General features: G+C 39.8%; 31 protein-coding genes, 1 long non-coding RNA gene and 1 pseudogene across 42 annotated transcripts in view; 16 read left to right on the top strand and 17 right to left on the bottom strand.

The window, feature by feature from the left end:
• The first annotated feature begins 175,043 nt into the window (after positions 1-175,043).
• Positions 175,044-275,433, top strand: spock1 (SPARC (osteonectin), cwcv and kazal like domains proteoglycan 1). 2 transcript variants are annotated; one of them, XM_087849711.1, is made up of 12 exons: positions 175,044-175,183; positions 175,691-175,822; positions 226,009-226,054; positions 236,420-236,500; positions 245,414-245,528; positions 249,736-249,868; positions 253,854-253,974; positions 268,726-268,845; positions 270,572-270,793; positions 271,231-271,293; positions 271,877-272,014; positions 273,879-275,433. In XM_087849711.1, exons 2-12 carry the CDS (start codon positions 175,691-175,693, stop codon positions 274,073-274,075), a joined length of 1,368 nt encoding a protein of 455 aa, XP_087705837.1. In that variant the 5' UTR covers positions 175,044-175,183; the 3' UTR covers positions 274,076-275,433. The 2 variants fall into 2 exon arrangements, with proteins under 2 accessions (XP_087705837.1, XP_087705841.1); XM_087849715.1 differs by having other exon boundaries at positions 175,688-175,822.
• A 3,457-nt stretch (positions 275,434-278,890) lies between these two features.
• Positions 278,891-288,318, bottom strand: bicc2 (bicaudal C homolog 2). Of its 2 annotated transcripts, XM_087853182.1 has the most exons (19): positions 287,967-288,318; positions 286,785-286,831; positions 286,367-286,436; positions 286,156-286,235; positions 285,842-286,003; positions 285,704-285,757; positions 285,238-285,453; positions 284,905-285,156; positions 284,646-284,777; positions 284,262-284,451; positions 284,026-284,153; positions 283,747-283,949; positions 283,272-283,377; positions 282,760-282,799; positions 281,274-281,437; positions 280,076-280,286; positions 279,812-279,981; positions 279,567-279,666; positions 278,891-279,452 (listed from the first exon to the last, which is right to left on the bottom strand). In XM_087853182.1, the coding sequence occupies exons 1-19, from the start codon at positions 288,241-288,243 to the stop codon at positions 279,322-279,324; spliced, it is 2,733 nt and encodes a 910-aa protein (XP_087709308.1). In that variant the 5' UTR covers positions 288,244-288,318; the 3' UTR covers positions 278,891-279,321. The 2 variants fall into 2 exon arrangements, with proteins under 2 accessions (XP_087709308.1, XP_087709300.1); XM_087853174.1 differs by having other exon boundaries at positions 278,891-279,666.
• Positions 288,319-291,957: 3,639 nt separating this feature from the next.
• Positions 291,958-297,839, top strand: dele1 (DAP3 binding cell death enhancer 1). The gene is made up of 12 exons (XM_006781433.3): positions 291,958-292,150; positions 292,720-292,837; positions 293,491-293,593; positions 294,216-294,360; positions 294,528-294,713; positions 294,833-294,915; positions 295,040-295,133; positions 295,293-295,435; positions 295,581-295,739; positions 296,310-296,402; positions 296,722-296,875; positions 296,992-297,839. Exons 1-12 carry the CDS (start codon positions 292,120-292,122, stop codon positions 297,225-297,227), a joined length of 1,545 nt encoding a protein of 514 aa, XP_006781496.2. The 5' UTR covers positions 291,958-292,119; the 3' UTR covers positions 297,228-297,839.
• Positions 297,840-298,175: 336 nt separating this feature from the next.
• Positions 298,176-335,609, top strand: apbb2a (amyloid beta precursor protein binding family B member 2a). Its single transcript, XM_087849699.1, has 14 exons — positions 298,176-298,420; positions 301,307-302,592; positions 303,137-303,336; positions 303,956-304,108; positions 304,224-304,309; positions 304,455-304,515; positions 305,980-306,126; positions 307,742-307,869; positions 325,915-326,029; positions 328,619-328,694; positions 333,133-333,213; positions 333,296-333,411; positions 333,488-333,670; positions 333,821-335,609. The coding sequence occupies exons 2-14, from the start codon at positions 301,338-301,340 to the stop codon at positions 333,995-333,997; spliced, it is 2,778 nt and encodes a 925-aa protein (XP_087705825.1). The 5' UTR covers positions 298,176-298,420; positions 301,307-301,337; the 3' UTR covers positions 333,998-335,609.
• Positions 335,610-335,713: 104 nt separating this feature from the next.
• On the bottom strand, positions 335,714-356,301 carry LOC102786103 (protein NSUN7). Of its 2 annotated transcripts, XM_006781434.3 has the most exons (14): positions 355,974-356,301; positions 354,512-354,892; positions 350,699-350,839; positions 349,408-349,466; positions 346,905-347,032; positions 346,152-346,304; positions 345,315-345,498; positions 344,335-344,569; positions 343,727-343,870; positions 343,171-343,272; positions 341,889-342,024; positions 341,102-341,225; positions 336,638-336,902; positions 335,714-336,260 (listed from the first exon to the last, which is right to left on the bottom strand). In XM_006781434.3, the coding sequence occupies exons 2-14, from the start codon at positions 354,861-354,863 to the stop codon at positions 335,902-335,904; spliced, it is 2,382 nt and encodes a 793-aa protein (XP_006781497.2). In that variant the 5' UTR covers positions 354,864-354,892; positions 355,974-356,301; the 3' UTR covers positions 335,714-335,901. The 2 variants fall into 2 exon arrangements, with proteins under 2 accessions (XP_006781497.2, XP_006781498.2); XM_006781435.3 differs by lacking the exon at positions 350,699-350,839 and having other exon boundaries at positions 335,717-336,260; positions 355,974-356,300.
• Positions 356,302-360,856: 4,555 nt separating this feature from the next.
• LOC102799264 (neuronal acetylcholine receptor subunit alpha-9-II) lies at positions 360,857-365,881 on the bottom strand. The gene is made up of 6 exons (XM_006782028.2): positions 365,842-365,881; positions 365,443-365,588; positions 363,527-363,681; positions 363,092-363,272; positions 362,393-362,744; positions 360,857-361,827 (listed from the first exon to the last, which is right to left on the bottom strand). Exons 1-6 carry the CDS (start codon positions 365,879-365,881, stop codon positions 361,055-361,057), a joined length of 1,647 nt encoding a protein of 548 aa, XP_006782091.1. The 3' UTR covers positions 360,857-361,054.
• A 1,968-nt stretch (positions 365,882-367,849) lies between these two features.
• On the bottom strand, positions 367,850-373,837 carry ube2ka (ubiquitin-conjugating enzyme E2Ka (UBC1 homolog, yeast)). Its single transcript, XM_006781437.3, has 7 exons — positions 373,489-373,837; positions 372,814-372,907; positions 372,597-372,655; positions 372,389-372,471; positions 371,975-372,074; positions 369,341-369,469; positions 367,850-369,241 (listed from the first exon to the last, which is right to left on the bottom strand). The coding sequence occupies exons 1-7, from the start codon at positions 373,549-373,551 to the stop codon at positions 369,167-369,169; spliced, it is 603 nt and encodes a 200-aa protein (XP_006781500.1). The 5' UTR covers positions 373,552-373,837; the 3' UTR covers positions 367,850-369,166.
• A 1,534-nt stretch (positions 373,838-375,371) lies between these two features.
• Positions 375,372-381,412, bottom strand: klb (klotho beta). Its single transcript, XM_006781438.3, has 6 exons — positions 380,449-381,412; positions 379,135-379,648; positions 378,758-379,026; positions 378,400-378,656; positions 377,303-378,234; positions 375,372-376,924 (listed from the first exon to the last, which is right to left on the bottom strand). Exons 1-6 carry the CDS (start codon positions 381,202-381,204, stop codon positions 376,503-376,505), a joined length of 3,150 nt encoding a protein of 1,049 aa, XP_006781501.2. The 5' UTR covers positions 381,205-381,412; the 3' UTR covers positions 375,372-376,502.
• Positions 381,413-382,765: 1,353 nt separating this feature from the next.
• Positions 382,766-403,232, top strand: LOC148106147 (toll-like receptor 1; annotated as a pseudogene).
• On the top strand, positions 390,477-393,413 carry tlr1 (toll-like receptor 1). The gene has a single exon (XM_035909344.2). The coding sequence runs from the start codon at positions 390,477-390,479 to the stop codon at positions 392,931-392,933; it is 2,457 nt and encodes an 818-aa protein (XP_035765237.2). The 3' UTR covers positions 392,934-393,413.
• A 164-nt stretch (positions 403,233-403,396) lies between the features above and the next one.
• Positions 403,397-411,073, bottom strand: ints10 (integrator complex subunit 10). Of its 2 annotated transcripts, XM_006781443.3 has the most exons (18): positions 410,437-411,073; positions 410,284-410,351; positions 410,102-410,205; positions 409,857-409,996; positions 409,693-409,774; positions 409,467-409,607; positions 409,126-409,300; positions 408,041-408,210; positions 407,795-407,934; positions 407,551-407,704; positions 407,374-407,456; positions 406,544-406,699; positions 405,721-405,829; positions 405,459-405,538; positions 405,141-405,303; positions 404,935-405,028; positions 404,570-404,638; positions 403,397-404,003 (listed from the first exon to the last, which is right to left on the bottom strand). In XM_006781443.3, the coding sequence occupies exons 1-18, from the start codon at positions 410,563-410,565 to the stop codon at positions 403,847-403,849; spliced, it is 2,214 nt and encodes a 737-aa protein (XP_006781506.1). In that variant the 5' UTR covers positions 410,566-411,073; the 3' UTR covers positions 403,397-403,846. The 2 variants fall into 2 exon arrangements, with proteins under 2 accessions (XP_006781506.1, XP_006781507.1); XM_006781444.3 differs by lacking the exon at positions 404,570-404,638 and having other exon boundaries at positions 410,437-411,071.
• A 13-nt stretch (positions 411,074-411,086) lies between these two features.
• slc25a51b (solute carrier family 25 member 51b) lies at positions 411,087-416,899 on the top strand. Of its 2 annotated transcripts, none has more exons than XM_006781439.3 (2): positions 411,087-411,237; positions 412,770-416,899. In XM_006781439.3, the coding sequence occupies exon 2, from the start codon at positions 412,822-412,824 to the stop codon at positions 413,752-413,754; it is 933 nt and encodes a 310-aa protein (XP_006781502.1). In that variant the 5' UTR covers positions 411,087-411,237; positions 412,770-412,821; the 3' UTR covers positions 413,755-416,899. The 2 variants fall into 2 exon arrangements, with proteins under 2 accessions (XP_006781502.1, XP_006781503.1); XM_006781440.3 differs by lacking the exon at positions 411,087-411,237 and adding an exon at positions 411,506-411,757.
• Positions 416,900-417,172: 273 nt separating this feature from the next.
• frmpd1b (FERM and PDZ domain containing 1b) lies at positions 417,173-441,758 on the bottom strand. Of its 2 annotated transcripts, none has more exons than XM_035910761.2 (17): positions 441,506-441,758; positions 434,879-435,019; positions 432,889-432,999; positions 430,918-431,090; positions 429,581-429,683; positions 428,550-428,595; positions 428,152-428,256; positions 427,829-427,924; positions 425,913-426,038; positions 425,701-425,820; positions 424,986-425,119; positions 424,280-424,406; positions 423,911-424,003; positions 423,617-423,799; positions 423,092-423,293; positions 421,888-422,847; positions 417,173-421,694 (listed from the first exon to the last, which is right to left on the bottom strand). In XM_035910761.2, the coding sequence occupies exons 3-17, from the start codon at positions 432,993-432,995 to the stop codon at positions 419,134-419,136; spliced, it is 5,136 nt and encodes a 1,711-aa protein (XP_035766654.2). In that variant the 5' UTR covers positions 432,996-432,999; positions 434,879-435,019; positions 441,506-441,758; the 3' UTR covers positions 417,173-419,133. The 2 variants fall into 2 exon arrangements, with proteins under 2 accessions (XP_035766654.2, XP_006781508.2); XM_006781445.3 differs by having other exon boundaries at positions 423,146-423,293.
• Positions 441,759-442,833: 1,075 nt separating this feature from the next.
• Positions 442,834-443,910, top strand: tomm5 (translocase of outer mitochondrial membrane 5 homolog (yeast)). Its single transcript, XM_006781447.3, has 2 exons — positions 442,834-443,048; positions 443,577-443,910. The coding sequence occupies exons 1-2, from the start codon at positions 442,928-442,930 to the stop codon at positions 443,609-443,611; spliced, it is 156 nt and encodes a 51-aa protein (XP_006781510.1). The 5' UTR covers positions 442,834-442,927; the 3' UTR covers positions 443,612-443,910.
• Positions 443,911-444,182: 272 nt separating this feature from the next.
• On the top strand, positions 444,183-446,677 carry LOC102800108 (zinc finger and BTB domain-containing protein 5-like). The gene has a single exon (XM_006782030.3). It carries the CDS (start codon positions 444,561-444,563, stop codon positions 446,568-446,570), a length of 2,010 nt encoding a protein of 669 aa, XP_006782093.2. The 5' UTR covers positions 444,183-444,560; the 3' UTR covers positions 446,571-446,677.
• Positions 446,678-446,758: 81 nt separating this feature from the next.
• grhpra (glyoxylate reductase/hydroxypyruvate reductase a) lies at positions 446,759-450,729 on the bottom strand. The gene is made up of 9 exons (XM_006781448.3): positions 450,533-450,729; positions 450,195-450,325; positions 449,452-449,524; positions 449,251-449,367; positions 449,040-449,128; positions 448,827-448,928; positions 447,715-447,850; positions 447,464-447,594; positions 446,759-447,360 (listed from the first exon to the last, which is right to left on the bottom strand). The coding sequence occupies exons 1-9, from the start codon at positions 450,616-450,618 to the stop codon at positions 447,239-447,241; spliced, it is 987 nt and encodes a 328-aa protein (XP_006781511.2). The 5' UTR covers positions 450,619-450,729; the 3' UTR covers positions 446,759-447,238.
• Positions 450,730-452,037: 1,308 nt separating this feature from the next.
• On the top strand, positions 452,038-464,650 carry si:ch211-203d1.3 (protein phosphatase Slingshot homolog 3). The gene is made up of 16 exons (XM_087849651.1): positions 452,038-452,186; positions 454,792-454,829; positions 454,940-455,126; positions 456,828-456,943; positions 457,081-457,149; positions 458,000-458,065; positions 458,216-458,398; positions 458,731-458,824; positions 458,942-459,070; positions 459,299-459,345; positions 459,489-459,635; positions 461,358-461,558; positions 461,645-461,861; positions 461,967-462,053; positions 462,146-462,241; positions 463,202-464,650. The coding sequence occupies exons 1-16, from the start codon at positions 452,070-452,072 to the stop codon at positions 463,346-463,348; spliced, it is 1,941 nt and encodes a 646-aa protein (XP_087705777.1). The 5' UTR covers positions 452,038-452,069; the 3' UTR covers positions 463,349-464,650.
• On the bottom strand, positions 464,630-466,514 carry mrpl18 (mitochondrial ribosomal protein L18). Its single transcript, XM_006781450.3, has 4 exons — positions 466,253-466,514; positions 466,006-466,174; positions 465,043-465,277; positions 464,630-464,937 (listed from the first exon to the last, which is right to left on the bottom strand). Exons 1-4 carry the CDS (start codon positions 466,338-466,340, stop codon positions 464,860-464,862), a joined length of 570 nt encoding a protein of 189 aa, XP_006781513.2. The 5' UTR covers positions 466,341-466,514; the 3' UTR covers positions 464,630-464,859.
• A 42-nt stretch (positions 466,515-466,556) lies between these two features.
• Positions 466,557-469,007, top strand: LOC118454899 (uncharacterized). Its single transcript, XR_004843938.2, has 2 exons — positions 466,557-466,589; positions 468,733-469,007. It is a non-coding gene; the product is annotated as an uncharacterized LOC118454899 (long non-coding RNA).
• Positions 467,365-475,566, bottom strand: tcirg1b (T cell immune regulator 1, ATPase H+ transporting V0 subunit a3b). The gene is made up of 21 exons (XM_087849650.1): positions 475,420-475,566; positions 474,300-474,418; positions 474,066-474,144; positions 473,834-473,976; positions 473,626-473,721; positions 473,475-473,536; positions 473,273-473,399; positions 473,089-473,171; positions 472,899-472,992; positions 472,528-472,740; positions 472,278-472,428; positions 472,033-472,172; positions 470,980-471,137; positions 470,697-470,787; positions 470,459-470,577; positions 470,104-470,317; positions 469,509-469,619; positions 469,336-469,428; positions 469,122-469,242; positions 468,730-468,901; positions 467,365-468,213 (listed from the first exon to the last, which is right to left on the bottom strand). Exons 2-21 carry the CDS (start codon positions 474,414-474,416, stop codon positions 468,120-468,122), a joined length of 2,478 nt encoding a protein of 825 aa, XP_087705776.1. The 5' UTR covers positions 474,417-474,418; positions 475,420-475,566; the 3' UTR covers positions 467,365-468,119.
• A 1,473-nt stretch (positions 475,567-477,039) lies between these two features.
• On the bottom strand, positions 477,040-482,495 carry prpf19 (pre-mRNA processing factor 19). Its single transcript, XM_006810145.3, has 16 exons — positions 482,329-482,495; positions 481,970-482,119; positions 481,409-481,485; positions 480,383-480,524; positions 480,161-480,234; positions 479,997-480,062; positions 479,865-479,906; positions 479,663-479,737; positions 479,499-479,574; positions 479,303-479,412; positions 479,026-479,181; positions 478,848-478,917; positions 478,587-478,760; positions 478,289-478,371; positions 477,873-477,978; positions 477,040-477,776 (listed from the first exon to the last, which is right to left on the bottom strand). The coding sequence occupies exons 1-16, from the start codon at positions 482,345-482,347 to the stop codon at positions 477,679-477,681; spliced, it is 1,518 nt and encodes a 505-aa protein (XP_006810208.1). The 5' UTR covers positions 482,348-482,495; the 3' UTR covers positions 477,040-477,678.
• Positions 482,496-483,567: 1,072 nt separating this feature from the next.
• Positions 483,568-488,835, bottom strand: LOC102792656 (uncharacterized). Of its 3 annotated transcripts, none has more exons than XM_035904118.2 (11): positions 488,749-488,835; positions 488,343-488,400; positions 487,698-487,712; positions 487,473-487,603; positions 487,241-487,376; positions 486,289-486,573; positions 485,779-486,117; positions 485,493-485,677; positions 484,697-484,798; positions 484,495-484,593; positions 483,568-484,409 (listed from the first exon to the last, which is right to left on the bottom strand). In XM_035904118.2, exons 2-11 carry the CDS (start codon positions 488,392-488,394, stop codon positions 484,188-484,190), a joined length of 1,566 nt encoding a protein of 521 aa, XP_035760011.2. In that variant the 5' UTR covers positions 488,395-488,400; positions 488,749-488,835; the 3' UTR covers positions 483,568-484,187. The 3 variants fall into 3 exon arrangements, with proteins under 3 accessions (XP_035760011.2, XP_006810207.2, XP_035760012.2); XM_006810144.2 differs by having other exon boundaries at positions 483,568-484,406; XM_035904119.2 differs by having other exon boundaries at positions 485,779-486,084.
• Positions 488,836-490,262: 1,427 nt separating this feature from the next.
• LOC148106146 (uncharacterized) lies at positions 490,263-496,329 on the top strand. 2 transcript variants are annotated; one of them, XM_087853116.1, is made up of 9 exons: positions 490,263-490,315; positions 490,453-490,588; positions 492,598-492,746; positions 492,879-493,011; positions 493,126-493,695; positions 493,796-493,944; positions 494,037-494,147; positions 494,430-494,474; positions 494,630-496,329. In XM_087853116.1, the coding sequence occupies exons 2-9, from the start codon at positions 490,549-490,551 to the stop codon at positions 494,807-494,809; spliced, it is 1,377 nt and encodes a 458-aa protein (XP_087709242.1). In that variant the 5' UTR covers positions 490,263-490,315; positions 490,453-490,548; the 3' UTR covers positions 494,810-496,329. The 2 variants fall into 2 exon arrangements, with proteins under 2 accessions (XP_087709242.1, XP_087709240.1); XM_087853114.1 differs by having other exon boundaries at positions 494,430-496,329.
• A 7,009-nt stretch (positions 496,330-503,338) lies between these two features.
• LOC118454531 (uncharacterized) lies at positions 503,339-506,493 on the top strand. The gene is made up of 6 exons (XM_087853110.1): positions 503,339-503,362; positions 503,445-503,729; positions 503,844-503,983; positions 504,058-504,177; positions 504,901-504,912; positions 505,069-506,493. Exons 2-6 carry the CDS (start codon positions 503,513-503,515, stop codon positions 505,204-505,206), a joined length of 627 nt encoding a protein of 208 aa, XP_087709236.1. The 5' UTR covers positions 503,339-503,362; positions 503,445-503,512; the 3' UTR covers positions 505,207-506,493.
• A 1,776-nt stretch (positions 506,494-508,269) lies between these two features.
• On the top strand, positions 508,270-511,786 carry LOC102775945 (uncharacterized). Its single transcript, XM_087853097.1, has 7 exons — positions 508,270-508,514; positions 508,741-509,016; positions 509,693-509,980; positions 510,052-510,218; positions 510,305-510,397; positions 510,479-510,523; positions 510,633-511,786. The coding sequence occupies exons 1-7, from the start codon at positions 508,475-508,477 to the stop codon at positions 510,804-510,806; spliced, it is 1,083 nt and encodes a 360-aa protein (XP_087709223.1). The 5' UTR covers positions 508,270-508,474; the 3' UTR covers positions 510,807-511,786.
• Positions 511,787-514,658: 2,872 nt separating this feature from the next.
• LOC118454762 (uncharacterized) lies at positions 514,659-518,170 on the bottom strand. Of its 2 annotated transcripts, XM_087849640.1 has the most exons (4): positions 517,082-518,170; positions 516,641-516,700; positions 515,586-515,688; positions 514,659-515,342 (listed from the first exon to the last, which is right to left on the bottom strand). In XM_087849640.1, the coding sequence occupies exons 1-4, from the start codon at positions 517,283-517,285 to the stop codon at positions 514,987-514,989; spliced, it is 723 nt and encodes a 240-aa protein (XP_087705766.1). In that variant the 5' UTR covers positions 517,286-518,170; the 3' UTR covers positions 514,659-514,986. The 2 variants fall into 2 exon arrangements, with proteins under 2 accessions (XP_087705766.1, XP_087705771.1); XM_087849645.1 differs by lacking the exon at positions 516,641-516,700.
• Positions 518,171-518,311: 141 nt separating this feature from the next.
• rnf20 (ring finger protein 20, E3 ubiquitin protein ligase) lies at positions 518,312-531,022 on the bottom strand. The gene is made up of 22 exons (XM_006781451.3): positions 530,869-531,022; positions 530,323-530,503; positions 530,138-530,206; positions 529,929-530,027; positions 529,691-529,838; positions 529,414-529,599; positions 529,183-529,298; positions 528,861-529,007; positions 528,706-528,780; positions 528,497-528,616; positions 528,005-528,184; positions 527,796-527,931; positions 527,578-527,699; positions 527,308-527,464; positions 526,859-527,198; positions 526,133-526,250; positions 525,805-525,954; positions 525,516-525,728; positions 525,130-525,255; positions 524,072-524,212; positions 520,180-520,284; positions 518,312-519,012 (listed from the first exon to the last, which is right to left on the bottom strand). Exons 2-22 carry the CDS (start codon positions 530,491-530,493, stop codon positions 518,836-518,838), a joined length of 3,096 nt encoding a protein of 1,031 aa, XP_006781514.1. The 5' UTR covers positions 530,494-530,503; positions 530,869-531,022; the 3' UTR covers positions 518,312-518,835.
• Positions 531,023-538,500: 7,478 nt separating this feature from the next.
• aldob (aldolase, fructose-bisphosphate B) lies at positions 538,501-541,414 on the top strand. Its single transcript, XM_006781452.3, has 9 exons — positions 538,501-538,654; positions 539,312-539,424; positions 539,518-539,729; positions 539,820-539,874; positions 539,980-540,140; positions 540,224-540,307; positions 540,395-540,569; positions 540,649-540,848; positions 541,125-541,414. The coding sequence occupies exons 2-9, from the start codon at positions 539,313-539,315 to the stop codon at positions 541,218-541,220; spliced, it is 1,095 nt and encodes a 364-aa protein (XP_006781515.1). The 5' UTR covers positions 538,501-538,654; position 539,312; the 3' UTR covers positions 541,221-541,414.
• A 401-nt stretch (positions 541,415-541,815) lies between these two features.
• On the bottom strand, positions 541,816-544,974 carry LOC102791915 (uncharacterized). Its single transcript, XM_006781453.3, has 7 exons — positions 544,906-544,974; positions 543,456-543,617; positions 543,245-543,355; positions 542,773-542,829; positions 542,533-542,664; positions 542,326-542,439; positions 541,816-542,148 (listed from the first exon to the last, which is right to left on the bottom strand). The coding sequence occupies exons 1-7, from the start codon at positions 544,921-544,923 to the stop codon at positions 542,098-542,100; spliced, it is 645 nt and encodes a 214-aa protein (XP_006781516.2). The 5' UTR covers positions 544,924-544,974; the 3' UTR covers positions 541,816-542,097.
• A 545-nt stretch (positions 544,975-545,519) lies between these two features.
• Positions 545,520-551,278, bottom strand: tmco6 (transmembrane and coiled-coil domains 6). Its single transcript, XM_006781455.3, has 13 exons — positions 550,985-551,278; positions 549,446-549,552; positions 548,713-548,825; positions 548,429-548,612; positions 548,224-548,328; positions 547,970-548,061; positions 547,722-547,838; positions 547,512-547,626; positions 547,021-547,201; positions 546,568-546,662; positions 546,240-546,407; positions 546,027-546,161; positions 545,520-545,937 (listed from the first exon to the last, which is right to left on the bottom strand). The coding sequence occupies exons 1-13, from the start codon at positions 551,073-551,075 to the stop codon at positions 545,914-545,916; spliced, it is 1,527 nt and encodes a 508-aa protein (XP_006781518.2). The 5' UTR covers positions 551,076-551,278; the 3' UTR covers positions 545,520-545,913.
• Positions 551,279-551,354: 76 nt separating this feature from the next.
• Positions 551,355-557,147, bottom strand: llcp (lisH-containing low complexity protein). The gene is made up of 8 exons (XM_006781456.3): positions 556,911-557,147; positions 555,771-555,823; positions 555,627-555,670; positions 555,213-555,259; positions 554,950-555,124; positions 552,541-553,734; positions 552,363-552,463; positions 551,355-552,260 (listed from the first exon to the last, which is right to left on the bottom strand). The coding sequence occupies exons 1-8, from the start codon at positions 557,016-557,018 to the stop codon at positions 552,222-552,224; spliced, it is 1,761 nt and encodes a 586-aa protein (XP_006781519.2). The 5' UTR covers positions 557,019-557,147; the 3' UTR covers positions 551,355-552,221.
• Positions 557,148-563,766: 6,619 nt separating this feature from the next.
• On the top strand, positions 563,767-566,539 carry arsia (arylsulfatase family, member Ia). The gene is made up of 2 exons (XM_006782033.3): positions 563,767-564,257; positions 564,922-566,539. The coding sequence occupies exons 1-2, from the start codon at positions 563,944-563,946 to the stop codon at positions 566,318-566,320; spliced, it is 1,713 nt and encodes a 570-aa protein (XP_006782096.2). The 5' UTR covers positions 563,767-563,943; the 3' UTR covers positions 566,321-566,539.
• Positions 566,540-567,357: 818 nt separating this feature from the next.
• The window catches only part of LOC118454614 (titin-like), a 25,960-nt gene continuing 16,601 nt past the window's right edge, over positions 567,358-576,716 (top strand). The window contains exons 1-2 of the mRNA XM_087851803.1: positions 567,358-568,384; positions 568,472-568,822. Coding sequence (XP_087707929.1) covers positions 568,330-568,384; positions 568,472-568,822 — 406 coding nt within the window. The 5' untranslated portion in view covers positions 567,358-568,329. The remainder of the gene's footprint in view (positions 568,385-568,471; positions 568,823-576,716) is intronic.

Raw genomic sequence — 576,716 nt, 5'->3', positions numbered from 1 at the left:
CTCCTGACTACGGTAGCCATTATGCTCCATCAAGCATTGCAGTTTTGTAGCTTACCAAAGTCGTACTAAAACATTTTTTGACATAAAATCGGTTCGAGGACAGTAAGCAAAACTATGGAAAATATGGTATAACAGTGGCCTGACCTGACTTATTCTTGTCCTAAACCCTAAATTGCAGTTACTATAACGACTGAGTCAGATCCACCCCCTGTCCAAGGATATAATGATCAAAATTCTTCAAACATTACATGGTTGGTACAAGTTGTTCCTCTTTACCTTTAAGTGTTGCTGGAGTTCCTGTGTTGTTAGTTTCTCATCCTCTCCATGCACCTTGGAAGAAAGTGAAGTTGTGCCAGAGATTTTTGTTGCTAACAATACATGGTTGACATCAATTCTGTTTCATATGGAAGCATTCATTGAGGAGCTGTGCCATGAAATCAAAAGACAAGCAGGTAACACCCGGCCATGACGCTACTCATCTGTTAATTGTTCATTTAAATTTGAGCCTATGAAAATCTCAAGGCTACATGTGTACAGTTGCTGTGATTAATAAATTGTGAGGACAGTATTTTTAATTAAAGTAAATCTGAAGCCATCTGGATGGCTTAATTTATACTGTAGTTATGAATAGAGGCAAAGTTATGGAAATGATATCACTAACCAAATACTTACAGAGCCAATTTTATAGACTGTTTATTGGACTGAGTAGCAAATATGTCTTTAGTCATTGTTTGTGTGGCAGCTAGGAGGAAGCTGTAGTAAATAGTCAAGCTGGAAGGCTGTGTGTTTCTCATCAAACATAAAGTATTGATTTTAGCCACAAGTTAAATATCAAACACTGGATCATAGTGTGGAATTACCCTCCTGCCTTTTCTTCTCTCTTCTCTCCACCTTCCTCACTCCCCTGTCTCTTCTCTTTCTTACAGTTTTGTTTACTTGAGTTTATAAAAAATCACATCAAACAAAGCAAAGAAAACATGTTACGCAGCTCAGTCACTGACATAACCTGACTCATGTTGGTTTTGATCACTTTTGAGAACTCTGTGTTGACTCACATGGAAGCTGAAAAAAGTTAATCCTCCACATACCTAATTTCTTTTCTTTCTTTTATTTATCATTAGCAATAAAAAACAGAGGACAAATTGAATTTTAGTTAAATAAAATGGCACAGACATAGTCAAGTCAAACCGATTTTGGTTGTAACTACCTATATACTAGCCCAATCTGTTCATTCAGATAGTAAAAGATGTATTCAACTGCTAATGACACTATGAATGATCTCCAGAAGCATTTAGACAGTCAAGCTAAAAAACTAATTAATGAATGAGTACTTGATTTAAATGGCTCAGTTTGTAGAAAAAAAAAAGAAAAACAAAAGAAGAATTGTAAAAAAAAAAAGTTACTGATCTTAAGTCAGCTGCACTGTAAAATAGCTCAAATGCTGAGCTTTCAGAATCACACTTAAGCTAGAGATCAGGTTGCGATGAGCTTAATGAACGCAGTGTTCATTTTAATGCAAACTACACATATGCAGAGTTCATGATTGCATGGGTGAGATTTCGTTGATAAAATATGCTAACAGACAAACAGGTTTATGTCAAAGTATTCAAAACCCATCTGCAGAGTTTCCACTACATTAGGTATGTTCAAAAACAGCTGCACACACATACACACATGCAAACATGTGTAAATACAGACATATCATGTCCGGTAATCGATAATAGCTGTATTTAAATAAGGATAGGGTTAGGTTAATAGTACAAATGTAAAAAAAACAAAAAAACATTCAAATGAAACAACATTTTTTTAACAAAAGTATATACGGGCTTGTATTGTATGAATGCAATCCTTCATGAGACAGTTTTTATAGAAAGCAAACTCTGTAGTCTAACTTTAAGTATAAAAATATGCAACACCATGGATCGAATCTTAATATGTACATTATAAAAACTGTATACAAAGGGAAGGCCTCATAGAATAAGGGTAAGAGAAAGATTGATAGGATTATTTTTGATAAACAGATGCGTTCATTATGCAGGCATATAGACACGTCATTTGACACGGAGATGCCCAGTGACATGCTATTATTCACTGTAGCTCATAAAAACCCTATTTACATTCAAGGAAGGAGGATGAGATTGATTATGTAGATTTTGGTAGTGAATTCATGCTCACAAGTTTTACCAGTAACTATTTTACACATTACAAAGGCCTGACTAAATACTAGAGAGGGATAGCAAAGATCAAATTGAGACACATAATAAGTATTTTTTTTGTTCATGTTCTCATAAACAAACACCTAAGGATTTACCCAGTTCATTCATACATGCATTTCCACATGGTGATCTTTGTTGTGTGTCATATTCTTCTCCCTCCAAATCCCCCAGAGACTCTTGATTACATGGTCCCATGTTAGCTGTGTTATACTTTTTAAAGAAATTTTTCATCTGGTTGATCCTTAACAAACTAACAACTTTTCCCCCAATTTTTTATTTTCATTATATAAAACTACAGGATTTTGTTTAAAGCACCTCCACATATGTTCCTCCACAGAAATCGCCACAGATTTCTCAATCTGGCACTGAGGCACAGCACATTTTGCTGTGCCTTCACTAGACTAACAACACAAACCCACTCTCAGGTAGCATACAGTAAACCAATGAAGGTGAGAAAACTTTTAGAAGAAAACTGCTGAAAAACGGCGACGAGATTGGGGATGAAACAGAAATGTAGTTGTTAACAGTGCACAAATCCAATGTATAATAGCTACAAGACCATAGAGTAAGATGTACTATCGGCTTACCAGAGAGGGAAGCCAAGGTACAGCCCTATATATTAGCACAGTGGTGTAAACTGTCACAAAACAATGTTCACTTTACTGACAAACCCTCAGAAAATGGCCATGTTTTTGACTGTAAGGTTCTTCTTGGTTGCTTAGATTAAGTTGCTGTGTTCAGATCATTAGCATGTGGCTGGTAACTTTGGAAAAAGAGAGCAGCCCTGTCTCCATTAGGTGCCTAATGGGTTGTTTTTGAACCACAGCTGGTGTCTGATGCAAACATCAACTAATCCCTGACCTGATCACACCTTGTGCAGTTGTGTACATGCTAAGTTACTCCTACAGAAGTGTACATATTTTCTTTCTGATCATGCAGAATAATCACATCATCCCTTGTTGCCCCTTTTCTTAATTTTTGAACTCTAACCCTGACGAAATGACACATGAAGTATAAATAGACGACAGCAGTCCAAGTCCGCATAAATCTGAAAAAAATGAAAATGTACATCATGGATAAATTAATTCCCTGGATCCATAAATGCATCTGGATCTGGTCTGCCTAGGATCCAGAAGGATTTTTTCTTATTTGAATTGTGACATGCATTTGTGAGAATTTGTTGCAAAATATTTTGTGGTGATAAAAAAATGCTTCCTGATTAATCAATTCCAGAAGTTTATTACTTCTAAGTTTGGTCAAACGCCATCATTGTTAAAGTTCACATGCAAATTCATTTTTTTGTATTTTCTTGAGTTATTTAGCTAAAAGAGAAAATAAACAAACAGACACCAAACCAATCACATAATTACCTCCACTGAGGAGGTTAACATGCATCGTTGAACAAAAGCCTGCACATGAATAATGTTTTTAAATTACAGCTTTTTACTCAGTAGTAGAGTGTTTGTATCTGGGCAGCATATACTGCTGAATAGATACAAAAAGTAAAAATTAGAGACACATATTTGTTGTCAAAGCCTTTTAAAAAACACCAATAATGCTGAAATGTTCTATCTTTTTGTGGCATACAGTGAAAACTCAAATCACATTTTTAAAAATCTTTTATGAATTTAGGTCTAGGCTCAGTGCTCAATGTAATCTGACCAACATCTCTTTCCCTGCAAGAAAATAAAAGAGGAATGACAGGATAAGTATCACATTTAAAGGCAATTTAAGATGGGCATGCATCAACTCACACCTGCTCAGAAACAAATACCAAAATAATCAAGAGATTCAGAAAATTCCGAATGCAAAACGTCATCTTACGCCTCAGACTGAATTATAGAGTTACTCTGAATAAAGGAAAAGTGAAGAAAGCTGAGAGGAGAAATGACTGCATGACTTAATCACAAAAGTGAGATGTGAAGAAAGATGCAGCAACTGACGAGGAAAGAAGATGACAGGAGAGGTCAGAAGAGGAGAAGAAAGAAGTAGTAAAGAAAGTGTAGTGAAAGGGCAAAGGAAATGGAAGTAGAGCCTTTGAAGAATGACAGAAGCAAAGAGTTTGATCAATTCTGAACTAAAGTGAGCAGCACTGACTTAGTAATTAACCAATCAATTGTAATGCAAGTATCACTCCAACTACCGTACACTTTCAGTAATTTCACACTTCACTCCTTTTCCATTCATCCTGGAACAGAAAATACTTGGGTTGTTAAAGGTTTTGTGATCTTCTAATCTCTGTGTGTCAGCATATTCAACGTAAAATAGAAAAATGGATATTACCTTAAATTAATAAGCTTCCAGCTTTAAGGTTTCCATTGCCACCACAATTTAACCAACTAAGGTAGACTTTTTATTTGTACTCATAGTGCTGATACCGCTAAGTATGTGGCTACTCTACAGTTAAAGTAGTATAGCAAGTACTTATCACAGCCTTCATATTAAATCCTTTACAGTCAGTGATTGCCTAAAGCTTTTGAGCAATAGCTAATGGAGGGCACATTGTATTTTCATTCAATGGTGATTCTCTTACAGGCTTTTACTGCAGGCACATTCAACTTTTATATGACGGGAGATCTCTCTGGTGCACAGGTGAACCAACACGCAGTCAGACTGAGATCAAATAATTGACTCATTTGAAGATTTCCCACCTCTTTATCTTAATAACCTTCTTTTGTTACTTTGGTTAAATGTTTAGCTCAATACTGATGTTGAATGTACTTTTGAATGAGGGCAAGTATGAATGAGTACGTGTGTTACAGACAGGCAGAAATAAGAATTGCAAAAAGAGCATACACAAGGAAACAAATACCAAGACAAAGACTGAGGGGAAGAACAGGACTATTTATACAAACGAGTTTAATCAGAATATTTATTACACATGAAATTAATCAGAGAAATAAGAGGATAATGACAGATGTTAAAAATCAAGACAACAAGACAGGAGGAGAAAAGTAAAACTTGACTCAGGCGACAACAAAATGAAGTGAGAAACAATAAATAGGAAGATACAGACACATGGGTAAACTTGACAAGGGGAAAGGCACAAAAGGATGAGACTGAGGAAACAAATAAAATTACTAACATAAGTTAGAACTAAAAAAACTATGAAAATGTGAACATTGGAATAACCACAATTTAAAAGCAAAAAACCTCAAACCTGGGTTTAAGACCTAGAACCATGGGAGTGCCATCCAGTGCTTTCTGATACATTTTCAATCTGTGCACACAGTATATTCTACTATACCCCCACATTCATCCTGCTGCTGCTGTTAGCTTTGAAATCATTAATACATGTCAGTATGCTGCTTCCATTGGCAGCCATACACACCCAAGCTATAGTAAAACCATGTTTGACAGAAGTGATATGCTTTACGTCAAAAACTGAGAAGCTCAGTGACTGTTTGTTATTCTGTCAGTCCGCTGAACTTTCAGAATTCCAAGGAAATCTCTTTTTTCTATTGCTGTTCTGAAATCCTTTTTTAGCATGACATTATAATGCAGTGTTATACAGATGAGATCAGTATCAAGTATTGGTTTACATGTTGGAAGCACTTGTTTGCATTAGAAAATAAAAGTTGTTAAACCAGCCCAAGAAACATTCTAATTATTAATTTCACTTTTATTTTTATTATACTTAATAACTTTGTGTTATTGAACTAGAATTTAGAAATCTCTAAATTCAAGGATGACAAAATGTAATGTGATGATTAAGTTGCATATAATTTTTAATCAAGCAAAATTTAAATAAAGTTACCACAAATTATATATTTTGATTAAGATGAAATTTAAATGTTTGTGTCAGTTGAACTAATTATTTTATATTGCAAACTGTAAACTATATTGTAAACTGTACTTATTTTTTGTAAGGCAACAAGTTTGCATTTTTTAAATTTTTTTCTTCAGTACCAGCAACTAATTAGATCCTGCATTATGGGAGCATTATAACTGTCTCTTTCGGTAATCTAGGAGATTTTACTTGGAGCGTAGCAGTTGCAGGCCTGTGCATTCACTTATTGTACTGGTCACATTTACAGAGTAACATGAAGGAATATAGAGAGAGATTTTAGCTAAAGTGTAGAGTGCTGACAACAGAACTACACACAGTGACAGCAGAAAAGAAAAACGGCATCAAGTATATTTGATAGGAATTTTGTTCAGCTTCACCAAACCGCAACGCAAACAAAAATACCAGCATGCAATAACTGCTATTTTTCAAATTATTATTTGTTGTTGTTCAGGGGCTTTCTGCTTGATTACTTATTTTTGCTGGCGTTAAGCAGCTCACAGCAGACCCCGTTCAACATATTATTGAATCTGCCAATCATGCAATTTTTCTATATGGCAAGGAATAAAAAAGTAATTACAATTAGATTTTTCACCTTAGGTATTACATAATATCATAATGCAATGCAATGTGGATGACACTCATTACTGGCAGTGATTTAGCTAGAAGTGAAATTGTTTATCTCTGAATCAAGGTGTAAAAAAACTGCTTACTGCGTTTAGTGACAACAACACTACGAATTATATATTTTTTTAATTTGATTTTTTTTTGCATACATGTACAGATTACACTTTTAGCCTTAAAATAAGAGTAAAAAAAACATTCAGAGTAAAGCCATTATCGTAATTCCAAGTAATTTTGGCAGTCGTTAGTTTGCTTCTATTTGTGTTTCTTCTTTCTTACTGTACCAAAACTCCTTACAGCAAATTCCTGAAACTAGTTGGTGGAACTGGGTTCAAATGAACATTTTACTGCATATTGCTTTCATACAGCATGCTTCTTTAAATAGCCTTAAAGCTTCATCATTATTATTATTATTATTCTTGTAACTGTGTTGATTAATTACTTGTTTAATCTACGGTTTTGTTGTTTTAGTGTACTAATTGGGTTTTTGTGATTCTCAGTCTGCTCTTGAAAAATAGACTTTAATGTTAATTAAAGTGTCTAATTAAATAAAGATTAAAAGAACAACTGAACAAACATAAATAAATAGGTGGTTTAACCACCATTACCAAAGGACGTATTTCTGTTTTGTCTTTTTTTAAAATGAAATTAGCATCACTTTCAGAGCTTCATAAACAAATTAAAACTGTCTTTTCTTTTCTTTTACCTTGGAGGCAGACAAAATGGAAAAAGAACTAAAAGAGAGAGAATGAAAAACCTCAAAGAATACCAGACCAGGAGGAGATAAAGTCTCCTTCACTGAGAAACGCTGGAGCCAGTGATGTCAGAGAGGAATGATAAAGGGATGAAATAACAGAGACTGCCTCCGGGAAGATAACGTGATAGCACCAATTTAATGTCCAGCAAATTAAGTATTGAACATTACCACTGTTTTCATTCCCGTGGCCACAGAAATTGTCCAATATCAGACTGGATGCAAATTATGCATCTTTTTCAAGCTGATAAAGGAATAAACATCTATTATGTGTGTTTTTCAGTTAAGCAGTGGTGGCATTTTAATCAGATGATTACTCTGAGTAAGAAATCCCCCGTTTCATCAGTAAACCTAAAGTGTTGACAGTTAGAGAGAAGATGACGAGAAAGCTTTGTACAGGATCAAATTATCACTAATGCATAAAAGGTGCATCTATCTACCCTCTTATACTTGCGATCAATCTTAATCCACTCCCCTTTCCAATACATAATAACATCAGAGGTACTAAAGCAGATATGAAGAGCATAAGCATCTTTTATTATTGATCTCAAGCAGCCCACAAATTGCTGTTCCAGCAATGTGTTTTCTAATCAATAAATTCTTATTTTACACATCCAGCAACGAAATCAGCTGAACTAAATCTAAGCCAATGTCTTAATCAATAATTGCCCTCAAATAGTTGAGATCAGCTGGCTGTTTAAACATGTTCCTTCAAGCGTGGTATTAAGCACACAATGGAAACCAAGAAAATACATCCAACCTTCAGTCTTAATACAGAATAATTCATAGTAATGTTGTGCATAAAACAACATTACTAAAAACAATTCACATTGGCCTATATTATTGTATTTACATTTTAGAAATTACATTTACTGGCCACTTTCCTAGGCACATCTATTCAACTAAATACAGAGGTGTAGAGTGACACTCCATAATTTGTGTTCCAAGGAAGGAAATAAAATATTTACAGCTGGCGTCAGTGGTTGAAATTCAGTTAACTTTAACCAATTTTCGTACAAGTAAGCCAAAGGGAAAAAAAAAATGAGTGGTCCAAGCTGTTGTCATGACATTTAGGGACAGATGTAGTAATGGTCCACAGTGTCAGTTTTGTGACAGAAAGCTGCGGGACAAACTAACATGATGAAAGTGAAAAGTTCTTTGTGTGATCTACTAACAACATGTTAATTTATATACAAATATGCATTCTGTTCATTTCAGCAATTACCTACAAAGAGCAATGCAGGTTCGTTGAATAAAAACTAAAACACCTGATAAAGGAGAGCAAGGGAGCGAGTGATATCCTAACAAAAAATAATACAGTGGAAACTCAGGTTCTGCATGCGTTTCATTCCGAAAACAGTGCAGCAATTAAGATAAATGAGAGGTGACTGAAGGAGAATCAATATGTTTTTCAAATCTCTTCTGATTGAAATTGCTGGGGAATGTGTGTATTCCTGAGGACTGAGACTCAGCTGGAGTGCAGGGCCTATCCAGAGGAGAGCTGCATTATCATGCCAACACCATAACCAAGAAATCTGTTTGTAACAGCTCACCTGTATGATGTGCAGTAGAACAACAAACATTATTTACCATCAGATCCTGAGCTCCATATGTTTATATAGTTACTTTGGGTTGTCTTTAGCTGAAGGTAAGCTGTGTGAGTCAGGAGGTACTTATTAAACTCAATATTACATAACCCATCAAACATTCCTACATGTGTATGGCTCTGAAAGAGCAAAGAAAAAGAGAAACTGCATGAAAATCCCTCTGTGTGCAGAGACGTTTTAATTATGTACCATTTTCCATGTAGGAATGTGACTAAAAACCTGAAACACAGTTCAGTTAAGTTTGGTTCTGCTTGGTTTCAATAAAATACTGGTGTTATTATTGAGAAGAAGAAAGGAACTCAGCTCTAAACATGCCGTAAATAAACACACTATCACAAATCCCATTAACTATCATGATCACAATAATATATGCTTTTTTCAGTATGAAATTCAGCATTACACCGCTTCCCTCAAACCTCAGTGAATCATATTTGTATGACTTATTTACAGAGGTGGGTAGTAACGAGTTACATTTACTCCGTTACAATTACTTAAGTTTTTGAAAAAGTTCACTTTTAAAGTACCTTTTTTGCATGATACTTTTTACTTTTACTTGAGTACATTTGTGAAGAAGAAACGGTACTTTTACTCCGCTACATTTGCAAAATTTGACTCATTACTTTTTAAAAAAATAATTAGTTTAACACATTAGATAACATGCCGCAAGTGGAGTTTCCGGTAACATTTTTACCAATCAGATGTGGCCATGCAGTCACATGACCAGTTTGAAACTGTGGCGGGCAGAGCGGCCCAAGCGTTTCAAAGTAGCGGACACATGGAAAGAAGAAACATGAAAACATGGCAGAGCCAGTCATCTACGCTAGAGCTGAAGAGGATGAACGCCCTTGGCCTCACATACAAAGAATGTTTCGCTTAAAAGCAGTACAAAAGAACAGCTATGTCTTCGGTGTTGGTGTCTTCAGTGAGAGCCAAAACAACAACTTTTCAGCGTGAAAAAACTCAGCTCGTGTATCCTGATGAAACGGTAAGTTTTCTCTAAATATCTTTTTAGCTATGGTTAGCTGGATGTCAGTCTTATGTTTCAGCAGCTGTGTCCAGCTCGAGCTGCGAGTCATATTTTCGGCGCTACGTTGTATTGAGATAAGTTTGTGGGTGTTCTGTGCAGCTTCGGCTGTCCTTTTAACTGCTCGTTGGTTAATGACGCTAGAGTTCCACGCACATGTAAACAGCTCGTCTCTACTGCTTTAACTGTTAAAACAGAAGGCAATACTGCAGCTGACAGGGTTTATTATGTCAAACAGCAGCTTGTTTAGTTTTAACAGTCTGCATTAAGCTGGGCAAACACTGTGCGATTTTTTTCAGTCGCGTTATTCAGCTCCTGCTCAAACTGTACAATTAAATCTCAGGGGTTAGAAGTTCATAGGCCACGATGCAGGGTCTCACACTGATGCTCTGATGCGACCTGAGTGCTCAAACTGTGCACTCATAACATGAAGCTTATCATACAAAATCTGTCCCTCGCTCTCCCTCTCTGTCTTTCACTCACTCACACAGACACACACACACCATCACCGTCAACTTTGCTAAATTACTAAGGAAAAACATTGACCAGGCAGCTGTGATTGATCAGCAATGTCCATCCAACTCTTTTCATTGTTGTTGTAGTCGTGATAATTTTGTGAGGCCACATTGAAAAGCCTCGGATACGGAAGCATAGAGCTGCTACCCAGGCAAAAGAAAAATAGAAAAGTGAAAAGTATATTGTTCTAACAATATACCTTTCACGTTTGAACAATATCATATCACGTTATTACAATATACAGAATTATCACGTTCGTACAATATAAATATTATATAAGCTACATCGCAGCTCCAGTCACGCTTCCATCACCGTCTTTCTCGTCTTTTTCCCAGAGTAACAGCCAAACAGGAGGATCTATTGGCTAGCACTGCTTAGCCCTGCATGCATTCTTATTTTAAATTTAATCTGGAATTCATTGCAAACTGTTTGTGCGGGATATGAATGACAAGATTTTGTTTTTCTATAAGAGTTAGTAAAAAAAACATCTCCAGTGTGATCAAATTTTCTTGCCAAAAATCTGCAGCTTGGCAGTGTTTACAGCACTATAGTGACCAAACCTAATTCTTTTGAAAACCATAAATCTTTTCACAGGTCTCAACTTCATCAGACATCACCTAGACAAAGAGCTGGATGATGCCAGCGCAAACAGCAGCCTAACCGACTAAGATGATGGATCCATGGGGTCAGGAAAGCCAGAAGCAGGGCTGGAGAGGTACCTTTCATGTCCATTCACTGGAGGTGTGGCTCTATTGCATAGCGTTCCTCACATCAAGAAGCTGTTGATCAAAGTCAATACAGCTCTTCCTGCATCTGGAGCTTGTGAAGGACTTCTTAGTCATGCAGGACTCCTGTTCACTGCTAAACACTCACAGCTTCACAGAAAGAACCTTGAGAGCAAACCGCTGCTGAAGCTTAACCATGAGTGAAGAAATGGCACATTTTTGCTAAATATGCAGAAATAAATGCACACCCATACAATTTATGGTAAACTGAGCTGGCTTGTATGTACATATGTTGAAGATGCCTCGTTCTGTTTTCTCTGCTGTGCCATTTGGAGCAAAAATGAATATAAAGTTTACAGCATATCTTGTCACTGGAAATTGTTTGCACTGTTTATATATTTATATTATTTACTGTAGGTATTGGTGAAGAAAGCTTGTTTGAAAAATGTTGTGAAAATCTGAAATCTTGAAATTAGAATTGTTGTGCCTTATTTTGTTGATCTTTTTACATATTCCTTTTGAAAATACTAAAATTTGTATATTTATTTATTTTTGTTTGTCTGATAGCATTTATTTTACAGTTACTCGCTACTTGAGTAGTCTTTTCACCAAGTACTTTTTTACTCTTACTTTAGTAACTTTTTTGAAGACTACTTTTCACCTTTACTTGAGTAATAATATTTTAAAGTAATGCTACTCTTACTTGAGTACAATTTTGGGATACTCGACCCACCTCTGCTTATTTAAATATTCTCCCAAAATTTTGTACTTTAAAAAAAGGACACTCCTACAAACACACATCCAATAAGGCTAGCCCATTGAATAACATCAATAATGATGTTTTATGGACAACACAAACACAGGGGTCAGTCTGTTAGTAGGACTCCAATAGTAATCAATAACTTGAGAAGGAATAAAGTCGCCAGCTCTCGCTGTTCTCTGTATAAAGTCAGCCTGACTTTTTAGTTGTTTAAGGAACTGTTCAGGACATTTTGGGGCAGATGTTTGGTCTTCTGTAAACTATGTGCAGTATGTGTCAACTAATTTTCCCCCAAAAGGTGTGCAACTTCTTCATAAACTTTGTATGTACTATTGTGGTGAAACATCTATAAAATCTCATTGCAGCCACTAAATGCATGTAGGTGTGTAGACATAGTCAGGACAACCAGCAGATGTTTAAACTTGGCAAAGAAAATTGTGGCTTTAAACATTGAATGGTTGTCTCTTACGTATTTGGAAGCTGGTAATCTACTGGGATTTTTACATACAACCATCTCTAGAGTTTACTAAAAAAGATCAAATATCTAGTGAGCGGCAATTCTCTGGAGGAAAATGCCTTGTTGATACCACATTTCAGAGCTGATAGGAAGGTAACAGTAACTCAAATAACCACTCATCAGCTAAGAGCAGCAAACTGAAGCTACAATTTGCAGGGGCACACCAAAATTGGAAAATAATAGTGGGAAAGCCCTTACCTGGTCTGATGGGTCTTGATTTCTGCTGCAACATTCAGATGATAGGGCCAAAATTTGACATGTGCAACATGAAAGCATGGATTCATCCTTTCTTGTAGCGACAGTATGCTGGATGTGAAGTAATGGTGCGTGGGAGATTTTCTTGGCACACTTTGGCACACAATACCTTAGTGTTGTTGCTGACCATGTCCAGATTTTGTATTTGTTTTGCTTTGCTTTGTATTTTTTTTATATTATAAGCCAGTTTTCTTCCTTAATTCTTTATTCATTTCACCAAAATGACATTCAGTAAATGCTCACAGAGAATTTTACATATGTACATAAAGAGTTATGTAGCATGTGTTTATTGTACAATCTGACTGCTGTCAGCACGGAGGACCTCCAGTTGTAATCTTTAGTACTCCGGTTAGAATTTTTGCCTAAATTGATAAGGTGGCCAACTTGAATGTACCAAATTAGTAGTTTTGACACTCATGAAAGATAATGAATGGCTGGTAATAAGTCCTCATCAACCCTCTATTCCTCTCTTTTTACCAGCCTTTTACAGCAGTCAAATGAAATGAAAGAAATTAGATGCTGATCATTTTATGCCAAAATTAATATAGCAGTTAAAAAATATTTTAAATGAAGGTATAGCACAATAATAAAGTTAATGTGGCTTAAAGGATGGTTAATAAAAAAAGAAATCAATCAACTGACATAATTCAGCCCACACACTGAAATTGAACACATACACCTTCCAGTACTGATTGAGAGCTCCCCTAAAAACAAAAACCCTAGTGTATTTCAACCAGTCAAGGTCAGAACGAAGGATTCAAATCTTCCTCATCATGAACCATCTGGGAAGTACTCTGTATTTTTGAAAAAAGAAAGAAAGAAAGAAAACTGTAAAGCTAAGAGGGGGCTCTTCTATAAAACCGGAGGCTTGTCAAGGTTGACCGTTTAAAAGATTTATAAAAAGACATAAGTTGAACTTGTGGGTCTGTGTAGTATGTGTGGTGAGCTTGACACTAATGCCTAAGGCAGAATATATTTTGGTGCATTTGAGAGAGTGTTTGTATGTGTGTGCTCATACATGGAAGCGATTTGAAGGTTTATATCATTTTATCAGTCAGCTTTGATATCAGCTATAGTCCAAAATCCCAGAGATACTACACTAACTTCAGAGGGAAGAAACTGACTCTGCTGACAGAAAAGATGGAAGTGTTACTATGACTTTTTGTTCAGTGACGATGAAAAATTCAATGACCAAATACATGAAAACAAACAAACAAAAAAAAAACAGTGAAAAAAAACTGATAGCATGGGAACAACTGCCATTTTCACAACTTCTGTTTATGAATGCAATACCATGACAATGAAATGCACCATGCAGTCATTGACAAAACAAACGTGAATGCCAAGAACACAGCTAATTAGATGAGATGATGTAAACTACTGCTGTATTTTCCATCTTATGTAATAACTTCCCAATAAGTGGCAGAACTTGATGATAAATTCATTGTAGTATAGATTATAGTGTGGATGTGGCAGACCCAAATACAGAAAACTCCAGGCAGAATATTTCACAAAAGGTGTGTGTTTATAAGAGGCTGATAAAGACCAGACTTCATATAAAACTCCAACAAAACTAAAATCCAGTGAACTAGGAAATGTGAAGGAGCATAAGAGGATACATCGAGGATTACACAAGAGAAACCATTACAAGGAAGAGAGGAAGGATTGGTGGGATAAGGCACACCTGGAGGAACGAGACACAAGTGCAGACAATCAGGAAGAGACAGACACGAAGCAAGACACTAGCCAAACCATCCAAGAAAAGTAAATTAGGGAACAACCCAAAGAACACATAATTAAACATGGATAAAAGAAGACTTACACTAACACCACAGAGACCAGGTAACAGCAGAGAACAAATAAACTCAAAGCAGAAAATGAAGTTACTGCTTTTGGCTGCTTCCTTATTCACCGCAAGCTCCACATATTTGATTTGGCAGATTTTCTCAACAGATGTCCTTCTGTAACACAAACCGTAAGGGAACTTGTGTCCTCCCAGGATTGAACAAGGCAGTGGCTCCCAAACTTTTTTTGCTGGGTCCCCCTTTGTTTTACATGAAAAATGTTCACCCCCCGCCTAACTCTAACTCTAAGACTAACTCTTTTATGCCAAGTCCACACCTACACGGATATTTTTGAAAACGCAGCTGTTTCGTCCACACATAAACGGCGTTTGGAATCACCGAAAATGGAGATTTTTCAAAACTCCTTTTTTGCTTTTACGAGAATACAGAGTTCGTCACGCAACATCAAAGGTGTGTGCCTTTTTTCACTTCACGCTGTGCACACGTTATTGTTTACATGAGATGAATTGCAGAATGGCAGATAGAGACAAAATACTGTTACTGTTAATCTGACTGTCTTCAGGTTTTACACGCAGTTACAGTCCCTCCATTTACAAAGGCAGAGGCGTCATGGTGTGATTATTTTAAGTGTAGTTGTTTTTTTTCCTGTGTAATACATTTTACATACATTTTTAATACACAATACATTTTTTAAAAAAAATGCCTCTCTGTGCAAAATGGGTTTAAAAACATAAACAGCTGTGGGATACTGTTTGTCCGAAGTTTGAACCGAGGGAACACATTTGGCAGGATCAGCCTGATATCATTTGTATCCCACTGTAACTTTACTGTATACAGAGCTAACATCTCCAAAATGTCAGGAGTAGTTAGTCATTACAACAAGTGTTTGTGAACTAAAAATCAAGAATGTGGGATACTGTTTGTTCGTGATTTGAAGAGCCCAACATATTCAGCTATGCTCCTGCTTTGCGTTTCTGTGGGCGCCCCGTGCTAGCAGTGTCCAAGCGTTTAGTTTTTTTCCTTTTCATACCGCGCCCCCCCTGCCATGGCTCTGCTCCCCCCCTAGGGGGCGGGCCCCACACTTTGCGAAGGTCTGGAACAAGGAGTCCTTAACTCATTAGGTGAATGTGTAAATCACTACACTAATGACTTATGACCAGAAATGCAAAACTTGCATTAGTGGTGTACAGTATTAAAATGAGCTTATGAAACTATCAGAAAACTACATAGTTATCAGAAATCAAATATTAAGATAAAACTAAAGCTCAACATACTAAAATAACAAACCAGACCTTATCAAAATTAAGCTCTTGTAGCAACTGATGTTGTGATTTGGCACTAAAAGAATAAAACTGAATTGAACTGAAATACAAAGTAAAGTAAAAAGACAAAGACTGGACAATAAAGCAATAAATTGAACTCGGTATTAGGACAATGAAGGCATTAAATCAGGATTCCAAAACTTCATAATTAATGACTAGAACTTGAATACTCAAGATTACTAGGATAATAATACAATCAAAACGGCAATCAGAACATCTGGCACAACCAGTGGGTGAGGGTGGACTCAAACATGGGACTTCTGACGTCCCATGCAACATAAGCGCTCAACTGCAGTGCACAACGAGGCAGGCATTCACTAATGTGGTTAGTTCAACACCAAGGGACCAGCTGAAGAAATTCCTCCAACTTAAATAGCTGGTGACGAGTGATTACAAGCAGGTGTTATTATTACGTCCAGGTGCGTAAAATCAGAGGGCATGAAACCCTGGAACAGACCCTGCCCCTGAAACAAAATGCTGGTGTTATCTGGTGGTTTGTCACACAGACTTTCAGGCTGAGAGGAAAGAGGATGACTGAGTTAGAGAGAGATATAAGCAAGAAGGAGAAAAAGAGAATATTATGAGCCAGGACAGGAGACCATGACAGTGTCAACCTAACAATAATGAAAAACTGTGAGGAAAAAATGAACAGAAAGCTCTTAACAAGAACCCAAATACTCCAAAGCAACTCAAAAAAACAGGGCTGGTCACGCAGGAACAATGAATATAATGATGCTGTAGTAAAATGTGTTTAAGTAATTTCCTTATGTAAAGCTTTAAACAAAGGAATCCACTGAGACACCCTTCAGTATCTTGAGTTCAATAACATTTACTTAAAAGCTATATAAAAACTTAGAAATCAGCTGGAACAATTAAAAGCTAGAACTGCCAAATCTGGAATTTATTCCAGAAAATTTAGAGAAAAAGCTACATAGTTTCATTGTTTATCAATGATTTGATGTGAATTTGTGTTAAGTAGTTGCATTGGCTTTGATCAACGTTAAATGGCATTTTTGGTCTGAGATCAACACTCCCCCTGTCTTTGTTGTCCAGCTGCAATAGTCTCCAGAGCAGGCTTGATTAACAAAATTCTAATCAGCGGAAAACACAGGGGCAGTGGGTTGAAAAATTGATTCTTTGGCACAGATGTTATTCCCCTTTTTGCTGTAGGAGGTTAGCACACCATGCTTTAACTCAGCCCTGTGCTAATTAAGGTACAACAGTGTGGCAGGGGAGCAATTCTGGCTGCAGGCTCTATATTTCCTCCAGAGAAAGAATGCAAGGCTTTGGGGCTGAACTCCAAAATCAGATACACACCCGACTGAAAATTTGTTTGTCACAACCTGGCTAATGTCCTTCGCACAATTATGAATGAGCTTTCTTTTGTTCTGTGTTGTTGTGTTATTTACGTCTATAAATGTCCATTTCGGCACTGTTTACACACCACAGTCAGACTCCCTTTGATTCATAGCTCATTGTTGTAGGCCCTGACTCTGCTATTTGTGCATATCAGGAAATTTCAACTGCATCAGCAGCTTGACTGTATCTTCTGTGGCACTTGCTCCAGCTTATCCATCCCATTGATTATCATCAGTACACGCACGCACACGGTAAGAGGAAGAGAGACATTACTACCTTGCCAGAATCAAATTTATGCTATTCCTTTGGTTTGGTGAGTATTTAATTGACTTTATCCCCCTTGAGAAGTCTGCTTGCTCACTCCTCAGTACAGCATTGCCTCTTTTACCCTGCTCTGCATTGACTCAGTGTGTCTCTCAGTAGACACTTTGATTATAGTATGTATGACTGGAAGATGTGATGTGTGTGAGAGCTTCTCCTTCAGGTTGTTTCTGTGAATAATCAGTTCACAAGGGTTAAGTTAAAAAATAATATCAGTTTAAAACTTTAGGTAAATAGAAAGGATGTATTTGTTTTTTATTTTTTTTTAATTTTATTTAGAAAGACGGGTAATACATATTAATGAACATTTTAACAAATGCAAATATGCCAGATTATAGCCTTGGGCTAATTTTCATCTGCAGACCCTCTGGCAGGTTGGTGTTAAACACAAGTTAGTAAAAACATACAGAGACACTATTTAAATTCTGTGAAAAGGTGGTCCGTCTAAATGTCAACAGTGGCTCGAGTCAGTTGAGACCCGGCAACACTGCTAGACTTTTGTTTAATAAAATCACTCATTGGTGGAGGCGCCAGACCATGTAGAACTTTGTATATTAGACAGGCAGATTTAAATAATGTGAAATTAGTAAAATTTAGAAACTTGTATTTAAAATGAAAAAGGTTTTTTATCTAATATTTTCAATGCTCTTTTTGTAGCATACTTCAATTGGTCCAATAGCAGAAAAGCTCGTATAGGACCAACTTGTAATACAGTATTCAATATTAGCTAGTATCATAGAGTGCAGGAATGTAATTGCTGCTGTGTCTGTTAATGGTGTGCGGATATGTCTAAAGTTCTGTATATTAACATTTACAGTTTTCACTACTTTTTTAACGTGTTTTTTAAAGGATAATTTTGAGACTGTATCCATTTAACGGTGTAATTACTAAAGTTAAATGTTGACAGTCTAGACAAGAGCTTAAGATGATTCACGGTGTCAAACGCACGCTTGAAATCAAGAAAAACAGCTGCAACATAACTGCTCTTGTCTAAGTAAGATTTCACTCTCTCAACAAAAACACAGACAGCCATTTCAGTTGAATGAAGAGTGTGAAATCTGAATTGCATAGGGTGCAAACCCGGATTGGAGTCATTAAGATGTTCGATGATAGAATTAGCAACCCACTTTTCTGCTATCTTTGAAAAGATAGGGAGTCTTGGTCTCCTTTGCTCTTGGGGCCTCTGGATGTCTGGAGCCTTGATCTCCTCCATGCCTGCTTCATGCCCAGGAGGACGGGGCTATGGCTCCCCACACCCTCTAGCAGATCATTACATGAAGGAACCTTTTAAATACAAGCGCGTTCATGCTCACAGGTGTACACACGGGTGCTCACACACACAAACTACACCCTTTTTGGCTGCTACCTCAAAGCACACTGTGCGCTGTCGATCTTACGTGCTGCACAATAATATTTAGTATTTACTGTTATATTCACATAGATCATCGCGATGATGTTGTTTATTATATTGCTCTTTTTTTCTTTGCTTGCTTTCTCTTTTTTCTTTCTCAACAGGTGATCCAGGTGATTGATATATGTATTTTTTGTCTGTTTGTTTTGTTGGTTTTTGCCCCTTATCACTGTCCCTCTTCCCCGCTCTTTTTCTTTCCCTCTTTCTTTCTCCCTTTCTTTTTCCCCAGTCAAGTCTGTCCCATGTTCAGCAAATGAAAATAAAATAAACAATAAAAGCAAAGGTGAATCAAATAGACCAATACGGCAAGGCTGGGATGGTCCATTTGGTAAAGTAAATCTGTTGGGCATCTTTCTTTGCCTTTAGACAACAATTCTGATGGCAAAAGAACCAAACGGGACAGGCAAAAAAATTCTATTTTAAAATAGACAGTAACTAATTACTGATTACTTCCCCAAAAAAGTAATCCTGTTAATTTACTGATTACTTATTTTCATAAGTAATTAGTTACTTAGTTACTTTAAAAAAATGATTTACAACCTGAATAGGTAATAAAGCAATAGATCTTTCAGCCCAATTCTATTTTTTTCTGTATAATCCATCATATAAAATGTAATCAAATGAAAAAGTCTTTTTTTGAAACTAGTTTCATTAGTTTTAATCTTTTAACTTTATGCATGAAGCAAACATTAAATTATATGCAACATTCTCTGACTGGAAGAAATTTGTTTAACATTTAAACCTATTTTCTGCATATTCCAACATATAAAATAAAATAGTTTTTTGTGTTTACACTCAGTCTTTCAAATAAATGCACGTAAAACACAGCAGAAAATAAATAAAATCAAAGACTCAGCAGTCCTGTTGCTCTATTTTCACCTGTATAGCAGGAGTGGGACAGGCGGAGGTTCGCCCTGGTGCGAAGTGGAAGGATCTGGGAGTTTCACATTCCCGTGGCAGCGTACTGTCGGTGCTTGCTTTGAAGTTTAGGGGGTTTTTTTCGCTGTAAAAAGAAGTTTTCTTCCCACGCAGTGAACAGCGGACGCTAATGTTTTTAGCGTCTAACCAGACAGGAACATCTTATTGCAAATGTAGCTTGTGTAGAGAATAAGATGACTCATAATGTATAAACTCCATGCTTACCAGTGGCTGCAGCCACATGTCTTTCTGTGTGTGAATTTCTGTATAGTGTGCATTCTAGTTGTGTCTCCTTGCCCAGTCTGACTCTCATGTGCTCCTCTGGATTTCCCATGATAATGGGACACTATCTTCTGCTTGCAATTGTCATGTTGGCTGCCTTCACCAGATAATGCATTACAATCACAAACTCATAAATCTGCTGGGCATGCTGAGTGAAATTTGCCTTGCTGACAGCTCCACTCATATCTGCTTCAAAGGAGTCTTCCTCCCCTCGTGTCTTTTCATCTGTTTGTTTAGGGTTAAAGACCTTTTCAGGACAACTATCCAACCATTACTGATGGGACAGAGCAGAAAATAATGCGGGTGATGAAAACATAATTTGACTTTGAAAGAAAGCAGTACAAGCTTGTAGAGGACATTATTGAGCGGGACACTGGAATCCACATGGCACTGAATAGAAAGCAAAAAGAATAAATGACTTTTTAAAATGTCCTTGCATATTTCTCTCACTTTTTTGCAGAAAGCGTATCAGACTTTTTTGAGAATGCTTTTCGCTTGCTGGTAAATAGGAAAGGAAGTAAATGTCAAGAAACAACTGACATTTTAATGACTACAACGTGGCTGCTCCAACCTGAATTGCAGCAACCAGTCAGTCATGCCCGTGGAGCTGAGAGCAAGGGTAGCCACTTTTGTATTTGGTGTAGGTTTACGTTAAGTGTGTGTTTGTGTATAAAGCTGTGTGCACCAATAAGCCTGCTTGTGTCTAACTTGTGTCTGTTTAGGATTGCTGCCCACATGTCCATGTTGGAACTTTTTGAGAACAAGGTTCTATTCGTTTAAAACATTTTAAAATGTAGAACGTATTTGGTCTCATCACTTGGGCCAACACATCCGCTGCTGTGTGACCTTTCTTATGAAGCTCAGTGCAATGGTCCTGCAACAGATATGATCAATCTTGTAATAACAGAGTTAAAGCTAGGAATTGAAGACCTTATCTGATAACAGTTTCTTACACAAACAGTGAAACTACAACTTCAGTTCAAGGCGTCATCTCTCTCACTTCGCTCTCTATGCACATGGTTGACGTATGCTTGCCGGAGCTACCCTGTCCCTAAGTGTGAAGTATTACATTCATTTAACAGACTGTCAAACCCACACATTCACACACAAAAGACCAGCTGTAGTTGCTACAGGCACGCTCAGCTGAATGTCAAATAAAATCTGCTAGCCAGCAGACCATCACCATGGCAACATAATGGTATTAAACATTGTTATCGTTATATTTAATATATCACAGAGACTGTACAAGAATTCAAATAGTTCAAGGTTTCAAAGGTCCTGTAAAAAAGTTTTGCAACTGTTTAAACATATTAACAAAAAATTAAAGTCGGCAAACACTTGGTTCTGAGGTTAGCATGCCTCTGTATTGTTGCTGATGGCAACGATGCCCACAAAGCACTATGTTACAGAAACATACTCAAAGTAAATAGTCATTTTGTCACCCACTGTAATGATAAAAAGTAAAATCAAGGTGGAGAGTGGTAGTGATATAATATTGTCCACAGTAACAAAGATGTGAAAGAAATACATGGACAGCATTTCTTACCACCACTGCAGGTTGGAATGACCCATGAGACCATTTTTTCATGTTTACATGCATAGATGCAGATGAATTAGATCATGCACAAACCTGGTGAATATTCTCAGACATTGGATCAGTTTTCTGAAGATGTATGTCCATTGCCTGTCCAACAGACCAACTGTTGTTTTTGTTTTGGTCTTAACTCTAACATGCCTCTACTAAGGATAAACAAGTTAATTTTTATCAAGACAGTGAGTATGTGCAGAAACTTGGTCGATTCTAAATATTAACAGTAAGGCCAATATAAATGTTGGAAGACTAAAACACTTAATCTGGGAGTTAAATTTACAGTTGATGGAAACATTTTAGATTTCATTTATTTACAATGTAAACAAGCTTATTAAGCAGTACAAGAGACCCACTGTAAACATAATGACATATCTCAACTATGTTTTCAGAATAGGGTTTGGAAAAAAAGCAACAGCTTCTCAGCTTATTCATAGATCTTCAGCCAAAAGCTCCATAAATATGCATACTCATTGTGTTAGGGCCTGAATTCAAATGAGGAAATGAGAAACCGGGCAGATGGTTACAGTGCTTGTTTGCTCTAATGAAGATTCAAAAAAGTGCATATGAAACAAAAGAGCGATGAGATAATAATGAGCAAACCATTTTGTTCAACTAGGTGTGAAATACATGCAAATAATTAACAGCTAAACCCAACAGGTCTTAACTATGTTGATTCACAATTGTCCTTCTACTGGTAAAGGGAAAAAAACTGGAAGTACCTCAAAGAAAAGAAGACAAATTGAAACACAGTGCAGAGTGGATGATAATAAGCCAGACAAGAGCGAGCGACCAAATTAAAGTGAATAACAATCGCAAGAGAAGGGATAATTAGATACAGGAAAAAAGTGACGAAAGAAATTATGTATGGGAACAGCAGTGGGTGTTGGATAAATCAATTTTGTTTCTTACAAACTACTTCTACTTTTCATCATTTCCAAAAAATATACTTGCCTGTTCTCAAATTTTGCATGAATAATTATCTAACCCTTTGCACTTGAGAATATCCAGTTTTAGTTAAAACATCGGCTTCTCTCAAACTGGTCATATTTTTATCTTTTTATCTTTATCGATAAGAGCCAGAGATCAAAACTGCAGTATTCAATGAAATAGCCTGTAGTTTCCCAGCCTGCAGGTAGAACACTTTAGGTCAGGATTATAAAAAGCAAAAAGCAAGCTCGGCTTTTTGTTTTTCTTCTGTTATTCACAGGGTTGTGTACTGTCAGTTTTTCCCCCAGTGTCAAAGTATCAACAGTGACTTCCGCTGTAACTGCCCGAGGGTTATGAGGGAAGTCATTTGGCACAAATGCCACAAACCATGATACATGAAACTGTGCCATCATGAGCCCACTCAGAGAATTTTCAGCTATGTTCTACAAAACATCAAAGATGTTTCATTATAAGCATCACTGTAAACATCTAACTGATGAGAGAGGCTTTTTTCATGATGTATATGAACTATAAATATGATTAAAGGGGTAAACCTGCCCATTGCGCTTGCTACTACCCTCAATTAAACTGTTAAAGTGAATCATAGTGTAGTCCTTCAGCTGCAAGAACCTTGCAAGGGTGCTCAAAATCCTTTAGCTCTTCTCAAATTACTTCTTTTGTTCTATTCTTTTGCTTTCTTTTCAAACCTCTTTTTTTCTTTTGTAGACGAATTAATTCTTGAAAGTTGTTATTTGTGAAATTTTACAAAAATAAGTCGTTGCTTGTGGTGGACTGTGATCATGTAAACTGGAACATTATCGATGTGACAAGTGGACATGAGTCAACATGCAGAGCCATCTGGGACAACTACCCTCTGTGTTAAAAATGTTGGCTTTTGTTCTCAATAATTTACATCGCCACAGATTCATTTTTGTTTTTTGTTCATAAGTTGCCCATAAGCGTACGTGAAATGAAAAACAAATCAGAAACATGCATTTTAGTTGATCTAGGATTTTGTCACTGGATCTTAGCCTTAAGAAAAACACAGTAGAATAATAGTAAGAAAAAAAAATTATATATATGTGTATATATATGTATGTATGTATGTATATTACTGCAGAGACATGCAGCCGAAATGCGTATGTACAGTTATATGTGTGCATGCCTGCTAAACTGATTATTTTCAGGTCATATTTATATTCGTCACCAGGCCATTGAGAATCAAAATAAAGCATTACTCCTTTGAAATTATCCAATTTCTCTTTTGGTCTCTTTCTGTGACTAAAATGCAAATATTTAAGGAGCCCTAAGGACTGTAATTTTTCAAGAAGCACAGTAGCTATTCACCTAAAATCCTTTTTGTAATTTTTTTATAATGCATCAATAAACCACACCACAAAATAAAATTGATGCCAGTTGGCAATCGTGTTATGACTTTAAAACACGACGGGGGTGTGCATAGACTTGCACACATGATCACTCAAACCAGCACGGAGTGTCTACCAACACAGCACAATGCTTTTCGCGGGACATAGTCATTTTTTTTGTCTGACTCAGATGGCTTTTGAGGAGGAAAAAAAGAAAATGAAAATCAGTGATGTAGCATGTAGTTATTTTGCGCCGCTCTCATTAGTAATCAGCTTGGCTTATCAGGCCCAGCAGTTCAACATGAATTTCGAGACAGACTACAGTGATTTGTTCACCTGATTATCTCCCCTCCCCAGACCACTGATCTGTCCCACTGAGATGAGAAAAATCACAGAGAATTAGCCTCCAATTACACTCGGCAAGCCAGCTAGCCTCTCTTCATCTGTCATCCTCAATTAGCCACACAAGCAAATGTTTGAAGTTAAATACTGATTAGAGGGCTGTACTCTGAAAATGATTTCCCCTCTCCACCCACCTACACAGCAATCTTCTATGTAATGTAGCTTTCAATGCATTTTTTCCCTTCTCCTAGGGCAGAGCGTTAACGTAATTATAGTCAAATTGGTGTATGATCAAAGTAGGCACATCAGTGCCAAAATATTTCTAATAAATCGCAGTTTCATGTTGCATGCACTACAGATGGGATTTTGGCAAACAGATGTGGGATACGTGGTGATGCGCTGCAGACGATTAAAACTGTTTTTCCATCATCGGCTTTTAGTTGCACTTAGCCACGCTGTGAAAAGCAGCAACCAATAAAGTCCAGTGATTTTCACTGGAGGGCAACTGTTTAAATGAAATGCTAATGCTAACGCTGTCGTATTTCCTGTGAATTCTTCTCAATAAAATCCTTACCTAACATAGTTCCAATCTTGCTGAAATGCATCCATTTTTTTTGTTCTACTTATCCAGTTCAGGGTCGTGGGAGGGCTGGAGCCTTTGACAGTAAAATAATCCTTATATCTGGAGCATGAACAAAGGAGTAAAGCAAGAGCATTTAGGCAGAGAATTTAAGTCATCTAAGAGACTGCAAAGAGGAGGACAATTATTATTATATTAAAAATATGTAACTGGTATAGCACAGCCTATTTCCATGTCTATGTCCTGCGTTGAGGCTGTAGCGGAAAATAAAGTCATGCCTTGGCTTGAAAAATACATTTATTTACGAGCAGAATGTTGTACCAGAAGGTTAACATGAAAGAAGACGACTGCAGTCAAAACATGCTCACAACAACATTAAATATAAATAAAGCTGATTGTGTATGTGCTGAATAACTTGCTGACGTCCAACTCAGAAAACACTTAGAGAGATACTTTTGTGTTAAAATCCAAAGCCAGTGTGTTGTTGGTACAGCTGCCAGGCACATGCTTTACTAGCAAAACTGCTTCATCACCCACACCCGATCCAAATCGTAGCCCACAGCTAAAGTCCTCCTACTTTATCAAAGTGGCTCAGCTGGTTGGAGCTTCATGAAAAAGCTCTCTTTCCCTCTGAGACACACACAGCAGCTCACTCAGCCCCCCCCCCCCCCCGATACACACACCTCCCTTCTGACTTTCCAAAGCTTCAGTCCGTCTTCAACTGATTCATTTGTCATCATCAGTGTGTCTTTGTCTCTTTGAGGCTCTATTTTGTTTTTGTTTTGCCTTAAACATTTCCTGTCAAGCGCCACGTACACATTTGCACTGACATTCACATACTAATAACTTCCTCCTTGAACAGAGGCCAAACAGGAAAACAATGCATCAGCTCACCTGGGAGCCCCCCCAAAATTCATCATTTCAATCAACTACATTTTTAACACATGTACACTCCCTCACAGCTCTACAGGCAATGTCTACACTTCAAGTAGCATCTTGACAGAGTCACATGACATTGGCTCAGTGTACACTGGCTCAATATTACACGCTTTAGTCTCATGATGATGGCAGGTATTGCCACTGTGAAAATGATAACTGTGCTGACCTGTGATATTATGGGTCTGCTTATGAACAGGGACAAACCATGACAGGTGCTTCGTGTAGAGGAATGTCTATGTGCACTGGATCAACATGGTTTATATTTTATTTTTTCTTATGCAATCGCTTCCCTTTATTTAAGCATGAGATAGCTATTTTCTGTTTCACTTTACCACAATAAAAGAACTGGGCCTGCTGTATTAAACAGCAGCTAATGCAACTGTTTAAATATCAGTCAACAAATAGGACTAGAAGTGAATGAAATTCAAGAGCAGCTAGAGATAAATGGTAATATACAGAAAGTGAGTTGTATACATTAGAAAAAAATAGCAGATAAAAAGTGCTTCTAACAGTTTTGTCACAATAGAACTAGACAATAAACTTTTGTTGCATTGTCCTGATAAATGTAAAACGAGTGCCATTGTACCAGATTCAGGCCAGTGTTACTCCTGGTAGCCACAACACCAATATCCAGACTATATACTGTAGATAATAATGAATATGCATATAAGGTGGAGTTTCTATTTACAGTGGAAATTATAAAACATCAAATGCAATCAGACCCAAAGAGAGAGAGAGAGAACCTGAAGAAATAAGGGAAAAGATGGATTAATGCATGTAATGAAGCACAAATAAAGCACCCTTTTTTAAAAAAGTCCTTCCTCTATTCATCTCTTGCCTTACACTCTCTTTTTTTCTCATTTAAGTAGGTTTTATTAGCAAAAAAATAAGAGCTATCAATTCATAGCACAAGTACTGATATTGAATATTATGTAGGTTTTTTTTTATGTCAGGATGTGGGTTTAAAAAGGATGTGGGTACTGTTTTAATACTTTTAAAAAAATGCAGGTTTCACACAATTTTGTATTTTTTAATCAAATCTATATTTCAAAGGCTTCTAATCAAGAAATATGGAGCTGTTGTCAACTAAGGAAAGAACAAAGCCTACAAGTGGATCTCAAAATTATGGAGTCAGTAAAAGACATACATAAAAAGAGACAAGCAACTGAGACTGGTCAAATCCATGTAGGTTTTTCAGGGACTGGATTTGTTTGAAAGACAAACTTCATACTAATTATTAGTAACTTTTTCTAAGCACATTTTAAAAACACACTAAGTGCTTCACAGTTTTAATAAAATCATACATAAGTGTAAGGTAACTGTACTGCATCAATGGGTGGAAATTAAGGAAAAGTTAACCTATAAAGAGCGTTTTTCAGCAGCTTTTTTAAACAAACTACTGAGTCAGCCAATGGAGTGAGGAAGGCTGTTTCAGTTTAGGAGTTACAGGAGCTACAACCTGAAAAACATGGTTGCCTGGTTTTAAAATAAAAACATGGAATCTGAAATCTAATTAGCAATGGCAGTGAAGCACTTACTGAGGTAGGAGAGCAAAGTACAGCTGTGTATCATCAGCATGGCAGTGCCTCTGTAACCTTTGATGGCCGTCATTTGCTCTGCATTTACCATTTACCTGCTGCATCCATTTTCCATGGATGCAGCAGGGGCAACTCAGAGTTCTGCATCTTGCCCAAGGACACTTCAATATGCAGACTAACAGGAGCTGGAGATTAAACCTCTGACCTTCCAATTGGTAGTGGACCTGTTCTACCTTCTACTATAAGTCATCTGCTGACAATAAGTAAATGCAACAATATTGCAGCTAAAAATGCACATTCTCTTATGTCAAGAGATGAGGTATCAGTTGAGGAGGAGGGTGAGGTGTAGATGAGGTTGGAGACAGCAGTGGTTGAGGATGCAGATGAAAAAGAGGAAGAGAAATAAATGAAAAGAAAGTCATGTTGAAAATATAAATATACAGAACTTAAATGGCCATATTTAGTTTGAAAGAGCTTTATTTGATCTTTGAATTAAAATCAACTTAGCTGATACTTTTTTCTTTTAGCTGAATTTATGTTTGCCCTTTTTTTGAGAATCTTTTAGGTCTTTTAGGGGCGATCGTGGCTCAAGAGTTGGGAGTTCGCCTTGTAATCGGAAGGTTGCCGGTTCGAGCCCCGGCTCGGACAGTCTCGGTCGTTGTGTCCTTGGGCAAGACACTTCACCTACCGCCTACTGGTGTTGGCCAGAAGGGCCGATGGCGCGATATGGCAGCCTCGCTTCTGTCAGTCTGCCCCAGGGCAGCTGTGGCTACAACTGTAGCTTGCCTCCACCAGTGTGTGAATGTGAGAGTGAATGGGTGGATGACTGGACGTGTAAAGCGCTTTGGGGTCCCTAGGCGGGACTAGTAAAAGCGCTATACAAATACAGGCCATTTACCATTTACCATTTTAATCTAAAACATGAATATGAAACTATTCATGGACTTACATTTATCAGTAATGTCCCTTTGCTTTTAGTGTTTGACTAAACTATGTGTTAGGTGTCGCTGCTGTTGTGAATCTGATAGTGGGGTTTACTGACCACCTCTCACAAATGCTCTCTCCTGCAGTCATTTTACTAAAACAGTTTCTGATGCTGAGACCTAACAGAAGACACCACTGGGAATAATGTAATCTCATCATAATAACAATATTACAAGTTGCTTTTGTGTGATTTACAGACCTCTTAAATTCTAAACAGCTAAGTCCCACAGTGGTGTCAAATATGGAAATAAACATTTTGCAGCAATATACACCACCTCACCCACTATGTGATACATATAAAATGTGTTTTTTTCCCCCCACAAATACTTATCAGGTATGCTGCCAAATGTAGGTCTATATATGAGAAATTAAAATGTCAATACAGCTCTCACTGGGAATGGAATGTATGTGTAACAGACAATATGCTTGTTCAGCACCATGAAATAAGTCAAAGTCAAATGTATAAAAATTATACTGACTTCACAAAAAAGTGCATTTTTCATAGATATATGTTGAATATTTCATATTTCTTAATAGTTCAACACATTACCGCAATATGTATGTAATAGGCACTTAATACATGGTAATGCTGCATTAATAGTCATGAAACTCCCTAAATATAATATCTCATTTCTTTTAATAGATGCTATAAGGAAGAAAGAAGAAAAAAATAATTATACAGTTTCTATTATAAACTATCTACTACTATTGATTCTGAACACTGAAGTCAAACTATGGAAAAGTGTAATGGGCATTTGGTGTTGGCTGTGAACTTCACTCTAGCCAGAATACATATGCTTACAAAAAGCCAAACAGTCACGTTCCCGTCACTTTAGAGGACAGGAAGACTGGTTATCCTCGCCAAACAGAGGAATAGCCCTATAATTTGAGTAGTAAAAGTATAAACAAATACACACACACACACGTACTAAAGCTGCACAAGCCTTATTTGATGTGACATGTGATTCCAAACACAGCAAGGGTGGAGAGAGTGATAAATAGTAAGACTGAAAGATAAATTCAAAAAGAGAAGAAGCAGCTTCCCATCCTGCCCTCACCTATTCCTTTGGCTAAAATATATCTTCAGTGCACAATAACGCAGAGCTATGATCATAGCCCATTATGCAAATTAAGGAGCTCTTTAAGGTAACTTACTATGAATAATTGATGGTATGTCTGTGCATGTTCTCAATAATGACTTAACTTTGTTAAACCAAACTCATTTTTGATGATGTTCTGTATCAGGGTATGGAAAAGCTGCTGGCAAGTTCTATTTAATTCAATAACGCTTACAAGGGCATTGCAGTGAACTGTCAGTGCATTTCTGGATTCTGTGGGACGGTTATGTGCTTGCAGCTGGTACATAACTGTCAGTGCACACGTGTCATGGTTACACAGTGCTTAATAAATTGATTAGATCACCTTTCAGAATTGATTTGTTTATATTATTCAAATTTGTCAAAAACTTTAAAACGAATATAGTTGTTTATCAGGCAAATAAGAAATTGAATTTATGCTTTTAAACCCAAATTTAAAAAAAAAGGAAAAAAAAAAGATTAACATTCAACCCATAAAACTACTGTGCTGTTCAGGAATGCAGGTAAATAACTGTAATTAGCATCTGAATAAAAAATAACAACGTTTTTTACTATTTTTTCAGCTGTTTTGTAAAACAGTGAATTTGAAAATTCATGGATAACAAAAATAGTTATATTTCAATATTAAAAATCTTGTCTGTGTTTGTGTATGTTGGAACGTAAAAAAAATATTATTGATAATTACCAATATTATTAAATCAGGGCAGCTGTGCTGTGAAACTTACATTGGGTGGTTGTCTAAAAATATTGTTTAGCACCATGTTAAACACTGTGTATTCCAGATCCTTTGCCATGGATAATAGAAATAAGTATGGTTAAACTGATGCAACATAAGCTGAGAAAACCTGAAATTTAATACCAAATGTAAAGATACAAACTTTCATTAGCGTGGTAAAAGATCATTAGAGTTTTTAATGAGCTCCCATCAGAACCAGAGACAGTAAGACAGTGTTTATGTTTAAAGTAAAAGTAAAAAATCAGTTAAGAGCAAAATTGTCATTTAACACAAAACTGCTGCAGTGGTTGTACAGTTTGACTTACTATTCCTAACTTAGCTGTCACAACACTACAGTGGTTATTATGATATTAAAAGGGTTTAAGTCTGAGGAAGAACCTCATTAATATTTACATATGCTCTTTTCAAAAGCATTAACTCTTGTCTACTAACTCATCATGTCACCCTGATGTCACTTAAACCCTTTAAGGTGATTTAAAGAACATAAAACTGTCTTTTGTGATCTCATCATCTTTTTATTGCTCCTCCCTGTTTCGTCTCTCACAACTAATTGGTAAAAGAGTTATGTGTGTATATTTCATCCCACTGTCTACAATGCCTGGGCAATTGTTAATTAGATTTAGAAGAGCATCAAAATGAATAATGCAATTGCTGCATCACATTGTTAAAAAAAATCCAAATATAAGACACAGAGACACATTTGCAGTTAGAAGCATTCAGGGTCTTTCTTGCTATCTTTGGTGTAAATTTTATGGAAATGAATGCACCGAGACTGTACCTGACAGAGGGAAGTGTGTAAAATTATATTAATTAAGTATTAGAGTAATTTCACAAACCTATTCCTGGCATAGTGAGGCCAGGCAGGAATAAATAACAGATGCCAGTCAGGATTCTTTTTTTTAATTTAATGTGTCACTTAGGCTTGAATAAAATAAATTAGAGTAAAAATGCTCTTTATCACTATATAATTAATAAAAACACTATTTAAAGCACTTTGTCAGCTTTCCAAAGCTAAGTGAAACTCATTTGACAACGAGAGCTGGTACTAAGACTGTCATGAATTTATGGAACACTAAGTCTACCCTGCGTTTGCACAGTCGCAAGACTTTAACCACTGAGCTGTGCCACTGATAAGCCAGATGGCCCAGGTGACATCCTTCCGGCATTTGTGCTGGTTACATGCATCCGCTGCATTCTGATAACAGCTGCTGCATCAGCTGGACAGAGTGTCCTGGGATACTGTGGAGAATATTGCAGTCCTCTGTATCCATTAGGTGATAGACTTGTGGAGGCCATTCGGGAGTAGCTCATTTGCTGTCTTCATGGTACAGTTAATAGGTAGATTTGATTTGCAGATGCGAAAGCATGGATTTTGTAAGACAGATGACTGGATTTCACAGTGTCTGGCTTGCACAGCTGCAGAGATACCGGATTAAAAGATGATCTCTTCAAAAGGAGATTTTGTTAACCTTAGAAATTCTATGGTTTTGCAGCATATCACAACACTGAAGATTTAGACCATACAAAATAATGGTAAATGGCCTGTATTTGTATAGCGCTTTACTTGGATAATAATAATATATAATTCATTATATGTGTATAATTTAAATAATACAGTTGCAATACAAAAAAGTCTAACTTTATAATCTCTGTTTTACTTGTTTGTGTCTCTTTCATTGCGGCAGAACAAGGGAGGCAAAAAACTGTGAAAATGTGTGGGTGTTGCTGTGTTGGAAATTTAATGATTGGTGGTTCGCATTGCCTTAGAGGTAGATGATTATGATACACACACACACACACACACACACACACACACACACACACACACACACACACACACACACACACACACACACACACACACACACACACAGACACTCCTTAGCTTAAGGAGGCCACTTGGGAGACATTACAGTGAGCTATAACTCCCACTAAGTAGGTTACGTACTCCACAACACAATACAAATTAGGTCTCTGACAAGTGATGTAATCATATGGTTTGTGTTCAAATATAAACACTGTAGTTAGACTATGTAGAGCAACTGATATATCACTGCTGGGCAAAAACATAGAACTTAATATCATCTGCGAGTTCAATTCAGTAGTAAAATAGTTTGGGCCCTTAAAATGGTTTAGATCGTTAAATTGTGGAAAGTTGTCTTCACATGGGAATGAAAAGTAGTAAGTACATTACTTAACTCCATACAACTGAACTCCTTTCTGCCACCAAATGAGTCACCACCTGCTTGCTGTTAGAAAGAATGTAGGCTCATGGCATTTCCGCATTGGCATTCTTTAGACCCAGAGGCTTTTGCTGATGCACATCTGTGGCAGCAGGAAGTGCAAAAGCATAAAATAATGGAGCGGGACATCGAGTAATAATTTAACACCAAACAAAAAAAAATGTGTTTCTTTTGGAGTGACATATGTGTTTCCTTGCAGCATTTATTCATTTTCTTCAGCTGTGTACCATGCTTACTGAAGCCAAAGTCTGCCCAAGCATTTCTTTTTTCTTTTTTGTGTAGCACAAGATCCCGATCTGTGACACTGAGCTGTCCCTATTGTCCCTTATAGTTCAATTGTATTGGTTAAAAATCACTAGTTGATATCTAGGAGCAATCACGCCAGCCACATTTGTGTGTGCATGTGGACATAACAAGGATTACCACCACAGAGTAACACAGGCTGGCTGTTTACTGGGAGGTGAACCTTTGATTCATTAAAGCAACTCCAGAACAGGGGCTGACTGCCTGTGTGAAATCATTAATTTATGTTAACAGTGTGGTGTTCTTACCAGTATGCACAAACACACACAAACTCAATATGGACAAAAGTACTGAGCCACATCTCTTAATCACACTGCCAGTTCCCTGAGCATTTTTTTTTTGGTGGAGTCTGTTACTCTCACGGTGGATGAGATTGTCTGCTCGAACACTACACAGACAAAAGCAGCCACAATGCTTAATCTCTGAATTTAGGTGTCTTCAGTCAACCCATTGCCAAGGGTGTATACAATCAAGCACCAAGCCACGCAATCTGCTTTTGCAAACATTTGTGAAAGAATGAGCTCACTGAATTTGAGTGTGGCTCTAGGATGCTAACACTGGAAGAATTCAGTTTGGTAAATGTCTTTTCTCCTAGATATTTCCCAATCAGCTGTAAATGGTATTACTGCAAAGTATAATATAGTGTTAATTTCACTGTATATAACACAAAGGAACTCTAAGTTAAGGGGAAACAGATAAATGACAGTCTGCAGTCCAAATACAAGACACACTGTATTTCAGAGTTGTGAAGGTGCATTGTTATTTCCTCTTTAGTCTATAAGAGAGCTTCAATTAAGATTTGGTTTAAGGTCAAATCTTATGGAAGGGGAGCACTGTTAAATAGAAAAACAGAGGACTTACAATGTCAGAATACTATACAAGTTTTCTCGCTGAAAATATGAAGACTGAGTAAGAAAATTAAATCCATTTTTGGGATGACTGGACAAAGTGTGGAGAAAGAATCTGAATGACAGAAAGATGAGCAAGGGTAAAAAAAACAGATAATGAGAACAAAACTCTTCCAAAAGTGGAAGAGTAGGTATATCTTAGCAACTGGCAGGCAGCTGCTTCAAAACAATGGAACAAAATAATGAGGGTAGACAGATAAATACTATAATATCTCGTCTCTCAAGTTAATTAAGCAAAAAGTTGTAACAAGATTACTTCACTGCCAATACACATGGGTGTGACTGAAACTTGTACAGTTCAGAAAATAATGAGAATGAAGTGAGAGAAGAGTTCTCCAAACTGCTAAACTGTTGACCTTGACCTTTCTCTTATGTATCAGCTATACCTCTTCTGATTGAATATTTCCATGTTTTATTCCTGTTTAAGTAATTACTATGGTTCTAACATAAGGCAAACACATTTTGGTACACAAAACATGTGTGTATATATGTTTTAAGACCATTGTGTTTACATATAATGAAGTGTGCTTACTTAAACACTTGCTATTGCCATATAATGTTTGGAATCAGTCACACAAACTTGATTTGGCTCAAGAGAAAAGCTCACATGAGGACTAATATTAAGATGTTAACTGTAGAGTATATGTGTGAGGTGAGCTCTAATAGCTATAAGACAGCTCTGTTGCTGAGGTGGTTTGACACAACTGTTAACAGTCTCAGCTTTCTGCTCCCGTTTTCACACACTGCTCTCACAGATAACCTCTCCATGGTGTGAAAACAAAGATGTAGCTGCCTTTTCCCCTTTTCACTCTGCTTCTGAAAGTGTTCCGCTTCCTCTGAGCATTTCAATTTTATTGTCACTCTCTTGTCTCTGTCGGTATACCATCACGTTAGATCAGGCTATAGACTAGAGTGACAATTAGAAGCTGTCAACTGCCCACCTGTTACCCCAGAGCGTGATATATGCTGATAAGAGAAAGAGCGTGAAGGAGAAAATGACCGTGGAGCACAAAGAAAGAAAGTTGATGTACGTTTGTTATGATGTATCTGTCTATAGAGCTTTTTCAAGCATATTAAAGAAAAGCAGATTGTGACACAGGACCCACATACAGACACTTCTGGGTTGTGCTTATAATTGTGCTTTATTCAAAACAATGTCTCTTCTCCTGCGGTTTCTGTCACCAGCCTCAGACACAGCCACTCCGTCACTCCTAGTGTGTGTGTCCGCTCCTTCTCACTGCCAAAGACATAAGACAGGTCTCCCTCATTAAACAGTCCTGTGCACCTGTTCCCTCCCCGCCTCCGCGCCGCCCTGTGAGCTCACTGCGTCAACCCTCCTCTGCAGCAGGCCAAAGACCACGCCCCCGCCACACAGATATAACACTATTCCAGGCCATGATTAATGTCAGTTTAAACTCCTTACAATGATTTTTCCATCTTTTTAAAAAAGGAGCAGAAAAGAAATAGGATTTTTTTTTTAATGCGTAGGCTTTTCTGGAAGTCAGAGAAATAAATCTGCAACAAATGCTGAGATCAGCCTAAATCCTACCACCCTATGTTTACTTTCCTTTGGGAACCCATTAACACATTTTTCATTGATGTAACCTACAATACATTTGATAAACAACCTCAGAAGTTGTAGAAATCAAATGCTGAATCAGCTCCACAAATCTTTATTTTTTCAAAATTTTATTGGTCCTTTGTTTTAACAGTAACAGAGAAAAGCTATGAATATTGGATATGTGCTGATTACTATAATTGTTGGATATAAAGTAATATAATGAAGAAAATAAAGTTTTGCTACATGTACAAACGCTGCTACAAAAAGTTGGGACCATGTCAAGTGTGAAGTTTCAAGTGGCTTTATTGTCATTCCAACTATGTGCAGTGGTACGATACACAGTGAAACGAGACAACGTTCCTCCAAGACCATGGTGCTACATATAACAACAACACAGGATTATATAAAGTGCAAAAACTGCAAAAAAACTAAACAAAGACAACACCAGACAGAACAGAACTATACAGACACAAGACAATGCAGACACAACAGTGAAACAGAAAAGTGCAACAATGACAGTGGGTTGTGCAAAAGACTGAGCATTGTGCAAAAGGTAACTTGGTGTATGAAATTGTACGTGGGTGTGTGTGTATGAGATTGTGTAAAAAGTGCTTGTGCATGTGCAGGTGGAAAATGTAACTCAAAACAGAATGCACTGATTTGCAAATCCCATAAAGCCATATTTTATTCACAATAGAGTATAGATAGCAATCACATTTTCAAACTGGGCTATGTAGGTTTGGATTTCCTCCTCCTTAAACACCTTCATTTAGAAACTTCATTTTGTGTTTATTGTGTTATCAGACTTTTGTCTAATATTTACATGAAACATTTAAGTGTGACAAACACAAAAAACAGTAATCTAGTAGGGGGCAAACATCTGTATATGTTTAAAATACATATGCAATATATTCCGTTTTAGATTTTTTTTATTAATTGTAGCTAGGCTCAAAGTGTTAATGCTAGCTTATTTTAATAAACAACATTGTCATAAGCAAAACTAAGGTGGCACTAGGAGTGGCAAGAGATTATTTTAGGGTGGCACATGCCACCTCATGCCACCACAGTAGATCTGCCCCTGCTAAGGACTTTTGATGATTATGTACTATATAATGTGCTATAGATATCTGAGATATTTAGATTAGATATTTAAAGACTTCACAATTTTAATTTGAGGAACATTATTTTGAAAACTTTTCAAATGCATCTAACAAATTCAAAACAACTGAATATTTTTTGGGGCTTTCACTTTTGGACTTTCACTAAAAGCAGAAAAATGAAGAGGATTCAGAGCACAACTTTGTCAGATTTTAGAAGACACGCCTACAAAATATCCTAAAAATAATACAAATGAGTGTTCAACACATACTGATCCTCTTTATCAGAATTCCCTACAAAGTTAAGATTTGCAGCTTCTTATTTCAACTTGTTGAAATGCAGTCATGGCTTGGGGCTACTGTCTTTGGCATCCTGCATGAACCCCTTGCTATGAAGGGCATCTCTAAGGAAATGCTATGGGCACGGTTTGTTTGCTTTTCAACTGATGGTACAGCAAATTTAATGGGCCCATACAGAGGATCCATCAACCCTAACCTGACTATCATTTACTGCATCAATCACAAGTTGTGGTTAGTGATGGCGCAGAACACAGAGCTTAGTCATTTTCACATATTCTTTGACTCTCACACTGCAAAGTCTGCTGTTGAGCTCTATCAGTGGAGCAGTGGTTTTCTCCTTCACTGTGCAGAAATTTGAACAGATGTGAGAAAAATAGGGTGAAATGCCTCAGATGACCCTTGACAGGAAAGGAGCAAAAAAATCAGTCATCAAAGCAGACTCTTTTCTGAGGAATTCACTGCAGTTTGACATTTATTTGAGTTTCTGTGGAGTTTTTAATAGAAGTCTAGATTACTTTACTGCTGCTAGTGTTAGTGTTGTGATTTGCATTAAGCCTGCATTCGCATTTTGATATCTGTTTCCTCGCTGTCCCGTTCTGTGTTCATGCCTTAGTCACTTGGTGTTTTCTTGTCCTTGTTGTCAAGTGTTTTGTATTCAGGTTGCCATTACTGTTTCTTGTTTTTGCTTTCTTTTATGTCCTGCTTTAGACTTGCCTCCTTTCTGTGTCTGTTTTTCCTTCTGTCTTCTTCATGAGTTCCTTTAGATTATTTACCTGCGGATTTTTTGTTTTTTTTCATTGACTTCCACCAACTTTGCAGTAGAGCTTGCCTTTTATATTACTATGCTTCCTCATCTGCATTTGAATTTGTATTCAATCAACACTATGACACAAAATTATCCTTTTAATTCTACAGCAACAGCACTACTAAATAAAAAGGAATATATGGGCTCATTGTGGTGCAAACTAACCAAAATATTACAGATGATCAGTAAATACTACAATTTTTTACTAATTTTGTTCAATATTTGAATAACTACTTAGAAAATCAACACAACTATCAGTTTTCACTCTGTTGCTATTTATTGCAAAAAGATGCAAACAGGGCATTCTTCATCAACAGACCAATTTGTTTGCCACAAGGATGAAAAGTAAATGAAAACTAGAAAAATAAAAAACTTTGGAAATAAAAACCCTAAACAAACATTGTACTTGATCACCCCCTCCCGTATATCTTATACCCATTTACTACAGTTTTTGTAACATACTTGATATAACTTCTAGACTCTTCGGCACAAGAGTATGATGCTTACAGCTACTCTCACTCTGAAAAAAAGTGAACAGTTTAGTAAGTTATTATCTCTGTGCCTCAGGACCTACTAACTAGCTGGAGGCTGCTGATGACCTTCTTCGAGCCTGCAGCTGTCCCGTGTTGCCTGCCTCACTCACAGCCACAAGCTAAATTTTCAATTGGAAGTTGCAATAAATTTGCCCTGTCCTGCTCTTGGGTCGTTTTCCACTGAGTTTTTAATAGTTTGAGGCTACAGATTTGAAAAAGCCCCCATTTTTAATGACAAAAAAGGCTATTGTTTCCATATTCAGATCTAGTAAAATATGACTTGTTTTATAAACATGTATCCAAAGCCAGAAAGCAGAGAGGTAAACTGAATCCAAATTCCTTAAAACAGGAATACCAGAAGATTCATCATCTATCTACCTTTTAACAGCTATCCATTTCCTACCGACCAGCTCGGCTGGTCTCACTGTCAATCAAAGGCAAAACATCTTGAGATGCTAATGAATCCTGCCGGGATGGAATTTTCCCAAAGGGGATTTACAGGGAAAAATTGCTCTACCAAGCAGCGCTTAAGAGACCTCCGGCAAGAAATGGAGGTGTCATGTGTGGTCGTTACTATAGGAACTGCTACTCAGCAAAATTATTTTTGTGATGTTGTGCAGAAGCTTCCTTCTTTCAGACATGAGCAGAAATTTCACACAAAAAAGTTTTTTTTATATCATCACATTCTTCCTTATTAGATTTTCATGCATGCATCTTTGCTACCCTACAGCACCCTGACATTAATTACAACAGATATGGAAAGCACAATAATATGCTATCTCCATATTCATTGCTTATATGGTGATAACATATTATTTAGTCCCCTGCTATGTTAGAAATGTGAGTTAACTGATGCTAAATAATTAGTTCAAATTTGTCTTATGAGTTTTTGAATTTTAAGAAGATCTGACTTAACTGAAGAAATAAGTTCAATATGTTAAATCAATAAAATTTAAAAAATGCATGAAGATTTTAGTCATGCAGACAACCGTCTGGGTTTGTTTCCTTTGGCGCTGAAACCCGAAGCGTCAACTTTTAACTCAGTCAGTAGAAAGACCACATGTGAGGTTTATTCCAAAGGCCAGGAAGGATTCAGTTCATGAACTATTATGAATTTAGTGACTTTATCATTGTGTGAAGGCACAGACATGCCAAACACTAATTTACCATAAAAGGCTTATAATATAAATGACTGTTTCACTCTACAAAAAAAAAAAGCTCAATAAAGTTTTTTTGTACTATACCAGCATACCAGTGCTCTGACTTCAGTACATCAGTGCACTGTGAAAAAAAAATTAAGCAGACATCAAGCAAAGATGAAGTGGTCCTGATGGTTTTATATAAGTAAATGAAAAAAAACAAAGATTCTGGGTTCCTCCAATTCTTAAGTGTAGACAGCAACAGGGAGAATTTCATGGTTTGATCCTGTATTGCGGCTGCTTTCATACATGTTTCAGGCCGTCAGTGGGGCAGTTTGAGCTCTTGTTGGCAGAGTTGGGACCACATCTGAGGAGGGAGAATAACAATTTCAGTAAACCGATTGTCCCAGACCAGCATCTAGTTGTCTGTCTTAAGTAAAATATTATTATTTTAATATTTGTATATTCGGTAACAGTGCATGTTTTGAGCTACGAGTCCACTTGTTGGCCTGATTGGACAGATCTGTTTAATAAGATAATATAAAAAAAAAAATCAAGCTTGATTCGGAAAAAAAATAAATGTTGCAAATTCATTCAGCGAAATTGCGCGGGTGTGGTAAACAGCTGCATTAATAATAAATAAGTCCCAAAAATATTTTTGATGTGCAAAATATTCACACAGATTTTACGAGTCCTGTGTTTAAAGACCTTTAGTCTGACGCAAGCTACATTAGACATGGCTGAGTCTGAAAACATGGATTGTTTAGCTTTGATTTATTCTTAAAAATATTACTTGTAAATCAGTTGTCTGTAAGGTAATCCAAAACATATGGATGAAAACTTTTCTCTTGCCAACAGAGCAGTAGCTGCAGAATTTGTCTGTTTCTGTATCTACACTGGAGCCATTCAGGCAGAAGACTAAACAGCTTGCATTGTGGAGGTGCTCAAAACACAATCAATGTAGTTACGCACTCAAAGTGCAGAAAAATATTCTTGAAGCATAAAAATGTGTTCCAGGTCACATTTATACAGTGTACACACAGCATTACTATTCAGTGCACACACACGCGCGCTTTCTGACAGTGCAACATAAGTCACTTTATAAAGCAACGTTTGAACAAAGAGGAAAGGACTGCATGAAGCCATTTTTCCTACCAATTTATTAGATAAACAGCAGTCCACCCTCTTGCATGGTTTTCTTTTCACATTTTTCAGGCTTCCTTTTCTTTCCTCATCATACGGCATACCTCAGCTCTTTGTTTCTTTGGCTCTGCCCATCCATTATCTTCTATGCAGTGGTAAAGCATATGACACTGAAATATATGCAGCCCTAAAATTAAACACTACTGTGTATGGTGCTTTGTGTGCAACAAATAATCAACATGGTGAGGTAAAAGGCATAAAACTAATCATGTGGAAGCAGGATAGTTTCTCTTTTCACAACAATATCTTATTACCATTTGTACCTCAGTCACACACACTGCACTGCAGATATTAATGACATCAGTACAATCTGAGGTTTCTCTGCAGTTAAATGAAAACAGAAGAACTGAAAAGATAGGTAAAATCAATCTCCCTCTCAGCTGTATCTATCCTATTCTGGCTCAGCAGGCACAAACAGCGGACCTGATATTTTAACTGCATTATAGATGTAAACTCAGTAGCCTCAACCTTTGGTCTTTGAAAGGAATGAAATATAGTGCACTGAATAACTGAGAGTGAAAGATGTAGTTGCTTGTGGTTAGGTTAACATGCATGCAAACAAAGTCTGACTAAAGAATAACTCATTAGATCACATAAATACCTGCAATTTCTTCACTAAACAAGTACACGGCAAATACCAGTATATGTCCATTATCTTCCATTTATCCAATTCAGAGCTATGGTAGCCTATCCCATTGTCACAGAGCGAAAGGCAGGGTACAACCCAGACAGGTCAACAGTCCTTCACCAGTCTATTGTGGAGATAATACAGAGTGACAGACACTAACCTAATGCCTGTTTAGAATAACCAGTTAACCTATGCATGTCTTTTGAATGTGGCAGGAAGTAGGATTACCCGGGCAGGAACCATGCAAGCACAGGGAGAACATGCAAACTCTAAAAAGAAATGTGAAAGTTGGCTGGTAGATTCAAGCCTTTGGCTGTCTTGTTGTGATGGCAGTCAAAGTGGTGTAAACTTGAATGATTTGCAATAGTAGTAGAAAATCAGGATGGAGTATCATTTGTCTATCATTATTATTATTTTATTTTATTTTATTTTTATCATTTTTTGATTGGTTGTTTTTTTGTTTTGTTTTGTTTTTTTAAATGGTTGTTTAAAAAAAGCATCCTGGTTCCATCCTAGGAGGAGACTCAAATCCCTTTGGGGTTGAACCAGGAAGGACATCCAGTGTAAGAAATCTGCCAAATCAAACATGTGGCGCTCCCCACTGTGGCAAACCATTGTGAATAAGGGAGCAGCCAAAAGTAGCTCATGCTGTTCAAAGTCAGAGCAGAAAACTGGAATACAAAAATTGCAATAGAATACAGATTTATAGCAAGCTCTAAGTCATTGTTTTGTTCCAGTTTTCTGTATTCAAAAACAGGATTTATTGGGTTTGTGTATCATAAATGTCCTAAAACAGTAAAAGAATTGAGAAAGTATTGGGGTTTTTCCTATATTAACAACACATTATGTTAGGAGTGTTTTTATATTTTTTACATTCTGAATTTTGTGGCAAACCCAATTAATTTCTTTGTTTTCTACATAAATATTTGGTAATAATAATAAAATAATAAAATAAAATAAAATAATTGATATATTGCTCAAATGTTTAAATATACAATGCAGGTAGGTACACTATATTGCCAAAATTATTCCCTCACCCATCCAAATCATTGAATTCAGGTGTTCCAATCACTTCAATGGCCAGAGGTGTATAAAAGCACATCTGCATGCAGACTGCTTGTACAAACATTTGGGAAAGGCTGGATTACTCTCAGGAGCTCAGGGAATTCCAGCGTGGTACTGTGATGCCACCTGTGTAACAAGTCTAGGCGTGAAATTTCCTAAATATTCTACAGTTAACTGAGAATGGTGTTTGGTAGAGGGGCGATTATGGTGTGGGTTTATTTTTCAGGAGTCCCTTCCAGTGAAATGAACTCTTAATGCTTCAGCATACTAAGACAGTTTGGATAATTTCATGTGGGACCGGTTTAAGACGGCCCCTTCCTGTTCCAACGTGACACCAGTGCAAAAAGCAAGGTCCATAAAGACATGGATGAGCGAGTTTGGTGTAGAAGAACTTGACTGGCCTGCACAGATTCCTGACCTCAACTCTATAGAACCCCTTTGCTCACTGCTCTGGGATTTTCTGATAAATGAAAAATAATAATTATAACATAATTTTTTAAAGAACTGCACAGAATCGTACAATTCTTTCGTATGGTGCATTTCATAATTGCTTTTCATTTTGTGCTTATACACATAAGGAAGATCATAATATACTACTTCTTTAATTAATCTGAGAAGTATTTAAAATTTTCTGTGCATTCCGCTTGTTCTCAGTATTCACTAGGCAAACGAGGTTGAGTGCAGTGCATCTATATTGGTCTATTCTTGTGCAAATACACATTTAATTAAGGGGTCACTTTGCATACTATCTTTAACCCACATATACATTAATCATTAGACCTGCTTCTTCCTAAACAAATGCTACAGGAATGCATAATGGAAACCATCCTTCTAGCCCTGAAACAATGACTGTGTTTCCAACCAGAGACTAAAAAATCACCGGTGACATTTAGGCTCCAGGCCAAACAGCTAATAGGCTTCACCCCCTTATCAGTACACTGCACTGTCTGCCGGCCCACACACACAGGAGGCCTCCCTTCTTTTTTTTTGCCTCCCAGTCCTGGATGAACCTCCCTCTCCTGTTTAGAGCTGAGAGCTTTACAATTTAAGCCAGTTAAGTGCCATATTGTTGTTGATAAGGAAGCAGATGAAGGGGCTGAGAGGAAAGGTCTGTGCCATATATTAGGCGACTCAGTGATAAATCTGTATGCATGTGCGATTATTCCCACTCAGAACCTGAATGCTTGGATAAGCTGCAAAAATCTGTTCAAAAATGCAATTACACAGCGATTCAGAACTCCACCTGTGAACCTGAGCCTGCATAAATACAAACAGCACCTGCATGCGCATGTCAGACGGTGTTTACTGTGTGAAGAGGGCAGAAAAAATAATTGTGCAAGCCTCTGTAAAAGTCTCTATCATTCTTTTTCTTTGTAATATTCGTGGGAATGCGGTAAAATGAAAAAAAGTTAGCAAAGTTCCTCTACATGCAATACACAGATGACAGTTTTGTCAGATTAAGTTCAGATACTTAATCTGTATGTACTCATCTTTAAATAGAGGTTTTTTTAAAAAAAAAATTAAGAATGTTTTCCTTAATTCTTCTTTGGTAAAACAAAAAATCTATCAAAGGGCACTGCCTTTAATTAATGTTGCTGTGGTGAAAGGTGGCATTTCGTTCATATTTGAAGGAGTTGGCCTTGCCTCACTTCTGTGAGCAGAGCTGTCAACTCTGTTTTCATCATGTTTCTTTCTTTACTCTTGTCATCTTAAACTAATCTGACAGAAATTTAACTACCTGCTCCCCCGCCCACCCCCGGCACTACAGTATACTGTTGTTTAGGCTGTCATCTGAGGTTTTCTATGTATTTGAACTGTCTCAACAATGAGACAACACTTCATGTCATGTTTGTGAATATCATTGATTTCTTTTTTTGTTTTGTGCTTTATATAAAGAAAATGTCACTCATTAAACAGATGTCATAATCTAATGAAAGGATATGCAGGCTGAAATAAGGCAGTGTCTATGCTGTCAACAACATTTTAAAAAAAGGTGTACATTAGACAGTTTTTGTTTTAAATTATTTTAAAAGACATTATCAAATGAGCTAAATGGGCACAATATTAGATTTTTTGTATTTCAGTAAAGCTTAATCATTGTGACTTGCTAGCATCACAATAATTATCCATTTCTTGGTGACAATGTCTGGCAGCCTCATTGCTTTCTGCTCCCCTTGTTTTCTGTTGGCACCAATTTGGGTGAGCTGTCCAAGAAGCGGCTGCACCTGAGAGGTGGGAGTGGGTGAAGATATAAAGCCTGCTGTCCGTCCTCCCTACATCTTTCTAGGTAGCTTCCATATGTGATCCATGTGTAGTATCCATGTAGTATTACATCTAATAACATTACTCTAATATGTGAAAGTATCATCCAAGATTACCTTATTTTCATAAGTTACCTAACGCTTTAAAGTCTGTCTATTTGAAAACACTAAAATAAACATATATTAAACTGTTTTATTTCAAACAGATTAGTAATATTTGGGAATAATATGATAAACAGTTGGTGGTGGACATTCATTTACTTCCACATTACAACCTCTACTGTAGTTTCTGGCCTCTTATTAGCTAGTTACATGCATTTCAGTGTTACATGAGTTGCTGGTATTATTTATGTTTAAGTTGATGTTGCTTTGCTAATTAACTGATAATAACAGCTACATTATACCTGCTCCGTTTTACCCTTATTACACCGATATGACCACATTATTACCAAACTGTAATACTGAGTGCTACAGCAATTTGGATATTTTTTTCAGGAAACCAGCAGCTATGACATAAGAAACAAAACCTCTTTACTTGTGTAGCTTGTGCAGGTATAGATATTAATACCAAATCAGGGTATTAATAGCCAAAGCAAAAAGCTATGACCACCAACTGGGAAGCACACAGACAAGTACATATACTTTTTACACACAGATGTGCACAGTCCCCATTTCACTTGAGTCCAACAATGATACAACCCTCCCCATTTTGCAAACAAATTTGTCTTGTGTTTGTCCTTGTAAAAATAAACCATTCATCAAACTGCCAGGTAGTAGAAGAATCTCTAGGCCACTGCTGTCCATCAATCAAACCACTGTCCAGCTGTCCTCTGGAAGGCAGAGTGACCCTGCCCACCTGGTTGACTAGATGACCTTTGATTTATCATGACAAGGTGATGGATATCCTGGAAATGAAACATTTCCTCTCCATAGTGGAGGTAAGCTGATGAAGGCTACACAAGTCTTAATATAAAGGTTTCTTTTGTTTGTTTTTTAAAAAACAACAACAACAACATCAACAACAACCACACCAAAAGTAAGAATATTCATCCACTGATATTTACCTAATATATCAACTTTATATTCTTCTATGGATAAAGTAAATATATTTTACGTGTAAGACGCATGGCTGTCATGTGTTGTGAATATAATCCCTAAATGCAGGACTTAAAGGCAGACAAAAATAAAAAAAAAATAAAAAAAAATCCATAGGGAGTGAGAGAAAAACAAGGAGCACACGGATATATAGCAACTACAAGAAATACTGAGGAGAAGGACAGGACTATTTATACACACAGGGTAATCAGGGAAGATAAGGAACTTGAGAAAAACTAGAAACACTGGCAGAAAAGAAACACAACCACAGAAGAGGAAGTCAAACTCATAGTCAGATATATGAAAAAAACAACTTTCAAAGTAAAATAAGGACAATGGCCAAAAATTAAAAAACCAAACCCCAAACCAAATACAAAGAGAAACTTAAAACAAACTAAAACTTATGAGGCTACAATAATAAGAAAAACAAAACAGTATCATCATAAAGCAATATCTGATGTGATGCAAAATAATTAGTTGAATTAATGATTGAAAGCTCCGTATTTCCTGTTCATGGTTTGTTCACTCAGCTTTTTAGGTTGCTATGTAAGCAAACTATTTTAACACATCGAAAGTCCAAAAGATGCATCTTGAACTTGTGCACCAAATATGAGAGTCGAGTAGATTCAGCCACAGCCAACCTTTCTGCCTTTATTTTAACCTGAATGAAAACGACACCTTACTTCTGTTCAGCAGGGCGAAACACCTTTACTGAATTAGGAAATAATGGTCTTCTAACAAAGGTAAGAAGATTTGTTTGGGAAAACTATTGTGCTTTAATGTTTTCTTTTCTAAAATGATAAAACACCACTGAAGTGTTCAAAGCTCTTATAAAATAAATAAATGGCACAGAAACTTGAGAAAACAAACTTTATAAAGAAAACATTGCTTTAACAATATATGACAAATAAGAGCAAAAGAAAGAAAAGCAATGAACAAGACTATACTAAGTTTTAGTTACAGCTGAACTGAAAGGCCACGAAATCAAGGAAATGATAATTCATTGTGTTATATCATTGGTTTGATGTTTAGAAAACACTATTTACTAAAGTTTAATTAGCTACTATGTTTGCTATAAAGAGATTAAGAGATTATCTGCAACATCTCTTCTTTATCCCTTTATCCTTACCTTAATTGAAAACATTATAGTTATAAGAAAGAAGAACCAAGGCGATCAAAGGAAGTAAAGAGTGTGTTTGGGAAACAGAGTGTTTAGTCTTTTATTTTGAAAATTGACCAGCCTCTATCTGAAATATGTTCCTGTGTCTGACTTTCTGACCTATTCATTTGCTTGACTGGATTGGAGCTAAAGTGTGATGCAGCTTTGTCTGCTGTATTTTCGGGGTAAATTATGTAACCCTTTCAGCTTCTCTCGAGCAAAGTTAATTTTATAATAATCCTAAAAGCTGAGAGTCAGTCGCAGTCAAAATAAGGACATAAACACAAGATATTCTTCACATTCATTAGTCAAATAATGGTTAATTATCTTTGCATGTACTGTGTAGTTCTTTATTAAACCCATTACTCAATTTGCTTCACACAAAGCAGCAACATCATAACTAGTGGATTAAAATGTTTAAATGGGTTTAAAATGTAAAAAATTAGTAGGTTATGTCATGACAGAAAAACTGTGGGCCAGCCGTTTCCTTTCCTTCATAAAGGATGGTCCAATGTTGCTAGAATAAGCTAAGTGATGGAATAGAAGGACCCTTCTAATAGAGAAAACTAGAGAAATTATATTATTATTATTGTTATTATTTATATTATATTATTATTTATATTAAATTATTCAAAGATTCAAAGTGTTTATTATCATGTGTCACAAGAGAAAAGGCATTTCTTTGTGCAATGAAATTCTTTCTTTGCTGTCCGCCCACAGGGGTCATCATCCACAACACATGACCCCTCATGAAGAGGGAGTAAATACAAGTACGGGTCCCAAGACAGAACCTTGTGGCAAACCATAGGCAAGAGAAGTGAGAGAGGACCTGAACTTGGAGGTAGCCACAGAGAAGGTTCGTTCACACAGAGAGGAACCACTCCAAAGCAGTTCCTGATATACCTACCCAGTGTTTTAGTCTATCTAACAGAATATGATGGTCGACAGTATTGAAGGCAGAGGTCAGGTCCAGCAACCAGTAGTACAGTGCACTCCCCAGCATCATAATTCATCAATATATCACTGGACAATCTAAGTGCAGTTTTGGTGGAATGAGGTCTACGACAACCAGATTGGAAATTATCAAGAATATTCATCAAGAACCGCTGTGAGTTGCTTGGCCACAACCTTCTCTAAAATCTTGGCAATAAATGGTAATTTTGAGATTGGTCTATAGTTGATAAGCAGAGAAACATCAAGTTTGGTTTTTTTTTTTTAAACAGTGGGTGAATAACAACACTTTTACAAAAACAGGGACCTGACCAGAAAGCATTGATAATTTAGTCTAACAATGAAAAACAAAATCTGTGTAAATATATGTAGCAGGCTACAGACTTTATTATTTGACTTTGACTTTAACTTTAATCTTGTTACTTCAAGGTGTTGAAAAAGAGAAAATTATAAAAGTGATTCAGTTACAGACAAGTTGCTTCATAAAATTAGACATATATTACATAATTATTACTTTTTGACAAACAGCTAATATTTTACTGTAATATAGACAAAGACTCTATATCCACTGTCACTTTAAATATTATTTAAGCTGCTCCCAACACTAGTGTGAACAACAGCCGTTTACCACTAACACACACACACACACACACACACACACACACAAATTGCAGTGTCAGGTATCTGCGGTCTCTACCCTGCTTGGCAAGAGACATGTTTTTCAGCCTCATCAATTATTTTCTACCCTGAAGTCTCTCTCTCTCTCTCTCTCTCTCTCTCTCTCACTCTCTCTCTCTCTCTAACAGAAAAACATCTCTTTTGTTTGCAAAGTTTTCTTTATTGACTTTAAAAAGTTTGTTTTAAGAAGTTCACGCATTTGAACAATAAATGGCACTGCAGGGTAACTATGCAAGTTAGTTTTAAAGCACACCTGTAAGGTGTGCATAAGAAGAGTTTCTGCAACAATTATATCTATTACTGTATAAATGATTTGTTACAAATTTTTTGCAACAATTTTTTTTTCCAGATTTTGCTTTTATGTGATAGTCATGTGGATATATGGAGTACTGCTGTACACACATAGCCGTGGTCTGACAAGAATTGTCAACGTCCCAAAAATTCATAGCTCTGTGCAAAGTTATTTTCCAAAATGTGCCCAATAACAAAATGAGGCCTAGCAGCAAGTGGGGAGTTAATCAAATCCAGTGGATAATTTCCAAAGTTACTCCCAGCTCATCAAGGAAAGACTGTCAGAGGAAACGCAAATGGGAATTTTATTCTTAGAATTCAGAAGATAATGGCTTGATTTGACAATTAAGACAGCCAAAGCCTGATGTCCCCTTCAGTAATACTGCAGAGTACATAGGCTATATTCACAGTGCTCACTATCTCTTCCACTCAGAGTGGATCCACTCAGATTGGCCACAAGTGAAATTTGTCATTGTTCACATGGGTACTTGACTGTTGTCTTCAGATAGACGTCAAAAACTGCAAACCAATTCATTGAGACAATTTCTAGCTAAATTTCAAGCCTCCTTCATTAAGCAAAAGTGAATGGGTAGATGATAAATATAATAAAGCACAGCTGTAGCTGTGGACATTTAACAACCTTTAAATGTTGGCTTCAACTCGACAGATTTCAATATGAGTGACATCAAAGAATTTATACAGCAACGATATCAAACACCATCTGTTTCCAGACTAGATCAGTCACCAGCAACGCACTCGCTCTCGCACACACATATATTCATGAAAACAAACAGGGCTGGAAGGTCAGCCAGAAACATGACGTCCAGCCAGCCTTTTAAGAGGAGGAGGGGCTGATTAAAAAGATTATGGTAAGCAGGGTAAAAACTGTGAATATTAATAGTGAAATCAACAAACTCACAGAGAGATGATGTGTTATGGTGAGCGGGAATAGTAAACAAGGAAGGCGTGCCATCTTTTTATCTGTTTGTCTACAGATTTTCACATTGTGTTTTTTTTATGCTAAAACACCACAAACAGCAGTCGTCAGTTAGGCGAGCTTTAAAAATAAGTTATAATGTCTGTAGAACAGAGCTGGTAAACAGAAGAGACATAGGTGATCGTCTGTTTGGTGGTGTCATACTCTATGGTCTCAAACTCAGTAAAGCACCTTAAGGTGATTATAGATGAAATTTAATTAAATTGGACTGAAGTGAACTGATGTGAATAGATAGCAATCTGATCGGATTTTATTCTAATCTTTTTGATGCCACTAACAGTGGTTCTTTGACACTGATTACTTCTACTGTTTATCTACCGTTTAAACAACAGTGCCAGTGCTTAGCATACCATCCACCTACAGTAAGTGTACAGTACAGTGCAACAGTCATGAGTTACCCCTCATTTCTTTACAATTTGTTAGGAAGATGGGAGGTGTTTGTGCCAAAACAGTCTGAAATTCTTTATGAAATTACAATTTCTTTAAGTAGTTTTTGGGAATACTTCACCATGTTTCTTGAAGGATATCCCAAAACTCTTCTTTTTTTGCCTGCCTTTTTTTTTTTTTTCATGACAGAGCCTCCACCAAAAATGTCATTGTGGCTTTAAACTCTTACTCTATAGGACCTGTTGCCACAGATTTCCAGTCCAGTTCTTGAGTATTTTGCAACTTGTCATTAAGAAAGGCTTATTGTCAGCCACCCACACAGACTTCAGTGGACAGTAGATGGATCAACCAAAGTATCAGATGCACAAGATTGTACTGTACTGTACTGTACTGTACACACACAGACACACACACACACAGATTAAATCAAGGCGCTAATCAAGGTCTGAGGCTAGGTAATTTTTCATTTTTCTAATTACTTATGCATGACTCTAACATTTTTCATCCCAGTAACCTCAGGGTGGTTTAAATAACTACATGTTCATATATTTGTGTGTATTGAGATAAGAGGCTCTTCCCCGAGCCTGCTCACAGCAGAGAAACACACACACACACACACACACACACACACACACACACACACACACACACACACACTCGTGTTTTCATATCTTTGTGGGGACATCTAATTAACATAATGCTCTCCCTAGCCACTTACCCTAAACGTAACCATCAGAAAATGAATGCCTAACCCTAACCCAATTGTATATTTGATACTAAAACCACATTTCGAGTCTCAAAAATGCTTTTAAACTCGTGGAGACGGGGATTTTGTCCCCCCATAAGGGCTGTTGGTCCCCAAAAGTATAGTAAACTTCCAATTTTTGGTCCCCACAAAGATTAAAGAGAGCTGAGTTAAGGAGGAGAGAGAAGGAAATTAATAGGTGGCAGGATGGAGTTAATAATGAGTAATCCACCACTTTGCTGGCCAGCAGCAACTGAAGACCCCAGTGAAAGTGGGGAAAGTCTCTCTATGTTCTGACTTAATGGTTGTTTCATCCAAAGCGAAAAATAGAAGATCTGGGAGTCAAATAAAGTTAAAGGTTAGTCAAATAGACCATGAAAGATAAGGCAAGCAAATGCAAACAGAAGTAAAAAATAATCTAGACATACTGTGCACAATCTTATTTCTATTCATAAGTGCTGCAGTGGAGCATTATGATTAAAAAAAAGGAAATCAGAGACATTTCTATCATCAGAAGGAGACACACAAAGAAAAGGAAAGGTAAAAGGGCAAGCTTTACAGGAGAACAGCTTGAGCAGTAAAAAAATACAAAATAGGCTGTCCACCTATTGTGGGTGAAATCACTTGTACTTGTTCGGGAAAAAACATGGCTTTTGTTCACTATTTCCACAGAGAAAAGCAGCATGAATTTCAATAATACCGTCAAATTCTAGGTCCAATGTCCTGCAGTCACCCAAGTCACTAAAATTGAAAAGACACCAGCTTCTACAACAGGATAATGATCCACAGGATAAATCAAAATGTGAAATTAACCACTTCAACAAAAGCAAACGGAAGCTTTGAAGTGGCACACACAGCTACCTGACTTTGACATTTTAAGAACTACAGAAAAATGAAGGAGAAATCTAAAAAATGCTTTTCAAAGTTCTTCCTAATTAAAAAAAAAGCTCAAATTGACAATATATATAAAGATAGCACCTTCCTTTCATGCAAGATTATTCTGGTATCGAGGTTTTTTCTAAAACAGCACATGATAACTTCTAAGAACATTTCTCATAAATAGCTGTAATTAAGAGTTTCTGGAGATTTTTCTATAATTTTATAATAATGTTATTACTGCATGAGCAACTCTTGCCCTTTTGAACATCTTCCAGTGGCATGTCTTACCTGTCATCAGAGACATGACAAAAAAGGGCAGAGCTTGTCAAAAGGGGCTGCAGTAAAAGAAAACAGTGAAGCAAAGATAAACTAAAAAATCATTTAAAAAAAACATAATTTTTCTTTGACATTAAAAAATGTTGCAGTTTTACTTGATGGCTACTCAAAAATGAAACTATGTAACTGAACTATGCACTTCTTCAGAACAAAACAACTCTTCAGCAGTGACTGTGATAAACATACCAAGCTTAGCCTGCTTTAATAGTACAGTAGGCTGCAATAACACTCTGGTGCATTCCCATGAGGATGTAACGAATTAACAAAGCCAAAATGAATGGTGTAACTTAGAGCTGGTCTGAATGTTACTCTGCTCGTGCCTCATCCGTCTGTGTTTATGGTGCAATAAAAAAGACAGGTGCAGGATAGAGACCCCAGTGAAGCTACAGAAAGAAAGGCAAGGAAATTAGATCAAACTTGTATGTTTTCATAGAGCTTTCTTGTTTGTTTGTTTGTTTAGTCTTTCTTATGTCATTAGTTTTCTATGTCCTACAGTGGTCCTTACACCATTGGCTCAGATTCCTTCCACCTTTTTCATTACTTTTTGCCAGGCCTCCAAACCCTTAATTTGCTAAAAAAAAAATTCTGTTTATAATAAAATGGTTCTTGTTGTGGTCACCGAGTTTTGTTGAGCCTCTTATTTCTTAGCTGCGGGTGTAACCATAGTGCTAACAATTTTTATGAGTTTTGGTTTATTTTTTATTTTTTCAGCACATAAATTAGCCAGCCATACTTGATGAAAACCAAAATGCAAATAAAATTACTCTTATTCACTTTTTTCATTAACTGGATTAAAAAGTATTTCAACCCATGGAGGTTTTTTTTTTCTTTTTTTAGATAAGGTTTTAAATTATTTCCTGTGGTGTTTGTTCTGAATCAAAATAAAGATGGCAGACTACGGGCTACAGCAATGGAAAACAGCTATCGTAACTTGGGAAATTGGTACCTGCTCACTTAGTTATTTTCCTCCAATATTTGACACAAGCACATGTCACACATAGTTTATCAGTTCTGTAAGTTTGTCCTTTGTGTGTCACACAGCCATTAACCATCAGGCCGCTATAGAAAATAACTATGACAACACTTTTCCAACAAGTTGTGGACAGAAAAAAAGAATTATAAACTTGGTGGTATTGTATTGCTTACTTGTTGGATTACACTGCATTATAATGTTGGCTGAAGGTGCTCATTAGTCCTGCAGCTACATGCAGATAATGCTGTTTCAGTACCATGGGCAGAGCTTGTCAGTCAGATGGCTCAAGACCTTGGTACATGCATAATTCATCTGTGCTGGTGTGGGTAAACCAAATGAGTTTTCTTCTTTCTTTCGTTTCTTTCCTCAAACATTTTTACCTTTTTTTTTTCGAACTGAAAAAGCTTGACAAAGTTCTGGGAAGTGGAAACAGATAGCTTTGTGATTGGAATACATAATAACTAAATAATGTGGCATTTAACACTAAATTGTGTCATTCAGGTTAACGATTACTTCTGCTTTAGATATTTTAGGTGTGTAATTAACAATGCCATATCACTGCATGGTTTAATAAATAGTTAGCATCTTGAACAAATGAGAAACTTTTGGATTTTTAGTCAGAGGTTTAAAGAGCCCCTCGGATAAAGTAAATGCAACACGTGTAGAATAAAAATGTAATGTAAAAATGTAAATAAAAACTCAGTGCAGTGCTTTGTAAATCTTGTTAACTCATATGTTATTGACAATGGAATATAGAAAACACAGGAAGTGTAAAGGGATTTTTTTTACTATTTCATTAAAACTCTTAGCTTGTTTTGAATTTGGTGGCAGTAACGCCTCTTTAAAAAGTTGGAATGGGGCCAACAAAAGGCTGGAAAAGCAAGTTGTACTAAAAAAAAGAGCTCTAGGAACATTTTGCAACTAATTAGATGAACTGGAAATGGGTCAGTAAGGTGACTGGCTATAAAAAGTGCATGTTAGAGAGGCAGGAGGATGGGCAGAGGTTCACTAATCTTCAAAATTGTGAAACAATTTGAGCAAAATGTTTCTCATAGTAAAATTTCAAAGACTTTGAAATAGATCACCATCTACATTACGTAATATCATCGAAAGATTCAGATTAACAATCTGGAGCAATCCCTGTACACAACAGGCAAAGCCAAAAATCTATACTGTATGCCTGTGATCTTTGGGCCCCTTAGTTGACACTGCACTAAAAGTAGGAATGATTTGGTCATGAAAATCATTGCATGGACTCTGGGACATGTCCAGAAATCATTGTTATCCACAATTGTAGGTTAGCACTCTTTAATGCAAAGAAGAAGTCATACATGGACATAGTCTGGAAATGCTGTTGTCTTCTCTGGGGCAAAGCTCATTGGAAATGGACCGAAGAGGAAGTGGAAAACTGTTACATTGTCACATGAATCAAAAACTTAAATTCTTTTGGACAACATGGACACCACATCCCCTGGACTAAAGGGGAGTGAGGTCATTGGGCTTGCTATCAGTGTTCAGCTCAAAAGTATGCAATCCTGATGGTTTGGAGGAATAGTGCTAATGAAATTGGCAACTTGCAAATCCAGAAAGGCACCGTCAGTGCTGAAGGGTATATAAAGGTTTTAAATCAATATATGGTTCCATTCAGATGATGTCTTTTTTCAGGTAAGACCTTGCAGAGTTCACGAAACCAACGTTAGACCACATACTGTATCTACTAACCAGCACGGCTTGATAGTAGACGTGTCCGAGTGCGGCTGCCTTCCGTCTTTTTCGTAATTGGGGTTGTGCTTCTTTTCTGTTATTTTCACCCTTGTTACACTCTTTGTACATTTTTATTTCTTGTAGGCTATACTAGCCGTGCTTCATGTTACAGACACTCTTATTAATACAGTTGACCTGGCAATGTTTTTATGACTGTAACTGAGCATATTTTAAATGTAATTGTATTTTTTTTTACCTTTGTTGCCAGTGTATCCAGCCTACAAATGAGAGACTGAGCCCACGCAGGTATAATAACGGGCTCATTTATAAAAGAAGGGTCAGATAAATCAGTGAATCATGGTGTTTGGATCACCATACCTGCGTGTTGTAGGAGTTTGGTACAGCACCATTGGAGCACAAGCAGTATTTACAAGAAAATGCTTCTATTAAAAAAAATGAAATTTGCAATAAGTTACTGTATCTACAAAGCAAGTTAGTTAATATTAATCTCCATATGCACAAAAAATGACAGGTTCAACTTTAAGAGGTCAGTAACTAAGGTTCATAGGTCTCAGACACCTAACTCTTCTACAAACAACCCTTATTAAGATTTAATATGCTCTCAGGCAGTCAGCCACTGCTGCTTTTATGTACCCATTTTTTTTTTCAAAGCCAAGAGATAAGAGCATTGCTGCTGTTACCCTTTATGTGTGTGTCTGTCTCCAGAAGGATGCTGCTTTGCCAAGATTTAAAGAAGGTCAGAGTAATTAAGATTCCTTTGTAGTTTTGACAGTCTTGACAGATAATAGCATTAGATGAGGATATTACACAACATGCTCACAATAAAGCCACAAATAGCCAGTTACAAGATATATATTAAATAAATTATAAAGGGCATGAAAAGATTCCAAAATCATGTCATTTTCTTTAGCAGATTCAGCACTGGTTTAACAATAACTGCACATTTGCTTGATGTCACTTATGAAGTCCAAGTCTTTGGTGTCTGAATTTCAACTCTAATAGTTATGACATCTTTTTTCTATGGTTTGATGTATTAAATCGGATGTCTGAGCTTAAAAAAGCTAAAGGTGTTAATGATGGTGGCCAGTGGACACAGCAGAGAGTGCAGAGCCACACATAAAATGAAAGTAGAAAAGTGACAAAATGCTGTTTTGTGATAGTGATGCATGTGAAAACCCAAGAAGATAATCATCACATATTCTATGTTCACCCAAAATATAATACTGTAGGGATTGTGTCAGTCAGACAGTACACTTGTTACTGTGATGTTCCACAGCTTTCAAAATTAAAGAAGTGTTCTTTAGGCCGTCTCCAGCAGCTCAGATTATATAGGCTGAGAAAAGACAATCACACAGCAGTCCAACTAGATCAAAGTGCTAACACTGAAAGACAGCCAGACAAATGGGAGCCTGTGTAGCCAAACATGCACACATACACTCACACACAACAACAACAAAGTCAAACCCTTCCAGACCAGATGGCACAGAAAAAAGGCTTGATTTGTGGTCAGTCTCCTTGCCATATTTGTCTGCACTCAAACAATAACCAGGAAGAGAAAGAAAATGCAAAGAAGCACGAGCCTGGAGGCTGGTGGGAGACAATCTGAGACATTAATCAAAACGAATAAATATCAGAGCTGAGAGAAAAGCACAGGAGAACAAAACTAAAAGCCTTTGTGCTTTTCTACTACTCCTTTACTACACCACTTCTTATGATGTGACACAGTCTAACAGCCATTTGAAAACTGTCATGAAATGGCTAATGACTTAAACACATAATTCGATATATTCATTTGTCTTGAAATGAATTGCAGCTCTTCCTCTTTTCTTTTTCTATGAGCCTACGGATCAAATCCCTCTCAGGGCGAATGTTTTTACACTTTGATTTTTATTATTTTTACCCTTCGTCGCTCTTCACTTTTATTTTCCCCCGTTCCTTTGTCAAGTTTAGTTAATAAACTTTGTTAGATTTGGAAAAAGATCACGGATTGGGTTCAAATTAAACTTTAACCACAAATTTCAAAGCTTTATTTTCTGCCTGGACCCTTAGATGTGTCTCAAAAATTGTCTGAATCATCCTTTTAGACATACTGCCTATTACAAAGGAGGATAACTTATGTCTATGTGCATGGGCAAACAGATCACATTTCATGACTACTAAACAATTATAGCCATGACACTGAGTCGGATTATTGTCCCAATATAAGGCTAGACCTGTTTTTTTTTTTTTGTTTGTTTTTTTGTTCCTTCTATATTTTTTTTGTGCATTTGTAATACAGTCTCTTTGGCTTAAATTATAAAAATACAACACCAGTATGGAACAGCAATTAAGCAACTCAGCCTGAGTTTTCCAGTGACCCTGAATGGGACTCATCTAATTCTGACAGCTACAGGATTTATTCTTTAGAGTCATTACAACATTCTGCTCAGTGTACAACCAAGTTCTCTCAATCTAGCTTTACAACCTCCCTTTCTCTCTCCTTACTTTCTTCATTCTCTTGTTTTTTTATATCTCTTCTTTCAGTCATTTCCCTGTTCTTTCTTTCTTAAATTCCTTCATCTCTACCTCTTTGAACATCAATATTCGAAAAACTGCTGTGCAACATGAATTCCATGAATTTGGCCTGCACTCATATCGTCTCTGTGGCCTTAATTTTTCATCTTACTAACCCTCCCTTGTCACTTGCTGGAGGCAACACATGTCTGGTTTTCACTTATCTCTCCCTTCTTTACTCCCCCCCCCCCCCCTCCCCCTTGATCTCACCTTTCCTTCCTTTCCCCCTGGGTTTTTGGTTCAGTACCACCACTTACTGAAGGCTTTGCTATTCTTCAGGCAGTGGACAACACAGCAGGCGGTTAAAGTTTAGCTTTAAGTTGTTGATTCTCCATCTTGGTGAGTTTTCAGAAACAGGAAGGATCTTTGAGATGGTCACTGGATGGATGAAAGACAAAGATATGTGGAGAAATGGATAAAAAAAACATGTGAAGAGCTCAAAGAACTAGAAAATGATCGTTAGAGATTCATGTGAGGCCAGGCAGTTTTGGTCAGTCTGATGAACAGTTTTCCAATCAAAATGCCCACACAGTGGGGAGGAAATGTTGCTAACACTGTCAATGAAATTGAGTGCAAAACTGCTGGAAAAACTGAAAGCTGCATATAGAAAAGATACAGTGTAGAGAAAGAACTAAAAGGCACAAGGGCACAAGTTTTATTAAATTTAGTTTTACTAAATTAAATGTAGTTTTACTAAATTTAATCAAAGTTAAATTTAACTGATAATACTGCTAAAAAAAACCTTAATGATCATTACAATAATTCAGACTTTCTGAAATGTAACTTTTTTTTCTTTGTGAGGAGATGCTGGACGTGACTTGCAGATTTTTCCAATGTGTACTGTTTTTGAAAAGGTCATAACAAGGTTACCAGCAAAACAGTCTTCCCGGACTCCCACTGAGACAAAACAAAAACTCAATATTCTTGGCAAATCATTCAGATAACCATATGTTAATATTCCACAAGGCTGTTTGTGTAGGAGGGGGTACGCTGCGGCACCCCCGCTCATTCAGATATTAGCCTGTTTTGCATGTGCTGCATGAAGATAAAAAAAGATTTTCAATTTGAAAAATGTTTAAATCTGTCCAACAGTCTAACTTTCCTAAATCAAACATACACTCAAGTCAAAATACAGAGAAGCACACCCACACGCAAGTCATAATTACATGTATTAAAGTTGGTGAAAGCCACTATATTTTGACTGCTGTAAAATAATGGAGTTGTGAAAAACACTAGACCTGAGAAGGAGAAATGAAAACAGAATTGTACGGTCTAGGAGTCGAGTTCATAATTGTTCTCAAATTAAAGGCAGTCTTGTGTGTCATCTGTGAATTTGTATGTGTGTGAATACCTTTCTATTCTTGTATAGACCAATTAAAATCTGTTTTGAAAGCACATGTCTGCATAGTCTGCGCTGTATCTGTAAAAAGATAGAAAGACAGGATTGCGCGTGTATTTGTGTGCCTGTCCGTGTGCGCGTGTGTGTGAGAAAATCCTTTGACCAGTGCAGACAGATAACATTTCTGAATCCTTCATTTCCGTAGGTGTGGTGCAGAGAGAACGAGAGCAGGATCCTAACATTATCTGCCTTCACCTTCTAAATATCATACTTCCTCAGGCTGAAGTGAATCTGTAACGTGGTGCCCTTTTCCAGATACAAACCTCTGGAAATTCCATCACCCTACCGCCCCCCCCCCCCCATTATCTCTTCTCTACTTCTTTCTCACATCCAGTGTTTCTTCCCTCTCTGTCATTTCACTCACTCTGAGCCTTTTTCATTCCACTGCTGCCTGTGAGGACATTCATTTCTCTATATTGCTTGTCCTCCCTCAATTTATCTCTGCGTGAACTGTCAATCTCCCGTCAGTCAATAGATGCCACTTATCCCAACGATACCTTTCCCTTAGATCATTACACCATCTCTCTTTCTCTTTTCTTATACGCCTTCTTTTGTTAGCTCACGGCTGATCTGAGTGGTTCCTTTCGTTTTTCCATTCCTCTCTATAACTTTAAAATGTTGATACTCACTGCCTCCACTATCCATTTTTTCCTTCTCCTCACTCCCACTCATCTGTTTGGAATTTATTCATTTGGCATACCAGGCAAATGCCAAAGTGTGTTAAACATAAATTGTTAACATAAAGTACAGTAGAGGAAAATAAGCAATGAATAATAATTATAGTTTATTACAGTTGCAGGAGAAATGTTTTATGTAATTTCCTATATTTCTGCATAAATACGGCCTAAAACATTTTTACACAAGTCCTGTGGGAATCTAATTAAACAAATGAAATGAAAATATTACTCTTGGTGATTTTATTGAGAAAAATAATCCAATATTACATATCTCTGAGGGAGAAAGTATGTGAACTGTTTTCACTGTCTTGTGTGATCCTCTTGCACAGCAATATCTGCAAGTAATTGTTTGCAGCCTTGACTCTGGGATGTTGAAGGGTTTCCTCATATGAACTGCTCGCTTGAGGTCATTCCACAACTTTTTTGCTGTATTACTGTGAGGACTTTGAATTGGCCATTCCAAAACAGCATCCGCCTTCCTCTTCTTCTTTCACCACTCTTTGGTAAATTGTCTTGTGTGCTGAGGGTTGTTTTGCTGCATGACCCACTTTCTCTTTAGATTGAGTCCACAGACAGATGTTCGTATATTTTTCTTTAGAGTTAGCTGGTATAATTCAGAATTCATTTTTGCATCAGTGATAACAATCTGTCCTGGCCTAGGTGCATCAAAGGAAGCCAAAACCAAGACCAAAAATATTGTTCCAGTAGCCTTCTGGTTTGTCTAAACAGTTTCTAATAAACTGCAGACAGGCGGAAGTGTTACTTTCTATTTTTGGAGAGCAGCAATTTCTCATTCCAGCACTGCAATGCATACTATTGTTCATTTAGTATTCTCAAGTGGATTCATGGACATTAACAATAGCTATTCAGAGAGTCATCTTTACTTTCTTGGAAGTTACCCAGGGTGCCTTTGAGAACACTAAGCCTCATATATTCCTTGCTTTTGGAGTAATTTGTGTTGGTTTCCCACTCCAGTGAAGTGTAACAATGATCTTCAATTTCCTGTATTTGTACACAGTCCATCTGACTATTGATTTTCAGAGATGGTTTTGTAATCTTTTCTAAGATTAGTAATTCTTTTTGTGAAGCCCTCAAATATCACAGTTGTTCATGCAGTTATTGGAGTCAATAAACATATGTTGTAAAGATCAAAACGTGATGGATCTTTGTTCTTCAAATTAAAAAAAAAAGGCTAACCGAAGGCCTGCACGGACTGGATGATTTTTGCCGAAATATCTGAACAAGGTTCAAAAGGTTTTGGTCCCTGCAATTGTATGTGTCAGAAAGTACTAAAAAAACAGCAACTGCGGGGCCATTTGAATGGAAAAAATAGGACTATAGCAGACCACAATTTCATGAGGGACCTAATCAGTTTAATTCAGTTCAATTATATAGGGCCAAATCATTACTACAGTCTCCTCAAAGTGCTTTATATGGTAAGTTAAAGACCCTGCAATAAATAGAGAGGAAATCCCAACAATTAGATGACCCACAATTAGCAAGCACTTGGTCACACTGGAAAGGAAAAACTCCCTTTTAACAGGAAGAAATCTCCAACAGAACCAGACTCATGGAGGGACAGCTATTTGCCACTACTGGCTGGGTGTGAGGGAAGGTAGACGAGACGAAAAGACATACTGTGAAAGACAGCCAGAAATTAATAATAACTAATGATCAAATGCATAGTGGTGCATAAACACACAGAAACTGAAAAGAGGTGAGCGATGATGGGCCTAAGGCTATTGTAATCCAGCCCTATCTACAGTATAAGCTTCATCAAAGTGAAAAGTTTTAAGCCTAATATTTAAGATAGAGAGAGAGAGTGTCTACTTCCTGAATCCAAACTGGGAGCGAGTTCCACAGAAGAGGGGCCTGAAAGCTGAAGGCTTTGTCTCCCATTCAGCTACTCAAGAATTTTGGGTATGAATTAAAAGAAGGCTGGAGATTGATCTATAATTAGCTAATCAGGGATACTGCCACTGGAGTACCAGCAAAAACAAACTTATTTGTGTAAAATATATTTACCTTTGGATCCAAAAGATCCGAGAAAGATGCTCAAATGTTTACAATGAGACTTAAAGAGAATGTGAGAGCAGGGGAAAACTAGATACCCCTCTGTCAAGATGTGTTATGAACTGTAAGTCTCCTGTGTCTTACTTAGATTTAGAGGCACTGATAAACTCTGCCTTGGGCTCTGAACAGGATTTTCTAGTCTCTTATCACACACTGAGAAATGAGTTTTCTGCAAACACATATACAAACACACACGCGCAGACCATCAGAAACAGGGATTACCAACAAACACCTCAGATTACACAGATACAAACAAACACATTGATGCTCGGACTGGACAAAGTTAGAAATCAATAGACCATCCTTTGTTATAGATAAGACAAAATGCCAGCACTATAATAAGTGTGACATTTTTGTTGTGAATCTTAAACACTGCTTGAATGTTATGACCATGTAGAATCTTCAGCTATAAAAGTAGCACTCTATTTACTCCGGTCCTTTCTGTCTCTGTTCGACAAAACCCATTACACAAAGAAGGAAAAGGAGTCAAAGTAAAAGATAACCAGACCTTGAGGTGCCAGGTTGACCCCTTATCTACTTCTAGGTAGTCTTTATGATAACGTGTACAGCCAGAAGAAGACAGAAGCTACAGGGTGTTCCTCATAGTGGAGCAAGTGCCAAAGTCACACTAAAATGTTAAGCTGGATTTATGTTTAATATAACAGGAGTGCTACTATGGATACCTCTGGTGTGGATTTTTTTATTTAGTGATTGCACCCCACAATCAGTCCAACTAGACCAGTGTCAGAATGGGCCATATTTTTGCTTTAATTAAATTTTCCCAAAGCATCTTTTATGCTTTTTTATTAATGCAGTGTAAGCTGTGAACTTAGCGTAATTATTATTTTATCATATCCCATTACTAAATATAAGATTATTCATCTGTAGCGGCCATACTGCCCTTACTTTATTCACTTATTTTTTTGTTAAGTCAGTGATCCCATTGCTTTCCTTAATCAGTGGAGGTTTTGTGAATGACATACTGACCACATTTTATGGTAACCTGTCTAGTCCATCTCTTCTCCACTGTCATGTAAGATAAATATATATATGTATATATGGTTAACTGCGTAGGTGGAACCTTGAATGTCCATCAGTTACAGACATGAACGATGAGCAGAGTGTTTTTTTTTCTTTCTTTTCTTTCTTTTTTAATGGAAAGGGCCTTTTCAATATCTGAGTTTTGTTACTACAACCTCCCTGGACCATAAATGTACTGGAATCATGAAATATCTTTTAAGACAGCTGACATTTCAGACTTGAAGTGGCAAAAGGGGAAAACTAATGAAAAATATAAATCAAACTTGAGGGTTCAACCTCAAGATGGCCTTTGTTTTCTGTTTTTCCCCTTCATTTTCTGGATATGTGAAAATTTGGTCTTATTATGGCCTCCAGGTATTTGTTAACTGATCTGAAATTGCTATGTCAAGTTAGTTCTGTCAGCTAAATCATAAGTTAAAACTCAACATTTGAATCAGGCTGACCATGAATTTTCGTAATGCAGCCAAAACTTCACGTCTCAGCTCTAAAAGATATGCAGCAAATAGTGATTTGTGCTATAGCTGTTGTGCAAATGTGTTTATGGTTTGACAGGCTCGATAGAGATTTTGTAAACTTGTATTCTTGTTTTACTGAACCATTTTGCAGATTTGTGTCCACATGCGATTAAAGTTGGGGAATGTTACTCCTACTACATACCTAGGGATGGCAGGCAGTGAGCCTCTCATAGGAAATTCTATCAATCAGCTGCAGGTCAGATATGAAAAACTGCTTTGTTGATATTGTTTTCTTTTTCTGCTTCCTGTCTCGCTCCTTGCACCTGTCTCCCGTACTCCCTCACTCCCTAACTCTTTCATGTCTGCTGCCTGAGATCGATACACACTCCTGGGAAACAGAGCTGATAAAACCCAGCAGTTCTGTCTTTCCCAACACACATTAGGTCAAATATACACTTGAATACACATGCATTGATTTACTGAATACCTCCTTCAAGTAAATTGGTGGATACACAGTATCAATAAAAGACAACTTATAGAGTCTGATGAATAAATTCAGAGAGAGAGGGAAATATTCTAAAATACAATATAGAAATAAATAAATACAATATATTAATTACAAAATATAATAAAATACATTACAAAATAAATTATTAAATAAAATGATTCATAGTATCATCCTGCCTATTTCACAGTAAAATATTATGGATCTATTAATTCACCAAAGCTATACTTATTTGACTAAACACTCAGCATCTCTAGCATATACAGGCTTCTGTAGATATATTTTACACATATACAGAAAAACACCAATAATTGGTTATAAAGCAGAATACTCAAATACCCACTGATAATTAACACCCAAAAGAGGGCACTCAAATTTTTAATCACCTTTTATCCAGCTCTCAAGACATCCTCCAGTCCCAAAGCCTTCCAAACTCACGAGCTGAGCCCAGAAAAGGGTCCCGTATGCCATTTGGTGCTGCTAACTGGCCCCTGTCAAATGCATCCCGATCAGTCTAAAAACAAAGCCAGGAAGAAGGGGAAGAAGAAACTAAAGGCCAAAGCAGATTAGGATGCTGTCTAAGATTACCTAACCTTACCTAATTGGCTGAGTGACCACAAACTGGTCAACAAGGAGTCACAAAAAGTCATTGGAGCTAAAAGAACACAGAAGATGTGATCACCATTTTACAGTTGAGGTTGAAACAGAGATGTATTTCTTTCTAAAATGTAAACCATTCTTCAAAGTAAGGAACACTTTAACAAATTTACTTTAATTCTAACTCTTATTGAGCTAATAACCTCAAAATTAAAAATACTCCCAGGAAGAGACAGGTCATCTCTGGCTTCACAATATAGGAACATGCCACATCCTGAATGACAATGAAGACCTAGACCCACTCATGGATGAAAAGAAACAAAATTATGACTTTATCAAAAATAAAAATGTTAAAAAGCTTAAGTAAAGTAAATTAATAGAGTCACAGGCCAAACGCCAGATACTGAGTTGGTGCCATGGATGAACAACCTCTGCTCCCCTAGTCTTTAATCTGTGTGTCTGCAGCTTGTTGATTTAGTGCTCTCTATGTAAGTATGATGATTTTAAAAACAAATGATAAAATGAACTGGGAGCCAATGTAAAGAGTATATAATAGGCATAATGTGAATTTGCTTACTAGAACATATAAGGAATACAGTAGGAGCATTTTCGATTAGTTGGAGGCATGAAAGAGATGAATTATGCAAGCTGGTAAATAAGGCATAGTTATCTAGGCACAGTGACATGAATGCATGAACTATTTTCCCCAGTTCAGTAGAGGACACTGTAGCTCACAATTTTTAAATGTTCCTTGAATGAAAGAAACAGAAACATAAGAAAGATTTTACATCAAGAAACAAATATTATGCTAAGATTATAAGCACTTTGCTGGCAGATGAGCAAAAGGGAGGAATAACTTCACTGATTACTAAATGTATTTCAGCAGGAGCTATAATCATGACCTCATTCATACTGTGTTATAACAGGGTAATAGTTGGAGAGCTAGTCACTTATGTGGGATAAACAGTCAGCTAAGGCAGGCACCCTATGCAGCTGCTGAGGCTTAAAAGACACATGCAGCTTAATGTCATCAGCATAGAAATGATAAGAAATGCTCAAAAAAAGACTGAATAATGCTGGCTAAATCAAGGATGCAAAAGGAGAATAATAAATGGCCTAGCACTGAACCTTGAGGAATCCCACAGGTTAGAGAAGCAGTTTTAGAGGAGAAATTGCTCAAGCTAACAGAAAAATCCTTAGAAACAAATTGGAGAAAAAACATTTTAGTTCTGAGCCAGCCATACCAGCCAAAACCTTAACCATAATGGGTAAAGTATTATTGAAAAGTATAAAGTATTAAAGTATTAAAGTATATGAATTATCCACACATAAAACAGGACACCAGAACTGAACAAATCACCTCAAGACAAAGTTTGCAGTTCTACCATATGCATAGTAGTGTGTTTCACAAGTGGTCCTGCAGATGTTCCCTACTACGTGCCAATTAAGATAGCACTAAGTCTATATTTCAAGGAAGTCTGCAAACTGCAGTCAAGATTTGACATTAGCCCGGTGTATTTCTGAGGTTGTGTTAGTGCACAAACCAAATAAGTGATAAAGCAGGCAGTCTTTCTAAACTGAGCGATTGTGAGCATAAGATAGTATGGGTAAACACAAGAAGAAGACACACACGCCAGAATGACATGAAGCTAAAAGTGCAAACAGGGGTCATGTGCCTGTAACAACGTGCTTGTATGATTCAGCAGGTCTGGATGTGCTGCTGTGTTGTTCTCAGACAGATTACCAGCATCGCCTGGGGTTTCTGACACCTAGATGTGAAGGATGAGGATGTGGCAGCTATCGTCAGGGGAACACAGAGGATCAAGATTGTCACATACATCTTTCAGAGTGGCAACATCCATCAGTTTCACAAGCTCTTCATTTAGTGGAATTCCCTTTTGTGCCTTCACTCCTCTTCTCCCTACACTCTTTCCTCCTCACTTATGCGTGTATTCTGTAAGTAAACAAAACATGAAAGTTTTTATTACACATTTACAAACCTGCAGCTGTAAAGAGGCACAGTTATATCCATGACTTCTTTGCAGATGCTGGGTAACCATATTCTACTCAAAACGAAAAGAGAAAAAGGACACCTGCACAACCCTTTCTCATTCTGAATTCTCTTTTTAAAAAATGAAACATGACACATTTAATATGATCATATGTCTCCAACTCACACAAGGTTACCAAATTTGACAAGTAACTAAGGTCATAATGCATCATGTGCATAAAGAATAAAATAGCTTACAAAATACTTTTTTTCTTTATTTTTGAACTCCTCTACTAGTTAATGATGACCTACATTGTCTCTGTGATGACACATACTTTTTAATTTTGCAAGCATGAGCAGTTTGTTGTTGTGCTTTGTTTTTTTCCTTTATTCCAGTTCATCTATTTGATTATCAGCTCATATGGCGATAGGAGCAGCAAACCATTAAAACCTTTTCAAACTACTGTTATGTAGCAATTATAAAATTTTAGAAATCAGCTTATACACTGCTGAAATTCAAACGTGCCTTCCTGAAGCTTGATACGCTGAAGTAACTCAAAAAGGTTGTTTTAAAGATTTTTTTAATGACGCTGTAACAGTCTTTTGCCGTCTCGTAATAGGATGTTCATAGCGATTGTGTGCGTGTTCACAATGATGGGCATGTCCCTACAGCGGTTGAGGCGAATGTTTAATAACACAGGTTCAAAGACACTCCATTATAGGAGAGCAGAGAGAATGGAGGGTAGGGAAAGGAGCGGAGAGTAGAAACATAATCCGTCCTCCTGTGAGCTCTGTTCGGCTGTCAGACAATGTTGCAAGGACAAATTTAATTTAGTCAGGGGATTTAGCCTATTCGGTCGCTGCTTTTGCTTTGGGAATGTCTAGTTTTATTTGGCTGCTCTGTGCTGATGAAGAACCAGAGTTAACTGATCCGAACCTATTTACCTTTGTGGCTTCAGTTCGAACATCCCATTAACTTTACAACGGCAAAAGACTTTCATGGTGCAATTAGTTCATATTAGCCACAGAGACAATTTGGAGAATTAAAACATTGCTGGATATTTTACTGTAGTAATTACACTTATTTTCAATATGCTGAAATACTGAATTATTACTAACATAACAGGCCTATATGCATTTCATGCTTATGACAGGTATAGAAGCCAGGCAGTGATTATATAGGATTTCCGCTTTGTGAATAAAACGGAGCATCTGGTTTCAGTTCACAATAACTACAAAATAAATCTCTGGAAAAATCTGTGAAGAATGAACAGCCGTAGCTCCTTTCTTGCAAAGCATAGATATCTCTCTTGTGTGTAGATATATTTGGGGGTGAGGAGGGCATACCTTCACAAACAATACCGCCTGTCTCCCTCCACCCACCATAATCACGGAGAAGGTCCCATTGCACCGAGGTAACAGGTGCAAAGGTTTAAGACAGTTTCACTACTAAAGTCTTATCCCAGCATGAGTCAGTCCATCCCCATATGGGTAGAGGAAGAGTGAAAGAATGAACATCTTCCTGCACTGAATATTGGCCTTATTTGCCTGGCTGTCAGTCATTCCAAATGGTGTTTTGTCAAAGCATGAAGTGTGGGCAGAGCGAGCAATAGAAGAGTCTCATCGTCTTTCTACCTCCACATTACGATGAAGAAAAATGACAAAGAGACAAAGACTGGCTGGTGAGAAGAGAAAGAGAGAGTTAGTGGTTAAATGTCACATTCGATTATTGCAAAACATGAGGAATAAAGGTCCGTGTCTGTAAAGTTTACTTCATCGAGCACTGAATGAGTGAGAAAAGAGAGAATGAACGCTCAGATTAATTAGCGGGAATGTTGTGACTAGGGTTTGGATATTAAAGACAGCTGCCAGGAAGAAAAAAGAAAAGACAGACTGGGGAATGATGTGAAAGAACGAGCAGAGCAGACTTTCGACTTAATGAGTTTAGTTCTGCTCATCGAGCTCATCTGCCTGGATATCAACACACGTCTTTTTACTTACGAAATTAATATCTGAAGTACTGACTGTTATTTTTCAAGAGAGAGACAGAATAGAAAGCACACAGATAAGAGTAGAAGCAGAGCGTCACGCAACATAATGCTATTTACACAATTCAAGACCTGGAAATAGATCTTCTTTCAGAAAAATCCACTTTCTTAAGCTCTAAACAAACTGAATAGTTTCCACTGATCAAATACGGAGACGAATTAATTAGCCAGCAGACTTCTGAAGATGACAAGATTACTAAGTTGTAGCTTCACTATGTTCTTTTTGTTTTTGTTTCTGTTTTCATATCAATGATAATATTTTTTAATAGTTTTGGAAGTCATACTTCACATTGTACTTCCAGACTCAAGCATCTGGATAGCAGATGATTGCCAAGCTTTAAACTCAGGTTTTAATCTACTCACTAAACCACTACACTTGAATTTTAAGTAAGAATGAATATATTGGAAATCTCAGTCTGTACTGTCACTTACTTTGTAAAGCTGTGTGCACAGAAGATGAGTACCTCAAATCAGCGAATGCGGCATCTGCTTCACAAATTAATTCTTTAAACTAACTCCAAGCAACTTTTCTAATATGTAATCTTCTCATTTTTTGTATTGTACTTTTTTATCTGAATGAATGGATGGATTGTTTCTAAAGCCAACGTGTGATTTCATGACTGAATTCTTACCTGTTCCTCCTTATCAGAAGAATTACAGAGTATAAATCAGCTCAAGACAAATGATCCTGTCCAGTTTGTGAATAATATGAGAATCACAAGAAACAGAGGAGAAAAAATACAGGAGTGACTTTAAGCTGATCACCGAGAAATAAATCTGATATTGTTCTCGCTTATTTATAAGCTAAGCAGGTTACTTACTGCTATCTCAGGAGGTGAGTGTTTCAGCCAAATGAAGATCAATGCGGTAAGAGAAATAAGAGCATTTTTAAGACCTTAAAATTTGGATAGGGCTGGGATGGAAGTAAGGTAAGGTAAGGTATGGATTAGTTCTCCCAAAAGCACAATATTTCAGGTACTGTAAAAACACAGCAGCTCAGCCATTCCTGCAAATTGAAGGGCACAGTGCAGTCACTGCTTTCCTGGGGAATAGCAGGCCATCTTTGAAGATTGAACCAAGCAGAAAACTAGAAGGGCAATTGGAATAGCCTATTTTCCAATTTTCAAGAAAGTTATGTGGATAATCTTTCTAACAAATAGGCAAGCAAACATACCTCCACAACAACTATCTTCTTTGAAGAGAAAGAAAACTAGTGGAACTTAGGTTACTATTAATATCAGATAATATTTCCTTACCAAGAGCACAAAGCTTTGGATAATTAACAGTCATTTCCCTTCTGTTGGAATGTGGAAAATGTGAGTTCAAGTGTCCAGTCAATAACAGCCCAATAATCAGACTCAATTGCTCCTTCTTTTCCACTCTCACTAAAGAAAACATGTAAGATGTGGAGATTTAGATGTCTGAAAAAAGGCTAGATCAATGAATATCAAATGTCACTGGAAGGTATGGAGCTAATGTCTGAACATAGTGATGACACTGGCTGTATGCTCTTAAAAAAGATTTGAAAAGTTTCCCAAAAAGCTTTATGTAGTCAAACTCTGTGTGGTTGTTTGATAATCCAGTGATGGCAAGAGTTAGCGGTTTTCATTTTGGATTAATTATATTAATTAAAATATTTGATTTGACGTCTTCTATTGGGATTCAAATTGACAGCCTGAAAAATTATATTTCAACAGCATCTAAGAACCCACCTGGTGTTGATTCCCCTCCCCAAAAAGAAAGGAAAAAGAAGAAAAAGAAGTAAAAGATACCTTCTGTGTATTCTTTTTGTATATTAAATGTGCAGATGCATACTTAGAGTCTGCTAAGAGCTGCAAAACCCTGAATTTGGAGGAAGGAAGTTTGCAGCAACAATCCATCCATTCTGTGCCGCTCCCTTTAGATTACATTCCTTCAGAATCTCTCCATCCATCTGCTGAAATCCTATTTTCATGACAAACAATAAGACAGACACACTCACTCCATCTCTTCTCCCTGTAGCTGCCAGGGAATGGGATGAACAAAGAATGCAGTAGAATTACAAATCACGAGGTTGGAGGAGACAAGCAATTATAGTTCTTATATAATGTTACTAATAAATGCTTTAAAAAGCTTCTCTGTGTCGGTCTGTCTCTTCACTTATCTCAACAGCTGTTCATGTGATCGACTTCAAACCTGGCAAATGTATTGCTGGAGACCAGAGCAAATACAGTGGTGAATGTGAACAAGCTGTTATGATGGGTGGTTCAGTGCATTCTCATCCCAGTGAGTCTAACATTGCCTTGTTGTCCTGGGGTGATGGGGTCACAGAGATATGCACAAGCCTTTCTTTGGTAACACTGCTTTGAAAAAACCAGCCGCAATACTGGATGCTAAGAGGTGACATCCGGTTTTTAAAATTAACAGCCTTTGCGTAAGAAGACGGGGGAGTGGCAATGGGGTAGAGCCTAAATTTCTAAGCCACCAGACCGTGTTTCAAGTTTCATTTGGGAGCTTTGTGTTTTCTAACCAGTTTTCACTGGCTGATTATTTTTGTGTTCAGTCTCTTTTTAACTTTCCTTTCAGTGTCTTTGGTTAGGTTAAGGTACCAGAAATATGTAAGAGTAAATTGGGAAACTTCTTAATTAGGGTAAAATATGCCTCTTCAATGCATAACCATGAAAGTTGAAAAATAATACCTAAAGGTACCCACTATAGACATTCACGTGTCACCCATCTGACTATGTCCATGAATGAGTGTCACATCACAGACACTAAACGACACCTTGCGCATATGACATCTACCTCTTTTAATGCAGTGTAGTACGCACATACAGTGGGGCAAAAAAGTATTTAGTCAGCCACCGATTGTGCAAGTTCCCCCACTTAAAATGATGACAGAGGTCAGTAATTTGCACCAGAGGTACACTTCAACTGTGAGAGACAGAATGTGAAAAAAAAAATCCATGAATTCACATGGTAGGATTTGTAAAGAATTTATTCGTAAATCAGGGTGGAAAATAAGTATTTGGTCAATAACAAAAATACAACTCAATACTTTGTAACATAACCTTTGTTGGCAATAACAGAGGTCAAACGTTTACTATAGGTCTTTACCAGGTTTGCACACACAGTAGCTGGTATTTTGGCCCATTCCTCCATGCAGATCTTCTCAAGAGCAGTGATGTTTTGGGGCTGTCGCCGAGCAACACGGACTTTCAACTCCCACCACAGATTTTCTATGGGGTTGAGGTCTGGAGACTGGCTAGGCCACTCCAGGACTTTCAAATGCTTCTTACGGAGCCACTCCTTTGTTGCCCGGCCGGTGTGTTTTGGATCATTGTCATGTTGGAAGACCCAGCCTCGTTTCATCTTCAAAGTTCTCACTGATGGAAGGAGGTTTTGGCTCAAAATCTCACGATACTTGGCCCCATTCATTCTGTCCTTAACACGGATCAGTCGTCCTGTCCCCTTGGCAGAAAAACAGCCCCATAGCATGATGTTTCCACCCCCATGCTTCACAGTAGGTATGGTGTTCTTGGGATGCAACTCAGTATTCTTCTTCCTCCAAACACGACGAGTTGAGTTTATACCAAAAAGTTCTACTTTGGTTTCATCTGACCACATGACATTCTCCCAATCCTCTGCTGTATCATCCATGTGCTCTCTGGCAAACTTCAGACGGGCCTGGACATGCACTGGCTTCAGCAGCGGAACACGTCTGGCACTGCGGGATTTGATTCCCTGCCGTTGTAGTGTGTTACTGATGGTGACCTTTGTTACTTTGGTCCCAGCTCTCTGCAGGTCATTCACCAGGTCCCCCCGTGTGGTTCTGGGATCTTTGCTCACCGTTCTCATGATCATTTTGACCCCACGGGATGAGATCTTGCGTGGAGCCCCAGATCGAGGGAGATTATCAGTGGTCTTGTATGTCTTCCATTTTCTGATGATTGCTCCCACAGTTGATTTTTTCACACCAAGCTGCTTGCCTATTGTAGATTCACTCTTCCCAGTCTGGTGCAGGTCTACAATTCTTTTCCTGGTGTCCTTCGAAAGCTCTTTGGTCTTGGCCATGGCGGAGTTTGGAGTCTGACTGGTTGAGGCTGTGGACAGGTGTCTTTTATACAGATGATGAGGTCAAACAGGTGCCATTCATACAGGTAACGAGTGGGGGACAGAAAAGCTTCTTACAGAAGACGTTACAGGTCTGTGAGAGCCAGGGATTTTCCTTGTTTGAGGTGACCAAATACTTATTTTCCACCCTGATTTACGAATAAATTCTTTACAAATCCTACCATGTGAATTCATGGATTTTTTTTTTCACATTCTGTCTCTCACAGTTGAAGTGTACCTCTGGTGCAAATTACTGACCTCTGTCATCATTTTAAGTGGGGGAACTTGCACAATCGGTGGCTGACTAAATACTTTTTTGCCCCACTGTATCTAAAATGTTATGTAAATCCCTGTCTCTAGGAGTACTGATTGTTTTTTATAATGTAATTTATTATATATATAATACTGTGTGTTACAAAGAATGAATTATGAATGAAACTAATTTTCATCACCAACAAATAATTAACCTCTATATTACTGGCATAATAACATTTGGTTTTTAATTTGGCTATTAACAAAAATAATTAGTCTTTGTTATGAAAACAAATTGCACTGGATTCCCAGTTCAATAAATGTTGCAATGTTAAATGTCTAGTGCTGTTGTTAATATAGCTGTATTTTCGATTGTACATTATACATGCATTTAGGATCTTGCTGTCCTTTGAGAATGTGTGTAACAATATTAGCACTCAGACTGTGCGCTTTACTGAAAAGGCCAGCTATATCTGAAAATGGTCACGGATTAAGAAAAAAGAAGAAAAAAAAAAAACTCTGACTAAACCGGCGACTTTGAAGATTTGAGATGCTGCTCTGGTAACAAGATAGACCCAAAGTTTGCTTCAGGGAACAGAAAATCCTGGGCGTTTTCCAAACTGTCAACAACCTCAGCTATAACTCAGTTATCCGCATACAGGGAATGGGACCCAGATGTGAAGTCAGCATGTGCTGTCACAACACCCCTGTCCTCAAACATCAAAGTGAGCTGGAGCGGATGCCGTGGGAGCAATCGTTCGACAATCAGTGCTATCGCTCACAGCAGCAACTCACCGAGGAATAAACCTTCTCATCACATCTCTGACTGACCTACTCTGCACAGTGTCAGACGTTCGTCTTCTCTGTAGCCTACAGACTGTGAAGCAGCAAATGGGCTATGCTGATTAGAAGACAAGAAATATATAAAGTCTAACTCATACTTGGTTCAACAAAAAAAACAAAAAACAAAACAGCTGCTGCTGTTAAAACCTTCAAGAGCTGTAAGAACTTGACTGATATCATTATAAAAGTAAGCACTATAGAAGATAGCATCATGAAAGCTGCACAGCTCTTAAATTCACTGATCTGTTACTTAAACTGGACTGGACCAGGACTGTGTGAAAACTGCATAGCTCTACCAGCAAAGCTCAGACAGGGATTGTCCTTTCAGTATCGCTGTGCAAGAATTTAATTCCTCAGTCTATTGGTTTCCACAGGTTCCACCACTGATCAAACCATATATCAGTAACTTTGCCTCTGGACTTTGCTGATTTTTGCATTCTGGCCATTCTGGTCAAAATTAAGACTTGGATATATTTGTTCCCTCTTTCAGTCAGAGTAGCCTTTTTTACATGACCTGAGACTTTTCGGTGCTGACTCTAATTTCAATTGCTTTATAACACCAGCACACAGACAAAAAGACCAGCAAATACACTCAGTGTGTACACACGTGAAATTCTGCAAAACTGGGGCATCCCAGTTCTGTCCAGGAGTGATTTTGCAGAGGTGGTAACTGAGTGCCGAGATGAGCCCAGCAATATCTAGGTAGCACGTCCACATCACAGGCAGTAGCTCTTTATCTTAGAGATAGGCATTTGGTAACTGAACAGCCATTTTTTTAATAACCACTGTAATCACACTAAAACACATTTAAGCACAGCTGGGACAAAATAAATCATCTGTTCAGAATGCAGTTTATCAGGATCACTTCCCTCTGAAACCAGGGACGGGTTCATACTCATGAAATCAGAAGATGATTTTATAAGTATGAAATCACAGAGTGACCTCAATAGAATTAATGGGAACTTGAGTATGTTATGTAAAATCTTGTCTCTAAGAGGCTGAAGCCAAGTGTTGTCAGTACCACAGCACACGTTACTCACACCCTCACCTTTCTCTCATGGATTTTATCACATTCTAATTCAAATCTCTTTCTTTCCTGTCACGTCCCTCGTCATGCAGCTAATGTTGTTTAATAAAATTATGCAAAAGAACACCACTTTGTCCTGGCCTGAACATATTGAATTATCCAGCTGAGCCGGCAGAGGAAAAATGAGAGAAAACCCAGGAGATAGATGACCTCTTGAAGTCGCTAGCACGTCTCTGTCTTTCCTTTTTTCCTCTGAGGGTTAATGTGATCTTGATGAAACCCTGCTCCTACAACAGTTTATGTAATGGGGGAAAAAACGAGCAAGAAGTGGCAGAGAGATCCAGTGTCCATTTTAAATACCAATAAAATATAACCACAAATGAGGAGAGTGTAGCTTGATATGTAATAACAGCATAGAGCACCAAGTGAGCCAGATTGTTGCATAAAACAGGGGATTCATCACTTTACCAGTAATTTAAATGCTTCCAAATGATAAGCAGTTTTCTCTAGTAGCTGTGGGTCTGTCTCTGTGCATTAAAATGGTTTTGATACACTGTTTTAATTCTGCATGAACAGAAAATTGATGGGAGACCAAGCGAACGATGACAGTTGCTAAGGGGTTCAATCTGGAGCTGCTCCACTTAACTGGAGGATGAAGAGAAGAGAGCTGAGGAGGGACGATGATTTAAGAGAGCCGAGGAGTGATGTACTATACTCAGTGGGCTGCAGTCTCTTCAGTGATGAGAGCAGCGTCATATTAATGGGATCTTGTATTCGTTTGTATGAGTAGATGTACAATTTATACAGGAAAAAAGTTCCATAAGAACAAGAGTGATGAGATGGATAAAGGACAAAATGAGGCAGGAAGGAAGAGGAGACAAAACAAGGCAGACATTATCAGGAGCTATGTGAGTTGTAAGAAGCTGGAATTAAATAAAAGAGATGGAATCAGGGTAAATTTAGTTTGAGCAAAAGGTCAAAAGAGAGTGACTGAAGATTTTATATCAAACACGTCAACTAACAACTTGCAAAAGAATAAGAAAGTAGGAACCATGAGACACAGATGTTTAATTTTTGAAGAACTGGCCCTTCAAAAATGGTTATAGGTGGGATTTTATATTCAGTAATAAATCAATTTCAAGAGTGCAGGTTTCACTCGAGGTCTTCTCGGTTGTGAATGCAATAAAATTCAAACTAAAAGAAATTTCCTGACCGAGTTCCCTCACAGAACACCCTGCTGCTTCCTGACTGTCCAGCAAGAGGATAAGAGTCATCCCATCCACTACTGAAGTGGAAAGGTGAGCATACCACAGTAGTACAACTGCTTTTACATCTGTAAAACTACATTCTGAGGAAAGAAGAACATCTGAGCTCGTAGATAGTGAGAAGATTTTCAAAGCATACTTGAGCGGTTCTCTTTTGGCATCTGTCCACTTGGTCTGTTTTTCTGCAGCTTATTTGCATTTCATCACTTTAGTATGGACTGCAGATGTTTAAGTTAAGCATATTAACCCTTTCCACATGTGAGTCCCTGTACCTGGAACAGGCTAATAGGCTATATGTATCTACCAGCATTTTTTCAAGGTTGGAAAATCCAGAGCATCGAGTGAACAGTCTGTAAAATAGTCAAAATTTCAATTTCTGTTTTGGTTTTTCCAAAGTCAGATATTGCGAGATTCTCCAGGATGTGTTTTCTAACCATAGAGACAAAGGTTGTTCATGGGTTAATAGTTTTGGTGTTTACACCAACAAAGTTTTTAAAAATGTATTTATTTTTATTTGGGGATTTGTAAATTTAGCTTTAGAAGTTGAGTTCCCGAAGACTGAGGAGAGGAAACCTGAGTAGAGACAGCATTTGTCAATTTCTTGTCTACCTGAATAAAATCATTAAAGACTAGTTTTCAGTCATCTAATTCTACAATAATGGTGTAGTGGTTAACACATTCTTTTTGGCAATTTCCATGGTTTTTTTCTATGAAGTGTTTCTGCTCAGTAAGGTATGAAGGTACATGAGCATATAATGGGCTCTTTTGAGGACATTTCTTATCATTGTTATGCTGATGATATTCAGTTGTACGTTTCTTTTATGCCCGAGGATTTATCTAAGCTTCAGCGTCTGAATGATTGCTTAGATTTGATCAAATGTTGGATGGCTGCAAATTTCCTCCAACTCAACGAGGGGAAAACCGAAGTCCTCGAATGCGCCCCTGATAGGTTTCTATCGCAGATAGTGAAAGCCCTTGGTCCTCTCTCACTTTATGTTAAATCCTCTATCAGGAATTTAGGTGTCACCTTTGACTCGAGTCTCACATTAGATGGGAATGTGAAATCTCTGGTTCGGTCTTGTTTTTATCATTTAAGAAATGTGGCTAAGCTAAGCCCGGTTTTATCTCGCTCTAAACTTGAGATTGCTATACATGCATTTATTTCGTCACACTTGGATTATTGTAATTCGCTGTTTATGTGTCTAAGCAAAGGTTCTCTGGATCGTCTGCAGGTTGTGCAAAACACTGCAGCTAGGCTTTTGACAAAATCCACCAAGTACTCACATGTGACACCGTTGTTATCTCAGTTACACTGGCTTCCTGTGAAATTTAGAGTCGATTTTAAGATTCAATTCAATTCAATTCAATTCAATTTTATTTATATAGCGCCAAATCACAACAAATGTCGCCTCAAGGCGCTTCATAGATACAGAGAAAAGCCCAACAATCATATGACCCCCTATGAGCAAGCACTTTGGCAACAGTGGGAAGGAAAAACTCCCTTTTAACAGGAAGAAACCTCCGGCAGAACCAGGCTCAGGGAGGGGCGGCCATCTGCTGCGACCGGTTGGGGTGAGAGAAGGAAGACAGGATAAAGACATGCTGTGGAAGAGAGACAGAGATTAATAACAGATACGATTCAATACAGAGAGGTCTGTTAATACATAGTGAGTGAGAAAGGTGACTGGAAAGGAAAAACTCAATGCATCATGGGAATCCCCCGGCAGCCTACATCTATTGCAGCATAACTAAGGGAGGATTCAGGGTCACCTGGTCCAGCCCTAACTATATGCTTTAGCAAAAAGGAAAGTTTTAAGCCTAATCTTAAAAGTAGAGATAGTGTCTGTCTCCCGAATCCAAACTGGAAGCTGGTTCCACAGAAGAGGGGCCTGAAAACTGAAGGCTCTCCCTCCCATTCTACTTTTAAATACTCTAGGAACAACAAGTAGGCCTGCAGAGTGAGAGCGAAGTGCTCTAATAGGGTGATATGGTACTACAAGGTCATTAAGATAAGATGGGGCCTGATTATTTAAGACCTTGTATGTGAGGAGCAGGATTTTGAATTCAATTCTGGATTTAACAGGAAGCCAATGAAGGGAAGCCAAAACAGGAGAAATATGCTCTCTCTTTCTAGTCCCTGTCAGTACTCTTGCTGCAGCATTTTGGATTAACTGAAGGCTTTTCAGTGAGTTTTTTGGACATCCTGATAATAATGAATTGCAGTAGTCCAGCCTGGAAGTAATAAATGCATGAACTAGTTTTTCAGCGTCACTCTGAGACAGGATATTTCTAATTTTAGAGATGTTGCGCAAATGGAAGAACGCAGTCTTACATATTTGTTTAATATGTGCGTTGAAGGACATATCCTGGTCAAAAATGACTCCAAGGTTCCTCACAGTGTTACTGGAGGCCAAGGTAATGCCATCCAGAGTAAGAATCTGGTTAGATACCAAATTTCTAAGCTTTTCAGCGCCGAGTACAATGACCTCAGTTTTATCTGAGTTGAGAAGCAGAAAGTTAGTGGCCATCCAAGTCTTTATGTCTTTAAGACATTCCTGCAGTTTAACTAATTGGTGTGTGTTATCTGGCTTCATGGACAGATAGAGCTGGGTGTCATCTGCATAGCAGTGAAAATGTATGCTATGTCTTCTAATGATGCTGCCTAGGGGAAGCATGTATAATGTAAACAGAATTGGTCCTAGCACTGAACCCTGTGGAACTCCATAATTAACCTCAGTGTGTGAAGAGGACTCTCCATTTACATGCACAAATTGGAGTCTATTAGATAGATATGATACAAACCACTGCAGTGCAATACCTGTAATACCTACAGCATGTTCTAATCGCTCTAATAGAATATTATGGTCAACAGTATCGAATGCTGCACTAAGGTCAAGAAGGACAAGCACAGAGATGAGTCCACTGTCAGAGGCCATAAGAAGATCATTTGTAACCTTCACTAAAGCTGTTTCTGTGCTGTGATGAGCTCTGAAACCTGACTGAAACTCTTCAAATAAACCATTCCTCTGCAGATGATCTGTTAGCTGTTTGACAACTACTCTTTCAAGGATTTTTGATATGAAAGGAAGGTTGGAGATTGGCCTATAATTAGCTAAGACTGCTGGGTCTAGAGATGGCTTTTTGAGTAAAGGTTTAACTGCAGCCACCTTGAAGGCCTGTGGTACATAGCCGATTATTAGAGATAGGTTGATCATATATAAGATCGAAGAATTAATCAATGGCAGAACTTCTTTGAGCAGTTTTGTAGGAATGGGGTCTAAAAGACACGTTGATGGTTTGGAGGAAGTAATTATTGACGTTAACTCAGAAAGATCGATTGGAAAAAAAGAGTCTAACTTAACATCAATGGAACTACAAGTAGCTGTAGATAATATTACATCTGTGGGATGATTATTGGTAATTTTTTCTCTAATGATAAAAATTTTATTTGTGAAGAAGTTCATGAAGTCATCACTAGTTAACGTTAAAGGGATGGTTGGCTCAAAAGAGCTCTGGCTTTTTGTCAGCCTGGCTACAGTGCTGAAGAGAAACCTGGGGTTGTTCTTATTTTCTTCAATCAGTGACGAATAGTAAGCTGTTCTGGCTTTGCGGAGGGCTTTCTTATAAAGCAACAAACTATTTCTCCAGGCTAAATGATGATCCTCTAAATTTGTGACACGCCATTTCCTCTCCAGATTACGAGTCGTCTGCTTGAGGGTACGTGTTTGAGAATTATACCACGGGGTCATGTACTTCTGATTAGAGACCTTAGTTTTCACTGGAGCTACAGTATCCAGAGTCGTACGTAGTGAGGAGGTGAAATTATTAACAAGATAATCGACCTCTGTTGGGGTAGCGTTCAGATAGCTGCTCTGCTCTGTGTTGGTACAGGGCATTGACGATGATAACAGTGGCTGGATTATATTCTTAAACTTAGTTACAGCGCTTTCAGAAAGACATCTACTTTGATAAAGTCCACTCTCCACTGCTGCGTAATCAATTATTGTAAATGTAAATTTTATCAAGAAATGATCAGACAGGAGAGGGTTTTCAGGAAACACTGTTAAATGTTCAGTTTCTATGCCATATGTTAAAACCAGATCTAGAGTGTGATTAAAGTGGTGGGTGGGTTCTTTTACATTTTGAGAGAAACCAATTGAGTCTAACAACAGATTAAATGCCATGTTGAGGCTGTCATTTTTAGCATCTACATGGATGTTAAAATCACCCACAATAATTATTTTATCTGAGCTCAGAACTAAATCAGATATAAAGTCTGAGAAATCAGACAGAAACTCTGTGTAAGGCCCAGGTGGACGATAGATGATAACAAGTAAGACTGGTTTCTGAGTTTCACAGCTGGGGTGGATAATGTTAAGCATCAGGCTTTCAAATGAATTAAAAGTCTGTCTTGGTCTTTCATTAATTAATAGACTGGTGTGAAAAATTGCTGCCACACCGCCCCCTCGACCTGTGCTTCGAGATTTCTGGTAGTTAGAATGACTCGGGGGTGTTGATTCATTTAAGCTAACATAATCATCCTGCTGCAACCAGGTTTCTGTAAGGCAGAGTAAATCAATTTGTTGATCATTTATTAAGTCATGTACTAACAGAGACTTGGAAGAGAGAGACCTAATATTTAATAATCCACATTTCACTGTTTTACTCTTTGGTTCAGATGTGGATACTGTATTGTTCTTTCTTTGTAAATGTTTAAGTTGTTTGTTGCTGGTTTTTAGTTTGTTTTTTGTCTTTTTGGAAGCAGACACAGTCTCTATGGAGATGGGTTTTTGGGGGGGTAGCAGGAGGAGAGAAGCTGCAGAGAGGCGTGTAAGACTGCAACTCTGCTTCCTGGTCCCAACTCTGGATAGTCATGTTTTGAGGGGTTTAATAAATTTGTCCATATTTCTAGAAATGAGAGCTGCTCCATCCAAAGTGGGATGGATGCCATCTCTCCTAACAAGACCAGGTTTCCTCCAGAAGGTTTGCCAATTATCTATGAAGCCCACATCGTTTCTGGGACACCACTCAGACAGCCAGCAATTTAAGGAGAACATGCGGCTAAACATGTCACTCCTGGTCTGATTGGGGAGGGGACCAGAGAAAACTACAGAGTCCGACATTGTTTTGGCAAAGTTGCACACCGATTCAATATTGATTTTAGTGACCTCCGATTGGCGTAACCGGGTGTCATTACTGCCGACGTGAATTATGATTTTATTGAATTTACGTTTACCCTTAGCCAGCAGTTTTAAATTTCCTTCAATGTCACCTGCTCTGGCCCCTGGAAGACAATTGACTATGGTTGCCGGTGTCTCTAGCTTCACATGTCTGAGAACAGAATCACCAATTACCAGAGTTTGACCCCCAGCGGGTGTGTCACCGAGTGGGGAAAAACGGTTAGACACATGAACGGGTTGGTGGTGTACCTGGGGCTTCTGTTTAGGACTACGCTTCCTCCTCACCGTTACCCAGCCTTTCCCCAGCTGCTTGGGGTCTGCCGGGGAACAGCTAGCGGGGCCTACGCTATCTTCGGCTGCACCAGCTACAGGGGCCTGGCTAGCTAAGGGTGAGTGCAAGGTGCGAAGCCGAGTCTCCAGATCAGTAATCCTGGCCTCCAGAGCTGCAAATATGCTACATTTGTTACAGATATCACTACCGCTAAAGGAGGCCGAGGAGTAACTAAACATCTGACACAATGAGCAAGAAAGTGCAGAAGGGACAGGTGAAGTAGCCATGGTGCTAACGGGTCGGCTACGAGCTAAGCTAGCGAAACAGTACAGAGACAGTGAGTGACAGTGAGTGAATACTTTGGCTATAAATTAGGTAGTGAGTACACAGAAAGTGTGCTTCGGATGAAGCACGTGAAGATTATACTGTGAAAAAAAGAATGTATTTAGAAGTTGTTAATTAAACTGCTAAGCAAATAAGCTACTCAGAAACACCACTGTGTTTGAGCAGGAACAGGAAGTGATACTATACCACAGAGCGAGCGAACACCAAGTGACAGCCTGATCCTGGTCTTGACCTACAGAGCTGTGCACAGACTGGCACCTGCCTACATCTTTGATCTGCTACAGCCCTATGTCCCTAGCAGGTCTTTGAGGTCATCTGATCAGGGCTTACTTGCTATAAAAAATACTAAGAGGAGGACTAAGGGTGATAGAGCTTTTGCCACTGTGGCCCCTAGACTGTGGAACTCTCTCCCCCAAACATTAAGAACTGTGGACTCAGTAGCTGTTTTTAAAAAACAACTCAAAACTCACCTTTTTAAAACTGCTTTTGGTTAATTTTTTGTCTGTTTTATTTTCTCTTTTTAAATCTTTTTATGACTTGTAATCTTATGTGCAGCACTTTGTGATTCTGTCTTGAAAGGTGCTATATAAATAAAAATGTATTTATTTATATATTATGTTCAGCAGCAACAGCATAAAAATGAGCACTTATTTCCTTTTAATTGCATAACTAATTTGATGTTGACGAGGAGAAAGCAGAGATGCCCAAATGGGGGTGGCGAAAGACTTGCTTTTATGTATTATTATTATTGTTATTATTTAGTCATCTGCTCTGTCAGGGTTGTTGAGGCCATATTCTACAAAGATGTGTGGAAGAGACTGGTTATTATTTGTGACTGCAGGTTTAGACGTAATAACTGGAACTGCAGTGTGTGGGAGGACAACAATTTCACCCCTAAATATCAGAACAATTTACTCTTGCTTTTAAAAAAGAAAAATGACTCATTAGGTTCTCTTTGCACACTTGGCCATGCTTTTGCTGACTATACTCATGCTCCTGATCCATGTGACTGCAACCAAGAAAAAACTAATAAAGTTCTTTTTTTTTATATTTAAAATAAAAATGTGTTTGCTTTTGCCATAATTTTACAAAACTACATATGCAAATTGATTATATTCTTGGCCAAAGTGCCTATTTGTTTTATTTGTGAATGAGTAGATGTTAATTAACTTGTTATTTACCAGTAAAGTGATTAAATATCTAATATGATCAGTACTATACTGAATGCATGTCAGAAGCTGAGTTTTTAGACACAAGTAAAAGGAAGATCTGAAACGTGGCATTATGTAAAAACAATTTTGATTAAATTCATCAGTTTTTGAAATTATAAGCCGATCCAGTAGCCACTGTCAGTTATCGGTCACATACATGTTGACAGTATGCGTTCTCCCCTGCATGCATACAATGTAATTCAATTGTGGTATTCCTTCTTGTACAAGAATATAATATTACAAGGCTCAGTTTGTTATGCTTTAGTCATACTAGAGAAAACAGTGGTTGGAGATCGCAGCTTGACCAAAATGATCACAACCATGTGAAATAAACTTGCCACCTTGTTGGCTTTGAAATTGTTGATGGAAGATGGGAATCAGATCTGTGAATTCTTGTGGTCATCAAGAGAGCAATAAAAGCTAAATAAGATGGAGTCAAGTTGCATTTGAATGGGGTCATGTCAGCAATTACATACAATCTGTTCGTGATAATAACGTTTTTCTTGTTTCACTCTACATATAGAGAAATTCAAATTACCTATTTACATTCATTTAAGTTGCTAATTTGAAACAGAAATTCAAATTAATAAATAATAATATAATAATAATATAGTGACAAAGTTACTATAGCAACTGCAAAATGAGATGAGAACATTTGTATAAGAGTGTAACCAGAATGCAACCAGTTTAATCCCCTATTACAAAGAAAAGCATCACAAACACGTTGTAGTCATTGGCACAGACTGACTGAGATTGATTGCAACTTGCTAACAATCCCTCTGCGTTTATAAATTAGAAGGCAGTTAATTGCAAACCTTCTTTATTGTATTGTTTTCAGTCAGTCTAAGTTGAACCGTGTTTGGAAACAAACTTTTTTGCCTTCCACCAGGATACCTGTACAATTGGCTCACGATCTAAAGTGGTAGCCTACAGGTTGAGGATATATGTGTAACCAGTTGGTCTCTGTAAAAACTTGAAATCAGTTACAGAATGTAAAAAATTAAATTCAATCACTAATTTAAGGCTGCCATCCTAACTTGACTCTAATATTGCAAAGTCATCAGTGAGAGATGCTACAAGTACTTGTGATAAAACGTTAGTACATGGTACTCTCCATTTACAGTGATTACACTAACTACAGTGGATAATAACAGATACTAATCTTGATAAAGGCTGTGAAGGGCATCTAAGGCAATATAAATAAGCAATATGACAAAGCTAAAAAGATGGAAAAAGTTGGCACTTATGGGAATTTGAAAAGAATAAGCAGTCTTCTATTCACAAACAAGATCCCATATATGGCCCTTAAACATTTGTAACCTAATTGAGCATTAAAGTTGACATTACTTCTTTTATGGCTAAGCAGCATGATTTTTTAAAAGTATAACAAACTGCTGCTCTTTGGTATTTTGGTATATTATCGTATTTAATAACTTTCCTAAAGTGACAAAGAGACAAAAAGAGAAAAAAGGGGGGAAAGGAATGATACGCTTAATGAGACACAGCTGACTCAAATAAAAGGTAACAAGGATCAGAGACTTGAGAACTATCTCACAAACCCAGAAACATGCCCATTTATTCACACTAAAGGTAATTCAGACTCTCGTTGATCTTTGATAATCATGATTATTATGTAGATCAAAGTACAGTGTCTACATGATTGCATTCATTTGGGGTTTGTGAGTCTGACAAGATCAGATAGTTTACAAAGATGATTACATAGCATTAATGTTTAGTCAGCCAGATATTCAGTCACAGCATCCTCTCAGAAGAAACATCCGTAAGGAGGGAGAACTAAATGGAAATTTTCCCATTCGCCACTGAATCCACTTCTCTTCTCAACTAGACATTATAGGAGAGACATGACACTCAAAAGATCGTGAATAAAAATCTTTCAGAGTATGACAATAATTGCAATTGCAACCAAAGAGCCAATCGACAGTTGTACTTGAAAATATGAATGAGTCATGCTATTGTACTGATGCACAGATACACACAGTAGAGGTTCAAAGTAGTTTCAAATGTGTAATGGCAAACGTATAAACTTGTCATGGTGGTAAAGCTGTATATAAATATACTTTTTTTCAGCTGTATCCATAACATGACAATGGGGTGAGCCAGAGATGCTGATCATGAAAATACTCTGGACTGAGCTGTTAATGAAGCCACAATGGTAATTAACTTTTCACATTCTTATTCTAGATCCAGAAGATTAAAATCTTCTGGTGGAGCTGTTACCATGTTTTTTGCCAAGAGGTGAGATTTGCTCCTCGAAGGACATTGCCTCAGTTAATCAGCCATCTCATTTAAACCGGTTCTTTCTTCCATTGCTAGTTATTTCTAAACTTTGGTGCTTGTGCACAAGGTTCGAGCTGTTGTTTGTTCATTTGAAGCACAATAAACACACAATAGACACTCTAGTGTCATCTGAAACATGAAGGATTCAAATGAGGAGATGATCCCGGTGCTATGCCAGTGACTGCTGTTTGTGTATGTCTGTTAAAAGGACAGCAGTAGCTTGCACCAAACGCCTGCGTTATCACATTAATTGTTTTCAAAGGAGGTTTTAGGAGAAGATTAAACAAAGGAGACTTTTGGGGTTTGTTTGGTACACAGTTAAAGGTATCCCACTCAAGCTCTTGAGGGAATAGAAGAAAGCAAAGTGCACAACAAAATGCAATTAGCGCTTCTTAAAATATTCTTCAAAATGTGATTCTAGCTTTTAGGTACTGAGGGATAACTGAAAGTAAGGAACAGAAGAGAGGGGAGATGAACCACTTAAAAAGAGTAAACATGACTGTATACCTAACTTTAATCTAAAGATTAAGATACAGAGTGTTCATTGATTCTTTGTGGCCTTCTGGACTGATTTGGGGGGTTGTCATTATTTATTGAACACATATTAAGCTAATATGCAGAAGCATTATGTGAAAAATGAATGTATTTGTTTTGACTGATTATTGCCAAGCGTGATCACCTCTATACTAACCAAGCCTTTGGGTGTGTGGAAAACATCAGCAGTGATCTTAGAGAACCAAATATTGTTGCCCACCAGTCTGGGAAGGGTTATATGGTCATTTCCAATCTTCCTGGGAGTGAACATCCCATCAAATTCACTACTACTGTAGGTCAGACTGTGCAATGCTCAGAGAACATGCAAAACAAAAACAAAAACAAAGAGATACATGTCTGACTTTGCAGGCTTCAGTTAGATTTTTAAAAATTTCGCGATCATCACAAGTGTGGCTTGTTTGGAATGGTTGCCAGGAAAAAGCTTCTTCTCTCTAAAGAGAACACGGCTCAGGTTTGTAAAACTGAATCTGGAAAAAAAAAAACAAAAAACCCCACAACACCACCACTGGAATAATAATGGATTGCATTTATATAGCGCTTTTTCGGGACCCCTCAAAGCGCTTTACAATACCACTATTCATTCACTTTCACATTCATACACTGGTGAAGGCAAGCTACAGATGTAGCCACAGCTGCCCTGCGGCAGACTGACAGAAGCGAGGCTGCCATATTGCGCCATCGGCCCCTCTAGCCATCACCAGAAGGCGGTAGGTGAAGTGTCTTGCCCAAGGACACAACGACCGAGCCACGATCGGAACACTCTCATCTGTCCAAAGAACAAAGTGGAGATAACACACATAACACAGTGTGCCATGTTTGTCAAAAAACACACATAGCATATTACAACAAAGATTTCATAACAGCTGTCAAGCATAGTGATGATTTGGGTTTGTTTTACTGCCACAGCACATGTACATCTTGCAGTCACTAAATTGACCATGAACTCCTCTGCATACAAAAATATTCTTGAGTCAAATCTGAGGCCATTTATATGATGTATAAGGTTGGGTCCATATTGGGTCAAGCAAATAGGCAATTCAACAACAGAGAGTATAAAAAGGGAAAGAATAAAGGGGCTGCAATGGCCAGTCATAGTGCAGACCTCAAGTTGAAAGAAACGGACCTTAAGAGTGTTGTACAGAAATGAATGCTCACCAACCTCAATGAACTGGAGCAATGTTGTAAAGAAGAGTGAGCCAAAATCCTTACACAAAGATTTAAGAGACTGATAAAGTCATACAGAAAACATTTACTTCAAGTTCCTTAAAACTTCCAAATCATGGAGTCTACTGCACAGAGTCTTGTGAAAACCTTTTCATTTTACTATATGTCCCTGATCTACCCACATTCATTGACTACAGTGGAAGTACAATGCCTCAGCTCCATCAGTGTACCTTGGTGGTCTACAAGTTACTGAATCGTGGGGTGTTTTTAATTGTTCACAGGACGCTTCTGCATTTTGCCTCATTTTTGGCAAAAAAAAAAACCAAACAAACAAAAAATAGTGACATTAACAATGAGACAGCACCATGTTGCACAAGAGCCACCGACTCTAACAACAATTAGGTTTTCTGCTACTGTTTCCTGAAAAAGGATACAGGTTCTGTTACACATGTTGTTGCACAGCAAAGAAGGACTCATCCAGGCTGGAAAAACTAATCAGGAAGGCTAGCTCTGTGGTCGGCATGAAGCTGGACACTCTGGTGACAGTGGCAGAGAAAAGGACACTAAAGAAACTGCTGGACATTATGGACGATGCTGGGCATCCTCTGCACACGGCCATAAACAACCAGAGGAGTCTGTTCAGTGACAGGTTGCTTCTCCCAAAGACAAGAACCAACAGACTTAAAAACTCCTTTGTCCCACACGCCATCAAACTGTTTAACTCCTCTCTGGAGGGGAGAGGGAGGGGAAACAGGAGGACAAAGGAGGGGGGAACAACTAAGCTGTAGTGCCTCTTCTCTTCACTGTGCAATACCTTTTGTGCAATACTTTTTGTTAATAATCAGCAGTGCAATAGACTTCATACTTGAAATGTGCAATTCACTTGTATTTTTTATTTTTATTTTTATTCCTATTTATTCTATTTATCCCTTTGTATATTTTATCTATATATGTCTTTGTATTTATATATGTGTGTATATATATATATATATATAATATTCTTAACTCTGTAACTTCTGTCGGTGCTGTGCTTTTTGGAAAAACAAATTTCCCAGAGGAACCTACCCGAGGGATTAATAAAGTTTTATCTAATCTAATCTAATCTAACATGTTAACTAGATCAATGGGAAACCTAATAAACATCCAGCAGGAAATAAAGGCATTGTTAAGATAGTTTGCTAACAAGCAAACTTTAAAACTTTAACAGTAATCCGCAAATTTAATTTTGGTCTACTTAGACGTTACTGTGGTCTTTACTCTTCACTATCAAACAGCTTGTCTGCCAACAACTTATGACCCACAGCACAAAATGAACTAGATAGACAAATTTAATTGGTAAGTTTTGTATTTATGACACCCAAAAAAAGAACTAAATGTTGTTTTCAATTGGACTTCACTGGACTTAAATTTATTTTAGCTTAACTCATCATGACACTCCACCCTTGTCCTGAGCCCCTCTGCAGTGCGTCCTCCTGAAGTACTGAAATGCTAATAAGCTGCAGACAAACATAATACCACAGGGCCAGTGGACTGATGCCAAAGGGGGCCAGCTGAGTATAGCCAATAAATGGTCTATTGGTGTCACAGTGGGGCTCTGTCTCCTATGCTCTGGTGTTAATGAAGGAACAGCAGAGTGAATGTGTGACCACTCTGCCTCAAGGCTACATAATGCCACTGCAGATTGTGAACAATTACATCCAGCAGAGACATAAAAAAAATAAAATTAAAATAAAAACTGGAGCTTGGTGACAGTGTTTAAATGACTGAAATCACTGATAGAAGCAATTATTGTGACTTTACACAAGCTATTTAAATTATTCATTTTATGTAGATCATGTGATCAACCATCACATAAACCAACACACTTGTGTAGGATTGTCTATTTAAATGTAAAACATCATTGAGGCATGCAATTATTTTGTCTTGGCTAGTGTTCAGATAGTGGCTGACATAAAATGTTTTGTTTTATAAAGTTAAGGCCTAGATTACAGGTTTTTTTTTTATTGCTTTGACCGACCTAAAAAAAAACAGGATCCTCTCAGTTTTCGTCATCATTATATCAGTATTATGGAAGACACCTCTTGGAAATATGTTAACCCTTTCTCATTGGATTGACACATTTTCCCCACCCTTTTGCAACACAGTTAACACAAAGGCCATTCAAGCAGTCCAAACCTCACTGTTGTATGGTAACCAAACAAACCAAACTTTTGGCTCTTGACGGAGGCGGTCGCACTTTCTCCTTCTCCCTCTCCCTTATCTTTCCTGCTTGGCTTCTCATGTCTTTTGTATAGTCTCACTTATTCTCTAACCCTAAGAGAGTCTCCCAGACTTGTTCTCTAAAAACCTAAGCAAGAATTATGGATTTGATCAACTGGTCCCTTAACGAAACTGACAACTCCTGGGCTTGGGTGAGCCTGATTGTCCTGCGGAGACGTTTGCTGCCGGATACTCGATGGTCGGTTGTGTTGTGTGTCTGACGACACTCTCGATGGAGGACATTGAACGACATCTACCAATTCGGAACCACGATAACAGAGTTCTGGCTGATTGGATCTGGCTTGGACTTGGCATTTCGAAGAATAAGAAGCGGCTACAGCTGTTCAAAATCCCACAAGGCTGGCCGACATGATAGATGATGGGCAGGGCTGTGTGTACTCAGACTGTTTTTTTGAACGCAATATGGATAAGATCTTGAAGAAGAACAACGGGAATTGAGAGACCTGGTGACCAGTGACGGACATTAGACCTACTGTAAAATTGGATGCAGTTTGTTCGCACTAACCAAAACAACTACCATCTTCATCTCATGTGGCCCCCCTGGCGCCAGCTGGATGCTCAAGGCAAAAGCTGATGGAAATAACAATTCTCCCTTAGATAACAAGACTGTGTTGTGACTTTCTCCCTCCTCATTCAAGGCCACCTGCCTCGACCGAAGATTGTTGTCTTTTGCGTGTGAAGGGACACTTTCTCCCGGCTGAACGTGGAACACACACACACAGTCACACGCACACATACGCATGTACACTGACACAGACCTATACTCCCCCCCCCCCAACGCCTTCGAAGCTAACTATTAGGAACGATCAGTATGAAATCAATGAAGCAGCTGATTGACACTCCTTCACACAAATCTTCAACCAGCAGTCAGTCTGCATGTCTTAAAAGGTGTCTATGTCGTTCTTTACCAGCATGGATGGAGGAGGTCTAAGGCAGATGAGAGTGAGAGTAAGAGGTAGAGGGGTACAAGGAAGAGGAATCTGTGTGAGAGGTGGAGGTGTAGTTGGAAGGGCTCAAGTTTCAGAAGAAATTCAGGCAACTATTATTGACGACGTTATCAGTGGTGGTCTTTCACTTAGAGAGACTGGGCAAGGAGTACAACTTGTTCTAAACAGAAACACTGATGCATCCGCTGTCAGAATTTTTCAGCAGGAGAACAGGTAATGTTACTGTACAGTATATTGTTTTCTCCTTTCCCATTAAATGTATTCTATATTTATATATTCTATAAATGTTTAAATGTTGCTCATTGTTTCGATCCGTTTATGACCACATTGTACTAATCTTCTGATGACTGCTTCCACCAGGCTAACATACCATGTTGCAAAGCTCAAATCATGTAAGACTGTTTCACTGTACTCAAATGGCCTCCACAATCATCAGGTCTCAATTCAATAGACCACCTTTGGGATGTGGTGGAATGAGAAATTTGTTTTATGGATGTGCAGCTGAGAAATCAGCAGCAGCTGTGTGATGCTACCATGTAAATTTGGACCAAAATCTAGGAGGAATGTTTCCAGCACCTTGCTGAATTTAAGCTATGAAGAACTAACAGTTCTGAAGGTGAAAGAGAATCCAGTCCAGCGAGCTGTATCTAAGTAAATGGCCGTGTGCTTTGTTTTTTGCAGCTCAGAAAACACCCCAGTGCCGCGGTTCTCTGATAATCACACATTCATCAAAGAGATACACACAAGCAACCGGCAGATAGTTAATTTCAGTGGTTTTCTCTGTCTCTCTCACACACACATAGACACACACACAAACTGCCAGCAGGTAATGCTATTGGTGGCTAGAATTAATCTCATTTGTATCTATGCTCATCTATGCTACTGAATCATAATAATGGTGAGAAACAGAGACAAGAGGAAAACAAACGGGAAAAGCCACTGATCCATTTGGTCAAATTAAATAAGGTGAACAAAATTCAGAAAAGAGCAGTTTTTTCTTTCCTAGCAATCTTTTTTGCTCCTGGCACAGCACCCAGAATGCTTATTTGTTGAACAAATGACTCATCAATGTACAATGTAAAAACGATTTTGAGATTTTATTTTGAAAAGTCTAAGCAAAACAAATTTGTTTGGAAATCCCTTGTTAATGGGATGTTACTTATTACTTACATAACTGCGGGCATTTCAGTGGGTATACTGAGGTATTTATTCTGTTGTATGGATCGTATATTACTGCAAGTTCAAACAAGAAATAGAAAGTGCACAAACATCCCCAAGACTCTATAGACTATAATCACATGACACACAAGAAGGAATAATAATAATTTGATGCAACTATAAATATTCTTATGCTTTTTTTTTGTTGTTGAAGAGACTGATCATTAATATGCTGCCTATACATTTACAGTGTTGCAAAGTCCCTTGCTAAAGCTTTCATGTTAGCATACACTAACAGACCATGATGTTAGATTTGAACCTAACTCTAGAAATAGCTCAATGTTACCATAGGGCTGAGCTTTGATCCTTCTGTGTGCATTAGCTATGGTATCTTTATCTGGTTTAAATGACAAGCTGTAGGCTTGGTTTTCTTTTTTTCTTCATCCTGGCAACTCTGAACATCTCTGACACATTTGAAGTGATACTTATATTTAATGCACACATTTTACCCTTTTTGATAATTCTGTTAGTGCTAGTTTGTTCATACTTCCTAATGACTTATACATTTTTACAGCCAAAGTTGTCACCAAAAACGTGTTTTCTGGGGTCACAGTAGCCTTTGAGCATCATCTCATATCCATGTGAATGTCTGGGTTATATTTGAAGATATGAAATTACCGTGTTTAAGCTTGCACAAGAAAACAGTTGGCAGATGTACATGGTAAGACAACTTCAGAGAATAGACATCTGTTATTGCTTTCTCTACTGCAGACATATAAAAAAGTGCTTACACAGAAGATGTCTTGATGCATGCTCAATCATCCAGGTAAATGAATCTCCAAAAGTTGATTCTGTTCATCTGGGCCACGTCCAGATGAACAGAATCAACTTTTGGAGACTAACACAGAAGAATATATTGGGCCTCCTAACGTTATGTCAACCAAGCACTCAAAATTTAAGCAAAATGTTTTAATCCCTCAAATCTATTTAATAGTGAATTTCCTATTTTAATTGTGAGTATCATGAAGAAGTTTTTTGATTTGATGAAGACTGCTGCCATGACAGTTGTCCAGATGAAAATCACTGACACACTCCACAAGAAGGGTGAGTCAGAGAAAGGTCATTGCTCTGTTCACCGAGTGTTTTATAAAAGCATGTCAATAAAAAGTTGACTGGAATGGACTGGTAGTGCTTTTCTACTGTACCTGAACGCTCAACGCACTTTATACAGTATGCCTCATTCACCCAATTTACGTCCTTGTTTCTTTTCTTAGCCTTAAGTGCTTTATAGCTAACACTGACACTCTGATGGATGCTTTGGAGAGCAACTTGGTATTTTGCAAATATCCAGGATATTTGTTATGCAGACCCGAGCAGCAACAGAACCGCCAACATTCACTTTAGTAGATGTTACATCCACCCCACCTTTTGCCTTCCACCACTGAGAGGAAAAAACAGGGTAAAGGTGCACAAGCAGCAGGGATCATCCCAGCCTTGAGAGGACTGTCAAGAAATCTGAGAGGGAGAGTTTCATGAGTGGACAGAGGCAGATGTCAGTGCATCAAGAGCCACCACAAGCAGTTGTCTTCAGGAAAGGGGCAACAGATGTTGAATTCCTGATATTAGGCCAGTCCTAAACCAGTCTCAGAAGAATTTTACATGAGCTAAGGAAAAGAAGTGGACTTCCTCTTTTCAGTTAAAGTCATTTTTGTATTTCATTTGCAAATCAAGATCATAGAGTCTGGAGGAAGAGTAGAGAGGCACAGAATTCAAACTGTCCAGCTTGACGTTATCGTGGTGGGTGGTGGTTGGTCCATGCAAGTTTATTTTTTCAGTTTAAAGTGAAATAATTTTGTGATATTTGTTTGAGATGACTACTGTGCACTACTATGTCTAAATGTGTTTGGACTAAAGTTAAGAAAATTCTCCAACTCCAAACCAGGCAGAATTTAAAAGAAAACTTAGACTATTGCTATGCTATAGTGTATGTTGTGATTGCCGGCATTTCCAGTTCAAAGCAGTGTTTGATTTTCTGCGTTCCCTTCTGAAGTGAGCACAGTTTTACCTAACTGAGAAAAACAAATGCATAAAATGCTTATTACTATGCATTTCCTTACAAATTTTTTGTTCAACAGACTTGAAAATAAATAAAAAGGAAAAAAAAAGCAGCACAGTACTTGATAGAGTATAAGTAAAATCAACAGGTTTGTTCCTGTTATATGGTCAATGGCTGCTCTAGAACAGATGCATTTCATCCCCGTGATATTATATTATCAATTACATGCGGTACAACTTCTAAAACATTAAAAAATAAATAAATAAATAAATAAATAAATAAATAAATAATCACCAAAAAAATGTGTAAGTTTTGTTAACAAAAAAGTTTTGTTATTTGAGCCATAACACAGAGCTACTCCAAAATATCAAGTGCAGTTATTATATTTCAGTATAAGAAATATATTTCTGTTTACTCCAAAATATAAGGTATGATGTTTCAGCACCATTTTTTCCACACACACATATGCTATGACGTCTCATCATATAATAAGGTGGTGGCAGAGCCTAAGGGAGGGAGCAAAGCGGCCAAACACTCAGAGTATTTCATGTTTGTCTGTAGGCAATGACATTAACAACCCAACATGATTTAACTTCCTAATTCATCCACCTTCTTTATTTATGAGGCAGCAAAGGCTTTTTAGCAAACACTGATGGATCTCTTTTACTCTTTGGTCTCCACCCCGAGGACTTGGTAGGGGCATAAAAAACTGATGTGGAAGAAAAAAGAGGGGCTGAGAAAAGAGAGTAACAAAATAGTGCTAGAGAAATGTGACGGGGTCATGTTTTTTGTTGGTAAGACATGTGGGATAATACATTTTATTTTTCAAAAGGCCACAGTTTTTTTCTTGTTCTGAGCATCTTTCTGTGTCCATTCTCCAAAATCCCTTTTCTCATCATGTGCAAGTGTTTCTTTCTTATATCAGAGAAATCCTCTGCTCGAGTAATCCGTCTCTAGATGAATTTTACAAGCCTGTTCATATCCCTAGGCATCTCTTTTTTCTTATCCATGGGTTGGTCAACTTCCCAGTATTTGGACTGAAGGCTGCTGTCATATTCCTTTCCAACTTTCTCCTTGCCACATTAAGTATCAGGGTCCACGAATCACATGTCCACACATGTTTAAGTGAATTAAAAATACAAAACACCTGTTGATCCCTTTTTTCTAGAGCCGAGTTTAGATATTCCATCCAAACAGTTTGTTAACATTTAGATCCTAGAGTTTTAACCCAGATGTCCTTCAGAAAACAGCCCAAAGAGGGTTGGTGTCTCTAGCAACCTTCAGCTTGCCAAGCAGATGTGTTACCCACTAGAAACAATACAAGAGTTGAGAAACCATGTAGAATTTTATCAAAAACTAAGAGTCTTGCTTTGCAATTCACTGTCTATATCTAAAGTTTGCATGTTTTTTTAAAGCAATTTCTTCTGCCCTTGCTAGCCAGTTGCTCTGTTTCTTGATCCATCATCCCCACATGTTCATCACTGAAATAATGTGACACCCTTTGAGTATGCATTGTACAATTTTATCTGCATCACCATACATGTGCATGAGACAAAACTTAATGGAAAAAAATAAAACAAAACGTAATCCGTGTCCCATTATGAAGAATCCTGCTTTTTTCTATCCTCCCAAGAAAAAAAAATTGTGCATGTTTCATAAGCATATAAAAACAAGTCTTTTAGTCTCCTTAGTCACTTTTTTTAATGTGCCCAACAAGTCATTGTAAACAATAAGTAGAGGACACCCACAGAGAAAGCTGCAAACCTGTGGATTATTACAATTACATATAGCAATTAAATTTGTTCTTTTTCTTCTCAATACAATACATTGTACTTGATTTTTTTATGTTAGGGTCACAAAACCTATGAAGTGTGGAGGCTGTGTGCTCTGCTTGTAATAATAATTATGCAAGTAATTTTCTGAAACATGCAGCTGTAAAGTGCATGTTGAAAGTAGTTCTAGGTATTGTCTAAAGAGTGGGATGTCAAAGAGAGATTTACAGTGTCATGTAATCTGCAGTTATACAATTCTAAACAGCAAATAACATAAAAATCTTTTTTTAAAAAAAGATAAAACAAAAAACAGCAAACAGCAAAATATTCTACTTATACAGTATTTGCATAAAAATCTGTCATGTGAAGGCTGTGTGCAGGCATGAGTGGTAGTAGGAGGACCCAAAGTGCAGACACTCGGAGGCAAAACGTGAACTCAAAACAGCTTTATTGCTAAACTCAAAAGGGTAACAAAACTAGGACTACAAAGAAAGCTTACACAGACAGACCACACATCAAGATGAGGGTAGATTGCAACACCGACAAACTGAAACACAGGGCTTAAATACATAGAGGAAGCAATCAGGGAATGGGCAACAGGAGGGAAACACAGCTGGGGCAAATCAGGCCTAACGAGACAAAGGAAGCACAACCAGACGCATTTACATGATACACGGACTTTCAAAGTAAAACAGGAAACATAACACAGACTCACAGGCAGGCACTACAACAGAGGGAACAGAGACATGGGACCAGGGCAGACACAGACACTGACTGGACATGGGGATATAGCAGACAGGGGAGACAGCAACTAAGGATTACACAGAGACATAAACCATAAGACAGAACTCTAACAAAGAAACCAAAGACTAGAAATGATAAATAATATAATAAACTCAAAACCCTGGGTCAACAACCCAGGCATCCTAACAAAACCATTAAACAGAGAGAAAGGTTCATAAACTAAAAATTATATAACAGGTATTATCATACTTTTTAGATCAAGAAAATTTATCAGTTTCAATACCTTTATTTCAAAATTCCTGTTAAAGCTTTCAGTTTGCTGGGTAGGGATGTCTGCCTACACTTAATCAAGTGTCTTTTCCACGGTTAGATGAATGATTCTCTTCCTTCGGGATTACTTCAACATTTTAGTAAGACTTGTCATAAGAGACATAAAACTAACCATTTTAATATTAATTTAATCAATTAGGAACCATTCTCGTGAGCAACAGTAAAATTACAAAAGCATTTCACTTACTGACATGCAGTAGTCGATGCTTGTGTCTCTAAAACTGTGCCTATTAACAGTACAGTGTATAACTCAGCTGTTTGTTATGTCTAGTGTCTGAAGGCACAATTTATTTCCTAGTTATACAGTTGCATCCAAATCACATTCAGTCTGCTGCCACTGCTTAAAGTGCGGCTGTATCCACCAGCTTACTTTGTGCCATATACTATAGGGCCCCTTTAGAGCTCTTTCAGAGTCCATTTCTCAGCGAGGTGGAGTAGTTTTGGCAACAACAGCACATCAGGCACTGGAGGTCATCATCAGTGTGTGGGAGTAGTTGAAGATAATACAGAACAGGGCTTAACAAGAAAACTTTACTGCTCATATACGGTACATATTACTAAAAATCAGACATTGCAAATGGAATGCTTATGGTTAAAATAGAGCTGGGTGATAAAAAAAAAAAAAGACAATTACTGTAATATATGTTTTCCTTGATAGAAATGTGAGATCTAAAGTGAGATATAAAGTTGCCAGAATTCATTCCATCCATGTTTTCAGAGACGACACAAAAGGCCAAAGACAATGAGAGGAGTGCCACCTAACAAATCGCATGGTTGAAATAGGGTTAACGCCACTTTAAGTTATTTTGATGCACACAGCATCAGAGGAACAGCCACCACAGCAGCAAGTGTGCTAATGTTAGGGTTACTGCATCGGTACACACCAGTACATCAGGAGTGTGGACAAGATAAAACACAAATTGACAATAGAAAATGTTAAGCAAAGCTTGAACAAAAGGTTAAGTGAACACGGCACTTCAACAGACACAGCCTGAGGGTAAAAACCCAAAAAGATATTGATGAAAAGAAGAGTCAGAGGACTTCAGTAGGGTGGGGGATATTTTCACTTTTTGAAAAAGTAGTACCGTAATTGTCGGGCTATAAGCCGCTACTTTTTGCACAAGCTTTGAACCCTGCGGCTTTTAGTCAGGTGCGGCTTTTCTAAGGATTGTCCATGATTTTTGTGATATCGTAAGAGGATTTGTTTTGTTTGTTCCGCTGTTCTCCGGCACTACGTTGCCTGGCGGAAGGATCGGGGTTCAAGAGTGGTATGTTGGTTACATGTCCGTCCGCCAGGCAACGTAGTGCCGTCCTAATAGATGAAAATATTGGTATAGATATCAATATCTTACTCTAGCTGTCTGCCACTAATTTTAGCCCATCAACTTTGCCATTTATTTTAATACTCTGGTCTTAAAATTTTGGCACTGTGAAAGGGACACTCCAAATTCAACAACTGGTGCATGTCCTGTGAGTAAGTGTTTAACCTACAGTATTTATTTATTGATTTATAAGTGGGAAAAGTCCATGTGATGACAGGTAGGAGAGAATTAACAGCTATTAATGTTCAGCCTGGTCTTAATGAGTTTTTTCTCAGAACTGAGAAAAAAAATGTCCCCACTTTTTCTTTTTCCATTGGTCCTGATCCTGTTACTAGTTTATGTAGGTCTACTCAGTCAGAGAAACCTTCAGTGCAGAGCTGCATTCAAGAAAACTCTAACATTAGAATATCAGTATTTTTTATCTTGGGATAACTGTAAGAGCATCTACTCTCCTCATTGAAACAAATTAAAAGGTTTTAACATAAACAACAAAAACTGAATATCAAGTAGGAAAACCTTACATTTAAGGAATTCACATGATAATATAGACTGCCTTTTTTTGGGGAAGTCTTCTAATATCCCGTTTTTGGAAAAGCACCATGAGTTTGGTTCTGTTTGTTCAATCCAAAACCATCATCCCAGGCCACATAAAACTCAGCCCAAACTGCTGATAGTTACACACCCACACACATTCATCAAGTTAATGCTGGTAGAATACACTTTAATTTGCATGGTTGGAAGGTTAAAACAGAGCATGAAAAACATTCTCTTCTAAGGTGTGAGGACAGGATGGAAAATGATTTAAAAAGCACCCACTGTCCAAATAACAACCTTGATTTACCTTCTTAAAACCTGGAGACCACTGAAAAAAGAAAAACTAGGTGAAAGTCTGGCCTGTCTTAAGCAAAATATGAAGAAATTATGGGTTGCTCAAGACTTAATTTTAACATTTTAAGAGTATAAAGAAATGTAAAGAATAAATCAAAATCTTAAGTTGTAGCCTAACAGAAAAATGAAGGACATGCTCATAATTCAAATAGAGGTCTGAAGAAGTACCAACCCAGCAAACATTAGGCTAAATTAAAAATTTGTTCTCAATCTATGAGGAAGCTTGTGTGCAAGAATATTATTTTTCTCCATTTAATTTTTTTTTAAATTGTATCTATTTATTAGATTCGATTAAAAAAAGGATTAATGAAAAACCTTTTACTGGAAATAGTTTTGGTGAGTTGCAGTCTGAATGGCCAAACTGAGTATAAAGTTTTATCCATTTATTTTACTTTTTTAAAACTTAACTTTACATTTTTATATTTTAATGGATGAAGAGGTTTACAACAAAAGCTATCAAGGTCAAAGTCAAAGTCAGCTTTATTGTCAAAGACCATATGTACAGTCATACACAAGAATTTGAAATAGCAATGCTCCCATGGCCCTCAGTGTACACTAAAATATAAAGATAAAAAAGGAAAAAATAAAATAAAATAAAAGCCTTATGTACAACACAATAAAGTACTATTTCAGTTATTTAAACAGCAGTGTCCAACACAATCATAGTGATTGTGGGCAAGTTCATGTGCAAATGTGGGGGGGCAGTCAGTGAAAGTGGTGGGTCAGAGTTTGTATGTTTGGGGGGGGGGGGGGGGGGGGGGGGGGGGGGGGGGGGGGTTCAGAGGGAAGAGGTTTTTGACCAGGAGAGATTTTCTGAGATGTGCACAACCAGGAACTTGGTGCTGCTTACCCTCTCCACAGCAGCATCGTTGATGGTTATTGGGGTGTGCAGGGTGTGAGTTCTCCTGAAGTCTATGATGATCTCCTTAGTCTTCTCCACATTCAGGGACAGGTTGTTGTTGCTGCACCACTCGGCCAGATGGCTAACTTCAATCCTGTAGTAGGTCTCATCATTGTCGCTGATGTGACCTACCACAGGTGTGTCATCTGCAAACTTGATGAAAAGGTTGGAGTTGTGTGATGGCGTGCAGTCGTGGGTCAGCAGAGTGAAGAGCAGGGGGGTCAACACACATCCTGAATACGGGGAGCCCCTGTATTCTGGAGGTGTTGCTGCCGACCCGTACTGTCTGCTGTCTTCCTGTCAGGAAATCCAGCAGCCAGTTACACAGCGAGGTGCTGATTCCAAGCAGATCCAGTTTGTGATTGACTTGCTGGGGAATGATCATGTTGAATGCTGAACTGAAGTCTATGATCAGCATTCTAACATATGAGTCTCTAGTGTCCAGATGTGAGGGCCGAGTGAAGGGCAAAAAAAAGACTAAAAAAGTCACAATGCCAGTAAGGATGCAAAAAATGTCATAATTAGTTGCGTCCAGATCACTGAGCCAATCACTGAGCAGTCTTAAAAGGTTAAACATATTTGTAGGTTTTTAAGTATTCCTTCATTACCAGCTTCCTACTCATAAACATTTTCCTCAGACAGCACTTTCCCAGTGTAGAGAAACACTTGAACAGTTGTGTCATACTTTTCTACCAGATTAGATTTTTGTTTAAGTCACACATCTGATCCATATATGAGGCTCACTGCCCATGTCTTTTTTATATTTTTATTTATAAAGAGCCCAGAACATTTGAATAACTGCAGGCTTCACTTGCCTCAGTAAGGTCGGTGTTCATGAATTAAAACAATTTTGCAAAGAAGCATACGCCAAAATCTCTCCACAGTGTTGTGAAAGACTTATTGCCAGTTATGACAAATGCTTGATTGTAGCTCTTACTGCCAATAATGGCACAACCAGTTATTAGGTTTAAGGTGCAATTTGTTTTCTACATTGAGCCAGGTAGATTTGGATGGCTTCGTCCATTAATAAATGAAATCATGATTTTAAAACTTCTATTTGCATTTACTCAGGGTTTTGTTGTCTCATGCGGATTGATAATCTGAAAGATCATATGATAAATATGCAAAACATGAGAAATAAGACACCAGAAAGGGGACAAATATTTTCTTCTTTCTGTAGTTTTTCAGTTTGTTTGTTCTTTTGTACCACTTAAAGCTTTTGACTTTTCAGGATTAAGATGTCAGTTTTTCATGGTTAAAAAAACACCATCTGCACAGATAGCCAGCTTGGAGGCATCATTAGTAAAGAGCTCAGGGTCATCGGGTGTTTTGGGTCTTTAGTCTTCAGACACCCTCACCTGGGTGATCAGGCCCAGGCTTATGCCTCTCAAGAGCGGTTCCCCTCTCTTTATTCACAGCCACTTGGAAGCTCTCTTTAAAGCTTCACTGATGTTTTTGGTGGCTTTCTCTCCAGTAATCCTCTAATGCCAAGAAGCCTACGTCTGTAGTGGAGACACTACTCCAGGAACCTCCTGCAGCACACCTTTTGAGGGCCTGCATCATCAAAGGGGAACTTGGGGTCCTTCTGCATAGAAACGGTGCTTGTCCTCCACCGTCCCTTTCTTTAGCAACAGGGATCTGGTCTTAGCCAACTTAAAGGATATGCTTGCTTAAGTCAGAGTCTCTCCAGTCCATGAAGGAGCCAACTATAGCCTGCCACTGATAGATTAAACAACACTACTAATAAGGTATAACCAGTGATAATTCCTTTCTCCAGATGATGTCATGATGTTAGATGTTACTTTCCAATTAATGAATCTTAAACAGAAGCTAGTGTAACAGGTATATATGTTTATTTAGAAGACAGTTGTATAATGTTCTACAGTACTTTTACCATGTTCAGTTTTTAAAGAAAATAAATAATATATAAAGAAGCAGAGTAACATGTACTTCAAATTGTGTCAAAAGCATGTTTCCCCAAAGACACCATAAATCATTTTTACTATCTGAAGTAGTCTCATCTTTAGACTGTGCACAATCCAAGACTAGTTTCTCTAGTGTTATGCACCATGAAAGAAAACGAAGAGACACAGTGATATTATGAATGCGACAGCTTATTATATTGTAAAAGATATGGCAGTAGTAACCACAGTCAGACATGTCAGAAGCAGCTGATGAAGTATGTAACCCTTGTTAACCTTATATCTTCTCTTAGGAGTACAGAGGAACCTTTAAGCTTGATGGAGATAGTGATTTGATCTATATTGTGATATATGTCGATATTGTGGTAAGATTATTTTTCCATTTTGCCCAGCCCTAAGTTAAAATTATAACTACATAGTCCCTTGGATCCAGGCAGAAATTTAATTTCACTTAACATTTCAATATCAACATGAGACATCCATGGAATATATAAGTGGAAAACCAGAGGCTACAACTCCCCTTTAATCCTCTCACTGACCCACAAAACTGTTTGGTATGCTGTAGCTTGTAAATTCCCTTAACTCTAATTTCCAATCATAGTTTAAAAGGAAATGCTCATGGTGAGGGAAACAATATAATCACCAAACCTTTAAGACCTGATCTGATATCAGCCTCTGGCACAAAAGCTACGTCTCTTATTCTGTCGTATGTCATGAAAATCTTGGCATACTGATCGAGGTCAGCTGAGGGGAGTGGTGGCAGACATGACGCCCTGCAGGATCTGATGTGAGTTCAGCAGATGTCTGGTTAAACCACCTACAGGGCAAGCAAGGCTGTCTGCAAGATATGGCCAGAATGACCTCTGCCTGTCACCTTATCTCTCTCCACAGGAACACACACACAGCTTATTTCCATTTGTGCTTTTACAACGAGTAACTCCATTTCGGCTTTATGTCTATGATCTTTGTATCCAGCTGTTGAAAGTATAGCACTGGTCTGACCTTCACCTACTAGATCAAAAACATCTCAAACAACCAGCAAAAGCACTAAATGAGGCTAAAAAAAAAATAACTCGACACATAAGACCAAAAGGAGGCAGAAATAAAAGAGAAAAGACATTAATCAAATAGGACATCTTGATTTCATAATATATTTGTTCTTTAAAAAAAATAACCTTTGTGAGGTAGTTCACCTTTGTGAGGTAGACTAACCTTGCATTATTTAAGCCTTCATAATTTGTATAGTTTTAGACTATTTTAGTTTAGAAGAATATACCAAAGGAAAGAATGGAAACAAAGAGAAAACAGAAAAGAAGACTGCATTGCAGGTGAGCTGTAGAAGTTATATCATAAGTCAACTAGGGGATGACTATGGCGATTTCAGTGACACTTGTGCAGTAGCCTGCAGGGTTGCTGGGCAAAAAAAAAATCTGAAACTTGCTTTACTCTTAATGTACCTGGGAGTAAACTGTCTTACTGATCAAAAGGACTGCAGCACACACTAGAACTGTGGCATTGGACCTACATTTATAATACATTTGTTCAAACAGATGATAAAATAATAGCTCCCTCAAAAATTAGTTCAAAACATTTTTTTGTTTGTTTGTTTGTTTTTTGTTATAGGTAAAACACAACTAATTATTTCATGGACTTGGTCTGTCCCTTACTCTACCTTAAATGTCCCGTACCTGCAGTGCCACTTTCCGCTAGCACTGCAAATACTAGCTAGAAATGCTAGTATTTGCTGCAGGGCTATAAATTATTGATGAATAGACTTAAACCGTAACAGACATATAAGAAGTTATGAAGTTCTTCATTAAGAATATGATGATATAACAACATGACAGCATTTGACACGGACAGTTAACGCAGCCTGTTACAGCATCTCTGTTGTATGATTATCACTCCCTGCAAAATTCTTTAAATAATACCTTTAAATTTTTTCAAAACTGCTAAATTTAAAGCTGTACAGATATATAAAAAAGAAAAAAAATTGGGTTGTGTAGGGCAGGGACAGCCACAAGTAGAAAGAAAGCAATTGTAAAAAAAAAGAAAAAGAAATGGAAGCTGGAAAAGTATGTGTGTGAAGGGCATGGTGTTATATGAGGGTACAAAAGAAGAGTGACTATGAGCGGAAAGAACAGATGAGTGTGGCCACAGGTCTAATGTAGTGTCCTCTTTAAACAGCAAAGCAAACTACACAAATAAGCTCTTGTAACCAAGGTAGCGCCCATTTAATAAATTGCCCACCATAAAAAGAACACAATGCAGTGCTTGCAAGGCAGTTCACATTTAAAAAAACACATTGGCTGTGAGTAAAGTAATTAAAAAAGCTACACAACAAGACAGAGACTGATTCTTTTATAAAATAAACAGGAGCCCGTGTAAAGACTTTTCCCATTTAAAATTCTGTTAAATTCTGAAACACTCCTTACAAACCAAAGTAAATATAAAGTCAAAGGAACTCAGCATAATGAAAAAAGGAGGAAAAAAAAAACATTTTTAGCAATATAATGGTATACAGAAAAATATGCGAGAGTTAATTTTGGAATAGTGTCAAATAGTTTGTCCAGCAAAGCAGCTCTGACTCTATTATATACAATGCTCCCAGCGCTGTCTAGCAAAGTTAAGTTCTGTCTTCCCAGTATGCTCTGTTTGTGTTTGTGTGAAATTTAAAGAAAATTATCCCATGATTTAACAGACAGTTTGTTTTAAAAATATCAGAAGACATATATTATTGGCACTTTTACTCACAATATGTGTCAAGCTCCACTAGGAATGGCAACTTTTGCTTTGTCTCAGTGTAAAATGGTTATTTTTTAAAAGCAACAGTATTAATGATGGTTATTGCACTCATGAAGAAATTGCATAGCAATCTAGCAATTATCCTTTTAAAGTCTGCAAATGCATAAAGGGAGGTTATGTATATGTAATTAACATAAAGAACCTTTCACTGTTGCCATAGCGAGCATCTGTTACAGAACAACTGAGCTCTCAGCAACCCAACCACCCACCCATGCACATCCATTTGATATTTACGTGCATGATACTGTAGCATGATAGCCGGAGTTCATATAAATGAAATAATCTTAACGCGCTCTAACTAAATAAAAGTAATACAGGTTTGCACATTCAAAGTCAATCTAGATGTGAAATGTAAAGTAGGATAAAGTCAATTAAAAGCATATTTAAAGCACATTTATTAGTACTAAAGTATGTATCCTGATCACAAATATATGTGATAACATGGACACAGAAAAAAAAAAGAACAGCCAATGCATGGATGGGAAAACTCATTTTCTTCCTTGTCTTGTAATAATGGTCATAACAATATGACAGCCCAAAAGTCATATCTACTTACTGGATGCTAAATTAGTTTCAGTTGTAACTGCTACCAGATTATGCTTATAATCCATCCATTTTTTAGGCAGTCAAGCACCACATTTGTCAGTTATTTTTCAAAAGACCTATGGTTTATGTTCAAATCACCAGTGACACACTAAAACACTTAATCCTATCTGTACTGTAGGTACTTAAGCAACAAAGTCATTTTGTTTGAAGAGAGGAGACCGATCGGCACCTTGACATCACCCACTTGGATATTCTGGTAGACTATAGACGAAATAGTTATGTGGATATGTTGCTGCTCTGCTACAGTTAATACAAACAGCTTTGCAGCTTGTTAATTATATTTCTCTTATATTAAAGGGTGTGTGTGTGTGTGTGGGGGGGGGGGGGGTAGCATTCATATGCAGACACAGAAATAGCCTAGCAAAGCAAACAATTGTGAAGAAGAACGAGAAATGAAAAATGTCATCAAAGAAAGCATGCCAAACTCATAGATAAACTTTGTGACATGTATACTGGGATGCATAAAGACAAAGAAAGAGGAAGGGCTATAAATACACAAAGAACTCATTAGGAAGAAGATATGAGGTGAAACTAAAAGAGGCTGAGCAGGCCATGTTGAAAGGAAAAAAAAAACAAAGGAAAACATATACCCCCCTCCTAACTATTAGGATTTTCTCATAGTGTTAATGGAAAATGTATTTTGATCAGCATTATCCATTCTTCAGAATGTATTTCATGCTGAAAATTAGCTGAATATAAGAAACATCTCTAGGAGAAAGTGTTGATCCTGACCACCTTCCTTCATTTGCAGTTGCATATTGTTCTGATCCCTTCCCCGAAAAGCAAGTAAATATAATGAGCTCAGCCACTACATTACTTATCAAAATGTAACTGGCAAAATAAATTAGCTGAATACAAACACAGTTTCTAGGAAAGTGTTGCAAATGGATGCCATCTAACTCTCTGTACCGTAAATAAATGCTATTATGCAGATCTGTTCTTTTTCATTAGTCTAGAGATGAGTTTAGTTTTGTGTACCGCTGAGTGGTGTGAGCAGTAGAAGGAAAGTATCCCTAATTAAATACAGTTGCGCAGTAATCCACAGTCTACTTATTAAGACTCTGAGCAGAGGATCACACAAGTTTAATGGTTTTGCCATCAGTTTTTGTTTTAAGTCTACACAAATCTCTGTATTTCTTTATATCAGCAAACCCTCCGTATTTAAAGGCATCTCCACATTTATTCAAAGAAATGCCACTGTGTGCTATAACCAACCCTGATAGCTTATTACAAAAATCCATTCTCACACATACAGCAAAACAGCAAAAAAAAAAAAACCCTTCATATTTAAAGAAGAAGAATACAAAAATGCTCTTCTAACTGCGACTCTGTTGTTTAATGTTTTATACTTTTCTCATTGTTACTGCACTCTCTCTTTATGTCTTGTGCTTGCAGTAATGTTTTTCCTAAATTTCATGAAATCAGAGCCTGTCTCTTCTTTATACCAAACAAAATAGACCACAAGGGAATCAGTAAAGTGTCCCCATTTCGTTTTCTATTTTTTACTATTTCAGTCTGTCTAATTATGAGAGATATAAAGTATAAAAGAAATGCTTTCAGTCTAATGCTGATGGAATGATGGTTAGATACATGTATTAAGCAGGGATACATGTAGCGCCGTTACGTATTTAAAATACAAAATATGAGTAAATGTATTCTGTTACAGTTACCGTTTAAAAAAGGTGGTATTCAGAATACAGTTACTGTCACAGACCCAGCTCTGGAGGACTCGGGGTCTGGGAGCAGTGTGGACTGTTGTTGTTGTTGTTGTTATTATTATTATTATTTGGTGTATGTGTGTGCACTGTTCCGCTGTTTGGGGGTTTTGTTCCATGTGTCTATGCATAAGGAGGTGTGTGTGTGCGTGGTTGTGGCGGTAGCCAGGAGGCCGGGCTACAGGCACCGTCAGGCCTGTGGATGACTGGCCACGCCCAAGGAGGATGCCACACACCTGCAGCGGATCAGCGTCAGCAGAGGGAGCTACTTAATGGTGTGGTGAAGCCTCCACCGACGTGGGATCGTTGCATGAGACTCCACATTAGTCTTCAGCTTAGTAAAGTTAGTGAGTGTATGCCCGCAGTTGTAAAGTGTCCTGACGGCTGCTTCTGTTGTTTCCCCAGGAGAAGTGTGGAGCGCCAGACAGCAGCCAGCACGAGGAGTGCTGAGACACGGGAGCGGAGAGCACAAAGACACAAGACACGACACGGGAGTGAAGGAAGAGCACTAATTTTGGTTTCCACGCTGTTGGAAATTCAAACAAAACACACATTAAGAGGTTCTAATGTCTGTGTCTCAATCTCGCGGCCCATGTCACCTCTACTTGCGGCCTGCATAATGATGTTAAGAAATTTTTTAAAAAATTATTCACAAAAATGATTTAATATGAAGGCAGAGTGTTACAGGCATAGCCCTAAAGACTGTAGCATCATGGGCAGTGTAGTCCATGCTGCAGGGAGAATGGACTGCCATACTGGTTATGTGTCTGTGAGCGCAAGGGAGGGAGAAAAAGAGTTGAAAAGTACGAGTTGTCACCGAGCAGAAATGGGAGCTGGAAGCATGTAAATATAATAATAACCACTACAGCCAAAAAGAGTGCCTGACGATCCCAGTTGTAAGCTATTAAGACTCGACTGTACACTGTGTTCGTGTTTTCCTCCGAAACAATAAGTTCCGTGGGAGCAGCCTTTCAATGCCTCTCTCTGTCTCTTGCAACCAAAGTTGACCCAGACAACAAAGTAAAGCTAGTTTTCGGCTATGAGCCGAATATCACGGAACCCGATGTATTAGCCAGAGGTCCCTTTACGGTTTTATGCCTTTACGGTTCGGAGCGCAGACCTGTTTTATATATGCGCGGAATCGTTTTCTATATGAGATCGCTGCAAAAAGTGCAGCCTTACCTAATGTCCACCCTACTGTTACTCATTTTATTTTAAGACTTAAAAACCTAGTTGGTATTGGTATGGTGAATAACCTTCAGTAATAGTAATAAATCACACAGCAATAGCACATTCATGTAGTTGTAAAAACCATCCAAAGTATTCAGAATACAGTAACGAAATGGAATACGCTACAAAATACATTTTGGGGCATGTATTCTGTAATCTGTAGTGGAATACATTTTAAAAGTAAGCTTCCCAACACTGGTAGTAAGGGGAAGGATATTGTACCCGAAGGTCAACTTTGACTAAGCAGCGCAACTTTTTACAAAACGAACCAAAAGAAACAGACTAAACTCTACCTTGTGCATATACGCACAAACTTCAGACTTTATGAAGATCTTACATTACTCTTTCTTTTTCTTCTTACTGGCTTTACATCTTTGACTTCAGCTATTATTTTCACTCTGATTTTCTCTGTCTCGTTTAACTCTCCTCTGACTGAGCTAGACTTAATTAACCTTTATGGAAATGTGAAGTACAATATTATCAAGACGTTATAGTCTGATTCAATTAGAGTTCTTGCTGAAGTTTCACTAAAAGAAAGCCAATTATTCCAGGAGCCTATTTGAACTTTTGAGCATTTTGGGAGTTGGTCTACTTTGCTAGTCTGGTGGGGAAAATATTTCTTGATTGAAAAATAATGCACATTTTCTTATGACCTGCATTATCTCAAAAGTGGCAGACAAAGTAAACTCACAGTTATTAATAAAGTGTCACTTTGTTGCTAGCAGCCTGTAGCAAAAGCAGAGGAACAGTATATGAGTCATGCCCTTAAGAAATAGGAGGAAAGCCCTGATACAGGAGCTGAAAGATGGATCCGGCCCTTTCAGTTGACACATCTGCTGTTCACTGAAGCCTCATCAGAAATGGTCTCAGTAGAAAGATGGCTGTCAAGAACCAATAATTAAGCAAGGGAAACATGGAGAAAAGGCTGAGCTATGCCAAATTCCATAAGAGCTAGACTGAAAGTCAGTGGCAACAGGTTATGGACTGATGAATCCAAATTCGACATTTCTGGTTCAAATTATCATCAGTGTGTACTGAGGAGGTCAGGTGAGAGGTGCAACAGTGAGTGTCCTTGCAGTAAAACATACCTGGTCAGTCAGGATTACTCTCAGTCATGGATTGGCCCCACCACAGCCCAGATCTCACCAACCAACATTTAAAGAATGTCCTTCAAGAGAGCTATTCTTCAAGAATACTTGAAGGTTTTACATAAAGGTTACCTAAGAGAGCTCAAGTTGTATTGAAGAATAAAGGTGCTCATACCAGAGATTGACCTTTAAGCTTGTAAGAAATGTAAAACCTCTGTTTGCCTTATATACTGTATTTTTATGTATGCTTTTAGAAGTTTTAATAAATATTGCACATAAAAACATCTAAAATTTCCAATTTTTGTAGTAAAAGACAAACAAATAATGGATGGATCCAGACTTTTCTATTGGGATATGAAGCAAAACCTGCTGTAAAACAATGACAATCAGTGGAGTAAATTTCAAATAACGGTATAACTTCTCCACTAACATGTCTTGAGGCAAATGAAAAGCTATTATCTCCCAAACTGGGGATTCATTATTTTAAGGGGCATAGAATAATTATAGACATTCAGTCAGTTACAAAATTGGCCATTTTGCAGCATGTTGGCAAGGGAGCATTTAATTATAAGCAATCGTTAAATGTTTTATGTTTTATCTGATACATTTTTTGATGTAAGTCAGAATTGTAATACTTCACAGCAATGATGTGAGTGCTGCTGAACACATGCATGATTATTGACAGGATTATTTTTTCTTTGGCCATTTGATATTTTGATAATGTGTAGCAAGCTGTTTAAAATGATAATATCTGGCTACCCACCAACACCTGCTGTGAATTCAAATCAGCCACAGGTCTGAAGCTCTGCACAAATCTCTTGTGACAACATCCCCACTGGAGAGAAGAATTAGGTTTGGCAGGATCCTGCAGTGAATTTTAACATACTTATCAAAGCATAACAACAGTGAATTAATAACTTAACTGCACATACTTTAAATAATTGTTAAGGACAGATGAGAGAGCTGGAGGGAATAAAGAGGAGGAAATAAGTAAAGGTCATTGGCAATGGTGTATGCTACATACATCAGATCTGATTAAGGTGCTGAACTTTTTCTTCTGAATCCAGAATTAAGGCAAGGAAGTCATTTAACAGCTGTTTCAGTGCTGTGTGACACACGCAAGCATAAAGTGATATTTTATCTCAAGATGTTGGGGAGCAAGGAAAGGACAAGTTTAACGGGAAAGATGATGTACGGGTTTTTGTTGTTCTATTTGTCTATGTACAAAAAGCAACAGATAAATGAATAGAGAAGAGGAATCTGAACCGTCCATATGAAGGACCCAAAACAAAGGTATCGTACACAGCACATACAGACAGGAGTGGATCATTTTAATACATTTCTCAGTATGACTGTAACAGGAAGTTTTATGAAAAATAAGAGGTTTGGGTTTGGTTACTTATTTAATGCCAATCAGCTAGAGAAAGAGTACAAATGTAGATAAAGTTTTAGATTTTGTATAATGTTTTTCTTTTCTTCATTTACATTAACAAGCCTTTCCAAATGCCAAACAGATCAAATATCACTATCAGCATTCTATAATTCTTTAAGTCATAAGGGGCTGTTTTGCATTTTTTTGGCATATAAAAGTATGGCGTGGGTGTGGTCTCTGGCCAGCTGCAGAGGAGGGGTGACGCAGTGAGCTCCCAGGGTGGCGCAGGGGCGGGGTGAACAGGTGTGCTGGGATCTGACAGTGATTGTGTCTCTTTATATGTTGGCAGTGACAGTCGGAAGAGGGGAGCGGACGTGACAGCAGAGAGAGAGAGAGCGGGAGTGTCTGTCTCCCAGTAAACAAACCACAGTGTCAAATAAAAGTTCTGCTGTCATCATATTCGCTCCAGCGTATGTTTCTTGGGTCCAACATTACAAAAATTAAATAAAAACTGTACTAAACTGTATTAGAGTTTTTATTTGTGTCATTTCCTGTGGATATAGCTCTCTTTTCTGTTAACGGTTAGATATTTAACAAGCCATATCTCTGTTTAGGTCTCAGTGAAAGTTGTTGATGAAATACCAGAGTAACTACAATAGTCCTTATTACGAGAAAAAGAAAATAAATGAGTAAATATTAAATATTAACCTGAGTAGGTGCCTCTGCAGTGCAGGATCGAAGGCTTAAAAATAATTCAAAAAGCAACCAAGTAAGCTGTTTGCATAGAATATCTGTTAGGTTAATATGACTCTCCTTAATCATTTGGATAAACAAAACCTTAATAGCCTTTATTACTAATGATATGTGTACATATCTGACAGGAACATGTCTACACATGTTCCTGTGCATACATGGTGACAATCAAACCACATAACAACTTCTGTTGGGATTACATCAGAATGGGGGAGACTCAGAATGGGGACTGATTAAAAATCCATATGTTCCTTTTGCTAACAGAATTCACCAAGTCTGCAACTGAACTGCTGGCACTCAAGCCGTAATCAGATAAATGCAGGTGTACTTCAGTGTTACAAAATTACATTATATTTTTCAGCAGTAAGCTAACAAATCAGTGTACTAAATTCAGTAATCGCATTACAGTTGCAATTGTGTTTTTAGTTACATTAAAAATGTTCTTCAATTATCTGGACTAAGGGAGGTTGAAAAGGAAAACAAAAACATTAAACATACCTTTCTTCTGACACACTAGCGCAACAATCTGCTAAATCCACTTCATGTACAGTGAGGAAGAAATTGGTAGTGTCTACAACTTTTGAGCAGTGCAGACATGACTTTTATTTTTATTGGAAAAGAACAACAAGAGTGTGATGGTAAAGTGCAAACTGTGTCCAGTACAGAAACAATTGGTTCTACTTATACTGGTTCTTTGTAAGCCTCTTCACAGGCAGCATGCTAACACAAAACTAGCAAAGAACTCTGGGCGATGATAAACCTCAGTATGACCAAAGCCCAAAGCCAGAGCCAAAAAGTATGAGAATTAAGGCTCGTTGCATTGTAGTGTGGTGGCCCTATGAGATCAAATGCACTGCAAATTAAAAAAAAACAAAAAACATCTGCAAATAGTAAAAGGATGCAAAAGCTCACAAAACACAATGGAAATGTTTTTGGACAATAACATGGCAGAAGAGCTGAGGAAGTGACAGAAACCAAAACATGCAAAGGATTGCACTAAGACAAGCTTCAAAGAAACAAAGGATTCATTGGTGCTGTGAGGGAGAAAACGACACAAGGTACTAGGTGTTTTAATCACGTGATTCATACAATACTGTAAATGCTTGCTAGTAGCAGTTTATTGTTAGCTTGTTACCTCTGTTGCTGGACAGTCATATTATTGCCTCCTACAAAACATCTCTTTTGTGGTACTTTTTCTGTTTCTGTTGTGTTTAATTGATTCAGCGTACATGTGTTTTGTGTTCTTTTGCACCATTTTTCTATTTGCTGTTGTTTTTGAAGTAGCAGTGTGTTTGACCTCTTAGGGCAATGCTTCCACAGTAGCATAGCAGTAGTGATTATTTAAAGTCTCTTTGGGCTGGTTTTCAGCTTTCTTTAAATAAAGACCTTATGTCCTCGTTATTATAGGGATTTGGCTCAGTATGTGGCGCTGTAGCCTTTATATTGTTAAATGATAATTATGTGTGCATTTCATGACATTACCTAATTACATAAATGAATTACATGATATTTACTAAACCGAAGATGTATTACATCACTAAAAAAGTTATGCACTTGTTGCTTGTTTGGTTTGACAAAAGTAAACAAGGTTATAAATATATATATATCACTTATATGTACGTTTTACAGTGTCTTTAACCACAGATTACGCAAGCATCATTTGCAACTAATCTTTAAGATGTATTGCACACAGCCTGAAAAATAACATAGTGAACTATGTCGTATTAATATTTAATATATGTATACTATATAAGCAGACAAACACTGGCTCTACTGGGATGTAACATTTTCTAAGTTTGAAATGAATAGCACACTAGAGCCACCTCTGGCTTAGAGAGCACTCTTAACATCTAAAAAAAATATATCACAGCTTCACTCCTCTAATATTGAATACAACATTTCTACACATTCTATGAAATGTTGTTGCCTGGCTTACCATTGCCATATACACATGAATCAACTCATATTTTGAGTACATGTAAAGCACTAAACAACGTATTTCTGCAGAAAGAGACAATGAATATTATTTATCACTGGATGTGCTAAGGCTCTCACTCTCTGAACTTGGCTGAACAAAGTTTGCCTCTAAAACTGCATTTCAATGCAACAAGTGAATTTTCACCCTCCAAGCTTGTCAGTGGGATTGCAGTTATCCAATAATAGGCCTAGAGGAGAGACGGAAAAACAGGCAGGTGAAAACAATGTTAATGGAAAGAGGGATGTGTGGATGACAGGATAGATGATGACTGGAATCAGAATGAATGGCAAGTACGTCAATTTCAAGGACTTCTGAGAAAGAGGAAAAAAGAGGACAAATACACTGCAGAGAAGAAATATGAACTGACAGAGGTGAGAAGATATTAAGGGAATACGTTGAGATGGGAGAGGAGGAAAGAAGAGAAAGTTAATATAAAATGGTGTTTGCTTTCCTGGAGTAGAGCTCATCTGGATTCAATCCCATATTCATGTCTACAGCTTTGACAGGCAGTGTCTCATTTATATGAACAGGCAGGTATAGTGCTAAATATTAGATGTGATGCCAAGAAGATGATGAAGCTTCACTCACAGCCACACGGCTTTGCATCTGGTTTTGAAGAGAGGCAAACTGCTGCAGTAATCAATACTTAATTAGTAGATAGTGTAATATACACACAAGTGCACAGTCATAATAAACACAGCCAAGTGCACTTGTTTTGAAAAGCAGATGCAAGTTCAAATCAATACCTATGGAAAATGGCAAATTGACTCCAATTGGATAACACTTTTTTTAACCTTAAAAGTGCAGTGTAACGGTACAACTGAGCCAGGGGACGTTCCTCTAGTACACAGGTGTCGAACTCCAGGCCTCGAGGGCTGGTGTCCTGCCGGTTTTAGATGTGTCCTTGATCTAACACAGCTGATTTAAATGGCTAAATGACCTCCTAAACATGTCTTGAAGTTCTCCAGAAGCCTGGTAATGAACTAATCATCTGATTCAGGTGTGTTGACCCAGGGTGAGATCTAAAACCTGCAGGACACCAGCCCTCGAGGCCTGGAGTTCGACACCCCTGCTCTAGTAGGTTCTCAAACTTTCCCTTGCATGCCCGGCTTCAGTAGCTGGGAAAAGTTTACAGCCACGCTCCTGTAAATTTTCTTTCATTAACAAACAAAAACAGGATTCAAGTTGAATTCTAAATACATTAATCATAGTCATAGTTCAACCACTTTCACTCTATATTTTTCTCTGTGGTCATCTCCCCACTAGCAGAGGATTTGTGCTGCATGTATAGGATGCTGACCAGTTTGTTCTAACATGCAGAGACAAAATCTGTTTTTTTTTTTTAAAAAAACATAATCACCATGATGTTCTTTAGTAGTTCCCAGAGGCCTCCACCTCAGGGAAGACATGGCAGTGCCAGTGTTTTTCTCTTTTTTGTCAGTGACCTTTTAGCTGAAGAATGTGGATTCTTTAGTGGAGAAAAGTTTAAAAAGTTTCCCTGCAGCTGAGCACACAGGCCTCGTATCTGTGTTTTACAATGCAGTGTCAGAGGTCATTCTCACGTCTCTTTATTATTACAAGGGAGTGGAAGTAGTTCTAAAGACAGGAACTGTGTGGTTACCAAAACGCAGAGGGACTATGATTTCATTCTTTTCTTACTCTATTATTTATTTAAATAATGAGCAGTTGTTTTGGAGCCATAAAATGTGCATATACAAAAAGTAATTTACAACTGAGCTGCCATACACATAGCTGCTATGCCCAGCAGGCAACATCCCACACAGCTTCCTGAACCACAACTCTCCAGATGAATAGACTCATGTTACATTGAAGTTGACCTTTGATTTTTTTTAATATAAAATACAATCATGTCATGATGTCACCTCAATAAACATATTAGTTTCCATGCCACATCCTGTGCATGTGTGTATGCATCAGTAGTGTGGTTTGTTGCCAAAGCCGGCACAAACAAATCAAGGATTCTACTCACTTTCTTGTCCTGAGTAAACCCAAGGGAAGAGGGAGAGTCACACTGCACAGGAATAAGCTGAATACAAGAAAACAACAACAACCACACTGCGTGAACCATATTAACCATGAATGATGCAGGCCCCCAGGTCAGCAGCTAAGAAGCTGCATCATCTCTCCTTTACAGTTTCATCAAGGCTGGCCCTAATGTTCAGTGCTTCACCAAAAAAAGTAGCAATCCATCCTCCTTCCCCCCAAAAAGAAGACAACACATTTAGCACATTTAATCCTATCATGAGAGTAAGAATTGAACAACTTTTGGGATTTAATTTATCAGTCTTATCATTATCTGTTTACTCTTTGTCACAAAAGTCCATATTTCAACTTTAAGCTTCAGTTTCTACAGCCAAAGAACACCAAAGACGTGGTTTTGTTGTCGACTGTATATTGTCGAAAACATGAGGAGGAGAACGTGTGCAGCACCCGCATTATCACTGATCAAAGAGTCAAGATTTCATAGACTAATTCCTGCTCAACACGTGCACGTGCTCGACTCTCAGGAACACAGCAGCTGTGATCACGTTTCACATCATCTTGGAGGAAGCTGAATGTCTTACTTCAGAAACAAAGAAGGAAATCACATAATTATTTCCTAGTTTTATTTACAATTTTCCCAATTTTATCATTGCATTTCAGTGAGTGGTGTTGCTTCTTATAATCAAATCTTCTTAATAGCAATCCCACAGTATTTCAAAATCTTTCCCAGTGTCTCTCAACCAGTGCTACAAGGAATCTAATGAGTCCTCTTGAGAATACAACTCCCTGTCTTCCTATTGCATTATCTTCAGTCTGATTGGCCTGGTCATGGAGAGCCAGTCGTCTATTTAGTGCATTTCTGCAGCTTCACAGCAAGAGCTCTGTAGAAGTAAATGTGACATCACACACATAAATGTACCGAATAGCTGTGATGTCGTTTTGCAAAAAACAAGTATTGATGACACTGGAAGTGAAAATAAATTTTCATTGTCAGCACCACTCAGTTCTGCCTTTCAGACAGGCTCCAGAGAGGCTATTTTAGTTTTTTATTACATTATCAAGTCGGCACTCCGTCAGATCCTCACTGGAAAGCAGAGTCGAGTGTCTTATTTAATACATTCAGCAGAAGTAATTTTTGTTGAAGTTTGCTTTTCAATACCCACATTACATTTGGATACATGTGATATAGATTTTGAAACAATCTATGAGTGAACCCAAAATAACCTAACTATTAAAAAGCTTTATTAATAGCTTTGTATATCAAGTGCTGAGGACCACTGGAATAACTAATTTTCTACTTTCCTGTTACCCAAGTTCACAGACAAACTTAGAAACGTGTCCAGAAAGCTTGCTGCAAATGCTGATTCATCTTGGATGAAGCTTTGTGAAGCACAGCTTGCTGCTGAAGGTACTCTAGAGTTTTAGAGCCCTGGTGTGAATAACAAAACAGACTAATAGTCGCTTAAACAGTCAGTGGGATCATTTAAAAAAGACACTTTGTGTTAAATGCTAGCAAGTAAATCCAGAGGCATCTTAACTAACTAAACCACCCCCACTGCGCCTGTGTACTGGCTGCCCATGAACAGTAAACAGGACTTTTATGTGAATTGTGCTCTACAGAAAAGCTGAGAAACATAAATGACCAAACTGAATAGAATAGCACTGCTTTCAGGGTTTTTTTTTATGTTGGATATAAACTGTGAACCTCTTTTGCAGATTATTGAACCCAGTTAACTGATCTAAAATCAGAAAATGCTAAAAATGTGCATGGCATGTCTCTCCTCCTACTTTTTTTTTTAAAATTCATAACTTCATAACAAAAAGTTTTTGAAAGGAAGTGGCACACTCATTTTGCACAGGTCTGTCACTCCCAATGTTTTACATGTGCACACGTGTAAATGATCCCCTGGTTTCACACTTAGATGCACTGCTTAAGTAATTTTTCAAAATGCAGGGTAAATGCTTGTTTAATTCGTTAATTTTTATCCCAAATGCACACAGAGACGCACATACAAATATGCAGTCATATGAAAAAAGCACTCAGTGCTACGAAAACTAATTACAACCCTACCGCCTCCACAAGAATAGAGGGTAAGTAGGTTCTGCTAATCAAATGCTCTTGATTAATTGATCATCAGCAAGTTTGAGAACCTGTATAAAAGCAGAAGTTTTGTTCATTTCTTGATCTGGAGCGTTAAACAAATGCTGTGGCCAGACCTCTGTGAATAAACAAAAACATGAAGTGAACTCTTTGAATTGAAGAAACATTCTGAACAAGAGGGGGCCTTAATTTCTCCACATCACGTGAGAAACTGCAATGAAGTCATCCATTAAACCATTACTTTTAGTCATTGTTGCTAAATGTGGTACTTCAAGCTAATGGATCTCCAAGGTACCTTTACACATCCTGCAACTTGGCTTGTCTCAGCTGTAGGACTCCTGCCCCTATTAATCTGGTGCTTCAGATCTTTTCTTGTGCCGCCATGCACAAGAAAGGGGCTCTGATCATGGCAACACAAGTCCTTTAGGTCAGACTTTTCTAGCCACAAATGCCAACCAATTCCTTTATCTGTCGATGGTGCATTCCATGGAGCGGCTTGGTCGTCTTCTTGATCTACAGTATTTTCTTCTGCTGGGCCTTATCAGCCCTCCACTGCCTGAGGCACTCGTGTAACAGCTCATCTGACAGGGCCATCTACCTGATGTATTCATAGACGATTCTCATTTCATCCTGTATTGTGTCTTTGACACTCACTAATCCTTGCCCTCCCCCTTCTGTTGCTCATACAGCCTCAGGGTGCTGGACTTTGGGTGGAAAGCTGTGTGCATTGTGAGGAGTACTCATATCTTGATATCAGTGGCATCTATCCCCACATGTAGGCAGCCTATTATTCCAGAAGGGTATCTGATGACAGGTGGGACATATTTGTAGGGTCGAGCATATATAAATCAGATCCTGTGAGAACCTGGAACATGTAAGAATTTGAAATGAATCAATTAAACCACTAATTGGTTTGGCACCCTTGTACCGACTGTGTCAGTGTAGTAGTAGTTGCTTAAATTAAATTCACCAAACAGCCTGTTTACATTTACTTCAGCACCAAGAAACACACAACATACACAGTATTTCTTTCTTCTTTTTTTTCCCAAAATTCTTCTCAACACTATCTGATATTTTACGTGCGCTTATGTATACAGATATAACTTTGTATAGACTGCTTAAACCATTTGAACATAAATACAATGAGGAGAGGGCAGAGGAAAATACAAAGAGCCACCACTTACAAATATTAATGTCACCAAAACAAATTGAGGTCTCATTGCACTTTAATGATTATAAGAAGCTTTCCAGGCAGAAGAAAAAAATCAATGCTCCCTTTAGCCATATCTATCGTGTTCCGACTTAACAGGCAGCAAGAGCACCTCTGGTGTTTTTCCCTGATCAATAATAAATAAACAAGACTAGTCACTTGTTTTCTTCAGATTACACAGAGATGTATGTAAAATCCTGAATATGTATTGCCTGGCAGAGCTTGGTGCTGTAAAAATAACCATACCTTTTTCATTTAGTACCTCATTATGAAAAAATTACTTTATTATCCTTTTAATTATGCTTGTTCTGTTATAGTGTGCTGAAAATAGAATAGAGCACACACCAAAGTTTAACTTACTATGAGTCGCTTCAAAATCAGTGTTTTTGGGTTCAGTTTTGTTTGAGAGTGAGGCTACATAGCATCAACCAAACCGATTTTCTCTCCTTGAATTAATCCAGTGACTTTTGTTAGAGCTGCTGCATGATGAACATTTTGTCTTTTAATCTTATGTCACATGAGGATTTCCTGAGTCTCACCTGCCTCATATTCTCAGTCGCCAGTCTTTGGTGACTGAACTTGTTAATTAGGAGGGAAAATAACACCTTTTTTTCTTTTTTGCTGGTTGCCTTTAAGTGACTTTCATGCTAAAATCATCCACTTTATATTATGTAAAGACATTTTTGGAATTGTAAAATAGTTCATTGGAATAGACAATATAAACAATATTGCTGGTTATTTTTTTATTAGATATTCCTAAGATAAGACATCCTCATTTTGAGAAATATACATATTATACATAATTCCATTCTTTTTCCATAACTAATAAGTAATTTCAAAATAACAAATTACTTACAAATTATGGCATTTATGGTTTTTATTCAGTAGGGGATATATATATATATATATATATATATATATATATATATATATATATATCAGGGGTGCAACATACACAAAATTCACGGTTCGGTTTGGTTCGGTTCGATACTTTGGTGTCACGATTCGATATTTTTTCGAGCCAAAAAAATGTTCATGCTTTTTTAATTTGTCATTTATTAAAATTATAAATATATATTTTAACTCAAAAGTACAGTTTTTAAATTTAATGTTGCTGAAACAACAAAGTAATAACAAAAATAAATCTATCTGATCTTGAAATCACTCATCTCTAGAAAAGAGTTTATTACAGAGAAATGGCTCTTTCCAAAATAAAAGCTATACTATACGCTTCTTCTGGGCTATATTCTCAGCAGCATATTAAACATATCAGGTCCCCATAAGGAGAATCATGTGCTAACGGCTGTCTAAATGACTCGGGTAAAGTTTGTAGCATGCGTGCTTGTTGTTTTTGTCTGCTTCCACTTGTCTTTGCACTAGGATGATGTCGGCGTAAATGTGCAGTCATATTCATTGTGTTCCCACTAGTGCTGTCAGCGTTAATCTGAAATGACGTTAACGACACAACAGGGCAAATCTCCATTAACGAGCTACCGCGGATCGCCCCGTGCATGGGGCTGGACGGCGTCAAGACGTTAACGAGCTAACTGCGCTAACCACTAGTTCCCACCAATGTAATTGAGCATTGCGTGGCACATTCAACATACTGTTTTACTTTTGTCCATGACACGCTTACCTTCAGGGTCATGCTTCACATGAAGACCAAAATAGTTCCAAAGGCCAGATCTGAATGAGGGTGGGGGAGGTTCAATTTGCCATGTTGCAATGAGCTTAGCTTCTGTCTTGCTAGCTTGCGCTGCGCTCAGTGGATCTGCGCTTGACAGTGCAGCCTAGGCGGAGTAGTCGAACGCAGATCCTCTGAGCTCTTAACACAGACGGCATCGTCAGAAGAAAAGTTGATAAAATAAATTTAAAATTTTGTATTGTTCGATACATATGCGTACCGAACCGAAAGCACTGTATCGAACGGTTCAACATCGATACGAGTATCGTTGGACCCCTAATATATAGATAGATAGATAGATATGTATGTATATATTGCTTATTTAGCACAATATTATTAAGCTCATCTCTCCCTCTGCACGATGCTGTTATTTGTTGAATGAGTCAAAAGCTGGCGGAGCTGTCTGACTGAATCACAAGCACGGCTTCAGCCAGTAAGCAAAGTTATCAAAACCACAACCATCATCATCACAGCATTTATGATCACCATAATTACACATTACACATTAAAATTGAATTTGACATGATTTTGTATTTTACTCTTTTCTTTACTCTATTGGGATTTTCTATAAAAATAAATAAATAGCTGTTTACTACAACGCTGGCTGCATTTTACAGATAACAAACAACAAACTTCAGTTAATAACATGTTTCTAAAATGGATACATCAGAGTCCCAAATTACTATTCAGCTAACACCAGCTGCTGGTTTGGATTGTCTTTGGCACAGGAACTGATAATGGCCACCTGCTAAACAAACAACAGGGACTCCATAAGATTATATTATTTTGAATGCCTCAGTTACAGGTAGTCCATCTGTTTCACTCTTCAGTCTGTTTCCACGATGATATATTCACCGCCAGAGCGAGTTAAACGAAGGCTGTAGATCTAGATGAAGAAGAATTCAGGGTGGAGTTATGCTGAGATCCAAACAAATCTCTTACATCTCAGCTAGTATTAAAAGCCTATGAAATAGTGGATAAAGACAGACTGCTGTGTGTTGAACAATAAAGGGGCTAGATGGAGCATAAACACATTACTGCTTAGCGTCCTCACCCGTTTATTATTGGATGAACTCAAATATGTTGCCAGTCCTAATACTTAAACTCTTAAACCAAAGACTCTTGTGACACATCTAAAAACAGAAAAAATATGGAAGATTATGTCAATAATTGTGACTGTTGCCATGGTGATTCGACACAAAATGGCACAAAATGGGATTTTGAATTACTGTGCCTTTAATACAACGGAACCAGACACATTGACAACAGAGCAAGAAATCTGAGCTGCTGCTGTGGCAAGACAAGGAGGCTACAAAAAGCTTAAATATTGGGACTTCTCTTTTTCAAATGCAGCTAAAATAAAGAATGTTTAATTTCCTCTCCAAATGACAAATTTTGTCCCGGAGGAAGCCTGCAAGAGGCACACAGCAAACACACGAGCGAGAAATGACTGAATGAAAAGAAACAATGACAACAAACCAGACTTGTGGCTGTGAAGATTGGAGTTAATGAATAAAGAAATTGCAGACATCACGTGATGTAAACCGCCCTGTGCCCCACTGGCTCTGTGATAACTGTGAATGTGGTTTATGACCAGAAACAGAAAATCACCAGTGGCATTCAGGCTGCGGGCCAAACAAGATAATAGGCTCTACTCTGCTTATCAATATGCTGCACTGTCTGCCAGCCCAGAAGACACCCACCAGAATGAACACTGAGACACTCAAGAAAAAAAAAAACACACAGAAGTGAATTTATAATGCCATGGTCATGGTTATGAATGCAGTTTTATCATCTCTGGGCAGAATAGCTGTAAAAAAAAATTACAAATAATATATAAATAGTAAAGTTCTTTCCATTATTCTTCTTTTCTGTTTTGACCTTAAATAAATTTAAATTTCACAAACTACACTTCACAAACTACACCTGGGTGATACTTTTCTTGACTTGATAAATATTACTCTAACGCTGCTTTAAAGTTATGCAAAGTAATCCCTTCATGCTACTGTATCTGTCACAGTTTCAGAAGAAAAGAGAGGAATGATGACAATAGGTCAAAGAGTCGATACTGTGAGGGTATGGGAGAAAGCAGAGAATAATAAAAACATGCCTTCAGGAAAATATTCATGAAACAAAAAGAGGTAGCAGAAAAGGCAGGGAAATGGGAGGGTGGTAAACAGAGAACAGAAAAACCAGCAGGATGAACTACAAACATTCCTGTGTGTCTTTTTCCCTTCCATATTCTATCACCCTTGTTTGCTCTGTCAAACAAATGACTCCATGTCCTGTTTTTCCAGGGTTGGCTGTGGTGGTGTGTTATTAAGTATTCTAGTATACAGTGAGCTTACCAACCCAGAGAGTGAAGGGCAGGTAAGCTGACTATGGACAATCTACAAGCATACCATTTATAAAGAAAAAAAGGGAGGGATGACATTAATCAGAGGGGGTATCCTTTGGTAAAAGAACACAGGGTACCAGGATCAAAGACAACAGTAACAAAAGAAAAAGGTGTCTGGTCAGGTTATAGGATTTATGACAATCTTCCAGAACTCCCTGCCACACTTTCCCACATTTTAGCAGCTGCTTGTCCTCACTGTGCCTTTTGCCTTCCATCCTCCTCATTGTAAATAAGATTAGATTTTTTGATTAGGAACACCTAGCTGCTTTCAATCTCACAGTTAACCATGAATCATAGCTTACATGACTCCAATCTGTCAGCAATGATTCATAGTTAATTATTTCTGTTACAATTCACAAATCTGGCCAAAAGCGCACGTAAATATTGTACTGTAATAGAAAGAGTGCTTTAGACTCATTGTGAAGAAAAACAGAAGATTTACTAGGACAAATGTATTTGCATAAAAATGTAAAGAAATGGCAACAGAAGTCAATGTTTAATCTCAGTGCTTAATGATAACACAGTTAGTAAAGTGTCTCAATGCACAATGGTAAAGTTTATAGTTTTATTTTTATTCAGCACATCCCATTCAGCGAAAATGGGCCGCAATGCAGGACTCCAAAAACAGGCAAAAAGTTACTGAAAACAAACCTATTATTTAGGTTGCTGCAGAAAATCCAGGGTAATAAGGAAAAGAGAAAAGCAGGAAACTGTCAGAAATCATTCAAATATTCAAGACATTAACCAGGGACCTCACAAGGTAGGTAAGTAGAGTCTAACAAGGACTAAAATGAACACAGGAGTAGAAATACACTTGAGGTTAATTGGGCAGGTGGAAACAACAAACAGCTAAACAGAATTAAGGCAGTCAAGAACAAAGTGTAAAACTCACACAAGACGAAAGAGATGCAAACAAAATAAAAATTAAGGAATTAAGGAGGCAACAAGACACAATTTGAGACAAAATTTGAGACAACGAGTCAAACAAGGGATACTGGAGGGGCTAGAATAGCTAAACCAAAAAATCAGCGTAACCGTTCAAAATAAAAATCTGGGGTTACGTCCACGTGTATATAGGTATTTTTTTCAAGCAGGTATTTTTTCCATTTTTGCTTTGAAGATCTCCCATCTATGTGAAAATGCCAAACTGATATCAAGCACTGTCAAGAGCATGCTGCAATATAACCATAACTGCACAGAAATATTAGCCAGTCAGAAGCCTACAAACAACAGCATTGCACACAGTCTGACATAAAACAAGGAGAAAAGGGTGCAGTCGAGAAAACTTCTTGGAGTTTCTGAAAATCTTCACCCTGGAGGGAGTTTTTCAAAAGCTCAGGGCTTAAGAACAATAAGAAACCCAAAGAAAAACATACAAGAAAAACACCCCAAAGATTCAACACTCAGACGAACTCAGTAACAATGGATGGATGGATAGACATATAGACAGATAGCTAGATAAGTAAATAACGAGTGTAGCTAACAAGCTATTACACTTCTTCTCTGTTTCTTTTCTCTCTTTTGACTTGCCAGATGACTTGGCAAACCCATGTTGAGTTTTATCATATTTTTGAAAAATGTAATTTCAGGAGCTAAAAAAGTTTTGTTTGTTTGTTTTGTTTTTTAACACCAGAAAAAATGATTATAGCCTGCAGTGCCAACTACGCACTCTCTTGTGACACAAAGCAATGTACCTGATAGAACAAGCAGAGTGAAAGTGGCAGTTAACAAGTTACAGTGAAAGAATAGAAAATGAATATTCTCTGTGCTGCACTGCAGCTTTTTTTGCTGTTGTATGTTAAAGCTTAGAGACGCGTGCATGTAAATCCAGTGACATCAAAAGGCCACAGGTCTATAGCAATTTTACATGGTTTATAAATCACATGTTTAGGATGCTACAATATCCGCCATCTGGAGGCAAAATTGCAAAAAGTAATATAAAACAGAAACCTAAAAGTCACCGAATGATCTGTCTCACAGAGTACATCCCCGAGTGTTTGATGTTAGATGTTTTCTCAGTGATTTGGATCTGCGTGCTGCAAATATCCCAAACACTTTCTGATTACTACTGTGTGTATTGACAACATCTGTGCAAATGTTGTATGGCAAATACAAACATGAATCAGAGTTTCATGAAAAAAAAACTAGACACTGAATGCATAGGGTATTAAAATCACTTGGAGTTAATTAAAAAAAAAGTTCCTATAGCTTAATCATTGGATATATTGGTCATTTACCTCACATCAACACAGAGCTGACAAATTTTATGCTGAACCAGTTTGATTTATCACAGAGTAGGGTGACAGCTTGGCATGCTGACAGCTCCACTTGGCGCTTCCTAACAAGGTTATTTAACCCTCCATATACTGCATGAGTGGTGTCATTATCTCTATTATTAGGTAAATGAAAGTGTCGGTCATGCAGCAATGTAAGCTGATGACAAAACAATTCACTGTGTGCTTCAGTACATACAGAAAACAAAGAAACACCATAAAGTTGTTTAAACAAACATATATTTAAACAAACATGAAAAAAATGTCTTTTCATGTCATTTTTTTTCTATTGATCTAACTGTGGTCCTCCTTTCCTCAAGTACTACCATCAGGTTGACATTAAACTATCTCCAAAACAATTTGATGAGCTAACTGTACTAATTTTGACCAGCAGGTAATTTTATTTTTAATTTTAAGTTTAAGGTCAGTGAAGGAAAAAAAGCATTGATTGGGCTTCAAATTATTCAGCCGTCAAATCAACCCATTAAACAATAACGGTGATTTGGATAGCATAAAGTGAAATATATCCTAGTAAGGCAGGCTGAGTGCTGCAGTGGACAGAGATATGGTGGCAAACCCATTAAAACCACATGTCAAACAACAATGTGATATGTGAAATTTCTGACCTCAAACAATCCCTAAAATTTTGATGGTATGTTGAGCAGAAGAGAAGAGAGGAGAGGCTTATGGGAATTTGTGATTTAGAGCTTTAATTAGATGCTCAAGTGAGTCATGTTGGGGGTCGTGATGATAGATTCAACACTCCAATCAGAGCCCTTGATTTCTCTATTGGACTTCCACTAATGAAGAGATTTACAAGTCAGGCACAACCAGGAGACAACTGGCCACTGTGCTCGTGTGTGTGCACACATTGATGCTTCGAGACTAAAATCAGAGGCTTTACTACAGTGTTGCTCCAAGCAGCCGCTCAGCAACAAATGCAGTAACACACAATGCACACAGGCACATACACACACAGGACAGCGTCTTTGAATATTTTATCTTCTTTTTGCTGCTTTCCACACCAAAGGGGCTACGGCAATTTACCTCTGACACAAACACACTTTGCAGAGTCAGCAACACTCACATGAGCACACAGCACATTATTTAAAGTCCAAGTTCTCCAGCACCGTTAGAAAGGTAGAATGAGACACGGTAAAGTGACAGAAGCATTTAATTGAAGCACACCAAACATTTCTATAAATTATACAGTTAATACCTCGATTGCTTAAATAACAACATTAAATGGAATTAAATGGTTTTTAACAATAAGTTTACAATTTATCACACAATATCTGTTTAAATTCAAATCAGTCAGTTTTTTGTTTGTGTTTTTTTTATTTAACCACATCACCTCAGGGGGAAAGGTGGTCTTGTGCAAGGGAAACATCATTAGCTTTCTTCAGTCGGAGCAGCCAAAAAACAACATTCCAACACCAAGCAGCTGTCCATGGTGTTGGAATATTTCAGCTTTTAAACTTTAATAAGCCTCAGAATTACAATTATAAATCGCATACAACACACTGAAGGCAACATTTTCAACAAAACAAATTCAATTAGCCAAGATGATTGTGACTACAACATAATGCAACATTAACTGTTGTATTTTTGCAATTTTGATAACATCCTGAAAATTACATGATCAAATAAGCATTTAATTTTCAAATTGTATAAGGCATTCTCATTTAAGTGCCAGCAATGACCTCCAGATTGCACTGGCATAGTTTGCAGCCAAGTGTGAAGTGGGGGGAATGAGAATTAGTATCTCAAGGCCGAGGCCATGGTTCTCGGTGTCTGCTCTGGGTGGGATGCCCCAACTGAACGAACAGTTTAAGCATTTTGGGGTTTTGTTTTGTGAGAGAAGATGGGAGTGAGAGACTGACAGATGGTTTGATGCTGCATCCTCACTAATACAGAAAGAAATAAGAAAGAAATACTGGAGGTGGTATAAGACAGCAGAAGTACAGATAAAAGTTGTGGAAAAGAGCTTCCTGCAACGGATGCCTGGCCTCCTTCTTAGAAGCAAGGTGAAGGGTTTGGTCAGTCAAGACAGACTCAGAAAAGAGCTGCTACTGTTCCACATTGAAAGGGGCCAGTTCAGGTAGTTTGGGCAGCTGTCCATGGTGCTGAAATATAACTGTTTGTAAACCAGTCAAGTGGGCAGATTATGTCTCTCAGGCTATGTCCACACATACCCGGGTATTTTTGAAAACGCAGATTTTTCTATGCATTTGCACCTTTCGTCCACACGTAAATGGCGTTTTAGGTCACTGAAAACTGAGATTTTTAAAAACTCCTGCCAGGGTGGATATTTTTGAAAACTCAGTTTTTGCGTTTACGTGTAGACGAGAAAAACGGAGAAAACGCAGCGTCAAAGGTGTGCACAGTTTTTGATGTCACACTGTGCGCCAGGTTGTTTCGGTCAAATGAATTTCTACAATGGCTGACTTACAGAAAATACTATTACTGTTAATTTTACTCTCTGCAGTGTTTAAATGCTTGCATATACACACACAGTTACTGCCCCTCCACACATAGGACTCAGTTCTGCTTCTATGTGCCATCTTTGTTTACTCTTTCCCACCCAGGCTGACTTCTGATTGGCCAACATTTCTACACGGATAGGAATATAGCGCCACCTGCTGCTTTGGCATGTTCCTAGCAACGTTTTCCTTCGTTTTTGACTTTTACGTGTGGACAGGATTTTTAAAAAAAACGAAAACAGAAAATCTCAGTTTTCAAAAATACCCGTGTACGTGTGGACGTAGCCTCAGATGGCTTGGGAATGCCTCAGTGTGTTCCCCATGAAGAGCTGACAGAGGTGAGGGATAGAGCAGCATGGGCATCTCTGCTGAGACTGCTACACCAGCAACTCTCAACCTGGACAAGCAGCAGAAGATCAAAGGATGGATTGAACTGAATTTCAAATGTTTTTAATATTTCACAAATACTTTAAAGAAAAGCAACAACATTACAAAGCAATGATCGATGAAAATGCATTTGGCTAGCTGAGAAGCCACTGATAATACATTTTCGTAAAGGTCCAATAAAACCATGCTGTATTCCACACACACATATTAACCCTCTCAGGCCCAAATTAAGTTTTTTGTTGCTAATGCACAACCAAGTCCTGCAGTGGTACTTCTGAGTAAAAAAAACAAACCTCATAAAATATGCATGTGGGGTAATCAGGTTGTTAGTTCTTAACTGTTGCAAATCTGCAACGTCTGCTTGGAGAGGGTTAAAGTTACACATTCACAAATTGCAGCAAAAATACATGTACTGTATAGGGAATCTTCTGAAGCATGTTGTAAAATATTTTGGGAAAAATAGTAGCAATAAATTGCTGTATAATCTTTGTTTGACACCTTTTTCAGTTAAGTCAGACTCTTAACTCATCTGAAATCATGTACTATTTATCTATCACTGTCTCAATTATCCCACAGTGAAAGAATTTAAAAGTGAAAATCATAGCAATCCAAGGAGGCAGACATTTCAAGCACAGAAAATATCCAGGTGTGCCCCGAGATGAGAATTGTTGTGGATATATGGTGTAGTTTCCAGGCTTTTTGTGTAGCTAAGAATAGTTTAAAGTTTAATTAGTTACTATAGCCAAGACTCCTGGATATAGTCATGTAAAAAATGGCATCATTTCCATTACCACTGTGTGTAAGGAGTCAGAGAACTGTGAAAGGTTTACAGTGTGTAATTTTTCAAGAAACACTGGAAATTACTTCAGGGTACATGGACAAGGACATGCAGGAACTGGCTTGAGGATGGTATTTTAGATATACTGATCAACAATACTTCGAAGGTACTTTCAGCAGCTCCCTTATTTCCCAAGGAGTCACCACAGAGAATGGATCAACATGTTTGATTTGGCACAGATATTACATCATATGCCCATCCTGATGCAAACGTCCTTCTTATCCAGGCTTGGTACCAGCACTGGGAGTACACCAACACTGGTGTGTGGTGACTTTTACAGAAAGGGAAGCAAAGATAATTAAAATGCAGAGGGAATGTTATAAGACTAAACAAATAGCATACAATGATAAGGAAGTTAAAACAAACTGAAAGGACAAGAAATCATATATAAATAATTTCACATTTAAAACAGCCTATGGGCAATACAGTCCATAGGCCCATATGCTCTATTGCCCATAGCCAATAACTAGAAGTAATTAATATCAACAATAATCATTAATAAAATCTAAATTATAATTACAATGACATTAAAATAATACATGACGCAAATTAGAAAAAAATGAATAGATATACTTGGATAGAATGAAAAAAGTAAATAAAAATAAAGTGTGCAATGTCTTTGGCACACTCCATCAAAAACCAGGTTGACAAGGTACTTCACTTCCAGCAGTTCTTTAGTCCTTCACCACACTGTTCCAGTGGCCGAAGGCATTATAAAAGCTAAAAATGATCTCGCCAAAGGCTTTTCTCCAGACGACCTCAGGGGCTGTGTTGATTGCTACACTGTAAGCATGGGAGGCATAGTGGAGCAACACTACGAAGTGCTTTTAAAACAAGTCAAATTATTATAAATTCTATTTGTAAGCTGACAGGAATTCAGCGTGGGGGCTTTAAAACAATTGTAATGAATTTTCTTCTTCTGGCTCTAGTCACATTCTGTAGCATTTTGAATCAATTGAAGTGGTAGACCACATAGTGGAGCACTGCAGTAGTTGAGCCTACTAGATATAAAAGCACTAGATATAAAAGCACTAGATATAAAAGTATCTAAGTATCTAAAAGTACCAGTTTTTTGTATTTTTAAAGTGATAAAAGGTGGATTTAGTTACAGACCCCACATGAGCCCTGAAGTTAAAATCTGAGCCAAAGATCCCTCCTAGGTTTCTCGCTTGATGGCTTGGAATATTCCCACCTACATATGTGCACCTACAAAAATCTTACTAAAAATGGCATTATATATATTCTTCTGTTATATCATTGTATTGATAGAATCATTGGATTCATTTTCTTTAACAGGGGCTTTAAAGCCAGCACAGTCTTCAAAGCTGTGGAAATAAGAGTTTTTGCATCAAGTGCTATAACTGTACAGCACTGTACTTAAAAGAAGTAAAGGATTATTTTTTTTCATCACTATGCTTTAGAGTTAAGATAATTTATATAAAATCATTTGTTAGTTAAAGACAAGCATATAAAAGACATCCTTCCAACTTTGCACAGTGGGAAGTGTTTGATTGATTGATAATTGAGTACAAGTGTGCTCATCATCCCTTTTGTAAAACTGCCTATGCTTCTAGAAATATTTAAAAATGTCACAATAGCTGGAAAACAGCACAGCAGATAAGTGTGGTGCTGTGAATGAAAAAGTGGGACCTACTGCTCAGTCATGGAATGGTGTTGCTGAAGATGGAAACAACCACAGTGAAGAGCAGGACACAGTGGAGAAGCTAAGACCATGAGATTTCTTTTCTGAGTTGGAGTAACTGGAGATGAGTGCAGCTGAAATCCTTGTGTTGGTCTAAAAATCAAAGATTCTCCTTGTTGGCTGGCTAGATATCCATTGAGTATAAGATGAAACTGAGAGTCTTTTTGCTGTTGTTTGTGTCTATGTGCTGTAGTCTCAGTTTGCTGGGGATTGGAGCAGCAAACCTTTTGGCACCCAGTTTGTTACATTTGTCTCTAGCTACAGTATGATTAGTGCAGCCCAACAGACATTGCTACATTCAATTGTGACACACATTCATAACTCTGTGCTCTGTGGTCAAAATCTTTGTGCCTGGTTAACGCAATTTAGGAGAGATTACAAGAATAAAAATTTGACAGGCTGTAACAGTAAAACATGCACAAAATTGTCATCATCACACTTTTACCCCACTATTAACACTCAATTAGGTAGTAACAAACCTTGGGGTAATTTAGAACTAAAGATTACAGCGATCATATTTGGCATGTCTTTCTGTCAACCTCATCTTTTTGTGCTGCTCTTTTTTGCCCCTCCCAACCTCTCTCTTGCTCTCATTCCCCCTTGTCCTTCTCCTTCTCTCTTCCCATAGACACTCACAACACAGAACAACAATCCCTTGAATTATTGAAGCAGACATGTCTCCCTCTCTCGCGCTCATTCTCTCTATCACAACACACACACTCACACACACACACACAACCACACACACTGACATAACTACAGGAAACCTGAATACCTGCCCTTGAGGGATAAAAGTAGATAATGACCAATTCAAGCTGACATGGTTCTCAAGAACATACACGTCAGATGGAGAAAGAGACAGACAGGAGGCAAAGGTGAAAAGACAGACAAAAAGAAAAAAACTCAGTAGGAGGTGACCGAGAATGAAACGTTTGTAATAAAAGCAGAGAAAAGAAAGAAAAAAAGGAACTGAGACTGAAAGAGTAAAACTGAGAATTAACTAGATCAGGCTATTTTTAGATTATGCATAAGAAGGATTATTAATAAATTTCTCTGTATTCTCAGTAACCTTATCAACAACAAAAAAAAACTTGGAAAAAATTACATAGTTAAAATTGAAAAATAACCAGCCTCTGGTATTGATATTTTTAATATAGAAAAAAAAAGAAAATCCTAAAAGTAAAGTCAATAATTGCAGCATTTGTGCATAGTATTTTTTATTTTCCTACTTTAAATGTACTGCTGAAAAAATAAAACAACAAATCAAATAGAAATCATTTATTGAAATGCACTATTAAAATGTTTAGAGTCATTCATAATTACAGCAATATTCAAAAATTGTTCTACATGCAGAAATATAACATACCCCCAATCATTGAGTGTAAATATGTGAAAACTGTCAGATGTCACATAATTCTCAGTTAATGCGCTCATATTTAACTTTAAACAATATGGTCATAATGTTATTCAAGCTTAGCTGCTTTTTTCTCAAAATTTTGCTGATGAGAAATTCAGCTTGCTGTCCTATTCTTTTGAAGGCTAGTTTTTTAAAACAATAGACACTGTACACACACGACTGCAGACACTGCCAAGTATGTATATCGACACATGGACAAAAATGTGGAAACATGAAAAACAATGTGGATGTACATGTTGCGGGGTAACTTCAGGCTAGCAGAGCAGCAGATATCTTCAAGGAATTAAATTTCATGTACTGACTTTAATAACTTTATAATAATAATAATAGTAAGTTGTGCACATACATGTATTTTGTCACTGTCTTTGGTTTTAACATATAGCAAAAACTTTTTGAGCAGTTGTGATTCCACTATACATACTGGATCTGAGATTGTTTTTAGAATGCACACAAAATGACCACGCACACAAAACATGCTTTAAGCTTTCATCCAGGAATGTAAAACTGCACAAATAAATTTGCAAAAAAAGAAATACACACACACACACCGAAATAAGAAGAGTATGATTTAGAATGCTTTTTGGGATCAAATATGGCAGCAATACATAAATATAAACATATCTTGTCTGGCCAGGCAATGCCTCGGGATACCCTAAGGGAGAAAATAAAAAGCATTTCCAGGGATGGAAAGTCTAGATTACCATGCTTAGCCTGCTGCACAGAGCTGACTTTGAATACGTAGAAGAAAATGGATGGATGGATGGATGGATGTTTGATTACAATGCTGAGCCGATCTAAAGATAATGCAAAGTCACATTGTCAGTAATAAATTGGACCCTTCTTGAACTTTTAGCTATCCTCATAAAATACAATGCATTAGAAGAGAAATACAGTAGGGTCAGCTATAAAGTGCACATTATAGGTACTGTTGGTACTATTTTAACAGTTATGATGATATATGGTTCAGGGAACCATGCTTTATTAGCTTTTTTCTTATAGTGCTAGTTCATAAAAGAGCAGACGATGTTGGAAAATTGCATTACAGAAAAGCTACAGCAGCTATGAGTTTTTGGGGGGCATAATTTATCATCTATTTATTAGCTATAGTCGTCTATTGCAAAGGAAGAGAGTTTATCCCAGGTGACAGTTGGCAGAGGCAGGTTAGACCTCGGATAGGTTGCCAATCAGTCACAGGGCTTACATGAAGAAAAAGACATGCATTCACAATAACATTACCACCTACGTTCATGTGGTCGACACAATAAGAAAGACATCCATTCACAATAACAATCCCACCTACTGGTAGCCACAAATTAATCCAGCCTGCAAAACGTCTGAGTCATTAATCTGTGGAAAGGAGCGAAAGCACCTAGAGAAAATCCACATAAACACGAGGATAATATGCAAAGTCAATTTCTAAGAAGGCCCCAGGTTGCTGGTACTGCTTCTTCAATCCATTTGAATATGTCATTGTGTCTTTATGTGAAAATGTCTCATGCTGTTGTCTCAATTTGTCACACACAAACAAAATGTGGATGTACTTTAAATTGCACTGTATATTTATATTCTGTTGTTCGAGACTGTCACTCTGATACTTTTGGCTTAGTGATGCGCTATCAAATGTTTTCTTTCCCCCATCCCATGCCTGACTGTTCGCCCTCCCAGTGAAGCCTCTGGGAATTAGATTACCTCTGCTGCAGACCTCGTTTCCCCCGTTGCTCGGCATCATCTCATCTAATTTGTTTCTTTATGTTACAGCTCAACAACTAAAATGCAAATTCCCTGCAAAAGTGTGTTGGCACAATAATCAACGTCTATATGCTTCTAATGGAACAAGACATTTATACACAAGGTGACTTAGTGTACAGTAAAATGATTATCCCTCAAGTGCATCTTTTTGACATGGTTAATTAATATGCATCTCTTATATCTGTCATAGTTTGTTTTTCTCAGTGCAATCCTGGGTTCCCCTGACGAATGAGACAGATCAATTTACTACTACTTACGGAAAGGTTATCTACAAGCTGATCAAAATCTGCTTTGCATTTAATACCTGAAAATTCAAGATCGGAGATAAAACTATGCAGAATCCATTTGTGTGCGTGTTCTCTCTAAATACACACTCAAGAGAAAAGGAGTTGCAAAATGGCAACCCCTTAGAGACTGTCAGAGCTTGGCAAAGAAATCACTGCTGATAAAAGATGACAATATCTAATCCTCGTCAAGTGACTCAGTTGAGACATGCTCGCTGTCTCTTTTATACATACAGAGAACAGACACGGCTTTAGAGCTTGTGACTGCCACAGCAGGTGATCAGACATATGGTTGTTAGAAAGAGAATCTCACACACACAGTTAGAGACGTAGATCCAGAAATATTACTAATAAAGGCACCTACTTTACTTGGCAGCATTTAATCAGTACCAGTCAGCACTTCATGAACAAGGAAGAATCATCAAGACTGGAGAGGGAAGGAGCAGAGAAGGTGAGGAGAAAAATGACTTGGAGGACAAACAAACACTGAGCTGAGAGACAGACAGAGACTTTTTAAAATTTCTTTAGGATTGAAGTAGGTGTGTTGAGCAATAGCAGGCTTTCTGTCTTTGGTTTCATAAACAAAATTCTACCAAGAGACAATGAAGAGTTGGAGAAGCAATAGGTGGTGAAGAGAAAAGGATCAGATGCGATCACAATCTTTTTTTTTTATTACTATCTCTTTTATTGGGACAGCTGTTGAACATAACAGTAGTTTGCCTTTTTACACTTTCTTTGCTGTCACATTTTAACTTATAATTGAAAAATAAAGAAGACAGAAAAAGAAGAGAAAAGAAAAGAAGAAGAAAAAAACAAACAAACAAACAAACAAAAAAAACTAGGGTTAGGAGGCAGCAGGGCAGGTAGGTTTACGTAGTACTCAGGGTTGTAACATCATATACAAAATCACACCTCATATGCTTAACATATTCTGTCCATTTAGACCATATTCCGTAGAAGGTATCCCTCTGAAGTTTAAGAGAAAATGACACTTTTTCCATCGTATAGATCTCTTGTACAGAATGTATCCAGTATCGTTGGTGGTTCAGGCTTAAGCCATCTTCTCGTAAGAGGCTTTTTACTTGCGGCCAGAAGGATATACAGGAGTCTTCTGTCGTTGGAATTCAGTTTATCCACTGGTACATTGCACAAAAATATGGTCTCAAAAGTTGATCACAATCTTAACTAGACAAATATTAACTTGACTGCAAATCAGGCTTGCACGTGTTGGAGGTTATTGTCTCATTAAACCAGCAAAACTACACCGTCATCAAAAAGAAGCTGCTTAGGTCACCTGAGTAGAAACCCTGCAATCAATGACTGTGTCTGTCAGTGAAGGTCACAGACTAGAAAGTGACAGATCACACCCTGAAACAACACGCCCCAACACCCACAAAATAATGGGTTTTGATAGACTGTACACACAGATCTCACTTTAAATCTTCAAGGACCAGATGTTCTCATATTATACAGATGTTAGATGTTTTGCTTTTATTGACTGTTCTCACTGGGTGAGAAGAGTTAATAAAAGCCTCCTCCCTTCCTCGAGGTCAACCACTGTGTTGTTCTTAGGCAAGGTCCTTAATCCCCTACTGCTCCAGTGGAGCTACTCAGATGACAGATCACACTGGGGTTGTACTAAGCTGCCTCCAGGTGTGAATGTCTATAGCTGTGTGTGTAACTGTGACCAAAAGAACAAAACAAAACAAAGAAAACCCCTCAGTGAAACAAGTCTGCTTACAACATTAAACAGGAAGTGCTCTAAGAAAGAGGAAAGCAAGTCTTACCAACACACAGATCGCACATGAGAGAATGGGATTTGTGTGACAGTAACAGACTTACATACTACACTAAAAAGTGACGTTTATTTGGAAAATGTTAACAAAAGATCTGATCATTTGTATTAATTTAATTTTGATTAAATTATTGGTGGACGATGCAAAGTGATGGTATAGTTTGTCTGTTACCACATTTGATCTGACAGCAGGAACCAGGTGTCATTCTTTCACTATATACAGTGGCTTGCAAAAGTATTCGCCCCCCTTGAACTTTCCCACATTTTGTCACATTACAGCCACAAACATGAATCAATTTTATTGGAACTCCACGTGAAAGACCAATACAAAGTGGTGCACACGTGAGAAGTGGAATGAAAATCATACATGATTCCAAACATTTTTTACAAATAAATAACTGAAAAGTGGGGTGTGCGTAATTATTCAGCCCCCTGAGTCAATACTTTGTAGAACCACCTTTTGCTGCAATTACAGCTGCCAGTCTTTTAGGGTATGTCTCTACCAGCTTTGCACATCTAACGACTAAAATTCTTGCCCATTCTTCTTTGCCAAACCGCTCCAGCTCAGTCAGATTAGATGGACAGCGTTTGTGAACAGCAGTTTTCAGATCTTGCCACAGATTCTCGATTGGATTTAGACACCAGACAGGTCAGGGATAAAGTTATTGAGAAATTTAAAGCAGGCTTAGGCTACAAAAAGATTTCCCAAGCCTTGAATATCCCAAGGAGCACTGTTCAAGCTATCATTCAGAAATGGAAGGAGTATGGCACAACTGTACTGTACACAGGCCGAACAGGCCGAACAAGGAGAGCGCTGATCAGAAATGCAGCCAAGAGGCCCATGGTGACTCTGGACGAGCTGCAGAGATCTACAGCTCAGGTGGGGGAATCTGTCCATAGGACAACTATTAGTCGTGCACTGCACAAAGTTGGCCTTTATGGAAGAGTGGCAAGAAGAAAGCCATTGTTAACAGAAAACCATAAGAAGCCCCATTTGCAGTTTGCCACAAGCCATGTGGGGGACACAGCAAACATGTGGAAGAAGGTGTTCTGGTCAGATGAGACCAAAATGGAACTTTTTGACCAAAATGCAAAACGCTATGTGTGGCAGAAAACTAACACTGCACATCACCCTGAACACACCATCCCCACTGTCAAATATGGTGGTGGTAGCATCATGCTCTGGGGGTGCTTCTCTTCAGCAGGGACAGGGAAGCTGGTCAGAGTTGATGGGAAGATGGATGGAGCCAAATACAGGGCAGTCTTGGAAGAAAACCTCTTGGAGTCTGCAAAAGACTTGAGACTGGGGCGGAGGTTCACCTTCCGGCAGGACAACGACCCTAAACATAAAGCCAGGGCAACAATGGGATGGTTTAAAACAAAACATATCCATGTGTTAGAATGGCCCAGTCAAAGTCCAGATCTAAATCCAATCGAGAATCTGTGGTAAGATCTGAAAACTGCTGTTCACAAACGCTGTCCATCTAATCTGACTGAGCTGGAGCTGTTGCAAAGAAGAATGGGCAAGGATTTTAGTCGTTAGATGTGCAAAGCTGGTAGAGACATACCCTAAAAGACTGGCAGCTGTAATTGCAGCAAAAGGTGGTTCTACAAAGTATTGACTCAGGGGGCTGAATAATTACGCACACCCCACTTTTCAGTTATTTATTTGTAAAAAATGTTTGGAATCATGTATGATTTTCGTTCCACTTCTCACGTGTACACCACTTTGTATTGGTCTTTCACGTGAAATTCCAATAAAATTAAATCATGTTTGTGGCTGTAATGTGACAAAATGTAGAAAAGTTTAAGGGGGCCGAATACTTTTGCAAGCCACTGTATCTACAGTAAAGTCAGAGCTGCCACTGCTTCCATGCTACATTTTTCTGACACATCATTTCTCGGGGCATTTTATCTCCTGTGGGTGTCAGAGACAGCTGAACCATTTTGTGTGTAATCGTTGGACACACATGTGACCCTAGCACCACGCTGCTCTGCTCTTTCCACTTCAGCTGGATCAATACTCCATGAGTTAATGAACGTTCATTGCATGGCCCTGCATAATAAGGCATAATAAATACCTCTCAAACATGCAGGGTTACCCATTTGCGCCATTTGATGATGTTTTTCCATTCCAAACATAATTGTAGCAGCACCGGTTACTTCTGTTGTGTGTTTCACTCCAGTAGAGTTGAGATGTGCAAACATGGCATCGTTTTAGGGCCACTGTAATGCATACTGCACATAGTTACTTATAACAACTATTTGTAATACATAAAAGCCAACAAGGGGTTGTTGTTGTTGTTGGGGAAAATGTAGAGGCTTTCAATTGAAATGCAGAGGGAGATTCAGCATCACTATTTTAAAAAGCAGACAAGCAGAAGTGAAAACCAGAGCAGAGCATTGTTAAAAGAGATTGTGTTTCTTCTCAGATCAACAACACCTTTCACCAATCAACATCTTGTCTTCTTTAAGCACGCCTTCTCAACTATTCAACACAAGGGAACTGTAGCTGGTGGTCAGATGAGTAAATGGGAAAAAAACATAGTGAACACTAGTTGTAACATTATCTAAATGCAACAAATGGCTTTGTGCTGTTATTCCAGTGAAAATCCAGAGTTTTCCAGTATGAATGTAGTGAATCTGGGTGTTTATGGCTGTCCTGTGCACTGGATTCGATCACTCCTCTACAGAGACACAGACTGTGACTTTCCTAAAGACCACGAGCATTAAGGTGAACAGGGTTATCGCTGATCAATACTTGGAGCACAATGAAACTCAAACTGATGTGGATCTTTGATTTTTTTTCTTGACGTGCCCATCAATTTGGCAGTGGGCCATCTTGGACTATTGCTTGTAGACATGGATTTCTTTGAAAGATACGGCCTTTATTGCCTGCCAGAGGTTCGTTCAGCCTGGTGCTGTTTAATGAATTCAGTTGTGAGGCATATTTGCATGGAGATGAATGGATGTGCACGTACCCGACCATGCGAGCACTAGGGCTGTAACAGTATCAGATTGTTGCAGCCAAAAGCAGCACTGTTGCAATATCTTTAGAAGATATTTTAAAAATGCAGTCAGCTTCATCATTGTTTATTGTGTGTTGCATGCATCATGGAAATATAACAGTGTGTAAATTATAAACTATAAATAAATAAAATGACCGCTATTCGTTTGGATACACATCTTTATAAGACCGACAAAGCTGGTATACAAAGCTAAGAACAAAGCTACAAAGCTAAATTTCAAGATGATTTCCCACTTTTAGTTACATGTTAGTATATGTGATTTTGAATATGACAGACACATAAACTGAGATTTATGGGATCAAAAACATCATGAAGGTCTTAGGACACAAATCTGTGTTCAGAGTGAGCTCAAGTAATGGAGTCTGCAGCATTTTTTTGAGCTTCTTTTTTAACCAAAGAACAACTTTGTAACTCTAAACTATGCCACTTACATTTTTAGAAGTTTTACTGTGAAATAAACTTCTCTAATGTACCCATCAGAATTCATAAAAATATGTCTTCTTGTCTTTATTTTCAGGTGATAATTCAGTCTGTGACAAAGAGTTGTACGGGTAGAAAAATCAGTTAAATAACATTTAAATGACAATTGTATGTCTGTCGTGTTAGAATATGATTGTAAGATTGATTAACCGAAGCTAACCCCCCAGTACTTGACCACCTGCAATTGAGAACTTATTGAATTTTAGAATTTCAGTGAATTTGCCATCACTTTTGCAGGTTATATAAATGTAGTGACTTTTATGTTGAGTATGTATCCAGGCAACAGGAAAATTAATATTATTTTAATGTATTTGGAAATAAATGTGTTTTTCTCCACTTTTCAAGAAGTAACACAAAAAAAGAGAATATACATATCACACTGTGTGGGGGTGCCTATAGGAGTAGTGCAACTGTAGATCAGAATGTGAGCTGAGATTTTGTTTTCTGCGTGGTTGTGCCTGACTTTCATTTTATTACTGGTTTATATCTGCTTGGCCACAAACCAAGAAACATAACATCTGATATAACCTTTTAAAACTAGTGTCAACTCTAAAAACCACAGTGGTGCCTATAAATGTGCTTAACAGACTAGGTTTGCTACTTTATAAATAAATCTGAAGAATCTAACAAATAGTTTTGTTATAAACAATTGTTTCTTGTCACCTCACGTGAGGAAATTGTTGCAGGGCAATCCCTGTGCACACTGTATGAATTTACCCAAACGCTCCTTGACCAGCAAGGGATAGAGAAATCATTTCCACTGTGCATTCCTCTCTCCTCCTCAGCACTGCATCTGATTAGCCATCCTGGGATTTATCCCTGGGAGATGTAGCAGCTGTGTAACAGACACACAAATCCCCGCACAAAGAGAAACACGGGCAGACATGAGAAGCTGACTGTGATTGATATTGTTTGAGTTCCAAACATTTGTGCCAAACATTTCTGCTCTCCCGTCACGTCTCATTACATTGTTGCCTGTGACGCTTGTCAAAACGACAGCATGGCTGTCACCCTGATACAATGACTTCTGTTATGACAAGAGAAAAGAGGAAAAACTGTTCCTCCTGAAGCTTTCCAGATGGTTGAGAAAAAGTCATTAACCTGAAGCTGGTAGAGATCTGGTGTCCCGCATGGGCATCACATGAAACCACAAACTCTGGGCACAATAATATACCACCAGGCGCACAATCATAGGTTGGGATGGTAGATAAAATACTTACAAAAACATCAAGGAGTGCTCATCTTATATATATGACTTTGTCTAAGTGTGCTGTAGATATTATTGATTTTTTACTGAGCTGCAAGCAAAACAAAGAGCCTTTGCAAAAAGCTAGTGAAGAATGCGCTTCTGTGACCCAAACTGGATCCTTGTGGAAAAGTTTTCAACACCTAAATCCAAAGAGTGTCAAAAGGGCTGCAAGCATTGATTTACCATGCTTCATTCCTTGTGGCTGTGAAGGTTCTCAGTCATCCAGGTCATCGTAGTCTTCAAGTAACTTAAAGAAGTCCAGACGCTTTTCTTTGCAAGCTCCTTTGACTTCATTCCTTGTGGCCTTTTGGAGAATCATTGCTTGGGAATCCTATCACACTGTTCAGAAATTTAAATTGGATGCACATTTAGAACTTTCAATTTCTGAATCCACACGAGACATGGAAGCCAAAAAATAAATAAATAAATAAATGAAATACCATGTTCACCAACTTTGTCTAGCATTTGCCTCAGGGCATTGTGTCAGAGTTTGTTTGATGAAATTTCTGCCGGCTGCTAGTAACACTTTGGGCTTTGTGGGCCTCAGCTGTAGCCCTTCGTTCCCTCACGCTCTTGGCTAAAGCAGGGCACCTGCAGTCAATTGCCATCTACTCATAATAGATAAACGCTGAAGAGCTGCACTTCTGGATCCTTTGGCTAGTCTTGCTACCTATTTACACTCAGAATAATCCTTTTCGTATGCTATTTAGTTTAAATCCCTATTGTATTCTTGGCAGTGTAAAGCCACATTTTAGTCATTAGTCCTAAACACATGCACATAGGTTTGAAGTCATAACAAAGAAGACTGACCTGCTTGACCCCTGATATTCTCCCTACCCTCCCTTGATCAAATTGGGGTTGTAACCCACAACAAATAAGAATTTGCAAGTGTGAAATTATCTCTAGATAATGTGGTGGACAGAAATTGGTGTGAGGGGATGGCTTTTTTCTTGCCAATGCTTATTTTTAGAGTAAAAAGAAAATAAATTGCATGTCAATAGAAATTAATGCAAAAAGTCATATGTGTGATAACACAGGTTTAATATTATTATTCTTAATATTATAATATTATTAATAATATTATTATTAATATGTATGTCAGAGGTACAGCTGATTGGAAACAGTCAGATAACAATGGACATTTTTTTTACCTTTAGACAATAATTTGAAAACTAAAACCATGTTGGGGTTTTTTTTACCTTAACTTTTCTTTTTCTTCTTTTATCATAGGGCACTACAACATGTTCTTCAGTTAAACTGCTATGACCTGACATTACTGTCTGTATTTTACTCTGAGTGTTCTATTTACTGTATCTAGGACAGTGCCTCTGGATCACCTGTGAAGTCTGGTTTTGTGGATAATTCGATCAGCCTGGAGTGAGTTAGTCAGCTCTTCTATAGCAGCCTATCTAAAGCTGGTTCGTCTTCTTGCTAAATTGCCCTTATCTATGACACACTATCTGCAGACCACCGTATTATACAAAGGTATGCAATTAGAGAGGATAAGCTGAAGGTAACAGTAAAGTAAAGAAAGAAAGAAGTGAACAGGGAAAGCTTAGCATATGTCATCCTCTCATGTATTTTACTTTCCTTTTAAAGTAGAGTCACTGCTGCTTCTCTTTAAAGCTTGGGGCTGTGGTGATCTATAAAACCCTTTGTGGTGCACTGTTTTCAGAAGGGATTAGCTGAAAAGACCTGAAATACTATGAGGTCAAACACACACTCTCTGTTCAAACGTTACTACTAACCTAATGGCTCTCAATTTTACAGGCTAAGGTAAGTACTTACATGCGAACATATCTCTGCCAAAATACAATCAATAAATATCCTAGTAAAGTACTGTTGTACAACATCATGCTTAGAAAACTACTTTGTCCTAAGCTAACGACTGCCAAACATTTGCAAGTGTTATAATTTTAAAAGATAAAACCTGGAGTGGTTACGTGATATATTAGCCTTTATCTGTCCTCCAGTGTGCACAAGTATGTGTGCATCCCATATTTCTCAGGCTCTTATTGATTACATTAAGGTTCCAATCAAGGCTGTCAGTCAGAGATGAATTAATTGATCACTCATGGATTTTTGGTTATGTAGATAAGTGTGTGTGTGTGTGTGTGTGTGTGTGTGTGTGTGTGTGTGTGTGTGTGTGTGTGTGTGTGTGTGTGTGTGTGTGTGTGTGTGTGTGTGTGTTGTCCAGATTTCCAGATCAAACAGAATCAAGTCACTCTTAGTATTAATGATCATGTTTTTTTTTCTCAGCAGGGATGATAATTAGACATGCCTGTTTGTGTATTTCATTAGGCAAGCAAATTAAAAAGAAAGTATCCGCACCTGAGTGGTACCCATATCTGTTCAAAAAGCTTACCTTTGCATTACCCTATTACCTTATTAGCTCACTACATGCTGGTGAGCTTCTTTAAAGAAAGAAGCTGTTGAAAATTTGTTTTTGTTTTTTGTTTTCCTTTTTTTCTGAGAGTGGAAATGTGCAGCAACAGCTACAATTCTATCATTGATTTTTTTAGCAGATGACATGCAAGCTAGCACTTAGACCACTATCATTTGTAATAACTACCATACTTGTGGCTAGTGGGTAGGGCTTGGGGATCTAGCTAAACAGCATTGATTGTCTTGATATGCTCAAGAGAAATGCTGATAAAAAAGTACAACATCCTTAACACAAGTATGTGAGTGAGTGAGTGTTGTTACTAATTTTAAACCACAACCAATGTGAAAGAGAGAATCAGGTTACCAAAATGAGTCAAAGTGTTTAGATAGTTTCACATTTCACTGTGGCAATGATTCAAATCTGCTCGATGCCCTAGAAGGAAAGAAAAAATCCAGGTTAGCATTGGATCAGTTTGTATATTAAATGATAGACATTAGATATGAGTCAAGCTGGTGTGATTTTGGGGCCATATCTGTGGAAAAATAAAGCATGCATGCACGAATGAACAAGATGCATTTTTCTATTAAAATGCAGTCTGTTAAAATAATATAGCAGATAATGAAAAAAATAAATAAAAATTGAATAAATGTGTCATAATTTCCATGTCTCCCTGGAGCTATTAATTAAAAAAAGTCCCTCTAGCTGCTTGAATTCTTTTTAAAAATTCAGAATTTTGCATTTTGGACATAAATTCCACCTCAAGAAACATCTGTTTTGCTACAGGTTTTCAACCACTGGTTAAATAGAGGTTTTAATATAAACTTTTATGCCTTTGGATTTAAGTCAGATTTATACCTTAAATTTTTATTCAAAGCTTCTTTATTCCAAGGTTAGAAATAAAGAAAATGCAATGACATATATATTACATCTTGCTCCAATGATCCAACAACAATTCTAGTTCAAGTGTTTGCCCTCTTACCTCATACGCGCAGCTTGGTTTTTTGAAGCTTTTAGCTGTCTTATGCGATACACCCTGTCATATATTTTTTTAACCTCAAGCTTTTTTAAACAGGCTAACAGGCAGAGACAGATAATCTTTTACCATCACACCAACAACCACTATAGAACAGCCACCAATTTCCCAACCCCAAGGTGCAGGGAACAAACCCTCTTATCCACTGGTAAAACCCCAACGTACAGGCAGCAAGCCAAGGGGATAATAAGAAGGGCAACTCCAGACTGAGACAGAGTCCAGCCCCTTGCCAGGAGACTGGTTCCAGAGCCCAAGCCGTGCAGTGAGGTGAGTCAGACTATATCTAGCCAGTACCACACACACCAAGGCTCCTTCCCCACCAGACAGGTGACATTCCATGTCCCAATCACTAGTCTCAGTCGCCTAAGATCCCAGCACACATTGCACACAACCCCCATGGCACCTGAGTGTGGTGGGCCTACAAGAGGGGTGGGCCCATGTCCCTTTTTCGGGCTGTACCTGCCCGTGGACTCAGGTCCGGCCACCAGATGCCTACCTTTGGGCACCCTGCTCAGGCCTGGCTCCAGGACATGTCCCCAGTAACCCCATCTCAGGCAGGGTGAACTATTCCCTGGATCTTCTGCTCATGGGGATTTTTGAATTGCTCATTGTCTGGTCACTCAACCAGGACAAATTTACCATGGGAAACCCTACCAGGAGACAAAAAGTTCCCAACAACATAGCCTCTGTGGTCCCTGGGACACACAAACCCCGGCACCTGACCAATTATTGACTTTGCCTAAACTTAACTAAATAGCAAGTGAAAATAAACAGTGAGTGAAACATGCACTTAAATATGAGTAATGTAATTTCTTGGTAAAAAAGTGATCTTATCACACCAGCTTACTTATGCAGACTTTAATTCCTTATGTATGTATTTTAAGCAGCATGGCAAATCCTCTACATAATGAGGTGCTAACAGAAAATCAAGCTTATTAGATGACACTGAAGTATGCCTACTTGCACTGTCTATAAGAGTGGGAGATCATAACATGAGATTTTAAGTCGTGAGCTATGGCTGTCTGTGTTTTGGGATCTTATGTGCTCATAGAAATATGCCAGGAGCTGAAGGAGAACTGAATAGTTGTGAATTTCAAAGACAATGAATTCGGTTCTTGAATGTCATTTATAAGGTGTCAAATTAAGTTAAATACAGCAAACAAAACAAAAACCATCCCAATTATTATTTAAAAAAATATAACTGCACTTCTTTTGGTAGAAAGATGCAACACCTCTTTATCAACAATCCTCTATCTTAGTGCCACCAAGACAGTGAATTAACATCAATTTCTAACTATGTAAATACATGTTTTTTTCTTCAATGTAGCGACATCTTGGCTGGGAAAAATGTTCTTTATTTATTACATTTTTACTTGATAAAGTGAGAGGCTGACAGATTGACATAAAATACATCTGAGGCATGTCCACATGCACACACACATAGAAACACACACACACAAACACACTCATCCCTACTGACAGCTTTGAATGTTCTATGTCTGACATTTGCTCTCTGTGGCTAAAAAGTCGGAAAGAAAAAAAGAGTGGTGGATTGAACAGAAGCTTTAATGAGCAGATCGGCCAGAAATTGAAAGATTTAGAAAAAATGTAAGGGCAACGTGTCAAGGGAAAGAAGATCTATCTATCTATCTATCTATTTATCTATCTATTTATCTGGTTTTACTAACTTTGGCAGCCAATGGTGCAAAATCAGCAGCTCATTTACATTTTAGTCCCAGCATGGGTGCAGACTAGTTCAACTATTTAATTCTTTTTAAAACTCTGCTTGTAAATTGGTTTAAAAACAAACTCAAACAAGGATGATCGTTGTGATACATCACTGCAGTCCACCAATCAATTAAATCAACTAAATGTGGCTTCATAAAGGGAACTCAGTTAAAATCAATTCAATTTTATATATAGTGCCAAATCACAACAACAGTCACATCAAGGTGCTTTATATTGTAAGGTAGATCCTACAATACCCCAACAATTATATGACCCCCTATGATCAAGCACTTTCTTGACAATGGGAAGGAAAAACTCCCTTATAACAGGAAGATGTCATGGTCCCTGTGCCTCCCCGGCCAGCCCAGTGTGGCCACAAGTGTTTGTTGTTTTTCTCTCCCTCTCTCTCTCCTACCTGTCTGCCTGGGCGGAGCTCTGATTGGGCTCCCGCCCTTGGCCCACGAACCTGCAGCTGATCTCGAGTGAATTGCAGTTGATCTCTGGCTCTTCTTAAGGCTGGGGCTCTGAGCTATTCGTCGCTGGAATATTGAGTAACCCTCGTCAGTATTGCCTGGCTTCATTGTGAATCAGTTGTTCCCGTGCTTGCCGCCGACTTACCCTCGTCTATGTTTATAGGTTTATCTGGACCCGCCCGTTTTGACTCCTGGACCCTGTGAGTGTGAGTGGGTTGCTCGTGTGAGGAGTGTTTGGACAAGGAGCGGAGCAAGTGTGAAGAAGTGTGTTTCCCCGGCCTATTGATCCCCGGGACCCTGGTGTTTCCCCCCCCTTTCACGTGTACATAGCGCACCGGAGTGATTATTAAAGTGTTGTTGAACCATGCTACCTCAGTCTGTGCCTGAGTCCGTCCACCACCGTGACAGAAGAATCCTTGGACAGAACCAGGCTCAGGAGGGGCGGCCATCTGCCACCACCAGTTGGGTTGAAGGGGAAAAGACAGAACAAAAGACATGCTGTGGAAGAGAGGCAGAGATGAATAATAAGTAAAGATTCAATCCAGAGAGGTCTATTAACACATAGTGAGTGAAAAAGGTGAGTGAAGAAGAAATACTCAATGCATCATGGGAATCCCCCAGCAGCCTACACCTATTGCAGCATAATTAAGGGAGAATTCAGGGTCACCTGATCCTGCCCTAACTATATTCTTAAGCAAAATAGAAAGTTTTAAACCTAATTTTAAAAGTGGAGACAACATCTGTCTGCTGATAGGCCTTAAAACGGAATGCTCTGCCTCCCATTCCTCTTTCAAATACTCTAGGAACAACAAGTAACCAACCACAGGAATCACTCTTCCACAAACTGGATGGCAACACATTCATTTATCTCTATATTCTGAAATTTTATATTAGTGCTACCAGGCTAATCAATGCAAATGTATGCATTCAATTACCAGTTTATTTATTATTGGACAGCCCCATCTCACTATTAACATCACAAACCGAATAAATAATTGCTGTTGAATGACAGCAGAGGTAAAGCCCACCCCAATGACTGTCATGTCCATGCTTGCTTTCAGGTGATCAAGAAAAGCAGAGAGTGTAAAAAGCAGATATATATATATATATAATTCAATATATATAATTCAAGGGCAGCACGGTGGCACGGTGGTTAGCACTGTTGCCGCACAGCAAGAAGGTCCTGAGTTCAATTCCACCATCAGGCCGGGGTCTTTCTGTGTGGAGTTTGCATGTTCTCCCCGTGTTTGCGTGGGTTCCCTCCGGGTACTCTGGCTTCCTCCCACCGTCCAAAGACATGCATCTTGTGGGGATAGGTTAATTGGATAATCCAAATTGCCATTATGTGTGAGTGAATGTGAGTGCGAATGGTTGTTTGGCCCTGCGACAGACTGGCGACCTGTCCAGGGCGTACCCCGCCTCTCGCCCTATGACAGCTGGGATAGGCTCCAGCGCCCCCCGCGACCCTGAAAAGGATAAGCGAATGGATGGATATATAATTCTATATTTATCCAAGAGTGTGTGGTTTTTTTTTGTTTTTGTTTTTGTTTTTGTTTTGTTTTTGTTTGTTTTTTTTTTTTGGGGGGGGGGGGGTGAATGGAAGATCAAATGTTTAATCTGTTTTTATTCAAAACTGTATTTCTGCCCTTAAATAGAGTGGTGCTTTTGGTGATTTCCTGTGTTGTAGCGTATAGTTTATGATGAGTACTGATGCTCCTTGGACAAGAGTGGGCTAAACACATCCAGTTGTTCTGGTATTACAAACAGAAACAAATGAGCTACAATGTATCACATGCTGACTGGAAAGAATGACTTCACAAGGCCTCTCCAGCATTTGGAGCTCAGCTTTGCAAGGTGATTAACTACTAAAGACGGTCTACACGATTACTGATGAAGAAGAACTTTCACTCAAGAAACTTGGTCAGTTGTGCAACTCCAAACTTTTACTGCTTCTGTTTTCACTCGGTCTTATTTTTTTGTTAATCCCTTTTACTGTTCCCCTTGTTTTTGCTGCTCCCTCAAATTTTATAGTCTGCTATTCTGACTGAAGTGAACTTTTTGAGCAGACAAGTACAGATGCTGATTTTCAGATTTTAGTGAAGCATTTTTGACAAAAAAAACAGGGCAGAAGCTGAGAAGAGAGGAAGTCATTTAAAAAGAGACAGATATAGTAAAGAAGGAGTATAAAAAGGGTGTAAAGGCAGAGCTGTATTGAAAAATGTGAAAACACATCTTAATTTGACTGGCACTATGCAGTTCATAGCCGACTCAAGATTTTAAAGCCTAATGACTTTGAACGAGGAGAGAGATTGAAGTCAGAAAAGTGAAACAAGACAGAATACGTCAAAGAGAGGGGAAGAAGACAGGACACGTGATGAATTTCGGGTTGTTTGGCTAAGAACCACATTGTTTGGTATCCAGATTAACTGTGAGTTATTCTTCTGTTTAGCTTGATTTGTACCTGCCCAGAAATGTGATTACTTACACACCTCGACACCCATAATATGTCCACTTGATAGCAATATGCCCTGTTTGCACATAGATAATGGTTCTGTGAAACAAAATGTAATGTGTAAAAGCCTGTAATTGCATCTGGCTTAATGCAAACACAGTAGTAAATATTCTTTCAATGCAATCCTGTGCCATGTACTCATTTTTATGGCTCCAGATGTGTATTGGCGCCATTGGTTCCGGCATTCCTCACGTCTATGTTGCAGTCATTTCAATAAAGGTACCTACTGTTAAATATTTATTAGCTCCAACTGTAATGTGCTCAGTTTTGGTCCCCACTGTTTAAAGTACACGAAGATGCACATGTACTCTCCCAGCACAGTGGAGTGAAACCCACTATTTGTGTAATTACCAGTATAAATATAGTATAAATGTAGTAGCACTGCATGCAGTTGTGAGGTTTTGTTAGGAAAAAACTGGCCAGGTGTCCTTTACAGTTGGTGTTACAGATGGGACTGGTGTTACTTTCACATCCAGGGTCTCTTTGTGTTACATGTAAACACATTGTGTTCATCAACTGTCATTTGTGCAAGGTAAAATGATATACTTCTAAAGTAACACAAATAGTTTTTGTGTCTAAAACCTGAAGGGAAACTTAAGGAAACCATGAGTAAACGCAACATTAAGAGCATGTTAATGTCATTTATGCAAAAGCTACCCCTCTTGACTCCTAATGCAGTGTTGTTCTTTCTTCCAGGACCTTTACCTCGCAGCACACAATATTGCTTCTCTCGGTTGTATAATCTTTAGCAGAATCAGAAGTGAAAGGCCAAAAATAGGCAAGGACTCAGATATTAAAAGATTTAGACTTTAATGATTTATTTACTTTAAATCTTTGTAGGTGGCAATTTTCTTAATTTATTTAAATTTAGCAGTCAGCACAGAACAGTCACATAAATATTGGGTTATGCTGTGACACATATCGGCTTTGGTAATTCTGTTAGAGCATTTGTACTGGTTTGCAAAGGCAGTAGGTGAGGTTTATCACTTCCTTTTAATGTAACATCCAAAGTCTAACCCTTGGACATTTTTAGAGTTCTGTTTTGAAATTGCATCCTTTCCAGATTCCTTATTTTGTCCTTTTTTTCCTTCATTTTTACTTGCACTTCTACATTTAAAACACAATACACAGTAGAATCATACTTTCTGTGTTGACTTTTACTAATGACTTTTACTAATCCTTTTAATTTTTATCCTGATTCTCTATCACTCCATTACCTTTAATTATTTTGCTTTTAATGCTCTGATCTTTTATCAACCACTCAGTTATCATGTATTTCATTTCCTCCACTGAAACTTTTAATATTTTAACAAAGATTGGAGGAAACGTGTTAAAAATAAGAAAAGTCACATGATGCAGTGGCTAAGATTATCTTATTGTACATATATTATCCTGTATCATTTAAATAGCTTGAGAGGGCTTACAATAAAATTATACAGTGCTGAATTCACTTCAATTCAATGCAGTGATATTTATATAGAACCAAATTGCAAGAACAGTCGCCTCAAGGTGCTTTACATTGTAAGGTTGGCTCTATAATAATACAACAGAGAAAACTCCAACAATCACATGACTCCCTTTGAGCAAGTGCTTTGGTAACAGTGTCAAGGAAAAACTCCCTTTTAATGGAAAAAACCTCGGGAAGAACCAGGCTCTGGAGAGGGCGGCTGCTATGACAGGTTGATGTGCTTAACAAAGGTATTAGACCAACATGTCATTAAAAAAGAAAAAAAGATATTTTAAAAATCTACCAAGAGCTTGTTTAAAACTGACACACTGGACTTCTCTGACAAATTAAACATTAATCAAAATTCATTAGCCACTGAAATGATTTTTTCTGTTCAGTAATGCAAGTAAATAACTGTAATCTGGCATCTTAATCAAAAGGTAATAATGTGCTTCACTATTTTTTCTGCTTTTTTGTAAAAGAGCAAATTTAAAAATTCATTTAAAACTCTAATTATATTTTAACATTAAAAATCTCACTTTGACTAAAGAGCATACGAAAACATTAGAGAAGCATTACAGAAGTTTTAAAAGGTTGGAAGGCATCAGAGTTGGTACTGAGAATCAGTGGTAATAGAAGGAACAACAACTTTCTGGTATTTAGGCGCAACCTGCTCTAGCCAGCCCCTCCAAGTAACTGCTTTTCATTTCTCTCTTTTTAAAAAAAGAAATTAAAAAAACAAGTTGTATGTTGTCACCAGTTTGTGCCATTACTGTCTGCTACTGCCATTGTGTTAAGGTGAGAAATGAATGTCAGTTTGGCTATTAAAAATAAATCCTTTATACACAGATCCATACACATGACCTCATTCATTCTGTAAAGTGAAGGGAAAGGCAAACCATGGAAGTATTAAGGACCATTGTGGTTTAAAAAAAAAGCAAGGCACAGGACTGAATCATGGTGATATTAAACTTCCTCCATAGAGGGATTAGGAAAGAAAAAGGAGAATAAATAGCAAGGCAAGGTCAGAAAGTCTTCCAGTGGAATCAGTGATGACAATCCACATCAATGACTGGCCAAACGAGTCCCCCTGGTCCTAAATAAAATCACTAGTGGGCTCACTAGCGAGCTGTTCTTCAGGAAGAAGACACAGACAGATCTAGATTTATTTTGTCAGTTTGATTATGTAGACCTGCAAGCTTGACCCTTCATACCCAGATCCTGTTAATAAGAAAATGCTTTAATCTCAAGAGTGTTCACACACCCAGTCCAATGAATTCCTTCTCCTCGTTACCCATCATTCTTCTCCTCTTCTCATGCCTTTTCCCCCCCAATAGTTCTTTTTTATTTCAAGTCATGGCTCTTTTTCCAAACCATTTACCCCCAAGTCTTTCCCTGGCACTTTCCCCTAAACTTCATGCCTCGCTCTCCCCTTTTTGTGGTTGCTATCACTCACATCCTCCCCTCATATTTCATTCTGATTCTGCCACTCATTAGCTCCTATATCTCTCTTATCCCTCCAAGTGTCTTTGTTTGCCTTTAGCCCACCTTGCTTACTCTTCCCTGCTCCTCATCCTCTGCTTTTTTCCACTCTTCATCTACCGCTTATCCACAGTGCAATTCTTTTCCTTAATCTTCCCCCACATTCTTTCTCTTCCTTCTCTTTTTTTCCACTCCAATTTTTATGCTACATTAAGTCAGTGAGGAGTGTATTGAAGCCATTTAACCTGATGGTGGGGGAGGCAGGGGATTCTCCTGCATTCTCTGTGTGCTAACAGTGACTGGGGGGTTCATCTATCTCCTGGGTTTTTTCTCTCAGCTCCTCCGACTCAAGACAGCGACGCTGAATGCAGGACAGAGCGTAGTTCCTTTGTCAACATATTTCATTAAGCAACATTAGCAGCACTATCAAAGAACTGACACGGAGGAAATGATGGATTCAAATGAAAATATGGAAAGTGTTGGAAAAGCAAAATGGCTAATGTATGTGTGGGTGAGTGCACAATCTCTTGCTTGCCACACTTGTCCCCTGCTACTTAACAGTCAAAATTTACATAACCCATTTGAATTTTCATTATTTCTCTAGGAACATTCTGTAATTGGATTTTTTTCCCGCAAAATTTCTTAGACCACATTTATCAGAAAATAAAAGGGATCTTTCTGTCTTTTGAAGTAAAGCTGGGTGTGGTTTGCAAATTTTCTGTCCTGATAATGTTATTACTAAAAAGGGAGACATTTTGGCATTACTTTCCATTCTCACATATTTGTGTGTGTAATTTGCTGTAATATTTGCCAAATTATCACTTGGTGAGATTACAGAGCAATGCTAAAATGTAGTTCTTATTCCATTAAATAGACTGTGGCTGAAGGAAAACAGTGGGACAGATAGCATGTTGAACAGTGCTGAAGACCATTACTATAAACTAACCTATATTTTATTTTATAAAATGCACCCTAAAGTGCATCCACCTCAAGTCACTTTGTAGGCGATTGCAGCTTTTAACCAGGAGAAGATGTCATCAGGTGGTGTCCAACTATCATTGGGCATTTTCAGCCCTGAATCACAACTCCCTCATGTTGGCGGGTTGGCAATGATGGCCAGTCACTGCCCATCTTCTCCTCATCCCCAGCTACTCTGCTCCCTCCTACTCCAAAGCTGGATGCATAGCATTGATCTTCCTCAAACTTGATGTCTTCTCTGTCTCTACTGCTCCAAAATGTCGGTCAGTACTCTAAGGACCTTATCTTGGCACCTGTAATTTCCCTGGCTGAGAGTAGTCTTGCATCCTGCTAGAATGTGCACCATTGTCCCTGTCTCCCCACATAACCTGTATGTCCTCATTCATTCCCCACCTATACAAATTTGTTTGTGATGGAAGTGTGTCATAATCTGGGCAGAACAAGAATGAGATGCAGAAAGGCTCCGATCTCCAAAGTAAGGCAAAGTAATCGTTTGCTCCCGCAGGTCCCACTTTGTCCAGGTTCTTTGTGAACCCAGTTCCGTGGCTCTGAACACTCTACCTTCCTCCTCAAACTCCTGGACTTCAGCTTGGACCATTTCTCTCTTCTGTTTTGGATAAGCTTTTTCCAATTGTCAAAAGTGGGTGGATCCATATCCCTGACGCTCCATGCAAGGATTGCCAATAATGTCTCCCAACTTGAGCATGCTTTCTGCTTGCGTCACTAATGCATCTGCAGCCCATTTGCCTCCAGCTCTTGTGGTGACTCCTGCATCTCTCATCTTTTTGTCAATGGAGCCTCTAAATAGCATCACAATCCTGCATGTTGAATTTGCCTAGTAGGCCTGAGCCATCAATCTTGGTAAACCTGTATGGGTCGTTGATCAACTGAGTTCGCTGAGCCTCCTTTTTTAGCCTTTGAGACCTCTGAGCCCTCAGTCTGCACAGTTGTCCCCATAGTTCAGTCGTCAGGTCTTTTATCCCCTCCTTCTTGTTGGAGCCACCCTGTTTGCACTTCTTGTCGAGGGTCCTGATTTCCATTCTTAGCTGCAAGATCTGTTTTGCTCTCCTGTTGGGCACTTGACAGTTTCTGCCATGCTGTCTATTTTCTGCTCAACTGGTCCTGCCAACATGGCCTCTAACACTAACACTAATTCTAATTCGGTATGGTTCCAGTATGATTGTGTGTGTGTGTGTCTCTGTCCCTCTCTTTCTTGTAGGTTGGGTGTCTGGGGTAGTGTTGTGGGTACCGCATAGCTGAGGGGTGGAGCAATTGCTAGGGGTCTCCGATACTGAGGGGTGCTTCCTGACAAGAATCCTCGAGCATTTTACTGCATGTTTCCACCATGCGCGCCAACTGTTTCTCGCTTCTTTCACAGGTGATCTTGGATTGATGTATCTTATCTTTCCGCAGTGGTGCTTCACATCCAGCAGTCCCCTGGTTAGTATGGTTTGGGTCAGTGTACTTGCTGTAGCTGTTACTGTTATAATGTTACCATTGTAGTCTTCCCATTGAGTCTCTCACCTCCCCCCAGTCAGGAGACTCGGGGGGCATTGCTCATTGTTCTGTTATGCAACAATGGTCGGTACTGTGAGTGAAGTTGCTAGCCTTACCCACCTTTATTTAACAGTGGTTTGGGTTTCAGTCATGGTTCAGTTGTGGGATTTGCATTTTATTTATGTTGTTGTTATTTTCCTTTTGGTTTTTTGGTTTTTTAGTCAACTGGCAAATATAATCAGAAGAGGGAGGGGGAAAGATAGCTTTAGAAAACTGAGCTTTTTGCACACTCTCTTCAACACTGATATCATGCTGCAAATTTTTCTGAAAGTGAAAAGAGATAAATAATAAACATTGCTATGTCTGAAAGAGAAAGAGCCCAGACATTAACTAAAGTCCCTTTCCATTCCAAAATGTGATTTGGTAACAGTTTACTTATTCACACCCTTGGTGCTTTTATATTTTGCTAGGACAATAGACATAGAAGAAGTAGGTGCAGCAATTTATTGAAACATGCAAACTTCAATGGAAACACTGTGTAATACAAAAAGTGTCAAGGACAGCTGTCTAGCAGGCAGGGTTGGACTCAAATACAGGACTTAGAAAACCAAACATAAAACTCAAAAGTGGCGTTATTGCTGACAGAATTTAAAATATTTTAAAGATGTTCAGATATGCCAAGTTTTAGGCTAATAGCTCTTTGAGAATCATCTTGTTGGTGCAAACATATTGTTTTATGGCTGTCCTAGATTTAACTAAAGAGATGGAAACAAATTATGTGTTTGCGACAACCTGCCAGTAATAAAATGCCTAAAGACAGAATTATATATTGATTCTTTGCTGAGTAGACATAACACTATTCACCCTTTGAGTGAGCGGCCTTTTTATGCTTGAATGAGTCTTAGATTGGTGCCAAGCAGATTATTAAAAAGAAAAAAAAAAACGACTTCCTCTGAAAATGGTTAGATAAGATAAGATAAGATAACCTTTATTAGTCCCACACGTGGTAAATTCGTTTTGTCACAGCAGGAAGTGGACAGTGCAAAAGTTATGAAGCAAAAATTAGAATACAATAAGAATAAATACAGTACACAACTGTACAGAATAGAATAAATAAAATACTATATACAGTAGAATAAAATAGAATAAAATATACAATAAGAAAAAAAATAGAATACAAATGCTATATACAACTGAGTAAAAATACAACGATGCCAGAAAAGATTATTGCACATTAGTGTTATTGCACATTTGTGGATGTGTGTGTTTGATCAGTTAAAGTCTTTATTGTGGAGTCTGACAGCAGTGGAGAGGAAAGACCTGCGAAATCTCTCCGTCCATCTGAAAATGGTTAGGTACAAGGCTTGGACTGAAAATAGGGACAAAAGCAGCCAATGTCCAAAGATCAGCTTTGAAAAACCTCCAAAAAGCCTTAAGAACTAGTTTCCAAGGCCAAACATGGCTCCTTGCAAGCAAAATATGAAGAAATTAGGAGTGACTCAAGACTTTTGCACAGCACTGTACATATAACACCAAATAACACACAAAGCCAAACTTGTCGCTGGATAATAATTGGACTGAATGCATTATCTTGTCTTGTATTGTGTAATAATCACTACAACAAAGTGGGAGTTTACAAAATAGGCTGTATAAACACATTACACTACACGTTCACGCAACATCTGATACAATAATAATGATTGGAAGCCCCCAGCTGTTTTTAACACTTCACATCTGTCCACTTGAAGCGCAATGTGTCGTTTACAGATACAGACATAAAAAGACAGAGAGAGTTGATATTGCATGCGAGGACATTCTGATAACTGTGCCTCATGATTCCTATTATTCTATCTGTGGATAAGCAAAAATAGTGACAACAGTTCCTTTCACATTATTATCAATATTCACCTTTAATATTTTCATTTGGCCATTTGTTTGTAACTAGCTATTTTCCTTCCCAAGTACAAGCTGCCATCTTCATTATGCAGTGGATGATCTGTGATCAGGTTTTATTTCTGACTGTTGCAGTTTAGATTCTCTTCATGCAGATGTAATGGGAGTTGGCTGCATAATAGTTAAATGTATCACCAGGCTTGTTTTTAAAAATAAAACATCTGAATAGGCCTGGATGAAGCAATTATTAGCACCTTACCTTCTGCACTCTTTTTTAATTGCACCATCAATATCACCCTTTTTCATGACTGTCATTCACTGAACACTGAGTGGCATGTTTAACACCTATATATTTCATGCCTAAAGACTGGAAAGCAGGATACACAATACCAAACATAATTGCAGATTCTGGTAACCGTTCAAATTCTAATGGTTTCCATCCTTTTTGTCACATCCCCCACCCCGTGCCTTTCTCTTCCTCCCCTCTCCTCCTCCATCTGGCTCTCTGGCACTAGTGATGGAGGGAGTCTGCGTGTCTTATTGTTTGTCATGAAAATCAGGTTTCGGCAGATTAATGGAGAGATTCTGGAAAAGAAATACAATCTCAAAGAAAGTATACACAGAAAGAAAGAATGATTATGGTTATGGTTTCTCAAACATGGTGGGGGGTTAACAGACTTGAATGTTCTTTTGTCAGTCTTTGTCTGCGTGTGTGTATACATGAGTGTATGACCCCGCACTTGTGTGGTATCTGTGATATGTGCTGGCATGTATCCTAATATCATTTGAATTCTTGTGTGTGCTTGACGTTTGGCTCATGTGGGAGGAAAATGGCGAAAGCAGATATTTTGTATAAAGGAAAGGAACACCCTGTAGATATAGATAGAAAAGGAAATGAATCTCAACATAATATTTGCAATCACAAGTAAATATTGCTACCTACACGCTGACAGGGATAGATTATCTTATTTGGTGGATGCATAACTGATTACTTTTGATAAAATGGAAAGCAGAGGATGAAAGGATACATATTTCCCAGCGATGCTCTCCTTTGCCTCCCTCTGAGATGCTGGGTGAGGCAGAGATGATGAGCAAATTTTACCAAAGGGGTTTATAAACTACTCATGTTGTTTGATCCATATTAATATCATTTCATCTTTTTAGATTTTCATCGTATTAGTTCATGAACATGGATTCTCTTTAGATAGGATGTTCTCTACATTTTAAGAACGACAAAAATGATTTTCCACAAATGTATCAATGTTCACTGGTCCATCTATGTATTGTTTTGTGGTGGTTTTGGTGAGATTTCACTAATTCAAGGAATGGACGTATTTTATTCTATGTATTAAATGATTTGTCATTTGGTCATTTCATTTCAAAAAGTCAATTACAATCTGCTAATGCATCTATCATCCTTTTTTGTACGGAATAGTCTAGATTTAGTTTTAATTTGATTAATTTTACAATGCGGATATAAAAACAACTCATAGCTTTAATTAGTTATGTCTGCTGTTTTGCTCTCTCAGACCTTCGCTGTTGCTTTTAATCTGGTATAATGCAGGTTAACTGGGACTGGACTAAGATCAGGTCATTGACTCAAGCCACTAAAGGTTATATTACATTTTGTTGCAGTAAAGCTCGTTGGTAGCTGTTATCTTGCTAAATGATGAAATCTTGCCCAGTGAGTTGTGATGCATTTTGTGAAATCTGAACACACTGTCTCCTCCTGTGCATTCTCCTGTTTCTGCTTTCAGCACTGCAGCGCTCACTGAATGCCAGGGTGACTATTCTACTGAGAGTCCAGGTCATAACAGCAGCTGCACCATTGTTGGCAGATGAGAAGGTTTCCTTTGGGTCATGAGCTGTTCTGTATTTCTCCACACTGTCCACTTGTCATCATTTTTGATGGATTTTGAGTGGTTTTTCATTACTCTGTTCTTCTTCCCCAACTCAGTTTCTTTTTGGATATGTCTCATGAACCGCATACTCAAGAGAGTTCTTGACTTCCTGTGCAGTTACAAAGGGACTTCTCTTGACCATGCAGTCATCCATGAGTCCTGTGCTTCTCAAACACGTGGGGCCAGATGTGTTCATGGTATATATGACTTTTGCCAGACATTAACTAGTATTGGGATCATTTGTTCTGACTATATTTTCACACTTTTTAAACCAAGCCTGTGAGAGAATTTAGCATAAAGCAGCCAGTTTCAAGGTTCTTTATCATTCAAACCTATATTAATAGTTTACAAACTACATTTTATATGACGATTTACTAAATTTTCTTGAGTCTCTGAAAATTAACTTGATTGATTCATTGATTCTTTGTTGTCAGTGTGCATTTTTTATACAATAAAAACAGCAAAACTCTTTAACAGCAGCCTTTTTCACAAAAGCAAGTATAATAAATAAAAAAGAGAGCATAAAAGCTACTAAATTGGCTATTGCTGAATTACTGAAAACTATTACTTTTATAGAAAACTAGAACTTGCTGACTACATGAGCAAACTGGGCACCCATGCTTGCAAAATGGGTACAGCAATGACAAGACAAAGAATCAGGGAAAGAGACACAGCTGGGGAACATAAGGCACAGGTGAACAGAATCAATTAACAAGCAAGAGGGAAGCAAAACTGAACACAACACACACATGACGAGAGACTGTCAAAATAAAACTGGAAACTAACACTGAGACTGCTGCTAAAACACATTACCTTGAAAAACCAAAGTAAACAAAAACAAAAATGACTAAACACAGAAGATATAACAGAAACACAGACTAGGTATGGAGAATATAGAACAAAGAAAACGATGAATACAAAATCAGAATGAAAACCTAACCTAAGCAACGGGAATATTTAAACTGAAAACTAAAACAAAGTCAAACAGAAAAGTCTCAAACACAAAACGCTGGGTACAAAACCCAGGATAATGATATACTGAGCCTTAACATTTTTTTCTAGTCATTCTCTAATAAGAAAGAATTAATACACACACTTATTACAAAAAAATAATCTGCCAATTAATGATGGCTTTCTCTTTATGTAATCTTCTCGTTCATTAGTTTAGGGCTAAATGATGCACAGAAATATTTTGGAAACTTGACTGCTGCCTAATTAATTCCTCCCCTTATTTGTGCTGTAGAAAGTTATTGTTTATGTGTTAAGAGTTTGTGTTTGTTTTGCTGAAACCTTGGCTATGGGAGTTGAATGGAATGGAAAAGTCTGAATGTAGAGTAACAAGATCTGTTGTCATATATTGGACTGCATTTGCGGCATTACACTGATTTACAATGTTAGCCTTTGTTTCTCTCTTTATTTTTCAGATTCTATTGTATTTAAATAGATTTTTCTTAGCTGAATTGAGTCTGATGAATAAGTCATTGTTTTCCATTCATCCTCCCACTTTTAAAAACTTTTTTTTGCATACATTATTGGTGCTGCTGATTAGAAGAAGATAAAAATGTTTGTAACAATCTGTGCTACTTTTCAGAGTTGAAGCAGTGCCTACAAAACAGCCTTATCTCTCTTCCTTATTCAGAGAACTATCTTCTTTTCATCTCTCATCTCATTCACTGCTGGGGAATAATGATTTGTTGATAATGAAAAGATGGACAGTGTACAGATGATGATTTGTGCTACGGAAAAAAAATATTTGGGATCATGACTTTTTCAGAATTTGACTTTTGAAATGAAACACTGATAGAAAGATGGCAAGTATACAGAAGATGAGGGACAGATTAGGGCGACTGAAAAAAAAAAAGAATCTCAAAAGACAAAAGATTTTTAAAAAAAATAGAAGCACTGTTTGGTATCCAAAAAATGTACTTTTGTTTTGTATATTTGTTTGGTTGGATGTTTTTATTTGGGGTTGTTTTTGGGGTTTTTTGGTTTTTTTGGTTGGTTGATTTGTTTGTCACTTGCTTGCTTTTGAATTCTGAGAAAATGTTCAGAATCAGAAAATTTAGAACTCAGTAAAAAAGTTTTTAAAAAGTTAGAACTCTGAGGTTTTTTTCCTCATAATTCTGAATTTAATCTTAGAATTTAACCTTTTTCCCCTTAGAGGTCTGGAATCTGACTTCTTTATTTTTTGTATCAAGACTGAAGAAAAATAAACAATCAGTGGGGGGAAAGCCAAAATTCCAGAATTTTGAATTCTGTCACTTTTTTTTTTTTTTTTTTTTTTTGCAGAACCATAAAAAAGATTCTCAGATTAAAATCATAATCCTGAGTTATTTGTCTTAGAATTCGGAATTTATTCTCAAAATTTCGACTTTGTCCCAAAATTAAGAATTTTGACCTTTTTCCTCAGAATTATGGAAAACTTCAGAATTCTGCGATTACTGTCAAAATTCTTCCAGTTTTCTCAGAATTCTAACTAATTACATAGTTCAGACATGTTTTTTCCCTCTGACTTTTGACTTCTTTTTTTTAAAGCATATAATTTCTGGCAGACGTCTGGGGACAAATATCACATTTGTGGGGAAAACTCAGCTGCAATCCTCTTTCATCGAGTCCAGATTGAAAATGTTATATTTAGGTGACCACAGGATGAAGGATACATAAAAGCCAATATGTCTTGCTGGAATGTTATAACCTTGTTTTAATTTCACTTAGAAAATGTATTTTTTTAATGCTCTTGATGTTGTGGCTATTTATACTTTTATTGAAGTATATATATATATTAAACTTCAGGTAAAAAATAAAAATATTTCGACCAGGCTAATGTCTACAGAACAAGCTTTGCATGCTGCATGAGGTTCTCTCAGGGGAGAGTTGACGCTGTCAAATTGCATGCATATTCTTGCCTCATGCTTGCTGGAAATACCCACTGTGTGTGGACGTGTTAGTCAGTCAAATTTCCCAGACTTGTGTTTCAGACTCCTCTCTCTATCTCATCCTTTCATTTGCTGTCAGCAGCTTCTGCCATTTTTTCTGCTACCTTCTAATGACCAATCAGGGGAATGTACCAAAGAAAATACACCAAATGTATGATTTTACATACTTGTAGCACAGTTCTGGTTACATTTCAGCTAGCTTTGTAGTGCAGCAAAGTTCGTTTGTTAACTTGATCCCTAAGAACCCATCCCTAGCCCCAACTCTAACCCTAAGATTTTTTTTTTCCAGTTATGAGGACTGAGGAAGTAAATCCAAAATTGTGAATTTCTTACTGTAATTTTTAGTTAAGACACATGATACCATGCTAACATTAGACTGTCATAAGAGTGCTTTATTTTGAATGAATTACATGCTGTGATGTTTAAGAAATAAAAACAGAAAGGCAAGCACTGCTACTATAGTTTTTAATACTTTAGTCTTTAGGCAAAACATTAAAGAAATCAAGACAGTAAAATATCTCTGCTCCCTTTATAACAGCAAAAGCCCCTGGGAAAAAAAAGGTTACCAGGGCAACAACTGAGTGCTCATAATGCCCTGCTGCTACTTTTTTCCAAAAAGCCTCTCTACAAACAAGACATTTTGGCTAAATTTCAGCGAAACACTTGTTTAAAATTTTAAATGTAGTATTAAGTAACACGTAAAACTATAAACATAGATGATTGGATTTGGAACAAATTAAATTCATGTAAGGCAGTATTGACTGTGCTGTCCAAAACATATAAATCCAAATACTGGGAGCCAGAGGCTACAGAAGGGGCTCGATAGCACATCCAGGGCACTCTAACAGGCTAATCTAGCATTGGCTGTTGGAACTCCCAGGCACACCAACTCCAGTCCAGAGTGTCTGAGAAAAAAATGGATTGCTTGTTTGTTTGTATTTCACATTTGATCTGAGTTTAATTTAATCCAGTATTTGAGATTTGACCTTTGGCTCAGATCAATAGATTCTCGTGACCCACTCCTTCTTGCTACACACTTGACAAAAGAGAGCAAATACATCAAGATTCAACATTGCCTTTTCCTGTGTAGACTACCAGGGGCCGCATTAAGGGAGAGAAAAGTGATGATGATTCTAGGGGAACATGACTGACAGTGGCCCCAGAAAGCAGTAGAACAGTCGTTTTTTGTTTTTTGTTTTTTTATGAAAATTATTAACCTATCACCTTAAAATAATGTTTGCTTTCACATGGTTCTCAGAAACGTGTTTGTTTGTTTTTGGCAACAAAGAATAAAATCCACCCAGCCTCTACTCTGCCCCCCTTCCTCCCCCTCCTTATATCACGATTTGGTTTGGCCCGGTGCGTGCGCTCCTAGCTGATGCTTAACGCTAGTGCGGTAAGACAGTTGGATAGCCCCATTAAAAGTCTATGTTTCAAAAGACAGATGAGTAACAGCTGTAAATTAAAGTCATAGCAAAGTCCACATGAAAAAAAGAAACTCCTTTCCTAGACTTACCTGTCAAATAACCATCTCCTCATACTGAAACACCTAACACTGGACCAGCCCCACTGATATCTGAAGAAGTAGGTGAGCTTTTTTGTGTCAAAAATTGGGTCTAAATGAAGGAGAAGGTTATAATGATAATACATTATCATTATAACCCACATAAACAGAGCATTTGTGAGGAAGTGTGTATTGCTCTGGATACATTTTTCACAATGCCTTTGACTGTTCAGGTGGTGAAAGCTAAAACAGATTAAAGCCTATCTGAGTTCCACTGGGTCTAAGGACAGAGACATATTTTAGTTAGCTATACTTTGTTTTAAAAATGTATATCCAAAGGATTATTTATGTTATATTTGCCAATGCCAATACTTAATATAAAAAAGTAAGCAGTAAAAAACACTTTTACACCATTTTATAGATGAGGATTTAATTATTATTATTATTATTATTATTTGATGTGTGTGTCTTCTGCACTGCTGCTGTTCCTGTGTTCCATGCTTGTGTATTGGCAGGTATGTGTGGGTGTGTGCGTGTGTGTGGATGCAGGTGTATCTGGAAGCACCTGTTTACAGGCATCTTCAGGCCTGGTGGGTGTGCCCTGCCAGGTGGCTGGCCACACCTAAGGAAATGATCACACTCCTGCAGCTGATCAAGCATCGTCGGGGAGCTACAAAGCAGTGTGGCTGAGAGCTCCTCAACTCTGGATTGTTGAGTGACTTTCCATCAGTTCTCAGTAAATGTGCGAAGTAAGTGCCAGTCTGCCGTTATGTAAAGGTACTCACGGCTGCCTTTGTATGTGTGTTTCCCCAGCAGGATTTGTGGAAACAAGGACGCAGCAGACAGACTGTACACAAGGAACGGAGACAGAGCACGGGAGTAGGGAGAAGACACGGAACGGGAGTCGGGATCGCACTGGGGATTTATTGTTGTTTGGATTGTTACATCACTGTAAATAAACGCACTGCCTTCATCAATGAGCCCTGCGTTTTGGGTCCTATATTCCTCCACATCCCCACAGTCTGCCACGCGGACCGTGACAGAAAGAAAATAAAATCTAATGATGTTATCATTAAAAACATCACTCAGTTTTTTGTTTTTTTTTGGGGGGGGGGGTCACGTGGCCCCAAATCCCTGGTGGCACTCCTGCAGACTACCACATGATGGAAGCATGAATTCAAGATTTAGTCAGGATTTAATCTCCAAATCTAATTATACAGACTTTTTATATACCAAACAACAGAGATAGTTTTTCAAGCTCTAATCCACATCAACGGCCCTGAGTTTCCCACCTGCTCTTATAAACAAACCTGTCAAAAAGTTTCGAGGTTTCTGCAGCACCTTCCCCTGATATTACGGTGGACAGATATAACTTGACCCTCCTCCCCTTACATCCTCATAAGAGTAGCAGCAACCTCCGAGTCTGAAGCTTGGGGAGGGGGGGGTTCTTTGCCCTTCATGCTACTTGCTGTTTATTACTTGCTGTTACAGCCAGTCCCTTTATAGGCAGAGTCATTATTTCATTTGAGTCACAGAAGCAATCTTTTCTTTCTTTTTTTTCAAAAGCAAGAGCGGGGCTGGTAACTGAAGCTGGATTACTGCTTTAGCCTTTATAATTTTTATAATTCTTTATTGTAGCTTCATTTGCTTCAGTTAAAGTGTAAATCTCTTAAGAGGTGAGCTGTGGTCTGATTTATACCATGTTGACCTTTATTAAAATCCATCACTTGAATAAAAGCACCAGTACAGCAATGTGAAAATACTTTGGTTCAACTTAATTCCCCACATTGAAATACCACTTTAGTAAAATAACTTTCAACACATTTAATTGCTATTTTAGTGTTTTAGCTGTTTGTGGAACTTGCTTTAGTTCATTTATACACTTAACGCTTTTGGTTAGTTTAGTATAGAAGTCATCAGCTTTAGGGTCAGCCTCCATCAAAGGTTCAGAAAATAATCTGCCAGATTATTAAATGTTGCAGAGAAGTAGTGTGAAAATAACACAAAAAGGATGTAAAGAACAGTGTGTATGGTATTTGAGTTTCACGTTCTACTGTGGCCTTATGTGAACTACTGCTACACTGTTAAAAAGTCAGTTGTTTATTGTTGTTTTAAGAGTTGCTTTACTGTCCTAGGTATTATCTTGTGTCTTTTTCAGGCCTCGTGCGTTGTTTTGAAGTTACTACATGCTGATAAGCTGCCAACCTGGCACCCCTGGCTGTGTTTCATTTGTTTTCCGTGTTTTTCTCCTTTTCTCTCTTCTACCCTCACCTGGGATTCATTTGTTTTTCTGTAGAAAGCAATGAGGGCAAGAGGAAGCTGTCACAGGTGGCTGCTGTGGTAACAGAAGGCTGGGATTAGATTTCACACCCCATGTGTATGTTTGTGCGTGTATAGAAAGTTATTTCTTAGTGTGATAAGAGAATAGAGAACATCTAAGTGAGTGCCTCGGGTAGAGTTTATTGCTTCCCCTAAATCTGAATAAAACAAAGGTTATTCATAGTGTATTGTGGAGTCCACTTCTCATCTGGTCATGTCTTTTTTCCTTCTCTCTCTCCGTGGAGCAATTGGCATTGTGTTGTTTAAGAGGAGATGTCATGTTTAACGTTCTCGTGAGACTAGTCTGTTGCAAATTTCCAAATAATCTTCTAAAGAGTTCAACTTTTTGTCAACAGTGATGCTGTCTCTGCTGAGCAGCTGTAATTTCTGCTGTGACTGTATAATCGCTCCTCTAGCTTGGAAAGGATTTGATGATGCTCACAAGGCCAACAATTGACTCACCCTGCTATGGAGCACAAAAAAGGCTGTGTTGTCTCTCTGACTATTTGTGTGTGTTTCAGTGCATGAATGTTTACAGCTTTCTGAATCATTGCCCAACAAAAGGACCTCTGGCACCAGTAGCCATGTTGTGCCTCTCCAAAACAATTTGGGTCACACCCAGAGAAACAGATACGAGGGGGTTGAGAATTATTGGGAGCCGTTATCCTCTATTTGATGTCTACAGAGAATTAGGTGGAATAGATTGAAATGTGGGGATGTAATGTAAAGTTAGAGGATGGAAAGTACATGAAATAAACTTGAGATATTGTTAAGTGTTTACACGGGTGAAAGGGGTGGAAGGCGGACAGGAAAAAGAAAAAAATTAAATACTCTGACAGAGACAAAGAATGGGCCAAAGAGGGTAAATAAAGCAAAAGATGAGTAAGAGGGAAGATGACATGGTTGTGTGATCGCCCACTTGAAAGAAGTGCAGGAATATAACTGAAGTGGGAGAAAAGCTCAAGTGAATCCAAGGCTATCGACAAAAAGTGAGAATATACTGTAAAGTAAAGTCACTGCAGTCAAAGGAGGAAGGAAACATAAAAAAGAGAGAGGAAAAAGAAAAAATACGTTTATTATAACATGATTCATAAAGTGAGAAAAGTAGCCGACTTATTTTAGATACAGCGTTGTCACGGGGCTGCAGCATCTAATCTAATTCCTCTTCCACAGTGATTACTGCAATTTTTAATGCAAGATCCACAGTTTTTTTCTGGATTTCCCATGTAGTTCAGCTGCAAAAAAGCAAAAGACAAACAAAAGATCCACTCCCCCGTGCAACAACCATCGTCACGCAACTAAGGTAGGAGTTACAAGTGCAGCTACTTTAGAAATACTGCAAATATAGCATTAGTATGAGATAAGAGACAGGGTTTCTCTACTTACTTTTTCTATTAAATAGTTTTATTTCAAAAATCGAATGATCTTTTTTCATACATATCTACAATTTTATCACTTGTCTCGCATAAGTGATCAGTGTGTCAGGCTGCACTTGAACTTTGCCGGTCGGTTCTCAGATGCCTCCTTTTGGAATATTAATACGTTTTCCATCAGGCGTGACAAAATGTTGTCTTTTAGATTGACTGCAAAATGCTAAGAGTGCTCTGCTGGGATTATTTTGACCTGAACAAAAGGAAAATGAAGGGAAAGACATGTAGAGATGGACTGAAAGACAGAGAAAGAGAAAAGTCTTTTTAATTGGTAGTCAATCATTGTCAATGTCAAACGTTTGAAGGAATGACTGATTTATTCAGTGGTGAAAGAGACAGCTTAGAGCAGGTTCACACATATTAGACAGATTTGAACATGTCAGGAGAACTGTTTCTGAAAATTAATTGGATGATAATTAACTAGTTCTCTGCAGGGATGGTGTGTGGACAAAAGACTAAAGATCATGTGGGTCTGAAAAGTAAATCCAGTGTGCAAGTACCTCTAAGCTGCATTGCTTCTACTGGCTGGAAGAGTCCCCCGGATCCCTACCCACCTCCTGATGGGGACAAAAAACAAAAAAAGATGGTTAAAATCTTCAACTTTCATTACTATTATACTGGAACTTTGGTAAACCATTTTCCAATAAGTTTATAATCTCAATTTCTAATTTCACATCATGTGTAGTAAAAAAAACTTACATTCATTTTCAAATTTATGGTCAATTGGGGTTAAATAGATGAAAAAGCGAGCTACACTGTAACTAACAGTTCGCTACCGCGTACGACTTCAGCATCCACATCATGAACTCAAGGTTTCAAAACATTAGTCAGCAGTGTATAGATGGCTGCATCCAGATTTTATATGCAGTCTCTGGTTCAGATAAACTTTTTGCTCATGTCTTCCTTGTGGACCATCCTTCTTCCCTGCAATCTCTATTTCCTTTCTTTTCTTCTTTGTTTTGTTTATCTCTTTTAAATATTGGCAGCAGCCCAGTAGATCCATAATAAGGACACCAAATCCTGTGCCTGCAGTGAAGATTTGCAGTGAAAGCGCACTGCACATGCTATCACACGTAAAGTAATATAACTACATATGAAATATGACCACGAGTAGCACTTTGTGCACATAATCCTGTCAGCAAAGCTTAGAGATAATAAAATGTAGGAAATCAGTAGATCCTGTAGTTGTTCCCTGTGGAGCCAGAGTGTAATTAGCTTTCATGGCTGCAACTTTCCTTTGAGAAAACTTTGATAAGGGTAATCTATTTCCTCCCACTCTGAGGCAGCTCTGAGCCCACCACTATAGCCAGCTGCAGAATTTCCTCTATCACTGTAGGTAGAGGAAGCAGTGGCCACTTTCATGAGTAAATCATATAAGCCTTATATGATTCACTATATGAAGTAGGCCACATCTTATGCAAGTCTTTTATAAGTTTTTACTATTTCTTTTCCATATGGGCTCCCCCATACCAGAAACTTACAAATTTCCCACATGTGGGACTAATAAAGATTATCTTAGCTTAGCTTAGCTTAGCTTAGTTTAGCTTATCTTAGCTTAGCTTATTTTACGCATCTCATGTTGTCTTGTTATAAAAGTTTTAATGCATTAAGCCTGAACACATTAATAACTGAAGTCTTGTAATGACCTGTCATCCTTCCTCAGAAGTAGCACCAATTTTTTTTTTAAAAAAGAGTATTTTTGTGAAATGTACTCAAGAACATTTACACATCTAACTTTTTTAAGCACAGTTGGAAGAAAGAAAATGAGACATTAAAAGTATCTTGTTAACAGTAAGGATGAATCTTTACCAACATTGCCCGGCAAGTCTGACACATAGTTTAGTTTATCTCTTAGGTCTATATCACACCATATTTTTGCTGTCCTGTGTGACTGCATGCTGACAACCAGCATTTGAACAAAAAAAAATGCATTCGTGAAGGACCATTTGTTAGGTTTAATTCAGCAAAAAAACAATAATCCAAGTCTAAAGACACAGTCCATCCAGGAGCATGACATAGCAATAAACTAAAAGTATAACTTTTCTATTACCTGAACTCAAACTCGTGATGAGAGGAAACCTCTCTAAAAGTTGTGTGAAGAGGGATAGAAAATGCACTGTTTTCATCCAGTGCAGTAAATGGTGTCAAAGATGCCTCTCTAGGGTGCTGCTGTTTCTCTGGTGAGTGACCCCTCCTGAGAAAGACTCTTCTAACTGCCCGAGTCAAGAAACCTTGGTCACCTTGTGTGTTGCCTCTTCACCGCTACCCTGGAGGGAGGCCCAGTAGTTTTCGATGCTGTGCTGCATTGCAGTGCACCTCTCTTTTTGTTGTGTCCGAACAGAGGGCTGCAGTGGGAAGATAACTTCCCTCTTTTCATGACTTATTGGTAACACTATACTGTTTTCTCCTTTGTTGTGTCCTCCTCGTGGAATATCAGCTCAACCATTTGGGGATCTTTGAACCCTGAATAGCAGACAGACTGCAGTGCTATTAAAGCTTGTTAAGTATTTTCTGTATTTTTACCTAATGCCTATAAGGTGGCTCTTTATCTATTCACTACTAGCCTTCTTGTCCTTGACCATAGCCATGCTGTCTGCGGCTTGTCTTGCTTGCTAGTGTTCTATATTATACCGTACTTAGGTTAAAATTGAGCAAAAGTGTATTTCTGTTTACTTATCCTTTTTGTTTTGCTTTTCTCTCATACCTGATTTGTTTTCTTATCATCTACATTCGTCAGACTTAGTATAATATGTCAAGCTAGAAATGTAAGACAGTAATGATGATGACATGCCTTTTTCAGGAATCCAAGTTTCTTTTTTAATAGTAAGCCATCAGTAATCTGGTGTCATGTCGTGAGCTCCTTTGCTGGGCTCCCACACAGGTCTACAATATATTTTCAGATAGTGTCGCTGGATAAATAGTACCGACAAATTTTGAAATGTAGTTCAATACTTCAGGTCATCATTGTTCTTCCACTGAATGTCAATCAATAATCCTCTGATTCACTGGCCTGCAGCACCATGGAAAGCAGTCCTCTGCCTGCAGTTCCCTGCTCACTGAGAAAGTTAAACATGCAGCTACCTCTAGCAGCAAATGAACTTAAATTAGCACAAAGTGTGGAAGATTAGAGAGCCAACTTAGCTCTGTACAAAGGTAAATAAAATCCACCTCCCAGCATCTCTAAAACTGAATGATCCATGTGTAATCCTTGTTTAATTGTTTAGTTTAAGTAGATGATTGGGGAGCTGCCTTACATGCAGCGTTTACCTGTCACACAGTTCTTCTGTGAGGTTGTGATTTAAATACTTTGAAAGTAACATAACAGGTGTCTTCATCTAGAAATGTAAAACCAGTTAAATCAGAACCAGTTGGTTAAAATCCAATAACTTTGCTTCTAAATTATAATCTTTTTTCCACAGTTGCCTTGACAATCCAATATCTGTATTGTTTGCTGGGGCCAAACAAAGTTCACAACTCTTTTCCCTTAATTTCTTAAATTTTCCCTTATTATTTCTGAGGCCAAAACGACTTTTCATCTCCACAAAGAAATGAGCTTTTCTGATGTTTGTTTGTCAAGGCGTTTTCAAGCCTTGACAAACCCAATTTTCCACTCAGATTCTGAAGGAAGTGACAACAAGAGACATCCATAATTTTGCTTTGAAAAAGATAACATGCAATTGCAATAGTGCCTGCATGACAGAGCAAAATATGAGAGCTGACTGGGGGTTGTTTCTAAAAGAGTCTATGGTAATTTCATGTACTTACATGCTGAACATTATCTCATTATTATTTGGATGCTAAATTACTTGTGTTCTCATTGGGCATGTCAACAGCATGCACATTGTACTGGCACTGAAGTCTTGATGAGGAACTGATTAGGATATGTATATAGCATATAAAAATATCTATTGGGATGCTGAGACATTTATACTCTCATCCAATTTGCTGGTATGTTTCATGCTCTATGAGTTTTCTCTTTTCATCCTATGTGGATCGTCAGAAGTGTAATTGGATTTATAAATGCCCCCAAGAGCCCCGAGCAGAGATGTGAATTGTTGTGTGATGGAAATGCCATATTTGCTAACATTTTTCACCTTGCACAGTGGGACAACCCAGGCAGGTAGGATCTCAGAAGCTGATAGGGTTTATGATTACGGTCTGTGCTCAGGCAGACTGACAGAGCCTTTCTCTGGAGTCATTCGAGTGAAACTGAGTTTCCCTGCCAATGTTACAGACACGAAGCTCATTAAGAAACACACCACACTGCCTACTTTTAAACATCTTCTGCACGCTTCCCCTTCTCATCTCTTTCCCACTTGCCTCTAACATACCTATGCGCGCACATGCACGTACACACAGAAGCTTAATTTTGTTTCATCATTCTTGTTTTCCTTTTCTACACCATCTTTCTTTTTCTTTCACCATCTGCAACTACTGTGTGGGAGCTGCGTGACTATAAACTTACTGCTGGGACACCCCGCTTCCCTTTGCTTTGTTTCATAGTTTTTGATCTTTATTATTCAAAATTGGCTCTGCTACTGCCACACTTGTACTTTATCTCCCAGCTGCTCCTGCCTCTCGCACAATGGGGTTTGGGTCAGAATATCTGACTCAAGTGAGCCTGGACTGTATCTTTTAAAAACAGAGAGGAGTGACATGACTAATCTGGTATAACAACTCAATAACAACGAACAACTGTCAAAACAGTGAATATGTCACCATGGCTTTTATTTCCAAGCATGTGTTTGAGCAAAGGGTTGGTAAAAGCCTTTTCACATCTCTTGCCCATTCATCCATTCAACCATGTTTCTTTTGCTTCTTTCAGATATTCTAGTATTTTTTTTTTTTAACATACCTACAATGTGCAATCATTGACATCAGTATTTTTAATGAAAAATGTTACAATGTATTGCAAAATCCAACTTTAATGTAAACAGTTAACTTTGGTGAAAATGTATCTTTATTGGTGTTTATTGTTGTGTACCTTGTAGAGTCTCTCTCAGTGTAAGTTACAAGGCTAAAGAATAGATGCAAATGAAAATAGGCATTTGGCAGCTGAAGGACAAATGCTTAATCTAATTTCCAAGTCTTGCTCCAACTTTACCCGGTATTACTGTAAATGTCAGAGTACCATTTAACACAAGCTACATAACTATTCATTTATACTGCATATAAATGTCTTGTATGAGCTCCTAAATGTCAAACTCAAGTGTCTCATAATCATTTAAGCTGCTTATTGGATTTTTCAATTCAGCTTTCACCTACTGCTTCACAGTACACAATACGAGAGTAAGAAATATGTTTTGAAAGAAGATCCTATTATTAATAAAGTTAACTAAAACTTGAGACTTCAAGTTACACCAGAAAAATGAGCCATCATTTTATCCATTTTCTAATCTGGGTCTGGGTTGTAAAGCCACTAATCTAAGCAGAGACACCAAGAACCAAGCCAGCTGAGAGACGAAATCTCTCCTGCGTGTCCTGGATCTGTTTCAGGTCCTCCTCGCAGTGGGACATCCCCAGAACATCTCACCTAGAAGATTAGAAGGCATCCTTGTCAGATACCTGAACCGCCTTAATTTGCTCCTTTCAGTGTGGAGGAATAGCAGCTCCACTACGAGCCAATTCAAAACTCTAAGCCAGCCACTCTATAGAGAAAGCTCATTTTCACCATTTGTATCCCTGATCACATTCTTTTGGTCACTACTCAGAGTTTGTGACCAAGGTGAAGGCAAGAGAGTAAATCAACCAGTAAACTGCCAGCTTCGCTTTAACCTCCTCTCTTCATCTGGGGTAGTAACTCATTCCCAATCTGAAGTGGACACTAAACCCTTTTGCAACTGACCATGGTGTCAATCTTTGAGGTGCTACTTTCCTCCCAGCCCTTTCACACTTGGCTGAAAGCTGCCCCAGTGGATTGGAGATTATTCTTTAATGAAGCCACAAAACCACATCATTCTTTAAAAGCAGAGACGAGATCTTAAGACCAATTAAAAAGATACCATCTGCCCATCACTGTCACGGTTCTGAGTCATTTTGACCCAGCATTTTCAGTTTCTTGTATTTTGGTATTTTTCTGTATTATGGTTTATTTTCTGATTCTTTAAATATTTCTGTTTTAAATATTTTAATCCTAAATTTCAGTGTTATTCTGGTTAAGAGTTTGTTCTTAGGTTAGTTCAGTGTCTAGTCTGTGCCTGTCATGTTTCCTGTTTTACTTTGAAGGTCCCTGTCTCATGTTAGTGTGTCCAGTGTTACTCTCCCCTGTGTTTCATTATGTTCATTCAACTGAGCTGTGTCCTCATGTGTCGCCAGTTCTCCTGATCACCTCATGTGTGTATTTAAGTCCTCAGTCTTCCTGTGTTCATAGTTCCTCGGTATCATCTCTGTTGGCTCAGTTATCTTAGTTTTCCCAGTGTAGGTTTTCAGTTAGCTCTCACCCATGTTTGTCTTCGTTTGAGTTGTATTGATGTTTTCAGCCACAATAAAGGCTCGCTTTTGGTTTGCAAGTCAAGTTCCGCCTCCTCACTTCTGTCTGCTCCTGGGTCCATCTCACTCATTCCACTTGGTCCACCCCATGCACTGTGACAATCACTGTGCCTAGAAATCCTGTCTATGAAAATTATGAACAGAATTAGTGACCAATAGCTGCACTGGCAGAGTCCAACACCCACCAAAGAATGAATCTCACTTGTGGAGTAATGCAGACCAAGCTCTTTATGTTATTGTACAGGGTTCAGATAGCCATATTGTACAACAGAACAGGACATGGATACAGACATGGCTGTGCCTTCTCCAAGTCAACAAAACACATGCAGACTGGGTGGGCAAGCTCCCAGACACCCTTGAGTATCCTTGAACAGATAAAGAATTGGTCCAGCTTTCCACAACTGCATTGTTCCTCCAGAATCTGAGGTTGGACCAACAGATATACTCTATTCTCCAGTAAAGAGCAAAGATATTTTCAACGAAGGCTGAGGAGCATGATTCACTTTTTCTGGAAACTACTTAAAGAAATTACAAGCATGCCTGTCAAGGAGAGTTCAGGATGTGTTGAAAAATAAAATTGCATAACAAATACTGCTTGTTAGAATTTACAAATTCAAGTTTTATTTTAAATATAGTATTTCCATGTTCGTATGTGTTTAAATAAATTGCGGCACCCTATTTCCCTTTTTTTTTTTTTTTTTTTTTAATGAAAAAAATAATAAAGAAATGCGGAGTGGCTTGGGACTTTTGAAAATGCACTATATATAAAAAATGTGAATCCACAAGAGAAGGTACTGATGACTATGTTTTTTTTTCACAAAGTTCTCGTATTGTTTGAACAAGTCTAAAGTTTTATATATTACATCTGAAAAAACTACAATAATATAATAAAGAACCAGTGTTACATATATCTTCACATATATATCTTCGTCCTGTCATACACAGAGACAATTTTGAATATTTATAACGTTCACAAACAAAAAAATCTTAGACACAAGTATTCAAAATTTATGTCTCTTGAACCTCCATAAGAGGTCATATGATGCAGAATGGCTTGCTTTTCATAATATAGAACAGAAAAACTCAAAAAACTTAAATGTCAGCAGCTTATCATATAAAAAGTAATATTTTTCGGATTCTAATATGATTCTTCTGCTCCTACTTTTTGTATTCTTTGTTTTGATTGTTTATGCTTTACAATGACTTCATTTTGGAAAATATTTGCAATGATCCCCAAAACATAGCTGGGTCTTCTAAGAAAATATATTTCTTTAGTTTAGTTTAATTATGACTGGATGATAGGGGTGAGCAGTTCAGTCCAAGTATCAGTAGTATCAGTATCAACGCTGGTATTGATATTGGATCGATACTAGCATAATAAGATTGATGCTTCGGTTTATTTGCCTCCTCTAAGTTTAGTCATTCATTACACAGGAGATATGTCTGTGCAAATAAAGCTCCTCTCACGCAAGCACACTTTGCTCCACCCCCTGCTCCCTTCACTACTGTTTAGATGTCCTGCAGTCATGTAACTCAGTAGCACTGGGCAGCAACATGTTGGTTACAGTGACTGAGAAAGTGGAGCATCGTGTAGAGGCACTTTACAACAGTAAATGAAAATCCTTTAAAAAAGTGGTGTGTGTTGGAAGAAAATTCTTTACTGTGGCAACAACCCTGACTTATATAAATAAATGAAAGACCAAAACGAGAGCTTTGTCCTCGAACAAGCAGCAAAAGAAATGAAGAGAGGAGGAAGGAACTCCTTCAGACAGACCCAGACACCCAGCACAGAGACAGAGGTCACTGTCACTGTCCTTTCAGAGAGGCAAAGAATATCCAGGTAGCTCAGACAGTGGTGAAAGTCATGTTTCACTCAGGAGTGTTAAAGTGTCACTGGTCTTCGTAATTGTTACTTTAGCAGACTGATTGCCTATAGACTATATTCAGGTATTCAAATAAAATTTTCAGTCTATAAAACTGTGTGAAATTAATTATTTTATTCATATTTTATTAATTAACACAAATGTGAAAAATGCCTGAATCCAATAAACATGTGTTTTTATCGAGTCTGTTTTATTCGCGTATCACACTTAAACAACAGAGCTTGCCCCAAAGTGCTTTAAAGACGGGCACATTTACATTTCAGGTCTAAAAAAAAAAGTTTCAAAATACATGAAAAGCTGAGAGATGTTTTTTTCTGTGTTACTTAATTATTGCACTGTGAAAAGTAAAGATCACAGTTATTAAATTGTCCTGAAAATGAATTCAGAATGTGACACAGAATATGATTCTTCCCTACATGATCTGCCTTTATGTGTAATGTGTATATATAGACACGTGTGTGTGTGTGTGTGTGTGTGTGTGTGTGTGTGTGTGTGTGTGTGTGTGATTTACATTGCTGTGCTTGAGAGCCACCATCTACCAGAACCAAATTCCTTGTATGTGTCTGCACATATACTTAGCCAATAAACACGATTCTGATTCTGATTTAGAGCTTAAAAGTTTCAGTGTTGGTATTGGTATCAGAACTACTGGTTCTGTATTTACTTTACTTATCAGATTGATACCGATATTTACAGTATTAAACACCACTAAGATGGTGAACTAATTTTGGGGTGGGGTGTGCTATAGTAAACCAATGATATCTCCCCTATATAAGCTGCCTTTATTAGTTAAAAGTATCGGTATTGGTATCGTCAATCCTGTCTCTGTATTTACTTGGTAACAGATCGTAACAAAATGTACAGTATGGCACATTGCTACTGGATAACTGCCTTTAAAAATATAGCATATGTAACATATGTAATCATATAACATTTCTTCTAAATTCCACATTTTTAACACTAGTAAGTGAAATACAGGAATCTCCGACTTTATTAGCTTTGAAAAAAAAGCACCTGAAACACCTAAACCCAAACAGACGGTAGCAATGCGCTTCGAGAAAGAACTGCAAAATAAAGGAAAAGTTTCTCTCCTGACTACTGCTTGACAACCTTATTAATCCTCGTGGCAGCCTATTTCGTGAAAACGACTGCAGCATCAGCAAGTGTACGCGAATCTGCGGAGATAAAAGATATGTTCTAAACCTTTCATTGGTTTTATCTGCGCCAAAACAGAACAGAACACACAGAGAGAAGAGTATTTCTGTTACTCACATCAGCATAGGTACAGAACCCGACAGTAACTTTTCACTGAACCAAACAATTCACACAGACACCAGAGGCCTACAAAGACAGGCACAACAGAGTAGTCGATTAATAATTTACAGATACACTGTCACATACCCGCGAAAATAAAGCCCTGGTTATGCGCCCTATTTATGAAGTGTACTTTCATTTAAAAAGAGGGCCCTGCCTCTGTCCGTCTGTGCGCATCCTCCATAGGAAGCCGTTGAACGCTCAGACACACATAGCACTGCTCAGTTGTGGCTTATGTAATTTAATTGTATTAACTACGGGGACACGAGTTCGAATTCCACAACAAATGCGCGCGACTGACAAGAAATTGTCTGTAATGTATACCCAAACAGCGCTTTAACGTGCCTCCCAAATCCTGCCTGCGCTCTACTGTGAACACAGAAAAAAATCCCCTGATGAAAATCAATGACACGGTTAGTGGGAGAGAGAGAGAGAGAGAGAGAGAGAGGAGGCGGTGTCTCCTGACAGAGGAGGAGGAGGAGAAAGCGCCCGGTCCTCTAGTCCTCGCTGCTCGCTTTTGCCGTCAATCCCACAAGCAGTCGGGTTCTACCGGAGTGTGCCCGGGGCTGTGGACTTATTTTACCCCGGGAATCAGAAGTGGACACCAACGAACTATTCCAGGTGGGCAGTTCACTGCGTCACGTCGCTGGTGTGAATTTGAAAAGAAATCTAAATTTGAAGTGATATTGGGAGAAAGCAGCTGAAAGCCAAGACAAAGGTCCGTGGGGGCAGCAATTGTGTTGACGCCGATAATTGCTTTTTTTTTTTTTTCTTTTCTGTTTTTTTAATTAGCGGATGGGAAGCTCGCGAGCTAATGTTACACTGTGCCCCATCTGCCGCGGTAACAACTCTTCAGTGTTTATAATCCGATTAGATGGAGACTCAGCAGTTTGATGAAATGATCACTCTGCACCCCGTGCAGTCTTTCAGTGGTCCGTTTGTTGCTTCATTGTGACATTCTGACCCACGATGCGTCACAGCGTGAGAGTTGTGTGTTCTCTAAAGTGCTCCATCTCACTTCATCTACACTTTGCAGCATCCTCCGCTCCCCATGTGTTTTCTCACTCTTTTCTTACCCCCTTCGCTCCTCTCTCCTCTCTCTCTCTCTTCTGTGTTTCCTTTCAGAAGATGTTCTTCTTTCTGCTACCTGTCGTGGCTCTCTTGCTGAGCAGAGAAACGGTGGTCTCCGCTAACAATAATGAGAAATGGCTGGGAACCGTGGCTCAGTATAAGGACAGATCCTGGAACAGATTCAGAGATGTGAGTTGCTCTGAGATACACAACATCTAGCCAAAAGCGGCGTTTTAATTAGCTTCAATGCGAATTTTTTCATGTGTTTGTGTTTATCTGTTTGGATTTGTGTGTGTGTGTGTGTGTGAGAGAGAGAGAGCACACTGCACCCTTGATACACCCTGTGAGTACTTGAGCACTTGCCAGCAGGCATAATCCACCTTGTAGAAACTCAGCAGGTTCAAACCCCGGCTGAAAGCCAATCAGACTTATCGACAGACATTGCACTTCTGTACATGATGGGGAAGAATTCTTGCCAGCTTTTGCTTTGATTGATTGAACGATGTTGCTACTGAACTGCCTTTTTTTTCTTCTGGTAATGCTGTCACAAAGTCATAGGGTGTCATTCTGTTATATAGGGCTTTCATTAACAATAATTAATCTCAGTTTCCATTGGGATCAGAAGACATGGGCGTGTGCTATGTGATTTTAACATACAGAACACCTTTGCAGTTAATGTTTATTTATTTATTTATTATCCATAAGCCTTTTCTGTTTGCCCTAAAACAATATTAATGTTTAATGCAAACTTTATGTAGCAGCTATTATATGCAGAGGTATGTGTCTTCTTAAGCTGTGCACATAAACGGTGAATCAAAGGGGCATGTTTCCTGAAGGGTAAGGTGAAAATCCTGGATAGTATTCTCATTTCATGGAAGACAAAGCCATAAAAATGTGCAGTCTTTGGTTCGAATCACATCTTCAACACAGACCTGAAAATAAATGTTTGCAGTGTTTTCTGACAGCATGAATTTACCAGCTTTAAAGCTGCTAAAACAGATATTAAAGTGTATCCAATGCACCTTAACTATAACCTGCCGTCTTCCTACTGTATTGGGACTCTGTCTTGATCTTCTATCAACTCTGCATGATCAAACAGTTCTAAAGCATCCTATTATTGGAAAATGCTCGGCCTCCATCTCTATGTGTGTAACACAGCTGTCTGCTGGGGGAGCCCTAAATGGGTTAAGATACCTCTCAAGCAATCTTTAATAATTTAAGTGAGAATAAATCTGAATACCCAGACGTCTTGATGCATGACACGTGTTCTTCAAATAATCAGGAAAAGCCTGTGCTCTTCTTTAAGTATTTTGAGATGCAAACTTTTCCACCAATGTTTTAGGTTTGGCCTCATGTGAACTAACACACATCACCAGACCAATAGTAACAGCAGTGTTGCCATACTCTTAACATCATGATGCGCTTTTCTGCAATCCCCAGAGATTTCAGCAGACAGAGGGGTAGTAACTTTGGCCTTATTAGAGCTGGCCTTCCCCACATAGTACTGTTACCGTGATGTGAGAGGTGGCCATTGCAGTATACATTCAGTTTGAGCTCTACTACCTGCAGTGTGTGTGTGTCTGTGTGTGTGTCCACTTTATTCCACTCTCTGGTCTCCTGTGCAAATGAAAGTCATTAACAGGAAACTTTCAGTGTAGAGCTGAGGACAGGAGACGAGAAGGAGGAAAAGGAGGGGAAATGAGGAGCAAATATATAGGGGGGAAAGGCTGCGGCATTTACTGTACGTTTAATATTTCAAGCAGTGCTACTAACCAAATGAGGGAGCTGCTGTAGTGTTTACATGTGTCTTTGTGTCCCTGTGTGTGAGTGTACTGTCACACCTATCATGTTGGGAAACATGCTGGTTGCGATTTGTCCAACTGTGTCTTCTTTCCTTCACAATTTATTCCTAGTGATTTCTCTCCTCCTGTGTCTGGCACCAAACTCTTTAATATCACAGACAGTAGAAGACTCTTCTGTATGAATCAGTTTCAAACTATAAAACAACTGTCTAAATTTGATGACTGCGGAAATTGTGATCTTCAGGGACAGTACTAGGGTTGGGCAATAAATCCGATTTTATTTTCAGCTATATGTTTGAACTTCAATAGGTCCTAGCAACTATGAAAACAAAATAACATAGATAAAATGACATTGTGCCACAATCCATTTTGCTATGATGCTCTAGTTTTGTCTTGTGTTATAAATGAGCACATCCCTCTTTTTACAGCAGTGGCTTTTACAGCTCCTTTACAGCATAACGTTCCCAGTCAGGCTCAAATGTTCTATCTAGCTTTCATTTTTCTAGTTATTTTATACTGTTACCAGCCACTTTATTAGGTACACGTGTTTAGCTAATATTTCAAATATCTAATCACCCAATCATATGGCAGCAACTCAGTTCATTTAGGGATGTAAGCATTGTTAAGATAACTTTTTGAAGCTCAAACCAAGCATCAAAATGGGGAAGAAACGTGATTTAAGTAGCTTTGAATGTGACATGGTTGTTGAAGCCAGATGGGTTGGTCTGAGTATTTCAAAAACTGCTAATCTGCTGGGATTTTCCCATGCAAACATTCTTAAGGTTCACAGAGAAAGGTCCAAAAAAGAGAAAATATTGACTGAGAGGTAGTTCTCTGAGCAAAAATGCCTTGTTGATGTTAGAGGCCAGAAGAGCACGGCCAGATGCTTTTAGGCTCATGGGAAGGCGAGAGTAACTCAAATAACCACTCATTACAACCAAGGCATAAGCAGAAGACTATGCAGAGTAGTCTGTAGCATTACTGAGCTACAGCAGCAGTCAGCTAAGAACTGGAAACCCAGGCTGCAATTCTTACGGCCGTACCACCTGGAGTATGCCTGATCTCATCTGATCTCGGAAGATTAATAGGGTCAGTCCTAGTTAGTGCTTGAATGAGAGACTGCCTGGGAATACCAGGTGTTCTAAGCTTGTGGTGGCTCAGGAGGCAGAGCAGTTCAAATACTAATCAGAAGATTGGTAGTTCAACTGAGTATTGCTGCTGACCATGGTCACCCCTTCATGACCACAGTGCACCACCATCTTCTGATGGCTGCTCAAAGCTCAAACCATCTCAAACTTTACCCAAAATGGCCCCGACAGTCACTAGAACTTTGGGATGTGGTGGAGTGGGAGATTCACATCATGGGTGGACATCTGACAAATCTGCAGCAACTGTGTAATGCCAGAAAGTCAATATGGACCAGAATCTCCGATGAATGCTTCCAGCATCTTGTTGAATCAATTCAAAGACATTTTTGTAAAGTTTGAAAAATTCGCATTTTTCCAAATCAATGAAGAATCACGTTGCACAATCTTAGTTTCATCAGAGTAATTGTGATTGTGATTAATTTCACCATAACTACTTGGTCCTAGACAACAATCAAGCGATCTAAGGAGACTTAAAACTGTGAAAAAATGTTTGGCATAATCATCAGTCTTAAATGATAGTCTTAAATTAAACTATGTGTCATGTATGTAATTATTTTATTTAAGTCTTTAGTAAGAAAAGGGACCCCAGCCATAGCACTGCAATCCCACAGTGTGACTGTTGCTATGAATGTTTACAACCCAGGTAATTAAAACACAGATTGACATGATTCCAGTTCACTTTTTCCCTTCTCTTCTTCCCAACCATGACTCCATGGTTTCTCCATTTTCCCCTCATGATTTTTTTAATTTGGGGTGGGGTGGACGCAGTATGTCAAAAACATGTTGAATGTTAAGCTGATGATCTAGCACTGTCTTAATCATCTGACATTCCTCAGAGCTGATATAGTGTGGAAGGAAGATAATGTGCAGATTGTAACATGAAAAAAAAAACTGCCTGTCCTTGTAGTGAGTAATATAACAAATATTTTACATTATTGAAAAACACAATTATTAAAAACAAAAGATGATTATTCTCTACAGGATGACACTCGGAAAATTATCATATCGCAGTGAAAGCAGATGGTAAGCGAAGTATAGAAAGAATAATTACTTTATTGTGAACAGTAGAACCCAACAGTACTGGATTTGGGGGAGTTGATGCTCATACTGAAAATATATTGCTATAACGACCAATATTCTTCTACTTGTTCGTCTGACATACACTCTGGTACATTTGCTGCAGTCATTAATGACAGTATTGGAGTCGCTCTGCAGGGAAAACTATGACGATGGTGATGGTGACACCGTTTATAATTTAACCCAAGCACCTTTTTCTGAGTTCTGTAAAACATCTCTACCAGACAGCATAGCTGCCAATACCAATATATCTCTAATAGGCTGATATCAGCTAACAGATGTATTAGCTGCACTCTGAAAATATATCTCAAGGTTTAATAGCCTTGCTGGAAAAAGTTTAGTGTTTAACAATGAGTATCAGCTATAAATTATCCCGATCCTTATATTTTCCAATTTAATTTTATCACCACTTATTAATCTTGTAAACAATTTCTTTTTATAGCAGTACGTCAGTCTCTCTATCAGTTCTTTGCTCTTTCATCAATTCTTATTGAGTGATGAAGTCAACATTTTTCTTCCAAGCTTCTCCATTTCTGTCATTTTCTCCCTCTGTCTGCAGAGCAGCGAATGACCCTGTGCTTCCTCAACCATAGCCCTTCCTATCTCCCCCTTTCTCTTCCCCTGGCCTTACCCATGACTCCTCCTCTCTTCTGTTCTCCTCTGCCTGCCATGTTTCACTCTGCATCCCTGTTGATGAGCCACTTGCTCCTTCTGCATAATGCATGAGTGTCCATTTCTTGGCAGAGCTGGTGCAATAGTTAAATAGTCAATGTCCAGGTGGCTTATCTTGAAAAAATAAGGAACACGGGATTTGATTTATTCAATTGCTTAGTCACATTACTAATAACTGAGGTCTAACGTGTAGGGAGATAAGTGCGCTGCAGATTAATCTAGTCCTTCTTTTGTCAAATGACATGCGGTAGAAAAATAATTGTGTTTCTTACCAGCACAGTTTGACATTTTAATAGCATTTTTCTCAATCAATAGTAGCTCCAGTGTCTTTGTTCCTTAGTTGTATTCATGATGCAAACGTTAATTGATGCTGTTTATGCAGACAACAGAAAATGTTTGTGGAATAAATGGCATGCAATGTTCAGAAGGAAGTCTGTAGAAAGACTTGCTGCCAGAGCTGGTTCAAATACTCACAATATTATGATTAGCTGTCTTGTGAAAAATTGCTTTAATTTGTTGAAGATGTGGTTCAGCTTGCTAGAGGATACCTAAATGTTCTCGACCAATTAAATTGTTTATTAATCCTTAAATTTGCTAAACCTCCTTTGTTGCACTTTTGCCAAATGACTTGTTGTCGTTGTTGTTGTTGTTTATGCCAACAGTAGCCTTTTTGAGTTGTCCTGAGGTTGCAATCACCATTTTAATTTTCATAAGCTCTTATGCAAATAAACTATAGCTGCAGAGAATATAAACACATTTGTATGCAGCACAGGGTTCAACTGTGTTTCTGTTTCAGACAGGGTCAACTTTGTTGTAAGCCTGCAGCTGCCTTCTGTTGTTGGCTACATCAAAGTATTCTGGTCAGGACAAAAGTGAATATGAGAGGTCCAGCTGGAGCAGTGGTAGAATTAGTAGCAGCGAAAACTGCAAACCTTACTAACCAATCCCAACCTAGTGACAGAGATGATGCCACAGAGCATCAAAGAGCAACCCCGCTGATTTCCTGGAGCGGAGGCACCAATATTCACACTTCCATCACACTGGTGGCACATATTCATCCACTCGATCTCTCCTCAGACGCTTATCTCAAGTGTTGTCAATAGACACATTTTTAGCAGATAATTATGGTCCTTCATTTTTTTCTAAATCATTTGGCTAATTACAGCAGCGTTCACCTTGTTGACCACAATCTTAGATGCCCTCTGCAGGGAACAGAGGTAATAATGTAGGATAATCTATTTATAACATTTCATAAAATAGTGCAATTGGAGATATACAATGCAACTGAAAAGATCCTTTTGTAATCAAATTTTATAGAATATTGAAAGCTATCAACAAACAGTGTGTACATTGTTGGGCTGGCTGGTTTGGGTCAGTTCTGCTATTCTGGATTAAGACAGTCTATCACAGGTGGATTTTATTGGTTATTGGTTAGTTTGTGTTGAAATAAATGTACTCTAAGCATTACAGCTGAAGAGCCTTTTTATATTGTGAGCATGAGTTTAGTTGATCTGAAATGAAACATCAGTGCATGAGCTTAGAGATCCCCAGATGGCAGAACGAGAGATTGTCGAAAGAACTGGAAAAGATAAGGCATTCTGCAGCAAAAACTCAACAGCTGCTTAGTTTACTCATATGACATCTTCTGCTGATGGGTGACTTGCAAGACCTTATGGCTTATTAGCAGAATGTATTAAGTTGAGTGCAACAAAAAAAATGGTTAGATGGCTGTGTTGACGTCACAGTTTACGTGAGCAAAGACTATCATGGCAAGCATACCTGTGGCATTAGTCATCTCTGGCAGCACACCACAGACTTTTCTGCACTGCCACTAGGAAACAAAGACACCAACTGCAATTGTGTCCTCCAAGCAGACTAGAAAATAACATCTGAAAGAACACATGTTCAGAGTGCCTATAGTTTCCTGCGTTCATGGCCACAAGTCACTATAGACACTTATAGTGGAAAGTAAAAAAGCCCCTTAGCTTTCTATACAACCCCTGCTAGCATGCTATAGCTAATGTACAACAACTTTTTGACTGACAAAAAGTTCTGGTTATAGATTTAAAAATGCCATCTTGTACAGGAAGTATGTTGACATAGACTTCTTAACTTTTAGACTTGTGGGACAAACCTACCTGAATGCATACTGGTCTGGAAATTTGGTTCATGGATGAATATACTTGGAGTTACATCTCAGCCGTGTCATCTACTCTCACCATTTCTTCTGGCTTTTTTTCCTGACAGAATAAAAGCTGTCATTTCTATTCTGGAATCTTTTATACCAAAGAGGTAAAAAAGAAAAAAAGAAAAAGTTTTCAATTTTCTGAGTCTGTTGTTTGTTTCTTTTCTAAAGGAGGCTTTTTTAGTAGCTGTCCACTTCCGCTATTTTCATTCCTTTCAGAGTGAGATCCTGTCTACCACCCTGCTAGTGTGCTGTCAGGTTTACAGAAATCCAATAAGTCGAATTTATGAGGGACATTGGATGTCTGCTGTGTATTACCTCATGTATTTGTGTAAATGCATTCCGTCTTCAGACTGTCTATTCATTAGTCGGTGTATGGAGAGACATGATGAACACCTGTGTATGTGCTTGTGTAGGTACCCTGTAATTTAAACATGAGAGCCACCTGTCTCAGCTCATTCTCACAATGAGAATTAAATGCCATCCGTATTCTGTTTTCCAAGATGCCAGCATTTTCAGGACTGTCAGTCAAAGATGCCGCCTGTGGCGTAGTTTTGTCTGCAACAGAAGCACCTGAAGAGTTACTATCATTTATTAAATTCACAAATGGTTTGTTTGGTAGCTTGTTTTACATGTTTTGTCCTTTGGCATTTATGGAGGAAAGGATTTTGCTGAGCATGCATTTTTTTTAGTTCCACACACTGCTTCACAGTCAACACATTTATACCTGGAATGGTATTGGTCGGTGTGTCTGGGTTTGTGCAGGCCTGTATATGCATGTGTTCTGATTGGTCGGTTGCACAGCCGAGGGGGAGGGCTGGGGAGGTTTAGAGAGGTAGCTTAGAAAAGACGAACCCCTGGAGTCACCTTCACCTTCCCCCTCTCTCTCTCTCTGACACACACACACACACACACACACACAACACACATATACATACATAAACCCTGAGTGTATTCTCCCCAGCAGACATACAGTATTTCTGTCAATTAAGCAAAGACTTGCCTGAACACCTGTCATTCTTTCTTATCTCCCCCTCTGCTCTGCCCTCCATTTCTCTTTCTTCTACTCAGCTGCTTCTATACCTTCTCTTCATGCATTTCATTATCCTCTCTCTCTCTCCTGGCTCATCCCATTTTCTTTTTTACATTCCACTAATTCCCGATGAAACAGTGCCCTTCAAAATAAACCCCCGCTGTCTCTCATGCTTTCTGCTCCTTTCAACCCATGATTTTTTTTTTACATGCTCTACTTCTGTGTGAATATTTTTCACTTTGAGCAATTGATGTCAAATGAGAACATTCTGGTTCTAATCTCTGTTCTGAAGGACTGTGGTTGTGTGCATTTCTCTGTGTCGTCTAGTACCTCTTCAAACTAAAATTTCCATGTGTCTGTCTTGCTGATGTTTCTGCCTGTGTGTACTGACACACAAACACATGATCCCATCCACCCCGAGGCTTTTGGTGAGATCAATTATTGAATTCACAGGGCAGGGTAACCTGGATTGGAGCCTTGATCTAATCAATAAGAGTGAAAAATACAGGAACACACAAACACACAAACACACACACCATGCATACATAGCCAGCTGAGGACAGTTTGGTCACAGGAAAGACAAAGGTCACTGTCCCTTATGACCAGGACGCACTGATTGTGAAGTGTGGGTGTGTGCACACATGTGTGTACACTCAATACTGGAGTGTACAACAGAGAGATAGACAAAGCAGGGGAGCTAAAGGACTGGCCGTAATTTTGGCTACAGACCAGAGAGGGGAAATAGAAAAGAGAGAGAGAGATGCTAGGAGAAGAGAGGAAGAGGAGGAGCTTTAATGTGAAGCCTATGAGCACCGGCAGAACAGATGGACAAACATGGAAGGATAGGAGAAATGTGGAATCGATCATCTCTGTGTGTGTGTGTTTCAGTCAGCTTTGTTACGGCAGCCCCTCCAAGCTCCATTCTTTCTCTGTGGGGATTGTCTTTCTGTTGGTCTATTTGGTGCAAATATGAAGGTCTCCTACTAAGCTGTTGATTCTTTTGAAGAGATGCTGTCTGGTTAGTCTGCTTCTCTCTAAAGATTTACCTAGACAGACTACCGCCAGACCATGGAAAAACCCAACAAAAAACTGTAATGCCACCAGATCTACATTTAGATCTATTCCTTTAAGCAATATTTTAGAAGACTTGCATTTAGAACACTTGTCCTTGGTACCATTGTAATAGATGAGGTAATAATGAGTTATTACATTGCCACAACCATTAAATGTGTCCAGTTATATACGCAAAGAGATTATAGAACTTTTCCACTAGCACTCACAGGCTAGAGACTGAAATGTGAATTTACCATTCTCTGAATGTTAGGTAAAAGCATTAGCAGTAATTATATCGCTGCATAAACAAACTAATTGAATGCCATCAAACCCTCCCTTAATGCAACAACGTGATGGAATTTGGGTGGATTCCCTCTTCAGTCCTTTCCTTTATTAAATTAAATCTGTTTTTTTTTTTCTGAACATTATTTTGAGTGTTACATCTGAAAAATAAAATTCGGGATCATTATCATTATGGGTCACAATAGTAATTTTAGCAACCACACAAGCATTATTGCCTATTAAAAGAGACTCTTGTATCAGCAGTGGAGCTTTCTCTGCTTTCATTTGCCGCTTCTTCACATATAGTTTTGATTGGCTATTTGATTCACAGTCTTACCAATTCAATAATGCTTTGGGCTATGGGTATTGAGCAGGATTCCATCTAATTAATAATTCAACTAATCATTTGAGCACTACAACAGATTCAATCTACATGTCTAGTGTTAACATGTGATTACAATGCATGCGGGACGTATGCATACACCTTTGAGCTGTTCTCCCTTCATTTTTTTTTTTTCACCATATTTCATTTTCATTGATTTATGCCATTGTTGTTGTTGTTTGTTTGTTTGTTGTTATATATTAATGGTCGAGTAAAGTATAAATGTCACAGTTGTTCTGCTTGTTTCTTGTTGAATCTGTTGCCACTGCCATTGATGAAGCGGTCATCCTCACTGTGCACCTGTTTTTAGAGTGTGATCAGATGTCTTTTCCTCTGGGGGTTTTTTTCTCTCTCTGCATCTCTCCATACGCCAGCGTTTGATTTCTCTTCCTGTTAATCTGCTTTATAAGTTGACTCAATGAGTACAGATGAGCTATAGCAACCTTATGTGCTTGCTTGTCACTCTGCCAACCCCAATACAACAATTGCATTGTAGTATTGTTGTGTGAGGCCTTGGGTTCATCTTTTAAATCATTGTTTTTCATCCTTGAAATCTTAATTAAAAAATATGATGCACACAACAACAGCAGCAAATATTACTGCCACAATTAGGCCGACCTGAGTCTTGTTTTGAAAGAAAACTCTTACAGACTTGAAGTATACATAGGTTTACAATACAATTTTTGGATTTATTGATATTGAACAATGAACAGATTGTCTCTCTGTGATTGGACTGGCAACTAGTCACAGCAGATGGCTCCCCTAAGCCTGGTTCTGCCGGAGGTTTCTTCCTGTTAAAAAGGAGTTTTTCCTTATCACTGTCACCAAAAGCTTGCTCAAAGGGGGTCATCTGATTTTTGGGCTTTTCTCTGTATTACTGTAGGGTCCTTACCATACAATTTAAAGCACATTGAGGTGACTGTTGTTGTGATTTGGTGCTATATAAATAAAATTGAATTGAATTTTGGTTATTTAATTGGTTATTTAATAGCCTTTGAATAACACACCTTTTCACCTATTAATTTGGTGTCTCTTACTTTGAGTCTAATGCAATAGTATTGTAAGAATGTACAGCTGTGCGAGGGGTGGTGCTAGACTGTATTGTTCTATTAAATACTTCGCATCTCAACATGTTGACAGTGACTGAGCTGAGCAGGTATAATGTTCATCCTCAGGGGTAGTTCAAATCTGCCCACCATAGTTTATACCCTCACTCAATAGCTATTGAGCTTTTTCATTCTTAAACTAAAAGTTGACAGTGTAGAACATTCAGGTAACACATAGTTTGAATGATTCATTCCTCTGGAATATTGAAAACTTAAGAACTTTTTCTGGCAGTCAAGTTGTCAAGATTTGTCTGCCTGGCTCTTGACAGACAGAAAAACTTTGAGCAGTTCTGTGGAAGGCGTCAAAAGAAAACATGATATTATAATAATTATGCAGCATGAAATCTATGTGACTGAAAAAAGCTGCTGGACATCTGAAGAAGTAAAGGTTAATTAGAAGAAATGTGAGCATGAGGCAGAGAAAGATAATTCTCACTGTTCAACTGTTTCTCAGTCATAATAATCACTTTTTGTATTGTGCAATTTGTTGCTGCCACACCACGGACCAACATTTTCCTCTCTCCACCGTCATGTAGTGAGGTATATCTTGTGATTTATAAACCAGCTTCTTGCCATGACTGATTATAGGTGTCTTCCTTTGCTTGTTCCCCGTAATCACAGGAGTTGTTACTGAGTTGATGAACGCATCGCTTTTCTCATCGTGATAACTGATGCAGATTATCATACAAACAGCACTCAAATTACACATCAGCCTCTGGAATGAATTGTTTGGCTACATATTGTGTTTTGGTAGCAGTATAATCACTTATTGTAATTCATTAGATTTTATATGCAAGTTGGCTTACCACATTTGAAAAACAAAAATAAGCCTTTCCAAACCTGAGAATCAAAACGTGGAATAAATTGTGAGAAGTCTGTTTCCGTTTTTTTTTCCTCACACCTTCGCAGTTTAGTTTTAGATCAGTGTCAGCATCTCTTCCCCACCTCTCTCACTCTTTCTCTTCTTCTCTCACTCTGATGTTTACAGTCTCTAAAACCATGTCAGATTGAATTGGTCATTATCTCGTTTTTCCCCTGAGGAAAGGGATACAGTTACTGTTTGTGTGTTAGAGCGCGTGTGTGAGTTTGAAAGATGTCTTGTCTCCTTCAATAATTCATCAGGTTTCTGCTATTGCGGCTCATGTGATGCTCGAGGGGGAGGGAGTAAAGGGGAGATACCAAGAGAGGCAGAGAGAGGAAGACGGGATCTGACACACCGAGATCTGACAGATTTTATTTTGTGTAGCTGTAATTGATTTTCCATATCCCTTACTGTATCACTTTCTACAGCATGTTTCAAAAACTCATCATTTCCACTCAAGGTTAAGAAAACAGTATGAATTTGGTTTTCCTCCAGAAAGCAAATGTTTATTAAATTAACAGACAATATACGAAACAGAGACTTGAGATAGACTGGTGACCTATCCAGATTGTCCATTTGACAGCTTAGATAGACTTATGTCATTTCATGCTGCTTTTCTATTGGTTGGCTTGTATTTGTATCAGAATTGTGGTCTCAGGGCGTGTTTGGTCACAAGAAAACAGATAAGTTTTTACTTTTGATTTATGACTGCTCATTTGGAGCCATGATTTAAGATATCATGTTTCTTACACAATGGTAATCCTTTGTCTAGGTTAGCCAAAAATTGCTCGATGTGTGGTTTAAAACCAAGACTGCTTATAAACTTATCAAGTAGAAAAAGTTGAGAAATAAAGAATTCCCCCAAAATGGGCCGTAACAGAAATCATAATAAATTTGCAGTAAAACTATTATGTTATCCCAATTTTCAGATTTGGTTTACTGTAAATAGGTTGCATTTTGTGCACGTTTTTACATGTATTTTTTCTCAAACGTGTTTCCTTGTTGAACATGTGGTTTTACTACTATCCTTGTTATCTAGCCTAAGCTTAGGCTAGACGTGCTTAATTATGTGACAATGTTGGATTCTATTTTATATTCATATACTGATGAAGTTTAAAAAAATAAAATAAGTCCCTGCAACACTCAGTTATGATATGCAAACTCTGGGTAAATCAAAGCAATAGCGACAATTCTCTGAATTTTGAGAGGGTTATTATAGCAGATTGTCTGAGAATGTTTTGATATTACAGTTTGTTTTATTCTTACAATGTTATGCATGCAGTGATGCAGCTGAGTTTGACCCTTTTGACTCGCAGTGGTCATCTTTGATAAAACTGACACTGGTATGCAAGGACCAGCATACAGAGTAGAGTGTTTTAATCCAATACAAGAAAATTGGGCACATTTTCAGCATGTCCCTATCTCTAAAGGTAGTCTATTAAACATCTACAAACTATTGCATAGTTTGTGGTCACAATTTGGAACCAGAAACTATGAACCTTTATGAGTTTATTAACCTTTAACCTCAGTAAGTTAAACTTTCTGTTTTGTTTTCTGTATTTGTACTTTAATTACACTCTTCCATGAATATGTTTCCTTAACTGTCACTCAAATAGCACAATACCATCAACAGCACACTTTCCCTCAAGATTAGTGATGGCTGTGGTTCAGGACGTAGAGTTGGAAAGCTAGTGGTTTAAACCCTTGCTTTTGTGAAACTTCCTTGGGCAAGAAATTGAAATGCCAGGTCTCCTTGATCATCTGGATGTTAAGCTATAAGCATTTAGGTATAGAAAAAGGCACCCTGTATGTATTTGTTAATGAGGCTTATGGTGAGAAAGAGCTTTGAGCACTTAAATTGAGTACAAAAGCACATACTAGTTCAGGCTTTTTCTTGAATCAGGCTTGTATTTTTTTGTATTTAGTGAAACCCAGAAGGCTCTGAAAATAAGATCAAGGTTTAGAAAGACTGCAATTTTGCTTTCTGGAGTCACCAAAGTTATTACAACAGACAAAAAAACATCCCATTTTGAAGCTGTGGGCATGCTGTTTTATCCAACAGCTGTAAAGATATTTCACACAAAACCACAAGAGTGGACCTCCTGGTGGCATATGGAGAAAAGTCAGCGGGATTTGCCCTCTGGGGACCGCAGGAGTCCAAAACAATTTCCCACAGCTTGTTGAGATATTGCCTGTCTTGACCAAAGCATAGGGCAAACCAATCTAGAGACGGACATGGCCATTGCCATTTCATACTATAAAGGCATATAGTAGAAAAACTGCTCCTGTACAGGATTCATTCAACTGGAATTCAGGTATTACATTTCAGCAACACAGTCTGCACCATACTCCTGCTGCGAAGTCCTAATAGAGAAGAATCCAGTTTATTGTAAGCCCTGCGTGTTGGTGGGAATCTGTGGTGGTGAGTATTTTCTGCTCTGTGTTGAGGGTCAGAAATGGCTGTTGAAATGGATAAAAACCATATTGAGCACAATAATCAAGATCTGTAACAACTCTTAAAGTTATTCCAGACATTGGAGATACTTCTAGTATGTCACTGCCAACTTTAGACCCATTTTCTGAGGCATTACACAACCACTCTCCAATCAGATGTCACAGTGTTGTCAGAGTAACAGCTGGGCGGATGTCCTGTTTCAGGCTGACTTTCAAACCCAGAGAGACATGAGTAACCAGATTTAAGCCAGATGGTGTTTTTATGCTGTATGTTATTTCAACTTTTAATGTTGAAGATGTAGACATGTGTTTGAAGGAGAAACCGCTCATTTAAAAGTCATTTGGTAAAGTTCAGTTTTTATTATTTTAAACAGTGGAGTCCTTTTCCTTTTTTAATCTAAACCGTTATTACATTGTACTTAGACACTATCAGTAAAGCTACTTATGCATCAAACAGTTAATACTAAGTCTATATTTTCACCCTCTTTTGGCTTTTGATGTGTTTATTACAAAATCTGCAAATCAAATTTATGCACGTTTTGTGATGTGGAATCTGATAAGGTTTGTTTTATTCATCGTTATAATCCATATAAATTACATTACACACTAGAGGATAGCATGTGCTCATACAGGGATTTGTATCACTGATTACATATTAAGCACCATTCGAAACAAAGTGTAAAATTGCTTTACAAGAACAAATGGAACACTACAGTTAATCTGACCAAAATAGATACTGCATTAGTGCAGTTTTTATTTTGATCAGCTCAGATTGTATACATTTATGCGCTCATTTCTGTATAACGCCATTGGATGAGTAGCATTTTGCCCATCTTTAACCATGCTTTTGGATGTTTTTTTCCCGGGGTCTGGATGTTCCCACTTAATAAACAGTAGTGTGATGGACTTACCTTTATCATTTTCTTCACTTTGTCAGCCCTAATTCTGTATGATAGACTGACTCTGTCGTGTTGCATGTGCTAACAACGGCAGTCCCAATGATCGAGCAGTTAGCTGGGGAAAGACATAGGAAGAATAGTGAAGCAAAATGGTCATATGCATTGGCTGAATAAAGGGAGATTGATTATGCGTATATCACACTTTTGATGAGAGAGAGACAGAGTGAGATGGATGTGGGAGTAAAAATGAATACGTTTATGCATATGCGTGTTGGAGGCTGACACAAGAATTGTTTGACAGCTTTAATTAAACTCAGCTGAGTCAGGCGGCTGAGCTGCGACTTCAGTCACATTTTAATGAGCCACACGCAGCAGCAGCCCACACGGAATAAGGTGCATTTCTTTAAACCTCCCTCTTTTCTTCTGCCCGTCTTGTGTGTGTTTGTTTACAAAGGGAGTCCCCATTACATGAAACATTAATTTGTAAGATGAAAACAGAGTTTAGGTTTTGGCAGGTAGTAGTTACGACTTAGGTAAGTCTTAAGAACATGATTGTAAGTCAATAAAGTTCTCTAAAGTCATGAAAAAATGAGAACAGAACTAAGCATGTATGTGAGCGCACTCCTGTGAAAGCACAAGCCTTTGGCTTATTCCCAGTGACTTCCTCATGGATTTTCAGTTGGATAGTACGGTGTGCTCAGATGATGCTGATCAATACGAGGAGCTTCCTTTTTTTCAAACTGACAGAAAAAAAAAGTTCCCTTCCAGCCAGTTTTGGCAGGCGTGGCTTCGCTTTGGACGGGACTTTTTTAATTGCTGCAATTAAGAGATTTGCTTTGCCAAAACCTTTTATTTGCACAGCATTAGAGCCTCACTGACATATTGGTGGTCCAATATTATCAGCTTATGTTGGCTTATCACAGATATGTTGTAACCAGCATGTATGTTAGACGATTAGAGATGGATTGATTCTTATATAGCACTTTTCTACTTTCCCAGTGCCCTCAAACTACTTTATACAACACTATTTCTATGCAGAAGTGCTTTCTATTTAACATTCAGAGAGAAACTTGGGGTTAGTATCTTTCCTAAGGACATTTGGCATGCAGACTGGAGCAACCAGGGATCGAACCGCCAAACTTCTAGCAGATGACCTGCTTTACCACCTGAGCTACAGCCACCCCTTATTGCTGGCATTGCTAAAAAAAAAAAAAAAAGCATCAGAGTTTGTCCCTTTTCACGCTGAGATCTGATATCACTAAATGATGCGGCGTTATATTTAAAATGCTGCTCATACTAGATACTACCAGAGCGTTCTAGGAAAATGGCACTGTATCAGTTGGTATACTAGGCATTGTTTAAGTTGTTAGCTTGATGTTGTTGTGCATAGCAGCTTCTTGCATGGGATCTTGTTCGCCTATTAATGTTTTCTTTTAATTGATATGTTAGAGCCAAGGCAACGTTGCATAGAGCTAATAAAGCCTGTTGCAGCTGCCTATAGAAAGGCATGTTAATCAAGTGTCACTTAGTGTTACTGGTTAATGCAGGTAGTTGGAAAGAAATTGTTGGACTGTACATAAGTAATTAAGTGCACATACAGACAAACAACCACACACAGAGATATTTGAAACCTAATAGAAGATCCAATCAGGCTGACATGTGGTTTAAGTGCTCTGTTTAATGATCTTAAGTAGATTGTTTTTGAAGTATTCAACAACAGTGTAAAATACTTTGATTTGCACTAGTATTAATCTACTCTTGTGTATACATGCAGATACATACAGTCAGATGAAAAAGTTTATGACCCTTGCTTTTATGTGTTCTCGCTTTTATTACAGCAACTTTTCATGGTGAGAGCTTTGACATTTAAATGGAAATGGCCAGTATCAACCCACTCTGACTTTCTCTAACTGGCTGCTCAGAAAGAGAGAGTGGGTGAGAATTTCTGTGGCTCACTTTCAGTGAAAGCACTATTTATCATAATGCTTTTACCTGTATTTGTGTGTACTTGTATGTGTGTGGTATGTGTGTGCCATGTGTGTGCCATGTGTAGCCAAAGGGCAAGAAGGACACTGCCTGCTTTAGTTGAAATTCTGTCAATCCAACCTCTGTTGTTTCACTTTCTGGATTTCAGAAACTGTACTGCTGTTAACTGTTGGATCTCTAGGGAAAACACTTTTAAGAGTTTTAATACTGATCAAAGCTGATACCCTGATTTAATTCAGCCAATTAACTGATTCTATTGCTGATTCACACTAGACTAGGTATAATTTCCTCGAAGCACAGGCAGACGCAAGTGGTTTCCTGTCACTGGTTTATTTGAAGACTTCTCTCCAAAGCCACCGTGAAAACTATACAGCATTAACAAAATAAAACTCAGCGTAAGACACAGCAGTAAAAACACTGTACAACAAACACGATAAATCAATAAATACCTCGTTAGCTGCATGCTACAAAAAGGGAATTAGCTGCCGTTCTTCTGAGGTTTCCTTTAACCGTTTAATCGTGTGTAGTTAAAGTCCACTTAACATGTCTTTCAATAAAACCATCCTTTCTGCGTGCTTACAGGTGTTTTTCTCTTTCTACCCCAAGAGGAAACTAGCGCAACTTGTAAGAGAGCTTGACTTTCAAAATAAAAGCACCAAACGTTGACTACAAAAAAAACAAACAAAGTAATGTACAGCTTAAACAATTTACAATCATGACATGGATCTTGACAAGATAAAGAAATAATCCAAATTATGTACAATGTCATCATGCCAACAGCTACACTAGGTGATAACTGATTGTCATAATAATAATATTAACGAGTCCAAGAATGTGTCATCTGTTCCAGCCTAAACTGTAACTGTTTGTTTGTAATTGGAAAATAATTACACTGTAATACATGTATGCAGTATTACTATAAATGACACAGGATTGTTAGGAAAATATTATTTCTACTGTAAATCCTTTTACATGAATAAATAACCAGTCAGATATTGGCTGATTCATTGTTGACTCAAATTCAAATGTAGATTCTGCCACAGTTAACCTCGATCAATATGTATTAAGCATTAGTTAATACTGTTTTATCATTAATGCACTGTTAACGTGTTTATGTGTAAAACTCTTTTTGAACATTATCTGCATTAGTATTTTATTTTATGATTTTTATGTAAAATGTGAATAAATACAGTGAGGCCCATTATGTGTATGGCTACAGTAAATTATATTTGTAGGCTGGTGGGGACGGCTGGGATGTAGGAATAAAGACCCTAGTTTGTTTCCTGTTTCACTCACTGTATTTTTTGTTTTTTGTTTTTTGTGTACATATTTACTTTTTTCAAACTTTTTGTTTAGGTTTAGGCAAAGACATGTATAATATAGTAAATAAATGGATAAAAAATATGTTACATCACTATAATACTATCCTTATTGTCTCTAACCAGCAGTGATACAGTGCATATAATTACATTGACATTTCATCAAAACTGCACCAGGAGGCAGAAGAAAAAAGATCCGGTTTTAAAGGGCAGAGCTTGTTTATACAAATAAAAACCAATCTGAAAAAAAGAGCTATGGTATATAACACTATCTGACACATCCCTGCATTGCTCTGTATTTAAACCTGTAAAATAACATGTAGAGGTGGGACTTCCCTGCCACTGTGCTGAACTTTACTTCAGACAATACTCACTGAGCTGTGCAGATCATAATGTACTTGGAGCTAAAAATGTGCTGATACTTTAACTGAAATTACCGCAGTGCAAAAAAAAAAGAAAGAAAGAAAAGAAAAGCAAGATTTCAGAACAACTGAGCCTACACATCTTGGTAGAGCAGCGCAAGTGAGAATACAGCAGATGTTACATGGTGAGATTACTAGCGATTGCCTTATGGGAGAGCATTATGGTGTTAGGAAATGATTTCATATTTAAGGTCCAATGTTTTCGAACCACCTGAACCTCGTCATATAGACAGATTTCATCAGAACATCTGGTGAAATCCATTTTTTTTTCTTTTTGTTAGAATTATTAACTACTGAACTCCTTATGTTGTTGTATCGTTATTCTAAGTCATAGACAGATTTACTTTTTTTCATTTAGTTTGTGGTAGAAGTGATGGTGGTAAGGTCTGCCTAGTTTTATTGCTATATATAAAACTATTTGTTGTGGTTGCCATGTTTGCCCTTCTCTCCTAACTTTATTCACTGTGACAGAGAACCGTGGTTGCAGGGAACAGAATTTTGAAGTGGAGGTAACTTAGATTTGTTTTCATTAAAGAGCTTTGTTTTTCAAAAAGTGTGAAAAATGTTCACAGTTATAGAAAAGTAGAAATAAAGTCAAAGTTATAGACAGCTTGACACAATATCGGGAATTTATTTTGCCCGTTTAAGGCAACATCTTTCAGGGGACACAAACACACCATGATCTCAGCTCACATTAAACTGGAGAGTTTGTGTAGATTTGGATATGAAATTAAAATGAATGTAGCATAATTTCTTTAATCACAGGACAATTGGTGTTTTTCTGTCATGCCTTACCTGACGGAACAACAGGTAAGTCTGTATTTCTCTTTCTTTATTGTAACACAGAGGCAAATGTTTGCTGAGCTCTAATCTTGGGATCATCAAAACAAATATACGATAGCTGTCAAAGAATAAACACAAGTGGTACAGCACAAAACTTAATGACTATTTATCAGCATGTGCTATTACGTTTATTTTCTGGTTGGCAAGTAATTGGGACTCGAGGGATTGTGGCATTTGTTTTCAGCTGGGTTATATAAACACGTACCTACAGAGATTTGCGCCGCTGGCAAGACGGTTTGTGGCTCTCAGCGTGTCAGTGTGTTTGTGGGTTATGTCTCTTAGTAGGTAGAGCTTTGGTGACTGCATTGTAGACCTTTAGGCTCGAGTGTGACAACTGAGATATGTAACCCTGCTCATCTCCACAGACACTGTACAGTTTGATTTCACCACAGTTTGATGGGGCTCCAATGCACTACACAAAAGCAGGGAGAACTCTAATGCCTTTAGTCTCTGACTGTGGTTCACTGATAACACCACTGATGTATGTGGAAATGTAGCCCTCTTGTACAATTTTATACCACTGTTGTGGGAATGATTATCCTGATAAAGTTTTCACAGCATTTTTTTTCTACTTCTGACTAGAGGGTAAAAACCTGCCGACTGGCAAACAGATGTCTGCACCATTATTTAAGGTACATCTAGACAGGACTCAGACTACAATTTAGCATGTTGCACAGTAATAATAAATCAAAGATTCAGTAGGATATTGTACTGATATGCTTAGAGTGATTTAAAAAAATCAGTTAAACTTACTGACTGCAGTGTAAAGTATGGTACTTAGAAATTTATAACAAAATCTAGTATAGTATTCAGTATAGTTATTTCAGAATACTTCATTTATGTTAGGTCAGTTCTTACACCGTTTTAAACAAGTTGGGGAGGTAGTGTTGTAAGTAAAGACATTAAAAAAGAAACATACTGTGTATCAGTTCTGTTATAACAATTCCTTATGGGTGCAGCATTTACCTCTAAAACACTGAGCCAGCAGGCTGTAAAGTTTATTTATCAAGTGGAACGAACCTCTTTAGTTTGCCTTAGTAAGAACGTCTTTCTATCCTAGTCGATGTATGCAATCCAAGTAATAGAAAGTCGCTATCAAATGCTGTGGTTGCTGATGGTGCATAAAATTACACTTTTCATGCAGTCTTACTGTATTATGGCAACACTAGCTGCTTCATTTGCAATAGAAATACGTTGCTCTGTAACAAGTTTCACAATGCCAGAATAAGTGATAATGGTTAGTCGGACCTCGTCAGAAGAAAACCCAGAAATTCTAATATTGAACCATGACTCCTTAGACAATTAACAGCCAGTATTATTGTTGGGGTTTAAGATATAAGGATATAAGGAATCAAACTAAATGGTAAATAGAACTATATATAGCAAAATGCATCAACATCGCCTTGAGGTAGATTATATTTTTTTTACCTTAACGTCAGGTCTCCATACTGAAGGTATTCACTTCACATGGCAATGGCTAATTGTAACTGTCACTTACTGACCTAAACGCACATGGTAATTATGTGTGTGTATACAAATTCAATACAAATACAAAGATGCTTTATTATAATGACAATATTGTTTATTAATTGTAATTTTTTTAACAAGTCAAAGCATCAAAATCCAATTTATCATAAAATAAAAGATACACACAGATCAATACATATTAATTATCCAGTTCATTTCAACTTAATTTATTCTGTAAACAACTATAAATCATGCACGCATGTGTGCGAGTCCAGGTCTTTCAGCATAGTAACCCTACTATTACTACACTACTTACTTCTTCCTTGCGGTGTTTTAGATAGATTTATTTGCATTTTGTTATCATTTTGTTTATTCTAATTTGTGTTTGGAAATCTGTGGCTAAGGTGTGTTTGAGGGAGGGCAGTTAGTGTCAGCACCATCTGATGCATATACACTTTTAGAATTGTAGCTTTTTCCTGTTGTTGAAATTACCTCGTATTATTATTCATTTACTACTTTTTAAAAGCTACTTGTTTAGCTTCAAAATAACTGAACCTCGAGGCGCAACCTTTGGTAATTGTTTTTCTTTATATAAGAAATGGAGTAGTTTTCATTTTCCTGTCAAGGAAAGTCGTCAGTAACACTGCAAGGTAAACAAATAAAACAGTTTTTAAAAGTTCACTTTCTTTTTATTTTGGATTTTATTTTTTTGAACCCCTGAAGTCAAGTTTGCAGAGGTTCAGCAGTCTCTTACTTTTTCCTGAGTGGAACAAGAAATGCTCATATACCCTGCTATTATTTGTAAATCAATTTCAGACCCGTCTCGCCCTGTTAATATTAAACCTAAACCTGTACAATGATTAAGGCTCAGAAGTGCTGTTGGGCAGGATGGCGAATATTGTGAAGGTAAACACACCCTTGGAGTTTACAGTGCATTGAGTTCACTTAAGTTCTGCTGCTTCTTTATCTGTGCGTTCTGCTCAGAAATAGTAGATGGAGGCTGTCACTCATCCCTTATACCAATTCTTGTATACTTAAAACTTTTCTAGTACAGTGTACACTCAATAATTACATAGCTCAGCTTGGGTACATTTGTCTTTAATGATGGCCTACTTTGTGCACTTTTCTGAAAAATAACTTATCTTCAAAGGATAAGACTACTGTTTATTTTTTTCTTCTAGACAAATGGTGACATTTTACATAAAGATTATTTTTTTAATTTAATACATATCAATGTATTTCTGTAAATATGCAGGAGAAGGTAAGAAGCTTTGAGTTTTAATATATTAACCAGTAGAAGTATAAGAATTGTTTGCAGCAGCTTTTTCTGCAGTGAAGCACAAGCATAGGAGCCTGTTTATTCTACTTCTGGCAGTATATAGGACGAAGGATATAAATATTTGGGGTGCTCTATATTTTTGCTCTTTTTGGGTTTTTGTTCTCTCTCACCTAAGCTCTTTCCTTCAGTTTTTTTTTTTGCTGTTGCTGCTGCTTTTAAATGGAGATAGAAGGACCTATTGTTTATTACTAAAGCTAACTTTGCCTTCAAATTCAGATTCAGTCTTAGTGTGCAGTCTTCTTCTTGGCAGTAAAATTGGTATAGTTTGTCACCATAACTTCTTTGGTGTACACTAAACATCGAACTGCCTTGAGCTTTTGTGGGTGGAAAACCATATAAAATAATTAACATTGAACACAAGTACCAGATATGTAAATGGTTTTTAAATGACAAAAAAATTGTTTGGTTTTAATGTTAAAGACTATACTGCCTTCTAGGCTAGAGGGATGACCCTCAAAGTGCCTTGCTTAGATTTTTAGATCACACAGATTCAGAACACAAAATTTGTTACGGTGACTCGAATGAGCAGGAGGAAATAAAGCATCATTTGCATTTAGCTGAAGTCAAAGAAGTGGAGTCAGCGAGCCATACTCCTAAAAAACAGCTTGCAGCTAGCCGCTAATGGGAACGGGTCAAATTAGAACTTGAACATGGTTTTAAATAGCTTAAAATTAATTAAATTGACCTCTGCCAATCACACTCAGCAAGTCATGATATCATTTTTAACCTACTTAGTGATTATATCTAGCTTTGTTGAAGACGCTCTGCCAATATGAGTGAAATCTATTCTACAAAACTAATTATAAGTTAAATAAACTTGACATTTTCACCCTATTTACATCTTGTATATTGTACTTTGACTACACCGTACACTTTTTAAATTAGGACAGCGAATCATTGAGAAGCAGAGAGAGAAAGAATGTGGATGTTTAGGTATTATGACTTTGGAGGGGGGCTGAAGCTATAAGAATGTGAGAAACGCTCAGACACTTCGAGATCAGGCGGACACCCTCCCACGCTCATCTCCCCTCCAGATGATGCTCAAAAGTGTTGTATGGAATAAAATGCGACAGACTGGCGACCTGTCCAGGGTGTACCCCGCCTCTCGCCCTATGACAGCTGGGATAGGCTCCAGCGCCCCCCGCGACCCTGAAAAGGAGAAGTGGAAGTGAATGGATGGATGGATGGATGGATGGATGGAATAAAATGATTGTTGATTGAGCATTTATACATCGAGTGTTGTCCTTCCTTCAGCCTAAAGATCAAAGAACTGAGATTTAACAACTATACCACATGCATATATATCGCTGGATTCACCATATTTTAGGTTTTTCTGCAATCCCTTTCTTGTGCTTCTTGTACAATCCCAGCAAAAACTGCCTAAAATTTATATTAATACATTAATCTAATTGAAATTTCCACCTTTGAAGCTTTTTGTAATTGAAACAAAAATGGATGATTGTAATAGTGAAGCAGTACATCTGGATCCATTCCTCTTTTAACTTCAAAAGGTCATGCTGAGTGTATTGTGTGCATATTCTGTTACAATAGCACATATCCCAGTATGTATACCTGGGAATGTACAACTCTCAAATGTAAATGAAGAATAGTGAAATATTTATGTTGCCATATGTACACTAAACAGTGGGAGAGATTGGAGTGTAGAAAATAGTAGAGCGTAGTAGCAGAGTAAGAAGGGAAAGCAACCAAACAGAGGAGTCTGAGTTTCGAAAGTGACAGGTCCATTATTTCTTTCATCCATTAATAACCAGCCTGGTCATTAGTTTGAGAAATGAATCCAGGCGCTCACAGAGACAAACAAACACATTGCTAATCTCTGTTCTCAAACAGAGTGTCAATAGCCCGACATAAATGAGAGGAATGGAAAGCAAGCAGAGAGGTCACAGTGGTGAGAAAGAGGAAAGTATACCGAAAAGAAAATATGGTAAGAGATAGTTAAAAAGCTTTGTAGATGTAATTCACATAAATTGATGCTAAAGATATCAAATGGAGCAATGCAAATGAGGCAAAAGAGAGTAAAGGAAGGGAAAATAAAATGAAATGAAGTGGCTGTGATTTCTGCTTGAGTTTGGGCAGTGATGGCTCTGTTATTTCCATCATCTGTGAGGAGCCAGCTAAGTCATTAGTGCTAGAAATGACTCTTTGTGGCACCGAGACAAACAAACATAGCACCGATGTCGACTCTCAAACAGAATGGCAATCAGCAGCTATATGTGTTTGTGATGAATGGTAATTAAACTATGAGAAGGACAGAAAGAGAAAGAAGCGGTCTGTGGTCTGTCCTGCATGCCTTCTTGCAGCACCGATTCCACAGTGAAATCAACAAATCACATTTCAGAAAGGAATGCCCGTTTGCTCTCTCACCACGTCTTCACACTTCCTAGCCCATCTTTCAGTTGTACCTTTTTTTTTCCGTTTTCATCTTGTTCTCAGACTCATACTAAACACACTTCCCACAGGTGTCTATTTGTCTTTTTCTTTGTCTTTGAAAAGGAGATCATACAGTAGTAGTTGATGGAGTACAATAACAGAAATCCTGCAGATGGACAAGGACAGAACCTTCAAATATACCTTTTGTGCCTGCAGGCAAGCTGCTTGGGTGTGTCTGTGTGAATGCCAATCGATGGCAGTAAATTCAACAACAGCTCCAAACTAAGGCTGCAGATGTCGCTTTCTTTATAAGATGATAAATGGAAAATATAAAACTTTATTGATCTTCATGTGGACACTGGGTTTTGCAGTATAAACAGTAATATGCTTAGACCCAGAAGTAAAATTTAAAGCAATAAATTCAACAATATAATGCAAAAGGAAAATGGAGGATAAAATTTTATGAAGGCATATAATCATAAAAGGAAATGCAACCAACAGTTTTAAGCCAACTAATCCTAGTTCCTGTTTGAAACCTTAGTTTGACTATAGGCCAAGTCTTCGATTCAGTTCAGTTCAATTTTATTTATAAAGCACCAAATCACAACAGCAGTAGCTTCAAGGCGTTTTATATTGTAAGGTAAAGACCCTACAGAGAAAAAACTATTACACAGCAATTAGACTCCCCTATGGGCAATCACTTGGTGACAGTGGGAAGGAAAAACTTCCTTTTAACAGGAATAAATGTCCGATAGAACCATGTGCAGGGAGGGGCAACCATCTGGTGCTGCTCACGGAAGGTCTTCAGCCTAAAATGTAATCACTGACCTTATTATGGGGATTGGCTTGAATCCACGCAATGTGAGGGTGTAAACAGATTAATATACCCCTTCCACTGACTTTTCACTCACTGATGATGTCCTGAGACCCAAACTGCTGACAAGTTAGGATGCTTCTAATTGAGTAAACATTCATATACAGCTCACACATGCTTAAACGCAACAAAAACACACACAAATGCACAGCTGCTGTCTTGGCTTCTTCGATTGCACTGCCAAGTCTGTATTGAATTTCTGTTTGGAGGCAGCCACCCGCCCTATTACGGTGTGTTCATCATATAAACTCACACTTAGACGCACATATAAAAAGTCTGATGTGACCAAATAGCTTTTAAAAAATGGGTAACCAGATACAGAAGCGCAGCCTTAGCACTGAGTGTGATGAGCACTTTATGAGTAGGAGGAATGCGGTGTCAGAAGGTGGAGTTGGAGGGAGCTATATAATGGACAATCACGTTGGTTCCTCTTAGCCGCTTTAATTGCAGCAGACAGTTTTCTAATGAGCCGGGAGGAGAGGCCAGGCCATGTTCTCATCAGAAAAAAAAATTCTGTGTGGTGGTGAAAGTACAATTATAGTAACTTGTGTCTTATTAAGCCAGTCTGTTTTTCTTGTTTAATGAAGTATTTCCAACATATAGTAGCAGTGCAGTTGTTTGTAACCGCTATATTTGTCATGTGCCCACTCCTGTAGAAACTCTGAGATTAGCAAGAGTTTTACCTTTTTGAAGACGTGTTTATAATAATTCAGTGTGCTTCACGGACAAAATATGAGTACTTTAGAGGATGTGTACCACTGTAAGAGGCTTTGTTAATAGTATAAATATTCTGTCTGATGAGGGGACGAGATGCATACCAATACAAATGATCTTTTTCTACAGCTAATTTCAGACTTCAATCTTAAATCTCCTCAAAGTGTTTTACAAAAACGTGGACAAGTCTTTTTAGATCTTGATCCTGTGTAACTAATTAAAGTACACAGAAGACAGAGAATCATGTTATTACTGTATAATTGCTAAAGTGATCAGTGAGCTGAGAGGAATGTCATGTAGAGGAGATATAAAGATTTCTTGATTGCTTAGTTGGTATGAATTTGCCAGTTGTCTCAGCTTAATCACATTGAAAAATGCTAATCGATACAGACTTGTTGGAAGATTTGAATATGTATATTTAAGCATTAAAGCAAATAAAAGTTAAAGCGACAAAGGCTTGTGTAACAACCATATTTTTTTTGGTCCATTTCTTTGTGTGTGCCCTTGCCAATTACAGCTGCGAAAATGCTTTGTGCTTGCATTTGCATTAAGAGGTGATCTGTGCGAGCTGTAACACAACTGCAATTTCATGGTAAACGGAGAACTGAAAATACACTTTTTCTGCTGGATTTGCATAAACTTTGTGTCTGTCTGCCTCAGTTTCGTTTAAGGCCACAGTTTAAGAAAACACGCTAAAGCACAAAAAAAAAAAAAAATTCCATCCAGTGAAAGCGATCTTTCAGCCATGTTTGTGTAACTGTAATTTTTGTTCCGGCAGGATCTAGACGTCAAAGTAACTAAGGTTTTTTTTCCTCCCCCCCCGCCCCCCCCCCCCAAAAACGTCCATGAATGCAGCACAGTGCTTTCTCTTTCTGCATTTATATTGTACAATATATTTTTTTGACAGGTATCCAAAATTATCTTCATGTAGGCCCTCTCTATCATCTATATGTCTGCCTGCTTGCTGCGATGATCCCACATCAGCCTCTGTGTCACTGGGGAGCCTGAGGCCTTGATAAAAAAAATGATTTAATCGTGGTCTTTCACCGGAGCTTGCGTGCACGTGTGTGTATGTGTGCACGTATATGTGTGTGTGTGTGTACACTCGTGTCCTTTGCTGCCCTTCATTTTCAAATGACTTGGGTATTGCTTGAATCATAAATTCTAAAATAAATGAAAATGGATGAATACAGAATGAAACAAAAAATCCCTACTGTGAATAAAGAAACCTTGAAATTACAGTGTTGCACAGCATATTCCTTATTCATTTATAGTTCACAGGCTATTTGGGGACACTTTTATCTAACTGTGCCTTGATCTCTGACCTCATGTGGAATTTGCCGGAAGCTTCACTTTGATTTGCTTATCGCTCATCTGTTGCTGTCTGCAATACATTGCCATAGATCTGAGAGTGGAAAAACATGCAGTTAGTGCAACTGCACAGAGTTCTTTTGAGGGGAGGGGAAATAGATTTCTTTGTTGGTAGGTATGGGGGGGGGGGGGGGGGGGGGGGGTTAACTACCATTGAGCTTTAAGTCATATCAGCTACTAACAGTCAACATTTAATAAGCTGTTGCTCTTTAGGCAGCTCAAATCAGCAACTGACAACCAATCAAGATGACAAATGATATCATGTGATTTTGACCTTGCAGTGAGTAGCATTGGTTCTCTCTGCGCCTATAGAAACGAGAATGTTTAGCCAAATATATTTTACATAACCAGTTACATTTTATTGGTGACCAGTTTCACCAATAAAGTCTAATACATAAGCCACATGACTCGATTACACTAAAAGACATTGTGTTAGGGTTATTTGTTGAAATAGCACAGCAAGCGCAGCTGTGTTTTTTTCCTGATAAAATCTCCTTGTAATTGCAGTCATTCTTAACCGTCAAGATATTTTTAGTTGGCTGATGTCTGGAACATTTTGTGGCATTGTGAGAGTGAATACAGGAAGTGTAAATAAGAGGAATTTATGAGAGCTTGTGATGCACTGCAACACAGAAGTGCAAAGTTCCTCTTAACATCACATCCCCACTTAATCCAACTGTATAAAGCCAGTGTTCGTATATTATTTCAGATATCTTAAGATGTACATTTCTGTCTGCTTCATCTTCTTTTGAAGTCCGGTTATTCCACTGTCTGTCATGGTACTTAGACACAATATGAGGGAAGTAAAGACATTTGCTTTAAAAGTTTATGTGCCTCACTGATGTCCTCCTGCAGTCCTAAAGGCATGAACTGAAAGATTAATTGGTGATTCTGATTTAGCTGTAAGTGTAGATGTGTGTGTTTTATGGACTGGCAAACTATCAGTGTATAACACGTTGTATCACTTGTTTGTTGGGTGAATATCTGGATTTGAATCTGTATTTAGAATATGCATCCATAATGCAAAACATGATGTTGTCAGCCTGTGGCCATATGGAGCTTAATGTGTTGTCTTCCAAAGAGATAAAAGTGAGCTCAATGACTTATCTACACTTTTAACAAGTGTACTCCAGAGAAATGGCAAACTCTTTCATCTCTTAACAAATCCCTATCTTGCGCAATACATGCTTGGATTTTGGCCAACATTTTCAAATGGTTCTTGACATTGTTTTGTCTGTGGTATTGAATTGTTCAGTATTTTCAATTTGTACAGCAAACCTAGAGTCACTGTGTGAACTTTAACCTCTGTTGTCAAGTCTTGTTTTCTAAATTGTTGAGGATCTGTTGAGTTATTGTTTTCATCTTAGAAGTGGATTGTGCTTTACACTGGCACACTGGGTTCCACATTTATTGAGACTAAAGCACAGGCATGCTGAACCTTTGACTTATGAATGTGGTTGAAGTGACAGTTTTGGCAGCCCAGCTAGTGGAGGGTTACAGTAGTCAAGATCCAAGATGATAAGAGCTTAGATATGTCAGCTGTGGGTTGGGTAACATCACACTTGGCAGTCTGGCCAGGACTCACTGTCATGTTGTCAGTGCTGATGGAAAGGTCTTCAAGGAGATAAGACTCACATGGGAAAATAGCAGCTCAGTTTTGGCAGCGCAGGCTGAGATTCAGGTGTTGGGAAGCATCCAGCTCAGCTCAAAATGTCACCCAGACGCGCTGAGATTCCACCTCATAGGACAGAGAGTTGTCAGCACAAATGGGAAAAAAAAAATTTTGGCCCACACTCAGCTGCTCATTGGAAAAATGTGGTGGTAATGTAATCGCATACACATGGTAATCGCCACATTAAAAAACTATGAAGCAGAAGTGTCAGACTCATTTTAGCTCCTGAATTGAAGCCCAATTTAATCTCAACAGGCCTGACCAGTAAAACCTGTGCATAATACGCTTAAACTTTATTTATTTTAAAAAAAAAATCAATAAACTAATAAAACTTTTTTTTCTCCTTTCATTTAAGGTCAAGGAGCACAAGAAAACCTTCTCATTTAATAAACTATCCTTTTGGCCAAATCGATGATCAAAGTACTGAGATGACTGTAAAAATGAGTGCAATTCCAACAATAGGTTTCCAGTTTTCTGTCCTCAATGTCTTGTCATTACAAAGGAAACTTAGAGCAAACTGAATCCAAGCAAAAAAAATGGTCACAGCAACAAAAGGAAATGGGAAAGTAATGGAAGGAAGTGCTCTGTTCTGGACTAGTTTATTTTACAGCTAATTGCTACAGTTTGTGTGCTTTGCACGGCTGTGGTATTATCTGTTTTTAGGGAAGCATTTATCCCAAACTCTAGCATACAGTATAGGCTGAGGAGTGGGCATCAATATCCTGAGATAAGTAGATATTGCAGGTGAAGCATCTGGAGATATTGACTCATATTGGCTCATTTTCTCCAGAGGCAGAATGATTAACTTGACAGCTGGTGAAATCTTTGAGAAACACTGTAAAGATGGCAGAAAGACTGAAGTTAGTTGTCACTGGAATAAACATTATTTAAACAGCGTTAAGTTGGGCCAAGTTACCATTGTAGCGGACACGGTAATCTGGTGAAGAACTGCGGCCACAGCCACTCTTTAAATACCCGATGACAAGACAGCAGTTCACATGACATGATACATTTGGAACAACTTGCAAGACTATGTTTAACGGTTTAACCCTTTAAAGCCGGTCAGAGCGGGCACGTTCTGTTTTGCGTAACTATTTTTAAATCCCTGTAGAACTGGAACCGGGTAAGCTAGCGCAATAATTTGTTTTGCATATGAAACCGGAGGAGTTGTACTTACATCTTATGCCATCAGCTTGTCCTACGTCAGGGTTTCCTTCCACATAAAGCTTTGCAAAAATTGCATAAAAAGCACTTCCAGGAACAAAAACATAATATTCCCGAAACAGCTCTACATCTAATTCTAACTACACGCAACCTTTTTTCCCATAATAAAAAATCGTGTATGAAAACACTAATACCCTCACCTTTAACCTCCAACTCTCTACCTGGCTTTCTCTTAGCAACAATTTATTCACCATTCTTTTCAGTATTATATTTCTCCTTTATTCTCTCCCCTCTGCAACCTTTTAATTTCCACAATTTTCTTTCACTGCTGCACAAGCACGCATATTTTTGTCCTTTTTATATTCACAGTATTCACACACGTGGAACACGGGCTCCAGTGATACCGTCACATTTCAAAGTCTTGAAAGTCAAGGGAAAAAAAAATCCATCCAGCTTTAAATTGGAGATAAATACCGTCACATTCATTCCAATTACTTTTCCACTCTACTATCAGCTTTTTGATTAGCATCCCTGTCAGCTTTATGATTATGATGCCGACTTTGTTGATCACTACTGTTGTGAAGATGATGATTGTGTTTGTGATTACACTCCTTATTGACAGTGGCTGTGTCTCTGGTACATTCATTTATCGCCCGTAGCTCGTTCTGATTGGAATTTGCTGTCTGCAGGAGAAAACCGGGAGTTTTAACTACTACGGGCATGTGGGAGATGTAAATCTGTGTAGGGTTTCAATTTAGTCAGTGATTAGGTGCGGAAAAAAATAACAATAATCATCCTCAACAGCTCACCTGCTTTATTATTAGGTAGAAGAAAAAACATTAACTTGAATTATTGTTGTTTTGCCTTTATTTTTTAATATATGTTTAAAGTGAGACCGCTGTAGCATCTGAAGCCACAAGAGAAAATTGCAGGTAAATCCTAACAGTAAAAACCGTCATCCGTGCTCAAGCAATGAAACAAGCAGAACTGTTAAATTAATTAAGGGTGCATTTCATTGCTTGCGAATTTAACGTTTGATTTATAGTCTGAAGAATGTCCTATTTCCTTATTCCAAAGTGGCATGTTCTTGCTTACTGTCCTGTGCAGAGGGAGAGATTCAGAAATAGAAAAAGCCAAAGACGGGGCACCTGGGGAGGGGTGTTGAGAGAAAAGAGAGCGAGAAATAATCAGAAAACAGCAGCTCCCTTACGGAAAATATTCCTCGTTTCACACATGATGCTTTGTGAATTTGGTGTGAATAACTGCAAGCGCACTCCTCTTAGATAGGATTTATATGCTCACGCCAACAAACACATAGGCAGAGGTTAAGGCATGTAATCAGAACAGTAATTTGTGGAGGAAATGAAAGCACAGTCAGGGAAAACAAAGGATAAATAACAGTAAATGCTGCCTCTGTATGCAGAAGCTCAAATCTCATTTAACAGCAATTAAGGAGGAATTTGAGGAAGAATAGATGAAATGATAAATAGACGCATTTTTTGGTGGGGGGTGGATTTCTCAGTTGGCTTTCCAGAAGGGAAGGGAAAGGAGAATAACTAAATGACAGCAGTGATGAGTAGCTGTGGAAATGTGCCTGTCAGTGTTTTCTTCTTTCTTTAGTGGCAAAAAAACATAGAATTGTCCCAATAAAAAAGACAAAACAAAGACTAGCTCATCACACATTCTTTGTGGATTTTATTTGACTGAGTATCTGCTGATAGCACACCTGACAGGTCTACACAGCACGTTTCAGTCCTCGTTTTGAATGGCAGAAGGGCCGCCTGTCTAGGTGAACGATGTAGATCTCGTTCGTTATTCACAGTAGCTCTCTAAACACATAGGACCTCACAGAACGGCTCCTGCCTCAGAGTGCTTCAACCAAAACAAATCTGCATTTACAGCAGGGCTTCTAGAAATGTTATTAAGCTCCTCCATCACCCTTACTAAATCTGTTTCAACAGCATGGCAGGAAGAGTGTGTGAGGTATGTCGGTGTTCTTTCCACCCTTCTCAGCCAGAGCAATTGCAAAGAGCATTAAGCATATGAATGTAAAGATCCGCTCAGGTTTCCTCTGAGGAGTCACTGCTTTAAGCGAGGGGATTTCTTCAAGCCTCGCTATCGCCTCAGTATCTTAAGCATGACTCTCATGTTTTCGCTCTAATTATACTGATCTTGTAATTACACAGTGAGAAAGAAGGATTTTAATAGAAGCATTAAGGCTGCCTTGGCCAATCTAAGTGGATATAAAATGGAGAATAAGCCACTGAACTTCTTTGCTGCCACATGTTGAAATATGAGGTTTTCCAGGGAGCAGCTGGTAAGATTCAAGTTGATAGCGCGTGTAAAAGCACCTCCTCTGGAGCCCGGCTCAAAGACGAGCGACTACACTCATATTGCGGTTCAGAACTGAGAAGAGAGAGAGAGTGAAATAAGATGTTTGAGTCATGCTAGTAAGTTCCCCATCACCGTTTTAAAGGGCATGTACAATTCGGTATAATTAACATCGCAAATGGCTGAAGAATTGCGACATGAATTTTCAGATTAGAGTACTGGGCAGTTATTAACCTGCCAGCTGGAGAGAGCTTTGCACAGTTATAAATTTCTGAAATACAACAGTGCAGTTGCAAACATTTAGAGCACGGCTGTGTTCGTTAAAGAGTAAACACAGACACCACATTTCTATTACTTAAAGCTTTCATATGCCATCCGGAAGGAACCAGTCACATGAGAAGGCGCCCTTCAAAGAACCAATCACCAAACTGGTCACTAAGCTTCGATTTGCATAACACAGATTTTAAAAAGAAAAGCCAACATTCAGGGATTTCTGTATCCTCAGTATTCTTGATTACTGAGGATTGATCTTGATTTAGCTGGTAGCAAAAGGCTGATTTCCTGTAGTGGTGTTAACAGCAGGTCCAGTGGATTCAGATTGATTGGATAGCTATGATGGCTCGAGGTAAAACTGGGTTTGTAGACTTCTAGTGACTTGTAGTGTTCTAACAACAGTGAGCATCTCTTAAGATTAGGGATGGGTATCGAAAACCGGTTCTTGTTGAGAACAGCAGATGCCCCCGACATTCGGTAAGTGAATGTTTAATTGTAGGCAGGGACATTACTGGATATTCTTGTGTAATTGCTACAGAATAATTTATGTTATACTTTGTTATTGCTACAGAAGAATATTTATTTTATTATTTTACATTTACATTTTTTTTTCTTGGGGACCCTGTGACACCCCATTGAAGAGCCGTAGGCTGTGGATCTCTTAAGATCTCACTGTTGGGTTTGTAAGGCCATGTTACTCCTAAATTTCTATCTTGTTCAAAGAGAAGATATAAAACAAAGTTCTAAGCTAATCGACCTTAGTGTTCTCCTTTCTTAAAAATAAGAATCGATAAGAGAATCGATAAAGAATCGAATCGTTAAACAGAATCAAAAATGGAATCAGAATCGTGAAAATCTTATCAATACCCATCCCTACTTAAGATCGTGATTAGTTTGCACTAATTAGGCTCCACATAGACTGCAAATGGAGCCTTTAACAATTGCTTCCTTCCGATAGTTGCAAATTGACAAATTCCAAATTCTCTCCCATGGTCATGCATGAGTCACATGTGATTTTTCTTTTAATGGCGTAAAAGTACCAAATTAACAGGAGAGAAAAAGATCTCTTTTTGCATGTTGCAACTTGCAGGAAACAGGTCCCAGTTGCCCCAAAAGGCAATTGTAAATTTAGCATGTGCCTCAGAGATGGAGTGACACAAACAGTCTGTGTTTTCCTTGTGTGTTAGACATCTCATATAGCATGGTGCACAGGAGAAAGGTGATTGATCTCCAAACCTTGGTGAGTGCTTGCAAGCTAGCACTGTTTTCTGCTGACATATGCATCAGCGTCAAGAACGAGATGTTTAATGGGACACATTTTGTGGTGAGTTTAGCAGTATGAGTACTTTTAAGTTATTTAAGTTAAGTATTTAGAGGGAAATAAAACGTGTTTTAGGATTTGGTATAAGCTGATCCATGAATTTACTGCTGAAAATCCTTGTCTTACCTATAAAGGGAAAATAAGTCGTCCATCAAGTGGTGAAACCTGAAAGAGAACACTTCTCCCAGGAGGGCTCATTAAATCTGATTTTACTTTTGTTAAGTCAGAATAAAGAAGAGAGACTTCCCTATATGTCGTCTCAGATGTGCCTCTGATTGGAGTTACAGTAATATGTCCCTACCCGATACAGTTGTGCATCATTTGGGGTCTGACAGAATATCCTAATTTTAGGAGGATTATTATATCACTCCTGCAGAGGTGTGAGAACGTCAGTCAGTGCACAGATCGTCCAGGTGGAAGGACCAATCCCCATGTGGTCTTGTTAGGGACGTGTTGTTTGCTCGCAGAGAGAATTCACATAATAGCGGTTGTTGTCCTCCTTTCTAAGAAGACAATGGTTAGTCCTGTACACACTGTTCCAATATGCAAAATAACTGTGTCACAGTAAATCTAGAGAAAGACCAGTCATCTCGTTTTTCTCCAACTAATGGTAGGAATCGGTATTTTTTTAAATAAATAAAAACAAGGGGTAGCATTGTGTTCTGTACAGTGGGTTGGTGCACTTGGCAAAATGTTTTCGCAAGCTTGCTGCTGTTTAAATATAAGAATGTCTGCAATAATTTTAAAAACATCAAAACTAAATACCGGAATATGGGCAGCACAGTGCCGTAATTGTTAGCACTGTTACAGCAAGTTTGTTTGAACCGCCTGCTCAAATGTGTGGAAGATCACAGTGGCTTCTTCCCAGTGTCCAAAGACATGGCTGTTAGCTGAATCACTCTGTGAAGGACTTGCAGACAGAAGAACTTCACTGATGTAGCTGTACTTCAGTTGGATTAATAATTGTTTATCTTTGATTTATTTTATTTTCTTTTTAGTCAAATTAGGAATTTTTGAACAAAAAAATTTTTAAATTGCTGAATGTCATTATGTGGTATAGTGTACCACCATAGTGTGCCCACAGCTGCTGTAGGTACTGCCATGATCCTGGGTTTTTGACATTGAGTTTTTTGGGATTTGTTCAGATTTCGCATGTTGGTTCCAAGTTTCGATTTCATTTTTATTTGTGTCTTTGCGCAGTTATAATATTTGTGGTTTAATTTTGAATTAATTGACCTGGTGATGTTGTGGTATTATTTGATTATACCAATCAACTAATCAATAATAAATGCATAAGTTTAATAACAGTTACATTCACTGGTATTTTGTTAGCTTTGGCAGTAAGCTGTAGATTGTGTGTCATTATTTTTGAGGTGCTCTTACTGTATACCAGATTTTAAGCAATGCCCAACACACCGGTATAATCTAAAGAACTAAACTCTGTTTTCACAAACTAAGCAGTACTCTAACAAAAAACATGATGGAAAGGAGCCTTCGAAAGTGTTGACAGAACAATAAGTGATGTATTTATCCTCAAATATGAAAGGATCGAGTGCATTGTTTGCGCAAGCTTTCGTTTTGAAGGAACGCGCTTATTGAGATAAAGACGTCTGTCAGCTCGAGCAAACCTCAAGTTGCCGTTATCTGCTACAACATCTTAAATCGGCTACTGTGTTTGCTTCATCTCTCCCCGCGCCGCTCTTCTCCGCTCAACCTTTTCCGTGGTTTTTATCCTGCATTCCCCTTTCCAATCCGTTCTCCTTCTCATTTTCCCACATCAGCACCTTTTCCTCTTCTCTCTTTGTTTCCCTCACTGATTCTGTTCCTGAGTAAGCCTTTTCAGTTCCCGTGAGACTGTGTGAAATTAGCTCCTGGCTGCTGGGAGTCGTAGAGCTGTGTTGTGTGAGATGGTGGGGGTTTCAGTGAGTAGTCCTGGTATTCTTTGCTGCTAACTTGGATCAGATATAAGGCGCACTGCTGTTTTTTTCTGTTGTTTTGATATAAAAGCAAAGGAGTGCAATAGTTTTCCAAAGTGCTGTCCTGCTTGAAGCCCATCTTCCTTACCTCAAGCAGCAGCAGAGCTGTTTTAAAAACATTCTGCACAGATAAGAAATCTATTGGTAAAGATGAGTGTCCCGTTTTTTGGCTCAGTGCAGTGTTGTTTCCTGTACAGGACGCACTCAGCGGTGATAAATATGATGAATGTGGTATTTAGTAAAAATGTCAGTGGGAACTTTAGTGGGAATGGTATTTACTTGAACAGAACAAACTGTCTCGCAATATTATAATATAATGCACAAATGAAGCCGGTTTTATGTTTTATTTTTATTGTTACCATAGTGATAAAGGGCTTAGTTTGAAATTTGCAGACCAAAGAGCTCAGTTATATACTGAGAAAAATACTATGTGCCCTTCCACTACTACTTTGTGTACAAAAATCTGCCTTTCATATTTATATTCAGCATTAACAACAAGATTTTTGTTCATGCTGCAAAAGTATCAGACTTTGTGTTCATGAAATCCACATAAGCCCTAAAAAAACCCACAACCCTTGTGCTTTGACTGTTAAAGTGGGGGATGTATAGCATTAATAATTCTTATTTAAAAGTGCCTATGCAGTGTTTACTGTAAAAATAATTTGGCTGACCCTCAGGAAAACCCAAAGGGTAAATATTGCAGATTTTATTATTTTAACAAAGTGCTGAACCAACAGATATTTTCTGTTCCCATGCAGCAAACTTCAAAACATTGTGGGAATTTGTCTGGGGCCGTGCGTGGAGGCTTTGTCTGCATGTAGGCTATTTGACTTGCGTTTAGTTTGGCAAAGCCTCAGAGACAGGTGAGTATCTGCACAAAGACGTACACATAAACAGCCGCACGCAGTGAGATGTAAGCGCTCCTTCCCATGGGCTTCCTTTGAACTTTCTCCTGGCGTTTACTCTGTGAACACACAGTATAAAACAGTAAAAAAGACAGCAAGTGTCAGAATGAAGGCAAATGAGAAAAAGATGGGGAACGAAGGAAAGTAGAAGATGAGCACAGCGATCCTCTGACTGGTTCGGTACTGCTCGAACATCTTAAGGGAGGAGGAAACTCTGCAAACTTACAGAGTAGAACTGAGGAAGAAGAGAAAGGGATTAAACAGAGCAGAGTAATGTACTTGGAGTAAAGAAAGAGCATTTATCTCTCCATCCTCCTGAACTCTTCCCTTGTTTCCTCAGTGGAGCAGACAGATAAGAGGGTTTGTGTATGATTGGCTTAACACTTGGCCCTATGCCACTGCTGCGCTATCACTGTGGGATACCATCGGGAGCTGAGGGATTCTGTCAGATGGGATGGTGTTTAAAAAAGATTGGATAGTTTTGTACATGAAGTTAGCTGACTGAATTTGAATCAGCGTATTTGAATGCTGCGTGTGAACTTGAGCTGGAACATGAAATGCCCAAAACACACAGATGTAAGCCTCCTATCATGGTCCCTTTCACTCTCTATTTTTTCTTTGCATAATTTCCTCGATTCTTTTTACACATTTTCGCTGCGAGACTGAATAGATCTCCCTTTATGGCACTAGCTCTCTTTGAGAGTGAAAAACAGAGTTGCCATATCACTTCATTACGACAGCTGTAACCTTTTGAATCTTTTACTTTGGAACCTTTTCGAAACCCATCAGTGCAAATGTATGGCGTCAGTTACTGCCACTATGGCTTTTTATTACAACACGCTCACGCTAATGTTACAAATTGAAGCTTTCTAGTAGAAACCAAATAAGAGCGAGCATTACTCTGCTGTCTTCCCTATCAGTCTGTAAAACACTGAAAAATTAAACCGAAACGATCACAGCAAAGTGTTAAGAGAATTTCATGCAGCAGCTGAAGAAAAATACAGCTACTGCTTTGTTTTTTCACACCAAGAAGAGGTTATGGAAGCATGGCAGACCGCGGCAGAGGAAGTAATTCATCATCATCATCTAGCTTATGGCTGTACGCTCACTAGTGGAGCTCACTTCATAGATAAGAAAAATCAAAGAACCACACAAGTTAGGGACCGATTGCAATTCAGTTTTTCAAAAGCCTGACTTGCCAATTGTGTTTTCCTTTCTTTGTAAGCACTAAAGTTAAGAGCTTACACAATCTGTGATGGAAAAATTAAAGATTTTGGTCACCAGCCTATCGATCTGTGCACCTCTGACCTTCACTGAAAACAATCTGTTCTGACATACTCGCTGGCTTGTTGAAACAACAAGTCCCTTAATGCCTCTGTGTTGCCTGCTTCCTCTGAAAATGAAGGACGGCAGATCTGTGGCAGTGTCAGGCTAATTTACTAACATGCTGTCTTATTCATTATTTATTGAACTGTGTCCACTAGCTTGTATCTCCCCTCCACTTAGACCAACCTAGACTTAGATCTATGTCGACCTCGATGCCTGTGGTTTACATGCTGGCTGCTGTGACATGGAAACAGTTCATGGCATGACACTTAGCTAGGCATGTGGAGAAAATCTCTGAATCACAGCAAAGTCATTTAGACTCCTCTGTCATTGTGTTTAACACAAAACTCAGGCTCAGCCTTTCTCCTTTTATCTTTGTCACTTAACGACTGCCAATTTTTCAATTTTTTGGGCAGTCACTTGTTTGTCCTCTTACAAACTTAGTGATGGGGACGCACGAATACCCGCTTTTTTCTTCACAAAGCTTTCAAAGTTGGTACATTCTGTACCAGACATAAGTAGACACGACTGAAAAAATATAATATCAAACAGCACCGAAATGAAATTAAACGATTATTGCTAAAAAGATTTAGTGGTGAAAAATGTCTTGCTCATTCCTCTTTGTCAAATCTCAGAACAGCTCCTTTATTCCATTTTATATTCTAAACATTGTATAGAAACAAATACAACACCACAAGGAAATTATGGCAGTTTTTAAAACTTTTAGATTTTGAAGAGAAACAATACAAAATTGTGGATTCCATCCGTCTAACCAATAATTTTTCTGCCACTTATCCAGTTCAGGGTTGTAAAGAGGCAGGAGCCTATCCTAGCTACGAGTATCACAAAATAATCAATAAGGAAAATGATTTGCTGAATTTAACTCATCTTCTCTACAAGATGGGACATCTTTTTGTGTGAAAGACACAAAAATGACAAGAAGCTTATGTTTAAATTAATAAGGATCTGTGGTGCCTGCTTTCTGGGTGCTCGCCTGTTAGCCCGTTCTTTCATCCCTTCCACTTTCCCACGCTGTAAAACTCAATACTGACATCCAATCATCTTCTTGCCTCCCTTCTTTGAGCCAATCAGCCTCTACCCCATGTGGTTTAAATCCATGCTCTCCACCATTCTCCCTTTCAGACTCTCATTCATGCAACCCACCTCCTCCCCACCTCTGCCTCACCCAAGTCATTTGAAGCTCCATCCAAGCCTCAGTATCCATCTTCACTAGCACCAGCGTCTAGACTCCAGGGGGTCCTGTCCTAAATTGTATTACTGATTCTGTTCTGCCATGACGGGTCATCAGAGTCTAATCGCCAAATATATTGATTAATTTCGCTATCTGTACAAATCATGTTCAATTCTTCAAAATGATCTCTCCTTATTGAATTGATCTAATTTTGCATGACAATGCTAAATAGCAAGAGATAAAGGCGCTCCAGCTCCAGCTGGACTTATGTTACATTCCTTCCATTATCTTTTTACAGTCATAGCAGGAAAATAGCTCAGTTCTACTATTTAACGCAAGCCTAAGTATTCAAAATACTGAGTCTACCAGAACTACAGTGTGAATATCACATAAATAGAATCTGATACTAGGCGTAAACAGCAGTAATAATCACTGCGAGGAAAGACTGTTAGAAAATGTGCAGCTCTATTCCCCATTTGTGAACAGCTACTCTCAGATTTTGTTTCTCCCTGCCTTCGAGTGAGGCCTCCGGGTGCAGCTAAAACTGTTTCTGCTCTCTGATTAGTTTCAACAGCATTTTGTACAAACTCGTTCTGACAGAGAATGCAGTTACAGCCTTTAGCATATCCTCAGATCAAATTTGTTTCAACTTTTTTTGGCATCAAATAGGATACATTTTGGATTTATGAATGTGCATGTTTTTAAAGTGAGTGCGAGCGTACATATAGAAGAACATTTTTCAAAGATTTTTTTGTTTTTATGTGTGGTCGTTTTTTTTTTTGTTTCCTAATAGACAGTTATTTTCCTACATCCAAAGCAACCCTTTTTCTCTCAACAATCATCCTTTCTGCCACTGTGTTCTGTGCTCGTCACTCTGTTCTGGTTGCTGTCAGCAGGTATGTGCAAAGAGTGCTCTTCCACAGGGCTCCATCATCCACCTTTTGCCTTTATTTCCGTTGTTACTTCAAACTAGTTGTCCTCTTGTTCCTCTCACTCTACTCAGTGCTCAATGCTTTTTTTGTTAAACTGACTCCTCTCTTTCCATTTTCCACTTCTTCTATCATAATTGAATCCTTTTCATGTTCAATATCCTGGAACTGAAAGAAAATATGGGGAGAAAATGGAATGAAGCTTTTCGGGGGCGGGGGGGGGACTGTTGGAGGAGGAGATAAATCTGCAGAGAAGATGGCAAGATATTTTGAATAACACACTGCTCAGTGAGGTTTTCCTCTCATTAACGTGAAAAGAAAGGACAGAATGAAGAGGAAGCAGATTTTTTGATGTCGGCTTCCAGCCATATTGTTCAGTTTCTGGATCTGAAGGGGATAGTGCTCAGCAGTATAAAAAAATAGCACAAGAGCGGAGAGGAAGAGAGTTGATGAATGAGGGAAGCTGTAAAAATAGAAAGCCAAAGGGAGAAGGGAAGGGAAGCATGCAGAGAGAAAAGAAGTTGTTTGTCTCAGTTTAGAGGAGCTGGACTTGCTGTGAATGCACATGTTATCACTGGTAGGTCAGGTCTTACATAATTGTACAGGCTGGACAGAAATCATTGTTCTAATGATGAAGCCATGTTTATTTTAGATGAGTTGTGTGTGCGCGCGTGGGTGCAAAACAGGGAGTGAGAGAGAAAGAGAGGCAATAAAGGCTGACTACCATACAATAATATAAAGGCAGGTGTGTGTGTGCGTCTATGTGTGTGCGTGTGTGTGCATGTGGGGTATCCTCCTCCATCATCTTCTGAGTAGCACATGTAATATTCAGTGTTATCCATGTGTTCATATGAATGAGATGCTGCCTGTCAATCTTAAGGCTAGAGACTCAAATACTGGATCGACTCTGGTGGACCTTTGCTACAGGAAAGCAAATCCTCCTCTCTGTTCTTCTTCTGTTCTCCTCTTTCTTTTTTTGCCTCTCACTGCGTTGCCTTCTCACTCTGTGCTCCAAACCTTTTCCCTCTTCCCTGTCTGTCCATTTCTCGTCTCGTCGTCTTTCTTCTTTAGTCCTCGTCGCCTATTCTGCTTCCTCTCCTGCTCTCCTCCTGCAAGGCATCTCATAATTGCCTTCATATTTTCTCTTCCTGCATGTGCTTTAAATCCTCAATTTGCCCAGTACATTTTTTTGTTCCTCTTCTCCTGATTATATCTTCATTTTCTCGCATCGTCCATTTCATAGCTCCATTTTGAAGAAATACGGGTTGAATGGATATGCAAACAAGGGTTCTCACTCGTGGAGGCTACTATTGCCTGTTAAGAAAAAAAACCTATTTAACAAGCTTTGTCAGAAATTTTGAGAAGGTATATAATATGCTTCATAACGTGCTAAAATCTATTTATCCTTTGATTTTCCTTTGCTCATCCAGTTGGTCATTGCTATAGGGGTCAGGTGGGGGATAGAGCCCAACCGAGCTGAAACAGACTGTCTATCTGTTGCAGACCTAACACATAGAGACAGACAACATTCACGGTTCATGCAAACACCACACAGAAGGGCCCCAGGCTGGATTTAACCCTGGAGAACCCATGGGGTCAGATCCGACCCCATTGGTTTACTAGGGAAACCGTGGGGTCGGTTCTCCAGGGTTAAAAACCCACGACCTTCTCACTTTGCTGCCCTGCTGAAAATATTGATATGGAGTCTAAAAAAGGTTAAACTGGAGTCAAACTTGTATGATCAAGACAGTCTCTTTTTGATTAATCTCTTTGAATTCTCAAATTTATATTTTGAACAGAGCGCTAACAGTGCTCCAGCCAGCACACAGTCTCTTGCTAGCTTGCCCAGCTACAAATAAGTTGCAAAACTGACCTAAATGTGTTCATAATGACCCATCCCGCGGCAGAAGTAGTGGTGCAGTCAGTTTAGAATTTGCTCATGTCACTAAAATGCTTGTATTGGTTGGGCTCCATTTTAAAACTTTTAATCCAAGTAGTTTGTTAAGTGTGTTACAGCTAATTAGTTTTCATATTAATTCATCACTGTTGTGATAATGACCCAGAAGGCTTCATAAGCCCCCAAAATCCACTTGAGGTGATATAAATTGTTAATGGAAGGTCATTTAACATTTTAAATGCAGAGATTAGTTTTTTTTTATTTGTTTATATCTTTTGTTGATACATTTGTATAGTTTGGAGAATTGAAAATGGTTTGATTGACTTGATTGAAATGTTAAATACTTTTGTTCTAATAACTGCAAGATTTCAGTGTGAACAGGCTTATCGGTTGCACAGCTCTTCACTCTAAATCAATGTGTTGCGTTTCCAAATGTGAGCATGTAGTATCTAAAATTTTTGTAAAGCAAATCTGCTGCCTCTATTGAGCATTCTTCATTCCTGCAGTACAGTAATCTGACGCAGTGTATCCCTGAAATCCACTCACTGCTCTGTGCTATCTGTTCACAAAGCTCATATATCAGCTTCACAAGGCACTGATCAGATCCCAGATCAGTCCTCGTCTCTAAGTAGAATGTTGCCTAAGGAAAAGAGCAGAGACTTGGTGGAGAGGGAAAGGAAGATGAGGAGGGGGAGAATTAGAGACTATGGGGAAAAAGATGAGGGTGGGAGGATGGGAATTCGGCAAGGTTCCAGAGCCATGAATAAAATGCATAAAGTACACAGTAAATTTTTAATGCTGTTTAGTTTCCACTGAGAGGCCAGATTTGCATCCTCATCCCCTGATTATGACATCTTCAGTCAGCACTCCAGGCTTGGCATTGCCCATTTTAATGTTAATGTGAGTGTTTGCACAAATTCACTATTACCCGCTTGTGAGAATAGGCATATACACACACATACACACTCACACAAAACACACACTTTTCAGAGAAGGTTACTTCTGCTGAGAGAAGCTAATCGGGCTGAAACCATTCCCACTTTGGTTCCTTCTGTCCCTTTTCTTGTCACAGACTTCCTAAGGGACCTCCTATCAGATAATATCAGGCACATCACATTAAACTGAGAAAAAGAAAATGAGCTGACCTGGTGAAGTCCTACTAGACTGACTGTGAGGTCATCATAACAGTGAAAGACTATTTCAGATCTTCCTTAGAAGCAGACCAAAAGCACTGTTTTTGTAGCTTTAATAGTTTCCCCTCACACCGATAGCCTACAGGGCGCTTTACAACTGGCTCACCAAAGGATTCAGTCTGGCTCACTGGATAATCTGTCAGAGCCTAACAAACGAAAAGACAGCTTTTATTTATTTAGTCAGTTTTTGCACTTTGTGTTTTAAGTTGCATCTTCATATGCAGTGCTGTGAAAAAGTATTTGCCTCCTACCAGATTTCGTCAGTTTTTTCCGTATTTGTGGCTCTTACATGTTTCAGGTGATCAAACGAATTTTATTATTACAAAAATATAACTCAAGTAAATACAAAATTGTGTTTTTAAACCGTGATTTTAATAATTAAGAGGAAAAAATTACCCAAACCTAGCAGGCCATCTGTGAAAAAGTAATTGCCCAACGTAATAAGGTGAAAAAATAATAAGGAAGGGGGGTATATACTTTTTCACAGCACTGTACATATATCGATTCTGTAGACGAAGAACAAGATTTTTGGTGCTGGAGGCATTCTGTTTTATGTCTACTGTCTGCTCGTAGTCCAAGTTCAGTTGATTGATAATGTCAGACTGTCTAAAAGTAGTTAAACAGTATATGTCGAGCGTAAAAGACGGATTGCTTTTGCAGCAATGTGGTTTTATTGAATATGAAGACTTTCATAAAGTATACTTAAATAAAAAAAGGTTTTCTAGGTTGCTATGCAATGGCTATACTTAGTCAGCTCGTATGGATCAAATTGGGGTGCATACAGCCCAATTTGATTGTAAATGAATGTGACATCCTCGTGTAGAATAAACATTGAGGTACCATGGCAATACAAAAGAAGTCAGCAGCCCACAATTACTTCATGATTGTACAATAACTAATAAAATAGAAATGACATCGACAAAGAATGAGAATAAAAATCTGGTGTCACACTGGTGAAACAATTCTCAGCCTTTAACTTTTATATGAGCATGTTCACAATCCCATTTTTTTATTGTTGTTATTGTTGTCTTTGCTTCACTGTGTTTCTCCTGTTGCACCATGTATCATGCTAAGCTTGAATATTTTATAGCAGAGTCAGCAGAGCTCAGTACATTTTAGCTGTGACCCCTTTATAATATTATGTTTTTCATTTGAATACCTAACAGCTATCCCATAAAAGTCTCCTCTAAGTCAAGGGTCAGATGGGGTGAACTGCCAGGGGAATTTCTTTTGCCTCCACAATCCTGTTGAGAGACTTGTTAAACTGCAGTTCTGCAGCAATTTACACTGTGACTAACTGACAAATATCCCACTTTTCATGCATTAAAGTGTTTATATGCCACCTTGATTTCTCAAAGTACTCCAGTTAGTACTGTACATTCAAAATGAGGTACTAGAAACTTTCAGTACGTAATATATGCAAAAAAAAAACCATATTCCTGACTGAAATCTGACTTAGAAATGAGACCCAGAATAAACAGCTCAGTCATGCATATAAATGTATTACCTACAATATCCTAATTTGTTGTTTTCACTATATCCATTGCATTGCCTCATTGGCATGGTGCCCCTTGTCTTTCCCTGGGAAGACAGTTAAAACACTGCTGCTACATTTTAATGTATCCTCTAGCTCCTAAGCTTAATGAAACTACTCACTGCAATTTGAACGTGTTTGCACAAAATCATGTAGTCAGTTAACCGTAATTAAAATAGAGGTGGTAAATAAACTGTAATATGAACAGGTGTATAATAAAAGAATCCAATTTTCAGTGACAGCTGTTATGCTACATTTTTAAATTGATTTTTAATTGAACACCTCAAAAAAGACTTAATTACACAGATATTTTGTGTGAGCGTGTGCGTATATGTGTGTGTCAGAGCTTCTGCAGTGTTCACAAGTTTGGACACAACATGGTTAACAGGTTTTTTCCTGACACTCGCTCCTGAAAGTTCCACCATCACCTCCAACAAAGACGATATGATAATAACGACACAGTTTTATGTCCTTGTAATCACTTTAAAGGGTTTGAATGACATTGGGGCAGTGTCGCAGCGAGCTAAACAGCCAGTTAATGCTTTTGAGATGAGCACAATAAAATATTAATGGGGGTCTTGGGCAAGGAAAGGTCATCACTGTGACTGAAGCTGAATAATAAGAGAGCTAGTAGCAACACAGTGAACCTTAAGTGACACCAGCTAGAAAACAGTGGAGGCTCTTCTCGGGCAACAGCAGCTCAGCTGCTGTCCTCTGTTGGATACAGTTAACGCTCTTATCTGGTGTGAACTTTTGTTTGTTTTTTGTTCTTTTTAGCCACAGGTAAAATTTGTCTCACTAGAAAATACAGAGGAGTTCCAAATTGTAGATGGTACAGAAAACAAATATAGTGATTCTACCAAAGCTGCAGAAAAACAAATAAAAACCATTAGTGTTACTGACTGTAAATAACCCAATGTAAAGAGGCGCTATAATACATCATGATGTTTGTGTGATTTTTTTTGTACACAGGTGTAAGAAAAGAGAAAATACTTTGACTTTGACGTTTAATCAGGTTTTAAATGTTATTTATTACAGATGACAAGTTAGCTTCTGGATTATTTGAAGAAAATTCAAAATAACTACATTTTTTATGTTTTCAGACCACTTTAAGTGATCTTAGGGCAGGGATGTCAAACTCATTTTACATCATGGTCGAGATACAGCCCACTTCGACCTTAAATGGGCCAGACCAGTGCAAAGATGTTTAACTTATGTTTAACTACACATTTAATCCCTGAGATATGTAAAATAGTGCATGATACATGATAAAGAAATGCTGCTATAGTAAATCAAAGAATTATAACTCTTAAATTGTAAGAAATAAATGTGTGAAATTACATGTTAAAATTAAGTTTATTAATTAAAAAAAGTTAAGATGTAAATGATGCAAAGTCCAAAATCTACTCCTCCTTCATGTTTTCCAAAGTGTTGGATATGACTCTTTTTGAGCTCGTTCTCGCTCCTGGTCCTTATTTTTGGACATCCCTGTCTTAGGAGAAAGAAGGGATTTAAAAATAAACTTTTTCAATCGCTTTCAAAATTTTTGTTCATCTGAACTAAATGTCTATAAGGATTTAATCTAGCTGACCATCTGTTTCAGTGCATTAAGATATGTCCAGCAAGAATGGGCTCTGCGTGTGAGAAAACTAGCCCCTCAACAGCATTGTTAACACAGGCAGCCAACAAAACATGAAAGCAATCTTCATTTGATCATAGTACATTATTTTGCTGCTCAATGACTGCTGTTAGTCAGAGAGCAGCTTGCGTACCGACCCTTAAGTCTACTGACTACCTCCTATGTTTTTCCCTGACCAGAAGTCTCACTCCACTCAAAAATGTTGTTAGAAGAATCAAAAGAAAAGCAAGCAGCTCGTCGTCTCCTGTGCGTTCGGTTCCCGCCACAGCAGGCCAAATTGAGTTTAGTGAAAGAAAGAAAATAGAGGACGACCCATCTAGCCTTTGGCTTAGTTTGTTCACCAGACCACTTACCCCACTTGTTTCTGTCTTAACGTCATCATATTCACCAAGAACTTGCCTTACAAGATCTTATGACTACTCTTAAATCCCAGAAGATTGCACCCATTTACTCAAAGGATAGCATCCATAGAGATTACATAAAGCCTATTAAAAGTCAGTGTCCCATGAATATAATTATGAAGCTATTATTGTTACACTGAGATGGTTACATATTATTTGTTGGACCACCCTGATTTTTACAGATTCCACTGCATTTCAAAGCTGCTGCTGCTGCTGCTGTTGTTTTTGCATGTTACTTTAGCTGTTTTTCCTCTCAGTTGGGACTGGATTTAGCTACAGCATCAATTAGTTAATGGACATTTTTCATCTACAGATTAGATCCAGATTAAAACAGTAAACCTTTTGTTTAGTCTCTGTCCCTGAAAATTTTACATGCCCTCCTTTTCTCTCTTTTTTTCATATGGCATTTTGGCATTTGTAAATAAAATAAATAATTTGCTGCTTTCTTCTGCGCAAATTCCGTGCCTCTCCCTCTGTCTTTCTTCTCTCCTTTCCCTTATGCTGCCCTGTTACTCTGCGTGTAAAATTTAGCCTCAATGTGTTTCAAATTACATGCCACATCAAATAAGGCTATCCCATAATGCTGCGAGCGCTGGTGCAAATGTGCGGGTCCTTGGGTATTCCACCACCTTCAGATTCGTATTAAATGAAACTCTAGAGTTCAACTCAGTATTCAGAATGAGTAATACAGGGTTGTAATACATCTGATAGACATAGCGTACTGTGCCATTATCACTGACCTTTCTTTTCTTCTCCCTCCCCTCTATTCCTTTCTGTCCTCTGCAATCATCTAAAGGAAGCAGAGGTAAGTAGAGTCATTGTTTTTGTAACTGTCATTATTTTGAAACACATTGTAATTCTTTAGTAAAGTTTTAGTGCACTTACAAACTCCTGGATAGGTGTTGCTGATTTAATTGCACAGCAGGTTAGGTGGCTAGTCAGGCATAGTATGTTATAGTCCAGCATATTAAAATTCTGCTGTTGTGCTTGTAGGTTTCACACTCTCAAGCAAGCTTACTATGTTTCAATGAAGTAAACTGAATTAACCTGACTTCTCTGGCAGTTTGCTTCAGAGAATTACTGAGGCTGGGTTATGTGGGCTGCCTGTGTTAATCCCAAAAATGTTGGCAAAGGTCATAGTTACGTTTTTCATAAATAAAGAAAAACTACTAGTTATTTTGGAAAAAAAAATCATAATAGTAGCATCCAAAAAGAAAGTTAAATTTAAGTATGCATGTGCATGGTTGTGTATCTATATTTATTTATTGTGTGCAGTGTTTTTTTATTTAGAACCTGGACATATCTGTGCATGTCTGACTGAATGACTGGTCTGGTTTAGAGAGGAAAGACAGCATCTGGCAGTGTGGTTGAGGTTGTATCACTGTCCAAGGAACGGGAAAGCTGCTCAACGGTGAAGACGCTAATAATGCTGAAACAGAGCAGGAGATGTGGACATAAAATAAATGAAAGAAAATGATGTGAGGACATGATTTAAGTAAGCGCCTAAGGGAGAGGCTAATTAGGTTTCATCTCCTGATTTCAAACTTCTGCGTTGGCTCAAATTTTGACAGTTGTCATTTATAGAACAAGGACTGTATGAGTGGGTCAACTGTCCATTTTCACTCGACTGTTCCATATTACTGATACTAATTTAGTCTCTCTCACTTTTATACTCACTCTCCCTCGCTCTCCCTATAACTCAATAACACAGGAGATAGAGATCCTGTTTTCACACCCAGCAGGTTCACAAATGTCACTGACACAGGCTCACTTCCTGCTGACACACATATGGTTCACCCAGGGAAATCATTTAGAAGACACCACCACTACACACCTCTGCGTGCATATATGTGTGTGTATTAGTACTTTATGTAATATTATTATCTTTATTATTAAATATAAACTGAATCTGACAGGAGGGGTCAACTACAGCTCTTCCTTTAGGTACCCACACATGGTGCCTTGGTAATAAAACTGTTATAATAAACTAAAATGTTGGTAAATCTAAATAATTGAAAAATACCTTCAATTATAAAAAAAAAAAAAAAAAAAAATCCTTAAAACCCTAATAACACAAACGTTTTAGTGTGTTGTAAGCCGTTATCGTGTATGTTAAAGCATAAAGTGTTTACGAAAGTTCAATCAAGTACAAATATCCGTTTATGCTTAACAGATCAGATGTTTTAAATGCAAATCTGCTGCTTTTTCTACAAGTGGCTACTCCAAAAGGACACCACTTATACCACTTTTTCCTTTCATCTATATGTCAGACCATTCTTTGTTTATTCTTTACTTACGTAAAACACATTACATGACACTAACAAAGTCATCACTCTACCCACAGTGGGCTTATTACTTTAATTGCTCTACACAGCAGAAGATGTCTCTAACAAGGCAGGAAATAAAATTTAAACTTGAACTTGAAATCTGCTCTTAATTGAACCAATGTATCAAATAGTATTAAAAATTCCAAATCCCTTATCAACTTAACTGAATGAAGCCAGTTATTTTTTTATTTGAATATGTTCAGTTCATGAAGCTTTCCCTTTAACTCTAAACAAAACTGTAGTGAACAAAGACTTGTTCAAATACAGTCATGAAAATCATATGACCAGTGTTAATTCATAATAGCTGTTAAATGTTATGCTGCTTTGTTTGCTCTTTGGAGCATATAGCCTTCTTTACGCTCGAGTGTTCCTGCTGCAAGTTTCTATTTACATTTGTGCCCTAGTTTTATTTCGAACAAGCTCATACCATACATATTTTCTATTGAAATCAACAAAGAGACGAACAAAAAAACAGAGAAGAATGGAAACAGAATTTCTCAGTAGTGACATTTAGTATTTGGTTTGTTCACTTTCTGTTCAATAAAATAATCTGTCCACTCTTCACATGTTTAGTTTTTTCATAACCCAATCCCTTCTGTTGTGTTTCCACTCAGGATGACTACTTCAAAAGCTGGGCACCTGCAAAGTCTCTCGATCAAGGTGAGTTTTGCTTTTTTTGTGTTACTATAAATGTTTGTATTACTGTAAGCTGTATGTGAAAGTACGGGTAAAAATGGAAAACTCCACTGCTGCTTTGAGTTCTAAGTTGAGTTCTTAGTCATTTTTTTTAAACTAGTAAATGATGCCTGATGCTGTACCTTTTACCGTATACCGTATTATGTGTCTAATAATCCAAGTAAGACAGTCAGAAAGTCTAAGAAACATTAAATACTGGGAGTACTGGGAGAGATTTGTCAGATTTTGTCAAATTCAACAGATATAAAAAGTGCATAGTCCTCAAATTGAAGCTATTGCAAGGAGTATATTTGTGCTAAAATGCAGTATAGTATATTTAACCTTCTTTTAGCACACATACAGTCATGTCCAAAAGGAGTTTTCATAGTTTTTAATTCTATGCAGTCCAACCCATGACTCAGCAGCTTGTAGCAGCATAACTACCTATGAATACCTACCTTTAACTACCCAATAATCATTTTTTGTATAACTTTATTATTCCCTCTCATCATTGTAGAGGAATTTTTCAGCCATTATCTTGTAGATTTATTGTTCTGCTTGGGATCACGGTCCTGCTGCATGACCCTATTTGGACCTGCGTAGGTTTAGCTCTCAGACAAACAGCATCACATCTGACTCTAGAATACTTTGGGATACAGAGTAGTTCATGGTCCACTTAGTGGCTGGAAGGTGTCCAGGTCCTTTAGCAGCAAAACAAGCCCTGCTTTGCAGCTGGTATGAGGTGTTTGTGCTGATTTTTTTGTGTTTGTTTTTTATTAAATGTGGCGCTGTGGTCAAATCTCCACTTTGCTGTCATCTGATGAGCTTTAAAACTAAATTAAACACTGTGTTTTGTCAACAGCGCCCCAATAAAAGGACCCAAAATCTGGATACTCAGAGGCTGCGCAAAAGACCTAAATCATAATCTTTAATTGAAAGTTAGACATGATTATGCACAGAAGATGAAACAGTGAAGAAAACCAGAGGCAACTATTAAAAATAAAACCATAACGCAGTATGTAGACAGTGTAATAAATATATAAATTGTTTGATAAATTAGAAATTAATACTGAAGGTCATCGACAAGTAGAACTAGTTCAAAACCAGTAAATGTCAAGTGTTATAAAGAGATAATTTACGTCACTGAAACTTTGTGTGACTTGTGTTTGATGTTCACATTGAATTACATGTTACCTTTGTATTTTAGCATTTTTCAGTAAAGATGCTAGAAGGTCTCTGAGTTGCACTGTTGAGTGATTTGCTGCCAACAACCCAATAATCTCCCTTATGTAATACTCATATTGTGCAGACAAAAATCCCTTTAGTTTATGTGTACTCATCTTTCTTTTGTCTTCTAAAAGCAAGTCTCCATAATGTGATTTGCAGCATTTTAGCATGAATGCATCGCAAGTGGTGTCTAATTCTTAAAGTTAGGGTTGTTCTGCTGTTTTTTGACTGTGTGCATGTGTCTGGCCAAATGTGCTTTCTTTTGCAGTGTACGTGCTGCTTATGGACTAGTATGGCAATAATGCCAAGTCCACTTTATCAGTCACAGTCAAGTGTGTAATGCTCTTAGACCCCCAGTAACTCTTGACTAACCTCAGTTATTACAAACACTAACTCGCTTTCATTCACACTCACAGTCTTGCTTTACTTGCGTATGCAGACGCACACACACACACTCTCACACCGAGGCAGTTTGTGGGGTTAATTGGACGGCAGCTTTTTGAACAGCGCACCAGAAATCTTGCTACCACTGAGCTTGTTCTGTTCTTTGCTGGCTTGGTTTTGCATATGTAGCACAGTAACTGCAACTCTTCAGGGAAAGACTTGCTGAGCAGGTTTATCTGGGCCAGCTCCTCGTGGATACTGAGCCTAATGAGAACAGCCTTGCCTCAGTGCATCAAATTTTGGTGATACTCTAGTTTCTCAGAGATAAGTAAAAACAAAAGGTAAACAGAGCTTCATTCTCTTAACTAGGGACTCGGTGCTTGCTGCATTATAGATATTATTCTTTGTGCCAAAATCCAGGAGGAGTAAGGCCAGATTTAGGTGCTAAAAGAATTATATACGTGGCCAAAAAAAAGGTACTGTAGTGCCACAACATCTGTGTCACATTTCTTTCTATACCTGGAGGCACTGGTTTGATTTAACCTCTCATAGGATTCAATATTGATGTTGTCAGCTGTATATTATTTGCAACATCACCAAATTAGGCCAGAGACCAAACACAATAAACACAAGAGTGCTTCATTTCTCATTTCATTGGTGCTGACAGAGTAAACCCGAAGAGAAAGAACTCTTACTGCACTGGCAAACTAAAGACATTCAGCATCTGTGTGGTTACGCATGTACACTCAAGCGAGGTGTTACTCTTTACTTGCTAGCATTTGGCTCCTGGTAATTATACCAGGGGTTTTAATTTTTATATGTCCAGCCATTCGTTTAAATTTAACCAACAGGGACATACTAGAACCAAAAGACAGATGGAAAAAAAACAAAACAAAAAAACCCCAAGGTGTAGTTTTCCTTTAATTGCAACAAGAGTCAGTAAAGTTCACTGATTACATCATTTGTCTTTTACCATTTGTTACATTTTGTTTCGAAAGTGCTCTTTGATGAGAACACTAACATCAAACTGTCCACTCCATGCATGTGAGTCATTCTGGTTCAACACAGCAATGTGACATCTGTGCATTTATCTGGAGACTCATTGGGTGCAGCTGAAGCGCAGGTCATATTCATGCCAATTAAATACTGCACATACTTTTTTTGTGCCATATCATTTCTCCTGCAGCGCTGCACATCAGCTGCAACATGACTGCTCCCCTGCTGCAGAGCTCGAAACAGCCTGCCCTCTCTGCACTCCTTCAAACTGCACTCTGCAGTTACTCCCACACAAACAGCTCAGCTGGGAGTAATGGATGGCTAAATGATTAGGCACCAAATAAGTATGAGGAATCAATCTAACAATCTGGTCCTCTTTTGGGAGTATATGCTGTTATCACGTGCTTCTTCAGTCGGTCCAATTTTCACCCAGCTGATACTGCAGGCATTTCATTCCTTACTGTAAACTTCACCTTTGAACCAAATCAGAGTATTGGATGTGAATGACTCATGATCTAAGCAAAACTGACTCATCAACGATCTACAATGTTTAGTATTCAGAGGATTTTAGTTTTACTTTAAGTTTTAAAATGAGGAATTAAAGTTGCCTAAACTGAAAGGTAGACAATAAAGATTCTAGGTAACGCAGAGTGAACGTGAGGAACCACTGCAAAAAAAAAAAAAAAATGTACAAAATGATGAAATCTTATATAATCTAATGTGTGTGGTCAGATCGCTAATGATACTGAAATGACATGTGCGACCACAGCACTTGATTGGAGGGCAGCACAGGAAAAACAATACCGTGCACCTGCAGGTTTCACTTTGACTAATGAATCCCAGGTCGTCCTTGGAGACTAATCAGCAGCAGAAAGGTTGATTGGGGGAAAATCCAGTCCCTGATGAATCACTCTGCAATTAATGTTCACCTTTGTAGCATGGGTAGCATGGATGAAATTAGTGCTATCACAAATGGCTTGTTTGTAATGCTGAGTGATCAAATCCACTGGTGCTAAATCTGTTTTCCAGACATGTCGTGCCTACTGAGTTCCCACAGATGAGTAGTTTTAAGGCTAAATGTTTTTTAGTTCAAAGATTTCAAAAACATTAAAATCAGTTACTAGAATTAGGATGGGACAGCATTGTTGATAGATTTTGCATGTAGTCGTGATTTCCTGTAGCTGTTTGCGTATTTGTTGACAGTAATATTTTCTTCCTTTTTTCCTATCCAGTGATAGTATGATTTTCATTATGTTTTGCTGTTAGTGTGCCTTTGCTAGTGCTGTAGTCACACGATACAAGACAATGCTCTCCTCCTATCAAAGATCAGTTGTACCAGCCTCACATTGACAGTTGTATTTATTTATTTTTAGGCAGTTAAAAAAAACTGCTGAAACTGAAACATAAAATCCCACAATGGGGTGGCTGTAGCTCAGGTGGCAGAGCAGGTCAGCCACTAATCAGAAGGTCGGGGTTCGATCCCAGGCTGCCTCCTGGCTGCATGCCAAATATCCTTGGGTACTTGGCATGCAAGATACTAACCCCATGTTTGCCTACTGGTGGTGGTCAGAGGGCCCGGTGGCGCCTGTATCCAGCCTCGCCTATGTCAGTGCGCCCCAGGGCAGCTGTGGCTACAATGTAGCTGCCATCACCAGTGTGTGAATGGGTGAATGCATGAATGACTGAATGTAGTGTAAAGCGCTTTGGGGTCCTTAAGGACTAGAAAAGCGTTAAACAAATGCAGGCCATTTACCATTTACAATGCTTCCTGGGTCCACCTTACATATGCTTAGATCAGCAGTACATTAACTTGTTTCCATGGTGACAGTTCATTGATCTGCCTGATTTCTAGTCATGGATGAACTGTTTTGGCTTCTTTACATATCCCCCCAAAAAACTGTGTCCAATTAAGGATACAGTGACACAAGCCTAGAGACCAGTGAGTGACTCCCTGACAAGGGACAAGGCAACAAGAGAAAAATGTGTATTCTCCAACTAACTGCAAAGTGGTTGCTGGCAGTTGATTTGCAGTGAAATTCACTGCAAAGAAATATACAGGGCTGCACTAAAAACCTTTTGAGATTGCTTTGGTCCCTAGCAGGTTGCCGTGGTCACCTATAATTTTCTATAAAAGATGTACGATTGGCTTAAAACACTTCCCCACACATAGAGCAGTACTGGAATAGTTTACAGTTGCACTTTTTCAAGTTTATCTATTATTTAAGCAGTTACAAGGAGATTTTATGTACTTCTTTGCACTTAATTTCAGCAAACAATTTCTTAAATCAAACTCGTTTCAAGCTCCAAATCTATTGTTTGCATGTGTTTAGTACCTCACTGGCGGTTCTAACGCTGCAAAATTGGAAATAGTTTTTGATTTTTTTTAACCTGTTATGTATTGTATAAACCCATTTTTAAATTGGCTAGATCATATAGATGTTGGTATCCTATAGCTAAAAGTAAACATTCAGCTCCTCAAATCTCACAAGTCATTTTTCTACAAGACTAAGTAGTCACAAACTTAACTATTTAACTTTAGGTTAAGTTTAAGGCAATTTACTAAAGCAGTTGAATTCTAATTCACTGCCTTTTCTTCAAACATTACCCTCATTTTGTTTTGTCCCTTCAATTTTATTTGTTCTCTTTCATATTTTCAAGATAATTTCCTTTTTCTTCCGTCCTTTTCACTTCACAGCCCTGTGTATCTGCTCATTGTTTCTACAGTGTTCTATTATTTCTGACGTATTGAGTTCATCACATGGAAATTACATAATATTGAACAATGGGTTACTGTTAATCAACACGCCACAGTGCCGTAAATACACGCGCACACATGCAGTTAAAGCCTGTGAGAGTTCATTCGTTGCTTTATTCATGCACCTTTAATTAATTTTTTAAGGAATTTGGTTGCTATTCTTATATTTTTGTGCATGTGCTCTTGTAGTCATGACTATTCGTGCTCGTGTTTTATCAGTTTATTTTATTCTTTAAATGAAATTGTTAAAAAAAAAAGAATAACTCACCAACAGAACACCCCTCCTGCTTGTTAGTAGTTCATTAATTTTTAAATTTTTTTTTATCAGATAACGTTGAGTTGCTAACAAGTAAAATAAATAATTATGATAAAAATTTTATTAAAATAGTGCTTAGAAAAGTAAATGAGAAATGCAAATTTGAATTTGCAAAACAAATAATGTTCTTGATCAAAATGCACGTAGCGTGATACACAAAGATAGGAATTAAGTTTGCAATTAAATGTGTCTTTGAAAAGCAAAATGTGGAAAAATCCCACACAGCAATTAAATGCTACAACCCTTCAGTCTCCCTCGTCCATGTGCCCAGATATTTTGTGCATGAACTTGTTTCCATGGTGACAGTTCGTTGACCTGCCTGTTTTCTAGTCATGGATGGTTAAAAACTGTTAAAAACTGCCTCTTTACGTGTTGCACTTAGTACAAAATTCTACAGCCCTCTGAGGAGGTAGGGTTGTGTGGGTTACACTGGCCTGAGTCCCAGACAGCTCAGCTCATCCTGTAGGTGGATTACATAGACATCTGCTGTACTCACATCAGGGCTTATGTTTCATAGCATGCCAGAACGGCCCCAAAATGGCCCAGGAACAATCAGGAAGAGGTTACTGAATATGAAACAAGATAAATGTTTTACCACAGAAGGCAAAGCTCATGTTATTAAAACTACAAAAATAACTAGCCAAAATATTCTCAACTCAAGTTTCTCTTTCCAGAGTTTTAACAAAGATTGTGTCTAAAAATAATATTTTTATTGTTATTATATTGGTTAATTTGCTTCTTTTGTTAAGAAAAATAGTTTGAATTGATGTTTTATTTTGACAGGTACGAACCCGAAGCATGCGTTTGTAATTACTAGCACAGTTAATCGGTTATCAGAAAGGTAAATAGACTCACGCTTCTATAATGCTTTCATACTGTGTTTGAGCCACTCAGTGTTTTGTCACTACAGGCCTCGTTCACTTATTTACACAAGTGCTTTTTTCTGTGCCTCAGTGCTTTTAACTGAATATTTGCACACACTCACACTGATAAATGCATCTGGGGCAACATGCATACTATAGGTTGAACCACCAGCCTTCAAAGTGATAGGCAACCTGCTCTATCTCCTCAGCCATAGCTGCAGAATATTTGTAGCATTGCTTTCAGAAACTTTAATTTACAGCTGAGAAAATTCCATCTCATAAAGAATGTGAGTTTGGTTTAAAAAAAAAAAAGTACTTTTTATTTTTTTTGCACCAAGGGTGACAGTACAGAGGCATATGAAGTCAGAGACAAGCTGGAAGACACGCATACACTTTAATTATTGTTTTTACTTTTCAAGCACGACTGCAGTGACCTGGAAAAAGAGTGACGGCCTACTACAGTGATTAAAATATTAGCCATGTCCTGACATTTACATTTAATTTTCTAGTTTAAATTAATTAATTTTGTAGAAAAAATACATTCTGTTAGAGAGTCTCAAATATGGATCACACGTTTTTGTATTTACATTAATTTAGGCATGCGTTTTATTTCTTTTACTGAAACATTGTACTAACCAGTGTCTTAACATTCTCTCGCCTTGTTGTAACACACTTAACCATGTACCACGTGTACCATGTTTCAACTTATTACATATTACTGCCCGGTCTTCAGAATCCATCCAGTTAAACCTGAATCCTATATGTCCTCCAGGGCAGCTTAGACTTCTTCCAAAGTCAGACTGAATTATTATTTATAACTTTCTACATGTGCATTAATTTCAGTCCCATCAGTAATGGTTGGAGAGTTGTGCTTAACAGGCTTTTCAGCCCAAGTAGACAGACAGAGAGATGAGAGGAGAGGAGGAAGAGTCCTTGGAAGAAGATAACGGATGTGCTGTCAGCGAGACCAATGGTAGAAACAGTATTCTGGTTATTTGAATCTGGCTTCCTCCGTATGGGCTTGCCCAACAGATTTGTGAGCTTGTTATTGCAATGCATTATCCAGAGAGGGGAGTCAAAGGGAAGATTACAAATGCCAGACAGGGCCTCATTATCACAGCCAGTCCAGAGGAGCACAGGAGAGTCAAACTGGCACCGAGATACAACTAGAGGATTCAATACAAGCGCAGAAAAAAAAACAATACAATTCAAGTTGTCAATTTTCAGGTGTTTGCTACTTGTCTATTCTTATTAGTTTACATAATGAATTAGTGGTTGCTATGGGGACCGTTTTGGCAGCAGAACCCAAAGTCGTTTGTGAAGCGCTCGGGTTTGGCAGTACCTGCGGCAAACAAAGCCTTGAAAATCTGGAGCTTCCAAATTGCCAATCGGCCTGATTAGACATGACACTGCGTTTTCCCAGCAGATTGTTCGTCGTTGTTATATATTTCATCGGCTCTTTCTCCAATTCACTAAGTCGCAGTCTCTCTGAAGATATTCTGTCTGTCAGTTCCCATTTCTCATTGGTCCATCTTTAATCTTCTGTAACTCTGTCACTGCCTCTTAATACGTTCTCATAAACCCGCCTTTGATCTGCGCCTGGAGGAGCTAAAAGAATTAGAAAGAGGGAAACTGATAAGAGACATATAGGACAACAAACAGTCGGCACCTCAGCTCTGTGTATGAAATGGAGTGTGTGCTGGAGCAAGAACAAATATCTCATTTCGGTGTAATGTGCTAAGGGTTTGTTGCTCGCTCACCAGGCGTTCTTTAAACATTGTTTACCGCTCTGATTTTAATGGCTTGTTGGCCACATCATAAAAAATGACTCAATATCCACGACCCTCAGCTCAGCCCTTATCTCGCTCTTTCAGAGGAGTGAGCTCTCGCCGCGTTGAGCCTCGGCACATAAAAGGGATTATCAACGAAAAAGCACACATACATGCTACACTGATTTGAGGCATACACAGCAAATTAACCAGTCAAATACGCACACAGTGGAGGTAATCAATGATACCTGGAGCCTGCTGAGATGCAGAGGAAGTAAATACACACAGTCACACCGAGGGTATTGTTAATTTAATGAAGAGACAAAGCCAATCATAACAACAAAGCAATTAAATATCTGTGCAGTTGAGATGGAAAGACGTAAAGGTATGGAAGGCGCTAAAGCAGTGATTAAGAAAGAACAAATGTCAGCAGACCACACCGAGTGGAGTGAATTATTACTGCCCCCTGCCACCAAAATCAACAACAAAATTAAGTGAACTGCAGTTATTTGAATGGTGCTGAACAAGCTGTTTTCAAGGAGAGATGCGCACAGTAGTAGATCACGCAGACAGAGAGTCGAGTGACTGGGTGTGTTGTTGTTTTGATTCTGCCCTTCTTGCCCCGTGGCCACTGAGACTCTGATGATAATTGTAAATTATAGGATAAATAAACTTGAGAGGATATGAGCAGGCAGTTGTTGCAAGCGATCATAGCAGGAGCCCTCGAGCTAAACGGCAGCACGCAAAAGTGACAGTGGCATCGGGGAGTATCGGGAGGGAAGAAGGCAGGGGAGGATACAAAAGATATATAGACACGAGGCCTACAGAGAACACTTGAGAGAGAGTGCCTGCAGAGAGGATAACTCAGAGATAAGAAAGTTTTCCCATAATGAGGAGGAGAGAAAGTCTGGCAAAAGGGAGAGAAGGGAGGAATAATGAACAGAGGGCATATTGACAAAAGTTGGACTAAGTTTTGCACACACACACAAACACCCACACCCTCTTTCCTGATCATTAAATACACTTCGTGGTCAGTCCCCACTCAAAAGTCTTGCTCGCTAATAAATACTGGAGATGGATGAGTTCGGAGAGTTAATCATTTCTGGGTGTTAATGTCACAGCCTACAGATAGACATGACAAACTCCCTGTACCTCAGTGTTTGGCTGCTCTGCTTCCTCCCTGAGGTAGTGCTGCCACTGGCTTCCTTCCATATGGGATGTTGTAGTGCTGTGAGTGTGTAAGAGCGAGAATAGTGTAGCAATTACTCTTTTATAATGAGAAGAATTCTGTCACTTTGCCTCTCTGCCAAATTTGCCAATGGATTCTATAATGTATTTCTGGTGATTAAGAGGCATTATGTGAGGAAATACTTCTGGTCAGGTTGTAAATTGATTAAGCTAAAACACAAAGTGGGAGTGTAAAATATTGGCACACAGTCGCATTTGCCTTCTTTCTGAGAGTTTGACATGTTTGTCTATTAAGTACAGAACTGGAGATGGAGGGAATTACATTATAGTGAGGAAAATAATTATTTGATCTCCTTCTGAATAATTACGTTTTCTCACTTAAAAAGAAACGAAGTGTCTCTGATTTTATGGTAGTTTAATTTAAATGAAGAGAGATAGAATATCAACCAGTTTGCCAGTAAACATGGGAGAAGGTGCTGTTGAAACCAAAACTGAGATATCTGGCATCAACTCCACAAGGCATCTTTGGGGGAAGAGATGATTTCTCTTCCTGTGTGTGACCTCGAGAACACCATTGTGGGGATGCGGTTCTTTAGGTCATATCACGGAGATGGAAACATTATGCTTTGAGGCTTTTTTGGTTCAAAGATGGGGCTGTGTACTGTAATATTATGGACGAGAACCTCTTTCCCTTAGCCAGAACACTGAAGATTGGTCATGGATGGCTTTTCCAGCACAACAGTGACCCAAAACATACCACCAAGGCAACAAAGAAGTGGCTAAAGAATATTGTAAACTATTACTTTAACCATGCCATGAATTTGTCTTATTTTTATGATTTTTTTCATTCAGAGCGAGTGGCTGAACCTGGCCGATATGGAGACCCAAGAACTAAAGCCCACTCTAGCTCGGCCAAAAAGACAGTACAGGATGGTGAGTTCTTATTTTAGTTTGTTTAGTTTGTTTTTAAATCTATGGTAATATATGTTTTTCTATTGCTCCAGGTACTCTGAGCTACTTTGAGCTCATACTTGGTTGATACCATAACGATCCTGTCCTTGTAGATAGAGTTCATTTGCCTATTCGGATTTAGCTGACTTGCTGTGTATGTATTATTAGGTTAGAATGATGTTGCTTCTCATATAGCTATACAGACTGATCACAGATTATAAGGTGCTTTGTGGACAGGCACTGATTTAGACAATAGACTGTGGCATTACTTTACATTGAGCTTAAACTGGTCTGATGTGTCTACTGAAGTTTATAAATGACATCGGAAATAATGCAAAAGTGTTTAATTAATTTAGTTCCCCAGCCCTGTTCAGGTTGATTACAGAGATGCCATGGTGGTAAATAAAAGATAAATAAAGCTAATTGCTTCATCTGAACTAGATGGATCACTGCATATTCACACAGAATGATCAAGCCTAGCCTCTTTCCTAACGTATAGTAATTTCAAGGTTTGTCTTCAGTACTAACATGCAGTTAGATCTTTAATACGTTGGATGCAATTTTTGCAGTTTTTCCTCTGTGCACCACCACAGTAGATTGTGAATAAAATAATTGTGCAAAACACAAGGTCAGTTTGTTTCATAATATAAGAAGTGCTCCTATGTCCGCTCGCCAGAAGGTATTGACAAGGCATAACCACGAAACTCACAGAATCATTTCAAGAGCATGCACCAGGGGAGCAAGTTGTAATGACCATCCCCTGAGAGTGCTTGTTACGCTGTGTGGAGGATTTGTTGTGCTACCAAAGATGCACAGTGCACCTTAAATGACAGAGTTGCAAGGCAGAAAGGTAAACATTGGAACAAATGTGTGAATCCAGATGCAAACTGAAATGCATCCTTTCACCGACTACGTGCTCTTTTCTGTTTGTTATCCAGTTACACATGTTTTTATCTGTAATTCAGTGCGAGATAAATAACACGGTAACACATAGTAATCCGCACTTTCTACGAAAAAGACCTGTGATGTCGCGAAACCCTGGATACATTTTCAGTACATTTTCTGTGAGTTCACACAGATGCATCTGGACGTCTGGTTATTTTTAGTTATTTACAGGTTCTCTTGTGTTTGATGTCATCTTGCTGATGAAAGCAGTGTCACTGTATAACAATGCAGTGCTGCGTATCCTAAAACATGCTTTTGATTGGCTACACATTAGCTTCAAAACAGAATGATCATGGCTGTGAGTTGTAGGGCCCAAAAAACAAAAAAAAGTAAAGTGATTCACTGGTGCTGACCCTGTATGGACTATTGGGAAATAAACTTCACGGATTTCCCATTTACATGGAGCACAATATTTATTTGATTTACGCACTTTATGCAAAGTTGATATAAAGGACACGATATTTGGCCATGTTAACTGCTGTTTGTGTAATTTGTTTCTAGGAACAATGATAAGATGGTGAGATTAGTTACTAATAACAGGAGAGGAGACGAGATAAAAGCAGGGGAAAAACTGGGCTATATCTGTGTGAGATTATCCATGCTCGCACACACACGTGCACACAAACACACACTTCAGCTTCAGATTAATGAATGCCACAGTCTAGGACAGTGCAGAAACATTTAATTATCTCTGACACTGAAGGGTGAGGCAAGAGGTCAGATCTGTCCTCTGTGCATGTGTGCATGTTTGTGTATTCACGTGTGGGTGTGTGTGTGTGTGTGTGTGTGTGTGTGTGTGTGTGTGTGTGTGTGTGTGTGTGTGTGTACAGAAAAAAAAAAAGGATGAGATCACAGTGTGTCAATGAGCCAAAAATCACACTGTAAGTCAAGCTTGTGGTCTTTCATTGTGACCTCTCCTGAAATTGACTAAAGGTCAAGCTGACACAAGCTACTTGTCTGGCAGCGACACATGGCCAGTTAAGTGCCTTGGGGATCTTTTTAAAGCAGAAGAAAGGAGACCACTTGACATTGTACAAGCATTAAAAAAAAGGTTTTTCCTTTTTTTAAAAAAAGAATTCTAGAGTGGATAAAATGAAAAACTTCCCCTCCTGAATAGCTCCTTGCCATTCAAGCATCTGGTGCCCACAGGTGTAATGTCTATAATCTTTCTTTCTTTCTTTCTTCCTTGCATTGCTTTGAAGAAAAGGAACAAGGAAATTACAGACTGCATTTTACAAAACTGCGTAATGATGCAGGGCTTCAAAATAAATGCAAATGCTTGTTCATCACAGGTGTCATACTAAAATATTTTAAAAAACAAAATACATTAAAATAAATTTTGAAGCTAGATTGGAAAAAGATTGTGACAAACATGATGGTCCCCAGAGGATGAATCCCTGACTACTGTGCCAGAGAAGTTTGTACTTCCTTGAGGTTCACATTTGTGATTTTGAGGGAAATGGCTTATCTTTGGAGTCAATGGACATAATTAGCAATTCACACGTCCCTCAGATTATATTAAGCTATAAATTATAATCCACCATCCTGTCAAAATTCTACTCTGTGTGTTACATTGTTTTTTTTTTATAAATACTTGATAAGGTGTACAATAGCCTGCTGTACCTAGATATTACAGGCCTGAACTGCTGAAGTTATCACTGCATAGCTATATTGCCCAATAACTTGGTTTAACAGCTGTTATCAGCAGCTTGCTTCAGCTGACGTCCTGTTTTTATTTTCTCAGCGAGGATGCAACATGACCCCCCAGCTTCTACATAGCATTGTTTGAACACTTTAAAAGTGTGTCTCCGTTCCAAACTAGACAATTTCATGCATATTCTATGTTATTTTTGCCCTCTTCTTCACACCAACAGTAAAAACTATAAACATGCTTCAAGCAAGACAGGCTAGGTAGCTTTGGCATTAACTTTGTTTCATCCGTGACTATTAACAACTTCCACCAGAAATTAATGTCCTCTAGTAGGCATGTTGTCCTTAAAAGCATCTTTGTGCCTTTTCTTTGAAGCTGTCTTCAAAGACTCTTTGATTATTTTCTTTCATAGTGTCCTTTTAGAATTGTTTTGCTGCCAGCAACAGCTTCACAAAGCATCCTCTTTTAGGGATTTTCACAATAAAGTGTGTATATGTGTGTGCGTGCATATAATGGTTGTTTGGCAGTGATGAATATTCAGCTTGTAAGTGATAGTCAATAGCCTCTCTCTCTGGATATTTTTCTTCTGTAAGCCAATGCGGTCTCTGACATTCAAACTGTAACAGCCTGTTTATCTTCTCCATTCCTCAGTTACATCCACAATAATATGATTTGCCCGTGTTTTCAATAATTAATTTTCTGGATGGTGATTCTGCTCTTTCCCTGTGCTGTCCCCGAGGCTCTCTGTGCTTGCTTTCATCTCTCTATCACTCCTCTCTGACATCCCTTGCTCTAGAACCTCTTTGAGGCCAAATAGTAAGATCCCGAGGAATGTTCACAAAGCATAGAGGAAAGATTTTAATCTCCTATTGATATGTTTGTCTATCTCCCTCTCTTTCTCCCTGTCTTGTTTTTATTTCTATCCCTCTAAGGCAAAAGAGAAGAAACACCTTTTTAATTAGTGTATCAAAGCCTAAAAGCAGTGCTCATATTTCTAATAAGAGTTGTGAATTTGTCCTTTGGGAATGTTTTTTGGAGCTCTTGTTTATTTAATTTCAAGCTTATGTGTTATTTAAAGAAAAAAAAAGTGGTTAACACGTTTACCTAGCAAGTCAAAGATCCCTGGTTCAACCGCAGGTGGAAACACATCACTCGGGGGTTGCGTGAGGAAGGGGCATCTCATGTAAATATCTGCCATGTCAAATATGCAGAGCTACCTGCTGTGACCTCTGGTGAATAAGGGAGCAGCCGAAAGTAGCTGTTTATCTAAGGAGCACAAACAATGGCGAGCAATTGAGAACAGAATGGATAAAGGAATATACACATCCATACACAAAGGTTACTAAAAATATCTAGCTGACCCATGTAAAGCTCAACAACAATTAAATTGAGGTCACGGTCTGTTCTCTGGCAGGGCTTGCTGGGATTGTGGCCTCTACTATTGGACTCTATCTTTATTACCCAATCACTGCACTTCACCCTGGCATTCATCCAGTATTAGAGGACACAAGAGGAGTGTTTTATCTTCCACCGCTTCTTTTGTAGGAAGTTTTACCTGCCTCTTAAGGAACATTAAAGTTTTAAAAAGGGGGACAAAAAGTCTTGCGAAGACAAAAACGTAAGCAAGTAGGGTCATTTACTGTCAGCTCTAATTGTGATAACATTTTACAGCCACAAGTACAATGTGCTTTTTCTGCCAGGAAGGGCTGCAGCAATTAAATAGCTACAATTTATGTATGGGATGGGATCTCCTGGAAAATGAGGAGACTGAGGACATTAAACCTCCATATCTGCAAGTTTCATTTTTAAATAATGACTACAACAATGTCATCACTTTACTACAGTTGCCAGTTTTTATCTCGTGAAAAAAAGCAGGGAGTTTAAAATCACTGAAATCCTCTTCCTGTATCCCCCTGGGCATATTCCTCTAAACCAGGGATTTCAAACTTTTGATCGGTGGACCACAAGAACGCTTTGCAAAGTGTGAAAATTGCAGAAAACGAGGGAATAATTTAGAGCAATTATGGCTGAAAAGGTAGAGCAGGTTGTCCACTAATCAGAGGATTGGTCAAAGTGTATTTGGGAAAGGAACAGGTTCCTAAAAGTATGTTCATCAAAAGGGTTTGTGCTGAGAAAAGCACTGTATGCATAGTAATAACTGCTGGGTGGATAAAAGTAAAAGAGAACTCTAAAAAAGCAGTCTGTTTACCTTTTTTTTAAACCTCTCCCTGTGTTTTAAAAATGCATTAAGTCATGAGTTTGGTTTTCCAAACTATTGCATCTGAGACAAAGAGGTCTGAATTATTAGCAGCATGCAGGTAGTATTACAATCTTCTTACCAAAAGAGACATCTCCCATGGCTTGCCATACAACACCAAAATAATGTGGTTGAGCCAAGAAACAGTGCCAAACATTTCTTTGAGTTACATCAGCAGAGAGTAGTATCGCAGTGGACTGAATGACTGTGGAAAAACTGAGACGTATTGTTATAATTGGACACATTTCTTAAGACATCAGGAAAAGTTAATTATCGTCTGTTTTTATAAGCAAATAAATCATTATGCATCTAATCTATAGTTATTTGAAATAATGCTTATAGCACTAGAACTTACTAAAATATGACAGATGAGTATGAGACCCACTGTTATCAGAATCAGAATCAGCATACTTTATTGGTCCCTAAGGATTTGGATATACATAGAACACACACATGTATGAAAAAAAAATATATATATATATATATATATATATATATATATATATATATACTGCATCTTTAAAAGCTTGCCATATAGGCACAAAGTGAATCACTACAGTCATAATTCAATTCTTTTGTCAGTTATATGAGAGCTGAAAGATGGTATTTGAGATATACTGTAACAATATGTAATATAGTGAACAGAGTGATGGAAGTTTTGGGTTTTATTATTATGGCTTCTAAAAAATTAATGCGTGAGGCATTTATTAAAACTAGAGTGCATAAAAGACGTGCCGCTTAGACAAAACATTAACACAATGATTTATGTGTATGCCGAGAGCTTATTAATCTCTCACAGATAGACATATATGGATATTATTTATACACGATCTTAAAGAGGGTGACTTTGATCCTAATGTTCGCTCAGTTGAGCTTATCTTTCCTGCTAAGATGCAGCACAACATTTGATTTCAGCAGGGAATGTGTTCTCTTTTATGTGTTTGCTGTGCTCTCTGAGCGTGAGCTACCAACCAGGGAGTATATTGATCCTCACTACACTATATAAAAGCAGATCTGACCAGATGGGAGTGGGGCTGATGTTGGGTTTGCAGTGTTCAAAGCACTACAACAGCCATGCATTGTTTATGTATGTGTAGGCCAAGAGATTCTCTCAGATTATTAAAAGTCGTAGAGTTTGTCCATTGAGGAAGCTCAACTTTGTCATTATTGTACACTTTAAAACGCTGAAGTCCATGGCACAAGCCCCACAAACTAGTGTTTATATACAAACAATGTTTGTTAATGACAGGAAAAAAATAAATATGCCAATCTTGAACTCAAACGGAGGGCATTTGTTATAGCTCCGCAGGCATCTTGTGCGTTCTTCACCCTCAGCTACAGCTCTGCCAGCTCTTCCATCTGTCTCATCCCAACAGACTGGTAACCCTTCACCCGAGGGTAATCAGTCATCCCTACATATGGCCAAGGACAATGGCTAAACAACTTAGTAGTGGTGTCTGTGAGTAAGACTGTTGCTCTTCTGCAGAAACGGTTAGCATCACACAAAGAACACACACATAATTTGCTCCATATTTTTCTCCTTTATGAGCTCTCAGTTGTAAAGCAAAGCATGGTTTATCCACCGCGCGTGTCATACAATAAATCATATTTACTTCATGCTCACAGAAGAGGACCAGATTTTTTTGCACTTTCTGTTTCTTTATGGAAAAAATCATATCCGCAGCAGAGAGTGGGTTTATTTATAGAAATGTGGTAAAAATTGAAAACTTAAAAAGTAAAATCACTTTTACTAAGTGCAATATGATTGTTACTTGTGCATTTCGACTTATACTTGAGAAATACTTGAGAAAAGCAGAGGAGAGACTACTGTTGTGGAAAGTGAAAGAGAGGTGGCAAATGTGCTGCAGTGCACCTGCATTACAATTGATTGGCCGGTTTAACCACCAGTGCTGCTCACTCAAGCTTTAAATAGATGGATAAAACTCTCTGTCACCCAGCACTCTTTTAGTCACTTCTTCTCTTCTCTGCCTTCTCTCCATCCTCTTTATCCTGTCATCTTCCCTTCTCTTTTGATATATTTTTTCTTTCCTTTCCTTAAACTTTCATCCTTATCTTGGCTCCTCTTTCCTCCACCTTCTCCTGCTTTATTCACCCTTTTTCTCTCTTCCCTTGTTTTTTCTTGTCCTGGTTTCACTTAATTTTTATCTACTGTAATTCTTCACCTATCCAAAATACTCTCAACACCAGCTGAACACAATATTTCATTTGGACTATCATTGTCTCTATAAAGTGACTTCTTACTGTTTACTACATAAAACTTACATATGATAGGATCCTCTGTGTTTGGGAGTATTTAGGTGAATAAACTCTCTCCCTCCCTTATTTGTATGTGTGTGTCTGTTTTCCAATTTATCTAAGAGTGGAGGTCGCGCAATGATCCCAAATTGTCCTCCAATCCTCTGTTAACCAGGTACCTATCCACCCCCTCTTTCCTCCATCCTTCCTCTGTCACTTTCTCCTCGTTTCCTTCATCTCTCATTTCCTTGCAGTGGTAATGCCATCTTTCAGCTAAGTGAAATAAGATGGGTTTCTTCCAGCGCTGATAGATGGAGGTGAGGACAGGCCCCCAAATCAGCAGGCAAAAGAAGCACATTGCACAACAGACAGCTATCAGGAGGGAGGTTGACCTTCCATCTCTCTCTGCATTCTGGAGATTACAAGAGGCCATGCAGGCTTATAAATGTATTTTTGCATCTGTGCATGCGTTTCACGCATTGTAAAGAGGAAAAAAAGTGCGCTGCTCATTTATGACAGATGTCTACAGGGGACTATGAATCTCTTTCCTTGAGACTATCTAAGCTTCACCATCTTTAGTGTTTGGTTTGTACATTTTCCTCAGAGATAAAGAAAGCTCTTCCATAATATCTGACAGCTCCAGATATTCACAGTAGCACATGTTTACAATTTATATACATAGCTGTTTTATATATTTTCCCCAAAGATTGTTGAGATTGCAGCACCGTGTTCGGACTTCTGGACAATTTAATGATGATAAAGTATAATGCAAACCGTAGCGCGGTGTGTGATCAGGTCAGAAACTACTTGATGTTGGCATCAGACACCAGCTGTGGCTCAAACACAACCCATTAGTTTCCTAATGGAGACAAGGCCACTCTTGTTTTATGATGTTAGCAGCCTCATGGTAATGACTTGTACATAATGCTGGGCTTTGATCTATACACTTTGTACTCACTCTTAATTAACTTAGGATTTGAAATCATTTTTTGTCCACTCACTGCGGGGACAGCATGCAGTCTCCGTATGTGGTTTAAAAACCCGCTCCGTCTTTGATCTCATTTTATTAGCTTTGTCTTGTCACTCGGGTTTGTCCATTTTAAGGGCTTTCATCTTTCTTTTATACATATCTGGTACAGACTGTGTAATTGACAGAATTACTATGACCACTAGTCCAGAGTGCACTGGCTGATGTTGGCTGGCCTCTCTCACTCCATTTGTGCTAAAAGCTCTTGTCTCTTTCTTTTACTCCCACTGTCGCTTTCACCTCACACGCCTCCTATGGGGTGTTTTTTTGTTTTTTTCCCCTTTTCCTCAGTCTGTCAAATGAAAGCGGGTTTGTGCTGTTAGCCTAGTGTGAAATGACACAATGCTCAGAGTCAATGAGCTGCTTTGATCTTTTGTCATCTTGGACACCAGCCAGCTGTGCCTGGCTGCCACGGCAATAATGTCACTCTGGAGATTGATTTGGAGGAAGATGGGGTTGACGCTCGGAGAGAATAGTACTCATTAAGCAGCTCACAACGCGGAAAACTCAACGTTTACTTCATACCTTTTACCATTCTTCTCCTCTGTCGTTTTCTCCAACTCATTATTTTTCTGCCTGCTTCAGTTAGTAGAACATAAGAGCCCGCCAACTGTAAAACCAAAAGAGGAGCCGGATGTTTTGCTGCATCAGTTTTCAACCCCAGCGCTTCATTGTGCTGACGCTCCTGTTCTACGTGTTTCTGATAACTTATTCTTTGCAGCTCAGAGATGAAGTTTGTTTCTGCTTTCTCATTTTTAGGACCAGATGCCACCAAGGATCCATGCCTGAAGGTTCGCTGTCCTCCTCACAAGATCTGTGTCAGTCATGACTACCAGACGGCGATCTGCACCAATCACAAGCAGCCAGGCCACAGGTAAGAGTCAGTTACAGTGCTTTGCAAAAGTCTTCAGCCACCCCCCATTTCTTCATGTTTTGCAAAGGAAATGACTTGAAAGTTGTATTTGGTACAGCCACCTTTATTCTTCAGCACAGCCTGAACTCTCTTGAGCAAGATTTCTTTCACTTTGAGTAATTGTTGGAAATAGTTCTTCAAGCTTCTTGAAGGACGTTCAAAGCTCTTCTTTGGATATTGCCCACCTTCTGTTCTATTGTCTGTCAAGATGATCCCACATCCCACACTGGCTCTGGGGAGGCCAATCCATGATTCCACTTTGTGTGGAACAGTATGAGGTATGCTTTTTGCTACATTACGAGTGTTTCAGGTCGCTGCAGAAAAATCATGCAGTTCCCAATTACTTGCATGGTGGATCAAAATTTCTTTTTACTTTTAAAAAATGTTTTTTTTGCTAAGTTGCCTGTTATGTATAGACACAACAGTGGTTTGTTCCTTGAGTTAGGTGCCTTTTTAATGTGTGAACACTTTGTTGTTAAATGTTTTAACAAACACAGAAACAGATACAAGGACTGGACTGAAAATGAGTGGAAAAAGCAGCCAATGTCTAAGAAACGTTTTGAAAGACCTTCAGAAAGGTGAAGACCACTTTAAAAATTATAAGAAAGTCTGGCTCCTGGGAAACAAAGCATGAAAAATTAGAGATTTGTTATAATTTTATAAGTTATAATTTAAGTTTGTCTTTAACAATGGCCAGCATCTAAATTGCAACTAAGAATAATGTAAAGCTAAAAGAAATCTTAAGATGGAGAAAAATACTGGAGTGAGCTTGTACTTTTTGATGAAAGGAACACACTATTATAATGTGAATCTCCAACATACTCTGTTGCAGTCTTTACAACACATCAGAAACAGGTTTGTGAATGTGATTATGATAATTCAACGTTAATTGTGTTTTTGAGCAGTTTCGAAACCGTTTCGATCAACCGTTTTAAATCAAATTTGTGCTATTAAGCGAGCTCGAAAAGCTAGAACTTATTATATCTTTTTAAGAGCTATGCCAAGTTTAACTTCAATATCCTAACTACCTGCAAGGAAGTTTCAACAAATGACATCAAGCAAAAGCAAACAAGTATCGTTTTGTGTTTTGTGTAATAACTCAGCGTGCTTCAATGACAGACATTGGCGTATGTATTCCCAACACCAATTAATTTTAATTACACTATCTGTTTGCTCTGTCACCACCCAATTTGTTTGTGTTTTCAACCATTGCCAAATTTAAGGGTTTTCAATTTTTCAGTTCAAGAAGCATTTCTTCAAGAAGACATCAGACTATTTCTCTGTCTCTGTCTTGGGTTTAATTGATTTCCTCAAGTCATTAGCTCCTAAGAATCTTGACTATAATCCTTTCTTTCCCTCCATTTGTATTAAATTAATTACAAGTGCTATTTTTGTTCTAATGTGACAAATTATTCACCTGGACTGTGAAATTTCCAAGTATTATCATTCACCCGAGCTTTTGACAATGATATGTATATTATTTTTGAATCAATTTAAGATAAACTAGTTGCACCAATTGGCATAAAACCGATTCAGTGTCCTCCTAGAGGCCAAATCCAAACTTTGTGGTTCTCCAGACATTGGCAAACACATGTTGTGTAATAATTTACACAGTGATGAAGTATGTCCTGTTTATCTAGATTTTACTCACTGCTTCCCTGTAAACAGCACACACAAAAATCCTTATGCAAATGAATTTCCTTTTCTAAACAGCTGTCGACACAAAAATCCCGAGCACTGTTTCGTCTTCCTCTTCAAACAGAAGGTTTGAGTATAGAACTGACTTTTCTTATTGGGGTGATAATATTTAGCTGCAGGCTTGAACGTCTACATTAGCAACCAAGCTGTAATTCTAAAACCATTATGGAGGCTCGTTTATAATTTTTCGCCCCCTCTGTCCCGCTGTGACAGGGTTGTACTTATGTCAAATCAGAAACTTTACAGACTACAGCATCTTGGAAACTCTCAGCGGGTAGCTGAAATATATTGTTAGATGTGGGAGATAATGATCACTTTCTTTTGTCTGTTTGAGATGGAAATATCGCTACTGTCTTGTCTTCTAATAAAATGATTGGGAGATAGATGAGGGGAAGCGTTGGCCTTTGTGATGAAGTTTTGTCTACATTTAGCTGATTGTATGGGTTATTTTTCAGTGATGTGTGCATGCCTGCTGTTAACTAACTAGTTTAGTTAGTTTGTTGCGCTCTTAACATGATTTTATAATGGAATAGACTTAAATGTACATTACTGGGACAAAGTCTTGAACGACCCCTCATTTTGTATATATTTTGCTTTGTAGGAGCCAGACTGTGATTTTTTTTCAAGTAATCAGGAGCAATAGTTCAGTTATTCAGGCTTTCTGTAGGTCTGTGTAAGTTTTTCTTTGGACATTGGCTACTTGTTCACTCATTTTCAATCCAGTCCTTCTACCTGACAATTTTTTAAAGATTTTCAGGATTTTTTTAAGCCCCTGAACACTGACCTATGAATCATTCAAACATCAAGAATGCACCTAACTCAAGAATGAACCCGTGTTGTGTTCACACAGATAGTAGAAAACCAGTTTTAAATGCTGCAGTTTGATAGGCATGAAATAGTACTTTTTTTTTAGTTTAGGAAACTGGATGCGTAGACAACAAAAGAAGAAGTTACAAGCCTGAAAAAAAACTATCTACAAAAGATGAACAGTACAGGTTAAGAAACAGTAAAGAATCCAGCAAAGACCTGACACAGGACCTGAGAGACAAATATGGCCTTCAGTCGATTCATCTACTGTTCGCTGAAGCCTCATCAGAAGTGATCTCAGTGGAAGGATAGCTGTTAAGAAGCTATTCTTAAGGAAGGAAATGGGGAGTTTAGGCTGAGGTATTCCAGATTACACAAGAAGTGGACTGAAAATCAGTGGTAACAGGTCTTACACGGTGATGAATCCAAATTTGACATTTTTTAGCTCAGATTCCTGTCAGTATGTACGGAGGAGGTGAGGAGAGATACCACAGTGAGTGTCTACAGCCATCTGAGAAACACAATGGAGGCTCTGTGGAGGTGAAGACTATTTAAAAAACTCTAAAAGCTTCTGTCAGAGAGGTCAGGATTTGTTCAAGAATAAATTTGGTCATAACAAATATTGATTTTCAGGCTTGTTAGAATTGTACAAACTCTGTTTTTTGTCTTATACACTGTATTTACATGTAGGTTTGCACATGTTTTAATAAATGTGGGGTGACTGAAGATTGTAATACCTTAATCCTTTGCTTTTATTATCTTGATCTTATTTGGTGATTTGTTGCATTTTTTTTATTTATTTTTTATTTGGTTCATAAATGGTTTCCATGTTTAATCCTTTGACCTTTGGCTTATTCACTTCATTTCAAAGCTGCGAGCTGTGTTTATTTAAATTTTAAAATATTGGATAAATAGTTGCATGTTTAAGGATATTTGCCAACCATTTTTTTTTATATTTAGTATCTTTTTTGTAATGCTTGTCTGTATATTTGATTAAGGTATTTAATTCACTTAATGAACGAGTCTCAGGACTGGATAATTTAGCCAACAATGATTTATTTGCTGTGTATGCTGTAAAACTTACCAGTTTACATAACTGTACATGAAACTGTTGACCAGAACAAAATATTTGTGAAAACCTTTCTAAGTTAATATTCCAATGGGAACGTTTTTTTGTTTTTGTTTTTTTGTTTGGTTTGGTTTTGGGAGGGGGGATTTTTTTACTATTTTTTGTTCTTGAATATTTTATACATATCAGACATTCACTTGGTCAGAGGTGTTCTCCAAATTGAGAAAAATTACAGAAATTTACAGAATTTTCAAGAGTCTCTTCAGCTTTATTATCTGCTTCATAGATCAGGAGGCAGCTGGGTGTTCAATGAGAGCACTTAGACAGAAAGTGCTGCAAGATTTGGATCAAACGTAATTATGCTGCTTATTGAAAGGGACTTCTCAGAAAATCTGCTCCTTCTGACTCTGACAAAAAAAAAGAATTATGATCATTACAACAATTTCCCTCTGCACACAAATGTTATTATGCCTATACTATATGCACTACTAAAAGTTTGGCTTCTGGCTCTGTGTAATCTTTTACTTTGTATGTCAAAAGTCAAACACATAACTGTCTAAAACATTGTTTGTAATGTTTTTTTCTCTCCACCAGTGTGAAACCCAGGAAAGGCAGTGTAGGCCACAAGCATAGGCTTGAAGCTGGGGCTCATGGGAAATGCAGGCTCTGCTCAGCCCTCCAGTCAACTCCTGTTTGTGGTTCTGATGGGCACACTTACTCCTCCGAGGTGAGACATAACTCTGTTAACATCATTGGAATATGAGCATCAATAGTTTTGATGCTCTTAGTCAATGTGCTCATTCTTCTTCAAATTCATCAGTCGTCACCTTTTCTTCCTACCCAGATGCCTCCACTGCATTGATTTATTTTGAGCTGCAGGATCCCTATAGTCTGCTGGGCAAATTTCTCAAAACATCACATTGCCTGTGATGTCACTGGGCATTTTGGAAAAACTGTACACCCATTGTCCCGTGCAATTCTTTCTAGCCGCTAACTCCTACCTGTAAGCGACTTCCTGAGCTACATAAAATCGCACATAGCCACAAACTCACCATGTAATTAGAAAAGACATTTCACGGTTTAACCTTTGTGATAAGTCAAGAAGAAAGTAAATAGAAGAAGTAAGGGCTGGGGGAGGCGAAGATCGATATCCAGGGGCAGAAAATGCCGTGAAGAAGTGAGGCTCCGTCCTTGGTATAACACACTGTAGATTCTTATTGACGTCCATGTTCATCTTAACTTCTTGTCCTTGTATTCAACCCTTTGGTTGTCAGCAGTGAAACACAGTCCAATACACCGAAACCGTAAAACATAATGGACAGCACTTTAGTGTCTTACACAGCTAATTCAAAGTCTTAATGACAATTATTGGCAAAATGCAGCAATCTGGGAGCTGAAGACTTTTTGTCACTTTCGCTGTAATGTATTCCAACATTTCAGTCAGGAACTTACCTTAACAGCGCAATTTTGTCTGATGAGACACAATCAATAAAAGTAGAGCAGTATATGTTTTTGTGTGTTGGAAATTTTTTTGGGACATCCCAACATTAAGCATGTTAATCTCCTCAGCTCCTTTGGAAGATAACTCACTTCAAGACATACTCTAATCCAATACAATATTTTGTTTGTGAATACTTCCTAAAATGGAGTGGCAGAAGTGTTTTTCTGATATCGCTTCTGAAAAACAGTTGTTGGGAACACATGTATACTACGATCATTATATAATTGTGTGATATATTGTAGTGTAAAACACCTAATCTGACATTTTGTTCTATTCTATAACATTCTACTGGCTGCTCAATTGAACTGTCAAATGTACAAATATATATGATTGTGAGATTTGGATGTAATTTTTGTATAGGCTATATAGATGTTGGCACTCACGGTGCCCTAGGCAATTTCAATGCAAAGTTTCATCAAGATTGGTCCACTCGTCTAGAAGGAGAAGGGAACATACATGCGTACATACACACATACACACATACATTGATCTTTATAGCACAGTGTCACTGTGGTTGAAGTGTGCTGTAGATTCAAATAGCCTCCATAAGCTTCCATTTATGTTATAGTTAGAGAACATCCATCCATCTATACATTTTCTTAACCACACTGTTCCAGTTCAGGACTGAGGGGAGAATTCAAATGAACTCAATTTTATTTATATAGCACAAAATCACAACAACAGTCACCTCAAGGTGCTTTATATTGTAAGGTAAAGACCCTATAATAATACAGAGAAAACCACAACAACCACTTGACCCCCTATGAGTAAGCACTTGGCAACCTTGGCAAGGAAAAACTTTTAAGAGGAGGAAATCTCTGGCAGCGGTCTGCCACGACCTGCTGGGGGTTAGGGTCATAGGGTAGGAGGTGGAGTACAAAAATAATAGTAAATAAATAATGCTAACTGGCTAATAAACATTTTCATGCGCATCCTTATGTTTTGTTGACCCATGCACCTACCCAGACCTCCATCCTTACTGCACCAACGAAATCCACAACTGCACCTCCAACCAATCTAGTATGACACAAACTGCGATTATCAAGGTCTGTGCCCTGACCCGCAGAAGTCGGGATGTAGGCCTCGCTAATGACCAACACTGCCTGTGAGCTGGGACTGAGCTGAGGAGGAGACGTGTTAAAGGCGAAACAAGAGGAAGAACAAAAAGCCGGGGGAGGGCTAGGAAATCCCTCTGCTCTCTGTGGTAAATTAGTTGGAGGGGTTCAGTTAGCTGCTGGAGTGATGGGTCCCTGTGGCCCAACTTAAACTCTGCTCACCAGTGAGCTGCTGGTCTCAAGCTTATTCATGTTTTATTATTACATTACATGCCTCCCTCATCATAACCACACACACACTCTCACACACACTCAATATCCTATTAAGAGGACAGTGCTCTTATCTCCTGAGAGGCTTCGGCCCACTAAGTTAAATCCATTACTTACTTCCTCTTAAATCATCCTTTCTCCTCTCCTCTCCCCTCGGCTTCTCTCCTCACCTCACCTCTATTTTTACTTGACCAAGTCAGGTGTTAAAATACTGTTTCATCAAAACCACATTAACCCCAGGAGAGAGACAAACATAAAGATTCATGGTGCCTCTCTCTCTCTGACAGTGACTGCGGGAGGACATCCATTTCCCCCACCCTCTATCCCCACCCGTCTATCTCTCTTTCTCTTTCTCCCCCTCCCATCCGCAGACAACTAATTCAATATGTTGAAAACAGGACAGAGCACTGTTCCTTTGTCAACAGATTTCATTAAGCAACATTAGCGGCGCTATCAAAGAGGTGACAGGGAGGAAATGATGGATTTGAATTAGAACGTGGGAAATGAAAGTGCTGGAAGGATAAGGCTAAGCCTGTGTAAGGCGTGATATGCGTATAGATGTTTATGCACCGTCATGGTCCCACTCTGACAAATCCTGTCGTCATCATCTTGCAAACAGAATTTACATATCTCATTTCAGTTTTCATTATTCCTCTTGGAAGGGTCTGGTAATTGGATTTTTTTCCCCCCAACTAGTCCAAACAATTTCTTATCCCTCACTTACCTGAAATGAGATTTATGCTGTTAAATTACATTCAGAAGTAGTCCGTCTTGCTTTTTGGGTTGCATTAGGTTTGTACTGCAGTGAATAATAGAATGTCAACGGGAATCTCGGTTTCTAATGGCGTGTCTACATGACTGCCTAACGGACATATCTGTTCATCCAAGATAAATGACCAATTCTGTATCAGCAAATGTTTTCCATAATCAGCTCAAATAAGAAATATTCACGTTTTTGTTTTGTTGTAATTTCATATATAGAATAATAAACCACCATGGTTTAAACATACCAGCTAAGGAGCGCCATTATTTGTTTTCAGCTCAGGTAACATCCAGTTCCCACATAACGCAGCTCAGTACAAATTCTATAGTAAACACTCACTTCCTGATGCTTGCCAAATCTTCCAAAGTTCACACTTGTTTGCATGGTTTGCAGAAAAATGTTTTTGCTCATAGTTACCATCTTTCAGTTCAGTCAGGTCAAAGGTGTAGATTCAGGGCAATATTTTGGACTGAAAGTGCTCGTGAGGTCAAAGCCTCCTTAGACTGCAGTATATAATAGGGATCTTTAATACACCGATGCACTCTGGTTTTTATTTTTATTTCTTTCCCGCAAACTTCGTCAATGATTTCGTCAATGACAGCTTGTTGTCTTACACTCTACATAGCGCTTCCAAGGCCACAGGTGACATTATACAACATGCAGATGAATTTATTTTTATTTATTTAGCTATGTAGTATCTCAAGTGTAAGGAAAAAAATGTTTGAAGGATTTTGTATTGCTCATGTTAGGAATAAAGTGGAAATTTCAGGAATAAGTTGAGAATAAAGTGGAAATGTTGAGCATAAGGTCTATTGCCAGCTATTTCACTTACAAAATTAACTATTTCATGTTTAGTTTTATTCTGCACCATCTCTTCAAAGCCCTTATACGTATCACCACACTGTATAACAAATTTATCCTCACAATCCCAATTGTTTTCTTTGAAATACTGTTTCAGCATTTTTTTTAATCAAAATAACGAGTTTATTTTCAAAGTTTCAACATCATTCTCAAAACGCAAAACAACAACAAAAAAACTTGTCAAATTAGTGTTTCCTTTTTGCACTTGTCATCAGTGATGGTGGGAATTCGACCCTGAAAAGGTCTTTGTGGTTTTTTACAGTGTAAATTGGAGTTCCAGAGCTGCCTGTCTGGGAAGAAAATCTCAGTGAAATGTGATGGGCTATGTCCCTGCTTGCCCAGTCAGGAGCTCAGCAAACCACTGCACAATGGCGAGAAGGCTGGTGAGTACTTAACCTGACAGTCATCTTTTTTCTTTAACTATCAGGTTTAAAGTTGCTTCCTTTTTATGTAGGCGGTTACGTAGTTAGTCGTGTTTGCCTTTATTTGAGCTGAAAAAGATTATCTGCATTTTAGCCATTTTCAGCTTCAGAAGCACTCTACTATGTCTCACCAGACACACACACACAAAAACATCCTTTCACTGGTAATCCCTCAAACTCTCTGGTGATTCAAAGTGTTTCCATCCTTTTCCTGTCACCCCTCTCCTTACTTATGTTATTTTCTTTCCTTACCGTCCCATCACCCCCACCCATTCTCTGACAGCTGCAGGGTTTAGTGATGGAGTGAGTGTGTGTGTGTCTTATTGTTTGTCATGGAAATAGGATTTCAGCAGATGGATGGAGAGATTCTGGTAGAGAAATGCAATCTAAAGGAAAGCAGCAAAGGAAAAGGATGGATTGTTATCGTTATAGACTTCCTCTCTCACAAATAGGGGATTGGTGGAATGGTTTTACTTTGTGTAGTGTTGATCTATCTATCTATCTATCTATCTATCTATCTATCTATCTATCTATCTATCTATCTATCTATCTAAACTTCATACAGAAATCAAACTGTACTCTCAGAGGTCTTATCTAATTACTATTTGATTGTGAAGCATTTATAAAGCTCCCGAGGTTCATCAGGCAAAAAAAGGAAAGTGTCTGCTAATTAATGACAACTCTTTCTTTATCTTACAGTCTCGTCCATTAACTTAAGTCTGAATGAGTGGCGGGAACAGAAAGTGATGCGGTTACAGAGAAGTGTTTTAACAACTTGACTGCTGTCTAATTAATTCCCTTCTGTCTTTGCTCAATAAAAACTATAATTATGTGTTTGGTTTGCTAAGAGTCTGGCTCTGAGAGGGAACAGAGTGGATGAGTTTGTGAGAAAAAAGGAAATCTATTTCCAGATCTTGGACACTGTCAGCATGCAGCATTGGGGTCTTTTTCTGTCTGGCTTTCTGCTTTGACTCTTTTCACTAAGGTCTGTTTTTTCTATTCCTATTTCTCATTTAAATAAGTTCATCTATGGTTTTGTCTTCCTCTTTTTATGACTCTCACTGTCCTTTTCAACACAAACTGTCCTAAAAACCATCCATCAGATAGCAGGTCCAACCAAATGTTTGTGCATTCAGAGGTGGTAGGGATGAGTGAAATGTTTGTCGTCTCCCAACCTGATAGAATCTCTCATTAGATCAGCAACATAAAATGGTAAACAGATGGGGGTGGCAGTAGGTGAGGAAAACACTCTGCGTATGTGTGAGATTGTGTTCCTGTGGTAACAGTCAATAGATTGCATCAGGTTGATATGTGCAGTCATTCGACTGTGTTTACGGAGTTTGAACATTTGTACCAGACTAGTAAATATCTCACTTCGCACTACACCTGCGTCTGTAACTGCAGGACCATAAGCATCACTTTATCAGTAAACAGTGCTGTTGTGTTACTGCCCCTCTGTGTTTGCTTGTTTCAGTTTCGTTTCTCTGCTTAGATTCAGACACAGGAAGAATGACAGATGGTGTGCACTCTAATGTGTACCTGTACTGTTTACTGAACTGTTCATGCAGGCTATTGTTTTAATATTCACTTTAATTAGATTTAATAAAAAGGAATAGATGATAGTGTTTTTTTCTTTTTTAAATTTTGTTTGTTTTGTCACATGCACAGTTGTAAATATGGGAAAATGCACATTTATTATTAGATATATGATGTTTCATAGATAATGGCGCGTGCACGCGCAGCGACCAGCAGTGAGAGTTTGGCGTCCTAGTATAAATGTTCTGTGTGTTTTAAGTGTTTTGCTTTTATGGGTACTTTTATGGATTTTTCAGGTTTTAGGCTTCTCTCGTTTTTATTTAAAGAATAAAATGCCTGAAAATAAACCTGAGTAAGACTGGTCCAGTATGAAAAAAGACCCAAATCATGCAGTCAGGTCACTCTGGATGGCTTCTGTTCAGACTTTAGGTTAGCTAATATACTTTATCATCTTTAAAATCATTTTCATACTTTTTTTTTTGCCATAATGATTCAGGAACTGCTTGTAAGCTTGGAAATAATCAGTATTTTAACATTGCCCTAAGGAGTGATGAAAAGGCTTTCTGCTCCATGAGACTAAATATATGTCATGGACCTGACAATTTCTATGGTTGTTTATTTAAATCTTGTGCTTAACAGCTGAGACCTGTATTTCACTGCATTTTTAAAAAAGTCTTCACAGGCACAGTGTTGCATGGAAAGAAGCTGTTTTAGTTCCTGTCCCTAAATCCATTTGTCAATTATCTTTACATCAGTTGATAGGAAAATAATTGAAAATCTCAACGAACTGAGTATATCCTTGATCCCATGCAGTTAGCTTATAAACCACACAAAGGAGTAGATGATGCCACAATAACCTTGATGAACATAACTGTTAAACACTTAGAAGGAAATACTTCTCATGGTCTCATGGTCAGCTACTGTTTGTTGAGTTTTCTTTGACCTTCAACACAATTCAGTCTCACATTTTAATCAGAAGGCGACTGGCATCCCACAGGATGTGTGCTCTTACCCTTATTTATTATCTGTTATCTATTATTTATTCTGTACGCAAATATGTGTGTACAGAGTTGGGTATGAAAGCAGGCTCATTTTAAAGTATCAAGACGACTCTGTTATTGTTAGTCAGCTCCAGGATAATGAGCCCAACCGTGGCACAGTCCTTGATGATTTTTGTTAAAAAGTAATATGTGATCACTGGCTTTAGAACATGTACTCATACACAAGAGATCACATCCATTAAGGGTCAGACGGTGGAATGTGTTCAGTCTTATGAATGTCTTGGAGCAATTATTGATTCAAACTTTGAAACAAACTGTGAAGCTGTGTGGGGACAAAAGGGCATCGGCGGCTGTCGTGTTCAAGGAAAATTTCTCATTTCCACTCTGATAAATCCATGCTGATGTTATCTGATTGTGCTTTTAGTGAGACGTTTGTCTTTTTTCTGAGTGTCATGGATTGGTTATTTATAACCAATAACCTGCTCTATAGAGAGCAGAAGTCATATCATAAGTCATAGTTTGCCCCTTGGGGATAAATAAAGTCTGATTCTGATATCGTTGGATGGTTTAATTGACCGTTTGGTGAGCTTCAGCTTGACACTGGCCTGAAGCTGGTTTGATTTTACTTTTTTACTTTTCTGATTGTTACAATCAGTCGCATTTAAAAAGTTTCAAGTGTCTATTTTTTTTTTGGGGGGGGGGGGGTTTAAAATTGCTTAAAAGTTTTGTTATTGACTCCATAGTATTCATATATTATAAGGCCGACTTCAGGATCTGCTTTTATCAGGAAGGGCATCTATACGGTGGCCCTGAGAGGCCAAACGGACTGCAACTTAAGAAAACACCAGCAATGAGAAAAAAGCTGTAAAAGCATACAAAACACATTGGAAATAGGAAAAAACACAATGGAAATGTTTCTGGGGAGACAATAACCCGACGGACCAGTTGCAGGAACCCAAAACATGCTAGGTGTCTTTTATAATACTGGTGATGGATTTTTAGGCCTTATAGGCTAACACACTTACCTCTCATCTTTTCTTTCCTCACAAAACCGATAGATCCTCCACTTCTTTTAAGTGTCACCCAGCGTAATTCTTAGCACATTTTGGTTCCTGCAACTGGTCCATTGGGTTATTGTCTCCTGAGAAACACTTCCCTTGTGCTTTTAGAAATCTGTTTTTTCCTATTTCCGTTGTGTTTTGTGTGCTTTTGCGGCGTTTTTCTTTTTGCTGGTGTTTTCATAAGTTGTTGTCCATTTGGCCTCTCAGGGCCACCGTACATCTAGTATAAAAAAAATGCCACATCAAACACAAACTACCTGCTGTGCTGTGGAGTAAGGGAGCAGCAAGAAGTAGCTTGCCAAACTTCATTTAGTTGGCTCCAGTCTTAGGAAATCCACTATTTTTAGCATTAACGTGTCAGTAATTAAATCCAACGGGATTGCTTCTTACTTTTGACTGGTATAAAATTACCATGCAGTGCCTTTCTTGACAGACAGCAAAGTTTTACTTCAAAGCTTTTTACTGCAGCAATGACTAAGGAATCACTTTGACCACATCTGTCTGTGCTAAACCTCATGAAACAACAACAGCAACATTTTCCTTACGTGGCTTCACTAATTCCCATTCATGCAACTTATGTATGAATGGGAATTAGTGGTGTTTGCAACATATAAGCACAAACAGCAGAAGAACAGCATGTTTTTTAAAGAAAGAGCAAACTATTATATTAGAAAAATGCACAGTGGTTAAGTGCCCAAATCCAACTGGGTGCTAAGCAGTACGTAAGTAACAGGAAAAAAAACCCACTAAGCATGGGTGCCCTAAGGACTCTAAGTTGTTCGTAACAAGGTAAAAGCACTGGATCAAGTCCATTTAAAGCCAGGAGGCATATCTGCAAAAAAGAAGCACACCATTTCAATTACACGACTTATCCGTATGTGGCACCATCATTAAGGCTCTGGTATATCCAGCTATAATGACAATAGTATATTCCATTAAACTGATGTTATGCTTGCATTCTTATAGTGTTGTAAGACAGTGTGCCTGATTGTTTCAGCTGCAACCCCGGAGGTATTAGATGCTCTGAGATCAAGTTTTAAAAACATATAACACATCATTTAAAATCATAAATAGACTTGCTTTTACTTTTATATGATATCAAGTTCAACTGTTTATGATTATATCACTATTTAAAGCTTATAAATTACACAAATTTATTGTAATTGTTAATATCACTGGTTTAACCTTGTTATATTTACAAGAAGTGCTTAAATGAGCCAAACATAATATTCTCTTTTTAAATATAATGTGCATGTTTTCATAGCTTCCTGTAAACACTGTGGGGCTGCACTGAGGCTGGGAAAACACATTATGCTCTAATACTTGGGGCTCAAGAGTTGGGAGTTCGCCTTGTAATCGGAAGGTTGCCGGTTCGAGCCCCGGCTCGGACAGTCTCGGTCGTTGTGTCCTTGGGCAAGACACTTCACCTACCGCCTACTGGTGTTGGCCAGAAGGGCCGATGGCGCGATATGGCAGCCTCGCTTCTGTCAGTCTGCCCCAGGGCAGCTGTGGCTACAACTGTAGCTGCCTCCACCAGTGTGTGAATGGGTGGATGACTGGGTGTGTAAAGTGCTTTGGGGTCCCTAGGGGGGGACTAGTAAAAGTGCTATACAAATACAGGCCATTTACCATTTTACTGAAATTTACTCCTGTAGTTGTTTTATACCGTTTATTTATAATGAGCACATAGACTGTTAAGGTGAGTCTAATGATTAAAACATTTATATAACTGTCAGTAAACCCAGTAAACAAGACACTTTAAATTCCTTTCCATTACATTAAGTAAACCCTGAATATAGATGCCTTAGAATTTGCTGCCAGGGCAACATTTAGCACTTTTTCTGCAGCCTTAGAATTTGCTGCCAGGGCAACATTTAGCACTTTTTCTGCAGCCTTAGAATTTGCTGCCAGGGCAACATTTAGCACTTTTTCTGCAACCTGAGATCTAATTAAAAATTTTCTAATTAACCCTGTGTCAAACAGTCACCCACTATTCCTTATGTAACAGAAGAGGTCAACTTATTAGTCATTGGATTTTTGTTTGTTTATTTATTGTTTGTTTGCTTTTTTTGTACACTGATGTAGGATGTAGTGTAGTAAAGTATTCAAGCTTAAAAGTAACAGAATACAAAGCAGTACATTTTGCTATATTGTTGGTGTTTTTCAAAGAATTTGAACTCTTAAATTAGGTGTCACAAGCTGCTTTTTTGTGGCACTGATTCAGCAAGGTGATGGAAACATTCCTCAGAGATTTTGGCCTATATTGTCACGATGGCGTCACACAGTTGGTGCACATCCATGATGAGAATGTCCTGTTCCACCACATCCCAAAGGTGCTCTATTAGAGTGAGATCTGGTGGCTGTGCAGGCTTTTTGAGTGCAGTAAACTCATTGTCATGTTCAAGAAACCAATTTGAGATCATTTGAGCTTTGTGAAATGATGCTTTATCCTGCTGGGAAGCAGCCATCAGAAGATGGGTACGGTGTGGTCATAAAGGGATGGACGTGGTCAGCAACAATACTGAGTAGCCTGTGGGAGTTAAACAATGCTTAAGTGGTAGTAAAGGGAACCAAGTGTGCCGAGAAAATATCCGCCTCACCATTACACTACCAGCAGCAGCTCAGCCGTTGATACAAAGCTGGATGGATCCATGCTTTCATGTTTGCTAGTGCCAAGTTTTGACCGTGCCGTCTGAATGTTGCAGCAGAAATCAAAACTTATCAGACTAGCCAACATTTATCCAATCTTCTGTTGCCCTATTTTAGTGAACCCATGCAAATTGAACCTACAGTTTTCTGTTCTTTACTGACAGGTGTGGTCTCCTGCTTCAGGGTTTGACATGTTGTGCTTTCAAAGATACTCTTCTGCATACTATGGCTGTAACGAGTGATTATTTGAGTTACTGTTACCTTCCTATCAGATTGAAGCACTTTGGCCATTGTCCTCTGACTTCTGGCTTCAACGAGTAATTTTCACCTAGAGACCTGCCTCTCACTGGATATTTCTCTTTTCCAGGCCATTTTGTGTAAACCCTGGAGATGGTTAAGTGGGAAAATCCTAGCAGCTCAGCAGTTTCTAAAATACTCAAACCAGCCTATCCGGCACAAACAATCAAGCCAGCTTTAAAGTCACTTTAATCAGTTTTCTTCTCCACTTGGACGCTCGATTTGAATGGCAAAGTGAACACTGAATGTATATTTATTATAGCTACATGTTTTTAGTTCATCTTCAAGTCTGCACTTCCATAAAAAGGCTTTTACAAGACAGAAAATATATACACAGGCCGAATAGGGCACGCAAGGGGCCACGTAGTCTGAGGATTGGGAATAAATGAATTTGTTGCCTGTGATATGACTATGCAAAGGAATCAAACACTTTCTGTACATAGATTTTAGTCTTTGCATCTTCTGTCTGCTGCACACGCCCTTGATTTTGAATGATAGCTGTAGAAGAGTCTACGCTGCAGCATGCAATTTATTTGGAGAGCAGGGAGAATTTTGTTGTTTTTCTTTGACAAGGCAGAGTGGTAGTCTTCAGATTTCATGTTTGCGAGTATACTTTTCCCTAAACCACACTAATAACCTTTATTTATCACTGAGTGGTAGCGGGCCTATGGGGAACATGTGTGTTTGTCAGTCACATCACTCCCACTCTTCCCTTTGACTCCTCAGTCTCCTCCTCCTTCTCCCAACTCTATCAGTTTCTCATTTATTTTCTGTCTCAAGCCTCCACTCCATCATTTTGCAGAGTGTTGGGTTAAAGTTCCACCTCCGCTTTTTTGTCTTTCTCATTGTTGCTGTTGTTTCTTGTTTTTTGGGGATTTTTTGGATTGTTTAGAAGACTGAAACACATGCATCTCTGAACTGCATTTATATGGGGACAAATTAGTGTCTGCTTAGCATAAACGGATGATAGAAAGTCTCTGCAGTATTGTAACTTACAAAAGCTCTGGGAAAATAAATTGTCTACAACAGAGAATTTAGAAAAATCTTAAGAATTAGGCCATAATTGCAGGTTAATTACATGCGTTAACCGGTAATTTCTCTGAGTTTTCCTAATGAACATTTAATCCTGATGTGCTCAGAAATCCATTGCTGCTGTTTGCCTGTTTGTCAGAGAAGGTTAACACATCGACACAGGGGTGCTGAGGTTTCATTTGATCTGTCATCTCCCCTGAGGCAGCACTCTGTGACATTGCACATCATTACTTTCCCCTGTAAAACAAAGACTCGACCTGACATGAAGCGATCCAGCAGATGATCTTCTATAACGGCGTAAGTCAGCGCTGGTTATGGTCAATGAGATTTTTAAAGTAATAATAGATCATTTTTATGTCAGCTGTCACTGGGAAAAAAGACACTGACAAAACAAAGAGCGCTGTAAGATGCTGAACAGGCTAAATCCCCTCGCTAAATTAAATTTTCCCTGGCATTTCAGTCTCACAGTTCTACTGAGAGCACACAGGAGGACAGATTGTGCTCTCTTTTCTCCTGCCTCCACACTTCCTATGCTCTCCTGACGTGTGCCAATTGCTCAGGGATTTTCTCCAGAGTCTTGACCAGCTTGAAGAGTGTTTTCGTATTTCTTGTTGAGACTGTCTTCACCACTTTCAAACATAGGCTGGATTCATCATTTATTCAAACAGTCTTTGTTGGTCTTTCCTGACTATACACCTTGCTCTTACGTTGATACATAATTCCTAAATGATTTTGCATTAGCATCATGTTGAGAGTCATTTGCAGGGCTTAGTGTACAACTTTGTGGTTACAACTTTAAGCATGTCGCATTTGCATTGTGTAATTGAGGCCTAAATTACAATTAATCTAAGGCAGAAAAATAGAATTGCATTGACATAAACAGCTAAGACTTGTGGCAGCTCCGATATCCCACATTTGGAGATAATAATTACAAGAATGATTAGTTATAATTGGGGAAAATAGTTGCATTTTCTAGAAGTTTAATAAGAATCTCCACTCTTTGTTTTTCTTTGTTTTGTGGCACTGCTCTGAATATGTAACACAGCAAAGGGCTATTTATCACCACAAGGATCACAGAGGAAATAACCTGTTTGGAGTGATGCATGGACAATCCAACATCAGGATAATAGGAATCTCTGCATTCTGCTGTCTTTGTATAGCTATAGTATCAAACAAGGAGTTTCACATGCCTTATCATATCCAGGCCATGCCGTAAATTTAAATAACCAATAAAATGGTGACTGAAATGGTTATTTTTGGTTTGCTAGTTTATTAATTCCCTAATCCCTACACATTCCCCTCCAGCCTCTCTAGACTGTTTTATATCCAGTGATGTTGGATTACACAGAAAAGTTCCACTTTGAAAAATGAGCTGTAAAAAAGTAGAAGAGATACTGATTTTGCCCAAATAAAATTACTCTTAAGGCTAAACCTGAATTGGTTGTCTGCCTTCCGCTGTTTGTGTATCTGGCCAATTTCTATCTCTACCTGTCTCTCTGCCTGTGTAGACACTGTATTACTGATCATTATCTGGGCGAAACTTAGCTCAGTGCCAGTGAAATCACTCTGGAACGCTGATAGCTCGGGGCAAAGGAAATCAAACATACCTTTGTATCTTTTTAATGAATCTGACCTTCTATCTGCCTTGTATCTCCTTCCTTACTGTCGCACTTCCTTTCTTTCTCTTTCTGTTACCTTGTTAAGAAATGCCATCTCCTTCCACTGCCTCTCACCAATCCTCTCTCGCTTTCCATCTATCTTTAATTTTGATTCAATCAGACGCTACTCTCGATGTCTCAAGGTGATCACCACCTACCGTTTCCTTTGTCTGGAGCCAGTGAGACGCTTAGTTAATTATTTACAGGTGATAAAGGGGGCCCACAGAGGACCTCAAGGCCTAATTTCTCTTGATATTTGGAGTTGTATCTCAGAACGTCTGGCACACACATTTATCTCATGACCTAAACTGCCCTGGAGTGTTTGACATATGTAATTCTCCCATACTCATCTGTGCAAAAGTGCACAGATGAGTATGGGAGAAGATTTCTAGAAGATTTAGGAGAACTATGCTCTCTCTGTCTTTTCTCTTCTCCTTTTGTGGATGTTTCTTCTGAGTTGTTCCTTCCCACTGTCACAAAGTGCTCGCTCATAGGGGTTTGTTTGATCGTTACAGATTGTTTTCAGAACCTTACAGTATAAAGCGCCTTGAGGTGATTGTTGTGGTTTGTATAAATAAACCTGAATTGAACTAAATTCAATAGCTTTGCCTCGCCTTTCTCTTCACTGTTGTCATTGCATAAGAGACATTACAGTATTTTGCATTTTCATGCATCAGTTTTGTAAGATTAAAGTCTGAAGGCAGTAGATGTTGAAATTTTAAGCACTCATGCAGGGATTTTTTTCTCCTTTTTCCCCTTTTTTTTAAAATCTAGTTAATTAGCACATTTTCTTCAAGTGGCTAACATTCAAACATGGGCATTGTGACATTTACCGACTAATTACACAAACTATATTTTATTCTTTTATACTGACAGATCATTGTTTTTTAGTCATGGTGGTTCCTTGAAACTTGGCTACTACCATTTAGCTATGTGAGCTACCAGGACATTGCATTTTTTTGTCAGGCACATAATAAAGTTTTTCAGGGATAATTAGCACGACAAGTCAACAAAACACATCTGTAAACACAAATGAAAATGTTTAATGTGGCGTCACCGAGAATACCCACAAACCAGTCTTCTTTGGAGCTGCCCGTGTTCATCCAGTGTGCACATAAATATATATATTTATATGTATGTATGGTGGGAAAATAATAATTAAAGGACGCAAACAGTGCTATCGTTGTCGTCATGGTGTTTAGTAGCAGTGTAGTACACTTCAATTTAAAAGGTTACAGCTGAAATTTGAGCTTCTAAGGTATAAAAGGAAAGAAAAGAAAACTGTAATTCCCAGTGAGACAACACATAAACCAAACTTTAAACATAACGAAGCAATTCAGCTTCTTTAAAATGTCCAGCTAGTGTTTGATTTCATTTTCATTGTTTATTTCACTGCCACTATCTAAGATAATGTTGTTCTACACACTTTTTCATTTGTCCATTTCTCTATCTTCTGGGATGGATTTCAGTTTTAACTTTGCTTTTTCACATACAGCAGGTAGTTTTTCTCTGAATCAGTCTGTGAAGGACGCGTAGATATTTTTTTTTAGTCAGGTGCCAGATTTTGCTCATCCAGGTTCGCAGACATGAAAGACAGCAGATGTGAGGAGGTGGTGGGTGAGAGGGAAAGCAGAAGGAAGGAAGAAGGATAGATGGTGATTCTAAGCCACGATTCAGTGGTTGATATTTGACCCACAGCTATGATCGATAGCTTCTCATGTGAGAACGCTGCCTCTATATATGTGCGTGCGTCTGTGTGTGAGAGTGTCTGGCTGGCTGGCTTGTTGCCTCTGTCTGCTCCATCCCCTGTAAAGGTTCCTCGTCAAACTCTCTTTGATAGGTTAGAGTGGGGCTTTGACAAATCTGACACTGCAGTCTCCACACCACCTAAGAACAGATGGAAAGCAGTTGTCTGGTTTATTATTTAAAGTAGAGTGCACATTTTGCTCTTAGTTGTAGCTATTTACCCAAAGGTTTCTATTTATTCTGCCCACTGCTGCCTTTTTTGTCACTCTGCACTGTGATAAGTAAGAGTTAAATTTGCTGCACAATGGAAAAAATCCTGACAACTTAATGAAAAGAGGGGGGAAAGCTGAGAACCTTAGACAGTTATAAAGTATCCAGGGATAGATTTGGCCTACATGGCTTTTGATTTTGTAAGTGAAAAGAAGTAAATACAACGGCTACAGGAACAACCCATTAAAGGTTAGCTTTTATACAAATGTTAATGTTAATATGATGCGCAGTGCTGTGCAAAAATTTGAGCCACACGTCATTTCTTTATATTTTGCTTTCATAGACCCAGACTTTCTTGCCTTTCTTTCTGTTTCATTTTCAGTCCTGACATTTACAGAGGAATGGAAGCTTAAAAATAGACCTACCTCAAGGAATGAATTGGTGTTGTCTCTAAACATAACAGACAAATGTTAAATTGTATCTTTTGGCACAAAACCCTTAATTTGTCCCAATTTTTGTAGTCAAATCTATGAAAAATGTGCACGATCACATAGTTAGACATAAAATAGTATTTTACACTGACAAGCTGATGTACCTCAGCATGGTGTGTCACGTGACCTTAAAAAATGTAAGGAAAATCTTCAAGTGGAGGATAAAATAAGAGGTGATTTTGATCCATCATGCAATACCATCTAGAACAGCGTTCCCCAACCCCCGGGCCGAGTCATTTGGTACTGGGCCATGAGAGTTGAGACTCGGGTGTGAAATGTATAGTTTTTGAGGTTTTTTATCGGTATTTATCGTTTTTTTAAATAATTTTTATCATTAGCTCGGTTTCCCTGGGTCTATTCCCATGTGTTTTATGAATAAATGTTCCCTTTTTTTGTACTGGTGCTGGTTTTATTTTGTTGTATTTACCTTAAAGGCTGGTCCATGAAAATATTGTTGGGGTTAAACTGGTCTGTGGCGCAAAAAAGGTTGGAGACCGCTGATCTAGAAAATATGAGACTGGCAAACAGTTTATTTTTTCATCGTGATGATGACCTCAAACACACCAACAGTGCAGTAAAAACATACCTGGATAGAAAAACTACATAATGGAGTTCTAAGTGTCATGGACTGGCCTCACCAGTCCCTGGACTGGTTACTAAACCAGTGTGGGATTGATTGAAAGATTGGCTCAAGACTTTTGCACAGTAATGTATTCTGTTAACATAAAAAAGTGTAAGAACAGGCCTTTATAACTCTCTGCATCGGATGTATATGTGAATATTTTCAGCTTTCTAACTTAACGCCCTCTGAAAGGGCTCCTTATGCACTCAGCAGTGCTGGAACTATCAGAAACTATTTCAACAATGCAGACAAAATAAAAAGATAAAAGTCCATCTAGACTCATTCTGAGCCATAGTGCCAAGTCTAGAAACTTTGAGAGAGGAAAAGATGATGTAGTGAAGTCAGAAAAAGTGTACAATAAGAAGGAAAGCGATAGAGGGAGTGGATATCAAAGGTAAAAACTGTTAAAGAAACGCTTAAATCTTTAGAGTCTGTAGGGGGATGTACTAGGAGAGAAATGGGAAATGAAGCACTCAAAGCAATTTAGGTGAGAGAAAGAAATAAAGAGAGTCGGACATATCAAAGTGGCCTTCTTCGTCATAAAAAGAAACTGGCTTAGCCACAGTCAGGTGTGATAAGTGGCTTATATTGAATCTTGAAAATCGACAGAGTTAGAGAAGAGAGAGGAATTGGAAATGAACGAGCGAGAAATGAGCAAGAAGTCTCAAAGTCAACAAAAGGATCAGAAAAGCAAAGAGTGATACAAAAAGCAATGAGAGGGAGACGATGAAGGGCAGAGATGATGTAGGGATGCAGTGCAGGCACATAAAGGATCAGGCAGGGACAAACCTTCCAGAGGTTTGAGCTTCGAACGGGCGACGTGCTGCCGACTGAGAATCGCTGAGGAGAGATAATGTTTAGCTGTTGGTATTTTGTTCTCTCTTTCCAGACTGTGGAAATGAAGAGTGCTGTGAAATGTTATCTGTCTGGTCCTGAAGGCACACACTCACACATACGTAGTTACGCACATGTACACATGAATTCTACAGGTAATGTCACACGGATAGCCAGTCAGACAAGTATTTTTCATCCTCTGTTACTAAGAACATCTTTTATGGAGGAAGATGTGCACAATTCCAAACGATTACCGTAAAATGCAGTATGTACAGGTGTATCTCCATGTGTGCATGACCTGACAAGGATGCATGAATACAGGATGTTGAGTGTGGCTCAGCTAAAAGCAAGATGCCAACGTCTCTCGGTGCAGAATGGAAATATGTGCTTATAAACTACCACTGACGCTGAGGAGTGTTTACACTTTGCTTGTGTGTGTGATGTGCTCATATCCTTTTGATCCCATGTTTGCTGACATCTTAATCCACTGACAGCAAAGTGTGATTCAGGTCTTCTCTTTATTTAAGTGCAAGTCCTTGTGTACATGTGTGGATGAGTGATTTATATATTCAGATGTAAACACTAGAAACAGAAAGATTGTATCAAAGGAAAACCACGTGCAACAGGATTGTCAACAACCTTTCTCTGCGGATCGTCTGTGCTACACGACAAAGCTGAAGGATTTTGATTGGTAATGATGGTACGAGATGGCGAATGGCTGTTGTCCTCTAGGCACATTTATCAAACTCTCAGAAGAAAGAAAATGAGAAACAAATGTGTCAATCAGGCGCAGAAGATCGACACACAAAGATGCAGAATGAGACAGGCAGAGGCAGAGGTCTGCTTGAATTGCAGTCCGACCATGTCTGCCCCATGGGGTTGAAGCAACGAGAGATTTCTTTCTTGTTGTTTATGACTCAAATTAGGGAAATTCAGTTGATGCTCTCTGTCATTAAAGCATCAAGATGGGTGACAGTGCTGGGTGAACTTTCTTTGCATTTGCACATATGAGAGCGATCATGCACAAAGATAGAAACACATGCATTTATCTTAAAATTGCAACAATAAAGTGGCATCTAATGCAGACACATCTATTCTTTTCTTTTTTCTTGTTTTACTATGAAGGCAAAGTGGCATGAGCTGCTAACAGACCTCCATTGGTATTGTGTGTGTGTGTGTATGTGTTTGTGAGATTGTGTCTTTTCCTGCAAAGATAAAGTCATTCCTCTGAACTCTGAACGAATGCTAAATGAAACTGGACAGAAATGCCAAGAGCCATGGAAATAACAATATGTATACTGTACATGTGTGTATGTGCATATGTGCATGTCAGATTGTGTTCCTATGGTAACCAGTATTTGAGTATGCATTATCACCCCACTGTGTTTGCTCAAGGAGAAAAGTTGGACGAGACAAAAGAAAGGAAAGAATACAAAGGAAAAGTACACAGCAGAAATGGAATGAAAGTTTGATGAGCAAAAAAAAAAGCTGTTTTTTTACTCAGATGACAGCAGTAGATTGACAGCTTCCCTTTGCCTCATTATTTTGTGTGTCTGTGTGTGTGTGTTTCTGCAGCTTGCACTGATACAGAGCTTCACAGTCTCTCTGCCAGACTGAAGGACTGGTTCGGAGTTCTCCACCTCGATGCCAACAGAGACCTCAAATCCTCTGACAGCTTTGACTCCACCACTGGACGTGAGTACATCCCCATGCCGTGTGCCTGTGTGTGTGTGTGTGCGTGTGTGTACCCAGTAGCTGCTGAAAAGTCATGCTTTTTTTTCAGTTCTCATGAGGGCTAGCACTGATGTTGACAGTGACCCTGCTCTGTTCTCTGTAATGTCAACATGTCTGAACTAGAGATGGACCGATCCGATATTACGTATCGGTATCGGTCCGATACTGACCTAAATTACTGGATCGGATATCGGAGAGAAATAAAATATGTAATCCGATCCATTAAATATCAAAAAAGCACCTCACAAAACTTGCGACATGGCATAACTCGGTTCATAACGTTAGCACATCGGAGCAGTATGCATCACGTGATACAGCAGCTGTGGCTTGCGAGACCTGTCAGCGGTCTGGTTGAGCATTTCATCTCCGAGAAAGTTATCCCAGAGAGAAGTAAAGCAAGTGTGTAAGTTCATCTCTGAATGTTTGTAAAGCATTCCAGCGTTAAGCTTAAAAACCGATATATAGAGCGACTGCCTCTTCTCTCTCCCTCCCTCTCCTGCTGCTACTTCAATATGAAACTGATCAATGATCAGCTGATCGGCTTTTCTGTCGCGAGTCCGTCTCTCTTGTTTGTTTATTGCCCACTTTGCGCCAGAAAGAGGAAACCAGCGGCTGAACAACAGCAGCACGTTTAAGCTTGATAAGCTGTTATTAGAATTTATTTAATATTACTTTCTACACCAGGATCCTTTTCTACGTAGCTGACGGCTTTAACTGTGCAGGGGCGGATCTAGCAAAGTTTAGCCAGGGGGGCCGAAAGGGCATTAACAGGGAAAAGGGGGCACAAAGACATACTTTTCTTTCTTGTTCTCATTTAAAATGTCTAGTTTTTAATAATTAATTATCTGAATCTTACACCCAAAGTTTTAATCTGATGTAAAATGTATAGAAGTCCATTACTGTATATAGTAACTATAGTTACTATAGTTACTATATACAGTCTAATATACCCTAGACTGTATATAGTATAATATACCCTAGTAAGCTATACTACTTTTTCCTTTGGGAAGGTACCATCTGTGCAGTCTGCAATTCTGTTGAAGAAAGATGTTGAATCTATTTAATTATTCTTGAAAAATAATTGATTTCTGTGCATATTTTTTCACACTGCATCAAATTAAAGTTGATTATGTCGATTAAGTATCGTGAGGTGGAGGGTGGAGGGTGGTTCCCTTTTTTTTTTTTTTGCTGGGAGTTTTCAACCCTATTAGTTAGGTTGCTTACTCTTTAAAATACCAGAATAGGGAGGATGGAGTAGGTTTAACTTTGTTAGATTGATCAGTGTTGCTGAACTATGAAATATTTTTGGGTGCAGTGTATTTTTTGCATACAGGTATAATAGAATAGCTTTAGTGTTTTTTTTAACTTGAGTTTGAACTTACTTACAATATGCAGCAAGATATTTAAAAAAAACAGTTTTATTTATTAAAAAACACACTATATCGGATTCATATCAGTATCGGCCGATATCCAAATTTCTGATATCGGTATCGGTATTGGACATAAAAAAGTGGTATCGTGCCATCTCTAGTCTGAACACATCTCAGCTCTCTGCCGCTGAAAACACTCTTGCGCACATACTCGAACTCGAAACTCAGTGTGTTACTTTATAAAAAGGAAATGTCGGTGACTTGGACATGTTCTGCAGTTTCAGATATTTTTTGCCTCTCCATTTTTTCTTCTCTAGACTTTGATACAAGCATCCTGCCCATTTGTAAGGACTCACTGGGCTGGATGTTCAACAAGCTAGACATGAACTTTGACCTACTCTTGGACCAGTCGGAGCTGAGTGCCATCTACCTTGACAAGTATGAACTGTGCATGAAGCCTCTCTTCAACTCCTGTGACTCGTTCAAGGATGGCAAGCTTTCTAACAACGAGTGGTGCTACTGTTTCCAGAAGCCCGATGGTGAGGAAAGGGGGATGAAAAATAAAGGGATAAAAGAAGGAGGGAACATATGAATAAGGAAGGAAGGAAAGAAAGCTTAACAGATATTCACAGATACGAGTTGCCTGCATTACCTCATTTAAGACCAGTTACAGTAGTTCTGATATAATGTAATAAACTAAATGTTAGTAACGGAGTACTAATAAAAACATGTTTTTAATTAATAATGCATTAAGAAGGATAAATAGTCGGGTCATTCAAGGACTGTAAATCAATAGTGAATGTAAGGATAATGGGTATTGAGCCTGATAGCAAAGGAGGATGTCTCCAGTATAATATGTCACTAAGCTGTTAGTGGAGGGAAACAGGTTTGAGTGATTATTAACTATAAGCTAAGATACAACTAGGGCTGTTTCAGTTTTCAATTTAATGATACTGACTTTCTTCTGTTGTTGTAGGACTGCCTTGTCAAACTGAGAAGAGCAGGATCCAGAGTCAGAGTCGAAGAAAGAGCCTCATAGGTCAGTCTGAAGTGGCAGCTGTCAGTTGCTCGCTCCTTTAAATGCCCTTGGAGGAAAACTCACGACCACAGAGTGAAATGGCAGTTGGATTTCTTTTAATAAATATTTTCGAGTAGGGGAAAAAAGGAGATATTGCACCAGCACTATAAAGCACATCCAGGCACTTTGTACACATGTCATCTGTACCCATTGAGCAGATCGTGTAGTGTTTCAGCTCACTACAAAACAGCTTGAAAAACGAGCTGGGACAGGGTCAAATGAAGGTAAGAGAAAATAGGTGTGTGCGTTTGTGGATGTGTGTTATCAAGCGACTGCTTTTCCTTAAGCAGAATGTATGGTTCCTGTCTGCAACCTTCACAGCAGTAATTGATTGTTGATCTCCCTCCCTGTGTGAATACACAAGAACTTTTGCTGCAACTTGAGGACGTGTACATGTAACCTCTCCTGAGCAGAGTTCGTATTATATGCTCAGATATTATTTTTAATTTTTGTCTGTTTAACCTTTCCAGCAGCTTTCTATAACTTTCTGTGACTTTTCGTCATCCCTTCTCATTTCCTCCTGCTTTTCTTTGCTCGTCCCCAGGCACTTACATTCCCCGTTGTACTGACGAGGGCTACTTCAAACCAACTCAGTGTCACGGCAGCACTGGCCAGTGTTGGTGTGTGGACAAATATGGCAACGAGATAGCTGGCTCTAGAAAACAAGGCAATCCCAACTGTGGTAAGACCACATGCAGATATTCTTCAGTTTGCTCTGTTATTCCTCCATTTTTCTGACCTTCTTTCTGTGTTAGTGCTTTGATCCACGTTGTCTGCTTGAACATCTGTCTTTTTTGTTTCATTTGTAATCTTCTACAAATTAGAAAGCCTGCCGATCTCTTCTTTACAACACTGAAACACAGAGAGCACTGCAGCTGCAACTTTGTTCTCTTTCTTTGCTCAGTAATTCTCCCCGTGTGTCTCTATCTGTACCGGTATCTACGGATCAGTTATCATTTAGGAAATAGATAACATTAGGCATGCCTCTGGAGCCAATTCAGCTGTTTCTAATATGCCTGATTCTATCTGCCTCTGATATCCTGCTCGTGTACCTCTGATAAAACACCAGCATCTTGCAAGTCAAGACAGAAGATTTGTCACACTTGTCAGCAGGGAGCAATGTCAAAAGATCTGTTATGAATATGAATTTGAAGCAGTGCTGAGGCGTACCTCACAGGGGAGAATAAACAAATAAACTACTGCCTACTGCATTATATTTTGACAAAGAATATACAAGATTAAGTTTTTTGACATGTTATAGTGATAGCTAACAAGTCAGCCATGGAAATTCAAATGAAATGGTCAAAAAGCCAATAAAAGCACTTTGCTACAAATCAATTGCACTGTGGAAAAAAGAACAATAATTAGGAGGAAAGAATCCAGGCAGACATACTGATTACCAATCAAACAGCCAACTCGCTGGCAGATTGCACCTCGCACGGATGCCAGTCTAGTCGAAAACCAGTAAATGCAGGTTCCAGTATTGATGTCCGTCCAGCCTCCATGCACACATGCACACGCGTAGACAACACCAGTCCTAACAAGCTCATCTAACTCTGGCTGAGTGGCCTGAGGCAGAGGTTGCCTGGAGTTCTCCCATTCTGGCCTGCGTAGAACAAACAGGTAGCAATGCAGCAGCTCTCCACTCAATAGCCTGCACACAAGGACACCAAACTGATTTTAACAGCGTAAGTGCCACTCAACCACAGCACAGTTGTACCCAGGTGTAAATAGGCTGTTTTGAACACAGACTAATTTGAAGTTCGAGCTTCAAAAAATGCTCGAGGCAGAAGCTGATAATGACTCCTGTTCACACTGTAGCTCCACTGGATTCAGCATTAGTCTCCCATTAACCAAACACCACTAAAACCATCCAGTATAATCAGCTCCCTGTAGCCGCATGTTGTTTGTTGGGTAAATCAACAGAAAGCAAAAGTTGTTGTTTTTTCATTTATTTTTTCTAGTAGATTATTTACTCCCCTGAAAAGAATGTATTGGTTAGGCAAAGAGTTAGCTCATGATGGCCTACTCTGATTCTGTGCCCTATTTCAAGAGTTTACACCCAGGCTAATTGCTAACATTAGCAATTAGTGCAAAACAAAATAAGGCTGGAGCTAATGAGAGTGGAATTAGTTTTGAAGGTATTTGGGGGTGAAGTGTTATACTGATTGTTTTGTTTTGTTTTGCATCATGACCTCCTGTGCCCTCTAATGAGTCTTGACACCTCTGTATATATCAATACAGATGTGGTTTGATGACTATTAGCATAGTTTCCGGGTTTCTCCAAAGGTAGCTGCAGAAGCGTAGACCACCCTTGCTAACTGCCGAAGCAAACCCACTAATTTTGTCATATAAGCAGGCCTTAAATATGACAGAAACCTGTCAGTTCAGAAAAGTGCTGGAAGGGTTACTTCCAGTAGGCTTTCAAGTTTCAGGGAGCCCACTGGCAAAGAATTTATAATCTGGGAAATCATTAATATGTCATATTTAATGTTAATCTGGGGATATCTGTGTAATCTCTTTATTATGTTTTTTTCTCTCTACAGATGAGGATCAGGAGACATCGGGGGATTTTGGCAGCGGCGGTGCGGTCATACTCCTCGACGATCAAGAAGAGGAGCCATCACAGACCGGTAGGAGCCGGCAGAAGAAGAGACGGGGCCGCATCCATCCCCGAGGGACCATCGAGGACGACGAGGACGAGGAAGAGGACAAGGATGACGAAATCGGCTACGTTTGGTAGCTCCGCTCCATTTTCCTTTGCCATCAGCTGACCAGGAAACTCCGTTAACTCAGCACAGATCTAAAGCCATTCCAATGTCTCTTCCTCCAGTTACCTTGGCAGCAGTCCATCTCCTGGCCCCTCAACCTGCTACTGCAATCTCTGTCCCTCATCCAAATCTCTCTCTTCAGTGAACCTCATCTGACCTCTTCATTTTCAAGCGTTTCACTCTGTCCTCAGACAGAAAATAGAGAGACTATTAGATTTCAACAACTGTCAAGCCCCTTTTAGAATTCTGCTCGAGCTGTCCACTTTCTGCCTCCACGTTCCCCCAAACCTGTGATCGTAAACACCTTCTAACAGGGACTCTATTATCTCTGTCACTCGTTCCATCTTCTTTCAGTCGTTCTCCCTTTCTCCTATCACTGTATGTCCATGTCAGAATCTCTGGTCAGTCTATGAGCCCAGATATGTTAGCTGATGTATTGGATGTAAATATGTTTCCTTAAGGGAGGCCAGGCTATGGACTACCTTCCCTGTTGCTCCATCAGCGGCTCATTTTCATATTGTGTGTTCCACCGTCGGGCTCCTTCTGGTGTTCAATGATGTTTCTGCAAATTGCTGCCACAGTTTAAGGCTCTGAGATGCTCCTTCTCCCTCTCTCTCTCACTCTCTCTCTGTTGTTTTAAGGAGGATTGTAAAATATTTGTTGATCTTGAATGTTCCAGGAAGCCCAGGAAACAATGAGATTAATGATGTATTGTCGTTGTTGTTGCATGTTTCTCATCGTGTTTCTATAAAAGAGAGATTTACCTGGCCAGGTCTAGCTCTATGCATCTCAAACAGAAAGTGATGCCTATTTGGCTGCTACAATACTTTGTTGCTATGTTGATGCTGTCTAGTGTCTTTTTGGTTCTTCTCCCAATCTCAGGAGGTAGGAAGTTGCATTGCAAAGTGTGATAGCAGTTAAGAAAAGCAAACTGCAAAACCTACAGTCCAAATCGGTTGGTTCTCAGCCAGCTATTCTTCTACTAATTGGTCAATAGGGCTGCTGAGGATTTTTGACTGCGCATGGACACTAAGCTGCTCCTGAGCTGGGAGGACACACGAAGTCATGCAGAAGAAGAGGCTCAGTTGTGCGTCAAAGCGTTGGATATGTTCAGTGATTTGAAATTGAAGTCTTCACCATGTCAACTACGTGAACTTTTATTTGTAACTTTGAGAATTTAAGTAAAGTGGCACTTTGGGTGTCTTTTGAACCTTACAGGTCTGCGTCCATGTGTCTCTTGTTCCCCCGTGATGAAACTTTTTAGGCAGGACGTCATGTGTTTCATCTCATTTCACAAAATCGTGATAAAAAAAAAAGTGATGAATAAAAACACATCTCTTGCCTCTCTTTGAAACCGCAAACACATTTGCATAAGATTTTTTGCTTTTATTTTTTTCCGAAGCCCGGATTTTGCTGCAGTATTACAATCAAAGCCCTCCATCAATACTGACCTTTTCCAACCTTGAGAAAGCGTCGTCCCTGTTAGAAGCAGACATAAATGGTAGCTTCAGAAAATACTCTTATAACTTGCCTTTGAGAGAGGAGAATCACAAAGCTAGCGGTGCCCATAAGAACATAAAAGCTTAATGAGTGTTTTTGTAATATCAGTGGCTAATGGGACAGCTGACCCCACTGGCTTGAAACAGCCTGTGCAGCACTTTGAAAACACATTGTACCAACAATCAGAAGCTAAAAGGACAACTGAATCTTCTGGCTTGAAAAAGCCTATTCAGCAGTTCACAGCACTCGCTGTCACACAGAATAGACAATGGGCTTAACTATGTGCATCAAATTATGCTGGAAGCTGTGGAGGGTGTATAATCACCCGATTCTGGGACCCTGGCTCGTGCGTCTTCTGCTGTCATCAGGCTACATGAGAAACGTTGGAAAGAAAATGTCTGTCTGCTTCTTGTGTCTCTACTGTATCCGCCTATATTTCCAGTTGCAGTGCTATATGGCTCTCAGCTATTCCTTTCACTGGATCCTTAATGATAATTAGTGATAACACCGTCTATCAAATCATAAAGAAAACAAAAATACATTTTGCTCAGATTCCTCTCCTTGATAAGGTCGCCAAGGTAACCTTTAAATATAGTCATAAGTAGGAATGCATCTACTTAAGCATCTGTGGCACCAAGGCCATGCTTGTCTATCTTCAGGAGAAAGACCTTGCAGTTTCAGCAAAACATCTCTTCCTTTTTAGAGCCGTCACATAAAGTGTTTAATTTCTGTTATTCAGAGTGATGTTTAAGGAGGACATACACGTGAAGGGTTTGTTTATACAGAATTAAGGTGAAATCGGCTTGTTTTCCTCATCTTTCCTCTCACTCGGTGCTTTTGCTTGAAGACATCTCGGTCTACTGCGTTGTCTTTTTGCATCTTTGTTATGAAATTTTTGTCACAGCATGGGTTCGTCCAGCCACCTGCAGCAGAACTCCAACTCGTGCAGATGCCCTTTTACTAAAAGGAGTAATCAGACAAAGTATCACTGGGTTCAGGAATATGATGGATATTTTGAACACACGGAAGGTTGTTTAGGAACTTCAGCTAACGTGGTGTACTGCACACCACGGCTCACATTCAGCCACTCACAAGCTGTCTCATTATTGTTTCTGTTTTCTTCTGCTTTCCCACTGAAACTCACTCCTCTTGTAGTGAGCTCTGTCTTCATCTCAGAAAAGGGAAAGCTTGGTTGCATTCTATCCTCAGGGCACTTCACTGCTCTGTTTCGTTTCTCTATTGGCTGCTTCTTTATTATCCCCAAATGACTTTTCCTGTTGGGTGGATCCTCGTATCCACTCAGCGTCTCCATAGAGACTGGTGATGGCCACAAGTGGGGCTTTATGCAGTTGGCTGCAGTTATCGTATGGAAATCGAGCTCCTGGGTGGAGTTAAAGTGTTAAAGCAAAAAAAGGAATTTCTTTTAGTCAGGATCTTGTCCAACACATAAAACCTTATGTTATACCTATACTTTGTTTCTTCGTGTAGTTTTTCTGTTAGTGAATTTTTATTAACATGCTTGCATGGAGATTCACATTGAAGTTGAAAGATTGTTATTTAACACTTGGCAAAAATGTAACAAAGCATATTTTCCAAAACTGCTTCCCTTATACATACATTCACACAAGATGTATTCAGTAAATGGCCATGTGACTGATCCACAGTGACAAGGGGTCATCATTTATGTAGGACTACACGGCATTTTTCTTCCCTCATCCCACATTTGGAGACAATGTCCTACATGTGGATTTGCTCCACTTTATGAAACTCACTAGTGCGGCACAGATGCATTCCTACATTCTGTCTTTATCTAATGGCTGTGAAGAAAACAGGTAAGGCTGTCATCATGGCTCGAGCACAGGTTAATAAGTCACCATCTTTTGCCATGTATGTGTTGGTAACAATAAAGACTGGTAGTTTTAAAGGTCATTTGCACAGTTTTGGAGTTTCCCACTGGGGAAAATATGACAGGAAGCTCATTGTATGTAGCACCATGCATGTAGTTTCATTGATGAGATGCTTATGAAGATGTGGTGATGTTTGAATGCATTCATACTGAAATAATTCGATTGTTTGTTGGTATCAGGTTCCCTACATACACGTCAGTTAAATCCGTGGGCTTCCATTTAAAAGCTGCAGCGTATACTACAAGTTATTAATATCGACAAGCTAAGTCCAGTACTAAACCAGACTTCTCTAAAGTGGGCAAGCTGCGATTGGAGTCACTCATACCTTCACTTTACATATTTAACTGGGCCATAAGTCAAGATTGCCACTTTACATGTTAAAAGTCAAAGTGGATCTCCAAAGTCCTCAGGAATGAGAGCACTGCTCATTTTTTTTCCAGGTTGTTTTCATTCTAGCTGTGTGATCAAGGACCAATTTACGCTCACAACCCCAGGGGACTGCAAATAACTACCTGACAGGACAGAAATGCAGCAGCCCTCCAGAGCCCGAGGACCAGATTTGAGGATCACCAGTCTAAAGCCTGCCTATGTAATTGGCAGACACATTGTAATAAGTAGGGATCATCTCCCCCTAATCTGTCACAGCCCACCACTCGCACTCACGCTCTCTTTCATGCTTGGCTGCCACTGTACCAACCAGCTTGTCGAGCCTCGAGACAGATCAGACCCCTTCATGCCCTCCAGTGAAGCTATCTTGGCCCATTCAATTCCATGCGATAACCAGCACTGCTATTCCAAATTTGCACATTTCTGTCAGCGTCCTCTCCCTGATGGCACGTATTTTGCTGCATGCAGCCTTCTGCAAATAATATTAACAGGTACTAAAAAGCGGCTGCACTGGCTTCATTCCAGGGAGTAGCGATAAAACGAATTGAAACTCTTTGTCGAGAAGTCAGAAGACGCATGCAAACCACTATAATAGGAGTTTCATATTACCCTCAAACAAATAAATGTATTTATGGTTTCTAAATCATTTTTCTTATCTGATACTAGGCCCTGTATAATTCAAAACCAAACCCCACCTTGTCCAGCAGGAGCTGTGATGCTGCTGTCACTTTGAAACAAATTGCATTATTTTCCATGCAGCACAAATGTGACGTGAATTTGTAAAAAGAAGACTGTGTGTGACACTAGTGCCCTCTTGTGGTTTGCTCCCAGTTTTTACTTGCATCACACATTTCCACTGACGACATAGGAGGTTATCAATTTAAGGCGTTGAACACATAACTGAGTCCGGCCATAGACGTGTTGCTTTTTTTGAAAATATATCATTCGCTATTTTTTCACTCTCATAAAAGAAAACAGTCTTTTACAGCAACCTTTTAATTATCATCACTATGACATGTTTTTTTCTTGGGTAAATGTTACAGTTGCATAAAGATTGTGGTTAATATGGTCAAAATATAGAGTTTGCATAAGAAAGGCACTTTATGACAAAAAAAAAAAAATCAACATTTTCTCCTGTTCCTGTGGGCTTTGTGTAGTTATGACAAGAAACGATATAGTTTCTTGTCATAACTGAGTTTTGGATGGAAAGCCTCCTTGTTTTGAATTATCATATAAAAAAAACTTTGGGTTACGCTGTAGAAGAAAGGCACCCTGTTTAAATGTTTTACATAATTTTTGTAGTTTCTCAGGATAATCTCGCACCTCTCCCTTTGTAGTAAATGAGCTAGTAAGACTTTTGTACTGGCCTCATCATTGTTGTATATTTTCCCATTAGAATATCTCCACGTATTTGGCGTCTTCCCTCACCAGCGGTTACTCTGAGCTGCAGCTTCCACATCCATGATTCGTGGAAGTCTACCACTAGCACCACCTTCCAGGTAGCCAGGCTTCACAGCAGGTGTATCCGAGAGCCTCCTCTTGCTTTTGTTCAGTTCTGTATCAGAGGAAAAATAATCAATTTTACAAGAGGAGAGGAGCACAGCATACTGCCAAAACAGAGAGAGAAGTGGACACGGCATAAATCCCAGCTGAGGCTTCAGAGATTCACCTGAGATTGCTAATAACATCTTGCGCCGTGCTCCAAAGGTAGATACACCCACTTCCTTCAGATCTTCGTCAGACAGAGTGAGGAATGTCTGATAGTCAATCTAGAGGAGTGCAGACCGAAGTTGCATCATGATGCTCATTTATAATGCATTAACTCTTTCGGCTTGTGTTTCCAAGCTGAATGAAAAAAAAAAAAAAAAAGCGATTTCACAAAATGATCAAGTGCGACTCTCTGTGTGAGTTTACCTCTTGCTGTTCAAACACATCGATGTATTTGAGCAGGCCCAGCTGGCCGAGCAGCTCGGGCAGGTCATCTGTCAAGTGGGGGCTGGGGCTCCGCTGACTGCAGGTCGACCCCCTCCTCTGTGAGCACACACTTTCGAAGTAGCTGCTGCCATTGCTCGCAAAGCTCTCCGCTGAACACCAGAGGTCAAAGTTTAGAGGAAAAGGTTAAACGCGGCAGGGAGCAGGTGATCTCTGTTTAGCTGAGTGCACAGAGGTCAGACTTACAGGGCTTGTCGCTTCTACTGCGGTTCATTGAGGAGGCAAATGCAGGAAAACAGGATGATGAGGAGAAAGTAGTCAGAGGTGAGGATGGGGAAGATGAGGATGAGGACAAAGAGGAAGAGATGGGCTGGGATGAAGATGTGGATCCACGTCTGTCCCTCCAGTTCTCAGAGTCGCTTCCATTAGCCACCTTTCCTGTCTGAGCAGCCCAACACTAGAAGGAGATAGTAACAGCATTAAAGTGGACCTATTTTTGCTCTTGGACTCTATTAACTTTGCATGATGCAAGGTTAAAGATATTCCTTATTTATCTTTTACTGGGTCTTGTATTTTTCTTGTACTGCTCTGACACTTTGTCTGACAGGTTTGAAAACCAGGTGGATGTTACTGCTGTTCTTGCATCCAAACTGAAAATAGTCCCCTTATACAGGCTAATGTTGCTTTCTTCTGACAGCGTTGTGCACAATAGCATCATCGTGTCATTTTGCCACCATGCCCTACTGTCATCTCTCCCCTGTCTCTGTCCCAGAGACAAATAGCTGCAAGTGGCCATAAACTTTCTAATGCCTGTAGATCCAAGGATTTAGCCACATCCATTTAGCGTGTCTCTAAACCAGCTTATTTGCCACTGTGGGCTGATCTGTGACAGTAAAAGTCCTTCACTTGAATCTATCAATGCAGCGGGCATAGCAAATGCTTCCTCCCAGTTGCCTGGGTCTCAGAGGAAAATTGAACTCATTGGAGAAATGCCTCTGCTTTCATTATCCTAAGTGAGTCTGCTTCTACATCAATGGCCAGTGGGCAGTCAGAGAGCAGCTATTCAAAAGGCTTTAAAAGAGCAGGGGAGATGAGCTGAACCAGCTCAGGTAAACAGGTTGCCAAAGAGTGCCTGTGTTGACCACACCGATGGTATCAGACGCCAGGTAATTGAGCGTACAAATTGGCAGTGCTTACCACACAGTGAGATAAATGCTCGAGACTGTTAGGGGGCAAAACCAATAAATGAGACTGTGTTAGAGGGCCACCGTGGCAGCGCTTGTTTCACTGCACTGCAGTAAAAGCTTCAACTGAATTCAATCCAACAAAAGTAGCTGTACCTATAAATCACGAACTCTACCTATAACTTTGAACGAAAACTCAAAATGTTAATCTGTGAGACCATTTTTTTCAGCTTTTAAGTAAGCAGTAGGCTCATCTGTACCTGTTGCTGGTTATTACCGGTGCTCAGGTAGGGTTTGTAGTTGCGTCTGCTGATGTTGCGAAGCTCTTTTACAGCCTCGGCCGGCATAGACTTGGAGAAGCCAAGGCCACTCCACGTGTCTGTGGGCGTGCGGACCTCTGTGACTATAGGCTTCCTCTGCATGGCTAACATAAAGACACATAAACACGAAGTTAGAAAATGTGACTTTGGGACCAACTGGCATCAAAAGCATTACCGTCTGTGATGTTGTCTGAAATCTGATTGCCAGCTTTCACATAAATGCAGCACGTTGCTTGTTCAATGCGGAAAGTCTGACTGTAGTAGTGCTGTGGCAAAAGAAGTGAATAAGGAAACACTTTCAGAAAGCTTTACAGCTTTAAATTCACATAAATGGATTTTGCAGCAAGCATCAATACTCATATCCGCAGACTGTCTATCATAAAAATGCTTTGCAGGTTTTCCACGTCTTCTTTGGTACTCTGATGTGAGCGGGCTGGGTTCATGTGTTAAATAATGAATCACGAACAGTGTTACTTCTCTTGCCAGCATGTGGCATACTTAATAAAACTCTGAGCGCTAAGACTTAGACTGGCATACGCACTCAATCGACAAACAAGTGACCCTGGGCCTCTTCCATGTGTGAATGTGTGATAAAAACTGCAACAGTACTCCATAAAGAGTGCAATATCAACAGGATTATTACTGGTAGGTTTTCTATCGGGTGTCTTTGTGTGTATTTGTGGCGGAAATGTCCCATTCATATCCTGGCATACGGGTGTCTTAATGGCTGTGAGGCAGATGGCCCATTCAAACTGCTAATTCATAATCCCATAAAGGAACACTGAGGGAATTTGGTACCATTTGGCTGCAAATCTCTTCAGTATCTCTCATTCTGCGTGAGGGATGCTACGTGTATGAGAGCGCACGCACCATTCCTGGATGCATGTGTGCGCGGGTTGTCTGCATTGTGTACCTACCCCTGGTGAATTAAGTGGGAGTGCCAGTGCTACTCTATTATAACTTTGGCACACTGCAGCCCATAAACAGGCCCCCTTCATCAGTTGTCTTGGCAGTGAGCACTGCGGAAATGGGACCCCTTTATCAAATCCCTACTTCTGCTTGGGATATTAATGTGTTTCCCCTATAGCATGCTTGAATAAACTTAAAAGCCTACTTCATCTGGCTTAATCCACTGACATTAAGTATTTTTCCAGCAATGATGTGAGCAAAACATGTGATTGTTACCAGCAAAACGAAATTATTCCTGCTCCCGTTCAGCTCCGAAAACAAAACAAAAAAGTGTGCTGATGAGCAAAACAACAATATACTTCACCAAAATCTATTTTCGTGCAACTATCTGCAGAACAGCAGCTGTGAATCAATAAAAAAGAAGGAATGCTTGCTTAGCAGTGCTAATCATTGTTGCAGAACATTTCTGAAACCGCAGCAAGACAGGAAGAAATATTAAACATTTAAAAGGACTAACCTCTGGTTGCCAGCAGTTTCTTCTTTTCATAGTCATAATCCTACAAAGTACAAACAGGAAATGGAGTAGGTAAATAATGCATGAAATTGAATTTTTTTTTTCTTTGGTTACTAAGAGATGGGAGGATAGCGGGAACCTAATTTACAGCAGGAACAAACACTTGCATAAGAAAACACGTCCTGCTGCCGTGGCAGTAAACTTGTTAATCCTTCTTTGCATAACCTTTGCGTATGTGAGATGGGAGAAAAATAAGAGGGGAGACAAACAAAGAGAGAACCCAATTTTCAAAATCAAACTGCAAATCAATAGATTATAGACCGTGACAAAGAAAATGATCTTCCCGTTTTCACTTTAACGTGACATTTTCAGCGTTCGCTCATCCACTGTCCTACAGAGATGCGATTATCTGTCCACTGAGCATCATCCGTGACCAAAATGTCTGCCACAGACTCCGTGCAGAACTTCGTGAAGAAACAAGCAAGGAAGAAACCTGCAGCTCCTGTTTTTCTCACCTCGGCCTTGAATGAGTCAGCGCGAACATTTTGAGCCAGAGTCACATCTCTCCTCAGGCTGTTCCTCCGCTCACTCCTCCCTCCCTCAGTGTCTGCGTTCAGCAATCTGGCACAGTCAGGAGGAACACGCGCGCGCACACACACACACACACACGCACACACAGATGGCAAAGCAAGGTTAGGTGAAACTGTGATGGCTCTGTGCAGTCTTTGAGTTCTTATTAACTCTGTCTTTCACCTGCCTGCAGCAGTTCTACGGGAGGATTTCAAAGTGTCATCGTGCAGTTTAAATATAGAGTGTGTTAAATGTGAGCTGCATCATTAAAACTGCACGCTCTGTAGAGCTGATTTATATCAAATAAAACTGAAACCAAAGTAGAGCAAGTATAAACAACAAAATAATTTTCCAGAAGTTAAGACTAAAGATTATGAAGAGTCATCAGAGAGTAGGTGTGTGTACCTGCTAAACGCTCACCTGTATGTTAACACCTGCCCTGTTGAATGGCGCCTGCCCTGGCTGAAAACCTTGGCAATTTCAGGACCCTGAAGGCTCCCCCTCCGACCATTCAGTCCGATCCTGCTGATGCTGCTCTTCAAAGCGTCACACGTCTCAGACGATGACATCGCCACGCCCTCAGAGCTCTCATGCTGACCAAACTGGTCCTCATTTTCCAGAATCTGAAAAAGAGAATTGGAAATTTTCAGAAGAATTTCACATTGTGTTTTGTCATTTTGAACATTGACAGTGAAACACCTTCTCCAGAGGTCGACCATCTGTTCCCTTCGGCCCTGCCCTACCCTCCTCAGTGGGAGAGGTGAGGCCTGGTGGAGGTGAGGGGCGTGGCTTTGTACCGTTCGGCATCTCTGTAGCAGGCACGGGGCCTGATAAGCAAGAAGAAGGGTGATATGAATGAATCAGTATGAAGCAGAACAATTTAAGAAAGAATTATTGTGATTGCAAAAACAAATCACATGTGTTAATGCTCTCACCCTGTTCAGACAGGCGAAGCTGCTGCAGCAACATATTGAGCCAGTAATTGGTCAGCCCACTGCCAGGTAGCAGAGAGCCAGGGGTCATTTCAGCTATCTTAACAGTCTCAGAGGAATCCAGCCCCAGGAGCAGACGGCGGGCCTCATAGAGGCAGGAAATATTCCTTTCCAGACCTTTCACCACAACTGACTGACAATTATAAACCAACACAGATTTTTAGATCAGTACTCAATTCAGCAGAAAACTACAGGGGAGAATATTTTGCATTCAAAATCAAAGAAATATTTCAGGGCAAGTTTTTATCAATACAAAGCCCAATCAAATTAGCATTTTTTCAGTTGTGTCTCAAACAGTAAGCATCAGAGCCACGAGGTAAAATGTACCTTGCTGGTCTGTTTTACTTTGGGCTTGACGCTAATGAAGACTCCAAGGTTTCGCATCATCTGAGCCAGCTTGCAGGGATCAGCCTCCCCATCTTCACGCATGTCAAACATCAAACACATAGGCAGACAGTCCTATTGTGTACACAAATATGCAAACATCACACAGATTGTAAAAGTATCAACCATTAAAAGCAGCAAAATTTTCTCAGCATTGTTTTTTAGCAGTTATGCGCACACAAAATAAACAGCCCCGCTGTACCATGAGCTGCTGCCGAGCCAGACAAACCCCATCAGGGCTGCCCTGAATGAGCAGCGAGGGAGGACTCTGAGGGGCGCTGAGGTCCGGTAGGATGATCTGGGTCTGGGTCTGGTGCATAACGCTCAGGAAGTGAGCGCCATTCTGTCCCAGCAGGAATAGGTGCTGCTGGGAGGTGACGTCCAGCTGGCTGCTGACAATACCGCCTGCAACCTCTGCTCCCAGCAGGAGGTCCATCAAGATGCAGGTCGCCTTCTGTGAGGTGATGGTATATATAGTCACGACATGATACTTAAACCTCATTACCCAGTAGTCTCCTTAATCTTTAACGCTAACCTTTACAACATCTGCATTGCCCTGCAGACCCCAGACAGTGCAGGAACTTCCATAAAAGGGCGGCTGGGCTTGAGGCTGGGGTGGCATGGCCCTGAAGCTCACACTGACCCCAAGAGTCTGTACTACCTGCTGGATAAGTGGTGAACCTAGATCTGGCAGAGCCTGGGGCACAACACTCACTGGCAGGTCAAAGGTCAAGGATAGCGGCTGGAGGTCCTGGGATAAGAAGGGTAAGGGTTCGATGAGAAGGAGACACAGAAGGGAGGGATAATGAAGAGGTGGGAGAGAAACAAAGACAGAGACAAGACAGGCAGTGCATTGACAGATATACCTGTCCTTTTTGTGTCAGCCATCCTCTTAATCACTCTATTGATCTTTCCGTCTGACAGGAGTGAAAATATTGAGTGTTGAGACGAATAAAAATCTATTCTGTGCAGTTTGCTCAAATTACACATTGACAACTCACTCTTATCCTCCTCCTGGCTTCCTCTACGCCTTCTACGGGCCCAGCGATGGAGACCTGGTAATAAATAACATGTAAACGAATTGGTTTTCAGTTTCCTGTCATAGTGGCAGCAGTTAGTGGAATTAAAATGCCACCTACCTGGTTGCTTTTCTCTCCAGTAGCATTGTGACGGTTGGAGTCAGGGAAATGAATATGACAGGATGTGACCTCCATCACTTTTTTGATATTCCCTCCGCCTTTTCCAATCACATGAGAATGCTCCGTATAGGCCACGTCCATTTTTAGAGTCACCTTGTTTACCTGGTTTTATATAAACACTGGTTATTTGAGCAGATTTCAGTTCAATACTGGCCTTAACATAAAAAAAAAAAAACATAAAACGACTTTTATTAAAAGCTTACATTACTCTGTGAATTCTTGACATTGTAAATTTAAGGCACCAGCAACCTCACCCTGGTTTCCAACACTTCTAGTATCTTCCTTTTGGCTTCCACGACATTAGCTCTCTTCCCTTCCACCTTCACGTGTGGATCTAGGTGGAAACAATAGATGGAAAATGATAAATCTCTGTTAACACACACACACACACACACAAAGCTGTGGGAAAAACACAAAACAAAGAGCACTGATTTTGGTGTGAACGGAACATGAAGAATTTGCCACCTTTCTTTGATTTGGCTCCTATCTTCAGTTTGGATGGCCATTTCACCTGAGTGTTAGTTTCTCTCATTACCTGTGAAAGCACGGACAACAGAAGAGCGTGAGAAACAAAGAAGCTGCTGTCACTCTATGCAGGAAAGATCGTAACAGATACAATAAGAACACAGCAGATCTTAGGATACAAAGCTGCCTCCACCTCCAATTATCACCACCATAAAATCTGTAATCACTGAATGAAGAGCATCCAACAAGTAATAAAACTGCAGCGGGGATGTTTTCACTGGTCTAAGACAAATTTCACCACGAGGCTTTAAAACACTAGTGATTACACTGTCAGTGGTTTTTACAAAGGAAAATGGCCAAATATTATTAGTTGTTTGGTTTATGAATAAAGTGTTTGAATGTGTGTAGAGCCACTTACTCTCTCAAAAAACTCCTGTCCCGTCTCGACACCCTCATGCTTTGGAGCTGAAAGAAGAAGTAGGCAAATGTAAAAACGAGGCAGATAAAGATAAAATAAACCCCTAATAAAACCCAGCAGAGAGATTTGTCAGGTTGTATTGGTCGCCGCGCAATGTTCAATATGACGCATGTGAACACAAAGTCTGCATTTCAATGTTGACTTGGCTGAAATTTGTCAAGCCAGTGGAACAAGAGGTTGCTGGGAACATAAACAAGTTTAAAAGGCCATTGCTCCATGGTGACATTTACAGGGTTCAGGGGGAGCCCCAGGAACGCCTTCAACCCCCTCCTTTTATCACTACGGGTTACGCTGGCCAGAGCTGAGGAATGAGAAGAAAACACTATGGGGTGGAGCAAAAGGTGGTGGTTAGGAAAGGCAGCCACAAATTAGCCTGGAGACAACTAATCACATCAATGGCATTTGCTGACGCAAATACCTCCCACTTTACCCAAACAAAAAGAAAAAAAAATTAAAGTACAAAACCAAGGGGAGGGAGGGGGCTGTACGAAAATCAGTGTGAAGGCCTGAATGCGGTGTGACAGATTATTACCTAAAGGGTTGAGATGGGATGTTTACTGCCTGATTGAGACTGCAGTAAAAGCAGAAGTCCCAGCTGCGCGCGCATTAAAAACCAAACCGCAGTTATCAGAGCTGAAGCACTTTCCCATCAAGCGCAAACATCAGCTTGTGTCTACAGCGGCGGCACGCTGTCAGAAAGAGTTTCCCCGGCGACACAGGGGAGGCATTTGTCATAAATCCTGCCAAGCAGCCATAACTAACAGAGGCAGTTACCTTTGCTTCACAGACGGGAATGATAATAGCCAAAAGGACCTGCGAATGCATAAGCAATTGCAGGTCATAAATCACAATGATGCAGCAACAGGGGTTTAGTGGATGGCGTTTACTGATGGCGACAACAAGGGCACAGGCGGCTGGAGGCCCCCAGAGGCGCGTGGGATCAGGTAGATAACAAGGTCAATGAGGAGCACAGGATAGGATAGGTTTCAAAATAACACAAAATTCAGATGTTGTAGAGTTCAAGGCAGACTGTGAGAATGAAGTCGATAAGAAAGCCCTGAAGTTCAGGCACATAGCACTGACAGTTCCATTCATAAAAATTGATAATCCCATTTAACTCACCATACAACATGGTCTCCAGCTTCTTCCTATCGATCCTGAACCTCTCCTCCACCCACTCTGGGTCCAAACTCTTCCCTTTTGTATTCTCCTGCTCCGAATCACAGCTTCTTCCCACTTCGTCATGTTCCTCATCTTCTTTTTCTTCTCTGTCACACTGGGTCTCGCCCAGCTCAGCTTCTGCCTCTGAGTTGGGTTTTAGGCTGTCTTCCAAGTCAGGCTGCTGGGGTGCTACAGTGGTTGGGACTGGAGAGCTTTCCTCTGTGGTAGTGGTGGCCATAGCAGGACTGAGCCCTTGTCAGTGGTTTTGTGTGTGTGTGTGTGTGTTTGTGTATGTATGTGTGTGTTTCCGAGGAGTATGTGTGCATGTGTGTGACCAAGGAGACCAACAGGGGCAGAAAAAAGGGAGAGAGGGGCAAGAAACACCCCCTGTGTCTTTTTTTTTTAAAAAAACATCCCCCGCCCCCTTCACTTAGTTTGGTACACAAAGCTCTTTCTCTGCCCGTTCAAGCTTTAGGAGCCTTGAAGGACTTGTCTCTTTGGCTTTCATTGCACAGATGGATAAAAGTAGCTTCTTTGCACAGGCACACAGTGTCTGCTCTATCGTAGTGACTGCAGAAAGGCTAAGACAATACAACTTCAAGTAAGGCTCACTTTTCTCAGAACAAATCCTCAGTAATCCTCACTTCAGTGTCCACAGATTATCTGGATTGATAGTCAAGGTCCAATGATAAGTCAGGACACAAAACTCTCTCACACAGACACACACGCACACATCCTGACATCCAGCTTCACATCAACGCACACAGCTAACAAAACAAACAGGTCATCCAGCCACCTCAGATCATGTCTGCACTCCCTCCCCGTCCTCTAAATGAGACACAGAGGGCTTCAGATTCCAGAGGTTGGGGTGAAAGCGATCAAAGGGGTGTAATGCAGCGGTTTTTCAAAAAGAGCTTTCAATTCCTGTCTGTACTAGAAAAGTCCTACTATCTGCAACTCTACCAACAGAATACTGTAAAATATGAAAACATATATATACTGTATCAAAGTATGATCACATCGTTAGTATCAGTAGTGTCATTTACTGTTCCAGGTAACACATTTGTAACTACTTCATATGCATCTCTCAGATCCTGTATCAGGTTTTTGTTGGATTTTGTCCTATTTTCCTTCAGATACTGTTTCCCTAATTTCTTTTGAAGACATATTGCACAGAATGCAGAAATATGGCCAAATTTTAATTAACAGCTCTCTGGGAATCACCTTGCTGGTGTAAAATTACTGATTTAAGCTTGTCAAATTGTATTATCTTTGATCTTTATCAAATATTAACCTAAAGATATGGGAACAAATTATGGGATTTTGTGACAAACCTAAAGATACAGTTTAAAAAAGCTTCCTTGCTAATCTGTCTGTTAAGTAAAGAAACAATCTTTGTTCATTTTTTTGGTCAGGTACCTTTTTCGTGGATGAGTCAAAGTTCTGTGTTAAGTGGCTTAACAAGTGGGATCAGGCAGAAAATGAAGGAAAAGCAGCCAATGTTCAAAGAATAACTTTGAAAGACCTTCTAACACCTGGAAAAAAATGAAATCTGGCTCACTGGAAGCAAAATATGAGGGAGTGGCTCAAAACCTTTACACAGTGCCGTATTTTGTTTAATAGCTACTCATACGAGTCAGATTCTGATTAGTCTTTGAACCACCAAAAATACTTAGGACTGCTGTAACACAAAGCATGAATCTCTAAAAATAAATGTAGCTATCAGATAACAGTGGTGAAGCAAGTTTCTGCTGTCATAAACTGTTTAAAATGGACAAAATAAAAGAGCAAATGAGATTTGTGAATTTGTTTAGCACTTATTATTAAGTCCTCTCACTGCTTTAAAAGTCTCACATTTGAGAGCTGAAGTGCAGATTGTATTATGAGCAAAAACAAACTGTTCAATTAGTCAGCACTTGTGGGACTGTGCTTCCAGCTCACCCTGATGTTTTTCCATATTGCCAAGACAAATCTGGCCCCAGGCGAAGCAGCAAACACTATCTGGCTGTGCAGCGCTCTTGCTAACGTTACAAACTACTTCAGGCTAGACTTATTTGCCTGAGGAGGATCGTAAATGAAAGACGTGATGACTTTGTCACCATGGCAACTGGTCAGGGAGTGAGTTATTCAAAGTTTAATCTGTCTTTACAATTGCAGACCTCTTACCTCCCGCCCCTTGTTTAGACCCATCTGACGGGAAGGATGTGGGTTTCCAGTAAAGCACAGGGGTGTGCGTCACCGTTTGATCAACATGGAGGGCAGAGAAGGCCAAACGCTCCTGCAGAGTGACTGATGAGGATGAGCTCTGGATGATGCTTAGATCAGCCCCTCAATTCATCAATGATTCAGATCAGGAGCATTCTATTCTCCTTATTCATGAGACCACCTTACCAAGAGGGCACTCTGATCCTTGGAAATCTTAACCAGGTCTTACGAGTGCTGATGTGTGTGAGAGAAGTGCTACAGATGCAAAAATAATAATAATATAAAAAAGGCCCATAGTGCAGTTAATCCTTAATCAGATACTATCAGTTAGGCAGGGACTTCATTAAAAAGTCAGTTTTTGCTTTCCTAATGAGCAGACTCTTAAAAAAAACTTGTAATTTTTAGAATTATTTAAAAAATGTTTAAGCCCTGCTGCAATATTAAACTAATAAATTGTGAAGCATGGACTGTATCACATGCATTCGCTTATTTATTCAGTCAATATCGCAACGTGTGCCCTCTTATTTAAAAGTCAAGCAGTGTGTTGCTGTGGATGCAATATGAAATATAGCTCACACTTTTGCCAGTGTACTGCAAAGATAATAGTCTTTCTACAAAGTCTTGTTGCCACTGAACCTTAAGATTAAAGAAAACTTTACCAAGAACCGTGACATGATGAAGGGTGTCTTTCAATTGAGTTTTTGTTGTTGGTTGTGTTTTGATCTCCTAGTGTACATGTGCTCCCCCCTTGTCCTCTCTGGTCTGTCAGTTAACTTCACAACTCATTGGAGGCGTTTTAATTAAAGTTGTGGTAAATGATTAACTCATTTACTCACTGATGGCTGGAAATCTAAAGCTAAATAAAGCAGAACAGATCTAGTTCTGTTCAAATTACTGCTTGTAGTCTGAGCCTTCTTTGCTTACCCACAATGTCAAAACATGTTTTTCATTGTATTCAGTGAGGATCTATTAATATTGCTATAATATACCATCGAGCATTGCACTGTACACAGGACTTCTAGCCACAGCTCACTTGCAGATCTTGACCATAGTTAGGCTTTAAAGTCATGACATAGCAATAAAAAATATGAAAGAAAATGTAACAAAAAAAAAAAAGACGAAACAAAAATGATTATAACAATAGAAACAACAGTAACTAGTATCGATAAATGATAAACCTTTATAAACATCTGTTAAGAGCAAAAGAAGATCATTTTCAGTGATCACAGATTTGCATTTCTTTAAGTAATAATTTTGCCTTGGCATTAAAATCAGTTAATGTAATTCAATTTTATCTTCATGTATCCCCAGAAAAAAAGTGCTGGTTGTTTGTGGAACGACAAGAGAAATAAAGAGATGGTCCATACTAAGACACATAGAGCAGCAATGCATAAAAAATCCAGTATATTCACATGGTGTAAGAGAAGAACAATAATATGGCCTCATACAAATCTGCAGTCGTCATGTAGTACCTAGGAGATGTCCAGTAATAATAAAAATGATAATAATATCAGTGCACAGTTCCTACAATACAAAAAAACTGTGGGTGACTGAGTTCATGAACACAAAATATATATATATTGTTTTTCTCTTTACAAAATGAAATAAAATATCACATGACAATTAACTTCTCAAATTTCCAGAAACCTAAGCGTCTGAAAGTGTGATACCCTCATACACCGCAAGTGGGTGCTGTGAAGATGCAACTGCAGATGCATCGATTGCGTAAACCCCGCCACCCTCCACTTCCGGGTCGGTTTTTTTTGCGGCATAACTCGTGACAGGTTTTTATTTACCACCAGTGCTGGAAGAAATCCGTTAGCGGTATGGAGCCGTACGGACCCCGGATAACTTAAACAGGCCAGTGCGGACATAACCTTTCATTTAAAGGAGCCGTTAGAGACAAACCATGTGGAGGCTCCACGGTTTTGTTGGAAGAGGTGAGAGAAAAGTCGAGAACGCCCCTTTTTCTTCTTCTCTCTTCCTACACTGAAGTCAATTATTATCAACATTTCAGAGTTTACCACGCGTTTATTAACAGAAAACTGAGGTTATTGAAGTTACTAATCTGTTGTACGGAGCTAAAAGCTAGGGTTAGCTCCTGTTGCAAAACTTGCTAATCCATTTATTGTCAATGCTATGGAGACTTACTCAGAGTTCACATACACAAACACTACCTGTCGTGTATGCCACACGCCAACACATCTGGATTCCCGTCTGGATTGCACTACCCACGTCTTAGTTTGCTTTAATTTTCCAAAATTAGCTCATTATCGGATCTAGATCTTCAGAAAAAGGTTTCAGAATAATTATTAAAGGCAATGTCAGTTCTTTAGAAATGCGTTGTTGTTATTGTGGTTTCAGTGCGGTCCAGCTGCAGTGCAAAATCTCTGTCTCTCAATGCTTATAAACAACTGAAGTAATTAGACTGTGATAAGTAAGTTACAGAGAATGCTTTGTAGTTCTGAGGAGACTGTCTCCTAATTACATTGTCTAACTTTCTGCTCAGTTCTGCATCGATATCATGGCAACAGCACCCTGCGACTGTCCCAAAACCACCATGTGGAGGACGAGGTCATCAACAGCTCAGCTGTCCTCTCCACCTCTCGACACCCCCCTGACAACAGGTACTCCTCCTCTCCACGCCTCCTTTCTTCTTTTACCTGTTCACTTTACAAGGCGAGCTTTGAGCATCTCCCTTTGATGTCCAAACTTTATTGCCCTCAAAATGCAGGCCGTATCATCAGGTGACGAAAAAGAACCTTTGAAATAGGGTAAAACCTCAGACTCTGCCCTCATTGCTGTCCTTTCCTGTTTCTTTAGCCCCACTTTGAACCTATTTTGCCCTTGCTGCTGCCCTTTCAGCTGGTTGCATCATCCAGAAGCATCTGCTTTGTGTGTGTGGGTGTATGAACAGTGCAAGTCAAGGAAACACAAACAAAGCCGCCTGCGTTAAAAACAGAATTCATGCAGTGCCTTAATACAGTAGACTGGAAATACAGACATTTGGAAAAGAAAGTTTTCACAGGATTTTGTACAAAAAAAAAACTTAACTGCTTCTGTGGCGGGATGTGGTGAGAGAGTTGTGCATAAATACATGCAGTGAGCTGTAGAAGATGTGAGAGACTGATAAAGTCATACAGAAAACAATTCAAGTTACGGCTGCTAAAGGTGGTTGTACCAGCTGTTGAAAGGATGTACTTATATTTTGACCAGACTGCTGCACAGAATCCTGTGCAAATCTTCTTTTTCTCATTACTCTCTGCTTTGTTTATTGCAGATCTCAGGAAGAGGAGGATGGAGAGAGGAGGAGGAAGCAGAGGACCTTTCAGTCCAAGTATGCTGAGTTTCCGCGTTACACGGCTCTGGATGCTGTGGGATGGGTAAGTCATGTGTTGTTGCATTTAAAATACAAACATGTAACCAAACATATTTCTTAGCATGTCCTGCATCACTTTTTCTGTGTCGTTAACTTTATCAGGAATTACCTTCATGCTCTAGTAAAAAGGTTGTTAGGACACATGTGAGGGCTGCTGTTGATTTAATATATTCAGATGGTAACATTCCTGAAGACAAAAGCCACTAAAATGACTGCTAAACATCAACATCATCAACACCAGAGCTGCACAGTTTGCTGCACACACTGCTGAAATCCACAGTATCAGCACTCAGTGTGTTCTGACTCCTTTAGCGCAGCTCAGTGGTTTCAGTTTGTAACTGCTTTTTAAGCTACAGCAATGGCAGACATCAGTGGGCCAGCAGGTCAGACCCAGCTGTTTACCCCAGAGGACATTTTTCTCTCATGTTGCTGCAGCAAAACAATAGCTGCACTATGCTTTTATCATAATACGTATGTCCACTGTCTCTGAAATCTTCATGTTTTATTCACATGGACCGATTACTCATGAGTTTTAGCTGAAATAGAAACCTCTGTCACACTTGGTTGGCCGTTCCAGGCGAGGGTGCACTACCCCTACGTCTGATGTTCTCATTGTTTGTCTGCAGGGTGCAGCAGCAGTTCTGTTCATGCAGCTCTGCAGGAGGATCCACTCCCAGTTCTCCTCAAGCACAGAGCCCAGTCCAAGCCCCGGAGCCCTGTCAGCCCCTTCCACTCTACACAAGTGTGGCTATCACATCCTACTAGAGATCTGTGAGTTCTTCTGCATTGTTGTAGCTGTGGAGTAGATGTACACGAGGCAGATCCTTTGGCAAAATAGTTTCATACAGTGGACATGTAACCGTTTCCACAAAAAAACCCCACTTCTATCTTTTAACTTGTGTCCTGGCTATTTTGTTGCTTTCGCTCTTTTTGCACAGTATCAAGACATGATGTCCTGCCCAGAGGAAGGAATGTGCTGTGTCTGCAGGGGGTGCTAGAGAGACAGAACCAAGATCAGTCCCCAACTCAGAGCAGTGACAGTGACAGCAGCAGCACACAGGACCATCTCACTGCCATCTCTGACCACCAGAGGGAACTCCTGATCCAGGATGCACTTATACCAGGTTGGTTCTGTGCTTGTCATAGTTTAAAGATTGCTTAAAAGTATCTTTTAAAAAACATTTTATTAGTTTATATTTTATGAAATAGAAAAATCAACAAGTATTTCCTCCTTGACTTGTAGAGGATGAACTCCTGTCAGCTTCCTGTCCGCTGCAGGATGATGCCAGCCAAGACAAGGCAGAGAAACCCGACACCAGTGATGAGGTGAGTCTTCATCATTTAGTTTGTCAACTTTAAAGAAAGGGGTTTTTTTTGTACTTTCAAAAAACAGACTTGACCTTTTGTCTTATCTTTATTATTGTGTTTTTATCCTCTTTAACGTTTCCAGGAAATGTTGTCTGATGAAGAGAGGCTGGCAGCGGCAGCACTGAACCTCAGACGTGTGGAAGACGTCTGCGTTCCTGTTGTCCTCAACATAATTGGTCACTATTTATCAGTGCACTTAAAAAAGAAAAAAACATATATATCAGATAAACTTAACATACTGCTGTTGGAGTCAAATGAAATGGCCTTTGCACGGTTATTTTTTTCCTCCTGTATGTTCCCTTATTTCCTGTTCTATATCTCCTTGTGTACAACAGGTCTAGAAAATGCCAAGAGGGAAAACCACCAGGAAGCTTTCACCTGTTTTCTCGCTGCAGCTCAGCAGGGCTACAGCAAAGCCCAGTTTAATGTGGCGGTGTGCTACGAGAAAGGTAGAGGAGTGAGCAAGAACAAGGAGAAGGTGAGACCCTGGCCATCACTCTTGTAGCAAACAGTTTTGCTTTTGTGGACCATGTAAATGTATAAAATTAAGCATGAATTGTTTACTTCTGATATTTAATTTCCTAATTGCATTATTGTAATATCTCCTGTGATTTCTCTTTAAGGCTCTGCACTATTATAGGCAGGCAGCCGCGAGTGGCCACAGACAAGCTCAGTACCGCTGTGCAAAGCTGCTCCTGACCAGCAGAGGGCACCAGAGTCCAGAGGAGCTGAGCACAGCCATCGACCTTCTGGAACAAGCTGCTGCAGCTGGGCTGACCAAGGTAGAAGTCATGATCAGTTTCTCCCAGAGAACCATTGCAACTCTAGTACATTTATATATTATATTGTGTAATTTGAACAAAAAAAAAACAAAAAAAAACTTGAAAACATTTTCAATACAGAAGAATTCAGCATGTTGCATTTGGAAAAGTACATTTGAAAAATGTAGAAATCAAATAGCTGATAATGTAAATACAATTTCATTCATATTTTTTTCCCTGGAACAAAACTTCTCTGAGAAAGTAAAGCGTTTGTTAACAGGCTGATACTGATACCTCTGCAGGCTCTCTCCACCTCTATCATCTGAGCACTGAGAGTTAATATTCCTTTTTTTTCTTACATTGCAAGATTTTTGCCTTTTAAAATTAAATAAGCTGAAAGCATCAAACAACTGGCTCAAACTCCACCTGGAGTCTTTTTTACTTCTATCTTTAAGCATCTCTTAATTGTTATTCAAGCACATTTACTGCTATCAGCATGTATCAGGGTTTTTGTTTTGTTTTGTTTTTGTTTTTTGCTGATGTTGGCGCTTCCTTATTGAATTAAATCAGCTTTCCATTTCTCCTCTTCAGGCTCAGCTCTGCCTGGCCTCCGTCTACGCCCAGGATACAGTGAAATATGGTTGTAAGTCCATCCAGAACCTGGAGATGGCAGCAGAGAGTGGCGTGAGTGCTTCCTTTAGATGTTTCTAGACTTTAATCAATGGCTTTATCTCAGAGATCGCCTCCCCTTTTAGAGTCGATTATGCTGGAGGTTGTTGGGATATCCGATAGGAAAAGATTATCCCAACAGTCTCCTGGTTTTTGATAATTAAAAAAAATCTGCAGTTACAGATGTTTTGCAACTTTCTGGTGTAGTTATGTTAAAGATTATAATCAATTACTGTTTTTACAATTCGTTTAGGGCTGGTTTTGCTGACTGTACGTTTAAAGTTTGCCCTGGAAGGTTTACCTACTTGAATTGCATGTTTCCTTTTGTTCTCAGGATGACACTGCTCAGCTCTTCTTGGGAAATTGCTATGAGAGCGGCTTTGTTGTGCAACAGAACTTGAGGACAGCTATTACATTTTACAAACAAGCCGCTCGAGCTGGGAACAAGCAAGCTGAGAGATTACTGAGGCCTCCTAATGAAACCTATAGTAAGGATGCAAAAAATGTGCATTAATGTTAGTCACTGCATTGTTGTAGTACAGTTTCAGTGAGCCAAACAACAGTAATAATACTTTAATTTTTATTTTTCTGTCTCCATCTGTAGCAAAAGAATCCGTGTTGCGGTCCATCCATTCAGCTCCATGCTTCTCAAAGACATTTTCTCCTCTGTCAAGCTGTGTCACTCCCTCCACAAGTCAACCCACCGCCCTCCCTCTCCTGCCTCACTCCTGGAGCACCGGGAGCCTCAGCGGGCTCCCATCTTTGTCCTCCGTACCTCTCCATCTCCATTCTCCGAGCACTGAGAGAAGAAGCTGCCAGTGGACTGTAGGAATAGGATAAATACCGAGAGCCAGTCGCATTACAGATTGAGGAATGTATTTCAAAGTATGAATGAGTTTTCAGAAACCTGGGAAAGGTCAAAGTGTGTTCGGTGTGTGAGGTCTGAATCGGAGCGAATTGCTTTTATACTCAAAAAAGAAACAAGTTTTATTTAGTTTTTAAAAGATGTGAGTTATTTTTTTATGTCAGAAAGAGCTGTGGAGCAAAAGGTCTTGGAATCAGAGAAGAAGCCATCTGTCATTTGTTTTTGTACACTACAGTTTTGTTTCTTACAATCTTCCCTCTGCTAAGTTCTCCAGAAATGTGCCTTTTGGGTGGTAGGTTGTTTCCCTCCTTGCTAATAAGGATGTAATCACACACAGAGAGGTATCTGATATCTTCTGTCTACTGCAGACAATAACGCCAACTTTAAACCTCTGAAACTGAGGAAGTGCTTCACATGAATGTTATATTTTAACCTTAAATAATATAATTATGTATTTAGGTTAAACGGTTCAGTGTGGCTTGCTGTTGTAAAAGAAAGACTGCATGCTTGTGATAAACCAACCAAAGGGAAAATTAATGCACTGTGAGGAGGATGTTGTGTTGTCAAGTGCGCACATTAAAAAAAAAGATCCTAAAGGCTGCCTGGCTTCTTTTATCGTTATTTTAATACTCATCACAAAACTGGCTTCAAATTGTAGTTTTTCTGTGTTCAGTGTTGCAAAACAACATTTGTCAGATTTGGAAATGGCTTTGTTGTTTTTTTATCACAGTCAGGTGTGCTCGAGCACTAGAAGCCAAGCATTTTTTCTCAGACTTGTGTATGACGTAAGAGTCGGATGATGTGTGATTCCATTACCTGGGTCGCAAAATAACACCGGCATATTGATTGCGATTGCGTCTCATTCCGTGAACCCGAGCGTCCTGCGTTCTCGGCTCCGATTGGTCGGCTGGCTGAAGAGCTCCACAGCGCCACGCCACTCCGGGATCCTCTGGCGCAGAGAGAAAGCGCAGCTTGGCCGCCTGCGAGCAAGGAGCCGGGCTGGGAGGGTTTATGATGTGATGTGATATGATAATACGGGCGGCCGGCTGCTGTTACGGGCGGACTCGGCAGTTAAAAAGCGGCCGCTGACTTCAGCCCTGCTCACTACTGTGTTTGCGTGTCGTCGGAGGAAAGGCAAGCGCGGAAGCCCCGGAGGCTGACCGAAGCGGTGAGTGGATGTAAATAGATGCTCTCGATGGGATGCGCTCCCCTCCCAGTGCGGCGGCGGTGGTGCTGGTGGTGATGGGGCTAGAGAGACAGAGGAGGGGAGGCTGGATGCTAAAGATTCACTGCGTCTGTTCACATATTAACAGATTATCTTCCGCAATAATGGCATTTACGGCGATCCATCCGCGCATTTCTCTAGATTTAAAGATGGGATGCTAACGATTTGTCAGTGAGGGGAGTTTATTAAGGAGGCAGCAAGAAGCGGGGAGCTAGAATACTCCACCCATGACATCATCGACTTTTTCAAGTTCATTTCCCCTCCTGCTTGAGCTTTCATCTGTTGCACTTGTTTCTGCGCGGAGGAAAGGAGTGCCCACCATAACAAGTTGGTTTCCCAACATATCTATACATATATATATAGATTTAGAAATTATGTCTTAATGTCTAAAGCTATAACACACAGGAAACTGATCTTTTCCTTTTTTGATGACCTTTAGGTGAAAACACTTTTATGTAATCCCCACTATCGGCAACAAATGAGCAAATAAGAGTCATAATCTAACACTTACCTCCAAAACTAGTACTAGTATGCTTTTTCTGTCAATACCTTTTAAAAATTTTTAGCAGTCTCCTTTGTCATCCATGTAAATCTGCTCATTTCCTCACTAACTTTGGTATCACGTTCACATTTTGCATCATCACAACAGACAATGCAGCGGCAAGTATCAGCAGCATGAACAACTAGACTGAGACCCAACTGTTTAATAAGGATCCGCGTTGCTGACCAGCTGCTAACATCTTGTGCATCTCATGAATGACCTCTGCTGTTACACAGCACAACAGATTTATTGAGGACAACAGTTTCACTACCTCCGTGCGTTAACTGTGCCTTCACTGTCCAGCAAACTGCTGTGTCATCCTCCCCGCTTTATCCCTCTTATAACCATCCTTTCTCCTCCGCACACTTCACATATTCTCCTTGCTCCACTTTTATTTAAGCGGCAGAGACCTGCCTGTGCTGTTGTAGAGGAAGAGGAGAAGGAAAAGAAAAGGCCGTAATCTCTGTTTAAGATGATCCAGTTTGTCTGCGGCTCAAACCCGACACAAATATGCATGAAAGGGATGATTTGGAGTTGTGTTGATTCAATCAGTGTATTTGTTAGGATTTTTATATTCAGTAGGTTGCAGCATATTTTGTTGCCATCTAATTTAAGGCTTGTATTGCTCAGATGTCCCATTTTGTGTGTTTTAGTCATATGTTAGTGCGTCTGTATGTGAAACTACAGGCAACAGAATTTAGGACGTAGCATTAAAATGTGGCTTTAAGGACCTGTAAATGACAGTAGAAAAAGAGCATTGCTTGAGACATGGCACAGTCTGCACCTGTTGACCTGACTTGATTGTGTTTATGTCTGAGTCACAGGCGTGAAGAGAGGAGTGCAGGTTCAGCACAAACTGGGTTACAGAGGCGACAACAACCACCCAGAGGGAGGAGAGCAGATAGGGGCCCCCGCATGGACAAAAGTGCACTGTCCGGGGAATCTGCTCTCTTTAACTTACCGCCTCCATCTTTTCCCAAGATCTTGTCAGGCTTTGAAATCTGCTGTGTCTGACTTTTCCATGTTTCTAAGTAGAGGTGCCAGTGATGACTCCAGCATTGTTTGAGATGTGTGCATTTGTGAAAAGATGTTTATACATTAAGATTGCGTGTCCGGGCATGTTTTCCCCGGCCTCTATTAGTTGTTTACCAGCTTTCTGCAGGGTGGGAGCCTAATTAAATTATCTAAAAAGCCGTGTTACGTGTCACATCTTAAGAGCAAGGTGATTTTCTGCCGCCGCTGTCTTTGTTTCTATCCATCTGTCTGCATTCCGCATCACAAAGCTGATCCACCCAGAGATAAAAGAGACACAGCTAGCTAGTTAGCAGGAGTTGGCTGGCACTTCTCCTCCCCACAGACCAGCTTACCGCTCAGCTCGGGCTTTGAATGTCAGTCCTGGTTGAATAAATTGAGGGTCTGACTCACTCCAGATATCATACAAATGCATTCCAGCTACATGACTTTGATGCAGTGTTTCTTTTTAACACTTCAGAAGTGACACCTTGTGTGTAAAAGGGGTGTGAGGCTGGAAGAGGATCTGCACCATCGTGCATTGATCAAAGCCTCTGAGACTGGTCAAGCCACAGGAAGAGAGATGATCAGTTGTGAGGCTGAGGAAATGTGTCAGCGTGATAATGCTGCACATTGAATGGCGTCAGGGAGCAGTTATTCCAAGCAAGCAACGTTAAAAAAAAGCTAAATTATATCATGTTATATGTAAAAGTAATTATTTGGAGAAAGCATGCAAGCAGGAGAGTCCAGAGAAACAAGGATTTTAAAAATAAAATAACCCAGTGACTAAACAATAGGCAGTTGTAGAGTAAGTGGGCGTAAAATAATCTTGCAACCACAAAAAAAGCTCTTAGAATAAAGTGAGTGAGCAGTAAGGCTTCAAGGCTGGTTGATATTTCTAAATCTTTTTATTTTAAAAACATATGTAAAATAAGTGTATCATAAATGTGGTTTTATGTTATGTTTTTGTCAATCCATAGATTATTTGACCCAATAAACCTTTTTAAATTAGACTACATAGCTCAAAGTGCCACATTTGGAAAGACCAAAACATCACCAAGACTTTTTTAAGGTAGCATAGTCAGTGAACCCTTTTGGGGTTGGGTCGGGAAGAGCATCCGGTGTTAAAAATCTGCTGCGGCAAACGTGGCAGAAGCCAAAAATAGCTCCTCTTCATGCTTAATCAATACTGGCAAAAAAAAAACAAACATATAAAGCTGTAGGTCAGGTTATAATGTGTTACTTAACCTCTAACAGGCCATCTCTTCTATCATCAGCTCTATCTCTGCAGTGGTTTTCCAGTCAGCCATGATGTCAGTAAAAACCCCTCCCCTCTCCCGCTCTGGCTCCTCGCCCTCCACCGTTGGTCTAGCGAATCGCAGCGGGGCCTCTGCCACCCCTCCGACCTCTCTCAGCCTTCGCTCGTCATACAATCAGCTGCTTGGACGAGATGTCATCAAGGAGTCCATGGAAACCGGAAGTTCGGCCACCTTGCCGAAGAGCCGCCAGAGGTACGCGATGACCAGCGTGCGCAGCGCCATGGGGATAAGTGACAACTTGGCTTTGCTGTCTAAAAACCAACCTGTAACCAGAGGACGCGGCCTTCCCACCAAGTCCTCCTCCAGCTCCGCCCTTTACTCCTCTTCTTCCTCTTCCTCGCTGTTTAATACAACTAACCCAAAACTGGCGAAGAATGGCGCCAACATGCAGAGACGAGCTGAGAGCCAGCAGCTGGAGCTCAGCAGGGCCAATACAGAGGGCAAAATTGACAACGATCTCATCAATAATCCCACTTCAGACTGGCTAGAATTTGAGAAAGATAACTCGCAGCTTCCGCCCTTTCGAAGAAGGACCAAGAGCTTCTTGGAGTACCATGGAAAGGGCTGGGATCTGGACCTAAACCAGGGAAACAAAGAGGACAAGGGGGAAAAGAAGCAGCAGCCCTCCCCAGAGAAGGAACAGCCTAGTCCTGTGAAAGAAAGGGAGAGTCAGAAGGAGGAGAAGGCCAGCAGCAAGCAAACCTGCCAGGAAGAGAAGGAGGAGGTTGAGCCGGTGGCGGAGGAGGATGAAGAAAAGGATGAGCCCACACCGACACCAAGACAGCCACTGCTACCTGTGGTAGTCGAAGCCCCTCTTTCCTCCACCCCTTCTTCTTCTAGTAACAGCCCAGAGTGGGTTCCAGACAACCACAACCACCTGCAGAACCAAGTTGCAGCCCAGGTCAAAGAGGAGCTCTGCGCCCAGGTTCAGGCTAGCCCACGCAGCCCTGCAAAGCCTCCCCGAAGCACCCAGCCCCGGGTGATCAAGGTGGAGCTACACCCCAACAACGAGAACCAGTTTCTTCAGCAGTACCCACCCTCTTCACCTAAACAGGCCAGAGCTGCAGAGAAGACCACGCCTACCAGGAATCGGGCGCTCCCTCCTCAGCCTGAACCAGAAACCGGCCTTCCAAAAGTGGGCTTAAGAATGGATCTCACTCCCGAGACTCCATCAGAAGATGAAGACTCCAGTTGGACCACCCTATCTCAGGAGTCACCCTCTCCACTGACTCCAAAAGAGACAGGTTCAGTATATATCTGTGTGTGTGTGTCTGTGTGTTTGTCTTGCCATCTGATCGTTCCCTTGAAAAATTTGCATATCTGTGTCAGCCTTTAATCATGCCTCAATTACACCTTCCTTTCATTCCTCCTCTCTCTTCATTTCTCTACCTCCTACAGACTGTCTGATCTGGAAATTTACCAAAGGCATCACATTAAGCAAGCAAGTCACTTACTCCAGTGAAATACTGCTGGAACCTTTAAGCCCCCTGTAAACCCCATGTGGTGCAGAGCGTGATTAGGATGGGCATAATGACAGGATAGTGCAGATAGCAGTTTGCAAAAATGGAAGATAATTCAGGAAGAAGAGAAGAGGAGGGCTGGCTGTAGTAAAATATTATTGTAGAGTATAAAGCACAAGTTCAGGGACAGGCTGACCACATCTATTTTGTGTTATATATGTGTTTTTATCATGTTGTTTTTTTTGTTTGCTTTACTTTTGCAGAGCCCATCTGTGTGTAATACTATCTGAATGATAGTATGTGTTTATTTGTCACTGTCATCCTGCAGCAGATGTATGGGTTGAAGGGGAGCTGCCCCCAGGCTGGCGGGAGATCTCAGACTCATCAGAGGTCTATTTTTGGCACGTGCCCACCGGCACTACGCAGTACGACCGACCTGTTGCCTCAAGCAAACACACCGTTTCTAGCAATGATGACGAGAATGACCCACAACAGGTCACACAGGACTCCCTTAAGCCACCCAATGAGGTGAGGCGACCCAGAGAACTAAATAGACTTCAAGAGTAAAAGCACGTTTAAAAGTATAACGAGATCTTTTATGTATAAGGTCTTAACAGCATTATGTATCTTAACGCTCTCAGTCTGGATTTAATTCTGCTGAATGTTAACCGCAGCAAACAGATGTAGATGCAGATGTTTAAATGTAATGTATTAATGCAGATATTTTTAAAAAGTTCCCTACGTTTTCTTTGAGAGAAATTTATGTTTAGATGTTCACTATATGGGATTTTCGTCCTTTGGAGATGTCAACCCACAGCCTTCTACATAACAACAAGCAGATGCTGATGAACAGTAAGATGTGGTTGAAAGGTCTGAAAAAGCTTCAATTTACAAATTTATTAAAAAAAAAAAAAAAAAGTTGCTTTTTTGAAAAAGTCCATGTAGTGGTTTGTAAAAAAAACCCAACGCAAATTAAAAGACAGGCTTTACCATCTTCTGTGTTGTGTTCAGAAAGAATCCTCCATATCTGAAAGCTGCTGCTGATCAATGATGTACCTTCCATCAACAGTCTGTTTGTGCAGCTCTGTGTCTCTCACCCTGGATCCCTCACGGTCTCTCTGTCATCACCCATCTGTCTCTCCCACAGCGCCCCAGCAGCCTGATATCCGACAGCTCCGTGGAGCCGGTCCCCTCGCCCTCTGGATCCTCCCCCTCCCCTTCCTCCTCCTCCTCTACCCCTTTCAATGACATCACCTCTTCTGTACAAAGTCTCAACACCACCACCACCTGCACAGCCACCGTAAGTCACAATTATTGAAACGGTCTCTTTTTTTATTTGAGGAGAAGTGGGTTGTTTAAAAATACAAAGATTTATTTCCTTTCTGAATATCTGTTTTTTTTTTTTCATGCTCCAGGATCTAAAGGACTATCCAGTCTATCCTGATCCCAGTCTTAAGGCATTTGAAGGAGCTACTCTCCGCTATGCTTCACTCAAGCTCAAGTAATAGTCACAGACATACTCACACTTAGTGCTACAGACTTTCTTCTTGTGTAGCAAGGACTCAGTCGTGATATTTTGCGTGTATTCAAGTGTAAAATGTGATTTTAATGTGGCTGTTATTTTAATCCCTGATGTTTCTCTGCAGCCCTCCTGCCCAGCTAGAGACAGTGGACCTTAACAGCACATTCTCTGATCCGGAGGCAATGGTGAGTTCAAAACAACAACATATAATAACACAGGCTTTATAATGGCATCTGAAATAACTATAATATGCTGGGATTTTTACTAAATAAAAATGCTAACTGAATAGAGAGCATTCTTTATAGTTTGATTATTTGTTTTCTTGTGGTTTACTATAGCCAGCAGGGACGAAGTTACAGGCATTTACAATACAGTTAAAGGCCCCAAAACAAGTAATGTCATTTGTGAGGAGGCTTATGAATAGCTTACATTTGTGTGTGTGTGTGGTTTTATTTACACTTTAAAAACTTTAACCTTTCAAATACTGCTAATGAGAGGAAGTCACCAGGCACTGCATGCAATGATGTAATGCACCTGCTCCTTGCTCTCTCTTTCTGATTGCTGCAGTGCCACGCAGTGGTCACTTCGTGAACTGACACGTGGTGAACGCATTCACAGCAAAAGTATTTTTAACTGCCCCCCTGTGGACGAATCTCACGTACACATGCTTAAGCATAGAGATGCTGTGATGCCTGAATATAAGAGCAGGCAGCCTAATAGTCTAATGGAAGGGGATGCTACTTAAAATGTAACAATAGAGATAAAGAACAACAGAGAGAGCAGTCTTTTGAGTGGAAGTTGTTGGCTCAGATGGAAAAAAATTGAGTATATTACAGCAAAACTATTTATATTTATATACCCCCCACCCCCACCCCATTTATATACCTCTGAGGGAATTGTAGGGATTATGATATGGACTTAGAAAGTGTGAAAGTTTATTGAGGAAGAAACCCAAAGGGAATTTCATGGCCAGTGGAAAAAAGATTGTGCGTGTGGGTGTGTGTGACAGCTTAAGAGATGCCTCCTCTCCTCAGCAGAAAAGAAACCTCCTTGATATGTTAGTGAGTGAGGAAGAGAAGAGAGGATGGTGATAGCTGCTGACCTGAGGCAATCAAAATTGCCCCCCCCCCCCCCCCCTCCCCGACGCACACACAGTCTTTCATAGTTTATGTGTTGCCTTTCACGTCAGGCAGTTCTCAGTTACTGCTGAGTTGTTCCTGCACACTACACTCTCCCACTGTAAGCATTATTAGATTAAAGCTGAAACTTCTGTGTGTCTCATATTCATGCGCTGTATGGGTTTGTGTACCTTGGTTAAAATTTAAATAAATGATAACAGTAATTATTGAAGTGTTTTGTGCACCTTTGGTTGTACTTATAATAAGATTATAACCATCATGTTACATCCTGAGATCTTTAATCATGGCAGCATTCAACAACAAGAAACACGAGCACTTACACAGGTTTTAAATAAACAACCAGAGTGCTTAAACTTATAAAATGATCACCAAACATATCCAGTAAACTTGATCATGACAGTCTGTGGAGTGACATCCCGGACCTCACTCGTGTGCTGTAGTTGTGCACACACGTACACATATTTGTTGTGCTGATTATTAGCGATATCACAGAGTCTGTGTCTCTTCCAGTCATTTCCAGTGAGATCTCTGGGCTGGGTGGAGATGGCCGAGCAGGATTTGTGTGAAGGGAGGAGCAGCGTGGCTGTCCACCACTGTATCAGACAGCTGTCCTACTGCAGGAGGGACATACGAGACTCAGCCGGTGTCTGGGGAGAGGTCAGTCCAAAAGAGATCAGCTCAACATACAGTACATGTTTATGAGTCAGTTTTGCTGGGTGTCAGTGGAGAACCAGTGTTACTGCCGGCTGCTTTGTACATCGATGTCCATCAGTTTATAATTTTGTGCTATTAGACATTTGTTTGAAATGATGTCACAAATAGTGCATAAATTAAATTATAGTGATGTGTGTGTGTGATGTGATTGTTGACCATGAAATCATAATAGTTCCTTGAGTCCAACTGAAAAGGCCTCGCAGGCACACACTGTAGGAAGAAGGTTTATGAGTGCACAACCTCTGATGTATATGTGAAGTCAGTGAACTGTTGATCCTGAAATGGCTCTTAGAGCCGGATCTTTGACGTGAACGACGCGAGCCGGCTCCTTATCACGAGCCGTGTTTTTTTTTTTTTCTTTCTCTCACCCTCTCTCTCTCTCTCTCGCACTTTTTTTCTGCTTCACTCCGCATGCGAGCCTTGTGCTTTGCGCCGGGAAGAGGGGAGGGGGGGGGTAGTTACACTTGCAGTAGCACAGGAACAGAGCGGGAGGGAGAGACAGAGAAAGAGAGCCAGGGACAACAACGTCACATTAGAAAGGTATAGTAATCATCCACAACTATTTTCAGTTGCGGATGATAAAGGATTCAGAAAGTTTATTCATGCGGGTCCATATGACAGAGAATGTGCATCTTCTTTTTGTTTTCATATTTTAATTTATATTTAATTGTGTTGTGGTTTGCAGTGTTTTGTGTTGTTTCACTTTAAATATGTTTAAAAGGAAAAAGCTGAAAATTTAAATAGTTCAAAGTTGAAATGTGAATAGTTGGTTTTGTATTATATGATTTATTTATTACATTTCATGTGGAGTGAATAAATACAAGTATATTTACGGTGGCCCCTAGAGACAAAGCACGTACAAACTTCAAAACATTTACGAACTCTGAAGCACGTGGTGTGTGGCAGTAACAGGTAAATTAACTTTTTTTTTAATTATTTGAATATATATGAGTGCTTGTGTATAAATGCACAAACAATGCACATATGCTTTCAATTGTGTAATTAAAGTGATCTAGGTAGCTCTGTTTTGGAAGTTCAGTTAACTCTAGAAATGTGTTTTGGAGTTTGTATGTGTTTTGTCTCTAGGGGCCACCGCATATATCTATATATAAACATATATAAATAAAACCACTTTTTTTTTACATTAGTAATTCCTTTTGTGCATAATTTTATATTATTGTTATTAATAAATTAATTAAAGCTGCATAACAACCTGAAGAGCCGGTTTGGAGCCGAAGGAGCCGGCTCTTGGGATGGGATTTCCGATGGGATTTCCGTCTCTTTTTAGAGAACCGGCTCTTTTGGCTCGGCTCACTAAAAAGAGCCGGCTCCTTCGGCTCCGAACCGGCTCTTTTTAGTGAGCCGAGCCTCTAAAAAGAGCCGGAAATCCCATCACTACTGGCTATATTTCATTGAAAATATTTCCCTATAGTTTTCAAAGTACTGTCAAGTTGTTTTTTTAAATCATGTCGCAACAAATTATATAACTTACCTCACAAAAACCTCTGGCTGGCTTGTGGATGACAGCACTGATGTATCCTTGGTTGCTATCTTGCAGGGCAAAGGGATGCTTTTAGTGCTTCAGGATCGCATGTTAACTCTTGTTGACCCTGATGATCGCAGCTTGCTCCACTCTCAGCCAATCAGCAGCATCCGTGTCTGGGGTGTTGGCAGAGACCATGACAGGTAGGGAGGACATTACAGAAATCTTTACTGAAACCATGCTGTTCTGTTTTTATAACTCTTCCCCTGTGGAGGCGATATTTTGATGAGCTTCCCTGATGAATTTCAATAAACATGTGGTTTAACAACCATTAAAATAGTTTCAAGGTTTTCCAAAGGGTAACTGCATAGGCAAGGGCCACCCTCACTCACTTCTGACACAAACCCAGTAATCTTGTTGTATAAGCAGCCCTGAAATATGACAGAAACTGTTCAGTTAAAAAAGAGTTTCAAGGGTTACTCCTAATAGACACGAGTAAAGAATTAATGACTGACATTCTTAGTGAAACAGACAAGAACCCACACAAACATGTTGAGCAGATAAATCCTTCTGTATATGTGCAAACACACAATTTTATACGGGAACCTTTTAAACTGCATGTGTGTAAAACACTCAGGAGTTTTAACTAATCACTAGAGAACAGCATCAGCCTTGTTATTATTCAGTCTGTATTTTCACAGACTGTGCTAAAACTCCACAATTATTCCTAATGCTTCACTTCCACACTGAGGACCTATGGGGCCTTTAGTCATTTGGCAATATCCCATAGTCTTGGTTTTCACTTCTCAACATTGAGCTGACAGTGTGCTGAGGGCAGCGTAGCTGCTAATAAGGGGAGCTGGCCAAGCCCTCATTGATATGAGCCGCTCTGGGTTTCCATTAACCTGCATATTAACCTATACACTCGTGTGGAAACGTTAGCGCTGATGCATGGCATGCATGGATTTCATATGTATGAGACACGTATGTGCATTTGGAAGCTTAGCACAGACAGAGCAAAAGTCTTGTGAACACAAAATGCTAAAAATCTAAGCACTTTTTTTTTTTGAGGATTTACTTTAAAGATGTGTCAAATGAAATCAAACGAGAAGATGGGCTGGAGGTTTCAGTCCAAGAAACGGTCGGGTCCTGACATGTGTAATCAGCTGTTAAAGAATCGGGTGAAAATGGAGTTTAAAATAGAGTCTGTGTAAAAGGCTCACTCGCACTCAGCCATGCTTGTTACCCCCTCTCCTTCTTCCTGCCTCAGTGTCTCTCTGTCTATCTTATTTCCGTCTTTGTCTTTTAAGTACTGCTCTAGTCTCTTTCTCGCTCTCTCTCTTTCTCTCTCAGAGCATCCCTCTTATCCGCCCACTCTTCTCCATCCCTCCTGTCTTCCTCCTTTTTGACTTCCCCCAACAACAACACTACAGCAACATCAGCTGTATGTGTGCGAGTGAGATAAAGAGAGTGAAATAAAGAAAGCAAGTCCCTCCGCCCCTTCCATCTCTGAGGATTGAGAAACTTTCAGTGGCTGTCTCTCTCAGCGGTAATGGATAAAGCGTGTAGTGGAAAGAGAAGGGGAGGGTCATCTCAGGATAGCACTCCTTCTTATCCTTTATTCCCTCTCTGCATCTCACTTATAACATTACAGCTTCCCCCCCCACCACCACCACAGCTCTTTAAAATCTGCAGGGTGCAGTCTTGCATTCCTCTGCTTGGTTTTAGGCTCATGACTTTTGGATGTACCCCAATCAGAATGAAAAAGTCAGAAAAACTCTTGCTCTCATACGTCACAAAAAGGAGAACATTGACATTCACTCTATTAGATACATGTTCATACATAAGTAACTAAAACAATATTTTCTTCAATGCTTTCGATATCCATTGAAGAAGTAAAGTGCTTAGCATGTGGTCCAGGGGACAGGATGTGAAGCCGCTTTCATGGTGATAAGTTGTTTGGGACTGATGTGAAAAACTGGATAGCTTGGCCTTCAAACCAGCACAGGGTGTTAAAGCTGAGAACAAACAAGGTGACTCAGAAGATATTTGATGCTCTGGAGCCACATGGAGCTTTTCCATGTATGCAGCAAATTGTTTTACAGCAACCTGCATTGCAGTTTGTGCGTGTGCGATTGTATCTGAGATTATTTTGCCACAGGTTGGAATTTTTGCTCTGTTAGTCCTGCCACTAGAGTGCACTGTAATCAAAGCCTGGTCGTGGAGAGAAGCCGCTAGCTTGCAGCTGAATCCTCAAAAGTATATGTGAGCACCCCTGCTCCTGTGGACTGTGATGATCATTTTCTCCCGGGTTGATTGTTTTAAACAGCGCCTGTTAAACAGCAGTGATAGAACAATGAAAAACTTGGTTGTTCGTTTTAAAGCTGTGATTTTTATTTATTCTTGTAGGGGTGTGCTTTTTCTGTCACTGCTGAGTGATTAATATTTTTGCATTTGTTAATTTGCTCAGTTATTTTGTGACAGTCTTGGAGTGATACTGTGATCCTGTGAAGCGTTGGCGAGATGTTGCTGACGTCAGCTTCTTCGTGTCATGTGTTGCTTGGTTATTCTTCTTATTTTTAATGTTATGTGCTCTGTCTAAAAAAAAAATGACTGACACACACAAAACCCTAACATTAACCACATCTAATCCCTTTGTGGTTAAACTGGAGCCAGGTCTGATTAGGGTACCCTTGTATAGAAGCAACTCCTGCAGGGAGGTTTGAAAAGTCTCCATAGAGCTGAGATTGTAATAGCAATAACAGGTTTTGGTAGTCCACTATATGTTTTGTATGATTGGCAGCTCAGTGTGCTGCCTAAGTGGTTGACTTACTTGCCTGCACACTGTGTGTGTTTAAAGTCAGACTGGTAATATTGTTAACTGACTGAAGCTGGTAGGCGGTGAAAGACATGCAGAAGAGAAATGTATTTCTTAATTATGTTTAAAAGGCCATAAATTGACAGGGAAAGAGGAGGAGGCAGAGGTGAAAGATAAAGGCTGTTTCTGAAAGCATGCATAGAAGATAGCTCGCACTTTGCTCTCTCTCCATCAGCTGTCTCTTTCTTTAACCATCAATCTGTGGAATATTCCCAGTCCTCTCCCGAATGTTCGCTCTCTCGCTCTCCTTCAGCTTGATTCAATATGAATGAGTCCCCCCATCTCATAAGCAGGGCGGGACGATGGTAGAGGAGGGGTTAGCGCTTCGATGAAGTCATGAGGCTATATCTGGAGCACTCAGCAAGTCTGACCGCGTGCACGCCCAAATTGCGCGTGCGCGCTGTTCGCATTTATGTGTATACATGCGGACTTGAACTGATGAAGTCATAGGTCTAAATCCGGAGCGCTCTGTTTGTGTGTGATGGTGAATGAGTGGGTGTGCATGTGTTTCCCCCCACTTTTCCCATCCCATCTTTCTGTCTGTGCTATTTCCACTCTTTGTCTCCAGCGCTCTTTCTGCCTCCCTCCTGTGCCATTGGCTGCACAGCTTTGCCTCTTCTTCTTCTTCTTCTTCTTCTTCTTCTTTCTGACTCTCTTTCTTTGTCCTGCCACTGCACTTTAGTGGGGTTGAAGCCCCCCCTTTTTTCCCAGTTTCACTCAGGCAAGAGAAGGAGAGACAAAGATAGGACGAAGGCGAGAAGATACTCAAGACAAACAGTGAGAGAACGGGGAATAAAGCGCGGCACTGCTTTTGAGAGAGTGTGTCGGGAATGATCAGCGTGATGGGAAGCCAATAAGAAAGGGAGAGAGGCATGCTTCCCTGCTTGCACTTGACACAGCAGGACCTCGCAGGAGACTCTCCGGACCAGGCAAGCAAAGCGAGGGAAGCCGGCTGTAGAGGAAGATAGAGAGAGAAAAGGTGTAGCGGAAAAAAGTGGAGGAGGAGTGGGAGAAGGAAGGGGGAGGGGAAGAAAAGAGGGAGAGGAGAAGGGGGAAGAAGCCCCAGAGGATTAAAAAAAAAGGATAAGAAGAAAAAGAGAGGAGGCAGACAGGAAGAGATTTACCCTGGGGTACTGCTGCGAAGGGGCTGTAGCAATGTCACCGCGGCGAAGGAGCTAACGAGGCAAAGAAGTAGTTGTCGGTAACGGGTCGAGGATGCCTGCTTGTGTGAGTACTCTGATCTGTAGTTCATTCAGTCCTCTATTCTCCATCTATCTATCCATCCATCCATCCACAAAGCCATCTATACACTTACAGTGACCCATTACCACCTCTCTTTCCACCTTACTATCACCCTCTCTAGCCTTTCTGATGATTTCTAACTGCTCCGTTTGTTTAAAGGACACAGCACACGTCCCTTGGCCCTACTTTTTCTAATTAGCTTTCCCTTGATTTTTTCCACTCATTTACGTCTCAGCTTCCTGCTGTGTGTTTGACTTCAAGCTGTGTACCTTGTCCCTCTGACTCCCTCTCTCTCTCTCTGGCTTGCCAGCAGGTGTAGGGATGCAGGCTGTTGGCAGCAGGTTTGCAGCCAGAGTCACTGAGACAAGAGCAAGACATTCATTCAGGGAGTCAGATGAGAAAGAAAAGGCATAAGAGCAAAAGAGAAAAGAAAAAGATGAAGTAGGCAAAGGAGGGATGAGAAAGACAGGATTAACGGGTTTGGATACGCTGCAGGGATTTTTTTAAAGTGTCTGTCATGGCTGTTTGGAGCTGTTTGATATGTGTGTGTATGGGTGTGTATGCTTGTGTGTGTGTATTCTGCAGACATATACATCATGAGCTTAAAACTTAATTAGTTTAAATACCTAGGTGTGTGTGTGTGTGTGTGTGTGCATGTGTGTGTGTGTGTGTGTGCATAGCAGGAGCTACTATATGCATACAGGGAATTTCCCTTTCTCTCTCCTAGCAGAGGATGAGGAGGAGAAAGCGGGATGAGGGATGAGCAGGGAAGCACTAAGCGTAGAACAAAAAGCCACAGAGAAATGATTTATGGCATCAGAGAGGCCCTGTCTTCTTGTTTTCGTGTCCTTGGCATGTGACACTTGTTAGGATTGAGACAACGCCGTTGAAAACCCAATAATGTACGTTTTTAATAGTATCTTTGCGCCAGCCTGCTGTCTATGTCCCTTTTTCTACTATTTAAATGAACTAATGTTACCTGTTTTCACTAATGGCTCAACGGCAGATGCTCGAGTTCACACCCACACACACAAGCAGAAACATATCATACCAACACACTCCAACAAATGCACACTGATTCCACATTTCATTCATATTCATTAGTGGGCAGCAGTGAGACCCTGCTCGCCTATTCCCTCCAGCGCTCACTTATTTCCCCCACTGCTTGACCTTCTATGGACAGGCATGGCATAGAGAAGAGAAGAAAAGAGAAGAGAAGAGAAGAGAAGAGAAGAGAAGCAAAGAGAAGAGAAGAGAGCCCGTGTATCATAAATGTTTTAATGCTGAACACACTCTTGCGTTCTCCTCCATTTATGTCAGTGAAATGAGTTTGCATGTGCGTGTTTGACTTTTCATATCCGCTCTTCGAGCTGTTTCAGTCATGATGCCCCAGTGTAACCACAGCCTGTTTGCTGATGTCAAGGCCTTTGTGGCTTTAATTAACATGCAAGACCCCACTGATGGCCCACAGGGACAGAGCCCGAACACCTAGACCCACTCGATAGACGCCAGAGTGATTGATGACCTTTCCTCCCCAGTCCTGCACCGATTTGAGCCCTATGCCTACGTCTTTCTTTCCCGGCAAGTCATCGCTCCTCTGCGTCAGCTCCTTCCATTTACCCACAATCCATCACTCCCACTTCTCCGCACACATACACGCAGCCCTTGTCAGGATGTGTCCACCCAGCCACCCAGGAACCCTCATTCTCCAAAGGGTCATTATGATGTTGTGTCCCCTCATCTCTCTCTCCAACCCACAGTCCAATGTCTCACACACACAGACACACACACGCATGCATTCACACAGACAGAGAATTACAAACAATAAGCTTTACAAAAGAAGCTTCCTTCATTCTCTCTCAGTTTGCTTTTTCACTCTCTGTGTTACATTAGCATTGTTAGGCACACCTGCTGTAATCCCTGTCTTCCTGACAGATTACTCCTCCTGTTCCCCCTATAGATTCCCTCCCTGGCCCCGCCAGCCAATAAATCTCCTCACAGATAAAACTCTCCCTGGTCCTAGCCATGGTGGGCACAGATGCGAGCTGATGTTAGCTGATCATACAAGGCTGAACGCAGCGGGACCCTTGTGCAGTCAGTGTCTGCCTGTAGCTCTTCCATTTATTCAGACTACAGAGACTGTTTAAGCTGAATATATTTGAATACTTTAACACTGTTTTGTTTGAGCCTTTGATTACGTTTTCAGCCGGCCTGCAGCAGACATGTCTACAATGATGACTATATCAGGTGGTAAATTAACCCCCTGTCATTTATTTTCAAAGTTTACACATTTAACGTTTCTTAGAAATATTACCTCAGCTCCCTCTAATCACAAAAACTCAAAGAAATGATTTAAAACCTCGAATTGGTAAACATGTTCGTGGTCCACTTGATTTGATAACAGCACTAAGCTGAACATTAAATGGATAATTGGTCGGCTCTGAAAGCTCAGAGTCTGTTTCCCTTGTTGCTTGTGTGGACTTTTACAAGCCAACTATAAAGGAACCCTAATCAAGTATAGTTTTAATTGCTCTGAAAATGTAACAGCATTTAATTGTACAGCTCAAATAATTCAGGGGGTATGTAATTAACGATTATTTTCATTATGAATGAAAAATTATTATTATTTTCTAAAATGCATCATTTTATCTACAAAGTGCCAGTAAAACGCTGGAAAGTGTTCTTTATGCCCAAAAAACCAAACAAACTTTAATATTATATGAAACAATTTCCGATGGACTTTCTAATCATTTCAATTATATCTTCTATTAGGCCTTTTAGTTAAATTACAACAAATATAGCATTAGTAGTGTCTAACATCACAACTGCTATTGATAAAAGCATCCAGGTGATTTTTTGTTTTTCCTAGGGAGAGAATATCGATCATTTTCCCTACTGAGCTTCTTGTTGTTTGCAGTGGTGATGGACAGGCTGACAGCTACACAAAGCAATGCACAGTACACGAGAGAGGTAGAGAAAAGTGTAGACAGAGTGGAGTGGGCGGAGATGAGTGCAACGGGTGACTTGTGACAGAAGGCTAGCAGTAAAAGGGAAAGAGAAAGCGAGACCTGCTATAATGTATGGTTTGGAGACGATGGCACAAAAAAAGGCAGGAGGTGGAGCTGGAGGTGTTAAGGTGTTTATTGGGAGTGACCAGAATGGACATGGATTAGTAATTCAATTTATCAGATGGACAGCTTAGGTTGGCCAAACCTAAATATGGAGCTGGCAGGCAGGAGGAAACGAGGAAGACCACAGAGAAGATTGATGGATGTAGTGAAAAAGAACACACAGAGGGCTGATGTAACAGAGGAGGATGCGAGGGATAGGGTGAGATGGAGGCAGATGATCCACTGTGGCGACCCCTAAAGGGAACAGCCAACAGAAGAAGAAGAAGAAGAACCACCTAGTCTTACTCTGTATTTTTTCGCTGGTTTTGCCTGCCCCACCTGCAGTGGCTCTATGCCCCACCAGTGGGGCCCATGCCACAGTTTGAGAACCAATGATTTAAAGAGCTAGATCTCAGATATTTCTGCCTGCAGCTAAAAAAGATGGGAATGAAATAGTGATGATCCGTTCTTTAAAAAAATAAAAAAAAAAAATCCACTTGAAAAATTCAACAGCAGCAACATTTCTTTCCAGCTGAACACAGCATCCTGTATCTTTAAAACAACTATCTGCATTGTGTTTGCTCCATTGAGGAATTCAGCAAATCCAGTGTACACCAGTTTACTATATCGCATGTGCAGGAAATGTAGTGATTTATGGCACATGCAGCTAATTGGGTTACATGCAAATGATCCAAACGGCACAGTAACTCCACTGCACTCGTCACCGAATCCCTGCGCTCTCTCCCACACTTTGTGACACATGTTGGTAGGGTACATGAAGAGGGGCGTCTCACTGATGTGACATCTCACTGAAGCTTTGTCGAGAATATTGCGCTCATGTACGAAAACACACACACACACACGCACGCACGCACCCGCTCACATAGTTGCACACACCAGTGCATTCTGATGTATAAATGATCAAGAGCAGAGAGAACAGCAGGACATCATTTTCCCCCTGCTCTCTCGTCCACCCAGCATCCCTCTTTTTTCCTCCCCCCACTCATCTCTTGTTCCCCTCTCTCTCTCTCTCTTTCTCTCTGTCTGTCTCACCCACCCACATAACTCTACTCTTAAATATGTAATGAAAAATGACGAGTGTTGACACACGGGTACTGTGTGTGCTCCCTCTGCATGTTGCCCCTCCTTCCCTCCCTAGTTTGCCTCTCTGCCTCAACGAATGCTCGGATTTGGGTCACAAAGCTGCATCAAAATAAACCGGGGTTTGCGTGTTTTCCTTCCTCTCAGTATAACATTTTTTTTTTTTGCGAAGAGAAATTGGTCTCAAACGTATTTTGAGTTATCCTTGTGCTCAGTCATTTAAAACCATGCTGTATATAGTGCCGTATAGAGTGTATCCAGGGGGGAAATGTCTGAGCTGTAATCAAGGGGGGAGAAAATGTTTATTATTTAGATGAAAAAAAAAAGTCTTCCTAGAAATTACACCCCTCTGTAATCCACTCTATATGACCCGATTTTTATTCAGCACTTAAACGCAGCTTTTATGGATATGTGTGAGCGTGCACATATTTATCCGCCAAGGCAGAAGACGCTCAAATATTTTTTGTATGCGCAGAAAGCCGTCTGAAGATCTGTGAAGTTGGCGTTCTGCGCGTAAAATATTAATAACCATTCAGATTGTCATTTGCGCATTTGTAAAATGTTTTACATGTGTTCAGATTGCTTGAGGATGAATCAAATGCAGGCGTAGCTGCTGCTGTAAACAACATCAACTGGCTGCTCAATTCGCACAGGCAGCGCCGTGCGCCGCGTTCGCTGCTTAATACACCGTAGACAAGAGTTTTATTTTTATTTCGACTTGATTTTGTCCCAGTTTTTTTGCCGCCTCTGGCAATATTGGTGATAGTGTGTTCTTGTTTCTCTGCCTGTGAGTGTGTGTATGTGTGCCTAGAGAAACAAGGAGTATGTGTCATGTGGTACCTCTGATGCAGAGGAGGTTGGAGGGGGGGGGACTCAAGCCCCGGGTGCTCGTATTGCTTCTCACCTTGGTGCTGTAAACAAGTTTACGGTGTAGGATGGTAATTACGTGCAGACATTTTACATTAGGCTCTAATGGCTGTGGGTCATGACTAATTCACCAGGTCGCAGAGGGGTTTACCCTGTTCAGCTGTAGCACACAGGTTTAAGTGTCGGAGTGCAACTGTGGAAGAGGTTTAAGTGATGCTGCTTTCACTTAGTTCTAAATTAGCTCAAAACATGGACTCTCTTTTGTATTTTTTTATCACTTTGATGCCTGCTATTAAAAGGAGCAGTTCCACGTTTTCTGGAATAAGGAGACCGATGCTACATGTATATCAGTGTTTGCTCATTACCTCAGATATTTCAGTTTATATGCAAAAGCATATGCCAACAACATATATGAGGTAGCTACATGTCAGCAAGTCAACTTTAGTTACATTGTCCTAAATCACAGTTATGTCTTCTCCAAAGAACTGAAAGATATGATTCTGTAGGTAAGAGAAGGCGGGAAGTGCAGCGAAATCCAACATAAAGAAAAAGAATGACAAAGGAAAAGTACACAAGTAGTAACAAAAAATGTACTGGGAGCTTTAACACTTATAAGATCGAGCGTTATAAATGTTATTTATATTTCAGCACAAAGTTTTCTGTTAAAAAACGTATAACTGCTGCTATTAACCACATATTTCCAATTAAAATATCTAATGGGCCACTTCATCCAAGTCATTATGCAAAATTATATCAGCTAATTATCAAAGGGGTAAAGTTAAATAATCTATATACAACTAAAAATACTGGAGATGCATGTTTTCAACAACTGGATTTTCCCATTTTTCTCATTTTGTGCAGTGAAACAAACAAATCCTGATCACAACTAATTCATCGACTCATAAATTGTGTCATGTGAAAAAGAAATTCTAAGATTTTATGTATCAAGACATAATAATAATTTATCTAGTCCATACTAGGTTTAAAATATGGTTCAACCTCAGACGAACACATAACTTAAAACACTGTGTTGACATGTGTTCACAATTCCACACAACCGATACCTGTTCAGTTGTACCATCATGAATTTTAACATTTAACATTCTACCTGAGGCCTGTAGAGTCTGAGCACGACCTCGGGGTGTGTTTCCGGGGACGCCCACTCCTGGGAAGTTTGGCAGCTGTCTTGAATGTTTTCCACTTGTGAAAATTCTTTTTTACTGTAAAATTATGGAAATTCTACTGTTAAATTGTACAGAAAAGTCCCTATAACCCTGCTCAGACCTCCTTACGATCAGTTAATCAGAGGTATTTGATTCACCCTCTTAATTTCTATGCGCGCAGTAACGGTATACTATAATATGTCATTTATCATTGTTCACCCAGACACATAAAATCTAAAAATCAAAAGAGGATGTACTTTCCTTTTTATGTGACTGTGACTATTTAAAACACCGGACGGACACGAGGACTACAAAACTGATGACACACAACAAATAAACGGCGCCCTCTGCCATCAGTAAACGGCAGTCAACAAGGCGAATATCAGCCGATGCCGATGTTCTGTTGATAAGTCGGTGCAGTAAATACCTGACTGCGCACCACAACACAGCATCAATACTGCAATAAAACTAAGCTAATTACTGTCAGCAGCTCAGTACAGTCCTATTAGTTGCTTTGTAAAGTGTGCACTTTGTGCCTCATGTATCTAGTTTTTATCTTTGATTTTTATGCCCTTTTTTATCACCATATTCTGCATTCCATTACAATAAACTACAATTTACTGCCGTGATGAGCCACATTTGCTGTTTTTTGCAAACACAATTATCGACACTCAGGGGTCCAATTTAAAAAATTAAAAAAAAAAACAGCTTTTGTGCTGGAAACTGAGTTTTGACTAATATGTGCAGATTATAATTGTCTGTAAGCAGCTTAGAATGGCTATGAAAGCATTTGTAGACCAGTAAACAGAACTGTTATCTCTAAATTTGTCTTCCAGTATTAACATCAATTTTTTTTAATGGAAGTCGAGAATTTGCACTGATAGAATTAGTCAGGTTTAATTGTGCATTTCCTTACTGTGGATGATTTCATCTTGCATCAGATTTTCAAGTAAGCTAGCAAACAAGGAGGCTCACTCAACAGTTCAAAAAAAGTAGAATAATTGGAAGGAAACTGTTTCCAAATATCAATATACCCGACAGCTCTTTTGTTATTCTCTTTGCAGCATGATGAAAGGGCAATCCTCTAAATCGTTTTCTAGCTGTTGTTTCAGTGTCACACATCTGTCACAGTTCGGGGCTGAAAATGGATCAGATCCACGTCTGCTTTGGACTCCAGCCAACGTCACAACAGTATCAATAATAAAAGGACGTTTTTTCTGTTGCAGTCAATAGGGAGAGTAACACAACACATACATGCGACGCACACACCTGGTCCTCGGTGTGGACCTTGGCTCTTGGTGGACTTTTTTGCTGACAGGAGCGCTTCCTCCCAGACGTTTCAAATCAGCATTTGGCTTTGCAATTAGCATATGTAAGTGCATTAGCATAGCGGCCAGCAGTATGCAGACACTCTGCAAAGCCGTTTGATAATTGAAGTCTGTGTGATGCCACGGTGCTCTGTGCGTTAGGGTTAGTGTGTGTGTGTGTGTGTGTGTGTGTGTGTGTGTGACAGATGGTTTGGAGGAGACATGAGTCTCTACTGAGCGATACTGGAAGCTACAGAGCAGAAGAAAGAGCTGCAGAGCTGGTCGGGGACTAGTTACATGTGTGCTGTTTTGACTGCCTCTTAAACAGCCTCTTTTACTGCACCAGTATTGGGACAGTTTAGCTTTATTACACCATTCCTGCAACCGAAGATGCATTGTGAAGCTGCTTACTGTAAAGTTTTCAAAACTACTTAAATTTAAATAATATCCTGCTGTCAGCAAAATTATTGAGCATTTTGATTGCTGTTTGACAAAAAATCTAAAGAAATTGTACTCCCAGCCCCACTTTTGAAAGAGGTTATTGCTAATTTACCTTCAATACTTGATCTACTGTGTGTGTGTGTGTGTGTGTGTGTGTGTGTGTGTGTGTGTGTGTGTGTGTGTGTGTGTGTGTGTGTGTGTGTGTGTGTAGATAACAAAGACTGTGGATGTGCACATTTCTATTTGAAATCTTTCTCTTGCTTCCTGTGTCCTGTTGCGCCATCCTTACTCCTCACTTGTGTGTGTGTATGTGTACAAAACCACAAACTTTGCAAAGTCGCATTAAATTTACTCATTAGCATAAATAAATAAATATGGTTAATGACATGTATGGCTTTTACACTTCCAATTAATAACCATATTGACTGCAAGTTCTTTACCCATTAAAATGTATCCTAAGACACGAGTTGTACATCCACCCTCTGGAACTAGATCTAGACTGTTGTGGATTATACATTTTTGATCAGAATCTTATAAAATGGAGATATGATCCCAGTATTATTATGACAAACCTAAGCCATGTTTAGGCATGCCAGGATGGGATTCTCCTTCGGCTGTAGACTAGTACTACACATCGTGCTCTTAGAACCATGATGGAGGTGACAGTTGTCATCTCTGCAGACACTGACAGTTCTTTGTGACTTTCTCAAACCCGGTTCAGCGCACATCTGCAGCCGTGACCTCATTTATTCTCGGAGTTTTACACATCGTCTTCAGCCGAGGCTGCCTCGCAGCCATCAGGATCAAAGAGCGATTGGTAGTAGTGAGCCAGTCATCTTTTACTGAGCTCTGAAGGTGTGTGCGGCACAGAGAGAGAGAGAAAAAAAACGCACGAGTGGTGGGAGGCTTGCTTTAACTCATCTTTCTGCTTTGGTGCTTTCACACCTTTCATCTCGTACCTCTTTTTTACCTCTTTTTTTCCCCTTTCCACCTCCTCCTTCACCATCCAGCCCTATTTCCATTCCTCTCTTCTCCACTCCCACTTTCTGGCCAATAACTCTCCTCTCTTGAGATCTTATCTCTCTATCCTCTTGCTTAACTTTTCCCGCTAAAATGCCCTCCGACGTCCATGAAATCTGTGTGTCATTCAGTTAAAAGCAACAATCCTCATCCTTTTCCTTTTTACAAGATAAATTGATTCATCTTTTACCACTTACCTGCATCTGGGTTGCAGGGCCAAACGTCTAATCATGTCCACACCCCCTGTATGTCCTAGTTCTATCCTGGGGTTTCCTCTAAGTTCGACATGTTTGAAACGCCTGAGCTTTCGATGTGGAGTAGTTGTTAAGTTCCTACCAAATGACTGAGCTTCAAACCAAGAAGCCCTTTGGAGGAAACTCATTTCTGCTGCTTGAATCCACAATATTATTATTTTTTTGGTCACTACCCAGATATTTTGGCCACGCTCAACTCTGTCTTCACCATTACTGCATTAATTAGTGAACTGCATATTCCTAACTTGTGATTAAAATTTAGGGCAGAACTCATGATTTAACGGCTGAGAACCATGTCCTTAGACTTGGAGGTGCTAATTCTGGGGACTGGGTTCCAGTTAAAGTCAGTTGCATCTGCTTCTGGCTCACTTAAACTAGCTTTAGAAACTCGCACAGTGTTGGAGGAAAGCCAAGTTCACATGTTAGTTGTCTCTGCTTGTCATACAGTTTAACACATGTGTAATTTAAAACTAGTGCTGTGATTACAGCTTACAAAGGTTACCAAAATTCACCTGCCAAACTCAAAAACACCCACCGTGGGTCAGTGGCTTTACTGACATTTTCAATGAGTGACTGTAGAACTGAGACACCCGAAACACTCAAGTTTCATCAGAAAATGTCATCTTTTCCTCTTTAAAAAAACAACACATGCAACTGTTAAAAATGCAGTGTTAATGAAATGACACCGCAGAAAGAAAAAGATGTATTTCCAGATGTAGCCGAGTTATCCTCAGACTGGCTGTAAAAGTCTAAATATATGTGGTGTGATCGTGACGGTACTGTAGGTTTTGTTAGTGTGAGACTCTATTTGGCATTTCATGTAGTTTTTTCATCAGTAATAAAACACTTGTAACTAGTTGAGACTGACACATGAATTAGTTCTGGCGCGAGAACAACAGGCTTTCATTTTTGAAGTAAATGGAGAGCAGTCACTTTTGGGCCATTCAGAATTTCTGACTCTGAAATGCAATTCCAAAGTGACAGACAGCGAATAAAGCAGGGAGCCTGAATTTGAAATGGAACAGAAGGCCGTAGAATCCGAGATAATGAGAACAGGGTGAGGAAAAACATCATGAATGAAATTCAAACACAATGAGAAAGCAATGCATTTTAAAACGTGTGCAGATGCATTTATATGTGGTGAGGTAGAGCTTTTAGGTAGTTTCTACAAGTGTTGATTTAGTCTCCATGTGTCTCTACTGTGTGTGTGTGTGTGTGTGTGTGTTAGTAGGTCTGCATGAATAAAGGCTGTTTGGAGATCAGCAGCAGTTCTGATGCTCTGACAATGAAGATAGGATTCCTGTTTGAAATAATCTACCAGCTGTTCTACCCTCCACACACACACACACACACACGCACACGTCTACACCTACACACACACAGCTTCTTACAAAGTGGATCATCAAAGAATCAAAGGCAGTCAATGTTTGAATTAGCCCTCTGTTCTTCATTCAGCCTGTGCCTCTTTGTAGTGTTTCTGATAGTAGACCATCACAGCCTATATTGCGTGCAGCTGTGATGAGTTACGCTCTCGATGTGAATCATTCTATGTTGCATGTTTTGTTTTGGGGGTTTTTTTGTGAGGTGGATGTCTCCTGGTGTGGAAGAAAAAGTGAGTGAAAGAGTGAGAGATGGAGACAGCTGAGGGAAGTGAAAGCAAGATTAAAGAGCAGAAGCAAAGAGCTGAATGAAAGACACTGGGAGAAGGAAAAGGTAGAGGGAAATGGGGTAGGGTGGGTTCACGCGCCTGTGTGTGTGTGTGTGTGGTACACAAGTATGCAGCCACAAGAAAGGTTTCCTGCATTATAATGTTGCAGAATGCTAATCCACTGAAATGAAAAGTACACACATACATCACCTAACGGGAAGGCGGTGACTGAAGCGAAAGAACATTGTCTCTGTTTTTGACTCTGTATGTTTTGTGTATTAACGCTGCTGTTGTGTCTTTGCCTTCCCTATCCTCACCATCACTTTCACTTTGCTTTTTTATTGGTTTTCATCTTCTCCCATAATATAACTTCCCCATCCCACCACTCTTATGTGTCTTTTTATGTCCCACACTGTTTCTTTAACACATTTATTCTTATTCCTTATGTTATGTTTCCTTTACAACCATCACCTTTATTTTCTTTCTTTCTATTTTTTTTTAACCACCATCTCTTCAACAACCCCTCTTGCCCTCCTTCTGCCTCCTTCTGCTTCCGGGGACACAGAGAAAGGTAACTGCTCTTTGTGCCGTGCTCACGTGCGATCTTGCTCTTCAGCCGTTTTCTGTAATCGTTGTGTCAGGGCTCCCGCCCTTGTGTGCGATCACATTTGTCACTTCAGGCTTCAAATCAGTGGCTTTGCTTCGCCTAGAGTCACTGTTGCTCTTTACAAGACAAGTGCAGGACCGACTACTGAAAGTCTAAATCACTGGTGTCAAATCGTCAGCGAGCCAGACTGGCCACGGGCTGTTTCCTATTAAGAGTTGCATGCTGTTTTATAGCATTGTGATCCCTGAGAGAGGATACAGAAGTCATAAAAGAACCATTTGGAGTATGCGAGGCAAGGCCACTCATGCTGCTTTGGTGACCCACTGCTCAAATGTCCCTGAATGAAGTGTACTGGACACCAAACACACACACACACACACACACTAAGGCACACATCATATATTGCACTTTCCTTTGTGGCCACAATCAGAGAGCATTATCGACTTATAGTGTGTGAGCACACAATTAAGCAAAAGAGACGGGCCAGATAATGGACTCATAAACACAAAGAGCCTGTTGTGATAAATGCCAGCTGTGTTTGGCATATTTCTGTTTGTGTCTGTGGTTATTCTGAAGTGTTCAATGTATGTGTGTGCGTCTGGTGACACTCCCATCTGTTTTGGCTTCACTCTGTATTCACCGATTACTCATTTGTTTCGGTTCTAGCTGGAAACACATCCTCCTACCTTTTGTTCCTCCGCTTGTCTCACCTGTTAATGGGGAAGAGATGTGTCTTTCATCTTGTCTGTGCTTGTATGTGTGTATGTAGCATTTCCCACATGTGGCTGGTTTTCATCTGCCACCCACACTGAATAAAGTTTCTTTCTTAGCCGAGTTTCCTCCCTCAGTGTCACCCTCATACTCCTCTTTTTACGCTGCAGTGTGACACCACTGAGATGCTCTTGGCATTATGGTTATAGTTACCCTAATTCTTTTTTCTAATGTCCTCTGACATTGTGTGTGTGCTTCAAGAGAAACACACACACACACGTCTGCCTAAATATTTGCATAAGCGCAAGTGTTTGTCATTTTAGCCAATGTTGGCAACTGCCACCTCCAGTTCAGGAATGAATATGAACCATAGACTGTATATAAAAGATGGACATATTCACAGCAAGCTATTTGCTTGTCACCATCTTGGTTGTTAGACATTATAAGCAGGGTGTGGATATGACCAGCAAAGCTATGGACACTGCATGTGCATTTGGTAGCAACTAGTAAATCACAAGGTAGCCACACCGCAATGGTTTAGCATCAATTTAACACTTAGTTGAGTAATAATTTACAGAAATCATATTATACTATACTAAATTAGACTTGAATGACATCATAAATTCATCAAAAGCATGTTTACTGAAATACATTAAGAAAAATGAGTGGTAATCTGCAAAAGAATGCAGATTTAAAACACTTCCTGTAATACCTTCACTTTCCAGACCCCATAATATATGCCCATCTTTTATATACAGTTTTTGCTATGAAGAGACTGGTTCTAACGTGAATGCCTGCACAGCTCGAGGCAACATGTAAATGACACAAATAATGAAGCTGCAGTTTGTGACTCAGCTAATTAGACACAGCCCCAAAAGAAGTTCTTAGAGAAGAGGTAAATACATCATGATGCAAAATGGGCATAATAATGTTGCTGTCATTTGTGGATTTTAGTTCTTGTGCGTGTTCTCTTTTCTAGCCCCTTTTTTACATCGCTGAACAGAAGATAAAGCAAACAGGTGCAGGGAGAGGGCTGAGAAGGTTTTGTTTGAGAACCGAGGACAGGTCCAAGGACAAGCATCACCTCCTAACAACACAGAAGAGGGAAAAGATGTAAAACCCAGTTCAGTAAAAAGCTGTTGTTACCAATGAGAGAAAACAATTGGTTGAAACACTGTGTTAGATGTGGCAAGTAATCCAAATATATTCACACTGTAGATGAGGATAAAATTGAACCCAAGAAACAACAAAACAAAAACGGCTAAAGGAACTGCAATATACAAATTAGCGATCATGAATCCATATTGTCCCTGAGCTAAGTGGCTGTAGGGGGATGTGTGAAGCCCTTAAAGAGTGTTTGATCACAATATTCAACCATTTTCAAACATGGATCTCCAAGGAATAATACCAGGCACCTTTAAGAAAAAAAATATAATCTATTTGATAAAAATCCATCTTGCAGGAGCTATTAGGTGCATTAAACCTAAGTGGATAAAACCTTACTCTCCTGCATACAAATATCTGGAATTAATACACATTAGACTGAAATATCACTGCAGCAAAAATGTAAATAAACAAAAAGATGGAATCATGTGAAATTAATTCAGTGATTTAGCATCCCACGGCTTATTTCTTTTCCCTAATGGCTTTGTTGCTCACCTCAAGATATGTGCCTCAATTTTCTGGATGCGCCTTCCTTTTTCATTTCATTATCTTGTCCTACTTTTTTAAATGTTGTCCTTTGTCTTCTAATCATAAATGTTAGAGAGCATCTGTAAAAAAGCTTAAAAGATTTTTAAATACTGTCCCTTTAACAAGAGTTTGGTTCAACTGCTTTTAGGGTGCCTTGAGATAAACTTTGAGTGTCACATCTGCATGTGTCTTCTGTCTGTGCTTCAGGGATTTTGCCTATGTGGCCAGAGACAAAAACACACGGGTGCTGAAGTGCCACGTGTTCCGATGTGATACCCCTGCCGCAGCCATCGCCACAAGTCTCCACGAAATCTGTTCCAAGGTTTGTATCATAACCATCTCCAGCTCTGAAACAAGCTAGGGAGTTTTGATCAGCTCTGATGTTATAAAAGGGGGGAGGGGTCATTATAAAAACCCTGTATCTTAGATGATGTTCGCACATGCATGTTCCAGTGCCCTGATAAGATTTCTGATTTCTCTTCCCGAGAAGTAGGGCTGTGAGGAGAGATAGCAGAAAGCCTTTACAGCGAGATGATAAGATTGCAGTTGCAGAGTATGTGCAGTGCTAGTTTTCAATATATGTCCCTAAAGTGTGGGATGGGAATGGACATTTTTTTATGGACATTTTGGTCCATAAAAGAGTGATAAATACCTCAGCTATACCTAATCAAAACCTAACATAGGTCCTGCTCTTAGCCTACTCCATGGATGCTAATGTTTACATGTACAAACGCAGAAACTTAACTCATCCTCTAGAACGTGCGCTGCATGCAACCACAGTGGCCAAGGTTTGACCTGCTTGCTTGCTGCTTGCCACTATGTCAGTAAAACAAAGTAAAAAGGCCAAAAAATAAATATTAAAAAAGAACAACCTGCTGATAACTGTCATAGTCATAACGACATAAACATCCATCATCACAGAATACAGTTCTGAAACTTTATAGAGCTCTAAATTCTCTTTTTATATCATACTTTTAGCTCGGAGGGTAAATAAGTGACTCCTCATACCTTTCAGCTGCCAGCATAGCTGTTTCACTAACAGGGCACCAAGTGCAAGTGTGTCCCAAGCCAACTAGAAAGAAGTATAATAAGAACAACTGCGCATCTGTGATGTCCAAAGGTGTCCATGTGCTCATCCACAAGGGAGTGTATGGTGGGAGAGTAGTGTGTTACCTTGCAATGTGTACTGCAGTGTAATGCATAAAGAGCAAATACTATTTTCAACACTAACACAGCACTTTTCCTACTCAGTGACATAGTTCACTTGTTTAGAGACTTTAGATTTCACACTGACACACACACTGACTCATAATGTTTTATGTACAAAGACAAATCAGTGTGTCCTCAGGCCAGCGCTGACCTTGTGAAGAATGACTGTACCCGGAACAACAGATCTACTCCCTTTGAGGCACATCGACCCATTTAGAGAGAAGATTTAATTTCTTTTTATCTCGAACCCCAAACCGAAGGAAGAGTGTGCGTCAGTGCATCTGGATGTGACCATGACTCTTCGCACCTTTACGCCACCTATTTTAAACACAGTGGTAGTTTTCTCTTTACTGCAGGGGAAAAACTTGGTGACCTGAGCCTTGCAGCTGCACAGCACGCTGAATGGCCCTCCTTTGTGTGTGTGTGTGTGAGGGTGGGAGTGAGTGTGCCTTCTTGCATGTTCCCCTGTGAGCAGAGTTGCAGACTCACCACAGACTTTGATTAATGACACCTCCAATTAATCAAGTATCTGTAGCAGGAAAAGAGTGCAGCAGCTCGAGTGCAGGGACCATGCAAAATATTCAACACTCTTTAAAGAGTGTGTCCACTGCAGCACAAGAGAAAGCAAGAAAATAGAGAGAAAAGACCATTCTTTAAGTGCAGAACTGAAGTATAATTGGGAAAGAAGTAACAGGTGATGTCACTGAGAAGACCAAAACAGCTGATACATATAACTCATGTAAAATACTGATTTCAAAAATCCGACATTGCGGATTTCTCCATTATGTTTTAACTTAGGTTTTTTTTCCAAAATCAATATTCTGCACTATTATTTCATGTGACGTCTTTCATTGCAATCAAATGAGCACTGCAGTCTACTTGGATTCTGTCCCACACACCCTGGCTTACCTAAATATTCAGAATAGTGCACCAAATATAAGGCTGAAAATAGTCCTTTGCGAATAGCATTCTTACTCCTTTTGCTAAAAAATTTGGCTGCTTCATTGTTTTATGAGATTTTTTTTTACCTTTTGAAGGACATGAAACTGCATATTTGTAGCCTGTTTTTTAAGGAGTCATGGTACATTGTCAGCACAGACTGTATATAAAAGAAGGACGTTGCAAAGGTGAAGCTAATGCAGAAACAAATGCATTTTTAAAATCTTTCAAATAGTCAAAGCTTTACTTACTTTATGAGCTTAGTGAACTTATTCTCATTTAATTTATCTCAGCTGGTGGTTTCAAATTTATTTGTCACAGCATGATGTTCATTTTATGGTTTATGATCACATTTAGAATAAAAAAATAAATATGATTTAGGGAGTGGTTACCTTCTGATTGACTGTTAGCTACAATATGAGTAAGAAATGCTTCTTATCTTTTTCCATTGAGATCACCCCTTTGCTTTTGATGTTAACAAGTCTTCACAAACTGATCGGCAAAAACATGATGGTTACAGCCATCTTTATTATACAGTCTTTGGTAGAAACACTCATTTACTGCTAGTACTAACTAATACCCAGTCTGTTGCTGGTGTGTTTAAGCTGTAAATCGTTGATAAAAATAGATTTGTCAGATGATCTTTTTTTTTTTTGCAGTCCTCTTGTGTTCCCTTTTTTCAAATTCCTCTTTTTTCCTTTGCACTCTGTTCCTCTCACCCTGTTTTCACCCAAACACTCTTCAATTTTTCTCTCCTCGTTAGATCATGGCTGAGAGGAAAAGTGCCAAGGCTGCAGCTGGCAGCTCCTCCCAGAACGGCTCCAACGTACCCATGCAAGGTACATGCATGCACAGTCATGTGTTTATCACTTCAGAGGACATTAGAAAAAAGAATTAGGGTAACTATAACCATAATGCCAAGAACTTCAACATAAGCATTACATGATAAGGATTTTTTTATCCTTAGAAGAGAGAAAAACACATGACTTTATGTAACTCTCTAAGGAGATTTATGTGCATTTGGAATTGTAAGCTTATCATTTGTCTTATAGCATTTATCCACATCTGAAACCACATATATGCTTCTTAAAAGATGGCCTCACTGCCTGAGAATCAGCTGTGAACATTTGTTAAAAGAAAAGACAGCAGTGTTAGGTTCACTTACATTCACATAACGCTGACACCAGAATAACTCCTCGCCATAAACTCCTCACTCAACAGAGCTTTATCCTCACAATAATTCTATTCACTGTTTTCCATTTCACTAATTCCCACTGCTTGTTCCTTTTAGTCCCAAATAATTATAGGAAGACAGCAGAAAAAGCCACGACACAATTCATCCTTTGCTATAACTTCAGCTGCCATGCGTATCTGCTGAGCATGAGGGTTGGGGGGGATGCTCTGACATCAGAATATAAAAGAACTATATCGGCTCTTCACTTGCAGAGGCAGTCGACCTCATTAAAACCCAATTAGTGTTTCTTTGAGGCGAGGCCTGGTACTCCACAGCTCCCATCCCAAACCCAGGATCAAAGAACTTCATGGTGGAAGATCCCTCACATCTTTTGTAGCTGTAACTTGCGTGAACTCATAGATTGAACTCATACACTTTTCATTAAAAATGTTGTTACAGTGTAAGGTGTTGCCCTTGAAATGGATAGAACGGCCTGTTAGCTTGAAAACTTGGCTGGGTTTTTATTTTTCCTTCTTTGTGTGGAACAGTTTTGGCCTGGATTAGATCTCTTTTTTGGGTAGCTGGTAGCGCATAATCCTGTGTTGGGACACAATTGAGGAGATTAACACCAAATGATTTGGGATGAGCACCAGCACTAGGATAATCACATCTGTGTTCTCATCGGATCAGGCCTGTCTGAGCTCTGCTTTAAAACAGAATTAATGTAAGAAAACTCTTTCATAATTCATTGTTCGTGTAAGTACAGTTCGGAAAGCTTTAGCGCCCTGAAAAGGTGAGACAACGTAAGCGTATGTAAATCTATATACTCAGATTTCTGAATTACTACCTTCCCATGTTATCTGATTCCTATTGTAATTAAGTTGCTTGTGTCCATGATGTCACTGTTGGCTTTGGCTTCAGGTGCAAGAACCCTCAACTCTGAACACATCAATTTGGCTTAGTATGGTCCCATGTAACCAAAGGCCATTAAAACACTATTTTTTTTATTGTTACTATACTGTGCAAAACGTCAGAGTCAGCACTCATTTCTTTATGTTGCTTCCAAGTAGCCAGTAGTGGCTTTTTTGTAGTTTTTTAAAAGCAGTCTTCAGCAGTAGTTTTCCAGGTTTTTGTGAAGGTTTTCTTTGAACATCGGCTGCTTTTTCACTCATTTTCAGAGGAATGTTTTTGTTTATTGAATCGTTCAAGTATAAACTAAAAACATAAAATACAACAAACTCCATGGGTGAACCAGTGTTGCTTCTACATATAAAGAACCGATTTTAAATTATATCTTTAGGCACTTTGTTTCTAGCAGCCTGTCATAAAAGTTTCTATTTCAATTCAGTGTTATGTATATAGCGCAACAACGCCTCAAGGAGACCACTTTATGTTGTATTTTAAATACCCTAAAATAATAGAGAGAAAACCCAAGTAATCAGACAACCACTTACGACCTAGCTAGCACGTGGTGACAGTGGGAAAGATGAACTCCCTTTTAACAGGAAGAAACCTCCAGCAGAACTAGGCTCATGGAAGAGCAGCCTTCTGTTGCAAGCTATTGAGGGTGAGGGGAGGAAGACAGGACAAAATACATACTGTGGAAGAGACCTAGAGATTAATAATAATTGATGAATAAATTCAGAGTGGTGTATAAACATGTAATAAGTGAAAAAAGGGGAATGAAGAAGAAAAACACTCAGTGGAAGACCCAACAGCCTAGACCTATTACAGCATAACTAAGGGATTCAGTGTGTCTGTCTCCTGAATCCAAACTGGGAGTTGGTTCTATTCAATTCAATTCAATTCAATTTTATTTATATAGTGCCAAATCACAACAAAAGTCGCCTCAAAGCGCTTCATAGATACAGAGAAAAACCCAACAATCATATGACCCCCTATGAGCAAGCACTTTGGCGACAGTGGGAAGGAAAAACTCCCTTTTAACAGGAAGAAACCTCCGGCAGAACCAGGCTCAGGGAGGGGCGGCCATCTGCTGCGACTGGTTGGGGTGAGAGAAGGAAGACAGGATAAAAGACATGCTGTGGAAGAGAGACAGAGGTTAATAACAGATATGATTCAATGCAGAGAGGTCTATTAATACATAGTGAGTGAGAAAGGTGACTGGAAAGGAAAAACTCAATGCATCATGGGAATCCCCCGGCAGCCTACGTCTATTGCAGCATAACTAAGGGAGGATTCAGGGTCACCTGGTCCAGCCCTAACTATATGCTTTAGCAAAAAGGAAAGTTTTAAGCCTAATCTTAAAAGTAGAAATAGCGTCTGTCTCCCGAATCCAAACTGGAAGCTGGTTCCACAGAAGAGGGGCCTGAAAACTGAAGGTTCTCCCTCCCATTCTACATTTAAATACTCTAGGAACCACAAGTAAGCCTGCAGGCTGAGAGTGAAGTGCTCTATTGGGGTGATATGCTGATGAGGTCTTTAAGATAAGATGGGGCCTGATTATGCAAGAATTTTTATGTGAGAAGCAAATTAAATTCACACATCATTTCTTCCCATTTCTTGAGTTGAATCTGTGAAAAATGCCAAAAATAATATGGTTTGACAGGCATAAAATAGTACGTTTGCACCAACATGATTCCCAAAGAGCTATTAGCTGAAAACTTTGCATATCTTTGCATGATGTACATCTCCTTAAAATAGAGGAAACTGGACAAGTGGAGAACAAAAAAAAGAAGTGACGTGTACGTGAAAATCATCTCATTAAGCGAAATATCTAACAAAGACATGACACAGGACTGTGTAAAACACAATGCAGGCTATTTTATCCATAAATGTTGGAGCTCCTCTTGGAGATCTGATGCAATTCTGAACGTATGAGTAGTATCGTCAGATTATTGATCATGCAATACTATGTGGAAAGTCTCTGACAATGGCATAATTTTTTAGCACGATAATGATAAAAGCACACTATCATTGCAGTAAAGGCATAACTGGAAAACACACAATGAGCATTATCAGTCATGGAGTTGCTTCCCCAGATCATCAGTGTGGGAGCACCTTGATAGAGAACAGAACAAAAGGCAGCCAAAATCCTAAGAAGAGCTTTGAATGTCCTTTAAAACAGCGGTCCCCAACCCCCGGGCCTCGGACCGGTACCGGTCCGTGAGTCGTTTGGTACCGGGCCGCGAGAGTTGAGGCTCAGGTGTGAAATGTATGGTTTTCAGGGTTTTTATTGGTTTTCAGTGTTATTTTGTTCTCGTTTTTATCGTTAACTCTGTTTTCCTGGGTCTTTTCACGTGTGTTCTGAATAAATCTTCTTTTTTTCGGTACTGGTACTGGTTTTATTTTGTTGTATTTATCCGCGACACCTTAAAGGCCTGTCCGTGAAAATATTGTCGGGCATAAACCGGTCCATGGCGCAAAAAAGGTTGGGGACCGCTGCTTTAAAAAGCCTGGATAATTATTTCTGAAGACTACTTACAGAAATTAGAAGGAATCTTCCCAAAGAGAATTCAGACTGTGTAGAAATATAAAGGTGCTCTTACCAAATATTGACTTTTAAGCCAGTTAGTATTGTACAGAGTCTGTTTTTGCCTGTTATACTGTACTTTCATGTATGTTTTCAAATATTTTCCTTTTTCCTGGCAAAATATAAAGGAATGAGGGCTGTCTCAAGACTTTTGTACAGTACTGCACATTAAAGCCTCTGTGTGTACAAATTTAAACCCCTGACAGTCAAAGAGTTTTCCATAACTTTTAAAGCTAATTACACACATTATTAGATAGATGATGCAAACATTTGTGCCAACTGAGATGCAGGTGATACAACAACTTTGCGTACAACACTATTTTCTGCCTAAAGGCGATCATATAAGCAGGCAAAGCTGTGTTTTCATAGGGAAACCACTCCAGCTCTCTTAAGCTTACATGCTTCTGTGTTTTTTGTGCTCTAATCATGTGAACAGTGCCCCAGTATATTAAAATATTCAGCAGTGTTTGTTTATTTCTGCACTTTAAGCCAATTATCGTGTGTGGACTACTCTTTTGAAAATTTGCTTTAGATGTTGTCATGTGATTAAATCTCTTGGGGGCAATCTGTGTGTGTGTGTGAATGTTAAAATTTGTGTTTCTCTCTGCAGAGTTTCCCATGCCAAAGACCGAGTTGGTGCAAAAGTTTCATGTGCACTATTTGGGGATGACGTCTGTGTCTCGACCTATAGGTAAACTCAAACCCACACTGGAAGACCTCGTGTAGTAGATTCTTAGATCCTGAACTGAGACTCTCCTGTGTTATGTCACCAGGTATGGACATCATAAATGGCGCCATAGACAGCCTCGTGTCCTCTACAGGCAAAGAGGACTGGACTCCTGTCATACTGAGCATCGCTGATACCACGGTGGCAGTCATCAAAGAAAAGGCGAGGGAATATTTGTTGTGAATGTACTTGTCAGGCAGAGAGCAAAGTCTAACTGTCCTCTTTCATGACTGCGCAGGAGGAGGAAGAGGAGGCACTGGTGGAGTGTCGTGTCCGTTTTCTGTCCTTCATGGGCGTGGGACGGGATATTCATTCATTTGCCTTCATTATGGACACTGGAAGCCAGCATTTCCAGTGTCACGTGTTCTGGTGTGAACCCAATGCAGGCAGTGTATCCGAGGCTGTCCAGGCAGCTTGTGTGGTAAGCACTAAAACTGAAGTGTAAAAGTGTATGTGTTGGATTTTATTGCAGCTAGTTTCACATTTTTTTTCTTCTTTGTTTAGCACTTTTGACATTGGTTGGAATATTTCCAACACTTACTCACAAAAACCTTTCCCTTCTCCTTCTCAGCTTCGGTACCAGAAGTGCCTGGTAGCACGGCCGCCCTCCCAGCGTGCTGGCTCTTCCTCCTCGCCGTCCGCAGACTCAGTGACCCGGCGGGTGACCACTAGCGTGAAACGCGGCGTCCAGTCTCTCATAGACACTCTGAAACCCAAGAAACAGCCATCAGAACTCCCCCAGCAATGACCGTCACCTCTGACCACTGCACCCCTCCCCAGCCTGGAAGCCACTCACACTTTCGCCACAATAGCACTTAATCAGTACCAGCCATGGTAACCAACGATGTACATACAGTATAACAAACATCAACACAGATTAAAGGAAAGAAAAACCATTCTTGAAAATGCCTGACGATTTAAAAAAAAAAAGAAAAAAGAAAATTCACCTGTTTTGTGTGAAAGAAGGGAAAAGCTGGCGTCAACTGTTGAACTTTGACGCTACTTTGTCCACGTGGAACATAATTCCTCCTGTATGTGGATTTCTGAGACAGATGGATTACTCGATCGCGCATCATACAGACAGGATACGGGATTACCGAGAAGATGAAAACAAAAATCACATTTCTATTTACAGACTAGTAACGGAAGCCCTCGCCGATTTTTCTTTCCACTTCTGTCTCCTTCTGAACTCAACTGGATGAGCTGCTGTAGCCTCCCAGGACTGTGGTCACGGATATCTGACAGATGAATGAGAAAAGCACCAAGATCCTGCAGCTGGCAGCTGCCCACCAAATGGCATAAAAATGTTTCAATAGTTTCGATGAATGAGAAACTTCCAAAAAAAAAAAAAAGAAAGAAAAAGGCAAAAACTTACCATCTCCTTTAACGACGAATGAAGTGATTGTAATAATCGAGCATATGTAAATGATTGTATGGGGGAAGAGACAATTTAGGGTATAAAGCTTGTGGATATTAGAGTGACATAAGATTTTGGTGACTAAAATAATGAGACAGAAGCGGAGTTTGATTTTGCATGTTTTCTTGATGGGGTTTGTTTTATCTTGATGATTTGGGAAGACCAAAAAAAAAGAAAAATAGATGCTATCAGCACAATTCATTTCCACTTGACCATAACTGGATTTACACACTGGCACAAAAAGAAAATAATAAAAATAATCCGGCCTTTTACCAAACATAATTAAAAGCTTGCTTTCTGCCTAATTTACAACACACAAATAAGGATTGTATTTTAATGAGTTTTAACGAATGGGTCCATCAGCAAAAGAAAGTTTTCAATGTGCTAAAAATCAGTTAAGATTGTAGTTTTTTTCCTGCATACATTATCGAAAAGGAATGTAACATTGCTTCTTTTCAACTTAAATTCCTCAGGAAACTTTACCACATATACCTAAAATGTATGTAGAAGCAAGAAGCTCCGCTCGACTTGGCAGATGTGAAGCGTGTTCATGTTGCTGGACACCAAAAAAGATCAGATTTGTGCCATAAGCTGAGGAGAAATTCAGTAAATCCAGCCAGTGTCCTCCCACTCACAAACAAATATTCACACACACAAATATGCACTCATAGCAGTAAAAAAAAAAAAAAAAAAAAGAGAGAGAGAGAGAGAGAGAGTGTCAGCTGTCACTGCTGTCAAAAGTTTTTAACGGCGCTCCTTTGGCCCGGGGCCACCACCTGCACTCAGTGTGAACTCTGTGAATGCAGTCTGATCTAAATGAAAACCACACTAAACAAACTAGAGAGATGCTATAAATCATTTCATTTCTGCTCTTCACCCATCTCCACACCATGTAAATGTAAGCTGTTGTGACAATAAATGCATTACCAAAAGAAAAAAAAAATGTCCTTTTTAATTGTTCAGGTCAGTAGAAGTGCAGAAATATAGGCCTTCATCATGTACTGACATTGAAAGGACACGGCACAGCAATATAGATATATACAGTCTAACTTGACTGTGGCAAGGTTGTTCTTTATGGCACACAATTACACTGACATTACGATAAGTAATAACGTTTAGGGTTAGACAACATTCACATGCTGTGTGTCATGAAGCAGTTCATTAACAACGCAGAACTTCTCGTGCAGGTTTTTAGGCACTGCTAGCTTTATTTCATTAGACATTTGATACAAAGGCTAGCTCTTCTTTATGCTCTTCTTTGTGTTTGTGTCAGCCCACTTGCAGCTGAGGCTGGGGCTGAATCTGAATCGGCTGTGCTGGGGTGGAAAAAAGTTGGGGAAGTGAACGGGAGGCAGGACGAAGAGCACAGGTTTCAGCACCTCCTTTTGAGGTCCACGTGAGCGGGCCGCTGGGACCGCAGGAGCGGCGGAAGAAGAAGAATAACGCAGAGTGGTGGTGACAGGAGCAGTGTGTAAGCTGCTTTTTTCTAGTTTGGAGGAGGAACAGGAGGAGCTGTTGCATTCTGGTCTGGAGTAAGAGAACGAGCTTGATGTGGTGCCCTTTGTGGCTTGCAAGCGCAGTGATTTGGGTTTTTCTAAAGGATAAAAACAATAAGATGGGACAAAAAAGGAATTTATCATTTTGAAATAAAGTGTAGGAGGCTAAGGAGAAAAGGCTGAACTCCTTCCAACCAAACTAAACATTACTACTGGTACACAACATCTATAAATCCCAGCTTGAAAAAAAATTACTAAATATAGATGATGCAACCAATCAGTGACACTTAATTATCCACAGCCTATTTCTTTTCTTTTTTAGAGATGTAGGCAAGCTCTGCCCTCATTTCCACATTTTATTCCAACTTAGATGTCATTAGCTTAGTTTTAATGGGCACATGAGAGTGGTATCTGTCTTTCTCTCCACCGCACATTCAGCTGACTTGAGTTATTTGACTGTTGGGTGCACACCCACCTTGTGAAGACTGCTTCATGTTAGTAAAATCCTGATGTCCACAGAGCACAGCGCTGTCACTCCTCTTGGTCTGATGATGCTTGAGCTGAATGCTGACAGAGAGCTGGGACTGGGAAGTGCGAACACTGGCTGCTTTTTTCATCCTGCTGCCGTTTTCGTGGTGTTCTTTTCTAGTAAGGTGGTTGGAGCCCAGTTTGTCCAGTATGCCTTTTGCATTTGCCCTGGCGATTACTTCGTCTGGTGTCTCTTTGACTACTGGCTCAGGCTTTAGAGAATTGAAAAAAAGAATAGGGACATGAAAAATGCAGCGTTTCATGAAGATTTGTTAATGGACATTGTTCTTTTAAGTGATTAGCATGGAAGGGGAAGTGCACTGAATGGTACATTTTAACTGTATTTAATGTTTATTCAAAAAACAAATTTTTGGAGATGAGGGGAGAGAAAAGGGAGAAAGGAAAGGAAGCCACCATGTCCTTGCTGCTGGCTGCAGGGTCACCTGCTGTCTCAGCAGCAGCCCACTGCTCTCCTCAATGCCTGAATTATTCACAAGCACAGTGCACACTACAGGGACATGCAGCCCTGTGTGTATTTAGTTTTTGAGCGTTTGCCTGTGCTTTAATGCAAATGCATTTAGGCGTTTGTACAAGCCGTCCATAAGTCTACATCATTTCTCTGTATGTGTGCATGCACACTGTGTCAAGGTGGGAATCTTGCACCTGTGTGACGCCGTGTGCTTCGATGCACTCTAGGCAGGTAAACATGGTTTTAGAAGCACCTCAGTAATGCAGTCTTTGGTGGACGCCCTGAACTTCACTGACGTTAACTCATACAGACGGAGGGGGCGCTGAATTATTCAACAGATTCTCTCCCTCGCTTCCTTTTCTTCCCCTTCACCTCTGTAAATCTCACTTACTCCATCTCCACTAACCAACTACGCCATACTCTGTAAATCTCTCGCTTCCGTCTACTCTCTGCCAAACTCAGCTGCCACAGCAGTTCCTGGATTTGAACTCACTCTTTTGTTAACATTTACGTCTGAAATGAATCTCGTCAACAGCTAAAGACAATGTTGGAGGGCATTGGATCTCTCATTAATACTGTCCAAATTAATCGGTCAGCAGCAGCACTTTGTTTTTTTAGATAAAGGTCCACCTGTGATGTGCGTCGCTTTCTCAGGAAATTAGGCCAGAAACGCATCACTTGAATATCTTTATTGTCCCCAGCTGTTCCCGCTCATAAAGAACTTCAGTGGGCACCACTACAACAGGCAATATATGCCAGACAGCATTCAAACACTTATATAATTGCTATTTTTATGACGCTTTTCAGTGTGCCACAATAACTTTTGATTAGCTGAGTTTATTGCAGGTATGGAGAGAAAAAAATCATGTTTGAGGCACCATTACAGCACTTTGATTATCTTTTCATTCCTATCTGTGGAGGTATAAAACATGATGGATGGTCAGAGGGAAACGGTGCGGGAGAGCTCCGTCACACCCGGTGGGGGTAAGATGGCTTAATAACCTCACGCTGGCATCAAAAGCATGAAAGCAGATTTCATAATGTTGTGGCGGTAATGGGGAGGGGTGGTCTATATTGTGAATTATGAGGATGTGGGGAAGAACGGTCACAAACACTTGATGAGAATTGCTGATGCACCTTTACCAAAACAACCCTGAAGATCCAGTGCAACACAGCGCACCTGCAGCCAGTTTGGACAGACTCTCTCTAAAGAGACACCTACACAAATAAACGAGGGCGAGGAAGACAGGGAGAACAGGCAAAGAGAAGAAAATTAAAGTGGATTGGAGAGCAGATGCGTTTGAGGGAGAGTCTTTATTAAGCAATCAAAGCCTGTGACTAGAAACCACAAAAGAATTGGAGAGAGACAGAGTGCATCCCAATTACCAGTGTTCACAGAAAAGTCCCAAAATTATCAAAGCTTGCTCTCAAACACATTACAGCAACAAAACTAAATCCCTCTCTCTGCCCTTTTTTTCTTCTCCTCTGGGCTGCAAAACCCAAGATTTGACTCTTAACAACTTGCTCTCAAACTGACTTTGGCCTCTCATGTTCAGACTTACGCGTTTGTGTTTCGGCAATGTTCTCTTTCTTCACCTACGTGTCACACCTTCGGTCTAGATGCCAAGTAAACCAGGAAAAGACGCCTGCATCTGTGACCCAACATTCTCATTTCCTCTAGCACCGTGACCTCCTTCCACCCGTTCTTTTTCCCTTTGCTCAAGGGTCTCACCAAGTGCCCGTCACACACTGTGATCCTCCTTTTCACCCAATCTCAGCTTCTGCTGCTTTGTCCCTGTGCACCGCCTGCCTTCTCTCCAAATATCATAACAACTCAAATGGTTCATGCTTCAGTTTCCCGGTAGTTGCTTGTTTTTGACAGACTGCAGCCAGCTCAGTGTATCTACTTCATCACAATTCCCCACACTAATAAGCTTCGCCAATTAAACTTATTTCACCGTTGTCTGTGTTTATCTATGAGAGAGCCGACTGACTCAGGGGAAGAGGAACAAGATATTTTCTCTGCAGACATAAATAAAGGATCACCCAATCTATTCTGTCTGTGCTTGTGAAAACCATACACACACACACAACCTCTGTCGGTACACAGCATTTTCATTTTGAAGGCTGAATAAACTGTCAGCGGGTCTTACAAAAGTCAGCAGCATGACACCCTAGTATCATACCGGCGAGGCACACAGTCAGGTCCAGGACTAATGATGGAACTTATCTGTCACTTGAAACCAGACAGCTTGCCAGTGACGGATGCTACAGTATTGTGCAAAAGTATTGAGACACCCTTCATGTCTCTATAGTTTGCTAGGAAAATGAGAAATATGTGTAGAGATTGTAGGAAACTATAATTTCCTCTTTTTACTGTTCCCATTTCTCTACTGTTTCTTATATTAACCCTGAATGAGAAAACATTCATCTGTGTGTTTTAGTGGCGTATTGGGAATACAGCCAAGTATGTGTTAATACTTAGACATTTAAAGTCCATTACACGATACTGAGACAGTCATAAATGGCAGAGTGACATTTACCACACCATGCATCTCCTTTTATCATTATTGATTCATCTGTGAATGCAGAATGCTTTTATTTTTAAACAGTTTATCATTTTAACGGTGCTGTGCAAAAGTCTCGAGCCATTCCTTGTTTCTTTATGGTTTGCTAGTAAAATTAGAAAAGGCTGCAGTAAGTAATTGAAACATGTACAAAGAAAATAGAGTATATAAGGCAAAAATAGATGTTTTTTTAACGCACTTCAGAGCCAATAATTGGGGTAGCTGTAGCACAGGAGGCAGAGCAGTACTACTAATCAAATGGTTGGCAGTTCAATCCCTGCCTGCTCCAGTCAACATGCCAAATATCCTTGGGCAAGACACTACACTAACACCAAGTTGCTTAAGCATAGAAAAAAAAGTGCTTGTGTGAATGGGTGATTGTGGAATGTTGGAATAATGTGCTTTGAGTGCTCAGTTAGAGCAGAAAAGCACTACATAAGAACCAGTCAATTTACCACCTTCATTCTTTCAGTCTGAGCTCTTTTAGGCAGCTTTCTTTAATTTCTTTAGGTAGACTTAAGGTATAGTTCTCAGGCTTCTTGAAAGACATCCAAAGCGTTTCTTTGGATGTTGGTGACTTTTCTTCCCTTCCCTGTTAAAATGTGTGTGTTTGCTGAGAAATGAAGCTGTTGCCAATCAGATTCTTTCAATATGGTATTGCATAGTGGATCGAAATCTGACTTTACTTTACTGTATTAATACTTACATCAATTTTGACAAGATCCCCAACACCACCGGGTGAAATGCAGCCCCAAATTGTGACAGAGCCTCCTGACCTTCTATGGTCATTGATTTGAACCAAAAACCATTAAACTGCCAGATTTACTCCTCAAAAAAGTTTGACTCCTTGGAAACAAAATATAAAGACACGACGGGTCACTCAAGACATTTACACAGTACTGTAAATGAGCTAAATTTGCCTGTACTTATCTCTTTTGCTGCACTGCCTAAAAGTAGCAGCAGCAGTGGCCTGGAGGAATTTCATTTTCACAGAGCTTAGTTATCACTGATCCCATGTAAGAAGCAAAATGTAGCTAACATTACAAAGTGTTGACTCTGCATGCGAAGACAGATGCGGCTTTTTGCAGTGTGGTTGCAGCACTCAGACATCAACAAGGAAACAGCAGCTTAGTAAGATTTCATACTGGCTTCATGAAGGAGCAATAGGAGCTGCGCTGCTCTGTGATGAGAAGTGTTTTCTGTGGACATGTACATTAATTTTGTGTGGTCACAACTCTCCTTAACACATTATTAAAACTGAGGTCCTGTTGTACATCAGTATATTCTCAGGTTAAGTAATGTAGTTACTAACAAGGGTGCGTATATTGTGGTTTATTAGAGAATTCCTTTGCTCATCTGCTAAAGTGATGCTTACCACTCTGGTAAGAACAGCCAGAAAGGAGCCATTGGTGTGCTCTGTTGGCTCCAGCATGAAGAAACTGTCTGTTTCATCCATGGCCTTTGGATACTCAGAGGACATGAAAGGGGAAGGGCTTGGCCTGAATGAAACACACACACATACACAGAAAAACAGGAAAATACAGTTTAAAAAACATAACCAGTGACATTAAGAAAACACATTGGAATAACAGCTGAAGATTTTTTTTTCTGATTACTGACATAAACATTTTATAATTATATTTTTTTATTACTTTGTTATTTGAAATCCACAAACATCGCACACAGGAGTAGATATCTGGGTAAAACCAGTATGATCCCTACCAGAAATACTACCTTTGTTTTATTTACGCTAGCCTAAGGCACTGCCAGCACACCAGGCCAGCTTGCTGCAGAGCGGATTCAGCCTTGATGCATTCAAGTCAACAGGACTGAAAAACTTCAACCAGACTTTAACTCTTAACCCCCACAAACAAAGAAATGAATCCTGGAAAAAAAAAGCAGGAAGGCGAGCTGACTGAAAATCGTTTCTTCCGTGGCCTTTACGCAGCATTTAAAGACATGAAATAGCACCTTTGATTATATTTTCACCGAATTTCCTTCTGTTCCTGTCTGAGGTATGCTGAGGCTTTGACAGAAGCCTGTCTAAAGGTAAGCAGACAAACAACTTGCAAAGCTGACAGACAGCAATGCAAACAGACAAAGAAAGGCAATGATGGAGACAGAAGCAGAAAGCACACCGGGGTGCAGAGAGTGAGGCTGACCTGAACTTTGCTTGTTTTGGTTCCCCCTCCTGGTCTGCACGGGCCTGGGCTTGCTCCAACGCTTTTCTAACCACGTCCGCATTTTCCTCTGGGTATGACGAGCACGTGGAGTACACTACTGCCAAAACTTTGGGGACTATACACAAAAACACACACATTTAGTTAAAAAGCGTCCCTTCATCCCTATTTACAACAATTACATTTGATTATTCAAGCTGAGCCGTCCTCCTCATCAACTGCTCGCTTTGAAGAAATATGCTCTTGAATAGTAATTTCTTCGCGCTGCTTATGCATGTACATTGCTCATTTTATTTAACTGCGACTGGCTTGAAGATTTGTTTGGCTGCTGGCAGTCTGACTCCCTTCATTTGAGCTTTGATTTCTTTCTTGCTCGCTAATTATTGCCAGACAGAAATAATTAACACTCGGCTGATAAAGAAGCAAACCTGCTCAGATGTGGCAAATCGGCTCCAATCAAATGTGAAATATAAGTTGGAGAGAGGCGAAACGGAGACAAAAAGATTAGAACCAGGCCAAAATGTCATTCAAATGTCCTGCAATTAGATGCTTCACAACAGACACAAAAGGCTTTGGAGGTGTGTGTGTCTGTGTGTGTGAGACACTGAAATGAGACCATCGACACAACTGAACCACGGCATTCGATACATACCCGCCATTAATTACTAGTCCTATTAGAAAGCATCTACACTGGCAAAACCACAGACAAGGGCTGATCAATAGCTGCTTAATTAGAGAAGCTAGTTTACATTTCCCCCAACCTACAGACTCCACCTGCTCAATGAACACATCCCAGAGCAGAGACAGAAGGATCCCCTGAACAAAACAAGATGGATTGAAGCTAATGAGCATAACTCGCTGATACAGATCTGCTGAACAGAGGAAAATGCAGCATATAAATATATACAGTAGAATACATCTGAGCAAAAACACACTGACAGCAGATTAAAAGAGTAGCATCGGCATAAAACAGAATACTTCTATCACGATCACCTCCAGACAATTTATACAACACAAAGCGGGACACCGAAACACTTTGAAATATGTAAAGACTGCTGCAGAAGACAGCGAATGACCAGCACAGTGTAACATTAGTGTCCTTAATTAAAACTCAGAGAATCTCCAAGGAACACTGCAGACTTCAGCCTAATGGCATAGGAGATTAGATAATTAGGAAGTGTAAGCAACATCGTGTCAGAGAGGCTGCATGCTTGAAACTCAGATTATGTGGTGCGCGCACGAGAGCGGGTGGTTGTACGCTCACACATCAAGGCATGATCAATATCCTTCCTCTGCTGTTCTACCAGGGATTCCAGTTTGCTTTGGGCTATGGAGCCTTGGGACAGGTCCTGCAGCAGGTCTGTGTCTGAAAAAACAAAGAGGAGCTTCAGAAGAGAATAATCTTTACTTTATTAACTGTTGTCTTTGAGTGGGTATAAAAGCATCTTTAAGTAAGTATGTTATCCGCTCGTTGTTATGCCACAAAGAATGACTTCCATCAGATATTTGTTCAGGGTGAAAATGTTCAATTTTTAATATTAAGGCTAGTTTGGAGCTTTTTCACTAGAAGCTGTTGCATAAAAACATTAAGGACATGCTTTTGTTTTTTAATTTTTATGAATGCAACTGCAACAACTGCACAGGAATTGCAATAGCAATAATTTGCATTTAAACAATGTAAGCTTGATATATCACATCCTACAGTATATCCAGTGTGAACAACATCTTGTTTTGTGCACATTAACCCACTGTATGTTCCCAGGTCTATATCAGTATAGTAAATAAGCCCACAGTGTATGGCTCAGTGCTTAAATCGTTACCTCCATTTTCTTGTAGTATGAAATCAACTGGGTTGCTAACTGCAGACACAGAACACTTCGGGGTCAACAGGATAACGCGCACTCTTTGAAGTCGCTTGTCACCGGTGTGCAAAGATTGGAATTCCTCCAGTATCAGTCTCACATCTGAGCGCCAGACACAGACAGTATAATGATAACCAGCACCAGGCATGCACATGTTCTCCGTGCTTAAATCTATGATGTCCCACTATATTTCTTTATAGAAAAATTCTGTGCCTGAAGGCGTCGTTTGCAATCATAAAAATGTCAACTTTGTTCCTTCCCCATTTTTATTTCTCTAATGACTAGCTGAGGTGGCAGCCACTATCAGCAAAATAACCTGGTTTAAAGTACACTGAGTTTATATGAGTCCCTAGGATTTTTGCTGACAGCAACATCCATTTTTCTCACTAGAACTCGCCCAGTCTTTGTTGGTCTATATCAAGTTTTCACTTCATTTAAAGACAAAGACAGTTAACAGGCAGGTGCTTTCTTTTGTTCCATCTTCTTCTGTCGCCTCTTTTGTCTCCAACACAAACACAAACCGATACTGGCAGCCCACTCAAGGACATACATCTGTTTTCTCTTACTGTTGCAGCCCATTGCAGAGACAGTGAGCTCCAGCTCCTCCCTTTGAGCATCTGTGCAGTTGTTGACACAAACGTAGACGCTGGGCCAATTGATGCTGTTGGCTTTATACTTTTCTGCAATTAGGGCAGCAGTGTGGGAGACAGTGAGGCCGGAGAAGGATCCCACCATGAGAACATCTCCTTCCTCGTGTAGCAGGGAGCACACAGCATTTGGGCCCAAGCTGCATGACTTATCCTACAGGCACAGGGAGTGGAAGTATTAGTTTGTGGTGGTCAGAGGGCCGGGTGGCGCCAGTGTCCGGCAGCCTCGCCTCTGTTAGTGCGCCCCAGGGTGGCTGTGGCTACAATGTAGCTTGCCATCACCAGTGTGTGAATGTGTGTGTGAATGGGTGGATGACTGGATATGTAAAGCGCTTTGGGGTCCTTAGGGACTAGTAAAAAGCGCTATATAAATACAGGCCATTTGTTGCAGCAATGCTATGAGGCAAACCAAGGAGGAGAAAAAGCAGAAAAACAGAAAATGGAAAGAGTGATGGAGAGTCAGTGAACAAATATAAAGGAGAGATGATTAATTAGGGAGAGGCAGTGAATATTTGATTGAATCTGGCCACAAAAATCTGATTTACTTGTGTTGTGGTGCTGTGTACTGTTCACAGTTTATGTGGCAGCTTGACTTTTATGGAGCAGAAATTAAATGATTAAACTGTCCAATCCTCCCAAACAGGATAATTCTTTATGGCTCAAAGTGAAGCACAGCCATCTGAGTGGAAGTGATGTGAAATATTTGAATCTGGGCAAACTAATCTTTCTTGGCATAAGCGATTTCAGTCTTACAATCAATTTGAGAAAGTCCATTATCAAAGTGAAATCATAAATATCACAGAAGACTGATGGAGCTAAAGAGATTCCACAGCTATATTAGAGTCTTCAGAGAGGAGGCTGATGTTGTCAGAAACCTCGTCTCTCAGTGCACCTAGTACCTGGATGATGAGTTTGTGATCGCTGAGCAGCTTGGTGGAGTACAGCTGAGCTTTCAGCTGTGCAGGGAAGACCAGTATATCCCCACAGTGGGGATCCTGGCAGAAGCTCTGGCCCTCCAACTGCCCAATCGATTTGACCTGAGAGAAACCTGCGCTCTTCAGGACGCCCTGGATCTCATCAAGACTGGAAGTAAAAGAAGAGAGGAGCGATAAGGCGAAGAGAGAGGAGAGAGCAGATTAGCGGAAGCCCAAGAGAAGGGATAAAAGACGAAGGTCACAGGTAGCAGAAAGAGGAAGGCTCTCTCCTCTCATTATTATTATCTCTCATTATTCGATAATAATAGTGTTAGAGTGTCAGAGTTGCTATTTGGCCTTTTAAGAGTCTTTAATAGTAATATGGGCTATAAAAGCCATTAAGACACACACATACATACATACACATACAAACACGTGCACATGTACATACACACCATTAGTCCCAACAGGTGACCTTTACAGTCCCAGAGCTCACTGAGGGTTGCTGCTGATTGAATCTGTCTACAGCAGCAGGATTTACACCTAACTGAATCAGGCTGTCAGGCCCAGGCAAGAACACACATTAGCGCACACACACACAGTGTGTAGGGCGAGCATTTAATTGGATGTCAGCCGGGTACCTGGCCCATAAAACACTGGATAGCACCCAAAGTTAAAGGTCTGTGTAAATGCAGGTGCGTGTGGACACATCCTGGGTATGCTTACAGTGCACGTCTGTGTTTATGTACAGGTGTAAATGTGTAAGTGCGTGCTATCTGCTTTTGGGAAGGTGAGCGTGTACTCTCAGCATGCTCAGCTGACCTGCTCTTCAGCGTGTTGACCCATGCGTAAAGTGGAAGTTTGCTCGACCTCTGCTGCTTCTTCTTCACACTCTCTGGCAGGATACACTCAATGGACAAGAGATCATGTTTGATCCTGCAGCGGGCCAGAGAGGCAGCCAGTTTGGTTTTAAACCTGCACACAAGACAAACAACAACAAAAAAAAAAACACTAGGGGCATCCTTGTGATGACAGCACACAGGACAGATTTCTCTTTGAACTTTGAACATTTTTTATGTTTATCCACCAGATACCTTACATGGAAAGTTACAAATACATTACAGATTAAAAAAGAATGTGTGAATGGTAACCAGTGAGCTCTTGGCCTCCTTTCTTCTGACTCCCCTTGCTCAGTACTCATGGGTTGGACTACTTCCATCTGCCAAATTTACTTTTTTTTTTTTATCTCTGTAAAGTTTTGTCACTGTGTTTTGCACAGTTGCAGAGCTATCATGATTTGTTTTGGGGTTTGCTTTTACAAAATCTCTCTAAAGACAATGAAACAGATTTTTTAAAAAAAAAAAACAAAAAAAAACAAACCCAGAACAAATACAGAAAACACGTGATGACAAACCCACACACAGGCAGATGTACATGAAGACAATACCAGCCAGGCTGTGTAGATTTTAAATACTTCATCTAAAATTCCTCATGTTTTATTGGGTTTGTCTTTTAATAATTTCACTCGCAGTGATTTCAGCTTTTCTTGTGCTTTTGGTTTGTTTTTTTCCTCACCTGAGGAGGTAGTCCTCCACATGTCTAACTTCCTGTACGATCTCGTCCACCTTGCATTCCCGAGGGAGGAACTTCCTGTTCTGGAAGTCATAGAGCATGACGGCAACAAGGCTCATCTGTTCGTCTGGCTAGAGTGTAAGAGCAAAAGGCACCACGTTTCATTTAAAAGCAAGAACAAGAGCAGAGGCCTAATAGAAATATTTCTCATTTTAATAACTTGAGGAACAACCTTGTTTTTATTCAGTGGTAACGGCTCAAAAGTCAGCATATGTTGCATGTCCAGAATTTATACCTGCATCGGTGTAGTTCAGTGGTTTTTAAATGGCCCTATTTCGGCTACATAATGAGGAGAACTGTGGACTGATACTATTTATCTGTATTGATTCAGTGACTGAACTGTTTCTCATTTACACAATTGACACACACACAGTAGCTCAAGGATGTCCTGCCATGACCCAGCGTTTGGTACTTAATTAAAACTAGGAGGAAGTCCGAGTTATGTTTCCACCGCTCCCCTACAATTATCGCTCTCCCTTAAACTCACTATCTTCCTCTCTCCACTTCTTTCCATATCCCTGTCCTTTCCTCTCTCTAACCCTACCTTTCTCCCCCTGAGGGTGGGAGGGCACCAGCCGCATTAGTGGCAGATGGTGCTCCATTGCAGAAACAGCTTGCCACATCCTCACAACTGGGCTAATGGGCAGAGAAGTTAGAACGCTACAAAGGTTTCTGTTTTAGGGGAGGAATTAGGTTGTCCTTATTATTCGGTACAGAGGCCTTTAATTTCTTTTTTTCTTTTCTTTTTTTGAAAGGTCGATTTCTGAGACAGGTTGTGGCGCTTTGCTTTTTAGCTCACTCGACTTCCCTCATTACCTCAAATTCCACTTGTCCTTTACCAAGGTTAAACACTTGGGTGTGGGAAAATTCCCAGTCACTAAGCTTGCCTGGAAACAGAGTCCCATGGTGGGAAACAGTAAACATGTCAGCTCTGCTTAGCAACTCTTATCCTAGTCTCTTGAGACTGTCTTCATCTCACTCTGTTTAATTTCAGGGCTAATTTCAATTCAGTAGTGTATTACTGATATAACACAACCGAACAAACTATAGATGAAATATCCCGAATGCATGTACTACATTAGCTGTGATTAAAGTTTCATATGCCTCATTTTACACGTGGATTGGAACTCTGTCATGTCAAACACTTTCTACCTTCTCTGTCTTCCTGACTAGAATTTATTCAGGTTACTTCCATCCTCTGTGGGATTTAGGCTTCATTTTCCTCCTCCATTGTGATCAAATGTGCTTTAGGCTCAAAGCCTATGTATACCCTCATTTTTCCGTTCTACTTTTTTTTTTTTTTTCTATCCAATACCCTCATGTACCCCCTTTTTTACATGCAGTCTATTCGCTCACCTCTTTCTCCCGTCTCTATTTCTCTACCAAGGTTGAACTTTATAGATGCCAGGAGTGTAAAAGAAGGTGAGAGTGAGCTCTAAAGACTGTCTCATTGTGTCTGGGCTTTATTGTCTAGCTAGAGAAATGCAGAGTAACGACCTGCCACTATCCCGTAGGGAGAGCCATTCATTTCACCCAGGGCCATATTTCACAAGGCTACGATGCAAGTGTACATCTGTGTGCCTGTGGGGATTACACTGCAAACACATATATTCATGTGTATTAATGTGCCCGGGTATGCTTAGGCCCTCGCTAAAATAGACACTGGCTATCTTCGATCTGTAAACTCTATGACAGCTCTGTTTTCTGTTTGCACATTCACCGCCTCTCGCTTTCATTTCGCGTCTCTTTCACCTGCTTCACCAGCCACGCAGTCGCTCTGTATTCTGCCCATGTTTTATCACCATCCAGAATGTCGGAGAAAACAGCTTAAGCAGCCCTCCTCTTTGCTCAGAATCTTTTATGTGGTGTGTTAAAAGTAGGGCAAAAGTACATGCCAGCCTCCTCCAGAGGATACCTCTTCATTTAAGAAGGCTGTAGGTTCACGGCTGTGCTACAAAGCTTTCTTTTACGAGTACACAGCATCATAACAAAATAAAAATTTGTTAGAGGACAGATGCAGCATACACACTGTGCAGAATACACTCAGATGGTACATACAAACTCACTGCCCCTGGGTTGTTTTGATTTCATCGCTAATTAATGGGGTGTAATAAAGGATAATACACAGCCAGATATGTTCTGCCAAATAGTAACGTTTAGATGTTTTTTACTCCAAAGGGAGACATTGTCATTGATTGGAGGAGGGAATATGAACAAAACGAGGCGCTTTGTGAGTTGGTGAGAGGAGCATGTCAGTGCAATAAATCAATATTACTGTTACTGATTATAAGATCAGAGAGAATAGAACAAACAATATGTGGAGTGTAAACAGCAAGACATGAACACTGGAGAGTGTTTGTGGAAGCACTAAGGTAAGCAAAACTATACACAGAGGGATAACAAGGTAAACTGAGAAATTACGGACAAATTATATGAAATGATTTACCATTGGTTGAGTAAGATAACAGCAGCTGTCAATCATCATGTCCTCCAGCAGTTCTTGATCTGCACAGGAATAATAAAACAAGGTTAAAAGGATAGATATGTAATAACAGAGATTTCAATAACTAATTGTGAGTGAGTAACGACGATGCATATTAATGCATCTTTTATATCAATGTCTAATTATCCCTCGAAACCAATCCCGACTCCTCCATTTGGAGGAGGAGACGGAGGCACAAGAAATTACTCCTATCCATTAATGAATCCACATCTAATGATAAAAACATGAAAACACACACAAAAAAGAGCTAAACGAGATGAAGACAAAGAACAAAAGAGGCTCCTAGAGGCACCCCGAATGATGGTAATTTAATTTCAAAAGATAATTCAATTAGATCGGGGGTTTAATTTCCCGTGATTAAATGCTTATTTGGTGTTTAATTAGACCTAATCTGATTCTTCAATTGGTTCTTTTCTTTCACTTAGTGTGTCTTTGCTATGAGAGCCCATTTAATTGGAGGAATAATGACACCAATGACATATAAAATAATGAAAAGGTCAGATCGAGACATAATTAGTGAAGCCAAACATAGAGCGCGAGCGTGTTTTTCATACCAGGCTAGTATGTGCCAGTATGATTCAATTTTCCATTTTATTCACACCATTAATTAACCCTCAAGTAACCAAGTAATTTATAATCCCAAGTATATCTAACCATATGCACGTCATTATGATATTTTTAGTCTAATTCTCCTAAAGCGTTTTTACCAAGGATAACACAAGGTAGTGTGGGAACATTTATGACCTTGGATATTTTTTTTTTTTCATAACACTACTTTTGCTCACTTTTGCTTTTATAGTAATTATTCCTTAATGAGCCATCTCATTTTGACTGCACGATCTCTGATTATATTTAATTTTTAACAGGAATAAGAAAGGATTTTAAAAAATCCATCCTGATTATGGGTATTACAGAGGTACCTGCTCATCTATACTTTGCTGTCCTATAAAAATTATTTGCACACCGTTATGGTGCAATCAATAAGTTAATTCTGTCATTTTAGTCCAGGGAAACTCTTCTTGACCTTCTTTATGAAAAAGGTAACAGAAGTCTGAAAGGGCTGACTTTAAACTGCTAAAAGGTGAGAGCTCGCTATCAGATATCTTTCCTCGGTTTATAGTGGTTTTCCACCCCCACATCCACGGTATCATATCATAAAAGCAGCAACTGCCCCACTAACCAACAGGATTCTTTCTCTTAAAATATACATAAAAACAAACAGGCTTATCCTTACCATTCCCATCTGTGAACAGCAGGCTCTCCTTTTCGATATGCATGAGATGGAGAGACAGGAACACTTGCCCGTCTATCATGTTAGGATTAAAGAACAGCTGCTTCCAAAGTTTCTCTGCAGGTAGCGTTTGCTCTCTGCACACTGAGTGAATGGGGCAAAAGGATAATTTCTCTAATATGAATGTGCGTCTAGTGAAAAAACAGACAACTGCGAAAGCTGTCAATAAGATGCATGTGTTTCTTCAAGTGTGAAACCACAGTTTTGAAATTTTGTCTGTCACAAGGGTGGTTTGCCTTTTGGTTGATTTCTATTCCTAACAGACACACCTCTAAGACTGCAAATAGGATCTAAAACCAGACCCTGTCCACCGAGACACCACGGAAACCACATACTGCTGTTAACTTATCACAACATCACAAATTCACACTGGGCACCCCTATACAGTGTAAGGCAAGGCAAGCATCTGCATGCAGGTACACAAACACACACACACAGGCGGCTACACAAACAACTGTTTTCACATGATAGAGCTTATCTTTAATTGAGGAAACAGAACTCTACAACATCAGCGGTGGTGTAATTTACTGCAGATGCAGGTGAATAAGGTTTAGAATTGTCCCCATTACCGCAGAAGTCCTTAAAGACAATCTCTTAAGAGATAACCGCTCAGTATACACTGCAAAACAGATCTCTAAAGAGGCCATGACGCCTGATTCTGCAGAGGTCATGGTCTTTAACATGCTATAAATCACACACTGCAATTTGAGCAAAACACAGAGGGAATTCTGCTATAAACCACTTACAGGAAACATCTTTGCACAGCAGACGCCACGCTGGGTTTTTACCTGGGGGATAATGCAAAATCTTTTAAGTCTGACAAGCAACAGTCGCTTGAAATGAGTCTAACAAAAAAAAATCAAATAATTTATGACGCATCCTCAATCAGCAGGAGGCACTGTAGGATGCAGAACTGAGGTTATGTGTCGTGTGGCTTCCATCCAGGGGTTACACAATGAGCAGTGACTGATGGTGACTGTAGTCAAACAAATGCTCAGCACAAGAGCCAGACCTGAATGGCGTCTCTTTTTCCTCTTCACCAGGTCTTTGTCTCACAGTGTTCTGCATCAGTACACCCAATTGCACATTAATCTAACATTGGAACAGCCATTGAAGGTACCTGCAGTAAGTTATACATTCACCTTTGGGCTAAATGCTCAATCTATCTTACGTATTATGCACCTGGACAATTTAATATTTGCTGAGGCATAGTGGTGATAACTGCCCTGATTGTGGTCAAGGACAAAAAAAATAAAAGACAAATCTTTCTCTATTTGTCTCATACTCCAAGTCCAGCATAGCACACAGAGTGGCCCTTTCTCATTGCACAGAGAGAAGAGCAGCCTCGGTCATTTGACAGCCTGGCAGCCCAGTTGGCCAGTGGACAATGAGACAGAAATACTCAGAGGAGCAGCCAGTAGAAAGAGGCAAAAAGAGGAGGAGGGAGGGCTTTTATGGCTACTGACAAGGTCAACTGAATTTCTACCACATTCCCACAAAAATTACTTTACACAGCTTAACACGAGCGTATTCCTCAAGCAATGACAGCACGCTGCATGACCACTGAATAAGATGTGAAACCTTGAAAACATAACCTGCCTTTAGGTCACTGATCTAGCAGAGCTACACTGGAAAATTGTTTTTTTTAAGAGACAAAAGACGGCACAGAAGAAGAAAAGAGTGAGAATGAAGTGAGAGAGAAGGAGAAGATGTGGAGAAAATCCCAACAGCTTTGTCTTTTGTTTATGAAATGGCAATTCTACACCAGGGTAAAGATCAACCTCAACACCAACCCCATAACATTTAGCATTGCTCGACACTCCTCACAACACCCCGAAAGGGAGTGTCTGTGTCTTCCGCCACCGACATGGAGCTCACTGAACCTTTTGTTTAGAACAGATAAGAGTTATAATCACAAAGATCAATACCAGTTCATACTCACTGACATTTTGCTCTGTGTGTTTTTCGCTGGTGAAGCGCTTCTTCTTTAGGTTAACATCTGACCTTTGTTCAGTTTTGGATCAGTCATTGAATGGCCCTACAAGAAGCATGTGTGTTGTTGTGACTCCCAGCATCCTAGTGCTGCGTGTCAGGAGAAAATCTAATTCTGCATGAAAAGCTGGCGTGTTTGCAGGAGGAAGAAGAAAAACTAAGACGCTTCGAGGGTGTGTCGCTTCATCTACACAGCAAACGTCACAAAAATACAAACAGGAATCCTAAATACATACATGATTAAAGTATGTCACTAGCAATGTCTCTGCAACACAAAATAGTCATATATACATACACACCTACTGTAAAAATGACTTGATCTATCTCAAGTACTCAACACAAGGAGGTGAGGCTCCACAGCTTCTTTAAATGATCTTGCCTTGTCTAGTCCAAACTTATAACAGTATTTATCTTTAAAATAATAAGAAAGGAGTGATTAAAAAAAACAAGTAAAATGTAGAGTGTTGTGGAGAAGTCTTGAGCCACCCTTCCTTTCTTTAAATTTTGCTAGTTTCTCTTCTATTATCCTTAGCAATCTTCCTAGTTCCACCTGGTAATGCAAGCAGGCTATGATGACCTAGAGCTACAAATCTAATATAAGTTACTCAGATGAGGTGCTGGAGCTGGTGATGATGGATATTTTTGAGGTGATCTGCATTAACTGTTTAACATATATGTCTGACGTTCATCCAGATTCAGTGGACACACAGCGAAAAGATGAAAAAAAATCATCCATGGCTATGAGGGCGTTCTAGCAACCTGACCTCGGCGTCCACTGAAAACACGTTAAATCGATTCCAGCCGGCTTCCTGCCCTGGCTGTTGGCTCGCCTCCTCTGCATTATTGCCATGGTGATTACACACCCTGTGACTTCGGTCACCCAGACCTCACCCTAGTCCCAGCAAACAGATTAAGGGACAAATTGATTTGTAGCATGACGCAGAATTCCCCCATGACCACTCGAGCATTTTTTTCCCCCTCTTCTACTCGCCCTTCATCAGTCTATCTATATGCAATTCTACCTGTCAATTAACTTGCCCAAAGCTGTTTGTTTGCCAGAAATCAAATCAATTTTGCTTGCAATTTCTAGAAAGAGAAAAGATTCAAAATGAGAGCTGATGAAAACGTTTCCTGATGTCGCTTCACATTTACCCAAACCACGGACCATTGCCAAGAGGTATAAATCAAAAATTAGGAATCGCTTTAATCTGTCGATTTGTTGTTTGTTTGTTTTTTAACAAGGGTCAACACAGCTTCACAGGCCCAGAGAAGATGCAGTCTTGGTATTTTGTTATTGATTTTTATGACTTTTAATACTATATCAAAGGACAATCTCAGTTTCTTAATCATAAAAAAATTGTATGCTTTGTGCTGCACTTGAGGTAACAGACTGATTATCCACCCACAGCAAACAGTGACTTATTTTATTAATGGTTAAATGAGACTTTAACTGTTTCAGGCCCTTAAACGACTCATCCCATGATCTCAATTAGACTGCCACGTTACAATCTAATACCAGTCTGGTTCTAACAATCAGATGCTAGAAAGTAATGTTTATTAAGACATTTTCCCTTCTGTAGTGTTGTGAAAGATCATCTCAAGGCAAAAACAAACTATGAACGGAAACATCAGGCAGCTACTTGCCTGCTCCTCATATGAGGTTGTTGATTTATGTTTTTATGACAGGCGGGCAGAGAAAGGCAAAAAAAGGAATAATAAAGGTTCGACAAATAACCCTGAGCTAACAGTTAATTGCCAACTTACATTTTAGTGTGCTGAAGGCCATCTCATAAGCTGCACGATGCATCTCCTCATCTTTGACTTCAGGTAACTGGAGTCCTCTTTCTTTGCCATAACTCACTAACCGTTGTGCAGCGGGCTTTTCCAGATGGTTATTCTGATAGATTACTGATGCCAGCAGGTAAACTCTGTCTGGGAAGCCCTGCCAGCTTTGAATGGTTATGTGGGGCTGTGGAGGAGCTGCAGAGGTGTCACTTTCAGCTTCATCATCCAGCTGGATCAGGTCTTTGCTGCTTGCGATGTGAGAAACAGACTTTTGTGTCTTGTCTGTGAAAGGGCACCTGTGACGCCCTGTGGCATTTTTTTTTTTCACCATCTTCTAAGGTCAGGTTTTCTCTTGCACACCTGAAAGCATGCCGTGCAGAGTTATCATAGTTTCTTTTTTTTAAAATTAGCATTTATTTTTAGTTGCTTTTGTTTCTGATTTATTCAAGTTTCCAGTTGCTTCCAGAGATTCATTTTAAGGTGTTATGTTTAGAAGCTAACACTAACTATAGTGACTTTTTCACCCCTGATTTTATTTTTTTTATTTTAGTTATTCTTCACTATAAAAAACATCATGCTCCCATCAGGAAGATACTCCTGTGTACCAGCGGCCAATACAGAAAGATTTCTGAGGAGCTTTTACCCTTAGGCAATTAGACTTACCTACCCTACTCAAATACTCACTCTTGGACTATGGTTATATTAGTTATTATAAGAAAATAGATTAGAATCCTTTTCTATTTGTGTCTAAGTCTTATGTCTTAAGTCTTTATGCAAAGCTGGACTCTTTTAAACTTGAAGCTCAGAGATTTTCTGATTTGGGGCAATATAAATATAATGGACTCGACTTAAACTTTTTTTTAAGTTAATTTTTTTACATATAATGGTTAATTAAGTGAAACAGGATATCTGTAAATAAAAGCCACAATACAGCCAGAATAAAAGACATGATTAAACTAAAGATTTATTGGCATGATCTCACAAGTGTATCAATTAAAACTTTTCTCCCTGATGACATTACGTTTAGTTGAATTTAATAGTTAAACACGACATGTAAGAAGGAAACATTAAATTCCAAATGCAAAGTTTGTAAGCCAATACAAACACATTTATTAATTTATTTTAGTTTTTTAAGTAACAATAATAATGTATAGAATATATAAATACCTATAATAGTTTCAGTTAGCCTTAAAAAGAGAAATGTTTTAACCAGTTTAAATAAAAAAATATTACAGATTAGATTATCAATAAAATGACCCTAAATGAACCAATAAATAATATGGAGTAATTGTCATCATGTTTCACCGTTACGTTTCCAGTTTTCAAAACACGTGTGCAATTGCTATGATTGTTTCGCCATTTACCACAGCAGTGATTTAACAAAGCAGACCTCACTTTCTGTAGTAGCAGAGGTGAAAAAATTCGTGTTGTTATTCGTTACCTTGTGAGAAGACCTCCCGTTATCCGAGATTCTCCGTATTTTCCTGCGCAGGTAGCTTAACGGTAGTGGCGCTGCTGCTAGCTGCTCAGCAAGTTTTAATTGCCAACTCCCCGCTACACACACACATACACACAAACCCTGACCCCTTACCAAGCAGCAACAGGGGTTTCCTCGGGTTTTACTGCTAGCCCCCCGGCAGCCTTGAATGGGTAATTTATAAAAATGCTACACCGCAGAGTCTCCACTTACAAACAAACTTTCTAAACGTCAACATTACGATGCAGCTTCGGGTTAGCTTGCTTCCGTCACCAGGGCAACAGCATGCTAATTTTAATGCCCCGTTCTTCACGGATCAAGAGTCTCCTTAACGCTGGATGCCCTCCATCTATCTGGAGCATATGGGCTTGTTAAATTTTTACAGGGCATTATGTCAGAAAACCGCTAACAATATTAGATCGCTTGCAGATGGCACGCAGCTGTTGTTTCATCCAAGGGAAGTTAATATAAAAACAGTGGCGTAAATAAAAAGCCTTGGTTCCTTTGCCCCCTGGGGGGGGGGGGGCAAAGGTTTTAGTTTTTTCAAAGTTTTTCTTTGTATATTGACTGCTTTTTCGTTTCTGTTCATGTTCAGTCCAGTCCTGTTCTTTCTGCTTGTTTGTTACGCCACTTAACACAGACTCATTCAAGCACAAAAAGACACTCAAATCAAGTGTTGTGTCTACACATAGCAGACAACTTAGTAAATCTTTTGGTACTTTGTTACCAGCGGCTCATCAAAAAAAAAACAACACATAATTTGTTCCCATTTGTTTAGTTAAATCTACAAAAAATGCCAACACAAAACCTTTGAGAAACATAAAATAGTATTTACATACACAAGGTAATTCCCAAAGAGCTATTAGTGGCATGGTATGCAGTGTGCTTAAAGAATTTAAAATAACTGGACAAATAGATGACAAAATAAGATCTGGCAGACATAAAAAAAAAAAAAAAAAATCTACAGCAAATGAGCATTACCTGAAAGTCATGGCCTTAAGAATTAGGGAAAAATTCTAGAGAAGAAACAGGACCTGAAAGATGCATCTGGTCTTCATTCTCTGAAAACTCACCAGTGAATGATCTTAATGGTGAGTTACTGTCTCGAAATTACACAAGAACTAGACTGAAAATCAGCAGCAACAGGTCTTATGGATTGATGATGCAAATTTGCAAAGTTTTGGTACAAATCATCATGAATATGTAGGGAAGAAGTCTGGAGAAGGTACAAACAGTCAGTGTCTACTCAGAGGCTCTGTCAGAGTTTGGTGTTGGGGATCTTGTCAACATTAATGGAATTATTAATGCAGAAAGGTACTGTCAGATTTTCCAAAATTTGATTGCAATACCATCTGGAAAGAATCTGATTGCCAATGACTCAGTGTTTTCAGCATGATAGTGTTCCTAAATGCACTACAGGTGCAGAAAAAGCATATAGAAAACACACACAGAGGAACACCATCAGTCACGAACTGGTCTCCCCAGAGTGCAGACTTCAGCATTATTGGGATCATTCTGACAGAGAACAGAACAAAAGGCAGCCAACATCCAAAGAAGAGCTTTGATTGTCCTTCAAGGCTGAAAAACTACTCCTAAAGACTACTTAAAGGAGTGATAAGAAAGCTTGCCAAAAAAGAGTTGTGGCTGTGTTGGAGAATGAGGATGCTCATACCAATTATGGATTTTCAAGCTCATTAGAATGGCAGCAAGTTTTTACATGCTGCATTCTATTTATGAATACATGTTTCAATTAAATCACCGCACATTCCTGTGCAGTGGTTTATATTTGCAATATATAAAGAAATAATGAAGACTTTGGCACAGTACTGTTTATCGTATGCCAAATAAATGCAGGTTTTTTGTAACAAACACACTCAAACAAAGATTTTATTGGTTTATTTATTTAATTGTTTTACATTAGAATGGTAAATCTGCGCTCGACATTTTTATCTACTGTGACCATTAAAGTTTTGGATCCCTCCATTTAATTTAAATAGGCCACCTACAAGGGTGCCAGACAGATTCTGTCTTGAAGGATTTGTATAGTATTCTGTATTTTGACAAAAATGAACAGCTGACAATGCCCCAAAAATGCACCAGATGGGTCACAAGTAACATGTCAGCATTGTCTAAATTCAACTGATCGCTTTCTCTGCACTCCGGTTCAAACACTGTGGCCAGAGGTCATGAACATCCATCAGAGATCCTCAGCCTCAGCATCCCTCCCTGCCCATTCATTTGTCATCCAGGGAGCTGTCCATACTTCAAAGAAGACAGGAGTCTACACCATTCATTTTTATAGCTCTGACAATAACCAAGAGGACCATTGTATTTAAATGCAATGACAGAATCCATTTTTTTTCTATCACACACTAAATCTGAATCTACTGAGAGCACGTCCAAGTTTACAACACCTCACAATTATTAAACATTTTAAGACACATTACTGTAATTTACCCAGAACAGATCCTCCCTGCTACACACAAATACAATAAATAAAAGTATCCTCCTTTTTTTCCAAAAGTCGCCCATACAGGATGTAAACTGCTATTTGTATTTGTGGGCCATTTGGTCTTTTGTAATTCCTTTGATGTAAACGATGAATTTACATAAAAGATTAATGATTAACATTTATTATATGTCATTACTGAGCCCTGTGATAAGACTAATGACCGGTACAGGGTGTACCCTGCCTCTCGCTCTGTGACAGGCTTCAGCTCCCTCCTCAACCCTGACATGGATAAGTAAAAGAAAATCGATGGATGGATGGATGGATTTATGTGTGTAATTTGTGAAAGGCTCTATTAAACAGAAATGGTGCAGTCTTTAAAATGCATTAGATGCATAAAGACTTTTGTAAAGTGACTCAAAGTAGTACAAAATGGCATGAAAGCAGTTACTTTTCACTGGTGAAATAACCGTATCACAGTGATCCTCATTTTTGTACTTCTGTTGTTTTGTACAAAAGAACCTAAAGATAAATAATGCTTTCAAGTGTAATTGCGCCAGGCTCTTGGTAATTTCCCAAGCATTGTTTCCCAGAGTGCCTGAGCTGCTGAGCCTGCCCAGATTACATGGTTCACCTCTCTCTCCGCTTCACCATGACAATCACTTTGGAGAAGTGGAGGGAAAAAACACAACACTATCTCACCATCTCCATCAAATTCTGTCGAACAGAGCCCACAGGACAATCAAAAGTTATCCCACCTACTGCTAAAACATTTTTACTTAGAAAATTAATTTAATTATTAGCCTCCAGGTCAATTAAAATTAATGAACTGGTTACAGAATGGAAATGAGTGAGACACAGAGCTATAGCCACTTGCCATACTCTACCCCAGAGTACGAGAGGAATGAATACCCTCCAAATATTTTTTGCCTCCTCTCAGTAGTGAAGTTATGTGAGCGGGTCTCTGCAGAAGATGAAAAATGAGTGGGAATGCTTCTGAGCTGCAGATCTTGTACACTTCTGTTGCCACATGCAGGTTCAAACAGTAAGCTTTGGGGCATCCACCACCACTACAATGGTATGCGGGAAGTGAGCGCCCTCTACTGTGAGCTTAAGGTAATGTGAAATTAAAGAATACGACTCATTTTTCTTCATATTTGCAGTTCTTAGCAGGAATAATGAAAACTTATGAGAATGTATACGGAAGAAGAAGCAGCCATCATTTACACGCCTAAATAAGTATATTACAGTGTAATTTTACTAAAGTGCAAGTTTATTTCAAAGTGTTGGCCCAAGGCTCTAATGTTGTCCAAAGTTATTAAAACTTATCAGTGGGCATTAATTGTGCCAGTTGACATAATGCATCGCTGCATTCAGCTTGAGTGTTGTAGTGTGTATTTTAATTTCATCCCTGAACTGAGACAGACTACGACATTTATTAAGGAAACTGAGATAGACCAGTTATTGCTTTGAGGAAGTATTAAACTATAGAATTGCCATAATACTTCTTCTATTTATTATGGTGAGAACTCTGGGAGACTATCTCCATGTAAAATGTAGTATGAGTAACTGTATTGTTCAGCAAAAATCCAAATAATTTCAATTATACAAGGTTCAGAAAATTAATACAATTATTTGCATTCAACTTCTTATTGATTGCTTTTAATTTTTCCTGCATTCCTTTTGCCCTTACCTCTTTTATTTCTTCCTTTTCTACTTGGCTTTCCAGTGTTCAGGCATGCACACACACACAAACACATTCACTTGACTTTCAAAGTTAAAGGGATGGGCCTTTCGGGAGAACGGGGGTGTCAGAGTGCGCACATTGTGTTACATAATTGATGCTCCATATTACCTTACATCCTGACGGCCCTGGCAGTGCTACAAACAAAGCTTGCTCATTAACTATTCACTGGATGATTTTGAACAGAAAAATTATTCTGCCGATCAGGAGCTAGCACTGACGCTGCGTCTCTCGGCCCCAGGCGTCTGATTACACAGTTGTGAATAAGACATGTGTTGTCTCCACTGGTCATATTTTAACTTGACAGCTGATCCCCTCACATGTATTCAATGGTCAAATGATGAAGTACTCCTACATCAAAGGCATGATTGATGGAGGCTGTAGCGAGCTACACATTGAGATGCTATAGACTGTATAGCTGACAAAGTAGTAAAATCAAATGTATTAACGAGATGAAGTAAACTGAAAGCAGTGATTTATGAACTGTGGTTTCAATAGATCTGTTATTTGGCATTGCCTGCACATACTGTATGTGTCATGGTCTGGCTCATTTTGTTGCGTTTTAGATCAATCAAAAAACTTATATCACTATGTACAGTACATGAAATCATTATGTGTTGAAGACATAATAGGTTAAACATATTTTAAAGGTAAGGAATGCAGAGTGGCTTGAATGCATGTGGACAAAACAATGAATGAAAGCTGAAATTTGTTTTCGATGATTAATAAAGAAAAGCTGGAAAGTTCACATATGTTTGATTGTCCCATTTGTTTATAAAAAGGAAAATAGTCCCAATTGACCTTCTGTACAAATATGCAAATTAAAAAAAAATCTGTAGAACCACAGTTTGGTCATGGTGCCTTACCGATGATGAGGATGCTCATGAGGAAAACCATGATAAAGAAAATCCACATGAAGAATCTGTCCATGACCTTAGCTATCTTTTTCCATTCTGCCCCCTTGGCGCACGTGGCTCTCTGCTCTCTAAAACAGTTTGCTATGTACTCAACATTGCGCACTAGCTTAGTGTCCATACCAGCGAAGCCACTGCCATGGGTGCAGAAGACACAGGGGCCAAAGGTTACAGTGGGACCCTCAGGTAGAGGCTTTTTATCCTCAGGGCAGCAGGGAATCTTCTGGTCCTCAGAACAATACGGCACCTTATGGTCTTCTTTATAGTAGTCGTTTATCTGAATTTTACCATTAGAGCTTTCATACTTTCCGGGTTCAAAAGTAGATATGTGGGCGCTTTCATCTCTGGTGATGTGATGCTGAACTCTTGGATGTTGCTGCAGCTTGGAGCTCTGGGATCTGGGATACTTGTCGCTATGCCGGTCCTCTCGGCTACTTTGCCTACCAGGTTTACCATTTGAATGAATGTGAGTGTTGAACTGCTGGTGACGGACTTCGTCCTGGGTGGAGCGAGAAGACGAAGAGGAGGCAGAGGCACAGTTCTCACCCACTTCATACACAAAACAAATCTTTGACATGTAGTCAATGATGAGGACTTTTGCCCAGTGTGGAACTGGTTTGGCCTCCACACCACAGAAGTGAATGTTCATGATGAAGATGGTGAGAGATGTCGAGGCTGTGACCATTGTCATAGTGGCGATATAGTACTTCCCTGTGTAACAGGAAGGAACAAAAAACAGATGGAAGACCAAGTCCATGACCATTAACACACTGTAGGTACTAGAAGGTGGCCCGACATCATTATTAAACCCTATGGATTAGCATTGGGATGTCACTCAAGTTCATATGCATATGAAAGCAGACGAGCAAATACTTTTTGTTCACATTTAAAAATTTCCAACTCCAGGTCAGATTATAGGGTGTGCTATAAATATTTGGACATGTTCGTCCTGTAACATATGGAATGTCATCTTCTCCAGCATGTACACCTGCCTCTCATTCAGTGTCTGCCCCTGTGACCCTTTTAAAGGTTAAAGGTGTAACCTTGGGCTATGCTACATTAGATAAATATGGCCCAAGTTTTAACAGTCAAATTCCTAAAGGTACCTTTAATTTGAAAACTAAAAATAGACCAATGCATCACTAGATCATAGGTCATTTTTGGACCATGCATGCCTGTACGATTTCTGGTATATTTTTTTTAATTATAGAGTGACAGACAGTGCAACAAAAACAAGTTATTAAATATATTTCTAAAAAAACCAAAACCTTCTTACCTATCAGAGGCACACTTTCTGAGGGCGGCATGCTCTCAGCCACCATGAGCTGGAACACCGTTAAAGCTAGAAGAACTGTCACCCCCAGGGAAACCTTTTCCCCAGAGTCTGCAGGCAGATAGAAGCCCAGAGGGGCCAAGAAGGAGATGAGGAAGCAGGGGAGGAGGAGGTTGAAGATGTAAAAGGAGGAGCGACGCTGCAGGAGTACTGTATAGGTGATGTCTGGATACGGGTCAGAGCAACAACCATACATTATGACATTCTTGGTGGCCGGCATTCCACGGCACTCCCACTCAACATTTTCCACAAAGTCTGACAGGTCACCGCTGTCCATGCCCATAAAGATGTCTACCTGGAAATAGAGAGGAGGGACACATTTACTGAGAAAAACGTATGTGTACGTATATACAGATGTATGATGACAAATACAATGAGCAATGTGTACCTGATCTACATGTCAAAAAGGTCAATCTCAGTTACTCTCTGATCTAAAACAGAGGTCAGAGTCACAGCAAGAGCTGGGTCTTGTGTCATTTAACCATTTTAAGTGGCCTGGTAAATTTAGGTGACCCAGATTGCCACTATCCTGAAAGGAAATGTAAGCTACACAGTGTCAATAAGGGTTTATCCTCCACAGCATGTTGTTCTATCTACATTTTGTTAAACAAGGTATGGTAGATGGGCAGTATTTCTCCAGACCTGGTTGCCATTGTAAGTCCAGGAACCAAAGGTGAGGTTACACTCCTGGCTGTCAAAGGGGAAGTAGGAGACGTCCACCACGCAGGAGCTTTTGGTGATGGCAGGAGCATCCCAGGTTATCTCCCCATTGTAGCGCAGCCTCACGTTGGTGTCCATGGGCCCAGAGAAATCATCATCAGCTCTAGAGGAGGAAAACAAGTTGAGACCAACTGGCAAGTCATGTGTGTGATTTGGTTAAACAGTGGTCAGATTCAGCGTCTTCTGTTGCTAATTGCTAGTATTTATAATCTCCCAAGTAGTCTTTAAAGATAACCATGTGGTCTTTAAACATTGTGAATAAACGTTATACTGAATTATAATATAAGAGACATTAATGGCAGCAAGAAGATTTGTCCAGATTCTGCATTCCTGGAAAATTCATCTATGTGAGCATACTTATTATAGAGGACGAGGTCAGGCCTCCACACCAGGCTGCTAGGGATGTGGATCACATCCAGTCCATCATAGTCCTCCTTATTCCACTTCAGGTAAGCGTCATGCCACGTCTGCCTAATCCACAGGTAGGCAATCAGCACCTGGTTCCTTTCATCCTACACAGTCACAGTCATACTAGTTACAAAAAACAGGACCTGCAAATGTATGCAAACACAAAGTAGCATGCAACCGTTTTGGTGCCTCTGGGAGAATTTGTTTTTGATTAGTTTAAGTGTGAAGATATTAAAAAACACACACACACACAATGATCCCTGCAGCTCATAATGCTAAATTAAATGTTATCGCACTGATCATTTCAATTTATAATTTATACTACATGAAAATAATAAGAAACTGACAGAAAAAAGAGGAACTGTGGTATTTGCCTCATTGACGTATATCACACCTTGCAGAAGCTTTATTGCCAGCTTCTTCATTTAGAAAATCTCTATTATAGTTACACATTGCTTAGAGCTCTGGGATATTTTTAGACTATGTGACATAGTGCATGCTTGCAATCTGCAAGAACGACATGACCACTGATGATCATGTCATGGCAGTTGTGAAAAACACCAGCTACAGCTTGTTTTTCCTTTAGTAGTTTGTGGTGAGTTTTGAGGCCTGTTTATGGTTACTGTCCTCTGACAGGATATGGCCTTGTTTTAGTTTTATATTCTTGACTCTTGCAGCGTGTGCATCTTGCTGTCATATAACCCAAAGCCTAACATCAAATACTTCCTCTATTTTTCCATCAACAATACCTTTGATAACTTTGAATTTCTCTCAGCATCTTCACTCAGATGCTTAGAAGAACTAATTGTTGATGCGTGGTTACAGTTACCAGTTAACACTAGACTCCCAATGTCAAATCCACAACTGCTAAAAACTTTTAAGGTCTATAAGAGGTTATGAATTTCTGCACATGCCTCAGTTACTGTGTCTTATAACTGTATATCTACACACAAAAGACAGTAAGGTACAAAAACCCCTCTTGATCTTCTCGGTTCACTGCTCATCAACACCAGGTGGACAAACACAAAGCCTCACAATGGCTGAAATCCAGACCCGTCTGTCAATATCAGGTGGATGAGCACAGTACAGGAGGTTGGGGGAAGACATAACCGCTTTGGTAACAGGACACTCCAGGGTGCACACACACTCATTTGCTGTCTGGCTCGCATCCGTTTCTTCCAAAGTATGACAGAGTGACGACAACAAATGCCCAGATATTATATGGAAACATTACATTCGGCAGCTGGTTTTGTGTCTTCAACTACGCACGCCCAAACCCACACTCACTCCACAGTGAATTAGCAATTCACTGTGGAGTGAGTGACGCAGCACTGAACCCAAACGGGAACCTGACCCAGCCATGTAAGCCACCAGCCGGTCGATTTGTACAATAGGAGGTCATGGACAACGTTAAGAATAAAAGCTCTGTTCACCTCCATGTTTTCCTTCATGCTGGGCTCAGTGTCAAGTTAAAAAACTCAGTTCTTTGCATTTGCATGTTTTCTGCTAAATCGATGTCAGTTTTACTGCAGTGTGGCTAATGTATTGGCCAATACATTATATGCCAACTATTGACTGCACAGTAATGCTGTAAGCAGAACACGCTATTCGTGATTACCACATATTATTCAACATACATAAATCAGATGCTGATGCCCCGTTTGTGTGCATGAATCACCTTAACCACTAAAACAGAAAGTGTATTTTTAAGTCTCTGCAGCTAGACTATTTAAAAGAAATGCTATGACTCTCAGTGAGGTGTTTAATTTTAGTCATGGACATAATTAACCTCTTCCATTTATAACTCGCCTCTAACCAGAATGCGTGGCACACGAAACAAGACTTGCTGATGAACGAGCACGCACCATGTCTTTGATTTGAGAGAGGGTGACCTGCAGGGTGACGTTGAGGGCTCTGTCTGTGTCGTCCACAGGCCGCAGGGCACTGGAGTAGTTCTCCATCAAATCATTCAGGAGTTTCTGGGCATAGTGACCCTGAGCAGACTGAATCACTGAGAGGAGACACAAGTGCTCATCTGTCAAAATGCAGGAGGTTAAAATAGCTCCTTTTAGTCACAAATGATTGGTTTCCTTTTTCTTGCTGTTTGTTAAAACAATACATTTTAAGGCCACGTGAAGATAATATAAATTATGAAAAATAATGTAAACCTGAGTTAAATGATATAATCTAGTCTAATGAATGAAAAGCAAAATGGAGAGGTCTCTTTTTTTTCCCAAAGGAAGACAGGCTTAAGTTTGACTCACCTTTGGGAAGCAGCATCACCAGAAAGATTATTGGGAACATTGCTAGCAAGCCTCTTGGTAACTAATAACTCCAAAGAAGAAATTAAAGGTGGCCTCGACAAGTAATCTAACAGTTCTTGGTTTCATTCCTCAAGGTCTACATGATGAGCGTTCAACCCCAGTTGAACTTTGATGCAGATAGCAGCGAGCTGTTTCCTCTGGCCGTCTTTGCTGTAAGGCCAGCTCCTAATGTTTGGCAGGGGAGGCAGCATGTCTGCTGACGGAGACACGGAATAAAACTCCAGCTATCACATAGCAGCAGCAGAACAAGAGAAACAGGATGCCCACGAATCATCGCCTCGCCACACAAGGGGCTATTCGCCTGTGAAGTCAGGTGGGGTACTGGTCTGCTCCTGCAACATGCTGCTGTTATGTCAACGGAGGAAAGATGGGAATTTGAAATTCAGGGGATTGTAAATCTATCATTCAATCGAGCAAAGTACAGATTAGCAGCAAATCATTGAAATTAATGAAAGGCATAATGAAAAAGTGAGAAGTAGCATTTTTTCAACTGGAATCGACTTCATAAAAAATGAACATTTCATATCAGCTGACTGAACCTAAAGTAGCAGGTTTTGTAAGGCCCAGGCTTTTAAATAGGAAAGGCATACTCATTTTAATTTAAACAATTATTTACAATACAAACATAAAAATACATTTTTCATCATTAATTAGAGAAAAATATGTATATGTTTATTAATGTTTATTATAACACTCTTGAAATGCTTGTGATTGGGGTGCTGTTAGTGTGCATCTATTCCCCACAATTAATAAAGTGTCACCTTTCACTTTACAGCGGAGGGATTTCCTTTAGCTTCATATATCACACTGGTAATGTCTTATTGGAATTTGATGCAATATGGCCCTTTTCCAGAAAGATGGCAGCCACACAAAGCACAGCACAGGGCTTTTATACACCACGAAAAAAAAACAAACGCTGCAATTTCTGCTGAAAGTACATGCTCACAGTGGAAACACTACTCTTAACTCGCTGAAACACCGCGTCAGGATGTTAAAAGCTGTGCGCTTTAGTTTTGCCATGATAAAATATTTAATAAGGCCTTTTGCTTCCCATGCACCTGAATATCACACCGATCATCATCTATGGCAAAACGGCTGACAGAAAGTGACGCAGCTACACTTTGAACCCTTCAGGACTTTAACAAGGCAGCGAGTTATTTTATTTTGTGTCATTTTAATAACACAATGATTATCTCAGTGCCATTACCTGAGCCAGGAAGCATACTATTTCAGTGTCACGTATTCAGATTAGAGCGGCTCGGTCGATTAGAGGATGTTAGAAAAAGTTCCAGATGGTAGATACGAGAGACACGTCAGCTTTTAATGAAAGGATAGAAAATGAGCTTTGGCTATTTAGGATGCCTGAGGCTGGTTTACTGTGCAGTGAATGCTGTACAGTTAAATCTACAATATCCCCTTTGGATTACAAAACACATATCAGAGGCTGCTTTTTTCTTGTCTTTGTGGTGCAAATGTGCAGGCTGAAACAGCCCTCAGATTACTGCCAGGGTTTCTTGGATAGGTTCAACATGGCACAACATGGTACCAAGCAGGCCACCTGTTATCTGCACTATGAAAAAGATGCTCTGAATATTATCAGAATTCCGGCATCCTTTTGCTTGTTGAAGATCTGACTACACAGAAAATTTGCCTTCTTGAGCAAGGACAAATGATCTATAATACTAATGCCCAAAACACTGAAAATTGAATTTCAGTATGGAACTTGAATCCCTGTAATTACATTTCTATTATATGACATTAATATAGCAATTTTAGTGGCTCAGTCTAGTTTTTATTCAAATTCACACAAAGCAAAAGAAATGTTGTTCAAAATGCCACAAATGATTGAAAAAAAAAAATCCATTAAAAACTGAACTTCACATTACTGTCAAGTAGTGTGCGTGAGAGTGTGTGTGAGAGAGGCAACACAGAAAGGACAGAGGGTGGATTAATTTACACAGACTTCAATATTTTATTTACAGATGAATCATTGACATTTTATCTGTTGGCCTAGGTAGGTTGATGCTATATTTTTCTATCATTTTGAACCATTTTTTTATCCAGACTTGTGACAGGTTGTGTTACTGCTGAATGTGTTTATTTTCTCTCCGTTTAAAAACAAGAATCAAAATGTATTCCTGTAGAGGTCATATCCAAATAAAACATGAATTTTTTCTAAAAAAATGTGGTGGTAAAGGAAGAAAGGAAGTAAGCCAAGTGAAGAACAGGTTGAGAGGACAGTAACTGAAGATTTCCTGGATTTTGGGTCAATTGCCAACAGCTGAAGAGGGTGAAACATGGCATGAAAACGAATATGGCTACTGTGAGAACACCTTTTGACACTTGATGAACTGATTTCTAGAACACGGAATAAGCTGATGGACGCATTTTGCGTTTACTTTGTTGCATTTTGTGACTTTACCCTCAATTTTATGTCCAATTAAAGCACTGTTATTGCCCTGAAAACTCCCACAATATAACAAATATGTCTATGATTGTAATTAGATACTTCCAGTAATTTATTCTCAAGATCCTAATATTACACCTCAAATTATAAATTATCTGTTCAGCAATCTATGCTGTTAGAAATGACGCCAACATTACTAAGTTTTTATTTTGGAATAGTGAAGGGATTAAGGTATGGTTTGGAAACAGTGCAAGAAAGTTTTGACCGAGTCTCCAATTTAAAAGTTCAAAATCTCAGCTTAATCGTCGTCCAGAAAAAAACAGCCCAAAAGTGCATTAAATCAGGACCAGGTCCAAAAGAGCCCCTCCCCTAAATGGCTTGACTCTCTCCCACCAAGGTTTTCACAAATTAAAGTAAAATGCACTGCATAGGCAAGGATAAGCTGCTGTCAGCTGCTTCTTGCACAGAGCCAGAAAGAGCTGGGAGATTGGCGGATGTGGGCGGGGTCTTAAGTCTGGCATTTGCTTCAAAGGTGGTGAGGTGTGATTGGATTTCTGATTGTAGCTCTGAGTGGAATGTTGAATGAATTAAGAAACCAGAGATAAGAGCTCACAGAGCAGCTGATTGGAGTGTTGTACAGCAGATGGTGACGTGTGCAGATGAGAGATGAAACACAGAGGGGATAAAGGCGGGGCTGGAGAAGAGGGCGAGTGTAGATGTGAGGAGTCCACTTTAAAACAGAGGGTACATTAAGGGAAGAGACGCCTTCAGACAGTGGGAATTCGAGAGAGAGAGGATGCGTGTGGTAGGAAGGAGAGATTGGGATTAAGTGGAAGATGAAGGAGGTGCCAGAAGTACTCAGTTACTGAGCAGCAGCTCTGTCGCCGTCTCCACATCCCAGGATTTCGACGACAATGCCACTATTACTGCATTCTGCGGAGGAAAACAAAACCAGTCACACGTGCTGATTTATTCTGCGAGAGTTTCACATCGCGATTCAAAGCAGGAGAGAGAAGATTTCGAGACGCTTACTTTTTCAAAGCCCATGGCACAGAGTTTGTCTATTTTGCGTGTGTACTCCGGACTGGAGACGGGAGCGCCTGCGTAGACGTGAGACCAGAGTCTCGCTGTCTGTTTAAACATCTCTGGATTCTGCTTGTACTGCGCGGTAAAAACAAATGGAAAAAACAGCTTTACATTTGTATTAAAATAATGCACACCACCCTCCATAACAGAAACACTTGTATATAGGTCATCAATGCCAAGAGAAGAATTATCTAGATTTGAAACATTTAAAAAGCACCATGTTGGCATTGTGTTAAGAAATTAAATATTCAGTGTCACAATTAACATATCTTTTAAGGGCTAGTGCAATAGTCACTCTTCTGTACCATTTTGTACACAACAAATTACTAACATGATAATTCAGGGCCAGAGGAAGTGGTAGAGCTGTACTTTGCCAGGTAGCCAATTCTGCCAAGCGCTCTGTTTCCGTGCTGTGTAGGCATTATTCAGCTGAAATTTAGAGTGTAGATTTCTCATCACTATAAACTATTAACAACAAAGCTGCTAAGTGAATAAGACATTAGATGCAGGTTCCTGTTAATACAATTTTTTTTACTTCTTTTTTTTGGGGGGGAATTGGAAACTTTTGGTAATACCTAACAATGGTGGGGACATTTATCTCTTGCTCTCTAGAGGTTCCGTATCAATACTTGAAAAAAATGCATTTTCAGCATTTACCTCAAACAGCAAGAAAACAACTTCTCTTTGAAGCTAATCCAACTAACATGTAGAGGATTGTTGCTGGTGAGGAGAGCCAGGTGCCTAGCTATGAAGTTTCAGTTTCTAAAGCCGATTTAGGTTAGCAGAAGTATGATCAGGATGCTTGTCCTTTTAGGTGTGTGTACTGACAATCACCAAGTTACGTCCCCCAGGGCCACCAGCATAATCATTTGCCATCAGCTCTACTTACTAGACTTCTTTCTCTACCAGTTCCACTTCCTCAAAATTGAAGGTTAAGCACCTCTATCAAAATAGAAGCATTCGAGTATGCACCACAGTGCAAAGGTGAAGGGGGCAGGAGTGTAGTCACGATGAAGCAGCGCAGTATGTCACGCTTTTTTCAAGCAATACCATAATTTTAATCTCATGAATAAAATCTAAAAAAAAAAAAAAAAAAAAAAAAAAAAACTTCACGTCTGGTGATTCTTGAAAGTTTACCCAGATGCACTTTAGAAGTTTTCTTTAGTCATAAACAATTTCAGGGAACTGATACTTCCGTTACTGTACATCACAGAAATTAATCTTTGCCATTGAAACTGGTGTACTATAAGAGACGATCAACTTTGAAACACTTTTTAATGTAAACTTAAAAAAGAAAAACTCACTGTTGTGATATACATATCAAAAACATTTATACCACTCCTCTTATTTAACCTCATTTCATTACTTTGTTTCTCATTGGAGTGCATGTTGCTCACCAAAGGATAAATTAACTGTACAAGTGATTAGTAACAGTAGGTTTAGTAATATGCTCAGAGTAGGATTACAATTGTTAACTAGAAAAGCTATTAACTATAAAACTGGAATAGCTGGTGAAGGAACATACCTTCCAAAGATTATAGGCTAGATGCTATTGCTACACTGATTACTAGAAAATGAAATCTTTTAAAATAAAAAGACGAGACACTGCCCACTGACCTCTCACAGGATCACAGAATAATGCATTTCCTACACTTAAAAAAAAAACTGCAATCAACTTTGAAGGGATCAACTGCCAAGTTTTACAGGGTTTGGCTGTCATTCTTCCCATACAAGGTAAATGGAAGTATTTGATACCAAGCCAAAATAATGTAAAGTCCAAGGGCTTGGGAGGCCTTTTTTCCTCTTTTTCTCTAAAAAAATCCCAGTAAATTACAGAGTATTAGGGCCACATTAAGAAAATACCATTTTGAAAAAAAAACAAAGCCTAAATGTGGAGATTAGAGCATGGCTGCTATACCCTCTACAAGGTGGATTAGAGAGTTAGTGAAATCATATTACAGAATCAGTTACACAAAATTTTCTTTCAGCACATAAACAAAAAGAAATCTCCACATTTTGACTTTTTTTCTGGAGACAATTTCATTTCTTCTTAAAATTTTGACTGTATTCCCAAAACGATCATGTTTTATAATACTCTGTTTTTGGTAGCAAACTTTATTTACTATGACAAACAAAAAAGAAACTAAACCTACATGCAGTATGTAGGTATACCACTGAACATTGCTCAACCAGTAAGAAAACACCAAACTGTGTATTTGAGGGAAGAATCCAGGGCTTCAAACTGTAAAGCTAACACATGTGGCTAAAAACAAAACTGATATATTCTGAACACACTCTGCACTGCAAGTGATCAGAAAGTGCAGAATCAACCAGGCCTCAAAGTACGTAGCTAAATAGTTAAATAGAACACTACAAAATTACACAATTTTTTCAATTTTCAGTATAAATAACATACTGCATATATATCAGTCAGATTACAGCAATACTGTAGTACTGTTAGTCACTATGAGGCACGTCTGTAGTATGGTATACATGTGAATACATATTTAGTAACAATTGCTAGTAGAGATGCATCATGTTCAAGCAGGAAAAGAAGTGAAAACATAAATACACACCCACCTGATTAGCTACCACAGCATCCTGTGGATCATCTGGTTCTGCGGCCGCCAGTAAGGCTTGTAATGACAAGAGAACTGTCCTCAGTGTCATAGCTGCCGCCCTGAAATGACATACACGCTGTTTTTAAAGCAACCACTAGTCATAGTACCTATACACCGTGGCCTCTGACACTTGCAAGTTAGAAGGCCTAAATATTATGACTAAAAAATGCATTAAACAATCTTTTATTTAATCCTATTTATATCTAGTCATTTTCCCCAAAATTACCACCCAAAAGCTTTGTGCTAATGTTCAACTGTTGATCATGTAGGCATTAGAAGCAACCTGCAGTTGGCCTTAAATATAAACAAAATATTTCATAATGGATGTCTGACAGATGAAGAATGTCAAGAATCTTGGAGCACATTTACTCACCACTGGTCTTTAAGAATGTCCAGACATATTGCACCTGTGACTGAGCTGATATTGGGATGCCAGATCTTCGTGATAAACCGAACCTGAGATGAGAAAAACGCAGAAGAAAAGCATTGCTGGATTCTTACAGTAAATGAGAACTTCTGAGGGGAATACTTTCAAGAGTATTTCATACTTTCATTAATAAGGAGGAGACATTGAGCCCTACCTTGGGTGGATTGAATGGATACGTCTCTGGGATTTTAATTTCTAGTTGATATCTACCTCCTGGAAGAAATTAAGGGGATATCATACAGAACAATTCAAGCATTTAAAGAGTTTGGCAGACTTCAGGATCAACCTTTTCTCAGTGATGATAAATATCACAAAAGTTATGCAGCCATGTATTCACGAGAGCCGGGAGCGTGTCCCCCAAAGCTCCTCACCTTCATATGGCGTGTCAGGTGGCCCTGCTATCTCTCCTTTAAGTTCTGTGAAGTTTTCATCCACCAGATCCACCTTTATCTGGTTTTTGCTAGTCTGAAAGGTGGAAAACCAAATGTGCGTTATGGCTTAAGTAGAAAACGAGAACGTAAGGTGTTAAGTCACCAAATATAAAACAAGACTATGCAGCACAAGTTAACACCCCCCACAGGCGTTAACTAAAGTTGATCAACTTGTTGCGCAAATCCTTTGGATTTAGGTTTGATATACACACTAATCTAAATAGGGAAGAGCTTGTACAGGGTAAATGTGCAAAGAACACCTTCAATAAAACACGCGGACACCACCTTACACTCTTTGCTATGGCTATCCCGATTAGCTTTACCATCAAGAAGGCATGGTAAGCTACCGAGTACTGCTAGCAACAAGAAGTTGTGGATGATTTAATGCCGTCATGCTTCCAAATTGGAGCAAAAGTTAATTTCTTGGCTTTATCTTCCACGCTGTGGTGTATTAATAACTATCGGCGAGGCTGCTAGCTCAAGCTAGCAGTTCGGTGATTAGCAGTCTGACAGCTGAGCCAGCGACGCGTCACTCTCATTCAGCCCCCGCAGTCACGGAAAGAGGAAAGAAAAGAATTAAAGCCACAGCTTCGAGTGGCAAACATGACAACCCACCTCTTCACTTTTAAGCACTTCCTTGAATTCCCGTTTTATCCTCTGAACTGCGATGTTAGCCATGGCTCACCCGTGTTCCCGTCCGGCTTGGGCCTCGTCGCCGTCCGACCTGACTAACGTAAGCTAAAGCTAGCTTGCTCTGCCTACAGTACCTTTGCACGTTTTAAATACACTCTGAAAAATAACAACAGGAAGGCTGCTGGCCGCCGAGCGCCGTCAGTCCTCGCTATTTATACAAAGTTATAATTCGCCAAAATGTCTCAACGTCTGTCTGTCATCTCAAATGTATAAGAACACAATGGTTGGGGCTATTGAAAACATTTTAATACCAAACTGCATGCAGTCTGGAGGAGAGGGGTCATGTGATCAGTATTGCCATCCCGAATCCCTTCTGCTATTGGTTCATCGGCTTACAATGAATATATTAGGGTGTCCGTGGAAGGGGTATGCATTTACGGTTACATTTAATCAGTAAAATGTGATAACTTCCTTTTAGTCAAAATTGACAACTCTGCTGTTGGTAACTATTACTGTTAAAGCACCACATGCAGTATGAAAACTGCCTCTAACACATTACAGAAATGAGGAGGTGTTTTCATGTGATGATCAGAGCAAAGCTCTTATGCATTTTGGCGACACAAGCATATGCGTAGAAAAAGTGTAGAAAGAATAAAAAAACAAAAATGAAACAACCAAAAGGCCACTGTGGCCATTCAGATGTGACCCTGCTTAGCTGTATTCTAATTCTGCTTTTAGAGTTAGTGGGAAGAAATCCTAAGGATATCAAATTGTGTCAGGAATTAGAATCTCTTAACATTTGGCTTGAGGAAAATAAGCTGTCACTTCATCTGAGGAAGACCGAAAATATTATTTTTACTAATAACTCAAAACTTAACAAAGTTATAAACCAATCAGTCAAATGTAACTTGTTTGAAATGAGCCCAACTAATAGTCTAAAGTACCTAGGACCATAATTTATCAGAAACAAGATCGTTACATCTTTTATTTAAAAAAAAGAAAGAAGTGATTTTCATATAGGAACATTAAAAAATATGTTTATTAATGAGAAGGAAAATGCTATGCTCCATTTTGGTCAAATCGGACTTTCATCATATCTTCAGAAAAGAGTCAAACCCCAGTTAAAATCAGATCAAAATTAACTAGTATGTTATAGTCTTAAATATCTGCATCAGCAAACCTTTACAGACTAACATGACTAAATGCTGTAATCAGGGTGGAATACTTATCTTTAATCTTCATGTATAATCTTGTATTTGTATGTATATGTATAATAACACTAAAAGTGCCCCACTGTGCTGTTGTGACTTTTTTGTCAGTTAAACTGCACTGTGCAGCAATCAGACACAAACCTCATTCTGTAGCCACACTGCTTTATCACAGGACACACATGAGAAATATGCATGTTTTTTTAAACAAATAACAGAGAAGTGTTTCATAGTGTTTCATCATACCTGCAAACAATCACACTAGGGGGCATCATTGCCCCATGAACATCCAGTCTATGAAAAAAAAAACATGTTATAATAAATGCCTTTGTTGTCTTATGAAAAGAAAGCCACTTTTATAAAACTGATTGGTGATTTGAGATCATGTTTTATTAGATTTTATCGTTATGAGATGTTTTGCACTGGTGTGTTTTCTCACATTTGTTTATTATAAAACATAGAGCTGACGTAATCACTTATGTAAGTTTATAAAAAACTCACACATGCCCTAGCTTCTCACTGCAACACTCATTAAATCTGTTGCCATTTTACAGTATTTTAAATATGTAGAAACAATAAAACAAAATAGCTTCACAAAAACAATTCTGAAAATATTGGGATGTTGTGTAAAATGTAAATAAAAACAGAATGCAATGATTTGGCAATATCCGATGTTTAAACTGAGACACTTTACAATTTTGTGAAAAGGCAACAAGTCCCAAAAAGTTGGGAGAGTGACAACAAAAGGCCGGAAAAATAAGTGGTACCACTAAGAAACAGGTAGAGAAACATGATACAACTGTTTAACTTCATTGGCAACAGTTAAGCAACATGACTGGATATAAAAAGAACATCTTAAAGTGGCAGTTTCTCAGAAGTAAAAATGGGTAGGAGTTCACCACTCGGGAAAAGAACTGTGATTACAAATTGTGGCACAATTTCAGAATATTTTTCCTCAAGGTAAAATACAGAAAGTTTTGAATATCTACTGATCTATACTACATATCATCAAAAGATTCAGAAAATTTGGAGAAATCCCTATATGCAAGAGACAAGACCTGTGATCTTCACATATCCAATAGTATTGTATTGTTGTCAGCTCTCAGTTTAAAAAGCCTGCATCTCATATGGTATGGAAGTGTATTAGTGCGTATGGAAAAGTACCATCAAACAAGAAAGGTATATACAGTTTTACGGCAACATATGATCCCGTCCAGATGACATCAGGCCTTGCATATTTCAGCAAGACAATGCTAAACTTTAAACTGGATGATTTTCTAGTAGAAGACTCAGTGTAATAAACAGATCTGCCTGCAGTTTAGACCTTCCACCCAGCGGGATTGTAGCACATCTACAATCCTGTATCAGACATGAATGGGACAATATTCCTCTCCTAAATGATGAATAGCTGGTCTTCTCGGTTTCTAGATCTTAATGTTACTAAAAGACGAATGGATGCTACACAGTGATACACATGATGGTGTCCCAACTGTCTTGAGTCATGTTGCTGGCTTCAAATTCAAAATAAGCTAATATTTTCCTCAAAATGGTACATCATATCTGTTAAATATTTAATATATTTCCTGTGCTCTGCTGTGAATAAAATGTAGACTTATGAGATTTGCAAATCATTGCATTCTGCTTTTATTTACATTTTACACAACTAATCACACATTCGTCACATGAGCAGAAACAGACACAAATGGAGCGTACACAAGTCGTTGCCCTTCCCAGTCAGTGAGCCACAGGTTTTTTTATGACACACGAATGAGTCAGTCTTTCCTAGTGTTATCGCTTTACACCAGGTGGACACAAACACACTCCTTCCTTTCTTCTCCTCCTGCTCAACCCAACTTTCGCTTTTCCTCTGCCATGTCTTTGGTTTCTTTTGTTGACTATGACAAAAACCACCAGCGCTGCCAGCATTGCAGCTGTTATTAGGAGGCACCCCCCAAAAACTAGCATTGCTTTGTTTGTGAACATCCATGCGCATATAGAGCAAGGCTCATGCAGCTCGCTAAACCTGCAGAGCTGCACTGAGTCATTGTTAGGGGATCCGCTGAGAGCAATGATTTCTCTGTACACATTAATGGAGGCTTTGGCTTTGGATTGGTGTTGGGCTGAGGTGAAGAGGCCATACTGCGGTACGTGTCGATCTTGGAGTTTCCACACGTAGAAGCCGTGCAAGTTGACTCCATCGAGATGGTAAGCTGCAAAGAAATAGAAATATAACAACAGAAAAGTAAGATAAATACTTCATCTAAAAAACACGGCTTTTATTGTGTTAGACAACTACACTGCTTCCATGTGCAAATACAGGTGAGTCATAAAGGGCAGTGCCATAAAGGGCAATATGGCCTTTATGGCACTGTTTGTCCTCGTCCCTCATTTCTGCTTTTATGGTTTTCATGGTTTCTCAGTATATAAAGCTTTTTATAGTAGGAAGCAATTAAGCCCGTATCACATGTGGAACTGTATCTCTGTCTCAACATCCTGAACACTGCAGACTCTATTTTGATTCTTGCCAAATATTGTTACACAACACATCCTGGACTGAGGACGAAAATTGTCTAAAATGTTTGCCCTACCTTTGAGTGCCTCCTGCAGGTAACTCCTTAGGTAGTGTTGCCGGAGTTTATCCTCAACAGGAGCCTGATCGTCAATCCCACTCCCGGTGACAATGATAGGTATAGCTCCATCATACCTCTGGCTAACCCACTTTAGCATCTTACGCAAGCCCCATGGCACAATAGCTTGCTGCAGCCTAGAAGAGGGCCATGTTGGATCAGAAAGAATCAGACAGTCATGATCAGGAGGTGGTTTCTGCTGAAAACTGTCCTGTGTGTGGGAACGCGGGGAGACCAAACGGGTAGTAAAATGGTTTAGTGCGATAAAACTCAAGGCCCCTCTCAGTTCCTCTCTCTCAGTCTCAGTAAAATTAGGAAGAGGAGATCCAGGAAGGCCCATTACTCGAGCTCTCTCTTCTAGATACGTTCTCATTTCTTGTGGGTAGTCCCCCATGTTGTGCTTCTCCTCACGTCTAGTCCCCAACAATGGGTCTAAGAAGCGACCAAGTTCAAACAGAAGGAATCTTTCTGCTGCCACTGTGTGTGACTCCAGGAAGGGGTTAGCAGGTTTGGCCCAGTCAGCATGTAGCGCTAACGATACCAGTCCTTGCTGTTGACTGTAATGTTCCTTCTCATATAACCTCCAGGCTTTTGCATGAGCCAGAAGAAGGTTATGAGCTGCCAGATGCTTGTTTTCCCCACTCGAATAAACATCTACAAGTCTGTTTGGCTCATTAATGGTGATCCAGTTCTGAACCCAGGGACCCAGCTCCTGGTAACAAAGTGCTGCATATTCCTGAAAAGCGTTTACTGTGCTGTAATTGAGCCAACCACCTGAGGCATTCAGCGGCACAGGTAAACCCAGATTTGGAGATCGGTGTGTTGGGTAATAAATAACCACAAGAGCCTTGAGATCCCGCTTCTTGAGTTCGGTCACGATACAGCGGTAGTACCTTTGTAAAAGTAAAGAGTGTAGACACAGAGAGACTGATTCAGGTAAAGTAAGTGCGTATGAACTCGAAATTGCTCTGTCAATAGCCGGGGTGTGACTCAGGTAAAGTTACAGTTATAACATGAATTGTGTTATTTGAATTGTCACTGTGTGTGCGCATCTTTACCTCAGAGCTTCTGTGTTTACATTAGAGAGGTCTCCTTGGGGTAAAATCAGAGACCAGTTTAGAGCGAAGCGATAGTGAGATGCCCTTGTCGATTCCAGCAGGTTAAGATGATCACGGATAGCCAAATAGTCTGTGCACTGTGCTCTCCTGGTCTGGAGCTTCACCCCTGGGACCTGATGCAACAATCCGTCACCTGTCAAGTTCCAACTGTACAAATGAGGGTCAGTAAACTGTGGGGAGAAAGGGTAGAAGTGGACCTACAAAAACAAAACAAAACAATACAATTAAAATGTGTTCTTTAGGCATCCGGAGCATTATTCAACATCTTTCATAGCTGATAATCATAAAGTCTTGTTACCTGTAAAGTGGAGTCTGCAATACCCCAGTGAAATTTGCAGGGGAAATAGCCTTTCACCTCTTGCGAGGTTTCATCACTTGGGAAGCCATTATCATTAACTATTTCTCTGTAGTACTGAGCGGTGCTCTTGGGGCTCCTAGTTCTGTTTTGTTGGCTGAAGTCCACATAAAAAAGGCCTCGTCTAATACTATACCCATAATTCCACTCAAATCCATCCACTAAAGACCAGGCCATGTATCCAAACACCCGTACACCGTCAAGCTTAATGGCTATGAAAGAAAACAAAGTAATAATAGAGTAAGATAGACAAATGTTTGTGTCTCAATGACTTTATTGTCTAACTCATATTTATTTGTTCTTCCCAGCGTTCTGCTTACCTCGCAAGACTTGGTTGATAAAGCTTTTCATCAGATAGATGCCCACTGTGTCTTCCTTTCCTACAGTGGCTTCAGAGAACCAGCCTCCCTCAGCTACTAGGACACTTGGATTCCCATATTCTAGCTTTATCCAGCCCAGGAGTCGTCTTAGGTCTGGGGTTACCGTCTGCCCATAGCTGATTACGCTCTGCCCCAAACGGAGGTTGTTAGGCCCGAAGGATAGGGCGAAAAAGTCAGCTGTCTTCTGCACCCAGAGCTTCTCTTCAGGGGTGAATGCAGGCAGAAGAGCCCCAAGCTTGGTTTTTAAAGAGACTGGGTAGTCCCCATCACCAAAGATGGGACTGGCAAACCAGCCCAGAGCTGCCTCTATTGACTCCTGACAGAGCTCAGCACTTGCATCAATGGCTTTGCCTCTTTGAGGTTCCACCCAGTGGGAGCCCAAAACAATGGACACTTTACCCGTCTGAGTTGTGCGGAAGTTGGCGTTGTAGGCATGCCATGCTTTAGCGTGAGCCTGGAAATAACAGCAGACACATTAGTGTGATGTTTTTAGTTTTGTTGTTTTTTTTCCTGAACATATTCACTGTAAAATAAACTTATTTGACTCAGCAAAATTTATTGTGTCTCTATGAAAAGCACAGGTATACATAACATAGTGAATTCTGGATCAGGAGAGGGAAAATGAGAGGTAAGAGAGTAATTATGAAAACAATTACATATAAATGGTTATTTTATTTTAAGGTTTTTTTTGGTTTTGTTTGCTCACTGGGCGCTGCAGGTACACCATCTGTGCTTGTTTGCGTAAACTGAAAGTGATTATTAATGAGGCATGTCTCCCCGACTTCCTGACACACACCATTTCTCTCCAGTAGACAAGTGCTGATGTGGTAGACTTTGACCGCAGTGTCTCTTTAACTGACGTGTTTATCACAAGCCAATCAATATAAATAAAACTGAGAGTCATCAAGGAGATAAAACAAAAAAACAAAGCAAGCAGCAAGGTTTTGCACTTGTTTGCACTAGTTTTATACGCCCTGACCAATTTGATTGTATTAAAATGAAATATCAGGGCTTTCTTGCTTCACTGTCCTCTGACCTAAAATCACTCGAGCAATATAAAGATTCACTGTCTATCGTAAAATGATAAAGCTGTGAGAGTTCAAAGTTTACACAGTTTGTGTATGTGTGTAACTGGAGATATTCTTCATATCGCTGGCGTTGCAACCAAAACAGATGAGGAACACGAAGAGTAAAAATTACATACTCGTGAGAAAAACCTAGACAAAATCTGCTAGGTCCCCATGTGTAACTGACCTTTATCAGATTGTGTGCCACAGTAAGAGAGGTGGCAGGTCCCCCTTTTTCTCCAGGAGCATGCACTCCTGTCCCGTATCCCTGTACAGCCACCAGGTAGGGATTATGCATTGTGAGCCAATACCTAACACGACTCCCAAAAGTGTGGAAACAAAAAGTAGCATACTCCTCGAAAAGTTCCACCATAGTTTCGTTCTTCCAGCCTCCATAATCCTCCTGCAGCACCTGTGGCAGGTCCCAGTGATGGAGAGTGACGATGGGCTCAATTTTCTTTTCCAGAAGCCTCTCTATGAGGTAGCTGTAATGCTTCACAGCAGCAGTATTGGGCTGACCTCTGGCATTTCCATCAGGAAAGAGTCTGGGCCAGGAGAGAGAAAAAGAGTATGACCTTACACCTAGATACTCCAATGCTTTCACATCTTCTTCCCATCTGTTGTAGCTGTCACTTGCCACATTGGCAACCTCTCTGTCCAAGCTGCCACTGACAGAGGAGTGGGTGAAACTGTCCCAAATTGAGGCACCTTTCCCATTCTGGTTCCAGGCTCCTTCTGTCTGGAAAGCAGAAGTTCCAGAGCCCCAGAGGAAGCCTAGAGGGAAGGTGTCATGTAGAAAAGATTGCCCTTTGAGTGTGGGATCCGGTTTGGGCTGCTGCCAAATATCCCTGCCCTTCCCAAGAGAGCAGGTTGCCTTGTTCCAAGAATATAAGGAAAACAGGAGAGAAGACAAGAGGAAGTGACATTTGGGATGGTTCAGCATACTGAAGGTTTCTACCTTGATTCCAAAATCCACCTTGATGAGACAGCTGATGTCAGTCCGTCAGCGCGCGTTTGAAAATAATGCATTCCCTTATGACTGATAAGAGATCCATAATGTGCGTGAAGAAGAGGCTGAAGTGATCAAAGCGAGCAGGGTGGAACATTTGAAGCTTCGAGGTTTTGCGCTCTCCATCTGACACCCTGCGTCCCTATCTCTCACTCCCAGTGTACTTCTGCTCCCACTCAACCCCTCCCTACCACATAATGTTCACACATACAAAGGTTGACTCATGTCCTCACATGCTTGTTTTACTACCGAGGCCATTCCGGCTGATTAATTTAACCTGTCCTTCAAAAAGCGCTTGATTATTCTTGGATCTCAGCCAAATTAATAAAAAAATAAAGAGTCATAATTCAACACAGCTAATAAAGATAATAGTGAGCAATCTTTCAAAGGGTGCACAGAGACTGACTCAGAGCTCTCAGGCACATGCTGATTGCTGTAAAGAACATTTGTGTCAATAATTAGCTTGTACTCTGATCTTAGCTTCATAAGTAAGACTTACTGCACATTACAAACGCACACACTGTATTTTGTAATCACTTGCATTAGGGGATTTTAGCTTTCTAACAAATCAGCAACGACACATTTTGACACATTTATTAAATAAGAGGTAATCTTACACTGTGACGCTGAAAAAACAGGCTGTTTTCTGTTTTCTTGCAGCCAGAAGCTTCTAACCAAATCAGCAGTGTTCTTTTAGGATTTGATCAAACTGTGCCAGGTGGGATTAGTGACACTGGCTTATAAGACAATATTCAATTAAGCTCCACTTGCTGTATGCGTAGCAGTCGCTGACCCAAGGCAAGATTAGCGCTGCCAGGCTAGAAACACTGCTGGGAAGAAGGTTCATGCATATGTGTGTCTGTCTGTCTGTACATACACATAGCTTCCCTATCACAATAAAAAGCCATTTTAAAAGAAACCCTTTCTCATCATCCTTCATTAACACAGTGTCTAGAGTAAACAACACAGTGGACCTGAAGCCACTCTGCCTCAAGGCATTAGTGCGATAAGTCAATTGAGTTGGAAAATGTTCATGTACTACCCAGGTGACCTCAGTGTGGTCGCTATGATACAAGAGAGCTACCTCAGAAACACTGTAGTTTAGCCTTCTCATTCATACTTTTCACAACATAGTAGAACAAACTAAAGATACAGTATAGTCGTTGCATTGCTTAGTAAAGACCCATTTCATTGATTTTTAGAATATTTTAAAATCAGTTCATGTTTCTCAAACTACAGACCAATGTCTTTTAGGGTGCCAAAACAAAAAACAAAACAAAACAAAATCTGAAGTATTAGTTCGCTTAAAACAATAAAGTAAAGTAAATCCAAGGAAGTGATTTCATTAATTTCACTAGCTCCGCTTATTTATACATTTTTATCACAGTTTCCTTCTATAAAATACACTGTTACATAAAAAGGGAAGTGAAAAGAGGATGTTGAAGTGAGAAAAGCATAAGTAGTCTGGGAATTGCTTTCATTTCTATGCCTGTTTCCGCTCAGCTTCATGTTGTTTTTACTGTAACTTAAAAACTATTAGCAGCTACTGCTGGAGCAGTGCTAACGCATGACTTTTGGTCACATTTAATCCAAATTTTATTTGGTGGTATACCTTTCTCGATCAGTCAGTTTTGTCTTACGGATTTCCTTTTTTCCCCATATCCAGAGATTTGGAACCACTGTGACTTTGATGTTTTTGTACTTGAGACTTAAAAACGTGACCATCAGACCACAATAAAGGTTAGTGCTCTTTTTTTTTTTTTTTATCAGTCTATGAACTAAATGGTGTTTTCCAGAGTGGTTTTTTTTATTGTGGTTTTGGATTTATTTTTTTTTTTATATCTAGAATACATGAGTCAAGAAAAACACTTAATTGAAAGTAATCTTAAAATATGACGATGTCAAATGTCTGCTTTTAAAGTTTTGGTGGGATTTATGAATGCATAAATAATCGTAAACTCATACCATGATATGAAATGGCAGTATTTTATATATATATATATATATATATATATATATATATATATATATATATATATATATATATTGTATATAAAAGATTCCAACAAAACTGACACCAAGAAAACCACGGGAATTAAAGAAAACAGAGCAACAATTCCATGATAAGCACACAGCAAGCCACATTCACAAAGGAAAAACTCAATTCCAGAAAAAACGGTAAACCAAACCAATTAGAATTTAACCAGTTCAAAAAAATTAAAAGTGAGTCTGATCTTAAAGAAAGTAACCAGTGTTGTTCCAGGTAAGTTCCTTTCAAAATAATGTTTTCACATCACTCTGGCCTGTTCCTCAAATTTCTTTCATCTTTCTGCTCAGCCAAATTTCTTTTTAGCCTTGATGCTTTTAATATACGTCTGGCATATTTTTAGTATGCTGACTAAAATCAAAAAGTGTTACATAAACTATTTTTTTTTAAAAAACCATAAAACCCAGTAATATTATATATATATATGGATGTGAATATTGAAAGAGTTGAGCTAAATAAAACACTAAATTTACTTTGTGTAATAATGTCATAATACTGCTGTAATGCAATACTAATACAGAAAACTTCTAACAATTTGTAAAAGTAAATGTAGTGGGTTAGATGTGGTGGATGTTGGTTCAAACATGCTTTCTGTGAATGCAGCATGAACATTAACCTCTCCCTTAGCTGTTAATCAGATGTTGGTTATAAGGAACAACTGTAGTCTACTCCTGAGCTCTGGCAGTTTGCACTAATTTCTGTTCAAGGTGGCAAAGATCACAGCCTGTTAAGTATTGCAGACCGCATTCATTTCCCCTGGCAACTGGTTAATATGTATAACTATTAAAGGGTAAGTAGGATCCTCATGGGTAATCTATCGTAGGGTGGACCCTGGATGATTGTTTTCCCTCTCTTGTTACAGGCCTACACACTGCTGCTGTCTTGTTGTAGCCTTGTTGTTGCTTTGCTGTTATTTATGGACTGGCATTGACTGGTTCATTGTTTTATGGTGTTTTCATCTTAACTGTTTGTTATATTGTAATTGTGCTTTTAACCCTCCTGTTATGTTGGTTTCCAGGAACACCAATTATGCTCCTGGGTTAATTTGACACGGGGCAAATTTACTCATCCAAAAGTGTCAGAAACACTGGCATTCATTATTTTACAATTTTCTTTTGTAATTTAGATTTTTTTTTTAGTTTTCTGTAGTGATGCAGATGACATGTGACATCTCTTCTGTTCTGGGTCAATCTGACCCGCAACATAACAGGAGGGTTAAAAGGAGTTGTATTTTAGAGTGTGTGCATTTGTTTTTGTCTCCTTATATCTTATTTCCTGAGTTGTTTGGTGTTTTGTATGCCACAATTTCTAGGTTCTTTTTGATTTTGCTTAAGGGCGGCACAGTCGCTTGTTGTGGGGGCTACGCACGTGTGGTAAAATTCCCTCAGATGCATGTGAATGTACACACCGGGAAATGGGTATAACGCACCATTTAACAGTTTGATAATGCCAGCCCTGCAACCTAAGAAGTTCTTTTTTTTGCAGCTCTATGCTTTTAGTATTTTTTTCTTAAAAGCTTTGCATGTGGTAGAGGGGATACCAGGGGAGAGGCTATTACATGAGGGAAACAGGACAGGACAGGACTGAGCCTTAGGACCTATCTCTTTGTGGAAAAAGGTACAGAATAAATGCTGGCAGCCTTTTAGTGGGACTCGTGCTCACAGTACCGCACCGTGCAAATCATCTGACATTCTCCAAAGAATATCAGAACCAGACTAGCATCCAGTTCTCCTTAAAGATGAGGAAATGTTCACATAATTTCAGGGAAGATGCTGCTGAAAGTGTTCTTCTCTATATCATCTTGTGCTAGGATTTATCTTCAAGAAGCATCTTTTGAATTAAATACAAAAAACAAACAAAAAAACAATTAGTAGTTAGTAAGTAAACGTTCACTTTAATTACATTGATACTGACATTAATATAATTTTTTTTTTGATATATCACCAAGCAAAACAGTGAGAGTTTGCAAAGTTTTTGTAGAGTTATTCTTGCACTAGAGTAGTGTGTATGTAAAGAGTTTAGGTTAAGTGGAAAGTCTAAATTAATTATATTGTGTAACAGCGTGAGCATTTGCATATGCATGTGTGATCTGTCATGAAGCGTCGAGTGAGAGGCATGGAAATGCAGTACTTCAAATGAAAGTGAAAACTACAATTTAATTAGGACGTATGCAGAATATCCACAGGGGAAAAAATAAAAACATCTGGAGAACAGAGAGCACATGAGTGGAGGTTAAAGAATGACCTGAACATGAACAAAGAAAATAATACAAAGGAAGCAAAACTAAATGCAAGACACTGGAGAGAAATGACTACCCCCCAAAAAACAAAAACAAAAACAAAAAACTGGAAGAGAGAATCATTTGAAACAGGAATACGCAGAGATTATAAAAATACGTAATAATAATGATAACAATTAACACCAAAGGGCCTCATGGAGAGTGGAAAACACTGAGGGAAGAACCTGAAGTCTATTATCAAGACGACATTAACTACAGTACTTGTCATATTTATCTGTAAAGTAACCCTGCATCATTCATCAGTCAGTTTTGTGTAATTTTATACTAAATGAATCAAAATTTGGATGTAGTTCTAGAATTAAATTAGAATTTAGCTGTAATATTTAACATAGCTTATAAGCAGTGTTGGGAAGGTTACTTTTAAAATGTATTCCATTACAGAATACAGAATACATGCCCCAAAATGTATTCTGTAACGTATTCCGTTACGTTACTCAATGAGAGTAATGTATTCTGAATACTTTGGATTACTTAATATATTATCATGCTGTTTACAACTACATGAATGTACTATTGCTGTGATTTATTACTGTTACTGAAGGTCCGCGCTCCGAACCGTAGTAAAGGACCTCTGGCTAATATGGTGGGTTCTGTGTCGGGCTCGTAGCTGAAAACTAGCTTTACTTTGTTGTCTGGGTCAACTTTGCTAGCGAGAGACAGAGAGAGGCGTTGAAAGGCTGCTCCAACAGAACTTATTGTTTTTGGAGGTAAACACGAACACAGTGTACAGTCGAGTCTTAATAGCTTACTTACAACTGGGCTCGTCAGGCACTGTTCTTGGCTGCAGTGGTTATTATTATATTTGCATGCTTCTGTAGCCAGATGGGCTACTCGCCTTTCTTTTTCTCTCTCGCTAGCTCTCTAGGTTAATTGGGAACCCACCTGCATATTGATTGCAGGGTGGCGTTAGCCCGTATAAAGCAAGCCGGTGTTTTTGTTGGATCATTCCTCCCGTGCATTCGGCGCAAAGCAGCAGTAAATGCTGGCCCACTGCGACTGACTGATCAGCAAGAGTCGATCATATGACAGCTACAGGTATGCTCTCGCTTAACCTCAGATTCCCTCCGAGCACTGGAATTTGTGTTAATTGACTATGTGCACGTTAGCATATGCTACTTCCGGTGCGGAAACTCCTGTGGGGAGCTTTGTTTCCGGTGTCCTATTCGCGCCCTGTTTAAGGTCCAAAACAAGTTGAGCAAATAAATAAATAAAGCAGCGATTTACATTTCTATAGATGTCTCGGGCATTTACCCAATATATCTGTAAATGATGTTCATCGACTTGTCGATATTTTTCCCCTGCGCCTCAGGGCAAAAGAGAAAATGGATTCAAATGTTATATTTCTCAGCTGTCCCTCGTTTATCGCGGGTGTTATGTTCTAAAAATAACCAGCGATAGGTGAAATCAAGTAGCCAATTTTATTTTTTGACGGTGCAAAACATTTTGTCGACATACAGTACTGCACTTCAGAGTCACACTGCTAGCGATCAATGCAGCGATTCTGTACTGTACAGGAGAGACATCACGGAGGAGATCGTCTGCAGCGATCAGGACAGGACGTAAAAAAAAAGCATGCAAACTTGCACTAAAAAATCTGCGAAACAGCGAGGTGAAAGGTGAACCGCGCTATAGCGAGGGACCGCTGTAATTTTGAAGGTAAGTCACAACATACCCTTCGTAAATACTAATGTATAGAAACCCTTACCAGCAATCGTTCATTTTTTGTGTGGCTTTTTTCACGGTTTGTTAACATGCTGTGTACGTATGTACTTGACTAGCTGATATTGACATAACGGGAAACATCTGGTTTGACTATTCTTCACCTGTAGTTTGAATGCTGAACATTTGCTTATTTAAATCATAATAACTGTCACTATACAGAGATGTGCTTCTGAATGTGGACGATGTGTCTTCTGCATGCAGTGATGCAGTTCTGCTTGTGTTGAGTGATGTAAACTACTGATCGATTTAAACTCTTTAAACGTCAAAATTGATCATTAGATTTTTATGACACAACAGTGGTGAGTGTTCCCACCTTCTCCTCTTTGTAACTTAACGCGATCTTTCCGTTTTTGAGTTTTGGACATAAATTTTGGAGTATATCTTCGCACTAGCGATTGACCGCAAAGTAAAGCTACCGGAAATGTACAACCCCACATCCGGTCTCAAACCAGGAAGTTAGCATTTTCTCGTGCACAGGGTCCATATAGTTTTTGCGGCCTGTTGTAGCGCGGCAGTTTGTTTTATTCCGGCGTTGCGGAGAGAGGTGCTCGTGTTATCCCCACCAGTGAGAGTATGGCGCCTCCGGTCCTGGGGTAAGCCGTTAAAACGACTTTTATTAGCATTCGTAGCTATAATATATATACGGCACTGACATGTGCATATATGCACTCAAGGAAATAGTCAGTTTGTATAGGGCTAAAAATTCATCTGTCCTCATGTGTTTCATTGATGCCTCTAAGGCTTTTGATCGAGTGAACCACAGAAAACTTTTTGATAAATTGAAGACACGGGGGGTTCCTCAATACATCGTGAGGATTCTCTCTTACTGGTACGCTCATCAGAACATGCAGGTTAAATGGGGAAGCAGTATTTCTGCCCCCTTTAGTGTCAGCAATGGTGTCAGACAGGGTGGGATTTTGTCTCCAATTTTATTTAATTTATATGTTGATGATTTGTCCATACAGCTGAGAGCCTGTAACACTGGGTGTATATTAGGTAAAACATTGATAAATCATCTTATGTATGCAGATGACCTGGTTGTTTTTAGTCCAAGCAGTGCTGGATTACAGGATCTTCTTAATGTCTGTACTGAATATGGTGTGCAATATGACATTGAGTACAATGCTGCTAAAAGTGCTGTTTTGATATGTAGAACCAAGCAGGATAAACAGCTAAATTTCCCTTTGTTTAAACTGGCCCAAAAAACTCTTGAAGTTCATAAAAAGGTGAAATACCTCGGTCACTTTATTACTGAGCAAATGAATGATGATGATGACATGTACAGACAACGATGCAAGTTCTATGTGCAGGCAAATACTACTGCACGCAAATTCAGCTTTTGTTCACTTCCAGTTAAAGTGGCTTTGTTTAAAGCGTATTGCACGCCGCTATATACTGCCCCCTTGTGGTCATCCTACAAACAATGTAGCATGCTGAAGCTGCATGTTGCATATAATGATGCGATGAGAATCCTTTGCAGGATACCTAGAAGTGGTAGTGCCAGCCAGATGTTTGTAGCTGTGGGTGTTTGGACTTTTAAAGCACTTTTAAGAAAGTTAATGTTCAATTTTAGAGAACGACTGGATGGTTCGAGAAACAGTATAATTTTAGCACTTACAGATCCGACAGTGAGTGGTTCCCGTTACTCATCCAGTCTGAGAAAGCACTGGTTAAAGTGTTTGTGTATTTATTGATTTATTTTAAGTAATTGTGTTTTATGTATATTATGGTTTTATATTTTTACAAATGTTTTATATACTTATTTATATACTTATATATATTAATGGTTTATACCTTGTGTTGGGGAGGGGGGGGGGGGGGGGGGGTTGTGTTTCTGTCTTGTTTTTTATGGACATGAAGTCTGCCAATAAAGATTGATTGATATAAGAGTCTAGGGTTACATTTATCTGTTTTAGGGTTTGACTGCTGTATTCGCCTCTCCGTGGCAAATCGCCCAACCTAAACCGGAAGAGTGAAACGCCTTCCCAGCCGCTGTTGTGAGGACTCCTCCTCGGTGGAGCCTGCTGTCTTGTCTTGTCTCGTCTCGTCTCGTCTTGTTTTAGCTTGTCTTATCTTGTTTTTTATTAAGTAGGCTTACCTTTTTCTGGTTCGCCTGGTTTTATTCTATTGTATCCTGGACTGTTGCTCGTACCCACGCTTCTGTGATCGGGGTGAAGCGACCCGAGTGTCGTGCTGGGACTTTAAATCACCTCGGTTGCCGGTGATTTTCTTTTTGTGTGATTTTTCTTTTTGGTCCACGGCTGCTGGTAAGTCCAAGTTCCCTGATTGTTTTATTTTCACTTTAGGACACTGTCAACAATGAAGCTACATCTTGGGTTTTAATATTTTATTTTTACTATAAATAAAACTGTTTCAATATTGGAGCCAACCTGCCTCAGTGTGCATCCTTGAATCTGTGCGGCCTCTTATTCCTTTTTATATATATATATATATATATATATATATATATATATATATATATATATATATATATATATATATATATATATATATATATATATATATATATATATATATATATATATATATATATATATATATATATATATAATTTATATTTCCTGGGGTTGAAATTCCCCTAGTCATTTTATTACTTTTTATCTAACCCTGCCGACCGCTTGGTCACACACTGATTTCTAACACTCTAAGTTTCAGTTTCCAATTTTTGCATTATTCAGTTGATAAAAACCTAATTTGTACATTTATCAATTTGTTTACCCTAATTAAAAACTGTTTAAGGCATTGCACACTGAATCCTTTAAAATGATTACATCAAATCCACACCTCTCTACAGCAATTACTAAGCATTGTAACCACCACAAAGAATTTATTGTAGGACTTTTGAACATTTCTTTTTGATGTATGACAACTGATGGTAAAAATAAATAATATTATGAAAGCTAATACCTATATCTTTTATTTAGGCAACAATGAGGGTCACAGCAGCCGTACTATATAACTAAATAATAATGTATTGTTAACATGACTCCACTTTTTAACATTACAAACATTTATCAGAATTTATTCAAATCATTTTGAGCTATTATATTTACAGACAGAATGACACACAGACAAATGCTACCAGTTTAATGGCTGTATTTTCTTATACAGGCTACAATGAGGGTTCCAGCAGCCGTACTCTGGACAGCAGCCGTGTTGGTGGGACTTCAGAAGAGCGCTTCATCGCCTGACAACTTTGTAGACCGATCATCCCAAAACCTCTCCTCTGTCCCAACTGACCTGCCACAGACGACTGAGTTTTTAGACCTCTCTCGCAACTACATACGTCAGCTTCACAATGGAGACTTTCAAAAAACCACTCACCTTAGGTTCCTGAATGTGTCATGGAATAATTTGGAGGAGATCGATCCACAGACTTTTCTTGACACGCCTCTCCTGGAACATCTGGACCTGTCGCACAACAATCTCAAGAACCTCTCAGGTCAACAATACCTGCTACACACAGTGAACCTCCTGGTGCTAAACTTGGCCTTTAACAGATTTCTTACCATGACATTGGGGAGTGAGTTCAGCTCTCTTGTAAAACTGGAGAGATTAACAGTTGGAGCAAAAAACATCAGTGTGGGTGACTTCAAGAACATTGCTAAAGTGAAACTACGCATATTGACGTTATTACTAGAGGATGAACTTTATTATGAAGCAGGCAGCCTGGAGGATGTTCATGCTCAAAGGCTGCAGATAGCCTTTGGACATAATCAAAAAATTGACCGTAATCTGACTGCTGATGCTCTGTCCCTGTTTGCTGAAGTGGAGATGATGAATATGATAACTGGCTACAAAGACCTAAGTAAGCAGCTAAGAGAAACGGTGAAAATCCACACAACAAGTTTGTATCTCACCAACATAACAATTAAATGGCAAGACTTAACTGAATATGTAAATGTGGCTCTAAATACAACTTTGAAACATCTTGATGCCTCTGATGTGCACATAATGCAGCCTCCTCGAGTTGAAACTGAAGTGATCAAAGCATCACAGGTGATTTCTTTCACAGCCAGCCAGGCAGTGGTAACAAGTTTCTTCTTCTCACAGGAGGCTTTATACAACTTTTTCATCAGCATGCCAGTGGAGAGTGTTGCGATTACTGACACACCAATAATACACATGACCTGTCCCAAGTCACAGAGTCCAATACGCCAGCTGGATTTTTCTAATTGTGCCATGTCTGACACCATCTTCTCAAGTGTGGTGGATGATAAATTTGTAGAATGTCAGAACCTGCGTAACCTGAAGAACTTGACTCTGGTAGGCAACAGTCTTAAAAAACTTGAGATACTGAGCCAACGTTTTCAATATATGTCGTCCCTGCAACATCTGGACCTCAGCGTCAACTCCATAGGGTATGACCAGCCATCACCGTGCATCTGGCCAGCAAGCATCACCAATATAAATCTGTCTTCTAATAGTTTGACTGAGTCAGTTTTTCAATGTCTACCAAATGGGACACAGATACTGGACCTCCAGAACAACCAGATTTCTGTGGTTCCGCAATCCATTCATTTCAAACTGAGAAACCTTTCAACTCTGAATCTAAATGCTAACCGGCTGCGGGACCTGCCGGCGTGTGACACTTTCCCCACACTCCACAAGCTTCTGCTCAGGTCAAATTCTCTCCATGCCCCATCTGTGAACATATTGGAACGCTGTCCCAAACTGCATATCCTAGATGTCAGTTTTAACCCCTTCACCTGTATCTGCACTCTCAGAGGTTTCATAAAGCTCGCTATCAATTCTGAAAAGAGCAACAGCCAATCAGGAATTGAGCTGCTGAATTGGCCACAGGGCTATTACTGCACATACCCCGAGGACGTTAGAAACTCAACTTTAAGAGACATCTCCATCCCAGAGGTCTCCTGCAGCATTGGCCTTCTAGTGGTTGCAATTTTGGTCCCAGCAGGGACACTGATTATTTCCGTTGTGATTTTGTGTCACTGTTTGGATGTTCCCTGGTACATGGGCATGATCTGGCAGTGGACAAGAGCCAAACATCGTGCGAGAATGCAACAAGCTCGGCCCGAGGATCTGGTGGGTCTGGAGTTCCACGCGTTTGTGTCTTATAGCCAGCACGATGTTGACTGGGTGTGCAATTCCCTTCTTCCCAACCTCGAAGGCCCCGCAGGAGGGCTTAGAATCTGTCATCACGAGAAACATTTTGTGCCGGGAAAGACGATCATTGAGAACATCATCAGCTGTGTGGAGAAATGCAGGCGCTCTGTGTTTGTCCTCTCTGCTCACTTTGTCAAGAGCGAGTGGTGTCATTACGAGCTCTACTTCGCCACCCACCAACGTCTCACTCTGGGCTCAGACAGCATTGTGCTGGTACTGCTTGAGCCTCTGCCTCAATACCTAATCCCATCCAAGTACTACCAGCTGAAGTCCATGATGAACCGTCACACATATCTGGAGTGGCCTCAAGACAGGGCAAAACAAAGGTTATTCTGGGCTAATCTCAGAGCTGCCCTACAGACTGACCTGCCAAATGCTCCAGTCACACAAGTACAGGAGCATTGGGCAGAGGAAAGACTTGAAGAGGGACAGGGGTTAATAGGGTAAAAAGAGGCAACAAAAGCATTTGGATACACTGGAAATACATCGTAGCTACCCTCAATCTTTAAAGACATGGCCACCTAATACCCCATCTATTCCTCTTATCCAATTCAGGTTTACCCTATATCCCAGCTGAAATAGGGTGAGATGCTGGGTACAAGTCACTAGCCTGTCAAAGGACTAACACATAGAGATAGACAATCATTCATACTCACAAACACAATTTAGATTAACCATTTAACACCAATAACTGCTTGACTTTGGACTGTGAGAGGAAGCTGGAATACCCAGAGAGAACCTATGCAGACACAGGTAGAAAAAGTAAGCACCACACAGGAAGGCCCCAGTTAGATGGTTGATTTGAACCCAGACCCTTTCTGTGAGGCAACAGTGTTCACCACCATGCCACTCTTCTAGGTAGCATGAATTAAAAGAAGAAATAATAATACAAAAAATATAAAAAATTATACTTTTTTTTTTTTTTTTTTTTAGTCAATGAAGCTCTGACATGATATACCTAATTTAGGAAATGTTGATTGATTGATTTACTATTTTATTAGCAGCAAGTTGTCTGCCAGTTGGAAAGCTGGTGGTTCGATGCTTGGCTGTCAAATTGTGCTTGTTTGGATTCAATAAATCATTGCCAATAAATCATGCCAAAGTATCATTCTGCAAGATACTGAACCGCAATGCATTCACTGGAGTGTGAGTGAATGTTAGATTATATGGATGTGTGCATGTGTTGTACTAAGTGCTTTGAGTGCTCAAGCAGAGTAGAAAATTGCTACATAAAAACAGTTCATTTAAATACTGGTACGTTGTAACTGATATCATTTTTTAAATAATGCACTCAGTATATTACTCTCTAGAATGTTCTTTATTAGTAAATATATGTTACACAATGAGAAGGAACTCAGCCAGGTCTAATGAGGTTAGGACATAAGCTGAGTCTGTATATATTGTATATGTTGATGAAATCATCTGTTGATTTGTGCTAATTTGGATTCAACAAATCAGTATCGACATTGCCAAAGATAAACATTATTTTGGGGGTGTTTTTGGTAAAATTTTATTCCAGGTCTTTCTTCCAACTATTAAATGCAACTATACTAGAGCCTGTTGTTCTACAAATTACAATAACCTTTTTCTTTTTGCATATAAGAATTTCAGTTGCGACACATTTCAAATGATATAGCTATTGTATTAAAATATGTGCAAAGTGACTGGGGTAATGTTTGATGTTGTGAAAGTTGGCCTACAGGCTTCTGTTGTTATTAAAGTGTAAAACTTTATCTTGTGTGATGGTGCTATTAAACTGGTCGTCCAGGGAGTAATAAAAACAGATTTTAATGTTGAAGAAAGAGTTATTATCAGGGTCAGTGTCATTTTGCAGTTCCTGCTGTGCAGTGTATTTGAAAGTAATCAGTTCCAGACCATGTGTGTGAAATTACAGCTGCCATGGAAGAGTTGTCATGTCTGATTGACAATTAAAGTTTGTCTGTTGATTTTTGTGCGGGGATGGCAGGGATAAATAATCAGTTTATCATAACACAAATAGGCAACGTCCTCGTCGCTCTCACAGCTTCACAGTCTCACAGTCTTCATTTATGTTTATTTTAGTTCCTTTGAGTGGGAGACATTGGAGAATGGCTGTTCTGTCATTGTATCCCAGAGGTTTCACCACTATGAGCCTTGACTGCCAGTTTTCCTTGTGCAATCGGCCCTCTCCATCTCGATCTCCAGCGGGAGTTGTAGCTTTTCCGACAGAAATTTCTTCTCTGATTCGGCCAGGACACACACACACACACACACACACACACACACACACACACACACACACACACACACACACACACACACACACACACACACACACAGATTGATCTTTGAAAGAACTAAAACTTTCTTGTGCAGGTGTACCATCGTTCAAGGTTCAAACAATTTCAGGCACAACCATCAAGGCCCTGACTAATAGTAGTATTCAGAGACTCTAAATCCACTGCAGATGAGAGGACCCGCAGTTTTATCTAGACTGAAGTCATGAATCCACTTTTCCCCACTGAACAGCCTGTAGAGGTGATTTTTTTCATTTCCCCAGCAAGGCAAAATTAAGTAGGAAGATGAGGAGGTATCTGGAAAAGATGGGGAGCAATACAACCCAAAGAATCATGCATCTTCTGACAAAAAAAACCTCAAGTTGAATGAGAACCTTTTGTTGTGAAAAATGGCAAGATAACATGGTCATCGTGATATATTAACCAGGGCAGGATGGCAGCACAAAGATGCAACAAAAATGACTCTTTTCTGGTACCAAGGTAAGTAGTTGAGGATATCCTTAACTTTTCAGTTGCTCAACGCTACTGTCAATTGCTGCTGGCCAGCGTCATTGAAACTTTCTTTGAAGTTCACATTAGACTTTAACACTTAAATGAATAAACTCTCATAGAATGTTAAAATGTAATCAGTTGGTTAAATTTACATTTGACACAATTCAAATATTAGAAATATTAGAAAATAAGCGAATGCTTACCTGATGTATTCACAGAAGACCTCACTGGGGTGCAGTAATGTCGACTAATACAGGATTGCCTCCCAGTTTGACATAAATGATTATTAAACAGATGGGATGTATCACTTTGAGAGAGATGCAATGGAATAGTCCAAGTGATATCAACTTTGATTTCTCTGTCAATTGTAAAGCCACGACTTTATAATTTTCTGTTGAACTATAAATCCACCTCATTTCAATGTAATTTCCTGGTCAACCATAGATCAATGAATTTTTAATAATGGATGGATGGAATTCACCACTTTGAGAGGGATGTGATGGAACAGTCCAACTGATAGTATTAAATTCCCGGTCAACTTTAAGAGCGAGTGGTGTCAGTCCACTTTGGCGTGACTGGCTGCCAGCAGACCCTGCAGGCTCATCACCACAACCCCCTGTGGCTCCTGCACCATGGCTGCTGGGTGACCCCACGTCTGGGGCTCTCCTAAGCTCTCCTGTACATTGGTACAGAGTTGACCAATCCCCAAGCCCAGAGGCCTGAGGTTCGAAGGCCCCCCACCTCCCGGAAGGGGCCCAACTGGGCCATGCCACACCAGGTAGCCACCGGGAGTGAGCCGGTACATACCTGAGCGCCCGGCCCCAGACACCCAGAACCACCAATGCACCAATGTCTGAGGGCATCAGCCAACGACATATAGTGTGGTGGGGGAGATAGGCCCCCACACCTGGGAGGGCCTGAGATGTTCCCAGAGAGGTGGAGTCTAAGACTTGACCTGACATATAGACACAGACAAACAGGCACACACAGACACAAGCGTACATTCCCACTCTCATGTGCACATATACAAATACTTGTCACTCGCCAAACGTGGAGACAAACATAAATGGACACTGTACACACACTCACAATCCCTAAACATACTCTATACCCTAGGTCCAGGCACCTTCACCCTCAGAGGGGTGATGGTACCTAGACCCAGGAGATGATACCCTGTTCCCTGGGGTGGAGACAAGCAGGCCGCCCCCGCCCCCAGCAGCAGGGAGGCCCTGCATCCAGACCCCAATCAGATGGCCAATTTCTCCGTATACCCCCTGCCCCGATGGTAAACAGAGAACGGGGTGTGAATAGAATAGAATAGAATAGAATAGAATAGAATAGAATAATCCTTTATTATCCCACGGATGAGAAATTTCGGTTACAGAGCTCTTACAGCAAAGGAAAATAAAATATAAAAGGAAGACACAAGGTGGTAAACAAACAAGCTGGTGAGTAAGATGACCAAAAGAATGTTAAGCTGCATCATAGAGTCTGACAGCTGCTGGTAAGAATGACGTGCGGTAGCGCTCCTTCCTACACTGTGGGTGTAAAACTCGACTGCTGAACGAGCTGCTCAGTGCTCATACAGTTTCATGCAGGGGGTGGGAGGTGTTGTCCATGATGGATATTAGCTTAGAGAACATCCTCTCCTCCCCAACCTGCTCAATGGACTTCAGTGGACAGTCCAGGACAGAGCTGGCCTTTCTGACTAGTTTGTTGAGTTTCCCCCTGTCCCTCTCTGCCATTCCACCACTCCAGCAGACCACAGCATAGAAAATAGCAGACGCCACCACAGTGTCGTAAAATGTCCTCATGAGTGTCCTGTTCACCCTGAAGGATCTCAGCCGCTGTAGCAGGTGGAGACGACTTAAACCCTTTTTGTAAAGTGCATTTGTGTTTGTGGACCAGTCCAGTTTGTAGTTAAGGTGAACACCCAGGTATTTGTACTCCTCCACCGTTTCAATGTCCAAACCTTGGATGTTCACTGGTGTAATAGGGGGTGGCTTCTTGCTGAAGTCAATCACCAGCTCCTTCGTCTTGCTGGCATTGATGCAAAGATCTGTTCTGTTCGCACCAGTTGACGAAGTCATTGATGACCCCACTGTATTCCAGTTCGTTTCCCTCCGACACCTGACCCACAATGCCGGTGTCATCTGACAACTTCTGGAGATGGCAAGTGTCCGTGTTATAACTGTAGTCTGCAGTGTACAGGGTGAAGAGAAAAGGGGCGAGTACTGTTCCTTGTGGGGCCCCCGTGCTACAGACTACCACCTCAGAAACACAGTCCCGCAGCCTCACATACTGGGGTCTGCTGGTGAGGTAGTCAATAATCCATGAGGACAGCTGATGGTCCACTCCAGCTCCCTGCATCTTCTCCCTTAGCACTGAGGGTTGGATTGTATTGAAGGCACTGGAGAAATCAAAAAACATGACTCAGTGTGCACCTGGTGCTCTCCAGATGAGAGAAGGCCCGATGCAGCAGGTAGGTGACAGCGTCATCTGCCCCGATGTTTGGCTGGTAGGTAAACTGCAGCGGGTCTAGATCTCTCCCGACTAGTGGGCGAAGGTGGTGTAGTATGATCTCCATGGTCTTCATCAGGTGTGAAGTCAGGGCAGCGGGTCTGATAAACAGGACATTTGCATAATGACTGAAACCAGCCCACTGAAGGAACAGTGGGCTGGTTGGACTAAAGAAGTCACTTGGATGAGTGATGAAACCTTTCTCCCACTGAAAACACTACATCCAGATGAACAGAATCAACTTTTGAAGATTTACTTACCTGGATGATTGAGAATGTCTCAAGGCAATTATTTTTGAAATAACTAAAGAAGATAACATATTTTAACAATTAGAAAATACGGTATTATAATTAAATAAAACATTATGGCAGGGTTATTTTTGTCAGCCACACATTTCTAACCTTTAGAGACACCTGACTCTCCGTGGCCAAACAGAAATCTTTCTTGAGTCTTGGTAATTCATCAAGTTACTGTGTGGTCTCTGGAGGAGGAAAAGGATAAAAAAAAAATACATGTAATAAATGAAAACAGACATGAGCAGAAATCTGGTTTTATGAGCTGGCTTAAAATAAACAGAGGCTTAAATTTATATGGCCTATGCAGTAAAAGTAAGTCATAGATCCTGCAGCAGCCATTTTCCTTACACACACACATAATTAGCAAAACGTGATGTTTTCAAATTAAAAAAAGAAAAATATGGCATCATGATAATGAAACCCACATGAAACATGTTCACATATCAAATGAAATCAAGTGTTATGAAAAGACAAAATAACTACATTTGCTGTACAAAGACAGACAGTTTTCTGTTTTCTTATAGCCAGAAGCTGCTATAACCGAATCAGCAGTGTTCTTTTAGAATTTGATCAAACTGTGCCAGGTGAGATTAGTGACACTGGCTTATAAGATGATATTCAATTGAGCTCCTATTGCTTTTTGCGTAGCAGTCGCTGACCCAAGGCAAGATTGGCACTGCCAGAGTAAAAACATTGCTCGGAACTGGGTTAATGCGAGTGTGTGTCTGTTCATCTGTCTGCACACACACATAGCTTCCCCATCACAATAAAAAGTGTGTTAAAAACCAAACAAACAAAGAAAAATGTGTCTAGAGACCAGGAGCAAAACCCTCCTCAAGGCAATAATATACACTGAATCCAATTTCTGGACTTTATCTCCATTTTTTTTTTAATATACATTATCATATAAGTTTCTCTCCATAAAATGCACTGTTGCATAAAAAGGGAAGGTAAAAGAGGATGAAGAGCCTGGGAACTTGTTTTTATTTCTGTGCCTGTTTATGCACAGCTTCATGTTTTTTTTTACTGTAACTTAGAAACTAATATTAGCAACTGTTGACTCAGTGCTGATGCTTGCCTTTTGGTCACATTTGAGCCAGACTTCATTTGCTGCTACATGTTCCTCTATCAGTCAGTTTTGTTTGACTGATTTCCATTTCTTTTCCCATATAGAGATTTTGAACCATTGTGACTCTGATATTTTTGGTACTTGAGACTTCAAAACATGACCATCAGACAGCAACACAGGTTAGTGGACTCTTATCCGTCTTTGAATGAAACTGTGTTTTCCTTTGAATTAATGTAAATGTGGTTTTGGATTTTCTTTATTTTAAGATTTAGATTGAAATAAATAAAATCAAATTCTGGGCAGAATCGACCCAATAAAGACACCAATCCATCACACTGGGTGGCGCTGTGAAATGTCAGCTGTATAAAGGCCTCCACCATGGTACTTCATACTACACCAGAGTCATTAACTGATAGATCAAATAAATGGGAGAAAAGTTCTAATTTTTCCATTATCTACTACAGACAATTCTGAAAAAGGGACATCTGTCAATTAACAAAAACTTTGTTTTATATTTGCATGACATCTGACCGATGAGCTACTAGAGCCATTTATTTAATTTTACACATTTATTTATTCATGACAGACACATGATGATGATTTCCAAATACCAAATTTTTGTTATCACTCAGGTGATAAAAACCTGATTTGTGCTTTTATCAACCCTGTCTTATTTAAACAAGTTTAGAAAGGATACTGTTACACACTGCTTCCTATAAAGTGATCGTTAAGTCAAATCCTTACTTCTCCCCAGCAGTTTCTGAGAATTGTAGCCACCAAAAAGGTAGACAGCATTTATTTTAAACAAAAACTACTCCAAGAGTGCAAACCTCCACCAAGGCAGCTCACTCTCTGGGTAGTTTCTTACTTTTAAGGAAATAATATTGTGTTTTGCATATATTTGTTTCGTTTGAAACCCATTTTAATATACGTGACATTTTTTTGAGTATAATTATTTTTTTCTTATTTGTATTCATGTGGGTGCAGTACATGTGTGGCATTTATTTTTGTTGTTTATTAAAATTCATTTAAATGTTTAGTGATAAAGTTAGTTATTTGCAGTTGACTGGACACAAATCACTTAATCCTATTATATGACATTATAACTACAGTATATATCTCACGAACTTGACTCCAAGCATTATTATTATATGCATTTTGGAGTCAATGCTGTATTGACTCCAAAACTCTTGAAAAGAAAGGCAGATGTGAAATGTAATTGTGAGATCAGAGGTCAAATTTGCAATGATATTTGGACGCAAACTATAATGTGATCGTTAAAATCCCACATCAGTATCTTCCCCTAAATGTTGGCAATACGAACAAAAGCAGTAGAATATTAAACATAGTTTTAAACATATCTTCTGACTTCTTCTTCAGTGTCAGACATCCAAGGTAACGTGATATTTAGAATCCCCTTTTTTTCAATTTTTGATCAATATTGTTAATTATTATTAAGTTGACCTTGATAACCCTGGTATATGTAACCAAATTATAATGTATTGTTAACATGACTCCACTTTTTAACATTACAAACATTTATCAGAATTTATTCAAATCATTTTGAGCTATTATATTTACAGACAGAATGACACACAGATAAATGCTACCTGTTTAATGGCTATATTTTCTTATACAGGCTACAATGAGGGTCACAGCAGCCGTACTCTGGACAGCAGCCGTGTTGGTGGGACTTCAGAAGAGCGCTTCATCGCCTGACAACTTTGTAGACCGATCATCCCAAAACCTCTCCTCTGTCCCAACTGACCTGCCACAGACGACTGAGTTTTTAGACCTCTCTCGCAACTACATACGTCAGCTTCACAATGGAGACTTTCAAAAAACCACTCACCTTAGGTTCCTGAATGTGTCATGGAATAATTTGGAGGAGATCGATCCACAGACTTTTCTTGACACGCCTCTCCTGGAACATCTGGACCTGTCGCACAACAATCTCAAGAACCTCTCAAGTCAACAATACCTGCTACACACAGTGAACCTCCTGGTGCTAAACTTGGCCTTTAACAGATTTCTTACCATGACATTGGGGAGTGAGTTCAGCTCTCTTGTAAAACTGGAGAGATTAACAGTTGGAGCAAAAAACATCAGTGTGGGTGACTTCAAGAACATTGCTAAAGTGAAACTACGCATATTGACGTTATTACTAGAGGATGAACTTTATTATGAAGCAGGCAGCCTGGAAGATGTTCATGCCCAAAGGCTGCAGATAGCCTTTGGACATAATCAAAAAATTGACCGTAATCTGACTGCTGATGCTCTGTCCCTGTTTGCTGAAGTGGAGATGATGAATATGATAAATGGCTACAAAGACCTAAGTAAGCAGCTAAGAGAAACGGTGAAAATCCACACATCGAGTTTTTATCTCACCAACATAACAATTAAATGGCAAGACTTAACTGGATATGTAAATGTGGCTCTAAATACAACTTTGAAACATCTTGATGTTTCTGAAATGAATGTAAAGAATCCTCCTCACTACACAACAGAAGTGATCAAAGCATCACAGGTGATTTCTTTCACAGCCAGCCAGGCAGTGGTAACAAGTTTCTTCTTCTCACAGGAGGCTTTATACAACTTTTTCATCAGCATGCCAGTGGAGAGTGTTGCGATTACTGACGCACCAATGATACACATGACCTGTCCCAAGTCACAGAGTCCAATACGCCAGCTGGATTTTTCCTTTGGTGCTCTGTCTGATTCCATCTTCTGAAGTGCGGTGGGTAAAAACGTAGTTGAATGTCAGAATCTGCGTAACCTGAAGAACTTGACTCTGGTAGGCAACAGTCTTAAAAAACTTGAGTTACTGAGCAAACGTTTTCGATATATGTCGTCCCTGCAACATCTGGACCTCAGCGTCAACTCCATAGGGTATGACCAGCCATCAAAGTGCATCTGGCCAGCAAGCATCACCAATATAAATCTGTCTTCTAATAGTTTGACTGAGTCAGCTTTTCAATGTCTACCAAATGGGACACAGATACTGGACCTCCAGAACAACCAGATTTCGGTGGTTCCGCAATCCATCTTCAAACTGAAAAACCTTTCAACTCTGAATCTAAATGCTAACCGGCTGCGGGACCTGCCGGCGTGTGACACTTTCCCCACACTCCACAAGCTTCTGCTCAGGTCAAATTCTCTCCATGCCCCATCTGTGAACATATTGGAAAGCTGTCCCGAACTGCATATCCTAGATGTCAGTTTTAACCCCTTCACCTGTATCTGCACTCTCTGAGGTTTCATAAAGCTTGCTATCAAATCTGAAAAGAACAACAGCCAATCAGGAATTGAGCTGCTGAATTGGCCACAGGGCTATTACTGCACATACCCCGAGGACGTTAGAAACTCAACTTTAAGAGACATCTCCATCCCAGAGGTCTCCTGCAGCATTGGCCTTCTAGTGGTTGCAATTTTGGTCCCAGCAGGGACACTGATTATTTCCGTTGTGATTTTGTGTCATTGTTTGGATGTTCCCTGGTACATGGGCATGATCTGGCAGTGGACAAGAGCCAAACATTGTGCAAGAATGCAACAAGCTCGGCCCGAGGATCTGGTGGATCTGGAGTTCCACGCGTTTGTGTCTTATAGCCAGCACGATGTTGACTGGGTGTGCAATTCCCTTCTTCCCAACCTCGAAGGCCCCGCAGGAGGGCTTAGAATCTGTCATCACGAGAAACATTTTGTGCCGGGAAAGACGATCATTGAGAACATCATCAGCTGTGTGGAGAAATGCAGGCGCTCTGTGTTTGTCCTCTCTGCTCACTTTGTCAAGAGCGAGTGGTGTCATTACGAGCTCTACTTCGCCACCCACCAACGTCTCACTCTGGGCTCAGACAGCATTGTGCTGGTACTGCTTGAGCCTCTGCCTCAATACCTAATCCCATCCAAGTACTACCAGCTGAAGTCCATGATGAACCACCACACATATCTGGAGTGGCCTCAAGACAGGGCAAAACAAAGGTTAATCTGGGCTAACCTCAGAGCTGCCCTACAGACTGACCTGCCAAATGTTCCTGTACTTCTGTGAGTAGAGCAGGAGGAAAGACTTGAAGAGGGACACAGATTAAAGGGGTAAAAAAGGGCTACAAAAGCATTTGGATACACTGGAAATACGTCATAGCTACCCTGCACCTTTAAAGACCGGGCACCTTTTAGGGTTAATTTATCTCATTTGTTTAATTAGCATTTAATGACCATCTGATATGATTGCAATGTATAAATTATGAAATAACACATAAACCTGTTTAAACCATTCAAGTAACATTTAATGGAAACATCCATACAAACTAACAATTTGATTCAAGATTGTAGCAAAAACATTAACCTAACAAAAAGTATCAAAAATGCACTTTAAGTTTTCTGTCATTACTGACTCCGGCAAGACATCACAATATGAAATGTGGTAGTTATTTATGTTACCATCTCTACTTTGTACCACTGATGAAGAAAAAATACACATACTGTAATGTGAAAATGAAAGCAGTTGTCTATCAGTATTGTTGCTAACACTCTAAAAAGAGAAGTTCACTATGAAGGTAAAGAATAAGCCTGCATGTTAAGAGTTCAGTGCTGGCTGAGAAAGACAAGAGAGCTGGAAATGTGTCTGCAGAGAATCAGCTTTCTTGGTCATTAAGTCAGTCCACTTGCATTTAAATTGTGCCTGAAACCTCACAAGCTAAAGTCCAGGTGTCAGGGGAGCGACTGGATGATGATTATTTTCTCGTTAATGCAGAAACGGTGAAGCACACCGAGCAAGTTTTCCACACAACGCGACACCTGCCTCTCCATGGCCAGACGGAAATCCTCCTTCACTCCTTTGGTGATTCCTCGAGTCACTGTGTGGTGTCTGGAAGAGGAAAAAGACTTTTTAAAAAAAAAATAAATGCAAACATAGACATAGTCAGAAATAGGGTTTTATGAGATACCTTAAAATAAACAGAGGCTTAGATTATATAACCTATGCAATAAAAATAACTCATAAATACTTCAGGTTACATTTTCCTTACACACACACACACACACACATAAATCAGCCAAACAGCATTTTCAGTCTTTTCAAATAAAACATAAAATAAAACATTCCATTATAATAATAATCAAAACCACATGAAACATGTCCACACATGAAATGAGATCAAGTGTTATGACAAGGCAAAATAACTAAATTCACTATACAAAAACACCAACATCGTCTTCTGTAACAACAACAGTGATGACCACAGAAAGGCGAGTAATGGCTCAAATAAACAAACGCCGACAGAAATCAAAGAACGACTAACTCTTGATGTAAAATGACAGGCCCAAATTAAAACTGGGGGATGACAAGCCTTGAAGCTGGGGATGAAGAAGGAAGGGTGACTGGTGGGGTGGTGGGGGCGGGATGGGGACTGTGGGAGGAGGGGCCTGGGGTACCTGTCCATCGTCTGCACCCCTTGTAGCAGGAGAGTATTTAACTCCACCCCCAGGGCAGGGCTAGGGTTCCTGAGGGACAGCAACATTCAACAACTCTGTCAGTGAGGGTGCATTCAAACGTCTGAACTTCTACAGTAATGAACGAAGGAGTCTGAAAACAGTTGAAACCATGAACTCCTTCTCTTTATAAACGCCCACTCCATTTACAGCTTTTTCAGTTTAAAAAGGTCAATTTTCCCCACGGGCCTTGTCTATGTAGATCAGTCGGTAGCACTGTCCTCTTTTAAAAGCACACCAACAGAAAGGGAGAGTGCAGTCACAATGCCAACTAAAGAAAAACTCATAATGGGAAGGAGGTTGCTTACTTGATCAGCATTCCCTGATTGGGCAGCAGCTCCAGCTGAATTCTACCTCCTTCTGGAGTACGCAGGTATGCAAACTCTTCCAGCATGTCAATGTCTGAGAAAAACCACGAGTTTAAGGAAACCAACATCCAACACATAAAGGAATCACAAAGAGAACTGTCTATTTACACCAAAATAAAGGCAAGAAATGAATGCAAAAAGGATACTGGTGACATAGTTGAAGAAATTCTCATACTGGAAGCTGCCTTGTTGGCAGATTTTGTCCACTGCCTTTAAAAACAGCATCTCGCCCTGTGGCCAGTCATACTGCAGGAGCACCACCACGTGACCAAGGGACAGGTCGTCACGACTGTCGGTGAAGGCACGTAGCTGATTGGCCAAAAAGGGGGGAAAAAAGGAAACAAAGATTGTCACAGCCTCATTAAGCCTTACAGCACGGAGCTTGTCTCCTCAAAGTCTGCATAAGAAAACGTATCCAAGCCCTTGCACCCATTTATTTCCACAGATGTATCCTGTCTATGTACCTTAAAGCAGGCAAGCATCAGCTGGAGACAGAACGGCAGCACAGATTTGCTGGTGCACGGAAGTAATCGCAAGTCATTACCTGGTTAAAACCAAAGAACAGGGAATGTTAACAGTACTCAAAGCAACATATAAATACAGACGTCTTCATACAGAGTCTGTATGAAGATGCCACAAACGTATTCATATCTCAGATTAGCGAGAAAAAAAAAAATCAAAACTGTTCATAAACAGAATCGGTGAGTAGATTCAGGAAACTTTTACCTTTCCTCGTTTTGGTCTTGACTCTAACCGGATCCTCTGGGGTCTTTGGTGCTTCCTGGTTTGGGGGTACTAGGCCACTGACAACTTCAAGCAGCTTCTCACAGGCCATCTGTCAAAAGAAACAGCACCATACAAAACTATTACACACAATTTGACTGGACAAAGGACATGTTGTTAGGCTAAGAAACTTTCTAAAACTTTTATTGATGAGCAGAATACTAATATAGTAAAACTGACTAAATGACAGGCCTGTGATGGACCAGGTCTGTCAGCTTGGTTTAGAGAAAATTGAATAAAAGTGATGCAAGTTGTTCTAAACACCTGAATTGAATCTAGGACATTTAACCCATTTTAACTGTAGTGCCACCTTCAGGCCAGTTAGTGTCACTGAATTGTTTTTCATACATGGCCTGCAGAACATTTTATTATACAATCACATATTTTAAGTAAATATATATGTAAAAAAATAAAACAAATAAATTATATATGACCAATTATAAATCAAAAGTTTCAATGTGAATCAATAAATGTTACAGTAAAGTATATTTCCTGCCAGCTGTGCTTTCATAAAATAAAAATAAAAAAGTTAAAATATTCAATCAATTACTGTCTTTATTTTCTTTATTTAAGTTTTCTGCCTTAACATTGTGGGCACATTCCCAAATTCAGTTCATCACTTCCCTCAGCTACATTTGTTTTAAAACATACTGTATAAATACATTTGACATGATTTATGAAAAAGAAAGGCATATAAGCATATGCATGTCTCCTGACAAAACCAAAATAATGTATGCTAAGAGTGTGTTTGTGTGCATGTGTATACCCTGTACTCTCCCAGGGCGTAGTGGCAGGATGCCTGCTGTATGAAGGCCCTGTGGTGCTCCAGACTGGCCTGACCTGAGGGACTCTGTGGCCCAGGCTGAGGCTGCTGCACTGCAGCCATCTGGTGCAGGCTAGAGAGGGCCTTGCGGTACTGTCCCTGGAGATAATACATTAGCACATAATCAGTATATAACCAAAGACAACTTATAAAAGATATTATATCCAAATGTTGATTAATGTGTTAGCTTAAGTGTATTTAAATTATATTAAAATAGCCAGTTTCATCTGCCAACTTCAACCAGTTGTGTTTAGTTTTATGGCGTGCATTTGCCTCATTCTTCAAATTCTATATAACTTAAAATGTACACTCTCCAGCCACTTTATTAGGTATATCTGTAGGTCAGAGGCGAAGGTCCAGATGGCTTTGAGCTGATAGGAAGATGATGGTAACTCAAAAAACTCCAGAGAGGATCATTTAAAAGCCACAGCCTAACTGAGTACTCTTGCTGACCATCTCCATCCCTTTATTGCCACAGTAGCCATCTTCTGATTTCTCTGGTTGTTTCCAGCAGGATAACATGCCATGTCACAGGGAATTTTTGAAGGCAAAGTGGTCAGTGAGTGCCTGCATCTGTATAATCTGTTCTTTCTTATGCAATAATTGCATTTCCCAACATTGATCAGGGCTATTTAATTCAAAGCAGTATTAAAATGATGGCATATTTTGATCCTAAAGCTAAGATAATAAGCTAAAGATGCTGCTGCTAACAAATAAAAGGGATGCAGATGATTTGTCACAAACAGAAAAGGTAAATTAAAAATGACTCTTGCCTGGTATATAATCATGTCGGTGAGGAATATTCGGAACCACAGCCAGCTGTCCGTCTTCCACGCGGCGCAGATCTTCTTGAACTCTTTGAGAGACATTAAAATGTACAATTAATGCAGCTGTTCTGATAAAAACCTTTTGATGTAGTGACAACATGACTGAACATAAAAATCTCCTACCAGCTTCCAGACCATCATGGGAGTGAAGAAGGTCCCAGCTTTCTCTCGCTGTGCGAAAGCTCTCCAAAGTCTCTGACCAGTTGGTCATGTCATTCTTGTTTACTAAAATGTGTCGACCACGGCCTTTCCCCAAACCTTCCTCATCATCTGAGCTCTATAATGACACACAGATCCAAATGTAATCAAAAGAATTTCCCAATCTGGGATAATTAAAGTGTCTTACTTATATCTAAACTTTTCTCACCATAGTCTTCTCTCTTCCATCTGCTAGTTTGCGTTTCTTATGCGCATGTTTCAGTGCTCCTCGCTCCACCTCCACATCACTGTACACTGAGCTCAAATCCTCTACAAGGATCCACGGCCCGCAACTTAACCCACTGATTCCTAAAAAGAAAAAAAATAACACTGAAACCTGTTTGTAACATTTTACTCAAAAGATTACCGTAGATATATTAAATGAAGATGGAGATCTACAAAGGTAGAAGCTAACCGTGGAACAGTGCAGGCTGTACAGCTGAGACGTAGAAGAAGGCACTACGGAAGAGGACAAGTGCAGCACAGATGACCACCTGACTGCAGCACCGGGCCCTCGTCTCTCCTTCTAGACCAGGCAGGTAGCGACACAGCTCCTTCACTCTCTGCAGCATCTCAATATAACTCCTACAGTGCAAATAAACACATGAAAATATTCCTTTGAAATTTTTAATTTTAAATAATCACTTCAAAGTCATTGAACGATCCACATTTTAACCATCTATTATTTACATTTTACATGTGGGCACATTATATTTGTTTTATTATGTGGTGTTTTTTTTGTGTTTGTTTTTGATTAAATTAAGATTTTTTTTTACTTATTACCCACAATGTAACTTGTAATGTAATTTTAAAAAAAGCATTCTTCCTGGGGTCCTTAAACACTCAATCCAACATTTACAACACATGAACATAAAACAAGAAGGTAGCAGATAGCATTCAGTTTCTCAGAGAAAACATAAATACCTCATAAAAAGCTCACAGTATAACAAAGCACATAACAGAAAACCAAAAAGACACAATAAAAAGAAGCCATAATTGACAACTGCAACAGTATTCCTGTACCATTTATAATTCTGCATCACATATAATGTAGTAACAAAATTCAACAATGCCACTTGCACAGTGTACTTACTAAACTAATGGACTGATAAGCACCCTTCTGGCTGAGCACTCAAAGTGCTCTATCAAATCGCACAAACATTCATACAGCCCTTTTACCTATGCCTAAGTGCTTTCTAGCATTCACACACCAACCAGCACTCTGATGGACGCTCTGACAGAAACTTGCGATTCAGTCGATCCACCGACCTTCTGATTGGTAGATGACCCTCTCTACAACCTGAGCCACAACCACCCAAAGGTCATGTGCTTACAGGACCTGGTATTCCCAGGCAAACTCTCCAGGCCTGACCCCACTTAGCGTCCAAGATCAGACAAATCAGGTATCCCTGAGCAAAGTATCCTACACTTTATGTCACCTTTGTGCAGGAACAACAGCAGTAGCTAAATAACAATGTGACAGGCCGAGTGATAGATTACCTCTGTCCCTTGTCTCCCTGCCACTCACATCGTGCCCCAACCACAGCAAGAATATCCAGCAGTTTCTCCCAAGGTTCTGCCACCACCGACGATTTTTCTGTCAGACCATCAATCACGTAACGCTGGGAAGCACGTGACACACTCGGTGACTTCAGAGCACCACCTTCTTGAGAGCCTGAAACAGAAAACAAGAGAAACAAAGTAAATAGAAAAAATAAATACTTCAAAGGCTTCACTATAAAGCCCACTAGAGAACTGAAAATTTTAAGAGTGAAAGTGATCCCACTGTGACAGCCCTAAAATAGAAAGCAAAGAACAAGTTCACCACAGTGTATCTTCACCTTGTATCTGTCCATCCGGCGAGGGCCCACGGGTAACATAGCCAATGTAGAATTCTGCTGCTTTCAACATGTATTTCTGCATTAGGCTGGCAGGCAGGCGCATATCCATGTTGTTTATAACCAAAGGAAGCACATCACACACTGTAGGAGGAAAAAACTGTATGAAGCAAGTGTTGTTTGTTTTTTCAGATGAAATAAAATGGATTCAAAGACAATATGTACTCACCAAAAAGCTTCCTGAAGCAGTTGACAGGAGTCTCCAAATTCTCTGATGCCTCTGCTTCCAGCAATGTCTCTCCTAAATTGACCTAACAGCACATCAGGTTCTTTAATAGCTTTTAACATTACATATAGTTTTCAAAAGACAATGCAAATACTAATATTACATACCCCATGTTGAACCACAGACTCTGGAAAGCGCTTCAGCAGTAACAGCAGCATCTCTGCCTTCTCCAAAGTGTTGAAACACTGCTCCGTGGCTTTCAGCAGCATCTCACACTGCACTCGACCAGGCAGTGTCTCAAAAAGTCCTGAAAATAAAATAAAATAAAAAAATAGTCTTTAGATTTTCACAAGAAGCATTGTTCATTGTCACACTTTTTAATGAATGGAATGAAGGGTTAAAACCCTCTCACCTCTCAGAAACTGTGCCTGCTTATCCTGAGAGTCACTCCGCAGGGCAGCTGTAATAACACTGATCTCACGCCAAACAATGGGCTGATCTGGAAAGTTTATGAACCTAAAGGAAAATCAAAACTAAGTAAGAGGTCAGACTCAGGATAGGAAACTTGACATTAACGCTAAAAATGTAACTCACATGTCGTACAGCAGCCGCCCGGCTGAAGCTGTCTTTTCTGCATTACGTTCAATGATGTACATTTCATACTGTAAAAACAGGTCCAGAAACACAATGTGTAAGAAGATGTTTTTACTGACAGCTTTTGCAGCTAGAGGAGATGATTTGCGTTACCTGTATGTTGAAGTCTGCAGGGTAAAGGGTCCTGGCAGTGATGAGCCAGGCTTTGGCAGCATATGGATCATCAGAGACCAGCTCCCGGGCTCTTTTAACCAAAAACTCACAGTCCTTTTGGGCTGACATTCTATATTTCTGGGTTTAGGTGCCGGATGTGACAAAATGTCAAAATATGCAAGCGTGTTTTAATGTAGCAGCCAAATGTAACGCTACAGTTAGCCACATTAGCTAGCTAGCGTCAGCTATTTGGTTTTCAGCCGGCATATTTGCAATAACTGATCATCAGACCACCGCCTATTATCCAACTATTCTATTTCAATATAACTACTACGCTTATAATGAGAAGCGAAAGCAAGTAAAACATAAATCTCTATTTACCGACGCACTCACTAGCTTTACGATAGTGACGTGACGACGCTTTGTGTCGTTTTACGACAGCTACGTCGAATGGCTACCGGATCAGGTAAAATACAACAACAAAAATAAGAACAATTGTAACACGACTATTCTGATATGACGTACTTAAAAAAAATCTGGAAAATTTAAAAAACTAAAGTTATTGAGGTTTGCACTGTTAAATACAATAAATTCTAAAATAAATCCCAAAACTACCTCCGAATCAGCCGTTACCCCATGCATACGGTTTCGGATCGACAGCAGTGCGCAGGCGTGGAAAAGCACTGCTGTCAACTGCGTTTGTTAGGGCTGAAGACACGACCTACAGTAGTGGCCCAATTACCCAGCAGAAAGCAGCACTCTACCTGTCCAGGGTTAGGACAGCGGCTGGTTTCACTGCAGGTAAAGGTTCAGTTGTGGGCCAGGTCCTTATGTGACCAAAACTACGCGACTCTTATTTTGCCTGTTGACTTTCAGTGGCAGCGGACATATTTCCAACCAAACATGGATCAACACTTGTCCGTTTGACTCTCTTCTTGCTAGCCACTTAGCATGCTAGTTGGACAAATGTCTTTGAGTAGCATGCAGTGACTATATATCTCATCACTTCCTCATTTTATCTTAAACGTAAACGTAAGCGTGGGGTGCAGGTACTAGCACCGTTGAGCTAGCGAACCAGTCCATCATTTCTATGTGTGGCTGCTACGCTAAGCGTGCTAACTCCTCAGTGATGTGTTTGTCCTTACTAAGTAATTCATACAGAAAATAAGTAATAGTGTTTCTATGTTCGAGAGGTCTTGCTATTTGTACCAGACTTGGAAAAATCTTGTTTGCGTAACCGACATGATGCGACACGTTACTGAATCCTAAAGAAACGGTACACAGAGGGCGTGTTCGCCTAAGATTAGGTTGTGTTAAGATGGTTTGTTTCCGCTCAAATTTGAGTCAAAATATCAAGATCAAAATAAGATTATGAGTAATAGTTTATTTAGTGCGACAATAGTACCTTACTGTGTTAGATTATGACTTATTTTAAAGTAAATGTAGAGGTTTTAAGCAAGAAGGTGCAGTCGAATATCCAAAGTAAATGTAATGTACTTATTGTTTTAGTTATGCAATAACATGCAAGATGCAGCATAATAAAAGTGATGGTTGGACTGTATTTCTGATTAGATGTCACAATTCTAACAGTAATCTGTATGCTTCGATATGAAATGTACGTTTTTCATCGCAGGGAAGTTGGGTAATTTCTTCTAAAATATCATGGAAGCAAATCTGCAACAAAGAGGCGCAGAGATACAAAAATATTGGTTACTTTAAACTTGCAGATGTTTTCAATGTCACAATGCAGTTTCATGCAAAAGCAGCCATGTGGTCCTCTCGTGTTGTAATACTGACTTAAAACTGTGTCAAGAGTCTTTTGGTAGATTTCCTTTGACCTCTCCTGACCTTGCACCATTACCACCACTTCTCCTTTCTGTTGCTTTATATACTAAAGATGTTTTTGACAATTTCTTATAATTTTGGTGGGAGCATCTATTTGTACTGCTGTTATTGTATGTCACAGGATGTATGCGTTGCATGTTTTGTATAAATAACTAAACTTAATGCTCAAGGCAAATAAAGGGTGTAGTCTGTACATAACAGGTTTGCTTCCCTCATGACGTAGCGTGCATGTATCAGGCTGCTAAGTTGTGTAATTCTCTTATCAGTTGCCAGTTGTTGCAGTGTAATTGTAGAAGTCTAAGGCAGGTTATTGAGTTGGAAAAGTTCAGCCAGCTTTAGGCCACATTTAGAGAATATGAGCCACAGATTTATTTTTTATTTGTACTTCACAAATAATGTCATACTTAATATCTTTGTTTGGGTGAAGAGAGAAAAAAAAAAACACCTGCTGATATTTCTTCTTTCTAATGTGTTTCATAAATTTACAGAAGTGTGTTGATGTGATGCTAGAGGATAAGGCTGTGGTGCACCGGGCCTCTGATGGCTGTTAGCACCATGGACTCCGAGTCAGCACGGACACCTCAGACCCAAGCCCTGACAAAAGGAGGCCATTCCCTGTTGTCTGCTGGCATTCTGACCACCAGGTTTGGACCTCAAGGGAAGCACTATGTTTGCGGTTCCCTTGCAGCTTTTACCAATATATTGTTGACCTTTCCGATCCAGAAAGTCCTCTTCCGCCAGCAGCTGCATGGCGTGTTGGCCATCGATGCGGTGCGACAGCTCCAGAGGGATGGACTGAGGAATCTTTATCGGGGCTTACTTCCCCCACTTCTCCAAAAGAGCACTACAGTAGCCATCATGTTTGGCTTGTATGAGGACTTCTCTAGAGTCTTACTAGACCAGGCTGGGAGCAGTGGCGTGCCAGAGCTGATTACAAGAAGCTTTGCTGCAGCTTTGGCAGGAACTGCAGAGGCCATCCTTACACCGTTTGAGCGTGTGCAGACTCTCCTACAAGACCACCGGCACCACGGGCGCTTCAACAACACAGCACACACCTTCCGGACACTTGTGACAGAGTATGGTGTGAGAGAGTGCTACCGTGGCCTTGTGCCCATACTACTGCGCAATGGCCCTAGCAATGTTCTCTTCTTTGGGCTCAGGGGACCCATTAAAGAGCAGCTCCCAGAAGCTACTAGCAAGGCAGGTAACTTGGTTAATGATTTTGTTTGCGGAGGGTTGCTGGGGGCAGGCCTTGGCATCATGTTCTACCCGTTAAATGTAGTCAAATCGCGGGCTCAGTCTCAGGTGGGTGGAGCCTTCAATCCTTGCAGAGAGGTGCTGTTAACAGTGTGGAGAGAGAGGGGTGGCAGTATAGCCATGCTGTTCAGAGGAGCTCACCTCAACTACCATCGCTCTCTTCTCTCCTGGGGGATCATCAATGCCACCTATGAGCTGCTGCTGAAGCTCTTATGAGAAGAGGAATGGAGAGGACAAATGAGATCTAGAGTGGAAGAGAAAGTGTTTTAAGGGAGGGGTGTTGAGCGGAGGAACAGAGCCAGTCTAAAGTGACAAATGAGAAGTTGTAAAGTAAAGTCGGTGCACTTGCTGTCCAACATTTCCAGAACTAAAAGATAACAGCCAAGTTGTACTTCTGACTGGGGCCAACAGTCACTGTAAGATAACTGCCTGCTATTGTTACTTTCTGCTGTTGTCAAATTGTTAAAAGCAGGCAAAACTTGTGCCAGGGTCCAGTTAATATGCCCGTGTTTGGTCTGTGTTGTAAAGTTTGAGGACGCAAACAAAACTCCATCAATCTTTTTCAAAGATTTAAAAGGAAACTTTAAAACTTGAGTGATTTCCTGTTTTGTGGGAGAATCCCTCTCTGTGGACATGCTGTTTGCTGTGACGTTTGTTTGACCAAGAGCGCCGCCTCCTGTGAAGATAAGTTCTGCCACTTAAACAGCTTTGTGCTTTTTCCCCATGTTTAGAGCATTGTTCTTGTGCTCACCAGTTCAGATTGAAGTAAGACATAAGAAGGCAAATGTTTAAGTGACTGTTGAAATCAGTATTAGCAGTGCACAAAGTCTAGGAATTTTCATCAAAAGGAAAAAAGAAATAAGAAGGTTTTTTTTCCCCTTTTTTCTATTTTTTACAACAAAAAGGTCTCAGTTTTCACACGTGAGTCAGTTAATTGACATTTTTGTTAAATAATGTTTTGTCTTGATTTATTTTCTGAAGTGCTATTGCCAGTGTGTGGATTTTTTTTTCTTTTCCTTTTTTTGGTTTTGTGGTTTTGTTTTTGTTTATTTTGTTTTTTTTGTGTGTGTGTGTTTTGATAAGTGCCCTGTGGTGTACTCTCTTGTCAATTTTTGTAATTGAAATACAGGGAGGAAAAAAAACAGTCTTGATGTGTAAGATGGCAAATAGGAGAAGAAGACCTGTGGTTGAGTCCTGCATCACTAGTGCTCTTTTATTGGCTATGAGACAAATGTTCCTCACTGGTTGTTTCTTTTTTTTTAAAACTTACTGCCATTTATTTTATTTATGTATCTCTTCCCCTTTTGCTCTCACTTTAATATCTTCTCTTGTCACGCTTGCTCTCCCCTCTGTCTGTAACATCTGTTGACATAATGGGCTCAGATTTCAAGCTTGAGTAGCTGCAGTCACCATACTGCAGCTCTTGCTGAGTTCGAGAGCCCGAAGAGGAAAGGCATGCCACTTGGACACTTGAGAGAGAGGCTTCAGAGTAGTGGCACAGAGAGAAGACGAGGACAGAGGGTAATGTTCAGTGGCACAAAAAGCTCAAGCTGCCATGTAAATGGATCACTTGGCCTATTTCTTCAAGTCTTTTCATTCTAATATCCTCTTCAAAAGTGTATCAAATAACGCTGTTTATCACTTTCCTGAAGCAAAAGTTTCTGGATCACTACAAAATTTAAATGTCACGTTAGTAATTGTGCTAAAATGTTTTAAATCTCAGTTAAAACCTGAATAAATACAGAAGTACTTCAGGAAAAATGAGCTGACTGTCATTTTTTCACCTAGAGAGAAGAAAGATTTTCCTTTACGTAACTGAGACACACATATGTTATGAAACTGTTTTTGTGTATGTTTTGTGACCTCTGTCTCATTGCTCTGTACCTATGAGTCATACAATGATAATGTGTAAACTATCCGACCTGTTTTTCCCTTTTATTAATTATAATCCCTTCTTTGTAAGTGACAAGGATTTTTGTTTAAAAGAAATGACATCAAGTCGGCACTGAGACTGAGTTTTGGGTCAGCGCAGAGTACTACTTTCTAGCTTACTGTGTCAAGAAGTCTGACAGCAGATAATGATCAGATTAAGGACAATCTGACAGAGGGACTTTAGATCAAGAAGCGCTGAACTGCTGTTGCTTCAAAGCCTCTCAGCTCTCTTTGCACCACATCAAGTGTCCTTCTGACTGCTGTCTTAGATGAAATCTAACTTTTTTATGTGCAAATTTATCTAAAAATCAGTTTTAATCATAGTAGCAGAAATATTGCTTGAACTCTGCTAATTGGCTCTCCACATAGTTTGAAGACCAGTACCAAAAAAAGCAAAAAGGGGAGGGGGTGGCCTCATGCATAGATAAACATTGCCATCTTGAAACTGTAGGAAATTAACACTGAAAAAACAATCCTACAATCTTCATTCCTTATTGTACTCTGCAGAAATCTTGAGCCACCCCTCATTTCTTTATACTATGCTTTCAATAAACCAGATTTGTTATATTGCTCTTGGGCAATCGTTCTCCTGGCTTCGTAGAGGTAGTTTTTGATGTCAGCTGCTTTTGCTCTTATCTTCAGTCCAGTCCTTGTACCTGACCATTTTCAGGCCAATGTTTTTTATTTTATTTGTTAAGCTATCTAACCTATGGATAATTCAAGCATTAAAATGACAGCAAACTCAAGAAGTGCTAAGCTATCTGACAGACAACTTAGCAAAAACCAGTTTTAAATTATATCTGTAGCAGCGTTGTTATTAGTAGCCTTTTGCAAAACCACATAATAATTTCCTCAGTTAAATCTGTGGAAAACAGCAGACAACATAGTTTGACAGGTAGTAAACAAGGCATTCCCAAAGTGCTATTAGAGGAATACTTGGCATATCTCTGCAAGGAGTGTGTAAACGTGGTGGAGTCTCTCATGGCCAGTTGTATTGGGGATCCTGTCAAAATTGATGGATTTACAAATGCAGAAAAGCCCATCATATTTTGATCTGCCATCTAGAAAGCATCTCAGTGGCAATAGCTTCATTTTTAAGCATGGCAATTAACCCAAGCACACAATGGAGCACCATTAGTCATGGATTGACCTCCGCAGAGCCTGGACCTCAACATTACTGAAGCAGGGTGGGATCATCTTGATACAGAAGGGAGCAAAAGGGACCTAATAGCCAAATCAGAACTTTGCTATTTCTTCAAGAAGCCTGGAGAACCATTCCTGAACACTACTTAAAGAATTTACTAAGAGAGTTCACACTATGGTGAAGAATGAAAGTGGTCACACCAAATATTGACTTTCAAGTTCACTAGAATTGTTTTTGCATTTTATGCTGTATGTTTCATGTATCTTTACATACATTTCAATAAATTGTTGCACCAATTTACAGTTTTCCTTGCAACATATAAAGAAATAAGGAGTGACCCAAGACTTTTGGAGTTGGAGTATAAAGATGGTACAGAGGCTATGAGATTCATAAACAGTTTATCTGCTGAAGTGAAATATTCACCATGTGGTTGAATATCGGTGTGCAGTGATATCTCTTATGATCTCATAAATAACACTCGATATTTGTGAATGGAGCTTCATGAAATGCTTGTTGGTAAATGAAAGTACAAACAGTTCCCAAATATTCAAGACAGCATTACTAAGGTCAGTGTTTCATTTATTCCCAAACAATACATTTCTTGGTACATTAACTTCATGTTTTATGTGGGGATGGAAAAGTGGCTGCTTCTGTAGAAACACAGTGGACTCTCTGACTATGAAATGCTGTTCATACAATGTTCCCGTACAGGAAAGAGTTAGTGACACAGGCACTCTTTACTGATGGAGCCAGCCTAATGAACAACAGGAGACCCTCCTGAGACACAACGTCTTGACGTTAGCACGGTGATGGACGCTGCACAACTACCTTAACAAAATTTCCCTCAGTCATCAGTCTGGAAGATTAAATACACTACCTTTCCCCTCACCAGCTGTCTCTCAGCACTTAAGCAGTCTTTATTTCAGCTAATCCCCTTATCATATTTGAATAAGCAACCGCTGACTGATTTGGCTTAATTAGCTTCCTGTTGTTTGTAGGTGGCTCGAGTAAATCCTTCAAATCGGATGGCGTCATGTGATATGGAGGAGCTGATAAGTGAACACTGTACATCAGCAAACCGATTGAGCAACGTAGTCCTTTTACTGAAAGTTCACAGACATCAGTATAGACAGAAGTCTTTATATTGACAAAATGCTAATGCCATGCAACCTTGCAAAATGTTGCATTCCAGAAACAAGACAAAAACCAACATTCCAAACAAAGAAAGCATCCATTATATTCAAGCAAACATAATGCAGCTGCTGTTTGTTTTTAATGTTAGCGCAAAAAAACAACAGAGTTTGTGGGGGGGTTGAGGGGTTTATGTTTGCATAGCCATAAACTAAAGTAGGGACAGAATAGGACACAGAGATATAAATGTATATCTACAGTTCTGACCCCAACATTGACTATCAGCCCATCCATCAGTCAGTACTCAGTTAATAAAGTGGTGCACCCAAAGACGAAACAATGGCAGGGAACAGTTGTGGCTCAGTGTTTTAAGACTTTGGATCTTTGCTACATCTGGATAGAGTTTAACAGTCACTCTTGTGCCTCGTCAAAAAAAAAAAAAAAAAAAAAACTACATAAATAAGGTCCCCTGTTTGGGTGGACCTCACCCACACATTCCCAGAAAATATATACTGTATGTAGTGTCCTTTGGATGAAAACTAGAGTAATATTATAATACTGCATACGATTGGGTAATGGGGTTATATCCAGGAAGCATTCACACAAAGTCAGGTATGGACCGGGAAGGGGCAGAAAAACAGTTTACACAAGGGTACATGTCTCAAAAAAAGGTGCAATCTGTAACAGTCAAAAGTGCTCTCCCTGCTGTGTAATGGTATAGTCGTGACTGTAATGTTGAAAAACTAAATCCTTACAAAGGTGCAAAACCTGCACATATAAAACAAATCAGTTTATTATTATATTTCGCAAGTGAGATACAGAATAGTTCCTATAGTTTGTCAGTAAACGTACCGTAATCATAAACGTAGAAAATGACAATTTACAGATTACACCTTGTGGAGTGGAGCAATATTTAAAGCAGCAAAAAGATAACGTAATACTGTCTCAAAGGGGAGGGGAAAAAAAAAAGTTCCAGTGACATCCATAGTTCTTTTTTTCCTCACCAGAGACCTGCCAGTCACAGATCATGGTGCAAATATTGTAAAAATAAATACATAAATACATACATGGGTAATTCATCATTACATACATACACATATTGTATCATAAAATAAGAGAATTATAAGATAATTATAAAATTCATATGTACAAATGCATAGTCCGTATGCGTCCAAGGAGAGGTTTAGCAACGAAGTGACATCGCTTCGTTTTAGGGGTGTGTTTGGTGTTTGTGTTTCAATGTGGGTGTGTGTGTGATGTGTGTGCTGTGGTGTGCATGGCACTTACTGTACAAGAACACAAGCGTTACACACCAGATAGCTCTGTGCTGCTTCTTCTTGTCTTCACCTCTAGAGTCAGTGCGTTATTAGTGGGTAAAAGTTCACAGATCAAAAGTTTAGAGGTACATGTCCGGGTGTGTCCGAGGGCTCTACCGTGGGTGTCCGGAAGAGCTGAGTGAGTGCGAATACAGACGAGATGAGCACAGTGCATCGTTTGGCTAGCAGCCTTACCCCGTCGCCCTCTCCCTGACCCTGTACGGTCCCATTGACGCCCCCGCTCCTACCCCCTGCCCCAGCGCCAGTTCCAGCTGTCTCAACAGCCCCAACAAACTCCCGATACAGCCCCACTATCTCTTTCAGCTTGTCCATGGCCTCTTGGCCATCATTGTCCTCAACTTTTTGAACCAGATTTGTGTTATGGCACATGTCACAACCAGTGCAAGGGTTTGTTTGCAGACAGGCTGCCGACAGCTGTACCAGGGCACTAAAACTATTGGATAAAGAACGCAGGGCTTCATCGGGCGCCCAGCCTACCCGCGTGGCTCGTTGACATCCAGATGCTAACCGTCGAGCCTCTGCCTGAAGAAGACTCCTCTCGGCCTCTGTCATGGTAGCAGGTGTCATCCTATTACACTTTAGGCTTGCTTCTGGGGCAGGGCTGTCTTCGGTTCCATTATGATTTAGATCAGGCCCTACTTTTAACTTTGTGCTATCTTGCTTTGCATCTTGGCATGATGTTTGCTCTGTTTGCTCAGGTGCACCTCGTTCTAAGACCAAAAGAAGCTGATCTATATCGCGACGAAGAGAGGCAAAGCCGCCTTTCAGCCCACCATAATTCTTGTTAGTTAGGGAACGAAGCGAGCCGCCGAATGAGGTTGTGGGTGAAACTGGACATGAAACAAGAGGACTGAGTTCAGAAGAAGTTGTAGAGAAAGTAGACAGCGGGCGAGGGTTGTCCCTCAGCAGTGAAAGAATATTGGGTTTGAGAGAGGGTGTTGTTGTAGGAGACGGGGCAGGTGCCGGCTGGACAGGTTTGGGGCGTATGCGACGGGAGAACTCATAAACTGTGAGCTCATCATCAAAGCTAACGCCATCCTCTGTGTCTCCGCTGAAACAGTTGGCGTAAACAGTGCGGCAGCCACAAGCCTCCCGGTGTTGCTGTGGAGGAGTGCTGTCTGCCAGTGAGGAGGTCGGTGAGTCACCTCCAATCTCCATGCTGGACACACCTCCCAACCCGACTGCTGAGTGAGACCGCGATTGAGGCTGCTCTGATGAAACGCTGCTGCTACGTGCAATATTTTCTCTAAAACTTAGATTAGGGTGGGAGCCGTTTGTTCCACTGGCCTTTTTCATGTGTGCCGACAATTCTTGGGCCTCTTTGATTGTTGCTATGACAACTTCAGCTCCATCATCTAAAATGGTCCCTTTGATTCCTGATTTTGAGGGCACACTCTCTTTGTCCTTGACAGGAGTTTTGTTTAGGTCTGATAAGCCACTGGCTACAGACAAACCAGAGCCAAATCCAGATGTGTCGCCATTGATGGAACTAGTGGACGGATAGTCCAGAGTTCCTAATATCTCCTGGGAACGGGTCATGTACCAAGGAAGGGCCTGAATCTTCCCTCTCAGGGCTGAGGCAGGTAGTCTGCCTCCTAGACTGGAGGAGCTGGTTCTCAGGTCAGATCCTGAACCAGATCTTCCAGATTCTCTGCTTTCTAGGCCCCCTTTAGAATTGGTTGAGGTCAGTGAGGTGGTAAGCGTAAGAGGCGCATCTGTATTTTTGGGTGAAAGGCTCTCGTGGCTCAGTGAGACCCTTCTAGGTCCTGACTGGATGCTCCCATTACGACTGCTCCAAGGGTGAATTCCATTTGGAGTACTGACGCCATCCTTACAGATCCCTTTGCTTGGATCAGTAGGAGAGACGGGAGAGCTGGCAGGTAGCGATAAGGGGTGAAGATTGCTTGGTGAAGTGGGTTTGGGAGGCACTGGAGGGGGTATTGTTAGCTTAGTTCCTGAATTAGAGCGAGTGATTGGGGTTAGGCTTGCTGGCCTCTTTGTTAGCAGGTCAGTTCCACTGGTTTTCCCCTCAGCTTCAGGAATTTGCGATTCATCAGGAATGTATTTTTCTTTTTTGGAAACAGCACGCGCTCCATTTTCTAGATCTTTACTTTGTTTTGTGCTGCTTTCCTGTCTTTTTGTCTTTTCTTCATCTTGTGATAACGATTGCTTGCTATATCGCACTGCTGTGATCAAGGATGACGACATAGGCAATCCACCTGATGTGACCGACTTGAACTCCATGGTGTCTGGCTCCATTTCAAGGAGTTCCGACGACAAACGTCCAGAGGCATCTCCATTGCATTGGGCATATGATCTCCCATGCTGGGGAGACTTGGGAGGAATGATCTGAGGTTTGGGAGGCAGCTGTGGTTTCGGTGCCAATGGTGGTTTGACCTTAACATCAGGTTTCTGTGATGGCTTTGAAGGACTGCCTTGCTGGTTGTTGAGTTGATTTGAAGGGGCTTTAAGTGTATCCGCTTCTTTCTTGGCTTTATAGGATTGGCTTTTATTGGCAAGTGGAGATGATGGCTCTTTCCGCGCGACAGCTGGAAAACTGTTCCAGGTTCCACTCAAACGATTAGCATTGCGTCGGTCAGCCAGCTCTGCATCTGTGAGAGAATCAGAAAAATGAAATGAAAACAACAGAAAGACAGGTATTAATGGACCGACACACATCTTCTCACAATTGTCCCTTCTCCTTTCAACATATTGTAGTCACAGTGCTGTCACATGTCACCAGTACACAGATAAATGTACCATCACAGACAAGGGACTAAGTTATCAAGCATGCTGTAAACAAACCTGAGAGATCAGGAACTGGAGGAGTAAATCTCTCTTGTGCATCGAAAAACTCATCCTCAGAGTCTGAGACATTGTCTTTGACCAAAAGATTCGGCTTGGGGTTGGGTGAAGGTGTCAGAAACATGCTGTCTTCATCCTTTGATAGGCGGTTCTCAGCCTTTCCTGCTTTGCTCCCAGGAATTGAACTTGTTCTTACTGGGACTTTGGGAGGAGTCTTTTTCTTTCTTTTAATAGGTGATCTTTGAAAGGGTATGCTGTCAATCATTCTCAAATCTCTTGAACTAGGAATCTTAGAAATACGTCTAAGTGTCTCAGCGCCCCGATCTTCCTCCTCTTCATCGTCATCATCGTCATCACTGGTAGCCCCAGGCGGGCTTGGTAGGAAGTCAGACTTGGAGAGGTCAGCAAAGCAGAGGCAAGAGTTGTCATTCCCACGGTAATTGAGGTTAGTGGGTCTACGTGGCCCTTGATGGCGTTTTGGCTCCAGGAGGTAGGGGTGGTGAACATCAAAACTCGGAACATCCTCGCCTACGTGCGGCCCGTGAAGGCGAGATTTGGATTTGCTGGCAGCACTGCTCTCCTCAAGTGCAGTGCTCAAGGAACTGCTGGACAAGCTGGAGAAGCTGCTGGTGACTCGCAGGTCAGTGTGGTACCAGGAAGAGTCCAGGTTCATTTCTTCATCCATAACACTGAATTTATGCAGACCACTTCCTGTTGCTCCTCCTTCATCTGGACTCTCATTTCCTTTACCTTCTGTTGTCACTATTATCTTCACTTCCTGTTTGCCTTTGTGCTCCTCTCTCTCTTTTCTTTCTTCCTCTCTCCTCTTCTCTTCCTCCTCTCTTCTCCTCTCTTCCCAGTCCTGACTTGCTGGGTCTGGGCGTTTGTAATTCTGAGAATCCATCGGGTCATCCTCGTCTGTTGAGTCGTCTGAGTCACTGCAGCAGCGAGACACATAACCTAATAAAACCCAGAAAGTGCACAAACACCAGACAAGCATTGCGAAAGCTGTGTTAGTGCATTCATAAAGGAGAATAATATTTAATTTTTGATAGTAAAAAAAAAATATGACATCTTATCTTTTTTTTTTTATCCGTATCCGTACTGGATGGTGACATAAATAAACATGTGAGGTGAAAAAAAGGCTATCAAAAAGGCCAAAGCCAGAAAATCATAAGTTTTAAGTGAAACAGTTTTTGCTCACTTGATAGGGATTCATAGCACACGCCCTCTATTACGGCGAACCTCCCACACACACCTTCTTCAGCAGGAATCCGGTGCACCCTCACTTTTGGGCGCCCCAGACGGAAGACGTTGACATTGGGATCCACCAGGAGTTTGCAGTAGCCTCCCAGCAGACACCCTAAGTCTTTGGCTGCCAGAGAGTCCATCAGTAAGGCAAATGGCTGAGAGGGGGAGGGTATTGCAGAAAAAAGGTAAAGTAGTAGTGTTGAAAGCCAAAGGGTAAGAGGGGAAAAGCGATGGAGTGGGAGAAAGAGGGAGAGACAGTCACCTTTGCATTCATGAATTAACATTATATATAGCTAGCCTTAGGCTGTATACTGTTATATATCGCATGTATAGTAGAGAAAGAATGCTTGACCTATATTTAGTGTCATGTTCATGAATATAGTGTGGTGAATGAACATCTGTGTCACGTCTATATGTTTACGAATAATACAGCCTTGCAACTCGATGAACATGTATATCCCACCTAAGGCCCCCTCACCTTCATGTCATGCAGCGAGATGCGCAGCAGGCTGACTTTGTCCGACTCCGAGAGCAGCTCCACTCGGCTGATGCTGCTGAACTCGACCAGCGTAGAGATGACGTTGAGCTTGTGGTTGATGACCTGACTCATCCCATACTTGGCTCCCACCAGCAGCGTGACCAGCACTTCCCTGTCCTGAAGCTGAAAGGAGAAGGGAGAAAGAAAATAAGTGTTGCAGTCATTTTAATTGGTTGCAATTTCCATCATTTAGCAAATGGATCCACCAATTTACATGAGGCCTTTAGCCCTTACCATCATTGTGCCTGTGTACGACCGTCCCCCATAAGAAATGAGCTCTCCCAGCTGAGTGAGGTAGGCCAAACGAGCCTGATTGGCAGATATTACCTATAACACCACAGAGAAGATATACAGTATGAGCAAGACAGACAAAAAAGGCGGTGGGTGGCATTACCCAAGCCTGATACTGACTATTCACCTTTTTAATTAGCCTCCTACTCAGCATCTATTTTTCCTCCAAGCTGCTGTTCTTCCATATACCACTTTAAACCTTAGGAAGATTAGCAGTCCTCATACATCTCAGCTAAAACGTAGCCTGAAGTCACTGCTGTCACTATGTGTCTCTTTACACCTCTCACATTTTCCTTCCACTTATCCATTTACCTTCTGGCGTGGCTCTAGCAGGGACTGGATCTTTTTGAGGTGGTAGCTAATGGCTTTCCTCAGGTCCTTCTCTCTCATGTTGCCTAGCAGCGTAGGAGAGATGAAGCTGTCCAAGCCGAACTCCTTCCTGTCAACGCCACATTTGCAGAGGCATGAAAGTACTCAGTGAATAAAATGTTACAAAGAAATGCATGAAAAGTGAAAAGAGGTTGTAATGTAAGGACAAAGATACACTTAATATCGGAAGTTAAATTCAGAAATTTCACTGAGCTTTATTTCTTTAAAAAAACAAACCAAAAAAAAAACCTACCAGTAGATATTACTAAACAGTCATATTTCAGCTTTCGGTCCCATTAATTGCAAGTTGTCTTCACAATTATAACTTGTGGGATAAGTATAGAAAAGTACAGATAACTACTCTGTACTACAATATATATATAAAAAATGGATGTTTGCTTTGCATTTTGAGACACTTCCACTCTCAGGTAATGGGGCAAATATCCTGCACACACCCACTAAACCTCTCCCATCACATTAATAGATTAGGCATTTAGTGAGCTGCCTCATCCTAGACAAATCACAGTAATTGCTGCAGTGAAAAAATGTCATGGCCCTATTACTCAAAACCTATAATGAGAAGTACCACAATTACAGTGTCCTACTAGTGTGACCCCTAAACGGAAACTCTCCCACGCCTATGACTCACGTAATACTCTTGATTGAGGCTCTGGTCTGTCCACAACTATCTAGTCTCTCATGCATGTGCAGGGCTGCCAGGCGGAGTGCAGTGTTGCACTTCATCTCCACCGCGAAACGCTCCCGTAGCACATCGCCAACACTCTGCAGGCAGAAATAATCACAGTTTTAGTATTACATAATACACACGCACCTTACAGTGACCTGATTTTTGTCCCAGCATACTCTGCATGTCAGACAATGCAAAGCACGTAGCTCATCAGCATATCTGTAAGTAAACCAGCGACCTGACACTGACAGGGAAAACACAATCGGCGAAGACAATGAAACAGTAAATTGGCATGACATAAGCGGCACTCCCCACTGCTTTAGTGAGCAACAAAAACACACACAGGCCACATGTAACAATATCAAGACTTAGCATCATCAGAGCAAGTATGTAACTGCTTTGTACAAAAGAAGGACTAAAGAATGTGAACAATGTGTTATAGGGATAAGGCCATGAAGATATAAGGAGGGGCTGCATGTTGACTTCAGAGCTACTTTTGCAATATTTTCGAAGAATTTCAGAGCACACTCAGCATAAAGTGGGTACAAAGTTTTATTTTCTGTACATACGCAGAGAAAGGACCAAAGTCTAATTGCGAAATAATTGAGAGCAAAAGTCTCTGAGATGAACAATGTATGACCGTAATGGTGACAACAAATAAAGGAGCTTCTCTGACCTGTAAAAAGAAGTACTCAAAGGCAGTGGGGTCATCCTGCAGTAGATCTCCTGGGTCTCTGGGGATGAAACAAACCCTGAACAGACACCTGTAATCATGGGAGTCTTTCTTTTGCACCACCTGGTGAAGACAAAAGATAGAGGTGGAAAGTTGTAGCATTTAATCTTCATACATATCTACGAGATATCTCCACATGGATTCTTTTCCTTCACCCTCTGAATGAGCTCATCTTCATGCAGTAGCAGCAGTTTGGTGATGCTGTACTGTTGCTCTAGCACCAGGGCGAAGTACTCGATGGCCCGGATGGACAGCTTATCCTTCAGAGTCAGAACAATGTCCTGGAATGACAAAAAACCAACAGCTCACACCTCTTAGACAAACATGTTTCGTCCCACTCCGCTGAGGGCAAAGGGACAAATCTGATTCCCTGTCTCAGATTTCCTTCAGCTGGGAAAACAAACAGAAATACAAAAGCTGCTGTAAAAATAATACCCTGCTCATAAAGACAGAAGCATGTACCTACTGATGGTGACTTACTGACCTTTTCATAATTTTCTTTTTCAGAAACAATATCTCCCAATGAACTACAACTGTTATAGCCAACCCACACTGTGACACCTTTGGGGGAAATCATACCTTAGCTTCTGGTGCACTTAATTTCAAAATACTCCCACCTGGTCCTACCAAGCATCTCACAGCTACATTCACCTGTGTGCTCAGTCTCGTGGTGGTTTTAAGAAACTGTGTGGGCTTTTTATTGACTCATAAGAGGACAGTCTTGAGTCATTTCTTTATATGTTGCAAGGAAAGTGGTAAGTAGGTGCAGCAATGTATTGTTATGTATGCAAACATACATGAAACATACCATATATAGGGCAACAATAGAGTTTATACAGTTCTAATGAGCTTGAAAGTCAGTATTTGGTGTGACCACCCTTATTCTTCACCATAGCCTGAACTCTCTTAGGTAGGCCTTCCTGTAATTTGTTTAAGTAGTCTTCAGTTCTCCAGGCTCCTTGAAAAACATTCAAAGCTGTTCTTTGGCTGTTGGCTTCATTTTACTCAGTTCTCTGTCAAAATGATCCCACACTGCTTCAATATTGTTGAGGTCCACGCTCTGGGGAGGCCAGTCCATGACTGATAGACTTGAACTGTGTGTTGTTTTATCGAGGTATGCTTTGGCAGTGTATTTGGGATCATTCACCATTGCTAACTGTAGCTCTAACTGTAACTCCTGACCTCCTCCATACATATGAGGACCATTTGAACCAAAAATTTAAAACTTGGACACTGGTTTTCGGTCCAGCTCTTGTGTAGTTTGGTGTACCTCAGTCTTTTCTCCCTGTTTCCTTTCCTTATAAATGCCTTCTTGACAGCCATCCTTCTACTGAGACCATTTCTGATGAGGCTACAGTGAAGAGTAGATTAAGACCCTGTTTCCTCAGTTTCTTTAGGGGCACACTACACACCATGGTGAGATATGCCTTGGTTTTGGCTAATTGTTTTTTTTGTTGGTGCAAAAATACTATTTTATGCCAGTCAAACTGTGTTATCTTCTCATAGATTCAAATTCAAATTTGAAATTGGTCTATTCCAAATTTTCTGTTGTGTGTAAAGACACAAGGACTAGACTGAATATGAGTGAAAAAGTCCAAAGGTAAACTTTGAAAGACCTTTATAAACCCAGAAGAACTATTTCTCAAGACTACGCTAAAAATAGCTGTTGTCCGGCTTCTTATTACTGGGGCACACTGTTGTTATGTAATAAAAATATCAACCATGAATGATGTAGGGATCTCTTGGGTCACTTAGTTACTATATCTATCAAAAGATAAACAAGTAGCAACTCTTGTGTCCATCAGGCCAATGAGCGAGCTACTTTCAGCTGTTCTCCTATTCACGAGGGCTTCCAGAGCAGGTAGTTTTGCGTGTTTGATATGGCCTTTTCTAACATAACCCTGGATGGATTTGCCCCATTCCTCCTGCCCCAGGATCAAACCCCTTTTGCTGGTTAGGCGAACGTGTAACTTACTATACGATGGAGCCACTCAATGAAGCCACCACGTAAAAGCTCTAAATGCTAAATGCTCTTTTCGGGTAAATCTTTCTAATCCTGTTTATTACATACCTTGACGGTGGTGTTGTTGTCGAACTTGAAAGCCTTTGTCTGTCCATTCTCTAAATAGACTTTCAGAACATTGGGCAGGAAGAGAAGAGAGTTTCCCTGGTGGAAAGAAGTGAGAGATGTGGTCAGACAGAATCGATATCAGATGAGAAAAGATCAAATATTAAATGATTGCAAGAAATGTTAGCCCATAAGCCCTAATGAAGAATATTTCATTATGTGGAAGACTGTGAATTGAAAGTCATCCAACAGCTGCTTGTAGCCTTACAGTAAATGCTTGTTTTTTGTTTGGCAGCCTCCTTCTGTATCAGATAAGGTTTTCTCACCTGAGTGTGCCCATTGACCACCACCTCCTCTGCAAAGCGCACTTTAACTGGATTACTCCTCAGACGAGCTCTCTTCTCTGCTGACATAATGGATGACTTGGGATTCTGTAGCACACACACACACACACATCAGCACCATTACTGTACATGAAGGATGAAGCACGGGCTAAGACACACATGAGTAACACTGACGCCAGAAGGCTTTAAGATGCAAACATTCAGAGCTGTACTCAGACGGTCGATACATACATCACAGCACAATGTAAAGTGCTTAATCCTGTCAGAAGAGGCAAGCTAAGAGTCACATGCTTGGGAGCACATAGACAGCTTATGTTTAAATGAGCGATGGCATACAGACTGTGTAGTGAGGAGCTCATTAATGTCTTCTTTGTACTCACTGTCATGTGCCGCAGGATAGTCACATTGATACAATCCTCCAAGTTCCTGAGCACAGAGAAGAAGCATTCATTCACACAGACGGAGGAGGGATCACAACCTTTCTGCTCAGCTATTAAGTCAGCATCTTCTGCTCTGACCTCTGCCGCTAACTCACTAAGCCTTCTACACCCGCAGTCACACATGAATCAGCGTCAAAATCCCAGAAAACAACTGAAATAATTGTCATTGATTTCTTTAATGACTGTAAAAAACGAGAATAGAATTTATTTTGAATTTTCTCTAATTTACACGTAATCGAAAGTACACATACAGGCTGAAATATATACATACAGTCCCTTAAATCTACAGTTTTCTAAGAAGGAGAATTGGAGATTTACACAAGCTGGAAAGATTTCTAAACAATCATCGATCATAAGTACAAATTAGTGAGATGTGTCACCACTTTGGTCTGGAAGAAGACCCAAACTGTCACTCTCAAACAAGAGGAAATTGGTGAGGATGTTCAGGAAAAACCCAAGACCCAAGGCTCAATCTTGAACTGATAACTGCTGAAACACCTTGAACTGAGAGGGTGGCGACCAAGAAAGAGGCAGCTGCCACATAGACAAGCCAAACACTTCAAAAGTAGTTTTGGAATGGAAACCAGACCATTTATATTAACTCTACTAATTCTACCAAAAAGACTGGTCAAATATCCAGAATCATGCCAGAAGATTGTGGATTGATACCTAAAGCATCTCGTTGAAGTACAAGTTGCAGAAGGGACATTTAACCAAATATTAGTTGGGCTATATATTTGAGCCTGTGTGGATACCGCTGATCCTGTGTGATTTAGAAAAATGGAAAATAAATTCAATTTTTTGCACCCAATTCTTGCTTTCAAAAGTCTTTAAAGGCATTAATTCAACCCTGGAAAAAGAAAAGTTCAAATAAAATGTTAAAAGCCCCAAATTACCCTGAGATTCATGCCCGTGATGAGTGCATGGAAACTTCTGACCACAACTGTAGATAGATAGATGGATCTCCTCACCTTAAGACATTTTCCACCTGCTCTTCACTCAAATCCTCCATCGCTGTATCATTAATCTGCAGCACCTGGTCCCCTGGGAATAGTATCCCATCTGCAGGACTTCCTAAACACACGCATTCCCATCAACACACACACAGATGCACAAATTCACACAATGAAAAGAGTGAGTGCTTGCATAAAACAAAAAAACCCACAGCTGCGTACGTGGAGACAAAGGGAGACACACACGCACACACACACACACACACACACACGGAATGACACACATGCTTGTTCAATATGGCTGACTCAACAGCGTTCGGCTGAGCTCGCCGGGACGTGAGGGGTTACGGTTATTCTGGGTGTCTTCCAGCCCGGCTCGGCTCTGCTTTCTGTAGCTATTTATACTCATTTGTCTTCAGACAAGCGAGCACGACTGAGGCACAGCAGTTTCAGCTTACTCTAACACACAAGCACACAGACATGCTGAGCATCTGTGCACGTAAACACATGCACCCACAAATTTTCACACACCCAGTCTGCCTGGCAAAGCCCCGTCTGTCCCTGATTTGTGACCCACTGAAGGCGAGCCGTACAGCATGGCAAGCTTTTGCACACAAACACACACACCCAAAAGCCAAAGTCCCCTCCTGTTAAGCTTTCATAATAGCGATTCCTCCTCTTCCTCTTTCTATCCTACTTCATCGTCCTTCACTTTCCTTCAGCATCTACCAACATGGCCTCTCTGACTATTCCCAATCCCTAAGTGTCACCAACCGTTCATCCCCTCTCTACTTTCTGTACACTTTCACGCTCATTACTTTGCTTTCTTTGGCCATGTTTGCACTTTGGTTGTGTATTCCCCTCTGGGTCTTCCTGCTGGCATCTTCTCTCTTAATTAAATCTTGTCTTCTGTTATCACTTCCCTCTCCCTATCTCATTCGTCTCTCCTTTTCCTTGGCAGCAGCTACAGCGCTAGTGGCAGGGTGGGACCCTCCTCACTGCATTTATCAGCTTATTTTACAGGATGGACATAAAGTAATGGATCAGCATCTCTCCTTCTCTCCCCCCTGCACTCTGTCTCTCTTTATGAGTCTCTCTATCCCCCCATCAAAGTTGCATAAATGAAAAGTGATTGAATTTAGAAAGGATGAGCAGGTGGCTCTGTTGTTTACGTGGCTTCTCTGGCACCGTGCCCCGGGGCCTGAATGCCAGGAATGTGTGTGTGCGTGTTATGTGTGTGTGAGAGAGAGATAGAGTGGTAAAGTGTAAATATGCTTGCTGCACGCGGAGAAAATTGCATAAAGCAGGTGGCAATTTGGTAACGCTGACTCACAGCCACTGCGTGGCCAATGTACCTGTGGCGATGTCCCTGACCAGCAGGGGTGCGTTTGTGGTGAGGGTGAAGCCATGTCCAGTGCTGCTGTCCAGGACCGGGTCCCTGGTAATCTGCAATGTCAGCTTGGCCTGGAAGTTCTGATTGGACAGACTGTTGGAGCGCTGCGACCTCCCATCGCCTAGCAACCGCTCTCTGAGGAAGTCAGACAGGGTGACGGGTTATCCAACTGGAGGCGACGACAGCCATGAAGAGATACTATGTATTCAAGTAGTGCATTCAAAGAGGAGAAAGTTTACTTTTTGCTCTTCCAGATCACGTTTCTTATTTGTTCCACAGTGACTGCTGATTAAAACGTAGCACAGAAATCCTGTAAAGCGAACCTTCTCTGCGGCATCACACAGTATTTCCGGCTCCACAGTTCAGACAGCTTGTATATATTTTAGGCCTCGATGCAGCCTCTCATTTCACTCACTGTCTGAAGACAACTTATTTTAGCTCCTCTACAGTTAAGTCAACTTTCTTCTGATTGGCTGTCCCTCACAAAAGTGTGGTTGCTACACCCACGCCGAGAGCTGCAGTAGAGAGAAACTTTCTAAAATCGAGTGTTTTGATCATTCAGGTCAGGAATACTCTCTATTTAACCTCTTTATTTAGAAACTTGTCTAAATGAACGTTAACCATCATAAAAGTATATATATAACCAAAAATAATGGAAAAGCATGCTAGGTTCACTTTACAGGTGTAAAATAACAGCATTTATTCAAGTCACAATAAATACTGTGGTGTAGGATTTACATTTTCAAGACAATGGAAGGTCAAAATGAACCAAAGTGAATCTCAAAATAATATAGAATTCGATGTCTGACGTTTTCACAAAGGCACGTCAGACATTGACACTTTTATTGAATCGGTTTAGGTTTTGCTGTGATCTGTGCGTTTTACAACCTCAACATGATTAACAAAAACAGGCCGGGAGAATATTGTGAAACTGCCAAAAGACCATTGGCACCAACTTGATAGATCTTCGCTGTGTTTTGGCAACTAAGACCCTGTCACAGGGCAAAGGTCACTCTGGCAGGCCTTCAACACCCTCTTTATGCAAAGCTTCAACACAAGTCATATGAGAAGGCTGGGGAGGACTAAAGCAAATAAATATATGAGATCATTTGTTCTGTCAGCTGTTGGATTGCTAAACAAGCTGCAGGCCAGGGTAGTACACAGTTTTTAACTGCGGACTTTGAGTGCATTTGCAGCTCTCTTTATGATTGCATTTAATGTGTGCTTGTCGTTTATTTACGATGTGCGATGACAGTGATGACAACTATTTGTGAACCGAAATTCCCCTCGAGGACAATAACGAATATCCTTCTCCCCAGGAATTCCCAGGAGGAAGTTTACTGGGATTTCTCAGCAACGCGTTCATTGCTGAGAATGAGTCTTAGCGGACAGCCAAATATGAAGGATTCTTGAAAGCATATTTGTGGTTTGCTGTGGGACAAGTTTGTGTATGAGAGAGGGACAGTCAGGCAGTTCGGGTTTGAATATGTACTTAGCTATGTGGCTCAGTGTGTGGGTGTAGGGAGGAGGTTTGGTTTGTGTTTGTGTCTTAGTGGGTCCATAACAGGTTGAGAAAGGCAGCTTCTTCTTCAGTTTTTGCCTCTTTTTGTTTTTCACGTGATGTTTACCCTTTTTTTTTTTAGCTATTGCTAACTCACAATGAGTCAGTAAATACACACCTGCACTTCCCACATTTTTCATTTTTGTGTCACTCAAGAATCTGGCACCAGGCTTAGAAGTGCTTAAAGTTCCTCTTCCACTCTTTACACATTGTTTAGTTATTTTTAGCATATAAGTTGATGGGTTTTTTTTAAACTCTGTCATACTGCATACTCAGTTTCTTCCCATCAAAATCCACCCTCTGAACACCTTTGCACTGATTTCACCACAAAAACATCTTCCCCCTCAGCTCAGACTCCTTTTAATTCCGTACCTGCTAAGTGACTCTCGAGTGCGTCGTATTATTGTCCCCACCACCTGCTGCACCCGACTGGCCCTCCGAGCCGGAGACCTGCTCCTGCATCGCTCCTGCTCCTCCATTTATCTGAAGCGACAAAGAGAGAAAAGTGCATGAACACGCAGAGGGACAGGGAAACGTGGGAGGAAGATGAAAGGATTTGGTTGGAATAAATGAAACTGAGCTCAGAGCTCAGTTCTGTCTTTTTTGGACTGTGCAATCAGTGCGAGAATTGTGCTCCAGCCACATTTGCATCTAGTCGGGCCCTTTTTTATATGCACCGCATGCAGCCTGCCTCGAACGCTATGAATAATCAGATGTGTGAGCAGAAAGCAAAAAAAAAAAAAAGGCTGTGAGAGAAAGGGGTGGAGTTTAGTCAGCATGAGCAGCAAAACATGGCGAAATGACCTGATTCTCAAAAACAACAACAACTGCATCATCACACAATAAAAGGACTCACAAGTATGCCCCAGTATGAACATTCACAACACCACCACTCTGCAGCTGTACATTTTCTGCTGAGCTTGCCCCTTAAACAAGGCAGTGGTGAGGACATAAAGAGCGATGGAGGGCTCATTTTAACCCTGGGGAGTTCGACTGAACGCAAACCAAATCTCAAGACTTACTACGCCCCTCAAAAGGGTTTTGTTTCTTTCAGCCAATCAATACTGTGCAGCTGGAAGAGGCTTGTAGAGCGCCTGATAATTACTTGACAGCCTTTATTTGCGGCATGAAGGGGAATTAAGTTATGCTGAGTTTTGTTTTCAGCAGATACTCCCTCGTGATATACTTCATCTGCTGTTTGTGGCCATGCTGGGCGGTTTCACCCACTGAAAGAGGGAAAACAAAGGGGGAAATTTGGCAGGGACGGGAAAAGCAGTGACCTAGATCTGATCTGTTTGGCTAACGATGATGAATGCCCTCCTGAAACTTAATGATCCATACCTTGGCCTGGGGGAAACCAATCCAAGTGCTCGGTCTGACCGGCCTTCGGAAATATGGATCAAACTGCTGCATGCCAACAGTTCTGTGAAGAGCTTAAAAGAGGCAGGGCTCTGGCCGACTGCCACACTTGTTCCTAGCATTTCAAAAACATGCCTGTGTCCAATAAATGAGGAAGGATGAGTCATTAAAGTAGGAATTACCTCACAGTACTGAGTTATGTAAAAACAATGCACGTTGTGCTGTAAACGGTAGATATTAAGCAGTACTACTGCATGTAAAAGTACATTTATGGGATAGAATTTGTCTTTTTCTTCACATTCACTCAACTTTCTCCCACCTCTGCTTCAGTGTCTCTGCTGAATGGAGGCCAGCGCTGCCTAGCCCTCCTTAATGGTAGTAAAACATGCAGTGTAGGTTTGTCCTTTAAGAGGATTAGAGGTACTCGCTCTCCACAAGCCCGCACTGGTCAGGGTGTCACTTTAGCACCTCCTGCTTATCCGGATAGAGCCAGATAAACATGGATGAAGAAGGCTGAGTGAGAGTAGGTAGTAGACAGATGCACACGAGGAACCAAGTGCACTTAGTATTACATCTGCTCCCCCTTTGATCACTGGAAGAAACATTCACTATGTGTTAAACGTGCAGGTGTATGGATGGGCAAATACGTGCATGTTCAAGTGCTGGGTGAGAGGATTCTTCCTCTCTTCTGTCTGTCATTTTCTCCCTCTTTCGCTCACCTTCATTGCCCTTGCAGAGTCAGGTAGTCATCTCCAGTGACAGTCTCTGTGGGCAGCACTTTTTATATACATACACAACCTAAGCACTGGAGCAACGAGTTTACTATCTTAGCAATCATCAACTGCAGCTCACATTTGCAGCTTTACTAGTAAAGCTAGTCTAGCAGATCCAAGAGGAAATACACTGTGACTGCACTTCCCTCATAGTTCTAGAAAAAAGGAGAGAAAGCAAACAGCCCGGTGTTTCACATTTTCACTGAAGACTCAGAGAGTGCGTGACTCACCGTGATGTAGCTTGTCTCTTCAAGACTCCGGAACAAACATACCCCCTCGCCCTCTGAGACATCAGCTCTGGGTAGGTTGAAAAGAGGTGGAGAGGGGTTGTTGCGATCATCAGGGCCGATGCCAATCTGGAGCTACACCACCTGTGCAGAGCACAACACTATCAGGGAAACCTGTCAAAACACATCCACGTGACAAGTTTATAATTAGAATGAAGCAGGAAACAACCGGTTTCTGGGACTGATTAACCTCTATTAGCTCAATTTTTAACCTGTCCATTAAAAGAAAGTGAATTCTACTCAAGCAGTCAGTATATTTTCTTGTTAACGCATAAGTGTGTCAGGCAAAGCAGATGTGAGCATGAAACAAGTATCTGGTTGTGGTTTTCCAAAAAGGCTCCTCCTCTAGTCCCAGAGGCTCTCATCTCTCTCATCCACTGACTTTCTCTGCTCCTCCACAGCCTCAAAAGCTCATGGCGATGGAGAGAGGAGGCACTCCATCTCCATTTGGTTGTCTAAATTAAAATTTCATACAGCCCAGTTCAGTTAACAGTTCAGTTAACTGGGTGTGCTCTAAAAGCAGAGAGGACAGCCTGTGAATCCCGATGTGCTGGAGAGAGAACCACTGCCAGGCAAACAGCGATCTTGGCCGATATTAAAAGGGGACAAGTCTTTCATGTGAACATCAGGGCAGATATGTTGGAAACCTAAGCCAGACTCTGGTTTTCAGTGGAAATAAAGGGCTTTGATGTGTACAAGCCCGGCTTTTGAATTAGGAGAAAACACTGGATAAACATTCTTGCTCTCATCTAAGGAAACCACTTTATTCTGCACTTGAATGTTGATCTATGATGTAAACGCTCATTCTTTGTTGCTTTCTTCTACAAGAGGGAGCAGAAATCAAGGAGCCGATAGTCCCATCACTGTAGCTCTTCCATCGGGCCCTGTGTCCCACACACAGAGCTCTTTCACGAGGCCCATGTGTCCCTCAGACAAGGCAGAGGAGGACCTGGACCCACACAGACTGCAGGGCACATGAATAATGCATGGGGCTAATGCAGCTAGCTCAGCCTCCAACCGCCTCCTTCTGCCACTTTGCCAACACAGGCCAGGAGAAGAAGAGCGAGCACAGAAGGAGAGAGGGCGAATGGGGGTTGGAAGCAGGGGGAAAAAGGAGCGCGGGGGGGGGGGCTCTAAGGGGGCTGAGAAAAGGGGCAGGGATACAGAAAGAGAATTGGTCAGGGCAAAGAAAAGAAAGAAAGGACAGGATATTGAAGAGGGAAAAGAAAAGGGGGAGCGTTTTAAAAAGGGTGAAGAGGGCAGCGCCAAAAGAAATGAAAGGAGAAAGCTGCTGGAGAGGACGGGGAAATAAAGAAGAAAAAGTGGAAGGTGACAGAGTCCGTTCATCAGGAGGAGCGGGCGGAGGGTGGTCAAGTGAAGGCGAGGTTTTTTACCACCGTTTGAGAGCAAACAGTGAGACAGAAGGATCTGTTAACAAACAGATAGACAACACTCAGACCTGCAGCGTTGGTAGAACCCTCCTCTCTGACTGTGAGAGATCGCTTCAGTTTTCTCAATATGTGCCAGCATCTTCATTTTATCCAAACCCAGCACAGTGGAAGACGGTGACAGGTTTGCTCCTTAATCTCTCTCTGAATCAATAGTGAATCTTAAATGCCATCCTGCACTGTCACGTCCTGAAATCCCCGAGCTCACCATGCAAACAACTCATCAGTAAGCCTCAGAGCCCGCCTGGCCTTTCACTCAGCCTCCCTCCTCTTTTTCCCTTCACCTTCTCACCCCTACACCAGCCTTCACTTTACATGGCGAACGTAGAAGAATGCTGTTAGGTAATAAAGTCTGTCTTCCCTCTTTTTTTCTCTCTCTTTTGTCTGTGTCTGATTTCTCTAAGACAATCCCTCCCCCGTCTGCTCATTTTCCTCACACAATGTCTCTCTGTCTCTGACAAAACAGCCAGTTATTTAATCCCAGTTTGAGGATGCATGCAGTTCATAGAATTGGGCTTCTGCACTCTATCCTCAAGGGGGCTGAGAGGTGGTACTGAACGGGCAGTTCCTGTGCAGTCAGCTGAAGAGAAAGTGGTTTTAAGCCCAATTAGCACTGTTGGGCTAAACCACGTCAGTACAGAAAAACCTGAACGTGGCACAGAGAAGTCGCATCAGGGCATGAATCCACTGACTCGGCAACAGATTTTATTTAGAAAGGACCGGTTGGGTGTTTTGGACATCTTGTTCCCAATCTGTCCCATGCACACATACGCACCCCAACCCCCTTCCCAAGCCGAGCACGACACGCCGGATACAGCTGCACCACATGAGGTGCAGGACAGCGGCAGCAGGGGTTGGTTCAGCAACTCCACATTTCATTTTGGCTCACAGTTGTTGCCAATAAAGTTGGACACAGACTTCAGGGAACATTCAGTCCAACAGCAGCACGCTTGGCAGAAAATACTGCGTGTTTCAATACTTGGAGGACTGGAGGAGGTGGTGGTGGTGGTGGTGGTGGGGGGGGGGGGGGGGGGGGGGGATTTAATGTGAGACAGCTGAAATGATTCAGATTTCATAAATGCAAAGTTGTAAACGTGAAGAACAACAAGCAGAGCAGACAACACAACCCCCCAGAGTCAGTCAGGGTGCAGGATTTGTTCTTTGTCTTTTACTTAGTGCAACAAGATACTTTACTCATACTGAAGGACTTTAAAAATAAAGTAAATACATGCTTGACTGCATATATAAGGCGGGGAAACGCTCACAATGTGTTCTTAGAAAGTCAAAAAAAGTTGATTATTTCATTAAATTTGCTAATATACATCTTGAATGTCTAAATAAAAAGACCCTTTTGAGTGCTCACTGTAGCTCTATGCGTGTAAGTAAGGAGCTGTAAGTCGCTTTGTGTAAGAAACTCAATATGTGGATGTTGTATAACCACAGAACTTAAAATGGACCGTGTCTAAAATAATGTTCAACTTTGGTTAAAGTAATTAAAAAGCGACTCCATGATGAATCATCAGATGCTTTTCATTAACTCTTTTCTCCATAAAGACGACATTTGACGACCTTCCCCGCACCCTTAATGACAACTTTTGACACCTCAGTGTATATCAATAAAGCTGTGGTTTGACTGCCATTAGAACAGTTTCCGGCCTTTCCCGAGGGTAGCTGCAGAGGCAGAGACCACCCTCACTAATTTTTGATACACACCCAGTAATTTTCTTCTATAAGCAGGCCTGAAATATGACAGAAGCTGCTCAGTTCAGCAAAGCGTTTCAAGTGTTGCTCTTAATAGACTTTCAGGGGGTAAAGAGTTAAAGCGTGTGTATTTATATGGTATTACACATACATACATAGATTGGCAGAGGTTTTTGGAGGTGCTTTAATATCCAGTAAAAGGATACAAAGTAGCAGGAGGCAGAGATCAAACCACCAAACCTGTGAGACGCCCCTACATAGTCTTGTATTTTTAACCAGATTGGCTGTGGCTCCGGCACGATCTGATATCCTCGTGTTGGTGTTGTTCCCAGATCATCATACTAAAGGTTGTTCCAGGATCAACATTGCAAGTGACCAATCAGAATGTTGTGATGTCATACTTTTGCGACTTCGGGAAAAACCGGCGTAAAACAAAAAACTGTACTTAAGCTGAGAGAAACCGCCTTTGTCCGCCGATCAACGGACCCTAACCCTGACCCTAACCCTTTAATAAACGCTAAGCAGAATTGATATTGTCCTTGCAACATTGGAATTTCATAAATGCACGAATGGGTTGGTGCGCAAAAGAATAACGTCACAATAATGTGATTGGTCACTTGCAATGTTGAACCTTGAACAACATTTTCATGATGATCTGGGAACAACACCAACACGACGATATCATGATGTGTCAGGCTAATCTATGTCTACAAATATTACCACAGAATTTGGTGGAGACTCTTGAGGCACATGGATGATGAATCCAGCTGACTCTGGAGAATCTCTGACTTTTTGTTTAGTGCTACCATGAGGCTGATGCTTTCTTGTGCCCATTAAATATTTAGATTCAACATCCACTAAGCATGCCAGCATAAAATGCTGTACAAAATTTCTAGGTGATGGTCTGCCATAAAATTAAGTAGAAACATCACCAAAGCTAGCTGTATGGGTTTTTGTTGACATTCTATTGGTGGAGGTTGCTTGTTTTCCTTATATGATGCGGCATGTGGCAGTGGTCCATGCTATGCAATTGCAAAAAATAAGAAGGAATAAAATCACTGATAAGGTCGATTTTAAAAGGAACAGCCTGTTTGCTTGTTTAACATAACGGCATGTTGCGTTTTGCTGGTTGTTTGTTACTGCAACCTGTCTTCCAGACATAATCCCATCTTCTGTTTCTCATCGTCTGTCACCGTCTGTCAGCTCATTCCATTAGCATTATGGAGACCGAGCTCACCGTGCACCGCTTGTTTCATTCCCCCTTTCATCAGCGACCTGGCAAGGCTTGAGCTCCCTTGTGCACTATTAAATAATGGGTACGTTGTGTTGTGTCACAGATCTATATCAATGGTTCTCGTGGTTCTAAAGAGAAGGAAGCATGCAGACAGACATAAAAAGAGAGGAGATGTCTGATGTCTGAGGAAAGCTTTTGGATATACCAGGGTGATAGATGTAGCAAGTCTGGAATTTCTGCAACACTTTTTTTTCTTTTGCTGTCTGAGTCAATTTCCTTCAAGTCAGTGATCCTTAAGAGGAACACAATACAGATCTTATCTTTAAGTAAAAGCAATAAGAGTTCAGTCTGTTTGCTACAAGCTATAATAATGCCTGGGTTCTGTAATAACGCAGATACAGCAGGCTTTCAATATTTCATATCCCAGCTAAGAACAGAAAACCTGATTATTAGGAGCCGATGATTTGCTTGGGCTTTTAAGGAAAATTCTTTTCATTCTCAAAGTCTTTTGCTATATGTTCACAGAAATGGGGGGTTGGCCTACATTAAGATACCACTGCCAGTCAGTGGTGGCATCACCAGAGAGCTGTCACATGAATGAGGTCACGTCTCCTGTTTCCTCTGGCAACAGCTCCAGGAAGAAACAGGTGTAAAATACTCAATAATAAACCCATCCCTATGATGCATGGATATAGCCCTTCATATATCCACCAGAAACAGCCTCTACAATCACATTAGGCAACCCGTGACCTACTAATTAGCTGAAATCTTCCTCTTTACAATAACATGAACTGAAGATGAATTCTTGAGCAGGTCAAGTACTGGTCAGCGTATTGGGAGCAGGAGCAGCAAAACACCAGCTCAGCAGCAGCGCAGTCTGCCCCGGAGACATGGAGCTGAGACTAAAGATGAAGAGAGAGGGAGAGGATGGTAGACTGGCTCTGGTTAAGTGGGGCAGAGGAGCAGTCAGCAGAGAAGATCGAGGATAATGCAGCCAGGCATCAAGTCTTTCCTGATGTGCAAGTTCTGCCCGTCGCTTTTCTTCTCTGGCGGAGTGACCTCAGAGCAGCAATTCCCATCACATGCTTCAGCATACATCCCTGAGTCATAGCACAAAGCCTGCAGCGCTGGCAGGAGCGCAGGCGGCGTGCTCACATGTATGCACGCTGAGTGAAAGCAGCTTTATGTTTAGGATCCGCCAAAACGCCATACGGACCGCAAACAGAAGCATGAAAAGAAGATTTAAATGAGAAGATAGCAATGAGTGGAAGCCGCATTACTACACACGTCTGGGCCGCAACAAAGCGGTTACATTAACGCCATGCGTTAAACGGAGGGCCCCAGAACAAGCGAAACGCATTGTTCCGGTCTAGTTATGTTGCGCTTGTCATGCCCGACACGGCACGGCACGGGAGCGTGAGAGAGAGATAGAGAAGGGAGAGAGGTGTATGGCCAAAGGACACGAGCGAAGGAAAAATCGGAAGAGACGATTGTTTCAGGCTGGCTGCACGTCGCCTACGCCCATTCATAATGTGCGTGTTTTACTACCCAGACTCCTGGCATCCCCCCTACCCACCCCCCATCCTCCTCTGATCAGCCAGGATTTAGTCCGTGCATTTCCCATCTGTAGCTAGTGACGGTGATTTCACTGCGCACACGACAGCGTGGATTTCCAATACCGATGCATAACACATGCGTTTGAGAATATGGTGAATTATAGACCGAGCACTATTTTGTTGAGATTTTGCTGTATATTATATTGTGTTGATATAATATTAATATACTGGGGGTTGTGAGATTTAACCTCAGCGCCTCACAAACCCATCATGAATGCCCCTAAAAGCATCGATATCTGCCATCTCACAGGCCAGACACTAACTTTGATCAGCCATGCCCCTCAATCCAGGGGGCTAAACAAAGAGAGAAGAAGAAGAAAAAACGTCACTCTTTTGTTGTTTCCCTTAATCGGATTTAAATCTCCGCCACCTCCGTCAAATATAGGGTCCCGGGTGTAGCCCGCGGGTGATGTGAAAGTGACCACGAGTTAAATTATTCATATTCAGATGATAATCGGTGCAAATGGCAGGACTGTCTGGACGCAAGGTGCCGGTCGGCGCCTGCGTAACCAGCCGGGCGCTCCTGTCCTTCATCAGACAGCAAACGCCGCGAAATAACGAAAGGACTCACCTCGTGGTTGATCGGGAGACAGTCGGACCGGGAGTCTAAGGAGGGGGGGATTGGTGGTTAGGCTTCCCCCCTCTTTTCTACTAAAAGACGAGAGATTTTATACGAGACGAAATCCGTTTCTCGAAAATATCCTCCCGCGCCAGATGATGATGGTGATGGTGATGTGGTGTGCGGGGGGTTTGGCTAAAAGCTGGATGCTGTCATCGTACTGGGACTGCTCCCTGCCTAATCCTCGGCCCTGAGCTCAGAAATAACCCACCCCCTCTCTCTGCTCGTCTCTCTCTCTCTCTCTTTCTCTCTCTCGCTTTCTCTCCTTCTCCACCCCCTCGCTGCCTCCATCGTGGTCTGTCCGGGAGGACACCCCCCCGATCATCCCACCCCTTCTCCACAAGGTCAGTTAGTTACAGCAAATGAGTTATTATAGTCAATGTAGTCAGTAAGGATTCATTTGGGCGTTTCTGATAAGTTCTTCGGTTAGTATGTTAAGTGAAGAACTTATAGAGCAAATCAAAACCATAAAATTAGATTTACTGTCAAATAAATCAACATATAATAATAATAATAATAATAATAATAATAATAATAATAATAATAATATTGTTATTATTATTATTATTGTGTGTGTGTGTGTGTGTGTGTGTTGAAATAATATTCATTTTAAAAGCAGCCCACACGCACGGATAGACTGCTGTGCTATACAGGAAATTTGCCAGGGGCCCCAGACGGCCGGGTTTCCAAAGGGTTCCCGATTTATTGTAGGCTATTTCAGCTGGCCTCAGGTAATTTAGTTAATTACAACTTTGCCTGGCATCTGCACCCCTCATACACATAATCACTCAGTTAAATAACAATGGTCCCAAAGCGGAGCCTGTGCTGCTGCCACTCTCAAAAAGATCTATACACTTCCTAAATTAAATGTTTTTAAAGCTGATCACCGAAAAACAGGGTCAAATTGACCCTTGTGGACCACACGCGAGGAACCAACATTATTATTATTATTATTATTATTATTATTATTATTATTATTATTAGTTTCTTTTCTTAACATGATTCTATTATGTTTTAGCAGAAAGACAATTTCCTGAGGAGTATTAATTCTTCTGCATTGCACTGGATAAGACTATTTTAAGTATCCAGCAGAGCATACATAAGAATAATATAATAAATAAAACATAATTAGAAATAACTAAAATAACTAAACTATTCCAATTTTAACTAAATATACGTTAAAACTGCTAAAGTCTAATAAAGGCGCCACTATACACGTTCGCATTCTGCTTCCTTTGTATGGTTTGTCCCTGTGTAGGCACCGTATTTCGTCGTAATTTCCGGTGTTGCGTATTTCCGGTTTAGCTAATTCGTCCATGCGCCTGAAACTGTGAATTTTTCAGGCGAACCGGACCGAGTAGAATTACAGCAGCAATGTTTAAACTGGAAGGACTGGGACCCAAAATGGACCCGGAGGAGATGAAGAAGAAAATGCGACAAGATGTCATCTTGTCTTTACGAAACTTCCTTATTTACGTCGCTCTGCTTAGAGCCAGTGAGTAGCGTCAGATGACATTGAAAGTTAGCTGAGTAGACCGCTCACGGGTATTTAATGCAGCTCATTATCAGTAAACGGTGTCATTTGCTCACCTTCTCTTTGTAATCATCATTTATTCTTTATGTATTGCTAGGCAAATGGGGGAAATTGTGCAGTGATTTAATAAAACATGTGGAAACATACATAGAAACGGGGTATATAACAGAAAAACACAGTTCAATTCTAATGAGTTTGAAAGCCTCCACCGTGTTTTACAGATGTCACTTGTGTAGCTCCTGACCTCCTCTGTAAATACTGACAATAATTTGAACACAAAATGCCAAATTTGGATTAGTCACTCAATACTTGTGCACAATGCTGTATATGTTAGTGTTGGTGAGTGCTTCTGTCTTTCCTGTTCTCTTCCTATAAGAATTTCTTTACCTGTAGCAGGTAAGACCGTGTCTGTTCATCTGTACCTGAGAGCTGTGTATCTATTTGGACTGGTGCTGGTGGAGCTAATATGATGTTTGTCTGTGTTTACAGCGCCGTATGTGTTAAAGAAGCTGGACAGCATATGAGCGGAGCAACTGGTCTCCTCCTCCTCCATCCATTCACAGAGAGCTGATTGCATCAGATACAGCATGGATCTCCAGAAGCAGACGGCTGGTTCCATTACAAAATCACAGCGGAAAATTACCAGCGTTTGTCCATCACTGCAGTGGAGAAACCGGCTCACACACATTCAGTTTTGTTTCACTTTGTAAACTTTTTTCTTTTTTTAACTATTATTATTAAAACACATTGTCACTCTTTGTTTATACATGTTTTGTCTTTAATAGTTTCTTCCAGATGTCATAATAAAGTCAATCCATGTTTATGTTGCCAGTGTAAAAGTGTTTCTTCAGCAACTAATATTTGAGAGATATACTTAATACACAGCACGTATTAGTAGCACTAATATGTATGTAGCATAAAACTATAGATAATATACAACTATTTCTGGCTCCCTGAAGATAAATTACTGCTGTGTTGTTGCTACAATTTAAAAACAAAAACAAATTTGTGATCAAATATTTTGGCTGGTTTGTGCCCGCACTTCCTATATCGTACCATGTGGGGGCGCTGCTACGTAAGTGCGGACTAGTGAGACTGCAAGTGATGGAGGCGTCAGCAATGGACACTAAACCGGGCTATTGTGTGTGAGCTCTGTGGCTTACCAACCGCGTAAGGGTGATCACGCCTGCAGTTTGAGGTTCGTTTTGGTGAGGAGAGCATCAGCTGTGCGCACGCGGGATCCTCCGCGTTCCTCCGTGTTACCGTTGGACCAGGCCCGCCCATACTCCAGAGCATCTCTAGAAAAGCCGGTGAATCAGACAATAACGCTGCTAAACACTGGAGCTGTGATCCAAGAGGTTGTTCGCAGCGGATGAGGAGATAAGCTCGGTTTCTTATCGATCGACCGGCCCGATGGATTCTCGATGATAATCTGACATCCTTAGTGTTTAATAACCAGCTCCATCGGCCGTGATGAACTTTCCAAGTCACTTCCAGCATATTTTCAAGCAGCTCAACCACCAGCGCCTCCAAGCTCAGCTGTGTGACTGTGTAGTGGTGGTTGGAGGTCAGACCTTTCAGGCTCACCGCTCCATCCTGGCAGCATGCAGTTCTCACTTCAGGGCTCTCCTCACCTCCAGCGACACTGCAGATGAGGCTGGAGGTTCAGGGACTGACAGGTGTCGAGATGGTCCCAATGTGATAGAGCTCGATCCGGAGGTGGTGACCCCAGAGTCTTTCTCCACCCTGCTCGATATGATTTACACCTCCACTCTGTCCCTAGGGACCTCCAATGTGATGGATGTGTTACTGGCGGCATCGCACCTGCACCTCAACGCCGTGGTCAAGGCCTGCAAGATACACCTGTCCAGGAAAAACTTCCCTGCCTCTGCGCCTAAAGGTTGGAGGTCCGTGCAGCAGCAGAAGCAGGAAAGTCCATCTTCCCAGGTAGCAGGCAGTTCACAGCAACGGGTCAGATCAGGCCTGGAAGAGGATCTCGATAAAGAGGAAATGGGAGAGGAGGTGAGTCAGTCTGGTGGGGATGAAGATTGTGTGGTGATAGTAGGGCATAAGAGAAAGCTGCACGAGGACAGGCTCAGTGACAGGAAGAGAACCTGCAGACTTCCTGGAGAAAACTATAAGGAGTGTTTGCCTATTGTTACCAGGAGCTGTGTGAGCCATGAGGAGAGAGGAGAAGCTCTGTTGTCTTCAGGTTGCCTGCAGATCACGGACACACTCTGGGAAAACCAAGGTGATGATGAGGAGAAGAAGTACAAAGCACCCAAGGGAGAATTAGAGGAAATCCAGCTGCCGAGCCAGTCGGATAGCAGCATAGGAGGTGTGTGGGAGAAGGGTGAACATACAGATGGAGACGGTGTGGTCAAGGTAAAGGTGGGAGAGGAAGAGGGAGACAAGCCTCAGATGGCAGTGATTGAGGTGAAAAAAGAAAATCTAAGCTCATATTCTCCAGATTTGTTAACCAGTAATTCTCCTCCATCTCCACTTGAAGCCTGCACAGATAATTTGAATGCACAACTCAGTGGCGAGAAGATGGCTGCAGCCAGCCCAGCAACATGTAATGTTGGCTCTTTACAGTCAGAGCTGTGCACAGATCTTCGCACTGAGGAGCAGGAAGAAACTGGAGATTTGGATGAGGACTCGGCGGATGGTGAGGGCCTGGACAGCCTGTCAGACCTGGCCTTTTCCTGCTTCCTCAATCCCGGCACTGAAAGCGTCATGGGAGCTCTGGAAGAAGATGACAGTCTAGCCAGCCTCACGGCTGCTGCCACAGCTGCCGCCGCCGCCGCCTGCGTAGCTCCTCCAGCTCTGGTAGATGCAGGTGAGCAGGATCAAAAGTCAGACGAGGCAAACACCTCTACTGCTCAGTCTTCAGACTCTTCATCTTCACTTATCTTTCCGGTCACCTCGGTCCCCTTGCAGCAGCTTCTCCCAACTCAGAGCCCAGGATTTAGTGACACCATCATCCTCCAGCCCACCCAGAGCTCTCTAACAGGGTTCCTGAGCACCGTCAGACCACCACTCAGTGTGGGAGCCCCTGTCGTCCAACCCTCGAGGGCAGGGAAAAGCTCAGGAGCAACAACCTTCCGTCGAATCGCCCCCAAAACGCAACCTGGATCAGAAGCTGGCACAGAGCTTTCCCATGGCTCTGGGGGGGACGTCGCCGATCGGCCACCTCTGACAAGAGCTTCAGAGGATGTTCTCTCCAAGTGCAAGAAAGCAGCTGCTGAGGACCACGTGCTACTGGTGGAAGGGGAGAAAAAATATGCCTGCAAAATCTGCTGTAAAACCTTCATGAACTTGACTGACTGCAAGAAGCATATTCGTGTCCACACAGGAGAAAAGCCCTACCCCTGTCCCAAGTGTGGCAAGCGCTTCAGCCAGTCCTCCCACCTGTATAAGCACTCGAAGAACACCTGCTTAAACTGGAAAGATGACCAGTCTTTGGCAGGCACTTTGCTCTAAATATGGACTGTTATTTATTACTATTTAATTAAATTAAGTCTATAAAATGTATCCAAACTGATGCAAATGCACTGATGATGGTTTAAATTGCTGCTGTGCTACAAGTTAATGAGAATAAATTATTCATTTGGTCATTTTTATAGATCACTAATCTATTTTTTAACATGAGATAATACAAAATTACACACTTTTGCGCATAAAAGTTGGCTTTTTATTCTTCAGAAAAATCAGATTTCATTACAAAAACTGGAGTGTTATGCTGTTTCAGTAACGGGAGACATGAAGTATTAGCAGAGAAAGTTCAGATAAGGAAGTTCATCATGGTAAATATTGCATTTTAAAATGGGGTAGATGAGTTTTAATAATAGTGTATTTTGAGAAGTTTTAGGGTTAACAAGGGCCGATGGTTTGTTATTTAGGCCATTTTTAAAGTACTTGAATATATTTCACAAAAATGCACCAATCATTTCCTTCCTCAAAAATGCACAATGAATATAACAAGTGCTATCAGTGTCAAAAATGACAGATTAAAGTGAAACTATGAAGCCAACACTGATCATGTACCCAACCGTGACTGAACTACATTCTTACTATTCTTTTCATCCACATCACTTCATTATTGTTTTCTGCTGTTAGCAGAAGAGGCACAGCGGCTCACTTTGAGGCTCTTAGAGGGTGAGTTCACTGGGCATGTCTGTGCCCTGCAGACCACCCAGCAGGTTTCGCGCTGCCAACGCCGACATGACGCCTCTCGTGGAGTAGGTGGCACTGCCAATGTGAGGTAACACCACTGCATGGGATAAAAACGGGACAGAAAATATTTTTTTAAACAGTAAATTAAACATTAGAGGTCAGAAGCAGACATCTACGCAGGGAACAAACTTTCTGCTCACCGCAGTTCTTTAGCGTGAGAAGCTGGTGGTTTGTTGGAAGTGGCTCAGGTGTTGTGACATCCAGTCCAGCTGCGGCTATCTGTCCACTGCTCAGTGCCTCATATAGATGCTCCTGATTCACAACAGCCCCCCTAAATCAAATCAAATAATTCACTGTATGATGATGGGGATTTATTGTTATTAAAAAAGTACAAGGGCACAGATTATTGTCACAGTCCGATCCTCTACGTCCTTTAGACACACTGGTCTACCTGCTAGTATTGATGAAGACTGCGGTGGGTTTCATCTTGCTGAAGAAACTCTTGTCGCACAAGCCCTGGGTTTTTGGTGTCAGGGAGCAGGAAACAACAATGAAGTCGCTCTCAGACACAAGTGTGTCCAGGGGAACTGATCAACAGAAGAGGTGACACAGGACAAACACGTAGATTAACAATCAATAAAATATCCACTATGAAACTATGAAGCCAACACTGATCATGTACCCGACCGTGACTTATTCTTTTCATCCACATCACTTCATTATTGTTTTGAATGAACGTCTTTCCCAAAACCCAGTTTGTTGGAATATAAATGTGAATGTACTCCTCCAAAAATTGTTATGTACAATGTAAATAAGGATATAAAGCAATTTTCTAAGCCCTATATGAGAACACATATCCTGTTTTTTGTAAAGTGTTTGCTTCCAGTGCCAGCATCGCCTTTAAAAGGAGAGGAACAAAAGGCCTGACTGGGTATAAAAAGAGGATGTGAGTAAAACTGAGACAGAGAGGTTCATCACTCTGTAAACACTACATACAAAACATTAAAAGTACAATAATCGTGTCTCTGGGCCCTTGGGCAGCACTGCATTTATCACAGACAGAAATCTGCAGTAGAAGTAAAGATGTTACACTTATTGTCACATCTAAAGATGATGGAAATACCAAGGCTTGGATGTATTAGTGATGATGTAAGATGGTGTTATCCTAATTTATTTAATCCCTTCAGCAACTTGAGAGTACTGTGATTTGATCTTTATTTTTCTATTCTATTCCATATATCCATCCATTAAATCTACCACGTATTAAATCTATCTCATTAATTGCCAGGAATAAAACCTTTGGACAGGCCTTGTGTGTAAATTTGCACAAGAGCTCAGATGCCATCTTCACTGCAGTTTTTTTGTTTCAATCCAGCCATTTACAGTTAAATGTGGGGTTTAACTGATGTGCAACACATTGCATTCTGTATAATTTACATTTTGTGTCCACATGCCTTTGGAAACAAGGTTAAATTAGGTTTACAACTACTGCCCTCCCCTTTCTACCCTGCTGTGCTTTCTCATCCCCCTCTCGCTGTGTGCATTTCTCTATTCATTCCTTACCAAACTCTCCGTTCACTTCAGCAGCGTGCGGCTTGGCTGTTCTCCCAGAGTACAGAAGTCTCTTTACTCCGAATGGCATGAGTCTCTGAGCTATGGCCATGCCTGCACACGAACACAAGCAGTTATTCAACTACCATCGAGTCTTAAATGCTAGGAGGAAAATCTGATCAGATTTTGCAAATTAGATATGGTTATGAAGCTAGTAAAGTCAACCTATGCGTCCCAGTCCAATGACTCCTACAGTGCTGCCAGAAAGACCGTAACCACACAGCCAGAGAGGTTTCCATGAGCTCCAGCCACCACTTACGGGAAGAAAAAGTGTGATCACTGTATAACTAATATCAGCAATTTGAGCTGAAAGGTTAGAGAAACAATAACACGATTTTCACTCTTTAGGATAAATGTGTAACCAGGTGAGACTGACTTTTTCACCTCCTCCACTCCCTCTGGTAATCTGCGAGCGGTGGCCAGCAGCAGAGCCACAGTCAGCTCCGCTGTGGCATCAGTCAAGACATCCGGGGTGTATCCAACACGAATACCACTGTTGAAAACAAAACATAGGTATAACTGAGAAGGCATATAGTGTGTCCTGTTATTGGTTAAAAGTGAAGTTCAGTGGGTTCACCGTTTTTTGATCTCATCGATGGCTAGGTGGTCGAATCCCACAGACAGCGTGCTGATCACTTTCAAGTTCGGCCCTGAAATCAAAGACAAAACAGCTAAGCAGTCACGTAGCTGCCAAATAAATGTAATCAAATCCCGAGGTTAAAAGCAACAAAATGGCCATCTTCATCTAGACAATACAAGCTGAATGATTAACAGTGATTATGGACAGACCTAAGGGGTTCAGGCCTGATAAATAAAGTCACTGTCCCCCCTCAGCTGAATTCTACTGATACACTTGAACTACAGGTTACACTAACTCATGCACATGGTTTAAAGTAGTTTACTGCTTCTGCAGCAGTTGTGGTAACAAAGCATGGCTGAGGTGGCTGAATGGACAGACCTTTCCAGCTCAGACTTCCAGCAACCCTTTGAAACCAAAAACAGGTGCTTGAGCAACTAGTTTTAACTTTTTTAAACATTTCTCTATGAGTGTACAGTGTATGGTTGTAATCTTGTATAGCGTGTTGGAGTCTAACCCCCCGCCCTCCCATGTTAAAGTTGGCCTCCCGTCCATTCCAGTGTGTCCCTCAGGCAATGAAAGTTAGGAAAACACACATGAGGTGATTAGCAGAAAGAGGGAGATAGGAAAAACTATTATTTCTGGTGATAAATATATCAAAAGCGTTATTAAAAATCACCCACACTCATACTGTTTATTTAGTCTTAGATCTGGTCACCCTACCACCTCAGGGCAGTGCGTACCTGCAGCCTCCAGGACCTCAGCATCGATCTTGTCCGACAGCAGGCACAGAAGACCGTGAGCCCCGTGAATACCTTTGAGAAGCTCTGCCCTCGGAACAGGCTCATCGGAGTCCCACTGAGACGCCTCACACCTGCTTCCAACGAGACACGACAAGAACGAGATGCATGAAGTAGCATGTCATTCAAACGTGTAGGCTAGCTTGTGCAAGCAAAGAAAACTGCGAGTAATGGTGTGGCAACACAAGTGTATAAACATGAATCACAGCGTGCATGAGCCGATCTGCACAACACTGTTAAGGACAGCTTGCTGTTCATTCACACACAAAAAAACTTCGTACACTCCAGCCGCTGACAGGATCTTCAGCCCCTCTTGCGGGATGCGCCTCGTTATGAAAACCTTCATGAGTTTTCCCGCTGACTGCATCTCACTTTAAAAACAGAAAACCTGCACACTCAAGACTGAAACTTGAAGTTTTTAACCTTCAACGTCAGCAGAGCCCGGGCTACTCGCGAGACGCCAGGAAGTAGTCGAACTCACACCACTGCGCCTGCGTGGTAGGGACTGGGTGCGGATACTTGACTCGCTACTTCTTTTGGCATTCCCATACAATTCGAATAAAATTGAATGATAGCCATAAAAGACATGTATCCATCTGCCTGTTGTCTTATTGGTTAGAGTTCAGAGACTAAGTTAAAGCCTGCTTCCACGTGTTTTTATTCATTTTGGGGGGGACAATAATAGGATTATCATACAGGAATCCCAGTAAAGGAATGTTTACATCACTCTTCCGATTTTACCCCTTGCCACCCGGCGGGATGAAAATGAAAGGAGTGGACAAAACCATAACAATAAACTGTGGTCGTAAAACGCATGCGCATTGTAATGTCAAAGTACACGACTGTAAAGTTTTTTTCGTCATTACAGGCATGTGTATATAAATTCATAATCAGACAGCTTATGTTGGTTAAATGTGCTATAGGCTATAAATAAAATAGACCTGACAATCAACACAAAAAGACTCAGACAATTGTTTGTTTGTTTTTTAAATAATGGATGTTTCAAGTATATTTTTAGTTTTTAAAAAAAAATAAAGAATTAATTCACACAACTGCATGCTAAAGTTAAAAGACAGAAATGTTTCAGGTTAGCTCACTGGGCGAGCATGGCTGCAGGCCAGAAGGCAGTGGCCCAGGTTTGAATCTGACCTGTGACCCTTTGCTGCGTGTCACCCCCCCCAAGCTTTCTGTCTGTCTCCACTATCGCTACAAGTCAAATAAAGGCAAAATGGTCCCAAGAAAATATTAAAAAGAAACAAAATATGGATAATATCGCACTAGCATCAATCCAATAATAACAAAAAATTGGTGGCTCGATCGATACCAATATATCGATCATAACTGTGACACCCCCCCCCCCCCCCCCCCCCCCTAAGAACCTACCATCTATCCTAAAATATAGAGGTTATTTGTTAAATAAGGAGTGGCTCAAAACGTATATCCACTGTATATCCAAAATGATTTCTCCCTGTTAGCGACCAACACACATGTCCAACACATGCAGTTTGTTGGGACTCATCCTATAAGCTCAATGCTGCCCTTTTGACTTAATATTTCCTCTTTTGCTGCTTCATATTTATTTGATTCTGCAGCAGCACAGCAAAAGCAAAACGTGTAAAATCTTTCAGCCTACTGCCCCAGAGACTCGTGGACTAGACATGAAATAGATGCTTAATTTTCTTCACGCGCCTGAACAGTTTGCTTGCGTAAGACGTCACCGTCTCCTCCTGCTCGCTCTCCGCGCGACGCTGCTCTTCGCTCGCTGGTTTAAAAAAAAAAAAAAAAACTCTCCAGAGGAGTAGCCTCTGCGCTCTGTAAATGGTCAAGTCCTCACCCTCAGAAAGCAACAGAGGGCGGAATAAGGAGCTCTCGGTACGGAAGAAAAACAAGCAGGCTCCGAAGCAGGAAATTAGAGTGAGGACCCAGCTTGGAGAGGTAAGAAAAAGCCCTTCTTGAGGCTTTAGAGGTTATCTGTTGAATGCCAAGACTGGCTGTAAGAGGCTACATATTACTGCTAGCTTGTTTGTGATCACTGCAAAAGGAGCTACTCTTTGCGTCGAGCCCGTCTGTCAGTATTAAAACCATGTAGTTACGATAACTCACTCGATAACAGCTCCAGGAAAGAAATTACTTTATTGTCCGCATGCACCGAGCTGAAGCCGTATCGCATATTTGCTGTCATATTACGAAGGCGTTACCGCGGTGTTCATGTGTCAATAATAGAGCCATGGTAGCGGCAAGAGGCTCTCTCTCACTCTTTTTTCTAGTAGTTTAACTTCAATATGCTTTTAACTTCAACACCATTTACGCTGAACGCGTCTGAACCTGCAAACCACGGGGAGCCAGCAGTTATCTAAATTTCTGTTTAATCTTTATTGGCCGATATATTTTTTTTTTTACCCCAGCCACATCCTTATATAGACTGCATGTTTCAGCACAAAACTAACGAGCATGAGGCTCAGTTATCGGTTTATCTGTTTTAATATAATGCCATTTGCAGTGTTGTTTTTGTGGCTGCTTCTAATCGTGTTCGCGTTGTTATGTACACAATAGGGGGGTTTGCAGCGCTAAAGTCATGCCGTTTGATTTCTGTGGGAGGAATGGTGGTAATTGATCCATTGTTATTAAAAGTTACAATCTATAAAATATGACGTTTTTTATATATAAAATAATTAGATGAGCATGCTGTTTTTAGATATTGCTGAAAGTTCTTGGTACTTTAAGTCAATTATGGTAAGATGTTGTAAATATAGCCATGGTTTGCCATTAGTGGTGTAATCCATGACAGAACGTGGATGATATATATATATATATATATATATATATGGATATTGTATTTCCTCATATTGCACAACTACGCTTTACCTGGATTTGTGTAGGTTCAGCAGCAATTTTTCCTGACTTCCTAAAACCACACTGATACCAAGCTTATTTATTGAACGTAACTGAATTCCAAACATCCATGTTTCATTTCAGAAAATAATACTAGTACTGACCCCACCCACTGCACAGTTTTGGCTGAGGAACCAGCAGAGCCTGTCTAGGTCTGCAAGAAACAGCAGGTTAAGTGCAGACGGACCTGCACAATGGCTCTGTTGACCCTGCATAGGATCCCATCCATTTCCACCGCGCCAGTGAGTTCAGTTATCTCCCCGTTTTGCTGTACACAAACATTTTGCATCGTGTCAGCAGATATTATGTTGTTTACTTTTCTTTTATAAAGAATGATTCAGAACGTTGACTACAAGCCATTCATGCCAGCCCCTGAAAAGGTCGGCGTGAACTGCAGTGGCTCCTGAATGTGTCCCTTTGTGGATATCATCACTACATTTGCCTGAATGATAACAAGGCAGATTTGTTTTTCACTTGTAGACAGGGATGCGATCTCACTGATAGGCTTACATGGTAGAAATACCACAGATATAACTCTTGTTAAAGCATTGTCAGATAGTGATTAAATCACTTGCATATAAAGGCCCACTGTACCTGTTAAATGCATACATCAATACTCTATCATCAGCTTCTGTCACTCACATCTCCTCTTCTCTCATTCTCCTGCTGTATCATAAATATTTTTTTCAGCATTATGTCAAAGGCCTGGCTTTCCCCTCTGGTCTCTATCATTGCAAATTAAACCATAAATAACTTTACTGTGCTTCCAAGTCTCATTTTTTGCATATTTATGTCACAGAATCTAAACACTCTGCTATCTTAACTTGTGTTTTCTCCTTTTTTTTTTCCTTCTTCAAACCCTCATCGTTCCGCTCCTGGCTCCTGCCCACTTCTCCTCTTCTGTTTCTTTTTTTTTCTTTCTCTTTTTCTTGACTCTGTCTGGACTTGTCAGTTGCGTAACAGGTAATGTTACTGTCTCAAGTTTCTTTCTCTGTAAACCCTTGTTACTACTGCTACTTCTCTTGTTTCTCCCCCCACCTTCCCTCTTTACGCATTGCATTTCGCTTTCATTTACTGTTTGTTTTTTTTTCTGTTATTCCATTATTTACCTACTTATTGTTACTCCGCCTCCCTCATGCCACTTAGCTCTCTGTGTCTGTCTCTTCACTGCTGCACCTTATCTGTATTGTACCACATTTCACCCGAAGAACTTTTTTCCCCCCCACTGTTCTGTGGCCAAATTTTATACAGGAAAGACATCACACTCAAACATGTGCATACATGTGCACACACAGTGCTTCTAGTGCTTCCAGGATATTTGTGGGCTTCCTTCAGCACCGTTGTCTTTATTAAGTTGGAATGAATTAATTCTGAGAGCATTAGAAACACTGTGTAACAGGTTTTTCATTTTAAGTAGCATTTGAATCTCCAGCATCTTCTCTGACCCTCTTTTGGGATCTAGATATTTTCATTTTATTGTAGTTGCCAACAGCCTACCTAGCAAAATCATTACAGGCTTTTTAAATGTAATTCTAGGTAAATCAAAGTTAACGTGGTGAACTGCACACATACAAACCAACCAGACTTTTTTTTTGTTCACGATTCCTGATGATGAAGATTTATTTTATAAATGTATTTATTTTCTAAGGATGAAGGTCTCCAAAGAAGAGGAAGACTTCAGAAAAGGTATCTGTAACCCACATGACATTTAAATAGTTATAAATTGCACACCTAGGAAAGACAATAACCAGTTACTTGATGGCTGCAGCAGTAACCTCCTCTCTGTAACTCTGTAGAGAGAGCTTTGCCCTCGTTAAAGGGGCAGTCCTCCTGCTGGAAGATGGCAAGAGCGGGAGCCTTCATCAGGAGACGTCTCGCACCCCGACTTCTCCTGTCAAGCAAAGCAGCGGCGCGCCAGACATGCGCCACACACATCTCCGTGCAATGATTGAACACCTCAGACCAGAAGATACAGTGAAGCTGGTGAGGACTCGTGTCTTTACAAATCATATCAGCAAAATCAGAAAAATGTCACACTTAAACGATTTATTTTTGTCTGTGATCAACAAGTAAACTTATACGATTGTATCACTGGCAAAGGTCGTAACTCCAAAATGTTGAGTTTTGGTAAATATTATGGCTTATGATGTTAAGACAACCTAAAGGTGAGTGTTGTTGCACATATTGACTTTTTCAAAGGGTAGGTGACTAAAGGGAAAATTTCAGTGACTCACTACAAGTCCCAAACCTTTAGAGAAAGTGAGTTACCAGCTTTTAGGTCCTCATTATCACTAGCATCAAGCTAACTTGCGTAAATATTATTCTTGTAATATTTATATAGTATGGTATAGGAAAATTTGTGGCTATGTACAGAGCTATTATTTGGTGTTGATGACAGCATTCACGAAGAAAGGCACAATACTCCCATTTAATTTTCTGTACAGTAGCCAAAAAACTACCTGCCTTAATCTCAAACTGGCTTAATAAGGCATCACACAGACTTTGTACTATGAAATTAGCAGCACATAAAGCTCCTCCTGGATAAGATCCCAAAAATATCCAGTCACCAGTGCATGTGTGAAACTGCCTGTAGGAAGCATCAGTAAAATATCACGTGTGATGGGTGGGCAATTTAATCTTGAAAGTATATCGCAATATTCCAAGCAAATTTGCGACAAGAACATTGTTGAGGATGTATAGAGAAAAATATGGAACAACATTTTATTGATGCTTGCACAAGCTGGATTTTTAAGAGTAATTAAATGAAAGGCATTTTCAAACTTTGTTTTTCAATGAGCTACTGTGTTTCCAAATTTGGGTTGTGAAACAATGTACCAGCAGCAGCATTATAACACAGAATAGGGGCAAAGTCAGGTAGTGTTTGTCCTAACACTACCTAGTCCTTGGGTTGTTGTCTCTTGGGTTGAGCTTTTCAGCAGGTTGCTTATAGCCCTCCTTTTCCGTTTGGATTGGTATCATTGCTTTGACCAAACAATATATATTAGTAATTTCCATCCTCTGTTTCTGCTTCCTGTCATATGAAGCTTGCTTCAGCATTGTTGATGTAAGACATTTGTTTACTTTTGTGTTGCACATCACTAGCTGCTTCACTTTTATAGCCAGGTTGCATTTTTGCCTCAAGTGGTGAAAAACCTTTGTTCTGTCCACCTTCAGTGGGAACAATTTACTTGCATATTTTGCCAGGGACACGTGTCTCTTACCCTCAGACGTGCCCGGGCTTGTCTTATTCTTGCTCTATGGAATGTAAATGCATGGTGTTGCTATAGCAATGAAATGGTGATATGATATTTTTATTTCACATAAAAAATTCATTCAATTCAATTTTATTTATAAAGCACCAAGTCACAAACTGTACTGGTAGCTTTTCTTGTTTCAGCTTGTTTCAGCAAAACTATAGGTAGAGGCCTTTAACCGGACAGGAGCCAGTATCTTGATCTCTGTAAAGACAACATTTACTTCCCTGATTTGAGTTTTCCTTTAAGGCCAAAGAAAATAAACTACGCAGGACATTTTACACCACTTGCAAATACCCAACCTTATTTGGCAACTTTAGACTTAAAAAGAAAACCATGATTTTTTTTTTTTTTTTTTGCATGTAAAACACAGTGCTCACAAGTTGTGTGTTTCCCTGTCATCCCTCCCTCTGTGTATCTTTTCATGCAGGCGGTGCAGTTAGATTCTGTTAGCCCAGTAAGAGTCAGGTATCTGATCGTGGTTTCCACACTGGCCAACAAACATGAGAGCATCCTGCTGGGCATGGATTTCCCCAAGTCAGACAGGTGTGTGTAACCAAGATGAAGGTGTACAGTTGCACAAGATACGATTTCTGTTCTGTTAATAATTTCTGGTTAAGGTTTAACAAGTACAATTTCCTCCTTTTGTCTTGTGTGTATGTGTCCTCCCCTTCTGTTTCTAGTGATCATTGCACCATCGGTCTGGTACTGCCAATATGGAGCAATACGCAAGTTTATTTGGACGGAGATGGGTAAGAAGCATGTTTTTAAAGAAGGATTAAGAATTATATTCAGTGTAAAAGCAAGCGTGAGGAAGTGATTGGGAGGCTGCTGCACAGACGGTGCAGCCTGATTTCTGGGATTTTGGCCAGAGATAATATGAATGAGTAATGTCCTTATTTTTGGAGTTGAATCATTCTCTGTGAACTACAACAGCTCCTGTCACTCAGTCACATCATTGCATAAGCATGGAGGTCATGTGTTTTTAATAATGAAATGAAAGTAAAGTATGGTTAGTTTCTTTATGTGACTGTGTATTGAAAGGTTACTGAGTTTAGCTGCTTTAAAGTCTTAATAAATTTATTCTTTGACTGCATTGTAGAGCGTGAAGAACATCAAATGTCCATTCCAGCACATTTAGTGTGTCTTCAAATAGCTGGCTATGTCTTGATTAAAACAGTTTGGGCTGCTGATGCTCAAAAGAGGATAGAAGAGCTGATCTCTCAGTAAACTGAGAGGTGTCGGGTTTAAAAACAGTTGGGCTAACATGATGGAGTGCTTAAACTGCTGTGTTTTAAATGCGCGTGCGTGCTTTAGTGTCATCCAAGTGTGTTTGCCATTTCACACCAGTGTGTTCCCCCTCATCAGGCTGGATCACACCTCCAACTGTGCTAATGTCTCTCTCAATCGCTGTCCTCACATTTTCATTCCACAAGAACAAGAACTAATTCTAATCACGATGAATTATTTCTCTCTTGTGTGTCAGACTGTGATGTAGCACAATGAAGCTTCTTAACACTGTTACTGTCTTATTTCTCCTTCTTCTCTTTCTCGTCGTCAGGCTTAATAATGAGCGTTCACATTTCTGTATGTTTCCTGTAGTGGCTTTAGCGTGAGCTCAGCAAAAGAGACCAGAATCTTTAAACCGGTTTCCATGCAGACCATGTGGTGAGTGATGCTTATATCCCCACTGTGGCAGCGTCCAGCTGCTCACTTTGCATATCAATAGCTTTCATTTGCTCTAAATCTCAAGATAAGTCGTTAATACACATAGTGATGTTCTTTTTGCTTTTCCTCTCCCCTCTCTCCTCCTGTAAGGTCAGTGCTGCAGGTGTTGCATGGCTGCTGTGAGCGTGCAATCAAGGCAGCTTTGATCCCAGGCTCTGGGCTGGAATGGGCTCGGCACTACCACCGGCACATCGAGTCTGATCGCAACTGCCTCAATGAGTGGGAGGTCATGAATGACCTGGAGTCGATCCGTAAGGACAGCGATGGACAGAGGTATGCTTTTATTTGTAGTAGCCAATGGAGTTGATGTGATAGAAAAAAATTATGTACGTTAAGATAATTTACTAAAGTATCATTTTAAGTTATTGGTCCCGGAGTTGTAAAATTCACAATCCACCACACGTAAACGTTGTGTGCTTAAAATCCTATGTTTTAAAAAAAGAACAGCTGTAGCATCAAGTGAAAAATACCTCAAAAAGACTAATTAAACATGGCACTTTCACTGCTTAATGTTGCTATTAATTTAGTAATAATAAGAAACTGTTCTTATTGCTTGTGCCTCCCTGCCAGTTGGTACTAAAATTTGCCTTTTGTTCTCTGGGAAGTTCGGCAGAGAGAGTTTCCAGTGAGATCCTGATCAAAGAACACCTGAGAGACATCATGAGGACTGAAGACCTGGACAACCTCACATCCAAAATGGTGAGAAGTGTGGGAAGCTAGAGACAGGAAGTTGGTTTTAGAAAACAAAAAAGTCAAATTATAAGAGCATAACTGAGGTGAAAAAATGTGACAAAATGCATTCCTTCTCTGCTGTAGGTGCACGCTACCCTGGAGACTAGGATAGGCTTTGACATGAGACCCTACAAGGAGTACATCGACAATGAGATCCTGGTCACCATGGCTCAGATGGACAAGCCCTCCAAAATATTTGACTATCTATACCTGGTGAGTCATTGTTAAAGGTCAGATAGAGTTAACAGCCATATTATGTACAGCCACTTTTGTTTGGTCAAAAAAATTGACATGGCTTTTAGTGCCAGGATGTTGTCATGTGACTGTAACTTCCCCTTTCAGATCTGTGTTGACATCGATAGGGAAGATGGCTCTGTCAGCCCTTTCCTTTGCATCTTCTCTGACCTTTCTTTAACCTTTTTTTTTTTTATTTGGTTTCAGGGCTCCGAGTGGAATGCAGCTAACTTTGAGGAGCTGCAGAAAAACAAGTTAGTAGTTGAACCTGTAACACTTTCTGCAGCTCTGTGTATTGTGGTCTGTCTCTGTATCCCATTAACTCACTATAAGGGTAATATTTAACTATGCACTATGTTTTGCTCTGGCTCTGAGTGTGTCTCTGCATGTTTTTCAGCGTGGGCTACATTCTGAATGTGACGAGGGAGATTGACAACTTTTTCCCAGAGTCCTTCAATTACATGAACATCAGAGTGTACGATGTGGAAGCCACAGACTTGCTGTCCCATTGGCCAGCTACATTTAACTTCATCAACACTGCAAGGTACCAGAGGCTTTTTAAATCAAGACTTGTAAAAAGGGTTGTAATTGTTCCAGCGGGACAGAAACTCGGTTAGGGGCTGAAATGTGTGAATCTAAATATCCATAGAGGTCTGTCTATGATGAACTACTGTATTGTAACACAGACCTTGGGTCCTTTAAGTCAAAAACCACTTTACTATGTATCCTTTTTTGCGTTCTTGTCTGATTACAGTTGGAGCAATGACTATATAAAAGTTTTGGGTAGGAGTGGCAGATGGTTTTAAGGTAGTGTAGGATTAGCTCTGAGCCTCTTCTTGTTTGTAGTGATGATGGATAGGTTGGCAGGGAGTCTGGCTGGTGTCTCTGTGGTCTGTGATATTTGTAGACATTGTGATTTGTAGTGACAGTAAGGAGCAGGTGGAAGAAAGCCTAGGGAGCTGGAAGTATGCTCTGGAGAGAAAAGGAAATAAAGTCAGTAGAAACGAGACAAAATACTGTAAATGAGAGGGAGACAGGTGGAAAGGTGAAGAAGAAAGGAGTGGAGATAATAAAGGTAGATGATTTAAATGCACAAGAGAGTGCAGACAGGGTTTTGGTGGGTGGAGATGAGTGTCAGGGGTTATTTGTGAAGAAGGATAGCAGCAAGAGTGAAGGGGAAGGTTTGCAAGATGGTTGTGAGACCTGACAGTGACAAAAAGACAGAAGGCTGAGGTGGAGGTGGCAGAATGAAGATGCTCTGGGAACACTATGTTCCCATGGTCTGCAACAAGACTGCGCAAGTCTTCACAGTCTGACATGTTATATATTCAGAAATGTTCTTCTGCATACCTTAGTTTTATCAACTTATTATTTGAATTACTGTTGTCTTTCTGTCAGCTCTAAGCAGTCCCCTCTGACACTGACAAAGCATTTTTATCCAGAGAACCACTGCTCAGCTGATATTTTGTCTTTCCAGACCATTCTCTGTAAATCCCAGAGATGATTGTGTGGTGAAAACACCATTCTTCCATCCATCTTGCATTATCGAGGAGTTGGAACGGTGTACTTAATATAGTGGCCAGTGAGCGTAAAATATAAAATGTTAGAGAGATTTAGCAGCACTGGCGCACTATATGCATTACTTTAATCCTTTATAGATGAAGTGCTTCCCCCTGTTTCCAGTCTTTATGTTGAGCTATGCTCGCTTCTTGCAGCTTCATATTTAATGGACACTGCTGAGAGTGTTGTCGGTCTCTGTGCCCACTTTTAACAGAAAATGAAAGGCTACGTTTCCTCAAATATTGAATTCCATCAAGATTGGCATAACCACCAATTTCGCAGTTCTGAGCTATCACACTGTGACTCGGCTTCCCATTTCAAGTCTAATCTGTGTGAATAAGATAAGATAAGAATGATGTCTACAAACGACGACTGAGTTGTGAAACATCGTGACAGACAGTATTCACACAACGAAAATAGAAAGATACTGCTTCTGTGTTTCCAGTTTACAGTTTGGAGTCTTGAAACAAAACCTGTGAGAGAAGGCCAAGCTACCCTACAATTAAAGCTGCAAATCTTAAATTTGTTCAGCTCCTCAGCCAGCTTTAAAGCTGCCACATGTTCACAAACCAGAAGCGTTTTACTGCCGAGCATTATTTTGCATGTGTGTAAACATTCCAGCAGTTCTCCCTTCACGACTTAATATTTGTTAAGTAAAATCCAAAATCACTGTGTGAGTTTACGTCTTCACCTTTGTGTATTACAGGAAGAGTGGTCAGGCGGTGTTGGTTCACTGCAAGATGGGCGTGTCCCGCTCTGCATCTACAGTGATTGCCTACGCTATGAAGCAGCAGCACTGGACACTGGATGTGGCACTGACCTACGTCAGGGATCGCCGGTCCATCGTCAAGCCCAATGAGGGCTTCATGAAGCAGCTCCAGACCTACAGCGGCATCCTCAATGCAAGGTTAGGCCTAGTGCTTTTTTTTTCCTGTTCTCTGTAGTTTGGGAGCTCAGTTGAGGAATGTGCTCCGTGTGCATTTATCATTCCAGCCAGCAGCGCCATAGTGCTCTCTGGAAGCGAAAGTCGAGAGACCAAAGACAAAAATCAGTTCAAAACGAGGAAAGAGGGGAGGAAGAAAAGACAGGCGAAAGTGAAGAAGAAGAAGATGAGGAGGAGGAAGAAGATGATGAGGAAGATGACGGACTTGATGAGGATGATGGCGTAGATATTCCAGATGAAAAAAATGACTCAGGGGAAGACTGTGAGGTAATCAGATCCTGAGCAATTTATCACTTTTTAAAATTCTGATTTTTTATTTTTTTTTTTACCTTTACAGCTTTAACTCCTTTATATCTTATCAACCTCATCTAGGTGTTTGAACAGCCTGCCCCAAAGTCTGACACTATCCAAGACCCTGTGCAGACAGGCCCTGTGATTACTGTAAATGAACCAGAAAAGGTGAGCAGACTGCCTGACCAACATTTGTCCTCATATGTTCACGCAGAGTGCATCAAAGGCTACTCATCTTTTTACTTCTCTTTAATCTCCAGGTCATACCGAGTGTTAATCGTAGTGGCAGAATGAACCTCTACTCATTAATGCAGTCCATCAGTGAGATGGATGATGTGGATAAAGGATATGATCAGGTAAAAGAAGCAGAGTGCCGGTCTCTCTAGCCTCCTCTTTGTAGTTAAGCTGACAGTTTGGAAATGGCTAATTTAGATTGAGGACATGTAGCGAAGCCTGTTGTTTGAAATAGCTCATGAATAACGTTTTAACTATATGAGTCATGGTTCTTACCTCTCAGCTGTAAAAGGCTGATGGAGCATTGTCGTCACCCCAAGAATGAAGTGATGTAGGATTTTTTATATTGTCATTACTACTAGGAGACTGAGGGGTAGCACTGGAGGCCGTTTTTACAGCAATTTTTTCTTCTTGTGATTATGTTAATATTTCTACAGACATACATATTGGAAAAAACACCCAAACTAGGTTTCATTTTTAATCAAAATCTTTAGTTTGACTCTATATAAGCACCTGTAAGGCCTTCCATCCCCCCTTTTTCACACCTTGTGTCCTGCCAGTAACTATACTACCAAAATAGTAGCTGATTTAGTCTTCTGTGTGAATCTTTCTAGAGATTATGATGTAATCCACTTCAGGGGTCAACATTATTTTTGGCAGCATTTATGGTTGTGTTGCTTTAGGTGCTAATTATCTCACAGTTACAGTTAAAAATATTTATCTGTCAAGTTTTTGTCTACTTTGTACATTTCCTTACATCAGTTCCAATAGTTTCGACATTTGTGAGTCCTTTCATTGTTATTCCTTATCTTGAAGAGAGGACTGTTATGCCATCACTGATAAATTAAAAAACTATTGTGAATAAGTAGCCAGAAATAGAAGGTATTGACGGTACTGAAGCAGGATAATCACAGTAGTTGCCGGCTACAACGTGTAGTTAGATTTCGACTGAGGTTTACGTCAGGTAGTCACATAGCGTTCAGAGGCATTTGGGGTTGCGATGTATCTGTGGAGTAGATTTCTTCTGAAGAATTAATCCCAATGTTATAACTTTGTACTTTCCTACTTTGTTCTTTTCAAAGATGCCTGGCAGTCCGAGGCGGTCACCAGGACAGCGGAGGCGTAGCTATGGGCGCCGGTGTCTCACTCACCAGAAAGCATGTGTGGATGTTTCACCTGACCCATCCAGCCGGCCGGGCGCGGGCCAAAGCAAGCCGCAAAGTGATTAAAAAGATGAACAAGCAGGGAGGTACAAGAGGAACTATAAACGAGGCACAGAGGAGAAAAGAAGGAACGTGAGCTCTGGGAACATGCCAAGGTTTTTATACAATGATCCTAAAGTCTTAATTTATATTTTGCAGGTCTTGGATTGCATATGTCACCTCATAAAAGCTATAGTAGATAGTTGATTTTTATAAGGGCCATGCTGCAGTATTGCTGTACCAGTGAAAGCCAGGATATCTGATAGCTGAAATCATTGTGCATTATTGTATTATTATGTTTTATGTTTATGAAGGTATCCAAACATATATGAACCAGCATGTCCCTGCCGAGCTCCCTCAGTCCCTCTTCCGTTTTTTTTTAAGCTCTCCTTTCAACACTTCAGAGGTATCTATGCAATAACTGTTTTAATTTCCTTATACGAGGCTGTATCCTGCCAGCCCAAAGCAGAAAGTGTTCATTTCCTCCTTCTCACAACACATACCGTGTGCAGATATGGAGGATTTCACTGTATCTAAGCTGTGCATTATGGATTATGTCATGGCCAGTTTTATGGCATACGCCAGTTTGCCAAACTGTATTCCTCTGTGTCGGTGTGCCAATATATTTAAAGGAAATGTCGGTTTGCTAGGAACCTTTCCCACCCATTTTATTTTCATCCATTATATTTTGGCTCCAGGGCTACATGAGTGCCTTCAACCTGAGAATGAAAAGTGATTCTGTAAAGATGTTTTTAATGTTTTAGCTTAAGTACAAGGTGGTGGTAATATATTGCATTTCTCTTGTACCATTTGCCACTTTTTTGTCATCATAAATGTGACTTTACAAGTTTGTGCACAATTACAGTATATATAGTCACATAATTGCTGATGGCCTGGGTGCATGTTTTGTGTTTTATACCAGCCTGTGAGAAGACACTGTTCAGGGTTTGAGTTTGTATTTATATGGACTTTGAATGGATCAACTTAAATTATTCCATGTTCTGTTTTCACTAGATGCTGATGAGGACATTTATTTTATGCTGGTATTACTTTTTATCCAGTGAACCCAAGCTAAAAAAAAAAAAAAAAGAAAGAAAAGAAAGCATTTAACCTGCATGCTCACTATTAGGAAAAAAAATGCACTTTATAATCCCAACACACTGTTCCCACCGCCTGAGCCAATTTCACACTGTACTATGATTAAAATGATCAGTGATTGGTTTTTATTGTCATCCATTTCCTTATTGTAACAGACTCTCTGCTGCCTGCACCTCACTCTTGTTTACATGCACCTGAGTAAAAAATAAATTATTGTATTCAAACCAAGAACCTTTATTTTTTGATTAAATAATAAACCAGAGGAGAATGATTTAATATAAAAGAGACATGGCACAGGGACAAGCCTTCTTTTGATTCCTATTTTTTACTGTAGCAGTTGTAATCTTAATATCAGCACAGTAATAGTTAACAAAAGAGAGGGGTAATGGGGATAAAGAGCAGATTTATACAAAACAGCTGATTTGACTGATGAATTAAAGTCAGGTCCCAATGTATTTCCTTCTGGGTTCACTTAGAATTATTCCTCCTGCTTTCATTGCAGCTCTGAAAGACTGAACCTGCAAAACAGAAAAGCCAGAGAGAGAGAGACGTGAAGCAAATGGCTACCTAAGTGAAGGAAAATGACAGTAACTTTATTTCCAGTCCCTGCTGCATGTACTCACAGAATCTGAGCGGTATGTCCAGGGAATCACCCTATACACCATCCTGGTGATGCCAGCCTGCTGGCAGCGATGTGCCAGCACCTCGCCCACAACCTGACAGGCTGCCACGCAGTTTGTAGAAGCCAGCTCCTTCTTCACAGCCCACTCTTTGGTCGAACAAGAAAGCACCGGAATAGGAGAGCAGCTGGAAAACACTTGGGCTGTCACATGGTGTTGGCTACGGGAGAACATCAACCTGAAACAATGAGAAGCATGAGAGGAAATTAAATAGAGATAATTGTTCTTTATGCATGAATATGCTATGTTTCATATCAACCTGACTGATTACATTACGTTTGTGTCCTTTCATACTGACAGTTCTGAACCCAATGGGGTAGAACAAATACAGAATATTCATATAATCTAGAATAATAGTAGTGAATATAAAAACAGTTACCTTTGTTTCCCAATTTTAGTTATACAACTTAACATTAATTTAAGAAAATAATTAATACATTTAGATAAATAGATACATGTTTGTATGCTGTAAGCTGTGATCCAATGTGGGGTTGATGCACATGACTGTTGTCTCCATTTCTCTTTGAATTTTGTTACCAACAACTGCTATACTTTTAAACATATTTCTTTCTGTTCATCTTGTGTCTTTGACTTTTTCTTTAGATCAATGCATGTGCGCCAACACGTCTCAAGAACAATGACTGTGTCACTGCTTGTTACAAAGTCATAATCCTTCATAGACTGAAGTCATTTTAAATGTGTAATTTAGTTTGATAAGGTAACTGGTTACATTACTAATTACACTAATATAGTTACTGTATAACCTTCTAACAATGTGTTACCTCATAACAGTTGTTACTATAAAGTTAGAAAGTAATTTACAAGTCCATCACAACAGGATGCACCCTCACAGTGGTACTCAGTCTGATTCTGGATGTCACAGTAAGAACTTAAACCTTTACAGACCTGTGGTAGAACTGCCGGTGTGGCCAGGTTGTCTTCCAGCCCCGATCCTTCACAGCCAGAGCCATCTGCTCCAGATTGCGGGGATTTCTGTTTACAAAGGTCGGGTTCACGGCTTCATTTTCATCCGCGGAGGGCTCTGGCTGAGAAGCTGCTTGACTCAGACATCGAGCTGTGTGACAATTAGAGTCTGGTCAGCTTTTATGACTGCAGATAGAAAGTTTAAGGCTTTCTAGCTTTACTTGCTTACCCGTCTGGTTTGAAAGCAGGGCTGGCCGACAGCGTTGAATTTGACCTAAGAGCAGCCGCACACTGCGACTAACTTGGCTCAGAGCCATGTCCTCCCGAGCAGTGCTCTCCTCACAAATAAAAAAAGTCCAATCAATGTGTTACCATCCGGTAAGACGCCAAAAACAAGCAAACTACTAATAAAATACTATTCAAGAAAAATCCACCGTTACATGAGGAGTCCCATCTTTGACATTCCGATAATATCCGGTTCACTCTGTGCTACTTAGAAAACAGCACAGATAGAAACCGAACACGCGCTTAAGGTTCCGTTTACACTAACTCCGGAACTTAAAACGGTGGGAAACGCCAACAACTTTTTAATTCTACTAAAACTATCAGGCAACAAGAGTAACCAGTGATCTGAAGATTTTTCCCTGCAAAAGAAGTTATTATTATTATTTAATGTCAGACTCCTTTTGTGTAGGAGTTGTTGTTACATTCTTGTATTTAAATCTTTTACACTAATGAGCAAACGTCTTGAGCCACCCCTCATTTCCTTATACTGTATGTTACTAGGAAAATGGGAAAATAGTGCAGTTATTTATTGAAACGTGAAAACATACATGGAAATACAGTAAATCAGACAAAAACAGAGTTTTTACCATTCTTATGAGCTCAAAAGTCAAAATTTGGAATGACAACCTTTATTTTTCGACACAGGCTGAACTCTTTTAGTCAAGCTTTTTTGTCATTTATTTAAGTCGTCTTCACAAATAGTTTCCAGACATCTTGAAGGATAAATAAAGCTCTCATTTGGATGTTGCTGAGTTCTCTGTCAAGATGATCCCACACTACTTCAGTAATGTTGAGGTCAAGCCATGACTGATAGTTGTCCTATTGTGTTATTTTGACACAATAGGACTTTGATTTTTTTTTTTTTGATTTTTTTTGTCACAGGCTGTTAAGAAAAAACGACCTAAAGACAAAAATGTTCCTCAGAAGCTAAATATGAAACAATAACAGTTGGCTCCTCTAGACTTCTGCACAGTACTTTCATCTATGGTAACTTCTCAAAACAGTACTGTGGCATATAAATGGTATCACTCGGCTGGCAACAGATACTTCAAGTGCTTCGTTTAATAAAACTCAACATTTAATTTATTTTCTGCAGAAAACTGTTCAATTTTACAGTGTAAACAGGGAGGGGAAAATTCATTCCATTGCAGTGTTTTGTACAAAGTGGTGATTTAACAATAGAAGACACCATCTGTCCATAACACATAATGTATAAACAAACAGTCCTAGTAAGGCACCCGAGAAAAATGTATTTATCAATAAATACTTGGTGTGGTGTTGTTGGAAGACATGACAATGTGGGAACATCTTTGGCTCATAAAAATCATCCAAGTCATTATCTGAAGAATTCTAAAGAACTTGCACTTTAATACTTCAGGTCAAAACTTAAACTTTCCCTTAAACTGTAAAACAAATCCATTCACTAGTGTACTTTCCCTTTTCAAAATTGATGCTTATTATAAATGTTGAGAGAGTGAAAAGCACATGATTACCAACAATTTCTCATGCTACTGATAGAGTAATTAGAAAGCAGTACATTACACTTTGAAAAATAATTAGCATGGGGATACAAAATATGCGTTTTATATATATGATATGATATAGTGGTAAATTAACGTATAGGGAATCATTCTACTGATGCAAAAATAACAGTACATCATTCATCATTCATTGATCATTGTGCAAGTTAACTAACCCATTTCATAGCAAAAGGGAACCAAAGGTCGAGTACCGTTGTTAAGACAGGGTCGTTCTGATTCATAGACACATAAATTAACTTTGCTAGCAACCCTGAATAAACCGTTGGCTGATCATATAGGGTTTGAGACATTTATTATAGATGTGAAGGAGAAAGGGGCGAGTTTGTAACCATCTCCACTGTAGAACTTGTTCTGAAACTCCACCCTGTGAAAGAGACGGGCATAAGTCAATCTCCAGCAACAAACAGAAACCTCAGAGCACGTACCATACTCTTATTCTACAGTGGACTTTTTTTAGGTAATAGTCCAACTTGTTGTTCCTAAAGGTTAAGTCAATCTTTTCTCCAGCACCACCATCCTGAGAAAACTACTGCATACTGTAGGTGGTGTCTCCTACAGTCAAATTCCACTTTGCATGCAGGGTTATTGCCAGAGGCAGCTGTAAAGTCTGCTTAGCACAGTCATTGTCTTCACTACATCTGTCACACGATAGACAGCAAATAGAGTGCAATGTTTACACCAGCATGTAACAAAAACATGTGACCATGGATTAAAAAAATGCACAGGCACATAAAACCTGACACACACTCCGAAATAAAAAATAAATTAAAAAGTGGTTCAGGATTTTACCCAGTCCAATCATACAGCCTATTTCCTTTAAAAATCTTAGTTAAGCAAAGCTATTTTTCCCCCTTTGTCTCAACCCTTCTGTCATTCTCACCAGTGCAGACGGAGCGCGTGCAAGAAAGCTGAGAGCCCCTCCATGACCAGAAGGATGCAGACTGTCAGCACAGCAAAGAAGGCGAAAATCACAAAGAGGACTACAGCTCCCACGTAACTTTGCCACCTCAGCGCAATACGCATGACCATCTCCCACAGCACCTCTGACAGCTCTGTGGAGACACAAGTGAATCACTGTTAGAGAATCACAGCTGGCTGGAAAACAACAACATGAGTGTGTATAACTAGAGAAATAAAATGGATTAAAAAAAAGAAGAAGAGTATGAGTAATTTTCCTTTAAAAGAGGAAGTCGTGTGTGTGTGTGAGTGAGTGTGTGTGCATCATGTGAGTATGAAGATAAGCATTGTGTTTGTATGTGCAGTGCCACTGACGTGCGTGTGCCAGGCTGAGAGCCCAGAGTCGGAGGTAGGAGGCTGTGTTGGAGATGCAGCCCAAGCAGTACTCGATGGTGTGGATGGCCTGATGCATGAACACATCAGCGACATCAAACTCCTACAGACAGCACAACAACAACAAAACAAAAGGAGTTCATCAGACCGTATTAAAACAGGTAAACTAATTTAGTTACTCTAGCTTCACCCTCACCTCTTCTACTAGCGGCCTTCCTTCGACTTCCCCCTGATGAACATTGATCGAGCCTTCGTCAGACACCAGTGGACGCCTGTCTTCATCCAGATGCTGCAGAGAATTAAAGATCAGTCAGAAAAGTAAATGCAGCCAAATAAATGGAATTAAAATCCAACCAAACGCGGACTCACGACTTGACGTCGTCTTCTCTTGAACATAATGTATTCAAACGTGGGCTTCCCAAGGAGGAGGAATGGCACAGAACACAGAGCCAGTATCACCAGGACCTTCTGCACTATAGCCTACACAGAGTTACAGAGAAGAGGTTAACCTCATTTGACCGTTAATTTATTCAGTTCAGGGCTTGCATGTATTTAACTACTTAATGACTGCAGCATTTTTGTCATTCAAAAAACAAAACGGAGACACAACTACATCACTGTTGCTTGATAATGCAGTTAAAGTGCTGATTACTATATTTGGAAAGTCCCTTATTGTGTTCATGTGCTTGTAATAGATGTGGCATCTGGGGTTTGACCTGCCAAAGCAGTGCTGCATTTACATGCTAGACTTTCACAAAATAAAAACCACAAACAACCACTGAACGATGCAAATATGGTAACAACATACATAAAGACTATCATTCAGTTTATAATAACATTTCATGATAACTACTGCTCAGTGTGATCAACCAACACACACGTTTCGGGAAGTGGGAAGCTAAGAAAATGCATAAAGCAAACCCGATATGTTCCTATTAGTGAAGCTCACAAACGACGCACACACCTGTCCATGATAAAGCTGAGGGTTGTCAGGGTTTTCCGTAAACAGGAACATGTTTATGAAGTGGAGCAGTATGCTGGGAGCACTTTTGGACTGAGAAGGAGCGTAAGCAACCCACTTATAGACCACCATGAACACCAGGTAGCCAAACAGAAACAGCATAAAGAAAAGCTCTGGGATCAGCACAAAAATCAAACTGCTGAACTTGCGAAAGTGCCTGTAGAGAAAAAAAAAACAACAACCAGGGAGAAACCAGGATAAGAACATGAGGATGTGAAGGCAACACAGAGCTAATCTGAAACACACAAAACAGGTGTGCAAGCGAAACACATGCAACCAAAGGGTAAAGATTATTTACCAGTAGTTGAAGAATGACAAGCAGACTCCAAAAGTCATGTGAATAATGCCGATGATGACTGACATCTTCATCTTGTAAGAGTTTAGGAATGTTAGTTTGTTGTTGGACATCCCCCAGACCTGACGACAACATCAGAGAGAATAACTGGAGTTACAATCGAGACATATATATATATATATATATATATACATATTTATGTGCATATTTGATTGGAGGACGATGAATATGATGGGCACACCGGGTCAATGCCAAATGGATAGGGGCTTGTGAAAACGCCGGGCACAACAGGATCCATGGATAAGTACTGGCTCCCTGCCAGCACCGATGAACTGAAAGAGACCCCACGAAGGTAAAAAAAGTGTGTTGAAAATGGACTAAACAGAAAATAAATATTACTTATTATATTATTGTTTATGATTTATTTGACCTGTATTTTGTGTGTACTAAAAACTCAATAAACACATTGTTGGAAAAAAAAAAGCAAATACGTTTCCAGGGTGAATATACGAAAATGTTCTTACTTCCATATGTTTTTTTCAAACATTGGGCCGACGTGCCAGGCCGAGCTGAAGGTGGCGAGGCCTTTGCTGAAGCACTCGTTGTAAATGGCTCCCGTGTAGATGGAGAACAGTCCCATCAGCAGAATCAAATACCTTCCACCGAACATCATCCTCCAGATCTGACACACAAAGCGGTCAAGGACATGTTTTAGTACGTTAGAATTATTTGACTTTTTTACATTTAAACATAAATGGGAAGCTGTGTGACAAAAAACAGAATGCAATGATTTGGAAATTTGTTAATACGCCCACATTTTATTTACACAGAAAACAAATATTAAATGTCGAATATTTAACAGCTGGAGGAACAACGTGCAACAGCATCTTAGTCAAAGTTTTAGAGCAACAAATCCTCTCGTCCAGTCAACGTCTTTGAATATATCAGTAAGATAACACTAAACCATGTGGTGTCTGAGGGGGGCGGTGCCACACAGCGGGAAACATGGCCGTGTCCCAAATCTTTTGCGTCATCTTGTTGCCATGTTTTGTTTTGTTTTCCTTAAATTGGTACATGCTTTCAGTTTAAACAGTTAACATGTTTTCTATGTCCTACTGTGAATCAAATATAGGTTTATGAGAATTGCAAATGAATGCGTTTTGTTTTTATTTAGGTTCTATGACGTTTTTGGAATTGAGGTCACAGAAACCATTGCTACTTTTGCTCTTAGGTGATTTTTATGTTGGTTCAACCTGTAATGCCACTAAAAGAATGAAGCCAGAGGCATGTTTGTGCATGCAAATTTCAAACCACATGCAAAATTTACAAGGTACTGGTGGATTCCTTGGCTCACGCAGATTATGAAAACATTCTGGAATTTCAGTATATTTTATGGGGCATCTGTTAAACAGGAAGTGAGTTCATTTGGTTATTAGTGTGGTGACGAGCAGGTCCTGTGGAACAGAGGAACAATCTAAATGTGGTCTGTTGTTTTACTGATGCTGCTTGGTCTGAAATTAAGTTGCCTTTAAGTTAGACATTTTGTTAAATACAGAGTGTCTCCTTTCCTAAGTTACCTCATTGTTGTTGTTTCTAAGTTTGGGATCCTTTTCCTCGAGGACCATCCAGAGAGCAGTCAGAGTCATCAGTAAACCATGGCCCACGTCCCCAAACATCACCGCAAACAGGAAGGGGAATGTAATTATGGTGAACAATGCTGCAGGAGCATTGAGAGACGAGATTTAGCCAAAGACAAATACCTGAAAGACTTCACTTTGAACACATTTCATGAGGAAATGATTTATGTCATCTAATGACGCACCTGGATTGACTTCACGGTAGGCTGCCACTCCGTAGGCGTCTACAATGTTCTGGAAACCTGTTGTGAAGGAGTTGAGGGGAAACAGAGTAGGTGGAGGTGTAGAGCAAGGCAAGCGGTTGTAGAAAGAGTCAACCCCACTGCCGCTTTTCCTCTGAGGTTGGAGAACAGGGTGGGATAAAAACAGGAAATTAGGTGATTTGCTCATCTGTGCTTTTTACAGCTCTATGTTTCTGCTCATGTGTTGTCTCACCCCTCCCTCTCTCAGCGCACTCTGCAGTTCAGGCAGCTTGGCGGTGGGACACCAGGCCTCAGCGATCAGGCATTTGTCAGTGACAGAGGGGCTGCAGAGATTCAGTACCGACTGGATCGCCTTGCATTTCTGGACGCGCACCTTCCACTGGGGCAGAACGGCCACCGCCTTCATCAGCAGCTGCTGCAAGAAGCTTTCTGTCTGTGACAACACCTGAAGTCGCAGAAGGAAACACAAAAAGAGGCGCGATGAATGTTCTAGAAGCACTGTAATATAATATCCTATGTAGAAACTATAAAACCAGAGATTACAGTCTTTTAATTATTTTGATGTGACTATGTAGTATCAAAAACCAAAAGAAAATCACTCACTGATTTGATGTCTTCAATTCTACCTTGAAGTCCCTGGAGAACCTCCTCTCTCTCAGCAGAGCTCTCGGGGTATGCAAATGTCTCAGTGCGGAAGCTGCGAGGAGGGAAAATCCAAAGAAATTCAAGTTCAAAACACGGCAAGGTGCAGTTTCAGAATCTCAAAAATAAAAGAAAGAAAAAAAATCCCCACCAATCGCAGATCTTCTTGACTTTCTGTCCAATCTGATCTCCCCAGAAGGAAATGAGGAACACGGTCCATTGCACCATTTCCCCCTGCAAATGGAGAAAGAGCAAACTGCTGTGGTAAAACACCTGGAATGAAACTCACAGCACAAACTCTCTGCGATCCCCTCTCCTTTTCCCCGAGCTCTTACAGTGTCAGGGTGCTCAAGTCGATCCTCCATTTCTCTAAAATCCACAATAATGTAACCGCGACACGCCCGCCATAACAGTCGCTCGAACGAGGGCACCTTCCAGGGGTGGACCACTCCTGCCACAAAACTGAGGGAGAGGAAAACTGTTATATAGAGAGGAAAAAGACAACATTTTACTCTTTAACATTTAATTGAGACCTACCTGAGTCGGACATCTTGGCGATTATCAAACAGACCTTGGCTCTCCACTGCACCTGGTGGCACCTGTGAGAATAAGACAGAGAACATTCTTTTTTAGTTTTCCTCATGACAACAATTACAGAAAATGGAGCAGAAATGGAGTTTTTCACCACGTGTGACGCCGTGAGAGAGTGAGTTCTGGTCAGGACTCCTCGATACTGGGAGAGCTGCGTCAGCTGAGCCCTGAGGCTATCTCTGTTCCTGGACACCTAGTAGGAAACATACACGATATTCCATTAATCCCAAAAATTGTTCTGTCTCTCGTGGTGCACTAAGCAGAAAACCAAAGACTAACTCCTCGGGCTCTATTTTGGCGCTCACCTCCTTGAGCTCCCTGGCGAGCCTCTCGCTCTCCTCCTCTATGGTGATGAGCTCACGGGGCTGAGGGGCAGAAGGTGTCGGACACGGAGGAGGGAGTGGACCCTTTAAGGGTGGCGAGCGATTTATCTCCTGCTCCAAGAAGTCTGGAAGGTGGAAAAGGTGGATGATGAATCATGGAAAATAAAGAAGATGAATGGAAATGTAAAGAGGAGCATTATGAGTCAGTACTCACGGAAAGTCTTCTCGAGATCCTCGCATCGTCTGACCTCGCTGACAAATTTCCTCTGAAAGGAGTTCACGTTGGGGTTTAACTGAAAGCAGAGAGCAGAGAATAAGGTTACTGAGCGAGTCTACGTGATCTTCACCAAAACCCATGATGCAGTCTGTTGCAGGTTAACAATTGCACTGGACTCCATGAACTGCACCAAGAAGAAGAAGAACGGCATAAAGGGTTTAATAGACTCACGTCTCTGAACTCAACCAGGCCCAGCTCTCCCAGCTCGCTGACACAATTATAGGCCGAGCCGGACTGAAGAAAGAGCTGCACCAGGCACACCTCCTCGCTGCGAAATATGGAGCCCATGTCTGTACAACACCAAAGAAACAACTTTACACACACACCGTCCTCTGGATACAGCTGAGTGAAAGTACTGCACCATATAAAGAGGAATATGAATTTTTTAAAAAAGACAGACAATGGTGTAAACGGTTGGCATCTACTTTCAGTTAGAGCAATAAAAACTACTCAGTGCAGAAGTAAACTTAAGAAAGAGGAAGCATCAGGTCCTCCTGACCAGATGATCAGGTGGGGTTTCCACTGTTGCACGTACATGTGTCTGCCAAAATTAGCACATTGACTCTTTTTTTAGTTAAATAAAATAATCAAAGATGTACATATATATTAAAAAGCATTACTATATTTTAGAAGGGCACAATAAGGTGCATTATTCCTGCTTTCCCCTATCTACATACAAAGCAGTTTTGTACAAGCGCTCTACAGTAAACCCCACCTTTATGAAGGTTACAGTGTTTGATCCTTTTTTAAAAAGCTTACAGCGCTGGATCATTTTTCAAAGCATTGCGGTGCTCGCACTATGGTCAGACTAACCTCATACATTTGGAGGAATGACCGGTGAATTGGATCTAACAGTTTCTTCATAAACTGAGCGTTAAGAGTGTCATGAAGGTGAGAAACCGACAACTAAGAATATATACAAAATTACTTATATCATAAAATAAATGTAAGATGAAAGGAGCGTGGCTTCAGTTTATAAATGTACAAAGATCCATGCTGTTAAGGAAAAAGCATTTGACTTCGGGTCTTCTTCGATCTATCGACTATTGTCTCTGCTTCTCAGGTTTTGTTGCCTGGGGCAAAGTTTCGTTTTCTCTATAATCGCTAGCACACAACTCGAGTGAAGGAAAAGCCGAAACACTGAAGCGTTTAAAAATATATATGTAACCAATTAATATCAGCAACATTTAAGAAAAGTAACACAGGGATTTGGTTTAGTCTCGGCGACAACTATAGGAGATAAAGCCGCTTGATAAAAACACAGATTTGAGCTGAATGTCGGAAACCTCACCTGTCTGGCTCTTTACCTCCGCTGCAGTTCGACCTGGTGTCTGTCAGGCAGTCTGGTACCCAGCGGGACGGACTGACCCGGGTCTGCTAACCTGGACAAAGCAGACGCGTCTGCGAGACTTGGGGTAGAAGTTCTCTGGCTCCGCACTTCCTGTTTGTGAGAGTCACGTTACTGCAGGAGGCACGTGATAGTTACCGTTTGAATCTCGCTCCACCGCGAGAGGTCGAGATTTTAGGATCTTTAATGGCGGTAACGAGTCCAATAAGTGGATGTTTTGCTTTGTTCTTTTTTATTAGAATTTTAGTTTGACAGGAAGTTAGAAGCTTATTATTAATAATTCACGGTTTGATATTAGAGTTAAGCTCATCTGGAGAAGCTGGTTTGGTGTACAGTCATCTGGAAACCGCAGTCACATGCGTTTGATAAACCCAGACGTGCCCTGTTTTTTTTCCTCTCCTAACTTTATTAACTACATACAAACCAAGGCCAGTACCATAATTTGTAGCATGTGATGTCTCCAAAAGATACATGCTAACGTTAGGGACACTATTCAAAGTAAAAGTCAACCATACATTTAAAACATTGGTTTTTAATTCAGTTCTGTTACATTTAAAGAAACTGAAAAATAGTTCCTTTCTTAGTAGTTTCATTATTATGCAGCAGGCAAAGGAAGAATGTAGAAGTTCACAACACTGAACACTTAAAATTTAACTGAGATGTTGTGTAGGATTTGCGTAGAAATCACAGCCTCTAAGCATGCAGATATGTATCATAGGCGTGAAAACCATGGCCGTTTTGGGCTTTTGATTTCTTCAAGCTATTCTTTCTCTAGGGTGGAATGATTGTACAGCATAGATCTTTAATAGTTTAAAAAAAAAACCAAGAATTCAGTGCACATGTTTGAATTTATTGTGGATTTCCTCTAATCCACACATAATCAAGTCTTTTAATTAATTGGTGCTGAAGGTTCTACTGTGTCTTTTTACTTGAAAACGGCAGCGCATATTAACTTCTTGTTCATGTGATCATGAGTTCCTCTTTGCCAGCATAAAAGGGATTTGTTATGCAAATGTGTCACTACTATGTCAGGGGCGTGCGTGTATGTCTGGAAGAAGACCTAAACTGTCACCGTCAGATAAGAGGAAAATGGTTACAATGAAGCATGCCATTAACTGGAAACTGCTGGAACAGCAGCATCACTGTCCACAGTGAAGTGAGTTTTAGAGTGTTACGTCACGACGGACTGAGGATGCCAGTCGAAAAAAAAAAAAAGGGTCCTGCTCCAAAATCAAGACCTTCAAGCTCAACTGAAGCTTGTTGATGGATACCTAGATTGTCTGCTCAAGGCAAGCCCTTCTAAGAAAACATTTAACCAAATATCAGTGCAAGTATGTAAAAGAGGGTAAAAAACACAAAACAATCCAATCTCCTCCTTGTATGTAAACCGGTTACCGCGACTGTATCAAAAATAAAGATCACTTTCATTGTTTGGTATAAAGCTCAAACATCAAGAAAGCAATGAGTAAAATGCATTTTGGTTTGAAAGGAACTTTATATTTTGGATGTATCTTGTAATGACAAAGTAACCATTCTAGCTGAGGACCCCACAGTGACAGACACTTGTATGGCAATACAAAAGATATTTTATTTAATTGTAAAAGGGCAGATGTGCAACAGGTAAAACAGCAGGTAATAAGAAATACACACCCGGGGGGAAAACAAAAGACAAAAATGTTTAAATGGAATCAATAAAACAGGAAATGAAATGTGGCAAAAGTTCACAGAAGTACATCAATTTCTTACACCTGTTGATCTCACTGTACATGACTGTAGATGTATCTTATCTTACCCTAACGATATTATAATGAAGCTGGTCTACACTAAGAAGCAATTATAGTTTCCAAATGACCCCCTCTCCTTTCATACATACACACACAAAAAAAAGAAAATACTACAGTAAAATCATAATTGCTGGCAAACAGGAAAGGAACTTAGAGGCTTTTCATGTCATTTTACATCATTTAGATTTCAAACACATAAAGCCAACAAACATGTCGCACTAACCATGCTGCTTCAAATCGCTGACAATCTCACAGATTTCTTCACTGGATATGAGGACTGACTCACTAAAAAAGATGCAAAGTTAGCACAGATTTCTTTTTTTCTTCCTTTTCTGATAATGAATGTGTCGGAGGTAGCGGCAGCTGTTCTTGTCTTAGTTGCCCTCCTCCCCTCATCTTGAATTTCTGCTTTTATTTTTTACAAACTGTAAAATTTGAGGCTTCTGTCCATTGCTGTAGACGTCAGGAACCGGGCATTCTCTCCAAAGGCCACCCCAGTCACCAATCCTGTATGGTCTGTGGTTGAAAAGAAAAAGATCAGGGGTAAATGTCACATGCATACTAGTTGAAAATCTCGAAAGAGAGTTGACTTTTTTTTTTTTGTCTTCATACCGGTGAAGTTGAGGACCTCAGACCACTGCTTGCAGATGTAGACACGGATGTCAGACCCTCCTACAGCCAGGTAGGTACCACTCTGATCAAACACAAGGGACTTCACCTGAAACCAAAAATGAATGGATTAGGCTCAGAATCAAACCTAAGATGAGTTGGACAACTTCAAAGCTGGTCTACAGTGAAACGCTGGAGTTCGGCTTAGTAAAAATGAAGAGAACGCAGTGAAAAACTGATAATCTGGTTCTTTCTGAAGTTAAAACAATCCACCCACCAGCACCCTGACAATTATACAATCAACTTTTCATCCACAGCCATTTATCTCTGCGTGCAATGACAGCCTACAGGTGATGCTAAGACTATTTCTCAAACACTTAAAAAATTCCTTTAGAAAGAAGAAATCCCAAATTTCTTACCTCATAGTTGTTGTCCAGAGTAATGGTCTTGAAGTTCTTCAGCTTCCTCAAATCCCACAGTTTCAGAGAGCTGTCCTGGGCACCTGGAGCAAACAAGGATAATTAAGTTTATTTTTTTCTATTGGCACACCATTTTTATTCTTGTAAGGCTGAAGACACGGATAAATCTCCAAAACTATGCAAGTCATTGATGCACAAGTCACTTTTGATACTCTAAAGAAAATGTAGCTCTACAAGTTTATGCACATTACAGACTGATGGCTAATCTACGCAAAAAATGCTATCAAGTCAGTCTCACCTGTGGCCAGATAGTATCCGTTCTCAGAGAAAGCAATGGAGGTGACAGGTCCAGAGTGACCGGGGAAGTTGGCCACGTTGGTGCGCTCCTTCAGATCCCAAATCTTGATCTGGGAGTCCGCAGTACCAGTGCCAAAAATGAGACCATCAGGGTGGAACTGAGCGCATGTGAGAGCTGAGGGGTGCAATCAGAAACATTATGCCTGGAAGAGGACTGTTGTTATGACTATCAAATGCATTAAGCAAGCAAAGAGAAACTTACCACAGCCAGCACTTTCATCAGTAACTTTGGTGAGGACTCTGCCCGTCTGGATATCAGAAAAGGCCCAGTACTACAGGATAAAAGTAATAAGAGTTAGAGCGGTGAAGCAGTTTAACGGCAAAAAGGTTGATCATTCAGTGATTAAGTTCAAGGCCTGTCAGTAATTTCAAGCACGCACCTGATCCTCAGAGGAGCTGAGCAGGTAGTCTCCAGTAGCATGAAGAGAGAGACCAGTGACGCCTGCCTCGTGAGCACGCACCACCTGCACACAGTTGCCCCCGGTGACAGACCACACACGGATGGTGGTGTCTGGAGAGGCGGAGAAGACCACGGACTAGAGGAGAAAAGACGGCAAGCGAGTGAGGAACAACAGATTAAAGGAACAATCGTTTTAGTCACATCTCCATTAAAATGGAGGTGAATGTTTGCATTTAGGTTCTCAGAGGACAAGTTACCTGAGATGGGTGGTAAATGACAGAGGTAACCTTCTTGGTGTGACCCTTAAGCGTTGCCACGATCTGCTCTTCGTTCTTGTCAAACACCACCACGTTCTTATCAGCTCCACCTGGGAGACAGAACAGGTTTAATATCAGAGTCTTTGTCTGGCATCCCAGCAAATGAAATACAGAATGAAAGATTGATTCAGTGTACCGGTGAGCACTTTGTTAGTGTCTGAGGGACACAGATCCAGAGACAGAATACCCGGCACACTGGCACTATGAAGACCCTGAAAGCAACATAAGAGAGAACGTTGATACATTGGATCGCTCGGTGAAACAAATGCATCCTCGTGATCCTGCATAATCAATACTTACAGCATGGGAGGCCACTTGGCGGTATTTGCCGAGATCCTCGGCTCTAACCAGATCCTCTGGGACAGTTTTGCCTCTCTGTAGAGAACCACAGTAAAGCAATTAAATGAGAGCGAGAGTAAATTATGCACAAACAGAGCTTGTGGCAAAACAAGTAAAACAAGTGTTTGCACATTAGCAGCTAAATACAAGAGAAATATAATACCTTCTTTCTCTCTGTAGTGAGGATAGTAGCCTTGTCTTGGAGCTGCAAACAGAAAAAAGCACATTTAAAAACATCAAGCAATTATGACAAAGGTCTTAATGGTTAAAAAAAAAAAAAAAAAATCAATATTACCTTCTGGATGATTTCTGGAGTCATTCCCACTTGTTCACTAATCTCCATAGGCTCTCCACCAGCCCCCTGGTGTAAAAAAAAGGCAGAATTAAATATTGTTTAAAGGCATGATTTGTCAGTCTGATCATTGTCTTATCAGCTGAAAATAAAGCCCAGCTACTCACTGCTGCAGCTGGCTGAGAGGCGGGCACTGCCTGAGGGGCAACCAATCCGGCCTGGGGTTTGAGCGTGGCAAGAGCTGTGGAAAGAAGAAATCAACTCATTAAAATAAATAAAACACACACATAATATCAATGAATCCAGGTTCATTTGGACCAGACGATCACATTAAAGCCATTTCTACATGTTTCATAACTGTGTAGAAACCCAAATTGTTGTCAACCCACCTTCTCTTGCAGCTGTGACCTCTTTGGTGAGTCGAGCGATGACTCTGCAGGCGGCATCGTGCTGATAGAGGGCGTGTGAAAGTTCTTGGCGAGTAGTCTGCAGCTGCTGCCGCAAGGTGAAACTATGAAGCATTACAGCATCCTAGAACAGATATCAAAAAGAAAAAGTGAGAAAGGAACACATGTATTATTTCACAAATTTTAAAAACGAAACAAAAACAAAAAAACAAACAAACAGATGAGGTCTTTAAAACTTAACAAATAAGTTCAAAACAACCAGACATGTTAATTAACTTGGTTCTTCAAGCATTTTGCAGTCAAGATTTTAGAAAATAAATTTAAAAAAATCCCACAATATACTGGATTGTTTGAAATATATCTTTAAAAATGTATTAAACTCACTGGAATATGTGTTTAAATGAAATAAGGAGGATAACAAGATCGAACTCGCTTTTTTGGTCTCAGCTAAAGAATTTAAATCAATGTACCAACCAAACATATTTTTTGATCCTCTACTAATAGAAATGAATTAAAATTGATTCTAAAGACCCAGGGTTCGTCACAAAACTTGCAATTCAAGAAAGGAAAGGGGCAAATCTTCCATTAGATTATTCTTTTGTGGCACAGATTAGATTTATAATAATGTGTTGTGACCCATCACACAATGCACAATTGAAAACAAACAAACAAAATAAACCCAAAACAACTGTCCTGTTGTTAAAAACTGCCAGAGAGGGATAAATGGTGCACTGTAACACACTTTTAATAGTTAAACTATGTAACACCCTACAGATTGATTTTACTTCTACATATTTATAACTAATTTATATTGATTGATTAATAGCTGACTCCCTACTTGTTTAAAGGTTCTTAAATGTGTGTGTGTGTGTGTGTGTGTGTCTAATGTGTTGTTGATGTAGTGTTAAACATTAATAAGAAAAATCTATTTAAAAACAAAATGATACATACAATAGATACAGTATAAAGTGCTCTGTTCTTTGCTATCTCAGAGTTTACAGGACTTACCCATTCATCTTGAAGGGACTTGAGAATGGCAGGAATACTGGTTGCCGATGGTGCCTTTGGTCTAATAGGATGAGCCACTAAAAGACAGGAAACATCTTCAGTAACTTATCAAGGCTTATTTGCAATAAAATTTGAGCATTTAAGGGCATATGACGCACTGATTTTCTTTTCATATATAAATCTTGATAATGTTCTATGTTTCTATGAATATCACAAAGAGTAGTTCATGAACACCAATCCAAGTTTGCCTCACCCCTGAAGGCCACACAAATGAAATGAAAACTTAGAATATTAGAATATTCTGCTTCTTCTGAAGTTGAAAATAAAAGTTGATTTGTTTGGGAGGTTTTATTTTTCGCTTCACTTGAATTTTTCAGGTATTGTTTGGTTTTTTATATGATAAATACAATACAGTACAATGCAACACGCCTGCAAACTTCAGCCTACTAAACCAAAGCCGAGCATCATGCCACTGATAACGACCTCTCTCACGGAAGTAGCATTACTCTGTATGAGCTTTATTAAGGTCTATTGGCTCATAAAAAACACCCAGAAACCCACCTTTGATGTCTACGAGCTGCTCCTCGGACAGCGGCTGTCCGTTCATCGGGTCCGTCCCATTCTCTGCGATGTACTTCTCGATCAGCCTGCGTTCAAACACCTGGTTGGACACCGGAGAGACGCACGGGTGCTCTGGCACTTCATTAGAAACTGTAAAAGAGTTCAGTTCCGGCTTTTTAACACCACATAAATACCAACAATTTAAATATACACACAATTAAAAAAGAGAGATCGCTGAACTATATAAAAGCAGAAGGCGGTACTGCATGGCCGCTAACGCTAGCTAAATCAGCTAGCAGCATTAGCGCGGTACCGTGCTAACCGGCCTCCGTCATATCAATGAATTCAGCTTCACCTACTTGCACAAACCAAAGCCATGTTCCAGGCGGAGTCCTACAAGTCTCGTCTTAAATGTGATTCTGCTCGCGCTTTACTTTAAAGTTGTTGCAGCTAAGATAGACTTTACTTCTGTTTGGAAGTAGCACGCTGTCCTTTCATTGCCGCTACAACGAAGATTCTTCTTCTACGCTTTGAGTTACCTTCAATGTCCCAAACTCTGCCACCTAGCGTCATGCGCTGAGGAGAACGAGAACGAGTTTTAGCCAAATAGACGCTCACGACACCAGAGTCAGAATCAGCTTTATTGATCAAGTATGTGTACACATACAAGGAGTTTTTGCACTCAGTGTACATGACAGAGTAGCCAACGTACAAACAGACTAACAACATGACACCAACACGGCACAGACAATAATACATTTATGGCATATTTATAGTGCAAAGTTGCAGAGTGCAAATCTGTTGGAATAAATAAGAGATGGACAGCTAGTTAGTATATATATAGCATACCCATGAGGATTGACTATAAATATATATACGGCATATAGCTATGTACAACAGAACAGAACAGTATATACAGTATGCTTTGATTCAGCATACAGAGACTATGTGAGTGTCCTAAATGTTTATCAGAGTGATGGCCTGTGGAAAGGAACTGTACAGATGGCTGCTTTTTTGGGCAAACGGTGCTCTGTAGCACCTACCAGAGGGTATGGAGTGATATTGCCTGCTTGTGTCCTGACTCTGGATTTGTTTTTCCTGCAGACTTCACTGTCCATCGTAGTCTGTTCTTGTCCTGCATGGATGCTGATCCAAACAATACGGACATGAGTGAGCAGAGAACAAACTGGATTATTGCAGAGTTGAATAGATCATCACCTCCTGAGGCAGGTTGAACCTCCTGAGCTGGCGCAGGCTCTGCTCTGCCTTTTTGATAATAGTGTCTATACTGAGTGACCACTTTAGATCTTGGAAGATTGTGGCAAGTAGGCATAATGGAGAAGGACTCCTCAACTCCACTGTTACTGCTACAGTGTATTCAGCTCTAGGCTGATCTGACTGCACCACAGGGCCAGCTGTTCAACCCCACATCTGTGTCCTTGATAAGGCCGATGACCGTCATCAAACATCACAATTCTGACTGACAGGTCTTTTGAGAAACAGTCATTTGCGCAGAGGGAGAAGAGCAAAGAGAAGAGGACCACCCCTGGGTGGCCAATATACATACAGTGTAAAGACGACATCATCTAAAATGTGTTTCTTAAAGATTCTTTTTTTATTTTTTGAGTGATGACATTTTGACATTATGAAAATATTACAAGCTTTGGGGATAAAAGGTTATCCTGCACACAACATTCAAATATTAACTGCAGTATTTGGTGAAACATGTCACATAACTATTATAAGTAGAATTACCCCAAAGATTTAATACACTGCATAAATTGTTAAAAATGCAGACAAGCTATTTAGAATAATAATTAAGTATGGACAACATGATGGGTGACAACTTAAGTTAAGTCTATATTGCTGTACAGTATTAATAAAAATGAAATTTATCAAACGTTACCACAACAACTGGTGGGTAGCCCTAGAGACTGTCTTAAACACAGGAGCAGTGCAGATCATATTGGTCCTGAGGGTCCGGAGGTAGGTAACGGCAGGAGATTTCAGGAGCACCATCAGGCAGTACAATATGAGACAGGAAGGATTATGCTCAACTCATGCTTCAGAAAAATTACATCACAAAGCTAACTATTAAAACCGTGCATAAGGCACAGGTGAGGTTCTTCTTCTCGGTCAGGAGCATAACTTCACCGTTTGTGTGATGTCTCCATGCTGTACGATCCTTCTTCCCTTATCTCTGATCCAGTTCTCTGTTTTATGAAAAGTTCAGATTCTTTGACGTGTAAATACTGCAGGATTCAGAGGTGTCTGTGTCTAGTGGCAGCGTGGAAAAGAAGTCTTGTGATTTGTTCCCCCTTCCCTTATCTCCATCCTTTTTGATTTGGAACTGAACGCAGTCCTCGGATGAGTGGAGGCAGTCTGAAGCTCCGGGCACAGGGAAGGAAATCCTGTCCTCGTCCTCATTAGATTTAGCCTGCTAACAAGGGATGTAGACACAAGTTTAAGCAAATATCATATTAATCTGTGGCATCTAAATATTCACAGCTGGAGAGCTGTATTACCTCAACAGTTAAGTTATGACTAGGGGAACTCCCAGCTGTTGCTCTGTGCACATCCTGGTTCTCGGCTCTTGGAGACCCTACCGTTACCGGAGCATAACCCTAGAAATACAAACAGCAACAGATATGCACAAAGACACAATTGAAATGAATGATTTTAGCTCCCTTAAAAAAAAAGAAGATTATATTAGTTAATCAGTCTTACAGTGTGAACAGGACTGGCTCTTGGGGTCCATTTCCTTGGTATTCCAGTCTGCTGAGAGTAGCTGTAGTGACCTGGGGGCTGAGGAGAGGGGGGACTGTAGTGCTGCAAAAAAAAAAAAAACACCCACAAACATAAATAAACCAATAACGACAAAGACCTAGGAACTCATCCGACTCACAGACCATCACAATTCACCGGTTACTGCTCGTAAAAACAATAAACGTGACCTTCAGTGATCACTGTGTCCAAGGTTCTTGTGGATTGCGGAGAGACAGCCAGATGACGTTTGCCTTGCTATGGCATGAAGGCATGGCGAGGCTCAAATAGAGATAAAAGAAGGCTGAAACAGCAAGCCCTATTTATGTTACCATCTGCTGCTCTGCTTTCACATTTCATGTTTTGGAGAGTCAAAGGGTGAAACGGACATCGTGGACCGGTGTGTCTGTTAAATGTTTAGCCGTGATATCAGGTTGCTCCTTGCTAGTGATGTGTGTGGCATCATCACGCTGACATCTACAGAGCTTCAGTCAAAATACTTTGGACAGAATATATAAAAATATCTACAAAGTATCTGAAATAAAACATACCCACTGAATAAAGAGCTTCTACCATAAGTTTTTTTTCTCCATACTTTTTAAAGATACTTCAGTTCACCAGACTCTCTGGAGCAAAAAAGAAATGTCAAAAAACGTCAACATGTGGCTCCTGTTGGTGTCAAAGTGCATGCATCTGCAATAAGATTGGCTCGATGGCTTGTAATCATTTATTTAGCTGTGGACTCTCCTGGTTTCCTCACCTGGATGTTGACCCTCGGGGGGTTAGCTGGCAGCGTGCGGTGTGTTCTAAAGCACGTGATGAGTTGGGAGAGGCTACAGTTTGGGTAGCGTTTCATGAACAGGATGAAACCAGCCAGGGACACGAACATGCCAGAAGGGACAGTGACAGATTTGAGGAGCGCTCGCCAACTCCCTCCCCTTTTGTCTGAGAAGATGGCAGACACATGGATTTTAGGAGGAGTGGCAACTATGGATCAAACAACTTCTGACTGATGCATGCTTCCAAAAACGTGGCACAATACCCACCGATCACGTGCAAGTAGGTGGAGGATACCAGGTTGCCATTCCTGTCTTTAACTTCATACAGCCCATCATGCCTTGAGGTCAGCCTTGCAATGACCACCTCGTAGATGGAGCCGTTCCTACTCAGTGAGATGATACCCCTGTAGCGCAGATCATGGTCCGTTATCTGCCCCTCACGGATGAGCTGCACAGGGCCACGTGGGGGTTTGGGGTCAAAGGGGCCCAGGGAGGATTCATCAGGAAAATGGCCAGGGGTAAAAATGAGATGGGCATGAGCAAGAGGAAGAAATAGAGGCAGGATTATGGACTCTTTGGTAAAGCGTGTGATGTTGAAGGAATGCCCTGCATCCATCCATGTGTAAAATCATGAAAAATGGAGGAGTGGTGAATGTGGAAGTATGAGAGGGCATCAGATAGAAAGGGAAGGATAAAACAAAACCATTAGAACTGTAAAGTCACAAAGTTAAAGGTAGTCAGTCAGCTTCTTAAAACCCACGTTTCTGCTCTGCTCACCACGGACGGTGAGGGTGCTGCGACCCAGCACCTTCCCGTTGTCGTCTCTCACGGTGTAGTTGCCTTGGTCTGCTTGCGTCACTCTCTCCGCCACCCAGACCTTCCCCCCTCTTAGCAGCCGCCCCCGGCCAGCGTCACCGGTTTCGGGGTCTGTCCGGTTCCAAAGCACGACCGGCACAGCCTCAGACGGAGCGCCCCGGTGAGAGAACTCCAGCAGGGAGCCATTTTCGGGGATGCTGTGCTCAAAGGTCTCCCCATAGTTTCTGCGGTAGGGTTTAATGCATTCTGAAGGAAGACGAAGAACCGCGAGATAAGTGAAAGACAGAAAGAGAACAAGTTTATTTAAGTACAATTTTGAGATGCAAAAGTTACTTTCTTTTTAACTAAACTGGTGAAAAGGAAAGTGATATTGCAAAAGACCCACTCCTAACACACATCAGTATACCGTAAATGATCACAAATCAAAACGAAAAGAAAAGTGATAATATATCTTTCTTTATGATACTTTGATGAGTACATTTTCCTGACAATACTTGTGTAGGGACCATTCGTAGGCTATGCATGCTTACGGCAGTGGAGAGTTTTTTTCGTGTTCAGCTGCAGGAGAGGTGGGAAAGATTGGTTCAGGGGGCAGTGGCAGGTAAAGTAATGCCACATCTGCTGTATATTTATACCAATTAACCTCTCCTCTTTTTATGCAGCAGGGGTGTGGCTGGCAAACGTTATTCACACACACACAAACACACTTGACACGGAGTCAGAACAGTTGCTACAACTTCTCTGCTTTAAGGCAATAAATACATTGCCTATATGACATCAAAGGATATTACACATTAAGTTATTAAATAACTTAATGTTTTAAGCAAAGAGAGGCAGATCATTGAAAAATTATGGCTCTTTTGCATCATGACACAAAGCAATGAAGTTCGCCAAAGAGAGGCAACTGTCATACCCGAAACAATCAGACGGACAGTCTCGTAGGTGAAGCCCATGGACAGCTTGTTGGCATAAACTCCCTGGTCAGCATGACTCACTTCTTTCAGGACTAACGACTTATCCTTGGTCCACTCAAACCGTGGGTCCTTAACCTACAGTTGCATGGCAGATCCATTTTTAGGCAACACAGCAACCAAACACACACACAAAAAAAACAAAACCCCAAGTGCCAACACTCGTCCACTCACAGTGGTTTTCTCCAGCAGGATGCGTTTCGGCCCGTCTGGATACGGTGTAAAAGTCACGATTCGCGACGTTGAGTCCACCGGTAGACGAAACTCCTTCCCGACGCAAACAGTCTGAACTTTTTCTCGGTCACCTGTCGAGGTGCAAATGAAAGTCAGCAACATCATTGGAGACCATGTGGTGCAGATGAAGGATGCATGAGGGGTAAAATGTGACTTTTGACTCACCTAGTAATTCCCAACCTGCAGGAAAAGTACGAGTAACATAATTAATAATTTTCTTCAGACCTCAGATACGGACTGTAAACTCTCCTACATATGTAAAAGGTTGACCTACTTTTATGTTATTAGGTCATTTAAGGTCATCTATTTTGTGACAGATTTGTCTGCTATGTGATTTGACTTTTAAGCTCTTTAATTCAGCATATGTACACATTTATTAATTGTTACTGTTCACGTAGGCTACTGACTTTATACTGCATATTTTTCCACTGCATTTTCTCTGGGCACCTCTCACATTTATTATAGTTTTGCATGTTGGAAATTTACATTTGTGAGAATTATATTTCAGAGTTTAAGTGCTAAAAAACGAAAATCTCTGCTCTTCAAATCTGGGCTGGCCATTCTTCTTTGCCTTGGTTTTATTTAATCCAAGACCCTTTAATGAAATGGCTTTCTAGAAACATTCTGCAGATAATGGTGAAGTTATCGGCAAATGTATTAATTAGTCACTTTTTTAAATAATAACACTGACTTCACTTTTACTACGAATAACCTAACCGTAATATAAAGCACCAGTAAGTGCATTATTAATAAGCAGAAAGAAACAGAAAAACTACGGGTAGTCTTATTAAAAACTGGTGCCACACTTACCCAGTGCAAAAGGAAGGGTGAAAAGTGCAGTGTAGAGGACGCAGGGGGACATCTTCTCCTGTAAAAGACAGGACATTGTTTCATCTGTAAACGTAATTGACATTCACACCAACCCTCCTCCGAAAACAAGCGGCCAGACGGGACAGCCGATCATTAATCAACAAGCTGCAAAACGCGGGGAGCTCAGCGACAGCGCAAATGATGTCGGTGCGGACTCAAGCTACAGCGCACTGCACACACTCATGTCCCCCCATGACGTCCTGTCCGCTCTTTGAAGTCATGTCCACTCAGGTGTCCAACATGTTTCCCATCTTCTGAACCATTGCAGCGCTACTACGGGCTGCCGGGTCATCAGTTACCGATCATCAACAAACGATTACTCAGTTTGCGCGTAATGTGAACTCACCTGCAGGATGTGAGGGTAATTTAAAAAAAATGTTTTTGTGGATGAGGATAAGAGGATAACGACGACCTCCGCAGAGCGCGCATGCCCACTGCTTCCCCTTCTGTTATGGCGAAGGATACGTCGTATTCTCGGCCGCTGATACGCAAAGTGCGTCACATTTTGCAGTTCTTGTAAATACACCGTTAGCCCAAGGGAACGTGTTTTCCCTCCCTTTTACTATGCTGCTATATTGTAGACTTCCGTAGTAACTCGTCAGATTCTGACTGTACGTGCAAATGATGAGATGATCTTAGAAAATATAAGAGATCATAACGCGAAATGGAAATCCTCTCACTTAATCAATTTTCCTTCTTGTTAAAAAAAAATTAACAAAAGTTAATTAACAAAATTAACTTGTTAGTTTCTACAGTCAGGGAAAATTACTTGATCTCCAGATCCCCAGAAATAAAGAGTCTCTAGATTTGATGGTAGTTTCATTTTAATGGGAGACCAAAAATCCAGGAAAGAAACACATAATAAATTGATTTCATGTCACTGAGTGAAATAAGTGTTTTATCCCCAAGAACAACACAAGCAAGTTCTTTGTGGAGAAACCCTTGTTGGCAAGCGCAGCAGTAAGATGTTTCTTGTAGTTGGTCACCACGTTTGGACTCATCTCTTTTACTCCTCTTTACAGAAACGCTCTATTGATTTTCTATGGCAGGAATGTCAAACTCTTATTACACCATATTACACATACAGCCTACTTTGATCTTAAGTAGGCAGACAACATCCCTCAGATATCTCAATATAAGAAGTCCAATTTCATTGATACATCTTAGTTTTACTACATGATAAAGACATTTTGTCCTATTTTAATATATAGAAATCTATAGAAATCTATAGAAATCACTCAGCACAACTCTTCTGGCTTAAATGATAAGGAATAAATGTAAAATTACAAAACTGATTTATCTGTGTGCCACATGGGCACACGTGACATTTGTCTCTCTCCGTTGAAATGAAACAAACATAAAAATTAGAGACTGTTCGTGTCTTTGTAAATAAGCAAACTTGCAAATTCAGGAGTGTAGGGTGTGTGGTTTATCTTTATTTGGGGAGGTTTATGTGTCACATGAGATAAGTAAAGTCCTTAACAGTGCACATGCTTACACTTTAAATATGTTTTTAGTATAGGTTATATGCATGATTAAAATAAAGCAGGTTTTATGGTACCGGACCAGTTATTTCCCAGTGTTTTTATGTAACATGTTTAAAAACGTCTTGACTGCGATTCCTTTAGAATTCATTCCTACTGAATTCACTTGAAATGGGACGGCAGCCAACAAAACGACGCGAAAGTTGTATTTGTATCCCCTTTAAACTGCTTTTATTTATGATATGGTGGTTTTAGAAGCGATCTTGGAGGCAGAAACAACACAAACGCCTGGTTTGTTATTGAAAAGTATCCTGGGAGATGGGCCCTGTATGCAGTTACAGTGGGAGAGGTGGAGCCTAAGCCACGCCCAGTCCTTCTTTTCTCCACCCAGCAGCTGCAGGACGCACAGAACTCAATCACACAAAACAAGTACGGTCTCATTATTCTTTTTCTGTTTATCCACAACTTCTTCTTAGTCAGGCTTTTCAATACTGAACATCACCTGTGTCACTGATTTGCTATTTTCGGGGTTAATTTTTGTGTGTTATCCGAACATTTCATTACAGAAGGGAATGCGGTACGGATTTGGTCTTGGAAGCTGAGGGAAAAAACACACAGAAAAAAGACCCTCAAGTCACCTCTCTGCTCTTTTTCTGCGGGACATGTCGCTTGTGTTTTTGATGTTTTCCATTGTCTTCTTCGGTAAGTAGAGCTCATTCCCACATTCTAACATATAAACACCTGAAATCTGAAATACAACGCTCAATGGTTTGGGATTATTTACAACAAACGTTAATTGATTTCCATGCCACACACTCTGTGGGTACAGCATGTACAAAGTTATCCAATCTCTCCGTGGAGCCAGGTGTTAAGTGGCACTCTGCCGGAGCGAATTAAAGTGCGTGCATGTTGTAGTAAAAGACGTTTGGTGTTGTGGGGCTGCTGTAGACTAATGCAATTTAAATCAGTAGCAGAACACAGGAAGAACAATACGCATAGTCTCCACACCCATCTGCTATTCCCAGAATTAGTGCTTGGTGCATTTCATTTATCAATAAATTATTTGGGAAACATAAACACCTATCAACGTACATCCACCCATAAATAAAAATAAATAAATAAGCAAGCATATTGTTGTTTGTTGTTTTATGTATACATAATTCAATTAAGGCCTAATTGAAGAAAACAAAACAATAATCTGATTAATTTCATTTAAATATAAATATACAGTTACATATTTATGTGTTTTAAACTATTCACGGTATTTATGCATTGTCATTAATGTCTGTAGCTGCAAAGTGAAAGGAAATGTTTACACGACGGAAACCAGAAAATTCAGCACAGCCAAGATTTCTTTCCATTAGCTGGTTTGACAAAACATATAACCTCAGTCAGAGATAACGGGTAGCACGACGGTGGCAATCAACTTTTTCTTATTCTTTATTTGTCTTCTGCTTCCGGCTCTGAGAGCGCTCACACGTAAATATGGGCGTTTTGCAGCGTCACGTGACTCATCGTCCGCATGCGATAATCCCATAAGAGTGGCGCTTAAAATGGTCATTTATAATATTTAAAGAAAAAACATATCATATCCATTCAAGTTAATCACGTTATCACTACTGTTTAAGGTAATAGCTGCAGATTAGAGCTCTGAAACTTTAAACGGGATCTATTTAAAAGTTAAAGGCCATTGTCCAATATCCGAATGGCAGTTTGTCAGCAGATCAAAGTGTAATTATTTTATTGGTTGTCTTGATGCATGCTCAACAAAACAACAAACACGAAAGCGCCAGACATTATGATACAGACTTATAATTTGCACCGATGTTTTTTCGAAATTCTATAGCCTACGCGAAAAGTGAGCGCGAGAGCCCTCGGTGCGCCTGCTTGCTGCTGTGCTGAAGTCAAAGTAAACTTTATTGTCATCTCCGCTATATACAGTCCAGTATATAGAGAGACGAGACGACGAGGCTCCAGTCCAAGTAAACAAACAGGGAGTGTTCGCCCAAACAGGCCAGGACCGCCACCAGCATAAATTACCACAGTGACTCTTACTTTGAGCTTAGCCATCTCAGCATAGCTGGCCAAGCCACAGATCTGGCTTCATTAATTCACCTCGCTGTTGTGATGTATGGGTTTGAGTAAATGGCTCAGTAGTGCTGATATCTAAAAGTGGCCAGTTGCTGTTCTAAGATGGTCAGCCATTGCTGATTTGAGAATAGCGGCTGATGAAGTGAGTGCATCAGAGGGACCAATCAGGTTGAACCGTTTGGAGACAAAGTTACAGGCAAGGCAAAAATGGTTTAATGGTTTGGAGCTGCTGTGGTGACTGAGCTGAAAAGAGGGTAATTTACTGATGTGAGATGTTCATGTATTTCCTTCATTCAGCTAATAATAACTTGGTTTATTTCTGATGCTTTATGACGAATGTGAGTTAATTCATCAGATTGAGAGTTATACTTTACTCTGCCTCTTGCTTTGGGGATGAGAGATCTCTGGGAATGCTTTTTTTATGCTGCTGCATTTGTGTAAATTCAGTGATGTTCCAGAACCTTGTCTTCAAAATTACTTTCAGAGTGTAACAAAATGTGTGTGTGTGTTTGGTATATTAATGGAAACAACTGATATTATGTTGTCAGATGTTTGTGGTTTCAGTTACATTAACACTACCTCCATCTGTCTCTTCTTCTCTTGCATCTTTTTGATTAAAGGTTCATCCTCTGGTATACAAACTGATGAGGTGTGCTATGGCAGGAGGTGGCAGTTTCCATCTAATTATATACCCTTACGTTATACTGGACCGATATACTTTACTGAAAGTAATACGGAATCCAAAAAAGTTGTTATAAATTATGGGATGGTGAGCAGCCTCTATGTGACCATTACATTTCTGCAATATGATAAATGTTAAACCTATGTTTGAAACAATTAAATCAAAGTATATAGAATATGTTCTAATCTGAGGAATATATATGTGCTGTCTATCTTTCAGGCAATAGACGCACGCTTCAGAGTCTCTCCTGGCTCAATTTATCTTACAGATGTAGAAAAAAGAGATGAAGGAATTTATTCTGTCTCATCTGGTGGCTACCAGCGACAAGATGTTGTTGAACTGAAAGTCTTGGGTAAGAATTTGAACTGTACTGTATATTTAGATCAAAAATATATAGGTATGTGTTTTAGCTACCTATTCCTAAGCACAAGTCCCCTCCTTTTTTTTTCTTAATCTGCATTTTAAGAATGTGCTGAAAATGTCACAAGGGATTACTACGATACTTGGGAGTACTCTATCCCTAGACGGGCTGAAATCCTGGAGTTTACTCCCCTTCACAGTCCGGACCAGCCAAAGATCCTGTGGAATCGCATAGACTCTCAGATCAGAGAAAGCAGAGCTGAGGTGAAAAACGGTAATTGGCAGCTGTCTTACCTCACTCAGGCAGACAGTGGGTACTACAACTTCAGGGATAAGAACCACTCTGTGTTGGCCAAGGTGCTGCTCAAAGTACAAGGTCAGTCACTAACAGAACAAACCAGACACTATGAAACAAGGTGGAATGAGCACATTCTCATTGAATACCCTCGGGGTCCTAAGAAGTGGACCATGACTTTTACACCTGAGGGCCAAATGAATCCCGAAACACTGATGAATGGCAGTCTGATCATAAAAGATAATCGCTTTTCTGGCAGAATTCGTGCAGTGATGGATGGCATAATTATAAATTCTACAGAAATTAGAGACTCTGGCACCTTTGAGTTCAGAGACCCAGAAGGCAACCTGATCTTGAGGGCTCAGCTTGAAGTGAGCCCTGGTAAGCAACAGAGCATTTCTCCTCATAGAGTAGAAGTTCTAACTAACATTAACCCCCACCCTCTACACCATATTCCCTAACTTTCTCCATGCTCTTACAGAAATGTTGCCACAGTTTATATTTATGGCTGTTATTGCCTTGATTGTCGTCGGAAACATCTGCTGTTGCTGTTGTTACAAAAAGTGCTGTAAAAGGGACAAGTCTGCTCCTCAGACTGCAGCCTCACCTGCACCTGCCGTATATGGTCATGTAAGTACTCTTTCAAATGGAAATTAAGACCAGCTGTGTTAATATTTGATGTTCTTTTTTTTTAAATTTGAAAATCCTTATTCCAATTACAGATTGAGAATCAACCTGCGTGCCCAAGTTACTCACATCCTTCAGCTTTGTCTTATCAGCCTGTGAATCCTCATATTTCTACACAACCTTCAGCTACCTCCTCTGAGCCACCGGTAGGTGTAAAGCTTGATTTATATTCAAGGCAAAGATAAAAGAGAGGTGAAAGGAACTCAGCCACTTTTGTTGTTTTAACCTCTTAAGCCCCAACGCCCCCTGATACGGGGGCAAAAAGCAGGAGATCAGGTAGGCTTGGGGCTTAAGAGGTTAAAAAGAAATAGTAGTTATTTGTGGATTGGCCCACTAAGTCTTTATCTCGTCTGGGACTGCCTGGCAACTCACATTAGCGCTCATCCTCTTTCCTCTTCTGACTCATGTGCTTTTTCCTAACTTCACAGATGCACCACAAAGTGAATATCCATGAGAACCCTGCTCAGCCTGAGGTACATACACACAAAAAAACATACAAAAATCCCCATGAATGCGTAAAACTAAGAACAGAAATTTCCTCATTCAGAGGCATTTTTGGCCTGTCAGTGACTGACTCATTTTATCCACTGTGCTTATGCACCTTTTTTCGTTTTACCGATGTCTCCAGGTTTCAGTACCTGAAAACCAGGCTTCCACTCCAGCTCCCTCAGTCGGCCCAGACTTCCTCTCATCAGACCCGGAGCCGCAATTTGAACTGAAAGGATTAGACATGCCTTTCGCACCATCTCTTACTTCAAACACAACTATCTGTGATGTTTATAACTCAGACAAACTAAACTTTCTGTAAAGAGTATGCTGAAAATTCAGGTAGAGTTCATTATTGTTTCCATTTTCATCTTTGCAAAGCCATACACGGACAGGAAAAGGACCATGCAGACAGATGTTAATCGCACTGTGTTGATGCATGATCAGTTTTCTTTTATCTTTCACACAAAGATGTGCTGTTGTAAAATGTATGGATTCCAAATATATTTTTTCAGTTAACAAGATTGCTTGTAAGTTTGTAAGTTCATGTCTTGCAAACAGTTTGGTTCTGGAAAGCTTTGGAATTTTTAATTTTTTCCTAAATTTTCCTCAGGTATGAGAACATAAATCTCACTAAGTGTTGTCCTCCAAACATTCTGTTACAGCAGCTTAAGTGTGAACTACAGGAATCAGGGTTTTATTATACTGTGCAATATAAATGCATTTACCATAAATTAGAATTGTTACTTGCATGAAATAGTGTCTGCTTTGCTTCTCTTCACAGGCTATTTATGGATATTTATGGAATGACAGATAATGTAGTCCAGTATCGTGGCAAATTGTGTAATAGATACGGTGGACCAACGTGCCTATTACATGCTTTGCCGGTAATATCAGGCTGGATAATGTTGCTAGCTTTTGCTTCCATGGGTATTTTTTACCTCTGTTATGTGGATCCAGCTCCATACATCACTTGATTGTGGCTTTTATCATTGTGCTTTGAGGGATGGTGGGCAATTTTTAAATATGCCTTTTTATATTGTCAAATTCTCAAATGCAATACAAGTATAACTGTGGTTCTGTATATCTTTAAACAGAAGCTGGTATAAAAGTTTTATCTGGCATTGAAAAACATGTATCGTTTATATAATGTATGTAAAATTCTGATAGTTGTTTGCATTGCATGAAGATGTCTGAATATGGAATTAGTGTAATGATTTGAAAAAGACCTTAAAGAGCTTACATGAATTTTTCAACTCTGTCCCTCTGTCTCGCTCCCTCTTTCTGTCTCACTCTCTCTCTAACACACATGCACACGTGTGGGGACACAGTGGAATGACAACACCACTACTTCTTACATTTCAAAAAATCTAAATGGAAGAGCCCCTTAAAATTTGCATGGAAACTAGAGGGTTAGACTTTCAACATTACAATTAGCATTACAGTTGTAATAGCTTCTAATGCAACTGTAACTCATTTAATTATAAGAGCATTTGTATGTTGACAGACATTTAAAAAAGCTGGTTTTGGAGAGTTTGCTACTATGCAGCTCTTATAGCAAGTTGATGTGCAGATGTTAATTCCTGCATGGATATAGTTTAAGTAATTGCTTGGTGTTATCATATTTCGTAGATAAATATAACTTGGTGTCATCTGCATAGCAATGAAAATGCATGTGTTTTGTAATAATATTGCATGAGGGGAAACGTATAATGTAAAAAGTATTGGTTCTAGGACAGAACTCTGTGGAACTCCATGAAAAATTCTTTAACTTACATTAATACTACCTGTCTACCTGTTTATTCCTGGTCCATTCCTGGTATAAAGCCTGAGAATAATTGCTATGGCATGGAATTAAACTTTTCATCTGATTATATATATATATATATATATATATATAATTTATTATGGACCAGTACAGTTCAGTCCAAGTAAAGGAGGCTCCTCAAAATTTGTGGTAAATGATTGAAGGTAAGCTGCTCCACGTGCTGTGTGACCATGTCTGGTCTGTCTTCTGTTGGAAAACATTAAACCCTGGTATGTGATGATAAATAGAATCTGTTCTCACCTGAGTGAATGTATATGTGTTTACATTTCGGGGAAAGGACCCCAATTCAGAATCTCCCCTGGCTCAATTTGTTTTACGAATGTGATAGAATCAGGATCAGGGATTGTTTTTACATCTCATTTGGTGGCAGGCAGCTATTGTTGTGTAACTGAAAATCTTAATGAGAATTAAACTATCCTGCATCAACCAATCTGTTTGATAATAGATTTGTTTAGAGAGACTGTTTCTTATAAAGAACCTTTCCACTTGAAGTACTTTTTTCTACTGTTTTTGTACTTAAGTGCTTTCTATCTAGCATTCACACTTATCATATCGGTGAGTAACTTGGGGTTCAGTATCCCAAGAATCCTTTGGCATGCAGATTGTAACAGCCAGGGATTGAACCACCAGCCTTCTGATTAGTGGATGACCTGCTCTACCTCCAGAGCCCTGTTAGTTATGCATTTCTAAATACAAGTTCACTCTGTCTTGTGTGGTTGTTTAAAAAAAATTATATTTCTAAATTGGATTTTTTCTTAATTAGTGTGAATGCTGATAAGCATTGACAGTATTGTTATTCAAATCTTTATTATTATACTATTTTATTATTATTAGTGTGAATACTGAAAAGCATTCACAGCATTGTTATTCAAATCTTTATTATTATAATATTTTATTTTTGTCAATACAACTTGTAGTATTTTCTTGGGAAGCATTTGTTTCACAATGACTTTTCTGTTTATTTAAAGCAGCAGCAGACAGGTGTATGTCTGTTTGTGTGTATGTGTGTGTGTGGTGCCACTGGATGGTGTCGCTATAGCAACCAGGCTCACACCTGCCTGCTTAATGAGCTCTGTCTGTCACTGCCAAGATTAATCTTAAAACTTATGTTTCAACTGCTGCTGTGTGCACAGTGTTTGCTCTACAGCCACCATTTTACCCTCAAAACATCACCATCGTTGTTGTCTTTCCAACAGCATGGCTTCCAAAGCTCAGAGATGCAAACTTTTTGAACTGTGTGGATCCAAGTGGAGGGATAATCCTCAAACTGACCCATAGAAATACATTATATTTTCAGTCAGGAGTTTGTTTACACCTGAGGGGGAAATGGACTGACTGAAGGCAGGGTGTTCATAAAAGATAACTGGTTCTTTGGGGAAATTAAGGCAGTAAGAAATAGCATAAACAAATTATCCTGCAAAAATGAGTTCAGAGCCCTAGAAACAACCTGTGACAGGTAAAAGTGACCCAGGGTAAGCAAAAGAGCATTTGTCCCCATAGGGGGAGAGTTCTAACTATTATAAACTCCCTAGACTCTTTTCAACACCCCCGCTTTCTCTGTGAACTCAGAAATTACAGTAATTGGCATTGGTGTATTATTTGTTGTCATAGGAATTGTACTGGTGTAAAATTTAAAAAGTGCCATAAAATGTCCTCAGACTGCTGCCTCACCTGCACTTGTGTCTCATTACAGTGTAAGTATTCTCTAACGTTTGCATTAATATCAATTGTTTATTTGAAAATCCTTATTCCAAGTTGCAAATTGCTTGGAAGTAGTGCAAAAAAAAGACTTGGTCTGAATAGAGTCCGTGTGTGAGTGGCCTTGAGTGGTGGAGGTTACTCAGATTGGTGAGGTGGGTGGTCAGGGGTGGGTTGTGTGGGGATAGTGTTTGTTAACAGTCTGAATGGCCCAGGGGAGGAAGCTGTTTGTGAACTCTTTCTCATTTCTCCTGAGGTAAGACAAATATGTCCCACTCACAGATAATGTTGCCAGTTTTACCGATCATAATGGACAATTTACTGTGTGTTTCACACCTCCATACCTTCAGCTCCACACGTCACTTATTTGGGGTATTTATTATTACAATTTGAAGAATGCTGTGAATGTTTCAGAGATTATTTATACAGTAAAAATGCAAACATAAATGCAAAACAAATAGTATTCTGACCCTGTGTTTATGTATGTAAGCCCAAAGTCATGTAACAGTCTTGTTTTATTGAATTGAATTGAATTGAATTGAATTGAATTGAATTGAATTGAATTGAATTGTTTGTTTGCATTACATAAAGATGTTTGACTATACAATTAGTAGCAATAAGAATAAATCATCAATGATCTGAAAGCTTAATTGGAGGAGGAGAAAAGAATGAAAATAATGGTCCAAGTTAATTGTTTTCACATACTCAGAACGAGTCCTTGTGGTTACTAAGCTGATTCTCAGACTTAACCTTCCTCTCGTGTTAGGGTCGGCACCGACCCATTTTAAATTTCAAATGCATAAAAAAATCACAAACATTTGTTTATTGTATCAAGGCTTTTTGACTTTGTCAGGAACCTCTATTTCTACAAAATAAAACAAAAAAATATATTTTCACTAAATTATAAAATGACCTAGTTGAAATTATGACCTTTGTGTTGTTAGGGTCGGTTTCGACCCAGGTATAATATTATGAGTATAAAGCAATAATTAAAGCCAAAATTGAAATCAGAAGTGCACTGTCAGCTAAAACATTGACAGCAAGCTCCTCTCCTAATCATATGAGCTTTAGGGGATTCTTATTTTGCGTGTTTTTTGCAGTATACCTGCACAAAAACAAAACAAAATAAAGACGGGACATGTCAAGAATTCACTCATTTGAGTGGCTATTTGACTTCCAGAGTGCACATTTACAATTTGCAGCATACAAAAATGAGAAGAAGATTCACAGTGAGCCAAGTTCTGCATCATATTTTTGGTGAAAATGAAGGAGAGGACACAGAGCAGCATAGAGATTCAGATGGGCAGGTTTCTAGGAGGAAGACAATGTGGACTATCATCCAGAAGACACAGACACATCTGATCATTTTCTGGGCAACGATGTCACTTCACACATTTGATATCATTTTGATTCAGGAGTCCTCAGATTTGACAACAGAGAGACCAGACCGAGGTCTGACAAGCTTGCTCCCATCAGGGATGTCTGGGAGAGATGGGTGCAGCTTCTTCCCCTGATGTTCATCCCAGGGCCAGAGGTGACAGTGGATGAACGTCTTGTCCACTTTTCGAGGAAAATGCCCCTACCGGCAATACATACCCAGTAAGCCAGGAAAATACGGCAGAAAAATCTGGGAAGCCTGTGATGCAAAAACCAACTATGGCTAGAATGTACAGATTTTCACAGTCAAAGCTGTGAGTGGCACCCCTGAGAAGAAACAATGAAAATGTGTGGTCCTCGATATGACCACTGGACTGCAGGATCACAATATCAGCTGTAATATTTTATTTTATTTTTTACCAGATATGACCTCGGACAAGAACTTCACAAAGGGAACTTCACAAAGATGTAGCTGTATCATTGGGAAGTGATAAAAAGCCCACAATTACCCACGACTATAACCAAAAGAAAGGAGGAGTGGACTTTTTCTTTTTTTCAGTTTATATTAAAGGTCTACTGCTAAAAAACAACAATTTTTTTTGTCTTTTCTTGATGTAAATATCTATGGGTCGAAATTGACCCGTAACACCATAGATGTCATTTTAGTAATTAATCTTAAAATGAAAAAAATCAATAAAACAGATTTATTTAAGAGATGTGTCCTATACCCCTCAGTAATAGTCAGGTAACACAAAAACCTTTTATTTATTAATATGATTCTCTTGAGGTTAATTTTACAATTTTTTTCAATTGAAATCGAGGGGTATAGTGACAAAAAAAGACCCACAGGCCCACACCAAAAGCATTAAAACCAACATTTTCATGGATAAGGAAGCCTAACATGATAACCAAGAGATGAGAAACAAATTGGATGATCATTTATTGTTTTTAGTGTATTTTATAACTGATTTAATTCACGGGTCAAAACTGACCCGTTAACATAAGAGATGATAACAGAAAGCTAACACAAGAGGAGGGATAAAGTCAAGGGAATATCCTTTTAATTAACAATTACTAGGGTTCAGAAAATAATTTCCTTAAATATAAGTAAACGGCCTGCATTTGTATAGCACTTTACTCAGTCCCTAAGGACCCCAAAGCGCTTTACACTACATTCAGTCATTCCCCCATTCACACACTGGCAATGGCAAGCTACATTGTAGCCACAGCTGCCCTGGGGAGCACTGACAGAGGCGAGGCTGCCGAACACTGGCGCCACCGGGCCCTCTGACCACCACCAGTAGGCAAACATGGGGTTAGTATCTTGCCCAAGGATATTTGGCATGCAGCCAGGAGGCAGCCTGGGATCGAACCACCGACCTTCTGATTAGTGGCTGACCTGCTCTGCCACCTGAGCTACAGCCACCCCTAAGTACTAAATTTAGGTCACATTTTATTGAACAGTCAGAGTGATAAAAACCTGTTCAGTGAATAAATCGAACAACATAGACAACATAATATTTGGCACTCTACCATCCAAACATTTGCTCATTATGCTGCAGCTGAAGCTGAATGGGAATTTTCTGCAGCATGAACTACACATAAAGGTGTTATAGTCAATCAGAGGGTGCATGAAAGTTAATTAAAGTTTTGCAGGAGAAGGATATATAAGGGGTAACTGTGGCTGGTTATTGTCCTGAAAAAAGCCCCAACCTGTTGGAAAACTATACAATATTGCATATAAAGAAAACTATGCTATCACTTTGTGATTTCTTTTAAAAATTACATTCATAATGGTTTTACAGGCTGGACAATAATAACCACCCCATTGAGGACGGTTATTATGTATGTTCTTGAGGCCTTTTGATCAGTTCCTATCAGGTTTTACAGTTTGGATCCTATAAACACTCAAATAGAGGAGGAATTTATAACATTAGGAAAAGATTTTGTGGCATTTTGATATGCTATATGGTCTAAAAGGTATGTTCATTTAAAAAAAAGCTATGCTAGTTTTCCCAAACGTTGATTCTTTTCATCTGGACCTAGCGTTTTCAGGGGGAGAAACATTTCATCACTTGGATTTCCTTACCTGGATGATTGAGCATGCATTAAAACAAACAAACAAACAAACAAACAAACAAACAAACAAACAAACAAACAAACAAACAGACAGACAGACAGACAGACAGACAGACAGATTTAATTCCTCCTTTGCAATAATCTGACAAATATGGGTTTGGGTTAAAATAGGATAACAGTGGAGGAGTACAGCTCAAACATTTTGGAAGAGGCAAGTGGGAAGGTTAAGATGTTTTGGGCATGTGCCTAAATGGGAAAGTGGATATATTGGACACATTAGACAGGGGGTGTTGAATATGGAGCTGCCAGGCAGGGGGACAAAAGGAAGACCTCAGAGGAGGTTCATGGATCTAGTGAAGCAGGACATGCAGAGGGTTGGTGTGACAGAGGATGCTAGAGATAGGGTGAGATGGAGGCAGATAATTTTTTGCTGATGTGATAACCCTCTAAAGAGAGCAGCCGAAAGAAGAAGATTCAAGTATATAACATAACATATATATATATAGACCCCCCGACCCCCTTCTTCCTAATGAGCAAGGAAATGACGTCGGAGTTTCCACCCGTGATTGCTGGGAAGCGTCCCACCTCGCATCCCCGGGGGTTGTTTATACTCCACCCAGGAGCTACAGGGGCAGGGACGATTGGTGGAGACGCGCACACTGCATATACACAGTCAGATACGTTGCTACTATTATTTTGCTGTAAGTACATAAACTTTGCTATGTAGTTTTTTAAGTATTGTTTTTGTGTGCAAAAAGTTACACGTCGTTTGTGTCAGTCCAAGTTTACATCATTAAAATACCCTCAGAACAAAACCGCGGTTAAGTGAGCCCTCACATGCGAAGTAGCAGTAAAGCTAGCTGCACCGGCAGCCGCACCTACAATATTGTTGCACACAAATTTCAGTATTGCAGCACTGTATTTTTGATATTGTCTTTTTTTATATGTTATTACAGGGAAACTTTAAGAGGTGACGCAAATATTTTACTGGATTTTTACTCTGGGTCACCCCTACTCTTCCTCTTCTGCCACACAGCTCTCCAAAATCATTAGTGAGTTATTCTTATACATTAACACTACCTCCACCTGTCTCTTCTTCTCGTGCATACTGGCTATTAAAGGCTCATCAGCTTCTATACAAACTGAGGAGGTGTGCTATGGCAGCAGGTGGCCGTTTCCATCTAATTACCCTTACCTTATAGTGGACCGATATACTTCAATCAAAGTAAAGGGATCTGTGAAAGTTGTAATTAAAGATGGGAAGGCGAGCAGCTTCAGGTTCTATGTGACTATTATAGATCTGGAATATGATACATTTAAGGCTTCTGTTTAAAAGTAGTAAACTATTTTGAGGACAATAAATAGAACCTGTTTTAACCCGAGGTAATGTGTAAATATATATGTGCTGTCTATCTTTCAGGCAACAGACACAGGCTTCAGAGTCTCTCCTGGCTCAATTTATCTTACAGACGTGACAGAAAGAGATAAAGGAATTTATTTACCGTCATCTGGTGGCCATCAGCGTCACAATGTTGTTGAACTGAGTCTTGGGTGAGAATTTGGGCTGTACTTTATATTTACATCAAAAATATATAGGTATGTGTTTAGCTACTTGTTCCTAAATACAAGTCCATTTTTTTTTCTTAATGCGCATTTTAAGAATGTGCCAAAAAGGTCACAAGGGATTACTACTATACTTGGGAGTACTCTATCCCTAGACGGGCTGAAATCCTGGAGTTTATTCCCCTTCACAGTCTGGACCAGCCAAAGATCCTGTGGAATCGCACAGACTCAGAGAAAAGTAGGGCATGGGTGGAAAAACATAAGTGAGAGCTATCTTATCTCACTCAGGCAGACAATGGCTGCTACAACTTTACAGGGCGCTGCTACAAGGTGTGCAGTACAAGCTGATGTGAGATTTCTGCATTTTACCAAATTAGATGTTCTTATGAAGTCTGATCTGTGTCACTAACAGAACTAACACTTCACTTGAATGCAAAGACAAATGAGCGCTTCGTCGTTCCATACCTTCACACCATTAAGATGTGGGCTGTGACTTTTACGCCTCAAGGGGAAATGGAACCCAGAACACTGATGAATGGCAGTCTGATCATAAAAGATAATTGGTTCTTTGACAGAATTCAGACAGTCATGGATGGCATAGAAAGGAATGCTATAGAAACAATAGACTCTGGCACCTTGGAGTTCAGACACCCAGAAGGCGACCTGGCCTTGAGTGGACAGCTTGAAGCGAATCGAGGTGAGCAAAAGAGCATTTTTCTCCTCATGGGTGGAAAAGTACTAATTGTCCTAATTTAACACCAGCCCCACACACTCTACACAATATTCCCTAACTTTGTCTGTCCTTTTACAGCATTTATGTCAGAGAGTACATTACTCACTGTTATTGCCTTGGTTGCCATCATTGGAATCATCTGCATTTGCTGGTCTTGTAAAATGAACTGCCAGTCTTCTCAGACTGAAGGCTCACCTGAGCCTAATGTATATTATCATGTAAGTAGTCTTTCAAGTGGAGATTAATAACAGCTGTTTTAATATTTAATTAAATTTCCTTATTTCAATTACAGGATCAGGATCAACCTACAGGTCAACGTTATTCAGGTGAACCACCTCCTCCATATTGGTCCTGTCAGCCCATGAATTTTCATGTTTCTGAACAACCTACGGGTACCTCGTCTGAGCCACCGGTGGGTGTAAAGCTTTATTTATACTTTTATACTGTTTTGAAAACAAGTAATCTTTGTGTTTTGGCCTGCTGATCGCATGCGTTTGCTATGATGTGTCTTCTCTTTATGTAAGTCTTATTTTATAGAATCTTAAAGAATCATTAATATCTCAATGTATCTAACTGCCTCAGATACATCGAGATATTAATGATTCTTTTTTGCTATATTTGTTTGATCATTATTTTTGTTCCTGAATATGAAGTTTCTTCTTTCAGTCAGTCTTTTTAGCAATAAAGCTTCTTATTATGGCCTGTACTGTTGTACCCAGCCTGTGCTCGAGGAATTCTAATGGAACGAAGAAATTTTAAGAAATAAACAAATATTCTGAAAACAAAACAAAAGAAACTATTACTTTTCCACAGCGCACACACGTCATTTGTCTCATCTGAACTGCCTGCTCAATTTGTAATGTGTTTTTTCACACAATCATGATTGTTAATTTTACAATTATTTTCAGAGTTAGGTTACTTTAAAAAGAAACAAATAGAAGGTATGGTAAAAAACACAGCATAAATCACAAAATCTATTATGAAGCTATATTGTCTTTTTACTTGAAAGCATTAAACTGTAGCCCCAAAATTTTAAGTGCAAATTCCCTTAAAACTGAAGTAGGACAAAATGTTATCACTAGAAAAATCCTTCTTGCTATGTGGACTGATGTATATATATTTTTTCTTTTCACAGGCATATCATGAAGTAAGTATCCATGTGAACCCATTTCAGGCTGAGGTACAAAAACAAACAGAATTCCCCCATGCACTCCCAGAAACCAGAGAAAGGCTGACTCATTTTGCTCATTGATCTAATGTACCTTTCTTTTCTTTTTCTTTCTTTTTTCTCAGCTATCTCCAGGTTGCACTTCCAGGAAGGTGGGATTCCACTCCACATCCCTCAGTCAGCTCAGACCCCCTCCTCTCAACCCTGGAACCACACTTTGATCTGGAAGGAGTAACAGTTCCCTCTGCACCTCCTCTTAGTTCAGAGTTTTAGAGCTTAAGTTCAGATGTTGTTTTTTGCACTCAAACTGAGAGATATTTTAACTATTATAAATTATTCTCTGTTATCTATGGTTTGTTCCTCCTATTTCAAACATGCAGCAGTCTACCCCCTTAAAAAACTCAAAAACAAAACAACATATATTAATAATTCTTCTTGACCTCACCTCAACCCTCAGATCATGTTGTATGTGTTAAACAGGTAATCTTCTGTACGGATTGACAAAGTTTTATCTTCTTATGCTCCTCTCTCTTCTGGAGTCCCACAGGGTTCCACTTTGGGTCCCCTTTGATTTGCATCTGCTGTAAGCTACATGCTAACTCTTGGGCACATCTTGGCCTAACGTGTCCGAGATCGTCACTTCTCTGCAGACAATACACAACAAACTCAATATACGAGATGTCATAATAGGATATAATGTCCAATCTGGAAGGAAGGAACTGGATGTCCAATTTTTTTTCTGAAATGGAATAATGGAATTTATTGTATTTACACCCTCTCCACCCAGCACAAACTTTTTGTGTTGGAATCCAATTTCTCTTTTGATTTGCACGTGTCTAAACTTATGCAGTTGTTTTTTTTATTCATCTTAGACAGATATCTGTCTAAGCTGAATAAGCTGCTCTAAGCTGCTCACTCCAACTCAGAAAAAGTTATTCGTGTTTGTATTTCTTGAAGATTTGCCTGCTGTCATGCTGTTAACTCTTACAGCATTCATCATAACATCCTCAGACTTCAAAATTCTGCTGCAGGCTTTTAATATATAGAAAAAGAAGCAGTAATGTTACACCAGTCCTCACATGCTTTCACTGGCTACCTTTTAGTTGTAGAACTAATATGAAGATTTTATTGGTGGTTTTTAAGGCCTTAGGAAGCTCCTGTCAATATCTGCTGCTGACGCCATGTGACCCTGGCTGTTGCCTGAGATCTTCCACCATGGCCTTGGTTAGTGTTGACTTGCCTGTCCACTAAATGCGATTAAGCCTTTCCAATTTAGGACCCACTGAAGATCTGGGGGTATTTTTTTGAAGAATAGCTTTTATGTTTTTTTATTAAAAAAAGATGCACATCTAAATGCAATGCAAGTATTACTCTCACTGTATATTTTTGTATGTAAGTTGGAACTTTTATAACCTTTTTGTGAAAACTGAAAAAGTTTTGAGACACTTGTTTTGTGTCAAATTGTGATATTTTTCTATGGTCTAAATCTGTTATTTAAAAATGCACATCTAAATGCAATGCAAGTATTATCCTCACTGTATTTTTTATAGATTATGTAAGCTGGAACTTTTATAACCTTTTTGTGTTACTTTGACAGAAATGCTTTGTTCATAAAATATATGTCAAAATCTGGTCTTTCTTTATGGTCACTTTTACTGGTTAGTCTTTCAGTTTTATAAAATCTGAGTTCTTTTATGAGTAAAGAGGCCCATAAAATATGGAAGGTGCATAACTGACCCCATATATATCTTTGCTATATAGCGTCAACTCTGTTACAGCCAAAGCTGAATGGGGATAATATGTAAATCTACACATAAAGCTTCCATAAGTCACTCAAAGGGTACATGGATCTTAAGTATATTAAAATGAAATTTCACTCAAAACCAAAATGAGTCTTGTAGTGGCAGAAAAGCTTGGAGATTACCAAAGTAATTAGATTCTGTTTCAACTTCATTTTTGTAGAAGTGTTTCAAGATTCATCTAGAAATGTTGACTTAATTCTTAAAATTAAAGATGACAATAAAAGATATCCAAGATGAAAGTCAAGATACTATTTGGACTTTAATCTCAAAATTTCCAATTAATTCTCCAAAATAGTATTTCAATGAGAAGTTCAACATACAAATTTGAGAATAAACTTGAAATACTATTTTGAGATTAAATTCAACTTAAATTCAAATTTAACTTTTTTCTCAAAATAACATTTTAAAATTTGTCTTGAAATTTTGATTTCATTCTAAAAAAATAAATAAAATAAACTCCCCTCTCGACTTCCAGGCCATACTTGGCACAGATGTTCCTGTATACTATGCTGTCCACTTGGTTATGGCGTCCCATGTATGCCCTGCCTGTCAGCATCTTGCATCCTGCTGTTATGTGCTGGATTAGCTCAGGGGCATCTTTACACAGTCTGCACCTGGGGCCTTGCCTGGTGTGATAGACCCCAGCCTCTATGGATTTTGTGCTCAGAGCTTGTTCCTGTGCTGCCAATATCCTTTGTGCTGACTTTAAGTCCAGCTTTATCCAGCCACTGGTAGGATTTCTGGATGTCAGTCACCTCCTCTATCTGCCGGTGGTACATGCTGTGCAGGGGCCTATCCTCCCATGATGGTTGAAATTCTGCAGCTCGGGTCATAACTTGCACTTCGTCAAGAGCTCATATTACCCCAGTTCTTCAGCAGCTTCACTGGTTGCCCATAGAAGCCAGGATAAATTTTAAAATCGTACTTCTTACATACAAGTGTATCCATAAATCTGCTCCTTCATATTTGTGTGACCTGCTCCATATCACCACTGTTTCCCGCCTTCTCAGATCATCATCTGCTATTCATCTTACTGTTCCGTCCTCACACCTTATTACTATGGGGAACAGAGCTTTCAGTCGCTCTGCTTCCCTGCTCTGGAGCTCTCTTCCTCCTGCACTAAGAAATATTGACTCCCTTTCCGTATTTAAGACACACATCTGTTTAAACTGGCTTATTCGCTTTAATGCTGATTTTATCTGTTGTCAAGCTCTGTTTTGTAATTTTAACTTATTTTATGTATTTTATGACTACTGTTCCTTTTATTAATTTTGTTTTTTGTAAGGTGACCTTGGGTTTTTGAAAGGCGCCCTCAAATAAAATGCATTATTATTATTATTATTATTAAATTTAATAATAATAACAACAACGACAACAATTAACCTTTAATAAAAATTATTATTATTGTTCGCTAATCCTTTATCGAAGTGAGGGGATGAGGCCGAGTCACACCGAACCCTCTTGTTCGATATTTTAACAATAATTTCCGTAAAACCCTTAAACGCATCACGAGTGCGCTGAAGGAAACGCCCTTTGGGTGGACTCACAAAATGTTCCTCCGTTTTGCGACTTTAACAACGTACCGGCGCGTATTAACTTTGTAACCTTCTTCTACTACCCATGTATTTATGTAGGGTAGGTGTAATTTGAAGTCTATATACTAAAAGAGGTACAAATGACCCCCAAACGCTGGGTGCTTTGTGCCTAACTGTTTATTCGCTGAATCCCTGCATATCATCATGATCTTGTTGCTGCTTCTAGTTGCCAGTCTTGGTGTTGGTAAGTAAGGAAGCTCATTTCCACGTTAATAAAGCAGCTTAAATAATGCTGAAGTCTGGGACTCAGCATCAGTGCTCAGCATCACCCTTTATTATTGTATTTAAGTGCAATTTTCTTAACTCCGATAACACGGTATAATTATGAACATGTCAATGTAAATATGCCAGAACTAGCTAAAATAATTTGCAGTAATAACATTCATTAATAATATTTCTCTCCTCTCCAGGCCTTGCAAATGTTGAAAATTATGAAGTGGAGTATGGAAACAGATTCAGGATGAGGGTGTCAAGAAGGGTTCACTTTATCGAGTTCATCCCCAAGAACAAATCAGAAGGGACGATCTTGTGGGAACGTGACGAAGATCAGCCCAAAGAGGGCAGTAGATGGAAGATGACTGAGACCTTATATACCATCAGTTCTTTAGCCCAAAAAGACAGTGGCCGCTACATATTCAAAGACAACCATGGGGAATTGATGCATGCGAAGATCATTGACGTAAAAGGTGTGGATCTTTTTAGTCCTTGATTTATCTAATGTTTTTTCTTTTTCTACAAGTGTGCTAAACTTTTACCACAAGTCTATAGTTAGATTGACCTACAAAACAATGAGAGCGTAACACTAACAGCATATTTAAAGTCTCTAAAGCCAAGTCATATAGCTGTATACTCTGTAAACTGGATTTTATAAAGTCCACCAGAGCAATGCAAATCTAAAGCTCAATAAAGGACAAGTGGGTTGGTTCGTTTTAACCCTTCTTAAAAGGACAGGTTCTGGTTTTATGGAGATTCTCACAGCTCATCTTCAGAAGCATCATACACGACAGTAACTTAATTTTCCTTAAATCGGACACAAACCCCCCCAAAGAACTTACACCAGGAACCAAGACAAAGTGGAACACATCATATACTTAAAAACCCCGTCCACTGCAGGGGAAATCACGATGTGCAACTGAGGGGGAAACGCTGATAAAAGTCCTATAGACACCCTACAATGAGTTGAAATATTAACTTGTTATTTATTTCTCCATATGTAATTTTTGTCATTTGTATTGTGTCACTTTGTATGTCCCTCACGATTTCTCGTCGTCAACCCCTCCCCTAGAGCTGCCCCTGCTTCCTACAGATTCCTCATGCATTAGTGCATTAACTTAAAAATCACTTTAATATTTTCTTTATCAGAGGTCACAAAGAGCTATACCCTGGAGACTAATGAAGTCCTGGACGTCACCTTTGATCTGGAACCGCACTCCTGCAACATTTACTTCTTCCCTGGTGAAAACAGTAAGACTGCGATAGTCCTTAAGGGCAGGCTGCAGCATGATCTGAAACAAGTGGATTGCGTGGGGTTTGAGCTTTTAAAGCCATGTGGGATTGTACACAAGGCCATCCAAAAGACATGCAGGGGACGGTTTGAAGTCAGAGATGATAATGATGACAAAGCCTTGGTAGTGTTCCTGGAAATGGAAGGTAAATAAACTAAGATCATTTTCATTATACAGTATAGTTTGCTTTGGGCTGATTAACGGACTTCGTTTCAGAGCCACAGTTCAGTCAGGCTTACCTCGGTATTGGTGGTGGTGCGTTGTTCTTCACACTGTGCTGGTGTTGCTGCAAGTACTGCTGTTGTGGTGAGAGCTCCTCAGCAAAGGACAACTCAGAAGAAGCTGCAGAGAATGATAGCGATCCTGCTGTGTATTACCATGAGGTGAACATGTTCTGCTATTTTTTTTCTTTTTGTGTATTTATTTTTTTTTAGTTGTGTTTATATTGTCTGTTTAAATCGAACTGCAGTTTGAGCCTGTGGGTCCGGGATCAAACCAGCGCTGTGAACTCTCTAATCCACCCAACACTGATGAGGCTCCTGATGCTCCAGTTGACCCGCTGGTTAGTGTATGAACTCAACTCCTGAGCCATTTTTATTCTCCTCTCTTTCCTGCTATTAATGTGTGTTGTTGAACTCTGCAGATACACAGTTCTGCTGCTATGGATGCTCCACCTGCTTATTGTGAGGTAAGACTTAAGTACATGTTCAATGCAGTTTTGAAATTTCTTTAAACTTAGAAACGAGACTTGGTTTAAAGGCTAAATGTGCAGTGACACGTCTGTCTTTTTCCTCCAGGTTACACCGCCGGCGAAGCAGGAAGAGGCTCCAACCATCACTCCCACCTCCGACTCTGAGCCACGGTTTGAATTGAAGGGGACAATTTTCAATTCTGGTCCGCCACTCAGCTCAGCCTCAACGTACTGTGATGTTTATACCTCAGAAAAATTCAACTTCTTCCAAAAGTCTTGATTTTGAACTGTGTTCTTTAGTATGGTGACGAAGGGATAATTTGACATTTCAGGGAATAGGATTGCCTGACATCTTTGAGCCAAGAAAAAAAAAAATTGTTTTGTAACCACTGGTAAATTTACAAATTTATGTTTCTACAGATAGTTTTTTATGGATAAAAAAACCCTTTAGAACCAAAAACATTTTGAAGCTTGTGTCTTCACTGCTGCCTGCTGTAGTTCCATATTTATCAAGGAGAAAGAAAATATGTATTTTCAGATCTTCCTCTGTCTTTTTGTTTTTTATGTTGTGATTTTTAAGGGATACTGCACATTAATTAACACTACTGTAAATACATTTTTCTGTTCTCTATAGTTCTGTCAGGAATACGTTATGCATTACAGACCACTGTGAATGTGATATTTTCAGGGATGATATATGTAGTAGACACGCTGCAATAACTTTAAAACTGAGGTTTTACAGTTAAATGTGGAATCTGAGTCATATTAACTTAAATAAGGGAACTGTTTTTAGCTCCTGAGAAACATGCATTCACAGTTTGTATGAAATGTGAGACTGCTAATGAAGACGCTTATTTTAGACTTTTTTGTTATTGTTGCTTGTATGAAGAGTTCATATCTTAGTATTTAATCATATCTTGTACACAAAAAGCAAACTTAGAAATGCAAGGGCCATCAATATGGAAATATTTCTATGCCTTACCAAAGACCTACCCTCCTGACATGTGGTTTATGTTTTGTTTTTATATATTTGATGTATTTGTGTCCATATGTGGGAACTTTTGATCTGTCACATTTAGTTACAAGTGCAATACCCCTTCATCCTGTGAAAGTACTGTCGATTGTGTGTATTGTGTGTATTGTGTGTATGTTATTTAAGCACTTTCTGAGAAGACTATATGCTGTAAAACCTTTTAAAAAACCCTTAAGGACATATCAGCATGTATTTAGACATCTGTTACATTAAAGCTAGCATTATCCTACCTCTACAACTTGTTTGGTATTTGCATTTGTTCCCCTGCACAGTTTACCTTCACTAATACTTAAAGCACCTCCAACAGTGTCACCAGAGAGCCAAAAGCTCATCCAAGCACATAAATTCCTTTCTGCCATAGCAGCTGGTTCACAGAAAACAGGAAGCAGAGCAGGACTCGAACTACAACTGAGGATTTTCTGTCTTGAGAAGAAAAACAACAGAATCTCAGACCTGTCTGACACGCACAACAAGTAGTCCTGTGTAAAGACATTTAAAAAGGTTTATCAGCTCATACTTTAAGAACTGGAGTATGCGTTCAAACTAACTTTGCTTCTTAACTCAGATAATGCTTCTTAACTCAGATAAAACTGAGGTCATTGTACTCGGCGCTGAAAAGCTTAGAAATATGGTATCTAACCAGATTCTTACTCTGGATGGCATTACCTTGGCCTCCAGTAACACTGTGAGGAACCTTGGAGTCATTTTCGACCAGGATGTGTCCTTCAACGCACATATTAAACAAATATGTAAGACTGCGTTCTTCCATTTGCGCAACATCTCTAAAATTAGAAATATCCTGTCTCAGAGTGACGCTGAAAAACTAGTTCATGCATTTATTACTTCCAGGCTGGACGACTGCAATTCATTATTATCAGGATGTCCAAAAAACTCACTGAAAAGCCTTCAGCTAATCCAAAATTCTGCAGCAAGAGTACTGACAGGGACTAGAAAGAGAGAGCATATTTCTCCTGTTTTGGCTTCCCTTCATTGGCTTCCTGTTAAATCCAGAATTGAATTCAAAATCCTGCTCCTCACATACAAGGTCTTAAATAATCAGGCCCCATCTTATCTTAATGACCTTGTAGTACCATATTACCCTATTAGAGCACTTCGCTCTCGCTCTGCAGGCCTACTTGTTGTTCCTAGAGTATTTAAAAGTAGAATGGGAGGCAGAGCCTTCAGTTTTCAGGCCCCTCTTCTGTGGAACCAGCTTCCAGTTTGGATTCGGGAGACAGACACTATCTCTACTTTTAAGATTAGGCTTAAAACTTTCCTTTTTGCTAAAGCATATAGTTAGGGCTGGACCAGGTGACCCTGAATCCTCCCTTAGTTATGCTGCAATAGATGTAGGCTGCCGGGGGATTCCCATGATGCATTGAGTTTTTCCTTTCCAGTCACCTTTCTCACTCACTATGTGTTAATAGACCTCTCTGTATTGAATCATATCTGTTATTAATCTCTGTCTCTCTTCCACAGCATGTCTTTTATCCTGTCTTCCTTCTCTCACCCCAACCGGTCGCAGCAGATGGCCGCCCCTCCCTGAGCCTGGTTCTGCCGGAGGTTTCTTCCTGTTAAAAGGGAGTTTTTCCTTCCCACTGTTGCCAAAGTGCTTGATCATAGGGGGTCATATGATTGTTGGGTTTTTCTCTGTATCTATGAAGCGCCTTGAGGTGACATTTGTTGTGATTTGGCGCTATATAAATAAAATTGAATTGAATTGAATTGAATTAATAGCAGAAGAAACACACAAAATAAAACTCTAAGCACTAAAACCTCATGTGACTCATTTAATTTCTTAAAGTTACTTAAAATTAATATGTTTTTGTTTAGCCTTTTCCCACAATAATTGGCAATCTCTGTGTAGATTATATCAGAGACGTGGGAATCCTAGGCTATAGTATGTATGCTATTGTATAACAAAAATGTGAAAATATCCACTTCCATTCTTTCACAGCTTGAGTTAGGGTTTGTTTTGCTTTTGTTTTTGGGGAAGTGTAACAAGAAGATTTTCTTTTAAGTGACTAAGAAAAGTTTGGAGGGAGTTGCAAAATCTGCATTTATCTGTGTTTTGGACACCTGGTGAACATATGCCCAATATTTAACGCTCTCTAAATTCTGTTAAGGGAAACAGCTGGCTCTTTAGGTGCTCTAAAGTGTTCATAAGCTAGCTGCTGAATCGGTTTGGCATTTCTGTATAATTAAGTGAAGTTGTGGCCTGGGAAATCCAAATGCATAAAAAGGGTTGCAGAGCTGTGAGAGGAAGAGCTGGTGTCTAATTCTTGCTTTATCCTTTTAATCTTTTAAAAGAAATTCATTGTAGACACATTTAGCTGCAACACTCTATCAGTTTCCTCCTTTTTTTCACTGATGTGGTGAGAAAAAAAAGGTTGATTTCACGATAGAATTGTATCTGGGCTGCTTGGCACTCCACCAAAGAACAGCGTAGGAGGATTTTGACTATTGATGGTGAAGGGGAACAAGAAGAAGTGATAGTTTCGGCACTGAGGTCAGGTTGCTCCATTCCCTTGATGTGGCAGTGGGGGTGGAGATTGGTGGTAAGAACCCAAAGGATTAAAAAGCTTCCAGATGACAGAGCCGTTGGGACCCAGCCTGGCAGATGGGAGTGAAGAGGCATGGCTGTAGCTAATTGAACATAAGTCATCAAATATAAGATGTGTTGCTTGATGCTTGTGCTTATGAAGCCTAATCTAAGATGCCATCAGTGCATGGAAGGTTCTCAATCAGGATAGCTGCATGATTACGCTGGGTTACGCTGGTCTGGCAGTTGGTCAACCACTTCAGCCCAGACTAAAATATCAGTTGGATTGGCTGCTGTAATGGACTTTCCCTTAGTGATACCAGAAGGTCAAAGATTTTACTTTTGCATCTCAATGGTTCACCATTCATCATTCTTTGATGGTTGACCCCCAGGAATGTGTACCAAAGGAACAGAATACTTTGCTTTTTTGCACAGTACTTGCAAAGGAAACATTTCCATTTAGCTCAGTTGTCACTGTGGAAACTGTGGTCATGGTAAGCAGCTGGCTGAAATGCACACAGAGTTTGCATGACTGAAGCTTTTCTCTTTGAACTGAAAATTTTGTAAAATATTTTATTGTGTTTGAAATGGTGCAACAGACAGGGCAGAAAAGGACTGTTATGATCTCATTTATGGAATTATTTCCTGTATGCACAGTCATTTTTTTTCTTGTGTAGCCTTTCAATACATTTTGTTTGTCATAGTAAACAAGTTTTCATGTGGCTTGATTGCAGACGAAAAGAGCATTTTTGATTAAAAATCCCAGAGATTACTTTATTACCCATATCTCACACAAACAGGCTGACAGAAATCAGTTACTATTTTTCTTAACTTGCATTGCCATCACCTTTGTCCATCTTAACTCCTGTCTGCCTTTTCTCATCACTACTCCTTTTTCTTACTCTCTACTGCGTTCACTCGGCCTTCCAGGCGCCTCAGTCGATCCTCCACAACAAAAGACTTTTCAGAGCTCGAAGTGAGCAGCGTCAAAAAGACGCATACCAGCACTAAGCCAGCCAGTCGAACTGCCGTGGTGTCTGCGGACGCTTGCTTATCAGTCACTATCAGTCCAAAAAACCAGAGTCCCAAGACAGTTTTGATAATCCAGAAGACCTGCTTTATCACACCAATCAGCAGACGCAGACAGATGGACAGCAACCAGTAGCCAATGAGGGCCACCAGACCCCACTGGGCGACGGCTGTCACACCCTCTGGAGTGAAGTGGGGCAGTTTCAGTGTAGCTGTGGAGGGAGGAAATCCAGCTTAGCCGTGTTGTTAAAAAGAATAAAGCTTGAAAATACTTTCTGTTACACAGGAAGCAACAAGAGCAAACACTTACAATTAAAAAGGAGTGGCTTACAAATTGCCCGGAGGGAGAGGCAAGTCTGCATATTTTCAATTGCATTTTTTATTGCCATGGATTCAACTTTACGTGAGCACACACACACACACACACACACATAGGGGCTCATCCTGCTACCCACCATCAAATCCAGTGACTCTGAGGATCTCTGTGACGTAAACAGCGATGACATTCAGGCCGCTGGCAGCTCCTTCGGCCAGGAATCGGATCACCATCTCAAAAAACTGGAGTGGTGTGCAAGGAGGGTGGAGACATGCTTTACATTTGTTATTACACAAGGCCACAATTAAGTAACATGGCATTCTGGCCAGACTGAAAACCATGCAGAGAGACGACAAAAGACAATGTGCAGGCAGTGTGATTCATAATGCTGACAGGAGCAGCTGGTACAAACTCACTGATCGCATTCAGCTGGGAACTTTAATAGCCCATATGAGCGGCATCTTAAGATATAAGATGTGCCGACTTGGACAAACAGCTGTGCGTGCTGGTGACAGCTGGACAGCACCCCTCTCTATTCCTGTGCACCCTCCACCCCCGACTCACAAAACGACACACACACAGAGTAAACAGACACAGTACTGCAAGGTCAAGGGGAGCCCAGCGAGTTGGACGCATATCTAATCTGCACCTGTTGCACTACACAAGGCCACAAACTTAAGAACTTCATGTCAGTGTCTGTGTAACTCATAAACAGGTGTAATAACCTTCTATTGGTTTTGATTTCCAAAACTTTTAAATAACTGTAAAATTGGCCTTATTCACTTATTACACTATTATACCAAAGATTTTGCTCTTTTACACTGATTTTACTGGGAACTATCAGCACAGCGTCCAGATCTTTTGTTTAGCTTAAATCTGAAGTTGCAGAAACAGGCTTTATTTTCAGTTTGACTGCATGCGGGAAGTTAACTCACACATTCAGACACACTAGGTGATTCATGGTGAACTACTAATGCACAATGAGGTTTCCACACATGCACAAAAGCTCACAAGTAAAGTGAGCCCTTACATGCAAATACCACTGTACTGAAACACACAGCTTCTCTACTCTCGGCGCTATATGGTGTGACACGACATGACACGACATGGGGCTAAACTGAACCAAGTGAGTGGGCTCTGTTTAAGGCACCATGTCAGGGCAGCACGATGGAAACACTCAGGAATGTTGCTTACCATGGCCAACGTACTGACGTTCTCCTGACCAAGCAATGACTCAAGAAACAACACTGCACTCTGAGGGAAAAGGGAGCCACCAGTAGTAGAAGGAGCAGGGAGGCGGAGATGAGTGTGTGGAAGAGTGCGAAGGGGTGAGGAGAAGACAGGAAAATGAGGGCAGAGAAGATGATGGGGGATCAGGAAGGGAGATTATCAAGTTGAAGAGCACATGGAGAGGAATGCGTGTGTAGAGGGTGAAGCGATGGGTGGAGAAAGGTTAAAGACAAAGGTTGGAGCTTTCAGAATTAGTAATCGGGTACAGTTAAGCACTGAGCGAGAATACTGAGAGAATAGTGAAGTTAGACCACCGCATTTTAACAATTCAAATCTACTTCCTGCAAGGAGGAAAAGAGTGTTATCCCGCGGTGCAACCCCCTCCCCCTCCCCCCCCCTCTTTACCTCAGCAGCTGATCGTATCACGCTGGTTCCCACTAACGACTCCGCGTACCGGTGGATCTCCTGGCAGGTTCCCGTGAAAACGGTACGCAGGGTAACCACCGATGGGCTGTCCGCCTTGGCCTGCTCAGCACGAGTTTCGGCTCCAGCCCAGGCCACCGTCAAGCCGAGAGCCAACACACAGATAGTAAGCAAAACCCGAGCCATGGCACATCCACTGCGCTCTCAGCCCAGACGCACGGAGTCACTGAAAGGAGGTTTGAGAACAATGGGGGGAAAATGTGCCAAGTGAACGCGCACAGGTTCACGTTGCAGCTCAGAGCAGGTTGAGCAGCTCGTGTTCAGTGACTCAGACAGAAAATCAAAGACTTAAAAATGGCTTCTGTTGGGAGCATTCGCTGACTGCACACCGCGTTTTAAATCAACATGTAGCACCAACAGGCAGAAGGACAGGCAGCAGAAGGCGCACGCTTTTAAAAATAAAAATAATAATAAGACATTCAAGTGTAAAATTTGAAATTCAGATAAAACACAGGTTTAAAAATCCTTTCGGTTTCAGGATAATATTATTACTATTAGTGTTTAATTATAAACTCTGGCAGCACTGCAAAAAATATCCAATCCTGGAACTCTGCGCTCCCCAAGGACGCTCCAGCTATATTTGGTAAGAAACTGTTAAAGGATTAGATCCAGCAGCGATAGAGATATGAGATCACCAGTCAAAACGTAACGGAAAGTTACAGTTAAAAACAACAACAAAAAAACTCCCGCAGTGTATGAATCCAAAAGTGGTTTGTTTCCTGGGCAGATCTGCAAGAAAACGACCGAAACTCTGAGTGTGAGCTGGCCACGAGTCTCCTAAAGCCTCTTATTTCAGCACTGAGCCCCACAGCGATCGAGTTTGGTGCTCCTTTGTCTCTGAACTTGCATCAAAATGCACTTCTGTGATGGATTATGTTGCATAACATTTAAAGAGTGAGAGAGCGAGAGAGAAAAATCCCTTCTTGCCACCGTTCCCGTTCGGCACTCCCTTCCTTCCAGCGTTTCTAACGACCGTTTCCAGCATGCAAACACGTCTGGGGCTTCGGGGAGGAGGAGCAGAGGGAGGAAAGAGCTCCGCTGAGCAGGGATAAACAGAGATTTGCACACTGGGACTTGTATTTTAATGCTGCAGGATCAAGCGTTAAGACTTCACATGGTTTTAATAATAAAAAAAACGAAGAAGAAGCGGAACAGTTTTCATGTCATTTTAATAACTAGCAGAACAGCAATTATACAGCACCAAGTCAGCTTGTTTCAGGGCAGCACTGAGCAAAAACAGGCAGATAAAAAAAAAAAAAGAATGAAAAAGAAACAATGGCATTCACAGTGTACATACACACCAACATCCACAGCACTGCTGTTTCTCTGATAACTGGTTTAATGGGCTGCTTTCAAATAAGTGCACACAAACAAGTCTCTGTCTGCACCAGCATTAAAAAAAGTTAATTAGTGGACACTGGATGAGAGAAGCTTCGGTTATTGTTAAAATAAAACAACAACAACAACAAAAACTTCAAAGCATCACTGCGGCCCACACAAAGCTGAAATCATCGACTGTCTCCTCACCAACAGTCTCTTGCACATCAGAGTGTAAGGGAAGTACATAATTGGAGGAGGGGGCACGTGAGTGCCGTGCTGAGCCTTTTCCCCAGGCAGTGTCTCTACTCCAGCTCATCTCGCTGACCCGCTTCCTCACGAGTTTAGCTGCGTGGCTTTTAGCCGATGTAGATGCGATGGAAGTCGTTGGCCCCGAAGGCCGCGTTGCATTTGGGGCACTTCCTCTGGCGTGTGTCGTAGCGCGTCTTAACGCACTCGAAGCAGAAGACGTGGAAGCACTTTGTCAGCACAGCATCCTTCACCCGGGAGTTGCAGCACGGACATGTAAGACGTGCCTGTAGAGAGAGAGAGAGCGTGAGAGAGAGAGAGAGAGAGAAGGAACGGTTTGAACAATACACTGAAAAGACATTTTCTCTCTCGACTGAATGGTTCCTAATGAGTGGAAGTGAATATCTAGGGCAGGAGTGAAGCCATCAAACCAGACTTAACACTCAACCACTCTCTTAGAAGAACAGAAATCCTGTAAAGCAGGTGTGTATCACCAAAGACTCAGATCATAATTATATGTACAGCCTCTGGGGATAAGTCTGGAAAAATGTGATCACAGGCCTATAGGAATCTGAAATTTGAGCAAGTCTGTTTTCTAACAGATCCAATGAATTCCAGTTGTTCTATTCTGTCCTCATAAAGACTCTGATCACACTCCCAAAAACACACTCAGCTATAACACCTGTCAGTGTATTTGTTTATGGATTTTGCTTGCAGCCATGAGACATTACTTATGTGTAACAGGATCTGCTTGTATTTTTTCCCACAGTTGGTGAGACTGTAGTTTGATCTCAGATGTTTTTCAGCATTAGAATCATAAAGTTATCAATGGTCATCAGATTTAAAGCTGGACTGTTTCAGAGTTAGAGGAGAAACTCTGCCACAAGGTTAGCCTCATTTTGTCTTTATAGTAAATAGGAAGTTATAGCTAGCAACCTGTGAGCTCAGATTAGCACAAAGACTGAACACATGGGGAACAGAAGCACAGGAGTTTGTTGCTGTGCTTTATCTTGCTTGAGACCGCTAACTTCCCAGAGTGTCTAAAAGACATAACCTCCTGCGAATGCTGCAATTTCTACACTAAAGATGCAATACACACATCACTGAACTTTAAGTGTTCTGGCAGACTCATCGGATCACCTTCGTCGAGAGCCAGGCTAGTCTGCTGCAAGACTTTATGCCAAGCTGAGGGTCTGGCTGGAGGCCCCAACTCCTAATTTAGCAGCAATAATTCATCTACTTTAAAACTATCCAAGACATCAAATAAATGTTTTTTTCCAAAATGTCTAAATATTCTTGTGAGACTTTGTGTCTTCCCGCATTGTAAAGTGTATAGTTGTTTTGTTGACTTTGTGACAGCTGATTTTTTTTAAAAAGTTTAAAATGAACAAACACTCTAAACTCAGTGCTGTGACTGAATGAAAACGGTTACCTTCTGTACCACCTAAACCCACCTTATAATCATTTATTTCTTCATTTAGAATATCGTCTCCATTGCTGATTTTCTCGGCTGGCTTCTTGGCCTTCTCAATCTTTCTCCTCAGTTTGGAAATGTCCTCCTGGAAAAAACACAATGGGGAGATGTAACGGCTGTAAGTGAAAGGAGACACTCCCTATATTTTGGGCTCATCTAACAACAAACTTTATGACTATAATAGTCTTATAGCCCTTTTGTACTGACTCGACTGGACTTTTCAGGGGTTTCCATTAGGTCATTTTTAATATCTGCTCAGCTGGGTTCCAAGCAATCTAAGGCGATCCAAAAATGTGACATCAACATACTGCATGCTGCTGATTGGCCAGTCAGCGGCATCACTTAAAGAGTCATGAGAGCAACTCTTTCAAAAAACACTGTTCAAACCACCGGGTGCAGATGTTTACCGTTGATTTAGCAGCAGGTATACACTCGCTTCGACGTCCTTCACTTTTGTGCCGCTTTTTGTCGCAGCTGCGTTGCTATAACAACACCTTAAGGTGCTACTCGATCGCAATGGAAAACGATCAAAGCCGAGTCGAGTCCCATAGAGTAAGTACTCGTGGAAAAGAGACTATAAAGTGGCATTAACAGTCATGTGAGAAGTTTTCACCGTTTCATTGGAGGGGAAACAAAATGGAAATATTGGAATTATAGAGGAAACAAATCCAATTAGGAATTAGAAAATATGTTGTGTATTCTGAGAAAATGTCATCTTGAAAGTCTTATGACAGAAAATTAAATTGTTTTAAATCCAATTTAGATTTCTGGTACAATCTGATACAGGAGAGCTGTGGAGGATCAACATGTATGGCTGTTTTCAGCAGTATAGTTAAAATTTAAAGTCTGTAATCCCAGTGCATATGATTATTAGGGGTGCAACGATACACAAAATTCACGGTTCGGTTCGGTTCGATACTTTGGTGTCACGGTTCGATATTTTTTCGATACAAAAAAAATGTTCATGCCTTTTTATTAATTTGTCATTTATTAAATTTTCACGGCACATTCTGCACCACATCTCTGTGCGTTCATCATTTGTTTGAAGCCAGCTCACCTCCTGCAACCACTTTTCCGAGAATACGTGCTTCTTTCGTGGTTCGGACTCCTTCTGACATTTCTTTGGAGGTGGAGGAACATCACAGTAATTGCTTAAAGGAGCTTCTTCGACATCTTTAAGAGTTCTAAACAAATGTCTGTCCTCCTCCTGAAAATCTTATGTACGCAAACACGCGTTGCAACTTCTTATCTTGTGCGGGTTTTTATTTTGACAGCGAATGCGCACCTGCGGACCATGCAGCCCTGGTTATTTAGCTCGTCATATTGCAGCCACAGAAATTATTTTGTCCATGAAACCATAAAGCTGCACTTTCTTTTTTCCTTATAGTCTGATTTGTCATAACCTTTCCGTTTTGTGGTAAGCTTTTCTTTGGCTGTCACTTCTTCACCCTGACCTGTCTTATTTGGCTCAGCAGAACTAAAATATATATCCTGCTGCTTTTACACACGCACTTACATAACGCTCAGCGATTCTCTGCGCGATCAACCTCTCACATGTTTAAGCTGCGGGAGATTTCAGTTGTCATGTTTGCATAGTAAGCTAACGATTGATAAGACGATGTCAGAGGAATTGGTGCGCAAATTATCATCACTCACCAATCAGTACTGTCGCTTTCTATACACAGTTCACGCGATTGCAAAGTGAAAGCAAAAAACAAGCGCAAATTCAAACGCGATTTCAGTATGTCACATATTGACAGTGGCCGATGCCAATGACATAATTACCCAGCTACATTTCCGAAAGAATGCAAAAGCATTGACATATATTTTTCCTTCCTACGATAGGCCGACGGGCAGGGCAGAGATAGATTTTGGTAGCCCGACTGGAAAAAAGCCCCAGGACGTCGGGCTAGCGATTTTGCGAGCCCTGTATCTGATTGAGGAATCACTCATCTTTGGAAAAGAGAGTTTATTATGGAGAAATGTCTCTTTCCAAAATAAAAGCTATACTATACGCTTCTTCTGGGCTATATTCTCAGCAGCATATTAAACATATCAGGTCCCCATAAGGAGAATCATGTGCTAACGGCTGTCTAAATGACTCGGGTAAAGTTTGTAGCATGCCTGCTTGTTTTTGTCTGCTTCCACTTGTCTTTGCACTAGGATGATGTCGGAGTAAATGTGCAGTCATATTGGTTGTGTTCCCACTAGTGCTGTCAGCGTTAATCTGAAATGACATTAACGTCACAACACGGCAAATCTCCGTTAACGAGCTACCGCGGATCACCTCATGAGTGGGGCTGGAAGACGTCAACACATTAACGAGCTAACTGCGCTAACACACTAGTTCCCACCAATTGAGCATTGCTGGCACATCCAACATACTGTTTTACTTTTGTCCATGACGCGCTTACCTTCAGGGTCATACATCACATGAAAACCAAAATAGTTCCAAACGCCAGATCTGAATGAGGGTGGGGGAGGTTCAATTTGCCATGTTGCAACTAGCCTAGCTTCTGTCTCGCTAGCTTGCCCTGCGCTCAGTGAATCTGTGTTCTAGTGATGTTCGATTCGTGAACGAATCGTTCAATACTCGAGAATCACTTTACTGACTCGTGAATCATGATTCACAAGCCCAACTGACTCGTGAATCATGATTCACAAGCCCAACTGACTCACTGACTCATCCCTGTTTCTGTTAGCAAACTAATTCGCTTAGTAGAAATATATCTAGCTTATAATTAAAATTGTGGGGGGGAAACAACAGCCAGTTTCTTAACAAAAGCATTTCTGCTCTGAACTGGAAGAAAAAACCCTGAGTAGAAGCTCACATCAAGAAAATAGCTCCTCAGTTCACAGTAGCATCGCTCTGCTAACATGCTAACAGCACATTTGAGCTACTCACCCCCTCCCTTCCTGTGCTGAATCGTAAGCGTAAGCAAATCACTCAGGACTCGCTCACCCCCTCCCTCCTGTGCTGAATCATAGAGCGAACGAATCACTCAGGACTCACTAACCCCCTACCTCCTGTGCTGAATCATAGAGCGAACGAATCACTCAGGACTCACTAACCCCCTCCCTCCTGTGCTGAATCGTAAGCGTAAGCGAATCACTCAGGACTCGCTCACCCCCTCCCTCCTGTGCTGAATCATAGAGCGAGCGAACGAATCACTCACTCACCCCCTCCCTCCTGGCTCACAGCTTCTTCTTCTTCTTGGTTGGCAACCAATGTTAAGGTGCATTACCGCCCCCTGGCTCACAGCTCAGTGGACATTTAGATGAGAAAATATATATTTAACACATTTAAGGAAAATACTAATAAAATACAAATAAACAAAATAAATGTTTATTAAGCAATTTTGATAGGAAATTGCTTAATTTTAGAAATGTTTTTGCTCTTTTTTGCTCTATAAAATAGTTGTTGTTTTTTTAGAATCATTCATCTTAGCAGTGGGATTTACATGAAAAGAGAAACAAATTAAGTTTGAGTGAAAATGTAAATTTTTTGCACTCTCTGGTCAACTGACTCAGTGAATCAAATGACTCAAATAACCCGATTCACTTTGGTGAGTGACTCATTAAAACTCGATTCAGTAAAAAGAATCAAATTTACCATCACTACTGTGTTCGACTACTCCGCCTAGGCTGCAATGTCGAGCGCAGATCCACTGAGCGCTCAACACAGACAGCATCGTCAGAAGGAAAGTTGATAAAATAAATTAAAAATGTTGTATCGTTCGATACATATGCGTACCGAACCGAAAGCACTGTATCGAACGGTTCGATATCGATACGAGTATCGTTGCACCCCTAATGATTATGTGATGGCATTTCAAACTGCCGTGTTTACTGAAACTTGGTGATTTGCGTACCTGTGCCCGTCGCGCATTGAAGGACTCCTTTTCCCTGGAGATGCTGTTCTCAACGACTTCCTCTCTGACCAGGTTGAGCCTCTGCTGAACCTGCTCCAGCTGAGTTCGCACCTCCTCCGAAAGCAAAGCCGACTCCTGAGCCTGAAGGAGGATGAGAGCTGTCAGTGGGAAAATTCTAATCCCATGCACTCCACTGTGCACACACAGTACACCATGTGAAAGTGATTTTAGTTATTATTTACTTTAACTATGTACATCTAAATAGCATTAAAGCATAAATTCCTTAATAGCAGCTCATTTTGTAGCTCTGATTCTGCCCTCTTAGGGAAATTTGATTTACAGCCTAGTCACAGGGAATTTTATCACATTATTTAAGCTTTACATATGATCAAGCACAATATAAAGACACTTTCTACTGAGCTGAACCGGCTCTCCAGTGAAAGATGTATTGTTAGAAGCCTGCAGCTAAAAATCAATAGACGAGATCTGACTGCTCACAACAGTTTATGAAGAAATCAAGCATTGGTGTGTTCTCCTCCTCCCCTTTATGTAGGAGGGCAACGCCTACATCAGTATCATCTGAGTGCTCGATAACATTTAGGATGAGCTGGTATATGAAATAAACAATAAAGATCATAAAATTTCCCTGGGGCAAATGTGCGCAGGGGTTCGTCAGGAAGTGATATGACAGTTTTGATGTCAGCAGTGCCTCCACTCTCCAGGACACTGAGCAGATAAACCACAGAAGGTCTATAAGGTGCTGATTGCTGATCCATTCAAACACTGTGCAACTGTTGTTTGTTAAAAGTTGTTTATCTGTAAGGCTCTTGGATTTTTTGGCACACCTTGAGAAGGCAACATAACAACCTCAAAAACTGACTGCTCAGCTCAACAGGCTGGGCCTCCGATGGACTTCTGTTTCCTTCGAGGTCAGGTCAGACGAAACAGAAGGCATCACGGTGAGTAGCCATTCGGAGTGGTTGCTATCCCTGGACAAGCAGGTTTTCTCCTGCCCGTCACCTTGGCTTTAATCCCCTTCATACTGAACAATATGTTACCTTGCGTTTATTCATGTCCAGGGCTTGTGTTCGAAGTGCCAGCTCCCTCTCAGCAGTGTTGATGGTGCCCTGCAGGAGGCGCTCCTTCTCCTCAAGCTTCCTCACCACCTGCAGCTGGGCATCGACCTGTAAGGTACAGCGCAAACAACGATTTCAAGAAATCCCTTTTATTTAAAAAAAAAAAAAAAAAGAAAAAGAAGAAGAACAAAGCAGGAAACTGTTCAGCAGAAACTGTTTTACCATGTTTGTTACAAACCACTATGATGCACAGCACATTAAAAGAAAGTAATTGACTATATTTAATTAGTAATTAGCAATTAATCTATGCATGAGGAACCAGCGTGGTGGGGGGCGCACATGGGTGCTGCAGTCGCCTTGTGCTTCACCTGAGTTTTTAAAGTAAGTAGCTGGTCGGCGAGCTCCTCCTTCTCCTCTTTCAGCAGCTTGTGGATCTGGTTGGACTTGATTCGCTCGCTCATCAGCTTAAAGTTGGCGTCGTCTTTTTCTCTGAGCTGCTGCATCAGGCGGATGTTCTGTTCCTGCATGTCCTCAAAAGCCTGGCCCGTCACGTCCATCTCGCTCAGCAGAGCGTCTTCCTCCTACAGGAGGAGGCGAGAGTGTTGGAAGAAAAGAACCAGGCAGAGGTATTTAAGAGTTAATTATGAGGTCACGCACCTGTTTAGCTATGGACAGCTTCTTGTTGAGGATGTCGATCTGCTCCTCCACAGAACGGATCTTCCTCAGAGCCTCTTCATCAGCCATTTTCTTGCCCTCCCTCCTCTCCCTCTCCTCCAGCTCCCTCAGCCTCTGCCGCAGCTCCTCTGCCTGAAACCAGGACATTTATACGGGAAGCCCAAAGCACATTACTATCTGCTTCCATCCATCCATGTAAAAAAAATACATAAAAATCAAGCCAGAAACATCTTAGTGGACCAAATAGATTCACTTCCACTACTTTGCTGATCATGTTAACAAAACGCCTGCATTGTGCAGCGCTGATCACCTCAGACTTGGTCTTCTTCTCTGCAGCCATGAGCTGGACCTTGTCCCTCTGCTCCTTGGGTGCTGAGCGGTACATGTCCAACAGCAGCTTCATCTCCCGCTGGGACTCCTGGGCTTTCCTGCACAACCACAGTGAGAATCTTTAACAAAACTATCAAATAAAAGAACACACAACACACAGTCAAAGGAGTTTCTCAAACTATGCCAGCTTCATATACAACAAAAAGACCGTTCACCCATGTTTTATATGTCAACATTCTTTGTTTACCTGCTGTATAATGAAGAGCTCATCATTTAGTGAGTGCTACTGCTGTTGATTCAAAGAATCACATGACGTTTGCAGCCTGAAGCTGACCCGCAGAACAAAAGATCCACAACAACAATGAAAGTAAACATGTTTCCACCGTACTCTGACAACTGTGACATATGAAGCATATATATAATACTATAATATGAAAATATGAACACAAAGGTGTAACACTGAAATCAAGCCCTCCAAAATAAGATTGAGGAAACAAAAAATATGATAATGGACTGTTTGAGTACTTACAGTTTACAAATATTTTTCCAGCTTCCAATATCTTGGTCATATGTCTCTTTATAATGTATAATTTTAATTCATGTGTGTGCAAAAAAAAAAAAAAGAAAAGCAGAAAAAATCCTGCATGGATGAATAATCTCTGACACAGCTTAAAATAAATAAATAAAAATCACTAATGTATCTTACTTGAGTTCTGTGCGGACGATCTTCAGCTGCTCCATCTCCTTCCTCTTTGACCCTCCAACCATAGAGAGACGCTCCCCGGCCAACTCCTCTGCCTGGCTGCTGCTCCCTGGTTTCTCCTTCTCTTCCTTTATCATGCTGCTGCTACTGCTGCTGCTGCTCCCGCTGCTCCGGGTCGGCCTCTCCCTCTCCTTTTCCCTCTCTTTCTCCCTCTCTCGCTCTTTTTCCTCCTTCTTTATAATGTCCTTTTCTTTCTTTTCTTCCTTCTCTTTCTTCTCCTCCTTCTCCTCTTCCTTTATAGTTGCCTCGAGCTCTATACCAGACTCTGTTTTCACTGAGGCACCTGTAGAAAGACGATGCGAGAAAGCCATGGAGGAATTAAACGCTATCTAAAATAAAGCTACATAAAATGAGATCATCTTTTAGAATTAGTTAGCTAAGCTGGGAGTTACCTGTGCTGCTGGGTGTGGAGGAGCCGTTGTCAGGCTCCGTCTTGACCACAGGTTCCCCAGAAACAGCTAGCGTCGATGGAGAAGTTGTTTCCTCCTTCACATCCATCTCTGTGCTGGACTGAGATTGGAGGGGGGCGTTGCCCTTTGAAGCGCGAACCTATGAGGGTAACAGATTGTGCCATCATGTTCTGCTTCACTTCACCCAAAAGATGTGACTGTGAAAGCACGCCATCATTGTTTCATTTCTCTTCTTGCCTCCATCTCACTCACCTGGTTGAGCTCAGCTTGCGCTTCTCTAAGTCTCAACTTGTATTTCACCACCTCTCCCTTCATCTGTTGGTTGTGAGTTTGCAACGTGCTGATCAGGTGTCGCATCTCCCTATTAATGGGACCTGAATGAAGTAAGAGGAAGTCAAGGGTGAAGGTTTTGGTTCAAATACAAATAATGCATCTCATTCACTTTTAATGTCAAAACTTCCATCAGTTACCTGCTTGCTCATTGGCAGCGAGAGTCTGCTCAAATTCGATGCGCAGCATCTCATACTCTTTCCTGACCTGCGCCAGTGTGTCCTCCAACTGAAACACCTCTGTGCGCACCTTCCTCTGCAGAGTCACCTCATCATTCTGCACACAGAGAAGATGAGAGTAAGACGAGGTGTGACGAAGACAAACGAAACCGCCCAAACACACAACCTACCTCCATGTGCTCGAGCTGTCGTAGCCGTGCCGTCCTCGTGGTGTTGAGTCGAGCGCGTGTCTCATCTAACTGAGCCTTGAGGATCAGAGACTCGTTGTAGAGCACAGAAAACTGTGACTGCAGACAGCGATACTCTGCGGTTTCTTTCACCAAGCTTTCAGCTCGGTTCAGCAGCTCCGTCTGAGCAAAACAGAGGTAATGAGAAAAGTCAACAAAACAGAGAGAAAAATATTTGCTGCTGAATAATTTCCATCACATTTTTGGGGTTCATCAGAAAGACTCTGGTGTAAAAACTGACTTTACCTCCTCACATTTCTGTTACACTCATGTGAATCCACTCATTTTTAATTAGCTTCCAGTAAAAAGCATTTTTACACGATGGTAAATTAGTAGTTTAGTTGTTTGGTTTCATGAAAGTGGACTTTAAAAGTGCTCATAAATCACAAGCGACTAAAACGAATGTCAAAACAATGCTGCGTTCAGTGCGAGCACCTTCATGCTGCCGTTCTCCTGCTGAACATTTTGCAGGTCTTGCTCGAGCTTCTGCAGCTCAATGAGACGATTTTCCGCCAGCTCTCTGTTCTCCTCCAGCTCACTGTTCATCTCCTCAAACTGTGTCAGGGAAAAGTACAAAAATGCTCACACTATAGTTTTTTTTGCCGTCCAAAAAGCTGCTCTTTAACTTTAAAAGGAAATCCTACCTTTCTCTTGTTAATAGTGATGGTCCCACACACACTGCTGGCCTCGCCACACACTTTGTAGCCTTTGCTGTTTACCTGGAGTACACAGGAAGTGTTACAACATACAAATAATCTCCGACATTTCCCTGCTTCTAATCAGCCTGCGCTATCCTCACCCTCTCCAGTATTTCGCTCAAGTGTGCGTTCAGTCTGTTTTCCCGCCGGCGGATCTTCTCCATGTCCCACTGCAACTCCTCGATCAAAGCCTGCACCTCGCTGACGCGCTGGTCGGCCTTGTTAGCCGCCCGTGCCAGAAGCCGGGACTAAGCGACACAGAAAAAAACCCAAAGAATTAACTACTGAGAAAAAAATAAAAATAATCAAGTCTTTATGACCAAATCATTCAAGAAGTTTATATTATCTCCAAAACAAGTGTGTTAAAAAGTGTAAAAGTTAGTTGGATCTGAGGATTAATCCAATTCAAGACGCAGTTCATACCTCGCTCGTCATGTGTGAGTACTTCTGTTTGAGGTCCTCCGTCAGCTGTTGAAGCCGCTCGTTTTCACTGGTCAGGAGAGTGTTCAGTTTGGATGCTACCACCCACAGACTGCCCTCTGGAATGAAAAGCAACAGCATCACATTTAAAGAAAACCTGATGCACGCACATTTAATCTCATTGTCTCACTGAAAAACTCTCTTCACAGAAAACGTCAAAACATTGAATCTCACCAGCTCCAGAGTCCAACTCAGCCTTGAGCTGAGCCACGGTGTTCTTCAGAGATTCATAGATCTCCAGCACACGGGTAGCCTGCTTCTGGCTAGACTCCACCCTCTCCTGAAGCTCTGCCTCCATCTCCTCACTGCTGCTGCTAGCCAGCGTGGCCAGGAAGGAGTTGTTGGTCTCTCCTTGATGGCCTGGATGACAGCCACATAACAGATTCCGTTTTTGTTTTTTTTAACGTCACTGCTTTCAAAGTGATGATTCGTTGGTAAGTTCTGTTCTTACCTCGGTCCTTGGCTCTCTCCTGGTTGGAGTCGCCATCGGGTTCTGGAGTTTCTGGCTTCAGGCTCCGCCCCTCGCCCGTTGGAGATTTCTCAGGCTCACTGCTTGCTTGGTCGTAACGCCTGATGATCAGCCGAATGTTTTCATCAAACTGAAAGAGACCAAACAGCATAATATTTGGATTTTTACATCTTCATACAGAAGATATTTGTTAATGATCATTTTTTGACAGAGGGGTCACCTGGTTCCAGTATCTGTTCAGGATCAGAAGACTGGCATCATCTGTTGCTTGCCGGGTCTCTAATCTCTCAATTCGCTCTCGAAGTTCATCCTCAATCACCTGCACGCAACAAGATAGGAGATCAAAAGCTTTTAGATTAACAAGACAAGAAACAAGTGCAGCCTCTACAGTCTGATGAGTTAGAAAACAACACCGGCGAATGAATTTACCTGTCTTTGATCGAGAGATTCTCCCAACTTTCTGTTCTTAGTCTGGAGAGCTTTGATGTCTTGTTCTTCCTGAAAAAGATTTGATTGAAACATGACTGCACAAAGAAGAAAACTTAGCCACAATACGAGAAGACGGCTGCTAATAGATATATTAAGGGTAGAGTGGATAATAGATGGGGACTCACAGAGTTGGACACCCCTCCCAGTTTAATGACAGTCTCCACCGCGGTGCTCCCTCCGGCCGCGGCGCTGACTCCGGCACCTCCGTCCTCTCCTTCACGCTCCCTGCGCTTCTCTGGCGGCGCACCGGAGGACGAAGGGCCGCTGGGGTCGGCAGGACGCTTTTGCCCCGACATCGTCGGACTCCTGAAACAAACATAGGAATAAAAAATATTCTCATTGTAACCGAAGGAAACTGTGTGTCTCAAATGAAAGTAACTGGGTAAACGACAAAGCCGGCTAGATCAAATGATATCAGGTAACTCTCTCAGTGCTTATTCTGATACTATCTCGCCCAAAGAGATGGGAGGAAGAAAGAAACAAACCCAAATGACCTCGCAACATTTCAATTCACCAACAGTCTGATTAAATGAGTGACTGTAAGGTTAGGAGAACGTTAGCCATTTGCTAACGCCAGCTTTAAATGCCGATCAACTTCATTCTGATCCCGTACTTTGGTGCAACTACTCTGTAATACTGTCAACAACAGCTAAAGCTAACAGAAACCTTACCGCTTTTAACGTTAAGACTTTTAAGCTATTAACTGAATCTGTCTGTGGATGTTGATGTTGCGGCTCCCTGGCTCTCGGAAACGGAAGTTTCCACAGTCATGATGGATTAAAGCTAGCTTGGCAGTGCGCCCCCTGCTGCCACGGAGGGGGCAAATTCACCAAAGCGCCGCGTCCGGCTTCTTCTTCTTTCTCTTTTTTGTGCTTATTGGCGGATGACAAACAACGAACTGGTGCATTGCCGCCACCAATTGGTATGGAGTGTGAACCGAAACCTCACTTAAGGATTCGATCCTATCATGCAAATACGTTTGTTTACGATAATTAAAAATCGCCTGATAACTTTCTAAGTAAATCAACGAAATCCAATTTTATAAAACCATCGTCTTTTCTTTTCTTTCTCCTATCATTTTTGCCATCTCTCCATAATTTTCTGTTTTAATATATTTCTTATGTCTTTTTTTTTTTTTTTTTTCTCTAAAGCTGATAATTAACTCCACTAATCTTTTTCCAGTGGCCTCATTTTCAGCATTATCTGCCACTTCATTTCCCCTGACATCATAACGTGCTGATATCCATAAAAAGTTTATTACTAGTCCCATCATCCTTACTCTGTAGTGTTTGTTGGATTTCTATTGGGATGTCTGGTCTATTTTCTGAATGGATGGCTACTCATGATGAACAGGAATCTGAACAAATTACTGATCTTAATGGTCTTGTGTCTTCAACCCACTGGAGAGCTTCCAAACATCCCGTAATGATGTTTAACACTTTCTTGCATTTGTCTATAATTTTCTGAACATATATTGTCCATGTAACCCTCTCATCAAACAAAACCCCAAGAAATGTGAATAGTTTCACTCTTTCTAGTTCTTGCTTATTTAACTTTAGTTTAATGTCCTTAACAATTCTTTTTATTGTAAAAAACATTGTCTTGGTCTTATCCACTGCAAATTTAAATCCCCGCTTATATCACCGTTCTTCAACTTTAAAAATGGCTTCCTGCACCTTTCCAATAAACTCTAAATTCTTTTCTCTCTTCCACTTTAGGAGCTAGTGGGCATATGTGTGGTGTTCTTGGGTTTTGTTTCCCTTTTTCGGCACAGGTAGGTGGGGTGGTGCTTTGCGGGATCCCGGCACACCTGTGGCACATCAGATGTCATCAGAAGGAGCATTTAAAGAGCTGTGTGACGGACATCTGGTGTTGGAATATTGTCACTTCCACAAATGGTAAGTGATGTTTTGCAGAACGATTATCTAGATCACAGGCATTGAACTCCAGGCCTTGCGGGCAGGTGTCCTGCAGGTTTTAGATGTGTCCTTGATCCAAAACAGCTGATTTAAATGGTTACATTACCTCCTTAACATATCTTGAAGTTCTACAGAGGGCTGGTAATGAACTCATCATTTGATTCAGGTGTGTTGACCCAGGGTGAGATCTAAAACCTGCAGAACACGGGCCCTCAAGGCCTGGAGCTCGACACCCCTGCTCTAGATTAACGCTGCTTGAGCTTTATGTTCAGGCTTCGTCTCCCTGCCTGTTTTTCCCCTGCACTAGCTTGTTCCGCCGCCTGCTTGTATGCCTGGGCCGTATCCCTAAAGAATCTTTCATGACGTCATGACGTTTTCTTAGAATTTCCCCTAAAAGTGACACGACAATCCCAGTTAATATAAAAGCTATTCCTCAAGATTCCTAGCGCTTAAAAGGGCTCCTAAGGCGAGATCTGCTAAGAGCAGGGAAGAGGACTTTTAGTGGCTTAGGAGTTCCCCTAAGCAGCTGCACAAAATGGCCAACAGAAGAGGCAGGAGAGATGTCCTGCAAACACTGGATGGCAGGGAATTATTGAGACGCTACAGATTGGATCGTGCAGGAATCATGTTTGTGGTGGATCTCCTTAGAGATGCAATTACTTCACCAACTCGACGCCACAACGCTATTACACCGGAGACTAAAGTAATCACAACCCTGAGGTATTTGGCAACCGGGAAAATGCAACAATGCAGCAGTGATGACTTGGGTCTGTCCCAATCCTCCGTCAGCAGAGTCATCACCCAAACACTGACAGCTTTGTCACAACCTAATATTGTGACACAATTTGTTTCATTCCTGCTGGATGCCCGCACTTTACACACACATAAAAGGGCATTTATGGACATTGCAGGATTCCCTGGCGTTGTGGGTGTAATTGATGGAACACATGTGAGAATAATTGCGCCATCAGAGGACGAGGCTGTCTTTGTTAACAGGAGGAATTTCCACAGCATCAATGTGCAAATAGTGTTCAATGCGGCCTGTAAGATTTTGGACATTGTGGCTAAATGGCCAGGCTCCACACATGATGCGAGAATGCTCTCCGAGAGTGGCATCAGACAGCTTTTTGAGAGACGCTATGTGCCAGCTAATTGCCACTTGTTAGGGGACAGTGGCTACCCATGCAAACCATGGCTCCTTACACCTTACCTCCAGCCACGCCAAGGGCCCCAACTAAACTATAACAGGTAAGCCAAACAATACAAAAATCATGGAAATGAAATGCAAGCAATATGTTAGAGCATCCAAGTAGTGCAATATTTCCATCAAATAATTAAAGGTCTCTGTATTCTATTGTAGGGCCCACAAGACAACAAGAGCGGTGGTGGAGCGTGGCATAGGCCAGCTTAAGAGGCGCTTTCATGTTCTCCACGGAGAGGTGCGGCTGAGGCCTGAAAAAGTCAGCAAAGTCATCATAGCCTGTGCAATATTACACAATATTTGCAAGGTTAGACAGATTGCAGAACCTCTGGAGGATGGCGATGAGGATGGTGGTGAAGAAGATATTTACATTCCACAGGGGAACCTAGCCCAGAGTGGACTGCCTTACAGGGCAAACTTCACAAATTTACATTTCAGGCAAGCTGTAGCCCCATGTCTTTTGAGAACTTGTGATGGTATTAAGAACTACCACAGTTTTACTGCACATCATCTGCAATTGTTAAATGCAAGACACAGAACACAATCTGTAAATGGTTTATTTTTTAGGCGTTCAATTTTAAGGCGGTAGTACTCCTCCTGAAGGGAAAGGACTTTTTTTTTTTTTTTTTTGTTCAAACACATCAATTGTGAGTTGCAATCTGCTCTCCTGCAGGGATGCTGACGGAGCAGGTGCTGCGGATGGGAATGGTGTTTGATCTGCCGGGCTATCCTGAGTAGCAGCTGCAGATGGTTCAGGCGGCAATCTCATCGGCAAACTTGATGGGCCCGGTTCTTGTGATGGCGCCGTGCTACAGAAATACATAGGCCTAGTTTAATTATTGTTTTGATTAAATTAATTTAATACAATGAGCATGGATAACACATGAAATGGCTTCTGCAATGAATAAACACTGTAGATATGAATAACCCTGTGTCCTACCTTTGCTGCACTTCAAGGGCCTGCATCATTGATGTGTCAATGCCTGTTGGCAGCCCGGTGACACTGACCTCAGAGTGTCCCAGGACTTGAAAGACAGTGTCGGCCACCTGGGACAGCTGCTTTGCAGGTGGTCCACCCCCTAGAAAGAAACAGTCAATGAACACAGTACTTAGGCATGTAAATTAACTTTGCCAGCAGGAGCAAGTTGCCAGATTATGTGGTAGGCTATAATATTTTGCTCACCTGTGTGCTGCAATCTCATCTTTTCCCTTGGACTGCAGCACATACCACCTTTTCTCACAATCGTCACCTGTCCGCACCACCAGTGGAAAAGAGGCATTGATTGTTTGGGATATTGTGTCCCAGGCGCGCCTCTTGCCTTGGCTAGTGACAGTTGGGCCAAATTTTCCTCGTAACATACCTTTATGTTCATCCACCAACTGGGCCAGCAACAAACCTTGCTCCTCAGTCCAGTTTGCGAGTCCTTTTTTCTCTCTCCATTTTCTGTGTTTGTAGGATATTTGTTAACAAGCCTTTATAAATAGACCAGCCAGCAATCACAGACATTGATAAAAGCTGAGCCGTGTTACCCTCGTTAAGACCACACTGGACTTGTAAGGTTGTGATTTCTACTTCATTAAGGACAGCCCCTTGAGATAGGCCATCTTGTTTTCAATGGGGTCCATATGGGAGTGAAAGTACAAAATATGCCAGCTAGGATATTAATGTGAGCAAATAAGACACGAATCATTATTTGAACAGGGTGTAATGAGTTTAAGTTTTCACATATTTTAGATTCTAATGTTAGGCTATAACCCCTACAGCTTACTATTCATTTTCCAGATATTTTCTTGAATGTGAAATATTATTTACAATTACAGTCAGCATAAGATTAGAGTGTATAATTATGTTTATTGATTTGAGGGTACATCCTTTGCTTATTATCACCAAAAGCTCATTTCCATCAAACTTGTAGGATCAACCAATCACGGCTTTTGAAATGATGACTCATACCTAGCAACGGGGTCAACCACACCTCCTCACTAAGATAGGATTTTCCATCCATTCCTTGCTCAGAGTTCACTGAAAATGTTCTGGAATCACTTCTAAGCTAAAACTCCTGTCAAGGAATTTTTAGGTTAAGTTAGGAGCTCTCTGAGAGGATTCTCAGAAGCTTTAGGGATACGGGCCCTGTTCTTTTGGAGTTTGTCTTCCCGGATCTATGACGGAGATTTACCTCGCCTCTGACTGTGATCACCGCCCGCGTCTGTATTTTCTGTGTATCAAGTCACTCCAGTACGCCACCCATCCTCCTGCGTGCCTCGGCTCTGTTTCATTCCCTCTCGGTCCTCGCACGTTTACCCGATCACTGTAAATAGCCCCTTCCCTTGTAAATATCCCCTATAACTGTAAATAAAACAGCATTCAGCGCAACCCCCGAGCATGTGTGTGTTTTTGCTACTGAGTCCACCCGTTAGAGTCAGCCAACACCACTATCTCACCCTATACCTAGCAACCTCTTCTGCCACACCAAGCATCTGCATGTCCTCCTTCACTACATCCATTAATCCTCTCTGTAGTCTCCCCTCTTATCATTCTGCCTGGCAACTCCATATTAAGCATCTTTTGTCCAATAAGATGCACATGTCCAAACTGCTCAATCTTGACTGTCCCTTTCTCCCTCTGATACACTTGTTTCTAATGTTGGTCCTCCTGGTGACTCCCAAAGGGAATTGTAAGATCTTCAGCTTGGCCTCCTTTATTTTTGTTAGTGCCTTCAACTTCAAACCATACAGCATAGCAGGCCTCATCTTGTAAATCTGCAATCTCTCCTTCACCACACTTGTAGACTGTCTGACTCTGACTCTATAGTCAAAAATTATCAAAAAAAAGGTCATACATGTTGCACAATTGCCCATAAGCCAATCACTATTAACTGATTTGATCTGATTAAAATCCATTCGAAATGTTTAATTTCACGAGCAAATTTAATAGCAGCGAGAGTGAAAGGGAACATTTACGAGATAGTGATGAGCTTGCCATGATGTATGGTTTGGAGATGATGGACCTGACAGAAAAGACAGGAGGCTGAGCTGGAGAGTTGAAAATGAGTTGAAGTTGTTCAGATTTTCAATGGGATGGAGGAAAAAACAAAGCATGGATGGAGAAATTAAAGCGAGGGCTCAGGTTGCGCAGTTTCAAGACGAATGTAGAGAGGCATGGCTGGTGGATGGTTTGGACATGCAGAGAAGAGGGATAGTGGACATACTGGACAAAGGATGTTGAAGATGGAGTTGTCAGGGAGGAGGGAAAGAAGAAGACTATGGAGAACATTCATGGCTGTAAGGAGAAGGTTGGTGTCATAGAAGGGATGGTGTGAGACAAACTTACTACAAAAGGTAGGGGAAGGTGTTTAATTATTTATTTTTGTAACAATGCTTCTTGGCAATAAATCTTATACTCTTGGAAAGTTTAATTCCCTACAAAGGGTCATGAATCTGTAAGGAAAACAAATTTGTGGGTTGAGCAGCAGAGCTGAGTATGTGGGCTGCGCACATTTGTTGCAAGACAACCGATGCAGTTGTGTTGGTCACAGAATAAGCCATTTGGCATTGGCAAAGAAGACTGGGCAAGTTTTTCATGGGTGCAACCCTCACAATGGAAGAAAATTGTACAACCTTGGTGCTCACTACCTCAAAAACCAGATTGAGTGCTTGGAGTCTGAAGCAACCTCTGACCTGATGACCTAAGATCCCAGGAAGCAGCTCAAACTAAAATGTTCAAACAAATTCTTCAATTTACTGGCAACAAATGAAGAGAAGCCAAAAAGGGAGTGTTAGTTGGTGCTAGTTAAAAGTCTTAGTGCAACATTTTTAACAGTCTGGGAAAGATCAATGGGTGATTTGCTAAAACAAGTAAAAAGATAAAATAAAAATCAAAATAATCCAAATAAGAAGAGATAAAAGCCTTTGACACCAGCAGTTTGAGTTTTGAAATACTCCTTAAATTAGGAAAACAGCCCCGAACCGGCTGTTTGGAATGATTGCTCAAGAGACACTGAACAGACAAAAATGACACTTCTGAGGCTTGACTGAACAAAAAGAGCCTAAGACATGCTGAATAATTTCTGCAATCAAATGGTTATTAATACATAACTCATGCATTAATGTACAAGTTCCCAAATGTTATAACACACGTTGAGACTGCTCTGTGTCTTTCTAAAGCAGAATTGATACTGGAGTCATTACCAAGCAGTCAAAGGGTAACAAACAAAGGGTAATTTCTCCTGTCCAATATTTTTCATTAATTTTATGCCGCTGTTGAGATAAGCAGTGTTATCTATAATAAATATGCATGTATGTGATGATCCTGTGCATAATAGGTAAAACTGGATTCGTGAACAAAGAATGATCTCGATCAGAGATATCAAAGGGCAAATTGCTCATGGTGCAGAGTCCGGATTGTGTAAAAACTGGCTCGTCGTTAATCCTGAGTTTAAAATCCATTCCAGCCATGAGTTCAAATAGTGCTATATGAGGTCACCTATTGCCTGGCGGTCACAAGAAACTCCCCCAACACAAAAGCTTTTTGGAACACTTTCTGTCTATCCATGACGTGATTATCACGCACTGTGACGCACTTGGCACATGTACGTGACTTTTAATGAAAGAAACTGAATATTACTTGTTTCCGAACCTCAAACTAAAACACGATGAGATAAATCGAGCAGAATTAAAAGAAAAGGGGCGTGGAAGTGCACCAGTGGTCCCTGTGTGTAATAATATAAAAACTCTCCACAATATGAGATGTGGCTTTTATGACACACACACACACACACACCTCTCTTCAGACATAAACGTGCAGAAATGTAGAAATTCGACGCAAAAAAAGAACTGAAGAGTTCATCGAATGCTTTTGCGACTCACATTTTCACCAGGAAATACAAAAACAAACCTGAAATGCAACATTGCAGCCAGCGGCTCGCATTACATTTCAGCATCTGTCAGTGTGCAGCTCTGTGAGCAGAGACAGAGGGGCCCCTCTCTTGATCATGTGATGAGTGCATGCCGGTGCGTGCATACATGCAGACCTCGATTTTTATTACACACATTGCTCCCCTGTTGTTTTCCACTTACCCGATAAGAACATGGTGCATTAGTAGCAAAGTCGTCATAAAAATGACCGTCCCCGTGTGGGCCTAAACGGGCCAATTGCAGTTTTCCGGGTTACACACGCCCCGCCACATCACGAGCACCTCCTCCTCCGTGGAGCCGGACAGCCTTTAAATGCCCCATTTCAGCCACTTTTCGGGTTGTGTGTCAGTGTCGTTGCTGCTTTGGGTCTGTTGAGGCTTATCTGCCACGTCGGTTGTCGTCGCTGTTTAACAAAACTGTCAAGTAAGACTAGTTGTTTTGTTTTACTCTTGCACACTTGCGATATTGCAGATTTTCATATGTTGCAGACTAGAATTTTTGGTTGGATTAGTAAGCCTATGCGGGTTTACTGATTGAAGTAGCAGGTTTTAATGTGTTATAATTTGTGTGTGCACACGGTACAGGGTTCATTTAGGAAGTTCACTTTCCTTAGCAGCATACATTAGAGGCTATTTTACTTTGAAAGGCTTGGCAAACATAAACCTGTTTTCTGCAGATGGCCGTCAGAGCGCATGCTTGGGTTTGCGCAAATATTTGAAAAGCGCCTAAGTTCAGCCTGTCTTTTACGATCGCTTACTTTATTCTTTACAAGCGATGTTCTTGATTATTGGCTACGACATGGGCCTGTTTAATGCATTATTTGCAGCATTGCAAAAACTTCTAGACCAAAACTGCGGGTGAACTTTGAACACATGTTGCACAATGAAAGGGAGCAGCTATGTTTTGTAGGCCAAAGTTCAACCCTTCAAGCCACATTTTAACCTTGGATGTGGTGCAGGAGAACAGAGTGTTGTTGGATTTTGTGTCAGATGGAAAACAAGATTAAATCTTCCTCATACCACTAATGGTTGAAGACTTTCCGAACACCTGCCAAATAACCTGTATTGTTATTTCTCTTAGGATGACTCATCCGTTCCCATCCCTTTCTCCGGAGCAGAAGAGGGAGCTCTCTGACATTGCTCAGAGGATCGTGGCTCCAGGAAAGGGAATCCTGGCTGCAGATGAATCAACAGGTGAGCCATCCTTTTACTTAATACTCCATGCTGAGAGGTAAATGCTGTGCATGCAGGTGAAATTATTTTCTTAAAATGTGTTTGTCTTTAAAGGCACCATGGCGAAGCGGCTCCAGAAAATCAACGTGGAGAACACCGAGGAGAACCGCCGCAGCTTCCGTGACATCCTCTTCTCCTCTGATGCCTCCTTCTCAAACTGTGTGGGCGGCATCATCTTCTTCCACGAGACACTCTACCAGAAGTCAGACAGTGGGAAGCTCTTCCCCCAGCTCGTCAAGGAAAAGGGCATTGTTGTTGGCATCAAGGTGAGGAGCAAGCAGTGGTCGGACCCTTTGAATCTCAGAGATAAAGATTTTTTTAGAATTTGCTGACTTATTTGCATTTTCTTGCTTTAGGTGGACAAAGGCACAGCTGGTCTGATGGGAACAGATGGAGAGACCACCACACAAGGTAATACAGTTTCAACCCCTTGTACATTTCTCTGCAAATCTCATCACAATGATGCAGAATAAGCCTTTCAAAGACGGGGTTGCTAATGTTCTTTGGCTTCTCTAGGTCTTGATGGCCTCTCGGAGCGCTGTGCCCAGTACAAAAAGGACGGCTGCGACTTTGCCAAGTGGAGGTGTGTGCTCAAGATCTCAGATGGCTGCCCATCAGCTCTTGCCATTGCAGAGAACGCCAATGTCCTCGCCAGATATGCCAGTATCTGCCAACAGGTGCGTGTATAGCAAATTGCTCTACAAAAAAGGCTGACAAATTGGGTAAATTCTAGTCATTCATTTGAACTTGTATTCACCAGAATGGCCTTGTGCCCATTGTGGAGCCAGAGATCCTGCCTGATGGAGACCATGACCTTCAGCGTTGCCAGTACGCCACAGAAAAGGTAAGCAAGACCACCAGCACCAAAGGATATTCCCAGTACATAAGATGGGAAGGATGTCTAGTAATAAATCTGCCGGGTCATCTTTAGGTCCTGGCTGCTGTGTACAAGGCTCTGTCTGACCACCATGTGTACCTGGAGGGCACTCTGCTGAAGCCCAACATGGTCACTGCTGGACACTCCTGCACTAAGAAGTTCACCCCTCAGGAAGTTGCCATGGCTACAGTGACTGCTCTGAGGCGGACCGTGCCTGCCTCAGTGCCTGGTAAGTGAGGACAGTTAAGGAAAGTGCAGAGCAGTTCATTTGATTATGAGTATGACACTCTTTTTCCGTTTCTTTAAAGGCATCTGCTTCCTGTCCGGAGGGCAGAGTGAAGAGGAGGCCTCCGTCAACCTGAACGCCATCAATCAGGTGCCCCTGCACCGCCCCTGGAAGCTGACCTTCTCTTACGGTCGTGCACTCCAGGCTTCCGCTCTTGCTGCCTGGAAAGGCAAAGCTGAAAACAAGGCAGCCACACAGCAAACTTTCATCACCAGAGCCAAGGTGAATGAGTAGTACTGATCCTCGGTAGACACTATTAACGATTCGGTGTTATCAATTTGCTGAGGACTGTTTACTGAACTGGCTGTCAAATAATGCTTATCTTGCATTGCCCAACTTTACACTGTCTAGTAAATGATTGTTGTTGGTTTTTTCCCCGTTCTATTTAGTCTTACGCTAATGTGACACAAGTAACTTGGCTGATCATTAACTTTCCAATTTGACTTTGTCCTGTCTTTTTTTTTTTTTTTTTTCCCTCCCCTCTGCTCTTTCCCTCAGATCAATGGCCTGGCTTCCAAAGGAGAGTACAAGCCCACCGGTGCAGCTGCCCAGGCCTCCACACAGTCTCTGTACACTGCCAGCTATGTATATTAAATACTGTGACACTAAACCAAGAAAAACAAATCCAGAATTGCACATGGACCAAATATAACTACAAGAAAATCTCCTGCTGAGTGCCCATCCTCCCTGCACTACCAACACCAGGGGGAGACTTCTGTCAAAATGTTCAACTACTGTTTGTCTACTTAATGAAATCTCCCGAAATAAAAGACCAAAAATGTTTTTGATATCAGTGTCTTCATGAGTTGTATCCACCACTGATGGAGTAAATTCCTTGCACATATATATTAGAAAAACTACTCCTGTTTCTTAATACATAAAGTTTAATGTGCTACTACAGAAAACACTGGGGCACCTGAGATGTTGATTGGGGATAAAATCAAAGGTTTAAACATTTAGTGCAGAATACAAAGCCAAGTTTAGTGATAGTCAAAGACAAATAAGACACTGTTAACAATGCAGATACAATTAGATGGAAAATTTTGGACATCTCTGAAAAGATGACACACATAATAGATTTTCTACATGGCTTCCAAATGACTAAAGGTCTGATGAGGAAGTAAATGTTCACATATTAACAATAAAAAAGGAATTTCTAACAAGTATGTTTTAAAACAAATCAAAACAAATGTTGCGTAGCCCAGATGTTGTCCAACATATAGTGTATGACATCTGGCTCAGGTCAACACATTCAGTCGATGAGAAGAGATTTGCAGACGTGCACCAGGGAAACACAAGGGTTGCCAGACAGATTAGTCGTTATTGCCTTCCTGAAAAAGTTCTTCTAAGATAGTTTTTCCTCACAGAGATGACATAAATGATTTTAGTTTAAGAACAAGTGTCACAAGAGACCAACAAGTGTGTTTTAGTAAGGTCATGTAATGTTTAATAATACTTTAAAAAGATGTCCTCAGTCCGATGGCGTTTCAGTCCTCGGTGGTGGAATTTGCTGGACGATGACCTGAAAAAACAAAACAAAACATGAAAGTGGAAGAAAAATAAAATGATGAGTGACCAAAGCTATTGAAAACTGTCCTTCAGCAGATATCCCTGGGATAAATCGGACTCTGTGGCATGTTTCTTTGAAGTAGACAGAAGGCTTGTATGTCAATAATAATAAAATAAAATATGCTGTTACCTGAGTGCGTGTGGATTTCAGTGCGAAACTTGCGACAGTGGTTAGAAAAATGAGAATCACTAACACGCAAATAGTGGAGGTCAGTAAAATGGCTTCGATACTTTGCAGCAGCATCTATAGTGACAGAAAGCGAGAGTTATTGATATGCTGTGAAAACATGCATGTCATACAATCATAATCAAAAAATAGATATGTACTGTAACTCACCACACTTGCATCGTTCAAATGAAATCGCAAAAAAAAAAAGTAGGGATAATGGATGAGCTGGATTATCCTGTGTATGAAAGAGATTACGATTCCAAGGATGGAAACCACATACAGGGCCAAGCACACAGTCACCTGGGAAAGATAAGTTAATCAAAATTAATTAGGCCACTGAATTAGGAAGGACTGTAGGAGTATAAACAGGGCTGAAAATCACAAATAGGAAATAAAACCATGACGTACCATCTTCTTGGACGGATGCAACTCAGTGTAGACTGACAGGATTCCACAGGTAAGAAACTAGTGAGCAAATAATCACAACAAATGATGCTGTTTGACCTTAACCCACAGTAGATTTAGTAATATGGGTGATATTTTCACAGTGTGAAGCTGTGTGAGTCTGTCTTCATACAATGCATCTTTTGTAGGAAACTATGAATACTTGCTGATGTTTATTTGTCATCGGAAAGATCTAGTTAACACGTAGCATTGCAATTGTACCAGATGCATTTTTTAAACCTTTTGGTATTATGACTGTGTGTCATGCTTGTGCTGTTAACCTAACAAACTGATGGTTGTAGCCTCATATTTATAGCACAGGCAGTACTTTGAACGTTTCTGAACAATAACTGCACAGAAGATATGACCAGTCAGGTTCAATCATTTTTAGCTGTCAGCATGTCAGTGCTAGCCAGTAAAATGCTACAGTAAGTACCAGAGCTCCCTGCCAAAAGGGATTGTAGAGTTGAGCAGAGATTTTGAACCCTTCACCGGAGAACTGAAATCCCATTAACAACTCAGCACAGCCAAACATCAGAATGACAATCTGGAAAGGGGAAGAGAAAGAATGGATGAGCTGCATCAGCTTATAGCTATCCTCATGTATAAATCTCCTTATTTAAGATTTTGCTTATCTGATGTGTTACCCCAAGACTTCTGGGCTCCTTTCGGACAAAGCGATGCAGAGGTTTGCTGGACACCGGCACATTGCTGCTAGTCCCCTGATCCCCATTTCTTTCTGTTGTCCCTTCCTCTCTAGTCGTTGTCTGAGTTCCCTCCATTTTCAGGAAACTACACACAGTGCTTGGCTGTGGGTCAAAAAGAACAAGACTTAATTGAACTGGATGCTTAGTCTCCCCACAGCAGCACAGATTGTTGGGGGCAGAATATCTGTGGAGTAGCAGAAAACATTTAAAAGCCAGATGAATGCAAGATTTTTCAAAAGTCTTAGAAAACGTGACTCACCCCGTCTTAGATGTTCATGCAGAAAAAGCAGAGTGAAAGATAACAGGAAGGGAATGTTGTGAGTGGAAAGAGGAAGTGTGGCAATTTGAGACTTCGTTTTTTATTAAGTGGCGGAGCTAAAGACTTTGTTTGGAAGTTACAGGCTGAGGCTGTTCCACAGTAGTGAGTAAACCACTCAGTTAAAATGAAATCCCCATTATCTCTGTGCACACTTACTGTATTATAAGTAGATCTGCATTATTGGCAGAGTTAGTGAAACTACCGACGATCTGTATGTATTATTTTTGTGCAAAGCGTGCGTGTGACATTGCCTCTAAACAGAAAAATTAGTTACAGTTAAAGTGAGTTTCAGCGGGTAAGGGCTCAGCGTGGGGAAAAGAATCACAGCTCACAATAATTTCTATTAAGACTTCCAGAAGATTTTCTTAATGTACAAGTTGTGATCAGCTGATCTTCTGCTCTTTGTGGTTCTGTACACCTGAATTCAACCAGATGTAAGCAGATGTTTCACGAGTTGTCTTGTGTGATTTCTATTCTCTACACTGACAGCTTACTGTTTATACTAACTTTATACTAGACGGACGGTAACGGACAGACTAAAGGTGGTTACGCCCTCTTGTAACAGAGAGGATGTATGTCAGTCCGTTCTCACGCGTGACGATTTGTCAAGTCCCGAGGCGTTCCTGACCTAACCTTATCCCGAACCTTAACCAGCACTTTAAAGAAGTTAGTGTTTTCCAAAGCGATTGAAGTAAAATAAACTTACATGTGTAGATTCATTCCAAACTGTTCTCATGTTTCCTAATTTTTCCGATGTCGTAATCTAGGGAAGTGTTTGGTGTTTGGGAGTGAGAACGTGTTGTGTGTTTTCTATCAAAACACGGCAGAACAACGTGTCCTTCTAACTCATCTAAACAAGGCATTCTGTAAAGGGTACAACAAATATGGCAGTCTTTCATGAAACAACAACTGTAATCTCCACATTTCCATTTTATTCCTCAAAATAGTATTTTAACTTTTTACATCCTCAAAACAACATTATCTAACTTGATCTCCAAATTTTGATTTTATTCTCAATTTCAACAATATATGTTTTGTATTAATTTGGCCCCAATGGTCCTTCTTACTCACCTCGTCTTGGATTTTCATGCAGCAAAAGCAGCGTGAAAGATAACGGGAAGGGATTATTATGGGTAGAAAGAGAAAGACAGTTTTTTTCATTAAGGGGAGGAGCCAAAGACTTTGATTGAAAGTTACAGGCTGAAACTGTTCCACAGTGTGGTCAGTGAAATCTCCATGAGGTCTGTGCACACTGACTGTGTTATAAGTGTAAGCAGGTGTACATTAAAAAAAACAACAACTTTACCTACTTAAAGTCTTTAAGTGAGGCTTTTTTAAAAAAATTATTTACATTACGGAATTCAGATTGCATTAATGTTTTTTTTTTTTATCATTATTGAAATTATTTTCTAATTGGGAATATTTTTCATCTCTACGAGTTTCAGCTTTAAACAGCAGTTTGAAGCAATCACATTGATCAAATTCTGATTATTATTATTTTTTTAAACGTACATACATATAGCAGTGCCACCACTTTGGGTCGGTCTGTGCCGCCCTCACTAATCATCAGCATCACATGTAAAAGTCCCAAGATTTTTTGTGATTAAATGCAACTCAATGTTTCTTAATAAAAATCAAACCAAACAGCAAATACTCCAAAAAAAGCAGCAGTCATATTTGTTGTAAGGAAGAGTTTTATTATGTCATAATTATTTAATTGTTGCACAGGCATGATGACAAGGTCTTGTTGATAAAGACATATTATGTTTCTAATGTTATGTGTTCCACCTTCAGTGTGCAGAAACAAACACACCTTCAGTATCTTAACGTCTTGAAATATGTCAAGCCATATCTGAATATAAATATAGTTTTATGCAAAAGTACTTCATCAGTACAAGTATTATAAAAATATTTAATATTTGCAGAGATTAAAATTCCATGAGTAAAAACATACAAGACAGCAGTTTTATCACTAATTACTTCAAATACACAAACAAGTTTGATATCTATCATATCAAAATGTAAACATGTTGTTATCCTCAGCTGGGCCCTCCTAACACAACAAGTCTTCTTGTTGATTCAAGGATTCGGCATATTGTCCACCTGCAAGACAGCAGCTCACATCAGACATTTTTAACTAAAAACTACAAAAAAAAAATTAAACAGAGACAATAAGGCTGCATAACAATTACTGTTATATGCTGTTGGTAGGACAACAAGTGCTCCTCCAGGAGGTACGTCGACCTTTGTCTCATCTCTGCTGCACCATTGTACTGAAGGACCTCCAACAGTGAAAGCCCACCTTGCCTGACAAACTCCTCTGCCACCTGAAGAAGAAGAATACCACATCATGCCACAGCTTAGCAATCATTACAGAGTTTAGTTTCACGAATTACCACACTTACGACTGGACTGCTGACAGTCATCATGAACAGGATGTCCAGGCTCTGAATAACCATTTCCTGATCAGCCATTTTAAGCGTGGCACAGAGTGCAGACAGTAAACCAAGCTGCATGAGCTGCACACAGAACTCCTTTTTCTTGTGGGCAATATTAGCCAGAATCCTGAGAATCTGAGTGTCACAAGCAAGAAAAACAAAAAACAACAAAAACACAAAATCGAAAAACACTTTTTTCATCTAAAAGGATGCAAGAGAAAACTGCAAGATTTCTTATTATATTCCACAATGACTTAATAGTACAAGAAGCAGTTATATCAAATATAGTACTAACCATAGTATTAATGCCTTGAGAAAATGGGAGAAGTTGGATCAATCCTGGGACCAAGTTTAGAGTCAAGAGGGCGGAGCAGAATTCAATGGAGTGAGCTGAGATGGAGAGAGGTAGAAAACACAATGAGGCACTACAGAAAACCCTGATAATTATGATGCATCAAACCTCAGATGTGCACAGAAGGAAAGTCCATCAGTTCATATAATTTATTTTTCATAATCCGATAACCTAACAACAAATCTCATGCACAAGGCAGCCACAAGCATTTTATTCAGTATTTGAACAGATTGAATAGTTACACCAAAAAAATACAATGTTTTTATGCACAAATCTACACTGAACTGCAGCAAAGCAGGAAAAATATATTGCAAAACGGTTCTATTAGTAATGATGAGGTGTACTTCTGTATGGCTGCAGTCCCATTCAGAGACGACTAAAACAAGAGAGCCGTACCTGTGAGGTTGTTGAGGACCCAGACGGTCTCTCTGGCCAAGGCTGGCAGAGTGTGCAGGTAGGCTTGAACAAGTGCACACAGAGAAGCCGGCAGATGAGCATCAGTCAGTTGAGCATTCAGGTCTTCCTCCGGGCAGGAGGACAAGAGGTTTCCCACACACCTCAACAGAGGCCAGATGAGCTGAAGAAGACACATTAAAAGCTTCTGTGATCCAAGTCAGATTAAAAACTAAAGTTGTTATTTTTACTTTGTTCTGAAGCTTAGGCAAATGAGCGATGTTGCTGTATTGTTTTAGTTCCTAGATTCTTCAACTGACTTTTAGTAATAATTAAGTCATTTTACTATCTTTGGAGGTAGCTCAGCATGAAATGAACTTATCTACATTATTAATTCAATGATAATTATCAAATTTGTTTGCTTAAAAGTAAAAAAAAAAAAGTCTTAATGAATTTCAAAAGTAAATAGTGGATTTGATCATTCACTTCCATACCAGCTCAATCCCATCTTCTTTGTTTCCCTCGGTGACAGCACCACCTAGTGACACTAACAAGGAGCTGCACTGTGACAGGGCACCCTGAGCCAGCAGCTCTTTGTTATCATCTGTGCTAATAAAAGGCACAAAACACATTCAGTAATTACCTACAATAGCAAATCAGCAAAAAAACAAAAAATGTTTTGGAGACTTTCCTAAACTTCTCACCTGCATATGAGGTAATGGAGACACCATGCACACTCTATGGCAGGAGCCAGGCCGAACTGTGGGTCGGGGGTAAGGACGGATAACAGGTGTGAAGGCAAGGTAGACTTCAGGACTATCCTACAGACACAGAGGAAGACAAAAAAAACACAACAGGGTTAAATGTGAGCAAAACATTACTCTGACATTTTCTGTGAGATGAGGAATGCAGAGGCTGAAGACGTGAAGAAGTGCATTATTGATATATTTACGGGATTATCTTCTCAGGTGCGTCTCTGGCCTGGAGAAGCTGAGAGAGGGTGAACGCCGCAGCTTCCACTACTGCAAGGTTGTGTCGTTGGTTCTGGACAAATACACAGTAACACGTTACAAAGACGTGTAGCAGTCACACTCCTGTCTCTCTATGAATCGGATGTTTGAGTAGATTTGGATTCAACTGCAACAATTCTACGAATCGCCAGTACAGTAAGGATATTAGTGTAGACAGTGAGCCTTTGTAGTTTACCTCTATACAGCTGGCCAGAGCGGGAATGATTCCCTGAGCCAGGAGCTTCTCTCTTACCACATCGCTGTCTGGACACATGTTACCAAGTGTGTAGAGACACAGCTCCTGTGTACATATAATTTTCCGCACAATAAGGAAATCAAAAATCTTCTGCATTGTTAGGTCATACTATATCACAAACTGCCTGCACTGCATGGTGACTTACTGTAAACTTAGTGCTTGGGCCAGACAGGTAGGTGAGCAGGTAAGGGGTAGCAGGCAGACAGGCTGGAGCCACATTAGTGTGGGAAGAGTGAGAGAGCTCGTGAAGACACCGAACGGCCTGCAGGCGGCACTGAGCATTAGAGCCAGTGAGGAGGCCGACCAGCAGATGCATACTGTTCTCGTGCCTGAAAGAAAACAGTTTCACACACAAAGATGAGGAAGTGACTTAAAAGTGACAGCGTAATTTAGTCTCTTCCAATATGGCAACAGAAGCCACTCCCATACTTGATAAAGGTGAGCTGTGCAGATGGGTCGCGCAGAGCTTTACTCAAGGCCTTCAGGTGTGCCTCCTTCTCTGTCCCGCTGTGTTGAAGTTTGTGGAGCAGACTAACAACGTCCTGAGGAAAAATGAGACTGGCAGGCTGAGTTCAGATCTATCATTTTACTGAACCTACCAAAAATAATAATCTAAGACAGGCATGTCAAAATCAGTTTACGTCGTGGGTCACATACGGCCCAGTTTGGCTTGAGTAGTAAAAACACTCCATTCTGTCAGTGTTAATATATTTAGCTACACTTTAAATCCCTGAGAAAACTTACAATGAGACAAAGAAGAAACATTTCAACAGTATGTCTCAATTTTTCAGCAAAATAAAATTACAGAAAGGTTCCAGCAGCTCTTTTTCCAGACTGTCCTGTGCTTATACAACAAAGTTTTTGTTAATTTACAGAAAATATTCTTTTTTTCCCACCAAAATTTCAAAAGATGTCAAAAAAACATTAACTTTTCTGTCATTTAATTATTTATCTATTAGTTAATTCCTTTAGTTTAGCGTGAATGGCCACGTGGGAGGTCTTTATCAGCAGTAAAAGATGTAAAACTTCTGAAAACATAGCCTATAAGTTGATTCCCTCCTTTACATCTTCCAGCCTTCAAGTGGGCCAGATTGGCGAATTCTGACACCTGTGAAATTCTTGTGCTTGACACCCCTGATCCAACACAATATCTGATACTTACATGTCCTCCTGGGGCTGTGTCCATGCTAACGTCCGGCTGCTCCTCATCTTCATTTAGCAGTAGTCGCTTGCTCACCAGCTGCCTGTCTCTGCGTGCCTGTCTCAGTGCTAAAGCATTCAGGGAGAGACATGTCACAACACTTTAACCTTCAGGGATCATATGTGATCATACTTGAGTGTTTAGTGTACATATGCTGTGCAAAACATGCGTCCTTTTGAGATGGGGAGGCCATGCCTGTGGGGAAATAAAGAAGCTGAAGGAATTTCCAAGTAAAGATGATGCTAACATATCCATTTAGGTTTTGAATCATTTTAAGCCAGTGTATGTCACCAACACTGCTCTATTTTATATTAAGACCTGTACATGGGAACATCTCAATTTTGAATAAAACACTGAATTTCGAGTAGGACCGAAAACCTATATCTGCACAGGAACTGTTTTTGCTGTTTATGTGTTGTAAAAATACCTGGAGATGAAGATGTAACAGCTAACTAACAGTTCCTCAGGGGTGTCATAAAAAAGAGCTGTATCTTTGTAATATAGTTTTTTTTTTTTTTTTTTTAAGTTTAATGTGCACATTACATAAACCTATTTCACACTTTTTTATGCACATTTGTTCAACTGCATGGTAAATACAAGTATCTAATCAGACAATCACATAGCAACAACTGAGTTAGGATAGACATGTAGACAGGGTCAAGATGGCCTGCTGAAGTTTAAACTGAGCATCAAAATGGGGAAGAATAGTGATTTAAATGCCTCTGAATGTGGAATGGCTGTTTGTGCCAAATTGGCTGGCCTGTGTATTCCATAAACGGATGATTTGCTGGCATTTTCAACACAACCATCTCTAGAGTTTACAGAGAACGGTCTGAGAAAGAGGAAACATGCATTACTGAAGCCAGATGTCAGAGGAGAGTGGCTGACTCGTTTGAGCTGATGGGAAGGCCACAATAGCTCAAATAACTGCCCATGACAACCAAGGTATGCAAAAGAGCATCTATGAACGCCAACACAAAGTAGATGGCCTACAGCAATAGACAGCTGAGGCTACAATACCAATACCAGTACTAATAGAACAATACCAGCACTTTATTGAATCTGTGCCATAATGAATTAAGACAATTCTGAAAACACAAGGGGGTTCAGCTTGGCTCTAGCAACGTGTACCTAATAAAGTGTCAGGTTAGTAGATGCTGGAGAGGTTTTTCAGACTGGTTGTAGGTTCGTGTGGTATAGTTAGGTGACCTGTTTATTATCCAACCGGTGATTTTTACCAGTTAAGAAGAAAGTGGTTTAAAATAAAGTAAATGATTATAAATAACGTGAAATGAACTTTACATAGTGTTAATGGAAGATATTAATAAAATAATGGTTGAGTTGAAGCTACAGTTCCAGCTAGTTTCTATGGAAACTAAACATTGTCACAGAGCTAAAGGAAAAATGAGCTCATTACTGAATAAACAGGGTTTTAGTTAAAGACCAGGGTTAACCTACAGTATGTTTGGGAAACTGAGCCTCGGTATTTAGCAGACACACCTTTCTCGTTCTCTCGCCTCTTCAGCCTGAGCTCCTCCAAGCTGCCGCCTTGTTGTCCGGCTTTGTGACGAACTTTGTTCAACCTCCACATTTGGCGGCCAGTAACGACTGCAACTGTAAAACTTCACTGACAGTTACTCATCGTATGGTTAGTGTGTAGCTATGGTAGTGGGGCAGTCTTCTTCGTTCTTCTTCAACAGTGGTAAAACAAACGTCTTTTCGCTGCATTAGCGCCACCCTCCGGATTGGTGTGGAACAGTCGTTTTCTCGGTTTCCTTAAAAAAACAGACTTGACACCCTCATACGCAACGTTACACGATTCAGCGGAAAGGCAGTTTTAGGCCTTGTCTCTCTTAATAATCTTAATTTGTCTCACCGAGATCCCTGACACGTACAAACATATAGAGTGTCCCCTACAGCACAGCACAATCTCCAGAGCTCATCGAGTCAAGCATTTTCCCTTAATTTGTAAGAAGTTCAGTGTTTGTGTGCCCAAAGAACAGGATTTACCAGATGTAAGACTTGGGACGGGTACAGTTGATAAAAACCAAAAAAAAACTATGGCGTTTAATTTGTATTAAAAGCATAATATACAATCTATATAAGAAAATTTATATCAAACATTTAAAACTTTAAAAAATAATGCTCATCACACACATAGAATTTCCCCTCCTTTCCCACGATAGAACAGCTGACATGTCAATTTGAATAAATATACATCTGGTTAAAAAAAATGTGTAATTTTTTTTAACGAAATACCAAAAGACAGCTATAAGACAGGAGTAAACCTCTTAATCAGAATCACACAGTTTCACTTCATTTTACAACTTAAATCTGCATAAAAATATGAAAGGTGGTTTAGAGAACCTAGCTCAGGATTATCACGAGGGAAATTCCTGAGAGCGAAACAGAATCCATGTTTATAAAAACAGACGTTACTCAATTAAACCCCATCTGAATTTCACTATGAGGCAGAAATATTTCAACAGGTGATCATCAGTTCCCCAAAACAACCACGAAATGTGCGTGCCGTGAAAATGGCAGCTACCGTAGAAACACTTAAGTAAAAAAACCCAAACCCAAAACCCATAAAAAGATAAAAATGTACCAAAAATATAAACGACAGATCTTTAAAGTTTTAAGTCATATTCTAACTACTGATATATGATCAGTGTACATGATCAGAAATCGGAGGACGAGATGTGACCCTCGTCCTCTGGGTCTGCGGGATGACGAGTCACACATCTTGATGATTCTTTGACGATTTCTTCTTCTTCTGTGGAGAGACGGACACGAGGGTTAGGATCCGCCAACGTTGAGACTGGACACATTTGTTTTCTAAGTAGCGTCGAGATTTGTTTTCCAAGTAGCGTGATACCTTTTTGTGGGAGTCGCTTGAGGCGGTTTCTGTCGCCATGGCGTCTTGGATTGAATCTACAGGTATTTCTGGGATGTCGGCTGATTTCAATTTGCTTTTTTCTGAGGACAAATGCAAAGCAATTTTACAAAACCATCAAATTACATGTTTTTAAGCTATCTGTGGGTTGTTTACTCACTTCTCTTCTTCTCCGTTGGAGAACTCGTTGCCTCTACGTCAGGTGGAGGCAGCGGCTCTGTGTTGGCGGGATTATTTTTCTTTTTCTTCTTGACACTCTTGACCTGCTCTGTTGTTTCCTCTACCTTATTATCTATTATATCCTCAACTACCTGCTCTCTTTCTTCATCAGCTTTTTCTTTTTTCTTCTTCTTTGATTTCTTTTCCCGCAGTACTTGTTCTGGATTTTCCTCACCGTTAAGAAAGTCCCTTTTCCTCTTCTTTGCCTTCTTTTCTACAGACGTCTGCTCTAAAGTCTCAATTTCTTCAGTTTTTTGCTCTGTATTATTTTCTATGTCTTCAGTCTTTTGCTTTGAAATGCTTTCACTTGCAAATGTCAATGAATTTTCCTCACTCTCTGTTTTCCTCTTTTTTTTCTTCTTGGCTTTCTTTTCTTCTGCTATGTGCTCTGAGGTTTGGTTGTTTTCTTCCTGTTTGCTCTCTCTGTTATTTTTCACTTCCTCAGATACCTGCTCAGAATTTCCAGTCTGTGCCAAACTTCCCTCACTACCAGCCTTCTCTTTCTTCTTCTTCTTCTGTTTCTTTTCTTGTACCGTTGACTCTGAAAGGGTTTTCTCGTCAGCGTTCCCTCTTGTGTTTGTCTCAGTCGTGACTGTCTCATTTCTTTCAGCATCATCTTTGGTTTCTTTCGCCTTTTTATTCACCTTTGGAGTTTTTTTAGCCTCCTCCTGCTTCGTGTCTTTGGTCTTTCTCGTCTCTTCGCCACATTCCTCTTTTCCATCTTCACCCGTCTCATTCTTTTCCTCCTTGTCTGCAATTTTCTCCTTCTTTTTCTTCTTCTTCTTGGGCTCAGATGTTCTGTCATCAGTTGTTTGTTCACTGGGAGTTGCAGTTTCCCTGTCCTTTTTTATTTGTTTGTCCGCTGGAGATGAGAGGTTTTGCTTTTGGCTCGGAGTGCTTGAGGTGACAGAAGTCACATTTTTTGTCACATTCTTCTCCGTCGAGCACGTCTTTGTTTTTTTTTCAGTCACATGTTTCTCGCCACCTTCGTCATTGTGTTTCACTGTCCCCTTACTCGGTTTAACTGGGGTTCCAGTTTTCGCCGGAGCCTTAGCCCGGGGTTTCCTGACTCTCTTTTTTTGAGGAGCAGAGGAGTCCAGGGCATTGATGGCATTCATCTTGACTATGTCGGCATCTGTGGACAGAGAAAACCCAGTAAAAACATCAAACTGTGCATGGTGGAACAAATGCCTAAAAGAAAACATAAACAGTGAGCAAACAGTAACTGTACACAGCTCTGTTTGGATGAAATCACTGTTTTCCATGGTGAGGTTGTTCATGGGTGGTGCTGCACTGTCTGGTGGTTGTCTTTCTCTCATTAAGTGGAGGGACCAAGTTTTCCCTTCATCTTCCATCACTTTGTACATTTTCCAAACCCTCCACAGTTTATTCCACCTGAGTTTAGACTCCTTCAACCATGAACACCTCGCCTGAATGCTACATCTCAGTCTCTCAATAGCGCGCTTTGAACGTTAGCTCAAATGAGACATATTTTGCTTATTTCCAGCTATACACTTTACTTCAGAACCTGCATTAAAGTATCTTTGCATGATTCTCATTTCAATAAAATCTTATTTGAAATATAAAATTCAGCCTTTTCCTGAAACAGGTTATATTAGTTCAGACCCCTTTTCTAACAAGCCCAATTTCTGATTGGATTGGATCTCTAACAGATCAAACTTGTTGGAAAAAACATAAAACTCACCCACGTGTGCGCTGATAGGCTGCAACTGAAAATATTTTCATTACATTAAGGGAAAAATATCCTAAAGTTACTGTGCAAATAAACGCTCCTTCTGAGAGGGGCAGATGGGATTCTTTTTTTTAGATATGGTTCATTTGATGTGAAATGTTTCAGGTATCTGAACTGGATGTGCCCTGGCTGCTCCTTAAGTGAGGTATTTTGGGCAAGTCAAATATTTCTAGCCTGGCTTTGGTCACTTTACTGTCCCCTTGGTAGAGCTGGATGACACTGCCGGGGAGAAAAAAGAGGTTTGGGCATCTTTGATTGGACTGCTGAAAAAATGTTGTGTACAAGCCCCTGTTAACAGGTAATGTATGTGTATTATGATGAAGTGAAATTAAATCTGTGGTGCAGAAAGTGCTAAACAGAAAGGCACGAGGAAACCACGACCTAGTCAGACAATCGTTTTTATAGAAAATATTCAATCTGCATTTCTCTTCAACACATCTCAACACAGAATGAGCCGCAGCTCATGTCACCAAACTCCCTCCAAACCCGCCTGCACTAACAGAAAGCACTCACAACCCCCTCTTCATTTTTCTAGGATTGTTTTCATCACCTCATCCTTGACACGCTCGCCCATGAATAATGCATTCAGTGACTCACCTGTCATCTGTTGGAGCAGTTTCTTCCACTTCTCCACATCCAGACTGCTGTCAGAGTCTGAATCATCTGCACCAGCAGTCACAACTTTGTCTGGTGTTCGGCTCTTTGATTTCTTCTCCCCTGTGACTTTTTTTGCAGCTTTTCCCTCAGTTTTTTTCTTGTTTGCTGGAACGGACTGGGAAAAAAAGAAAAAGAAGGGTTAGCGTGGTTGGTATAGTCCAAGAACTGCCATGAAAAGAAATTAAAACAAAATAAAAATTCACCTTTTTTGCAGTTGTGTCCTTTTTCTTTTTTGATGTTGTCGACTTTGCTAAACATAAAAAGTGCAAATGTGTTAAAATGCATTCAAATACGCCAACCTCCAGCCTCAAAGAGTTTACTGCTACAAACCGAGCTGCATTCTCTGATATGTCGTTTTTTTCACTAAGCTGTCACCCTCATCTTGAATCTGATTGGAGGTTGTTACGAGCGTGAATGTTTGGGTACAGGTGTAAGATGAAAATACTCAAAGCAAACTAATGTACAGAAGTCTTTCCAAATCTTGCTTAAGAATTTTGTAAGCATGAACAGCTGGATCAGGACACACATATACACAAATAAACAAATGTAGTATCTCAGATCCAACTTCAGCTTTCTAATTTAATTTGTATTTAACAAAGAAAAAGAAAAATATGAACCTTTAGTTGGAGGCCTTCCTTGATCTGCTGAATTTTTTGGGTTACTGTCAGGAATAAAAAAATAGTTAGTATCCAAGTTATTACAAAATGAGGCATCTAACCAGTGGGCTTTGGTTCTGAAAAGCACTAAGAAATCATCCTTACTTCAACCATGATGTGTAGATGTCAAGTAGTGATACTGATATTTTGGTCTCCCCCTGTAGAAAATCAAAATTAAATGTTACAACTTATTAAGAAGTTTGAAATATACAGCAGGAGTATTTCTTGGACATGGTACAGTAGTCTGAAGGAGATGTCAGCATATAAAGACGTAAAAACATGGCATTGTTATGGTTATGTGCCAAATTTGAATGAAAGCAGACCCCAAGAAGGTGGTTAGGAAGGACTTGAGTTCATTACAAATGAATAAACTAGAATAATAAACACGTTTACAGAAAAGGACAAAGTCTACTACATTTTGTGGAATATTTACAAATTCAAAAACGTCCTCTTTAGTTCTCATTTGGGGAAGAAAAATCAACAAGCCTTCTTGGTCTGTATTACATTTGCAATGACTGCACTTATACAAATCTCTGGGCTTTTTTCTTAGACTTTACCACAAACAGCTTTTCCTAGCCGCACACTCTCCCCACTCATTTAAATTGGCCACATGCTACATCCTATTTGAGCCACTTTGGGTGGAAGCTCTTGGTGAGTAGAGTCTAACTGATGGTATTTTTATGTCAAGGACTTGATTACCTTTAAAACCAATTTTCTGTCTTTCCTCCAGCCACAGTCCCTCTTACAGAGGTCTAAACGAGGTGAAAGGCCAGAAGACTTTGTGCTTAACCAAGAAGAGAAACATTTATTTCAAGCACATTAATTGTTGAAAAGCACACAGACTCTTGTTTCGCCTGTAAGGTTAAAGGGCAGAGCTAAAAGCCTTTCAAGCTTTTTTTTTTAAAGCTGTATATAAGTCCTAACACTGAGCTTGTTTTAGCTCACAGCAAGGGGAGGATACATTTCTTGGATCTTACGATCTTTAAAGTTATATATATATACACACACACACAACTATGTTTATGCAGAAAAATAGAAACACGTAGCAGTCTAGTTGTTACAAAACATGGTGAGATTTAATTGAGCGAACGTTCTTTCCCGTCCACACTTCAGAAAATGTTTTTTTGTGGAATTTCATGAGGTGTGAGTAGAGGGGGTTTATTGCACAGAGCAGGAGCAGCATTTGAAACATTGTAACAGTTGCAGTTGATACGTGTGTGTGTGTGTGTGGTGAACAATGTTGACCTGTGGGCTGTGCCTCTGTAGCTCATCTGCAGCTGAGCGATAACCATGATCCTTCAAGTAGCGGTAGATCAGCTGGATCAGCTCGTGCTTTGATGCGTTCACGGACATATTCGAGAAACAAAAAAAGGACGATTAATCAAACTAAGGCTAAGCTAACGCAAGTGGTATTTTCATGTTAAAAGTATCCTCATGATGCTCAGAGTTGCAGCTTCTGAAACCCGCATGTTACCATTTTGAACTCTGACCCAAGGATGTGATTCTTTTCTACCGCTGCAATGCACTATGGGAGATGTAGTAAGCGGGGCGTAGCAACGCTGTCAGCGGTCCGCGCAAAAATATCATGCATTCAAATGAAAACTTAACCTGTGTACACAATGCATTTCGATAAGGGGCTAATAATGGAAATTAGTTTATATAGTCTGTTAGTCATATGTGTGTCAGAGGTTTTTTCAGCTGTCTTTTCACCGCATTTTAAAGCCATGTCATAATGAAAACTGACATTAGTATTGAACCATTTAAACCAAATCATTTTCTTTTTATATTTGTGTTTTGCTATCTGCCTGTAACTATCTTATATTCGGGCCAGTTTAGGCTCAGTCTTACCCAAAGAGGGGAGGATTTTCATGATGTGGACGAATCATATTTTATAAATGATGTTCTGGAAATTTACTCTGATTCTACCGGTAAAAATCAGACATCTGATCTGCCCTTCTATCATTACAGTTCAGCTACCATAAACACTTTTAATATAAAGCAAACAAACAATATGACAGCTTTGTGGCGTGGCATGCTTCTAATGGGCAATGTCTGTTTATAGCTACTACTTAAAAGCACCAAGTGTACAACTGGTTGCTTTCAATTGCTCCTTCCGCTGTGCAAATGTCTGCATGTTGCATGTAGAAGCAGATAAAACATGCTGTGTAACAAGTCTTTGTCTTCAGTGTAAAAGATCTTTTGCGTTCTGCATAGTGTGATAAGCTTGATCTCTTTTGTCTGTTACATTCACCCACCACTTCCTTCCTTTTGCCTGCAGAACAGGCATAGATTTATCAAGATGCTAGAAAAATTTTTCTGAGAATTTGGGCCATATCGACATGATATCATCCCACAGTTGCTACAGATTATTTTGGTTGGATATCCACAGTGTGACATTCCTGTTCCACCACACCCCATAAGGGTGCTTTATTGGATTGAGATCTGGTGACTGGAGGCCATTTCACTACAGTGATGTTCAAGAAACCCCTTTCATATTATTTGAGCTTTGCGGCATAGTGTGTTATCCTGCTGGAAGTAGCCATCATGAAATGGGTACACTTTGGGTATAAAGGGACAGCAACAATGCTCAGGTAGGCTGTGATCAGTTGGTGTCCCACACATCATTACTAAATTTTGCCAAATTCAGCTACCTACTATCTGAATGTTGCAATAAAATAATTTGGATTGTTCAGTTAGCATATGTGAAACAACGTTTCAATTTCCTGGTCATAATTAACAGGAGTTGCACATGCTGCGGTCTTCTGCTGCTGTAGCCCATCTGCTTTAGGTTTTAACTGGCTGTGCGTTCAGAGATGCACTTCTGCATCTTCATCTTCATCTTGAGTTGCTCACATGTGATTGGCTTATATTTAGATATTTGTGTTCATAAGCAGTTGAACAGGTGTACATGAAGTGACTGTATATATGTGTCTCTATTGTAACAGACCCTGTCCCTCTGTTGACATGTTCTCAAACCTTACAAATATGTAAAAGCGGGACATTTGTAGAGACCAAAATCCACCTCAGCATATATGTTAAAAGGCAAGAAATGAACTGTGAGAGCCAACATAAACTGCCTGCTCATATTCAGGAAACATAACTGTAAGTCTTAAAATACACCTCCCCTTTATGTCTCTGTTAGCTCACTCTTGTGGCTCTAGGTTTCTTGACTCAGTTCTCTTTTTTAATCACATGTTCGAAAAACAAAACAAAACCCATTACCCATCCACATAGCCAGATAATCAACAAGCTATTCAAGCAAGTGAACAAGTCAGAAATATCCCAGAAACTGCCAGGAAGGTCAGTCAACTTATATCTGTATTTAGATATAAGTCTAACTTTTTGTTTTGGTGTGGGAGGACATTGATGGTGATTGGGCATGGGTACATGCTGCCAGTGAAAAGATCTGAGAAAGCTGGTGGTGAGATCTTAGGTCAAACTAAAGGAGAGTATTGGGTAAGCAGGGGGTCAGTAAGAGCAAGGCAGCTGAAAGAGACTCATTCATCAGGGAAAACCAGAAAAGGAAAGCAGTGTGTAGTCCAAGCTCAACGTCAGCACTCAGTGGGTCTCACTGAGCTTGATTTCACCATCTTTCACAAGCTTGCTACCCCTCATACTCTTCTCTCTCTCTCTCTCTCTCTCTCTCTCTCTCTCTCTCTCTCTCCCTCTCTCTCTCTCTCTCTCGCTCACACACACACACACACACACACACACACACACACACACACACACACACACACACACACACACACACACACACATTTGGTTTGGACAACGCGCAGGTTATGAGGCTGACTCAGCTCCCATTCTCAGAGTGTTGATGGGACAGACCACCAACGTTTTGTGGAAGAAAAACAATTTTCATTTGTAATATTTAAAAGTGAGCAAAGAAAATGTAATATTTAATTTGCTCATGTTTACTCCAAACAAACATTCCAATATATTAAACTGGGTATTGATGAGTGTAAAAAAATGGATTTTAGCTAAAGTTACTGCTTGAGGGAGGACCAAAAGACATCCTTGAACACAAGGAAAAAGAAGTAGTACACTCCCCTCGGCTTTGATGGCACGTTTCTGTAAAATGACTGCAGTATTTGTACAGGCTACACTTGTAAATGGCAGCCTGTTTCACAGGAAATAAATTACGCTTGACACATTTAGCAGCTCACATCTGTGCTCACTCTCCATTTAATTACCCGCTATAGACGGCAAGGTCTGGGTGCCACAACCTGTCATCGCTGCCACACTGGCACAACAGTAAAACTGGTTAAGTGGAAACACTTACACACATGTGATTAATAAATATATAAATGAATAAAAAAGAGCATAACTGAGCTATACTTTTTTTTTTTTAACACCCTCTCCTTAGGGATTCTTCACCGAGTCCCTTATGATGTATATCCAAGGGGCTTTGCAGGAGGGTCCTAATGAACTGCTATGCCTAGCCTTGCCAACCAGGTGCTGCCGGAGCTCCACATGAGCCAAATCAAACACACCTTCAGCGACGGCCAAGGCCATGTGTTTGAGCCCTTCCTCTGATTTCCACCTGCTAAGGGCTGATATGTGGACTTTAAAACCCCACCAGACAGAGGAAATCTAAGAAATGTTTACTCTTTATTTGAGTTTTGAGTTAAGAAATTAAACTTACCATTCTTAAACACTTGATTCTGGGACAGATCTTGTGACATGGTAACTACTACACTGTAAAAGGCAACCACACAAGTTCACAAAGAGAAACTGAGGCAATAATAACGCTGTTCCTGTTTTTGGTAAATACAGTTCTTTTCTTCTGTGTAACTTGTAAACTGAGTCAAAACCTACGCAAATTAGCCATACTAACCTCCCTACTTTCTTATCTACAGTGCTCTTATTCAGTTACTTCTCTCTGCATTTGAATAGCTAATATAACTGTATGTAGGTCCTTGTTGTTGTCGAGGACTGTTTATGAAACTCACCCGAGAGAGAAAGCGTCTTTGGCCTTAAATTTGCTCCCAAATAAATGACCTGTAGCTGAAAGATTGATAAAAGATGAAAAAGCCATTTGAGTAAATTCTGAAACAAGGCTACTATTGTATAAAGTGGAGAGATGACAAGCTGAGCATGCTGAAGTACAGGTTTTGCCTCAGAGTTGGCACACAGGAGGGAAAAGAACACTTCCATCCAGTCTTACTCAGATTAGAAAATTAGGGTGAGAGGTGGGGGTAATGTGGGGGTTTACCGGCAGGGCTGCGTTGATTAGAAAGGGGGTAGTGTTCCTAGTGAAGCGGAGCAGCCGTATTCAGTAACAGCACCACTTTCTTTAGCCAAAGCCAACATCTGCTGCCGACTCTACTTCCCTTTAAACTCATTGTCGGATTTCTCAAGGCCTTAAAATCCTGCTTGGAACCGGTTTGGACAGGGATGTAAAGATGAGAAAATGCTGTGAAAGTATAATTTTGTGTTATTAAATCCAAATCTTTTAGGGTGGGTCTGCTATTGATTTACTCTTTACGTGACAGAGAGGCAAAAACCGCAGAAGGAAGACAGGAGCTGAAAACTACCTGTACCAGCAAAAGCTACCATTGCTATTTATAACCTTATGAATGATTTTCTCCAGATTAAGCTAAGAAATCCTTAAAGAAACTGGATTCTGTTTTATGGCTCCACTGTTAATTACGGGGTAGGAAAATGAAGTGTTGTTAAATTTATGATACTTCACAGCACTTTGCTCACATCCTCTGGAAGAAATTGGCAAATTAGGAGGGTAATGAACAGCCAATGAACACAATTGAATCTCAGTCTGAGAAATTCCCATGTAGCAGATTTAAAGGTTGTTACCACATAACAAGCTTAATTGGTTAATCAATAACTAAAATAGTGAAATAAGTGTCTGAGAATGTGAAATGTAACTCCCACAGCAACAACTCAGAACGAGTGGTTTCTTAAAGCAGAGTGACCTTTTTTTAACATGCCTGAAATGACCGCTTACTGGAAATAGACAGCTGCGGTTTACGAGGATATTAAGAAATTCCATTTTTATTTACATTTTTAAAAAACACGAGCCTAACGTAAGTTAAAACAAACAAATAACTTTAAAAATAACTTCCAGAAACCGAGCACGATGTTTATTCAGGGTCCGTGATATTCTATTACTGGTGCATTGTAAGGTTACTCATTCTGTAAATACTGTCATCAAACCATTTTGTGGCTTAGCCTTGCGTTCGTGGTGAAATTATTTTGGCAATATGACAATCCACAAAAGAAAGAGCAAATGTGGGAGGCGAGCAAGAATATATCTGTGGTATTGGCCTATCACAGTCCTTTTACACTTCAGAGTCTGTCGGGTCTCTGGGGACGTGGCTCTGTTAATATTTGTGGATGTGATAGACGTGAGTGTTCGTATACGTGTTGTTTGCATTGTGGTCTTGGATGTGAGCAGAGTTGTTGTCAGCCTGGCGAGCTGCCGCAGTTACAGCTCTGAGCGGCAGAAAACAGATGAGTCACATCTCATAAGTGTGGCTGCCCAAAGACCAGGAAACACTCTTTCCTCTAAGTTTTTGCATACTTTTGAAGAAAAGCAGTAATATCACAATCTTGATATGTAATGTATTCCCTCTAGAACAGCACATGAATAAACATGATTGTGTAAAACTTCAGGTCCCTTTTCCTCCCTCGTTCTCAGTTTGTTCTGTCATAAAGTCTAAAGCTCCGCTCTAAAGATGCCTTTCCTGCTTCAAGACAAACATGCCCATCAACCTCAGCTTTATACTCTTTTGGGGGGCGGGGTCATTCTTCCTTTTGCACCCCACGACCTCCATGCCCACAAACCTCAATATCAACACTTGCAAGGTGTGCTGTTTTACATCTCACTATGTTGACCAACTCCTCGCTTCAGTATATCAGTTTATTTTTGTCTGCTAGCCACGTTTGACGTTGGTGATCTTGAAGTATTCATTATATTCAAGTTTTAAAGCAAAAGAAATATTAACCACCAGCCTTATTTTTCAAATTTGATTCCCCGTAAAATCGTCCTGTTTCCCAGAATTGCATTGTTGCTATTTTTGCCAATGAAGGACCTCAAGAAGGAGTGCAATGTTCAGTGGAAACTGTGCTGTGTTTCGCAAGGAGACAGCCCTGAAGGGAACAGCGTCAATCACTTTGTGCTTTTAGCTTTGCTATGAAATGAAGCCTGATCCTAGCTTCAAGAGCACCAGAGCTCAATAACACTTGTGATTCACAGTGACAGGCAAATACCCAATGTATGTTAGATTAATTATTTTCTACTTTTTATAGTCTGATTTTTAGCTGTTCTCTACAGCTATTCCACTGTTCCCAGTCAAAGTGAACCTGTATCATGATGGCGGTCTACAGTGCAGATACTGTGGAGAAATACCTCCACTCAGGAGCTGTGGGTGAGGCTGTGCAGTCCTGCTGCTTTCTGTTGACCCACTGGATGATTTGTAAAGTGCTTCTATGACGCCCGGCTGGAGATGTTATCAGAGTCAGAGAAGTCTGTTCTGTCTCTCTCCTAGGGTCTGCACTGCGCAGAAACAGCAGGAAAAATAAGAGTGTTTGTGAGTGCAGTACAGAGTAGAGTGGAGAACTGTGTCTGTAGGGCTCCACAGCCACCCTGAGACTCAAATCTCCCCCACACACAGTGTTTTTTTTTCTGTAGACCCTCTGTCAACTGTGTTTTAACCAGGTCAGATGGGGAGATATTGCTCTTGCTTTCTAAGGTTTTCTGAAGTTTATAGGGTGGCATATTGAAATGATGATCATGACGGAGCACAAATGAAGAGGAGAGTCTATGATGCAATTCTTTTGAGTACTAAGTATCAATTTAAAGCTATTTTTTACAGTCAAAGACCAACAAAGCTACATTAATATCTAGAATAATGCAGCACAATGTCCAAATTCAGCAGAAGTATCACTAATGTGGGATGTAAACTCTCCATTAACACCTGGATGTAGTAGAAATACTGTATTTTCTTTGGCAGTGGGGTCAGTAGGGGCTGATATTATTTCAGTGAGGCAGCAAGGCAACTGGGCGGGGTTAACAGGAACACTTGGAAAAGTGGAATGCTTTCAAAGGTGGCAGAAAGTGTTTGGAGATTCAGCGAGGCTGGAGGTGTAGCTTTTCTTAGTTTTAGGTTGCTTAACTGCCATTCAAGTGTACAAGGGGTTACTTGCAACACCTTATGAGGGGATTTTTTTTAACCCTGAGTCCAACTGCATAGTTATTTAGCGCCAGCTTACTAAATACAAGCAAGCTTAAGTAATTTAAAGCGTCACAGGAACCATGGCAACGACAGCTCTCACCGGTTTCTCCATGATGAGCCTGCTGAGCCTCGGGTACCTGACCTGGGATCTGATGAGCCCTAACCAGGTGGAAAACGATCCAGAAAAACCTTTTATTGGCAGATTTCCTGTCCCTCAACCCCCTCATATTATTTTCATTATGACAGATGACCAGGGGTTCAATGACATTGGCTATCATAGCTCAGACATCAGGACACCAGTGCTGGATAAACTGGCTGCGGATGGCGTAAAGCTGGAGAATTATTACATCCAGCCCATCTGCACCCCATCCAGAAGTCAATTCATCACTGGCAGGTAAAGTGTCCTGTGACTGGACTGCTCCTTATTTAAAATAAATGCTTTGTATTCCTAGAATTAGACCATACTGATGTTTAACATAGATGTAACTGCTGCCTGATGAATTAAACTACTGGATTTTAAAGCAGCTTCCTGTTTTGTGAGCTAAAGTATTTGAATGCATGGGGACAGTGGAACCAAGACCACACTTCTAGAGATAATGGCAAATCTAGAAAGTACTGTTATGTTTCAAAGCTATAGCATCAATCAGGTCCAAACATGTGATTTCTGACTATATATTTCCAATTAAAGAAAAAGTATGTAAAGGATGTGCTTGCTATTACACAGCCTTCTGTCTGTGTTTTGACTGGCATACAAATATAAACAGACACAAATCTGGAGTGTATCTTCATGCCAATCACCATAACCTGTTTGAGAAAAACAGGGCAGTCTCCTTCTCCCTGTTCTATTTTTCTAAACCTCTTTACAACCCTTCTTATTCACATTTCTGTTTAACTTGTTGGATGTGATTGGATGATATGGATTAAGGCTGTCTTGATATCAGATTTCCCTCCTTTATTATTGCGCCCAAAAGATATACAACCACAAAAACGAATCTTATCCCTAAATGCAAACAATATATTTTTCCTTCTAAATATTTTCTTAATCTTAAATTCTGCAGGTACCAAATCCACACTGGTCTTCAGCACTCCATCATCCGACCTTGCCAGCCTAACTGCCTGCCCTTTGACCAGGTCACGCTCCCTCAGAGGCTACAGGAACTCGGCTACTCCACCCACATGGTAGGGAAGTGGCACTTGGGGTTCTATAAGAAGGAGTGCTTACCCACTCGCCGTGGCTTTGACACATACTTTGGATCCTTAACGGGGAGTGTTAACTACTACACCTATGATGGCTGTGATGGCTCTGGGCTGTGTGGCTTCGATCTCCATGAGGGGGAGTCAGTTGCCTGGGGTCAGAGTGGAAAATACTCCACGCATCTGTACACGAAGAGAGTACGCAAGATCCTGGCAACCCATGATCCTCAATCCCAACCGGTATTCATCTTCCTCTCCTTCCAAGCTGTTCACACACCCTTACAATATCCAGATGAGTACATCTACCCCTACCTTGGGTTGGAAAATGTGGCACGCAGGAAGTATGCTGCTATGGTGTCAGCTGTAGATGAAGCGGTTCGTAATGTTACATACGCTCTCCGCAAGTATGGATACTATCAGAACAGTGTCATCATTTTCTCTACAGACAATGGCGGTCAGCCCTTGTCTGGCGGAAGTAACTGGCCTCTTAGAGGACGTAAAGGAACCTACTGGGAAGGTGGCATCCGGGGTCTGGGATTCGTCCACAGCCCTCTGTTAAGGAAAAAGAGGAGGGTGAGCAAAGCACTGGTGCACATTACTGATTGGTATCCCACATTAGTGGGATTAGCAGGTGGTGATGAGTCCCTTACTGAGGGGGTTGATGGGTATAATGTGTGGGAGGCCATCAGTGAAGGAAAAGAATCACCTAGGCTGGAAATCCTTCACAACATCGACCCTCTGTATAACCATGCACGCACTGGCTCTCTGCAGAAAGGATATGGGATTTGGAATACAGCCATTCAGGCCTCCATACGAGCTGGAGATTGGAAACTTCTGACAGGAGACCCTGGTTATGGAGACTGGATTCCACCACAAATACTTCCAGGTTTCCCCAGTAGCTGGTGGAAGCAGGAGCGTCACACACGTCCTCGAAAAACAGTGTGGCTTTTTAACATCTCCGGGGACCCCAATGAACGTTATGACCTTTCTGAGCAGAGACCGGATGTTGTGAAGCAGCTGCTTGCCAGACTGGTGTACTACAATCGCACTGCGGTGCCTGTAAGGTACCCATCAGAGGATCCGCGGGCTGACCCCTATCTGAATGGAGGTGCCTGGGTCCCTTGGGTAGTAGATGAGGAGGAGGACAACTGGGGCAGTTTTTTCCAGAAAAAAAGCATGGATTGGAAGAAGAAGCTCAAGCTGTCCAAAAGCAGGTCATTTTTTGGGAAACTAAAAACTCGGATCATGTCCAACATAGTATAGGAGAACACGACCAAAACAAAATCACTGGTTTATCAAGAGGTGCTACTTTAGTTGAGAGAACATCTGAAGATGTGTTCTCACTCATGGGCCTGGTTTCTGCAAGACTGAGCTGTAGTTGCAGGTGCATGTTCGATTTCTGTAAGAATAACCGATTGGGTCCAGTGATGTTTTCATTATTAATTTGTTTGTATCTCAATTACAAGTGTTTGTTTCACAAAAGTGAGCATTATAAGCTTCAAAAACACATGAGCGAATTCCATTTTACAGGTGCAACTGTGCAAGCTAGTGTGTTTACTGTTGTACAGGTAAGAGTTGCTTTAAAAACTCAAAATCTGTGTACTTGACAAGAATGACAAGGTGGAATCATCAGAAGCTTTCTAGCTTTGATTAATGTAAGTGATGACTACCTCTGTGGCAATGTGACATTAATGTAGACATTATTTCCTTCATTAAATTAGCCTCTGGATTATTGTATTTACATATTTTCTACCTTAAGAATATTCTTTGTTTCTGCACACATCAGATTCTTTTTGTGCTGTTCTGTACTTTTAATAGCAGCTACCTGTTCCACTGAATACTAGAAGAGGGCTTCCTTCTTCATTTGTCACAGCTGTTCACGATGAGCTTGAACGATTGCAAGTACTTTAGCAAAAATCAGTACAAAAAACAAAAAACAGGCTTGTTTGCCTCATTGTGCCAGAATAAAAACTGACGAGAACCCCAGCCGGGCACATATATGCTGGTGGACATGCATGTACAGACATAACTGTTTCTTCTATTTTTAGAGCAGGGTAGGAGGAAGCATGCAAAACAAAAGTCAAAGTAGCTTCAGTGTGTTTAAAAGCCCCGTACTATTTGCACAGGTTCACTGCACCCTTATAAGAGTGGTAGCTTCCATCTCCGCTGTAATACAGGAAGTACCCATGTAGGTTCTTTTTTTTTTTCACACAGATGGGTTTTCTCAGTTCCAGTTGAGTGATTATATGTGTGTTACTGCCTTAGCCTGTGCTGTTGTGTGCGTCCATTAAAATGTAAGTAAGCAATTTACATTCTTCTTGTCTTATGATGATTTTTATTCTTTTTATTCTGTTCTCCATCACTCCTCTTGCTTACTAAGCTTAATTAAGAGTAAGTGAAGAATTGTAAAGCTTGCTTCCACCTGTGCAGAGCTGCAGTGTTTAATGTTACTATGTTCATAGTGACTATTTGATATTTACTTTTTAAAATTTGTTGTGCTATTATAAACTTATTCACATATAAATCTGCATCATTTGAATTTGTTTTCTTTACCCAAATACATGTGAGTCATGTAGCATGAATTTTCATATTGAATTCAGCTTTGTTGGATAAGAGGATTCTGTGTTTTAATATTATCTGGAGAACATTGCCTCACAGTTTCATATTGTGGCAAAGATTTGCATCCTTTTCGCGTGGTGCTTTTAACCAGGTTGTCTGCATTTTATTTGTTCTACATCTTTCATTTCTCTTCCTTTTTGGAAAGCAAACTTATGCAAACTTACAAACAGAAAAAGACATCTCTCCTGCACACCCTGTAAAGACTGTTAAGCAATAAAGTTCTCCTCACAGAAGCTTCTGGACTATCGGTGACTTAATTTGTCACTTTAGTTTTGGTTTGCTCTTTCTCACACTATCTGTGGTAACCAACGTACCACGTGTGGCTGACTGTTCTGAAAGTGTGACTGCAGTTCCCAGTGTTGTTTAGATTCAAGTTTTCACATGCAATTACAACAGAGAGGAGAACATATTTGTTCATATGTGGCAAATATTTCTTAAGATCAGTTCAGTACAGCAGCCTGTCTTAGTTCTCTTTGTGTTGGCAAGCAAAGTGAGTCACTTTATTTCCTGCCCCTGTGAAAATACCCTGTCTATATTGTCTCCCGTTTACTGTTTCCTGTCAGTTAGGGCTGAGGTTCACAGCAGATTTATACCCGGATTTGTTCAAAATTTTGTAGATTCATTTTAAAACATTATAACCACAGCGTGGATGAATGAAAAGCATGGAGCAGCTTTTTATTCTTGTGCTAATGGCAGCGGGAACTCATGGTAAGATCATTCTCACAAGATGCCAAACATTTACATTTTTAGTGTGAATTATTTCCACTCATGTTCTTTTGAATGCATCTTTTTCAGCTCTGGTTCCAGTTGATGAGACTACTTGTGACCTCAGGACGAACACATGTCCATGCTCTCCTCTTCTTCAAGGAACTGTGTATATCCAAGTGATGACTGATGCTAGTGGCCGTGACGTGACATGTTTGAAGGCGCTTCCCGAGGGAAACATAACTGTGTTCAGTATAAAGAAAGGAAAACCAACGACAGACAACAGACTAACGTTTATAATCAAGAACGGGACACTCAAGATCACAAACCTGAGGAAGAGTGATTCAGGTCAATACAGTGTTGAGGTCTTTAATTCAGATGGAAAAATGGAGAAAAACATTTGTTTCACCCTGGATGTTAAAGACAATGGTAAAGTTGAAGGCAAGGCACTCTGGAACTTCAAAGGTAACTTACTCATGGTTCTCTAGTTTTGTTATTGTTCTAAAGTTAATCAGATATGTAAGCATGTGAGAATAGAACTGCAAAATAAGTACACATCACTTGTGCAACTAATAATAAATTAGTTAAATACTATAAGTAATTAAATAGAGAAAACGCAGAGACATGAAAATGTATCATATTTCTTAATGTTTTCAATTTTTTGTGGAGAATGAACAGAATATTTGTTGATACAACATCTTTGTATCTGTTGGTGTTGTCAGTTATTTTAGCCACACAAGGGCAGCTGTTCATACCATGATTTATTTATCTTTTTATTTCTCAGTAAATACCACCTAAACTTAAAAGGCACACTAAAACTTTCCACTTGGTCACTGATTATTATTAGCTGCACTATATGCGCACATTAGGTTGTGAAATGGATGTGTTGTAGTAGGTGTGGTTCTATGACAGGAAACAGGTGGTTTAACAGAAGTTGTCAGTGTGGTTTTTCCTTCAGTGTCTAACACTATACCTCTGGTGTGGTTTGGTGGAGGCAGCAAATAATCACAGTCAGAACAACAAACTTTTTTTATAACACTTTTCTTAACTAAGTGTTTCACAGAACAAATGAAAAAAAATAAAAGATAAGAACAAGGGTGAATCAGGAACTGTCAAGAAGTAAAGATCTTGGAAGAAACATAACCTCGGGTTCTTGATATATCCAGGTCAATTAATGAATCATTCAGTAAAAGGACAAGCTACTGTTGTAGTCCCTGATAATAGGGACTACAACAGTCCCAACTGCGTAATGGTAGCTGCGATAAATGTCCAAGATTCATTCTGCCTTAATCTTGACTTGTTTCACATTGGGATCTTCTGTGTTGCGAACACAGTGACATTTATGCTGAATTTCCACTGCAGTCAAAGCCAAATGAAAAAACAGCGATAATACTTTACTATTTTAAAGTTGCAAGAAACTTGAAAAAATATGTTGTTAACAAACTCTGCATGTGGCATCTATAAATATTGTAGACGTGTTTAGACCTTATGGGCAGACAGGGGGAGTAACTACTTCAAGTTAAAATGCATCCACCTACTACCCTACACCTTAAGAAAAAAGGATTAAGAGTACCCAGTGGGTGGGGGCTGTGCCCAAGCGTCAATATATTTACATTCAGATAATGATAGTAATAATAAACTGTTACCAAAATTTACACTTAAATATATTTCTAATTGTTATCACTGTGAACTTCCCTCAGCAGGAAATGTTCCTTTAATAGCCTGTTTTGTACTGGCAATTCTCCTGATAGCAGTGTCATGCTGTTTTGTGTGGAGAGAAATTAACCATCGTAAGCAAGGTAACATGCTGTCTCATGATCAACAAAGCTCAATAAGCAACTGCATCATTCACTGAATAACATAATTGGATGGGGAAGTTAAAAAGTGTTTCTTCTGCTGTATCTTTTATATATTTTTACAGGTTCACGTGCTCCTGAGTGCTCCTACACACAGCAACAAGATGACTGAGCTGACCTCTTCAATAATCAACACTGGACACTGAACTAAAGATTCCTAAAAATTGGGGGGAAAAAAAATGATCAAACTACAAAAAAAGAAATCAGGAGGTGACTGTGATATTTTAATTTTGTATCTGTATATACTGAAAAAGACTTGTTGGGGTTTTGTCTGTAGGGGTTTTTGTAGGGTCTTTACTGTACAATATATTGCACATTGAAGCAACTGTAATTGTGATTTGGTGCAATATAAATAAAACGGAATGAAAATTGATTCAAAAACAGTGAACTGTAAAAAATGTATGTAGATGATTAAAATGTTCATTTCTAAAGCCTGTCTGAAGCCTGATTATGCAACACTAAAGTAAAAAAAAAAAAAAAAATCAAAATTTAAATGTAATTTTTCTTTATGTATAGCATTAGCTAGAAATATAATAAAAGGTATAATAAACCTTTTGATTTCTTAATTTTTTTTTTTTAATTTGTCATTTAACTCATATGTTTCTTTCACTGAATAAAAATGTGATAAAAAATTAATAGTTTAAAAGCTAAAACTGTTATAACTGACAGGACTGTATGTGACTGTAGGCAAATGGAGCAGGATAAAATCAAAAGAAATAACAGATCAAAATGAGATTTTGTGGAAGATGCTGCAGGCATGCCTGTAGTTTGTATGTTGACATGTTTCACTTCCTCCAAGCTGTAGTAACTGTTAACAATGAAAATCACTCCTTGTATGGCAAAACTTAACATGCAATCTCAAAACATGGAACTGCAGAAAATATTTCAAAAATCTGAAGTGCTGAGATTCCAGTTTTTTGATTGCTGCAACTCTTCATGTCAGCACAGTGGCCTTTAAATAAAGTAAATAAAAGAATGAAGAGAAAATCTTTCAAATTTCAACTAATATTTTTAAAATTACATGTGGTGATGTCTTTTTGAGTTCATCCATTCACTTATCTACAACTGACTGCTAACAGGAAAGTAGACAGGAAAAAACAGAAGCTGCAGATGGGTTTAAGGTGATGAGTGGTTTAAGGTGTGTCCTTCACACTTCTTTGAATCATGCAACAGATACTGTATCAAGTATAATCACTGCATATATTTTGAGGTCATGCTTTGTGTTGTGTTATTTGGCTTTGAGAATGACTATGCTATGCTATCAAAAACAAAATTTCACATAAATACAACTGTCATGTAACTGTGTGAAGCAGCCAGAGTTGAGAACCCAAATGTAGACTCACAGGCAAAACTAAACTGAAATGTAGCTTTTTTGCTGAATTACCATATATGGTAACCAAGGAATTCATAGGGAAACTAAACTGAGATATATTAAGCAGACGGCACGCACACAGACGTGGAGGATAAGAGAAATCACGACAAGGAACAGAAGGAAATGCAGACAATTTATACAAAGGGAATAAGTGCAGAGGGGAAACACCTGGGAAACAGGGCTGGACATGATCTAACTGGCGAGACAGCAAACAACTGAACGTGATGGACACAGGACACGTGACTATCAAAACAAAAAAAGGAAGACACGAGAAACCCACACTGAGATGCAGACTGACTAAAAACAGGGAGCAGAGGGAGGAGACACAGACAAGACTAAGGAAACAGATAAATACAAAGGGCACGACTAACTCTCAGAGGAGACACGGGAACGAGTCAAAGGTACAAAAGGAACCTAACAAAAAAAGAAACTAGAAATACAAACTCAATAAAGGAACTAAACTGTACAAAACAAACTTAAATCATCTTCCTCATGCAAGGAAAGACTCACGAAACTAAAATAAACTCAAATCGCTGGGCCAGTGAGTCAGGATCATGACAACAAGCTCACTATAATTTTTACTTGCAGCTGAATTTGAATTAATTATGACGTCAAGTGAAAGCTTTCTGTGGTTCAACTGGATCTGGTGCCAGTGGATAACAAATGTCAGCGAACATTTCAAATACAGTGCACAACTAACAATAAAAATTCTGTAATACCTTATTACGTAATACGATTATGACTGATTTGGTATACATATGGGTAGGTGTGAGGTTTCCCTCTATTGGATTTTAAAGGCTTTGCATTCAAAATTGTACTTGTATAACCCTCCACCTCCCAAAAAGTAGAACAACAAAACCAAAAACCAAGCAGGAAAAGGTCAGCTTTTTTTTTAAAACTCAACCACAACACATTTTCCACCAGCTGCTGTTTAAATTGTGTCACAGCAAAGAGCCTGTACTTTTCAGCTCTGCTTGTATGAATTGATACATTTGATATAGTGGACCTTAAAATAATAATTTATGTCTTGAGCAATGCTTTGGCATCCGAACGCTGCTCTAAATCGGTTCCATATCTGACAAACTGGTCCTCTTCTATAAGGCCCTGAGGCTGAAACTTGGCTTTCACATAATGATGTCACCCTTAAAGCTGAAATCCTGGTTTTTAATGCCATTAACCATCAGCTTAGACCCCCCAATGTCCAGTTCTTGTTAATTCAAAGAGGAAGCAAAGAGACAACTGCTTTTTTCACTTTCAGAGAAAGAAGTGTGATGCACATAATAATGCTACTCTTGGTCAAAGTTTTCACACATCCTCCTCTGAAGTTGATCGCTAACAGGATGCTGTTGGAAGCTGTTGCTGACTGTGTTAACACACTAAACGATGACAAAGATCAATTTTCTTAAGCTGCTACTACTACTTAATCTACAACAGCAATGACCACTCAGCTTTATCACAATCAGATACGTGACTATTGGATTTGATATTGCATAAAGAAGACACGATTGCTGGTTTACTTAGCAATTGTTGATAATTTTGCTAGTTGTACTGTCATCATCTTGTTAAAAAACAAGAGTTAAAAATTCCTCAGTTTTATTCACAGATCTTTTTTGTACAGTTTTTGGCAAACTTACATATTAGATAAAAATGTATTATTTATTCATTTGTTTTCTAAAAGTTGAACTGAACTAGATGTCATTTTATAATTATTTTACTACATTGTTACTACATTTCAAATTTTTTTTTACACCTACACTTTAACCGTGTGTTTGTAATGTGTATGTAATGTGTATGTCTGCTTCCACTAAGGAAGCAGACAATCTGGCAGATTTGCTCAAGCTCAAATGGGACCTTAAATGCAGGTTGTAAATGAGGCTGATGAGAAACAGGTGGTCAGGCTGAGGCGTGGAGAGGAGCCTCTGCTCAGCTTCTCCTGGACTCAGGGAGTGTTAAAGACTCCAAACAACAACAACCCTGTGCAGAAATATGACTTCAGGCTGGGTTGAAGATTTAAGGTGGTTATACAACTTAAATGTATGCACTGATGTTAGAATGTTGCAATCTCTATTTTGCTTTTTATGCTGCCTTTATTTCCAGTTTTTCCAGCAAATTGTAAAGAATTTAGAAGTGCTTTTCACACACTTCTGTAGGTCAAAAAAATAAAATGTGATGAATATAAATATTTTATTCATGCCAATATTTTAGAAACATCTTATTGGAAGATCTAAAAATACAAAAAACAAAACCATTTGAACAAAACTAAGGGAAGTAGGTGAAGGCCACTTCACTTTTTTAACTATCAAGTTAAAACTGGTCCTTATTTTTACACTAGTTTTGTGTTTGCTGCTGCCATGAATACAAACAGTAATGATTTAAAGCCTTTAACTAAATTAAGATAAGATAACCTATTTGTTTTGTTACAGCACAAAGTGGACAGTGCAAAGTTAGATAGCAAAAATGTGAAAAACACTGGAATACAATAAGAATAATTGTGTACACAAATGTACACAATAAAATAAAATACTATACTGTATACAATAGAATAAAATAGAATACAAATACTATATACAACTGAGTAAAAAATAACAACGTTGTCAGAAAAAGAGTACTGCACTTAGTGTTGTTGCACATTTTTGGATGTGTGTGTTTGGTCAGTTGCAAAGTTTTGTGAGAGCCTGACAGCAGAGGGGAGGAAAGACCTTCAAAATCTCTCCGTCCCACACCGTGGGTGCCGCAGCCTGCCACTGAAGGAGCTGCTCAGTGCTGTCAGAGACTCCTGCATGGGGTTGCAGATGTTGTTCAACAGTGAACAGCTTAGCCACCATTCTCCTGTCACTCACCACCTCCTCTGGGTCCAGAGGGCATCCAAGAACAGAGCTGACCCTCCGGATCAGTCTGTTCAGTAGGGGTGGGGGAAAAAATTGATACTGTGTAGTATCGTGATATTTTTTTTTGCTAATAATGTATCGATACAGGGACAGCAGAAATCGATATTTTGTTACAAAAAAAGTTTTTGTGGACTGGAACATGCTCTGACTTCAGAGCATGTTGATCAGCTCCTTTTTCTGAGCAAGAATCCTGACATTCCTTCACTGTCCAAATGCGTTTAACTTTTTTTATGGCAGCAATAAACATGACAGTTTACTTATTTTAATTTAAGACATGTTTTATTTTAATTAAGTTTAAAACTTTTTTATTTAATGTAAAATTATATTTTGTTTTAATTTACTTTCAAATTCTTCAGTTGCTGAAGGGGCTGCATAGTTTTCACAAATTTCATAGTTCAGAATAGCTATAATTGTACCAGATGGTAAGTTGGACTAGACTGTAATACAAACCGTTCAGTTTGTCAACAATAAAACTGACTGAAATGAGAGAAAGACTGAGTGTGAGACTTTGTTATTAGATAAAATTAATATTGATAAAGTTTACCTTTATGTACAGAATCTGAATATCGCAAAATATTTTTAAAAATTGCAATAATATCGTATCGTGCGTTAAGTATTGTGATAATATTGTATCGTGGGATGTATGGTGATTCCCACCTCTACTGTTCAGTCTCTTCTTGTCCTCAGCAGAGATGCTGCCCCCCCCCCCCCCCCCCCCCAGCAGACCACACCAAAAAAGATGGCCGAGGCCACCACAGAGTCATAGAAGGTCTGCAGGAGTGGGCCCTTCACTCCAAAAGACCTGAGTCTCCGCAGCAGGTACAGCCTGCTCTGCTCTTTCCTGTAGAGGGCGTCTGAATTATGAGTCCAGTCCAGTTTATTGTTCAGGTAAACGCCAAGGTAGCTGTCCACAGCCTCAATATCCATAACTTGAATGTTTAATGGTTGCAGTGGAGGATGTTTGTGTGTGCGGAAGTCTACCACCAGCTCCTTGGTTTTAAAAGCAAGAGCTTGAATATATATATTTCCTTCTTTTTTTTTTAATCCAAAACCTTTCAGGTAATTCTCCTTGTATGCGTTGTCACATGCTCTGGCGTTTTGATCATGCACTGTTTTGTTAATGAAAGCTGAGACGTGAACAAGATTCATCATCACTATAAAGAGATGTAAAGTTTCCCTCTACTGGTTTACGGAGGTATTACTGTTGCTTGTACATAAATGAAATTGTGTCTGATGATTGACATGGATCTTTTTGTGCCTTTTATTGAGTTGTAAATTCTGTTTCACCGTAACATTTACCTTTTGGATGACAGCACAAAGACAGAGAGGAGAGAGGGAGAGAAAGGGAGACAGCAGAAGCAACAAGATGGAGAAAAAAGAAATTTGATAGAGTGGTTACATGGCACCATAGTTGTAACATCTGGTGGAAAGTCCCAGATTTTAAGCACTATGGATGTGTCCCCAAGAGAGATGGTTTAAAAGAGGAGGGAAAGAAGCCATCTATGTCCACTGTGAATGACCATCTTTGAACAGAGGCAGTGGTTTACGACACCAACTGTCTGCCATCTATAATCCAGTTTTGAGATCCCTTCCCAGACACCTTAATTCCCACTCACATTCTGGGCCATTTGACCTCAATAAATCACATGATAGGATTGGGCTAGGTTTCACAATGGGTTCACCCGAAACCTTGGCTGATTCTGAATCACAGCCGTTTTCCCACCTTGGTTTGTGTGATTAGGCAGAGGATCAATAGGGGGACCATGACCCTCTAGGGGACACTCCCAAAGGCCTAAAATCTGGGGACTCTCCACCAATTGCTCTTAGAACTGAAGAAGCTTCTCAGATGAGAGGTGAAACCTCTTCAAGGAAACTTAAAGAAGTCCTTATGTTTTAATTTCCAAGCTCCTTAGATTACACTTGTTGCAACATCTTTAGAATAAGAATAAGACTCAGAATCTGAATACTTTATAAATCTTGTGGCACAAAGTTGTATTGCATACCTAGTTTGACTCTAGTTTGAGGCCCTGAGTTGTAAAGGAGATGGAATTCTAAATGAGCAATTACAGTTTTTTCTGATGGCTTGAGCACATTTTTTGTAACTATTGGCTATTTTTGCAAAACTCTACACACAGATAAGAAAACTCTTCACCCAATCAGCAAAACATTGTAGTTTTCTTGTAAAAGCGAATAACCCTTACTTAACTCTCCACACCTTT

The sequence above is a fragment of the Neolamprologus brichardi genome, chromosome 2 (assembly GCF_056152115.1).
Source record: "Neolamprologus brichardi isolate AB-2024 chromosome 2, ASM5615211v1, whole genome shotgun sequence".
Lineage (NCBI taxonomy): Eukaryota > Metazoa > Chordata > Actinopteri > Cichliformes > Cichlidae > Neolamprologus > Neolamprologus brichardi.
Note: the sequence above shows the minus strand (reverse complement) of the source record. Positions and strands in the feature narration are given on the sequence as shown.

Excerpts from the sequence above, each read along its gene's own strand:
- tmco6 (XM_006781455.3), bottom strand. The coding sequence starts at position 551,075 with ATGTGGAGGTTGAACAAAGTTCGTCACAAAGCCGGACAACAAGGCGGC. Across the intron at positions 546,663-547,020 it reads GGTCCTCAACAACCTCACAG|CTCACTCCATTGAATTCTGC; the intron begins GTACGGCTCTCT and ends TCTCCATCTCAG. Across the intron at positions 546,408-546,567 it reads CTCAAGGCATTAATACTATG|ATTCTCAGGATTCTGGCTAA; the intron begins GTTAGTACTATA and ends TGTGACACTCAG.
- grhpra (XM_006781448.3), bottom strand. The coding sequence starts at position 450,618 with ATGCAGTCAGCGGGAAAACTCATGAAGGTTTTCATAACGAGGCGCATC. Across the intron at positions 447,851-448,826 it reads TGAAGTGAACGGAGAGTTTG|TTCCCCTGGACACACTTGTG; the intron begins GTAAGGAATGAA and ends TCTGTTGATCAG. Across the intron at positions 447,361-447,463 it reads TCTCACGCTAAAGAACTGCG|TGGTGTTACCTCACATTGGC; the intron begins GTGAGCAGAAAG and ends TATCCCATGCAG.
- ube2ka (XM_006781437.3), bottom strand. The coding sequence starts at position 373,551 with ATGGCTAACATCGCAGTTCAGAGGATAAAACGGGAATTCAAGGAAGTG. Across the intron at positions 372,656-372,813 it reads ACCTGACACGCCATATGAAG|GAGGTAGATATCAACTAGAA; the intron begins GTGAGGAGCTTT and ends AATTTCTTCCAG. Across the intron at positions 369,470-371,974 it reads ATGCTGTGGTAGCTAATCAG|TACAAGCAGAATCCAGAGAT; the intron begins GTGGGTGTGTAT and ends TTTACCGCGCAG.
- llcp (XM_006781456.3), bottom strand. The coding sequence starts at position 557,018 with ATGTCCGTGAACGCATCAAAGCACGAGCTGATCCAGCTGATCTACCGC. Across the intron at positions 553,735-554,949 it reads ACTGCTCCAACAGATGACAG|ATGCCGACATAGTCAAGATG; the intron begins GTGAGTCACTGA and ends CTCTGTCCACAG. Across the intron at positions 552,261-552,362 it reads CAAGCGACTCCCACAAAAAG|AAGAAGAAGAAATCGTCAAA; the intron begins GTATCACGCTAC and ends GTCTCTCCACAG.
- aldob (XM_006781452.3), top strand. The coding sequence starts at position 539,313 with ATGACTCATCCGTTCCCATCCCTTTCTCCGGAGCAGAAGAGGGAGCTC. Across the intron at positions 539,730-539,819 it reads GCATTGTTGTTGGCATCAAG|GTGGACAAAGGCACAGCTGG; the intron begins GTGAGGAGCAAG and ends TTCTTGCTTTAG. Across the intron at positions 540,141-540,223 it reads ATGCCAGTATCTGCCAACAG|AATGGCCTTGTGCCCATTGT; the intron begins GTGCGTGTATAG and ends TGTATTCACCAG.
- apbb2a (XM_087849699.1), top strand. The coding sequence starts at position 301,338 with ATGATGTCAGTAAAAACCCCTCCCCTCTCCCGCTCTGGCTCCTCGCCC. Across the intron at positions 304,516-305,979 it reads TCTCTGATCCGGAGGCAATG|TCATTTCCAGTGAGATCTCT; the intron begins GTGAGTTCAAAA and ends TGTCTCTTCCAG. Across the intron at positions 328,695-333,132 it reads CTCCAACGTACCCATGCAAG|AGTTTCCCATGCCAAAGACC; the intron begins GTACATGCATGC and ends TTCTCTCTGCAG.
- LOC102791915 (XM_006781453.3), bottom strand. Across the intron at positions 543,356-543,455 it reads AGGAGCCCAGAAGTCTTGGG|ATTGTCATTCTGATGTTTGG; the intron begins GTAACACATCAG and ends TCCCCTTTCCAG. Across the intron at positions 542,149-542,325 it reads TGAAATCCACACGCACTCAG|GTCATCGTCCAGCAAATTCC; the intron begins GTAACAGCATAT and ends TTGTTTTTTCAG.
- LOC102792656 (XM_035904118.2), bottom strand. The coding sequence starts at position 488,394 with ATGTCCCCCTGCGTCCTCTACACTGCACTTTTCACCCTTCCTTTTGCA. Across the intron at positions 487,377-487,472 it reads TCCTGCTGGAGAAAACCACT|GTTAAGGACCCACGGTTTGA; the intron begins GTGAGTGGACGA and ends ATGCAACTGTAG. Across the intron at positions 486,574-487,240 it reads TGTCCGTCTGATTGTTTCGG|AATGCATTAAACCCTACCGC; the intron begins GTATGACAGTTG and ends GTCTTCCTTCAG.
- klb (XM_006781438.3), bottom strand. The coding sequence starts at position 381,204 with ATGCTGAACCATCCCAAATGTCACTTCCTCTTGTCTTCTCTCCTGTTT. Across the intron at positions 379,649-380,448 it reads TGGCACACAATCTGATAAAG|GCTCACGCTAAAGCATGGCA; the intron begins GTCAGTTACACA and ends TGTTATTTCCAG. Across the intron at positions 376,925-377,302 it reads CCTGCAGGAGGCACTCAAAG|CTTACCATCTCGATGGAGTC; the intron begins GTAGGGCAAACA and ends ATTTCTTTGCAG.
- LOC102799264 (XM_006782028.2), bottom strand. The coding sequence starts at position 365,881 with ATGTTCCCAATAATCTTTCTGGTGATGCTGCTTCCCAAAG. Across the intron at positions 365,589-365,841 it reads GGTGATGCTGCTTCCCAAAG|TGATTCAGTCTGCTCAGGGT; the intron begins GTGAGTCAAACT and ends GTCTCCTCTCAG. Across the intron at positions 361,828-362,392 it reads AGAAAGTGTGCCTCTGATAG|GGAAGTACTATATCGCCACT; the intron begins GTAAGAAGGTTT and ends CCTGTTACACAG.
- frmpd1b (XM_035910761.2), bottom strand. The coding sequence starts at position 432,995 with ATGGAGGAGCAGGAGCGATGCAGGAGCAGGTCTCCGGCTCGGAGGGCC. Across the intron at positions 431,091-432,888 it reads ACTCGAGAGTCACTTAGCAG|AGAGCGGTTGCTAGGCGATG; the intron begins GTACGGAATTAA and ends TGACTTCCTCAG. Across the intron at positions 426,039-427,828 it reads ACAACAACACCACCGTCAAG|GACATTGTTCTGACTCTGAA; the intron begins GTATGTAATAAA and ends TTGTCATTCCAG.
- prpf19 (XM_006810145.3), bottom strand. Across the intron at positions 481,486-481,969 it reads GCAGCTCGTAGACATCAAAG|TGGCTCATCCTATTAGACCA; the intron begins GTGGGTTTCTGG and ends CCTGTCTTTTAG. Across the intron at positions 477,777-477,872 it reads TGAGGTCCTCAACTTCACCG|ACCATACAGGATTGGTGACT; the intron begins GTATGAAGACAA and ends TTTCAACCACAG.
- tlr1 (XM_035909344.2), top strand. The coding sequence starts at position 390,477 with ATGAGGGTTCCAGCAGCCGTACTCTGGACAGCAGCCGTGTTGGTGGGA.
- tcirg1b (XM_087849650.1), bottom strand. The coding sequence starts at position 474,416 with ATGGGCTCCATATTTCGCAGCGAGGAGGTGTGCCTGGTGCAGCTCTTT. Across the intron at positions 474,145-474,299 it reads GCCTGGTTGAGTTCAGAGAC|TTAAACCCCAACGTGAACTC; the intron begins GTGAGTCTATTA and ends CTCTGCTTTCAG. Across the intron at positions 473,722-473,833 it reads TCGCCAGGGAGCTCAAGGAG|GTGTCCAGGAACAGAGATAG; the intron begins GTGAGCGCCAAA and ends GTTTCCTACTAG.
- si:ch211-203d1.3 (XM_087849651.1), top strand. The coding sequence starts at position 452,070 with ATGGTCAAGTCCTCACCCTCAGAAAGCAACAGAGGGCGGAATAAGGAG. Across the intron at positions 455,127-456,827 it reads CAGAAGATACAGTGAAGCTG|GCGGTGCAGTTAGATTCTGT; the intron begins GTGAGGACTCGT and ends CTTTTCATGCAG. Across the intron at positions 458,399-458,730 it reads AAGGACAGCGATGGACAGAG|TTCGGCAGAGAGAGTTTCCA; the intron begins GTATGCTTTTAT and ends TTCTCTGGGAAG.
- LOC118454762 (XM_087849640.1), bottom strand. The coding sequence starts at position 517,285 with ATGGCTCGGGTTTTGCTTACTATCTGTGTGTTGGCTCTCGGCTTGACG. Across the intron at positions 516,701-517,081 it reads TGATACGATCAGCTGCTGAG|AGTGCAGTGTTGTTTCTTGA; the intron begins GTAAAGAGGGGG and ends CTTTTCCCTCAG. Across the intron at positions 515,689-516,640 it reads ACGTCAGTACGTTGGCCATG|TTTTTTGAGATGGTGATCCG; the intron begins GTAAGCAACATT and ends ACACCACTCCAG.
- LOC102775945 (XM_087853097.1), top strand. The coding sequence starts at position 508,475 with ATGATCTTGTTGCTGCTTCTAGTTGCCAGTCTTGGTGTTG. Across the intron at positions 508,515-508,740 it reads AGTTGCCAGTCTTGGTGTTG|GCCTTGCAAATGTTGAAAAT; the intron begins GTAAGTAAGGAA and ends TCTCCTCTCCAG. Across the intron at positions 509,017-509,692 it reads GAAGATCATTGACGTAAAAG|AGGTCACAAAGAGCTATACC; the intron begins GTGTGGATCTTT and ends TTTCTTTATCAG.
- LOC118454531 (XM_087853110.1), top strand. The coding sequence starts at position 503,513 with ATGTGGGCTGTGACTTTTACGCCTCAAGGGGAAATGGAACCCAGAACA. Across the intron at positions 503,730-503,843 it reads ACAGCTTGAAGCGAATCGAG|CATTTATGTCAGAGAGTACA; the intron begins GTGAGCAAAAGA and ends GTCCTTTTACAG. Across the intron at positions 503,984-504,057 it reads AGCCTAATGTATATTATCAT|GATCAGGATCAACCTACAGG; the intron begins GTAAGTAGTCTT and ends TTTCAATTACAG.
- ints10 (XM_006781443.3), bottom strand. The coding sequence starts at position 410,565 with ATGTCAGCCCAAAAGGACTGTGAGTTTTTGGTTAAAAGAGCCCGGGAG. Across the intron at positions 407,705-407,794 it reads ATGGAAGAGAGAAGACTATG|AGCTCAGATGATGAGGAAGG; the intron begins GTGAGAAAAGTT and ends GTGTCATTATAG. Across the intron at positions 405,304-405,458 it reads TGATGCTTGCCTGCTTTAAG|CTACGTGCCTTCACCGACAG; the intron begins GTACATAGACAG and ends TTGGCCAATCAG.
- dele1 (XM_006781433.3), top strand. The coding sequence starts at position 292,120 with ATGTGGAGGCTCCACGGTTTTGTTGGAAGAG. Across the intron at positions 294,916-295,039 it reads AACCCGACACCAGTGATGAG|GAAATGTTGTCTGATGAAGA; the intron begins GTGAGTCTTCAT and ends TAACGTTTCCAG. Across the intron at positions 295,134-295,292 it reads TGTTGTCCTCAACATAATTG|GTCTAGAAAATGCCAAGAGG; the intron begins GTCACTATTTAT and ends TGTGTACAACAG.
- bicc2 (XM_087853174.1), bottom strand. The coding sequence starts at position 288,243 with ATGGCCACCACTACCACAGAGGAAAGCTCTCCAGTCCCAACCACTGTA. Across the intron at positions 286,236-286,366 it reads AGGAGCCAAATCAAAGAAAG|ATCCACACGTGAAGGTGGAA; the intron begins GTGGCAAATTCT and ends GTTTCCACCTAG. Across the intron at positions 283,950-284,025 it reads ATGGTCGACCTCTGGAGAAG|ATTCTGGAAAATGAGGACCA; the intron begins GTGTTTCACTGT and ends TCTCTTTTTCAG.
- spock1 (XM_087849711.1), top strand. The coding sequence starts at position 175,691 with ATGTTCTTCTTTCTGCTACCTGTCGTGGCTCTCTTGCTGAGCAGAGAA. Across the intron at positions 249,869-253,853 it reads GGCACACTTACTCCTCCGAG|TGTAAATTGGAGTTCCAGAG; the intron begins GTGAGACATAAC and ends GGTTTTTTACAG. Across the intron at positions 271,294-271,876 it reads TCGAAGAAAGAGCCTCATAG|GCACTTACATTCCCCGTTGT; the intron begins GTCAGTCTGAAG and ends GCTCGTCCCCAG.
- slc25a51b (XM_006781439.3), top strand. The coding sequence starts at position 412,822 with ATGGCTGTTAGCACCATGGACTCCGAGTCAGCACGGACACCTCAGACC.
- LOC102786103 (XM_006781434.3), bottom strand. The coding sequence starts at position 354,863 with ATGGTGAAAAAAAAAAATGCCACAGGGCGTCACAGGTGCCCTTTCACA. Across the intron at positions 346,305-346,904 it reads GTGGAGGACTACCTCCTCAG|GTTTAAAACCAAACTGGCTG; the intron begins GTGAGGAAAAAA and ends TCTTGTGTGCAG. Across the intron at positions 341,226-341,888 it reads CCAAAACAAGCAAAGTTCAG|GCCAAGCCCTTCCCCTTTCA; the intron begins GTCAGCCTCACT and ends TGTTTCATTCAG.
- arsia (XM_006782033.3), top strand. The coding sequence starts at position 563,944 with ATGGCAACGACAGCTCTCACCGGTTTCTCCATGATGAGCCTGCTGAGC. Across the intron at positions 564,258-564,921 it reads AGTCAATTCATCACTGGCAG|GTACCAAATCCACACTGGTC; the intron begins GTAAAGTGTCCT and ends TAAATTCTGCAG.
- LOC102800108 (XM_006782030.3), top strand. The coding sequence starts at position 444,561 with ATGAACTTTCCAAGTCACTTCCAGCATATTTTCAAGCAGCTCAACCAC.
- rnf20 (XM_006781451.3), bottom strand. The coding sequence starts at position 530,493 with ATGTCGGGGCAAAAGCGTCCTGCCGACCCCAGCGGCCCTTCGTCCTCC. Across the intron at positions 528,617-528,705 it reads TCACTATTAACAAGAGAAAG|TTTGAGGAGATGAACAGTGA; the intron begins GTAGGATTTCCT and ends TCCCTGACACAG. Across the intron at positions 520,285-524,071 it reads TCAATGCGCGACGGGCACAG|GAGGACATTTCCAAACTGAG; the intron begins GTACGCAAATCA and ends TGTTTTTTCCAG.
- mrpl18 (XM_006781450.3), bottom strand. The coding sequence starts at position 466,340 with ATGGCTCTGAGCCAAGTTAGTCGCAGTGTGCGGCTGCTCTTAGGTCAA. Across the intron at positions 466,175-466,252 it reads CCTGCTTTCAAACCAGACGG|CTCGATGTCTGAGTCAAGCA; the intron begins GTAAGCAAGTAA and ends ATTGTCACACAG. Across the intron at positions 465,278-466,005 it reads CACCGGCAGTTCTACCACAG|GTTGATGTTCTCCCGTAGCC; the intron begins GTCTGTAAAGGT and ends TCATTGTTTCAG.
- LOC148106146 (XM_087853114.1), top strand. The coding sequence starts at position 490,549 with ATGTCGCTTGTGTTTTTGATGTTTTCCATTGTCTTCTTCG. Across the intron at positions 492,747-492,878 it reads TTGTTATAAATTATGGGATG|GCAATAGACGCACGCTTCAG; the intron begins GTGAGCAGCCTC and ends TCTATCTTTCAG. Across the intron at positions 493,012-493,125 it reads TGTTGAACTGAAAGTCTTGG|AATGTGCTGAAAATGTCACA; the intron begins GTAAGAATTTGA and ends CTGCATTTTAAG.
- tomm5 (XM_006781447.3), top strand. The coding sequence starts at position 442,928 with ATGTTTAAACTGGAAGGACTGGGACCCAAAATGGACCCGGAGGAGATG. Across the intron at positions 443,049-443,576 it reads CGTCGCTCTGCTTAGAGCCA|CGCCGTATGTGTTAAAGAAG; the intron begins GTGAGTAGCGTC and ends CTGTGTTTACAG.